This window comes from Leptopilina boulardi, unplaced genomic scaffold, assembly GCF_019393585.1.
Source record: "Leptopilina boulardi isolate dan_hultmark-lab unplaced genomic scaffold, ZJU_Lbou_2.1 LbouV2_149, whole genome shotgun sequence".
NCBI lineage: Eukaryota > Metazoa > Arthropoda > Insecta > Hymenoptera > Figitidae > Leptopilina > Leptopilina boulardi.
In genome coordinates this window covers 123,296-700,011 of record NW_026137695.1, presented here as the reverse complement: position 1 = coordinate 700,011, position 576,716 = coordinate 123,296, and the positions used below count along the sequence as shown (strand labels likewise).

At 29.0% G+C, this 576,716-nt stretch overlaps 5 protein-coding genes and 1 long non-coding RNA gene across 9 annotated transcripts in view; 4 read left to right on the top strand and 2 right to left on the bottom strand.

The window, feature by feature from the left end:
• LOC127291636 (uncharacterized) overlaps positions 1-383 on the bottom strand; it is a 3,255-nt gene extending 2,872 nt beyond the window's left edge. Inside the window, exons 1-2 of the mRNA XM_051320837.1 lie at positions 259-383; positions 1-201 (exon numbers count right to left, since the gene is read on the bottom strand). The exon at positions 1-201 is cut by the window's left edge and continues 27 nt beyond it. Coding sequence (XP_051176794.1) covers positions 1-201; positions 259-383 — 326 coding nt within the window. The remainder of the gene's footprint in view (positions 202-258) is intronic.
• Positions 384-79,215: 78,832 nt separating this feature from the next.
• LOC127291635 (nuclear transcription factor Y subunit beta-like) lies at positions 79,216-79,828 on the top strand. The gene is made up of 2 exons (XM_051320836.1): positions 79,216-79,422; positions 79,514-79,828. The coding sequence occupies exons 1-2, from the start codon at positions 79,216-79,218 to the stop codon at positions 79,598-79,600; spliced, it is 294 nt and encodes a 97-aa protein (XP_051176793.1). The 3' UTR covers positions 79,601-79,828.
• Positions 79,829-113,675: 33,847 nt separating this feature from the next.
• On the top strand, positions 113,676-550,254 carry LOC127291624 (protein jagged-1-like). Its single transcript, XM_051320822.1, has 6 exons — positions 113,676-115,095; positions 313,280-313,582; positions 416,378-416,669; positions 464,433-465,051; positions 525,229-525,869; positions 544,600-550,254. Exons 1-6 carry the CDS (start codon positions 115,048-115,050, stop codon positions 546,306-546,308), a joined length of 3,612 nt encoding a protein of 1,203 aa, XP_051176779.1. The 5' UTR covers positions 113,676-115,047; the 3' UTR covers positions 546,309-550,254.
• Positions 196,663-241,809, bottom strand: LOC127291625 (uncharacterized). Of its 4 annotated transcripts, none has more exons than XM_051320825.1 (5): positions 241,649-241,809; positions 240,843-240,982; positions 240,583-240,765; positions 239,300-239,410; positions 196,663-196,933 (listed from the first exon to the last, which is right to left on the bottom strand). In XM_051320825.1, exons 2-5 carry the CDS (start codon positions 240,957-240,959, stop codon positions 196,856-196,858), a joined length of 489 nt encoding a protein of 162 aa, XP_051176782.1. In that variant the 5' UTR covers positions 240,960-240,982; positions 241,649-241,809; the 3' UTR covers positions 196,663-196,855. The 4 variants fall into 4 exon arrangements, with proteins under 4 accessions (XP_051176782.1, XP_051176784.1, XP_051176780.1 ...); XM_051320827.1 differs by lacking the exon at positions 196,663-196,933 and adding an exon at positions 212,266-212,828; XM_051320823.1 differs by lacking the exon at positions 196,663-196,933 and adding an exon at positions 235,589-238,259.
• Positions 241,946-245,529, top strand: LOC127291626 (uncharacterized). The gene is made up of 6 exons (XM_051320828.1): positions 241,946-242,403; positions 242,972-243,096; positions 243,640-243,817; positions 244,070-244,356; positions 244,657-244,873; positions 245,236-245,529. Exons 1-6 carry the CDS (start codon positions 242,160-242,162, stop codon positions 245,352-245,354), a joined length of 1,170 nt encoding a protein of 389 aa, XP_051176785.1. The 5' UTR covers positions 241,946-242,159; the 3' UTR covers positions 245,355-245,529.
• LOC127291627 (uncharacterized) lies at positions 502,017-502,929 on the top strand. Its single transcript, XR_007844623.1, has 3 exons — positions 502,017-502,219; positions 502,616-502,721; positions 502,802-502,929. It is a non-coding gene; the product is annotated as an uncharacterized LOC127291627 (long non-coding RNA).
• Positions 550,255-576,716: the final 26,462 nt, after the last annotated feature.

Below are 576,716 nucleotides of genomic sequence, written 5' to 3'. Positions count from 1 at the left end.
GAATCCTTCTCTTGGAATTCTTCAATCTTTTTCAAAGTGGGTTGCTTAACATTAACATTATACCACTCATCCAAATGGGTTGTCATCAAAATTTCTTCTGTTTTCGCGATAAAACTTTTCAAATCAAACTCCTCTTTTCCATCATTTGAATCTTTTTTAAATTTTGCAACCAAGACGGTATAAACTTTTATCGGACTAAATCTGTTTAAAGCTTTTTAAATCTTAAATTTAAATAAAACATAGGCATCGTCAAAAAACTCATTAACATCCTTGTAATCTAAATTTATAATAGCACTTGTTTGTAAACGATTATCAAAAGCTTTATCAAAGTCAACCCATTTCAATCTATCATTCGAGACTTGCATACCTGCCCCGCGTTTCATTAGCACATCGAAATTGCAACGCAAGTATTCTAGTTTCTGACATAAATTTAAACATTTTGATTTTTGAGCTGAAGACAAGTCAGATCTTCGCAAAAATTTACGAAATATATTTTTATAATGAGAACACTTGTTTTGCCACTCGAATGCGCTAATGAGTTTCTCATCACCACTCATTGACATAGTAGTAATGAGCTCACGTTCCGCAATTTCAATAAAATTGTCTAATTCTTAAAATACCTCGAAATATTCCTCCATTTCGATTCTTTGCCGAGATTTCTTCTCCGTTTTACACTTTGGCATCTTAAAAGCTAAAAAAACCTAAAATAAAAAATCCCACCACCACCACCAGCTGAAAAAAGAAACTTAAAACTAAAACAAAAACATCCACCACCAACTGAAAAAAAACCTAAACCCAAGAAAAAATATCCAACACCAACTGAAAAGAAAAAATGACTAAAAACTAGAAGAAAAATAGAAATTAAAAAAAAACTCTGAAAAATAAACATTGAATAAAAATAAATAGGAGCTGAAAAAATTCTGAAAGCAAAAGCTGAAAGATAATCCTAAAAACTCTGGAACTGCTGCTGCTAAAGCTGAAAGAGATATAATGACTCTCTTGAGCTCGTGCACCGGCAGATATACGCGAGTCCCCACTACACTCCACTCACACTGTGGTGCCGTCCACCACTCCACTGGCGCGCGCATCTCTTCACACCCACCTATGCGCGCTCCGCCACAGCCTGGGGAATCCCCGGCTCGTAGTGGTAAGGGAAGGGGGCTTCACAGATGAACACGGAGCGTTTAAATTCAAATACAGGCGGGTGATGTAAACATATTGTTTAGAATAGAACTTCAACAAATTAAGTTAATTACCAAGCGGGAATATTTAAAAAGTCACCAGGGATAGATAGTTTCTCAGTCGGAAAGATAGAACACTGAAATTAGTGTAAAAAATTTAAATATTTAAAAAATCTCCTCTCAGCAAGTGACTTTTTATCATGTAATAAATTAAAATGGTGACATCTAGTAGTGGCAGTTAAAAATAAAACTATCAGTAAATTGGGCGGCAAATTTAAAAAAAAAAACCCTTCAGTAAGCGACTTTAAATTCAACGTAAAAAAATATTGGCACCAACTAGCGGTGGCAGCACAAACTAAAAAATGTCGGTAAAAAATCCCCTTCAGCAAAACACACATTTTTCCCGCCAAAATTCAAACATTTAAAAATTCAGTTAGCACAATTGGGCTATTTACTAGTAGCGCCATCTAGCAGTGGCAGCCAGAACTAGCATGGTCGGTAATTACAGCGGGAAATTTTAAATTCGGGGCGAAAATAAAGTGGCGCCATCTAGCGGTGGCAGCCGAAACTAGAACGGTCGGTAAAGAAGAACACCACATTGCAACGCAGGTAAAAAATGTTGATAAAAGATTCCTACCTTACCGACCTCGGTCGGTAAGTGGCCCAGAACCCCCCTAGCTCTACTACTCATAACTATTATTTCAATTTTATGTGTCTTAATTTTTTACTTTCTAATTTATTTAAATATTTTTGGTTATAAAAATAAAATCATTTTGTTCATTTTTTGAGATCTTTTGTCTTCAAAAATTCTACTTTATCAATTCAACTTTATACAAATGATTATATAAATGTTTATTTTCTTATAATAGTGTATATGTTATAGACTAAGTATTTATAATATAATTAAAATTTTTTATTTCATAGAGGTTTGCTCTTTGTGTATTATATTTGAAATGATTTTTCATTATTTTTTTACGTTTAAAAAGTTGTCTTTTTTAATTAATCGAAATTCTTTTCGGGAAATGTAGCTAATATATATTTCTCTTAAATGTTTATTAAATTAGTCCTAATATTACACAGTAAATTTCATTTAACTATCAATTTAACTATTAATTTAGTAAACTAATTTATTTGAATTAACTAAAAAATACATTTACTATACAAGAAAGAGAAAACCAGGGACTAAATTTTTCAGCGCTGACAAATTAAATGATTATCAAAGATGCGTGATTGCATTAAAGCAAAAGAAAATAAAAATTATTTCCGAGGCTTTGGAATATCAAAAAAAGAAAGATAAAGTCCAACTCAACATTCTCAATAAAATTAACGACAATTTTTCCAAAACATAAATTATATATTAAACATAAATCCTCACATGAAACTTTTGTTTGAATCACTATTTTATTTCATGTTATAGATTTTTTCTAAATGTATTCTTTAAGAATAAAATGTTAATATTTAGCCAAAAGTTATTATTTGTATATTTTCATTTATATTTAAAATTTTTTATTTTTTAAAGTTATATTATTTATAATCTTTTTTTTGATTTTTCAATTGTGTCTTCTTTACAAGAGAAAAATTTTACTATACTCCCAGGTTAAGTATTTTATATTTTCAATATTATTCGCAAACTTTTACTGATTTTTTGTCTCTGAAATTGTAAAAATTCAATTCAATTGTAAATTTCTTTTAATGTTTTGTTTCAATTAAAGCAAACTTATAAAATATTGTTTTACATATTAACCAAGAAATTATTAAACTAATAAGTGTTTTTTTCAAATTTTTACTTTTTATTAAAATACACAAATATTAAAAAAAACGTACGTCAAAAAAAATTATTTAAAAATTTTTGTCTGAGTCAGGTAAAAAAAAAATTATCAATATTTTTTAAAAATTTATATTTAATGCCAGAAAAAAAATCACGTGTATATAAAAAATAGATTTTTGAAAAAATATTAGATTTCTTTATTTTTTTTAAATATTTATTTAAAAAAATAAAAATTTGGTTAAACAAATAAAATAATTTTGTAGGAGTTTAGGCAAAGAATATTTTTGGATAAAAGATTTTATTTAATAATAATTGGTTATCTCAAAAAATATTTTATTGGTCTAATAAAATTTTTGATGGAGAAAAATTATTACTTTTTTGAGTTATGCAAAATTTGGTTACTGCAACCAGAGTTTTTTAACAAAATGATTTTGTTTCAAAAACATTTTTTAAAGATTAACCCTTTTTAAAAAAAAATTAAATATTTTTAAAATAATTCATTAAAAATATGAGAATGGATTTTTGATAGGAAAAGTATCAAGAAAAAATATAAATAAATTATAGGTAAATAATTAAAGTGAGCAATTTTTGTGACTAAAAAAATTATATTTGACAAATATTTTTTACATAAGTTTATATTTAGGAAGAATATTATTAGTTTCACTGGAAAAAATATTCATTTTAAAAGTTATTTTAAATTAAATATTATTTGAAAAATATTTACCTTCAATTGAAAAGAATTGTTCAATTGTTATTTTTTTCTTTCAATTACATTCATTACAGTTAGTAATTGCGTAATTGACATTTTCTGTCTTAAACTGACATCTTGAAAAAATCTAAGTCTGTTGGTATATTAAAAAAAGTCATCTCTTAAAAATGGGATTGACAAAGTGCAGTACGACTCAAAGAAAAGTCATGTTGAATTTCATGGTGAAAAATAAAGATCTTGCTTCCGGAAAAGTGAAACATGCAAGCGATTATAAGGGAAAGAAGGTACTTTTACATTTATAATTGTAAATAAAATGCGAAATTAAAATTATTTAAAATGCAGTTTAAAAAAAATTTCATTTAATTATTCACTTTTCAATCTACTAAAATGATTAATAAATTTTTTCACAAAAAGTAAGATAAATAAAAATTATAATATTTAGATTAAATAAAAAAATATTAACTAATTATTTAAAAATGTAGGAAAATTTGTGGAAAAAACTTGCTGGAGTATTAAATGCTGTAGAAGTTGGAGTAGAGAAATCAAGCGATGCGTGGAAAAAAGTAAATATTGATCGTAATTTTTATAAAAACCTAACCCAAATCGGAAATTTATTTATTTTACAGTCTTTATTTTTTATTGGTATTATAGGGTAACTGCACCAGTGGTGGATCAATTAAGCCTACTAAATTTATTATTTTGACTTTAAAGGTGTACAGATTTTTTCAGATGAAAAATATAGGGTAATCTTTACAATAGTATGAATTAAAGAGTCTTCAAGGACACTATCGTGTAGTTTTCGACCTGCTTGTAACACCCCCTAACACCCACATTCAACAATATAATGACATTGCTCCAGTCATGGATCATTTACCCCTTTACACTACACAAAAATAACTTAATGATGTAAATTTTTTTCCAAAAGTATTCTATATGGAAAGAGTTGATTACTTTCTACTCTGAAAATTAAAAAAATTTAGACTAAACAATTATTTTTTAAGATTTCATGTGAAAAAGCATAAAATCAACAATTGTTGTATTGCTTTGTTTTCCTAAATATTTTCAAATGATTTTATTTCATAAAACTTATCTATACACCTCCCCTAAACGATTGAAACATTTAGTTCAATTAGAAATAGCTTATTTTAACCTTTTTAACGCTGTTGATCCACCATTGGTGCCTGATCCACCACTGGTGCATTTACCCTATTTAATTTTTTTTATTAATCCATTTGTTCTTTTTAAAATAAGTCTATGTCCATTTCATGAACATTATGTTTTCCGATAGAAGATGATTTCTTCAATTTCTTTTTATGATATTTTCTTTAATTGCTTCCTCATGGAGGAAGTATTGTTTTGGCGAAATTTTTCGAACTTATTTTTTTGAGATATCTTTATGTTTTTTGACCTCAGGAATCGAAAAATGACATTTTTAGAAAATGTCATTCCGTATGTGTGTGTGTGTGTGTGTATATACATTACATTTTCATAAATATCTCAAATTCTATAAGAGCTTTAGGGCTGAATTTTTTTTTAAATTGTAGATCTCACTTGGGGACATAAAATGAGAAAACTTTGGGACAAATTAATACATATTAACTATATTTTTTTTGACTTTTAAAATTTTTGAAAAATCGTTTTTTGCCCATAACTTGAAACACATGTTTTGAAAGTTGGGATGTTTTTACTTAATTTTGTAGAGTTTTTTAAGACGCATTTTTTGAGCTATTGACGAACAATCTGCTATCATTTTATCCAAAGTTATTGACATTTTAAAAATCATAAAAAATCGTTTTTTGCTTATAACTTTAAAAAAATGTTATGACACCTACAGTTTTCTTAGTCTCATTTTGTAGAGATTTTCAAGACGCATCTTTTGACCTATTAACGAACAGTTTACGATTATTTTATCCAAAGTTATTGACATTTTAAAAATCATAAAAAATTGTTTTTTGCTCATAACTTTAAAAAAATGTTATGACACCTACAGTTTTTTTAGTTTCATTTTGTAGAGATTTTCAAGACGCATCTTTTGACCTATTAACGAACATTTTACGATTACTTTATCCAAAGTTATTGACATTTTAAAAATAAATAATATTGATAAAAACCTGTTTGCATTTTTTGTTCAAAAATCTTTATGTATCTGTAAAATCATTATAATTAGATTAGAAAGCTTTTTCTTGGTGATAAACTTTTTTTAATTTTTATGCAAAAAATGCTTCCATGAGAAAGCAAAGTTTTCATGGAATGAACACAAAAATACATACTTCAACTTGGCAGCGGTTTTTAGTTTTTTTATTTATTTTAGTGAAAAAAGTTATAAACTAAATAAAGAACAAACCGTTTATCTGAATTTATAAAATTAATCATTATTTTATTTTACATAAAATTCAAATTTTCCCTTTTTTGTAATAAATTCTTATTAATTGTTAGATATTTTTTTATACCAGCTTTCGAACCCGCCTTCGGCGGGCACGAAATCAAGTGGCGTGCGATCGACAGTATTTTTGTTTAAATAGTATTTTTACAATCGCTTTCTATGTCCTTAAAAATCTCAGACTTTTGTTTGAATATTGCATGTAACTTAAAATATTACCCTCATGAATTTCATAAATTTACATTTTAAAAACGTATATTTAAAATTTTTTTACACCCTCAAATATTTTATATACTTAAAAGTCTTAATGATGAAGTTTATCTACTTTAAAATCCGAACAAAAACCTCAATTAGGGACCTCAGAAAATTTCCTTTTTGTTAAGAGAGTCTCCTGCTTTAGAAGCCCTAAAAAAATTTTTTTTTGAAATTTTTAAGTAGAGGAAAATCTTGCCCAGTGAAACTTATAGTACATTTCTATATTTTCACACTGTAAAAGTTTAATAAGAAATTTTTAAAAACTTCCTATAAAATTTGTTAAAATAGTTTAAATATAGCCTTCAAATAGAAGAAAATTTCATACTCAAAAACAAATAAATTTTAGTCTAAAAAAATTAAAAAGACAAAAAAAATAAAATAAAAAAATTTATGAATATAATAATAAAACTATTATATACTTTCGAAAAATTGTCATGGAATGACTGGAAAACATACACGATTCAAAAAGTCGATGAAATAACAAAACAGGAGGAGGAAGGATTAAAGCCGAAAAAAACTATCACCGTTGGAAGAACTTTTAATCAAAGAATTTCTCCCAAAACTAAAATTCGGTGCCAATGTTGCAGAAGGAGGTTTTGGAAAGATGTCAAGAAAAGATGTATTTGACGGAAAAATGGTATTATTTCCCTTTTAGAACCCTGTAAATTACACATTGATTAAACACAAAAAATTTTTTTATATGTCGACGTCCGCATGAAAAGGTCCTACTTTGTCCGTTTATTATCGTTTTCAAAGCCCGAAGTAAACAAAATTTAAAACCTATTGGTTTATTACTCGGTTTATTATCAGAAAAGTGTTTTCGACTCAAAAAAGTTGTAACCTGAGTAACTTGCCAGAAATAACCGAGAAACCGAGTACTTCAATCTTTAATTTTGTTTTTCTCAAAATGTGGTTTTTGGCATTCTAAAATTTGAAATGCTGTAACTCCAAGGTTTTTTTACTTAGAGGGTTTCAATACCGCTTAAAATTTTCCAAATTTTTCCAAGAATTCCCCCTAAAGATAAGTTTAATAGTCCCAAAATGGGACCATTTCATACCTTTTCACCCTTTCATTTATAAACCTACATATGGGTTTATAAATTTTTTTATTTTGTTTATTAAAATTTTAATGTAAATAAGTTAAAATATTATATGTATTAAAAATAATTTTATTAAAAATGTGTACTATTTACATCAAGATTAATAATAATATTCATTGATGAAAAATACTTAAAAAAAGAATACTTGTCACTCGTTATTAATAAAATTAAATGCAAATTAGGAAAAGATAAAGAAAAAGGAGAGTCTCGAAAGTAAAAGTAATGAAGTGAGCAAAGAAGGGAATAAAATAATTGAAAAGATTGAGGATGATGTAAGTGAAATGGATTTTGATGATTCATCGAATGAGTTAGATGAAGTTGAATTTGAAAGCGAGGAAGAAAAATTTGATTCTGAGAAATTGGAAGCTTTGTTAGAAGAAAATAGTTCTTTAAACTTCAATATGTCAGATGGTAAACAATAATAATTTTTAAATTTAAATATACAATGAGAAATTAGGATTCACTCCTTTGAAGAAGACTGTTAAAAATTTTTTAAAAAATTTTCCAAAATCATGTATCTTTTATTCCGTTTTTATACATTTTGATCTAGAGATCACAAAATATGCATTCTCATGTATTTTCACATGCGAAGTTAAGGAAAAAATATAGCAAACCTGATTAAAATTGATTTACTTCATGATTTTATTAAAAAAACTCGAAATTAAGAAAACTAAAAAGATTTACTTTTATCCCTCACCCGTGCTTACATTTTTTTATGCAGATGGCTCAAATTTTTTAAAATTAAGTTATTTTATGTGTAGTTTATAGAACAATTTTCAAAAAGTGTAAATAATATACAAATGTAATATGTATTTTAAAGAAGTCCTTTACGTGTATAAGGAACCCTCAGTATCAAACGAGTGCGTAACTCGCACTTGTCTAATTTTGTTTTATTTTGTACTATATTTATTAAATAAAAAATGTCGCAAAATAAATTGACAATCCTAAGAAGCATAAGTAATTCTATTTATAGTCAATTGAATAAATTAATTAAAAAATTTATTATAACCAATATTAAAAATGGACAAATATTAAACTCACTTTTAGAAAATATTTTTGTCTTTAAATTTATAGATATTTTAATAAGTGGCTCAGAAGAAGAAGAAAAAAATAAACCTTTTAAAAAAACAGAAGTAAAAGTCAAGACAAAGATAAATGTGAAAGATGAAGGAAAGGCACTTCTTGAGGATTTCGAAAACAAATTCGATAACAATAAAAAGCATCTAAATTACAAAAATGAACAGCCTGGTAACTCCTCGAAAAAGATAAAACTCGATAACAGTATGTTAAATAAATTATTTTAATCAAAATTAAAAAAAAATAATTAAAATTAAAATGAGTCTCTCGAAAATACATAAAAATTTGTGAAATAATTGAATTTAATTTTTGTTGTTCCAAAAAACGACATTAAAAATGAATTTTATTTAATATAATTATTATATTTATTACTACAGATATTAACATTTATTTTTTAAATATACAAAGTTTCAATGAATTAGAGTTAGTTTTAAAAAGTAGTTAAACTTTTAAATTTTTAAAAATATTTTTAGTGTTTAAGATTATTTGTTATTATAATTACTATTCTATTATAATAATATATAATAGAATTATATTCCTATTAACTATTATTTGTTAATTACAAATATGTATACAGCTAATTAATACTTATAATAGGCAAAGTAACTGATATAAATGCCGTTGAAGTAATACAAGGAAAGTTAAAATTGAACGAAGAGAATTTACAGGAAATGAAAAGAGAACGAGAAGAAACAGCAATTTATAGAAAGAAAAAGTTAGATATTATAAAGGAACAATTGCTTGCCTTTCAAAAAACGGAAAACCATTTAAAAGAATTAAAAGGCTTCTTTATTAATCAAAAATAATTTATATATTAAAAATCCAAATTAGTTTTAATTTATATACTTTTAATGTTAATTATTATTAATTGTTTGAATAAACGAAAATAGTGAGATTAATTTTCTTATTTTAATAATTTCCATTAAAATCTATATTTAAAAATGGGTATAAATGGGGTTGCCACGGGTTAAGGAAATCAGGGAATTCAGGGAAAAGTCAAGGAATTGCATAATTCTATAATTCAATACAGACGAAAAATGTAAAATCTAAAAATAATATAAAAACTTTAGTTCTCGGAAATTTACCCACAAATTTTTACATAGAAAATTATTTTCATATTGTATAAGAGTCAGAGAAAAAGTTAAGAAGAGGGACCAGTGAAATTTCAGCCCATCGAAATTAAAGTTTTTAAGAGTGGTCAATTTTTTTTCTGGCATTATTTAAGACCTAAAATTATTATATACCATTAAAATTTTTAAAAAAATTATTTTTGGCTATTATAGAAATTTTATTTTTTCAAAAAATTAAAATTTTTTAAAATTCATATGATTGATTGTTTGGAATCATGAAAAAACATATAAAAAATTCGTAAATGAAAAATAATGAAAATTGTAAAAGAAGTTGAATTTTTAAAGAAATAGCAGTAAAATTTAAACCAATCAAAATTGATTTTCTTTAGGGGTAACAATTTTTTTTTGAAATGTTTAATGTAAAAAATTGGCCTGGTGCCATAGTTATACTCGCTCACCTAGGGTTCCGTTCACAATTATTTTTTATTCAATATAATACGTCATGTTTTTTTCTAAAAAATCAAGTTTTTCCAAAGTAACTATACTTTTTGGAAAATAATTATATTTAATCCAATTCCAATCGGGTTCGTTATATTTTTCGTGAAATCTACTCATAAAAATACATAAGTATACCAAATTGCATCTCTTTAGCTTTAAAATTGTAAAAGTTAAGTTAAAAAAAACACGTTTTTCTAAAAAAATGAGTTTTTCCAAAAAAACTAAATTTAAATCAATTCCAATCGGGTCGGCTATATTTTTCGTGAAATCTACGAGTGAAAATACGTATAGGTACCAATTTTTCACTTATTAGGTTGAAATGGCTAAATTTGGCAGGGGGGGGGTACAAAATGCAATAAGTGATTCCATAAGGGTTCCGTTGCGATTCAGTGCGTGAACGGAACCCTAAAAATAAAAAAAATATTGTTTTTAACAATCTTAAAAAGGTTTTTTTACTTTTCCAAATTGACATTTTTTGAAAAAATTTAAATTTTTTAAAACCCATACGCTTGATTGTTCAGAATCATGAAAAAAGCGCATAAAAAATTTGGCAATAAAAAATAATAAAAATTGTGAAAGAAGTTCAAATTTCAATTTTTGGAGGATTTTGAGTTTTATTGTAAAAATTATTAACAAATTAATTGTTTTTTTAATTTTCATAGTATATTATAATTTTAAATACCCAATATTATCAGGAAAAAATTTGACTACCCCAAGCAACATTAATTTCGATGAATTAAATTTTCACCGGTCCTTCCCCTTAAAAGTCTGTTTGGAAATTGTGGAAAATTTCGAAAAAAATCAAAATAAAATTTTTGTAAAAACATTAATTTTTATAACAACAACAAAGTGTTTAAATGTAAAATGTTTCAGACCAAGTATTGTTTTAAATTTTTAATTAATTCCATAAAAATCATTAAATAATAATAATAATAATAACATAATTGATGTTCATATTTTTTATAAATTTTAGATCATATTTTCAAACTTTATGTATACTAATCAATTCTTATTAATGCAAAAAGTACAATTTTGCTTCCTCATGGGAAGCAAGAAGAAGAAGAAGAAATTGTTTTACTAAAATTATTCGAGTTTGATGTTTTGATGCATTGATGTATTGATGTTTTTCGATATTAAGAATATAAAAATCACATTTTTAGAAAATATCGTTCCGTTAGTGGGTGGGTGAATTTATAAACATCCCATTTTCATAAATATCTCAAATTGTATAATAGCTAAAGGGCTGCATTTTTTTTAAATATAGATCTCAACGGCGGACAAATGTTGAGAGTACTTTAATCCAAATTAGTCAAAATTAACTAATTATTTTTGCATTTAAAAATTTTGAAAAAATTTTTCGTTTTTTGCCCATAACTTTGAAAAAATGCACTAACATTTACGGATATTTTTCTTTAAATTTGTAATTTTCAATGCAAATTTTTTGACCTATTAGCGAACATTCTTCGTTTTTTATGTCCAAAGTTATTAACATTTTAAAATTGAAAAAATTTAAAAAACCAGACTTTCTAGAATTATTTTTTTTAAATTCTAATATAACTTCAAAATTAACATAACCAAGTTAAATTTTAATTTAAAAAAGGAAAGATTAACCTACTTGTGAATCTTTTACTTGAAAATATAATGGGGTTGTTAATTTATCAATAATTAAAAATCTTCAGGAGGAAGCAAAGTGTTAATGGAATAAACACAAAAAATATTTCCCCCATGAAGAAGCAATTCATACTTAAACTTGGCAGCAGTTTTATTATATTATATTTTTCTTTATTTCAATTATACTCTTGCACTACTGGTTATAATTTGTTCTCGACAAGAGTTCCCGAGTAATATTTTTTACGGATGAAGCATAACCTTTATAAAAATTATTCTAAATTGTTATTAATTATTCTAGCCGTCTGCATCGGACAATAATCGACAATGCATACCGTTGTATTTCAACATCAAATCTCCCACTAGGAATATCTTTATAGAATTGAAAAACATCAGGGATGTTGCGAGTACCAACAAGACAGTCACCTATCTAAGTACTAACTCCGTGCTCAATGTTGAGCTTAACCTCGGCAACCACAAGCCAAAGGGCACAGAAAATTTTTTTTTTAAATTTGCCAAATAATGATTTCAAGTTTTAATAATATGTTTAATTGTTTCCCGCATTCAATGCTTCAAAAAGATGTCAATTAGATCTCGTTAAACATAAAGTAACCTTATTCAACTTACAAAAAATTGCTTTTTTATGTCACAAATTTTTATACACGACTAATTTTTGTGTTATTGTATTCATGCAAACTTAAAACACTAAAAGCAGACACTAAATACTAGCAATCTTTTAAAATATCGATTATTTAATATTTTTAAAATTTTTAACATTTTTTTAAAATTAAATATATCAACGTTAAAACTAAAAAGTATAATCCGAAATGTGAAAAATGTAAAGAATCCCAAACTAAAAAATGGAATGTGTATAATGTAGTTCGGAATGTGGAATCTGGAAATCTGAATGTGGAATGTGAAAAGTGGAATGCGGAATGTGGAATAGTTACGTAATCGACCCCCAGGCCTCGCGACATAAAGCCGTTGTTCAACCAAGGTTTAGCTGTTGGGGAGAATAGCTCAGCAACAGCCGCCCAGCATTGGCACAATCCGGGGCCAGCATCGGGCCAGCCTTCAAATAATAATGAGCATAATTCATATCAGGAGATAAATAGGCAAACTAATTTCTCCCCTAAATTAAATATTACGCGTAGGAATCGACTAGGGAATTCTGACATTCCGAATAATGATATTCAAATTAAAAATTCAGATAATCATAATAGAAAGTCCTTAGATTCAGTTGTTAGAAAATGGGGAATAAAGTTCTCAGGCGATGGGAAAACAAGTGTTGAGGAATTTTTAGAACGCATAGATGACGTCATGGAAATTTCTTCTATAACTAGCAATGAACTTCTGAGAGCTGCAGTACTACTGTTAGACGGTATTGCGCTACAGTGGTACCGCTTAAACAAATCGCGATGGTCCTCATGGGACGATTTTAAATCAGCTTGTCGATTACGTTTCGGTGATATCAACTATCAGTGGCGTCTCGAAGAGCAGGTTACTAACCGTGTTCAAGGTAATTGTGAAAACACAGCTGATTTCATCACTTGCATGGAAGGACTGTATAGTAAATTTAACCGCCACGTGTCATTACCAGATATGTTAGATCGCGTTTATATGAATATGAAACCTGATTTAAAAAGGTGTATCAAACGTCGCGAATTTAGTGATTTGAACGAATTGTCTCAGTTAGCGAGCGATGTAGAAAGAATGTTAGATTCTCTCAAAATCGAGAAGGTTCCTAAAAAACCGGAAAATTCCTTCTTTCCAGAATTTGCGTATTCGGGCAAAATAGTTAAAAACTCTGAGGTTGATAATAATAATAGCCCATCAGAGCCATCAATCAACCAATTAGATCAGCGTTTTAAATTAATGACGAGCGAGTTGATTAAAGCCCTTTCGTCTAATAATGAATCAAAGTCTAGTTCGAATAATAGTAATAATAAACAAAATAGTTCTGGTTCGAATAAAACTAAAGTAAATAAAAGTAATAAGTCGGAGAGTGATTCGGGCAGCTCACACAAAAATAATAATTCGGAGAAAGATAAACAAAAATTTCGTAAGCCGAAAGAACAACCCCCGTGCTTTAATTGTGGAAAAAAAGATCATTCACATAAAAAATGTCCTGATCGTTGGGTAAAATTCTGCCACATATGCGGTGAACACGGGAAAACTAAATTTGACTGCGAATCCGATTATTGTAAGGGAAACTAGAGTTGGAAGTCAACTCTAGGGTCGTTGATTTCCCGACTTCATATAAAAAGACCCTTACTTCAAAAATAACTTCTACCGAATATTATTTAGATAACTCGAAAGAAACTCCTCAGATAGATCAGTCATTTCAAAATTTTTCTGATCACCCTGATCCTAGTCAGTTCGATTTGGCAAATATAGTTCCACCTAAAATCAGTAATGAATTTTCTGATCTTATAGTAGATCAGAAAATTTCAGAACCTTCTGATCTTATAGTAGATCAGAAAATTTCAGAATCTCCTGATCTTATAGTAGATCAGAAAATTTCAGAATCTCAATTGTCTGCTACGACACCTAATTATTCAAGGCTAGTCGAAGTAGACAATCTTAGTCATTTAAGTGGTAAGGATGCTAAATCGAGACCTTATATAAATTTGATCATAGGTGAATCAGAAGTTCAAGCTTTAGTAGACACAGGTTCGTGTAAAACTTATTTAGGCTCTATAGGCGAGCATATTATAAAAGCAAATAATTATGAGCTGATCAATAAATCTGGTAGTGTGATGTTGGCCAATGGTAGTATTGAGCCAATTATGGGGGAAAGCCTTTTACCAATCACGTTTGTTGGGGTAACTTATGAGTTAAATGTTCGAATTTTACCCGAATTATCAGAATCATGCATAGTAGGTATGGATTTCTTAAGAACATTCGGAATAATAATTGATAATAAGGATCAGAAGTTGTGGGCAGCTAATGAACCTGTAATTCGGATAGATTTTAGCAAAAACGAATCAGAATTAGAAAATTCATGCGCCGGATTAATAGAGCTGACCGATCGGGAAAGACAGAAACTCGATTTACTCTTAAAACGGTTAATACCTCCGGTTCCAGATAAATTACCCGCAGCTAATCTTGTTGAACATGTCATTAATACGGGGGACAGTCCTCCAATACGTCAGAAAAATTATCGCATGTCACCTAAAGTATGCGAAGAGTTCATTAAATTAGTTAAGGAACTGATTCGTTTAGGGGTATTAGAACCCTCAAATAGTGACTGGTGTAATGCAGTAGTAATGGCGCGTAAGCCGGACGGTACTTACCGTCTTTGTATTGATTTTAGAAGGGTCAATGATGTGACAGTAAAAGATTCATACGCATTGCCCTTTATGGCAGAAAACCTAGAACCCTCTCAGCGAAAGAAACTCCGTAATCGTTCGTATTCGTGTTGATTCGTATACTTCGCGTCCGGTTAAGGAGTAGTCTCGGAATTCAATTCACAAAGAAGTTATAAGATAAGGTGTAAATATCATACTGTATTAATTCGGAAAAGTTTTTATTGTAATCACATTATTATAAATAGATGAGGTTATACCCGAATGGTTCATGGTCAGTTTCCAGAGAAGGAATCTGTAAAATAAAGATTTTATTAATCTGTAGAAAAATTCTTAGTTCATCTCAATTTTGACCTTGAATTTTGATAGGTAAACCGGTCCATGGTTTAAAATTCGGAAAGGATTCTGTAAATAATTTCATAAACAAATCTGTATTAATCTTTAACTAAAAGACCGTTATTTATCTTAATTTAGTCGTTACTTATCTTAAAACCTTAGAAATTAAGATAAATAAGTCAGAATTGACCTGATTTAGTTTAATGATTTACTTTTCGTCAGCATCTGGAAAGATGCTGTCTGGACCTAACAGTTCTAGTGGTCCATGACCTTTAAAAATTATTAATTCATATTAATGAGAAAAATCCAAGTAGCTTTAAGTTTAAATTTGATCCTTTCTGGAGGATGGGTAGAATTGATCATGACCATGAAAATTGATTAATTTAGAGTTAACTGGTCCCTAAATTAAAATTTTCCTTAACAGCCAGTCTACGATTGTGTTAATAGTATTTTTCACCGACTGACGTTCCTAAACCATACCACCTTTTCCTAAGAGTTTAAATGTTTGATTCTTTAAATTTTCAGTGGTTCAGCTAACTTATAATTGTAACAATTAAATAATGTTACCGTATGTTTATTCATTTCAGTCAATTTATTTTCACTTTAGATACATTTAAATTATAAATAGCATTAAAAATTAAAATGGAATTTAATTCTTGAGCAAGTAAGTTCTTGCAAACCTTAAATAATTGTCGATCTGGCGAGTGGCAAATTCCACAGTCGGGACTTGCCTACTCGACCCCTTAGGCCGAGTCTTAGCAGGGGGGAGTTGTGACGCGGCATTTTATGCTCGTCACAATATTCCTTAATTTTTTATAGATAAATAGTAAATAAATATTCCAGGGTGGGAATCACCATCATTTCTAAAAACAAATAAAAATCAGTATGTTTGTCAAAAGTAATAAAATAACAAGAGAATTGTAAAAATATTAAATGTTAAATTAAGCAATAGTTGAATAAAATTAAATATACCTGCTGACTCGCCAGATCGATTCAAGGAAACAGTAAATTGTTGTCCACATTATCATTTTATTATTTTTCTATTTCATGAAAAAATGGACATTAATCGGAGTAATTCTCCGATTCAACAAAATGAGTCAGCTTTTCCATATTATTAATGATGTTCGATGTACCACAAGGGAAGTGCTTCCTGGTGTATATATTTGGAAGAGATTCCCGAATAAGAAGAGCACCAGGAAGACGAAAATTCATTTGTATACTCAGCTGTCACAACAATGGGAGCGGCCATTTTGGATAGAGAGCGCTACGATGCGCTGTGGCACGGTAGCGTTCTACTTTACCCTCCGGATTCATGAAAAATATCGACTCGTGATAAATTGATTATCGATAAAGAAAAAGTTGTAATTAATTACTTTCACCGGGACTCACCTCTAAAAAGAAAGCGCACAAAGAGACGCCGACTAGCGTGACAGGTCAGCCATTTTTAGTCATTCTCATTCTGGAAGTGCAACAGGCGACAAGCCTAATTTTTGTCATAATAAATAAATTAGTGTAATAAAAAAATTAAATAATGTCAGGACGAGGTTCTTTGAGGGGTCGACGTCGTATAGACGGTGAGTCCCGAGTATAATAATTTTGTCAGCCAGATCGGCATATTATTAAATCATTAATTAAAATTATAATATAACCTTCCGTTGTACACAAAAGTTTTCGCGTATTAAAATTATAATTGTGAAAATTATTCGGCCTTTTGCGGAATACTTGATTTAATTAAAATAATGAATTAAAGAAATAATTATGAAACAAATTAATAGTTTTTGGTAAAATTAAAGTAAAAATAACACAAAAATAATCATTCAAGCAAAAATCACGTTATAACATATATACACACAAACAATTACACATTCACATATACACTTACTCATACACCTACATATAGACACACATACACATACACATTTACAATAAATTTGTCAAGTAATGTGAATTAATATCAGAAAGATAAAATACAACCGAGACAGCGAGAAAAATGTCGCTAGTTGTAATTAATTTTAACTTGTATAAATATAATATTGTATTTTACCACTTAATGTTTAACACTTTTCCTTCTTCATTAAACATGTATTTTAAAAAAACCATGCAATGAACTATGTATATGATTTGATAAATCTGAAATTTTCAGAAGAATATTCAAAACATTCATATCATGTATGAAAGCAATTTTTATTTTTGTTGAATAAACATTATAAACATCACATTATGACGAAGAAGATTTTTGAATAATATAATAACAATAATTATAATAATAATATTATTTCAAATATTCAATTTTTTCGCATTTCTTGAACTAATATTTTCAAATTTTCACCAATGTCCTTCAAAATTGAATTTCTTTTTTCTTCAATTTCGATTCTTTTTTCATTATATTTTATATTTTCATTCAATTTTTCAATTTTTATTTGCTGATTTTCACTGCAACATGGATTCTTTTTTCGGATTAGCATAGCTGTAATTTTAAACATTGATTGTAAACCAGGTTTTGAAATTATAAATCAATTCGATTATAATAAAATAAATGAGAACTGTATCCCAGTAAGGGAACTTTTTTTACACAAATTTTTTTCAAAATTATTGTATTCTATGGAGAAAGAAGAAATAAATTAAATATTCATTAAAAGTAAATATTTTATATTATATATGGGGGATTCCATATGAAGTGATCAAGGTGAAAAAAGTTTTTTCTCCAATCATGCCCAAACATAGGGCATTTTGTAGTACTATGAGACGATAATTTTTGGTAAAAATATTTTTCCATTTTAACCAATATTTTTTAGCGGGGAGGGGGTGAAAGTTTTAGGATACCCTTTACTTTAATAATTTTTATCTCTCACACAATTGAATAAGAATTTTTTGCCAATATCAGTTTTGATATGCTTTTTTATGCCCTTTTGATTGGTAATATGCATTTTTGAAAAAAAAATTTGTTGACCAAAAAAAATGAATGTCAAAAATAAATTGGACTTTTTTGGGGTGACAGACTCGATTTTTTTTTTTTTTTAAACGAAAGATGAGGTTTTTTCCTATAAGGTCACATGAACGAAAAAGTGGGACTAGAACGATTAACCTTTGAAAATTAGAGATTTGTAGTAACTTGAACACTGCGAGCTACCGCACGCGATGACACACAATTCAATTAATTACAAATCTCTAATTTTCAAAGGTTAATCGTTCTAGTCTCACTTTTTCGTTCATATGACCTTATAGGAAAAAACCTCAGCTTTCGTTAAAAAAAAATCGGGTCTGTCACCCCAAAAAAGTCAAATCTATTTTTGACTTTCATTTTTTTTTGGTCAAAAAATTTTTTTTTCAAAAATGCATATTACCAATCAAAAGGGCATAAAAAACATATCAAAACTGATATTGGCAAAAAATTCTTATTCAATTGTGTGAGATAAAAATTATTAAAGTAAAGGGTATCCTAAAACTTTCACCCCCTCCCCCCTAAAAAATATTGGTTAAAATGGAAAAATATTTTTACCAAAAATTACCATCTAATAGTACTACAAAATGCCCTATGTTTGGGCATGATTGGAGAAAAAACTTTTTTCACCTTGATCACTTCATGTGGAATCCCCCATATGTATGTATTATGTGACGCGATCCTAAGAAAAGGAACCTTCAAAGCAAAAAATTTATGTTTGCAATTTTTGAAATGAAAAAACAAAAAAAAGGATCAACTGTGAATATAAATCATTGATGTTTAAGTTTTCATTGCAACTGAAATATTTAATAAACACTGATTTTAATTTGCAATAATTAAAAAGAAACTTTCAATCAAGAAAAAGTTAACACAAATATAACCTTAAATTGATTTGCTTCTAAGGTCTCTTTCTTCAAATCGTGTCACATATTAAGCAAGACAAAATTACATTTTAATTTATTGGATGGATGATTTTCAATTGAAGCTTGGAGTGAAGTCACTTTGCCTGAAATACTTTGTCTGAAATACTTTTCAAGTTATTATGTGGACCCAAAAATCTTTTTAAAAATGATTGGATATTTTTGGTCTTGTGAAAAATAATTTTCGACGCTTAGCGTCGACGCCGACTTCATGGAGGTCTTGAAATGTCTTATAGATAGTATAGGTTTAATAACTATATAAGTATTGAAATATTTCTAGATTCAATTGTCAATGTTTAAACTTTTAAAGGCATCTGCCTCCCACTTTTCCTGGTAAGGTAGAACTACATCCTGATTATCTAATAACCCAAGAAGTTGTTCATCCACAAAATCCAAATTGACTGGAATTGGTGAACCACCTCCAGTTTGGTTCAAGTTTTGTTTTTCATTTTTTCGTTTTATCTTTACTTCGGACTTCCAGTTTAACCAAATCTTAAATAAATTAAATAATAATTATAATCAAATTCAATTTAAAGTACTCATATGAACCAAATTTTCACCTCAATTAATGTAAATTATGTTTTAACTAGATGTTTCATAACATTTTTTTGGAACAATATATTATGTATTTAAAACAACGGTTTAAAAAATGTAACAATAAAATAGGTTTATAAAAATTAAAATCAGTGATAAATAACAATTATTCAATTTTTTAACTAAAGAAAAATTATTAAATTTAATTTTAATATTTTGCAAAATAGAAAGTATGTTAAACGACAGATTAAACCTAAAGTAGAAATGTATAATATAATTGTTAAATATATGTATATCACTTTTTTATAATAACTTATAACTGACTTGATTGGTGTGTATATATGCGTAATATGATGCAATGAAGAAGAATAGTTGTTAAATTTTACCTTTTCCCATGTATCCATGTTTGTCATTGCTCCATTCTTTTCCATATTCAAGACGGTACTTAGCAATTCCCACTTTTTGCGATTTATAGTCTTGTTGCATTTTGAATTTAGGAGATCCTTATTGTTCTTCATGAATCTCAGTATTATGAATTTTTGTAAATTAGATAATTTTTTCATTGCGCCTTCCATTTTGACAGTTTAACATGTACAGAGACAAATGTCAACAAAATATTATTATAAACAATTGAAAACTTGTGTGTACCGAAGTTCGTGTTATTCATTCAAATTAAATTTATAACTTATAAAATTAGAAAAAAAATTTTGAATTAACACAAATTATTTTAAATGGACGAATTTTTTCTATTGCAAGAAATTGATGAAGAAGAGAATAGGGCAAAGCGTGTTCTAAGAACACAAAGGAGATCATTAAGAGATACTCAAGATCCTTTTCAATTGCCGGAAAATGAATTCCAAAATATCTATCGGTATACAAATAGAAAATTTATAAACGTTATGTTAATTAGGTTAATTCTTATGTTTATATTATATTTCTTTGATTTTTTATGAGATAATTTTTAAACATTATTTAAAGTAAAAGAAATTAATTATAATTTGAAAACTTATATCAATAGTTTTACTTAATAATTAATTCATACATAGCAAATACTGCAATGTACTTGAAAATCTAAATAATCATATGATTTCATTTTCAAATAATTTCACATTCACTGCAAACATTTCTAACCAATCACTCATTGTCAGTTGCGATTTTATTTTAAAATAAAAAATTGTTTTCATCATATCAAATGATATCCTTTGTAAATAATCCCGTGCAGAAATTTCCACCCTTGTTCCCGATTTTCGACCTGGCCCCTGTCGGATTATCTGGTCCGGCCCCGGGTCAGTAAACTTTAGTGGTCCCGGTCGTGGCCAGGCCGGGTTGCCCCAAGAATAAGATAAGTAAAAATAAATTTTGTTCATTGTCATCGTAATTAAATTAATTAATTACAGAAAATTGTAATTTTAATTCAAAATAATATACAACTTTTACTTATTGAAAATATTGAAAAGAGAAATAATTATACCTATCCCATAAACAATATAAGTTTCAAATTCTTTTATCTTACAAAATACTCAAGATTCATGAAAATAATACACTTAATTTAATATTTGAAAGAGAACTTACAACCTTTGCAAAAATAACATGATAAATAAATAAAATAAGTAAATTAAAAAATTGATTAGAAAATTAAATTTATTTAAATTATTGCTTTATAACATTTAAAAATAAATGTTATATTTAATTTATTAATAATAAAGTAATTTGTCTTGTCCAAATAATAATTAATTTTAATTTATGCAATTAAATAACTTATCATCAATTAAATTAAATATATAAAAACATGATTAAAAAAATGAAATTTTTATAATCTTTTGTTACTTTTTCCAAATTTGGATTTCTGGCCTAATCTAAAAAATGATAATATATATCTAAATCCAGAAAAAAAACAGACTTCTTCTAAAATAATAAATGAACAAACTGATCAATATTATATAGTACCTATAAGTTAATAATTTTCAACTGTTAACCGTTTGAAAATTATAAATATACAGTTTAAATTGTTCTACAGTCGAACCTGTTGAAATTCAACTGTATTTTTAAAGTTTTTGTGTATTCAAAAAAGTCCAACAAATTATTTTCACTTAGATCCAAAATATTGTAAAAATATTACAAAATTCATTTATAAAACAATTTTTAAGAGTTGTTTACTATAATAAAATTTTAAAAAATCGAGTTTCATTTCGACAAGTTTCACTGTAACTTAATTCTTTGTTTTATAAATTAACTGTTTTTTTTTGTAAAAGTCATCCAAGGATTGGGATGGTCATTGTGATAAAAGAAAAAATTTAATGTTTTGTTTTATCGATTAATTTATAAATATATAAATCGTTGATATTTTATGTAATTTAAATAAAACTGAATATTATTGTTTTTATTTTATTAATGATAGATTAGGGAATAGAGTATAATAAGACATTTAATAATTTGGAATGACTATTGATAAAATTTTTGAGAAAATTGTAAATTACTAACTTACCAGGTTTTTAAACAAAATCTACATATTGTTCAAAAATTTTAACAATATCCACTCTATATTATTAGGCAGATGACTACTGTATGGTTTTTCATACCACAAACATTTCAATGGTGGTCAAATAAGGAAAAATTCTATGGCCCCGCTCGGGTCTCCAGCAGGGAACCAGATCGGGCCACGAGCCATTGCCCCGGTCGGTTTTATTGTTTCATCCAGGCCGAGGGCAGGACAGATTTCCCGAAGTGGCCCCGGTCTTGCCCGGTCTGGCCCTGGCCAGGGCCCGATCAAAATTTCTGCACGGGATACGGTCAAATATGTCAACCTTGGGATAAGTCATCATATTTTTGACATATTCATATTAACAATAAACAAACAAATTCTTTGAAAAGTTTTCTTATTGATATCTTCCAATCATTACAGACAGACCTTTCTATATTTTATTTAATATAACTTGTACGCGGATATTATGTAATTCCTCTTTTTCTTCTTTTTTAACATGTCATGAGAAGAGAGTGACTAGTAATAAAATTTGTTTATATTTTCGCTATCTAACCAATTTGTTTTCTGTGTGGCTATGAGAGTTTTTGTCTTAGCTGTAAAAGTTTTTATTATTTATCTGAGGTAATATTTTATATTAAATTATTTTTTATTATATTTTACATTTTATTAAAACAATATTCAGATAGCACATTAATTTTCATCAAGGTTGCAGAAAATTTGTGGCAAATAGCAAAATGTCGTTGGGTGGTATGTTTGTATTACCAACTTGCAGAAAATTTGTAAAACTTAATTTTATGCGCAGCACATATGATTTAAAATAAAAAACGTTTTTGGAAAGTTAGCTGAAAATATTATGCAAGTTTGCACGACAAACTTGATACCTAAAGACATTTTGATATTTGCCACAAGTTTGTCGAAAACTTGCAGTGCAAACTTGCCGTAAAATGTTGTGCTATCTGGGTAATCTTTTTTATTAAAGGAAAAAATGAACAATGTTTCCTTTTTGGAAATAGTTGCTCTTTGAAGATGAAAGTCGATTTTGTCCAAAAAAATCCGTCTCTCATGTGATAAAAGTTATTTATAACTAAAATTATATTGATTTCTGAAGTTCAGTCATGTAAAAAAACAAAAATCTTTGTTTATGTAAAAGAATAGCCCAAATGGTTAAAAAAAATTTAAGCTATCCGTCCCGCCGAGTAAAAAAACTTATTGCATTCAAGAAAAATGCATTCAAGGACAGTAGTTTTTCCCAACGACCGAATATTGTTACAGAGCTATTTGCAATATTTTATTTATATGTTTAACAACCAATAAGACTTTTAAAGTGGTTACACAAAAATCTCCTTACGAGAGCTCTAATTCCCTCACTCTTCTTCAATGAGCTTTAATGGATCATATTTTTGTGTTATTCAATAGATTATCCAAAACAGCAGCTAAAAGTTTTATCGATTTACTCCACCCATTAATGCCACAGCAACGAAGAAACACATCAATCCCACCTTTCATTCAAGTAATTAAAATTATTTTTAAAAATATCTACATTTTATACGTCATTTAACCAACAATCTGCCTACCGAAACGATTGTAAAAATCAACAGTTTGTATGTCTGTTATGTAATTTCACCCCACTTTTCACTCTCCCTCCATTTTTACTCAACTTTCAATTTCATTCAATTTTCAATCAATTTTCTGTTTCGCTCCATTTTCAAATCACTTTCATTTTCACTTCACTTTCATTTACACTTATTTCCACTATCAATACAATTCCACTCCATTTTTACTTATCTTTCAATTTAATTACATTTTCACTCAACTTTCCGTTCCACTCCCTTCTCACATTAACTTCATTGTCATTTCACTTTTATTTGCACTTTACTCTCACTACCTTCTCACACTTCGTTCACTTTCACTCCACTTTCATTCAATATTTACTTTCACCCCTTTTCCATTTTCCCCTCTCTTTCACTTTAACTACATTTCCTCTATACTTTCACTTCATTCTCACTCAAATTTCAGTTTCACTGCATTTTCACTCCACTTTGAGACTCAATCCATTTACACTCTACTTTTATTCCACTTTCATTTACACTTCATTGTACTTTCAATCCATTTTTATTCCACTTTCACTCCATTTTCCCTCAACTTTCAAATGAAGTGAAACTAAAAGTTGAGTGAAAGTGAAGTGAAAATGGAAAAGGAGTGAAACTAAAAATTATGTGAAAATGGAGTGATAGTGAATGTATAGAGTGAAAATTTAGTAAAAGTGAGAGTGGAGTGAAAATGAATGGGGTTTGAAAATGGAGAGAAAATATAAGTTGAGTGAAAATGAAGTGAAATTACATAATCGAAACTGTACACCGTTACGGTACTGCAAACGGAAGCCATTTTAACCTTAAATTGCATATTCATTATTCTGATATTTATTCCAAATAAAATAGATACTAGCTACTATAAACTTGCTTGCTACTGGCTCGTATCAAAGAATTGTAGGAACAAGTTTCCTATCATGTATGTCCCAAAGTTCGATTAGCATTAGCTTGCACAACACTTTGAATTCTGCAAATAGGGTCATGGATGATTTTATTGTTTTTCCTCAAACTCCTGCTCAAATGGAAAATGTTAAAACAAGGTTATAAAATATATTCTTATGTATGAATTAGAACTGATATAGTAATTTAAATAAATTAAAATATTTTGTAATTTAAATAACAAAAAATTCAGGCTAAAGTAATCAAAATTTTGGTTAATTCAACTAGAATATTTTTTAGTGCGTTATATATATTGCAATTGTAAAAAACATAATTATCAAAGTAATTACACCTTAACAAACTTTATTTTAGTTATAGCATTTTGTAGAGGTGTGCAAAAAATCCGAAACCGGATCGAGGAATTTTGGGCTTTTTTATTTTCGGGTCGGTTCAGGCCGAATCGAGCTTGTTTAAATACCCAAAAGTTATCGGGTTCTCGAAAATTCCAGGTTACCCGATTATAATCGGGTTTTCGAAAAAATCGCGCATACCATTCAGGTAAGTAAATTCATTCCTTTTTTTAATTAATTTAAGTAGTTATTAATTAATTAAAATTTAAAATTTTTTTTCAATAAATAAAATTATTATTAATTGTTCATTAAACTGTATTAAATAATTAATTAATTAATTTTTGGATTTATTATTTTCGTGTTTAGGAATCGGTTAATCACCTTTCGAAGCAATGTTTGGATGCCCAGCCCAAGGCGGAATACTTTCGATAGGAAAACCAACTACAGAAATGAGTCATATAAACAGCGAAGAGGATCAGGAAACGGCTTCGCAACATATCACATAATCGGCAAAACGCGAAACAACACCTAGAAAAACAACCGAAAAAAATGTTACAGTTTTCGGCAGCTAATTTGACGCCAGTCGAAGTAGGTTCTACCGTTAGGATCCCCATCCCTGACGTAGACCGAGCCAGAGGAGCGCCAAGGAACATTTTGGCCACTGTCACACATATTGACAAGGATTTTTATACTTTGGGTAATTTAAATTTATTTATTTATTTATTAATTTATTCTTTTATTTATTATACAAAATTCTTTTTCAGGAAATGTTCACGGTACGCTGAACAAGAAATATGTTCGCAGTGAATTTCACCAGTGCGAAGAAAATCTTTTAAAAATTGAAGACGTTTCTGACACTCTCATCACCCTCAGAGAAGCTGCTGGGAAGAACAGCATTTCTGGGGCACAAGGATATGAGAGGTGCAACTGCAAATCTGGGTGCACGCAGAACAACTGTAAATGCTTAAAACAGGACAAAAGATGCAATTCTAAATGCCACGGTAGCTTGTCATGCTGCAATAAATAAATTAATTACAAAATCCTTTTAAATAAATTTTAATTTTAATAAATTCATTTTATTCCTTTCTGTTTATTACGATTAACAACTTTGCCCAAACGTGACTAGGCAATGTCGACAATGACCGGCCATTGTCAACAATGCTTGGGCATTGTCAAATATTTATAAGCATTGGTAAAATTTTCAGGACAATGTCGACAATGACCAACGATTTTTGGCAATGTCGACATTGACCGGTCATTCTCGGAGAATGACCAATTTCGGTCTTTGACCGTAACATATATATATATATATAATCCCGTGTAAAAATTGCCACTTTTCATCCCGATTCCCGACCTGGCCCCGATCCGATTTCCTGTTCTGGCCCCGGGTTAGTAAATTTCTATGGGCCCGACCAGGGCACACGCTAAAAAATTTATGAACAGTGACATAGCAAAAGTACAATATTTATAAAATAAGGAAATCTATTTAATAGATTACTTATAACGTTTAACAAGTTTAAATACATGTTTAATCTAAAATAGTCATATTACTATTTTCATTTTCTTAAGGAAATTGAATATCTCCTATGATAGTTAAAATAAATACTGTTTCAGAGATATTGTATTTATATTCTATTCATAATATATATTTAGTATAGTGAAATCTCATAGAAAATTTCATTTTCTCTATTTTAGCGAAAATGGATAATCGCTAAGGCGATATTAACTATACTTATAACTATTCCAGAGATTATTTTCGCTAGTTTATACAAAGTTTTTTTTAGCGTGCAGGTCTGGTTGACATATTTAAAATTTTGAAAAAACTAGTGAAAATACATTTATAGCGTTTTCTGACATTTTTTAAACGAAACAATTATTCAAATAATTTTTTTAAACTTTTAAGCTGTCAAATTGAAATTTGAAATAAAAATGAATAATCTTTAAATTAAGAAACTTTGATTTTTAAATTTATTTGTACATCAAATAACATTGAGCATTCTGTATAAAAAATCAGTTAATAGTAAACTTTAGGTTGTTCAACATGCACCTACACTGTATTAGATTTAAAATTAGATTACATTTCAATAAAATGACAGAATTTATTGAAAATTACAATTACTATAAGATCGGGCAAATTAGCATGGCCCTGGTAGGGTTTCGACCAGGCTTCCAGATCGGTCAAATTGGTACGGCCCGGGTCGGTTTCACTGTTTCATTTCCATCGGGCTCAGATCTGGTTGACAAATCTGGCCACGGTCATGGCTCGTCTGGGCCCGACCAGGACCAGGCCGAATTTTCTGCACGGGATCTTTAATTTTTATAATTAGTCATTGATAAGTATGAATATGGGGTGAACAACTCGTAAATTAAGGTGTACACTTGCGTTATCGTAAAATAACTTAAATTACTTTGAATTATTTTAAAATGTCGTGAGTTATATTGAGTTATATTTTTTTGTTACCCCTCGTTTTGAATTAAATTGATATTAATAATAATAATAATAATAATAATAATAATAATAATAATAATAATATTATTAATAATAATATTAATAATAATAATAATAAAAGTTATTTTATATTAATAGATTTTTTGAAAGATATCATTTTCCCAATGTGCTTGGAGTAATCGATGGTACTCATGTTGCAATTCATCCCCCTCGAAATGAAATTGAAGAAACTTTTTTAATAGAAAAGGATATCATTCCTTAAATGTGATGCTGGTAAATAAGTGTTTATTAATACATTTGTAACACATGCAGTAGTATATCGTGCATCTAGAGAGGAAATTATTTTCCTACATGGACGTTACCGGGTGGGAAAGTAACTTTGTCAAACGCCTTTGGGGAAATGGAATCATTGTTCACTAGGCACCAGTGGAGAAATGTACTCCATTTCTCCACTGGCCGTTTGTCCAGTATAGAAATGAGAGATAAAGAGAGTAAGGGCACATTACGTGTTTATTCTACATATATTAGATAATAAATACCTTAGGTTTTTATTATTTTTTTGAAAATACAATTACTATGAATGAAATATTAATTCAACTTAAAAATGATAGATAAAGAAAATTTAGGAGTAATACCAAAAAAAATTTAAATTATAGATTTTTCGATTTTGCGGACAGACATACACACATATATAATTTTTTTCTCACCATTTTTGGACTTTTTACTACTTGAAACGAAAAATTAAACATGAATTTTCAAGTTTTAAGCAATGTACAGACAAAAGTCTGATTTTATTAATATATATTTATTATAAACGTAGGTATCTGGTCCAAACAATGATATCCTCTATGTAAATCCACGTTTCGGAGAAAGAACTCATGATTCAAGGGTATTTAAAAAGTCGTATTAAGAAAATACAAATTAATACTGTGATTCTGAGGTTATATTTAATGTTATAAAATTAAATTATATTTTAAAAAAAAAAATATATTTAAAATGTTTAATGACGGTAAAATTTTGAAAATTTGATTATAGATTTGCTCCATTCCTTATTATTTTAGATTTACATATGCTAAATGTTTAATCAATATTAGTATAATTCATGCAAACACATTGCATTAAATTTTTTCAGAATACTAGGAGTCAAATCATTATTTCAGAAAAAGAAGATGATGAGTAAATATTTTATAAATATATAAACATAGAATAATTCACATTTATTAATGATATTTGACAGATTTCAAATTTAATATAAAGTAAAAAAAGTTTTATTTTAAGGTGCAACTGGAATTCAGCACAGTTAAAGAATAAATTAAATAAATTATTTTTTAAATTAAAAAAAATTATTTTAATCTTTTACGGCATTAACTTAATCTGCAACTTTTTTATCAATCCTACTTACTGGTTTACAGGATAATGTATTTATCTTAAAATAAGACTTTCTTTTCTTTCTGTGCAATTTTATTCTCATATTATATTATGTTTTAACAATTCATGAATGAATGAATGTTGAGAACTTTTTTATTTTTAATTTTTTGATAACAAATTCTGCCGAGGCCTCAAAATTGTTCAATAAAATTAATCTTTCAGTCTTGATTCTAATATTGAAAACGTTGAAGAAGAGGAACAAGAAGGTAGCGAAAGAAAAGATTGTAAATCAGCAGACAATATAAGTGAATCATCATCAATAGAAAATTATGATAGAAAAGGTATATTTAACATTATTTGTTTTTTCATCGAAAATTTTGCATTACCTTAACATTTACCGGAAATATTTTTAATTAGTCTACATAAATATAACTAATTAGTAATAAAAAAACACATGAATTTTTTAATGAAACTCTCAAAATCTATATCAGACAAATATTACTGATTCACAATGATAAGTCTATAACTTATTCACAAAAGCTTATGTACGCCGAGAATTAGTGAAATTTCCATCTAATTAACATATGCGCATTTTTGAATAAGTTGTAGCCTTATCGCTATTTCAGATTTCATGTTGAATTCAGGAAAACGCCGTGTGGCGATTTGGAACAGAATTCGTCCGTAATTTACTCGGAATTCGTGCGACTTTGTTCGGAAAACGGATACACATAAAATATTCGCCCAAATTACCGACCGAATTTTGTACGGTATTCGTGCGAATTACTAACGAATATTTTAAGAACATTTCATGTGAATTCCTATAATCGTGTGGATTCTTATAAGAAATTGATAAGAATTCTGCACGGAATTTCGGCTGAAACTTTTTTTTAAAAAACTATTCGCTCACTTTTCCAACCAAATAGTGCTCAGTATTCGTACGAATTACTAACAAATTCTTTACCGTACAAAATTCTTTCGGAAAAGTGGGCGAAATTTTTTTAAAAAAATTTTTCAGCCAATATTCCGTGCGGAATTCTTGTCAATTTCTTATGGGAATTCGCACGGCATTTATTTTAATTATTTGTTAGTAATTCGCCCGAATACCGTACAAAATTTGGTCGAAATTGTGGGCGAAAATTTTTTATGTTCCCGTTTTTCTGAACAAAATCGCACGAATTCTGTTTCAAATCGCCACACGGCGTTTGTCAGAATTCAACAGGAAATATGGACGAAATCTAAATGAATTCTTTTGGAAATCTGGACGAATTCCAAACGATTTCCTTACGAATCATTTTAACCTGGGAAAGATTTTAGTTTTGTTATATTTTCAATTAATTTTTATATTGGAAAAATGATGTCTCTACAAAATCTAATAAGAAAATAAAAATCAAAGGTATTTTATATCTTCCCTTATTTAGAAAAAAATTAAGTAATAAAACCAATATAATATGAGTATAAATAAATATTCTAAGGTTTTTGAGGTCGCTAATTCTGCCGTCCCAGGAAAAAATTTTAATTTGATCCAAATTTGGGTCCAAATTAAATTATAATATGATTCAAATGAAATATTAGTTAAATTTAATTATAATTCCTTAATTAAATCCAAATTTACATTTAATGAAATTAATTTCTTTAATTAAGTCTAAATTTATATTTAATTAAATTTATTTTTATTAAATAAATTCAATTTAATTTTTGGTAAAACTTATTAATGTTTAATTAAATTTAATATGAATTAATTAATGTTTAATTAGTTAATAAATTTGGACTTAATTTGCTACATATAAAAACTTAATTAGAGTTAGATTAAGGGTTAAAAAGTCTAGGCTTATTCATTTTTAATTTAAGATTAATTAATACCTTATTTAATTGAAATTAACATCAGTTTAATTCTGAATCTGAATCAGTATAACTTTACTAATTTATAGAAATAACCTAACGAAACTATTAGTTACATTCTCTTCATAAATTAGTATAGTTATACTGATTCAAATTTAGAAGCTGCACTTATTTTTACAATTCTGCATAGTTATTTGAACCCTTTGTTCTTCTGCAATATTAATAATAACATAAATGTTTTAATATAAAAAATAATTTAGTGTTACTTTACAAACAGTTCCTAAATATCTATAATTTATTTTTTCTGAGAGGAGGCATTGTATTTATGAAATTAATACAAAAGAAAAATATTTACACATTTAAATGAACGTTAAAGTACAAATTGGTAGCGGTTTTAATACTAAATGTGATATTAATTAAGATTATAAATAAAGTGAGGTGTTTTGAAATTTTTATATTAAGATTTAATATAAACTTAATTTCATCCTTTGATTGGATCAAATTAAACGAAAATTATTTAATATGATGTTAATTAAATTTTAATTAATTTTAATACTTAATTTCACCTTAATAAGGATTATATTTCTAATTCGATTCTTTATAAACTCCATATTAAAATTTAATTTAAACTTAATTTAGTCCCCTATTTGAGTCAAATTAAAACAAATTAAATTATGGGTCTTAATTTGGAACTAATTTAGATTAAATAAGACTTTAATTTGTAACAAATAAAAACCAAATTAAATTTGTTTTCCTGGGACGTACAATGTAAAAACTCGGTTAAGTCACTTTGTTGATTAGGTTTATTTTCGCATAGCCTGTGTGACGAAAATAAGCCTAATCAGCAAACTGACTTAACCGAGTTTTTACATCGTACGGCAAAATTATAAATCTAACATCAGATTTCTCTAATTTATTTATTTGAAATCAGAAATACAAAATGGAGGATTTAATATGGCGTACTTTTTAAAATCCGAAAACCATCGAAAAATTAATTTCGGTTTGCCATATTGGATCCGCCATTTTTAATATCTTACCTCAATTTTGGATTCAGTGACTCCGAAAACTTATAATACCAATGAAACAAGATTTTTTATAACCGTTTTTAAACACTATGAGTATATTTATGATTTTTTCACTATACTGCGAACGGGTTAAGAAAAAATGTTTATCGGCAAAATAAATCAAAACCCTTTTCTTTATAAAAAGAAAATTTTGTGCAATGAATAAAGTGAATGATTAATACAGTAGTAGTACATTTAACTTTAAAATGACCTGGATAAACTCAAAGCTAGTAATTACAAAAACAATTCCGTTCAGCACTCAAATTAATATGTTTTATTTTATGTACCCTAAGCATGATTTTTTCAATAAAATAATTTCCAGAATCGCAACCGTACATTTTGATATATCTGTGATGAATTCTGTTTTTACTTTTTGAAAAATTACTTATTGATACTATTAGATTTCTTCGGGAGCAGATTTTGCATGTATTATAAGGATTTTAAATGATAGTTTGAAATTATAGTCCTTTCTCTTAATTTAAATTTTTTATAAACTTTATGCGTTTAGATTTCAACGCATCAGAAAAATCGACATCATTTGAGACTTTATCAGAGGATGAAGAATTAAAAGGAACTTTTATAATTAAAGGTATCTATTTAACAAATCAACAATTTTCTGTAATTTAGTAAATCATTAAAATAGAATGTATCATGTTTATCAAGTTGTAAATCCAGATGTTCATTACATGAACATTTTGCTTACTATTTACGATCAGCAAAAAATTTTCTTCCTCGTGAAGGAAGCATTAACATTGAAAAAACTATTAATTTATTAATTCTTGATGCAACAAATAAGATTTTATTCTATAGCATCACAATTCTGAATAAAATGAAAAAAATTTGATTAAAAAAAAATTGAATTTTTCATCTTTACTTGTGATTGATTTTATCCCTGACAACACAAGGATATTCAGGATATCCTGGGGATATCCATTTGCTTTCAGCGATTCGGATATCCATGGATATCTCTAAGATATGCCCAGGACGTCCCAAGGATATCCTTGCGTTGTCAGGGATTATTTGCCAATGCAATATGGATAAGATTTTATTCTATAGTTACATAAATTAAATAAAGAATTGAATTTTAAATAAAAATGACAATTTTTCGTCATTAATTATGATTAATTCTCTATATTATAATATAATTTATACTTTATATAGACCAATTGATTCGTTTTGATGCACAGAATAAGATTCTATCATTTATTAACTTCAATATCCAACGTTTTTTTTTTTGAAAAAATGAATTTTTTTATAAAAGTAAAAAAAAAATTTTTCTGTAGATTTTAAAAAATTCTCCCGTTCCTTTTGAGATATTAATATGATAAATATACCCAGAAATTTTTACCCAAATTCGCTAATACCTCTTCGAGTTATAGTGTTCACAAAAAACGGGATCCACACAGGCACTCACACACAAACATACATCCGGACAATTGATCAGGATCACATAACATACTTGTATATGGAAGAAAAGTTTCAACCATTTTTAAAAAATTTATAAATGAAAGGACTAAAAAACTTTCTTCTCGAGGAAGCAAAATTAATAAATAGATCATTTTTGTCTTGAAAGAAATCTTTATAACTGCTTTCATTTAAAAAAATAATGAAGTGTACAATGTTATAACAACAGTATTTTTTAAAGAACTAATACGTTTTTCTATAAAATGACCAAAAATATTAAAATAACTACATTTTTTAAAAAGTGACAAGATAATGAAGCACATATTTTATCTGTTTTTCACATAAAAATTAAAATTTAATATTAATGTACAATTTGATGCATACCTGTGTCGAAATTTTGATTCTCTCTTGATCCTCCAAAATTCGCTTTTAATTATCTGTTTAATCCTCTAAGTTGCTATACGATAAAGAGTAAATATTCTTGTTTTAAGAATAAATTTAGAAGTAGAATTTTCCTCTCAATTAAAGAATATTTTTCTCGGTGTAGAGAATCAGAGGAGGACCAAGAAGATTCTCATTTGATTGTCTTTTGAGATTATCAAAATTTCTACTTGGGTATATTAAGGCCATGTGAGACAATGACGCTTTTTGGGAGTCCCAATTAATCTTGGAAATGAGAAGAAATTTGGGGTTTAAATTTTAAGGAATGATTAAAAAAGGTTCAAGGAATTGCGTCACTCTACTTATTTACTGTAATTTAATGCGAAATAATAAAAAACAAGTTGTAAATTCAGATATTCATTACATGAACATTTTGTTTCCTCTTTACGATGCAAGAATTATTTATTGATTAATTCCTATTGCAATGCATAAGATTTTATTATATAGTAACATAATTTTTAATAAATAAACCAATTTTAGTAAAAAAGTGAATTTTTCAGATTTAATTGTGATTAATATTATTAATTTTCAATAAAATGTATACTTTATTTACACCAATCGATTCTTCTTGATGTGAGGAATAAGATTTTTCAATCGATTTTATATAATGAATAAGATTTTATTGAACAGTTACATAATTTTCAATAAAAAATCGAATTTTTAATAAAAATGTCAATTTTTCGACTTTAATTGTGATTAATTCTCTCAATAATAATATAATTCATACTTTGTATAGACCAATCGATTCGTCTTGATACAAAGAATAAGATTTTATCATATATTAACTTTAATATCCAATAAAAAAAAATTTCTTTATAAAAGTCAAAAAAAATTTTTTTTTTATGATTTTCAAAAATCCTCTCGACAATTTTGAAATATTAATATGGTAAATATACCCAGGAATTTTTACCCAAATTCGTTAATATCTCAAACTTATTTTTAATACTTAAACGCAAAATTGTGCTTCAAACCGAGAACAGCGCAATTCAAAATGCTATTTTTATCATATTTTCCAAATTTCAACAAAAAATTATATACCATTTTAGAGAATACTTAAAACTACTATACCACGTTTTTGCATGTGGGTCACGTGGGAATCTCTCACATGGCCTTAAAAGGAAAATATAAAAACGAATATTTGTAAGAAATTTTTGATACCAGGTTTATATTTTGTTTTAAATTTGATATACATATTTTTTTTCTAATGTTTAGTAATAAATTTTTCATAATTGTTGTTTATAGATAAGTCTGCGAAAGAATTGCTCTTCGAAAAGGTTGAACTTAAAAAAAAATGTTTAAAACTGAAAAGAGAAGAAATCAATGATAGAAAAATACATCATGAAGAATTGATGCAAGCATTAAAAAATATTTATAATGTTTTAAATAAGAATTAACATATTCTGATTTATATTTAACTTGAAAGAATTACTAATTTTAGTAATTATGCAGAATAGTGACTTTTGCCAAATTTAGGAATAAATGGTTAATTCTTATTGGAAAGTCTTTCATTTCCTGGCTAAATGAAGGCATTCCAAAAAGAATGAACCATTTATCTCTAAAATTGTCAAAAGTCACGATTCTGCATAATTTCTCTAATTTTTTGCCGTTAAAAAAGTTGTATTTGTATTCATTTGAAATTAGAATATAAATAAAATCATTTATTTTATAGAAATTATTGTTTTCAAAAATTTTGATGAATAATAAAGAAAAATTACAATAATCATATGATCCAAATATTTATAAATTTATGACTAACGAGATAAAGTAGGTAATATTTCTTATCTTTCCTAGCAAAAGACAAAATTCCTTTCCTAGAAAAATTGTTTTTAATTCTTCATTATAATACTGAAAATCCTTTATCCCTTATGAGGACTTATTTTCATCTAAAATACACATATACTAGAAAAGTGAAACTAGAAATGGAAATTAAAAAGTGGAAATGGATGAGGACATGAATGTTGAAATACAAATGAAAAAAAGTGGACGTGAATGTAGAAATGGAAATTAGAGAAGTGGAAATGGATGTGAACATGAATGTAGAATTGGAAATTAAAAAATTTAAATGAAAATTAGAAAACATGGGAAGTAGATGTAGACACAGAAGTGAAAATTTAAATTAAAAAAGTGGAAGTGAAAACGGAAATTAAAAAAAATGTATTTGTAAGTGGAAATTAAAAGAAGTGGATGTGGAAATGAAAATTTAAATTAGAAAAAATAGAAGTGGATATGGAAATGAGAAAAAGTGGAAGTGGATATGGAAATTAGAAAAAGTGGAAGTGGATGTGGAAATTAGAAAAAGTGGAAGTGGATATGGAAGTGGAAATGGAAATTAAAAAAGTGGAAGTGGAAATTGAAGTAGAAATGGAAATTAGGAAAAGTGGAAGTGGAAATTAAAAAAAGTGGAAGTAGAAGTTAAAAAGAGTGGAAGTGTATATTGAAGTGAAAAAGGAAATTAGAAAAAGTTTATGTGGAAGTGGATGTGGAAATTAAAAAAAGTCAAAGTGGGTATTGAAGTAGAAATCGAAATTAGAAAAAGTGGAAGTGGAAATTGAAGTAGAAATCGAAATTAGAAAAAGTGGAAGTGGAAATTGAATTAGAAATCGAAATTAGAAAAAGTGGTAGTGGATATGTAAATGTAAATTAGAAAAGTTTATGTGGAAGTGGATGTGGAAATGAGAAAAAGTTTATGTGGAAGTGGATGTGGAAATGAGAAAAAGTTTATGTGGAAGTGGATGTAGAAATGAGAAAAAGTGGAAGTGGATATGGAAGTGGAAATGAGAAAAGTGGAAGTGGAAATGGAAGTGAAAATGGAAATTAGAAAAAGTGGAAGTGGAAGAGGATATGGAAATGAGAAAAAGTGGAAGTGGATATGGATATGAGAAAAAGTGGAAGTGGATATGGAAGTGGAAATGGAAATGAGAAAAAGTGGAAGTGGAAATGGAAGTGGAAATGGAAATTAGAAAAAGTGGAAATGGAAATTAGAAAAAGTGGAAATGGAAATTAGAAAAAGTGGAAGTGGAAGTGGATATGGAAATGAGAAAAAGTGGAAGTGGAAATGGAAGTGGAAATGGATATGAGAGTGGAAATGGAAATGGAATTACATAATCGACACCCAGCTCAACTGTTACATGCAATAATTACATTTTTACGGAAAAAAGAAATTATTTCTCTAGGGTCATTCCATTTTATTTCACCTATAGTCGTTGCGGCCTATTTTTAGAAAAATTTGATATTTCGTAGTAATGACAATTCATTTTTGACAATTATTTTATGAAATTTTATTTTTTTTACATTGAAATTTAGTTTTTAAGTTAAGATGCACGGAAAATAGGTTAGTTTGACAGCTTTGGAAATTTTATAAAAAAGAACAAAAATAATTTAGTTAGTAAATTTTTTTCATTGATATTTGTTGAAAATAGTCTAATTTACCAATGTTATTTGATAATTGTGAAAAAAGGCCAAAATACTAGGTGAAAAATAATATTGAAACTTACCTGTAAAATGTCAAAATTTGTCACATTTTATTTATATTTTTAAGAAAGTTTATAAGTATTATAAAATTTATTACTACCTAACAGTAAGTACTTTCCATGTACTTTTACATGAAATGTTGGCTTTTTATTTTTATAATATAGAAATATGAGAAATTTTACCTCGAATGTTGAACTTTTCAGGATTTCATTTGATTTTGAATCTTCATCTAATTTTATATCTTCGCAGGCGATTAATGAAAAAATCCTATTTTGGTTTTAAAATTTAAGTTAAATCTTCTTTATCCATCTTATCGCAATTAAGTAGTGGAGAACGAGCTATTTTTTATTTTTATTTACTTTAAAAAATTCACCTTAAAATACGAATTTGATGGTACTTACTATTAGGTAGTAATAAATTTTATAATATTTATAAACTTTCTTGAAAAATATAAATAAAATGTGACAAATTTTGACATTTTACAGGTAAGTTTGAATATTATTTTTCACCTAGTATTTTGGCCTTTTTTCACAATTATCAATTAACATTGGTAAATTAGACTATTTTCAACAAATATCAATGAAAAAAATTTACTAACTAAATTATTTTTGTTCTGTTTATAAAATTTCCAAAGCTGTCAAACTAACCTATTTTCCGTGCATCTTAACTTAAAAACTAAATTTCAATGTAAAAAAAATAAAATTTCATAAAATAATTGTCAAAAATGAATTGTACTGATATTAAAAGTCATTACTACGAAATATCAAATTTTTCTAAAAATAGGCCGCAACGACTATAGGTGAAAGAAAATAGAATGACCCTTGAAAAAAAATGGGTCATTCCATTATATTTCACCTAAAGTCGTTGCGGCCTAATTTTTAAAAAACTTGGTACTTTCAGAAATGATTCTTTATAATATTTAGGAAACGAAATAAAAAGAATTAAGTTTAAATTTTTATTATTTATCTCAAAATATGTATTTAAAGTGGACAAGGTGCGGAAAAATGTCACCTTTTTAGCATTTAGAAACTTTTTTTAAAAACATAGAAAAATTGTTAAAAGTGTAAAAAAAATTATTTTTTCTTGTTTAGAATCGATTAATTATCTATTTTTTAATGATTAAAGTAGTAAATAAATTAAAATAATATATAAAATAAGTTTTCAAAGTTGGTCTGTCAAATAACCTAATTTTGGGATTTTTATTAATTAATTACTAAAAAGTGGAGTTATTAAATAAAATAAAAACTTACCGAATGTAAAGTATTTGTGGTGAACTTTCAAATTTTCTTAGCACTTTTTACTTTTTCCATTTATAAATGTAAAAAATCTTGAGTCGAAAATTGGCACTTTGTTGATTTTTCCGATTTTTAATCGCTTGTAACTCTTTTGGTGCAAAATAAAAACTTTTGAAACCTGGCGGAATATTTAAGTTAAATCTAAATAAAAACTCACTGCAATTTTCGTGATGGATTTTGATCGAGATTAGAAGAAAATTTAATTCCAAAATTGTACGTATATTTCCAGGTTAATGTATGTAATTTTTCGTCTTTGAAGTAGTGGCCCAACTTCAAGTTTAAAAAAATTACATACATTAACCTGGAAATATACGTACAATTTTGGAATTAAATTTTCTCCTTATCTCGATCAAAATCCATCACAAAAATTTAAGTGAGTTTTTATTTAGATTTAACTTAAATATTCCGCCAGGTTTCAAAAGTTTTTATTTTGCACCAAAAGAGTTACAAGCGATTAAAAATCGGAAAAATCAACAAAGTGCCAATTTTCGACTCAAGATTTTTTACATTTATAAATGGAAAAAGTAAAAAGTGCTAAGAAAATTTGAAAGTTCACCACAAATACTTTACATTCGGTAAGTTTTTATTTTATTTAATAACTCCACTTTTTAGTAATTAATTAATAAAAATCCCAAAATTAGGTTATTTGACAGACCAACTTTGAAAACTTATTTTATATATTATTTTAATTTATTTACTACTTTAATCATTAAAAAAATAGATAATTAATCGATTCTAAACAAGAAAAAATAATTTTTTTTACACTTTTAACAATTTTTCTATGTTTTTAAAAAAAGTTTCTAAATGCTAAAAAGGTGACATTTTTCCGCACCTTGTCCACTTTAAATACATATTTTGAGATAAATAATAAAAATTTTAACTTAATTCTTTTTATTTCGTTTCCTAAATATCATAAAAAATCATTTCTGAAAGTACCAAGTTTTTTAAAAATTAGGCCGCAACGACTTTAGGTGAAATATAATGGAATGACCCAAATAATTTTCGTAATATTTGATTTTTCTAAAATTTTTAAATAATATTTTTAAAAAAATAAACGGAATAATTGGAAAGGACTTTAAATAGAATTTTTTAACTTATTTAAAAGCATTTTAAATATAGCAAATAATAATGAAATGTTAATGGGGCTTTATGGTCCGTTTATAATCGATTATAAACAAAGTTAAATTTTTTAATTTATAAAAAGAAATTATTTAATTTTATAAAAGTTTTAATTACAAATAAATGTAAATAAATTTTGAAGGATTTTTTATTTGGAATTTTAAAAATAATGCAGTACATATAAAATTTAATCTATTTATCAATAATCATTGAAGGGTTCTTTTTCTAATTACAGATAGTAATTTCTAATTTAAAATTTAATTCAGCAGTATTGTATCGTTTATTAAGACCCAACGGTCCATTCAAAATGGAAATATACAAAAAAGAGAACAAAAAAAAATATTACAGTTCATACTTAAACATAAAAACAAACACATTTAATAAAACACAGAATCACGCAATCCATTCAAGTGTTATAAATCTCGACCATCTTCGTGAACATTGAAACAAACCTCTTTATAATTGATGTCTTAGAGGTAGAAAGAATGCCCTTCCAGAATGACTCGCTGCAATCACAAGATAAAATGTCAGGGAAAAACGATATGCGTATGTCCTCAAAACGTGTACAGTCCGTCAAAAATGGTGCAAGTCACAACCGTTAAAGTTACAAAAGAGACAGTTATCGCGTGGCTTAAGATAAAGGAACAATTTGTTAGCCCGAATGTAATTTGTATAAGAACTGGAAAGACGAAGTTGTGCAAAAACTCTGCGAGTATCGAGTTCCAATCTACTGAGCAAATAATCCTGCGTCCCAAACTTTAATGTAAGAAAAGGCCAAATGGGGAGGCTTCTTGAGTTTTCTCTAGAATGAACATCGCGAGTGAACAAGAATTTCGCATATTCCTGCAAGATTAGGTCCTTATTAATAACAAGAAGTTCAGGAGCAATCAAAACGGTCCAGTAAGCCACATTCACTTAAAAAATGTCTAATATTAAGAAACCAGTTGAATTTACCGCAACCTCGTTCCGAGGTGGCAAGCCGCGCAAGGCTAAATAGACACTGTCTTGGGTACCGAGAATTATCCATAACACAAATTTTGCTAATCCAAGACAGGGATCTTTTGAGAATATTGAAAGCCCTGGAACGGTATATGACACCCATTGTTGCGCCTATCGCTGAGTTGGCTGAGCTTACAAATTTATCGGCCGCTTCCTTAAAAGAACAAGAGTTTGAAAAAATTGTACCCATTCAGCAGTATCAAGATGCTTTTACTGTCCCCTGCGACGATACAATTCTTCTGCAATAATTCGGCTCTTAATATCAGCGTTAAATTGGTCATTTCCTCGCACTTCTGGTTCAATATCATTTACGTTTAAGTCACCCTGATCATCATCATCATTCAGTTTTATATTTACCTCCTCATCGAAATCGTCATTCAGGGAATTACATATATTGTTCAATATACAACAAGCGAGTATTTTCAGTGAAGCATATTCGATATTCTGTAAGTATAAACACTTAAGATGTCGAAAGCGATTCTTAATTATAGCAAATAACCTTTCAATCATTTGTCGCGTTTGAGAGAGAATTCTATTGAAGTGTCTCTGTTGTTCTGTTAAGTGTCTGTAGTATGTTGAACGAAAATATATTTAATTGTTTCCATTTCCTAAATATAGAGTACGCTTGTGTGTATTAACCTATATGATTTTCAGTATTCTCTAACCAGCCTTACTTGTAACTTCTCACTTAATTACTTATAATAAAATTCGTATTTGAATATATATAGTTTATTTCTTTCACGACATTACATTTTTTGGCGACGAGGATGTTTTTTATTGTTTATCGATTTAAAAGAACTTGCTGTTTGTGAAGATTGTGCTGATTGTTTGTGCAGTTATTGACTAAAAATCGGTGCGTTTATACACGTGCTTTTTTTCGTTTCTTATCGTCGTGACGAGTTTTCAAAATGATGGAAGAGGAGTACAAAACTAAACTTGTCGAGGCTACTCAAAGGCAGGCAGAACTCCAAAGTCATATCGACAGGCTGAGGAAAGAGAGAGATTCTAGTAAAAATAGAGTCGGTGAGCTGGAATTGATTGTTAATAGTAACATGAGACAAAATGCTTCAGGGAATCAAAATGGCGCAGAACCATCGTTTATACCACCGCCTATCCAACCTAACGTGACTTTTGTTTCGACAATTGGCGCCATGAGTGAATTTAAAATTGGAGAAGACTGGGATATCTATCAAGATAGACTTACTCAGTATTTCATCGCAAATAGTGTCACTCAACCTGAACGTAAGGTGGCAGTGTTAGTTACATTAATTGGACAAGACGCTTATAAATCTCTAAAGGATTTATGTGACCCTGCTTTACCATCGAGCAAAACCTATGAGGAACTTTGCGTGATTTTAAAGGGACAATTTTCGAAGCGTGTTTCAATTTTTCGCGAGCGAACCGAGTTTTATGAACTTCGACAAAATGATCAGGAATCAATCAACGAGTGGTTCATTAGGATCAAAAACAAGGCTGCAACTTGTGAATTTGGTGGACTTTTGAATGATATGATCAAGGACAAATTCGTCATTGGTCTCAAAAAGGGTGTCATTCTGGATCGTGTGTGTGAGGAAGAACACACAAAACAGCTGACTGAAATCTTGGAAATTGCCAGGAATCGTGAAGCAGCTCTGTTAAATTCCAAACGAGAAGTGCCCGTGTATAGTGTTAATTTAAAAGCAAATAAAAATCAAAAGAATAAGTTCAGTTCTAAAAGTTCGGAGGATAAACAAGAAAAAACAAAGTTTGTTACGTGCAATCATTGTGGTGGCTCAAATCATGATTTTAAGCATTGTAAATATAAAAAGTTTAAGTGCAATTCGTGTAAAAAAATTGGACACTTAGCAAAAATTTGCAAGTCCAAAGATAAACAAGAATCTCAAAATCATCTTACGGAAGATGAAGTGTCGTGTTCTGCCATTGACTGTGATGAACTTTTTTCGGTAAATGACTATAAGCAACCTTTTTTGGTGGACATGTTTATCGGTGATGTAGCTGTGAAAGCTGAAATTGACACTGGTGCGAGTAGATCAGTGATTCCCGAATCTCTTTATCGCGAGAAACTTTCCAAATTTAAATTAGAAAAAGTGGAAACGACGTTGCGTTTGTACGACGGTACTATTGTCAAACCGCTAGGACAAGTTGAGGTTATGTTGTCAAAAGATGACAGCAGAAACGTGGTTAAACTTTTAGTCGTCAGACGTGGCTGTCGAATGTTATTGGGAAGGGATTTAATGAGTGTTTTAGGGTACGAAATCACACAAGTAAATTCGATTAGTGATGATTTTAAATTGCAAGATGTGCTCCAAGAATTTAAATCACTTTTTGACGGGACAACCGGTAAATATAAATACAGTAAAGTGGATATGAATGTCGTCGATGGGACCAAGCCAATCTTCTGCAAGCCGAGGCCTGTGCCATTTGCTTTCAAGGGCGAAATGACTCAAAGGATACGGGATCTCGAGAGTCAAGGTTTCATTAAGGCAGTTGGTGACGCGGAGTGGGGGACACCATTAGTGCCAGTTTTAAAAAAAGATGGTAAAATTCGTGTTTCTGCCGACTACAAGGTTACGATCAACAAGTGTCTCGAGGACGTCAAACATCCTACACCAAGGATCGAAGAGTTGTTCGCTTGTGTGTCGGGTGGTGTTAAATTTACAAAATTGGACTTTACCAACGCGTTTAATCAACTTGAGGTTACAGAGGAAACTGCAAAACTTTTGACTTGGAGTACTCATCTGGGTTTGTTCAAGGTGAACAGAATGCCATTCGGTCCAAAAACTTGTGTTGCTATTTTTCAAAAAATAATTGAAAAAACTTTACAGGGTATTCCTTGTGTTGCTATTTTTTGTGATGATATTGTTGTTACAGGCAAAACCAAAGATGAACATTTACAAAATTTGAGGCTTGTTTTGAAAAAGTTGTCTGATGCTGGTTTTAAATTAAATTTAAAAAAATGTAGTTTTTTTCAGGACGAAATTCATTATTTGGGTCACATCATAAATGGCCAAGGTCTCCACAAGAACCCGGAAATGGTAGAGGCTATTCGTGCTGTCAAGAAACCGGAAAACGTCACCGAGTTAAAATTATTTTTGGGTATGGTCAATTATTACAGGAAATTCGTTCCGCATTTGGGGCAAATGCTGAAGCCATTGTACGACGCTACTACGAGACAAAATTGGACATGGACTACCAGGGAGGAGGCTGCTTTCAACGAAATTAAGGAGGAGATTGCTTCGAATAGATGCTTAGTGCATTATGATCCTGCAAAAAAACTCAAATTGGTTGCCGATGCATCTAAAGATGGAATAGGTGCTGCACTTCTTCATGTTTTTCCAAACGGGGATGAAAGACCCATCGCTTTTGCTTCAAGAATTCTACGATGTTCCGAGAAAAACTATTCCGTGATTCACAAGGAAGCGCTCGCTATTTACTGGTCTGTATGTAAATTTTATCAATTTTTGGTTGGAAACAAATTTATGTTATGTTCAGATCACAAACCATTGTTGGCGTTATTTGGGGAGAAAAATGGCATTCCAAAAATGGCAGCTGGTAGACTGCAACGTTGGGCTGTTTTTTTATCTTCATTCGATTATACCTTGGAATACATTAAAGGAATCGACAACGGAGCGGCGGATGGACTTTCGAGACTCCCGAGGCAGGTGTCTTCTGGAGTAGATAAATCCATGGACTATTTTAATTTTATTGTCGAGGAAAACATTCCAATCAAATCCGATGATTTGAGACGCGAATTGAGAAAGGATCCAGTTTTAAGCAAGGTTTTTTTATACGTTAGAGATGGATGGCCGACTCACGTTGATCCTGAATTCAAACCTTTTTTAACAAGAAAAGATGAAATAAGTATCGATTCTGGTTTACTTATGTGGGGATATCGTTTAATCATTCCTCAAGTTTTTAGATCGTCTTTGCTGGAAGAGATTCATGGTGGACATATTGGAATTGTCAAGATGAAGGTTCTCGCTCGACAGTACTTCTGGTGGCCAGGACTGGATCTGGACATCGAGACTTTTGGTAAGAGTTGTCAAGCTTGCCAATCAACTGCGAAAAACCTGGAGAAGGCCGGATTGATTGAATTCAACGAAGTCAACAAACCTTTCGATCGGATTCACATCGATTTCCTGGGTCCATTTCATGGTAAAATGTATTTGTTGACTATTGATGCCTACTCTCGTTGGCCTGAGGTTATGGAGATGAGTCGAATTGATTCTAAATCTACGATTTCGAAATTGCGTGAAATTTTTGCCAGGTTTGGTATTCCGAAGGTTATTTTTTCTGATAATGGAAGAATTTCAGACTTTTTGCAAAATTAATGGTATTATTCACAGAACTTCAGCTCCTTATCATCCTTCGACCAATGGTTTAGCAGAGAATGCAGTCGGAAGTTTCAAGAGGGGAATTTCGAAGGCTATTTTCGAAAAGGATGTTTCAGCGATGGATTTACACACCTGTATTTCGAGATACCTTTTTTATTATCGAAATGCACCTCATTGTTCTACTGGGGAATCGCCAGCGAAAAGATTTCTAGGCAGAGAACTCCGGAATCGGCTCGATTTGTTAAGAGCTAGAAAAACGGAATCTTCATCGGAGAAACAAGTTCAATTTTTCAAGGGACACCGAGATGTTTCATTTTCCGAGGGAGAAAAGGTTCTTATTCGAAATTATAAGAATCCATTAAAGCCTACTTGGTCTCCAGCTGTTATTCAGAGGGTTTTAGGAGAAAGGACATATATTTGCAACCCTGATCCTTCAGACCCAGATTTCAAGGTCAAGAGACACACCGATCAGATTATTAGTTCTGGTACTCGGGAGGGAAGAAAATCCATATTACAAGTTCCTGTGGAAACTCAGCGTGATAGTGCGGAAATTTCGAGTGATTCTTTACTCGAGCCTTTACCAAGTGAAATTGTTTCATCGAGTGAAAACAAGGACTTTAATTCTTTGAATGGTAAAACCGCGAGTAATGGACTTTTGACATCGAATGAAAAACAAAAACTTTATTCGCCGGTCAGTGTGAATGAAAGATGTTCAGTGAACTTTAAAAATAAAGTTTCTTCGCCATTGATTAACAGTCGACCAAAGAGATTTATTAAACCTGTTAATCGATTGAATTTATGATTTTTCTAAAATATGGGATATTTTCAAATCAGGGATGGAGGAATGTAGTATGTTGAACGAAAATATATTTAATTGTTTCCATTTCCTAAATATAGAGTACGCTTGTGTGTATTAACCTATATGATTTTCAGTATTCTCTAACCAGCCTTACTTGTAACTTCTCATTTAATTACTTATAATAAAATTCGTATTTGAATATATATAGTTTATTTCTTTCACGACATTACAGTGTCCATTGTCTTTATAGGGAGGTAATGTGTAAAACCGAACAGGATAATAGATTTTGTCGCCAAGAATATGTATTAATTAATGAACTTATATCATAAACTTTTGTATCATAGACGCTACCAGGACAGGCTGCATAAACGTCAATGGAGCGCATTTGTGAGTCGCATATGCTCTGTACATTGATCGAGTGAGATCAATATCGATTAATATAACTGTCCGGAAATTCGTGTGGAGAAGTGATTCATACATGGGTGCCATCTATGAATCCAATGACTCCTGGAAAACCGGCAATTGCCTCAAATTCTCGTTGAATTGTAGGAATCTCCTAAGCAGTTGGCCATAGAATAAAATTAGGTGCAGGCGCACAAAGTGCTTTCGCGACCTCAATAACACATTCCCAACTAGTGGATTTAGACATATTGAATCTGTCAGATATAGACCTGAAAAATTTTATTTTTAGCAAATTATTAGTATTACTTTTTTTTCGGATGAAATTTATAAAACGTACCATTTCAAAAAAGTTATTTTTTTGCTTCTATTTTAAGTTGATAATACTAACTAGAAATAAATGAAATGCATTTTTAAAAGAGATATTAATATTATTGAATAAACTTATATAAATACCTCTTTTAAAAAGTGCATTTTACTTATTTCCAGTTAGTATTACGAACTTAAAATCGAAGAAAAGAAATAACTTTTTTGAAATGGTACGTTTTATAAATGTTATCCGAAATGGTATGTTTTATACTGCATTCATGAGTTGGTATGTTTTAAAACGATTTTCTGAAATGGTATGTTTTTTATTTGACAGTAAATTAATTTCTTTAAATATTGAATAAAAAGTATAAAAGTATCCCATCAGAATCAATCTACAAAAATGTAATTTTAAATTCTTAAATTCGCGCATAAATTTTTCTACATAAAACTGTGACATTTTAAATTTTTGACAAATAAATTTTATTGTGGTTTAATAATAATTCAATTAACTGTGACGAAGCTATTTGACGAGAGGAAATTTCAAATGACCTGATCCATTATTAATTAAAATTTTCTATTTATTTGTTATTATAGTTGTTTTCGAGTTTTGCATAACTCTAATTAATATAACTCTAATATATATATATGTTGTGGTTAAAGTCCGGAGTGCGGGCAAACTGCGGAATGCCCGGTCACTCCGCAGTTTGCCCAAGCCATTTTGGGCAAAGCTGAATATATCGAGCTTTGCCCAAGCGTTTGCGGGCAAACTGCGGAGTGCCCAAGGCACTTTGGGCAAAGCTGAAATTAATGTTTTAATATTCAGCTTTGCCGGAGAGCTGGCGGACAAACTGCGGAGTGCCCAAACCGCTTTGGGCAATGTACCAAATAAGAAAATCTAAATTTAAATAAAAACAAAGCATTTCTAAATTTCCAAAAATAATACCTTACATCTTTTATTAAAAACTTGTCAACTGTTTGTACAGACTAAGTACAAGACTGTCGTTAATTCAAAAGAATGTCGAATATTAATTACATGCCATTCTTCTATTCAAAACATTTAGACAAATGGCAGATTAATATTAATAATAATACTAATAATAATAATAATAATAATAATAATAAATATTATTATTATTATTACCCCCACTACATACCCTCTTAAATACACTTCCGGGAGTGTTCAATAAAACCCGGTGGCGCTCAACATTTTTCCTTCTCAATTAACGACAAGACTTTATATTTTATTTTGATCTTGCTCTAACCTAAATGTCCACTACAACGACAAGCTTTTTCTACAATCAGAAAAGCTCACCCCTTTCTCAACCAAAAGAATTTTCTACAATCAGAAAAGCTCACCCCTGTCTCAACCAAAAGCTTTTTCTACAATCAGAAAAGCTCACCCCTTTCTCAACCAAAAGCTTTTTCTACAATCAAAAAAGCTCACCCCTTTATCAACCAAAAGCTTCTTCTACTTTGTTAAAAATTTTTTATCAAAAGCTCTGGCATCCATCTCAATAATAACTTCTTCTTAAATTAGAAAAGTTTACCTTCTATAACCATGTACCCACAAAAACTCTTGACTAATTGGTACATTGTCAACCTGAAAATGTACAGGCTGACACCTGCAATACAGAGGGTGCTGCTGGTCAGAACTGTCAGACCATTTAGCTCCCAAGCCCACAAATCCACACCATTTCGTTTACCTCATTCTGACATTTTAATGTGTTTAGAACAATGGTATATTTATTCCGCTGTCTTCTCTATTTTTGTCATAGAGCCTCTAGCCCTAAGACAGTCAATCACCACACTCTCTTCTCACTGTACTTTAAATCGACTCACATATCTAAACAGACGTCGGTTATTTAACGTCTAGAAATCCCACCTCAAACGTCTCGGTTTTGAAAAGATTTCGTGATACCCTGACTAATCATCCTCGGAGATACCTTTACCAACAACTTTGGCAAAGGGGGATATCACCTACACGGCTCATGGCTAAGCGAAACGTTCTGATCGGGGCTTTCCTTGCACGCCAGCTTGACGTAGGAATCTTTCCCTTTCCGTTGGACCATGCATGGTTCAAACCCAAACAGTCTCAATGTGCTGAACAAGCTCGAAGACCTACTCAACTTCGATGACTGGATACCGGGAGCCGGGAGTAACATCGGATGATGTTGTAAATTTCAATACCAGATGGTTGCCATCTTTATTTTTGTTTACACTTTATCTCTTTCACAAACACCATAGCTTCTATCTTACCATTAACATTCTTAGTCTTATTTCCTGAACAAGGAACGGGCAGAGAAAATTTAACTGGTAACACCACAAATTGATTCCACTTCTATCATTCACTAGTTCGCGAAACTTTTTATTAAAATTTCGTCGACGGACAAAATTACCACCATTACTCGTTACTCCTCCTAGAGTAATTTCTATAGAGACTCCACCAGAATTGAGGGGGATGACAGATGACCCGGACGGGTTATCATATCGTTAAGCTGAACAAGCCCAAGCCGTCATCCCACAAAATTTTTAAAGCAGATCTATTCCTAGTTTCTCAGCCTTAGTTCGGGGTTCGACACCCTCACCCCAGACTAAAAACAGGCCAACTCCTGCCCCTGCCAGCGCAGTTGCCCATAGAACACTTAGGATAGCTGCGGTCCCTCGGTCGAGGCGACCATTGCAACACATGCGGCTGTACAAGCCCGTTGCACATCTCAGTACAAAAATCACCATCAAAAAAAGGCCGAATAACACCCTTTTGAGAAGGATGGCTACAGCAACATCTGCGGCTAAATAAGCTCAGATAACCAGCAGCCAATCACTCAACATCAATCCAGAGGATATAGAAGAAGATCAACCACTCCGTAAACTTTTGTAGCATCGAATCGTGTTTTAAAAAAATTCTGTAACATCGAAACCACTTAAACTTCGAACAACCTTTCGGGAAATTTAGTAAATTTTAGTAATCTTCCGTGATCAATGCCTTCCCAAGGGGGGGATTGATACATGTCACTGATAGGGGTGACTAGAATTCATGAAGATAGTCAAAAATTGCTTATTCTTCATGAATTTCTTGTCCTTGGCTGAGTCATTCTTAACGGGTCTGCTACGCTTTCCTAACCAAACTCCACCGCCGCGCCTCTCTCCTATTTCTCGCTTTGCTCTCCCACTGTCCACGCGTCAGGCCCTTTGCTGTCAACGCGTCACTTCTTTAAACCTCCTGCTCGTCGGATACTTTTCCGAGCGGAGTTTTCAGTTAATTTGTTTATAAAAAAGGTTATGTACGAGGTTTAATGTTTTTAATCTATATATATATATGAATTATAACTTATAATTTATTATAAATAATTATTATTTTGTAATAATTTGTGATTAACTAATTAATAATTATAATTGTTGTTATTATAATAATTGTAATTTTATTTATTGTTAATTATAAATATTATTGTTATAATGATTTATAATTTATAATGTTAGATGTATATATATATATATATATGTGTGTGTATTACTTATAAGTTTTCAATTTAGTTCTTATTGTTTAACGCTACGAGCGCTGTTCTGTAGTAAATATGTAGTTATTATTTCACTCGCAGTCGAGATGACTTGCTAAGTGTATATAAGGTCTGAGTGTTAGAACACGAGCCAGCAGAGATTTGCCGCCTAACGGCGTGTAGGTCTCTTGCGTACTTTCAAAATAAAGGTTCTTTTAACTGAACTTTTCTACTTTTCTTTCACCCTACTACCGTAGGCCTACTAATCAATTTCTATTTTCAGGCCCCAACCCTCTGTCACACTCTCACTAACGTAAATCGTACGGTGAGTCTCTCTCTACGGGCGTTTACGTTACGTGCAGGGTCACTGGCCCACCTATCCGATACGGGGAGTCACTCTTTACGATTCGGATTACGGTACGGGCCCAGAGAGCACGCAAACCCGCCTAACGACACGGGGAGTCACTCTTAGCGAGTCGTCAGGCTACGGGTAACCCTCCAGCAATATTCGCCAGACAATCCGTAAATACGGAAAACTACGCTTCTCATCGTCGTCATCGCGTGACGTGATCACCAGCTGCCGCCTCACTAACGTATACGTACGGAGAGTCACTCTTATGTAGTGAGCATTTACGTTACGTGAAGAGCCGCAAAGCGTTTACAGCCCACCTACACCGATACCGGGAGTCACTCTCAGCGAGTCGGTTATGGTACGGATGCCGGAACCACCAGGTGACGTCATCTCACACGCTCTCGATTCACTCCATGCGACAGAGAGAGAGAGAGCACTTCACGTGACGTCACTCTCTCTTACTCTAATACAACACATACTCTTTCGCGCCTGCACAAACGTATTTTTGGTAATTTGTTTACGTTTTTCCCTCCTTTGAGCCTTTTACCCCTTGTGACTGGTATCAACAAGCAGTTGTCAAGTTTTTAATAAAAGATGTAAGGTATTATTTTTGGAATTTTAGAAATGCTTTGTTTTTATTTAAATTTATATTTTCTTATTTGGTACATTGCCCAAAGCGATTTGGGCACTCCGCATTTTGCCCGCCAGCTCTCGGGCAAAGCTGAATATTAAAACATTAATTTCAGCTTTGCCCAAAGCGCCTTGGGCACTCCGCAGTTTGCCCGCCAACGCTTGGGCAAAGCTCGATATATTTAGCTTTGCCCAAAATGGCTTGGGCAAACTGCGGAGTGACCGGGCATTCCGCAGTTTGCCCGCACTTCGGACTTTGACCACAACATATACATATAGTAACATACCGGTAAACTTCCTGATTACCGAAGTATCAAAGGGCGACGGCTAATTTTTTCTCTGGTGGGATATGTCAATACGGACTTTGTAAATCTTTTCTAATGATTCGAATTAATTCTTGAAACGTTGTCCTTGTCAGTCTGAAGTGAGATTTGAAAACTGTGAAATATTAAAAATAGTTGATTATAAAAAAGAAAAATTAATTGTGACTAGACAATGTTTTTTTATTTTCCGTTATGAGACTGACTCCATCTATCATAGGCAATAGGGAAATCTATATAAAAAAACAAAAAAAATATACAAATACATTTTTACCTGCATCCGAAAAACTTGGAATAATGTTCTTAAAATAATTTTATATCTTTGGAATTATTTCTATTTGGCCAGCTACTACATTTCGTAAAAGTTCATCTTCTTCTTTTATAAACCTTTGTTTCAGCTAAGCAAAATATAATAAATTTGATTTTTATTTACGAATTATTAAACAGAGAAACTTTGTATTAATAGTCTACTTAAAAGATTATTGTGGTATGTGAGATATAAAAAACAACTTATTCCAACACCACACTTACTCATCACACTGCACACATAAAACAATTGTAGTATGAATGACGAACACATCACACTGCACACATAAAACAATTGTAGTATGAATGACGAGTGTTGTATTGAATCAAATCTATATATTGATTTTATATTCTTTGTATTTTATTTAAAGAAAAACTCCTTGGGCCTTAAATTAAAGTTACATTTTTATTAAAACATTAATTTGATATAAGCGAACCGTTACACAGTGTACTTTTCATTTTATTATAAATATACTTTTTTGTTCACATAATTAGTTCAGTAAAGTATAGTTACCAAGTTCAATACATTAATTTACCATTTTCATACAGAAAACGACAGATTTTTATTTTCTACGCAAATGAGAAGTGCGAAAAATGTGCATGGTTTGATTACATTTCACATGTTGGACTTGCCCTTAAACTTGATGTTTAAAATTGTTTTGATGTTGGGAGAAACACATTATCGCATCCTAACCTATAAATATGTTATATGTATAAGAAAAACTATAGCGAAGTAGCAGAAGCACAATTCAATTTAAAAATATATCAATATCATCAAATTTGAGCACGAATTTCTTTCAATATAAATGTATAAAAAGTTTGAAAAAAAAGATTTAAATTTTTTTAATGAAAGAACACCATGGCACAAAGCGTTATGACAAAGCAAAACAACATAAATCTTATAAAAATCGATAATTTAATATAAATTTTATCACGGATATTCAAGATTAGTAAAGAAGCCGAGAAAGGAGCACAAGTTACAAACGTTAAAACTTTTGTGCTGCATCATAAACCACTTTTTCCACCAAAACTTATTACACCGTTTTCAGTAACGCGTTCATATTTGACAACTGTCAAGAAAGTGAGGTTAGGTTGGCATTACCAGCAAAGATTCACAGTACGACGTACCAGTATTATGGGTGTTTTCGGCAAATACTGCGATTCACTGCTAGCAGTACTAAGTGGTGCTCAACTGCTGAAAATAAATTTTTTTTGTCGTTTAACGCAATTGACTGTTTTTATAAATCCATCCTGGCAATTAGCGCCAAAATTGCAACTTGTGATAAACTGTGAAAATTGCTGTAAATTTTTTGGAAACAACACCCAATTTACATGTTTCCCCTAAAAATTTCCCAAAACTATGTTAGTGGAAAATTTCTATACTGCTCGCAGTAGATTATTGGCCTGACCAAGTTGATAAGAAAAACAGTAAAAATAATTGACGAAAAATGGCAGCAGATATGTATTTAAAATTTTAATTAATTATTAAATAATTAATGTTATCGAGAATTAAATTTATCTTTATATGATTTATTTCAATTAGTTTAAATTTAGTACAGATCGTTTGTATAATTTTTTTTACCACAGACTAATAAATGTTTTTAAAAGATGTTATTCATTAAACCATAAATTTAATTTTTTCTGAATATTTTAATTTATTCAATAATCAATTATATTATAAGTTATATATTTTTTGTTGTTGTTACGTCTCAAATAGAGAAATAACTAACGAAATAATATTTTATTTTATTTATGCCCGCTCGGTGATTCAGTGAAAGAAAGAGAATAGTGATTTTTAATGACAAGGTTACAAATTTATTTAGACAAACATTTAGAGTTACAAAATTGATCTTTGAGAGAGAGTATCCTGTAGCTACCATTCTTGAAATAAGGGGAAGTCAGCATTCCACTGCAATAAGGAATGTAATGGTTACTACAAATTTTTATAAGGAGGAAGGATTTAGATAAAAAGTATCGACTTACCTTGAAAATTTAGGTGTAAGTTGTATGAAAAAGGACCACTGCTATGTCTTTAAATATAAGCAGAAACGGCTGGTATCACATATCGTATAAGAGCTCACATGAAGGTTGACAGGGCTTGGTAATGACCACAGGTCCGGAGTTCAGTTGACCGCGATGAAAACTTGGATGAGTTCTTCTTGACGTAGAAACTTTTAATACTTGACACAGATATTCTTCTCAGTTCAAGTTGAGTATAAAAGTGGGCAGAGTACTTCTGCAAGATTCTGTACTGATGTTACGGGATTGGAGACAATTTCTGAACTGGTCTCTCCGTAAAAATGTAGTCCTTTTATACCGAATTTTCGTAAGAGAATAGATAAAATTTTATTGTCTGATGCCAGGCTGCACACCAATTCCACTCCCACCATGCCACCCGTGCGCCTCCGTCCATACGACCATACACACAAGTATAAACCGTGCGCTTACTCTTGTAGGTGTGCCTATTTTTCGTTTTCTTTATATTCACCCGCTTCAGCTGAGCGATTATGCCTGTTTTTACCGACAGCCGGTTAATTTTACGCGCGAATTTTTGAATTCTTTATAATATAAATTTACTTTTATTATTGTCTTTATAGATATTTATTAATAAATATTTAATAAATATACTATATACATATATACTACATTATAAATATAATATATTACATATACATAATGTAATATATAAATAGTACTTAAAAATAAAATTAATGGTGATAATAATTAATATTAAATTAATTATACCTAATTATAATCACTATAAGTAAACAAATATATTTTTTAAAATCATAAGATTATAATAATGTAGTAAATAGACGATTGTTATTATTATAAGTAACTGAAAAATTTTTAACTTTTTTTATAAAATAATAATAAAAATTTGTTTTTTAACATTTAAACATATAATTAATTTACACTAAAAAAACAAATTTATTGTTTCAAATAATTGACTACTTGTTTATTATAATGAAAGTGTTTATTTGTATTAAATAATAAATATTATTTTAGGGAATTAAATTGTATTTCTTTCAAATACGGAAATTATTGGCTCAAATACAATTTATTTTATTCTAACAATAATTATTTTGTTTAAATAAATAAGCATATATTTAATAATAGACAAGTAAGTGATTATTTGAAAAAAAAAATTTTTTAGTGTATATATTTTTAAACCCGTTTCCTCACCACCCTGGAGATAGAGTTTGTGGCGCTTTTTTTTCTCTTTGAGGACTAATTGAAGTTGCATGCGGTTTGTGAAATTAAATATATATTATTTAATGAAAATAGCATAAGTTGTAAAATTAGTAGATAAAAAACATGATTATTTTTAAGTGAAAAATAAATTAGTCCTTAAAGATTGCACTTTCCAAAGCAAACTTGTAAAAATTATTTTAGAGAAATATTGGCTGTTAAAAGTACATTTAATTTTTTCTAGTCTTGAAAACATTTAAAAGATAAAATTTTTCAGATTTTGGGGATATAACAATAACTATGTACTTTTTACAGCCAATATTTTAAAAAATATCTTTTTTTACTTATAGTGATTATAATTAGGTATAATTAATTTAATATTAATTATTGTCACCATTAATTTTATTTTTCAGTACTATTTATATATTACATTATGTATATGTAATATATTATATTTATTAATTATTTATTAATAAATATCTATAAAAACATTAATAAAAGTATATTTATATTATAAAAAAAGTTCGCGCGTGAAATTGACCGGCTGTCGGTAAAAACAGGCATAATCGCTCAGCTGAAGCGGGCGAATATGAGGAAAACGAAAAATAGGCACACCTACAAGAGTAAGCGCACGGTTTATACTTGTGTGTGTGGCCGTATAAAGGGAGGCGCACGGGCGGCATGGTCGGAGTGGAATTGGTGTGCAGCCTGGCATCAAATGTCTTGTTAACGTTAAGTGAATGTTAAGAGGGATTCGTTCGATTTTATTACAGAATAGAAAGAGAGTAATTTTGTTTCTCAATCGCAGCTGTAGAAAAGAGACACTAGAGGGGTTCGTCTGATTTTAGTACATGAGTATTATAAGGGAAAATTATGAAGAGAACAGTTTTGTTTCGCAATCGTAGCTGTAGGAAAGAGACACTCGTTTATGCCCTTTCAGGGTAATAGAAGGTTTCTCGCTTCTATTTTATATATTTTTATAAATACAGTATATGAACGTAGGAGGATACAAAACGCAGGGGCCTTTTATATATAAAAGAAAAGATGTTTAGTCGCGTAACAAAAGCACGGGTGTTTGATGCAGGAAAACACAACTCGGTATTGATTAAGAAAAGGGATTCTTATAATATGAATGTAAAAGTGACGGTGACGTGACACCTCCCAGATTTAAAATTCGAAAATTAGAAATAAAATTGAATAATTTACGAATTCAGTTTTTAAGGAGAGTTAAGTTTTTTGAGAGAAATGTCATTTATAATTTTGACTATGTATAAAGTTTTTAGACTTCAATGTTTAAAAGATTTAAGATAAAATACGTCATACACATAATATGATTTCACACCTTATTTACACCAAGTTGGAATACAAGTTTACATATATTAAAAAATACATACGAATATAATAAATAATAATTAATTTAATAATTTCAAAGATTTTCACGCATAACCCATACTATCATTTTTGATTTAATAATCATACATGATTTAATCATAGAGTTTGAAATCTTATGTATAAAAGCACATACAAAATTTGAAATGCTTTCGTAAAAGCTCACAGAATTTAGAAGTAGTTTATATAAAGGAATTTTAATTATATTTCTAAAGACACTCATACACGGAGAAAATCTGAAAGCACTGAGTATTTTTTCTCACATCACTGGCTACTGTGGAAACCAAAAAATTAAATTCCAAAACTCTGAATGTTTTCTGCACAGCACTTAATGCTCTGAGAAAATAATCACTATTTTTTTGACAGTTATTAGAATTTCAGTTTATATTAATCGACTAGGAATATAGCAATAAATTCTTCCCTCGAAGTCGTGACTGCTTTCCTCACAGCTCTGAGTACTGTGTAGAATTATTTTTTAGGATTAAAAAAATAAAAGAACATTTAACCTTTATTAAAAAATAAATAAAAATTTTAAACAAGCGTTCAAGACAATTTTAATCAATTTTAAATGTTTTCTTATATTTTTATAAAAAACAGATTATTTGACTAAAATTATTTATATTTAATTAAATAAGAAGTAAAAAACTTTAATAATATTAAACAAATTACTTTTTATTAATAAACGTAAGAAATAATAATTTTTTTTACTTCACGAGATAAATATTTAAAATAATAATGTTGAAACTTAATATTTTTTAACCATAATTATCTATAAATTTTGATTAGGTTGTAATTTCATATTAGCTAAGAAATTTTAAAATCTAAAAACTTGTGAAATACAAATAAATATTTAAAATTTACCTATAATAATTCATTTTAAAAATAATTATTTATTATTTCATTATTGAAAAATAACTTTATTTGCTATATAACTGAAAAATTAAAAAAAGCGACAGTTTTTAAAGAGACTTTTTGAAGTCTTCATTTCTTTATATCTGTTATTCATTAACTGTTTATAAACATGTCAATTAAAATCAATATTTGAAAGGAAAAAATAACCATGGCTATCTTCTTTTTAATTTACGTTAAACGTTCCCTTGTTTTCTAAATTCTAAAAAATAATTCTATACAGTACTCAGAGCTGTGAGAACAGCAGTCACGACTTCGAGCAAAGAATTTATTGCTACATTTGTAGTTCTGAATAATCTGTTGTCAACTAATATAAAACGAAACTGTGTTTACTGTCAAAAAAAGTTGTGATTATTTTCTGCAGAGCATTCAGTGCTGTGTGGAGAACATTCAGAGTTTTGAAATTTAATTTTTTGGTTTACACAGTAGCCAGTGCTATGAGAAAAAATACTCATTGCTTTCAGATTTTCTCCGTGTACCATGTATTAATTTTATAGAAGATTTTAAAAATGCATTTATATTATTTGAAGGGTAGAATGACAAAAGGGGCCAATCGCCAATTCACTGTTTTTACAGGAAGTAAAAAAAACATTTTTAAAAATTTTGCAGGTCATTTAAAAAAAACTGAGAAAACCGTTTCGATATATTAGTATGTTTTAATAAATAAACAACAGTTTGTTGAAATAAACCTACATATTAACGATAAAGTTAAAAAAAACTGCGGTGCCTTGAGGTTATATCAACTGCGCACATTTTCTTTAAGCATTAATTATTAAAAAAATATACAGTTTAAAGAAAAACTGGAAAATTAGTTTCTTTCTATGGAATCGACGAAATGAATAGAAAAAAAAATTCCTTTAAAAAATTGCTTGTTTTCAAGAAAATTACGAATTAATTGCTTGCTTTGGAATTGAGCAATACTTTCATCTTTAAATTCAATTGTTCACTTAGTATAATCATAAAAATATTTAAAAATTAATAACAAAATGATTTTAAAATTGTTTAAAATTGAAAATATATTATTATTATTAATTTTATTAATTAAAATATTATTAAAATTAAATTAAAATAAAACCTAAAAAAATAATATTTTTGATCAAAATTGAACAGATGGATAAAAATGTGAAGAATGAAATGCATAAAAACATTTTACCTTCATATCGTTTCTTTTTAACAATTTCTTTTTTATTAATAGATTTTTTCCGTATCTGCGAGGCATTTTGAATTTGTAAAAAGCAATGTTTTTAAATTTGTTAAGTTATGCATAATATTATTGACTAACCACTTTCTTTTGTTTTTCAATCAGGTTGCAATAAAGTAAATTTGAGGCTATTTTATTAATTTAATTTTTATTAAAAACTGATTTTAATACGCAATAACACATTGGTCAATTTAGAATAAGATATAAGTTTTCAATACATAGTGCATACATTACATTCTGATGATGACAGAGTTCAATTATTTTCATCATCCATAATTTATACTTTTGAAATGTTATATAATTCTGTGAAAGATTTTCATTCGCATATATTTACGAAAAGGAGGAAGGAAGGAGAAAAAAAAATTTCTAACTTTTTCCTTTCTGAACGCAGGTATAATTTTTGAAACAGATTTATATATTCTTATACATCCCTCCCTCCTTTAAGAGACAAACGAGAAGCATTCGAAGTTTTGACATGAATAGAATTTACAACATTGATTTAAAGAATATTGGCTTTAATATTAACTAGCGATATATTCCTCGCTCGCTTATGCTCGTTCGGTTGGAATTTTACTTTTTTTTCTTTACGTATTGTAGTTTATTCATATGTATATTTATTTTTTGTTTTAAATTTTTATTTCATCATAAATTATAATAATTCAATTTTTTTAATTTTCCAACTACTTTTTAAAAAAAATTTAATTTAAGGTACTAAAACAAATTTATTATGTCTGTTGACTTAGATTCTGATTTTATTCTACAATATTTATTGTAAATTGTTTCTCTTTTTTTAATTGCTACCAAATTATATGTAAGGAAAACTGGTGAGGGCCTTACCACTTTTCCTAACGAATACCCTACTTTTTAATATTATATATAGTATTCAAATTTGTAAATCTAAAAATATATTTTTAATTAAATATAATTAATTAGTACTATTAATTAATTATTTAATTAAATATATAATCGAACTGATCTTCGTATTTATTAAAGCTAAAACAAATGTTAAATCGTTTTAGCGATCTCCGTAATCAATCATTTGAAAATCTAAACGCGTTAGATCTTCGGAAATGTTCATTGATTGAGTGCATTTGTGTAAGATTGGGAGTGACATGAGATGCTTTATTCTTTGTTTTTTAGAAAAATTTTCAAGAATTTAAAATTAAAAATTTAAATTTAATACATGTCACTGATAGGGGTGACTAGAATTCATGAAGATAGTCAAAATTGCTCATTCTTTATGAATTTCTTGTCCTTGGCTGAGTCATTGCCCTACCGAAAGAGTGGTACTGGAATGGTACTGAATTGGACTTGGCTTGAGTTCCACTTCAGTACCACTACCTGATAACCCATAAGAAGACATTTTTAAAGTACTTTAACAATAGTTTTAAAGGTATATAAGATCAACAAACCGTCTCTCACGATATACGTGTAAAACAGCAAAAAAAAACATAATAGTTTGTAGAAAATTTCTGTTAAGTTTGGAAATTATATTGCAATCCCTCCTTGAACAATAGACCCCTAGGTCCTTTGTTGAAGGATTAAAATTTTAACGGGTCTGCTACGCTTTCCCAACCAAACACCACCGCCGCGCCTCTCTCCTATTTCCCGCTTATCTCTCTCACTCTCCACGCGGCAGGCCCTTTGCAGTCAACGCGTCACTTCTCTAAACCTCCTGCTCGCTGGATACTTTTCCGAGCGAAGTTTTCAGTTAATTTGTTTATAAAAAAGGTCGTCGTCATCACGTGACGTGGCCACCAGGTGCCGCCTCACTAATGTAAACGTACGGGGAGTCACTCTTATCGAGCGTTTACGTTACGTGAAGAGCCGCAAAGCGTTTACGGCCCACCAACATCGATACCGGGAGTCACTCTCAGCGAGTCGGTTATGGTACGGATGCCGGAACCATCAGGTGACGTCATCTCACACGCTCTCGTTTCACTCCATGCGACAGAGAGAGAGAGAGAGAGAACACTTCACGTGACGTCACTCTCTCTTACTCTAATACAACACAAACTCTTTCGCGCCTGCACAAACGTAATTTTGGTAATTTGTTTACGTTTTTTCCCTCTTTTGAGCCTTTTACCCCTTGTGACTGGTATTAAATTTTATAAACATATTTAAAAAAATAAGTACTGTTATAAATTGTTTAAAACCATAGGAGAAACCAAAAATAACTTGAATGTCAAAAGAAATTAATTTACTATTTATTTTGTAAACTGCAACACAAATACTTGACAACACGCATGTAGTGTAAAAGACGAACAATAAACTCAACGAGGCGCGACTTAAACGTAATAAGAACGTATGTAGCGAAAAGCTCACGAAAAACTGAACTTCTTGAAAAAAGGGTCCTTCCTTTGAAGTCCCTGTAGCAGGTAGGCTCGCCCCACCACTCGCCGGAAAAGGGAAGCCCCGCAACGCAGGCCCACGAGAAAAACTGGAAAATCCCAGCGTAGAAAAATGCGCTAACATCCCGCCTGCTGCGTTCAGCGAACGAATTGACAATTGATGTGGATTTTGGTCTCGCCGCCCGCTTTGGCGAAATAGGTTCTTCTGCTTACTTTTGAGAGTTGTCATTATTTGAGATCGGCAAAAGGCGGAGTTTGTGCACTAGTCTGTCATAGGTTCCCATTACTGTGCGAACTTTGGCAGTGCGCACTAATCCGTCTGGTCCTTGGTAGACGTTAACAATTTTTCCTAGTGGCCATCGATTCATTTTTATTAGTGAGGAGTCAGTAACCATTACTAAGTCTCCAGGTTTTAGATTCGCTTTATTTTGTGTCCACTTGTTTCGTTGCTGAAGAGTGTGAACGTACTTACGCGCCCATCGCACCCAAAAATGATCTCGCAACTTTTTTACAAGATGCCAATGTTTGTCGCGATTAGATATCTGATCCAAGTCCAAAGATTCAGGCAGCGCCGTCAAGGGACGTCCTATGAGAGCATGTCCTGGGGTAAGAACATCCAAATCTTCGGGATCGCCGAGAATGCGAGTGAAGGGTCGCGATTTCATACACCTTTCTATCTGAATAGTCAAAGTATTCATTTCCTCGTACGTCAGGATTCTAGGACCAAGAACTCGTTTGAGATGCGACTTGGCTGTTTTAACGGCTGCTTCCCATAGTCCACCGAAATGGGGTGCAGAAGGGGGGATGAAACTCCACGAAACCCTTTCATTTGCGAGCGTATCCTGGATGGATGTCCAGTTGATATTGGCTTCTCGGAACATTGATCTTAATTCAGCGTCTGCACCATGGAAGGTAGTGGCATTATCGCTCGAGATCTCTTAAGGAAGACCTCTACGATCGATAAAGCGATGAATGGCGGCTAGACATGAGTCAGTGGTGAGATCGCCCACAACTTCAAGGTGCACAGCCTTGGTGCTCAAACAGACGAAGAGTGCGATATATCCCTTCACCGTGCGATATCCTCTTCCTTTTGTGATCTTTAAATTAAAGGGCCCTGCGTAGTCGAGACCGCTTTTCGAAAAGGGATAAGTTGCGGTGACATAAGAATAAGTTAGCTGAAATCCGCCGTGAAGTGCTGTTCTGTGTGCCCAATAAATGATCAGATCAGCGATGATGCTGCGTCCTGGTAATACCACTGGGTGTTTCTGATCATGCGGTAATGGGGAATTCTCTAGTCGTCCACCCACTCTTAGTATTCCTGCCGCATCAATGAAAGGGTTTAGGCTGGGTAGTGGTCCTCGTCGTGGAAGCGTTCCTCCTCGTTTCAAGATTTGCATTTCGGACATCGTTAAAGGTTAGCAGAGCTCTCTCCGAGAGGTTTTAACATTACCTTCCAGCGAAGACAGAGTGCAATAACTCTTATGAATCTAGTTAGAGTAGAGAAGCGACTAAAGAGGTCAGTGCACGTTTGTAAGATAGCTGTTGAGATGCGTTGCACTGGAGGGTAGCTTTCGAGTGCATCTGCTTGAAGTTCGTTGAAGGATGAAATTAGCGGCCATTTGTCGATGGATTGTGTGAGCCATTTAGGTCCTTCCCACCAAAGTTGCAGCCCATCGCACAGTGGCCGATTTCCCAAAAAACCTGGCCAAAAGTCAAAAATTTTTTTTTAGAAATTTATACTTTTTATTGTTGAATATTATAAAGGAGGGTTCACTGCATAATTTTGCGAAAAAAATTACACTTTTTTTATCACCAATTTATTATGTGAACAAGTAAAAGTGATCTTTGCCAGAGATTTACTCAGAACGTTTCATAACTATAAATTTTCGTCACAGTTAAAATAGTAAAAATATACTAATATACAGCAGATTTTTGAATACCTTTTTTTGGGAATTATTAACAAAGGTGTATGAAATATGTTGAATGTACTTATCATCACATTTAAAACGTACAGTTTTTAAAAAATGACATTAAACATCGTTATTCATGGCTACGATTTTTGTATTGTTTTATCAACGTAAATCATGAAAATAGTTGTGAAATCCACCGATATCCGCGCTCTACCTGGTATTATCATAAACTAGAATATATTTTTGATTCATTTTAATTGAAATCAGCTGCCCCAAGCTGCCCCTGCAGTTTTGGTATCACTTTTTATTTCACCCAGCGTGGTTTACCGACAGCGCGTTGCACCGGCCGGCCGTGCAACTGAACGTGAAAGACTGACTTTTTCTTCATTCGCATTCGCTTTAAACTAAAATTTAAGCACTGTCTGTAATTTAAAAAAAATAAACTCTAACACATATACGCAATTTTATAATACCAGCAAATATTTTGGATCCGCCATATTGAATTTGATAAAACAAATGTAAAATTTGATTTCAAAAACCCAGTAAACGTAAGCATACTAAATTTGGTTAAAATCGTACCATTTTTTAATTTTTAGCAAAGTTTTTTAAAATCTAAACGGCCATTTTGGATCTGCCATTTTGAATTTGACACAACCAATGTAAAATTTGAATTCAGAAGCCCAAAAAACATGGGTATACCAATTTTGATTGAAATCGTATCATTTTTCGATTTTCAGCAAAGTTTTTTAAAATCTAAACGGCCATTTTGGATCCGTCATTTTGAATTTGACACAACCAATGTAAAATTTGAATTCAGAAGGGCAAAAAACATGGGTATACCAATTTTTGTTGAAATCGTATCATTTTTCGATTTTTGGCCAGGTTTTTCGGGAAATCGGCCACTGTGCATCGAGGACTTTAGGAGTTACTCAACGTGATGCAATGTCCGCAGGGTTATCTTTGGTGGAAACGTAGTGCCAAGTTTCTGTCGGGAGCGTTCGCTGAATCTCGGAGACTCGGTTGGCGACGAAAATAGGCCAACGAGATGGATCCGGATTGTCAATCCAATGCAAAACGATTTGCGAGTCTGACCAAAGATGAATGGCACAATGAGAAAGCTTCATTTCGTCAACAACGCATTTCACCAGATTGGTCAATAATACTGCTGCGCAGAGCTCTAACCGTGGGATCGTTATTATTTTTACAGGTGCCACAAATCCTGCATAATAACCTTCGCTACAATTAGAATCGAAGAGAGCCAACCATCTGGGTCGAACAATCTTGCGATAGCAGACAGCACGTTTCTCTTCGTGATTTCCTTTTTGAATTCGATAGTGTCAAGCTGGAAGCGAAACTCGTCGCGCACGGGATCCCAAGCAACGCCTAGTGCATTAGTGGGTCCGGCGGTTTCAAAATGTCTCCAATGAGGACGATGTCTATCGCATTCCGGAATCTCGTACAACAAAGGGGGATGGTTTGAGATCCACTTCTTCAGATGGAATCCTGCTGTTAACAACATTGATATCAGTTGGCTTTTAAGTTGAACGGCGGTTGCCTCATCGTCAGCTCCACTAAAAACGTCATCGACGTAGGTGTTTTCACGAATTATGCGAACGGCGTCCGGGAAACTAGCTTCTTCGTTAGTTGCAAGCTGTTGCATGGTTCGGAGGCCTAAGTATGGAGAACAGGACATTCCGTAAGTCAAAGTTAATAACTGGAAGTGAGTAATCTTGTCGTCTTCGGGTCGCTTCCAAACGATTCTTTGTAAGTTAACGTCACGTTCGTCGATTAAAATCATCCTGTACATCATCTCGATATCCGCTACAAAGACTACACGAAAGAAACGCCATCGCATTAGAATGGTGGCTAGATTAATCTGAAGTTTGGGTCCAGTATGTAGCAACTGATTCGCAGATAATCCAGTTGTTGATGGTCGAGAAGCATTAAAGACAACGCGGAGTTTTGGTCTACCATCAGCATTACGCCAGATACTATGGTGAGCGATGTAATACGGAGGGAGGTCATGGGGCACAATCGACGACGGAGGGACAGGACGCATGTGCCCAAGTCGTTCGTATTCCTGCATGAAGCGTGCGTATTCTTTAGCCAGAATGGGATCTTTGTCCATGCGGAAAAGTGTTGATTTGAGGATCCTTTGGGCAGTACTCAGGGATTCACCTAACTGAGAGCTGCACGATGACCGAACGGGAAGTCGAACGCGGTATTTCCCACTGTTGTCACGTCGAACACCTTTCTGAAACAGTCGTTCACAATCCTGATCTTCACGAGACAGGACAGGTTGAGCTGAGACTTCCTCTTGGTTCCAGAATCGTTCTAGGTTATTGGACAGGTCATCAAGAGGGTTCGTCGTTAAGGCTGATACGTATTTTATCAGCGATTGTGTCTCTGATCTTTGAGGAAAGGAAAGTGAACCTCTTGTTGGGCCCATAACTATCCAGCCAAATATCGTCTGCTGAGCGATGGGAGTACCGCATGGTCCCCGACGAAGACCATCAAGGAGACGTGATCCATAAACATCGGCGCCCAAGAGAATCTCAATGCCTTGAGGCGTAGTAAAATCTGGATCAGCGAGTGCAACTCCTTTCAAATGAGCAAATTCCGGTTTCACCACTTTTTGAGGTGGTGTTGTAATCGACAGGGAACGAAGAACTAACGCTTGAACCTCAACAGATTCAGATGCCTGTCTTGAGTGCAGATAAAGAGTAACACTTCCACGTACAGTCCCTATCTGACAGCATCCGATGGTGCTAATAGGTACATTAGTAACCCGTTGCATCAAACCTAAACGACGAATCAGGATACTTGATGCGAAACTGGCTTCAGAGCCTGGGTCAATAAGGACTCGAACAACAACCTGTGTACCATTGCTAGCATCCACCAGGACTCGAGCAGTGGCTAACAAGGTCAGTCTTGCTGTGGATGATGATGCCTCGTCGATAATGTGAGAAGAAGAAGTCTCTTTCTCGAACCGTGCTTTCTTACCGGTAGGTCGTGGCGTGTCTTCTGTAGGACGTTTATGAGTTGTTGGTTAATGTAGAAGAGTGTGGTGTGGTGCTTTGCACTCTTGACATCTGGATTTGGAAGGGCATTCCCGCACCATGTGTCCGCTCCGTAAACAATTAAAACATAATTTTAATTGTGTGACGACCTTTTTTCGTTGTTCGGGATATTGCTTTTTTAAGTCAGCGCAATGACCTAGATAATGTTGATCCCCGCAGAGACTACATGTACCTTAGGAGGTCGATACCGCCATCACTCGAGCGCCGCTACGAGAAGCAGGCTTTTGGCTTCGTGGATTTTGACCTGATGCATGTGACTGCTCCCCTTTACTTGATTCAGTAGCTTTCAATGCCCAAACTTTTCTCTGAAGAAAGGATTCCACTTCATCATAGGTTGGAATTTTATCCTCTCCTCGAAGTTCCTGCTCCCAATCCCGGCGAGTACGAGAGTCCATGCCTCGAGCAGCAAGAAAAGCGAACCAGTCATCCCAGTGCTCAACCGGTCGTCCGAGAGCCTTTAGAAGTGACATCAGTTAACGTTTTGTTTGTGTGGATAAGAGCTTGATAAAGATCACGGAATGATGCCCAGTCTTTCTGTGCTCCATTGAAACTTGGTAGATTGATTCGAGGTAAATGGTGAAGCGTAGGTGCAGGGCGAGCTGCAGCTTGCTCAGCTGAATCCAGACGGCTACGCTCGTCATAAAGATAACTAAAAGCCTGCAACACAGCTCCTTCTGTGTGCTCGTAAATATTTTCTGTAAAATAACGGGTTCCTGCCAGCCGTTCCTTGACCACGAGGTCCAAATGATTCTCTTGTAGTTTGTTCCAATAGCTCCGAAGTAGTTCTAGGCGGCTTTCTAACGTCCCTCGAGACCAGGTGTTAGGCTCAGTGTTGTTGACAGTTTCAACAAATTGAACTAAGAGAGCCACCAAAGAATTCTGAGCGTTGAGCAGGGATGACATTATTACGCCTCTACACAGTAGATGATCGTAACGAAGCGGCGTTGATCTAAACAGGAAGAAACAAAGTCACATTAACACAAATTTGTCGAACCTGAGATAAACTCGAAGGTGACGAAAGCATTTGTAAACGAATGAGAGACTTTCCTTTTGAACCTGAGCCAAACTCGAAGGTAAAAGAAATCCAATTAGTCTGAGGCGAGCCTCGAAGACCTCTGCGGTCAGTTTCTTTGTTGAACCAGAGACAGTCTTGCAGGCAACAAAGGCGTTTATGAGTCTGAGGCAGACCTCGAAGACTGTAAACAAGAGAGAGAGAGGGGGGGGGTGTGTAGTCTATTCTTTCTTCGAACCTGAGTTAGACTCGAAGGCGACGAAGAATTCTTAAGAGTTTGAGGAACGCCTCGAAATAATTTATTCGTAGAAAATTAATGCAATTAACATATTTAATAAGTTACACTATCACATAAAAGTGGGTTGAGGGTTCAGTGAACCTCATGTCCCAGCAATCCGGCTCGAAGGACCAAATTATGTTATAAATTGTTCAAAACCATAGCAGAAACCAAAAATAACTTGAATGGCAAAAGAAATTAACATACTATTTATTTTGTAAACTGCAACACAAATACTTGACAACACGCATGTAGTGCAAAAGACGAACAATAAACTCAACGAGGCGCGACTTAAACGTAATAAGAACGTATGTAGCGAAAAGCTCACGAAAAACTGAACTCCTTGAAAAAAGGGTCCTTCCTTTGAAGTCCCTGTAGCAGGTAGGCTTGCCCCACCACTCGCCGAAAAAGGGAAGCCTCGCAACGCAGGCCCACGAGAAAAACTGGAAAATCCCAGAGTAGAAAAATGCGCTAACAAGTACAAAAGTAATTACTTTAAAAGGGCAGCTTCATATAATCGACCTTTATTGAAAAATTTATTAGAAACAATTTATAGTCTTTAATAAAATGCGTGAAATTAAATTATACAAATAGGTAAGATGTTAGAATAAATTTTTTATCGAGCAAAAAAAGAGAATGGCGACACTGCAGCTGTTCCAACTTTGTTCCTTAATTTTGCGTCGTGGATTGGCCTGGTCTTTGTAATTAAAGAAAATCGACAAACCAAATTATTTTAATAAAATAAGTTATTCCGCTTATAACTAATTTCAATTGAGTAAAAGAAAAAATTAATTAAAAATTTTAAAATATTAAGAAAAAGAACTTTAAAATAAATGCAATTTTGAAGCAACAAATTTATTATATGAGGTTTCGCTCTCATGTTTTTATTCCTAAAATAAAATTAGAATTGGAATTCTATAAATGGAAACAATCTAGCAGAAAAATCGTTAGTGGGCATAAAACGGTCCGAAAAAAAGTTTCCAAAGAAATATCATATAATTGTATTAAAAGTTTTTGGGATCACTGAATTCAAAAAAAAATTAATTTAAATAAATATAAAATAGCAAACCCAATATGGCTACCCAATATGACGGAAAAATTTAAAATTTAATCCATTCGATCAAAATTCGGTGCTAAAGGGTTTTTGGGGTCGTTAAATCAAATTTGAGGACAGATTTAACAAATTTAAAATTTGGATTCATAGACGCCAAAAACCCCCAGTACCGAATTTTAAACGAATCGAATCAATTTTAAAATTTCCTCCATATTGGTTTGCCATTTTGCATTTTTTAAATTTTACCTCAAAAATTTGGATTCAGCGACCCCAAAAACCCCCGAGTACAAAATTTTGAACGAATCAAATCCATTTAGAAGTATTCCGCCATATTGGGTCCGCCATTTTGACCTTAAAAACCTCAGTATATGCACTGATTCTTAAACGAAATTAGGTTTAGTATTATTATCTAATGTAGACATAAACGTCAAAAATCACAAACGCGGTACGACTTTTTTTGGACATATACGAGCCACCAAATGTCAAGTGGTTACATTAAAAAGCAACTACAAATAAATGAATTCAACCCAATTCAAAAGTAAATAATCGAAAACAAACGAAATTCTGGTATAAACAGCGTAAAATAAACTATTTTGGAATAGAGAATTTTTTGAAAACAATTGCAATATTTGGAAATGGAAAATAATGTTTGGACTTATAAAAAAAAAATTCGGAATTTTATAAGTAAGTTAATTTAAGGTGGTTTAAACAGAAATAATACATAGTCGCACATATTTTTTCAAAATAAAGTAAGTAATTTTTCAAAAAAATTTTTTTTGAAAATTAAAAATTTGAATAATTTTGTTGTTTTTTGACGAAATTGTCCGTCCAACGAACTTAGGCGAAATTTTGCTGCAATTAAAGTGCAAACCAAATTTGAGGTCGATTACTTAAAATTTACTCAAGTTATCGTCGAGACAAATTTTTTGTCTACAGACATACATACAGACAAACATTTGTTTAAAACCTATTTTTTTGGCATCAGGGAGTCTTGAAACGTAGAGATTCACAAGAATTAGAGGTTGGTCAAAATTGTGCAAATGTAATACTTTCTCATTATGATGAGAATGTAAAAAATTATATGGTGTTGCTGTTAATGAAAAATTATAATACAATGTAATGAATATAAACATGAAACATCAATTCAAAAAACAAGATTTATTGATTCATTATATCGACAAAAATAAAGGTATGTCAAATTTTAAATTATTATTATTAAATAATAATTAAATTCTTAAATCATAACAAGTGTTATTTGTAACAAAGTCATTTGCGACGCCATAATTACAGTCATGTATGAAATTATTAACATTTCTTTCATTTTCCATTTTTTAATATTATATAATAAAAGAACCCAAGCAGCACGGTGTATCCCCTCTACATCTCTTGAATATCACCGTGGAATATTCCCATGATTTTGTAAGAAAACCAAAATATATATATATATCCAAGTAATATTGAGAAAATATTACAGTTATATGGATGAAATATTCCACGGTTATATTTAATTAATTTTTTTTAATCTTCCTGATTATTTAAATAACAATTTATAACACAATTCCATGATTTCAACACTTTAAAAAAGTGGTTCATTTCATGACCATTTAGCTTCCTCATCTTGATTAACAGCACTTATATTATTAATTTTAAAAAATTAAAAAATTTAATTTTTCGTGAAAAATAATGCCAGCAATTCGATTTTGACAAGAATCAATTAAAATTTCTATATAGGAAAAAGTTATTTAAAAAAATACAAATAACGAATTTTTCAAAGATAAAATAATTTAATTTGAAGACTTTAGTATAATATAAACTTTATATAGGTATAAACATCCAAACGTTTCTGTATTAATTACTACACAATATTTTGTGACACACACACATATATTATATATATATATATATATATATACAATATATATAATCAGACGTCTGTCTGTACATTGATTTAAACTTCAAAATTTTGACATAATTTTTCTTTTTGAACGTCAAGAATTCCATAAATGACCATAAAAAATTTCATGTATGTGTGTATGTCTGTCACAAAAGCTTTGTACGCCAATCACGCAAAAACGGCTTAACCGATTTGCATGAAATTTGGCACTGTAGTAGGTTTTAAGGGGTTACATGGGTTTTGAAGGCCAGAAAAAGCACATTTTTCTAATTTTTGTTATTACACAGAACGAATTATTTTATTGAAACTTTTACGCATATAAAAATGTATCATCTACAGAATATTTTCTGAAATTTATATTAAAAATGATTGAAAATTGAGGCGTTGAGAACTGTTTAGCTGAGGCCTATTTAAAAAAGTAGTCCCTCCGTGACCATGATAACTCATGATAGCTTTATCTGAAATCAAAAAACCAAATATTTTCTGTTAGTAGGTCAGTATACCTAGTGGGGGAACGAAGGATTTTTTTTTAAATACAGCCTATTTTACAGGGCAAAATATGGTCAAAATTTAACCAAAAATTGCAGTTTCTTGGATAAAGCTTTGTCAAAAATCCAATTTTCATTTTTTTTAAAATTCTTCGTTCACCCACTAGCCATACTAACCTACTAACAGAAAATATTTGGTTTTTTGATTTCAGATAAAGCTATCATGAGTTATCATGGTCACGGCGGGACTACTTTTTTTAAACAGGCCTCAGCTAAACAGTTCTCAACGGCTCAATTTTTAATCATTTTTAATATAAATTTCAGAAAATATTCTGTAGATGATACATTTTTATATGCGTAAAAGTTTCAATAAAATAATTCGTTCTGTGTAATAACAAAAAATTAGAAAAAATGTGCTTTTTCTGGCCTTCAAAACCCATGTAACCCCTTAATACAAATTAGGTTTGTAAACTTACAGATTTGAAAAATTTTAATTAGAACGAAAGTTATGTCAATTTTTCAAAAAAATCGAAAATTTTCAAATCATTTAATTTTTTTTAAATTGCTGCAAACATTTTTGTAATTGTGTTTTTAATGTCACTGAGTCACATTTAACTTAATTTTATCTTAATTATTGGTAAATCTAAAAAAAATGAAAAATTAATTTTTCAGCTTAAAAAATTTGTAAAATTAAGATTTATGTAAAATGTCCTCTTTTTAAAAAAATGACTTCTTTAATGTCTTTAACAAAGATTTTTATGTGGAATAAAAAAAACTACACTTATAAACGCGAGTAATACGGAAAGCTGGTAAAGAATTTTAAAAATATAACAAGAAAAAATAGAAACTTATCCCAACAACAATTAATTGTTAACATTTAATTAATCTATATTAATAAAATCAGAATCAAACTTTTGTCTGTACATTGCTCAGATTTTAAAATTTTTGACGTAGTTTGTTGTTATGAAGAACATAGAGTCCAAAAATTGCCGTAAATAAATTTGTGTCCGTACGTATGTCTGCAATACCAATCTCAGGATCCATGCAGGGTAAATTCCTATTTTGTTTACCACAAGGCCCATGAACTTAAAATCGCTTTACAATGTTAAAAAGTTCTGGATTCTTTATTTCGTCTGTGATTTCAGCACATATCATTTTATTTAAAGTTTCTGAATCGCAAATTTGTGTATCCCTCCTCAATTTCTGTAGATAATTTCTTTATCTTACATGACAAATTTTTTTCTTTGGGTATTTTCTTTTCATTGTCAGTTTCATAAATTAATCTTTTAATTTACACTGTTAACCAATACAGATGTTGCAAATGCTAATTCATATACTTCACACTTAACTGTACCAATCGGTTGTTGATCAAGAGCTTCAAAAACTACTGTTGGTTAAAAAGGGAACAATCTAATTAAATATTCTACTTGGAAGAACATTCAAACACACTGCATTAAGACTTTCAAAAATATAAAGTTTTCTAATGTCTTTAAATCTCTTTGTCTCTAAAATTAACAATTGATATTCAAATCAATATTCAGCTCACAAACTATTATTTTACCCGTAAAACAATATTCAACCCGCTTTCTATGTAATTAATTTTCAAAAAGCCAGCTTCCACTAATATCAAACATATAATATTTTTTTCTTTTATCAAAATATATGAAATACCAATTTTATCCTCAAAATTCAAATATCTTTAATGCCAATGTTATCTAATACCAAAAAATTTTTCCAAAATCTAGCTTCCACTATTATCAAATAATTAATATTTTTTTCCAATATCAAAATATATTCAATACCAATTTTATCCTCAAAATCCAAATATCCTTATTGCCACCCGTGTGGAAATTGAAAAATGGTCCTAACATGGTCCTATCTAGTTTGCCGTTTTATTATCTAGGTCCTATCTTAGCAATCTAACTTGGTCCTAAAATGGTTGGTGATGCGATTTTAGCCTGGTCCTAATTTGGGTGCCTATTTAGGACCAATATAAGGGTCCTTTTTAGGTCCTAGATAGGACCAGCTTTTTTAAAATTCACATAATTTTAATAGGATTAATTATTTGTTAATAAATTTTGATAACATAATTTTGTATTTTATATTGAAATTAATATATTTGCTTACTTTTAGTACATACATATATACAAAAACTTACTTATAAAATCTCTGTTTCTTTACGCATATATAATATATATTACCATGTATGTATATAAAGAATGTATTAACAATCAAATATTTGTAGATTTTTAAAAAAAATAAACATTTAAATATAACTGGACTTTTACAAAGGTTTAGCTTGCACCCTATGATTTAAATAAATCAATTTCTTCCACTATAGTTCTCTTCGATATAAAATCTTTTTTTTTTAATTATAGAAAGTTTCTTTGAAAAAAATTATCTTTGTTTCAGAAAAATTTTAATTTTTTTAATCAATGAAATTTTTTTTGATTTTATATTAGTATTGAAACTTCTTTGATTGAAATTTTTATTCTTTTAAATTTTTCAACTTATTTCAATCAAAGAAACTTTATGTAAATTTTAGAAAAACTTTTTGTTTAAAAGGAAATTTGTTTCAAATGATACAAAACAAATCAAAGCAACTGACTTTTTCAAATAAACAATCCCTTTTTTCTGGGTGTATATAATAAAAATAAAAAAATGTAATATATTTAATATTAAAAAAAAGAAGTGTAATCACAAAAACAAATTTTAAAGTTCTTCATCGATACTCATTTCATCATGATTCTCATTACCGCTGAAATGATCGAATTCACGATCATCTTGATCCGAGTTTTCATGGAAATCAGTTTGCTGAGATCGCTTGTCCTTTTTGGAAACGACTTTTTTCCGACTTTTATTTCTTCCTCCAGCCCAATCATTTACCGACGAAAAAACTTTTCCCAATTCCGAGGAAAAATACTGTTCGGAGATTTTTCTTTTGCCGCCAGACGAAAAATCTAAATGCGTATTTTGTAAAACTCCTGAAATAAAAAAATACAAATATATTAAATTATGTATTTATATTACAAGAGAAATAATATGTGCACTGTAAAAAGTCCTAAAATTTTTTTTTCAAAAATAGTAATGAGATTTTTATCTGGGCGGTGAATTTACATTCCAGAATGTAAAAGTAATATTTTTAAAATGGGTAATAAATGTACCAATGTAAAATTCCTCTGAAACTTTTTATATTGTGTGGGTGCATAACCTAAAAGTGATACGCGTCAACTGTTAATACCAAAAATTAGTGCTTGTGCTATTTATCTGATATGAAGATGAGTAATAAATGAACAGTATAATTATATTCACATTACACATTGTAGCTCAAATATGAATATATATTACTTACCTTCAAAAGTATCTTCTAAAGACATGTCAATAGAGCATGATTCAAGTTCTCGCAAACTTCGTTGAATTCTTTTGAATTTCTCATTTCTAACACGACTTTCTTCTTTTCCAATCTGATCTCGCTCCATTGTCATTAATGTGACTGGATTTATATTTTCATTTAACTGTATTTTATTAACACTCATCAATAAACAAGCAGAATTACATTGCACTTTTTACACAAGAAAAAGTAGGGGCAAAAAAATTCAAATTAAACCCAAGAAGCACGTGATATATCCTCAATATCAAGGTAATATTACACGTGAGATTCGTAATATAACGCTGTAATATTACAGTAATCTTACAGTTATCTTAATATGTCCGCCTCAAGGTAATATTACCGGGAATATTACTGTAATATTAACGGTAATATTACAGTAATATTACAGACTGATTTGAGTTATTCATAAAGCATAAAAAACGTAAATATATTATAAGTCAATTTGGCTTGTTGGTAAAACTCTGGACTCGTGTGCTTTGAGTTCGGGGTTCGATTCCCTGGATGGGTAGATTTTTTCTCGTAAAGAAATGTTCTCATAACATTACTGTAATATTCTCTTGTAATATTACCTTAATATTACGGTATAATATTACCTTAATATTACGGTATAATATTACCTTAATATTACGGTATAATATTACTGCAATATTACTGTAATATTACCTTAATATTAGCGCGTAATATTACAGTAACATTACCGATAATATTACCTTGAGGCGGACATTTTAAGATCACAGTAAGATTACTGTAATATTACAACGTTATATTACGAATCTTACATGTAATATTACCTTGATATTGAGGTTATATTACGTGCTTCTTGGGAAATGTAACCCTTCTCATTTTGTTTAATATAAATTTAATTAATAATTAATTAAAATTTTTAAAAAACTATGGTATATTTTTATTTTTTTATTATTTTTATTATTGTATTTATATATTTTTTAAATTATTTTTTTATTACTTTATTATTATTTTATTATTATAATTATATTATTATTATAATATTATTATTAATTATAATTAATAATGCCAAATACTCCGATATTACTAAAATGGCTTGTAAAAGCAGGACCAAGTTAGGACCAAATTAGGAAATATTAACATTTTCTGCCAAGTTAAGACCAGCTTAGGGCCAATTATCATTTTAGGCATACCTTGGGGATTTCTACTCGGGCAATGTTGGCCAACACAGTAAAAAAAATTGGGAGTTAGCGAAAAGAATTGGTGGTAACTTAAGCTGAATTCGGTTTGGCGAAAAAACTGAATTGGAACGTTACGGTGAATTATTTTTTTCTTACCGTGAATTCTTTTTTGTTGAACATTTGATTTGACGTTTGTTTATTTGAGTTTGCATTATAAATAAATAGAGTAAATGTTTCGAAGTGTAAAAAAGCCGATTTGGACTAAGAAATATATAATTTTTTAAAAAGAAATTTTTTTTACACTTCGAAACATTTATATTATTTATTATTTATAATGAAAACTCGAATAAACAAACGTCAATTTAAATGTTCAAGAGAAAAGAATTTACGATAAGAAAAAAAATAATTCACCGTAACGTTCCAATTCGGTTTTTTCGACAAACTTAATTCAGCTTAAGTTACCACCAATTCTTTTCGCTTACTCCCAATTTTTTTTACTGGGAATATAAAGTATATATACAAGTTTTTTTTAGTAGCCGTTCCACTTCTGTGAGGAAAAGTGTTATACCCCTATACTCTACCGGACTGGGCCTATTTTAGGATCTCGCATAAGGCAGACATTGCGGCAGGCCTGAGTGGCATTATCGGGCATAGCCATTGGTAAATAAAGTATGGGTTTATCACTTCCACACACGGGAATTAAACGGTCATCACCTATGTCACGTATACAATAATAGAAAACAAATTTCCCTCAACCCAAGGCTGTGTGGATAAAACGGGCGATCAGGGATTGCGTCCTGTAAAGGGAACTGGTGTACTCCTGCTCTACAGGCTTGACCTGAGCTTGGACCTAAGTAAGTCAATTACAGCGAGGGCCTGTGTGGCGTTCTCAGGCTTAACGACAATATTATTTTATAACTCTCAATGAGTTTTTCATCCAAATTTTTAAATATAAACATTTTTTAATTTCTTTTGACATATTTCCCAGAATTTCACGATTACGAGCATATGTTGTGCCAAATGTAAATGTTAATATTTAAAAGTTTTATAATTTTGGTACAATAAACCTATACGATGTGTTTTAAACCAATTTAACCCAAAGGTGCTATTAAAAAGTTTTCTTTCAAAACCAAACCAAGTTTTCAAAACCAAATATTTTCTACTTCATTTTAATTCTCCAGTATAAGCACATGGTTATAACTCGGGCGCGGCTGGTAGAAACCCTCGAGAACCCTCATTATCAAATACATAATCTAATAATAACGAGAAATTTTATGTGCTAAGAAAATGTGAATGAATGAAGGAATGAATACAAAGATTATTATAATCTAATAACACAGCCCCACAAAAAAAAGTGTCATTTACTTTTGACCGGAATACCCTAACCCTATGTATTTTGACGCGCTGAACACGAATCCGAAGTCCGTTTTGCTCTATCACGTCAGGATTTTTTTCTAACCTCAAAAAACATGTCGGATTTTGAGAAGTAGGCGATTTTTTTAAAAATTGATGTATTAACTTCAAACTTGGTATCTGGGGGTTTTTCGTGTCGCTGATTACGAATCTGAAGTTAGATTTTCAAAATCAAAAATGGCGGATCCAATATGGCGGACGAATTTTGAAAAAATTTTAAGATTTACTTCAAACTTGGTATCTAGGGGTTTTTTGGGTCGCTGATTACGAATCTGAAGTTAGATTTTCAAAATCAAAAATGGCGGATCCAATATGGCGGACGAATTTGAAAAAATTTTAAGATTTACTTCAAACTTGGTATCTAGGGGTTTTTTGGGTCGCTGATTACGAATCTGATGTCAGTTTTCAAAAATTGATAATGGCGTATCTAATGTGGCCGATAGAAGTCCATGTTGGATATGCCATTTTGAATTTTTGAAATCTGACATCAGATTTGTAATCAGTGACCCAAAAAACCCCCAGATACACTATTGCACATTAATTTTTGAAAAATTTCGTAAAATAATGTCCCCCTACCAAAAAAAAATTCAAGGTGTATTTTCCCCCCATAAATCAGCTTTTGGGGAAAAACAAAACATACATGTCAAATTGTTTTCAAAAAACTACAAAACTGCCATGTTTCAGAAAAATCGGCGTATGGCACTTCCCTAGTGTTACTTGTCAGCAACTTAGAAAACCTGTAGATACCAAATTTCATAATAATCTGACAATTTTTTAAAAATAATTCCTTAATATTGAATCAGACATATCGAATTTCGGAAATCTGACATCAGATTCGTAATCAGCGACCCAAAAAACCCCTAGATACCAAGTTTGAAGTAAATCTTAAAATTTTTTCAAAATTCGTCCGCCATATTGGATCCGCCATTTTTGATTTTGAAAATCTAACTTCAGATTCGTAATCAGCGACACAAAAAACCCCCAGATACCAAGTTTGAAGTTAATACATCAATTTTTAAAAAAATCGCCTACTTCTCAAAATCCGACATGTTTTTTGAGGTTAGAAAAAAATCCTGACGTGATAGAGCAAAACGGACTTCGGATTCGTGTTCAGCGCGTCAAAATACATAGGGTTAGGGTATTCCGGTCAAAAGTACATGACACTTTTTTTTTGTGGGGCTGTGTAATAATAATAATTTATATAAAAGATATGCTACTTTTAAAAATTGTAAAAATAAAAATTTTTTAAATTATTCATTTCTTAATAGATTCACTGAAAAAATTTAAAGAATGATGCTGTCTTTAAAAGAAAGAGCAACGCTCTATTTCGAGGGTTATCTGTTGCTCGAATAAGGGCGAGCTGCTGCTCTTTGAGAGTAGCTGATGTCCTTTTTTTAGGGGCACTTGCCATAATATGTCAAAGTACAGCAGTTGCTCGCTAAAAGAAGTAGCAGTTCGCTTTTTTGAGGATAGCAGCTCTCTTTGTGGCGGAGTAAGCTGCCCTCTCGCGTAAAATACAACAACTCTCTCTACAAATTTTAGAAAATTTTTTCAAAAATTACAAGTTAAAACTGAGATATAGCCAAAAAACTTTTTTTTAGGGTTAAAAAATCGATATAACTATTATTGTAACCAATTGCTTTCAAACTTAATTCAGGGGTATTTTTAGGATCTGCGATTAAGATTTTCACGTCAAACTAATATAATTGAAATTCAAAGTCTCTGGTTCAAAAATTTGAAAATCAAATAATCAAGTAATAACACAGAAAATTAAAAGGCATTAAAATAAGCTGCAACGCTTATTATTTTAATCCAATTTTGCTTATTTTAATCCATTTTGGTAATAAAATAAGCAAAATTGAATTAAAATAATAAGCGTTGCAGCTTATTTTAATACCTTATAATTTTCTGTGAAGTAATTGTAATAATTGAATTTATGCGTCCCAAATGATTTTGTTTGTACAAATCTGTAATTATAAATTACAGATTTGTACCCACACAAAAGCAAAAATTTGACGAATATTATTGAAGAGTCATAGAAAATGAAGTATTTTATCGTTTATAGTCATAGTATTCTTTTGAGTGTCTATATTTTTGTGATCGGATATTCGATTAGATTTTGGTGCTGTGTGGGTGAGATGTATAATCGGTTACCTCTACCTGGTGCATCTTGGAAACAATATCATTGGAATGTTTAAATTTAATAAAAAAATTTAATTTGGTATAATTAAGTTTAAATCGGAATTTAAGTTTGAGGAAGATATAAGTTTTTATTGACTTTAGTTAATTAACAATAAAATATTTAGTTAAGATGGTAAATAGGTGTCCCCTATTAATCATTTCATTAACCTAATCATATCTGGTAAGGTAAAAATTTAATTGACCAACAGTCAAATTTTTATGTACGAAAATGTGAATGAATTCTGAGCAATTTACAGATGGTCCTGGTGTAAGTACTGTGTAAATATTAATACTATTAGTACAAAAATACTATAATATACACCACTAGATGTCGAGACCCGCCGAGGCGGGATCGACAGCTAGTTTCCTATAAAATTAGCAATTGCTATGACAATTAATAAAAGTCAAGGTCAAACTTTTGATATGATTGGAATTGATCTACGAAAAGATGTATTTAATCACGGACAATTGTATGTTGCGGTTTCACGAGTTAGATCTTGGGACTCACTCAAAATTTTTCTTGGAAGTCAACGAACATATAACATTGTTAAAAATTATGTATATACAGAGTTTTACAAATAATAATGTAAATTGTTATTATTTAATAAAACTTATTAATTGCTTAAAATTGAAGTTTTACATAGTTGTACAAATATTAAAGTACACAATTAAAAACAAGCGCGCTCAAGCGCGCGATCGGTCTCATAATGGTAAATTTATAATATAATTTTTTTATTTATTAGATGTACAGCACGATGGTCAGAGAAAACGATGCTGCAGAGTCGCAAACATCTCAACCATAACCGGTTTTGCAACCGATACAACAGCTACAGCAGAGGCCTGCTTATCTTCTAGATCTGACGACACAATTCCATCAACCGTTGCACCAAATACAAGAATTGCCACAGACGTCTTAGCAATAACGATCGCAACAAGCCCAAGAATTGCCATATGTCGTACCAGAATATTGAACTAATACGACAAGTGCAAAAGATGCCACAGCATCTCCAGGAACAAAGGTCATGGCAGCAATCTCAGCAGGTGCAGTTGACTCCACAACAACAAGAAGAACCACAGCAACAGTCTTTGCGGCAGCGACATCCGTTTGAGTATCAACAACAGCAGGATGAGACAAGACAGGAACAACGTCAAACGAATGTATGTTTTGTTAAATTATCTTTAATAATTAAATTTGAAATATTTACTGGATAATACTCTTGATTTATAATTATTATCTTTTGGTTTCAAGGATTGGAGGAGGGCTATACAGCAGTTGAGAAAGGACATGAACAGAGAATCGCAATCGCATAAGGAGGTTAGAAGCAGAGACAAGTAAATTGAAATTGGACCTTTGTGAGAGAGAGTGGGAGTTAGAGAGATTCAAAGACCGAAGTTGGGATCGATCAAGAGACGAGAGGCGGCGCTACTAACATTTTTACTTTTCTTTCTTTTTTTGTTCTTATTTTTTTTCATTAATTTTTGTAAGTTTTTTTTAAATTTTTTAATTGAAATTTATGTCGTTCAGTGTTTCTGTTGGTGCTGATAAGTTTACTGTACATGGGTAATTTAAGAATTAAATTAAAGAAAACTATTTTTCAGTGAGATGTTCTATTTGTCATTTTTTATCGTTTGATGAACATTTTATTGAAAGGAAAATTTACAAACGTGAAGCGTTTTGAGCTTTCAAAAATTATTTTCCATTTTAAAAAGGTGTTATAGTCAGCATATATATATATATATCCCCACCTGTATTGCTTCATATTTGACATGAGCTGCAAAACGTTTTATATAATTTTGATAATAAATTGTCACTCACACAAGTGATATAAAAGGTACAGTGAGTCTTTTATTAAATTGACCGTAACATTTTGGCGATCCTGCCAGGATAGCAACAAACGACGTAAAAATAATCTGTCAAACTGTGCTATCTTCGATTGTGAACATGTTTTTCTACGGAAAATATTAGAGTTTAATCAAAGGAGGAAAGGCTCCGTGGGAACTCTACGGATACCTTCGAGAAATTTGATACGTACCACTAATTGAGGTGTTCGAGTTTGTCGATCTAGACAATAAGATTTGAAAGAAGTCATCTTCTGGAGAAATTTCATCCAATTGGAGATCCAGGCAGATACGTCAGCCACCGACTTGTAGATATTTTGCAGCAGTGTCTACGGCCATTCTTTACACATCACAAGAATCCAGAAGAAGCAGATTACGTAAGAATAATTCAACGAATAATAAAAAATTGATTTATATTTCATTTACTATATGCTAGCTAGACTTCGCGTGTTAGTAAGTCTAAGTTTCCTTAATAAAATAAAACTATTTCTCTGAATAACCTTGTTGTAAGTGTGTAGCCACTTGATCAAGTGAAGAGAATTAAATACACTTATATTTCTTGTTACGCGAAACATTCCATTACACCCGACACAAAATAATTTTTATATACTGGCATATCACACTCATAGGGATTTAAAACACACAAATTATACATCTGACACAGACTCTGACTCGATTCACGAAAGTTTAAAAATGGAGAATGAACCAAAAACCACCCTTAATCCAACTGGAACAGCAAATACGGATCAGACTCTGTCAAAAATAGTAAAACAACTTTCAAGATTGAATATAGGAGTTACGAAATTACTTCGCGAAAATAATAATAGGAAGGATGAGATAGGAGAATTAGGAAGAAAATTAGGGTTTAATCCTATGGAAGAAACAGATAACGAATTTGAAAATGCATCCGAAAACGAAAGTCATTTTGGTGATAGAAAATCACAAGGTGAAGTTCAACCCTAAACAAATAGAATAAATGATGAAGGAATAATACAAAATCAAAATTTAGGAAAAATCGCAGCGAAAGATATAATCAGAACTATTAAAACATTAACAGGACAAGATGATTTTGGAGTTGAAGATTTTAATAAAAACATTAAAAGAGCAAAAAGACAATGTTACCAAACAGACCTATTATTAGATATTATAATTTCTGAAAAAATTACCGGAAACGCTGAAAGAGCAATACGGTACTTCGATATAGACAGTTATGCAAAACTTTTCGACGCTTTACGTGCAAATTTAACGCAAAACGGTTCAGTGATCAAAGTTATTAAATTGCAAACAAAATCCTACTGAAGACATTCAGAGTTTCAACAATAAATATAGAAAAATTTGTCACGAATTAAAATACGCAATTCAAGCAGAATATACAAACCCAATAAAACGACAAGTTGCAATAGAAAACGAAGAAAATGAAAAAATGACCGGACATATGACAAAAGAATGTACAACATCAGCAAATTTTCGCGACGGCTGGTTGCCAAAGAGACACGCGAGAATTTTTAGACTCTCAGGCAATGACCGAAGAAGAAATTCAACACCACGAGGATTACGAAAAGAATGCAGAATATCAACCTTGTATGGACGACTACAATCAGTATACGGAAGAGCTGATAATGGAGGAGAATACAGATTATTAATAGATTCCGGAGCATCAGTTAACATAATAAAAGAAAATAAAATACCCAGAAATATAAAAATTAATAATAAGTTTCTTTATTATAAAAAATATGAAAAAACATTGCGTTGTATAAAAAAATTTGATTTAAAGAATGCAAGAAATTTATTTACAATTATTATAAATAATTTATATTATTATTGACAAATAATTATAAATATTTATTATAAAATGCAGATACTTTAATTTTTAAATTAATTTATCAAATTACAAATTGACGATTTAAATGTCCACCATACATCTCGGTAAATTTAATTAATTAATTAATGATAAAAGCCATAAACATACGTTGATAAATGTTCAAAAAGTTTTTCTAATTATGTTACTTTTAATTGAATAATAATTTAATAAAAATTTGACAAGTCCAGAATTTTTTATAACGAGATTCAGTATTTAATAAATTTCATTTTTAAAGAATTACCTTAAATCGTTTTATATAGCTGCTAGTTTCACAAATAATATTAATATTAACATTGCAATATTATTTCAATGCCCTTTTAATTATGACACTAATTTAATAATAGAATTTAAAAATATTTCGTTGAAAACATTTTTAAATTTTCCCGCCATTCGTGTCAACTGATGACGACAAGGCTTGCAGCTTATAAAGACCCGAAAGTTACCCACCTTCAGGTCGTTGGTTAGGTTAGTTGTTAGGGTTCTTGGCTGTTGTGTTGCGCGTCCGGGTTCAATCCCCAGCTCCTCCAAATTTATTTCCGAAAATTGCGCCGTTAATGTTGGGGAAAAATAAAAGAAAGCGCAATAAGGGAAAAATAAATTTTTTTAATTTTACTTTTATTTAATAAATATTATAAAACATTTATAATAAACTTACCTTATAAAATTCACTGAAAACTTGCATTTTAATTTTACAGGAAATTTGTCTATATATCTTTAGAGTACTTTCCGGAGATAGTTTTAAAGAAATTCACAAAGCAAATTTCTGTAAAACTCAAAATTTAATATTTCCTAAACTTTTATCCACAATTTTTCGGCAAACTTAATCGGATAACTATCCTGAACTTCGCACCGCGAGTTATAAAACCGAGGACATATAGAGCTCGCCTGAACTTCCCCTGAAGCTCCCCAACTTAGTTTCCGAACTTAACACGGGGAACTCCCCGCGAACTCCCTGCGAAAAACGGTGCTGTCTGGGATACTAATCAACCCTTAGAAGTACCAAACAAAATTGAAGGATTACCTATAGAGAAAATTAATTATGACATCACAAACAATAAAATAACCATAAATAAAACAGCATTAAAATTTGAAACACTACCTAAACGACTTATAGAATTGAAAAATAAAACGAGATTAGATCATCTGGACAAAAATACAAAAGATGATATTTGGAGAATAATTGGAAATTTTCACAGTAATTTTACCTTAGATGATGATGACATTCCCTGCACTAATTTGACTAATCATAAAATTATATTAAAAAGTGGAAAAATAATCAACGTAACGTCCTACAGACCCCCTGAAATTCATAGAGAAGAAACTGAAAAACAGATAGCCAATCTATTACGAAAGAAAATTATTGAACCATCTGATACCCCATTTAACTCTCCTATATGGATAGTACCAAAGAAAAAAGATGCTAGTGGTGTACAAAAATGGCGTATGGTAATTGATATTAGAAAACTAAATGAGGATACAGATCAAGATGCATATCCTCTACCTGTGATTGAGGACATTCTTTCCAGTTAGGAAGAGCAAAATTCTTTTCAGCATTCGATCTGTCTGCAGGATTTCACCAAATTCTGATGGAAAAAGAAAGTCGAGAAATATACAGGATTTAGCACAACTAGAGGACATTATCAATTTATCCGAATGACATTTGGTTTAAAAAATGCACCAGCCACCTTTTAAAGAATGATGGATCGCGCTTTTCAAGGATTAATTGGTGATGTATGTTTTGTATATTTAGATGACATTGTTATTTTTGGATCTACTTTAGAAGAACATAATAAAAATTTAATCAAATTCATGGAAAGAGTTAAAATATTGGGATTAAAATCACAACCGGATAAGTGTGAATACCTTCGACCAGAATTAGAATATTTAGGACATGTTATAACTGATAAAGGAGTAAAACCAAATCCTCTAAAAATACAAGCAGTACAAAATTTTAAAGAACCAAAAAACGTGACAGAAATACAATCATTTTTAGGACTAGTAGGATATTACAGAAAATTTATTAAAAATTTTGCTCATATAGCCAAGCCATTAACAAGATTAACAACAAAAGAAACAATTTTTGATTGGACAAAAGACTGCAGTACAAGCTTCGAATTACTAAAGGATTTGATGTGCAAATCACCAGTATTAAAATATCTAGATTTTAATAAAAGATTTGTTTTGACAACGGACGCAAGCAATGTAGGAATAGTAGCTGTTCTTTCTCAAGATGGACATCCTTGTTGCTATATTTCATGAGTATTAAATAAAGCAGAACAAAATTATAATACTACTGAGAAAGAATTATTGGCAATCGTGTGGGGTACAAAAAGGTTAAGACAATATTTATTAGGACGGACATTTACTATTCAGACAGATCATAAAGCATTAATTTGGTTGCATAACGTAAAAGATCCTAGTTCAAGATTATTAAGATGGAGATTACGCTTAGAAAAGTTTCAATATGATATAGAATATGTTAAAGGAAAAGAAAATAAAGCAGCTGACTGTCTTTCAAGGTTATTTCCAATACAAGACGAGGACAGTAAAAAAGACACATCAGCAGAAAATTCAAAAGACGACGAACTTAGTTCAACAGAAGAAGACTTGTCACCCGATATGCAGAGATTGAATGACACTCCACAAACGAGCTATAATAAAAATGACATTATGACCGAACAACATAGCGAAACAAATGTTTTAACACAATATTTTGAAGACTGGAAAAGAAATAAAGAAATTGGAAACGTTACAACTAAACCTAATGCTCAAGGAAAACTATGGAAAACAATATTAAAGAAAGATTTACCCCCATTCAATAAAGAAAACTGGTTAAAATATTTTGAAGATCGAGTTAAAGAATTTATAGATAGGAAAATGGTAATAGTTCGATTACAATTAGGAGATCCTTTGATTTCACCCATCGAAAAGGTATTTATAAAAGAAGTTATAGAATTTTTTAGTAAAAAATACGAAGATCGATCTTTCCATTTATGTTTTAGTCAACTGAGAGAACTTACGAAAGAAGAGAGAAAATCAATATTAAAAGAAGCTCATGGATCTGTCGTAGGGCAACATTATGGAGAAAATAAAGCTATTCAAAAAGCAAAACTATTAGGAGAATGGAGAAGTATGGACGAAGAGATAATAGAATTTGTTAAAAAATGTGCAGTTTGTCAATTACAGAAAAGTACGCGAATTAAAAGACAATCAGAAGGAGTTATCCCTGACATTCCATTAAAACCAAACGACAAAATAGCTATGGATATTTTTGGTCCTTTACCTAAAACGAAACACGATAACGAATTTTATTTAAGTATCCAAGATCAATTAACAAGATATATCATGCTCATTCCACTAAAATCAGCTAGAAGTGAAAACATATTAGAGAGTTTATTAGAACAGTACATTTATATATTTGGTTCACCCAAAAGTGTTCTTACCGACAAAGGAAGAAATTTCGTTTCTGAATTAGTTGAAAATTTTGAAAACCTTTTTCGAATCAAACCAATCAGGACAACTATATACCACCCCTAAAGTAATGGACGAATAGAAAGAATGCATTCTACATTGAAAAATCTTTTAATAACTATCCCCATATTTATTACATCAAGAAACATATATTTCTGTTACCAATGGATACATATTACTCCCATTCCGACAAGTAACTATTGACATTAAATGTGACGACGAACTTGAAACTATTACAATTCACCATGCTAGTTTACCAAGTATCGGCAACCTGGTTCTGTAGGTAAAAAATTACAATGGATTATTGTGCGGTTGTTAGTTCTGAATGTGCAAAAAAAATTTAATTCCTATAGGACATCAGAAAATCGCATAAATTAAATTTTAAAATTTCATATTTTGACATTTGCAAAACAAATTGTTTATAACAATAACACTGGTATTAAAAAAATTATTTAACCATAAAAAATTTTTTTCTACTATTGCCTATGATGTTAAGAATAACTTCTTAAATTTTCATAATCGGACAGCAAGAACTTTGCGAGAAAAAAATTAAAGAGTCCCGTGCGGCGCGACGGGACGCGCGCATCTTAGTTTTCACGTCCATTATATAGTATGGAAACTTGCAAATATCTCGAAAAGTACGAATTGTCGTAAAAAATGTTCAAGACAAAAGTTGTTCCAAACAAAAAGATCTACATCTTTGAAACCAAAAAATTGGGCCGGGGCCCAATGTTAGGCCCTACAATGAAAAAAATGGTTTCCTTAAACAAGACCACTAATTTTCAGTATCAAATTCGTACTGAATCCCTATGAAATTCTGCGTTCAGACATGTTGTATAAGTGCCCAAAATATTGGTCCCAATGTCTGGGATTGGGCTTAACATTTTTTGACAAATAAATAAATTTAAAAAAATCCTCTCTTGGGGGTTTTTGGGGTCACATGATTTGAAATTCGAAGCTAATTTTCAAATTGGGCATAGAGCCCAATGTAAGATTCCACGGCCCAATGTGAGGCCCACAGTAAACAAATAATTTTTCTTAAATAAAACCCACTAATTTCCAGTATCTATTTCGTAAACGTTATGAAATTCTGGGTTAAGACTTGTAGTACAAATGCCAAAAATATTGGGCCAAATATTTTTGGAATTTGTACTACAAGTCTAAGCCCAGAATTTCATAACGATATCGAAATGGAAGGAAACTAATTTTTTTACTCTTGGTCTCACATTGGGCCCCCAAAGATAAGATTTTTTAAAATTTATTTATTTGTTTGTCTAAAAATGTTGGGCCCAATCTCAAACATTGGGACCAATATTTTGGGCACTTATACAACATGTCTGAACGCAGAATTTCATAGGGATTCAGTACGAATTTGATACTGAAAATTAGTGGTCTTATTTAAGAAAACCACTTTTTTCATTGTATGGCCCAACATTCGGCCCCTGCCCAATTTTTTGGTTTCAAAGATGTGGATCTTTTTGTTTGCAACAACTTTGGTCTTGAACATTGTTTACGACAATTCGTACTTTTCGAGATATTTGCAAGTTTCCATACTACATAATGGACGTGAAAACTAAGATGCGCGCGTCCCGTTGCGCCGCACTGGACATTTTAATTTTTTTCTCGCAAAGTTCTTGCTGTCCAATTATGAAAATTTAAGAAGTTATTCTTAACATCATACGCAGTAAGTAGATAAAAAGTTTTTTGAAATCGAAAAGGTAGTTTTTTCAAAAAATTAATTTATAAAGTTTTTTTGACTTTTTTCCGGGCAAAAAAAAATTTTTTTTCATGAACAATTTTTTTCTTAAAATAGTATCTTTTTGTGAGAAATTTGAAAAAAATTGATCTCATTTGGATAACAAGAAAAAATGTTTGTGGGCTTTCATTCTGTACAAATAAAGGAACATATTCACAAGGTGTCAATAAAATTGCTCAAATCAGCAAAAATTCTTGTGATCAAATCCCATGGAATTTCTCATAAAAAATACATAAGGAACACTTATCTAGGTCCTTTGAAATATAAAATGTTTCAAGAAATCTATTTCAATTAGTAGTAAAACTTTAAACGCGTTTTTCTCGAAAAGTTGATTTTGTTCGATAGCTCCTTTTTCTCAGACCCGGTCACATATGTAATATATTACATAATATTATAAATGATAAAATTAATAATAATTATTATAATAATTATGATTATAATAAATTATAATAATTATAATTATAATAATTATTATTATTGTTAACATATTAATTATTTTATTAATTGATTTTAAAAATTATCGATGGCTTTGCGGAATGTGATTATTTCACAAAACAAACTTAAAAATTTCCTTCACGAATTTCTCACCAAAAACAGACACAAAAATGGAATAAAAAATTTAAAAAGGAATAAAACACCCTTTTATTAAATTGACAATTATTTTTGTTCATTTGATAGACAGTCTTTACCCTGTAGAATACAGAGAGCTGTTACTGAAGTAAACAGAAATAATTTAGGTGCGTACAACGTTGGGTACTCATCTTTCCGTCGGTAGCGCGGGTGCACCGCCTACTTTAATATGTTTCTCACAAAATTATTGTTGTCCCACATTCATATTTACATAGCTCATGGGAATAATTAATTTCGTATACATTTTTGAAATGTACGTGAAAAATGCATTAAAATTTATTATAGATAAATTAAAATCAATTAACTTTTGTCATAGTTATACGGATTTGAAAATGACAATGTTACCCTTAACGTCAAAACTTCACAATTAAAGCTTTAAAGTATTTCATTCAATACTGGAAAAATTAAATTTCTGAAAATTTTTAATTGAAATTTTTAAAAATAATTAAAGTATAATTTTTTTAATTTTTTTTTATTAGGATTATGGGATTGTTAGAAATAACCACACATTATTTATTAATAAAATGAAATAAGTCTTTATTTAATTAACACTTGGAGAATGCATTTTCGATCTTTACTCTACGTAAGTTTTCGGCAGCCTGAATACTGAATCTCAGTCACAAAGGCACTTATAGATTACATCATCAGAATTGGACCGTATACGCATTTGCCGAACTTCTCAGTCGATAATAATCCGTCGGGTGGTCGCCACGAAATATATACAAAACCTTACCAGGAACTATTTCGATATGAAACTTAAGATTTAAATAAAGATAATTTTTGTTTTATTTTTATATTAATAAACCAACACGCATTCTCAAAAATTAATCGTTTTTAAAATAAATTATTAATATCGTTAATCATATAATATTTAACTTTACACTTATGATTTTAATAACATAATAATTAATAATAATATAATGCATCCTTCTTGTGTATCTGGGACTAATATGTATACATATGGTTCAACATTTGTTGCAAGGATCAGGAAAACCCAGAAAACTCTATCAGACGATCTTAAACTACATATTCACATATATACATATGGGCAAATCCACAAAACTTTTAACTTTCAAGAAAAGAAAATTTCTTTTTTTTAATTTGCAGGTACTTTGATGTCACTTTGTATACACGTTTAAGTACATTTTAGCACTACAAATTCATATGCGTGATCCATTTTTAGCTCACGCCGTCAATGTTTAACTCATTAAACTCTTTAATGTTAATAAATTACATATAAAATTGAAAAATTCAACTTTTTTTTTATTTTTGATATCGGAGTAGTTTCCAAAGTATTTTCGTCCTCTGAACACGATTCTGGCACCAAATTTGCTTAGCACGTCAGGATTTTGAGAAAAGAGGGAGTAAAGACTCCAAAAAAGTGTTTTCAGCATATTCTTAACTTAATAAAATTTGTTTCACTCAAAATACTTAAGCGGCGTTTTTGTGTTCAAATATATGTATGAAACTGTGTCGATCACACCATAGATTGACCTGTTTAAAGCAAAAATGCAGTTGTGCCTTTCAAAAATGTATAAATTTAAATGAAATCACAATTTTTATTATCATCTTCTAATTGCTCCTACAAGAGTACATTTAGAGGCACATCAATGAAAAAGGTCTTAAAATTTTCGTTTTTCATTCTCTATTCAGAAATCCATTGAACTTTTATTTTTATTGAACGCCGCACAAGATATTTCCTTAAGAAAATGTTTAATTAAATTGTCTCAAACATTGGCGTCACTCAATCAACCCTTCATATCTTTATTAACATTGAGGGCACACTAATGGGATAGTGAAAAAATTTTGACAAAATATGTCTGTTAGAATTTCCTTTGCAGCTGAAGCGATATTTTACACGCCGCAAAAGAAAAGTCGTTAAGAATGGAAACTTTTCTGAGGGTGTCACATGAAATTTCAGTGTTTTTTCACTTTTTAACCTATAAAACTAATTGACAAATTAATATTTTCTTCTAATATTGTGCAGAAATGTTACTTTGTATATAATTTAGCAAGAAAAAATTATATATTAAGTTTTAATTAAAAATAATATAGACTTTTAAGTGTTTGATTCAGGTGTCATAAAAGTTAAAAGTTTCGTGGATTTGCCCATATATCGTCATTCGTTTCTCTCGAAAAAAGCCATCTGTTTACAGAACGTTCATGCCCATTCTAAATTCGACGAATTTCGGCGCTGGTAATGGCTTCGTCAGTACATCAGCTAGTTGTTGACCTATTGGAACTTAATTTATTTTAATGACATTTTTCTCAACTTGTTCTCTCGAGAAGTGATATTTTATATCTATGTGTTTGCTTTTCTTGTGATTAGTTGGATTATTAGCAATGCTTATATATCCGGTATTATCTTCATAAATGATAATGGGTTCTGAAATATTTAAATTAATACTTTTCGTTAAAGATTTTAACCATAAAGTTTCCCGAACCGCTTCATACAAAGCCATATATTCGGCTTCAGTCGATGAGGCAGCTACCGATAGCTGTCTTCTTGTATTCCAACTAATCGTACGTTTCTTAACAACATAAATAAATATCCCGTCGTACTTTTTCTATCGTTTTCATTACTACCCCAGTCTGAATCTACATAACCAACTAAAATATGGTTATATTTTGCTCTCATATAAGTCAACTTAATATCTTGTGAACCTTTTAAATATCTCAAAACTCTATTGAGACATTTCCAAAGTTCTTCATTGCATTTATTCGTATATCTACTCAAGATATTTACCGCAGTACTCAAATCTGGTCTTGTACAAATTATTACATACATTAAACAACCGATCAGATTTCGACAAGGCGCGTCGTATTTTTTGGCTGAATTTAAAGCTACATAATTTAATTTATTTTCCAAAGGGGTACTTGTCGGTTTACATTCGTGCATATTAAATTTATTCAAAACAGTTTTGATATATGCGCTTTGATCTAATGTTATTTTGTCATTAGTTCTCGTAATTTTAATTCCTAAGGAAAGACTAATTTCTTTATAAATCAACCATTGAAAACTTTTCCATTAAATAAGCTTTAACATTTTTCATTGTTACAATATTTGCTGTAATAATGACCAGATCATCAACATATAAAACGGTAAAAATATTTTCAGAAATATTTCCTTTATCTAATATATAAATGCAAGGTCTACTTCAGAACTTTTAAAACCTTTATCGATTAAAGTTTTCTCAAACATTTCAAACCAACACCTTGCTGATTGTTTAAGTCCATATATTGCTTTATTTAATTTACAGACCTCATCATTTTTACTTGTAACACCTTCAGGTACTCTCATGTATATTTCCTCCTTTAAATTGCCATTTAAAAATGCAGTTTTTACATCCATATGATGAATTAATAAATTAAACTGATTTGCAAAAGCTATTAACAATCTAAAACTTGCAATTCTGGTAACTGGCGCAAAAGTTTCATTATAATCAATGAGATATTCCTGACTAAAACCTTTAGCTACCACACGAGCTTTACATTTTACAGGATTCCCGGATGCATAATTTTTAATTGTAAATACCCATTTGCAATCTACTACATTTTTATTTGCAGGTCTTTTTACTAATTTCCACGTGTTATTTATTCTTAAAGAAATTAATTCTTCTTCTATTGCCCTTTCCTATTTATTTTTATTTTCTCTTTCCTCAATTTCACTATACAAGTTTGGAACTTTACATATTAACGATTGAGCACACATTACATAATCTTCAGTAATATTATACTCGTTATAAGAAATTAGGGGAAGATCTTTTAACCTTTCACTTCTCCTGAGGTTAGATGAAACTTTTTCTTTATTTTTATTTGATGAAAAATCATTTGCGTGCAATTTAGGAATTTTATTTGAATTTTCCCTTGTATCAGTTTCCATTAACTCACCATCTGATTTATTACTATCAGATTTATTTAACACATCTGATTTATTTTTATCAGATTTATTGAGTCCTGATAAATCTGTCCGTAAGAGAGACTCATCAAACTCACCTTGGGATTTTTCCGGATAACTCCCATCAGGCCCAACAATTGGCCTAGATTTCAGAAAATTAATTTCGTCAACAATTACATCTCTGACGACAATTAACTTTTCTGAATTTACGTCCTACACTTTATACCCATTTGGTTCATAACCTACCAGTATTCCTTTCCAAGATATTTCTTCAAATTTTAATTTACTGGTTTTATTGTGTTTACCATACAAGCTTCACATAAACTATCATCAGGTGCTACCTCATTTATTAATTCTACAATCTTTGACCATTTGTTTATTTATTAATTCTAAAAATTTGTTTTTACCAATGTGCCCTAATCTTTTAAGCTACAAATCATAATCAATTTTCCTTTTATTTTCTTGAATTACTAAATTGACTGTATTTTCAATTAATTGAAAGCTAACAACAATTAAATTATTTAAGGACTTACCTCTAATTACAGTCTTACTTTCTTTACTTATCTTTACTCCGTCGCGAACAAAAGTGATAGTCAAACCACTTTCTTGCATCTTTGAACGGACAGCAAATTGTGCGGGATTTCAGGAGAGTACAGGACATTCTCCATGGTGTCGATTATGTAATTTGAATTGACGTCAAAATCAAATTCATTTTAACGTCAATGTCAAATTTAATTCAACAAATTCATTGTTTTATTTAACTTAGACGTTAAATTAAAATTTAATTTTTTATTTCAATTTAACGTCGCATTCAAATTACATAATCGACTATTCCTTGAACACCCTCGTCACTGATCACATTTAACGATCCCCTTTTTGTTGACAGTACGAAGGCGTCTTGTTTCGCTATCGAGATTTTTATTGGAGATTTCAAATCTTCAAAATTTCCAGTTAAATCTTCTCGATTGATAATGTGATCCTTTGCCCCTGAATCTAAAATGAAACTTATTTCATTTTGCTTCCTCGTGGAGGAAGCTTTGTAGTCCTTTCGTTTATAAAACTTTTCAAAGTGGCGGAAACAAATTTTTTTCTTTATAGAAACATGTTATATGAGATCCTGATCAATTGTCCGGATGTATGTATGTGTGTGTGTATGTGTGTGTGTGTGTGTGTGTATGTGTGGATCCCTTTTTTGTTTAGAAGATAAATTTAACAGGTTTTAATGGATTTAGATAAAATTTGGTAGGCTCATTTATCATATTAATATCTCAAATCTGACCAAAGGATTTTGAAAAATATCCCAAAAATAAAATTTTATCGTCTTTTTTCCAAAAATTTTTTTTTAATCCAAAAAATTTTTAAATAGAAAAATTTAAGGTTATATATAATAAAATCATATTCCTTACGTCAAGACGAATCGATCGATATATATATAAAGTATATATTTGAGGTAAATTTAAAGAATTAATGAAAGTTAAAAAATCAAAAATTCACATTTTGGCTATAAAATTTTGTGATTTTTTAAATTGAAGTTTATATATGAAATAATTGTATTCCTTACGTCAAGACGAATCGATCGATATATATAAAGTATACATTTGAGGTAAATTTAAAGAATTAATGAAAGTTAAAAAATCAAAAATTCACATTTTGGCTATAAAATTTTGTGATTTTTTAAATTGAAGTTTATATATGAAATAATTGAATTCCTTACGTCAAGACGAATCGATCGATATATATAAAGTATACATTTGAGAAAAATTAAAGAATTAATGAAAATTAAAAAATCAAAATCACATTTTGGCAATAAAATTTTGCTTTCTCCACGAGGAAGCAAATTTTTTTGCTGATCGTAAAGAGGAAGCAAAATGTTCATGTAATGAACATCTGAATTTACAACTTGTTTATCACTTTCACAGTTTTTATTTCCAGCTAAAAAGGCTGATTTTTATCTCGTGATCTAAGAGTCTAGTTTTTACAAAAGCTAACATTAAATTGTCCTCTGATAGTGTTTCAATTGCAGTAATTACACCATCGTATGCCACACCGATATCTTTTAAAAATGATAAAAGTCGAAACTTCCATACACTGTATTTTTCACCATCAAATGGTTTGATGTTTCTTTTCACTTTCAAGTTCTCCATTTTTTTATTCTCAAAAAAAATCAATCACAAATTAAAAACCGATTTTCACGAATAAAATTGTTTATTTAAATTAAACGTAATCTGGGCCCATAACCTATTAGGGTTATGGGTTTGTTAGAAATAAACACACATTATTTATTAATCAAATTAAATAAGTCTTTATTTAATTAACACTTGGAGAATGCATTTTCGATCTTTACTCTACTTAAGCTTTCGGCAGACTGAATCACAGTCGCAAGGCACTTATAGATTACATCATCACAATTGGACCGCATACGCATTTGCCAAACTTCTCAGTTCGTTCTTTAGTTTACATTATAGCGATAATAATCCGTCTGGTGGTCGCGACGAAATACATATAAAACCTTACCAGGAACTATTTCGATATGAAACTTAAGATTTAAATAAAGATAATTTTTGTTTCATTTTTAGGGTTTCGTGGCCCATGGCCGAAAGCCTTATAGTTTCACTTTGGCGTCCGTCTGTCCGTAGTATATTTTGGGGCACCACAGCTCCCAAAAACAAATTTTAGGACACAGATCCCAAATTCAAATTTTGGGGCCCCACAGAACCCAAATTAAACTTTTGGTGCACCACAGATCCCAAATTCAAATTTTGGGGCCCCACAGATCCCAAATTCAAATTTTGGGGCCCCACAGATCCCAAAATCAAATTTTAGGGCACAGATCCCAAATTCAAATTTTGGGGCCCCACAGATCCCAAATTAAACTTTTGGGGCACCACAGATCCCAAATTCAAATTTTGGGGCCCCACAGATCCCAAATTCGAATTTTGGGGCACCACACATCCCAAATTCGAATTTTGGGGCCCCACAGATCCTAAATTCGAATTTTGTGGCACCATAGCTTCCAAATTCGAATTTTGGGGCACCACAGATCCCAAATTCAAATTTTGGGGCACCATAGCTTCCAAATTCGAATTTTGGGGCACCACAGATCCCAAATTCAAATTTTGGGGCACCATAGCTCCCAAATTCAAATTTTGGGGCCCCACAGATCCCAAATCTCCATTTACTGAATGGACATTACATGTCCCATTAGTTAACATGCCCCTGTAATTGACATGTCCCAGTAGTTGACCTGTCTCAGTAATTGACATGTCCCAATAGTTGACATGTCCATATAGTTGACATGTCCCAGTAGTTGACATGTCCTTATAGTTGATATGTCTCTATAGTTGACATGTCCAAGAGTTGACATGTCTTAATAGTGGACATTATCGAATGGACATTTTACCTAATGTTTTTGTTTGTGAATCAAAAAAGATAAATGATAGAAGAAAGACCTCCACTCCTCAGCCACTCTTTCTTTTTTCTTTCATTTACCTTTTTTTTCAATTTTGATTTTTGCCAATTTTTGATTTTCTTTGATTGCCATTTTTTAAAAATTTTGCCATAAATTTTTTTTTTTATAATAAAAATTTTGCTAAATAAATAAAATTTAATAGTACATAAAATTTATAAAATAAATTTTATTATTTATTTTTAAATTTTTTTTTTTTTTTTAATTAAAATTTAAAGTGCCACGAAACCCTAGATGTAGGCGCAATTGCGCCTAGTTCTTTTCCTATTTTTATATTAATAAACCAACATTTTTAATAACAGATTCTAGAAGTTATATTGAAATATTTCAATGAGCTTGACACCGGTCACTGTAGAGGGAGTAACCGGGCAACGGCAAAATTTATTTTGCATCATAACCAATGGGGGGTTTTCAAAGGTAAAACGAAATCGTGGCAAAGTAACTTTAAATTCATTAAAGTTGAGGGGAAAAAATAGAAGAGCGATTGTTTGATAGTTTAATTTTGGGAAGGGAAGAATTAGTGTGCCTACCTAAAAACAATTTGGAGGAAAATTTGAATAGTCGTTCTCTTATCAAGTGTTACTTTTTAAATGTTTCCGAACAATAATTGTAACAACTATTAATTATAAATTTTGAATTTTTTAATGTTTTTTAGCATAAAAAAATCACTTTTTTAGTCGCTGTGTAAGTATAAATGCGCATGCGTATAGCTGACACAACTTATAATTAGTGTTGCCAAAATACACGTTTCATAAACCTAAATTTTTGCCTGTCCCAGTGTTTAATGTCCTACTGTTTAAATTGAGCAATCGCAAGAAATTATTTAAATAATAATTGTTTGTAAAATTTTAAAATATTTTAAATTATTGCATATTATACTTAAAAACATGAGTAAACGAAGTAACAATTACACTTTTTTTTAAAAACTGTCCTATCTATATAAAAATCAGCATTGTCTTTAAAGAAAAAATTTACTCCCGAACGTGAAAAACATTTTTTTTTAATTTTCTTTGTAAATAATGAATCAATGTGGCTAAAATTTTTAGAGATAGTGTGTTATCATAAACATGGTTTACATTCAAATTTTGGTCAAGTTTATTTAAGTAGTTTTTCAGAAAGTTAAAGTGTTCTACTGTTTAAACTGTCCCACTGTTTATCACTCTCCCCTACCTGTATTAGAGCCCCACAAAATTTTAATAAAAAAATTTTAAAATTATTACCTGGGTCCTCAGAGTTAATCCTCTTTAACAAAGGCTCTATTGTCCAAGGATTGGTATTGTTTGCGGTAATTGTTCTGAGGGTCTAATATTGGTATATACATATTTTTTATTTTGAAAACAGAAAAAAAGAAGAGTAAGATTTTTAGACGAAGATATTCTTATGTTATTTTGAATCCTTTAGATAGAGAAATACAATATTAAATGAAAAAGTTTATATGTTATATTCCTTGATGTGATATACATTACCTCTTCAGTTTTTGACTTTTATATTTATATTTCCATGTGATAATATATTATCACATGGAAATATAAATATAAAAGTTTAATAAATATAAGTTATATATATAAGTTATATTATATATATAAGTTTTATAAATATAAAAGTATTCTTTATCCCTATAGGGATAAAGAAATTATTACCAGGGTCCTCAGAGTTAATCTTCATTAACAAAGGTTCTATTGGCCAAGGGTTGGTACATCTTTATTTTTCTATATAATAAATGGGAGAAAAGAAATTATTACCTGGCTCCTCAGAGTTAATCCTCATTAACAAAGGTTCTATTGTCCAAGGGTTGGTTTTTTTGTGGTATTTGTTCCGGGGTTTTAATACAGGTATAAATATGTATATATGTTATTTGTAATGGACTACTGATTACTCATATAAGAGTATCCTTTTTGCACTTATTGGCTGATCAGTAGTTACTGATTCATAGTTACTCATAGTTTTCTCATTCTATTGGATATTTGGTAGTTGTATTGGATAAAAGGCAAAATTGGTTATATTGGATTAAAGGAAAAATTTGGTTATATTGGATAAAAGGTAAAATTGGTTATAATGAATTAAAGGCAAAATTGGTTATATTTAGTAAAAGGTAAAATTAGTTGTATTGAATTAAAGGCAAAATTGGTTATATTTAATAAAATAAAATTAAACGAAGTATACTATGGCCAACATAAAAGAGTAGTGTAAATTATGAAACTGATAATAATAAAATGAGAAACCATTTTAAGTCAATGTTTGAAAATAATCGCTTAAATCATTTTCCGGCAGTAAGAACGTCTCACAATGGGAATTCGATAATAGAGAATGATTAGAACCGTCTTTTTATAAATTGAACTCAGGAACATAAAAATTATATTTTAAACTCTTGTTCTGTTTTTAATACTTTTCCCAGTAATAATATTAACAGAGTTCTATTAACACAAGATTTCAAAATTAAACATTCTCTAAATGACACTAGTGAAAAGAAAATAATTCGTACAACTGATAATAATGTGAACAAAATTTCACCACATGAATATTTAATAAAAAAAATCGGACAAGTGCGAGTTACACTCGCATTAAAACCGAGGGTTCCGTACCCTTAAACCTAAAATTTGAGGGGTTTAAAGTTTGAAGGCCTAGATAGAAAACATAGACATATTCATAGACATAAACATGGAACATAATCTACGCATAAATTTGAAAATAATGTGAGCGCATAGATTTGAAAATAAATTAATAAAACTAAAAAATAATAAAAATATCAAAAAATAAAAAATGTCAAAAGATAATAAAAATAGTAAATGGTAAAAAATAGAAAATGGCAAATTATAAAGAATGGCAAAACACTACAAAAAAATATAGCAAGCACAATTGGAGTTGAAAAAAATCAAGAATTTGCCCCAAAAAAAGGAAGAAAATTTTATCATTCTAGGTCAAAAATTGTAAAACTTAAGGAAAAAGTCCACTTTTTAAAAAAATTGTATGTTTTGAAAAAACTCAATTAAAAAATTTTTTTGGTGAAAAATCATGATTTTTATCGAAAATTATCAGTTTTTCCTTGAAAACGCTATATTTTTTTTGTAATCTACACGCAAAATTACGTAAAAGTGTATACACTGCGACCTGAGTTTAGCGGCAGGTTTGGTGGGTCGTTCGCTAAACTCAGTAATGAGATTTCCCGAAATCGGCGTCAGCAATCAGGGCCGTACGAACTACTTGAAATACGAAATCCTTAAACTCTTTTTTTGAAAATTCTTCATCTTATAATACATAATATTTTTATTGCAATAATTATTATAATTATATTTTAATTTTTAGATTTTATTATAATTATAAACAGTAATAAGTAATACTTAAAATTACTTTTAATAAAAATTCAAATAATTGTACTGACATCAGACAAGAAAGGGGAAAAACTCACCATTTGCCTTATAAATTTTAAATTTATTTGAAATTAAATAATATAAATTTCATCAAATATAACATTGAGAGCAAATATTAAAATTAAGATTTTCATAAAGTAAATTTATAAATTTGCTGGGAGTGAAAACAAAAATAAAATTTGTATACATGTATATAAATAAGCTTTTATAATTTAACAAATTTTTTATTTAAAATTAAAGATTAAAGAACCTTGTACCTCCCAGACAAACGTCTCCGCTTGGTACTCATTTTCAACTAGAAGGAACCGCGTTGCCTTACTTCTACGCTCCTGCTCGAGTCGGAGCATCTTACGCTTACCGCTTAATTACCATCCTATTGTTGCCGTTTCCGAGATTTCGCTAAACTCGGGTCGCAGTGTATATTTGAAATTATTTAGATAAAATTTTCCTCGGTTTTTGAGGAAAATTCATGATTTTAAACGAAAATTATCAGTTTTTCCTTGAAAACGCTATGATAATCAACCCGAATCGTTCTCGCTATATTTTTTTAATAATCTACACGTAAAAATACGTAAAAAAGTATAAATTTGGATCTCTTAGGATAAAATTTTCTTCTTTTAGGGTTCCGTACCCGAAGGGGGAACCCTATTAATGAGACTAGTGAAGCAAGGCATGTACCCCCCCCCTAGCGGCCACACGAATTTATCTAGAGGGCTGAAATTTGGTACACATATGTATTTTGACGTGTAGATTACAGGAAAAATATAACTAATCTCATAGGAATTGATTATCATAGCGTTGTCAAGGAAAAACCATGAATTTTTACGAAAAATCCCTAAAAATAACTATGTACCCCCCCTCTGGTGGCCACATTTTTTCACATAGATATCTCAAATTTGGTACACTTATGTATTTTTACGTGAAAATTACAGGAAAAATATAGGGAACATGATTCGGATCGATTTACATAGCGTTGTCAAGGAAAAATCAAAAATTTTGAAAAAAAGCGTTTAATCCTCCTAGCGCATACACTATTTGACCAAGACAGTTAATATTTGGTATACATACGTATTTTTGCGTATAGATTACAGAAAAAATATAGCGAGCACGAATGGAGTTGATGATCATATTGTTTTTAAGGAAAACACATATTTTTAGAAAAAATCATGGATTTTTCGAATAAAAAAAGAAGAAAATTTTATCTTAAGGGATTCAAATTTATACATTTTTACGTATTTTTACGTGTAGATTACAAAAAAAATATAGCGAGAACGATTGGAGTTGATTATCATAGCGTTTTCAAAGAAAAACTGATAATTTTCGTTATATGTGACACTTTAACCCCCTTAAATTTTAGGTTTAAGGGTACGGAACCCTCGGTTTTAATGCGAGTGTAACTCGCACTTGTCCGATTTTTTTTTATTCGAAAAATCCATGATTTTTTCTAAAAATATGAGTTTTCCTTAAAAACAATATGATCATCAACTCCAATCGTGCTCGCTATATTTTTCCTGTAATCTACACGCAAAAACACGTAAGTATACTAAATATGAACTGTCTTGGTCAAATAGTGTGTGCGCTAGGTGGATTAAACGCTTTTTTTCAAAATTTTTGATTTTTCCTTGACAACGCTATGTAAATTGATCCGAATCATGTTCGCTATATTTTTCCTGTAATTTTCGCGTAAAAATACATAAGTGTACCAAATTTGAGCTCTCTATGTAAAAAGATGTGGCAACCAGAGGGGGGGTACATAGTCATTTTCAGGGATTTTTCGTAAAAATTCATGGTTTTTCCTTGACAACGCTATGATAATCAATTCCTATGAGATTCGCTATATTTTTCCTGTAATCTACACGCCAAAATACATATGTATACCAAATTTCAGTCCTCTAGATAAATTCGTGTGGCCGCTAGGGGGGGGGGGGGGTACATGCCTTGCTTCACTAGTCTCATTAATAGGGTTCCCTCTTCGGGTACGGAACCCTAAAAATGAAGAATTTTCTGAGTAAAGAAAATGATAAAAAGATAATTCGAGCAATTAAAGAGAAGGGAAGAAAAAGGAAGGCAAGGCGCTAAGTTACATATGAGCAGAAAATAATAAGACAGGAGAATGAGAGATTGAGAGAACATAATCGTAATAAAACAAATAAAAAAGAAAGAGCGCAAAAAAATTTGACATGCAAAAAAAAAGAAATTATCTATAAAAACTGAAGATGAAAAGAAAATACGCAAGGATAAAAATTTGGCATGTAGGAAAAGAAAAATATCAATGGAAACTCAAGATGAAAAGAAAGTGCGTCAAGAAAATAATTTGTCATGTAAGAAGAAAAAATTTTCTACGGAAACGGAAGATGAAAAGAAAGTGCGTCAAGAAAAGAATTTGTCATGTAAAAACGATAATCGAAATATAAGAGTGCAGGAGTTGCAATAATGTCTTTTAAATATTTCTATGAAAGTAAAGTTCCACAAAATTATTTAGGTTTAATAAATGTAGAATGTAAGTTTTGCAATGCGTTACATTTTTTGTGTGAAAGACCGTCACATAAATCATATAGATACATCACCGAGGAATGTCCTCGTGAAGAGGATAGATAGATAGATAAATAGATAGATAGATAGATCTTTATTATTATTATTATTATTATAAAAAAAATAAAATAAAAAAAATTTACTATCTGTGATTAAAAATAAAATAAATAATATTCAAACATTGTTGCTCTGCTTTGATTCACATTGAATCAAGCACAGCATGCTTGTTGAGCAAGAACTTTTGAAAACAAATTATGGGGTGCTGGGGATTGAACCTACATTCGCCGCGCGCTAGCTAAAGACCCTAACCACTACACTACAGATATCTGGCTGAAAAAAAAAATCTTCCACACACTCTACAACTTACTGATAGACAAGTGATCCTACTTATCGACTCAAAAGTCGATAATATAAAGTTGTAGAGTGTGTGGAAGATTTTTTTTTTCAGCCAGATATCTGTAGTGTATTGGTTAGGGTCTTTAGCTAGCGCGCGGCGAATGTAGGTTCAATCCCCAGCACCCCATAATTTGTTTTCAAAAGTTCTTGCTCAACAAGCATGCAGTGCTTGATTCAATGTGAATCAAAGCAGAGCAACAATGTTTGTATATTATTTGTTTTATTTTTAATCCCAGATAGTAAATTTTTTTTATTGATAATAATAATAATAATAATAATAATAATAAAGATCTATCTATCTATCTATCTATCTATCTATCTATCTATGTATTATTAATATTAATAATAATATTAATACTTCTTAAATATTATTTTTGTATTTTTTACAAATATTTTCGTCCAACCTTTTCTGAAAATTTAATTTAAATTTTTAGGAAATGTTCGTCACAAAAATTGACTGAATATTTAAATTACATTTTCACTCAACTTTTGGTATAAATTTTTAATAAATATTTAATTTAAATTTTTAGTCAACTTTTACGCCAAACATTTCACGAAACTTTAATTTAAATCTTCACTCAATTTTCGCGTCGAAAATTTCTGGAAAATTTAATTTAAATCTTCCGTCAAGTTTTACGCCAAACATTTACACATTTTGGACATTTAAATCTTTATACAATTTTCTCTAAACTTTGCAATTAAAGTTTCCGAAGTTTGCAAATAAATCTTTAGGAAAGGCCGTAGCCGGATAAGCAGGGTCCTGCGGCCCCCGCTCAAATTTCGTCGATATTTACAGGATCAATTAGTCTCAGTATGAAACTCTTTTTCGCCAAGTTTCAACTTCTAAAAATAATTTTGAAAAAAGTTATGGCATTTTTAAAAAAAAATTAAAAATTGGATTTTCTCTTAAGCGTTTATAGTTTTTTAATCGGGTAAAAAATATGATATAGGGGAAGCAAAAATGCATCTAACCAAAATTTGGCGACCATTTTTGTGTAGTGGAAGGGGTAAAAAAAATTTTTTTTTTACTTTTTATATTTTTTAAAAATATTAATTGACTTGGCACAATCACCATATTTTTTTCCTTCATTCTTTAACATCCAAGAAGCAACATATTTTTTTGGCAGCTCGATCTGAGGGGTACTTGCCCGTTAAAATTTAAAAAAAACTTATTTGTGGCCCCTAAAATGTATGGTATCTCTTAAAAATGGGAGGCCAACATCACCGGGCAAAGAAAATGTTAAAAAGGAAGCAAAAATGCATCTAACAAAAATTTGGCGACCATTTTTGTTCAGTGGAAGAGGTAAAAAAAATATTTTTTTAATGTTTATATTTTTTAAAAATATTAATTGACTTGGCACAATCACCATATTTTTTTCCTACATTTTTTAACATCCAAGAAGCAACATATTTTTTTGGCACCACGATCTGAAGGGTACTTGCCAGTTAAAATTTAAAAAAACTTATTTTTGGCCTTTAAAATGCATGGTATCTCATGAAAATGGGGGGCCAACATAACCGAGCAAAAAATATGTTAAAAGGACAGCAAAAATGCATTTAAAAAAAATTTGGTGTTCAATTTTTTGCAGTGGAAGGTGTAAGAATATATTTTACTTCTTACTTTCTTTTAAAATTTTTAATTGACTTGGCACAATCGCTCTATTTTTTCTTCCCTTCTTTTTTACATGCAAATGTGTGCCTTCTTTTGGCAGCTTTATGAGTGAAACTGAACACAGTAAAAAGAGAATCTTATTTTAAGGGCGGAATTAAGTCTTATTTTAAGACGCAACATTTTTAAGACAGGCATTGTTGATTTTAAAAAGGGAGTATGTAAGCTGATTTTCAGAACTTTTTATGTGCTATATTGAAGGCAATTTTTTGGTAAAAGCAGCAGCCCCAAGCTGAATTTAAGACTTAGCTTTTATAAATTAAGGCTCAAAGGGAGTTGAATTTCAAACACTCTGTAAATTCAGATTTATGAGTACCTTAAATTCATACAAGGCTCACTTTAAATTAAGACTATGTTGATTTCCAAGAATCATTTAATTTAAGATTAACCTTAATATAAGATTTACTTTTTACTGTGAAACATTAAGTAAAATAACAGGCAATTATTAAAAGTCAAGTGTATTTTTAGTGCACGGCACTTTTTTCATTAATATTATAATTATATAAAACTATATTAACATAAGTTTAGTATATCTAACTTATCATAAATGCAATAACATTTATTATTCGTGTACTTTTCGTTACTATTACTAGTTCTGCAACACTCTTAGTGCACAATCATATGCACAGTATTCCGCCAATCTATTCGATTCAATTATAACAGTTTTAGCAGTGGAGGATTTATATTACTATGTATATGAAATTATGCAAGGTATAATATATCAAATAAATTATGTGATTCTCTTCATTTTGTTTACTTTAGTCACACTCCTTGAGCATTCATTATACATAAATCTAACATATCTAATCTAGGTGTAAAACATATGTCTACGTCATTACTGACTCTTTACACCCTTTGTGCATTCATTGGACGTATAAGTCAAGACTTATTGTTTCTTATATATAGCAGATATACTAACAGTGCTCAATATATATATATATATAGTTTCGTCACACTTTCCTTTTAACATATTTTTTGCTCGGTTATGTTGGCCCCCCATTTTCATGAGATACCATGCATTTTAAAGGCCAAAAATAAGTTTTTTTAAATTTTAACTGGCAAGTACCCTTCAGATCGTGGTGCCAAAAAAATATGTTGCTTCTTGGATGTTAAAAAATGTAGGAAAAAAATATGGTGATTGTGCCAAGTCAATTAATATTTTTAAAAAATATAAACATTAAAAAAATATTTTTTTTACCTCTTCCACTGCACAAAAATGGTCGCCAAATTTTTGTTAGATGCATTTTTGCTTCCTTTTTAACATTTTCTTTGCCCGGTGATGTTGGCCTCCCATTTTTAAGAGATACCATACATTTTAGGGGCACAAATAAGTTTTTTTAAATTTTAACGGGCAAGTACCCCTCAGATCGAGCTGCCAAAAAAATATGTTGCTTCTTGGATGTTAAAGAATGAAGGAAAAAAATATGGTGATTGTGCCAAGTCAATTAATATTTTTAAAAAATATAAAAAGTAAAAAAAATTTTTTTTTTACCCCTTCCACTACACAAAAATGGTCGCCAAATTTTGGTTAGATGCATTTTTGCTTCCCCTATATCATATTTTTTACCCGATTAAAAAACTATAAACACTTAAGAGAAAATCCAATTTTTAATTTTTTTTTAAAAATGCCATAACTTTTTTCAAAATTATTTTTAGAAGTTGAAACTTGGCGAAAAAGAGTTTCATACTGAGACTAATTGATCCTGTAAATGTCGACGAAATTTGAGCGGGGGCCGCAGGACCCTGCTTATCCGGCTACGGCCTTTTCAGGAAATTTTCGGTGCTGTGGGGGAAAAATATTCCCGCTTGATATCTGCTTGACATTCAACCAATATTCTGTGCTACTTGGGTGGTAGATCCAATGTAAAGAAATTTTTTTTACATTTCTAATATTAAATTTTTTTGAAAAAAAAATGAATAAAAAATTTGGTTAATGCACACTAGCAACGTAGTCGGCCGCTTGCGGACGACAAAGTTGCTAGCAAATATATAATGTGAAAATTATTTAAAACAAAACCTACCATTCGCAATTACCACCGCAATAATTTTATTGATTTTTTTTTACTTCATTGCTATAATACAATTATTGTATTATAGCAATGAAGTAAAAAAAAATCAATAAAAATTTTTTTAATCAAAACACATCATACGAACCGCATAAAAATATATAATTATGCCCTTTTTCATCTCCTAAAATATTATTTGAAAATTCCAATAATTTTACGAGAAATCCGTCTAAACATAATTTTGTAGATAAATAATTAATAAAAAAAATTTTTAAACAAAATAAACCATACACACCAGACAAAGATAGCAAAACATGCCTTTCTTCATTTCCAAAAAAAAAAATTATAAAAAATCCTAGTTGTTCATGAGAAATCCGTCTAAAAAAAAGTGACCTCTGAATAACTTGCCCTTAAAAACTGAGACGTGATATTTTAGGTAAAATGAAATTTCTGTTGTTTGGATCATATGTTATTTGAAAATTCGAAAAAGGGAACTTATGTACAGTGACTATTATAATAAAAACAAAAGATTATGAAAAATTATATATCGGCAGAACAAAATTTAGGACACTTTAATTATCTGTGTTTTGTGAATTATGTCAAATAGCTAATAGTGTCAGTGAATTTTAGGTTATGTGGATTTTAGAAAAATAACAATTATACTAAATGGAAATGTGATTAGATGAAAAATCTAGATAATAATTGAAAGTCGAACATTTAAAACTTATCCAATGGTCATTCGTCAAAATAAGAATTATGGTAAAAGGTAATTTGATTATTTAAAAATTAGAATAAATGATTATTCGAAAAAATAAAAATTATGTTAAACGTTATTTCGAAATATAAAAATTATGTGAAATGACATTTCGGTAATATGAATTTTGATGTCTTGAAAATTATGAATTTGAAATTTGGGGAATAATCATGCGCCCCATAGTAAATCTCACTGGAATCGCCCATATGTATAATAGTCAAAATAAACATGGCTGCCGAAGCTGTCACTTTGTTTATTTGTTTTCGTATCGTTATTCGAAGAAAAAAATGTGAAGCGATCCGCGATCGTGTAGTGTAGTGTTAGCCTGTGTACATATAGTATAGTCACAGTATTCACAGTGTGCACGTTATGTAACTGTTCTAGAACAAAAAGTGTAACTTGTTCTAGAACAAGTGTTACAATTTTCTTATAGAACAGTTCTGGAACTGTGTTCTAGACCTGTTGTGCAACAGTTGTTCTGTCTCTGTTCTATAAGGAAGATATAACATTTGTTCTAGAACATTTGTGCCTAATTAGTTCTAGAATTTTTAAGTAACGTTGTTACTACAGCGTTCTAGAACAATGTTACAAAAATATAACATAATAGTTCGATCACTGTATTTTAGATTTATTCTTTATCTGTTCTAAAACAAATATGTTACGAACAGATGTTTTATAAATATGGTACTAGTAGAGTGGACCAAGACTGGCAAAAATAGTAATCAAAGAAAAATCAACCAACTAACAAGGTTTATCACCCAAATGTCACATTGATGATTTTTGTGCACATTCATATGATATTGAGAGATTATTTCTCTAATAATTAGGAACTATTCCACGGAAATTGATTTTCTTTATTATTTTGAAAATTGAGAAAAAGTATTTATAAACTGTTTTATTTTTATCATTATTTTTTTCAATCTATAAAAATATTTAAAAAATCATTACGGTGAAATATTCCCTCAATATCACAGGAATATTTTACCAATATCACTGGAATATTCTCCCAATATCACTGAGATATCATCATGAAGCGGACATTTTGATCTCCATTCTATATTACAGGAATATTCCAAAAAATACTCCAATGATATTTGTGTCATACTGTGCTATTTGGGCACTTTCTTTTTTTAAAGTTCTTTAAGTCAGGGAAATTTTACTCAAATAAACTACAAAGTACAAGACACAATTTAATATATTTTTATTAAACTGTTACAAAAAAAGTTTTGTAATTCTTCTAGAATATTGTTATAGATCGGTTACAGAATTGTTATAGAATTAAAATTTTTAATAATTTATTATGTTATCAAATTGTTACCTCAATCATAGATGTATTCTGTTCAAGAATTGTTATAATTAACTGGTTCACCACAATTATTGAACAGAGTAAATCCATAATTGAGGTTATGTTTTTATATTATTTCGGTGCAAAATTTCAGTAATTGTCAATAATGTGGCATTTCGTTTTGAATATTTTTAAATTAAATTGTTTGGAAGTTATTGTCAGTTTATTCTAAATTTACGCACTGAAAAAAAAATATTTGATTCAAATAATCGGTTACTTGATCATTATCGAATAAATATTTATTTGTATCAAATAATTATTATTTGAGTCAATGAAATAGTATTTGCTTCAGATACAAAAATTATTGGTTCAAGTACAATTTATTTAATTCAAATAAATATTATTTGGTTCAAGTAAATATTTATTTGATAATATAGTCAAGCAACCGATTATTTAAATAAAATAAATTTTTTTCAGTGTGTTTATGTACAAAATAAATACTAAATAATAATCTTATAAAAAATACTTTAATTAATTAGAAAAGACGTTGTCACGATCAAAATTCTTTATCCGTGTAATAACTACACTGCCGTGCGAAATAAAAACTTAGTTAAGTCATATTTTGTTCGAACGGAGAAAATGACGAAAAACTGTTTGTATTTAAAAACCTAATGTAATATAAATAATTCTTTAATCTAACTTCACTTCCTAGGTAATTTGATAGAGTTCTTTTTAATTCTGAAGTCAAAAGTTAATTATTTAAACAAATTATATTAAATAATTGACTTACGTTTTATTTTTTAACAGCAAAACTTGGTTAACTCGAGTTACGTAGTGCTTTTCGAAAAGGTAGGCGAGCGCGAGCCTTCGTTCAGAAGTAAGAACTTAGTTAACTCAAGCTAAATGCATGGGATTCCGAATTCACCCGACGAAAATCCGAACTTTAACGAAGTTGACTTACGCTTGCTCCCATCGAAATGCAGTGTCCGGCTCATGACACTTTTCGAAAGAGAAAACACTCAAGTCGAGTTAACTAAGTTTTTATTTCGTATCTTATGCTCGATCTCAACGCTTCCTACGATTTTTGGACTACTCAACTCGAGTTTTTTCTTACGAATCCATTGATATCAAAAACTCATTTTTGTCAAAAATATGACTTAACTAAGTTTTTACATCGTACGGCAGTACAGACTCCCGCTTTAATTTATTTCACCAATCCAAAGAGCACAAAAAAACCTTTGAAAAAAAAAATATATGTCAAATTTTTTTTTTCACCTACTTATATAATATTTACAATTTTTAGTTACTAGATTAATTATTAAAGTTAATAAAAAAATACATTTTATAAACAAATAAAGTTATCGTAATTCTGACGTTATTAAACGAAAGTTGACAAAATTCCGCATCCAACGAGCCCTACATGAAGTACTATGGATTAGTGGATTGTTAATAAACAATTGGCTAACACTGCAATTGTTTATAAAAAATCCTCTAATCCCAAATAGATCATATAGGGATCGTTGGATGCGGAATTACGTCAGCTTTCTATTGGTAGCTTCAGAATTGCAATAACTTTATCTATTTGTAAAATATTTCATTTTTTCTTAACATTAATTAATTAATTAAATAGTTAATATCTCGAAAATAACAAAAAATCGGACAAGTGCGAGTTACACTCGCATTAAAACCGAGGGTTCCGTACCCCTAAACCTAAAATTTGAGGGGATTATAGTGTGAAGGCCGATAGAAAAATTCCAATTTTGCTTAATTTTTCCTGTAATGTGAGCATGGAAATACATATAGATCGACACATAGACCGAAAATTATCAGTTTTTCCTTGAAAACGCTATGATAATCAACTCCAATCGTGCTCACTATATTTTTTTGTAATCTACAAGTAAAAATGTATAAATTTTAAGTCTTTTAGATAAAATTTTTTTTGTTTTTTGAGGAAAATTTATGATTTTTATCGAATTTTATTGATTTTTCCTTGAAAACGCTATGACAATCAACTCCAATCGTGCTCACTATATTTTTTTGTAATCTACACGTGAAAATACGTAAAAATGTATAAAGAATCATTTAAGATAAAATTTTCTTCTTTTTTTATTCGAAAAATCCATAATTTTTTCTAAAACTATGAGTTTTCCTTAAAAACAATATGATCATCAACTCTTATCGAGCTCGCTATATTTTTCCTGTAATCTACATGCAAAAATATGCATGTACACCAAATATAAACTGTCTTGGTCAAATAGTGTGTGAGCTAGGAGGATTAATCGCTTTTTTCACAATTTTTGATTTTTCCTTGACAACGCTATGATAATCAATTCCTATGAGATTTGCTATATTTTTCCTGTAATCTCCACGCCCAAATACTTATGTGTACCAAATTTCAGCCGTTTAGATAAATTCGTGTGTCCGCTAGGGGGGGGGGTACATGTCTTGCTTCACTAGTCTCATTAATAGGGTTACCCCTTCGGGTACGGAACCCTAAAAAGAACATTTCAATATTTTTTGTGGTGAAAATACACATTTTTAGCTTTAAAAAAAAATAAGTAAATAAAAAAAAAGACCGAACTTAAAAAAAAGTAAAAATATTGTTAGTTTTCAAAAAAGGGTCAAATTTTTAATTTTTTGAAAAAAATTTTACACCATTCGAAAGAGCAGGAAAAAACTTTTCGAAAACATATAGGTCAAATTTTTGTCATCTTTCTGTTTAAAAAGTTACATGTCTTCAAAAATACAATGTTTAAATTTTGCAAAAAAATTCAACCCCCTCTCTCTTCTTTAGTTTTTGAAAAAACCTAACAATACTTGGTGGTTAAAGTACTCACCTCTAGGGCTAAACTATGTGCAGCCCGATTTAATTAACTTTTTTTTCACTTAGTACGCTACATGAATTTTACTCCACATGGAGAGAAATAGATGGTACGGTGTACTATCTAGATAGTACCAGGTACCATATTTGATCTTTCATATACGGACAGCAATGTAGATTCTATCAGTTACAATCCAGATTGTACGGAGTAACATCTTGATTTCAGTGGGTAACATAACCATACATTTTGTAACATTTTTGATAGTACCGAGTGGCATAATGATAGTACCGGATAACATCTACTTTTTACCATCTTAAGATCATAAGTTCTTACCATCTATTTTTCTCCGTGCATAGATATAAATATACACTATACCGAGACTGCGCGCGCCTTTTTTGTTTAGTGTTTAAAACTTATTTGTAGAATTAACAAATCCTTTGTGATTAAAACTACTACTTTAAGCAGTAATTTTTTACTATTTTAATTAATTTAATAAGCTTGAAAAACGTTTTTGATGTAAAATTTACAAATCGTTTCCAATTAAAACTACTACTTTCAGTAGTAGCTTTTACTACTTAAAGTGGTTCAATAGGCTTTAAGAACATTTATGTCGTAGAATTAATAAATCTTTTGCAATTGAAACTATCACTTTAAGTAGTAGATTTTACTGCACTATGCAATTAAACAACTTATAATGTAATTAAAAGATGAAAAATTTACAAGTCAAAACTTAAAAAGGATAGTTATAGCAACTAATAAAAGTAGTAAAAATGACTACTTTAAATAGTTAAATTACCAATTGGACAAGCAGAAAGTAGTCTTCGAGTAGTTTGCAGACTTTCGTAGCGAGCGTGCGTGGTTAGTCGGTTAAGGTATCGGATAGCGAGCCTTAGGGTCGAGGGTTCAATTCCCGTCGGTTAGAAATTTTCTGTGTTCGGAACATAATCGTTAGGGCATAAAATAAGCGTCAGTATAGGAGAGAGGATGAAAAAGTCAATTCTACTGATAATAAACAATTATAAATAAAAAATAATTTTATTTTCCTATTTTAAGTTAGTAAAATCTACTACTTAAAGTAGTAGTTTTAATTGCAAAAGATTTATTAATTCTACAAAAAAATGTCCTTAAAGCCTATTGAACCACTTTCAGTAGTATAGTTTACTACTTAAAGTAGTAGTTTCAATTGCAAAAGATTTATTAATTCTACAAAAAAAATGTTCTTAAAGCCTATTGAACCACTCTAAGTAGTAAAATCTCTATCTCCAGTCCCCGAGCCGATAAAGACAAAAACCAAAAAAGGTTTGAAAGATAGACTCTTTGGCTACATTTTACTCCATTGACGCAAGTTAAGGTCGTTTCATTATTTCAAGCTTGTTGTTCTGACAATTGGCCAAGCCTCAAGTCATTTAAGAAGAAGAAAATTATTTCGATCTACTGCCATTCTACGCTATACCTGCAAGTGGTGATCTCACCCCAATACTTATTAGGGCGAGATCACCACTTATCTTTTTTATGAAATAAAAATGAAAAAATTAATTACAAATGATTATAAAACATCAAATAAATAAAAATTAAAACTATTTTATAACACTAAATTTATTTTAGAAAATAAAATCTTTTATAATTAACAAATAAATTTTTTTGCAGTTTTCATAGATTGTCGCTTTAATTCGACAATTTGATTGAATAGCAAGGGTTAAACATGAATTTCTGACCATACTTGATCTTTGACTCTGAGACAATTAAAAGTGTGACTACTAAACTATTTAAACAACTGACGTGTCGAATATTTAACTATATGCAAACAATTTAATTTTGACTATATACATTATCTTACATAACAATTAAAGACTGGATTTTTCATAACTATTAAATTTCACTATTATAAAAAATGAATTTCTGACTGCATGACCTTCTACGCATTATAAACTTTAAATATTGAACTGATCAAACAATTATAATGTCAACTATTTGACTTCCACATTTTGAAAAATGATTTTTAGACTTCTTGATCTGATAAACAATTAAATCTTTAGTATTAAGTCGCCTGTGGTCCATACTTTTTATATTTCCATATGTCGGTAAGAACGGGCTTCTATAATAAAAACAAAAAACGATTATACATATACATATATGTGTCTGCGTCTAATGTGCGTATACGAGGAAGATAGAGAACGACTATACGTGTCTATGTGTTGACGTCTAGTGTGCATGTAAGACGAAGATGACGAATAACACTTCGACCAATGAGATACGCGTTACTGTGACAAAACTTCGAGAGATTATCGTTTAGAGATTTATTATATAGGATAGGATTATATATAGGATAATATGAGGCAAAATTCCTGAAGTGATCCAACTTTAAAATTGAATGTTTTCGGATCGGGCTAAAATTTGCCCAAACTTTAGTACTATGGATGAGTACTACACCTATAAATTATTATTAAGTTTTATGCAAAACTTTAGAGGAAGCAGGTGGTTCATGTTTCTGGTCGAATGTGAACAGTGGATTTTTTAAAATATCGTAACTTCTATATAGGTAAATGAATGAAAAAAAATTTGATTTATTATATTTAAAAAAATTTAAAATTTATCCCTTTTTTGAAAATCAAAAATATTTTTGACTTTTTTTTAATAAAGGACATTATGTTTTTTTTTGACCTTCAAAATGAAGCTGAAGATATATACTTTCAATACCAAAAAAAACTAGAATGACGTTTTTTAAATAATAATTAATTAATTAATGTATATAACAAATGAAATATTTTACAAACAAATGAAGTTACCGTAATTCTGAATTTAGCAATTGAAATTTAAGGCATTTCCGCATCCAACAAGCTTTATATGAAGTATTTTGGATAATTAGATTGTTAATAAACGATTGCAATGTTAACTGATTGTTTATTAACAATTTACTTATCCAAAATACTTCATATAGGGCTCGTTGGATGCTGAGTTACGTTAACTTTTAATTGCTAACTTCAGAATTACGGTAACTTTATTTGTTTGTAAAATATTTCATTTGTTATAAACATTAATTAATTAATATCTCGAAAACAAAAAAACGTCATTCCATTTTTTTTGTTTTGAAAGTATATATCTTAAGTTTCATTTTGAAGGTCAAAAAAAATAATAAAAATTTAAAAAAAAATTTTTTTCACCATTCGAAAGAGCAGAAAAAAAACTTTCGAAAACATATAGTTTAAAATTTTTTGTGTAGTTCCGATTAGCCCATCAGTAAAGTTTTAACTGATTCAATCTCAAAGTGTTTCACTGTTGTTGAGACCAATAAACGTATTACAATTTGGTCACCTTTGCCCTCGACTCCTCCTTGACCCCGAGAATGACTCAAAGTATTCTTGCTGACTGGTCAATCCTGATGAAACCAAGTATAAGATCAGCAAGCAGCATCCATCCACGAACTGCGGCACATTATGGTATATCGAGTAATACCTCGGTTTGTAGGAAGGTAAGAGAGCATATTGCCCATAGCACTATACCTTTCATGCAGCCACACGCATCTGCGTTACTCAGACATGTATAGCCTCCCGAGAAACCAACCAACACCTCCATACTACACGCAGGATACCAATAACTCTATGGGGATACTTGGCAGCGCGTATAAAGTCTCTGTGATGAGGGGCCACCAGGACAAGGTGGCGGGAGAGATTTAAAAATATGGGAAAGGGGTGATGCTATTCTACAAGAGGGGGAGAAAGCAGAGGGCCCTGGAGGGGGAGGCCCGCAGGCCGGCCTGCGGCTCCAGTCAGTGTCCCTGAAGCGATCGCCTTGTATATAACCCGCACATGTTCTCTGTTTAAATTTTCTAACGGCACAAGGTGCAAACTGTTCTCAGATACATATTTTATTAAGTGTGCTTTTGTCTATAGTCAATGAATGTGGGAACCAAAACTAATCTGGATAATTAAGAACCGGTTTATGATTACTTACCAAGAAGCTGTTTGATGTTTAATCTTGATGTTTGAAGTGTTGAAATGTGCATTATGAGGAAATTTTGAATTTTAAACTATTTTGGTTGCTTTTAAGTGCAAAATACTAGTAGCAGTTAGTATTAATGATGATAATAAATAATCTTGTTTTAAATAAACTTTCGAGGTTTTCTGAATTGAAAATTTATTTCGATTATAATTGAACTGATCGGCTCGGATGCAAAAACGGAGAAATAATTGTTGCAGATAATTCATTTCTTATGAGACTAACTACTCAACGTTAGATAAGTTAGCGATGAATGTAAAAGCCTATTTTGAGCTCGTAAACTTATAATTTGCTATACACGTGAGAGGGGTTTCTAATTTTTTTTCCCATGTGTGATCTGGAAAAAACTTCAGAGCAGACAAACAATTGATCGGATACATTCATAATGAAGTCGCGTGTCAACAATTGTGCGACAATATTTTATTCCACAAAAAACTCAAAATGAAACTACAATTGCAAACCTCTGATTGAATTTATAAAGAGGAAACTGCAAATGAAACAAGCTGAGAATAAAGAAAATTTCGTTTGTTTTTTTTTAATTATGCGTACTCTTTATTAAACGTATACCTAACGAAGTGGAGACTATAGAAAATAAAAGAGCTATTTAATTTATTCCCTTAAAGCTGTGGGGCAATGTGGAGTAAAAATCACGAAACTACAGCGTTATATGTCACGTAGTTCCAAGTTATCTCTTTTCAATGCAGTGTTTTTAAATTGTTTTGTGAATAAATTTATTTTCCTATACTTGTTTAAAAGAGTGTTGCGAATAAAGTGTTAAAAAGAAAAGGAATCAGTTTGTTTACAAGCTCTGGGGCCACTTTTGCTTTAAATTGTTCCGAGTTAAAAATTATTCTAAATATGAATTTTAGTGCTAAAGTTGAGAAAATTATTTAAAGTGTTGTAGTGATTTAAAACGTATGAATCTGTGAAAGTGATAAAAAAATTTAGTAGTTTTGAAACGTGTTGGCTTTTGCCAACCAAGTGGTTTAACAACTAATGGTGATGCGGTAGTTGAGGGATTCCCGAGGGAAGCCATGAGGGCGGCCGCTGCCTGCGTCCTGTTCCTTACTCATCTCATACAGGTAGGTACAGCTTTATACAACTAAACATTATTTAACAATATCCTTATACCGATTCCACTGTAAAATATAGTTTAAAGGGAAAATTTTTAAATTCTTTTAATTTAGAGGCTGTTTTCATCGCGAAGGTTAAAGTATATGGAATAGATAAATTAAGCTGGATATATTAGTAGGTTAAATTCGCGTCTGCGCAAAATACTCAAAAATGCGATTGATGATTGGATGGTCTTCTTTTTCTTGTTTTCTACACAGAAGCAAATCAAGGGGGAAAACTCATGTAAAAAAAATTTTTTAAAATTAGTTTACTATCTGTAGAATATAATCCTATTAGCAAGTGATAGTAAATCTTGGTTTATTTCTTTGCTTTATTTAAATAAAATATAACACTGTTTTGTAAAAAAATCTTGAAAAAACATGCATTTACATGAGTTTCCCCCCTTAATTCTACTTCGTCAATCAATTTTCTACCTTATCCTTTGCGATGAATACAGCCTCTTAATTAACAGTAAGTCAATTTGGGGACTTTTTCCGCACTTAAAGGGTTTTCTCTATCTCTATAAATTCAAATTGGTACTACATAATCAAAATATAATACTCAACCACCTAACAGCGAGCCTAACAGTACGATTCTAAAACAAGAGTAAATTCACCTGGTAGGTTCAGAATATGACACATTTTTAAATTGTTTCCAGGAAGTAATCATATCTAGAAACAATTTTTAATATAAAACATCATTGCAATTAAGCTACCGGATCAAAGAAGGGCACATAACTAATGTAATTCAAATGGGTTATGTGTCCTTCTTTGATCCAGTAGATCAATTATTCTTCAGCATCACAAAAATACTAATATTTCAAGCATATGAAACTACCCTGAGAAAATAAAGTTTAATAAAAATAACATTAGCATCGAAGGTTCACCATTCGAGTAGAAAATGTTATAATAATTACAAATAAATGGAATTTCATGAAGAATTATATGTTGGAATTTATGTTTTCTAAAGCAACTTCTACAACTATGAAAATGTAATATTAAACAATAGTTATCCCAAATAGCACAACATATGGCTACAAGATTGTGTCAATATTGCTTAAGTATTGCCTAGCAATATTGTCATAATAAATTAGATGCTTTCTATGATCAGAATTTAGAGCTCAAATAGGGCTCTCGAATCCCACAAAAAAATTCAAAATGCAACCCTTAAATCAAAAAATTACTATTAGCACTTTAAGCATAGACAAAAATCCAAAAATCGTCTTCTATGTAATTAAAATATCTATAAAAAATTAAGATTTACTTCTTCAAATATTAACACATAAAATTACCTTAAAAACCATCCCTAAAATGAGAAGAGGGATGCTCTTATATGTTTACGCCTTATCACACGGAGAAACTTTGTAAACCACTTTTTTTAAACTTACTATGTATTTTTACTAACATGACTACACGGAAAAACTTTGTTCAAGAATCATTCCTGAATTTGTTCAGGAACTGAGGACGCGAAAAAAATTCAAATATGTTTCCAATGCATAATACCATAAGCTGCTAAGGAAGCTGAGAGATGTAAAGCGGAGTTTTTGGACTCTCGAGGATGTGGGATCGAGTCCTACCAGAGTAAATTTTTTTTCTCGCAAACGTAAAAATTTATTCTAAAACAAGTTCAAGACTTTCTGTAGTGAGTTTAGGAAGTTGTCTTGAATTTCTCTACAATTATTATAGAAATACTGCTTAGAATTTTTCAAAGAAAATATAAATAAGATTTCTTAAATTATTCTCATATCCTCAGTTCCTGAACAAATTTAGGAATGATTCTTGCACAAAGTTTTTCCGTGTACTAAATTGGGGAAAAACTGCAACGATATCAATTTTACTTTGTCTCACTATACTAAAATTTGGCATTGGATCGAAAATTAAATTATACTAAAAAACATTTCGTCGAATGTCTATGCAAATGATCACCAATCCAACTACTAACCGCGTCCAATGTTGCCTTACTTTCGTGATTCGATGAGAACTTGTTCCTTCGCCTTGGTTTTTTTTCATTTATTTTATAAACAGCAAATATACATATAAAAAGAAATAACGTAATAAATTGAATAAAGAACGTTGTAAACAGTAATTAATAATTTCAATTTATCGAAACGGGTCAGTATAACCTCTCGCTGAATTCTGCATTCAACATACATACATATAGCACAATAGCGGATTATGAACAATGTTAATTATATTAATTAAATTGCAAATATTATACCTCACAATTTATTCCTAAAAAGCACAAAATGTGAAAAAAGCGAAATTGACATTATTTATAGATACAAATTGAGACAGATAAATTTAATGAAATTATTATTTTAATTTTTTTTTAATTAAGATGCCTTATCGATAACTTATACTAGAATAATCCTTATGCCTTGTAGATCAAAATGAAGAACATGAAACATCGGCTTGGTAATGATTTTCAGAATCCGTGCCATACGCCCGTAATTTCACATTTATTGATGCACTTGTGTATCGTCGACTCGAGGATATTCGAAAAGTTATAATAATGAATTCGTATAAGATTCTCAAAATAAAATTCAATAACTATACACATACCTACATAAACATACACACATATATATATATATATATATATATATATATATATGGGGTAAAATTCCTGTAGCGTACTAAATGAAAAGAAAAGTTGATCGGATCGGGCTGTAACTTGCACAGAGTTTTTCAAAAACTGTAGGAGAGGGAGGGGATTGAATTTTTTTGAAAAATTTAAACAGTGAATATTTTAAGACTTTTAACTTTTAAACAGAAAGATGAAAAAAAATTTGTCTTGTATGTTTTCGAAAAGTTTTTTCCTGCTCTTTTGAATGGTGCAAAAAAATTCAAAATTTGATCCTTTTTTTGAAAATCAAAAATAGTTTTGACTTTTTTTTAAGTTCGGCCTTTTTTTTATTTAATTATTTTTTTTGAAAGCTAAAAATGTGTATTTCCACCACAAAAAATATTGCGATGTCCTTTTTGTTATTTTCGAGATATTAATTAATTAATGTTAATAAAAAATAAAATATTTTACAAATAAATAAAGTTACAGTCGACTCTATGATTAGTGCCTCTATCAATAGTGCCGCTTCCCCTCATTTTCACTCGAGAGTCACCCCCACTTCTCACGACTATCAAGACGCTCTCGCTCGGTCTCGGAATACGATTCCCTCTCTATGAATAGTGCCGTAAACCAAATTTAGTGAAAACTTGTATTTTTTAGTGATTACAAAGTTCAAAATTGTTTGTGCATTAAAAAACCCAATATTTTTTTGAATGTAAACAAACATTTTTGTGAGTGGAGCTCCTATTTCAAAATTAGATCTGTTTTTCAAATGCCAAAACTTCTTTTTTGATTTTATAAAACTCACTTTTTAATATTGTAAAGCTCATTTTCCAGGTTTAGAACACTTTTATCTATTTCAGAATTCTTAGATTGTAGAATTTTTTTAAACAAACGACTCAAATTTGAAAACTGAAACTATTTAAAATATTTTTAAACTTAAACTGAGAACTTCATGCTTAAAGTTCATTTCTATTATGTATTGGAATTGATTTCTAGATTATGCAAGCTTCTTCATCAATATAGATCTTTTTTTAGAATTTCAGAACTCATTTCTCATATTTAACCGTCACTTGTCACTGTGGGGTGGAATGAATTATATACCGGTTTGAAACTACTTTATGGAGTTTTTTGTTAAATAAATTTTAGAACACAATTTTAAATTGTCAAAATTAGTTTTTAATACTGGGACTGAATTCTACGTACACAAACCAAGAATATATTATTGGTATCACAAGTGTTTAAACTTATATATCTAAAGTACAATCTACATTTGACATATTGTTATTTTTCAACGAAATTTTCGAATTTATAATTATAATTTCATTGATACTTTTGTTAATTCAGTATTGGCATATACTGTTAACAAAATGATTGTTTACACGTAATTTCAAAACACTTATATACACATAAACTAAAAATATAATATCACAAATTTATAAAATACCATATTTAATCACAAACTAAAATTTACATTTTTATATTTCAATAACCAACTTTTCAAATTTGTAATTTATAGGAATAATATATTGGTATTTTTTCTCTAATTCATTTTTGGCTTATAATGTTAACAAAACGATTGCCTATACGAAATTTCAAAAAACATACACATGAACTAAAAATATATAAATATCACAAGTTTATGAAATTGCACTTATGTCTAATTACGAACTAAAATTGATATTTTCATATGTTAACGAAATTTTCAATTTATAATTTATAGCAATTTCTTTAGCTCATCTTTGACATATACCAAATTTAAATTTGTGAAAAAGACTTTTTAAATCTGTTATTACTTAACAATAATAATGTCAGTCTCATTATTATATCTTTGGTTAAATTTATTTTTCCTAAGAAAATTGTAGAGAAGCACACTTCTTGCTCACAAACTTGTGAATTCTAAGTCATTTAAAATGTTCATAGAGCTCGTAAAAAAATTAAAATCCATGTTATTTTCATTGCTACTGTCTTGGAAAGTTGAAGCTTCATTTTCGTAGTTTTTCAATGGATAACAATCTTCAGAACCACGAACTTGGTTTACAATTTCTTCATCTGTCCAGATGTCTTCATTCACTGTAATAAGTAAATAACAATCATTAATTAATTTTATTTTTTCTAACAATGTTGTTTTTGATAAAAAATGTTATATTTAAAACAAATAAAATATTAATCACCTTTTAATTTCTCTGACATCCAAATTGACAAAGTTTCTTGGGTTACTTTTTCATAACCATTTATTCGATTAACTGAATCTATTAATTCATTCTTTTTCTCGTGTTCAGAAAGACCTGGCACACATTCTGCACCGATTAAAAGGGACTCCATGCCCAAAAATTCCGGAAAATTTTCATTTTCTGTTTGAACTTGAGCATCTTTCATCTCTATTGGCCACAATTTTTTCCAACATTTTCTAATCGTATATGGGATAATGTTTTCCCATGCTTCAGCGCTCCAAAAAATTGCTTTATTGACATTCACAGTTTTTAGGAAATCGATCAACGAAACGCCTTCATCTTGGGCTTTCAAAACTGAATTTACCAATTGGATTTGATAATTTAATTTGAAAGATTGAAGGATCCCTTGGTCAAGAGGCTGTATTAGTGACGTTACATTTGGTGGCAAAAATGACACTTCAATATCATCAATTTTCAAATATTTGTGCGCTTTGCACAAAATTGTAATTGTAATTTGTCTACAAGTAAAATCGCTTTTGCAGGAAGATTTTGAGACAGCAAAAAATTTTTTACTTTTGGTACAAATTCATTTGTGAACCAATCTTCAAAAATTTCTACATTCATCCACGCATTTCGTTGATTTTTATAACATACAGGAAGATTTGACATGTTGAGACCTCGGGGCCGCTTAGCTTTCCCTATTACTAAAAGAGGAAAATTTAATGAACCGTCGACATTACAGCAGCCAGCGATAGTAATTCGTTCTTTTTGTTTTTTTGTCCCTGAAGCATTCTTAAATTTCTTTGACACAAGAGTGCGACTGGGTAATTGCTAAAGATATAGCCCAGTTTCATCCATATTGAAAACTTGCTTTTCATTTAGCTGCTTCGTAACAATGATTTTTTTAAACTCTTCCAAATAATTTTCAGCACTTGGGAAATCCGCCGACAGTTTTTCTCCTGCAGTAAATGAAAAATTTAATTAAAAAAAATTACGTATTAAAGTTTTCACGAGAAAATAAGTACATATTTTTTAAATAACTTAAATTTTTGTCAAATATATTTATTATATGAAAAGAATTAAGTATAAATGCAAATATTTATTGATCAAAAAATGGTTTTAATAAAACTCCATTTTTTGAATAACTAATATTTAAAAAATATTTAAAAATGTGACAAAAACATTTATATAATATTTATAATAGATTATATAATTTGCATTATTGTTTTAATATTATTGTGATAGTTTAAATTTATAAAATTTATGTTACTTCTATTTTATATAAATATGTATAAAAAACAAAAAATTAGTATTATTCATTACCTGTAATTTTTAAACATCTTATGTTTTTTCTTACTTTCCATCCAGAAAGCCAATCTTCACTAGCGACGAATTTTGGGAGCTTTTGTAAATTTTTGTTTACAATTAGCGCTTGGTTTTTTAACATAGGGCCAGACACAGGTATACCACTCTGGTGAGTTTTCAAAAGCCAATCGAATAAACAATCATCCATTTCATGATTGTAGGTCTTTTTTTTGTATTTGTTTAACTTTGAATTCTTTGCAGCCTCTTCAATTATTTCTTTTTCTGATACCCACATTCTCAGAGCACGTTCGCTTATATTGTATTTTTCGCGGATTTCTTCTTTACTTTTAAGTTTTAATTCGTTTAAAATTTGACTTTTTTCTTTATAAGAAAATCGCTTTCTTCGTTTTCTATCTTCACTATTGACTTCATTTTCTTTATTGTTATTATCATCAAAAACATCCGTAAACTTCGATTTTCGGCTTTTGCGCTGAGCATCTACCTCCATTTTACCAATCTAATAAAAACACACATTACTGATAAAATAATAAATAAAATAAAGGAACAATAATAAAATATAATTTTATAATAAATATAATAAATATATATTATGAGTCAGGTAATATGAATATCATAACCTCTAACTGACAGTTGAATACATTTACGTATTTTGAGATTAAGGTAATACAATATGACTATTTTTCAATCTATTCACTTGCCAATTGATAACAATAACTATAAAACATATACTTACCAATTTATGAAAATAATTTTCTTCAGTTGTGTAAAATATATTACAAATTTGCACTACATACAAACGTTGCACTAATGTTTACCGAAGTGGTATGAGACCGCCTTATTAGATTTAGAAGCGGCACTATTTGTAGAGAGGGAAATGAAGCGAAACCAATAGCGCGTGAGGTGAAATGTACTAAAAGTGGGGGTACCACATTTCTAAGAAAAAGTTAATCAGATGTTCAATCTACGGCACTATTCATAGAGTCGACTGTATTGCACTTCTAAAGCTACCAATAGAAAGCTGACGTAATTCCGCATCCTACGAGCCCTATATGAAATATTTTGTATTAGAGGAATTTTTATAAACAATTGCAATGTTAGCCAATTGTTTATTTACAATCCACTAATCCAAAGTACTTCATATACAGCTAGTTGGATGCGGAATTTTGTCAACTTTCATTTAGTAACGTCAGAATTACGATAACTTTATTTGTTTATAAAATATATCATTTTTTATTAACATTAATTAATTAATTAATAAATACCTCGAAGAGAACGAAAAAGAACATTTCCATATTTTTTGTGTTAAAATTATAAGTTTTAAACTTTATAAAAAAATTTGAAAAAAAGACCGATTTTGAAAGAAAGGCAACAAAATTTTTGATTTTTTAAAAAAAAGGTTAAATTTTGAATTAAAAAAAAATTTTCACCAATTGAAAGAGCACAAAAAAACCTTTGAAAAACATATATGTCAAATTTTTTTTTCACCTACTTAGGTAGATAATATTTACAATTTTTAGTTACTAGATTAATTATTAAAGTTAATAAAAAATTATATATTTTATAAACAAATGAAGTTATCATAATTCTGATGTCACTAAATGAAACTTTACATAATTCCACATCCAACGAGCCCAAATTGAAGTACTTTGGATAGTGGATTGTTAATAAACAATTGGATAACATTGCATTTGTTTATAAACAATCCTCTAATCCAAAATAGTTCATATAGGACTCGTAGGATGCGGAATTATGTCACCTTTCAATTGGTGGCGTCAGAAATGCAATAACTTTATTTATTTGTGAAATATATATTTTTTTTATTAACATTAATTAATTAATATCTCGAAAATAACAAAAAGGACATCGCAATATTTTTTGTGGTGGAAATACACATTTTTAGCTTTCAAAAAAAATAATTAAATAAAAAAAAGGCCGAACTTAAAAAAAAGTCAAAACTATTTTTGATTTTCAAAAAAAGGATCAAATTTTGAATTTTTTGAAAATTTTTTTGCACCATTCAAAAGAGCAGGAAAAAACTTTTCGAAAACATACAAGACAAATTTTTTTTTCATCTTTCTGTTCAGAAGTTAAAAGTCTTCAAATATTCACTGTTTAAATTTTTCAAAAAAATTCAATCCCCTCCCTCTCCTACAGTTTTTGAAAAAACCTACACCCAGAGAAAAAATTTATTAGTTTTGAATAAAAACGTATATTTAAATCATTTTTATTTATTTCAAATAAATATTTTATTTAAATTAAATAAATAAATGTTTGTTTGAAATTGTCGTATATGTTTCTTACAAATAAACAATTTTATTAGTACTTTTTAAAAAGGTACATTTGTGTCAAATAAATAATATATTTAATTGAAATAAAAGTTTATTCGAGTTCAACGCAAGCATGCGCAGAATACTGTATACGATATAACTTTAAAGATGTCGGACGTAGTGAAAACGAGGTGACAGATTAACGCGACCAAGCAGTTGTTTGTACAAGGATTGATTATTATTTGATTAAAACAAATACTAATTTCAGGATAATTAAAGAAATGTTTTTATTCGCGAGTGTTTATTAATTAAATCACACTTTCCTTTTATTTTGAGTGCCTTTCTCTCTGTTGTGTCTAAAATGTGAAGCAGAATTCAAATCAACTTATCATTGACACAGAGAAATGGAAATTGTTATGTTTCAACAATATCCACGGAACATACAAAAAAATAACCACGAAATGTAAAAATTTAAGATTTTCAATTTGAATCATAAATTTTAATTATATCAATTCCAGAATATTTGGCTGAATACCAGGCAATTTTGCAATTAAATTTATTACATTCAAAACTTTTTATTTATTTGTCCTAAATATAAAATATATTTGTAGCAAATAAAAATTTATTTGTCTCAAATTTAAATATAAAAATTTATTTGAGACAAAGAAAACTTTAGTAGGCTCTAAAACAAATATCCATTTTTATTTAAGTCAAATACATTTTATTTAATTCAAATAAAACATTTCTCTGGGTGTAACAATACTTCGTGATTAAAGTACTCACCCCTACACGGAAAGAAAGTTTGTAGCAATATTTGATATTATGGTGTTACTTTTTAGTATATTTGGTTACAATTTCGGAACATTTTGGCATGATAACGATTTTCGATACTATCTTTAAAAATGATTGAGATTAAAATAAGAATATTTAATATAGTTGGAAAGAAAATTTGATATAATATTTACGAAATCTGAAATCTTTTTATTGAAATACAAAAATGTCAAATTTTAATAAGCTCTTTATCAATTTTTCTAACCAAATATTTCAAATTTCGTAATTAGAATTGTATAAAATGCTATAATTATTTCAGATTTTGATATATTTGATATGAAAGTTGAAAAAGAAATATCAAAGTCAACGAGATTCGACGAAATTTGCCGAAGTTGAACGTTCGGAATTGGCCGATCCTCACCGAGTGGTAACGAAGACTGACGAAGCTCTTTAGACAAACCCCTTTTTACCATTATCTTGATACAGACTTGAATTTCTTCTATATAATTAATTTCGAAGATTTTACAATAAATCAGTAAAAAAAATTGTTCTTCAAAAAATAATAAAATATTTAATTATTTCCCAATAAATAATGATTTTTATTTATATTTTTAAACATGTTTTGATATAATTTCACCTTTCTCATAAGCGGTGAAAAATATGTCTGGTTAGTATATAAGAATGGTCACATCAGTTTTTCACATGAGCGTAAAGAGCCTCGGCAAGCCCCATGCAAAAAATGCCCCTTTTTCGTACCTCGAATTTTGAAACTTTTTTTATGCCAAATGGTTACATATGATGACCCAATAATCCCTGCAAAATTTCAAGATGAGCATGTGCCCCCTTTCCGAAATACAGGGGGTCAAAGGGGGCCATGTCCAAAATTAGAATATGCAATATAATCGAATAATAATGTTAAAAAAAATCAGACCAAATGGTTCCCTTAAGATTTTCGTCTGCTGATTACGAATCTAAAGTCCGTTTTCAAAAATTCAAAATGGCGGATCCAATATGGCGGACTACATTTTTAAAAATCGATCCAATTGACTTGAAACTTGTTACTCGGGGGTTTTTGGGGTCGCTGATTAGGAATCTGAAGGTGGACAAACATTGAAAAAGCACTAACCATTTTTTATTAGTAAATATATTTTTTTGTGCTTACATAGAAAACAAAAAGTAATCTAGAAACATTTATAACTTTAGCACATCATTTAAAAACATCTTTTTTGAATGTGAGCCTTCATTGGTTGGGATACTACTTCTTATCTTTGTTGATTGGAATATTACATCTTACTTTAGATGGTTTTGTAATTATTACATCTGGCCTTTGCAAGCTGAATTTACCTTTAAATCTTGCCTTTATTCGTTATATTAGATCGTTATATTCGTAATCAGAGACCCCAAAAACCCCCGAGTAACAAGTTTTAAGTCAATTGGATCGATTTTCAAAAATGTCGTCCGCCATATTGGATCCGCCATTTTGAATTTTTGATAACGGACATCATATTCGTAATCAGCGACCCCAAAAACCCCCGAGTAACGATTTTCACGTCAATTGGATCGATTTTTAAAAATGTAGTCCGCCATATTGGATCCGCCATTTTGAATTTTTAAAAACGGACTTTAGATTCGTAATCAGCAGACGAAAATCTTAAGGGAACCATTTGGTCTGATTTTTTTAAACATTATTATTCGATTATATTGCATTTTCTAATTTTGGACATGGCCCCCTTTGACCCCTTGTATTTCGGAAAGGGGGCACATGCTCATCTTGAAATTTTGCAGGGATTATTGGGTCATCATATGTAACCATTTGGCATAAAAAAAGTTTCAAAATTCGAGGTACGAAAAAGGGGCATTTTTTGCATGGGGCTTGCCGAGGCTCTTTCTTTCCGTGTAGGGCTAAACTCTGTGCAAGTTACAGCCCGATCCGATCAACTTTTCTTTTCATTTAGTACGCTACAGGAATTTTACCCCATATATATATATATATATATATATATATATATATATATATATATATCAAAAGTACATACTCTCGAGAATATTTTCCCAAAATGTCATCAAAATCGGAGCATTAGAACCAAAGTTATGGCTGTTTTAATTCGTTACTTTTCAAAGAAGAGTATACGCTTGAAACTTTAGAAACTTTTATCTCGGAATTGTGATTTTTTAAAACGGATAAATTTTTTTTGAAAATTCTTCATTTTATACGCGCATAAAGGTAAGTAACTACTTAATATTCCTTTAAAAATGGAGAATAGTCTATATCTATATGTCAACTTGGCACTATTTGCGTATAAATATTATAAATATTAAGAAAATAAAATTATTTTTATGCAATTATTATTAAGGGTTTATGAAGTACTAATCGCCGCCCTTAACTAAAAATTTCACGCTCATTAATATTTATTAAAAAACAGAAAGTGGTGTCCAATCAGTACGGAAGTAAGCATTGTTTTCTTTTAAATGTTATAAATAATTTAAAAATAAAATTATTTTTGGGCTTACAATTTAGCTTACTACGAGGGGGAATTTACTCAGGTAGTCAAGTGTACACTCTTCCTGTAATACTTGTGTAATAACGTGTAATACCGTGTAATAATGCGTTATTACGGTGCTGTAATAACGCAAAAAAATCTGTAATATCTCTGTAATAATGTGTAATACTCTGTAATAACGTGTAATAACTTAGTAATAAGGGTAATATGAGGTATAATACCGGTAGTCAAGTGTACACGTTTTTAACTAGTAAATTCCCCCTCGGCTTACTATAACCTTACTGTAAACTTACTGTAAGCTTCGTGTAGTCTTAATGTAAGCTTCCATGTAAGATTACTGTGAGCCTCATGTAAACTTCCTTTTCGCTTACACTACTGTTAATTAATATTAATAAATATTGTATATTAATATTTAACTATTTTTTTCGCACCAGATGATATATATTGTGATGTAGGATATACAACCCTAACTGGAATAGTTGATTAAAATCTACTGCGCAGCCGTAAAAGCTATAATAAACTACTGCGCATGAAGAATTGTTTAATTTATTTATTAAGATTTATTATTAATAATGTAAGATTATACGAAGCTTAAAGAAAATTTACGGGAAGCTTACAGTATGGTTATAGTAAGCTTAACTGTAAGCTGACTACAATCTTACACTGCAGCTAACGGTAGATAGGACATTTGCAGCTCACCTTAACCTAACCTAAAGTTTACGCTGTACGATAACGAATCTTAGGTTTAAACTCAAGGGAAGCAAGATTTTTTTTGGATGATATTGTGCTGTGTGGGTAAATATTAATGAGAGTAAGATTTTTTGGTTAAAGGCTGTAATTTGCACTTAAAAAGCCCTTAAGGGGGAAAACTCGTGTAAATGCACGTTTTTTCAAAAATTTTTTACAAAAAAGTAGTAAAGTTTATTGAATTGAAATAAAGTATACCTTATAGTGTATAATATAAGCTATGTACAATAATAATTTTTCAAATTAAAAATATTGCAAAATGGCGGCGATACATATGTTTAAAGTTAGATCTTTGTTTTTGCGCTGTACAGTCTACAGATCTCAAGCAAAATCAAAAAATAAAATTTTTATCGTTAAAAGACACAAATACGCTTTGTATGACGAATAGAAAATTAAAAAATTTTTTTTGGAAATTGGTCCATTTTGAAAAAGAAAATCAATTTTTTTTATAAACAATCTATAAAAAAATTGTTAAAATTTTTTTTTTAATAAGCAGCTCGTCATGCAATAGCCAATAAGTTAAAGAAGATTTCTGGTAAGTTTCATGAAAATCGGATAAAAATTGTCTGAGCTGCATTGCACGGCGCGCGAAAAAACACGTTTAAAGTTTTTGATACAAAAAAGTAGTGTTTTAACTATTGCCTTGAAGACGTTATGTATTCGAAAATAACTATTGCACCAAAACCAAGATTTACTATCACTTGCTTATGATGTTTGCTAATGACAATTAATAAAATTATATTGACAAGAACTCGAAAGAATAGAGAGATCTCGTGCTCATCGTTATAACTCCATTTGGTAGCATCTGAAGTGCTAAACTTATGTTTATTATAGACATTCATACATCTAATTATAGATAAGTAGTGTAGGATCATATTCTACAGATAGTAAACTAATTTTTACAGCAAAAAAAAAATTGTACAAAATTTTTTTTTACACGAGTTTCCTCCCTTAACTATTCCACAAAAATAATTTTAATTTATTTATTATTTATAACATTTACAAGCAAATAGTGCAAAACTTAACGTACATATTGGATATTATAGTGGTCAGAATATTTTTGCAGAATACTTAATTTTCAATTAATTTTACTATTTTTTTGTATTTTTGATAAGGCGTAAAAGTAAGACCAACCCTTCTATCGTTTTTTTAAATAAGGTGGTTTTTGACACAACCGTAATACGGGGTTATTTCGCTTAAATTTTCATGTTTTTTGTTTAAAATTATGGGTAAAAGCTAAAAATAAATTATGATAAATATTTTATAGGATCATTGGGAAAGAAATAAGACATAAATAACATTTAAAGTCAATAAAAATAATATTTATTGACATTTTATATTTTATAATTAAAAAATTTATTAAAATTTATTCAAAAACAACAATTCATTTAAAAAAACATTTTTGAACCCCAAAACAACTTTAGTTATAAACGATTTATAAATTAGAAAAATAATATCTCTCTTTGGTTTTACATTTCAATTCAAGTTTAGAAATGATTTCTTTTCTTTCTATATTTTGTATATTAGGCACATGTGGGAAAACAAAACAAATAATTTTTTTTTCTTTCAAGAAATTCGATTTCAAAAACATTTTCATCAATATCGGTGACTATTTGTCCTATACGTAATTTTTTCTGAACTTCTCAGAATGTTGATTTTACTAATACAAAATCTTTGCCTTCAAAATTAATCCATTTTTTTCAGCATACTGACTGTCATTGGCAGCGATATCATTGAGGTCCTCTTCATAATCACTGTCATCAGATTCATCTATTTTTCTCACTTTTCTAGGTCTACCAGGCCGCCTTTTTTCTTTCACTCCATTCACAGATTGCTCATTCTCATTTTCAACGAGAACTTTCTTTGGTCTCCCACGTTTTTTCTTTTCCTTTCCTTTTTCCTTTTCCAACTCAATTTTCTTTACAGAATCCACATTCTCGATACTCACGCTTTCCCCAGGCTCAATTTTTAGTTTATTTTTGCTACGACCTGAAGTTTTAAAGACTTAAAAAAAGTGATTTCGGTATTACTTCACGATTTTTAATTTTCCATATATTTAGTACTTCTATCCAACTTTTCTTCAGCGATCGAAATACAGCGACGTCCAATGGTTGGGTAAGGTGGGTGTCAAAAACCAATCTTCAAAAATATTCATTTTAAACCATCCATCAAAATGCCATCTCCAGTTGCAGCGAACATAACGCTTGTGGAGGATTTAGAAGAATCATTATTCGTTCGGGATGTTTTGTACCTCTTTTCACAATAACTTCTATACTTTCAGGATCATCTGTAAAATTTCTTTCATCGTAATTAATAATATTTGATGGAGGAATCCCATTTAATGAGATTTCTAAATTATCAAAATAGTTGTTGATAATTTTATCATCAACTTTTCCTAATAGACATTTGTCATGGCAGCACTAGATTGCGTCAAGTTACTGGACAGTTTTTTTCGTGTTGGATGATTCTAGCTGAACTTGCAAATTACTATATAGTGGCTGACCAACACTCTTGGAAATAATTCAAGTTAAACTTGATATTTCCACGACTCAAAGCTATACAGTTTTTTTAATGGCACTGTCCAGTGCTGCTCGAAATTATATTCATATCCTTTCATGGCGGTGGCGCTACAATAAGTCTAGTAACTGGACAGCTGTGCTAGGATGTTGTGTATTGACATTTCGCTTGCTTGGTTTAAAAAAATTACAACTAGTTTATAAAAATTAATAATAATAATATTAATATTCCTTTCTCAAAAAAAGACAGTGCATGAAAAACACATAAAAATGTATCGAAATATCTCGGTGGTCGAAAAAATTGAATTTAAGAAAAAATGAACTTTGCTTTCCAGAGCATCTAAATCAATATTCATTTTATGAAAATCACTGTAAATTATTGTTCCACATATATATTTTTTGCACAACTTACTTAATTGCAACAAATATACACTTGCAAAATATTATTTGTTGTAAATGTTTGCCAGCTGTCATGAATCAGAAACGAACATAACCTATATTTAGTTGAAATCACCTGATTGGCCTAAGACAAAATAGCGCGCGCTTTTTTAAAATAATGAAATTTATTAAATTATAATAAAATAATTGCAATAAATTAAAATTATGAAAATAATATTACCTTGAATAAAAAAGTGTTTTTACTTTTTAAAAAAAATTCTTAAACAATTATAATTATTTTCAGACAAATTTTACAAATATAGTAGAATATTATTTTTCTGTTTGAGTATATTATAATAATATAATAATAATAATAATATTATATTATATCAATAATTATTAATTTATTAAAATAATTTTATTTATAAAATTTTACATATAATTTTTAAGGATAATAAATAAAAAAATTAGTAATTAGTTTTTTGCTTCCTCGTGGAGGAAGCTATGTAGTCCTTTCGTTTATAAACTTTTTAAAAATGGTGAAAACAAATTTTCCTCTATATAGAAACATGTTATATGAGATCCTGAGCAATTGTCCGGATGTATGTATGTGTGTGTGTATGTGTGTGTGTGTGTGTGTATGTGTGTGTGGATCGTTTTTGTGAACACGATATCTTTAACAGGTTTTAATGGATTTGGATAAAATTTGGTAGGCTTATTTAACACATTAATCTCTCAAAAATGACGAGAGGATTTTTAAAAATACCCCAAAAAAAAAATTTTATCGTCTTTTTTCCAAAAATTTTTTTTTAATTGAAAAAATTTTTAAATCGAAAAATTTAAGGTAATATATAATATAATCGTCTTCTTTATGTCAAGATGAATCGATTGATATATATAAAGTATAGATTTGATTGAAATTTAAAGAATTAAAGAAAGTTAAAAAATCAAAAATTCTCATTTTAGCTAAAAAATGATGTGTTTATTTAAATTCATATTTATATATGAAATAATTTTATTTCCTGCATTGAAACGAATTGGTTGGTATATATAAAGTATAGATTTGATTTAAAATTTGAGAATTAATAAAAATTGAAAAATCGAAAATTCATATTTTAGCTAAAAAATTTTGTGTTTTTTTTAAATTCAAGTTGATGAATAAAATAATTGTATTCCTTGCATTAAAACGAATCGATTCGTATATATAAAGTTTATGTTACACTCAAAATTAATTAAAATTTTCTTTATTTTTCAAAAAATTTAATTAATTTAAAACATTTTTAACTCGAAATTTTTTAAATCAATCAATTGAATTGGACAAATTCATTGCTTCCTTCACGAGGAAGCGAATTTTTTGCTTCACACAATGAGGAAGCATAATGTTTATGAAATAAACATAAAGGACCCCCTCCTTGTTTATAATTGTCTAATGTTTAAATAAAATTATAAATAAAACATTTAAAATGAAATACACATCTAAAATTTTTATTTGCCTAGAAAATAATAAAAATAATATGCACAAATTCATAATATTATTAGGTACAGTGAAACACGTCAAGCATTTATTCTAATATCACTGATCAGAACGGCCGAGTTGCGTAAAGCGTGCGTTTCTTTCGTTCCCGCCCAGCGGACCCGTGTTCGCTCCCCGGTACCCCAAAGATTTTTTCGTTGAAACTGCGAGAAGTGTTTTAAGGTTCATGTTATGACATTCATATATTAATATAATAATTATAATTGTTTCAGTGTTGTTAATAGTTCAGTCAAGATGTGGATGTGTTGCTTCAATCGTTTTAATTATGTAAATTTTTTTTAAATCCAGTTTAATTGTGAATGAAAAATTACATTTTTATAACGAATTACTATATTTAGTGCATTATATTTTCATATGATAATTTTTGTTGATAATTTGAATTTTTTTTTAATTACATAAAATAAACGTGTTAACTACATTAAACCTTATTATTAAATGAATTTCGAAATATTTAAAAGAATTAATTTGACTAGTTTTTCAAAAGTCCTATTGATAAATAATTATCAAGTTGTGCTGGATAATAACTTGATGAAAAAAGCGTAACATGACATTCGAGTTTTTAGCGAGCTGACTAGTAAAGTAACTAGACATATTGAAGCACGACTGGCCAGTTATTATATTATAGCTAGGACTAATTTCTACTAGGGTTAGCTCTGCATTTTTTAATGTTTTCGCTTAAGCCTAAGAACAAATCGGCATAACGTTTAAAAAATAAATCCACCCAATCTCGACCTGGCTTATGTTTTGAGAATGTCTATTTTTTAATTTGTCTTTCAGAGTAGAAAATGGAACATCGTATTCTTCCGCAATTTTTCTAATTTATTTTCCACCTTTTTATATTTTGCATTTTCTAATTGTTCTTGTGAATACTTGAAGTATGCCTTCCTTATATATATTTTTGTCATTGGCGAAATAACCCTACAAAATTGAAATTTTTTGGAAAAATAATTTATTTCAAAACCCATTTATTTTTTCAGGTTATTTTTTTTCTAAATCATGCCAGTGATATAAGAAATAAAATTTACAGGTGCATTTAACATAACATTTCCTAAATAAAGTTTTACAACCGACTTTTACACACTACTTGTTTAATGTGAAAAATAGGCATTTATCAATAATAATTATTTTTATTAAAACTTAGCGTCAAAATAGACACAAAAAATCGTGATTTTTTGTCAAAAAATTTCAAAACCGCATAAAAAATTCAATTTTCAATATTTTCAAATAATCCTAGTACCGACGATAGCTACAGCCCTACAGATTAAAATGCTATTTTATTTTTTGACTTTAGATCAGTCAATCAGCCGGAATCGTGGATGCCGATGGACAACTGTTTAAAAATCAAAGTTACTTCCTTGTATTATAAGTCAAAAAGATTAAAGTATTTTTACTTGAAATAATTTGTATTTGTTGTTGAAATGTCACTAAATGACCAGTAAAAAATTTGAAGTTCTATGTTTTCATAGTTTTCAAAAAAAAATCGCAAAAAATGGCAAAAATAGGTGCCATCACACGGGGTGACCCCCTTTAATCAGGATTTTTGAAAAACTAAAACTATGGTATTCTATTCTTGACTAGAAACTCAAAAACCTCCGAGTAAAAAAATTTTTGAATTATTTTCAATATTTATGTGATAAATAATTGATTACATTGCAATGTATTTTCAAGACCTATCTTTTATCATCCGCCATTTTAAATATTTAATTTTTTTAAATATTCTAATTTAAAGTGTAGATAAAAATGAAAGAATATGTGACATGAAAATTTTTTTTGCTCAATAACTGTAAAAGTTATGATTTCTTTTAAAAACAAAGTGCATTTGTTCCATGTATTTTCAATGGGAAATTTCAACCGATTACTGTCACTGGTTAATATTATTTAATCGATCTGGGATTTTACAGAAAATTTTTTTTATATTAGAACCGTACTGGGGGTGGCCCAACTAAAATTCGAAAGTCGTACTTTTTACGGATACTCTAATATTATATAGTCTGAAAAGAATAAAGATTAGAGTGGGGCGTGGTGACGAGTTTGACATTTGTAAGTCTGTAGCAATCGCAAAAATAAATGAATTTAAAAAAAACCTCTCATTTGAAAGCTTGATTCTTTAGCTTTAAATTTGCTACATGCATTATTTTTACGAATCTCGTATGTCGATTAAATTATAGCCGTCGAAACAAAAGTCGTCAAAATCGCGATTTTCAAAAATCAAAACTACAACAAACAAACTACAAAAAACTTCAATCAGTAATCATTAAATTATATAAACAGTTACACTTAAAATGAAATAAAAATAAATCTTATTTTATTTTTCTCGCGTAAACAACAGTAACTGCTTCATGAGTCGCTTGTTCAATCAGCTTTACTTTTTATCGTATATTTTCGCACCATATAGCTGAAAATGCTACATAAAAATTAATTTTACAAGATTCTTAACTCGCCACCCTAATCCACCACTACACTTTTAAAAAAAACGTGAATATATTCATAAAAACTTAATAATTTGAAAAAATCAAACGATAGTCGTGTTCAACGAAAAGTCATCGAAAAGTTAAATTTTTTATATTTCCTTGAAAATTATTATTATATAATATATAATATATATTATATTATATATTATATTATATTATTATATTAATAAAAAATTGTAATTGTAGTTCCGACGATAGCGGTATATGTGTAGAATAAGCCTGCAAAAGTAGTTAATACGAGTATTTGTGTAATACATCGAAGAAGATATTCTTTTGAAAAATGCTCTCATTTTTATGCAATGTTTCAATATAAATTGAGATTCGATTGGTTCAAAAAGTTGACAGGTTGAGATATTTCTTAAATTTTTTTTTTGACGTAAACAAATTTACAGATCTTTCTTGAAAAGGACCTTTTTTCATCAGAGGATTTTGACTTACTGGTTTGAAAACAGGTTTCATGTTAACTTAAACCGTGAATCAACATAACATGGCCCATAGGTGTGGCTACAGAAGGTTCATCATCCATCGTAATTAGGTCTTGCACGTTGTAATATAAAGCAAATGCGTCTTGGTGGTTTTAATCTCAGTAAATGGCTTCCCACGCGGAATAAGGGTTTTTAATTATTTAAGTAATTTGTGGTCAATCCAAGACTAGAGGTCTGACAGGCTCCTCAGATTGACTGGAACGAGTAGCAACTAATATTAAATATAGGCTTTCTTCTGTCAGAAAGATATATATTAATTTATGTTATGGACTACATTGATACAGAATACGAACCAAAAGGGCACATGATTGTTTCCCAAATTTCAATTTCATAATTTCCATTACATCAAAATTCTTATTATCGAATTAATATTTGACATAAGTTCGCAATAACATTAAGCTTAATGATTATTTATTCGAATAATCATTTATTCTAATTTTTAAATAATCGAATTATTTTTTGACATAATTTTTATTTTACAAAAAAAATTATATTACTTAAATTTTATTTTTCTAAATTTTATCCGCGATAATTATTAATATTCAGGATATCTTATGGACATCCTATAGGGTAAGTTCGGGGGAGTTTGACATGCGGAAAAGACGGCCAATTCAAATATTTTTTAGAGTTTGCCGCTAGTTGTCGCTTATTAAAGATTAGTTAACTTTGTTTTGTAACTGAACACAATTAAAAGAAAAAAACTTAAGAAATATATTGAAAAAATAAGTAAAAAACTGATTTGTTATTTTGACTAGTTCTGAAAAGTGATAAGTTTACGTTTCTCGCTGGTGTTATGTTATTTTATAGATAGGGTGAATTTGAGTGTACAGTACAAAAAAGTAATTAATTTAATTTAAGTATTACTGGGTATTCTTAGGTTTTCGGGTCGCTGATTACAAATCTGACGTCAGATTTGAAAAATTTAAAATGGCGGATCCAATATGGCGGACGAATTTTCAAAAATTAAACATATTTCTTTGAAAATAGTTCCTCGGGGGTTTTCGGGGTCGCTTCTTGCGAATTTAAAGTCAGTTTTTCAAAATTCAAAATGGCAGATCCAATATGGCGGACAAATTTTTAAAAATTAAACATATTTGCTTGCAAATGGTTACTCGGGGTTTTTGGAGTCGCTGATAAAGAATCCGGTGTCCGTTTTTCAAAATTCAAAATGGCTGATCTAGTCTAGCGGACGATTTTTTGAATAATAGTTCGGATTCGCTTGAAAATCGTTACTCGGGGGTTTTCAAGGTCGCTAATTTCGAATCTGATGTAAGTTTTTCAAAATTTAAAATGTCGGATCCAATATAGCGGATAGGAAAATTAAAAATCAATACGATTTACTAATATCAGATTCGTGATCAGCGACCTTGAAAACCCCTGACTAATGAGTTTCAAGCATAACCGTAAAATTTAAAAAAATATATCCGCCATATTGTTTCTGCCGTATTAAATTTTGAAAAAGTATTATTAGATTTGTAATCAGCGACCTCAAAACCCCCGAGTAATGATTTTTAAGCAATACCGAACGATTTTTTTCATTCTTCTGCCATATTGGATCGGCCATTTTGAATTTTGAAAAACGGACACCGGATTCGTAAATTTTAAATATGTATTATTAGCTTCATTTTCTTTAGATTCCTTATAGCCTAAGTGCAGCGTAGGTTGTCGCAACCCTGCTTACAGTGACATGGCGTGGCGGTTGGCGCATGTCACAATAAAAAATTCGTTTAATACACTTCTAGTGGAAAATACTAATTTTTTCTTTTTGGAACTTAAAGAGGAGACTGCCATGTACACTTTATTTAAGTTTTATCACAATCAGAGGGGTAGAACACATAAATAATGTAAACTGTTTATAAAATTGTTATTAAAAATATCGAACTTTTAGGTTTAAAATTTTGCAATTATATTCATTGAAAAAAGGATAATTTTTTATATAATCAGTATAAGCTTCATTAATTTCTTGCAAACGGTTGTTGAGTTATTAATTTTTCTTTAAAATGTTGTTAAATTTTGTTTATGCAAAAAAACTAACAAATATTTAAAATTTGAAAAAACGGTTAAAAGTGTTTTTTTGATTTATTATAAACTACAGATTTTCATAAAAGTTTTAACATTTTAGAAAATCAATGAAAATTTGTTTACACGGTTGACCTGGAGTTACTCAATACGATATTGAAATAAACTTAAAAGTTCAACAGAAATACTTTAGAATTAGTCATGCTATTTCCTTTATGTGAAAAACTCTATTTTATTTATTATGAGAAAATGTTAAGTGTATTATAAAAATGTTTTATAATTACACTCCAATTAAGTTATTTTAATCGTAACTTGAATCATATCGTATCGTTCATTCGATACACTGAAAAAAATATTGCCGAGAAATTTAACTACCATTGGGTAGTTGACTAGAAAGTAGTTAAAATAACTACTTTTTTAGTTAATCTAATCATGTTCATGTAGTTAATGTAACTATTTTTAAGAAGTTAATAAGTAATAGTTGATTTTACGTAAATATGTAGTTAAAGTACAAGTCGGTAGTAAAATTAACTTTCTTAAGGTATTAAAAACAAGTGGAATTGTAGTCAACTCAAAATTTGGAGAGTAGTAAATTTTTTAGTAATTTCTATGATTTTATAGGCTTCAATAAAATTCTTGTTGTAGAATTAACAAGTCGTCTGTAATTAAAACTACTACTTTAAGTAGTAGATTTTTACTATTTTAATTAATTCGATAAACTTAAAGAAGATTTTTGATGTAGAATTTACAAATCGTTTCCAGTTAAAACTACTACTTTAAGTAGTAGATTTTACTACTCAAAGTGGTACAATAGGCTTTAAGAACATTTTTGTTGTAGAATTAACAAATCCTTTGTGATTAAAACTACTACATTAAGTAGTAATTTTTTACTATTTTAATTAATTCAATAAGCTTGAAAAACGTTTTTGAAGTAAAATTTACAAATCGTTTCTAATTAAAACTACTACTTTCAGTAGTAGCTTTTACCACTTAAAGTGGTTCAATAGGCTTTAAGAACATTTATGTCGTAGAAATAAAAAATCCTTTGCAATTAAAACTATCACTTTAAGTAGTAGATTTTACTGCACTATGCAATTAAACAACTTATAATGTAATTAAAAGATGAAAAATTTACAAGTCAAAACTTAAAAAGGATAGTTATAGCATAACTAATAAAAGTAGTAAAAATGACTACTTTAAATAATTAAATTACCAAATGGACAAGCAGAAAGTAATTTTCGAGTAGTTTGCAAACTGTCGAAGCGAGCGTGCGTGGTTAGTCGGTTAAGGTATCGGATAGCGAGCCTTAGGGTCGAGGGTTCAATTCCCGTCGGATAGAAATTTTCTCTGTTAGGTACATAATCATTAGGGCATAAAATAAGCGTCAGTATAGGAGAGAGGATAAAAAAATCAATTCTACTGATAATAAACAATTATAAATAAAAAATAATTTTGTTTTCCTATTTTAAGTAGTAGTTTTAATTGCAAAAGATTTATTAATTCTACAAAAAAATGTTCTTAAAGCCTATTGAACCACTTTCAGTAGTATAGTTTACTACTTAAAGTAGTAGTTTCAATTGCAAAAGATTTATTAATTCTACAAAAAAATGTTCTAAAAGCCTATTGAACCACTTTCAGTAGTAAAGTTTACTACTTAAAGTAGTAGTTTCAATTGCAAAATATTTATTAAATGTACCAAAAAAATGTTCTTAAAGCCTATTGAACCACTTTAAGTAGTAAAATCTACTACTTATATCTTGAGTTGTTTTAGCATTTTTAAATTGAGTTAATACAATCACAAAATGTCATTCTACCAATTACATTTTTAATTGGTTTAACTATTTTTATATAGTTAATAGAACCGTTTAAATTCAATTGAGGAGCTATTGTACTACTCAGAGTAGTTAAAAAGTAGTAAAACCTACTGGTTTTTTTTTCAGTGTAAGAAGAATAGAATTAATGAAACAATAGTTATACAATTTTCTGAGCAAGGTATAGTGATCAGCTATTATTCTCTCCCCTTAGAGAATGAAAAATTGGTAGCAATACAGAAGGTCCAAAATAAAAGGTCCAAGACAGATTATCCTAACCGAAAGGTCCAAAGGACAAAGGTTGAAAAATCCAAAATCTGGAAAGTCCAACATCTAAAAAGTCCAAGACTAAAAATTTAAAGTCGAAAAATAAAAATTTATTTAATTGATTGATATTTAGCCAATGTTATTGAAATATACATAATTTTTAAATATTTCAGAAACATTGTTTCCATTGTTTTCAATCTGCACCGCCAATATATTTTTGTATTCTTACCCGCCGAATGTTTGGTGTACAAAAACCCATCGATATGTAAATAACGCGTTTTTCCCAGTAATATAACTTCCGCGGTTGCGTTATCCATTTTTTAAATAAATTAAATCAAAACAAATTTAAGATTGAAAATTAAACACAAAAAATTTCGAATGATACCATGACGAGAATTTACATGTCAAATGATGCAAAACATTGAAACTATGAAACCAAGGTTACACGTTAAACAACTTCATGTGAAACAAACAATTTCTTTCCCGCTGAAATAAAATAAAATTTTATTGGACTTTTCAATATTGGACAATTTTTATTTTGGACTTTTTGGTTGTTTTGGACCTTATAATTATTGGACTTTTTGTATTTTGGACTTTCTAATTATTGGACCTTTCGTCCATTGGGCCTTCTTATTATTGGACCTTTCAGATTTGGACATTTTATTTTGGACTTTTTGTACTGTAATCGAAAAATTATATTTCAATTCATTAATTATATTCAACAATATTTCAGAAAGTACAATTAATAATGTTATTCTAATTATTTAAATGTTAATTGATTCTTTTTTTCTAGAGGCCTACATTTCCGTGGATAAACGTCCTTAATATTAGAAAAACACTTTGTAGACATATAATTAACATATAATTATAATTATAGTGAATTATAATTCAGTGAAGCTTCAAGGAATTATCGGTGCTGTGTGGGACGCTATCCCTGAAAGTGGTGATCTCACCCTGATACTTGGGGCAATATCACCACTTATCTTTTTTTTTAAAGTAAAAAATGAAAAAATTAATTACAAATAATTATAAATCATCAAATAAATAAAAATTTTAACTATTTTATAACACTAAATTTATTTTAGAAAATAAAATCTTTTAAAATTAACAATTAAATTTTATGCAGTTTTCATAGATTGTCGCTTTAATTAGACAATTTGATTGAATAGCAATTGCGTTTGGGCTTTCTGCACAGAAAGAAAGTTTGTAGCAATATTTGATATTATGGTGTTACTTTTTAGTATATTTGGTTACAATTGCGGAACATTTTGGCATGATAACGATTTTCGATACTATTTTTAAGAATGATTGAGATTAAAATAAGAATATTTAATATAGTTGGAAAGAAAATTTGATATAATATTTACGAAATCTGAAATCATTTTATTGAAACACAAAAATGTCAAATTTTAATAAGCTCTTTATCAATTTTTCTAACCAAATATTTCAAATTTCGTAATTAGAATTGTATAAAATGATATAATTATTTCAGATTTTGATATATTTGATATGAAAATTGAAAAAGAAATATCAAAGCCAGATTCGACGAAATTTGCCGAAGTTGAACGTTAGGAATTGCCCAATCCTCACCGAGTGGTAATGAAGACTGACGAAGCTCTTTAGACAAGCCCCTTTTTACCATTATCTTGATGCAGACCTGAATTTCTTTCATATAATTAATTTCGAAGATTTTACAACAAATCAGTAAAAAAATTGTTCTTCAAAAAATAATAAAATATTTAATTATTTCCCAATAAATAATGATTTTTATTTATATTTTTGAACATGTTTTGATATAATTTCACCTTTCTTCTAAGCGGTGAAAAATATGTCTGGTTAGTATATAAGAATGGTCACATCAGTTTTTCACATGAGCGTAAATTTGTATATGAAGCGTTATTCTGCGAATGTTATACGTATTATCGTTAGTATAGGTTAGGAATAAAAATAAGCCAATCGATGTAAAACAATGCGGTGTATGTGTGTGTGTGTGTGCATTTAAAAGTTCATATCCTCGTCTATCCTCGAGATGAGAAAGAGATAAAACTTTAGCGTAGAACCTATTGGTGTTTCTGTCGTCATCTGTCACGACTGAACCACTTCGAATTTTTAGTATAGTTTTAACAAATTTCGAAATAATCTTTCCAAATTTTCATATAAATTTAGTAAATAACGAAGTGCGCGTCGGTTTAACTTACTTCTGGTTTTTCGTATAAATTTATCAATTTACGAAATAATAATTTCAATTTCTGGAATATATTTACTAAAAAGACTATTGGTAAAAATATACCTATTTTCGTTATCAAACCACGTTTGAAAAAGAGAATATTAAAATTTCCTATCAGATTTATCAAATAATGCTACTAAATTTCTTTCCGTGTCAGAAATCAGAATCTGCAAGTGGTTTTTCGATTTTAATGATACTTGGTAAAATTATAGCTTAATATAAGAGCAATGTGTACGTAAAAGGTATTTTTAAAGTATCTAAAATTGTAGGAGTTATGTCAATTTTAATTTTGATACTGCATTTTTTCTTTCCTTTATATCTCGGTCAATTTTTAACCGATTTTGATGAATCAAAAACGATTTTTTTCAGAAAATTACGTATTTTCAGAAAATTTTAAAATAAAAATAAAATTTTGTTATTTAAATAGAAAAAAGTAAAAAACAAAATTTCTTTTACATTTTTTTTCAATTTCGACCTCTTTTTTTTTAATTTTTTAATAATATTCCTTTTTATTTTATCTTTAATTTAAAAAAAAATTCATCCTGGAGACTTTTTTAGATCTCGTGATATCGTTCTTTAAATATCTACATCTCAAGAAAACTAGGATCCAGATTTGTGTTTCTACTTTCATTTGTTTTATAATATTATTGTTACAAACTAGAAACTTTCGCGTAATAATGTTTTTATTTTTAAATTACTTGACTAAAACAAGTGAAAATTCAAGCAAATCAATATTTTATTAATAGATTTGAAGCAAAGTTTTTATTTTTTGTAATATTTATAATTTAAAATAAATTGTAATGAAACCTTAACATTGCAACCTGAAATTGTAGCTGAAGTTTTTAGCGCTTTCTTTTAGAGGATTCTAAAACAAATAGTTATTCATAACCATAAAAAATTTCAACAAACAAATGAAAGTAATGATAGAAGCAAGTCCTGCGGTTTTCAAATTGATGAAGACTTATAATACTTAAAGGACGATATCACGAGATCTAAAAAAGTCTCCAGGATGAATTTTTTTTTTAAATTAAAGATAAAATAAAAAGGAATATTATTAAAAAATTAAAAAAAGAGGTCGAAATTGAAAAAAAATCTAAAAGAAATTTTGTTTTTTACTTTTTTCTATTTAAATAACAAAATTTTATTTTTATTTTAAAATTTTCTGAAAATACGTAATTTTCTGAAAAAAATCGTTTTTGATTCATCAAAATCGGTTGAAAATTGACCGAGATATAAAGGAAAGAAAAAAATGCAGTATCAAAATTAAAATTGATATAACTCCTACAATTTTAGATATTTTAAAAATTCCTTTTACTTACACATTGCTCTTATATAAAGCTATAATTTTACCAAGTATCATTAAAATCGAAGAACCACCTGCAGATTCTGATATTTCTGACGTGGACTTACCCGTTTTTATTTTAAATTATGTTAAGAAGATCACTTTATCAAAATCAACATGCAAAAAAATAATTTAGACATATTGACGTGATACATTAAAATTAAATAATTTCATAATTAATAATAAATTTCATATATATTAATTTAATTAATACCTATTCATTATTTTCAAACTCCTATATTTACATAGAAATGTAAATTAATATAACGTGATGTATTTGTATGTGTATCGTGTATATGTGTGAGTGTACATGCGTATGTACTTTGTGTATGTGTATGAGTATACATGTACATGTGTATTGCGTGTATATGAGTGTATAGATGTGTATGTGGTTTGTTTGTAAGTAGTTTGTATACATCTGTATTCACTTTGTGTATATAATATAATATAACGTATGTACTGTATGTTGTGTATATGTGTGAGTATACATGTGAATCAACTATGTGTATATGTGCGAGTATACATGTGTATTTACTTTGTGTATATGTGTGAGTATACATGTGTATGTACTTTGTGTATATGTGTGAGTATACATGTGTATGTATGTTGTGTATATGTGTCAGTATACATGTGAATTTACTTTGTGTATATGTGTGAGTATACATGTGTATGTATGTGAATATATTTTGTGTATATGTGTGAGTATATATGTGTATGTGTCTTGTGTATATGGGTGAATATACATGTGTTTCTGATTTGTGCATGTGTGATTATACACGTGTATGTGCTTTACTTTTATATATATATATACTAGAGGGGTTACGCACCCCTGCGCGCTTCGCGCGCCAACCCCCCTGTTTTAATCATTTTTTTTAAATTTTCTTATTTGTCCAAATGAACCACCTATTTCAAAGAATTATTATTACAGAGAGAGATGAGGGAAGGGGGAAGGACTTACTGCTTTATTAGAGTCTTAAAACAAACATAACCTCAAAAGCCAACCCCCCTATCTTTCATTTATTTAATTAATTGTACATTACCTTTATGATTGTTCTTACATACTTCTATACGTTCCTTTCTTATATTTTTCAAAAGAATTTCTAGAATTTAAAGTGATATTTATATACATTTATATAAAATATTTTACTGATTGGTTTTTTGCCAAATTCCCTGAAAGCAAAAATTTATCTATATTTTTTTTCATACTACATTTTTATTTATTTAACTTTCAATGAATTTGTTTCCAAGATGTACCACGAGGAGGTATAATAAACTTTAAATACTTAAAGTTGATTACAAACCAATTTAACATCTCACTTAAACTAAAAAGTATTTAATAAAATTTTATATTTACTGTAAATATAGGAAATACGATTTTTGAATATAATTAAAAATTTAAAGTATAATTAAAAATATATTAAATAAAACTAATAATAATAATTTTGAAACGTTTAGTTATTTTAAGAAGAAATAGGAAATTCAAGTAAATATTTAATTTTGTTACTCAAATAGGACGTACAAAAAATTTTGCAGGATTTATTTATGATTTAACTTTGATATACTTTTAAAAAATATTTCAAATATTTTATTCAAAGACCTCATTCCATACAATATTTTTTATTTCTTTAAAATCTTCAGAATCAATTTCAATAAATAATTTATTCGGGTCTTTACATCTAGAAAGTGCTACATATAATTGGCCATGAGAAAACAAAGGTCTTCGAAAATAAATTCCCACTTCATCAAAACTTTGTCCCTGAGATTTATTAATTGTTATAGCAAAAGCTAAAACTACTGGAAATTGTCTTCTGTATAAAATAAAAGGTAATGATGAAAATTCACCTGAATCTAAAGTAATTCTAGGAATAAAAGCAGTACTGCCTGCTTTTATTCCTGTAATTATCATAACTTTTATGTTGAATTTATATAATTCTAATATTTTTAATCGCGTGCCATTACAAAGGCCATCATTAATACTTAAATTTCGTATGAGCATTACTATTGCTCCAACTTTTAGAATTAATTTATGTACCGGTAATCCTGGAAATTTTAAAGAATTCAAATATTCTATTGGAAAGTTTAATTGTACGTCATCGTCTGTCTGGTCCATCCCTTTATTTTTCGCGTAATCAATGCTGTAATATATTTTTTCTTTACTTTTAATTTTTTTTAATATTTTATTATTCAGATTATAAATGTCTTCATTGTGGCTTGAAAGAATTACTTTATTAGAAAGATCAATATCTTCTGAAATCACTGAACCATATATTTTTTTACAAATGTCTGTTGCTTTCCACTTTTCAGGAATTTGCAATAAATCAATTTGACCCTCTCCAATTTTTAATAAAAATTTTGAAAAATTTAAATTAGAAGATCTCATATTATTTTTCAATTTCATAATTTTAAATTTACTCCATAAATTTGAATATTTAATACATTCTTGAATTATATTTATTCTCCCACCGTGTTTTACAACCGGCAAAATTTGTCTAAAATCTCCCCCTAAAATCATTAATTTTCCTCCAAAAGGTAAATCTTCTAATTTGCAGCAATCCCTTAAAGTTCGATCAACAACTTCTAAAGCTTTTTTTGGTATCATTGAAGCTTCATCCCAAATTATAACATCACACTTTCGTAATTTTTCTTTATCTGATTTTAATTTTAAAAATGTAGTTTCTATATTTGAAAAATCTAATGGCAATCTAAATGTTCTGTGGCTTGTCATTCCACCAGGAAGCAAAATTGACGCTATTCCTGTCCATGCCATTGAAACTACTGTCTTACCTTCTCCTAAATAATAATATATTAACGTTTTATATAGAAATGTTTTACCGCTTCCCCCAGGACCATCAATAAAAATCATTGAATTTTTATTTTGAATAATTTTATCAAAAATATTTTTTTGATCGTTATTTAATTGATTTATTAAAGTTATACCAATCTCTTTATTTTTACTTAAAAACAATTTTTTTTCTTCTATTGATTGATTATTTTCAATATATTTAGGATCCGGTAAACCGAAGTCAGAACATGATAAATTTTCCAAATTAAAAATTACATTAATTTCTTGTAAAGCTCTTTGTTCATGATTATCTTTAAACCCTTCACAAAAGTATTTTTTAAATTTATCCCAAATTGTGCATGATAAATTAGGTGAATTATCTGAAATAAGATACCATGCAAAAAATTTTCTTAATTCAGAAGGCATCATAATATTGCAAGCTTCTTCAAAAATGTTAAATACTTGAATATCTGTTTCTACTAAACCCATAGCTATTGCTGCATTTTTAAATGAATCATGAACTGTACCTTCAAAAGTTCTTAAATCTTTAAATGATTTTGCTCCAACAAATTTATTTAAAATTAATTTTAAATGAAACCTTTCACTGTCTTTTGGGCTGACGCTATTCATTCTACCTAAAGCTTTAGAAAATTGTTGTCGTTTTATCCAAATTTTTTTCTTTGATTCAAAAAAATAAATTTTTGAATATTGGAATATTTGATTCGGTTAGCAGTGTGGTCTGTTTCATTTAATTTGAACCAAGCAGTTAAAGTTGTGTCATTATTTCTTTTTAAAGCTTCGAATTCTTTATTTTCTTCAAAAACAATGTTTTGTTGATTTTCAGTATGTATGGCTAAACGAATAACAGAATGTGACCTTCCTGATAAAGGTAATTCTTCTATTCTCCATGCAGCTTCCATAGGACTAACATATCGACTATCAATAAATTCTGTAATTTCATCATAAATCTCTTTCTCATTACTTTCATTTTTGTTACATTTGTTTAATGCTATATATGCTCTATCATGGCCCTTATGAATATATTTATATAAATATTTAGTACTCATCATAGGACAACAACAAAATTCAACATTTATATGACAATTATATTTTTTTAATAAAAAAGGATTATATGGAACAATCATAGAATTATCTAATTTTACAAATTTTCCATCTACTTTTTTATTATAAAAATAATTCTTTTGTCTATTATCCCTCCGCCTGTAATTTGGAAAACCATTTTTATCGAATTCAGTATTATTTACAAAATTTTTCGGGAAATGTTTAGAACATAAATTTTTATTTTTATCAAAACACTGAGAATTTTTTTCATGAGGGCCATGTGTCATATGTTTTATTACTAATTCCCTTAATTCAGAATCATCATCAGGAATTTCTGCCGAGATATATTTATCAATTTCTTCCGGAGTTACTATTTTATTTTTATAGTCTTGAACAAATAATATACATATGTGCATGAGGCAATCCTCTTTTTTGGAACTCTATTGTATAAACATATGACTTAATTTTGTCGAATACATTTCCACTTAAAATGTCAGATATTATACAACGCAATTTAGCATTAAACAAACGAACAGTAATGTTTGGAATATCATTACATGTTGTGCCAGGTGGAAAATTTTTAAGAACTTTTTTAAATTCTGGCCAATTTGGATTACAGGTAACTGTAATAAACAAATCTGGCCTACCAATTTCTCGATTGATAGTCATTGCATCTTGGTATATTTGATGCATATGTCTAGGACTACCAATATGAGTAGACGGTAACACAAACATATTTCCCAAGCGTTCTTCATTATTAAAGTTATTTGAGTTATTGAAAGCACTACGTGAAATGTGGTCTACTAATCCTTGATAACACTCTATTCTTAATTTTTTTTGATTGTAACGTAAATAATTTAAACGATTACTCTCAACAATTATAAACGCTTGAATAACATATTGTTGTGTTAATCGTCCACAATATAAAATTGGATTAAATTTTTCTTTAGGTCGAAAAGCCAATCTATGAGAATAGTATTGTAAGGACGTTAACCTTTTATTACTCTTAGAATTTTGTTTAAAATCAGGACTCCATCCTAAATCTCCAGATGGAAAAATAATAGGAAAGGTCATAGGGTCCAAGTGAAACGATAATTTACTTAAAGAAATAATTTTTTCAGTGCCACTTGGAACATTTTTAGGATAAACTTTCCAATCAATTGAAGAAGGAACTTCTCCATTTTTGGATACTATTAACGCTGCACATTCAGCAGTTTTTGGTTTATTATAAACGTGTTTATTTAAATGAATATTACGAACAAAATATAAGGAGTATTCTGGAATACGATTATTTTTTGATAATTCATATAATGATTTATATTTAACAGCATATGGATTATTACTTAGAATTTTTGTTAAAATCTCAATATGTTTTTGAACTAAATTTTTATTGTTTTTTAACCGCTCGTGAATTGCAGTAGCATCGTCATAAATATAAATTTGTCCTAAATGAGGCTTTTCTCCTTTTTGAACAAAAATTGTATTAGGTGTAGTATGATAAACCTGGCCTTGTATTTTCAAGTTATAAACACCTTTTTGTGAATAATTTATAGTATTAGCTTTAAAAGTTGCAAAGGAAAATGAACTATTATAATACCGAATCAAGTCTCTAAACTTTTTGTCATATAAAAGAATTTTTAAATTTTCATCGTAATCTTTTAATGGAGAAATTTCTACTTTACCACCATGACAACAACTCTTTTTTGAAAATTCTATAGACCAAAACATAGCTCCACAATGAATACATTTATAATCCATTTCACCGAAATCAGAACAATTAACATCAAGCGAACAGAATTTTGAAAGTAATTGAAAATTTCTTCTATTATTTAATCTTTTTTCTGACATCGAATTGACCCTGTCCTTTATCCTTTTCCTATCTAATCGTTCTTCATTCATATTGTCAGCTAAGTCTTTTTCCCTTTTGTTTTTTAAACGCTCTTTATGCATATTGTCAACTAAGTCTTTTGTTCTTTCCTTCTCTAAACGTTCTGTATCCATAATGTCACGTAAGTCTTTTCTCCTTTTTTTTACTAAACGTTCTTGATCCATATTGTCAACTAAGTCTTTTTTTCGCTTCCTTGCTAAACGCTCTTTATCCATATTGTCCACTAAGTCTCTTTTCCTTTTGTTTTCTAGACGCTTTTCATTCATATTATCAACTAAGTCTCCTGCCCTTTTTCTATCTACTCTTTCCTTTGTCATATTGATAACGCGATTAGCAATTCTATTACTTTCTTTGACTAAATTATTTGAAATATTTTGTTCTCTTTTTAATTTTATTAGATGTCTATTTTTTTCATAATATAATTTATTATAATTTTTTTCCGAAAACTTTAAATATGAATTATTTAAACAATTAAGAATATCATAATGGCCACAATCAATAGTTCCAGACAATAAAAGGATAAGTTTATTATTATTAGTATTTTGGCCATAGACTTGTTTATTGTTAAATATACGATGATGTACTTCTACATAAATGTTATATTTATTTACAAAAGCCTGAATTTTCACTTCTCCTCCATATTTACTGTCGGTAGACATATAAACTTTATATGCATTTTGATTTAATAAAATTTGGTTATATGATTCATCCCCTATTATAAAAGGTTGATAAAAATCCCAATTACTCAGTATATACGAAACAATTTTCAATCTGACATTTCTATGTTTTTCTTGAGTATTATACAAAAAATATGAAAATGCTCTAAATAAGCAATTGCCATCTCCAAGAATTTTTATATTACTATGTTCGGTATTCATTATATAAAATTTATTTAAACTTTAATTTTTAATTAATTTCAAAAATCGTAGATATAAGTAAAATATAAATATATTTATTAAAAATTTAATAAAAATATTTAAAAAAATTTTAAATAATATTTATAACTAAAATTTTATGATTTTACCTTTACTAAGATATAAACTTCTTTAGAATCCCTTCAAAATTTGTCATGGCCCTTCAAAAACCAAAAAGGTTGCTTTCGCTCAAAAAAAATTTCTGTTACAAAATGGCTTTATTGCACTTTTTAAGCCTTAAGCTGTAAGGAAATAACGTTTAAAAAATTTCAATTTTTTTGGTCGATAGCTGCTTTTTTCAGACGCGGTCATATATAACCTACTTTAATTCTATAAAAATTTAAATTTTCAAAACGACAATAAAGAATTTTTTAATTAAAAATTAATTATTTAATAATTTTATTAATAAAAATTGTATTTATTAAATAATTAATTAAATAGTTAAAAAAAATTTAATTCATGTAAATGATAAATCGTAAAAAAATAAATGAAATAATATAAATAATAAAATTAATAAATTTTTACAGTTATATCCGAGAAGAGAAATGCTGAAAAATTAGTACAATTTCTTCATATAGAATTTTCTATTGTTATTTTAAAAAATCAACATTTTTGAAGAATTAAACATTCTTGATTTTTTTATAAAAACAAAGTATATTTGTCAACTAAATTAAAATAAAAACTAACTAAATTAAAAACTTTTTTCAGACTGGTTCCGGTTATTTAATTTAATAAATTAAAAGGTTAAAATAATATTGAAAATTTTTGATTGAATATCGAACTGAAAAATTTCATCAATTTTAAAACTCATAATATCAATTAAATAATTAATCAAAACTGTACACGTTAAATGAAAATTAATGCAATTTAATAATTAATAAAAGTATAATAAAAAATAAAACGTAATAAAAATAAATAAAATAATATTTTTTTCACAGCTGCAAATTGGTTCTGTTTATTTAATTTAATAGGGTCAACCGGGGTAAATCCGAACGCTTTTAGTAAGTTTCAACAATAACATAAGTTTTTTCTTTTAAAAGACAATACTTCCGGTATTCTGGTGCATGAAGTTGTTACTTTACTTCCATAGAACAATTTTATGGGGTAGAAAAAATTTTTGATAAATTACAATCGCAGGAAACTTAGCGTTCGTATTTACCTCGATACTTTGCAACTTTCCTAAAATATGGGGGTAAATACGAACGCCACTGTATTTCAGAAAAATCTTAGGGAAAATAAATTTAAAGTATTGCAATTGTTAAACTTATATAAAAACTCAAAAAAAATACGATAATAAACCTATTATGTAATAATGCATCATATATAAATACAAAAATCAAACAGGTTAAAAATTAAAATGCATTACACAATTAAAACCTTCAATAACTTTATCAAATCATAACGGATTTTTGCAAAACTTGGTACAGAAAGTATTTTGGAGTGATTGAATGTAAATACAAAAATAAAAGTCAAATTTTTTAAATTCAAAATGGCGGACTTTCCTAAAACTTATTTTTAAAAATGATCAAATTTGCTAACCCTGAAACCCCCCGAGTAACAATTTTCGAGCGAATCCAATGAATTTTTTAATTCTCGTCCGCCATTTTGAATTTTGAAAAACTGACTTCAAATTGGTAATTAGCGACCCCAAAAACCGTAGAATACCAAATTTTATTAAGATCCTGAAAAACTTTTTTCAACAAACCATTTGGCAAAAAAATTGAAACACTCCTTCGAGAGAACAGAGATTAAGTTTCTGCTTATTAATTACTAACGTGGATACGTATAGAAAGAAAAACTTTTTTCTATGTACTTTTATAATGTTAAAATAATAGTGTAATCAAATAAAAACAATTTTGTGTGGCTTTGATGTAAAAAAATATTATTAAAAATACCGTTCGGATTTACCCCAGTTTTCCAATTTTCTTGGGTAAATACGAACGGTCTGATATTATTAATAAAATTTTATAGAAGGCAAAAATCAAATATAGTTTCTGTTCTAGTATTCATAACAAACAATTATAAATAATAAAATGAATTTTTAGCTTCTTTTTCTTCAAATACGAGACAAAATACTGAAAGAGTGTCATCTTTGATTTTCAATCTTTTTTGCAATACTTGTTATCTTTGTTTATGCTGTTGCTAATTAACAAACAAAAAATGGGATAATACTTAGAATCTCTTCAAGAGGATCTGAGGTAAAAATTCTCATATCGAACTTATTTTTAAAAATTTTAATTAAGCTGAAATAATTAGCGTTCGGATTTACCCCCCGTTCGGATTTACCCCGACTGACCCTAAATTGAATGGTTAAATTAATATTGTAAATATTAAAAAATTTACAATATTACTGAAAAATTTTTATATTATTATACTTTATAATATTATACTGAAAAATTTCAGCAATTTTTAAATTCATCTCTTTTAAGAATTAAAATTTTTAAAAGTTCTTTAAATGAGAATGATAAATATAATTTACCTTTTTTCCATAAATAATTACTAACCTGTCATCTGACTTGAAATTTAAATTTCTTCGAAATCATTTGACGTTTACATAATTTTTCCTTTTGCCATTCAAAAAATAAAATATATATATTATTAATTCTATTAACATATTAAATAATACATTAATTATATATTAAATTGTTTTTTTACACTACTTTTAAATTTCAAATTCTGGAAACACAAACAACAATTTTTATTTCAAATTAATTTTGACATTTCAGTCATTTGTCATTTTGTCTATTTTATAGTATGAAGTTATCTTTTTTTAAATGTAAATAAAATGACTTGCGAATAATTAAATTTAAACTGTCACTAAAAATTCTTTGTATATTCTCTGCGTATAAAACTATCAAAAATCATGGCTAAAGAAAATAAAAGAAAAGATACAGAATTTAATAAATTATCGTTACCAAATAAAAAGATTAAATTAAATTATGAAAATCTACAGTTCACAACATCTGATTATCTTAAAAATATTCAAATTCATGATAAATTTGCGTAAGTCATACTTTATAATATAATTCTAAAAATGCTAAATAGTTTAATTATTTCATATTTAATCTAATTAATTAATTTACCTGCTTTGTAATTTGCAATTAGTTTTATTTTTACTTTATTAAAATTAACACCCAATTATGTTCTGTACACTTTAAAAATAGGTTAAAAACTTGGAAACGATGTATACTTTAATTATACAAATTATCGTTTCAAGACCTATCGAAACATAATAATAATAAAAAAATAATAAATAGAAAAGAGATTATAGAATTTATTTATCGTAAATGATTAATCACATAATTATATTTTAATTTATTTATAATTATTATAATTTATAATTTCTATAAATTATATGCTTAATTTATAAGAAATTTTATTAAATTTTAAGTTTAAGTTATAAAAAATTTTTATATATTTAATAAAATATTAAAATATTTTTTACTTGTTTGAATGATATAATTAATGATTACGAAGTAAATTGTTTTAATTATTTATAGATCCGTTGTCTGTTATGTAGAGCAAATTCATAAAATTAAAACTTTTTATAAAAAGGATTTAGAAACAGATTCTAAAGAATGTCAATTATTCAAATTTTTATTAAATAATAATAATGGTACCAAAATCTCATGTACTTCCTGGAACAAAGATGCCATTAATTTTTCAGCAATAATAAAACCGAATAGAGTAAAAAAAACTTTTTTAATTAATCTTATTTTACACATAAAACTGTTTTTTAACATTTATATACATTTATTAATAATTTAACTTTTTAATTTTAGAAAATACTACTTCAAAATTTAACAGTAAAACCAGCAACGTCGTACAATGAAGGATCAATGCCATATGAATTTATTCTTAAAACTAATACCAAAATTATAGACTTAGGGGAATTCAATATTTTAAATAGTGATAGGGAAATTAATAAAATAAATTTTGATGAAACAGACATATCTAAAACAACTGGATGGATTGAAATTCGAGGATATTTAAGAGATGAATTTATATTAATGAATAAAATCAAAAACACTCAATATTTTGGTAGCATTACAAATGGCAAATTTAAATTAATTGTATCAATTTCAAATGTTTTGGAAGAAATTAACTTTTCCCAAGGACAAAAATTGAATCTCATTGGAGTTTTAACCGAAAGCGGTATACATTACATATATACATTTTGTAAGAATTATATAACTATATTACAGATTATATTACTATTATTACAGATGATAATAGTATTTTCCTTCAAGTTAACAATATTTTGGATGTAAAGCCTTTGAATACAGAAGACTATATGCCATTGGATAAATTATTATTAGGTGGACAATTAATTTATCGAAATCCAAAATTATAAAGTGAATTTTATATTTATCATAAATAAATAATAAATATCATTAAAAATTTTTTTTTGGTTCAATTGGGAAGGTCAAAATCATTGACCTAATAATGTTATTTTACTCCCTGTTATGTTCGCCTCTGGACTAAAAAGGGGAGGGGACTTGCGGCTATATTCAGAGCCTTGAAACGAACATAACATCAAAATTTCTGGCGCGGGAGGGGAGGGGACTTGCGGCTATATTCAGAGCCTTGAAACGAACATAACCTCAAAATTTTGGTCATTTCTGGCGGGGGAGGAGAGGGGACTTGCGGCTATATTCAGAGTCTTGAAACAAACATAACCTCAAAATTTTGGTCATTTCTGGCGGGGGAGGGGAGGGGACTTGCGGCTATATTCAGAGCCTTAAAACGAACATAACCTCAAAATTTTGGTCATTTCTGGCGGGGGAGGGGAGGGGACTTGCGGCTATATTCAGAGCCTTGAAACGAACATAACCTCAAAATTTAGGTCATTTCTGGCGGGGGAGGGGAGGGGACTTGCGGCTATATTCAGAGCCTTGAAACGAACATAACCTCAAAATTTAGGTCATTTCTGGCGCGGGAGGGGAGGGGACTTGCGGCTATATTCAGAGCCTTGAAACGAACATAACCTCAAAATTTAGGAGGGGGGACTCCCCCCCCTCTTAGGTCAAGAATTCTTGAAACAGCGGCGGCGGCGGAGGCGGCGGCGATATCTTTTTGTAATATAGGAAGAATATCTTTATATATATATCGAAGATATCGGTAAGGGCAACGACGACGACGACGACGACCTACGAACAATCTTTTTAATATAATAAGGATTATTAATAATGGAAGTTAATTCGGTGAATCGCTGTGAATTTGAAAAAATATTTAAAATGAAAGTGGAAGCTCAAACAGGAAATAGATCCGTGTGGAGTAAACAGCAATATGAAGCAGTGAAATCAATTTTGATTAATGGAAGTGAAAAAAAGTCAAAAAAATTCTATCATTACTCCAAAATGTATGAAATTCTGCAGATTGGTTCGGAGTGCAGTATAACGCGATGTACACGCGATGTAAGTTGTCTAAATGCCGAATCTTTATCGGGCAGTACGCCTACTGCCCAGCAGTAAGCTTACTCCCTACGCAAATAGATGAATGTGAATGATTTCTACGTGAATTCCTCTAATTGCCAGCAGTAAGCCTACTGCCTAGGAAGTAGACTTACTCCCGGATTCTTCTATTTCCCTACGACATATATATGTGTTTCTGCGTCTAACGTGCGTATACGAGGAAGATATAAAACGACTATACGTGCCTATGTGTCTACGTCTAATGTGCATGTAAGACGAAGATGACGAATAACACTTCGACCAATGGGATACGCGTTATTATGACAGAACTTCGAGAGATTATCGTTTAGAGATTTATTATATAAAATAATAATAGGAGATAGGAGGATATATATATATCGGAACCCTCATAAAAGTGAAAAGCGACTAGCTTTTTCAATATGTTTAAACTAAAACTTTATATTTATTTCAATATTATATTTGTTTTTCATGGATTTATATTATTTTCATACATTATTATGCATATGATATTTCCTTTGTCAGCTAAATTCAAAAATGATGTCCATTTTTTTATCAAACTTAAGGTATACGAGATAAATTATAACTTTTTTAAATGTAATTATTTTATGATAAATTTTAGATATTCATAATCTGGAAATATTAACGAATCTGAATATATATTTTTTAAAGTTGAGTTATTAAAATTACAAATTTTTTAAGCAATAAAACTCGGGTTAAAATTTTAATCCTTCAACAAAGGACCTAGGGGTCTATTGTTCAAGGAGGGATTGCAATATAATTTCCAAACTTAACAGAAATTTTCTACAAACTATTATGTTTTTTTTTGCTGTTTTACACGTATTTCGCGAGAGACGGTTTGTTGATCTTATATACCTTTAAAACTATTGTTAAATTACTTTAAAAATGTCTTCTTATGGGTTATCAGGTAGTGGTACTGAAGTGGAACTCAAGCCAAGTCCAATTCAGTACCATTCCAGTACCACTCTTTCGGTAGGGATGTTATTATTTTAATAATTATTATTAATGTTTATTTTATATACTTACACATGATTCTGAAGATACAATATCGCAATGGTAAATAAAATTTCTGAAATAAACACTGAACACTAAGATTTTTTTGTGACATATATGTATATCGCATAACCACACTTTTCATCTGTCAAAATTGAGGTCCAATGCGCATGCTCAACTACTTTGGCCAGTTGAGTACAATGCACTGAACCTGGCACTTATCGTGCATGTTTTTCTGACATTTTCAAACACAGAGTTCGGCCTCCTTACTATTCCACCATGTTTTTTGGTTAGTTTAATTTTGTGTGTGTAATTAATTGAACTACTTTTTATGCAGTTAATAATTAGCAGTTCAATTTACTAAAAAATGTAGTTGAATCAACTACTAAAACTGAAACAACTACAATCTGCAATTGGAAAAAGAGATCCGAGGAGTGGGAACTTGGCCCATGTAAATGAAAGCAGATTTAAAAAAAGTTATTATAGTTGTTAATTAATAATAATAAGTTAAGCAGTTCGTACACAGATTCCATTGCTTGTTCAATAAAAAAACTTTAAATTTTATCCAATTTTATTTTTTCGATACTGAATACATGAGAATTTTGAAGTGTTTTAATGTACGGTATAATATTACAAGGAGAAAAATAAGTTTGCTATTATGGGATGGATAACTAATTTCACTGTGCTGGTTCAAAAAATGAACAAACTGGCACGATAAAAACCTAGTGTCATTTTTGTTGCAACTCAAAATGAGTCAATGCTAAACGACATAGAAAGTGGCACCACCAACCTGACTCATTTTTGCTGCACTTCAAAATGAGTAGCATACGCTACTCATTTTGAGACCAGGTTTTTTCTGTGGGGTATATAATGCATTAACCTAATTTGGGTACGCTAAATTCAATGGCGTTAACCGTTTTAAAATCTTGTCAAATTTTCAAAATAATAGCCATTTTGTTCTTTTTAAGTACATTATAAAAATACAACATTTTTCCTAATCAACAAGCATAAAATTAACTTGAAACTTCTTACTCAAGGATTTTCGGGGTCTCTGATTACGAATCCGGTGTTCGTTTTTCAAAATTCAAAATGGCGGTTCCAATATAGCGGATTTAAAAAAAAATCGTTCGTATTAGTTTGAAACTCTACTCGTGGGTTTTCGAGGTCACTGATTTCGAATCCAGGGTCAGTTTTTCAAAATTCAAAATGGTGGATCTAATATGGCAGACTTTTTTTAAAAATCGTTCAGATTCCATTGCTTCATGAAGCTGTAGCAAAAATTTCAAAATATGTGAGCTGGTTTACTAAAAGGAACAAAAGGTTCAAAAAAATAATGTTCTATTTTGGCGATTCTGATAGAAAAAACACGCTAATTAGGAATCAGTTTCAAGAATTTCAAATTTAATATAATAAATAAATTTCTTACAGTCATCGAATTCACTTGAAACTCGTTACTTGTTGGTTTTTTGGAGTCATTGACGCCAGATTTATAATCAACGATCCCAAAAACATCTGGGTAATGAATTTCAATTAAAATAGGGGAGACCGGGGCTGTTTGGCGCACTTAAGTTTATTCAAAAGTGTTAAGTTTAATTAATTTTTCTCTTCATTCAAGTTAAAGTACTTGATGAACGTAAGTTTGTTCAAAATTTCAATAATTACATATAATAATCGTGAATATCTTTCGTTCATTCTGTCCACACCTGAAGTTAGTATTTGTTATAGGTCTTTTGTTTTTTTAGGGTTCCGTACTCGGTTCGGAACCCTATTAATATCGGTTTTTTTTAAATCGTGTACCCCCCCCCCCTAGCGGCCACATAAATTTATCTGAAGGGCTGAAAATTAGTACACATATGTATTTTCGCGTGTAGATTACAGGAAAATTATAGCGAACTTGATTGGAATTGATTAACATAGCGTTGTCAAGGAAAAACCATGAATTTTTACGAAAAATGCCTAAAAATTACTATGTACCCCCCCCTAGCGGCCACATCTTTTGACATAAAGAGCTCAAATTTGGTACACTTACGTATTTTTACGTGAAAATTACAGGAAAATTATAGCGAACTTGATTCGGATCAATTTACATAGCGTTGTCAAGGAAAAATCAAATATTTCGAAAAAAATGATTTATTCTCCCTAGCGCACACAATATTCAACCCAGACAGTTCATATTTAGTATACAAATGTATTTTTACGGGAAAAATACAGGGGAAAAAAAGCGGTCACGATTAGAGTTGATGATTAACTTTTTATCAAGTTTTTCAAGAAAAAATGACAATTTTAGGAAAAAAATGTATTTTTCCACCAAAAACGAACAAAATTTTATTTAAAGGAAATTAAATTTACATATTTTAACATATTTTTACGTGTAGATTACAAAAAAAATATAGCGAGCATGATTGGAGTTGATTATCATAGCGTTGTCAAGGAAAAACCATAAATTTTTACGAAAAATACCTAAAAATGAGTATGTACCCCCCCCCCCAGCGGCCACATCTTTTGACATAAAGAGCTCAAATTTGGTACACTTACGTATTTTTACGTGAAAATTACAGGAAAAATATAGCGAACTTGATTCCGATCAATTTACATAGCGTTGTCAAGGAAAAATCAAAAATTTCGAAAAAAATGATTTATTCTCCCTAGCGCACACAATATTCAACCCAAATTGTTCACATTTGCTGTAAAACTGTATTTTTGCGTGAAAAATACAGGGAAAAAATGTAAGCGCGATTGGAGTTGATGATCAATTTTTATTAAATTTTTGAAGAAAAATGATAAATTTAATAAAAAAATGTATTTTTCCGCAAAAAACGAAAAAAATTGGACAAGTGCGAGTTACACTCGCACTGAAATCGAGGGTTCCGTACTCGAAGCGAACTTATTTGGTATAAAAACAAATGTTTAAAAAATATGTGTTGTGTATTAAATAATATATGTGATACAAAAATGAACAATTTTTTAAAAAAAATTTAAGAAAATTGTTCCTCCTTTGGTATAAAAACAAAAAAAAATTTTAAATTTGTTTTGTATTTCAAATAATATAAGTGATACGAAGAGGAACAATTTTCTTAAATTTTACAAAATTGTTCCTTTTTGTATCACTTATATTATTTGAAATACAAAACAAATTTAAAATTTTTTTTTGTTTTATACCAAAGGAGGAACAATTTTCTTAAATTTTTTTTTAAAAATTGTTCATTTTTGTATCACATATTTTATTTATTTTATTTAAAAATATTTAAAGTTCCTAAGGCTAATAAGCCCTCCAAGGAACAATTACATAATAAGTAAAGATCGAATTATCAATATTGTATTAGAAAAAGAAGTATAAAATAATATAATACTGAGCAATTAACTAAAACAGAATATCATAATTTAAAGAAAATAATCAAGTGACTTAAATTATAACAAAATTAACAAAACTATTAATCTTAATTTTGATTGATTTGGATGAATAACAGCAGAGATAACATAAATATAACAAAGAGTACCCAAACAAAGAAATAATAAACAATTACCAATAAGTAACATTAAATACTTCGTTGCTTCTTTTATATAATAAATCAAAGAATAATTTTTTAAAACTTAATATGTTGGGTGCATTTCTCAAACTAATATCCAATTTATTCCACAATCTGGCACCTCTAATAATAAAAGATTGTTGCATTTTGCGAGTCCGATGTTGTGGTATTTTTAGTATAGACTTTCTTTCTCGGAGCCTGTTATGAAATTCTTCATTATTGTTTTTAAAATCAAAAAAATCGAATAAGTAAGTAGGAACCTTTGTTTTTAATACTGAAAAGAGTAGATTTCCCATAAAAAATTGTCGCCGAGTTGCAACGTTTAATAGACCAGATTTAATTCTATATTGCGTTATATGTTCAAATTTCGGAATATCATAAATAAAACGAATGCAGGCATTTAAAGATCTTTCAAGCTTTTGATTTAAATCATTGCTGATATCATCATAAACAAGACAACAATAATCAAAAATAGGAAGGATTAATGATTTAACTAACAATAATCGAGTAGAAATTGGGAGTGAGTCCTTATTTCTATTTAACTGCTGCAGTGTCATAAAAGTCTTACGCGAGATCTCAGAAACATGCACCCCCCATGACAAGGTTCTATCTATTACCAAACCAAGATCCCTCACTGTCTCCTTAAATACAATGTCCTTTCCCCCTAATATGAGAGGAGGCAAAGTCTTTAACAAATCTATTGAAGGATAGCCTGATATTGAGATAACCATAGCTTGTGTCTTATTTGGGTTCAGCACAAGTCCATTATCTTTTGCCCATTGTTCAACATAGTCAATGTCTATTTGTATCATTTTTAACATATTAGGCAGCGAAGACAAGGGACCCGAAAGATAAAATTTAAAATCATCAGCATATTTATGATATTTGCAAAATTTCAAATTATCTCCTAGGCTTGAAATAAACAAATTAAAAAGTAGTGAAGACAGTGAAGCACCCTGAGGGACACCACAACTCAGTCTACTCCACTCTGATTGATCACCATTCCCATCAATAACCCTTTGATACCTATGACTAATATAAGATTCGAACCAATCACATACAGATTTTGACAATTGAAAAGAAGATAATTTACGCAATAATAAATTATGATCAACAGATGGGAATGCTTTCGAGAAATCAAAAAATACCACAATAGTAATGTACCTCAAATCCATTGCAAGTTTAACATCTGTAGTAAACTTTAAAGATGCCGTACAAGTACTATGCTTGGCGCGAAAACCAGATTGAAGTGATTCAAGCAAATCATTTTCATTCAAAAACGTTGTGAGTTGTTCGCACGCAATTTTCTCTAATGGTTTGGATAGGGTACAAATTATAGAAATTTCTCTATAATCTGAAATTTTTTTTGGATTAGGTATCTTAGGAATAGGCCGAATGTTACTCATTTTCCAAATTTCAGGAAAAACCTTTGTCTGAAGTGAATAGTTATAGATATGCAGCAGAACCGGAAAAATAACAGGTAAAGCTAGTTTAATCATTTTAATAGAAATATAATCCGGTCCTGTTGCATTGGTTTTGATACTATTTAAACATTTAAGTAACGAATCAGGTGAAATGTCCGAGAAAAAGAAGTTGGTTTCATTAAAAGTTATTGTATTGACTGGGAAGCACGCCGAAATAGAAAAGGCGGCCGGTGAAGGAGTATATTACATATACACAACACATATTTTTTAAACATTTGTTTTTATACCAAATAAGTTCGCTTCGAGTACGGAACCCTCGATTTCAGTGCGAGTGTAACTCGCACTTGTCCGATTTTTTAAATGTGTTGTTTGACATTATTTTGTGTTGGTTAAAATTTTTCAATGTTTTTTTGACATTGTCATTTGTGCGGTCGTATTTACGTGATTTTAATTATTAAAAATTATAAAATTATTAGATTCGTGCAAATAATAAAATAATAAATTAAATATTAAATACCTAATGAAAAATAAGATTAAAATAAATTATTTAATAAAAAATAAAATTAAAAATAAAATAACAAATTAAAAAAATTATAAAAATTCTTTTTAAATCATTCTTTGTAATAAAAATACAAACAAATAATAATTAATTAATAATATTATTTAGAATTTATCACTCAGCAGCATTAAATAATAAACATGATGATATATCGATCACTCCGAGTCAGAATTAAAATGAATATAAAAAAACTATTCTTTACGTTTAAACGACACAGTCGTCCTTTTCAGAAACTGAAATTTTTATTATAAATATAAGATACAAAATTAAAAAAATTTTATTTCATAAACAATTATTAAATAAATTTTACCTAAAGATAGTTAACATATTTTTTTTTAGAAAATGTAAACTAAGTAATTAAAAAAAATTGAGAAATGATAAAATGTTTAAAGAACGTCATTGAATTGACGTCTAATAATTATTTAAATTTTAAATTCGACGAAATTAAAAAAAAACTGTAAAATAAAAATTTATTTAATTAACAATTTTCTATGATAGAAATTCGATTAATTGGATTTTTTTAAAAATAATAATTCAGAAAATTAGAAATTCGTCTGAAGAAATTCTTCAAATAATCAAATAATTATTATTTGAATCGATTAAATGGTATTTATTTTAAATACAGAAATTATTTGGTTCAAATACAATGTATATAATTCAAATAAAAATTATTTGGCTCAAATAAATATTTATTTGATAATAGTTAAGTAATCGAGTGTTTAAAAAAAAATACTAAAATATTAAATAATTTAATTTAAGTTCATTTTTAATTGAAAATTTCGATAATTAATTTTGAATAGAAATTTTAAAAAATAATTGAATTTTATTTTATTTTAAATTGAAAACTTGGTAAATAATTGAATTTTAAATTAAAAATTTGAAAATAATTTAATTTTAGTTGTTTGTTAATTGAAAATTTGAAAATAATTAATTTTAGTTGATTGCTGATTGAAAATTTTGATAATAATTAATTTTGACTCGAAATTTTGGAAAATAATTAAATTTTAATTAAAATTTTGGATAATAATTTAATTTAAGTTGATTTTGGATTAAAATTTCGGGTAATAATTGAATTTTAATTGAAATTTTCTATAATAATTTAATTTAAGTACATTTTTAATTGAAAATTTCGATAATTAATTTAGAATAAAAATTTTAAAAAATAATTGAATTTTATTTCATTTTAAATTGAAAACTTGGTAAATAATTGAATTTTAAATTGAAAATTTTGAAAATAATTTAATTTTAGTTGATTGAAAATTTTGATAATAATTAATTTCAGTTGATTGTTGATTGAAAATTTTGATAATAATTAATTTTGACTCGAAATTTTGGAAAATAATTGAATTTTAATTGAAATTTTTGATAATAATTTAATTTAAGTTGATGTTGAATTAAAATTTCGGGTAATAATTGAATTTTATTTGATTTTAAATTGAAAATTTGGAAAATAATTGAATTTTAAAAGATTTTGAATTGAAATTTTGGGAAAAAATTGAATTTTCTTTGATTTTGAATTTGAAATTTTGTATAATAATTGAATTTTATTTAATTTTAAATTGAAAACTTGGTAAATAATTGAATTTTAAATTGAAAATTTGGAAAATAATTCAATTTTATATATAATTTAATAACATATAATAATAATTTTCATTATTATCATTTAATATGAAATAATATTCTAATAAATTTAAATTATTATTGATAATATTAATCTTTAATTTCTTTATAACAAACAATTAAATACTCAATTTGGCGCGCTTGTGCGCGTTTAATAATGCTAGTATTAATTAATTATTGTGGAGTATAGATTAAAATAACTGATTTTGGCACTCCAAAGTAATTTTTTAACCTCTTCATTTTTTTGTGACATCTCTTTAAAAAATGAGTTTTAGAAGAGCTCAAATATTAAGTTTTGAGCTCTATATATTTGAGCACCTGGATATAATAACTCGCGCTACGCTCGACTGTACGCTCTCACCATAATTTCTGCACGGGTTGGATGTAAGAAAAAAAATTTCTTTAACAAAAACGAAGCTTTACATAAATATTTTTTTCGTTGAAAATTTGAAATCGAGAAAATCTTTATATTCCTGGTGTAACTCGCATGAAATCTAATTTTCATTGTGTGATAACTTTTTGAGCATCCTTATTAGGGTTCCGTTCACGCAGTGAACCGAAACGGAGCCCTTATGGTTTCACTTATGTCCGTCCACAAAATCATGTCCCCCCCTCTAAAACCTAGCCATTTCAACCAATAAAATTGAGCTCCAACTTGGTATACCAAGTTTAAGCGAAACTTACTTATACATACGTATTTTTGTGAATTGAATATAGTTATATTCCAAAAACTCGAAATTTTGGAAAAAGCCTGTCCCCCCTTGACTTTTACAGTTTTGAAGCTAGAATGTTCAAACTTGGTATACATACGTATTTTTGCGAGTAGTTTAATAGAAAATTATAGCGAACCCGATTGGAATTGAATTGAATATAGTTATATTAAAAAAAACTCGACATTTTTGAAAAAAGCGTGTCCCCCCGTCTTAACTTTTACAGTTTTAGAGCTAAAAAGCTAAAACTTAGTACTACAGATTTAATTTCACGTGTAGATTTCACGAAAAATATAACTAACCCTTTTGAAATTGACTTAAATATTGCTTCGCTACAAAAACTCAAAATTCCTTTTTATCTTAACTATTTTTTTCTCATTTAAGTTCTGAAAAGTAATTTAACTTCAAGTTAATGAGACTAAAAAAGATATCTCAAAGTGGCCAGACAAAATATTAAAAATTACAAAAGTTATGGTTGTTTATAAACAATTTATCCAGGAAATTAAGATCGCGTATAGAAAATTCACATTAACACATAAAATAATGGATGGATTTATACATATTTGATCCGCCATTTTAAATTTTGAAAAACTGACCTCTGATTCATAATCAGCGACACCGAAAACCCCCAAGTAAAGAATTTTACAAGGATCAAGAAAAGGTATCAGTTTAATTAGTAATTTGTTTATAACAAATTACGTGTGTTCTACTAAAACATAATTTTACAAATCACAAATCTGTAGGAGTACTTTAAGTGTCTAATAATAAAAAATATTTCGATTTCGTTGTGATATTCATACGATTCACAGGAAAAAAGTACTTTTTATTTGTTTATTTATATTAATATAATTATATATATATACAAAATGAAAATTAAAGATTGGGGTTTAGCAATATCTTAAAAATTTAGTGAGGATTACTTTAAGTCAAGAAAATCGAAAATTGTTAAAAAATGATTAGTTTTACGCTGTTTTTAGTGCTTAATGTATATCCTGTCTCAAAAGTGCCAGACGAATGAGAATTTGGCAGTTTTTTTTTAAAAAAAGGTAGAAACAACATTAAATAAAAAAATAAGAAATTCTATCCGATAGAGAATTCAAATTTGCAATACATAAGCCTACTCTCTAAATGTGAATTAGTCAAAATTTTACTAATTGAATTAGTAACACCATATTTTACTAATGAATTAGTTGTTTCATCACTTTCTACTAAAAAAATAGTCACTTTTAATTACTAAATGAATTGTAGAGATTTTCTTCTAATTTGTTAATCATGATATGTGCATACATCAAAATAAGCAAAAATAGCTTAATTGAAAATTTTTTAAATTTATTATACAACATTTTTCTGTTCCAACCAAAGAAAAATCAGTTTAACAAATGCACAAGTAATTATTTTCTATTAAGTAATTATGAAAAAAATATTTATTTTTCTTTATTTTCAGACATAACAGTTAGGTTTTGTAGGTTATGTTTACCAAAATTGACATATAATTAATTTAGTAATATAATATTAATAATGATGATATTGATATTTTGATCAAATTGAATGTGTTCAAACTCAGTTCTTCAAATGTTTGTATAGATGGCCAAAAAAACACTCCAAACTATTGTTGTTATGTTAATGTTAATTAATTTAATTAACAAATTTAAATCAATATTGGCACATTTATAAGACTCTAATTACAAATTTATATAATAATTAAATTTGTATAGAAAACAAATCGACTTTACCTTATTTATTAGCGATTTGACAATGAGTTTATATCAATTTGCTTATAAGAGACATTTTGTAACGAATTTTCATAACCTCCTTTGGTTGAGCGCGTCAAGGCGCAGCTCCTAAGGTAGAAGGCAAGGTAATAGGTTCAAATCCTAAGTGACATCTCCCACCAGTAATTATCGCAGAATAATTTCGAAAAAGAAATAAATAGAATTTTTTTTATTGATTCACGTTATTTAAACTATATAAAAACAAAATATAATCGTTTCCTATTTTTTAAGCAATAATTTTTGTCTATTTTCAAAATAAATACGTCTACATTACCTACTTTATCTACCTATGTATACCTATCTAGAAACTGAAACTTCTAATTCATTTAGTGGTAGATTAGTTACAGATTGAATTAGTAACTTTTGACTAATTCACAGTAAACGAATCCGCCCTATTTGAATTAGTCAAAAATGACTGTGAATTAGTCAAAAATGACTGTGAATTAGTCAAAAATGACTAATTCAGATTTAGAGAGTATAAAAGGACCTAAAAATAATATTTTTTTCAAAAAAATAGATGCCAGACGAATGAGAATTTGTCTGGTCACAACGCAATCTTGGTCACAAATTGAGAAATCTTGGTTAATAGAATAACAGATTAAATAAAACGAGTGTGGTATCACATTTAGTTTAGTTTAATTAACAACAATAACGAACTGTAACTTCATTAGAATGTTGATTTTTAATAATTTTAACGTGTTTTCAACTGCCAGACAAATGATAACAAAATCCAGGGACAAAATTCAAAAAGATATTTTATAAATAAGGTATAGAGTAATGTCATAATTATTTCCACATTTATAATCTACAACTATTCAAAATTACTAATCTAGTATAGATTTTCCGCTAAATACTTGAAAAATAATATTTTTTCACAATGTGAACTGTCAATTACACTGCGGGACATGCCAGACGAATGAGAATTTAGCACTTTGATGTGTGTTTTTTGCAAGAAATATTTTTTTTCATCGGCTGCTTTTTAGTGCCACAACAGAAACCATTTAGATTTACAATTTTCATTAAAAAAAAATTATTTTTTTCAAAATTAATATACAAAATAAGCTTGACCGCTCATAATTCTCTCGTTTATAGAATCACCCATATGTACATATTTACAAGCAGATTGAAAGAAGATTATAGAAAAATTATTTTTTTTAAATACATATAAACATTTGAATAATCGTGAACAGAACCCTAGGTAAGCGAGTGCAACTCGCACTTGACCAATTTTTAATGCCTTTTTTTTTAAGTTCATTTACAGGTTCTGAAGATTAAAAAAAGATGTATTAGACGAGTGTGCCTGTTATAGAAACGGTGATAATGGTCTACTCACAACTGTAACTGTATTTCACTTTACTAACGAAAATAATTAATTTTCTTATAACACTTTTTGAGCGATCATTATTTCACATTCAGCTATATAAAATATTTATTTTCGTGCTTTCAGAAGAAGAATTCTGGGTGGTAGAATAATGTGTTACTTAATGTCTCTACGCAATCGTTCTGAGAAAACGCAAAGCGAGTGCGTAACTCGTAACTGAAAAATGGTTTTTCGATAAACACAATCAATCGGAGGTCTAAAAATGTATAATTTCTTCTGCAATTTCTTCTTTTAGTATCAATAAAAGTTTGAGAAAAATGCTAATCCTGAAAAGCAATATTAAGAGTTAATATTCAATAATTTTAGATGAAAAATAGTGAAAATTAGTCTACATGCGTGTACTTTCGAATAGAATCCACTACGGATTTTAATGAAATTTTGGTATACTAACGTATTTTGATGCGCTAATTACGAAAATGATAGTGCAAATTATCGCAAAATTGATTATCGTGGTGAAAACCATAAAAACACCATAAAATCATGGTTTTTGTCGATTAACTCATAAAAAACGCAAAATTTTGAAAAATTATTTAAAGAAAAGTTGTAGGTCTTAAAAAACACACATTTTATGTTCTATACATTTTTTATCAAAAGTGATTATTTAATATAATAAGAAAATTTTATCCAAAGTGTAGATTAAAAAAAAATATAGCGAGTATAATTGGAGTTGATGGTCCTGGTGCTGTAAAAGAAACTGATGATTTTAGAAAAAATCATGAATTTCCTTCCAATAACGAAGAAAATTTTATCTAAAGGGATTCAAATTTATTCATTTTTACATATTTTTATGTGTAGATTATAGAAATAATTTAACAAAAATGATAAAAAGTTGTCTTAATTAAGTTTTTTTGGAAATGAAATGTTTTTTAAAAAAGTGGACTTTTCTCATTCGTTTCTCTGTTGTATTTAATTTTTTCTAATTTTTTTTTCTTCCTCCTATTCTTTCTTTTTTAATTTGATATTTTTTTTTTTCTTAATATTTATAAAATCGGAAGTGCGAGCTACACTCGCACTGAAATCAACTTGTTTGGTATAAAAACCAGTGTTTAAAAAATACGAGGGAGAATTTACTCAGGTAGTCATGTGTACACTCTTATGTACAAGTGCTGTAATAACACAAAAAACTCTGTTATAACTTGTAATACCTCATATGAGATGTAATACCAGTAGTCAAGTGTAAAATTAAAATTTTACTAAAATAGGCTCGACTCGGCTCGAAATTCGAGCTTTTTGCACACCTCTACAAATAAGGTAAGTGACACGAAGAGGAACAATTTTCTTAAATTTTTTTAACAAAATTGTTTCTTTTTGTATCTGACACGAAGAGGAACAATTTTCTTAAATTTTTTCACAAAATTGTTCCTTTTTGTATCACTTAAGGTAAATGCTCTAGTTACCGTCACCTTTGCTTCAGTAATCGTCACATAAGTAATTTGAGAATTTTAAGCAATGTATTGAAAAAATTATTATTATAATTTATTATTTGTATAAAAATAATTATTTAAAATCGAAAAAACATAATCTTTATTTGTTTTAGAAAATATTTTTTGTAATTTTCAATGAAAGTGACGGTAACTAAGGAAGTGACGAAGACTGGGGCCTTATATATTATATTATTTGAGATACAAAACTTATATTTTTTAAACCTTTATTTTTATACCAAATAAGATCGCTTCGTTGTGACAACCCGTGCACCGAGAAAAGATGATAAAAAATCTGACGGAGAGCGTTACCCGGAAAATTCTCGAGGCACGTCACGTCAAAAATACGAAAAATCACGTGACTCTTGCAGTGATTCTCAATCGTATTATTCTGACTATGAAGAACATACTGATTCAAATTTTCGATCATCAAGCTGTCAGTCAACGCTTACACGTTCGTGTTCGAGGGATACTGTTCCTGATTCTCCTAGAAATAGTGAAATTGAGAAAAATAAAGATGAAAATAATTAAACAAAAACTGATGCGCTCAAGAAAGACAGCTTTTACATCGCTTCACATACAATGTTAACTGCTGGTATGTATGCAATTGCCCTTTGCATTGACGACTTGTTGACAAAAAAAAGAGCCTAACATTGATTCTGGAAGAATGTTATCTGGTTTACATCACTCTCTTTCGATTTCAAGACGTATAACATTGACTTCAAGTATTGAATCTCGAGATCCTTTAGTAAAAAGTGTTGCCACTGATTGTGTTGTGGACAAACAATTATTTGGCGAAGAATTCGCTGAAAAATATAAAAAAGCAAAAACTCTAGAAAAAACTAGCAAAGAACTAATAAAATCAAAACAAAGTTCTAGCAGTAGACAACCATATGAAAAATACAAACCAAAAACTAACCAATATGATTTTCCTCGAAATCAAAATAATTTAAACTGGAGGGGCCCTCCCAAGCGAATTTCCCGGAATCAAACGACATACCAACAGGGAGGGCGCAATTCTCAGCATCACCAACAATCTCGGAACAACCCGAAGTATCGTTGATAGAAGTGGTAAGTAGACCAGCTGGTCGTTTAAAATATTTTATTGAAAATTGGAAATAATTAACATCAGATAGGTTCATACTCCAATGTATAGAAGGGTATAAGATCCCTTTTTATATCGCACCTAAACAAAATATTTCTCTAAAAGAACCTTTAAGGTCCAAAGAAGAGAATAATAATTTTTGGGAAGTAATATTAAAATTAATTAAAAAAGGTGCTGTATCGGAGTGTGAACCGATTGACGATGAGTTTATTTCAACATATTTTCTTATTAATAAACCTAATGGGGAAAAATGATTTATTTTAAATTGTAAAGGTTTAAATAAATTTATTGTATTATTCATATTTAATGGTAAACATTTTGAATTTAACTGTGTTCCTTTTGGGTTATGTGTAGCTCCATTTATTTTCACTAAGATAATGAAACCTGCTGTGGAAACTTTAAGATCAAAATCTCTTTTGTCGGTTGTTTATCTTGATAATTTTTGTCTAATTGGGAAAAATAGAGAACATTGTTTAGAAAATGTAAAAATTACAATAAAAAGTTGTAAACTCAGATGTTCATTACATGAACATTTTGCTTCCTCTTTACGATCAGCAAAAAAATTTACTTCCTCGTGGAGAAAGCAAAATTTTATTGCCAAAATGTGATTTTGATTTTTTAACTTTCATTAATTCTTTAAATTTACCTCAAATGTATACTTTATATATATCGATCGATTCGTCTTGACGTAAGGAATACAATTATTTCATATATAAACTTCAATTTAAAAAATCACAAAATTTTATAGCCAAAATGTGGATTTTTGATTTTTTAACTTTCATTAATTCTTTAAATTTACCTCAAATGTATACTTTATATATATCGATCGATTCGTCTTGACGTAAGAAATACGATTTTATTATATATATCCTTAAATTTTTCTATTTAAAATTTTTTTGAAAAAAAGACGATAAAATTTTTTTTTTGGGTATTTTTCAAAATCCTTTGGTCAGATTTGAGATATTAATATGATAAATGAGCCTACCAAATTTTATCTAAATCCATTAAAACCTGTTAAAGTTATCTTCTAAACAAAAATGAGATCCACACACACACATACATACATCCGGACAATTGATCAGGATCTCATATAACATGCTTCTATAAAGAAAAAAATTTGTTTTTGCCACTTTGAAAAGTTTTATAAACGAAAGGACCACAAAGCTTCCTCCACGAGAAAGCAAAAATTAAATTTTTTTTATCAATAAGTTCCCATCTGGTGAGATTTGCCCATGTATAAATATATTAAAAACTAATGATACATTATTTTAATGATAAATTAAAATTAAAGTAAAGATATCTTTAGAATTGTAAAAAAAATAGATTTGATTTTAGTTAAATTGACGAACGTCTAAAGAATAATACTAATAAGGTCGCTTCCACCATAGGTTGAAGATGAACAATGAAGCGACGATTATGCACCGATTCTCGATTAGAATAGCAATACTGCCAAATACTGAAAAAAATCAATGTTCAAATTTATGTGTCAATTTGTAAATAAAACTTTATCGTTCACCTAAAACCTATTGTGGAATCGACCTAATAATAATGATTGTTTATTGATTTGACAATTAATCATAACAAACAATTTAATAACCGTTAAAATACGTTAAATTTAGAAAGAAATAACAATTCACCTACTTTGTCCAAAATTTGTATCTTCTGACATTTTGATAAAAAGCTATTATACACGGAGAGAATCCTGTGGTGATTATTATACGAAACATAACCTAGATTAATCATATAGAAGAGTCGTAGCGACTTTTGCTTGAATGCGCCAGGAACCCGACTTATAATAGCACTGAGTTCTCCTTAGAAAAATTGCTCCAACTCCAATTGATATTCAGGCGGAATTTAAACAAATTTTAGAGAATTTTTTAAACTTTCTTGAGAATGTTATGGGAAAATCTCTGGAACTTTTAACTATTATGTCCCTCGCGTATATTTTGTTAATTCCAATGAAATTTTACCTGGTTTTTGTTGGAAAAATCAATACTTGATACGAGCAATCATTTCCAACAGGTTTCACATTAATTTATTAAATAAATAAATAATTATTTAATTTTCAATGCACGATTTTCAACAATTTCTACTTGTCCCTAACCATACTTTGTGGTGCTTTAAACGATAAAACTTTATTATTAAAAAAAATTACCAGTTCTAAGATACGTCACACGGTGAGCTTCGTTTTGGTTCAACCTAAACTGCATGACCCTTCTCAGGTTTTTTTTTATATCAATTCGGTGATGCCTCACGATCATTTTAAGACGAAAATTAAAATAATCGTTGGAGGGAAACTCAAATTATATTGATTTTTAAATTTTTTTTCTAGATTATTGAAGATATTTTCATTAAAATACCGTTTGGTAAAATACTTATTGCTTCAAAAGCTACAATTTAACATAAAGATAGATTATATATAATAATTAAACCATTTTGATACATAGAATTAAGAAACTGTTTAAAAATAGTCGAAAAAACTGAAATTTGTCTAATTTTTTAAACTTTACTCCTTTATTTAACGTTATTTCAATAAAGTCATGTAGAAGTGAATTAAAGTACATAAAATTTCCTGTAAATCAAAAAAAAACTCTTCTATCTATTATTGTTACAAAAATATGGTCATTTGAATTTTAAATTTAATGGATAAATAGTTAAAATTTACCATTAGGTCTAGATTATTTGGTAAAATTGTTTTCGCAGAACCTCATCTCAATTCCATAATTAAATCGCGCTCTTTGTGAATACAACGGCCTTCACGCATTTTAAAAATATCGTGGTTGTTACCAAATATTTGTACCTTACCATTTACTTTTTAAAAAAGTAAATATTTTAAATATGATTATGTTGCATTTTTCAAAATAAACGGATTTTTAAAAACTACTCAAATCTCTCTTATAGAAATAGACATTCTTTAAACCAATGTAACTTTCGATGTAAGTGAGATAAATCAGTTTTTTCAATTTGAAACTGTTCAAGATTAAACCTTCTTATACGTATTATATTCTGGAATTGAGATGAGGTTCTGCGAAAACAATTTTACCAAATAATCTAGACCTAATGGTAAATTTTAACTATTTATCCATTAAATTTAAAATTCAAATGACCATATTTTTGTAACAATAATAGATAGAAGAGTTTTTTTTTGATTTACAGGAAATTTTATGTACTTTAATTCACTTCTACATGACTTTATTGAAATAACGTTAAATAAAGGAGTAAAGTTTAAAAAATTAGAAAAATTTCAGTTTTTTCGACTATTTTTAAACATTTTCTTAATTCTATGTATCAAAATGGTTTAATTATTATATATAATCTATTTTTATGTTAAATTGTAGCTTTTGAAGCAATAAGTATTTTACCAAACGGTATTTTAATGAAAATATCTTCAATAACCTAGAAAAAAAATTCAAAAATCAATATAATTTGAGTTTCCCTCCAACGATTATTTTAATTTTCGTCTTAAAATGATCGTGAGGCATCACCGAATTGATATAAAAAAAAATCTGAGAAGGGTCATGCAGTTTAGGTTGAACCTAAACGAAGCTCACCGTGGTCATTTTAAAGTTAATTAAACGATGAACACATTTTCGCAAGAAAATTAACATTTTGTAAATTGTAAAAAAAGTTATAAGCTTTTAAAAGTTGTCCCTCACTTTTAACCTTTTTGACTGCAATCCTCTTATTTAGCATTTTTCTTTGATAAGACAATTGGCACACCAAAATAACTTATGAGAAATTAAAGTTCAAGTCATTAGAATTACTTTGAGACATATTAAATTGATGTGCCTCGTGTCTTAAAAAAATTATTGTAATTTTAATAACAGAAAACACGTGTGTACAAAATTTGAAAACGACCGAAATACGAGTGATACTCCACGAAAATCAGTGTGAAGTTGACGATTTTCATTTTTTAAATAGAAACTGTCAATATAATTAAAACCTGAAGGTTAAGTTTAAATGTTTATTTTGAGATTTATATACAGACGAAAATGAATCCTTTGAAATTAATTACCAAAAGAGATAAAATGCGAGAGAAAAGAAAAATTGAAAACGAGAAGCGAGAAATGAAACTGGAAAATTTACGATTATTAAATTTAAATACAGAAAAGTCTTTGAAAGATGTTTGGTATTTAAAAATTATAGTTTTACATTTTTAATTCCATTTAATTTAACTTAAATATATTTATCAAATAAACATTTTAATTTTTCAGTAGCTCAAAAACAAGCAAAATGAAAAGTGAAATAAAAAATAATTTGAGATCAAGTAAGAGTGATGTCAGTGATTCTACAGTTTGTGCTTCGGTTGAAAATAATACAGATTTTGACAAGTAATTAAATTATAGTGATTTCTTTTATTATTATTATTATTATTTCTTTTATTCTTTTTTTTATTATATTTGTTTTTATATCTACTACGTTATGAGAATTTTATTTTAAATAAATGTTGAAAGTATTAACCAAATTTTATCATTTTTAAAAAATTGTAACTTCACAGTAATTTCCTTTCCATTGTTTTTCATTCCAAAATCAACCACCTGTTGAATACTTTTCTGTTTTAGGTTAACAATAATTTGCAATTTTAAATAATTAATAACTTTTTTAAGACAAAAAATTTTATCTGTCCACTTATATAATTTGAAATCTTCGTACTTGAAGTTTATGTTGACAGAGTTTCAATACTGTGCTCGAAAAAAAGAATTTTTTTTTTCCTTTATTGAAAAGTTAAAAGTTCCAGAGATATGCCCTTATATTATAGTTAACAAAATTTTATTCTTGAAATCAATATTAAAAATTAAGAAAAGTATAATTATTAATAATAAAATTATTAAAAGTTCTACCGACTTAACCATCAATATTCAACAAAATATTAATTATTTTGACTCATCAATTTTTCGTTTACAGTGTTACCAACCTAAAACAATCAACAAAAATTTGACATCTGAGATGGCATGTTATTGAAATCTTCACTGGAATGGCAGGTTTCCCTAATATTTTTTAGATTGTCATGTTTATCAACATTCACCTGAATTGGCGTGTTTCTGCCCTTAATCGACGATATGATATATTCCACGCCAAAGTGAAAGTCCATCTGCAATTGCATCTCCGATTTTTTTGAGATTTTTTTTACTTTTAGTACTAATTGAGACTAGCTTCCATTAATTTTTTCAAATTTTTTTTGCAAGCCGTTTTCGAGTTATAAAATTTTAAATATTAGAGAATTTTCATGACTTTTAATTTTTGAATGCTCATAACTTCCTTAAAAATGCATCAATTTTAAAAGTAATTTTTTTCAAAATGTGTGTTTTTAAACGATATTACTATCAAATTTTTGAGTTTTAATGATAAAAAGTCATTTTTCTCATTTGACGTACTAATCGAATTTTTTCCAAAATTTTTCAAAAAAACTACTTCTTTTTACGAAACTTTTAAGCCTAGTCCGATAATGGGCAAACGATTTTTACAATATTTTCGGAATTTTTCACAAAATTTTGAATTTTGTAAAAATATTTTTGGTTTTTTATACTACGTAATTTTATGTATTTTGATGCGCTGATTACGAAAATGATAGTGACAATTCCCAAAAATTTAATTTTTTGGTGAAAACCATAAAAAAGTCCCAAAATTTATAGTTTTTTTCGTTTATTGGGTACACTAAGAAAAAAGGTTTGAGCTGACAACCAAATATTTCATTCAATATATGTGCAACTAAAATTTTTTGGTTGACACAACTAAACTTTAGTTGACAACAACCAAAGTTTGTTTCAGACGACTAAATAAGAAAATGGAAAAGAATTTGGTAGTCTCAACCAAACTTTGGTTGATGTCAACTAAAGTTTAGTTGTGTCAACCAAAAAATTTTAGTTGCACATATATTAAATGTAATATTTGGTTGTCAGCTCAAACCTTTTTTCTCAGTGTAAAATATGCAAAATTAAAAAAAAATCTTTTAAACATAAGTTATAGATCTTATTAAAACACATTTTTTATATCTTATGCATTTTTTTTAATTTTGCATATTTTACCCAATAAACAAAAAAAACCATAAATTTTGGGACTTTTTTATGGTTTTCACCATAAAAATCAAATTTTTGGGTATTGTCACTATGATTTTCGTAATCAGCGCATCAAAATACATAAAAGTACGTATTATAAAAAAAACAAACATATTTTTAAAAAATTCAAAAATTTTTGAAAAATTCCGAAAATATTGTAAAAATTGATTGCTCATTATCGGGCTAGGCTTAAAAGTTTCGTAAAAAGAAGAAGTTTTTTTGAAAAAATTTTGAAAAAATCGATCAATACGTCAAATGAGAAAAATGACTTTTTATCATTAAAACTCAAAAATTTGATAGTAATATCGTTTAAAAAAAAATTTTGATTTTTTTAAAGTTCGTTTAAAAACACACATTTTGAAAAAAAGACTTTTAAATTTGATGCATTTACAAGGAAGTTATGAGAATTAAAAAATTAAAAGTCATGAAAATTCTCCAATTTTCAAAATTCCATAACTCGAAAACGGCTTGCTAAAAAAATTTGAAAAAATTCATGGAAGCTAGTCTCAATTAGTACTAAAAGAAAAAAAAATCTCAAAGAAATCGGAGATGTAATTGCAGATGGACTTACACTTTGGCGTGGAATACATCATATATACATACACGAACAACATAATAAAACATCCAGAAATGTCCGCAAAGGGTAAAACACAAACTCAATTGAACACGGAGAGAAATATTTTTATTAATTTTAATATACTGTAGTATTAAATTTAATATACGTATTTTAAATTTAATATACTTAATATTAATAATCATGGTATACTAAATTTAATATACGGTATATATAAATCGTTGCATATATAAGTATATTAAATTGCCCTGAGATTTTTGGAGCAGTGCAGTTAATGACAAAGAGCTACAATAAGATTGCAAAAAATTGTACCTAGGTTAGTGAAATGAAAGTTAATTAATTAAAATAAAAATATTTGAAATTGGTAATTCATTTTTAATTTATTATATTATTAATTTTTGTTGGTATATGGATTGATGGATTTTTATGAAATTTGTTACTTGGGGGTTTCTGGGACCACTGATTATGAATTTGAAGTCATATTTTTATTATTCAAAATGACTAATCCAATATGGCTATGGTAAGTATCAAGCGAATTACATCAGATTTTTAAAAAGTCCTCCGCAATATTGAGTCGGCCATTTTAATTTTGAAAATCTGACTTCAGATTTGTGTTCAGCGCACCAAAATACATGGGGGTAAATCCAGTATTGGATTTCGAATATGAATCCAGTATGCATCCGTCATCAGCTAAATAACATAGGAATAGTACTGGAAAACCAACATGAAATTGATACTGGTTCAATATCAATTTTTCACTGTAAATCCAGTATCGGATTTCCAACATGAATCCAGTGCTGATTTAATATTGGTTCCTTTCTGGAAAACTGATACTGGATTTCGGTGTCGATTTGGTGTTGACCCTACTTAATTTCTATTGTTTATCCAGTACTGATATTTGGTACTAGATTACGATATCGGTTTGGTATCGTTCCGACTATTGGTGTCGGAAAACCCTACTTTGGTTAGTGGCCTTTTTTGTCTTTATTAACTGATTACTGGGATGGATATATATCCATCCCAGTAATTTTGTACATAAAAGAGAATGACATGGGCTTTTTGTATACGAAGAATATTATGGAAAAGATATGTCAACTTCCGTTGACTTTTCTTGTCGGAGATAAATATAGTTTTTTCTTCTCAGCCTGCACTTGTTTATTCTGGCGTTATTGGCTTCTCGATTTTCAGATTTAACTTACTTCTTCGTTTCTCGAACGAGGGCATAATGGAAGTTTAGAATTTAAGCAAGTCGCCAGGAGTAAAACAACTTTCCAGTAGGAAATAATAGACTTGACTAGTCAGAGCCTTTCTTATCTTTTCTTGCGAGCAATTAGAAGACTGCTTTCTTAATTTAACAAGAAATCGAACCAGAATCTACGTGACGTAACTTTACGTGGATGACATTTAACTTACGACATAAAATCTCCTCAAACTCTTGTTACTCTGTAGTTTAATGAGCTAATCTTTATTACAGAAAAAATTCGGAATTCTTTCGCTCTCAAAATTTAGAATTAAAATATATAGAGAATAAGTTAACCATTTAAAAAATTTTTTTGAAACCACACAATTTCTCTTATATGGATACACTAAAAAAAATTTTTTTGATTCAAATACTCGATTACTTGACTATTATCAAATAAATATTTACTTGAACCAAATTATTTACACTGCCGCTCAAAAATATTTGCCCACCTTACAGCATATCAGGGATTTACAAAAAGTTTTGTATCTTTAATTCTAATAAAGATATAATCTTCGTCAAATATTCATCTTAAAGCTTATATCTTTGACTTGAACGATACAAATGAGAAAATTAAAACAACAAATTTCATTGTTCAATTGTTTAAAATAAAAAAAAAATTTTCCATTTTTTTGTAAATTTCAAATTGATACAGTTTATGAAGAAATGATCAGAATTTAATTCTTGATTTAGCATTTGAAATCGCTTTTTGAAAATTTTTCTACGATGATTTTTGAGCAAGATATGACCATTTGTTTAAAAAAATAACCTTTTCTTCAATTGTTAAAAACTTATGAACAATTGACTTTTGAAAAAAATTGTTTAGAAAAAAATTACGGTAACTTTATTTGTTTGTAAAATATTCCATTTGTTATAAACATTAATTAATTAATCAATTAATATCTCGAAAACAAAAAAAACGTCATTCTAATTTTTTTTGGTATTGAAATTATATATCTTAAGCTTCATTTTGAGGGTAAATAAAAAAAAAAAAAACATAAACATAAAAATCAAAATTTTTTAAAATCATTTATATAGAAGTTACGATTTTTTAAAAAATCCACTGTTCACATTTGACAAAAAACTTAAACCCCCTCCCCCCTCTAGAGTTTTGCATAAAACTTAATAATAATTTGTGGGTAAAGTACTCACCCATAGTACTAAAGTTTGTGCAAATTTTAGCCTAATCCGAAAACCTTCATTTTTAAAGTTGGATCACTTCAGGTATTAATTAATTAAACCCCCTTACTTTTATTTATATTTAATCATGTTATTAATATTTAAGGAAATTTTCAGATAACCACGCCACCTAACCCCGAATGTACTTTTGAAATATTTATTAATTTTTTACAAAAACTGTTAATATAAATAAAAAATTTTTTTTGTTTCTTAATAACAAATGAGCACCTGGATATAATTACTCGCGCTACGCTCGACTGCACGCTCTCAAGCCAGTCAAACTTACAAAAAGGTTAAGAAAATTCAAATTCAAAGTTTTGATTTTTGAAAAGTACTACCTTGTAGGAAATAAGAAGGCGCATCCTTTTTCTCCTTTAACATTTTTTAGAAAAACGAATATTTTAAATAATAAATCCAAAAAACTAAGAAATCTTGATTCACAAATTTGATTAAGTTTTAAAACATAAATAATCGTATCTTTTACAATTATAAACAGATTTAATTAAAAATTAGTATACGCACGCTCTTGGGTCTACTGAAGACGACAATATAATGAAAAATTGTAAAATCATTAATTGTTTCTTAATTTTTTAATATAAATAGAGACCTGTCGGAAATCACGTTTTCTTACATTTGGCGACAAAAGTCAGTTGAGATAATTTAATATATTGATAACCATTTTGTACATCTTTGAATACATATATTACTAAAAATTTATTTATAACAAATATAGCTATGTAATCAATTTTTATAATATTTAATACACGTTTTAAATCTAACAATATTTTTAATTTAAAACATTCTTTAAACAGAATTTTGTTAATACCTACATATCTAAAAATAGAAGTATGGATTTTTAAAAATATATTTAAAAGTATTAAATATGTATATAAAAATTGTTTACTTGGTAATTTTGTGTATAAAATATTTTAAGTAATATACCTTTATTAATTTAATATTTAATAATAATAAATCAATTATCAAGTAATATTAATTAGTAATTTGGGTCAGTCCACTGACTTTCGTCTAATAGTGGTTGCGACCAAATTTTAAAAAAATCTAGTTTTAATATATGTGAAACTCGATGATTCCCTGAGTTCATTAACCATAATATTATGGTAAAAATTCACAATGTGATTTTGTAACCTTAAATTTTTCCATTTTTTTAAAAACGCTATTATTAAAAAACTATTAAAAATTAGATGTTGGAACTCACCAAAAACATAAATCACTTTATTCTGCACAAAGGAACGAAAGAATTATTGCAAAAATTTATGCAGTCGAAATGTAAAAAAAATGGTAACTTAAAATTTTAATTTTTTAAATATGCTACATTATAGAGAGTAAAAAGATGCAACTTTTTTTTCCTCTGAAGTTTTTCTGCAACTCAAATATTATAAAAAATAAAAGCGAAAAACTGAAAAAAAATTTGTATCAAATTTAATAAACTTTTAAAACATAAATCGTGATAACTTGGACAAATATTAACGGATTATATTGCAATTTGGTATGTAAACGCGTTTAGGAATAAGGAAGCCGACAATATGACGAAAAAGTTAAAAATAATTTATTATTTAGTAATTTTTAATTGCAAATCGAGACCTGTACGTAACCTCACTTTCTCAGCTTTGGTGACAAAAAGTCTCCAGGGAACTGCAAAGTTGAGAAAACTTCTCGCGAGACATTTGTTCCTTTAGATGCAAGGAAGTTTTCTGGAAAGTTGCAAATTAATTGGTTAACAAATAATAGAGCTATGCAATTTTTAAGAAAGCGTGCACCACTCGTTGATTACCACGTTTGACGCGTCGACTTTGCGCGAAGGTTGGCAATTTGAACACTGACATTTTTCACATTCTTTTAATATTTATGTTTTATATAATTATTACCTACTTGCATAAAATATTATAACAAAATAATTATTCCAGTGTAATTACAGTATTAAATGTCAGTAGTGTAGTATTTTTTAAAAGAAACTTGTGTTTTTAATAGTCTTTATTGATACGTGTTACGTAGACTTATTTGTTATGATGCATGATACTTGGTGTATATGTAAACAAAGGAGCTCTGTCTATTTCATTGTAAGAAAAAACTAGTTTCTGTATTTTTTGTGATGATCTGTGCTATATTAAAAAAATTTTAATAATTATATAATTTACAAATTATATCATATAAAATAATTTTTTATAATAATGAGTGAAGAAAGTAGTGTGCAAAGTGGTTCGAGAAAAAGAGCAAAAAATGAAAGTTCGTGGAAACAAAATATAAGAAAAGCAGCCAGAAATTCGGTAAGTTTTTCAACCTTGTGTAACATTCAATTTTTTTGTTATTTAAAACAATGATATTTAAACTAAATGATTACTTCTTATTCATTCAAAAAAAAAAGAAAATTGTGTACAGTGGAATAGTGAAATGTTTAATAGAGATAAATGAAAGTTTGGTTGGCTCACACAAACCTTTCTTGAACTATATATCAATGAACAATATTTAAATATTTAACTAAAATGTGGTTGTTGCAAGAATATTTTTTCTGAGTGTAAATATACTAAAAATAATTTTCTGATTACGTCAAATTTTCTGTAAATTGACCTTTAATTTCTTCTGTACTTAATTGTAATAAATTAGTAATGTAATAATTAATATTTCGATTCTGTAAAAAACGAAGTATTTTCATTACTAAGAAAATAATATTTTTATAACAGGGAGAAGAATACATTTCACAGGGTGTCTAACGGTCAGGGAAGTCAGGGAATTTTGTTGGTCATGGAAATGTCAGGGAAAAGTCAGAGAATTTCAGAAAATTTCATTCAAAGTCAGGGAAATTTCTACAAAAATTAAAATTTTTTGTGAATTTAAAAATTTTTAAATCTAAAAAAACTTGAATGGTTTTTATTACCATTTGTTACTACCATTAGAAATTAATTTATTGTTAAATATGTCAGTAATCATATTTTTGTCAAAAAAAATAGCAGAAATAAGGTTATTAAAAAGTCAGGGAAAAATCAAAAAATGTCAGGGAGGAGTCAGGGAAAAGTCAGGGATTTTTTTCTCAATCTTTGTTAGACACCCTGTTTCAGTTTCCGGCAAAGTGATTCTTCAAAAAAGATTTAATCGTGTCCAAGCTTGCTGTTGCCAAAATTGTTTCGATCAAATTGATGTTTCTGACCAAAAATATTTTTTTAATTCGTTTTGGAAGACTGCAGGCGATTACAAATCGCAAAATATAATGCTTAGTGGACTGATTATACGGAAACCTGCAAGCTTAAATCAGTTTTTGCAAAATAAAAGCAACACTATGTGGGAGTATTCGTTTCAATCTACTTTGTACCGTAAAACTGTTTACAAAAAATTTTTGTGTACATTACTTGGCATAAAAATAGGGCGGTTTACTTTTTTAGAAAAGAAAATTATTAATAAAGAGTAACTTGAAAACAATACTGGAAAACATAAAAACCGTATTACACGATTGACCGATGATGTGATAAATACTATTCGCGAACATTGTATTTCAATCCCTCACAGTAAATCCCATTATGATTTAAAGAATTCGAATTTATTGTATTTCGACAACTCAGAATTAACAATAACAAAATTATACTCGTTATTTGTTGTGTATTTTACTTTAAAAAATGGCAATGCACCTTTGATAACACAGTCAACTTACACGAAATCGAGGGGCTGTTCACTCTCAAATACCCGATTTGTAATGTAGAGAATATACTAGGTATCTTCCGAATATTCATCAATTAACATAAGAAAATATAAATTTCTTGATTCTGAATAAATTGTATTTTAAGTGGAGATTACCGGCGATTACTGAAAAGGACGTTCGAATTTGTCGAATACTATGCGAATCCAACAAATCTCGTCGATTACAGTAAAATCCTAAGTCATGCAGTAAGAATTGTTGCGAGTCACGAATGGTTACGGAGAAATACGAGCGAATTCGGCGGCAGCCGATTATTATTATTATTATTATTATTATTATTATTATTATTATCTAGTCTGCAACACGAAGCAGCGCAAAGAAGGAATTTGTGAAAATACTGTGAATATCAACGAGTCCGTGCGATTCCATTCGAATCCGAAGCCGAATACGTACGAGTCCTAAAAATCTTTAATGAATTCTCCAATATTGTTCAATTGGATTTTCAGTGAACAGCCCCTCGCACGAAATATTTCAATTTTAACTTAAATTTTGCTTTCACCAAACCGCGAACAGGCGTTTGTGATGTTTGTTACCAGTTCAAAAAAACCCAGGAAATAAATGAAGATTTCGGGCAACACACACAATCTTTTGAAGATTACGAAAAATTAAGAAAACTTATGCTATCAGAAGATAATGTATTGTGTCTGGAATTTGATTTTGGACAAAATTTGCCAATGCCAAAATATGATTACTGACATATTTAACAATAAATTAATTTCTAATGGTAGTAACAAATGGTAATAAAAACCATTCAAGTTTTTTTAGATTTAAAAATTTTTAAATTCACAAAAAATTTTAATTTTTGTAGAAATTTCCCTGACTTTGAATGAAATTTTCTGAAATTCTCTGACTTTTCCCTGACATTTCCATGACCAACAAAATTCCCTGACTTCCCTGACCGTTAGACACCCTGTGAAATGTATTCTTCTCCCTGTTATAAAAATATTATTTTCTTAGTAATGAAAATACTTCGTTTTTTACAGAATCGAAATATTAATTATTACATTACTAATTTATTACAATTAAGTACAGAAGAAATTAAAGGTCAATTTACAGAAAATTTGACGTAATCAGAAAATTATTTTTAGTATATTTACACTCAGAAAAAATATTCTTGCAACAACCACATTTTAGTTAAATATTTAAATATTGTTCATTGATATATAGTTCAAGAAAGGTTTGTGTGAGCCAACCAAACTTTCATTTATCTCTATTAAACATTTCACTATTCCACTGTACACAATTTTCTTTTTTTTTTTGAATGAATAAGAAGTAATCATTTAGTTTAAATATCATTGTTTTAAATAACAAAAAAATTGAATGTTACACAAGGTTGAAAAACTTACCGAATTTCTGGCTGCTTTTCTTATATTTTGTTTCCACGAACTTTCATTTTTTGCTCTTTTTCTCGAACCACTTTGCACACTACTTTCTTCACTCATTATTATAAAAAATTATTTTATATGATATAATTTGTAAATTATATAATTATTAAAATTTTTTTAATATAGCACAGATCATCACAAAAAATACAGAAACTAGTTTTTTCTTACAATGAAATAGACAGAGCTCCTTTGTTTACATATACACCAAGTATCATGCATCATAACAAATAAGTCTACGTAACACGTATCAATAAAGACTATTAAAAACACAAGTTTCTTTTAAAAAATACTACACTACTGACATTTAATACTGTAATTACACTGGAATAATTATTTTGTTATAATATTTTATGCAAGTAGGTAATAATTATATAAAACATAAATATTAAAAGAATGTGAAAAATGTCAGTGTTCAAATTGCCAACCTTCGCGCAAAGTCGACGCGTCAAACGTGGTAATCAACGAGTGGTGCACGCTTTCTTAAAAATTGCATAGCTCTATTATTTGTTAACCAATTAATTTGCAACTTTCCAGAAAACTTCCTTGCATCTAAAGGAACAAATGTCTCGCGAGAAGTTTTCTCAACTTTGCAGTTCCCTGGAGACTTTTTGTCACCAAAGCTGAGAAAGTGAGGTTACGTACAGGTCTCGATTTGCAATTAAAAATTACTAAATAATAAATTATTTTTAACTTTTTCGTCATATTGTCGGCTTCCTTATTCCTAAACGCGTTTACATACCAAATTGCAATATAATCCGTTAATATTTGTCCAAGTTATCACGATTTATGTTTTAAAAGTTTATTAAATTTGATACAAATTTTTTTTCAGTTTTTCGCTTTTATTTTTTATAATATTTGAGTTGCAGAAAAACTTCAGAGGAAAAAAAAGTTGCATCTTTTTACTCTCTATAATGTAGCATATTTAAAAAATTAAAATTTTAAGTTACCATTTTTTTTACATTTCGACTGTCTTGCCTGGTATAAGAGCTTCCAGATGAGTTCAGATCGAGTTATACGATTCAGCCAATCAATTTAACCTAATACGTAATAAAATCGTATTCCTTATGTCAAAATGAATCGATGGGTATATATAAAGTATATATTTGATTTAAATTTAAAGAATTAATGACAGTTAAATCAAAAATTCACGTTTTAGCTAAAAAGTTATGTGTTTAATTAAATTGAAGTTTATATATATATATATATATATATATATATATATATATATATGGCGGATCCAATATAGCAACTATAATTTTTAAAAAATGTAATTTTGTTATTAATTTTATTATCTGGGTGATGATATGATATGTCTTCCAAATATTTTAGTGATTTTTTTTACTGTAGAAGTTTTCTACTAAAAATTAGTTATGTTTACTAATTGGAGTAGGGACGTTTCGTTCATGCTTTTACTGTTAATTAGTAGTTTTGTACTAATTCAGATTTAGAGAGCATGGTTGCTGATTTCAAAAATAATGTCAGTTTTTAAATGGCATATCTTAAAACACCCAGATAATAAAATTAATAATAAAATTACTTCTTTTTTTAAATTATAGTTGCTATATTGGATCCGCCATATTGAATTTTCGAAAACCAATTTCAAATTCGTAATCAGCGACCCCAAAAACCCCTGAGTAAAAAGTTTCAGGCAAATCTGATAAACTTGTAGAAAATCGTCATATTCATCATCATCATCATATTCGTAATCATTGACCCCCAAAAGCCCTAAATATATCTTGTCTGAATAATTCAACTAATTTTTTAAGCTTTGACAACAACTATTATTTATACAGTAATTAAATTTATTTTACAAAAATATTTTTCACCAGTATAAAAACGAAACTTTAATTCATATATTAATTCATCTTTCATTTTGAACCGAAGACGAAAATGTAATTTTCATATTCAATCAAATCAATCAAAATAATCTTTTCTGAGCCCCTCGATTTAATACTCCCAAGTTAACCTTCAAACATTTAATAAATCTTCGGGGAATTTTCGATGCTGTGTGGATATAATTGCTATCAGAATCTTTAAATGATTAAATATTTTAATTAAAGTCGCTTTTAATATTTATTTCTAATTTTTTTTTTCTGTATTAAATGTATTCGACGAGTTGTTCAAATGAAGGAGAGTTCCCGGTTCCTGTTCATTACACGGAAAAAAATCTTTATCTGGAACAGCGATATGTTTCTCTATATTAACGAATACTTTCCCTGTTTTAGTGAAACATTTCGCTGTTCCAATGAAACTTATCTTTGTTTCAGATAAACATTTTTTTCCATGTAGTTCAACAGAAGTCAACACGCTTGCGCCATATTGTCACTTCCGCTTGCCCTGTCTGAATAGGCCTATGTCTGAAGGAAAATACCACTTGTGCCATAACCTCAAGCACTATTTTATTACCGTTACCATATATCTGCATTCAATCCACAAATTGTTTCCAATCCCTAATAAACACCCAGTGATTTGTAAAATGGTCATTTTTAAGACTTAGGATTGTTAATTTAATGTTCAATTTGAGGGAGTATTTCTTGTCATTTCTCTATTCCAGTGGAGACAACCTAGAGCCTATGTCCGAGTTATTATACATTTTTCTCGACTTTAATTAAGGGGTTAAACCACTCTAGAGCGTCAAAAAAAGGCCTAACTTTAGAAATTTTTTTCAAGAAAAGTTTAAATGTACTGAAAAATATGTTTACATATCTTTATTAGGTACACTTTAAAGAGAAAAAAAATATACTTCATTAATTATTTTTTTTTAAAATATCAAATTTACAGGTACGTGATAGGAACCCTTTCTGAGAGGAATCTCGTCGCGGCCGAAAAGGTTTTAGCTCCAATTTTCATCCTAGAACAAAAAACAAATTTCTTTCTATTTTTACATCTTAAAAGCTAGAGAAAGACGTAGGGGATTTTTTTTCAATTGATTTTTGCAAAAATGGCGAACATTTTAAGGAAAAACCGAGTTTTTTACTTAAAAAATTGACACTAAATTGTTTATAACAAAAAAATATGCAACATAAAAAAAAATCCGTACGTCTTTCTCTAGATAATGTTATAGAGAAGCTACAGTTTAATTTTTAAGTAAATCGGTTGAGATTTGTAAAAGTCATGTTTCCGGCCAGTACAAAAAATGTAGTTTTGAGAAAAACGAGTTTAAAGTTTTACTTACGACTTTTTGGATATACCTTCAATCTGCAATGCCTGCGCCGTATAATTGACCTTCCAAATTAAAAAGTGTTTCGACTTATAATTGATATTGTTTCTTATTCTATACACCCTTAGGCGCCTTTTAAAGCAAAAAATTTTTTTTTGATTTTTTGAAAATTCTAGAGTGGTTTAACCCCTTAATATCTTTGATTTTTGAGAAATCATAATTAAGGGAGTCGAGTTCGTCACTAAACTCTCGGAGGTTGACGGCATGGAAGACAAGGATGAATATTATAGCAAAAGGAAGCAAAAAACTGTGTAGTTTACTTTGAGGTAACTACTTTTTCCAGCAACTACGCTCCTGGCGCTCGATCGCCTTGGCGCAGTAACATATGTTGCCTTGGAGGTTATCGGCGGGGTAAGTGGGGAAGGCAGACGACGCATCGTGCCGGCAATGTGGACTTTCTTCACTCTCTAGCTTTTTGGCAATCATTGGCGAAAGTCGCTTTTCTATTAGTATGAATTATCTTTTGATTAAATATTGTAAAATTTTCGTCATGAAGGTGTTTTGTTGGCGTTAAGGGGACATTCCAGTTCAAAACGGGGAAAAAGAAGGCTTTTTTAGAATGTATTTTTAAAAACAACCATGACATTTATTCAGAAATTTTTGTTTACATGTTATAAATAACTTATTGAAGAATATGAAAAAAAAAATTTTTTCACTTGTAGTCCAAGATGGCGGCGATGTACACATTTTCAAAAATGTTTATTTTTTCATGGGTGGATCGATTCCGAGATTTCTACAACAGATATATGGATGGAACCTGAAAAACTGGAAAATTTCTTTTTCCCTTTTTTTCTATAACAGAAAAACCCTAAAAAAAAGTAGGGGACGAAAATTCCACTTTTTTGAGGTTCCATCCATAGAAAAATATCTAACGAAGAAAATATTTTTTATTTTATGTCTCCCCCATGAAAAATTAACATTTTTGAAAATGTTGTACATCGCCGCCATCTTGGACTACAAGTGAAAATTTTTTTTTCATATTCTTCAATAAGTTATTTACAACATGCAAACAAAAATTTCTGAATAAATGTCATGGTTTTTTAAAAATACATCTTGAAAAAGCCTTCTTTTTCCCCATTTTGAACTGGAATGTCCCCTTAAGGACCTTTTGGTTGGACTTTTTCAAATCTTTTGTAAAAAGAAAAGTGAGTAATGTCGAAACACTTGTAATTTTTTTTGTGTAAAAATGTAAAATATTAAATTTTCTTATAACGGTCAACCGATCTCGTGTTCGAACAAATTGGTGTTTGAGTATTATTTCTTTAAAATAATGCTTTATTTGTTTTTCTCTAATTAATTTATATTTTTTTGTAATGCCTAAATTTAGAATTTTGTTAAGTATCTTTTTTGATTTTTCTTACACTTTGCTCGAACACGTGTCGGATTTTCAAGATTTCTCTATTTTTTCATTTTCTTACTTTTTTTTTGTATAATTAAAATTATGAAATTGGATAATTTTGTCCCTAATTTAATGTTGTTGTTACCAATCTCTTAAAATTATTCTTGAATGATTCTTAAATGATTCTTGAATGTGAATTTCTCATAAAATTTATTTTTGATCTACCATTTTATTGATTTATTCATTTTTTTGGCTTGATCAGAGAAATGCTAGAGCCAATTTTCCTTTGTAATTTTATATTTTTTTAGTTTTATGATTTCGTGAGTATAATTTAAATAAATAAAATTTAAAATTAAATATGTATTTTTTTTAAATGGTACACGGAGAGAAATTTATGCTACTGGGTAACATAATGATGTTAAGGGCAACCATATTTAGTGCTAAATATACAGACAGCGATATATATTGTAGTATTTACTATCAGATTATTATAGAAATTTGATTGTACAATTTACAATCTTTGATGTTAAAAATGTTATACGATCAGAGATAGCTATCAGTACTATCAAAGATATACACTATTAATATAATGATTTTAACAAAACTAAAATGTAAATTGTGAGATTTAAATTTTTTAATTAATACGCTTTCTTAGGAAATGGCAAATCATTTAAATAATATTAAAATTAATAAAAAATTAAAAAGTTAAAAAAAAAAATTAAAATTAATTAAAAAGAGTATGTCTATTTTTTCACTCCCTCTATAAAAAAAAAAAAAAAAGTCAATTGAATTTGTATCATTTTACTAATTTTTAAGTTTAAAAAAAGTAAGAAAAAATATGTTTAAGTTTTTTTTCCAAAAAAAAATTTCAATAAACACATGTACATTTAAATACAAACGAAAAAAAACTTAGTTGATTTTTGTAATCTTGAAATTTTTTAAAAAATTTTAAGCGAGGTCCTGGTTTTGGTACAATGAGTGATTTTGTATCATTGTCCAGTAAGTAAAACGATTCTTCATCAATTTCACCGTCTACACAACGCAAAATTGTTTTGAGGTTATAAACACGTTCACACTTCAGTCTTCGCTAATTCAATCAAAATAATAAACCTACATCCAAAAGATGGAATCAAAGATTCCATATTCCACGACATTAATAAATTTTTAACAAACTCGTCCATTTTTTATTCACAACTTTTTTCACTATATATAAACACGTGCGTGAAAACACAAGGACCGCAATTGAATAGGCGAAGTATACACCACAATCAGCGCATGCGCTCACATTTAATTTTTACAATATTTGATAGTAGTGACTACAATCCAAAAGCTAAGATATTTTACGTCTTTGGGTAACATCTTGGATAGTAAAATGTTGATAGTAGATTCTTGTCAGTAACACAATGATGGTACCTTGTACAATCTTTCTTTTTACTATCAAATTCTTACTATCCATTTCTCTCAGTGTATATTTTCTTCGCACTCCGACGATCTATTCCTTTGGTAATGTGACCCTGACTAGCCAGCAAATTTAATATCCCCTCCTTTTAAAAGCATTTCACTTTTCTCAATATTGCAGCTAAGTTTTAGTTTACCTTTTTAGTTATGGGTTTTTGATCCCGCAATTTTGACTTTTTGGGTGTTCGATCCCGTATCTTGGAATTTAGTTCCATTTTTAATTTTAATTGTTTTTAAGCTAAAAAAATTTTCAATGGTTTATATGATATATAAATTTAATTCTTAAGGTTGAAAAATACCAAATTTAGCCCATTTATAGCTAAATATAGGGGAGACCGGGGCTAAATATTAAACTGTCAAAACCATTAAAATTCCGTATCTCTTAAACGGAAATTGCAAAAGGAGTGCGTTATATTTTTAACCAGTCACTTGTCAGATTTACTGGACAGTACCTAGAAAAACTCTCCAGTGACTGGTCAGTAATAAGTTAAAATTTCTATCTGGGAAAATAAAGTAAATTTAAATCAGAATGTTAATTTACTACGTCGATTGTGAATCAAATTGTAAATTCAATAATTTTTATATGTTCAATATGCCGCAATATACTAATTTTAATTTATTATTTAAGTAAATATTATTTTAATTTCTTAATTTAAAAGTGGGTTCTGAGTAGGAATTACCAACTTGAGAGTGTGATTTGAATGGGATATCCTAATTTTAGGAAACCCAGTTTGGCGCCCAATCTCAGATTGGGCAACTATGGAATATTTTTCATACGAAAAGTATTTCTTTTAGTGAAATTACGCAAATATAGTACGTTTTATATAATTATGTAGTATAAAGTACAGGTTTATATAGAAACTCACTTTAGTCAACGTTTTTCATAATTTTCTATCAATTCAAGAAGTTAAAAAATCAAAATTCTTAAAGTAAGTTAATTTCGTTTCATAATTATCAAACGTGTATTTAATTCATTCGATCGTATAATGGTGTACTAAAAACACATTGGAGGGGTGTCATAACCGGTTTTAAATATTAGTTAAACGAAGTCATCCAAGTCTTTATTACATTTTAACTGACCTACAGAAAGTATAACCTGAGGTAGAATATAAGTTTAGAGATCTCAGTTTAGAAAAGGGTATAAAGAATTTATTTAGGGAAACCCTCAGAAACGAGTTCAAGAATAAATTTTCAATACATTATAAAGATATGCCAAAATTCCACCGCAAAAAAATCAATTACCTCTTATTTAACGAATATTTATTTTAAAGGCTCACTTAAGTTTCGCCCTAAACATTTGCTCAAGTGCGGACATTTAAATATTTACACACAGTTGGCTTTAACCTTGAATAGGTTTTTCGAAAATGTGTCAACATTCGGTTAACGCAGATTTGTTGAAAATTGTCCTAGGATTCCAAATTTTTAAGGCCGGAAATAGTAGCATAACCTGTTTTCGAAATAAACATATATCATTTTTTTAAACAAAAATTGAAAGAACCCCGCACCATATACATGGGAACTTGGGGTCCGGTGAAATTTCTTGCAACTTTGTAATTTTGTAGTTCTTGACCTCCTGAACAAAAAATGTAAATAGCAAAATTTTAAAAAATAGGCAGATTTATTAATAATTAAGGATTAAGTTTAAAAAACATTATTAAAACCGAAAAAAATTCAAAAATGAGTGAAACCAAAAGAACTAAATAAACTTTCTTAAAACTCGTTACTCGGGGGTTTTCGAGGTACCTGATTACGAATTCGATGGCAATTTTTGAAAATCCAAAATGGCGTATCCAAAATGACCGACAAATTTTTTTAAAATACATCGAATTTACTTGAATTTTGTTTCTAGGGGTTTTCGGGATCGCAGTTTACGAATTCTTCAACAGTTTCTGAAAATCCAAAATACCAGATGCAGTATGACGGAAGAATTTTTAAAAATTATTTTTATTTACTTAAAACTTGTTACTTGGTGACTTTTTAAGCCTCGGTGATTAAAAATTCTGTTTCGGTTTGTTCAATAGTTTGTAGTGAATTCGATGTATTTTAAAAAAGTTGGATCCGCCATTTTGGTTTCTCAAAAATTGACATCGGATTTTTAATCAGCGACTACAAATCTACTTAATCAAGCGACTTTATATAGTTCTTTTGATTTTAATCATTTTTAATGTTTTTGCCTTTAATCATAATTTTTTTTAAACTTATAAAGTCGTCAAGTAACAAGTTTTAAGTGAATAAAAATAATTTTTTAAAATTCTTCCATCATACTGCATCTGGTATTTTGGATTTCCAGAAACTGTTGTCGAATTCCTAATCAGCGACCCCGAAAACCCTCCAGAAACAAGATTCAAGTGAATTCGTAATCAGCGACCTCGGAAACCTCCGAGTAACAAAGTTTAAGAAAGTTTATTTGGGTTGATACCAGATGCTATCTGTACAAAGAAAAATTATAAAAATAAAAAAATTATTAACGAATCAAATTGACCGTACTCGTATAGTCTCATAGTGAAGAGTTTCCTCATTATTCGTAAAAAAATTCCCGACATTTGCTACCTTGAAAGGTACTGAAATTATGAAATATAATTTTATGTAACTCACGAGAAATAAATAAAACAGGCAACTGGGTAAGGAGTTTCCTCACCATGCGATTGACGGAGGGTTAAGGGAGGAAACTCGTGTTTAAATTAAAAATATTGCAAAATAACGGCGTTACAGGCGTTTAAAAAAAAATTATAAAAAATTTTGTTTTTTTAAAAAAGCAGCTTGTCATGCAATAGCTAGTAAGTTAAAGACAATTTCTGGCAAGTTTCAAGAAAATCGGTTAAAAATTGTCTAAGATGCATTGCACGCACGCGAAAAAACACGTTTTTAGAAAAACTCGTTCAAAGTTTTCGATACAAAAAAGTAGTGTTTTAACTATTGCCTTAACCAGGTTGGAAAAACTTGTATAAGATCGTGTACACGATCTTGTGCATGATCGGGCACCTATCTTGAACATGTTTATTCAACAGGTCATGTTTAAGAGCAGCAAGTGACTGATTTTGATAACTCGTAAATATCGCTATCGTCGGAACTACAATCATAATTTTTTATTAATATTTAACCATTTTTTTAAGCAACTTAAGTTGAAGAAACTAGGTCAAAAATGAAAAAAGTCCACCATTTTTTTCATCGAAAATAGTTGATCGTAGTTCCGACGATAGCGAAAAGTTTACTTTTTAAGAAAATATACACGAGCTTGGATTTCGTGAGCTTGATTTCTTTAGTTATCATGAATAGACATATGCATGTTCTTGTACAAGATCGTTGTTCCAATTCTATTTACACAGTTCATATCAATTTAAACCTATAAAATAGAGTGGCCGAAAATGGTGTTTTTATATTTTTGCCATACCACTTTTGGACGTGGGCTTTTTTTTTAATATTTGAGGTTAGTTTCTTCAAATGAATGTTTTTACATACATATTTATCCTTCATTTATACGTACAAAAGAAATTAACAAAATATTACTTTTAATTTGAAATAATAATTATTTATTTACAAGTGATGTTGTCACGATGTTTATTATAAATCTTTAAAAAAAATTATTTTTTTGCATCATTGACAGTTGCATGTGGTTTTTAATTAATCCATCTGAACTTTTCTCAAAAGCAAGTGAAAACATGATTGACAATTTATGTTAGAATTCTATAAATGTCCCTATAATCTATTACTAATTTTAAGAAATTTATTAATACCAACATAAATCTGAAAGTGGCCACGACTGGTACCCTGGAACTTTTAAACAGAAAGATGAAAAAAATTTGACCTACATGTTTTCGAAAAAAACCTATATGTTTTTTTGCTCTTTCGAATGGTGCAAAAATTTTTTTAAAAAAACGGGTCAAATTTTTAATTTTTTGTAAAAAGATGTGGTGTTAACCCATTAAGATAAGGCAGTTAGGGGAAGGGGAAGGTGGGGGAATTGGAGCCTCTTAAGGAAAATGATTAAAAAAAAACCAACTTATATTCTTATAATAAAATATTGTTATGGTCATTTTTAACTCCTTTTGTTATTTCTCTTCAACCTCATCTATGGGGTATTGGGATAAAATGATATAATTTCTGTTTTCTTTAGATAATTTTTTATTTTGTCAATAGTTCTCGATAGATGAACATTTTACAAAGTATGTATTTGAGGCGTTTCATATGAGAACGACATATGATGTCTCAGATTTTCCTTAACTTTTGGGTTTTGAGAGACATTTTGGTGTTAAATAAGTATGTAAATTTTGAATGAAAATTTTTTAATATTTTTAGAGATATTTGCATTAAAAAATTGTTGTAACATTTTTTTCTTTTTCTTATAACTTTTGTTCTTTTGATCCTACAAAAAAAAGTTCTAAATGTTTTTTACTCTAAAAATGTTAAAATTTATGAAAAAAATTATTGCAATAAAAAATTATTAAATTTCAATTAATTTATTTAAAAAATAAAATTTAATTTTACATTTTAAACATGTTCTCCCTGTTTCTCAACCCTGAAAAAAATCATGAATGAAGTTGATAATGTAATAAAGACTTCCTGAAATTTTAAGCTTGGCGTTATTTTTTGTTTTCGAGATAAAAATCTTTAAACATTGAAATGCATGGATTAAGCGCGCAAAACGATCATTGTAAGAGGGGCCCATCATTTAGCGCGCCGGCGCGAAGATCACATGCGGTGCGAGTTCTTGATGGGCCCCTATACAATGATTATTTTGCGCGCTCAACCCCTACATTTCAATGTTTAAAGATTTCTATCTCGAAAACAAAAAATAACGCCAAGCTTAAAATTTCAGGAAGTCTTTATTACATTATCAACTTCATTCATGATTTTTTTCAGGGTTGAGAAACAGGGAGAACATGTTTAAAATGTAAAATTAAATTTTATTTTTTAAATAAATAATTGAAATTTAATAATTTTTTATTGCAATAATTTTTTTCATGAATTTTAACATTTTTAGAGTAAAAAACATTTAGAACTTTTTTTTGTAGGATCAAAAGAACAAAAGTTATAAGAAAAAGAAAAAAATGTTACAACAATTTTTTAATGCAAATATCTCTAAAAATATTAAAAAATTTTCATTCAAAATTTACATACTTATTTAACACCAAAATGTCTCTCAAAACCCAAAAGTTAAGGAAAATCTGAGACATCATATGTCGTTCTCATATGAAACGCCTCATTTAAGACATAAAAAGACTTACAGCTTCTTTAGTATTAAAATCTCCAATAATAACACATGTTAGACAATAAAACACAAATATGGATTCTTAGCAATTAAATATGCAATAATATCAAATCTTGTAAATGAATCTTTTTCAATTTTCAAGCAAAAAAGAAAAGCCATATCGAGGTAATGAAACGCTGCTTCTGCTGGATGACACAATTCTCCCATTACCCCAAAAAATTTTCACAGGCGCCAGGCCACAATTTGAAAAAAAGAAAAAAACATAAACGTCATTTGTCAATTTTGACCATGTATCACAGTTTATTTTTACGTTTTTTTCTGACGGATTATCAATTAATAAATCTATTTTGTTTGCTATTATTTTAATTATGCAAATTATTTTAAGTAAAAATCTCATATAATTTGTACAGAAATTAGGAATGTATCTTCTAATTGTAGACGTGTTTAATAGAATAAAAGGACACGGCAGATTTACTGTACGAGTTAAGATGAAGTATTTAGTTGATGGTCACGCAAACCACCAATAAAAACAGCCCTGGGGCCTTTTAAGTTGCCAGATATTTAACCTAACTGGATGAACAGATAATGTAGTCTCAAGGCGAATACTCGGTGGATTCTGCGCACAGGTGCTTCTCTCCATCTTTCTCCTCCTGCTCCAATGCCAGTTCTGGACCATCATTACCAAGATCACAACTTTTACACTTTCTTCGAAATTATCAAGAAACAGATTAAACTTCTTTTATTTCACATTAGCACAGACGAGATTGAGATTAATATCTCAAAAATGAAGATTACATTTTCCATACACAGAGAGACTTTTCCTATGAATTTTTCTTAAAATTAAATTTAGAATTTCCAATATTTTTTTGTAAAGTCGGGATATATCAACTTTTACTTCCTCCCCTCCGAAGAAGCTTTGTATTCGTAACGATTTTCGATTTTTTAAAAGTGGGTTATATGGGCTCATTTTTATCTAGAATGCAAATATTTGAAGTTGTAAACAAATGTCCAGATGTAGCTATATATGTGGCACTCCACGTGAAGTGATCGGGGTTGAAATCTGAAATGTCTGGGATCTGGTTAACAGTTTGCACAAACTGAAGTCCTATTAGATACAATTACAAATACAAAATATTTATTAAAAATTTAATTTATTTTAACAAATGTAAAAACTAGAGCGGGTCAAAGTTTGGACTTTTTTAATTGTCAAATTAAGTATTTACTTCTGCAGTGCGCCATCCATGCGCGTCGTAGGGCTGTATTATACTTACATTAATTATTATGTATTACATAGTTCTTTAAAACTTTATTAATGATTACTTTTTAACGCTCTCTGCATTTTACAGGGTTGAGAATGTCATTATTTTAATGCCTGCATTACGCTCGTTGTTTAATTTTCTAAATAAGTTAAGTTCTAAATGAATATAGGAAGAAATTTAAATTTTAAATGCTTAAACTTGTAAAGACGAAAGATTGTAAATTTTTTATAAATGCAGAGTGTGTTAAATAGTAATCATTAATAAAGTTTTAAAGAACTATGTAATACATAATAATTAATGTAAGTATAATACAGCCCTACGACGCGCATGGATGGCGCACTGCAGAAGTAAATATACTTAATTTGACAAGTAAAATCTGATTGTCCCACTTTTTGAACTATACATTTTTTTAGGAAAATACTTGAGCTTTATGAAAAAAAAAAATTAAAAAGGTACATTTTGTAGAAAAATAAAATGTATTTTCTCCAAAAAACGAAAAAATTTTATATAAAGGGCTTTAAACTTACACATTTTTATGTGTACATTATAGGAAAAATTTAACAAACATGATAGGAAGTTGTTTTAATTGAGTTTTTTTTTTAAATCAAAATGTTTTAAAAAGTGGACTTTTTTCTTAAATCGAGGTACTGAACCCTCGATTTCAATGCGAGTGTAACTCGTACTTGTCCGATTTTTGATGAACATACACTTTTTCAATCTTCTGTAATTTTTTTCTTTTGTATGAACAAAAATTTTATTTGAATAATAAAAGTTCTTTAAAAAAAATCAAAATTTGACCCATTTTTTAAAAAATTCAACTAATAATTTATTTTTTTCAACTTTTGACCCTTTCTATTTTTTTTTGAAAATATTTTAGTTTGAAAACTGAGATTTTTTCCCAAAAAATATGTCATTTCCAAGAGGTCGTTTTTTTGTTTTCGAGTAATTAAAAAAAGCGTAAAAAAATTCACCTAGTCTGTCGTGCAACTCATGTGTCGTAACGCCTGTCTATTCGTTAATGGTTTTCGCTTTAATTTTTACATTCTTATGATAAATAAGGAAGTATTCATTTTGGTCGATTTTGACCTTCTTCTAATTCCAGTCAATCTCCACGTTTTGAGAACTCCTGATGCCAAAAAAATAGATTTTGAAAACCTGTCCGTTTGTACACTGAAAAAAAAGTTAATTGAATCAAGTTAATGCATTTACTTGAGGTACTTTACTTGAAACAAGACGATATTTTCTTATTGGAAGAAATTTATTTTCTTGAGTCAAGTAATTTTGAGCATTGAGCAAACGTTCTTGAAATAAGAAAATATGAGTTTCATACAAGTAAATATATCTTACTGTTTCAAGCGAAATGTTTTACTTGCGTCAAGAACAGAAAAAGAATTGAGTCAAGAATATTATTTTCTCATGTCAAGTGATTTATGTTGAGTATTTTATTTTCTTGGGTCAAATCTAATACTCATAGTCATGATCCAAGAAAATGGAAAGATTAATAGAAATATACTTGTTTCAACTTGATTAAAATTTATATTGTTTGAATTAAACATTAATCAATCCAAGTGTTTAATATACTTTAAGCATTTTCATATTATATTGTTTCAAGAACATTCAATTTCTAGAAATAATATTATATTATCTTAAATGAAATAATTTATTTTTTCAGTTGAAATAGTACACTGAGAAAAATAATTTCGTAATAATAAGAAAATAATTTAGTTGAGCTTTTTTAGTTGGCGTTACTAAAATATGGTTGTCACAACAGAATAGAAAGTGGCAATAAATCGGGAAGTTTAGTTGGCTCTACCAAAAAATATATTTGAAGCTTTCATGTTTACGAACTAAATAGTTTGGTTCCCAGTACTAAATAGCTGACATGCTGTATTGCGCACGCGCTCTTCTCGTAAATATGGCATCGCTTCCCATTCACGGGATGTCAACATTAACCATATGTCGTTCGCGTCGTGAAGTTTCAGTGTTGAAGTTTTTATGTTTTTCAGACATTTTTTAAAAAAAAAAGTTTGTATAGTGAAAATAAATAAATAAAACTTGTTACAAGAACGAAAGTTTTTTTCCAGCTTTTATACATTGTGAAAATGATTTAATCTCAAATTGTTAGTAGGATTCGTAGAGTAGTGGTCAGCGTTCTCGACTAGCGTTGCGTAGTCTGAGGGTTCGAGCCCCAGCAGTGTTAGGTTTTTTCCGCGATAGAAATTAATTTAAGTAGGCATAGGTAGGTTATATAAAGAGAAAAGGGTGAAACAAAAAAATAAGTTGGTTGAGAAAACAAAAAAAAAATTTTCATTTAACTAAATTTTTTCTTTTGCTTAAAAACAATAAGTTAGTTGTGCAAAACAAAAAATTTGGTAGACCGAACAAAATGATTCAACGAAAAAATTTAGTAGCCCGAACCAAACGGATTAGTTGCACATATATCAAATAAAAAATTTGGTAGAGAGAACCAAACTTTGGTAGATGATACTAAACATTTTTCTCAGTGTAATATAATCTTGAATGAAATCATTTTTTTGTTTCCTTGAAAATATTTTTTATTTAATTCAACGCTAATATAGTCTTGAGTCAAGAAAATAAAGTAAATACTTGTTTTAACTTGATAAACACATAGTTCTTGAATTAAGAATTTAGTATTTGGCAGAAGTAAATATGATATTATCGCAACCCAATATTTTATTTTTCCGAAGTACAAAAAAGTATTCAATCAAGAATATTAGGTTATTAAGCAAAATAATAAAATATTGTCTGAAGAATTTTCATTTCTTGAATCAAATAGTTTTATTTATTTGCTTTGAATTAATTTTTTACTTAATACAAATCCCGTATTCTTGATCCAAGAAAATATTTCTCTCCAAATGGATGTGAAACTTAAATAGGAGTTTTTGAAAACCATTAATTGAGTCAGGATGACATAGTGGTCTACGATACTGCCTTTGGTGTGCGCAACTCGGGTTCAGTTCCTCGGACCGTGAAAAATTTTCATTCAAGGTGTACTTGTTTTAGTTGTGTTAAGTATTAATTAAATATAAATATGTATGTAAAATAAACATTATTTAAATAAATAATAAAAAATATGAATGTTAATAATAAATAAAAATGTTTTACTTAAGAATTAGACATGGTGGGATAAGGAAGGGGTGTAGGAGGGGGGGTAAATTCAAGTAAATATTTACTTGTATTGGAAAAATATTTTTTTGGTTGAACTCCATAAGTTTTCTCAAGTCAAGAAAATATTTTCTTGAGTTAATATATATATGATCTTGACTTAATATATTTTACATTTCTTAGAAGTCAATAAACTTCTTAGACGAATTCCATATTTTCTTGGACTCACAATAGAAATAATATTTTGATTTAAATCTTGTCTTACTTGATCCAATATTGCAAAGATTTGAATAAATCAAATGAAACAATTGATTTGACTACATATATTCTCAGAACAAGAAAATATTTTCTTCCTTTTATGTATTTTACATTTGTTAGAAGTTGATTAATATATTGCTCGAATTCCATATTTTCTTGGATCAAGAATATATGCTCTCGTCCCAAATATACTATCTCAAGACAATCGTTTACTTGAACCAATGCCGTAATTGACTTGTCCCTATTCAATTCCACGGTTTACTTGAAGCAAGTAAAATTTTCTTAATTCAATACTATTTTTTTTCAGTGTATCTCGTCTGCCTGTAGACACTTTTTGTGCCCACGATAATTTAAACAAATCTTAACGAACCGCTCTAAAATTTGGTACACTATTTCAACATGTAAAAATGAAGTCTGAGTTCGTTGGACAGACTAATCCGCCCAAAAATTATTCAAATTTTAAATTTTGAAAAAATTCAATTATTCTCAATTTTGAAAAAAATTTTTATTTATTTTTCCCTTAAAATACTTTAAAAATTAAACATTTTTTCCCTTTAACTGTTTTCGATACATATTAAAACAAAAAAGTTATCCAAAATTTAAATTTTGAAAAAATACAATATTTTTCCATTTTTTTTTCAATTTTCTACTAGAGTAAGTGTGTCAGTTCCTGCGCGATTTCAGTTAAGGTACCATTTTTATAGAAAATAAAATGTTTATATTGAAAAAAGTGAATTTTCGGCTGAACAAACTAAAAGTTCGTATTATTTAGATTCTTACACAAAAATTAAAACCCCACACTGAGAAAAATAATAATGTAATGTTAACAAAATAATTTGGTTCTCCAAACCAAACCGTCTGAATGCTAAATTGCGCATGCGCTGTTCTCGTAAATATGGCTTCTTTCTCTGTTTACGGATGTCACACGTTAACCATGCTTCGCACTTCGTGTCGTCCAGTTTTATTCAAGTGTTTTCGGGATTTTTATGTCTTTCAGAAATTCGGTAAAAAAGTGTGTGTAGTGATGCATATCGAACAGAGAGAATAAAGCTTGTTAAAAGAACGGAAGTTTTTCTCCAGCCTGTATACTTTATGAAAATAATTTACACTCACATTGTCACTAGGATTCTTAGTGTAGTGGTCAACGTTCTTGATTTGCGTTGCGTAGTCTGCGGGTTCGATCCCCAGCAGTGTTAGGTTTATCCGCAATAGAAATTAATTTAAGTAGACATAGGGTGGTAGGTAATATAAAGCGAAAAGAATAAAAGAGGATAACAAAAGTGATAAAATTAAGTGAAAAATAAAAAATATAAGTGTGAGCCAAAAAATAATTTGGTTGAGAAAAGAAAAAAATTTTTTTCATTTAACTAAATTTTTTGTTTGCTTAAAAACAATAAGTTAGTTGTGCAAAACAAAAAATTTGGTAGACCGAACAAAATGATTCAACGAAAAAATTTAGTAGCCCGAACCAAACGGATTAGTTGCACATATATCAAATAAAAAATTTGGTAGAGAGAACCAAACTTTGGTAGATGATACTAAACATTTTTCTCAGTGTAATATAATCTTGAATGAAATCATTTTTTTGTTTCCTTGAAAATATTTTTTATTTAATTCAACGCTAATATAGTCTTGAGTCAAGAAAATAAAGTAAATACTTGTTTTAACTTGATAAACACATAGTTCTTGAATTAAGAATTTAGTATTTGGCAGAAGTAAATATGATATTATCGCAACCCAATATTTTATTTTTCCGAAGTACAAAAAAGTATTCAATCAAGAATATTAGGTTATTAAGCAAAATAATAAAATATTGTCTGAAGAATTTTCATTTCTTGAATCAAATAGTTTTATTTATTTGCTTTGAATTAATTTTTTACTTAATACAAATCCCGTATTCTTGATCCAAGAAAATATTTCTCTCCAAATGGATGTGAAACTTAAATAGGAGTTTTTGAAAACCATTAATTGAGTCAGGATGACATAGTGGTCTACGATACTGCCTTTGGTGTGCGCAACTCGGGTTCAGTTCCTCGGACCGTGAAAAATTTTCATTCAAGGTGTACTTGTTTTAGTTGTGTTAAGTATTAATTAAATATAAATATGTATGTAAAATAAACATTATTTAAATAAATAATAAAAAATATGAATGTTAATAATAAATAAAAATGTTTTACTTAAGAATTAGACATGGTGGGATAAGGAAGGGGTGTAGGAGGGGGGGTAAATTCAAGTAAATATTTACTTGTATTGGAAAAATATTTTTTTGGTTGAACTCCATAAGTTTTCTCAAGTCAAGAAAATATTTTCTTGAGTTAATATATATATGATCTTGACTTAATATATTTTACATTTCTTAGAAGTCAATAAACTTCTTAGACGAATTCCATATTTTCTTGGACTCACAATAGAAATAATATTTTGATTTAAATCTTGTCTTACTTGATCCAATATTGCAAAGATTTGAATAAATCAAATGAAACAATTGATTTGACTACATATATTCTCAGAACAAGAAAATATTTTCTTCCTTTTATGTATTTTACATTTGTTAGAAGTTGATTAATATATTGCTCGAATTCCATATTTTCTTGGATCAAGAATATATGCTCTCGTCCCAAATATACTATCTCAAGACAATCGTTTACTTGAACCAATGCCGTAATTGACTTGTCCCTATTCAATTCCACGGTTTACTTGAAGCAAGTAAAATTTTCTTAATTCAATACTATTTTTTTTCAGTGTATCTCGTCTGCCTGTAGACACTTTTTGTGCCCACGATAATTTAAACAAATCTTAACGAACCGCTCTAAAATTTGGTACACTATTTCAACATGTAAAAATGAAGTCTGAGTTCGTTGGACAGACTAATCCGCCCAAAAATTATTCAAATTTTAAATTTTGAAAAAATTCAATTATTCTCAATTTTGAAAAAAATTTTTATTTATTTTTCCCTTAAAATACTTTAAAAATTAAACATTTTTTCCCTTTAACTGTTTTCGATACATATTAAAACAAAAAAGTTATCCAAAATTTAAATTTTGAAAAAATACAATATTTTTCCATTTTTTTTTCAATTTTCTACTAGAGTAAGTGTGTCAGTTCCTGCGCGATTTCAGTTAAGGTACCATTTTTATAGAAAATAAAATGTTTATATTGAAAAAAGTGAATTTTCGGCTGAACAAACTAAAAGTTCGTATTATTTAGATTCTTACACAAAAATTAAAACCCCACACTGAGAAAAATAATAATGTAATGTTAACAAAATAATTTGGTTCTCCAAACCAAACCGTCTGAATGCTAAATTGCGCATGCGCTGTTCTCGTAAATATGGCTTCTTTCTCTGTTTACGGATGTCACACGTTAACCATGCTTCGCACTTCGTGTCGTCCAGTTTTATTCAAGTGTTTTCGGGATTTTTATGTCTTTCAGAAATTCGGTAAAAAAGTGTGTGTAGTGATGCATATCGAACAGAGAGAATAAAGCTTGTTAAAAGAACGGAAGTTTTTCTCCAGCCTGTATACTTTATGAAAATAATTTACACTCACATTGTCACTAGGATTCTTAGTGTAGTGGTCAACGTTCTTGATTTGCGTTGCGTAGTCTGCGGGTTCGATCCCCAGCAGTGTTAGGTTTATCCGCAATAGAAATTAATTTAAGTAGACATAGGGTGGTAGGTAATATAAAGCGAAAAGAATAAAAGAGGATAACAAAAGTGATAAAATTAAGTGAAAAATAAAAAATATAAGTGTGAGCCAAAAAATAATTTGGTTGAGAAAAGAAAAAAATTTTTTTCATTTAACTAAATTTTTTGTTTGCTTAAAAACAATAAGTTAGTTGTGCAAAACAAAAAATTTGGTAGACCGAACAAAATGATTCAACGAAAAAATTTAGTAGCCCGAACCAAACGGATTAGTTGCACATATATCAAATAAAAAATTTGGTAGAGAGAACCAAACTTTGGTAGATGATACTAAACATTTTTCTCAGTGTAATATAATCTTGAATGAAATCATTTTTTTGTTTCCTTGAAAATATTTTTTATTTAATTCAACGCTAATATAGTCTTGAGTCAAGAAAATAAAGTAAATACTTGTTTTAACTTGATAAACACATAGTTCTTGAATTAAGAATTTAGTATTTGGCAGAAGTAAATATGATATTATCGCAACCCAATATTTTATTTTTCCGAAGTACAAAAAAGTATTCAATCAAGAATATTAGGTTATTAAGCAAAATAATAAAATATTGTCTGAAGAATTTTCATTTCTTGAATCAAATAGTTTTATTTATTTGCTTTGAATTAATTTTTTACTTAATACAAATCCCGTATTCTTGATCCAAGAAAATATTTCTCTCCAAATGGATGTGAAACTTAAATAGGAGTTTTTGAAAACCATTAATTGAGTCAGGATGACATAGTGGTCTACGATACTGCCTTTGGTGTGCGCAACTCGGGTTCAGTTCCTCGGACCGTGAAAAATTTTCATTCAAGGTGTACTTGTTTTAGTTGTGTTAAGTATTAATTAAATATAAATATGTATGTAAAATAAACATTATTTAAATAAATAATAAAAAATATGAATGTTAATAATAAATAAAAATGTTTTACTTAAGAATTAGACATGGTGGGATAAGGAAGGGGTGTAGGAGGGGGGGTAAATTCAAGTAAATATTTACTTGTATTGGAAAAATATTTTTTTGGTTGAACTCCATAAGTTTTCTCAAGTCAAGAAAATATTTTCTTGAGTTAATATATATATGATCTTGACTTAATATATTTTACATTTCTTAGAAGTCAATAAACTTCTTAGACGAATTCCATATTTTCTTGGACTCACAATAGAAATAATATTTTGATTTAAATCTTGTCTTACTTGATCCAATATTGCAAAGATTTGAATAAATCAAATGAAACAATTGATTTGACTACATATATTCTCAGAACAAGAAAATATTTTCTTCCTTTTATGTATTTTACATTTGTTAGAAGTTGATTAATATATTGCTCGAATTCCATATTTTCTTGGATCAAGAATATATGCTCTCGTCCCAAATATACTATCTCAAGACAATCGTTTACTTGAACCAATGCCGTAATTGACTTGTCCCTATTCAATTCCACGGTTTACTTGAAGCAAGTAAAATTTTCTTAATTCAATACTATTTTTTTTCAGTGTATCTCGTCTGCCTGTAGACACTTTTTGTGCCCACGATAATTTAAACAAATCTTAACGAACCGCTCTAAAATTTGGTACACTATTTCAACATGTAAAAATGAAGTCTGAGTTCGTTGGACAGACTAATCCGCCCAAAAATTATTCAAATTTTAAATTTTGAAAAAATTCAATTATTCTCAATTTTGAAAAAAATTTTTATTTATTTTTCCCTTAAAATACTTTAAAAATTAAACATTTTTTCCCTTTAACTGTTTTCGATACATATTAAAACAAAAAAGTTATCCAAAATTTAAATTTTGAAAAAATACAATATTTTTCCATTTTTTTTTCAATTTTCTACTAGAGTAAGTGTGTCAGTTCCTGCGCGATTTCAGTTAAGGTACCATTTTTATAGAAAATAAAATGTTTATATTGAAAAAAGTGAATTTTCGGCTGAACAAACTAAAAGTTCGTATTATTTAGATTCTTACACAAAAATTAAAACCCCACACTGAGAAAAATAATAATGTAATGTTAACAAAATAATTTGGTTCTCCAAACCAAACCGTCTGAATGCTAAATTGCGCATGCGCTGTTCTCGTAAATATGGCTTCTTTCTCTGTTTACGGATGTCACACGTTAACCATGCTTCGCACTTCGTGTCGTCCAGTTTTATTCAAGTGTTTTCGGGATTTTTATGTCTTTCAGAAATTCGGTAAAAAAGTGTGTGTAGTGATGCATATCGAACAGAGAGAATAAAGCTTGTTAAAAGAACGGAAGTTTTTCTCCAGCCTGTATACTTTATGAAAATAATTTACACTCACATTGTCACTAGGATTCTTAGTGTAGTGGTCAACGTTCTTGATTTGCGTTGCGTAGTCTGCGGGTTCGATCCCCAGCAGTGTTAGGTTTATCCGCAATAGAAATTAATTTAAGTAGACATAGGGTGGTAGGTAATATAAAGCGAAAAGAATAAAAGAGGATAACAAAAGTGATAAAATTAAGTGAAAAATAAAAAATATAAGTGTGAGCCAAAAAATAATTTGGTTGAGAAAAGAAAAAAATTTTTTTCATTTAACTAAATTTTTTGTTTGCTTAAAAACAATAAGTTAGTTGTGCAAAACAAAAAATTTGGTAGACCGAACAAAATGATTCAACGAAAAAATTTAGTAGCCCGAACCAAACGGATTAGTTGCACATATATCAAATAAAAAATTTGGTTTGGAGAACCAAACTTCAGTAGATGATACCAAACAGTTTTCTCAGTGCATAAACATCGATTATTTAAAAAAATATAAGCAATTGAAAATAATATTAAAAGCGTCTAATGCTGCACGTTTGAGATAATTGCTGTCCGTCAGTCACTGCGCGAAACAATTGCTGCGCGCCAGTTGCTGCTTATAATTAATTAGTGCTAGTATAACACTGCGGATTATTTTTAAATAAAACTGAGTAATTTATTTTAATAGACTTTCAATTAAATTCATCAAAAACTTTATTATAAATAAATATTTATTATAAAACAAAATATGAAACACGTTTTTATAATATTAGTTACACTTTTAATTTTAAATATTTATGAAGTCTTTTCTTCCAATAATTAAAATAAATCAGGTAAACGTAAGGTTTTCGAATTTATTTCTATTTAATTATAATGCTTAAGTATCATCAAAAATTAGATTTAACAAAACAGAGAAATGAAATCTTTGTACATCCAAAAGGAAAAAAGTTACAGAAGATTGAAAAAGTGGTTGTTGTAGAAATAAAGAACAAGACTTTGTTCTAAATAACGTGATTTATTCTAAGGTAAAAGATAATTGATTTATAGAGTGGTAACACGAAGTGTTTATATTATGAGAGTTGACTTTCGACTGACTAATAATACATTTTGAGTATATTCACACATTCTTGTATAAACACATTCATACAAATATATGAGAGATTCTTTTTCAATCGCCCCAGCCCAAAAAGTCAATGTTCTGGGATTGGCTTCATACTTTAGTAAATTGTTGTCCTATATGATAGTAATAAATTCCTAAAATATAAACTCATTAAAAAAATATTTGTAGAAAGTAGAGGGGGTTGAAGTTTTGACGTTAAGGGTGACATTGTCATTTTCAAATCCGTATAACTATGATAAAAGTTTATGGATTTTAATTTATCTATAATGAATTTTAATGCATTTTTCACGTACTTTTCAAAAATGTATACGAAATTAAAAAAAAAATTTCACCCCTTTTTTTCAAAATCAACTCTTATTTTTCGATTTTCACCCCTTCGGCTATTTTTTTTTATTTTCATTAGAAAGCTGAGGTTTTTTTCCATGAGCTATGTAAATATGAAAGTGGGACAACAATAATTTTGTGAGAAATATAATATTAAAGTAGGCGGTGCCTACCTAAATCGTCAAAGATGATCTCCAGGTATACCCGTTATCTGCGACCTGGTTGTCCAAGTGTTAAGGATATTTCATCAAACCTCAAATATGAATGCCAAAGCCATTAAAAAAAATTCGAGATAAATACTCAGCGAAGATCCTAAATTATACCAATCATCGGCAACCTGGTTCTGTAGGTAAAAAATTACCATGGATTATTGTGCGGTTGTTAGTTCTAAATGTGCATAAAAAATTTCAGTCCTCTAGGACATAAGCAAATCGTTTAAATTAAAATTTCAGATTTTGACTTTTGCAAAACAAATTGTTTATAACAATAACACTGGTATTAAAAAATTATTTAACCATAAAAATCGTGTTCAGCATAAGAAATACATAAGGAACACTTATCTAGGTCCTTTGAAATATAAAATGTTTCAAGAAATCTATTTCAATTAGTAGTAAAACTTTAAACGCGTTTTTCTCGAAAAGTTGATTTTGGTCGATAGCACCATTTTCTCAGACCCGGTCACATATGTAATATATTACATAATATTATAAATGATAAAATTAATAATAATTATTAAATAATTATAATTATAATAAATTTTAATAACACAGCCCCACAAAAAAAAGTGTTGCGCGCGGCAGACCAGACTAGTCATTTCCTGTATATTTTGACGCGCTGAACACGAATCCGAAGTCTGTTTTGTTCCATCACGTCAGGATTTTTTTCTAACCTCCAAAAACCTGTCGGATTTTGAGAGGTAGGCTATTTTTTTTAAATTGATGGATTTACTTCAAACTTGGTATCTAGGGGTTTTTTGGGTCGCTGATGCCGAATTTGAAGTTAGATTTTCAAAATTCAAAATGGTGGCTCCAATATGGCGGACGATATCGACCCTTCAAAGGTGATAATTCCGCCCTTACACACGAAACTAGGAGCAATTAAACAGTTTGTCAAAGCCTTAGATAAAAAAGGAAACTGTTTCAAATACCTGGAACAAACGTTTCCAGAAATCTCTGATGCGAAACTAAAAGAAGGGGTTTTCGACGGACCACGTATTCGCAAATTGTTAAAAGATGAGCAATTTATCACCAAGATGAATAAAAAGGAGAAAGCCGCATGGCTTAGTTTTAAAGCAGTTGTCGAAAATTTTCTGGGTAATCACAAGAGTGAAAATTGGGAGCAAATAGTTAGTGATATGATTAAAAACTTTGGTAAGTTAGGATGCTTAATGAGCAGAAAGTTGCATTACTTCGACTCGCATCGGTATCAATTCCCTAAAAATTTGGGAGATTACTGTGAAGAACAAGAAGAACGATTCCATCAAGATCTGAAAGAATTTGAGCGTCGTTATCAAGGAAGATGGGATGTAAATATGATGGCCGACTACTGTTGGATGCTGAAAAGGGATATTGTACCTGGAGGCACCAATTTGAAAAGAAAACCATTACACAGATCCTTTGAGGACAAAAGAGTGCGCTACCATAAAAAGACGTGAATACCTTACCTATGTATATAAGAATTTCCATTTCTAGTTTTGAAAATCTAACTTCATATTCGCAATCAGCGACCCAAAAAACCCCTAGATACCAAGTTTGAAGTAAATCCATCAATTTTTACAAAATTCGTCCGCCATATTGGAGCCGCCATTTTCAATCCTACTCTCACTCAACAATTTTTTAATATCACCCTCTCTCATAATTTTTTCATTCTCGCTCTCACATTCATTCAAGAAACATTTTTTGAGTGAGAGTAAGATTTTGAAAAAATTTTGAGTGAGGGTGAAAATTTTTTAATGAGAGTGAGAATTACGTGAACGCACCCCTGGAGAATAGATATCACAAAAATCAAGATTTTTTTGGGTGAAGCCTCTAGCAACTAATTTAGCTTTATAAAGATTTATTTTACCTTCATTGTCACGTTTTACTTTAAATACCCACTTGGTGTCGATTGCCTGAGAGTTCGCCGCCACTTCGTTGACCATTGCTTTTTTCCATTCCAACGCTTGATTGGAGAAAAGAGCTTCCTTTAGCGTTGAGGGTTCGTCTTCATCAAGGCCAACATAATAATAATAATCATCAGTGAGACTCCTGGAAGGTTTCGAGGTTCTCCCGGATTTAGTTTGCTGCACTTTTGGAGCTTCATCTTGAAAGCATTCTTCGAAAACGTCATCATTGATTTCGTTGTTGTCTGCATCCGAAATGTCATCGTTGTTATCGGTATTTGGGGGTTGCGTGTTATGAGTTTCGTCGTTTTCCTCATCACTTTGTTGGTCGTCATCTGAATTATCGAGTAGATGAACATTATAGTTTTCTTTTGTTTTGGGCATGGAATTACTTTTTACTAGTGGTGAGGAAAATAATACTTCTCTTTCGATTGAGAAACTGCTTTTGTTTGGATGATGAATTTTATATCCTTTTATGGTATCACTGTATCCAACGAATAGACCTTTAACACTTTTATTGTCTCATTTTAATCGACGAACTTTTGGCACATGACACCACACTTCACTATGGAAAACATCTTTTAATAAATTTAAATCGTACTTATTTTCAAACCACAGTTCATAGGGTGTTTTGTTCGGGATTGAACTAGTTCCGGTTCTGTTGAGCACAAAAACAGCTGTATTAACAGCTTCAGCCCACAGAATTTTTTCCAGTGAATTGTCTTTGAGCATGAATCTTGCTACCTCTACGACGGTTCTCATCTCTCTTTCCACCTTTCTGTTTTATTGTGGTATGTAGACAACACTGAATTGATGATCAATACCTTCCTTATCTAATAATTGTTTTATTTCTTTGTTATCAAATTCGGTTCCTTTGTCACTGCGTAGAGTTTTGATATTTATTTGTGATATTTGACGCTACTGATTCTACACTACCGAAACACATTTTAAACATTCGGTCCTGACGTGTCGCGATCACCACACACTTGTTATTGTTCATGAACTTGCATGTGTTTTTGTCAGAGGTGAACCTAATGTTCCTATCCAATGTACTTGATACAGAAAACAAATTTATTTTTAGATCGAGAACGAGAACTAAAAGAACGTTATTTAATATTACCAATGACCATTCTTTTCCATTGAAGGCACTTAATTTGATTTTACCTTTGCCGAGTGTTTTTAGTTTTGTCCTGTTCCCTAACTGCACTGTTTTATTCGCACTTGAGCGAAGACTGTTAAAGAGACTTTTATCGTTGCACGTGAATAAATTCACCCACTGTTCATGAACCACACATTATTTGACTCTTCGCTATAGTTTTTATTATATTATTATTATTTACTATAGTATTTCTTCGTACTTTTTGAAATAATTTTTTTCTTTATGAAAATTTTTAATAAATTTTGTCAGAGTTGTATTTCTTGAAAGAAAACGAATCGAATAAAGTATATATTTTACCAATATTTAGAAAATTGATCGGTATTTTAGAATTATTTTTAACAAAAAATTGAGATTTTTATAAAATTAATAATATATTTAAGTGTTTATCAGGATGAGGAAGCTAAATGATCATGAAATGAATAATTTTTTAACTCGTTAAATAAGAACTAGCTTCATATTCCTCTCTCGCGAATGCTTGCTCGGTTGAAATAGTAAATCTTATTGTATACTTATTGCAGTTCATTCATATGTATTTAATTTATTTTTTAAAATAATATTATATTAAATTTATTATTATTTTAAATTTTTAGGTTTTTAAGAAAATTTTTAATACTTTTCATAAATCTTAGAAGAATTATATTAAGTAATGATAAAAAGAGGACACACAGTTTTATCTTCACAATTAGCTTTTAAAATATGTAAAAATGTTAACACTTATTATAAATTGTACGTTTTTTATAAAATTTAGTAATATTTTGGAACATAACCTTACTTTTTTAAAACATAATTTAACTCGATATAATCTGGGAGAAAGCTAGCAAAAGGGATAGGGAAAGATTTTCGCTAAGGTTTTCCAGTCTTCACCATTATTTTCAAATATTGGCAAAACATAGCAAACCATTGCTTATGAGTAATTTTCCATGGTTTATTTTGAGGCGCATAATTAAACCCCAAATTTGTTTTTCCGAATTTTTATTTTCTCGAAAATCGTTTTATCTAAAAGGAATTGACTATAATTTTTTGAACTCGAATCGTCCGATTATATAATAAAAATACTTTCGAATTATTATTTGACAGAATTTTTTAACTTCGAAAGAACATTTTTTATAATCTTCAATTTACCGTATAATCATTTCTCAGAATTATTATTGTAGAAAATTAGTATTTTTCATAATTTTTATTTTTCCAAAAACCTGTTTATACTATTTTTGATTTTACATAATTACCATTTTTTATCATTTTTTTTTCTCCGAATTACCATTTTGTATTATTTTTTTGAACAATTATTTGTTCTAAAATGTAATTTACCAAATTTATACTTATTCTATTTTTAAAAGTAACGATTAGCTATTTTATATAATTTTTAATTTACCGAATGGTATGGTAGGGTGCAGGAGTTTCACCGCCATTGTAACACTGCATGGCTTTACCACTAAAACGACAGTTTTTTTCTCTCAGTGAAGTTAGTCGTGCGGGTGGGTTCGTGGGGGCTTGCCCCTCGCCAGGGTTCCGGGTTCCTGCAAAAAAATTTACTCAAAAGATGTAAACAATGATTTTGCCATTCTATTAACACACTATTATGCACCTAAAAGATAAAACATAATTGAACATAAAACAAGATTGAAATGTCAATGCGATGCAACTTAAAAAGCAGAAATTCATTGCACATTAATATTGACGTTTGCGAGACCATGAGGTTATGAATGGAAAATGTCAACACGACGCATATTAGTGACGCAACTCAGTGCGACGGCTACTAAAAATATTTTCAGTGACTACAGAGAAATTGGTGTTGGTAGCACTGTTAATTATACTTCAGTGGTCGAGGTGTTTTGACGAAAAGTGTTTAGAAAAAAATTTTTTCTCCCAATTTTGCAATTCTTTGAAAAATAAGTTTTTCAAAGTTAAAAAGTGAAAAAAAATTATTTTTTTGTTCCTATACTTTTGCAATACTTTGGCAAGAGTTTGCAATGTTATATGACGTTAAAATAAAGCATGGGAAATTACTCATTAGCAATGGTTTGCTATCTTCTGCTAATATTTTAAAGTAATGGTGAAAACTAAAAAACCTAGGAGAAAATCTTACCCCTTCTTTTGTTAGTTTTTTCCCAATGTGCGATTTTCACATTTTTTTTCAATAAATATATATATTTATGTATTTACATGAAAATGGGAACGAAAATTATATACAAAGCCAGTTTTAACTCCGCCAGTTCTAAGTGTCAGCACTACCCTAGCTTTTCCCATTGTGTAGGTAGAGTATGAATTAGTACTACTAATTCCATCGCGTTTTTGTTTAACAGTGCTTCGAAAAGTCCTATAAAATTCACCAGCGTTTATTCTTGTGGCAAAATTTTGTAGGTCAGTGCATCAATTTGGTTTTACGATCTTGATGCCCTATCCAAAAAAAAAATCTACAGTATTCACACGTCTTTTGAAGTGTAATATTATGAAAACAGAATATTTAATAGTCATAATTGCTTTTATTTATTCCCAAAAATTAACTTAACAATGTATTATAACGTTTGTATTACTGAAGCGAACCTATTTGGAATCTGAAAAATGCCGTGCCAAATTGTAAATGTTTGTCGAGCTCTGGAGGATGAAATTATTCATATTAGCTGCGGGACTTCCATGTAAATCTAAAACAAGTCATACCTTGCAGGTATGGCTCGCTGCACCTTGGTTATGCGGAAAGAAAAGGCTCTTCTTTGCGACCCACGCTAGATCCTATTGCTTCTTGAACACGTGTAAAATTGCATTTGTGTGTTTGTATTTACATTTCTGGGCAAGTGTACGTGAACGTTTACAAATGTGTATAAACGTGTAGGTACTCTCAAGCATGCAATAAGACGATGATAAACCACACATAAACTCTTTTCGTTTTCGTCTTGTTTTCTGGTTCGCATTCTTGATCTTTTCCTTTTCTTCTTCTTATATTTTTGTTTCTCTCTCTGTATCTTCTTGTTTTCTTTTCTCCTTATATTTTTCTCTCTCTTCTTATGCTTCATCTTCTTTTTTCTATGTACTATGTATCCTGAAATCAATTGAATATAACATAAAGATCACAGAATGTTACTTCTGACGTTACTAACTTTGTAAAAAAGCTAGAGAAATAGTAAGCGAGGCTTCATATCATTCCTAAAAGATGTTTTTGTAAAGTGAAAATTGTAAAAGAACGTGCTGCAATTAATGAGTTTTCTTTTCCTAAGATTTTAAAAATTTAATAATTAATAAATAAGATAATATATATTTTTCTATAGGCATTCTACTTAAAAGCAACCCTCCTTGTAAACAATTAACAACTCTTCGATTACATAATCTGTTCGAAATTTAGGTCCTAGATAACTCCTCCAATAATCTCTTTTTAAATCTACTTAGATTCAACTAACGTCTATTTAAGTCTATTCTACTCCTTGTTCTGTTCTTAAAACCTACTTAACCACTCCAAATAAGAAGATTTGCATTTATCTGCTTTTTTGGAGGCGTAAAGTAAAACTAGCAGCAGAACTTAAAATGAGTAAGATAGGACTAAAATTAATTTTTAAAAAATTTTTAATCAAAGAAACTAATTACTTTTTTCATATAATCCTTTCCAATATAACTATTTAAGACTAGAAATATTCTTTCTTATAGTATTTTGACAACTAGTAGAAAAGATGAAAGTTAATAATTTCAACTTTTGATAAAATTTCTTAAGTCCTACATAACGCCTCAAAAGAGAAATAATTGGAATTATGTGCCAGTTTAGAGGATCTAAATAGGCGTAGATTTAGAGGCGTTAAGTAGAAGTTAAATTTCGACTCGGATTCTCTCCTTTGGTAATAACAAATGCAATCCTTAAGTATTCATTGCTTCTACTTGAAAGATTTTAGTTTTCAAACTTTTAAATTTTTTCTATTGAAATATATTTTTATTTTAAAACTGGAGTATTAAATTTCCAATGTTATAAATTTATTTAGTCAATCTGATCTTTTTAATAATATTATTTACACTGTTCTATATTTTTTACTTTGTGAATGGTACACTTTTTTCATTATTTGTTTTACAATTCGTACAATTACAAGGATAGCTGACAAATTTTTAAAACATCTTAATTTCTAAAAATTTAAAAACTATATATATTTTTCGCATAGGTTATATTTTTTACTGAGAAAGAATTTGTTAAAAAAAGTTGTTAAAAAAATTGTTAAAACAAATTCTTGTTATTTTTTTCAAAATAAAGATATAAAGTTGCAGCTTTGTCTGAATATTACAACTTACCTTGTTGACTTCACCATACAACCAGTAGAAATTGATTGTCAGAAATTGACAATAGGATTTGTTTAAACAAATTATTGTTGTTATTTATTAATCTTCTAGACATAAACTTATGAACTTGGAGTTTTCTCTTAATTTTACAACTTTCGTAGCCGGATACAGTTATTAGTAATTAAAAATTTTCCAAGCTTAAGATAAATATTTGTTTAAACAAATTATTGTTTTCATTTATTTATTATCTAAAATAACAATTAAAAAACTAGTTATTTTTTCTAGATTTTTCATCTTTACTGACTACATTTTTACTGATATACCACTAGAGGAACTTATATAATTACTGATGGGAATCAGTAAATGTTTAAAATGGAAAAAATTTTAATATAATTTTTTAATAATAAAATATGTATAATATTATTAATTTTAATTTAAAAGATAAATTATAATTATAAATAAATTATTAATATTATTTATTTATAATTGAATACCCTGGCGGATAGGGTAAACCGAGTTGTAACCGAATTGGGTTACGATTCGGTTACGTTTCGGTTCCTTGTAAAATATTGTCGTTAATCGACGAAATATGTTGTAAATAACTATTAGGAATGGTTAATAGACATTTAGAGTGCTTATTTATGCAATAATAAGAATAAATTAAACTATAATTACTTCATACTAAGTGTTTTAAGTGTACAGTGCATACATTTGTTGAGTTACCATATATGACCACATAGCACCGAAGATTTAATAAATATTTATTAAATATTTATTTTCAATGTTCGCAGTATTTAGAATAAAGGTTAAGTAAAGCTTCTGTAAATATTTAAATGTCCGCACTTGAGCAAATGTTTAGCGCGAACCTTGAGTGAAGCTTGAAATTAAATATTCGTTAAAGGTTCAGCTCAAACCTTGATTAAAGCTTGAAAAAAATATTCGTTAAATGTTCGCCCAGATAGCTGGATTTTAGAATTATCTAATCATAAAGTATTAATTGTATTAATAATAATAATATAATTAAAATAATTATATCTTTAATTTGGATCAGTTTAGTGAATAAATTGATTTAAGAAATTTTAGTTTTCAAAAATGAAAAAAAATAATAATTTCTTAAATTTAGGGACTCATAATTGATTAAGCAATTTTTTAGAGACTTTAAATAACGAAATTAATTTTGAAAATAAATTTGGGGGACCGAGGATCGAACACGGGTTCGACGAACGCAAACGCAATACCTAACCAACCGAGCTATACGAGCAACTATGATTGGAAAAAAAAATCTTGCTCTTAAGCTACAAGTGACTTTATTGGTTTGCAGAAAACGGCACGAATTGTTTCGATGGTTAAGAGCATTTGAACCTTCGTGACGTCACAAATCATGGCGCATGACACGCAAACTTCTCAGGTATGTGAAAAGCACAATTTTGAATATTTTTTAAAAAAACCTATTGGAAAATGTTCAGAATAACATAGACTCTGTCTGTTATGTGCGGAAAATTCAAAATTTTGCGTTTAAAACGTTTTTTAAACAATGTTAAGGTATCACATCGGTAAAACCGTTTTCTATAGATTTTCTTGAAAATTTTACCATATGTTCTTATTATCATTCTTGACAAATTTGCAAAATATGAAGAATTTTCGCCGTACGAAACCAGAGATATTAGCAATCAAAGTTGCTTATTTTGCATGGGAGACGGGACTAATGTATAGGGGAGAAGTACATTTTCACAAATATCATCAGAAGTTTTCTATAAATTTTTTTCAAAAGCTAATGTTGAATTCACGAATAAATTTGCAACTAAAATATACAAAGAAATTTATACTTTACCGTGCCGTTTATTTGTAATTATAAATTAAAAATTCTATTTCATAACGTCATTTACAATATATAGCACACCCGCCATTTTGATGTTGCAACATCGCAGGATGGTAACATTAGTTAGAGAGAGACAGTAGTCCACAGTAGTCAAAGCGAGACTTATAGCGACGTTGTCAAACCTCCTACTCCTTCCAATCGCTGCTAGTGTGAGGTATACGTGTACGAGTGCATTTGTAGAAGTAGGTACAGTATGGGCTGAGAGTATAGGGAGTTGAGGGCGAAAGTATAGTGCGGGAAGTAGTAATGCGAGGTACAAACTTTTGACTCCGATTAGTGCCGATGTGATACCTTAAGGTCACAAATTATGGCGCATGACACGCAAACTTCTCAGGTATGTGAAAAGCACAATTTTGAATATTTTTTAAAAAAACCTTTTGGAAAATATTTAGAATAACACAGACTCTGTCTGTTATGTGCGAAAAATTCAAAATTTTGCGTATAAAACGTTTTTTAAACAATGTTTAAGTTGGTTGTCACAAGTAAGGAAAAATACACGAATTGCTTATATGTAGGCATTGTTTAAAAAACGTTTTAAACGCAAAATTTTGAATTTTTCGCACATAACAGACAGAGTCTATGTTATTCTGAACATTTTCCAAAAGGTTTTTTTTAAAAAATATTCAAAATTGTGCTTTTCACATACCTGAGAAGTTTGCGTGTCATGCGCCATGATTTGTGACGTCACGAAGGTTCAAATGCTCTTAAGATAATTTTTGTTTGGTTATATACTGTCAAAACAAAAAATACAGTTTTAAATTATCTCTCCGTTTTCCGCAAACCAATAAAATCACTTGTAGCTTAAGAGCAAGATTTTTTTTTTCAATCATAGTTCCTCGTATAGCTCGGTTGGTTAGGTATTTCGTTCGCGTTCGTCGAACCCATGTTCAATCCTCGGTCCCCCAAATTTATTTTCAAAATTAATTTCGTTATTTAAAGTCTCTAAAAAATTGCTTAATCAATTATGAGTCCCTAAATTTAAGAAATTATTTTTTTTTTTCATTTTTGAAAACTAAAATTTCTTAAATCAATTTATTCACTAAACTGATCCAAATTAAAGATATAATTATTTTAATTATATTATTATTATTAATACTTTATGATTAGATAATTCTAAAATCCAGCTATCTGGGCGAACATTTAACGAATATTTTTTTCAAGCTTTAATCAAGGTTTGAGCTGAACCTTTAACGAATATTTAATTTAAAGCTTCACTCAAGTTTCAAGCCGAACCTTTAACGAATATTTAATTTCAAGCTTCACTCAAGGTTCGCGCTAAACATTTGCTCAAGTGCGGACATTTAAATATTTACAGAAGCTTTACTTAACCTTTATTCTAAATACTGCGAACACTGAAAATAAATATTTAATAAATATTTATTAAATCTTCGGTGCTATGTGGGTGTACATTACCATCAGCGGCAGCTGTGATGCGCGCGTTAAACACTAGATGGCGTTGAAGATTACTTTGTGAATGAATTTCTAAAATTAAACCCTTGAGTGTCAAATGTGTAAGTGAATATAAGTTTTAAAAAAATAGATCGATTTATTAAAACAACTTTTTTCATTTGTACAAATAAAAAAAAAAAATTTTATTATGAAGAAAAATTTTTTTAATGAAAAAATTTTTTTTTCTGTCAAAATTGATCTTTCTCCTTTCATTAAGAAAAGAAATTTTTTTATTCAGAAAAAATTTTTTTTTTCAAAATTAATATTTCTTATTTTATTGAGGAAAAAAGTTTCATTTGTGTCACAATTATTTTCATTTTATTGTGAAAAAAAAATTATTATTAAGAAAAAAATTATTTTAGGGAAAAATAGATTTCTTTGTGTCACAATTAATTTTTCTCATGTCATTGAGAAAAAAAAAATTTTTATTGAGAAATTTTTTTTTTATATTTGTAGAAATGAAAAAAGTTGTTTTAATTAATCGATCTATTTTTTTAAAACTTAAATTCACTTACACATTTGACACTTTAAAGTTTAATTTTAGAAATTCATTCACAAAGTAATTTTCAACGCCATCTACTGTTTAAAGCGCGTATCACAGCTCCCGCTGATGGTAATATACATATATGGTAACTCGATCAACAACTGTATGCATTGTACACTTAAAACAATTATTATTGAGTAATTATATCTTAATTTATTGTTATTATTGTATAAATAAGACCTCTAAATGTCTATTAACCATTCCTAATAGTTATTTACAACATATTTCGTCGATTAACGACAATTTTCACAAGTAACCGAAACGTAACCGAATCATAACCCAATTCGGTTACATCTCGGTTTACCCAATCCGCCAGGGATATAATCAATTATAATTTATTTTATTCTTTATTTTAATTATCAAAAAAAATTATGACTATAAATATTAATTTAATTATGTTATATTTATTATTTATAATTACCCAGGTGCGAATTGTCGGTCGGGCCATGGTTGGGCCAACCTTGTGAATGGTCGTACCAACTTTGGCAACCAAAGGTAGGCCGAACTAGCGAATTGATAACGGCCGCCAACCAATGGCTGACAAAGTTGGACCGACTATCGGTACCAAAGTCGGGCCACCTATGGGCGCCAAAGTTGTGCCGACTATGGTGACGAAGGTCGGCTTGACATTGGCAGCCTTTGTCGGCCCACCTTTGGTAAATATGGTCGGGCCAACTATGGGTGCCAATGTTTGGCCGACCTTCGGAGAAAAGTTTAAAAAATGATTATTTATTTCTACAATTAATATACATAGGGTATTATCTTAAATTCATAATTTATGTGTTGTTTACATCTTAACATTAAACGCAATCTTATACATACATATTTAAAATAACTAACGTTTACTGGGATCGAACTTGCAACCTAACGCACCGAAGATTAATACGCTAACCACTACGCTACGCTCGCATGGGAACTTAAAAACAAAAATGATTTTATAAGGTGCAATTAAAAAAACAAGTTGTAAATTCAGATGTTCATTACATGAACATTTTGCTTCCTCTTTACGATCAGCAAAAAAATTTGCTTCCTCGTGGAGAAAGCAAAATTTTATTGCCAAAATGTCAATTTTTGATTTTTTAACTTTCATTACACAGAAAATTAAAAGGCATTAAAATAAGCTGCAACGCTTCTTATTTTAATCCAATTTTGCTTATTTTAATCCATTTTGGTATTAAAATAAGCAAAATTGGATGAAAATAAGAAGCGTTGCAGCTTATTTTAATGCCTTTTAATTTTCTGTGTAATTCTTTAAATTTACCTTAAATGTATACTTTATATATATCGATCGATTCGTCTTGACGTAAGGAAAACGATTTTATTATATATAACCTTAAATTTTTCTATTTAAAAATTTTTTCGATTAAAAAAAAATTTTTGGAAAAAAGACGATAAAATTTTTTTTTTGGGATATTTTTCAAAATCCTTTGGTCAGATTTGAGATATTAATATGATAAATGAGCCTACCAAATTTTATCTAAATCCATTAAAACCTGTTAAAGTTATCTTCTAAACAAAAAAGGGATCCACACACACACACACACATACACACACATACATACATCCGGACAATTGATCAGGATCTCATATAACATGTTTCTATAAAGAAAAAAATTTGTTTCCGCCACTTTGAAAAGTTTTATAAATGAAAGGACTACAAAGCTACAAAGCTAAAGGACTATTGGGTATTCGGCCCGTTTTTGGCCAGAGTCGGACCGACCTTTTAAAATTAAGGTTTTTGAACTTTGGCTGCCATAATTCTGCCGACCATCGGCCCGTCTTTGGCCAAAGTCGGCCCGACCTTTTAGAATTAGGTTTTTTGAACTTTGGCAATCACAGTCGGTCCAACTTTGGGTGAAAGTAGGAACCGAAGTCGGGCCAACTTTGGCTGCCGAGGTTTCGGCAGCCATAGATGGACCGACCAAGGCCCGACGTACCAACTATGGCATCAAGAAGTTAACATTCGCTTTCACGTAGCGTGCGTAGCGTACTTGGTAAAGCGTTAGGCTCATAGTCCGTAGGTCGCAGGTTCGATTCCCCCTATGCGTTAGATTTATTTATTTCTTAGGTTTGCGTTTAATCATTAATTCTATGTATGAATTAGTTGAAAAATGAATATATCCGTTAATAGTATGCAGAAATTACATATTTTTTCATTTATTTATTTATTGTATATATATATATATTACAGTTAATTAATTACAACTTTAATTAATAAATTCAATTTGAATAAGAATTTAATTTAGAAATGAAAGAATTAGTAAATTATTATGTTATTTATTCATAATTTAAGCTTATTTATTATGAATTAACTATTATTATTAATATTGTTGATCAAAAAACATTGAGGCGTAAGTTACTAAAACATCAATCATTTTACTATTGATTGCATTAGTGATTAATTATTTAATGTTTCAATCAGTAACTTTTCACTGATTACCAGTGGAAGACTTTTCTTTATTTAAATCAGTGGAATTTGATTGACAATCAGTGAAATATAACTAATTCAAATTTAGAGTGTACCATCACCAAATCAAATTAACTTCAAGTTTATAAGTTTATGTTTAAAAGATTAATAAATAACAATAATAATTTGTTTAAACAAATGTTATTGTTAATTTTTGACAATCAAAAACCAAAAAAATATCGATAAAATCATTTGAAACACGTTTAAACATGTATTTCACCTTTTTTTGCATTCATGGGTTTTTTTGCTGCCTTGTAAAAAATAGTTAATTTAATTTTTTTTAAAAATAATTATTAGAACTTTATAATTTGAACACTCCTATGAAGAGAAATATTGTTGTCTGATTAAAAAATATTAAGTTTTCACGAAATTATTGCAAGTTTACGAAAAAGCAGCTTTCCCCCACTTTTGTTACGTAACATTTTAAATGCCATATAATGTTATAAAAAAAAATTTGTTCCTTTAAATAAATTAAGAAGCGAGAAAAAATTTTTTTTCTAAACCCGTTTTTTACTGCTTGAAAAGTGTAATACTACCTTAATGTAATTGAAAAATATTTTAAGCGCAAATTCAAGCATCAAACACTGAACAAACAGTTCAGAAGAAAAACAAAACAGTAAACAATATAAAATTCGTTTATACTTGCGTGCAATAAATATTAACACCACACACATAGCAAATTTTAAATTTTTTTCACCTCGTTTTATTTTGGATGTCTATTGCGACCAACTAGAATTTTATTTCGTAAACACAAAACTAAGGGTATGACCATATCGTTTCTGTTATAAATAAGGTTAAGTTCACTTGTCTGTCACTTGTTCATGATCATAGTCTCAGAGTGCAGTCGCTCGTGCGTTCTTGTTTTTTAAAGGAGAGAGACTGCACCCTGAGATAAGAAAATAAACTACCAATCCGTGTATCACTTGTACAAAGAAATAACAGGGAATACCCGCCAAAATTTATGCTAGTGAAAATAGTTTCATTATTACTTCATGTGATTATTTTTTTCTTTCAATAAATAATTTTTTTATTTGTTACCTAACACTATACTTCGACCCCCCTCCCCCATCGTAACAAGACCATAACAGTGTCTGGTAACCCCCCCCCCTTGAGCGTTACGTAATATATGGACGGCCCCTAAGGAAAAATACACGAATTGGCTTATATGTAGGCCATTTTTGGAAAGACCAGGATAAATTAATTTTATTATAAATAATAATTAAAATTGTTTATTACTAATTAAACAATAAATTTCAAAGTTGTGAAAAATACTTGTTTAAAAATTTAATTATTCTTTAATTTTTTAAATAAATAATTATTCAATACTTCTTATGTTTTTTTCAAAAAACCCCTGAAAAAACAGTTTTTTCCAAATTTTGAAATTTACCAATTTAAAAATTGTGAAACGTAATATTTAAAAATTGAATTAGTTTTCAATTTTTTAAATCAATAATAAAATTATTCTTTTTTATTAAAAAAACACATATAAATTGCATTTTTCAAAAAGCACTTTAAAAAAAGCAGTTTTTGGAGAATTTTTCAAATTACTCATCTCAATGTTGTAAAAAAGGTTGAAAATTCAATCATTTTTTAATTTTTTAAATAAAAAACAATAATTATTTAGTTGAAACATTGAAAAATAAATTAGTTTTTTGGCCTTTATTTTTTACAAAATTGAGATGAATAATTTAGAAAGCTGTCAAAAAAATGCTTTCTTATATGTGCTTTTTGAAAAAAGTAAATAAACAACAACAATTTATTGTTTAATTAGTAATAAACAATTTTAATTTTTATTTATAATAAAATTAATTTAAATATTTGATAAATTACATAAGAATTTTCCAATTTTTATCCTGGTCTTTCCAAAAATGGCCTACATATATGCAATTGGTGTATTTTTCCTTACTTGTGACAACCAACTTAAACATTGTTTAAAAAACGTTTTAAACGCAAAATTTTGAATTTTCCGCATATAACAGACAGAGTCTATGTTATTCTGAACATTTTCCAAAAGGTTTTTTTAAAAAATATTCAAAATTATGCTTTTCACATACCTGAGAAGTTTGCGTGTCATGCGCCATCATTTGTGACGTCACGAAGTTTCAAATGCTCTTAATAGTCTATTCCATGCATAATTTTAAGAAAATTATCTACTATTTTTTCGAAAAAAAAATTTTCCATTTACGTTGAACAAATTCTGTAAATATTAGAAAAATTGACATTTTTTTGGTTAACATAATATATTTTTTCCCAAACAGTATTTGGAAAAATTCAACATTTTTCCGAAAATTTTTTATCAACTGGGAAAGCGGCTTAAACGAAAGCTTAAAATTTTTAAACGTCATGTGAGAAGACTATGTTAACTCAACTTTGTTATAAGGCAAATAGTGTATGCTACATCTTTTAGTTTTCGGTTCCGCACGACTCTTTTTCGACATCGATTTCTTTTGCAATACTTAAAATTCAGTTGGTCAGAATTCACAACAACCCACTCTACCTTGAAGCAGATTCCACACTCGGACCAAACGGACGCCCGACACGTAACGATGTGCCCCCTTGGCCCCTACTACCTAATTCCTTCCACTATACCTAACGTAGGAGAATTTGGACTGTCGTGGTACACGTCGAGTTTGTGTTGGTTTAAGTATGGAACCTGCTTGATATCACGCATTTATCACACGTCTACGGTCCACTCTTACCTACAATAAATTAAGTAAACGTACACACCAAATCATCGCTTTCTACAACGTTTAAATAAAATCTCATTAATTAGGAAAAAAGGACATACATTGACGATAATTTTAAAAGAAGCACTATCGTTCCATCTTTTTCCTTATGATTTACACAAGTAGACTTAAAAGTATATGTATAAATTTCACCGAAAGCGTTATTCCCAGTTTTGCCAAATTTTAAACAAGATATGTTTATCTTCCAAGATAAGCAATCTAGGAGACATATGCCTATATATTTAACCAGCTACTTTGACACCCTGGATTACTATGCGGTTCTTTCCAATTGACATTCTTCAAACAAGATATCTGTTCTAAGTTACTTAAAAACTGTTTTCCGAACATTCCGGCGTCCTTCTAATAAGGAGTGCGCAGCATAATTAGGAATTTGACCTTCGGGCTTAGGTGTCGACTCTCTTCCTAAGAAAAATGTCTTCCTCACTAGAATGCCTCCCAGTCCATTGGTTAATGAACTTGAGATAAAATCACAAGAATTCTCAATATTAAAATAATTCAAATAACCCACACATTTTTTCTTATGAATATAAGACATTTTAAAACATTCTATATCTATAATACTATTAAATTAAATATAAAAATCATTAGTTTATTAGTTACAAATCACGAAAATGTCAGCTATTGTCATTTTGCATGTCGAGGTATTTAATATTATACAAAGAAAAGAGCGTCAGTAGAAAGCAAAGGTCAGCAGGCGATCTTTTGGCTTAGCGCTTTTTACCTTCGACCTTATTCCCATAAATAATTATGTAGTCAGTGAGGGATTATATGTATTTGAAGCAAAATTTCTGTAGTGATCCAATTTTAAAAAAAAATTCTTAGATTGGACTGCAATTTGGATAACATTCAGTACCACGGGCAAGTACTTCACCCATAAATTATTATTAATTTTTATCACAAACTGTTGAAGAGGGAGAGGATTAAAATTTTGGTCAAATATCAACAGAGAATTTTTTTTAAATTTATAAATATTGTATAAAAGGATGAAAAAAATTTTTACCTATATGATTTCGAAAGGATTTTTCCTGCTCTTTCAAAGGTGATAAATTTTTTTCATAAAATTCAAAATTTATCCCTTTTTTAAAAAAACGAAGGATGTTTTTTACTTTTTTTTAATAAATTACCATTTTTATTTCTTTTTTTTACCCCTTAGAATGAAGCTTAAAAAATATATGCTTCTAATCCCTTCACTGGAGAAAAAATTGATACTGTGGTCTCAAAATATATTTTGAGAATTTTTGGGGTCTCTGAATTAGGAAAAAAAAATTTTTCGTGATTTTTACTTGTTTTTCAATTGTTTATTAGTTAAAAATAATAAATAATAATTTAATTATTGATTAACCAAACATCATTTATGCCTGTAGTGTGCAAATAATGATATAAAAGAATTTATTTTACAATTGAAATAGAAAATTTAATTTATTTTGTGTTAAGATGATCACGACACAACGTATGTGTCGCTGACAGTTTGGGCCACTAATTTCTCACGACACAGCGTACACTGAAAAAAAAATTTATTTGGATCAAATAAAAAGTATTTGATCCAAATATATCATTTACTTGTCTATTATCCAATAAATATGTATTTGAACCAAATACACATTTACTAAACCTAAGTATTTTATTTTATCGTATCAAATAAATAGTTATTTAAATCAAATACAAAATATTCAAATCAAATTAATGGAATATTCAAAGCTAATAAATAATTATTTGAATCAATTATGAAAATTATTCCATTCAAATAAATATTTACTAGAAATGAGTATTTTATTTTATCGTATCAAATAAATAGTTATTTGAATCAAATACAAAATATTCAAATCAAATAAATGGAATATTCAAAGCCAATAAATAATTATTTATATCAATTATGAAAATTATTTCATTCAATACTGCATGTTTTTTTATTCAAATAAATAAGTATTTATTTGCATTAATAAAATATTTTTCTTAAAACAACTAAAAATTTTCTTGAATCAAATATTCGATTATTTGTCATAAGTAATTGTTTTAATTGAAACTAAAACCTCTTTAATTGCGGCAATTATTATTTTATTCGATCCAAATACATAATTTATTTGCATAAAATGTAAGAATTTTTTGATTCAAATAAATCAAAATTTGAATTGAATAAATAACATATTTCTTTACTAACTCTTCCATTTCCAAATTAAATTCTTACTCAAATAAATAAATTAAAAAATATGTAATTTCTACATACTATGATCGGATATTTTCATTTTTCAACTAATTCATACATAGAATTAATGATTAAACGCAAATCTGAGAAATAAATAAATCTAACGCATGGGGGGAATCGAACCTACGGCCTACGGATTATGAGTCTAACGCTTTACCAACTACGCTACGCACGATACGTGAAAACGAATGTTAACTTCTTGATGTCATTTAAACTTGCAAAAGACCTAACTCAGAAAAGTGCTTAACATATTTAGTTAAAATTAAGATATTAAATTATATTTTCCAATTAAATGCGATTAATAAAATATAATTAATTATAAACTTCATGATTATTATCATGAATCATCCCAGGTGACTTTTCAAAAAAAGTGTAAATATATTTTTATTAAAAACGCGTTTTTCGTTGTTCTGAATCATTGTAAACATTAATTTTTTGTTGATGAAAAAATATTAGACTTTTGGACTTAGAATATTAAATAATATATATTATAAATGAAAAGTATCAAATAACTCATTATTCTCATTACACTTAAATATTTAATTGGTCAAAATATTTTATTTTCCTTTAATAAAATAGTGTATTAACATTAAATAACGCATTATTTATATTAAATGATTTAATTAATTAGAATTAATAAATTTATTGTATCAAATACTTTTTATTTGTATCAAAAAAATGAAATATTTGAGTGAAATAAATAAATTAATAGTTGCAAGTAACTCATTATTTTCGTTTCAAATAAACATTTAATTGATTAAAATATTTTTTTATATGTCTTGATAAAATAGTGTATTACTATTAAATAATTTAGTTTACTTGAATCAGTTAAATAAAGTTATTGTATCAAATACTTTTTATTTATTTCAATAAAACAAAATATTTGAGTGAAATAAATAAATTAATTGTTTCAAGTAAATCATTATTATCGTTTCAAATAAATATTTAATCGACTGAAATATGTTTTTATTTGTCTTGATGAAATAGTGTATTAGGATTAAATAATGAATTATTTGTATTAAATAATTCAGTTTATTTGAATCAATTACATAAATTTATTGTGTTAAATACTTTTTATTTGTATCAAATAAACGAAATATTTGAGTTAAATAAATGAATGAATAGTCTCAAGTAACTCATTATTTGTATTAAATAAATTCATTTATTTAATTCAATTAATTATTTAATTAAACCAAATACGATTTATTTGGTTCAAATAAATGCGATTCAAATAATTCAAGTTATTTGAATCAAATAAAATTTTTTTTCAGTGTATGTGTCGCTGACTGTGAAGGGGTTAATAAACAAATAAGACAAAATGTCGTTTTTTTGTTTTTGGGATATTAATTAATTAATTAATTAATTAATTAATTTATTAATTAATTAATGTTTATGAAAAATGAAATGTTTTACAAACAAAGTTACCGTAATTCTGAACTAACCAATTGAAAGTTAACGTAATTCCACATCCAACGAGCCCTATATGAATTATTTTGGATAAGTAGATTGTTAATAAACAATTAGTTAGCATTGCAATTGTTTATTAACAAACTACTCGCAATCTACTTATCCAAAATACTTCATATAGGGCTCGTTGGATGCGGAATTACGTTAACTTTCATTTCGTAAGTTAGAATTACGGTAACTTTATTTGTCCTTTATTAGAAAAAAGTAAAAAATATTTTTTATTTTCAAAAAAGGAGTAAATTTTGAATTTAAAAAAAAAATTGCACCATTCGAAAGAGGAGAAAAAAACCTTTCGAAGATCTTCTTATAAGAAATTTTTGAAAACAAATTTGAAAGAACTGGTAATTGAACTTGAGCTTGACAATCACTAACCAAAGACTCTAACCGACAAGCTAAACAACCAACTATCAGAGAAAAAAAGTCTATCCCTTAACCTGATTTTATGAGTTGAAAGTTTAAGGGCAAGACTTTTTTTTCTCTGATAATTGGTTGTTTAACTTGTCGGTTGGGGTCTTTGGTTAGTGTTTGTCGAGCTCAAGTTCAATTACCAGTTCTTTCAAATTTGTTTCCAAAAATTTCTTATAAGAAGATTTTCAAATCAAAAAAACAAATAACTCAAAATAAATTTGTTTATAATTGAAAAAATATATTTTTGAAAAGTCACAGCAAGCTTGCTGCAATCTTGCAGCCAGTTTGATTTAATCCTTGTGCAATATTTCGTAGTAAGATTTCAACAATTTTTTATGTCAAGGTTACAGAAACCATTTTTATAACTCACACAGCATATAATATTTCTTAAATATTTTTGGAATATTTCATTAAAAGATTTGCAATATTTCAATGAAAAGTTCTTGAAATATTGTTGAAAACGGGAAAATGTCCGCCTTTGAGGAAATATTGATACTATAGTTGAGGAAATATTTCATTGAAATATTTTGGAAATTTTCAATTTAAATGATGCGTACTGGTCAATCTCAGTTTCTCCTAAGGTAGTGAACATTAGGGCGTTTCACCGAAAACTTTTTTTTTTTATTTTCTAAAACCTTAATCCGAATTTAGACTCCTCTTGACCCAAAAATATGTCAGATTTTTTAAAAAATTTTTGTAGGTCATTTAGAGGTCACTATTTTGATTTGTTTGCAAAACTTGTGCTTTTTATATAAAAAATTTTTATTTTTTAATTTTTCGTGTTGAATATTTCCAAAACTATGCACATTACTACTAGAGGTTACCAAATAAGTAAAAAAATTGTTCCAAGTTAAAAAAAAAAGTTTGAAGCTTATTTTTATGACCTTACATGAAAAAACTTGGTCTCCTTTACGTTTAAAGTTACTTTATTTTAATTTAAAGGCTCTTAAAGTATGTAATTCTTTTTTAGAATGTTTAAATAGACAATAGATCTTAATTTGGTAAAAGAAAATTTTGTTAGATATGTTATATTTGTTTAAAATATAAAGAATTTGAAGAAAAAATTGTTTTCCACAATAAAAAATCGAAATCATTTAATTATTTTTAGTAAAAATACACAGTACGTATATAAAGAAAGTATAATCGAAAAAATAACTTTGACTAAAAATATAAAAGATTTAAATTTAAATATAATTTAAATATATTATAATATATTATACTGTTATATATTTTTATTTAAAGTTATTCTGTCGATTATACTTGCTTTAAATGTTTACAGTTTATTTGTATTAAAAATAATTGAATAATCTTGATTTATTATATTGAAACACAATTTTTTCTGTAAATTTTTTAAAATTTTAAACATATATACAATATATGAGACGCGCTACAATGAAAGGGACCTTAACTCTAAACAAATTTTAAGTTAAATTAAGTGATTGTTTTCCTTTGACTAAACATTAATTTTAATTATGTTAAATCAAAATAAGTTTTTATTATATATTTATGATATAATAAAGATTTAAATATTAGTAGTATAAATTACGTTACACTGTAAAGGGTTACACCACTTTGAAATTTAAAAAAAATCAAACAAATATTTTTTTGCTTAAAGTACGACTTAAAGGTATAGAAATGATATGCTATATGGACCCAGCGTAGTTGATTAGAAGTATTTTGCTACATCGTGGATGAAGCTTTGTAGTCCTTTCATTTATAAAATTCTTAAAAATGGTAAAAACAAATTTTCTTCTATATAGAAACATGTTATATGAGATCCTGCTCAATTGTCCGGATGTATGTATGTATGTGTGTGTGGTTCTTTTTTGTGAACACGATATCTTTTACAGGTTTTAATGGATTTGGATAAAATTTGGTAGGCTTATCTCTCAAAAATAATAAGAGGATTTTTAAAAATACCCCAAAAAAAAAATTTAATCGTCTTTCTTCTTAAAATTTTTTTTTAATTTGAAAAAATTTTTGAATATAAACATTTATGGTGGTATATAATAAAATCGTCATCCTTACGTCAAGGCTAATCGATTGGTATATATAAAGTATAGATTTGATTTAAATTTTAAGAATTAATGAAAATTAAAAAATCAAAAATTTATATTTTAGCCAAAAAAATTTGTGTTAATTTAAATTCAAGTTAATACGTAAAATAATTGTATTTCTTGCATTGAAACGAATCAATTCTCATATATAGAATATATGCTACACCCAAAATTAATTAAAATTTTCTTAATTTCTCAAAAAATTTAAGAAATTTTAAACAGTTTTCAACTCGAAATGTTTTAAATCAATCAATTGAATAGGAGAAATTTATTGCTTCCTCCACGAAGAAGCAAATTTTTTGCTTGTTTAATTTAATCATTGTTAATCATGACCTAACTGTTAAGGGGGGGATAGTTAATTCGGTGTAAAAAAGGCACTTTTTTAATAATTTTTTTCGGTGATATAAAGTGTGTTACTTTATTAACTTAATTTCCACATATTAATACAATATTTGAAGTATATTTTCCTAAATTCTCATTGAAAAATATTGCAAATTAAACGAGTGGCAGTAGATCTCTTCACGCGCCTCGTAAAAAATGGATTTGCGGTGTTTAACGTAATTCGCAACAGAATCATCTAAATCAAAAAAAAAAATTTGTTAAAGGAGATGTTTTTCGAGGTAACTAAGAGAGGTTTTTTTTTATACTATTTTTCGCAGCACTTGAAACCCAAAAACTCAATTTTCCCTGAAAAAATCGATCTATTGTTTACTGTATAATTAATAATTATTTAAAAAAAGCTCTCGTAGTTACCTGGGGAATTTAGTCAAGAAAAACTGTGCCAAATTTCAAAACGATTGGTTCAGTAGATTTTGAGATATCGTGAACACGGAGTTCAAAAATATCATTTCGAGAAAAACGCAATTTAAAATTTTGCCAATTTTTGAAATCTGACTTCAGATTCGTAATCAGCGATAATGTGTTATACATACACACGAGATACACATTAACGACATCAGAAAACATTCAGAAATGTCCGCAAAAGGTTAAACACAAACTAAGTTCAAAATATACGAAAACACAGCCCGCAGAGCAACTGACACTTGAATGCTCATAACTTCGTCAATTTCGCTGATTTAAAAAAATAAAAAAAATGCAAAAAAAATTAAATACCATACCCATAAGAAAACTTTAAACGCGTTTTTCTCAAAAGAATATTTTAAAAATCGGTGGGCACTGTAGCTGTCACAAATTTTAAACGGTCCTCTTATTTTTTTTATTTTGTTTGTGATATAATTATCTAGCGAAATACATACGGATTTTTTGAAATATTAATATTTAAATTTTCCAGACAACTTTAAGTAATGTTACGTACTTCGCTAGATTTTGAGCTGCAGAAACAAATGCTTTTTTTATCTAGCTTAAATCTGGGGTGCGATTTTGTAATTTCACTTTGGCTTTCAATTTGATATTGACTTTAACATTGACTTTGATTTAGACTACTATATTACGTGGATATTACGAGAAACGAAAATTAGGACATTCCTGAGATGTTCTTGAGGTATCAAAAGAACATACGATTGTTTAAGATTTGGAATGTCTCATCGACGCCTACAGAGTTAACGTCTTAGATACCAAGTCACTAATTTTCTTTTAATGTAAGTTTTTTTAATGCAAAAAATGCTATTTTGTGTTTCTTTATACAATTTCACAATTGTTATAAGCACATCAAATTCAGACAAAAAACATATGAAAACGTTGCATCGCAACAATTTTGATGTTTTTTGTATCAATTTGATATTTTAGAAAAACTGTTTTATAAGCTAGAAAGCAATCAGTGATTATTAAAATTTCTTGAATGTGAGTATTTTTCATGTGGTTTACAGTGAACATAAAATAACATTATCAGACGCGAAATAGTGTTCGTTTGTTGTTTGCTTTCTTCTAATAATTTTAAGTAAATGATCTATTTGAAAATAATTAACAAATAAATACACTTATTTTTCTTATGATTTATTTTTTAATGATCCCAATCAAAAATTTACTAATAGCGCAGTACACGGAAAGAAATTTAGTAGCAATATTTGATAAATCTGATAGGAAATTTTAGTATTTTCTTTTTCAAACGCGGAACATTTGGGTTTGATAACGAAAATCGGTATATTTTTACCAATAGTCTTTTTAGTAAATATATTCCAGAAATTGAAATTATTATTTCGTAAATTGATAAATTTATACGAAAAACCAGAAGTAAGTTAAATCGACGCGCACTTCGTTATTTACTAAATTTATATGAAAATTTGGAAAGATTATTTCGAAATTTGTTAAAACTATACTAAAAATTCGAAGTGGTTCAGTCGTGACAGATGACGACAGAAACACCAATAGGTTCTACGCTAAAGTTTTATCTCTTTCTCATCTCGAGGATAGACGAGGATATGAACTTTTAAATGCACACACACACACACACATACACCGCATTGTTTTACATCGATTGGCTTATTTTTATTCCTAACCTATACTAACGATAATACGTATAACATTCGCAGAATAACGCTTCATATACAAATTTACGCTCATGTGAAAAACTGATGTGACCATTCTTATATATACTAACCAGACATATTTTTCACCGCTTATGAGAAAGGTGAAATTATATCAAAACATGTTTAAAAATATAAATAAAAATCATTATTTATTGGGAAATAATTAAATATTTTATTATTTTTTGAAGAACAATTTTTTTACTGATTTGTTGTAAAATCTTCGAAATTAATTATATAAAAGAAATTCAGGTCTGTATCAAGATAATGGTAAAAAGGGGCTTGTCTAAAGAGCTTCGTCGGTCTTCGTTACCACTCGGTGAGGATCGGGCAATTCCGAACGTTCAACTTCGGCAAATTTCGTCGAATCTCGTTAACTTTGATATTTCTTTTTCAATTTTCATATCAAATATATCAAAATCTGAAATAATTATATCATTTTATACAATTCTAATTACGAAATTTGAAATATTTGGTTAGAAAAATTGATAAAGAGCTTATTAAAATTTGACATTTTTGTGTTTCAATAAAAAGATTTCAGATTTCGTAAATATTATATCAAATTTTCTTTCCAACTATATTAAATATTCTTATTTTAATCTCAATCATTCTTAAAAATAGTATCGAAAATCGTTATCATGCCAAAATGTTCCGCAATTGTAACCAAATATACTAAAAAGTAACACCATAATATCAAATATTGCTACAAACTTTCTTTCCGTGTACTGGCACCCAGTATTGGCGCCAGAGTTGGCACCAGTACTGCTAACCACTACTGGTTCAGTACTGGCTGAATACTGGTAGTTTTGTAATTTATTGTATACGAAAAGAAAGCTTTAACTGTAACAGAGATAAGTTTCACTGCAATAGTGAAATCTCTGCTCCAGGCAATATACTTTTTTTTAGGAAAAAGTGTGTTAAATTTTTAGTAACCCAACACAAATTAAATATTAATTAAATTAGTCAACTAACTAATTAATATTTTATTATATATAAAATCGAAAACACCAAGAGTTTTTATTTTTTATTAAGTATAATATAAAGGGTCAGTTGGGGTAAATGGGGACAAAATCGCTATTTTTCACAAATTACGTAAGTTTCTTCCTTTAAAAGGTAATATTTGCGAGTTTATTTTTTTAAGTTGTTATTTACGTTCCCAGGATTAATTTGTAGTAGATATATCATGGTTGCCACAGAGCCTGGAAAACCTGTAAAACCTGGAATTGGTATGGAAATTGAATGGAGGTATGGAAATCCTTGAAATAGCATGGAATTTGAAAAAATTTCTGGAATTTTTTTTCCATTTTCAAATTTTCAGAAAAAAAGGTATAAAATGGTGTAAATTCATATAGACCCGTCTTTAGGGCGTAAGCGACGTACTACCTTTAACTGATACAAAGGTCTGTTTAGAATGAACATGTGAAGGTGATTCCATTAGCCTGAAATTTCGTGAACGTGCCCCTAATGAGAGTGAAGAGTGCAGAGATATACGTCTGTGCTCCTCACTCTCATTAGGTGTACGTTTAAGTGAGTATGACTAATTGACCAGATAGCTAACGCGTACACAGGCATTTATATTATCAATATTGCCATTCTGATTTCGGATTTACTTTAACTTTGTTTCTATCTTGGTCTCTTTGATCTCCACGTGGTCTGCAAATAACCTATAAATCGAATACTATTAATCGAAATTGAATTTATTATTTAAAGAATATATCAAGGAATACTGAACAATTGATATAATAAATAAATATTGCACTTTTATTATACAAAACGTATTTTGATAATATAGCATCAATATTTGGAAATATTTTTAGAAAAAAAAGGTTGTCTGCAAAAGACTGTGACATTATTGATAGCGAATTTAAATTGTTGATAAAAAACTCAGCCGTACTTGATGCGTTTAAAAGTTACAATAGAAAAGCGGAAAGACTTGATCACTTTTGGAAAAGTATTTGGTCATCAAATGATGTCTCAAACATATTAAAAAATTTTATGAAAAAAGTGTTATTGATAAGTCATGGAAACGCTTTTGTAGAGAGGGGGTTTTCTATAAATAAAGAGCTTGTCATAGAAAATCAGTTGCCAAAATCCCTTGTAGCTCAAAGAAGAATGTACGACGGCATTCAATTTGCTGGAGGAGTCAATAATGTCGAAATAAATCATAGAATGATATCGCAGTTCCGGAATGCAAGGATGCAATATGAATTAGCAGTGAATGATAAGAAAGCAGAGAATAAGACTGAAGCAGAACAGTATTTACAGAAGAAAAGAATTGGCGAAGAGATTCAAGAGTTAAAAGAAAAAAAAAGGAAAATTCAACTCGAAAATCAAAGAGAACTAGATGATATTGATAATGAGATTCAAATACTCGTTAAAAATCGGAAAAATTAAATTTCCAGAAGTCAAAGTTATTTTGTGTTACTTGTTTTTATTTACATGTTCTAAATACTTTTGTTCCAGATTTTTAACAAAAGTTTATTTTAATGTTAAAAGATTTATATTATTTAACTATTAAAGATAAGTCAAATAGTTGATTCACAGTATTTAAAACTTTTTAATCGCTATATTATTTATAAAATAATTTTACAACACTCTTTAAAAGTGATTTAAAATGTGATTTTAAAAGTTTAACAAAGTTTGTGATTATAATTACACTGTAAAAATGTGATTAAGACTGTTAACATTACTTTTATGTTCTAGTAAAACTGTATTATTGTCCCTTGTACGACATAAGAAAATTTGTGATTTTAATTTTTTTTTAAATATTTATTTATAGTAACACTATAAAAAATGTATTAACAATTTTTTTGTAAAAGACTTGTATTAATTATTTTGAATAAGGAAATTTCAATAAAGTATATATATTATTCATTATATATTTATTTATTATTAGAGAATTACCTTATCAAAATAGATTAATTATTACAAATTACCCATAAACATGCTTAAAAAATTTCCGTTTTCGACTGGAATTTTAGATAAATATGACCTGGAAAACCTGGAAAAAGCCTGGAATTTCAAAATTTAGATTTTGTGGCAACCATGTATATTGAACCAATTGAAATTTATTAATTTTTTTTATTGCTTCCTCGTAGAGGAAGCTTTGTAGTCCTTTCGTTTATAAAACTTTTAAAAGTGGCGGAAACAAATTTTTTTCTTTATAGAAACATGTTATATGAGATCCTGATCAATTGTCCGGATGTATGTATGTGTGTGTGTGGATCCTTTTTTTGTTTAGAAGATAACTTTAACAGGTTTTAATGGATTTAGATAAAATTTAGTAGGCTCATTTATCATATTAATATCTCAAATCTGACCAAAGGATTTTGAAAAATACCCAAAAAAAAAATTTTATCGTCTTTTTTCCAAAAATTGTTTTTAATCGAAAAAATTTTTAAATAGAAAAATTTAAGGTTATATATAATAAAATCGTATTCCTTACGTCAAGACAAATCGATTGATATATATAAAGTATACATTTGAGGTAAATTTAAAGAATTAATGAAAGTTACCCAGTTAAAAGTAATGACGTCAAAATGACGTATTTTTTTACGTCGAAAAATACGTATTTTTTACGTCAGAAATGACGTAAAAAAGTAGTCAAAAAGACGTCTGAAAGGACATCTGAAAATACGTCTAAAATTGGGACATGAACAGACGTTATTTCAGACGTCGAATCATACGTCAAAAATGACGTTCTATCAGACGTGATTTTCAAATGCTAGAAAACACTTGTAATTCATACTTCTGTTATATTAATATTAAAAATTTGTTAATACTTATCGCTATACATATAAATAAATGAAACGGTATTTATAGTTAATTGCTTTTATTTATACATTTATAAAGGAGATTTATATAATGAATTTTAACAATTTTCGGTCAATTTTTTTTAAATATTACAAGATATATAAATTAGCTAGACTTTTAACTAAAACAAAAAATTACACAGTCTTTATAATTTACAGAAATATATACATTTTTATTATTATTTTTTTTTCGTCATTTAACTATTTTCGAAGACATTCCAAATTACGTACAATTAAGTAAAATAGATTACATTATCGTTTGTTATTAATTAAAAGATGTCAACCTAATTATGTGTGGCATAATTTTTACAAAAAATAATATTTTGTTTGGTCAGTATTATTTAATTATTTAAAACATTAATTTATTTCCCTTTTTTTTTAATTTAAGTCCAAATTAATAAAAATGCAAATTTGGAACCACACAAAGGTATTCATTGTCATTCAATTTAATCTGTACGCAAACTTTATTAATATTTTTCGTTAAAATCGCTGTCTCCCAAGTCTCAATTTTAGTAATTTTTTTTATTACTTTACACGTTTCAATAAAAGCATCTTCTACTATAATTTTTTGTCCAATTGTGTACTCTTTTTTTGAACCTGTGTCAATGATAAATTTATTTATTTTGAAATATTGCCCATTGAGAAGCTGTGCAAAACTGTTGTTTGAACGATGGTTGTTTTTTAAAGAAGATTGGTATAAACAACCATTTTTTATAATTTTTTTGTACGATGATGCCTTTTGCGAAATTAATTGTAAAAGGTTGATCCAATTATCGTCGACCGTTGAAGAAGGACCAAAATATCTTACTTCAAACAGTTTAAGTGATTTTTGAACAAGGTAGGAGGTACAATAAGTTATTATCCTTTGAGATGCGATTGGATAAATGCGATCCTTCAGTGATAAATGACAATATTGCAAGCTTATCCTCCTGCATATTTGATGATGAACACCCTTAGAAGCATGTATAACTTTTAATAGTTTGCCATTTCCAGATTCAAAGGCAAAAGCACTGAAGGCCCATAAAGGTCCCCAATAATAAACTGTTTTTGCTAAGTGTAAAAGTAAATGGACGTTAAAAGTCATACTTGCTGCTGAATATATCTTTTCTATGCCAGCAACAAATTCATGAAGTAATTTATCAGCTAAATCAATTTCCCATATCTTAATATCATCTTTTAATAATAAATGCAAAGCTTCTACAAAAAGGGACCAATGTTCAGCATATTTTTTATTTTCAGAAGGTAGAACTGTAGTTAATATTGGCAAGCTGAAATAAAGCACCCAATTCTCCCACTCTTTTGCTTTCCAAAATTCTTTTTCAGAAAGCAATCTAGTTAATCTACAAATCTGATTTGTTACTTTTATATTGCGCATGAACGTATCAATATCGTTAATGATGCACTTTTTAAATAATCCAGCTTTTTGTTTAGTACCAAACCAGAGAGTAGCAAATTGCTTTGCTACTCCAGAAATACAGTGCATGGGTTCAGGAACGCAACCTTTAATAATATCGAATTTCAATAAATTTATTAAACTAGAAGAGTTTTTTACACCAAACTTAGGCTTTCCTTTTTCAACTGCTTCTTTCATATGGCTTAAAGTACTTTTAGCATTCCTTGGTTCAGGTACATTATCCATCAATGCATATTTTATATTCCCATATCGTGAATTTTTTTTATTTTTCACCCAAACACCTGGATGAAGACAAAGTCCGCATCCGTACTTCCCATTAAATTGGTTGAATCCCTGAACAGGTGCCCTGGCTACACAATCTACACTGCATACAAGGGGAAAAATTTTAATTCTAGATATTGAATTATTTAAGTTGCATGGAACTCCTAAAACTGAAAGTTTGTTCATAGAATTAACAAATGGGTCAAGAAAGACATTCATATTAGGCTTGTCTTTCCCAAACCAAAGAGCTGCCAATATTAACTCTTTACTTCTGACACTAAAGGGTAGTTCTTTCACCATTAAATAAACGGGCCAAATGGAATACGTTGAACTTTTAAAAAGTGGAGCGCCATCAGTATTAAAAGTCACTGTGGCGTAACCGCGTTTATCCGTTTCACTTAAACTGTTTACAAAATTTCGGTATTCTTTTCCATCATAAATGTCCTTTACAACATCCTTTTCGTTATTTCGTTCATTAATAACATACTTGTAATATTCATAGTTTGTTTCAATTAATTTCGCAATAGGCATCGAGACATCCATTGTTACAAAAAAATCTTTGTAAACATAACTTTTTACATTTATTTTCAATTTGCATACTTTGCATTTCAGAGTACGATAATGCTTTTTAAATTTTCCTATATATGCACCGCATTCGTTACAAGTTGCATGCAAAGTTACACGATCTTTTGGATAAAAAAGTTTATCAATGTAATACCTTGTATTAGGTAGAATCGGTTCAGCAAAAATACAATTAATTAGTTTGAATAAATCTGTCATTCCTGACAGTGAAAGTGAATATATCAAGCAATATTTTACAATCATTATTATTACTTCTGCCACACTTTTGTTCACTACGGTTTGAATAGGTCTATCAAAAATTTTATTTCCCATTAAATCTGTTAATGAAGCAAATGATTTTTTTCCTAATATCTCTTCTTCTTCTTCTTCTGCTGCATCACTTTCGTTACAGTCATTTGTGTCTCCGATCGCGTCAAAAAAGAAATCATCCTCTTCATTTTCATTCTATTAGAAATGCGAATTTTATGAATCAGTTTGATGAACGTTATAATATGACACATTCTAATTAAGCGTACAACTCCAATTTTTAATTGTTTTTCACTATTATTTTCAATTTTTAATATTTTATGTAAAACTTATTAAACGCCTGAAACTGTCGAACGATTTTTTGGTAAAATTAATTATGTTTTTGGCTGTGATTATAATTTTTAATATTAAATATTAATTTAAAATAAAAATTGAAATCAATGTATCAATGTTCAAAGTCTATGATTCATAAAACTTGCCTACTTTTTTAAAAATTAAAAGATGGCGTAAATTCTTTAGATAATGTATAAAAAATGATAGAATGGCATTTTTAATGGTTTGAAATTTATTTAATTTTTAAAACATTAAAGATGCGCCATTCTATAACTTGTTACACATTATCTAAAGAATTTACGCCATCTTTTACGACATTTTCTAATTTTTTAAAAGTAGTCGAGGTCTATGTGACCTGACGAAAAGTAAAATCACGCATCAAATTCTTCCAACATTTTTTGTTTGAAAATCGATGCTATAAAAAATTTAACGATCATAATCTTATTCGGGAATTTGATTCCCCATATTTTTTCTTAGATAATAAAATCGATATCTCGTATCATTTTTTAGAAAAACGCAAAAACCTGTATTTTGATGCAACACGAATTTAGTATATTTAGGATACTATATTTTAAACTATTCTAAAAGCTACAAAGATTGAATGAAACTGAAATATTTCTTTGGAAAAAATTTCATTTTTTTTGTTGAATAGAGTCACAATATTTTTCCAATAAAATATTTTACTTTCATTCGATGTTTGTTGCATTTTATTTTATTTTATTTGAATATTTATAATTTCACAAAATTTTTTTCTACACTTTAAAATGGTCGCATTGATTTTTTATGGTCCTAGAATATAAGAAATGGACTATAGACAGTCATAAAGTTAAATTCGATTTTTTTGGGATCAACACCGTTTTTTCACATGGTGCCACATGTTACTTTATAATATTATAATATTTTACCTCTTCATGTTGAGTTCCAGCCATTTCACTTGTTTCAATGTCTTCCATTAAATTGTCAACAGCATCATAAAGTATCTGAGGCAAATTGCCATCAGTATCGATGTCAATTTCCTGAAAAAATATTTTAACTGTTTCAGTCTTTCTTTTTCCATAAAATTTTTAGTTTGTCTAAAAATTTTTAGGTTATTTTTGTAAAACTAATTAGAGTGCAATTTATGCGAAAGAGTCTTAAGTTAAATAATTGAAATATATTTTAACTTTACAAACTCTTAAGATTTATGGAAAAAGTGTGAAAATTAAAAAAAAATCTAGATCATACAACTTACAATAAACTTACAATTTATTGTGTGCCATTGCAAAATTTAATAGCAATTGTATTTTTTTAAAAAGTATTGACTTTACAAAAACTTATTTTTAATCAGGGCTGATAAAAATCATGATTTTTTAAAAAAATTTAAAAAATCCGAATTTTTTTATTTAAATCAAAATTTTACTATTTCATTTACTTACATCAATATTTTTCAAATAATTATTTCAGAGTATTCTGTTATTTAATAAACACTGTAAAAGGTAAATTTTATAGCACATACAATTGTATTTTTATATAAAAAGTGGAAAAAATAATGGATTAAAAAACATTGTAAAATACTTTTAATTGGTTAAATCAAAAAATATAACTCTGAAAAGTTTTCAGTTCTTATTCTCTAAATATGAATTAGTTAAAAATCTTAGCTACGATTATTTGTTCGATTTTATTTATATTTTTAAAAAAATTTGTTTTAAATGACCTGAAAAACTTGATTATTTTGAAAACTCGGTAAAGTTCTTATTAAAATCTTATATAAAATTAAAAAAAAAAGAATAAATAGTCTTTTTAACATTTCCAAAATATTTTAATAAAAATTTGATCGATAGGAACAAAAAAATTTTCGGAAGGAAACTGGGAAATTTTAAATTATAAAAAAAATTGGTTTATAAAAATTCATTAAAGGTGAACTATTTGATCGTCTTAAAAATGAATAACTAATAATTTGTCATTTTTAATCAATTCCAATTCAAAGAGCAATACATTTTTAATATAAATATGTAATTTGAATAAAATCATGATTTTTATGACCTGGTTTAAATCATAATTTAAATCAAGTTGATTTAAATCATTGCAGCACTGTTGTTAATTGTAAAAAATATTTTTTGTATGAGAAATAACATTGATTACTTAAAAGGATATGTATTTTTATGTTTCGATAATTTAACACAAATTTTGTAAAAATGATTTATTTTACCTCAATCGTGTCAATTATATGATGATCAATCCCTTCATTTATAGAACTGTTCAGTTCTTCGTCAATTTCGAAATTAGTTTCACCTTCAGGGATATCTCTGTTTTCTTGTATATTGTGTTCCTCGTGCTTATTGTCAATCGTACTCTCATAACTGCATCCGGCCATGGTACTATTTAATGAAATCTGGAAAAAATTAAAATTATGTTTTGTACAAAATACAATTTTTGTGATTCAAATTTTGTGAGTCAAATTATATTTACATTTAATTTTCTCTTTTTGCGTAATCTGTACCATGTTGTTGACGGAATTGGCTCATTAGAATCACGCTGCAAATATCTTTTATAAGTTCTTGAAGGTTTTTGCAGCGAATCATTCATTTTTAAGCAGCAATGTCTGTAGCCTGGAATAAATATTTGAAAATGTTAAATAATTAAGAACAAAAATCTGTGCTAAAACTTTTAAAATACTTAATTTCTACAATTTAATGGTTTTTTTAATTTTTAACGAGATTTAGTTAGCAATTAAAGTTTTAAAGATTTTTCTATAAATTTTTTATTTAATTTCTAAAAAACACAAAGTTTTTAATTTTTAGGACGTTTTACTTATGTATAATAGAGAAGAAAAAATAATACTTTCATTGAGTGTTATTTATTTTTTATTGAAACTGCATAAAAGTTGTTAATTTTTTAATAGATTCTATTTGTTTAAAAATTTTGAAATATTAGTTTACTGGGTGTTTTTGAATCGAGAAATATACTGCACACGAAGTGAAAGAACCTGTAAACTGAAGTAAATTTAGTAGACACCCAGTATTATTATTATTAATTTAGTTTTTATTTCAAATATAAAAAATTTGTTTCACAAAATTTCTAAAAAATATTTACAAAACGCTTAGTTACATAGAAAATACAATCTTTAAAATATTTTTTATCGTTTTGTATGTAGTATAAAATAATTCAAAAATGTATGGTGATAACGGAAAATTTTGTGATTGTATAAATGTGTTCGAGCAAAGTTAGCTTTGCTTTTCTCTGGTTTTATTGTTTGATAATATAAGCGCACTTACCTCAAAGAGAAGATTATATTGTTTGATATATTCACGATTCCCGAAGCACTAAGATCAGGTTCAATTAATAATATAAACCGTAAACATGACGAATTTTTAATCAGCTAATTTGATTACAACCGTCCATGGATTACTACAAGTATGTACTAATGACTCATGAGTCATGCCATGTGTTCATCACGCGTTTGTGTTTACAGACAGCGACTTTAAGGTTAAGGCACAATCATATCGGGAGAAATTTATTATGTATGAACATATAAGCGAATTTGATGTCTAAATAAAGAAATGTATAAATATATACTTATATTTTAATATTTAATCGCTTTAAAATACCAATCAACAATTAATCAGCTAACTTTATAATAATTAATTTTTAGAATGATTATGTTCATTGTGTTAAAACCCTGACAGCGATCAGGTGACATAAACAAAAGCACGTTTAAGTCATGTGTATTGAAGGTTATCGGCAGGCAGACAAAAAGTTTCACGAATATATTCTTTCCGATTGTGTATGAGTTATAACATCTTCGATTACAAAATGTCTGAATCAGAAGTGTCTGATGGAAATAATATTCGTTATGCATATGTACTCTTTACAAACGGAGTGAAAAAAACTGTTTCCATTTCGAGTATTCCACAATTCTTTCCAAAAAGTAGAAAGGATTTTGACAAGCAAAGAAAAGTGAAAGTTTGGTGGTTAGGAAATGGTGGATCCAAAGATTCTCTATACAATGCTAACATTCTCGTTCTAGGAAGTAAGTATAAGTTATATATTAATATTATCATTAATTAAATTAGTTAAAAAATTTATTATTCCTTTCTCATAATTTGTAATATAAAAATATTTAAAGTTCCTCTTTTTTAATTTCTCTTTATGTTTTTTGGACCTTAAGAATCCAAAAATGAGATTTTTAAAAATTGACGTTTCGTATGTGATCAGATATTTATAAAATATTTTTCTTTTCTTTTCTACATTTTTTTCATAAAACAAAAATCTTGAAAAACGTGACTTTCGATATTTTTTGGTATTAATTTATTGATTAATTTGTAAAATATTCAAATATTTTATAAACATATTAAAAGAGAGGTCGATTAACATAATTAACATCTTCATGAGGAACCACTTGTAAATGTAATTTTTAAATTAAAATTTAATTTAAACTTAATATTTCAAATTGGCAGCCGTTTCAGTTACTAACTAATAAAAATAAGTTCAATTTTAAGAATTAATCAATATTAAATCAAACATTTCATTATAATAATATTAGCCCGACCAATGTAAAAATTACATGTTTAATAACAATTATTTCATTATAATTTCAGCAAGCAAACAGGATGTAGAGGATCAAAAAAAGTGTTCTCGAATTAAATTTCCAAATAAAAGGAACATGAGTTTCAGTTCAGCGGGGAGTGAAGTTCAACAAAAAACTTCCAGAAAAAAAATAACCGTGAGTTATTTCATTTTTTTCCCTTTTTTTAATCATTAGGACTATTCACTTAAGTATAATAGAAAAGCAAAAGAAAAAAATTTTTAACTTTTAAATTGAAACAAAATTTATGAATAAAATATTTAATTTTTTAATAGAAATATACAAATATTTTTTTTTATTACGTTTTAATGGCTTAATTTACCACCATTATCATTAGCTGAGTAAAATTAGATAAATTACTTGACAATAAAAAAAAATTCTGATCTGATGATGGTTATGAGCCGAAACGTTATCGTTATAAATGAAAGAAGTTGTCATTACTTTTATGTATCTTCCAAACTAGAATAAAATTATTTATTACATATGACAATAAAGGAAAGAAAAGAACTGCAACACAAAATTAATTAATTACAACACAAAGATTTTAAAAATTCACATCACAAAAATTTGACAAACCTACAAAATAAAACTAGTAAATTAAAAATGCGAAATGCAATGTGATGTGAAATATGGCATAAGTAATATTTTTAATCATTCGAGAACTTTTACTTTGTTACCTAGAAAACTCAAAAGAAAAAAAATTTGCCTTCTGCCGAAGCTAAGCAACTTCAAAATGAAAACATTCTAAATAGACATAATATTTTACTTAATCGTCGGAGAATTATTATTTCTGATTCATCATCAGACAGTGAACACGATTCTGGGGATACAATTCGGCTTACGGGTTCTTTTAGCGATGGTAACGATAAATATATTATTCATTCAATTTACAAAAGTATTTTTGTATCTTTCAAATCTAAATTATAGATATAAATAAGCATATAAAATTATAATTAATAATTTGGAAAAAATTGAAATAAAAAGATATATAAAATAAATGTTAATTCTATATACATTATTTTTTATGTATATTTTAATCTATATTCCCTTTTTTATTAATTTAAAATATAAAAAACAATATTAGCATAAAAATTTTGATTACATCTTTAAGGTTCAGGAAATGTACCTACGCCAAGTCGAAATGTTAGGCGAAACTTATTTACGCCAAACAGAAGAGTATTGCAAGATATAGGTAACAATAATGATTTTGACGATAGATATGATACTCATCACTCGAGTAATATCTCCCAAAATCATTATACGCATCTCCAAAATAGTAGACCCCTTGATCGTCTGACTCAACGTGACCTAAACGTGCCTGCACAAATTCCTCTAAATCTTATGCCTTATAATCAACATGTCCGAAACGTGTTAGATACAGACAATGAGACAAATGAGGTATGTTGACCTCTTTAAAATTATTGATATTCATATATTACATTAAGTAAAAATTTCTCAACTCAGACACTTTAAAGCAACATTTCAATTTTTAGTTTTTTTAAAAAATAATTTCAAAGAGAAAGAGAAAATAAAATCACTCCTAAGAGCGATTTAAAAAAATTAATCTTTATTGTTAATTGTTAAATAAATAAATAAATAAATCTTTAAAAATATTTTTAAACTATTAAAGTTTTAATTTTAATTAATTAAATTATAATTTACGATGATTATGATTTTACTTGTTAACATTTTACATAGAAAGTACACCTAGGACTGAATGTATATGTCGATCGTGCAATTTGGTATACAGCTCTTGATAAAGATCCTCCAAAATTCGTAAGAGATGTAATGGAAATGATATGGGACAAAGAAACCCTAAAAACTAGATGTTTGCAGCCGTCAAAAGCAAATCGCAATCGACCTCGTGATTCTCAACTACAACAGTTGACCCCTGAGAAGTATCAGTTATTAAAAGGTAAAATATTACCTTTTGTATGACATATTTTTAAAAAATAATTGTTTTTAAAGTCAGTTTCCTAGGTTTTTTATTTTTTAAAGCACGTCTATTGTTTTAAATAAAAAATTTCATGTTTGATAATTTTTCTTGTTATTAAAAATTTAAATATATTATGATTTTCAAATAAATTATTTATATCTATGTTTATAAAAAATTAATGAAAATTTTTTACTGACAATATCAACTTTATTTGAAATAAAATAAAAAAATTTTAATATAGATTTATAATTTCCATTTTAGAAACCGGTAATAATATATTCTCAAACAAACATGCATTTCCTTATATCCCAATTGTGAATAATAGTTTTTCTCATTTATAGATTGTCTTCGCAAAAAATTAATTGACGAAAAAGTCCCAGTAAAAACAAGAGTCAAACGAATGAGAATATGGAAAACAGTTTCATCGAAGTTATATGAAATTAGAAGTAAAAAAGATTAATTTAAAAAAAAAATTTTTTTCAAAACATTTTAAAACTTATAGATATATATGTAAGCAATTTTATTTTTGTTACTTACATATTTTATAAACTTGATTTGCAAAAAACACATATATAGATTGAATTTACTATTTGATTCAAATAATCGATTAGCCGATAAATATAAAAAAAGTATTAATTTGCTCTAATTAATTTTTAATTGAAAAAAAACATAGGTTTTAAAACAATAATTGCTGTATTTAAAACAAAAGTTATTTATTTCGATATTTATTTAGAACAATTAATATCTATTTCACAATAATTACGATTATTTGAATAAATAAATAAATATATATATATATTTCTGTAAATTATATAAAGTGTGTAATTTTTTGTTTTAGTTAAAAATCTAGCTATTTTATACATCTTGTAATATTTAAAAAAGATTGACCAAAAATTGTTAAACTTCGTTATATAAATCTCCTTTATAAATGTAAATAAAAGCAATTAACTATAAATACCGTTTCATTTATTTATATAGCGATAAGTATTAACAAATTTTTAATATTAATATAACAGAAGTATGAATTAAAAGTGTTTTCTAGCATTTGAAAATCACGTCTGATAGAACGTCATTTTTGACGTCTGATTCGACGTCTGAAATAACGTCTGTTCATGTCCCAATTTTAGACGTCTTTTCAGACGTCCTTTCAGACGTCTTTTTGACTACTTTTTTACGTCATTTCTGACGTAAAAAATACGTAGTTTTCGACGTAAAAAAATACGTCATTTTGACGTCATTACTTTTAACTGGGTAGAAAATCAAAAAATCACATTTTGGCTATAAAATTGTGTGTTTTTTTGAATTGAAGTTTATATTTGAAATAATTGTATTACTTACGTCAAGACGAATCGATTGATATATATATAGTATACATTTGAGGTAAATTTAAAGAATTAATGAAAGTTAAAAAATCAAAATCACGTTTTGGCAATAAAATTTTGCTTTCTCCACGAGGAAGCAAATTTTTTTGCTGATCGTAAAGAGGAATCTGAATTTACAACTTGTTTTTTTTTATTTCAGTATTTTGTCTCGCATTTGAAAAAAACAGACTTAAAAATCATACCAAATTTTTTTTCTTATTCCCTATGACTCCCATAACAGAAATTCACTTGAATTTTTGATTTTTGTTAATTTGGTTAATAATGACAAGCTGTCCCCATTTACCCCAAAAATTTGAAAACTCAGGGTAAATGGGGACAGCTTGTCATTATTAACAAAATTGACAAAAAATAAAAATTCAAGTGAATTTCTGTTATAGGAGTCATAAGGAATAAGAAAAAAATTTGGTATGATTTTTAAGTCTGTTTTCTTTGATATGCTCGACAAAATACTGAAACAGTTTGTCTTTGATTTTCAAGTTTTTATGCATTGAGCGATAAATCTTTTTATCTTGCTGCCAATTGTCAAGGAAAAAGCTTGGAAATACTCAAAACCTCTTGTAGGTGATCTGAGGTTAAAATATTGACGTTGAACTTAATTTTAAAATTGTAAATTAAGCTCCAAAACCTCTTGTCCCCATTTACCCCAACTGACCCTATTGCACATTATTATTTTAAAAAATCAAAAAATAAATATAAAAATATGTTTATTATAAAACCAAAGTTTTTATAATATATAATAACAGTTCAGTAAAAATAAAAATGTTTATAAAATAATTATAATGTATGTATCACCGTCCGACAAAATTCAACTTTTTTTTTCACACACGAAAAAATCAATGATTTTCAGAAACTAGGACCAAAAAAAAGATACCCGTGTCTGGCCGTTTTGCTAGATCAGGTCATTTTTTGCTTTTAGGGGTAAAAACAACCCTTAAATGAAAGGTGATAGGAAATCTTGTACAAAAAAATAATTTTTTATGAAACCTGGTATCTCGCGGTTTTCCGGGTCGGTGATTACGAATCTGATGTCAGATTTTCAAAATTCAAGATGGCGGATCCAATATGGCGGTCAAAATTTATAAAAATTCACCAATTCATTGAAAGTTGTTACTTAGCGGTTTTTGGGGTCGCTGATTACAAATATGATGTCAGATTTTCAAAATTCAAAATGGCGGATTCAATATAGCGGTCGAAATTTATAAAAGTTCATCGAATTCACTTGAAACTTGTTACTTGAAGGTTTTTGGGGTAGCTGATAACGAATATGATGTCAGATTTTGATAATTCAAAATGGCAGATCCAATATGGCGGTCGAAATTAAAAAAAAATTAATTACTTTTTATAAAACTTGGTGTCTATGGGTTTTTGGGGTTGCTGAGTACGAATCTGAAGTCAAATTTTTAAAATTCAAAATTGCAGATTCAATATGGCGTTTGAAATTGATAAAAGTTCGTCGAATTCACATATAGCGTCGAATTTCGACCGCTATATTGAATCCGCCATTTTGAATTTTGAAAATCTGACATCATATTCGTAATCAGCGACCCCAAAAACCCCTAAGTAACAACTTTCAAATGAATTGGTGAATTTTTATAAATTTCGACCGCCATATTGGATCCGCCATTTTGAATTTTGAAAATATGACATCAGATTCGTAATCAGCGACCCGGAAAATTGCAAGATACCAGGTTTCATAAAAAATTATTTTTTTGTACAAGATTTCCTATCACCTTTCATTTAAGGGTTGTTTTTACCCCTAAAAGCAAAAAATGACCTGATCTAGCAAAACGGCCAGACACGGGTATCTTTTTTTTGGTCCTAGTTTCTGAAAATCATTGATTTTTTCGTGTGTGAAAAATCGTGTCGGACGGTGATATATTTCAATTTAAATAATTGCAATAAAATAATTTATTTTTTGGTTGTGTTGATGTTTTTGAATATAATATAGTTATCTATAAAAGGGTAATAAATAAGGATAGGAAGATACTTGTTTTATTATATTTCACTTAAGATATACTTGTCATATTATACATATACTACAAGCATAATCAAAGTAATTCTACATATTTTCAAGAGGTGAAAACCTTTTCTTCGATATAAAAAAATTGAAATAATTTTTTTATAATATTTATAATAAAGAAATGTAATTATAATGAATTGTAATATAAAGAAAAATTAGGCATAATCTTTTAAAATATTCATGATTTTATTGAATGTTGTTCTTCTCCTTGGAAATGGAACATGACCAAAGGCTTCAATTATAATCTTTTCGTAACCTCCTGTTATATTTTGTTTTTGTTGGGTGATTACAGTGTGCATCAAATTTTCAACTTTAGCAGCACATGCAGTTAAATTTCTAACGTTTTCATCTTCCCCATCTTCTTCGAATAATTGTTTTTCTAAATTGGAAGAACCTGTCTCCTCTATTTTTGAATTATTTTCATCTGTGAAATGTTAAAAAAATTAGTTTCTTTTTAGTTGTTTAATGAAAACATAGTATTTTACCTTCATTCTCTTCAAAACATCCAGCCTCACGAAATTGTTTTTTTTTATCGGCAATCGCATTATTTGAAGCAGACTGGAAATTACTATCTGTCCTAAAATTAAAGAACGTATTAAATTTTTTTTTAACATTTCTAAATAATAAGTAGAGTATAAAAAACTTTCGAATATTAAACAGTACTTATTATGCTTGCAATGTTTCCCAAGGGACTTACGGTATGAATAATATTCCCAGGTACTAGTATATTGCGATTTTGCAGCAGAACCGCTAGGGATATATCAAAGTAATTTAAAAGGTGTAGAGATAAAAATAACCACTGATATCAATTTCATTAATTTTTTTGGTTATAAATACCATAATTAAAAAAACTCAATTTAGAGAATTTATACATGACCACAATATTAAGTTGATTTTACAAGGTATTCTTGTGAATCAAACAAATATAATCTTACTATTTCCTTCCAAATATTTTCTTTTTTAACATTGTTTTTATAACTGAAATCTTTTTTATTATATAAACAAGGGTAATCTTGTATGTAAGGAAATAATGATTAAATTCCGGTCTAATTCTTGCGAGTCTGTTTCTTCGATTTTCTCCATTGTAATTTATATAAAAGGTAATAAAAGTGACAGTAAGTCTAAAAATTAATAATATATCACATTCGAAAACAGTTTACAAAACGCAGTTCGACGCAACTTTATGTAAACAAGTTTGAAGTTGGGTTTTCCGTCATATTGTTCAATGTTCCACCTATCAAGAATTTCTTTTGCCCTGTTGCATATGATGAACGATTAAATATCGATAATTTTTAGCATTTGGTAGCAGTGAACAGCATAGTGGAGAAACCAACTTCACACTTGTTTACGTAAAGCTGCGTTGTGTTGCGTTCTGTTATCTGTTTTTGAATATGATGTGCTTTCATGTTATTTAAGCGGTTACTATTATTAGTATTACACTATTACTGTTTTCTTTTTTGTTCATTTAAAGTTTTGGATTTTTTAAAACAATTTTAGTCCATGTGAAATATGAGTGTACTCGTCAGTGATACTCATAGAGATCAGTTGATAATAGACAATGTTTCAAGTAAACATTGTTTGTATCACAAAAAAGATAATGGAAATTTTGAGGCTAAAAACAAGGCTTGGGAAGATATTTTAAAAATCATGAAAGAAAATGGTTATAAAGAAATGAAAGGTTTGTTTAAATCTAAGTATTCTTATTATTTATGAGTATATTTGGGGAACCTTCAACTCTTATGCCTCTTCAATTTATTTTGATAATTGCATAGAAATTTTTAATAAACATAAATTTTATTGAATTTTATTGGAGATATTTCTTTTTAATGCTAACTGTCGTCTAGAAAAGAATTAATGGAAGTGCTTAAAGATATTTGTATTCTTTCAATTTGAAGATTTGTGAATGTGTTGAAAGAAAAAATGTCTTACTGCAAGGAAAATTTAAAAAGATTTTATATAGTTTTGATCGACTTTATCTTTAACAATGCGTAAATATAAATTTCGTTAATGATATTATGGAACCATTTTTTATCATTAGAATAAACTTTTTGTATCTGTGCCAAAAGTTTATTTGATATAATATGGTAAAGAATGGCCCAATTTTATGACCTTTTATGACTTTTAAATTACATATGAAAATATATTTAGAAAATTCATAAAACTTCATAAAAGTTGTAACTTCTTTGCAGCAAGGAAGGTATATTGTGTTTATTTAAATAAACAATTATAATTAAAAAATATTTATACTTACAAATATCCATATTATTCAACGAATAATTTATTCCTCAAACCAATTTGATAATATGAAACATTTTTATGCACTTTTAAGTGAAAGTAATTAAACTTCTTAAAAAAAATTTGCACTCTTAAATAAAATAATTAATTATACAGAAATATTCTTTCATTGACAGTAATTTGACGAAAACTTAAACTTACTTTCAATTCATTGTAAGCACATCAAATCATCTAAAATGTTTCACCAATTTTTAATACAATAATTATATAATCGTCGATTGAGGGCAGAAATACGCCAATTCAGGCTAATATTAAGAAACATGACAATCTAAAAAATATTAGGGAAACCTGCCATTCCAGTGAAGATTTCAAAAACATGCCATCTCATATGTCAAATTTTTGTTGATTGTTTTAGGTTGGTAACACTTTCTTGAGAATGTTATATTATAGTTAACAAAATTTTATTCTTGAAATCAATATTAAAAATTAAGAAAAGTATAATTATTAAAGGTTCTACCGACTTAGCCATCAATATTCAACAAAATATTAATTATTTTGACTCATCAATTTTTTGTTTACAGTGTTACCACCCTAAAACAATTAACAAAAATTTGCCATCTGAGATGGCATGTTTTTGAAATCTTCACTGGAATGGCAGGCTTCCCTAATATTTTTTAGATTGTCATGTTTCTTAACATTCGACTGAATTGGCGTGTTTCTGCCCTCAATCGACGTAATATTTAATACAATAATAATAGTACCGATTATAAAATAATTTAATATTTTCCATATACTTTATCACTTTTCTTTTACATTTTACATTTAATATACATAAAAATAAAATACTATATAAAAAATAGTAAACTATATATCAATTATAATATACTTACGAAAATTATATTTACAAAAATCATATATTATACAAAACAAATATACGAAAATAAGTTGCTGAGATTGAGAATCACTCACTTCCCCTCAATAGTATTAGTAGTGGAGGGGGCACGACACGACATGACGGATGTGCGTTTGAGTCCCATGTGGAAGCTGCTTCATGGAGGTTCCGTCTCCGAGCTAAGCTGTACCCATGTTCTGGTTGAGCTGAGAAAAACACGCACAGAGAAGATATGAAGAAATAGAAGATAGGATAGATTGAGAGAAAGAGATAGAAATCAAGAAACAGATAGTGCCTACTAGAAAGCGAGAAGTAAAGCGAGTGAAGCTCCCACGGAGAAGTGTTTCGTAACAATTTTTTTTCTACTTACTCGGACCCAGCAACTCTCTGGAATTGCCAAGTCCGAGGAACATTTTTGTTTAGGTCGCAGAGTCATTATCCATCATGTCTCGGTATTAATTCCATCTACCGGACTCTTCTTTCGAGAAGTCATGTGCAGGGGAATTGTTACCTATGACATTCCTCTCTCTCGCCGGACTACTTTTAGGGAAGTTAAGTTGCGAGAGGAGGGTTGTTATCCATCGTATTACGGTTTAATTCCATCTGCCGGACTCCTCTTTCGAGATGTCATGTCCAGGGGAATTTTCACCTATGACATTCATCACTCTCGCCGGACTCCTTTAAGGGAAGTCAAGTTGCGAGAGGAGCGTTGTCATCATTGTTGTTTCGACATCGTGCCTCCTTTTTGTCAACGACCGTCCGCGCAAATCTCTCGAAATGAGGATATCCCGCGCGACTGACCAATTTTTGCGCAGAGGCGGGCCATGTCACCCGCTCACCTAGTCTAAGGCTCAGGACGTCGCGCTCCTCAGCGAATGTTGGGCATTCTGCCAGGACATGCATCATTGATTCCTTCGGAGCACCACATCGTCAAGCTGGTCCATTACCTAGACTAAACCCCTAGAGTTTAGAGGCATAGTCTCCATGACCAGTCAGCAATTGCAAGATATGGTATCCCGGAAAAATCCGTGAGCTTTTCAGACGACATTGGACGTCAGGGATCAGCGTGTGCGTCACCCTGCCGACCGTGTCTTCCGTTCAGGCATCCTGACACATTTGGACCGTCTCCCCCTTTACTTCGCCATCTGTGCGTCTCTCCACGTCCTCCCCGTTGACGGATAGTCTGCCATGGCGGAACCCGAAGCGCTTGCGCACGCTATACAGTGCTACGCGCTCATGAAGGAGGAGACATACGGGCAGTATAGCGCTATGCCTGCAAGCACGCAAAACGCGCTACTCGATGTTGTTGAGTAGGCTGTTGTGACTGACAGCAGTGCCTGTCTTTGTGCCGTTCTCAGTTTTCGTAAGTCCGTCTGTGGTGTTATGTCGGCCCATCCGGCTGCCGCGTATCCCGCAATAGATAGGGATAACCCGGTAAATTGTTACCAATGTCCGGTAGTGTAGTCCCCACATGCTGGGGGCAGCGCGCCGGATGGCAGCCATCAGTTTTTTAAGTTTGACAGCCGTTTTCGTACAGTGGATCGTCAACTTGAGCCCCTCGTCAATGTTGACGCTGAGTACTCTCACGCTCTTTTTGAGAGAGATTGACTTGTCGTCAAATTTGACTACAGGGGCTCGTATGCTTTCATCAGAGGGGTATCTCCACACTCTGTTCTTCTTTGATCGCCTTCTGTAACGGGTCGTACTTGAGGAACACCATCTTCGTTTTGGACTTTGACAACTGGAGGCCTTTTGCATCGCACCAGCGTGAGATTGTATCAACAACCACCTGTGCTGTCTCCTGGAGTTCCCTTCTGGAGTCCCCGGAGACAATCACCGACAAGTCACCCGCATATACTGCAAATGACTTCCCTAGCAATTCCTCAAGAGTCTCCAGAAAGCCATCAAAGGCAATATTCCAAGTGCAGGGTCCCAAGACGGAGCCCTGAGGGCAGCCTTTGGACGCCGTGCGTGAAATAGAGCCTCCGTTCCAGGAGAGGGTCATCCATCTTTCCCGGAAGTAACTTCCCATGACCACTAGAATGTTTGTTGGGCAGCCTCTTTTTGCTAAACCGCTCATTACAAGCGGCCACCTTATGTTGTCAAAGGCCCCCGTTATGTCGAAGAGGAGGGCTAGGACGTACCTTTCCTCCTTCTCCGACACAATTCGACGGCTCTCGACGATGGTGTCCTCGCAAGACTTGCCCTTTACGAAGCCGAACTGTTGTGAAGACAATATGTCTTCCTCAACCTTTCCAAAAAAATTTTTATCGTTAATTACTTTATTTCAAGAAAAGAAACCTTCTGTACAATATTAAGGACAAATAGTTCTTCAAGAAAAAATTTAAAACAAATTTTTATTGGATCTTTCTGGTCACCAGAGGGCACTGATGTCAAGGTCAAAAAAAATGTGGTCAATCGGCGGACAAGCTGCAGCCTCTCAGGGGCATTGGATTTAAAAACAAAAAAAAGTGTTTTAAAGCTGAGACACGTGGTTGAGCATTGTGCCTTGTCCGATAAAAAATATTTAAAAATAACAAAATGGCAGCGAATTCAAAAGATTTTGCAAAAAAAGGGTTTTTTTGGGTAGTTTTTGGGTCGTAGCTAAAAACCAAAAAGGAATAGATAATCGGTTTTAGGCATAATTCCTGCAGGCTTTAATTACGAAGAAAATGATATTTTTTCTTTTTTTTTGGATAAATAGAACCCGAGTTATGCTGTCCGACAGTTTAAAAAACATCGTTTCGAGAAAAACGCATTTAAAGTTTTAACTCACAAATGTACAAATTTTTATCAAATTTTGATGCTGTACTTTCGCAATTAAACTCTATAAAAAAAAGTTTGCAATAGCTATTTCTTATGTTCCAAGAACCGCTCTTTCGAATGGTGCATAAGAAAATTTTGTAAATTTTTAAGTAAACAAATTATACTTGTTTCTTTAAATAAAAAACGCAAAACTGGCGCTGTGTGCGTGAATACACTGCGCTGGATTTTATTCTGTAACTTTTTTATTTCGTCGAATTTTGATTTAATATTTTGGGATTATATTTCCAAAATGATTTGGAATAGGCAAATGCAAAAAAAATTCGATTTTTTTGACGATGTAAAGTGTAATACTACCTTAATTGTTTGACACAAAACCCATAGTTTTGACAGAGAGACACGATCCTACATTACAAATAAATATCAGGCATTACCAACCTGATTAATCAGCAACTAGTCTCTAATTTATTATTATAAATAATAAATTAATTCTACCTTAGCTCGGAACGTGACAATTTATACACGTTCCTCATAAATTATTTTCAATTGAATGTTTAAGGGTCATTCTCAGAAAAAGGGCAATTGACACGTTCATGACATTATTTTTAGTAAATAATTATAATAATTGAAAATGATGAGAGCCTAACTATAGAAGTCAACAGGATTTAATAAGATTTTATTAAAAAAATTGAAAATTTAAAATCTATATATATAAAATCAGACTTTTGTCTGTACATTGCTCAGAATTCAAAATTTTTTCTATATTTTTTCTTCAAACGGTTCTGTTGATTTACCTGAAACTTGACAGAATTTTAGGTGTTGGTCCAACTCAAAATCCTAAATTTACAGAACTCAAAAATATTTAATAGAACGAGAAATATGTTCCTTTTTTGAAAAATACTAAAAATCAAAAATTTTTTAATTTTTAATTTTTGGATAGATTGTTACTAAATTTTATATACCTATTTTTTCAGTGCCATTGTACCGCATTTTAACATATTTTTGACGTAATTACTGGTAGATCCAAAGAATTTTAAAAATTTCCAAAATTTAATTTTCAAATTTCACAAACTTGTGAAAGTACCAAAAAAATAATATTAAATTAAAATAATAAATAATATTAAATAATAATTATAAAAAACAGTTTCAAAAAATTTTGACATGGTAACTATTAAAATAAAAATTGAATACGTTGAATATGAAATGTCAACATTAAAGCATGTTTATTTGCATTTAAAAAAAATAAAAAAGTCTCAGTTTAAAATAAACATTATAAAAAAAGTAAATAAAAATAATAAAATTAAAAAAGAAATTTTTTGTGATGCACTATTGCCCAAATACGAAATGCCAAGACTGCCAATACGGCCCAACGTTGTCCCAGTAATGTCTGCCGAAATACGGCAAACGTTACTGGACCAGTACTGGCGATCAATTCGTCCCATTACTGGTCCTATTTTGGCACCGATTCTCGGTAACTCCAATTTTCCATAATTTGACCGAACTCCGTCACATTACTGAACCAATATTGGCACCAATACTTGATAATTCTAATTTTCCATAATTGAGATAAACTCTGTCACATTAGTGGGTCATTATTGGCCCATTGACGGCTGAAATGTTGAATTTATTTTGACAAGTCATTTTTTCCAAAGTTGGATCGAATCTTGGCCCAGTAATGGCTGAAATTTTTTTCAAATGCAGCTTATCAAAACATTTTTGTGTTGAAATTCCCATATTCGCGTATATTGTAGTGGTTAGCGTGTTAGACTTCGATGCGTTAGATTGCGAGTTCGCTTCCCGCGAACATTAGAAATTTTTAAAAATGTTTAAACAATTGTGCTTTCTGTAAAAACTTATATAATAAATGTATAATGAATTAATTAGTTAATTAATTAAAAATTATAATTTTTTAAACTTTGGCTCTACTGGGCCACTATTGGGCCGTGTAGATTTTCGTACTTGGGTGAATACCTCTACGTGGTGAATCTTGGAAACAATGTCCTTGTAAAGTTTTTAAGAACTTAAAATTTCAATGAAAATGGCTAAATACCAATCTAAATCATTGCATTTAATATTTCATATCCGGAACTAATAGTATGACAATGATAATATGAAAATTTGACAGTACTGTTGGTGCCCGAGAGCTATGAAATTTTAAATTTTTGAGTAATGTAAAAATTACACAGGTTTACAAATTTCAAATTTTTTTTTGTCACTCGAACAAAACATTTTTTATTCGATTAATATGTGTAAGTAAGAAAATCATATTTTAAATTTTTTTCCCTCGTGCAAATTTTTTGTAACAGAAAATTATGCATTTCCAGGTGTTACGTCACTTAAAGTCACCGGTAAAGAAAGCAGTTAATCCAAATGTAAAAAATAAATCACCATTTGAAAGATAATTAAATTACCTTTCAAACCATTGGTCAACAAAAAAAATGACAATTCTACACTAGATTTATTGAACAAAGTACTTTTTCACTTTTAATATATTTTCAATTCATTTCGATCTATATCAGTTTTGTATAAAACTAAGTTAATCGAAGCTCACCAAAATGAGTACTCGGGGGTTTTCAGGGTCGCTGATTATGAATTTGTTTCAAAAACTGATATAGATCGAAATCAATTGAAAATATATTAAAAGTGAAAAAGTACTTTGTTTAATAAATCTAGTGTAGAATTGTCATTTTTTATCCGATCGCGGTCTATAAAGGCTTAAAAGTTTCGTTATTAAATATATTATTAATAAAAAATTTAAAACTTGCCTTTTTTTGATTGTTTGACTTTGCAAAAATTAGCGAAAGTTAGACGAATGTCTAAAAATCATTAAAATTTGCTTGAAATTTGAACTTTGATCTGACTGTAACTCTGACAATTTTGAATGGATTTTATTGGTTGACCAATGGTTTGAAAGGTAATTTAATTATCTTTCAAATGGTGATTTATTTTTTACATTTGGATTAACTGCTTTCTCTACCGGTGACTTTAAGTGACGTCACACCTGGAAAATGCATAATTTGCTGTTACAAAAAAATTGCACGAGGGAAAAAAATTTAAAATATGATTTTCTTACTCAAAAAACACATATTCATCGAATAAAAAATGTTTTGTTCGAGTGACAATTTCACTGTGAACCTGTGTTATTGATTTAAAATAAAATATTTCAAAGAAATAATATTAGTTGTTTAGTATATTTATGTTTGAAATTTTTTATTGATTTCAAATTTTTTAAAAATTCGAATATATAGAAGGTTTTGTTAAAAAATACTGTTGATACGAAATACTTTCGGTGGCGCACCACTTGATTTCGAAACCCGCCGATGACGGGTCCGAAAGCTAGTAATTGAATATAATCATGTTTATATAGTGTAAAAACTCCCCTCCCTTACCGTTCGCGAAGTAAGTTTTATATAACGAAGAATTATTGCATTCATACTGCAATAGGAAAACATCTTTTGTCTAGTAACATCTACTAAGTACATTATTTATAATTAACTATAATAATCTTGGTATTCATTCATTCATTCACTCATTCCGTCCGGACCCTTGCTGGGTTTTCGGTGACAGAGAGAAGAACAAGTTATGGAGAGAGAAAGATATATCTTTATTTTGCGAATGAGGGTTCGCTTGACCTGCAATCTGTTAAAAAGGATTAATTAATAACTCTGAGGACCCAGGTAATTATTTCTTTCTCCCTTTATCACGTGAAAAAGCTATAAAGAAAGTGTAAAACTGAATAGGTAACGCATACCTTTCTTTCTTACACCAAGGAATATAACATAAGTACTTCTTTGTTTAACATTGCCTTTCTCTATCTAGACGATTGAAAATGGCATAAGAACATCATCGTCTAAAATCTTAATCTTCTTCCTTTTTGTTTTAAAAATAAAAAAAGTATTCATATATATGTATATATGTATGCAGGAGAGAGTGACAAACAGTGGGACACTTTTTTTCAAAGACATATTAATATGTCAATTTTATATATTTTTGGACACTTTTTGGTATTACCATAAAATTTCAAGTTTTTGGAACTTGATACATTTTTCTTGTTTTGAAGGTTTGTGTTAAACAGTGGGACACCTATTATTAAATAATGAATAATTGTTTCAATAATAATATTCTGCTTCATACTTTGTAAATATATATATTTTGCATTAAATAACGTTAACAAATGTTGCAAAACACTCATAATTTAATATTATTTTACATATTTATAATACGATGTCAAGTTTCATATGAAAAATTGCTATTATTTTTTTTTACGTTTACAGTACAATTTGGTCATAACCTAAAAACAATTTGGAGGAAAATTTGAATAGTCGTTCTCTTATAAAGTGTTATTTTTCAAATGTTGCCGAACATTGTAATATTTATAAATTTTGAATTTTTTAATGTTTTTTAGCATAAAAAATCACCTTTTGAGTCGCTGTGTAAGTATAAATGCTCATGCGTATAGCTGACACAACTTATAATTAGTGTTGCCAAAATCCACGTTTCACAAACTTAAATTTTTGCTTGTCCCAGTGTTTAATGTCCCACTATTTAAATTGAGCAATCGCAAGATATTATTTAAATAAAAATTGTTTGTAAAATTTTAAAATATTTTAAATTATTGGATATTATACTTAAAAACATGAGTAAACGAAGTAACAATTACACTTTTTTTTAAAACTGTCCTATCTATATAAAAATCAGCATTGTATTTCAAGAAAAAATTTACTCCGTAACGTCAAAAACAGTTTTTTTCAATTTTCTTTGTAAATTATGAATCAATGTGGCTTAAAATTTTTGCAGATAGTGTGTTGTCATTAACATGGTTTACATTTAAATTTTTGTCGAGTTTCTTTAAGGGGGGAACACCAGTTGTAACTTTCGAAAAATCGATTTTTTTGTTTTGCATTTTCTTAAAGTATACATATTTAGAAATGTGTCTGTAAATTTTAAACTTGATCCGGTGAAAAATAAATGAGATATACAGAACACTGCAGCGGCGCGTCCCGTGGCTTCAGACAAGGTGGCCAGCCATACCTGACCCTAACGACAAATGGGCTTTTCCTATGATTTAGAAACGGCAACCACTGCGGAAGAGTTATTATATGGTCCAGGAATCAATGACTCTTTGTAAATTGGAAACAAAATTTCTTCTGAACAAAAAAAAGTAAGTTGAAACTTTGAATGCGTTTTTCTCAAAATGACATTTTCCAAGTCGGTGACCACGATTACTCGAATACCATGAAACCGATTTATTTAAAATTTAATGTGCTTCATTTACACATATAAGTCTAGTTCGTGATCGAAGGATTTTTTTTTTATGCAAAACTTTTTTTTATATAGCTGAAAATCGACCGTATTTTTTTAACGAAAATTATACTTTTGACTTTGACAGGTCGCCATTTTGTCAAATTTTTTTTTTTTAAAATCCTTCGATCACGAACTAGATAATCTTATAATAAATGTAAATCAATTTCATTTTTGTATTTCAGACGAAGTATACTTGCAGAATGCTGGTCACCGCAATTCGCCTTTTTTCTTAAGGCGCCACTTCAATGGCTCATATCTCTAAAAGTTTTTGTTAAAAAAATTTTTTTTTTCTTTTAAATTACAGCTTTTAACATGTACTTTTAACTAATAAATAGTATTCTTTAAAAAGATTCATTGTTCTTTTGGAAAATATTCTTGTAAAAAGCATTATTTCTTGAGTTACAACTGGTGTTCCCCCCTTAAGTAGTTTTTCAGAAAATTAAAGTGTCCTACTGTTTAAACTGTCCCACTGTTTATCACTCTCCCCTACCTGTATTAGAGCTCCAGAAAATTTTAATAAAAAAATTTAAAAAAATTACCTGGCTCCTCAGAATTTAATCTTCATTAACAAAGGCTCTATTATCCAAGGATTGGTATTGTTTGTGGTAATTGTTTTAAGGGTCTAATACTGGTATATACATCTTTTTTTTATTTTGGGATAAAGTTCCGAATAAGGTCCCCCTTGGATTTTAATGAAACTCAGTATACTTACGTATTTTTGTGCGCTGATTACGAAAATGATAGTGAAAATTGGCGCAAATTTGATTATCATGGTAAAAACCATAAAAAACACCATAAAATCATGGTTTTTTGCGATTATCTCGTAAAAAACAAAAAATTTCGAAAAAAGTTTTAGACAAAAGTTGTAGATCTCTAAAAAACACACATTTTATGTTTTATGTATTTTTTACCAAAAGTCATTATTTTTTGAGAAAAATGGTCCCAAAGTAATTTGCGCAAATTGTGGGGTGGAGTCTACAGCAACGGTAAACGCAAAATACTAAACACGGCCTTCGGCCGCGTAAGGTACAGCTCGCTTTTCTTTTTAAAAAAACCTTGGCGAGAGGGGGTGGATATAGCCGAAAGTATTTTGATGAATTCGTTGGATCCTGAGTAATGGTGAATATGGTACTGCTCGCTTTTCTTTTTAAAAATACCTTGGCGAGAGGGGGTGGATATGGCTGAAAGTATTTTGCGGAATTCGTTGGATCCTGAGTAATGGTGAATATGATACTATATACGAGTCAAATAATATGTCTAACCATGACTTTTATAGCCCTAAAAAGGGCTGATTGTTTGGTGAGAGTACAATTTAGATGCTTTTGTAGCCCTAAAAAGGGCTGATTGTTTGGTGAGAGTAGAATTTAGATGCTTCTGTAGCCCTAAAAAGGGCTGATTGTTTGGTGAGAGTAGAATTTAGATGCTTCTGTAGCCCTAAAAAGGGCTGATTGACAGTTACGTTTAAGTGCGTCCAGAATAAACGCCCTTAATGTCGTTTAGCAGTTGTTTGAAGGGATCAAAGCCTAACTTCTTCACTCTTCTGCGCCAAAGAAATTCACAAAGATGGTCAGCGAATGTATTTTTATGAACCCCTCCTCGTGACAGAAATCGACGCATCCATCGCCAAGAGGATTCGATGTTCTGCGTGTGGGCTCCGGTTTCATAGTTCACGAACTCTTCGGAATGATTCACAGTCTTATGCACGTAACCATGATCTTCCAAATTGAAGTATCCTTTCCAGCAATCGGTGTGGATTTCTGTCCCAACAACAACATGTTTTTAAATTAGTTGAAGCAATGTATCTTTATCTCTTTTGTTATCAGGACAGATCTCTAACCGATACTTATGTACATGACCCCTGTGAATCTTTCCTAAGATCCATGAACCTTCCACCACACGCCCTCTTTCGTATTTCCGACGACCAATCTTGCACTCGTCGATTTCTACCACTTCACCTACTCCACCAATTTTGCCTTCTTCCAAATCGTGATCAAGTGCAAGCATGCAAACCTCTCGACAGTAGGACAATCTGTCAGCAACCGTTTCTCGAGACAGCTGCTGATCAGAAACTATGCTGCATTCACGTATGGTCTGCTCAAAATTGAAATTGACAGCGAAACTATACGTGATCAACATACACGTTGCTGCAGAAACATGACTATTTGCGAACCATGTATTTGTTGCCACACTTTTTTTATGCTCATACTTACCCTTTTTTTGCAAATAAAATTTCCATAAACCAATTCAGCTTTATTTAATCTCATTTTTTGTTTGTGTTTACCACAGTACTGTTCTGTAGGTATGAGTTCAATATCACGAAGCCATTCGAGAGTTTTTTCTCGACTTCGTAATATCGAACACAACTTAAAAATATTATAAGTTTCATCCATGCTGCAATTTCGGACTGTACGGAAGGTATTGTCATACACGTGCTTCAGTAAATTTCAAATCACGAATGATGTGCGAATGTGAATGAATAGTAGAAGAATGTGGTGCCGTAATTTTCCCCAAATCTCAAATGTCATAATATTCATTTGACATAAAACCAGTTGACATAACCAATATTTGTCATAATTTTTTTGGTCATAATTTTACTTTAGCATAAATTTTAATTGAGATACTAATTATTCAGCATAATTCGCATTTGACAGAATGTTTATTTAGTATAAGTTATATTCGGTATAACTTTCAATTGTCAAAATTTTTATTTGGCATAATATACATTTGTCATAATCTTTATTTGACATAATTTTCATTGATCATAATTTTAATTTGGCATAATTATCATTCATCATAAAATGTATTTGATATAATGTTCATTCGTCATAACTACTTTTTGACATAATATTTATTGGTAATAATTCTTAACTGGTATAACGCTAATTTAACATAATGACTATTGGACATAATGCTCATTTTTCATAATTCTTAATAATCATAACTGTCATTTGTAATAATCACTGTTTGATATAATGTTTATTATTAATAATCAGCAATTGACATAACGCTTATTTAGTATAATGTGTATTTGACATAATGTTCATTTGTCATAATTTGCATTTCACAAAATGCTCATTTGTCATAATTCTTATTAGTCATAACTTTCATTTGTCATAATTTTTATTTGGCATAATTATCATTTAGTATAAAATATATTTGATATAATGTTTATTCGTCACATCGATTGTTTAATATAATTTTCATTTATAATAATTCTTAATTGGCATAAATTCAATTTAACATAATTGTTATTTGATATAATGTTAATTTGTCATAATTTACAATTCTCATAATGCTCATTTGTCATAATTCTTATTAGTCATAACTGTTATTTGTCATAATTACTGATTGACATAATGTTAACTTTTTATAATAAGCACTTGACATAATGTTTATTTCGCATAATTTAAGTTTGACATAATGTTCATTAGACATAATTTTAATTTGACATAATGTTCATTGTTCATAATTTTTATTTGTCATAATTATCATGCAGTATAAAATGTACTTGATATAATGTTCATTTGTCATAACTATTTTATGACATAATGTTTATTTGTAATAATTTTTAATTGGTATAACGCTAAATTAGTATAATGTGTATTTGACATACTGTTCATTTGTCATAATTTTCATTTGACATAATTCCCATTTGTCATAACTTTATGTGTCAACGATTTTTTGCTGTATCTTCCCATCCTTGGTTTTTTAATTAGTAGTTTGTATATGTTGGTAAAGTAGATTAGGTGGCGCTGTCTAATATTTCTGAAATTAATTCTATCTTGCTTTTAAATATGAAAATTACAATTTTAATATTGTACAATTTTTTAATGTCATCATTATTAATATGAATTGTCATATTATTTTTAAAAAAATGTAATTGAATTGTACAATATTAAAATTGTAACTTGGAAAAAAAAGTAATTTTTCATATTTAAAAGCAAGATAGAATTAATTTCAGAAATATTAGACAGCGCCACCTAATCTACTTTACCAACATATACAAACTACTAATTAAAAAACCAAGGATGGGAAGATACAGCAAAAAATCGTTGACACATAAAGTTATGACAAATGGGAATTATGTCAAATGAAAATTATGACAAATGAACAGTATGTCAAATACAGATTATACTAATTTAGTGTTATACCAATTAAAAATTATTACAAATAAACATTATGTCATAAAATAGTTATGACAAATGAACATTATATCAAGTACATTTTATACTGCATGATAATTATGACAAATAAAAATTATGAACAATGAACATTATGTCAAATTAAAATTATGTCTAATGAACATTATGTCAAACTTAAATTATGCGAAATAAACATTATGTCAAGTGCTTATTATAAAAAGTTAACATTATGTCAATCAGTAATTATGACAAATAACAGTTATGACTAATAAGAATTATGACAAATGAGCATTATGAGAATTGTAAATTATGACAAATTAACATTATATCAAATAACAATTATGTTAAATTGAATTTATGCCAATTAAGAATTATTATAAATGAAAATTATATTAAACAATCGATGTGACGAATAAACATTATATCAAATATATTTTATACTAAATGATAATTATGCCAAATAAAAATTATGACAAATGAAAGTTATGACTAATAAGAATTATGACAAATGAGCATTTTGTGAAATGCAAATTATGACAAATGAACATTATGTCAAATACACATTATACTAAATAAGCGTTATGTCAATTGCTGATTATTAATAATAAACATTATATCAAACAGTGATTATTACAAATGACAGTTATGATTATTAAGAATTATGAAAAATGAGCATTATGTCCAATAGTCATTATGTTAAATTAGCGTTATACCAGTTAAGAATTATTACCAATAAATATTATGTCAAAAAGTAGTTATGACGAATGAACATTATATCAAATACATTTTATGATGAATGATAATTATGCCAAATTAAAATTATGATCAATGAAAATTATGTCACATAAAGATTATGACAAATGTATATTATGCCAAATAAAAATTTTGACAATTGAAAGTTATACCGAATATAACTTATACTAAATAAACATTCTGTCAAATGCGAATTATGCTGAATAATTAGTATGTCAATTAAAATTTATGCTAAAGTAAAATTATGACCAAAAAAATTATGACAAATATTGGTTATGTCAACTGGTTTTATGTCAGATGAATATTATGACATTTGAGATTTGGGGAAAATTACGGCACCACAGAAGAATGTAGTGTTTACCTAACTCAGGTCTGCTACCTATTGAGGGTGTTACCACTGGTAAGATGCTGCTAACTGCAGTGAAATGTAGAAAGTGAAAATGAAAATGACTTAAGTAAATGATATATCTACTAGAATTCCACCAAATGTTGAATGCTGCGAACAGCAGTCTTCAAATAATAAATATCAATATTTGAAGAATATACGTATTTTTGAATTTTATGATTATTTATTGTTTTTTACAATTTTTTCGAAAACTGTTCACTTTAGATAAAAAATGCATAAAACATAAAATGTGTGTTTTTCAGAGATCTACAACTTTTGTCTAAAACTTTTTTCGAAATTTTTTGTTTTTTACGAGATAATCGCAAAAAACCATGATTTTATGGTGTTTTTTATGGTTTTTACCATGATAATTAAATTTGCGCCAATTTTCACTATCATTTTCGTAATCAGCGCACAAAAATACGTAAGTATACTGAGTTTCATTAAAATCCAGGGGGGACCTTATTCGGAAAAAAGAAGAGTAAGATTTTTAGGCGAAGATATTCTTATGTTATTTTGAATCCTCTAGATAGAGAAATGCAATATTAAATGAAAATATTTATATGTTACATTTCTTTATGTGATAAAGAAAGATATACATTATCTTTTCAGTTTTTGACTTTTATCTTTATATTTCCATGTGATAATACACGGAAAAAATTTCGAGACGTCAGACGTGCCGATGTCAATGTAAACCTACAGTAAATTTCAGTATGTACCCAGATAACAAAACGTGCGCACATGGCTTGCAGAATGCAAAGCACGTGTGCGGATTAGCACGCACCTTCTGCCATCCAATCACCATACATATGTGTCCGCCTTGGACAGGCATATGTGCAGCATGCATGCGGGAAGCACGCGTGCGTTTACAATGCGTGCTTGTATTGTAAATCCTCCTTATAATTACAATAAATCTATCAATTATAAAAGGAATTTATATAAAACAAGCCAATAGGTGTTTTATAACGATTTATTTATTAAGTTATAATCATCGTTATCGATGTTATTTTTTTATTACATTTTGAAAACTATTTTAACAGATTTTAATAGTTTTTAAGAAATTATGTTTTTAAAAATAAAAAATTAGCGACTCAAAATTTTTAATTTTAGTTTTTGATGTCTGTTTAACAAAGAAAAATAAATTATTATCTTTTTAATGACCAGAAATGAAAACGCAAAAGAGGTAAAAAAATTGTTTCACATATTTCATTTTAAAAAGTGAAAACTTGAGTCTGCATTTTATTCATTAGACTGTAAATTTTGGAGTTCGTGAATTCTTTCGTAGTCATAGTCAGCCTCACTGTCACTTCCACTGTCCTCCAATGATTCTTCTAATGTTTCTTCTAATTGTTCCTCTGCATCTTCTGCATTCTTTTTTTTCAACATTTCGGTACCGTTGCTTAGTAATTCGCATTACTTCTTTCATTTCCAACTTGTATTCGGCTATGTTAGTGGGTCCCTAAAATAAAGTGCATTTCTGAGCTGATACTGAAAGAATTATTAATAATTTTTTTTATAATTAAAGAATAAGTACAATACAATTTTTCTCAAATTGATTTGTATAAATTCAGGGTTGTCACTATGCATTTTTCAATTTCCTTCATTTTTTAAGTGCAGGAATTATGCAACATTTATTAAACGAAAAATTTTGAAGATAATTCCAAAAAAACTGATTTTGAGTATTTTGAGTTTTTTGTTATTTGCGTTTTTTTGCAATTATCTCAAAAATTTGGGCAAATCTGACAATTCTGACTTTGGATTCGGATTCAGCGACAAAAAATACATGGAATTACACTATCGCAGTGACATTCAAAAATTTTTTAACTTTCTGATTTTATTTTTCTTTCTGAGCAGTTTTTTGAGTTTATCTCAAAAATAAAATCCAATCTGATAATTCTGACTTCGGATTCGGATTCAGCATGAAAAAATACATGGAAATAGACTAGTGTAGTGTCTCGGCCAAAAAGGATTTTATTTTTTGTGTGCCTGTATTATTATTTGTGCTATAAGTAATGAAAAGTTAAAATGCTGACAATTAAAAGTAGTCAATAATCTATATGTATTTAACATAAATGAGTAAACAAATTTTACACAAATAATATGATTCCTTCAAGATGAAAATAAATAAATATATATATAAGAGATTCTTTTTCAATCGCCCCAGCCCAAAAAGTCAATGTTCTGGGATTGGCTTCATACTTTGTTAAATTGTTGTCCTATATGATAGTAATAAATCCCTAAAATATAAACTCATTGAAAAAATATTTGTAGAAAGTAGAGGAGGTTGAAGTTTTGACGTTAAGGGTAACATTGTCATTTTCAAATCCATAAAACTATGACAAAAGTTAATGGATTTTAATTTATCTATAATGAATTTTAATGAATTTTTCACGCACTTTTCAAAAATGTTTCAGAAATTTATAAAAAAAATACCCGAAGGGGTGAAAATCGAAAAATAAGGGTTGATTTTTAAAAAAAGGGGTCAAAATTTTTTTTTGAATTTCGTATTCATTTTTGAAAAGTACGTGAAAAATGCATTAAAATTCATTATAGATCAATTCTCGACAAATCATTGGTTACCGAACTATGACTGCTACTTGACTGAAACTGGAAAGAATTATTAATTTCAATTTCTTGTTCACTATTTATGACAGGTTTCTCTGTTATCAATCTGAAAAAAGAGAGTATTATTTATAAAATAATAAAATAGAATCAAAACAGGATTAAAATTTATAAATATTTTTTCGGATTGTATAAGCTTGCTCATTATCAATTAAATAAATAAGTAATATTGTCAAATGACTTAGTCACACATAAATTTTATATTACTTTAATATGTTAAGATATTCGGAGACTTGCGGCTATATTCAGAGCCTTGAAACGAACATAACCTCAAAATTTAGGTCATTTCTGGCGGGGGAGGGGAGGGGACTTGCGGCTATATTCAGAGTCTTGAAACGAACATAACCTTAAAATTTAGGTCATTTCTGGCGGGGGAGGGAAGGGGACTTGCGGCTATATTCAGACTCTAGAAACGAACATAGCCTCAAAATTTAGGAGGGGGGACTCCCCCCCCCCTCTTAGGTTAAAATTTCTGAAACAGCGGCGGCGGCTGCGGCGAAATCTTTTTATAATATAGAATTATATATATATATTCATTTTCAAGAAATGTTCAACGTGGTGATTTTTAAACAAGCAAGCCATTTGGAAATTATGGCTTGTTAGATAAATGTTTTGCTTTTTTCAAGGCAAATAGTCAATATTTTTTAAACGGCTTGTTTGTTAATAAATCCTTATGGTGAAGTTGTAGGGAATCATTTTCTGAAGAAAATTAGTCATATTACATTAAAATTACAGTATTTTTGATAAATTTTGAAGGAGCAATATAACAGATAACTTTGCTTATATGAAAATTGAATATACAAATAAATGTTTTATAATTTACATTTTTTTCATGTAAAGTAAAAAAATTTCGAAAAAAGATTTGTACCAATTTTGAGAACCAGGTAGTCATTATTTTTTTGTTTTTATATGTATCTCAAAAAATTCAAATTTCATCATTGTTTTGTAATTTCTTCAATTCAAAAAGAAACTATATATGTAAGCTTTAAAATTGTTAATAATTTGGTTGAATTTTTTGTGGTTAATTTGTACCAAAAATTGTTACAAATTATGCAATAAGGTATAAACAATTTTATTCATTTTAAAAGTTTTGATGTCTTCCGTTTTTAATAAAAAGTTAAATATAATTAAAAATATAATTTTAAAAAAATAAATTTTTTTTAAATTTATTTTTTATACTAAATATTACGAATAATTTTATAAAATTTCTATGTAAATATGTCAAAGAAAATATGTACTTTACAGAAAATAATAAATTGCTGAAAAGGACCCCAATCTAGGGTAGAAATGTCTAAAAAATGAATATCTCATCTTAATTATTTCATCAAAGGACCCTAAAATCCACAACAATTCCAACCAAATTATTATAAACAATTAGGTCACAAAATCGAGTCCAAAATTTAATCATTTAAAATTTCTCTTTAAATTTAAGTTTTTAACGAGAATTTCGATTTGTATCATGACCAGCTTTTTAAATCTATGAAAGAACACTACAGTCAACAATTAATTTAATTTTCAATATTTGATGTCAAATTTTTTTTTAAAAATAATGTGTAATTGCGCTATTTTTTTTGTCTTTCTAAAATAGGATCCCCCTTAACTTTTTTAATAATTAATTTAGAATTAAGTATCTTAATTCTAATAATTCAATTGCGGCAGAATTTTCTTACAATTAAATTAAAAATAATTTTCATGAGAAGTAAACCCTTATTTTGTTAAAATTATTTTATATAATATTTACTTTGAAATTGCAACAAACCTCTATTTTATATGTTTATGATAATTTAAGTTAATATTTTACAAATTTAAAGATATCTATCCTATTAAAGAATTTTTTTATTTAATATTAATGTATACTTACAGTAATTAAATGATCCTAGAGTTTTAAGGCAATCTAATAGGCGTAAGCATAGTCGCACAAATCCATTCATTTGGAACAATTTGCTCTTCCTGTCCTTCTACTCCACTCCATTGTGGAATTCTGTATACTTATTTTTGACGGAGTTTAAATTAACTGCCTGTATTCTCCTTGATAAATTGGAACAGTGGTACAACCCACAAGAATCCGATGACATTCCCACGTCATAAATCGAAGTAGTCGCTACAAATTCCTTAATGATGAGAAATATATTCTCTTCTACTTGAACAATATTTTCTATTAGGCAGACTTTAGAATCCTGAAGAAAACAGCAATTGTCCCTTAAGTTTATTCCAAGCATAAATTCACCAAATTGAAGTTTCTCAAATTGACGACAATGTTAAGCAGCCAAATCTTCTGTGAGTGGTCCTGCAGCATGACTTTTGGAAAGACGAATTTGTGACTTCTCGTTTACGGGTTCAGAAGTGGCATCGTTCAGTTCACCAAGCCTTTTGTATACTTGCTGAAGAGTGAGATGCGGTTTTCTGATGAGTTTCCGAAGTGTTGGCATGTTATTTTCATAAACAAATGCCGAAAATTCATCCAAACCGCCGTGCTCCGCAACATCCAATGCGATATGTTGCAAACCATGTATGTTGTACGACATGAACTGCTCTCCGTATAATCGTTGGCATAAAAGTACAAAACTTTTCATGGACTCTTGGCAGAAAGGGAACAATTCTCGTGGAGTTTCTTCTGAAACCAACAGGCGAATGTTGCAATTCAGCATCATGAAAAGCGTATAGTATTCATCAGAGAAAACATTCTGCAATACAGCTGGAGACGTGTAAAGTAAAAATTGCCTGTATTCTGTTGCCTTAAAGTTTTTGAACGCAGAAATTTCATTAGGTCGTCGATTAAATTCTGAGGGGCAATACATCTTCAGCTGTATCATTCTTGAATCCAGAATATTAAGAATTCTTGCTTGCAAACGTCGATGTCCAAACTGTCCGTCAATCTTAGCTGATAATATTTTCTTTACAGCTCTCAGGTATACCAAGTGCATTCCTTCAAAAGGAACATCTGTAACTAAGCGAATTATGTCAGCCAATGGTGTTCTACCTTTTTGATGGTCTTCATCAAGTACATTTGCATAATCTTCGTCATTTCTTAATGGATGATCAATACCAAGAAAAACCATAGTTCTCTCGAAACCGACCTCAGTACAATGATCACCCTCAACTTTACATTTCGAGCACGAATTTGTTGACGTATGACCATAATGATTTAAGGAAAATGCTCACGCAGGAGCATCTGCAATGAAGCGTCTAACGTGTAATAGAATTTGACGATTTCTTACATTTATTCCACCTTCACCTTGTATTTCAAGAACTTCTTGAACAAATGGTTGGAAGAAATCAAATGGACAACTTGGCTTGTGTTTTCCTTTAAATATGCCAACAATAATAGGTCTTTTATCTGTTATGTTGCAAATTCGGTATTGAATAGGGCAATATTGACAGAAACCTTTGTTTATTTTTGCGCCATCCGTACTTAACTCGATTATTAAAATTTCAGAGAATTGGTAATTTTCTGGTAGGGCTTCCAATTTCTTCCTTAATGTTTCCTTCAAACCGATATGCAGGTATTCGCCACCTGCAATTTGCTGTATTTGTCTGCTTGCAACATTGGAAGGAGTGTTCAGTAAAGTTCTACTATCCTTAGGCAAATGAGCTAACCCGAAAGGAATATTTCTTAAAGTTTTTAATAATATATTTCCCTGATTGTGTTTTAATCCTGCTGCAAGAAAGGCATTTTTCAAAATTCGTTTACTCGCATCAGCTGCATTTTCAGGAGCTAAAATTTCTTCGTCGGCAGAAGTGTCAGATTCATTTTCATACAGAAATTCGAAACTTTCCATGGAAACATTGTCATCTCGTGCTTCATCCTCAGAAGAAATTGGACTATCCTCATGTGCAGAATCATTTGCAGAATCGTCAAAAGAATCACTAGAAGATGGTTCGGCAGGTAGATTTTGTATTTCGTTTCTGAGCTCTGGTCGAAGATCGATTAGCGGTGGCTCATTAATAACTCTTTTGTCGGCACTGCTATCAGAATCTTCAAAAATATGTTGTTGGGAGCGAATTATGTCTAATCTTCGTCGTTTTTGCCTTGGGCCAAGATCTTGATAATTTTTTATTTTTTTTGACATTTTTTCCATAAATTTTATAAATAGTTTGACGTAAAAACATAATCTGCAAAATTTATTTACTTAAATTTACTTTTCTATGGCTTTCTCACCAATAGATATATTGGCGATAAAAAAAGCCATAGAAAAGTTAATGCAAAATTAACATTTTTATTTTAATCTTAAAAAACATAATTCCTACATAAGCATAAAAATTTAGCATAATTTTAAAAAATACAAGAAAAACGAAAAAATAAAAGTAAAGTATCAAACAGGGATCATTTAAAAGTTTATTAAATTTTATGTCAATGAGTCCAAGAAAGAATCATTTTAGTGTAATAAATATAAATATATAACTAATTAAATATATAAGTTTTTTTGAGATCATCACGGTTTGAAAATCTTGAGTTCAATATGTCAATGCCAAATGAAGAACAAATTTTTTTGAGATTAGATACTTTTACAATATAAAGTATAAGTAATAATCTTTAATTCTAAACTAAATCCATTTAAAAATAAGCAGTATTTGCTTTGAAATCTATGAAAATAATTTCTCATGCTTTCTAAAATTTTCAAAGAAAATCATTCCCATTTGTTTATTTTACCATTTAACCACACTTTAAAAAAGCCTAATTTATTAAAATAAATTTTCAACTTTTTTTACTTTAAAATAATCTTTTTTTGTATTAATCACAGTTTTACAAATAAAAATTCATTCTAAGTAACAGTTTTTAAATTTATTCTATCGTTATTCAGTTTTATTTCATGGTTATATAAAAAAACAATTGAATGGGAATGACTAATTAGGAATAATTTTTTTTCAAAACAATAAAAGCTTTTAATAAGTTTTAGTTTCATCCAGATGTATATATAATTTGTTGAAAAACAGGATTATACTGGATCAAAAAATGATTTATTTTATTAATAATAAATCACAAAAAAATTACAGACGTTTCGACACCAAACGTTGGTGTCCTCTTCAGTGTATATAAAACATCTGTTGAAACAAAAAATACAATTGTCATGAATTTGTGGATTCTAACCTCCATAATGTTGAAAACACTTTTTATTGACCAATTTAAATTTAAAATAATTTTTATAAATTACTTACCATATTGAAAATTAGAGGGAAAAATTTTTAAGAAAAACAAACATGTTCTCATATAGAGAACATGTTTATTAAATTAAAATTTACATGATTATATTTTTTGTTTCAAACCACGTGTGTAAACAAAATCTACTCTATAAATACAAGTTTTAAACTCATTCATTCGTTGTCGATTAAAGGTTATGCTTATTTTACATGTGAACCGTGTCTCCAAAAAAGGCGCGAAAATTCAAAAAAAAGAGAATTCCAAAATTCATTCAAAAAAGAGACTTGGAAATTGAAATAGAAAGATCACAATTTACTTTAAAGATAATCTATTAACCATTCAAGTGACCTATTTAAAGTGAAGATGTCACCCTTCAAGTTTACAGCATTGTCTTTTTCTTTTTTAATGTATAACATCTCCATTAGTTCCCTCTTTTTCTTGTCTGATTCAGTATGTAAAACTTCAACTTTGTCCCACATAAAATCATGATCATTATTTTCTGTTTTGTGTTTCGATAGGACATTGTGGTAATATTCATTTTTGTCGAAATTCGACTTATGTTCTTTAACTCTGATGTCCAAGAGTCTTCCCGTTTGTCCTACGTAAGTGGCATCACATTTATTGCAATTGAGTTTATATACCACTTCCTTCTTTTCCAAATTGTTTAATTTATCCTTTCCTATGTCAAAGAAATTCCCAGATTTGAAAGGTGTTCTAAAAATTGTGTTTAATTTATATTTCTTGATTTCTGAGTCTATTAATTGCGAAATATTACCATAATATGGCAATACAAAAGTATTCTCACTTATAAATTTATTTGATTCATTGTGAGCATCTCTATTTTTTATTAAGTTAAATCTTATTTGTTTTAATCTATTGTTGATGTGTTTTTTACAAAATTCTGAAGGATAATGGTTGTAAAATAGGAATTTCCTAACAAAGTATAAGTTTTCTTCTAATTTTCAATATGGTAAGTAATTTATAAAAATTATTTTAAATTTAAATTGGTCAATAAAAAGTGTTTTCAACATTATGGAGGTTAGAATCCACAAATTCATGACAATTGTATTTTTTGTTTCAACAGATGTTTTATATACACTGAAGAGGACACCAACGTTTGGTGTCGAAACGTCTGTATTTTTTTTGTGATTTATTATTAATAAAATAAATCATTTTTTGATCCAGTATAATCCTGTTTTTCAACAAAAAGCTTTTAATCTCAAAAAAATGTTATTCTTTATTTGGCATTGACTTGAACTCAAGATTTCAAAATACTGATTTTCTCCAAAAACATTATATTTTTAAATATATATTTTGTCATATTTATTCAATTATAAAATGTTCTTTGTGGAGAAATGGACGTAAAATTTGATAAACGTTCATTTAATCTCAGTTTGATAGATTTTACTGCAGTTTTTGCAAAACTATATCAATTTAAAGTGAAGCGAGAATTAAGAAGCAATCCAACAAAATGCACTGAACCTTTGCGACCAGAGTTTAAATAAAAAATATAAAGAATGCATATTTTATATTCAATAAAACCTATTTAAATTTACCACTAACTTTCTGTTGACAGCAAGATAATTCAAGTTAGGATGCTAAAATCAAATAACCAAAAAAGTAATTTAAGAAATTTTTAATTATTTAATAGCATATAAAATTAATAAATAAAATACTGAAATTAAATAATTGTAACATATTACGCGCAATATGATTTTAATTGTAATTAAATCAAAGTTTTGAACACAAATGTGAAAATTAAATTAATATTATTAAATATTTTTATTATAATTTTAAAATGCGAAACAATGAAATAAAGCCTTAAATTTTATTAAATCAACTTCAAGCAAGATTAGGTTTTAGATATATGAAATACAACTGCTATTTTGCTATTAACACCATAAGAGTTTGAAAAAAAATAATTTACGCCAATTTGTTAATTTTAAAATTGGTTATTACAATTACTTATTATAATTTCTAAAACAAACTTAAAATTAATTTTTATTAATAAAAAATCAATTATTTTATAAAGTAAAAAGTGAATTACAATTGATAAAATAACTAAATGATCGTATGAAAGTATCCAAATTATAAAAATACTAGCTAAAAGAAACGCGCGTAAACGCGCGAGATATCTGCAATTTTTTATGAAAAATTAAAAATTTATTTTTATTTGACGGACACTTTTTGGAATTTTGATCTCACAAAAATAATAATATTATTTTTGTAATCGTTACTGTATTACTATTTCAACATTATGGTGTTATAATAATATAATACCTATTATTGCCCAGTCAATATGACCTTTAAATTTTGTACTCAAATAAAGATTATACAATGCTACGATCGTCGAATTGTCAGCAATACATTTAAATGACCCATCTCAGGATCCATGCAGGGTGAATTCCTATTTTGTTTACCACAAGGCCCATGAACTTAAAATCGCTTTACAATGTTAAAAAGTTCTGGATTCTTTATTTCGTCTGTGATTTCAGCACATATCATTTTATTTAAAGTTTCTGAATCGCAAATTTGTGTACGTAAACAAATAGTTAAACGCACATGTGTCAATCCACGCTTTTTTCTTCTCTATGAAAGACGATACATATAAAATTGTAAATGAATAAAATTACAAGTACCTTGAGTATGCTTAAGGTTAACAGTCCATCCAGGATCACCATAAGGAAACATTGTAGGATATGTCATAGGATCAAAATTTTCCCTAACAATAAGACTAGAAATTATTTTCTTATTATTTTCTGTTGTGCATACTGAATTTACATCAACATGTAAATCCCTCTTCAATTTCTGTAGATAATTTCTTCATCTTACAGGACAAACTTTTTTCTTTGGGTATTTTCTTTTCATTCTCAGTTTCAGTAGACAGAACTCTGTTGTCATTTTTACTGGGAAAAGTCTTTAAAAAATATGAAAGGTTTAGTTCACCATTTTGAACTTCTTTAGCTCGATTTATGAAAAGACAATTCCAATCATTCTATACAAATCGAAATCCTAATATTAGACATTCTAACTGCCGGAAAATTATTTAATTAATTGTTTTCAAAAAATGATATCAAATGCTTGCTCATTATATTATTATCAGTTTCATAAATTAATCTTTTAATTTACACTGTTAACCAATACAGATGTTGCAAATGCTATTGCATTATACTTTACACTTAACTGTACCAATCGGTTGTTGATCAACATCTACAAAAAATTCTGTTGGTTTAAAAGGGAGCAATCTAATTAAATATTCTATTTGGTGAATATTCAAACACCCTGCATTAAGGCTATCAAAAATATAAAGTCTTACTCCATCGTAATAAACACAAATCCAATGACCAGAATTGTTATTACCGCTAAAAACTATTTGAATATGTTTAACTCTTTCTCTAATTGGAACAATTAAATCAAGCATTTGTAAATACAAAGTACTTTGCATAATGAAAAAAGAATTTGAATCATTTTTTGATAATTCTTGAAATTTATACATGTGCATATCATTTAACATTTCATTTACATTTTCAATAATTTTAAAATCTTCATTACTTAAAATAAAATACTCTTCTATGTTCGACATGGTATCCTTCTTCAACTTTCAAACTGTTGATAAAGCCAATTTTCAAAACAAATCGTTTATTTTAGTTTATTGCTTTAAAAAATTTACTTACATGTGTTTCACCTATAAAATATTGCATTAACTATAATTCAGCTAACTAATGCAACAATGATAGTCTTTTATGAACGTGAATTAGCGTTGTTTAATCTTTTTCCACATTACATCATTTTCGATAATGATTATTATTGAACTTATTTTCCTCTGCACTTTTTATTAATATTCAAATCAATATTCAACTCACAAACTATTATTTAACCCTTAAAACAATATTCAAACCTCTTTCTATCTATTTAAATACTTTTCCAAAAGCCAGCATCCTCTATTCTCAAACAGTCAATATTTTTTTTTCAATATCGAAATATATTCAATGCCAATGTTATCCAATATCATATTTTATTATCCTCAAAATCCAAATATCTTTAATGCCAAAATTACCAAATACCAAAAAATTTTTCCAAAAGACAGCTTCCACTATTATAAAACAATCAATATTTTTGTTGCATTATTAAAATATATTCAATACTAATGTTATCCAATATCTTTCTTTATCCTCAAAATCGTAATATCTTTAATGCCAATGTTATTTAATACCAAAAAAACTAAATGGATTGAAGTATTTTTTATATGAAACATTTAAGACAACCAAAAGAAACAAATATCTTCAATACCAATATCATGCCATATCCATATTTATCTTTAAAATACATATATAATTATTAATACTATACAAAAATAGGAATATATTTTTTGGGCCCAATACAAAAATGAAAAAGACAAATATAATATAAGAAGATTCAACACCTGCAGTAAGTTATTGATCGACAAATTGCAGAAAAATATTATAAACTTTATAATAATCAAGTTAAGTTACCTGAGACTATTAGAATCTTTTTTTAGCAACACTACTACAATGTTGTTGAAACGGTAGTCGGTTGCTCTATGTTTATCTTACATCAGCAGTAGCCGTTTCACTCCATTGAGGAGAAGTGTTATACCCCCACTCTACCAATCTGGGCCTATATTAAGTTCTCGCGAGTGGCAGATATTACGGTAGGCCTGAGTGGCATCCTCGGGGATAGGTGTTGGTAAGTTAAGTATGAATACACCACTTCCACTCACTGGGATTAAACGGTTATCATCTATATCGCATATACAATAATAAAAAAATTTCCCTCAACCCAAGACTGTTAGGACGAATCGAGCGATCACGGATTGGGTCCTGAAAAGGGAAGTGGTATATCCTCACTCTATCGGCCTGTCCCGGGCTCAGACCTCGAGTAAGTCAATTACAGCGGGGGCCTGTATGACGTTCTCGGGATTAATGACAATATTATTTTATGACGCTTAATGAGTTTTTCAAAAAAATTATGAAATTTTTAAATATAAACACTGTTTAATTTATTTTGACATATTCGTTTTCCTCAGAAGTTCACGATTACGATCATATATTGCTCCAATAATAACACAGGCACAAAAAAAAATTCAGTTCCCAAAAAACACAACCCCATATTCCTATGTTTTTGGGGTCGCTGAAACCGAATATGACCATTAACAATTTTTTTGACGACCCATTTTCCCGCAACCACCCCTTGCACCTACTCACGGGGGTTGGAGTTTCAAATTAAAAAAAAATTGAGTATGGTGTCTATTCCAATGTTTTTTTGGGTCGCTTCATCCCAAAAACACCATTGAAAACAAATCCTTTCTTTCCTTAACCCCGTACAACCCTCTGGGGGGGGGTTAAAATTTTAAATTTCACAAAAAGTCAAGTTCGGTGTCTAATCCTACGTTTCTTGGGGCGCTGAAATCAAAAAACACCACCAAAAACAAATTATTTACCCCCTTAACCCGCTAGAACCCCTGGGAGGGGGTTGGAATATCATTTTTCACGGCGCTAAGTGTAGAAAAATAAATTTCCTTAAGACTTTGTAGGTGCGTATTTGTGTAATCATAGGTAACTTTCTAGAAAACTTTATTGTTGGTGATGTTTTTTGGTTTCAGCGACCCAAAAAACATAAGATTAGACACCGTACTCGACTTTTCGTGAAAAATGAAATTCCAACCCCCTCCAGGGGTTGTAGGGGGTTAAAAGGGTAAAGAATGTGTTTTTGTTGGTGTTTTTTGATTTCAGCGACCAAAAAAACATAGGAATAGATACCGTACTCGACTTTTTGTAAAAATTGAAATTCCAACCCCTTCTCAGGGGGTTATAGGGGTTAAGGATTTGTTTTTAGTGGTATTTTTCGGATTAAGCGACCCAAAAAACATTGGAATTGACACACTACTCGATTTTTTTGTTTTTAGTGGTATTTTTCGGATTAAGCGACCCAAAAAACATAGGATTAAACACCGTACTCGACTTTTCGTGAACAATGAAATTCCAACCCCCTCCAGGGGTTGTAGGGGGTTAAAAGGGTAAAGAATGTGTTTTTTGTTGGTGTTTTTTGATTTCAGCGACCAAAAAAACATAGGAATAGATACCGTACTCGACTTTTTGTAAAAATTGAAATTCCAACCCCTTCTCAGGGGGTTGTAGGGGGTTAAGGATTTGTTTTTAGTGGTATTTTTCGGATTAAGCGACCCAAAAAACATTGGAATTGACACACTTCTCGATTTTTTTGTTTTTAGTGGTATTTTTCGGATTAAGCGGCCCAAAAAACATAGGATTAAACACCGTACTCGACTTTTCGTGAACAATGAAATTCCAACCCCCTCCCAGGGGTTGTAGGGGGTTAAGGATTTGTTTTTAGTGGTATTTTTCGGATTAAGCGACCCAAAAAACATTGGAATTGACACACTACTCGATTTTTTTTTTTGAAACTCCAACCCCCGTGAGTAGGTGCAAGGGGGTGGTTGCGGGAAAATGGGTCGTCAAAAAAAATTTTCATGGTCATATACGGTTTCAGCGACCCCTTTCATTACAGTATTTAAAAGGTCATCGACCATCTTATGAACCCTCAACCAAAAGCTGTTTTGACAACAAAAATTTCAGGTAGAAACCGTCGAGAACCCTAATTATCAAAGTAAAGATATATATGTATATATAATCTAATAATAATGAGAAAATTCAAGTACTAAGAAAATGTGAATGAATGACGGAATGAATACAAAGATTATTATACTATAATTTTACAATGTCAATATTTAATTTTTGTTGTGATTGTTTTCTAAATCGCAGTACAATAAATTTTTTTTTATGATTAGTGTGACAAATTATTTAAGGTATTGTATGTATTCACGCATATACAGACGTAAATAATATTTTTTCTAATCTTTAAGAGGAAATAGTTTTTAAACTAATATAAAATAATTAAATAAAGAGCGTTTTCAATAAAATAAGAAAGAAATTATTTTTGATAATAAGACACCAATTTTTATCATCTAAGATTTAAAAGATCAAATTAGAGATATCCCCTATCTAAAAAAATCAGTTCAGAAAATTAAATAAAGTAACAATCAAAAATAGAAGTATATGCAATTTCAAAGCTTGACAAACAACCAACACAAGTATTAATAATACGGGAATTTTTGAGACAGATATGAAAATAAAAAGTGATTCAATAACAACAAAATTTTAGGGAAATACCGTAGGAATTCATGTCTGTGCAAAGTAAATCACAAAAGTGACACGAAACGAAACAACGCCGATCACTGTGTTGCGACAGACTACGCCATGTCATGTACTAAGCGCATCAAGAAAACTTCACTCACTAAATAGTCAAATGAAATACTACATTGCATTATAAAAGGCATTTTTAAAAATCATTTTGATTTCATATGCAGGTAGTTTTTAATATTACTTATTTATAAAATGTTAAGGAGCTTCTACAATAGACGAGAACACAAGTCCAAGTGCAAGTTAAAGTGCAAATCCCATGAGTGCAAGAGAGATAGAGAGTATCTCTGTCTGTCTTGCACTCATGGGATTTGCACTTCGACTTCGAATGGGAGTTAGTATTATAGAAGCTCCTTTAATAACAAATAGTGTTTTGGATGTTGTATAGAAAAAATTGTATTTAATTATTGCACTAGTAACCCTCTATAAGTATAGAAACACTTAGAAAAAATAAATTTAATTAATTAAATAATTAAAAAGTTGCCCAATCAGCACAAATGCTTGCCACGAACTTGCCACAAGCTTGCCGTGCAAGACGTGCAAGCTTGAAAAGCAAACTTGTGGCAAGTTTCTGGCAAGTGACAAAATGTCCTATTGCTGCAAGCTTGCACTGCAAACTTGCTGCAAGATTACAAAGTAAGCTTGCTGCAAGCTTGTTTGGCAAGTTTGTAGCAAGCCTACTCGTCAAACTTGCTGCATGATTGTTAAGTAAGCTTGCTGCAAGCTTGCTGTATAAACTTGCAGCAGGCTTGCCGCGCAAGTTTAAGTTTTCTACAGATATGACTGAAAATGGCATATATAGATTGAGCAGCTATGTTGGGAGATAAAAAAAGTACTACGCAGCCGCAAGTGCCATAGAATTCAACTGCGTATCGTTTTAAGTTTTTCCAACCTGAATTAAACATTGTACTTGCGCGGCAAGCTTGCAGCAAGTTTAACGAGTAAGCTTGCCACAAACTTGCCAAACAAGCTTGCAGCAAGCTTACTTTGTTATCTTGCAGCAAGTTTCCAGTACAAGCTTGCAGCATGAGGACATTTTGTCATTTGCAACGAACTATTGCCACAAGCTTGCATGTCTTGCCACGATCGTGGCAAGCATTTGTGCTGATTGGGATGAGTAACAATAATAATTAAAACAATTTATGCTTTTATGAAATTTATAAAACATGCCATTTATAATTTTCTGTCAATATAAAGATATTCATCAAAAAGCTCGTTTTTATTTTTATATATAAACTATTATTACAAATCCGCACGAGTGCTTGTCATAAGTAGCGACGAAAAGCTAGCACATAAACCTGCACTCGTGATAACGTAATAAGGTTCTAATGCATTGCACTTTAGTCACCTTTACGAAAAGCTGGCTGAAGTACGCATTCCGAGCAGCGAAATGCACGCATACTGTGCTTGGCACTCAATGCTTGTTACGTGCGCAGCACGATTGTTATCTGGGTACTCAGAGTTAATCTTCATTAACAAAGGTTCTATTGGCCAAGGGTTGGTACATCTTTATTTTTCCATATAACAAATGTGAAAAAAGAAATTATTACCTGGGTCCTCAGAGTTAATCCTCATTAACAAAGGTTCTATTGTCCAATGCAATGGTTGGTTTTTTTGTCGTATTTGTTTCAGGGTTTTAATACATGTATAAATACGTATATATGTTATTTGTAATGAACTACTCGTTACTCATATAAGAGTATCCTTTTTGCACTTATTGGCTGATCAGTAGTTACTGATTCATAGTTACTCATAGTTCTCTCATTCTTTTTGATATTTGGTAGTTTTATTGAATAAAAAGCAAAATTGGTTATATTGGATTAAAGTAAAAATTGGTTATATTTAATAAAAGGTAAAATTTGTTGTATTGAATTAAAGACAAAATTGGTTATATTTAATAAAAAGCAAAATTGGTTGTATTTGAGAGAGTGAGCAAAAGGGTTAAAGATATTTAGATTTTCATGAATCAAAAATAAAATTAAACGAAGTATACTTATATTAGATTGTTGCCTTTTAAACCAACAGTAGTTTTTAAAGCTGTTGATCAACAACCTTTTGGTAGTGTTGAGTGTGGAGTATATGCAATAGCATTTGCTACATCTATATTATTTAACGTATTGCCAAACCGTGTAAATTATGAAACTGATAATAACAAAATGAGAAACCATTTTAAGTCAATGTTTGAAAATAATCGCTTAAATCATTTTCCGACAGTATGAACGTCTCACAATAGGAATTCGATAATAGAGAATGATTAGAACCGTCTTTTCATAAATTGAACTCAGAAACATAAAAATTTTATTTTTAGTAATTATATTCCCAGTAATAATATTAACAGAGTTCTATTAACACAAGATTTAAAAATTAAACATTCTCTAAATGACACTAGTGAAAAAAAAAAAATTCGTACAACTGATAATAATGTAATCAAAATTTCACCACATGAATATTTAAAAATAAAAAATTTTCTGAGTAAAGAAAATGATAAAAAGATAAATCGAGCAATTAAAGAGAAGGGAAGAAAAAGGAAGGCAAGGCGCGAAGTTACATATGAGCAGAAAATAATAAGACACGAGAATGAGAGATTGAGAAAACGTAATCGTAATAAAACAGAAATAAAAAAGAAAGAGCGCAAAAAAAAGAAATTATCTATAAAAACTGAAGATGGAAAGAAAATACGCAAGGATAAAAATTTGGCAAGTAGGAAAAGAAAAAAATCAATGGAAACTCAAGATGAAAAGAAAGTGCGTCAAGAAAATAATTTGTCATGTACACGGAGAGAAAAAACGGGGCTTAATAGCACGGTAGTAGTTTGTGAGTTTATCGCATTGGCGCTTCACTTACCCGTCGAGCATGAATTCATACCGGATCTGCGTGAGCAATCTCTGTACTATGAAGCCGTGGTAGTAGTACTTTGACAGTTCGAACCGCGTACTATGTAAGTAGCGGCGTCACGCGGATGCCGCAAGAATCAGCAACGTGCTACGTTTGCACGAGTTTCCTCCTATTTCGGTAAGAGAACCTTGCAAATGAGCAGTGATCCGTTTTTTGAATGTTTGTGACTTACAATTTATAGAATTTTATACGTTTGGATGTTTTTATGGTAAGTATTAATTAAAAATTAATTTGTAATTGTTAATCATTTCCTACATTTAAAATTTTTTTAAATGCAATTTATATTTTTATATTTCCAAAATTTAATAATTTAAATTAATATAAATTAAATTTAATAATTTTAATACTTTTGTAGACCATAATATTTTAATAAATATAGTCGTAATGGAGAAAAAAATATATTGACCAATACATTGAAAAATATGTTTTTTAATAAATAATTTTATATAACTTTTCATTTTTAATGTCAGTAAACAGTGAAAATAATTTTACAAATTTTTAACAATAATTGAATTTCAGAGAATTTTTAATTAAACATTTTTTAAACATTTAAAGTTAAATTTTTTGTCAATATAAATTAGTTATAGAAGATTTTTAATCCAAATGTTTTGAAAATATTTGAATGCATGAAAATAATTATATGCACGGAGAGAAATAGATGGTACGGGATACTATCTAGATAGTACCAGGTACCATATTTGATCTTACATATACGGACAGCAATCTAGATTCTATCAGTTACTATCCAGATTGTACAATGTAACATCTTGATTGTAGTGGGTAACATAACCATACTTTTTGTAACATCTTTGATAGTACCGAGTAGCATAATGATGGTACCGGATAACATCTACTTTTTACCATCTTAAGATCATAAATTCTTAACATCTATTTCTCTCCGTGTGAATATTTATGAGAAAAATTTATATATTTGATTAGAATTTTTGATATTTCAAGTAGTTGAAATTAATTTTTTAACGGTACTTAATTAAATTTTTATAAAATTCAAAAACAAATTTTTCTTCAATACGTTCTCTGGTTATTAAAAAGAATATTCTGTTAATTTCTAATAATGAAAAAATTTTGCAAAGAATTTTTATTAAAAAATTTATTAAATAATCGATAAGTGTTTGAACAACGTATCACAGGGGTGATATTAATGAAACATTTTTCATATACGAAGTAATACAAAAATACATGCATTCGTATATAAAAAATACTTGAAGAATAGCACCCCTGCTCATTTGCAAGGTTCTCTTACCGAAATAGGAGGAAACTCGTGCAAACGTAGCACGTTGCTGATTCTTGCGGCATCCGCGTAACGCCGCTACTTACATAGTACGCGGTTCGAACTGTCAAAGTACTACTACCACGGCTTCATAGTACAGAGATTGCTCACGCAGACCCGGTATGAATTCATGCTCGACGGGTAAGTGAAGCGCCAATGCGATAAACTCACAAACTACTACCGTGCTATTAAGCCCCGTTTTTTCTCTCCGTGTAAGAAGAAAAAATTTTCTACGGCAACGGAAGATGAAAAGAATGTGTGAAGAAAAGAATTTGACATGTAAAAACGATAATCGGAATAAAAAATAGGAAAAGAACTAGGCGCAATTGCGCCTACATCTAGGGTTTCGTGGCGCTTTAAATTTTAATTAAAAAAAATTTTTAAAAAATGGCATTCGAAGAAAATCAAAAATTGGCAAAATCAAAATTCAAAAAGGTAAATGAAAGAAAAAAGAAAGAGTGGCTGTGGAGTGGAGGTCTTTCTTCTATCATTTATCTTTTTTGATTCACAAACAAAAACATTAGGTAAAATGTCCATTCGATAATGTCCACTATTAAGACATGTCAACTCTTGGACATGTCAACTATAGAGACATGTCAACTACTGGGACATGTCAACTATAGGGACATGTCTACTATTGGGACATGTCAACTATTGGGACATGTCAATTACTGAGACAGGTCAACTACTGGGACATGTCAATTATAGGGGCATGTTAACTAATGGGACATGTAATGTCCATTCATGTAATGTCCATTCGGGAAAATGTCCATTCAGTAAATGGAGATTTGGGATCTGTGGGGCCCCAAAATTTGAATTTGGGAGCTATGGTGCCCCAAAATTTGAATTTACGATCTGTGGTGCCCCAAAATTCGAATTTGGAAGCTATGTTTGCCCAAAATTCGAATTTGGGATCTGTGGGGCCCAAAAATTCGAATTTGGGAGCTATGGTGCCACAAAATTCGAATTTGGGATCTCTGGTGCTCCCAAAATTCGAATTTGGGATTTGTGGTGCCCCAAAAGTTTAATTTGGGATCTGTGGGGCCCCAAAATTTGAATTTGGGATCTGTGGGCCCCCAAAATTCGAATTTGGGATCTGTGGTGCCCCAAAATTTTAATTTGGGATCTGTGCACTAAAATTTGATTTTGAGAGCTGTGGTGCCTCAAAATATACTACGGACAGACGGACGCCAAAGTGAAACTATAAGGCTTTCGGCCATGGGCCACGAAACCCTAAAAAAGTGCAGAAGTTGCAATAATGTCTTTTGAAGATTTCGATGAAAGTAAAGTTCCACACAATTATTTTGGTTTAATAAATGTAGAATATAAGTTTTGTAATGCGTTACATTTTTTGTGTGAAAGACCGTCACGTAGATACATCACCGAGGAATGTCGCCGTGAAGAGGACATTATGATATCGCCTGAATGTCACAAAAATATTCCCGGTTGATATCAGCTTGACATTCAAGCAATATTCCGTGCTACTTGGGTGGTAGATCCAATATAAAGAAATTTTTTTTTACATTACTAATATTAAATTTTTTTGAAAAAAAATGAATAAAAAAATATGGTTAATGCACACTAGCAACGTAGTCGGCCGCTTGCGGACGACAAAGTTGCTAGTCGATTTATAAAGCGTAAAACAGTACACAACATCATGAAAGAAATGAAAACAATAAGTTTCAGAAAGATTTTCATTTTTGCAGTGTTCGTTGACACAAAAAATACTCCCCTCCGTGACCACACTAGATTCAGATTTCTGATAAATAAATAATAAATATTATTAACAATTTTTAGAATATTCTTTTATTTGTATGAAATATCGCGAATACTATTTTACGTTTTTTATAAAATTTATTATTTTTATATTAAAATCAATAAATTTTGGCTACGCCTAAAGGAAAAAAACTCCCAGCCGTGATCGCTATTGACATCCATCGATTATAAAGCCCTATGCAAAATGTGCACCTTTTTCGTACCTCGAAATTTAAAACTTTCTTTATGCCAAATGGTAACATTTGTTGAATGACCCAAGAATCCATTTGGTAGAATAAGATTTTGTAGTTGTTTCAGACTTTGTAGTTGATTTAATTAATTTTGAAGTAAAATGTGAAGAAGAAAGAAATTATTTTTATTAATTTTATTAAAAAGAGTAAAATTAATTACACACAGAGTTAAAATAGGTATAACTTTTTTGTTTTAATCGCTATTATAAATTGTCAGAGGAAAAAAGTGTTTATTTTTACTCGTATTTTTCGAAAAAAAATTGAAAAAATTTTTTTTATTAAATGCGAATTTTTGAAACTTTTAAAAGCTCAAATTTGAATAATTTTGTTGATTTTTGACGAAATCATCTGGCTATTTTGAATTTTTAAAAACTGACCTTAAATTCGTAATCTGCGACCCCAAAAACCCCCTTTTAACCATTTTCAAGTAAATTGGATTAATTTTCGAAATTGTCGTCCGCCATATTCAATCCGACATTTTGAATTTTGAAAAACTAACACCGTATGCGTGTTCAGCGACCCCAAAAACCCTCGGGTAACAAGATTTAAACGGATTCGGTCATTGTATCGGCGACAAAATATTAAACAATTATTTTTTAAATTATAATGTTTATAAAGATCGTAACAACGTATTTTAGAGACTCATTTAGGTCCTTGTCTTCACATAGCAATAGTCATAACAGTGGTTTTAAACTTTTTTTTTCTTAATTCAACATTTGTCCTTTTCGAGAGATTCACCCTTAAAGGTTAAATTGAGAGTTTTGAATCGCCAGTTTCAGAACAGATTACTTAAATATTAAAATATCCGCATGTGAGCAAATGTTTAACGCGAAAGTTGTCTGAATATGTATATTACATTTTCGTTAAAGGTTCAAAATGATAATAATAATAATTAAATATTTACTTATTTCATTTTTTCTACTTATAATTATATTATTTTATCCTTTTGCTTCCTAGTGGAGGAAGCTTTGTAGTCCTTTCGTTTATCAAAATTTTGAAAGTGGTGGAAACAAATTTTTCTCTATAATATAGAAACATGTTATATGAGATCCTGATCAATTATCCGGATGTATGTGTGTGTGTGTGTGTGTGTGGTTCTCTTTTTTGTTTAGAAGATAACTTTAACAGGTTTTAATGGATTTAGATAAAATTTGGTAGGCTTATTTATCCTATTAATATCTCAAAACTGACCAAAAGAATCTTTTTTCTTTGGTCTTTTTCCAAAAATTTTTAAATAGAAAAATTTAAGGTTATATATAATAAAATCGTATTCCTTACGTCAAGATAAATCGATCAAGAAATCGATTTAATTTAAATTTAAAGAATTAATGAAAGTTAAAAAATCAAAAATTCACATTTTGGCTATAAAATTTTGTGATTTTTTAAATTTAAGTTTATAGATATAATCATTGTATTCCTTGCATGAAAACGAATCGTTTGGTATATATACAGTTTACATTCGAAGTAAATTTAATAAATTAATGAAAGTTAAAAAATAAAAAATTCACATTTAGCTGAAAAATTTTGTATTTATTTAAATTCAAGTTTAAATGTAAAATAATTGTGTTTCTTGCATTGAAACGAATGGATATAATTGTAAATAATTATAAATTGTATATTATTTTTTATTAATATTTAAAAATTTCAGCTAAATTCGAGTTTTTGATTTTTTAACTTCCATTAATTCTTTAAATTTAACTCAAATCTATAGGTACTCAAATGTTTATATTATTATATTATTTTTGTATGTTTATTTCAATATTAATAGTTTCTTCACGAGGAAGCTTTTTTTGCTGATCGTAAAGAGGAAGCAAAATGTTCATGTAATGAAAATCTGAATTTACAACTTGTTTTATATGTGACGACTTTAATTTTATCAGTAATTAAATTTATTAAAAAAAATATTTTTGCCTAGTCATCTTTTATTTTGAACCATTAACGAATAGGTAATTAATATATTCAGTCAACTTTCGCGTTAAACTTTTGTGGGTCCTAAATAATGTAAATCATTTTTCCGTTCATGTCTCAAAGTCTTATAATAAAAAAGCAATAAAAGAAAATAAAACAAGGAGGGGGTCCTTTATGTTTATTTCATAAACATTATGCTTCCTCATTGTGTAAAGCAAAAAATTCGCTTCCTCGTGAAGGAAGCAATGAATTTGTCCAATTCAATTGATTGATTTAAAAAATTTCGAGTTAAAAATGTTTTAAATTAATTAAATTTTTTGAAAAATAAAGAAAATTTTAATTAATTTTGAGTGTAACATAAACTTTATATATACGAATCGATTCGTTTTAATGCAAGGAATACAATTATTTTATTCATCAACTTGTATTTAAAAAAAACACAAAATTTTTTAGCTAAATTATGAATTTTCGATTTTTCCATTTTTATTAATTCTCAAATTTTAAATCAAATCTATACTTTATATATACCAACCAATTCGTTTCAATGCAGGGAATAAAATTATTTCATATATAAACATGAATTTAAATAAACACATCATTTTTTAGCTAAAATGAGAATTTTTGATTTTTTAACTTTCTTTAATTCTTTAAATTTCAATCAAATCTATACTATATATATATCAATCGATTCATCTTGACATAAAGAAGACGATTATATTATATATTACCTTAAATTTTTCGATTTAAAAATTTTTTCAATTAAAAAAAAATTTTTGGAAAAAAGACGATAAAATTTTTTTTTTGGGGTATTTTTAAAAATCCTCTCGTCATTTTTGAGAGATTAATGTGTTAAATAAGCCTACCAAATTTTATCCAAATCCATTAAAACCTGTTAAAGATATCGTGTTCACAAAAACGATCCACACACCCATACACACACACACACACACACACATACACACACACATACATACATCCGGACAATTGATCAGGATCTCATATAACATGTTTCTATATAGAGGAAAATTTGTTTTCACCATTTTTAAAAAGTTTATAAACGAAAGGACTACATAGCTTCCTCCACGAGGAAGCAAAAATAATATAAATAGGACGTTTCATGTCAACCGGTCCACAGCTCTGCCCAAAATTTTAATCAATATAAATAAACATGCAGTAGATTAAAATACTCGTAAACTTTCAAAAGAAACGTGGCAGAATTGCAAACTAAAAATGGCGTTATTATGGTACCGTTTTAAAGATTCTGTATTCGTAAATAAGTGAGTATGCATATTAATTTATTTCTAAAAATGATGCATAAATGTTGGGTCATGACATATTCTAATGTTTTTTGGGTCACTGATTACTAATCCGAAGTCAGATTTAAAAAATTTTTAAATTCAAAATGGCGGATCAAATATAACGGCCGAATTTTTAAAACTTTATTAAATTCGCTTAAAACTTGTTACTCGGGGGTATTCGGGGTCGCTAATTACGAATCTGAAGTCCGATTTTTAAAATTCAAAATGGCGGATGAATTTTAAAAAAATTTACTGAATTCGCTTAAAACTTATTACTCGGGGATCCCAGCGAGAAATGAAAGATTTAATCAACGTCTATCCGACATCTAAGACGTTGAGAACAGGTCTAGGTATAAATTTGACCTAGATTAATTAAAAATAGACGTTAATTTAAATGTGATTTTAAGAAGTAGACAATTGTTTAAACAGAATCTTAAACATATAAAACTGACTTTTTTCAAGCTTTTAAGAAAAAAAACTGAAATACGATGCACACTTACATTATCCCTCACAGCACCAGATATTTTAAAATATCCCTGGAACGTCCTAGGGATATATATTTTCTTCCTGCGGTATGGATATCCTGAGGATATACAAATCGTCTGATATCCTCAGGACGTCCCAAGGATATCCTGAAATATATGGTGCTGTGAGGGACTAAGACAATCTTTAATTCATGGGTATTCTAAGTTTTTTGATTTACTGAATCCACACCTACAGACAAAATCAAAAAATTTAAAATGGCGATTTATAATATAGACAATACTGATAGTGTCATATTGTCCCAGCACTGAGGATTTACCGATGTATGTGCGATATTGCGCCTATATTCTTACCTTCAATATAATACGCCAAAGGAATAATCTATCTGCCTTCCAGTGTGAAATAAGTGTTGTCTAATCGACACTTTTTGTTGAATTAGAAATCGAATAGCTGGTCTAATACATCAATTAGTATACTAATTTCTCACCGCGGAAGGAAGGGTACTACCGAAATCAGGATTATAGACGTCTTATGGAGTTTCCTATATTGGTATCCTTTAAGGAACCCCAAAAAGAATTTTCAATAGAGTTCAATTTTGTCTACGACTTAGACGTCCAATAGACTCCAATTTCGACGTCTACAACCTAGACGTCAATAGACTGGGTCAGTAATTACGAATCTGAAGTCCGATTTTCAAAATTCAAAATGGCGAATCTAATATGGCGGATGAAGTTTAAAAAAATTTACTGAATTCGCTTCAAACTTATTACTTGGCGATATTTGGGGTCGCTAATTATGAATCCTAAGTCCGATTCTCAAAAATCAAAATAGCTTTTTTCAAGGCCATCCAATGTTAGTTTTCAAAAATTCAAAATGGCGGACTTTTTTTTTAAAAATCATTGGATTCACTTGAAAATTGTTACTCGGGGGTTTTTGGGGTCGCTGATTACGAATCCGGTGTTGGTTTTCAAAAATTCAAAATGGCGTTAATTAGAACCTCGAGAGACAATGGGTTCGCAAGATACCGCGCGGAAATGTGATAGGTTGAGTGGGTGGGGTGAGAGGACCCAATGCGCTGGACATGGTGCGCGTTCAGTTGCAACGTAACTTGAGTATTCAGAGAAAGGATCGTAAGAGTGGTAGGGCAGAGAGATGGTGAGGGGAGCTACGTACTGTATGCAGCATCTAACGCGTGGAGAGTCATTCTGTTTCAGCTTTCATATATAGCAGCATCAGACCTACGGCACTTGCAGCAGTAGAATTAAAATTATTTAAATTTTTTTGTTTTATTTTTTTAATTTAAATTTTATAATTATTTATTTTAAATTTTTAGAATATTTTATCTATGACCATCATCAATAGAGGACTCTACTGGGAGATATATACAGTCGCAAGAGTTTTAAATTTTAACGTTTTACTTATATTTATTAGAAAGAAAAGGCGCCACCACATCTGCCTAATTTACCTTCTTGCATATGCCTTTTTAGAGAATCCCCTCTAGTTTCCTCCCACTTGGTCACCACCTACCACCCACTCATTAAAATATGTCTTTTTTATATTGCATATTACTTTTTTTTGAAAATTCCACCCACTTTCCTCCCACTTGGTCACCCTCTACCACCCACTCTTTTGCATATCACTGTTACTGACCGTTGTCGAGAGATGGCACTGTTGCTCGCGGAAATTATTAAATTTTTAAACCGTATGGCTACCCCTTACCACCCACTCATTTAAATATGTCTTTTTTATTTTGCATATGCATTTTTTTTAATTCCACTCATTTTCCTCCCACTTGGTTAGCCTCTACCACCCACTCATTTGCATATGTCTTTTTTAAGCTTCTCTCACTTCCCACCCTCTTGACAACCAGAGTGGGGTACCGAATATAATATGGTGAATTGCATGCGCACTTCACCTCTCTCTTCTTATCAACTTTGCGCGCGCATTATTATAATAGAGTGGAGATACAGAGTATATGGTGAGTTGCGTGAGAACTCTGACTCTCTTTTCACCAACTTTGCGCACGCATTAGTTTCACAGGATAGTATTAATAAAATTTGTGAAGCATCAGAAAATTTCATTAATGTTGCTAAAATTGAGTTAGAATCTATATCATCCAAGTCAGGCGATGATCGTTTCATTAGCGCATTTGAGTGGCATAGCAAATGTAAACAACTTTATGCTCTTTTAAAAAAAATTCTAAATATTTTTCTGGTACTAAAAGTAATCGAAAAGAGAGAATTTTGAATTTACTAAAATAAATTTATTTTTTTGAATGCCACTTTGTTTCGGTAAGAAAACGTGGAGCAGGTTTCGAAGCGAATGATAGAATTAAATGGACTGTGACTGACAAGGCATTTAACTCTAGAATTCAAAGCGGAACAATTATTAATATGAGTCACATAGATATTAATTTATTCTTAGATGATAGCTTTTCAATTTTTGAAAATCAAGTTAAAGCCTGTTTGAATAGGTAAGGTTGTCTAAAAGTTTATACAATCCTAGTAGCTAAATTTAAAAAGATTTTAGCTGATGGAACAACGATTTTTGATTTGAAATCATTTATTGCAAAAACAGGAGAGATTTTTCCTACAACAGATTTAGATAACTTTTATAATGAAAATGTTAAGCAAATAACTCTTAAACTTATGGAAGAATTTCAGGAAAAAGAATCAAATTGGCAACTTCACTCTATTCTCAGATTAGATGTAAATTTTAACAAATATAACCCTATGCGTGTTTGTTGTTTCATTAAACTGACACTTGTTATTGAACGTAAACAAGCCTGTGTAACTGTCCAAGAAGGAGGTAATGAATGCTTTAAGTGGGTGATTTTTTGAATATTAAATAAAACCTCCTCTAATCCAGGAAGAATGAAAAAATATGAGAAATTTGAAGATACCTTAAATATTACAGATATTACATTTCCTGTAACATTTAAGTACATCCGAAAATTTGAATCTAAAAATGATGTTTCAGTAAATGTTTATGGTTTGCAAATGCCTAAATCAAAATTTATTGTAATACCATTATATCTCTCATCTAGTAAGAAAGTTTCTAATATGAATCGTTTACGCATTGAGGATGATTATTTAGATAAATGTGACGATGAAGATTGTGCTGAAAAATCAAACACTACCACCTTATTCAATTAAAAAATATCAGGTTTCAAAAACTATTCCTGTAGTTTTTCATAACTTGAGTGGTTATGATGCTCATTTCAATTTAAAAGCTATCTCGACTGAGTTTGAAGGTAATGTTAGTCTTCTTCTAATAAATAAAGAAAAGTACATAAGTTTTACTAAACATGCTCCAAAAAATTACATCAAATTTAAATTTATAGATTCCTTTAGATTCATGGCATCATCTTTGGATGAATTAGCTTCTTATCTGACAATTTATAATATTGTAAATTCAGAATTTCAAGTCTATGATAAGGATAAAATTTTGTTACTAACCCGTAAATGAATTTTTCCATATAAGTACTTGGATTGTAGATTAAAACTTGATGAGGAACAACTCCCGCCAATAGAGATATTTTACAGTACCTTAAATGATTCAAATATAAGTAATGAAGATTATTTACATGCAGAAGAGGTTTGGTCTACATTGAATTGCAGAAATATCAGTGATTATGTATATTTATATATGAAAACAGACATTTTATTACTTGCAGATGTTTTTGAAAATTTTAGAGTTTAATGTCTTGATGCATATGGTTTAGATCCAGCTCACTAATATACAACTTCTGGATTGAGTTATGATGCTATGTTAAAGTAGCAAATATTGAATTGGAACTTCTTACAGATGTTGACATGATCATGTTTATTGAACGTGGCATTATGGGTGGGATTAGCCAATATTTAAATAGATATGCTGACGCTAATAATCATTATATGAAGAATTATAATAAAAAAGAAGAATCATTTTACATTGTGTAGTTGGACGCTAATAAACTTTATGGTTGGGCTATGGTACAAGCACTTCCCTACGGTGGTTTTGAGTGGGTAAAAATGTAGATAATACATTTAACTTCAATATCCCCGATGATTCACCTTTTGGATACATATTAGAAGTGGATTTAGATTACCCTCATGAATTGCATAACAGTCATAATGACTTACCATTTTGTCCTGAACATTCAAAGCCACCTGGATCAAAACAATGAAAGCTGCTAACTACCCTTTTACCGAAACAAAAATATATAATTCATTATCGTGCACTTAAACAACCATTAGCACATGGTATTAAACTTAATCATATACATCGAATTTTAAAATTTAATCAGTCTATTTGGTTGAAAAGTTGTATTGATTTTAATACTATGATGCGAAAAAATGCTAAAAATGAGTTTGAAAAAAATTTATTCAAACTTATGAATAATGCAGTTTATGGTAAGACTATGGAGAATGTAAGACAGCATTTAGATGTCAAGATTCTGACAAAATGGGAGGGTAGGTAAGGCGCTGAGACTCTTATATGGAAACTTATCTTTCACACAAGAGTTATATTTAATAAAAACTTGATTGCTGTGGAACTTACAAAAACTAAAGTGTTTATGAATAAGCCAATCTATATTGGACTTAGCGTCTTAGATATATCAAAGACATTAATGTATAATTTTTATTATAATTATATGCGAACAAAGTATGGTGGTAATTGTAAATTACTTTACACTGATACCGATAGCCTTGTTTATAAAATTAAATGTGTAGATATCTACTCTGATAAAAAAGTAGATATTTTTAAATTTGATACTATAGAAGTTGTAATTAAATATATAACATATATCGATCCAGGCAAATGGTGCTTCTATTCACCAATGATAATTTTAGGCAATAACTTTTATAAATATCTATTAAGAAATAACAAAATCTCATGAACATATATATATATATATCGATAGAGAGATGTTCCTTTAACAACCTTAGACATGGACTGGTCTCGTAGTCGCGTCACAAGGGTCGGTTGCGTCCAACCTCCCCACTCATTATCCCTCCTTCGTCAAGGAGGGGGTTAAGATTACCAATTATACGTCAAATAAAATACCACAATACATCGAATTACCCAGCTAATAATGTATATGAGATTTCGCAAGATAACATAAAAGTCTTAAGCCTCATGAAAGATAAATGCAGTTGGAAAATTGTAACATAATTTGACGGCAGTTGTGAAAAAACTATTACTTTAAATGATTATATATTATGCTTAAAAACATTCAAATTCAATCTAGAACACAGTATTGTATAAGATCAAAACTGCACAATGTACACTGTGATATTGTAAAATTTACAATTTTACAAATCACAAAGGTTTATTTATTTTTCAATATATTAAATAACTTTATTTATTATTCCTGAAAAAGATATTTCAATATCAAAAATTTATAGACGAAATCACATAATGGATTCGAGAAATGGAAAAATCTTATTTAATAATAATTTAATATTAAGATGGTTGAATGCCAACATTCAACTGAAACAAGAAATTAAGAAAAATATCAAGATTTAAGAAGACTTTGAGAAAAATTAAAGATTTTTACTTGAGTGTGGCATTATCTTTGTAAATTTCAATATTAATTCCAAATTCATTAATATTTATATTGAAGAAGAATTAAGGATTTACCATCTTGCGTCGGATTAACGTATTAAAATCGTTAATCAAGAAGAAGTATTATTATTATTCAAGAAAACAATTTTTGTCAACAACATTTATTATCAAATTTCAATTTCGCACTTGATCAGTTTAGACCAATCAGCGTCAAGATATAGATGAAAACCTTTTTATCGACCGTCGAACTTTCTTTTTTGTCCCGATCTTTTTATTTTTTTAGATATTCATTTTTTTTTGGTTGGTAACGAAAATCTCCTAGGAGAAAACAAACAACGTCTTTTTTATCAATCTTTAATGTGATTTCCTATAAGCTAGACGCTTTTATTATATTCTTTTGTCACTTTTATTTTGGGAATCTCAATTAATATAAAATTCGTTTTAATCATTTATTATAAAGGAAAAATAAAGGAAACATTAAAAACAAGAAAATATATTTATAAATTGAAAAAGAGGAATTGTTTGAATTTATCATTGGAGATATTCGTTGCCGTCAGCCATTTTGACCACATTGATTTTTGGAATTCTCTGGTAAAATTTTATTTTCCATTTATGAATGATATCTCAAAATTATTTATGTGTTTGAATTTTTCAATATCGAATTTTCTTTAAATTTGAATTTAATTTAATTTAAGATTTCAATTTACTTTAATTTAAAATGATTTCTTTTAAATTTAATTAATTATTTTATTGATTTTGAATCTATTTGATGGTACAGGATGGTGAGAGGGGAAGGGTTACCGGGGTATCTAGAGAAGAAAAAGAAATATGAAGAATGGAATAGGGTGTGCAGGTTCAGAATGGGTGAAGGTATGAAAGAATGTAAGTATTGGATGGATGAGTTTGAAAAAGAATGTAGAATATGTGGGTATGAAAGAGAGAGCTGGGCGCATATGTTGGATAGATGTGTGGGAGGAATGGATGAGGGAAAAGGAGTGGGGGAAAGAGTATGCTGGATTTTAGAAGAGAATGGACAGGGTGAAAAGTGGATGAAAGGTTTAGAGAGAATGAGAAAAGAAAGAATGGGGGGTTGTTAATTAAGGGGTGGGCGTTTTGTTTATGTTTTCTTTGGGGGACGAAGCCAAAAAGGGCAATTGAAACTGGAAATGGAAGCCTTGGCACATTGGCGGATATAGATTTTATAGATTTAAGTTAGATTAAGTTTTGCGATTAGGTTAAGGATTTATGTATTTAGGTTAAGTTGTTGTATGTATTTGGGAGTCTCACACCCTGCGTATGCAGGGAGAGTAAATAAATTGATTGATTTTGAATCTATTTAAGAATGAATTTAATTCTCTAAATTTAATTTATAATTTTTATTTAAAAATTGATTGAAATGTCATTAATTTAATTTTATAATTATTGTATCCATTTTCCATCTTTTTCCATTCCTCCAATTAAAGAATCCTTATTCTTTTCAAAAAAGAATAAGTAATTATTTTTCTTGCATTATATCGAGTCTGAACTCAAATTTTTATAATGTTTAAAAATTTAAATAAAGAAATTTATTAACCTTTCTTTTGTTTATAAAATCTGATGTTTTATTTAATTTAAAAATTAAATCTTTTCGAATATTGCTTTTCCGAACCGTCCTCTCTACTGTTAACCAAGAATTGGGACTGCGGGTAGGCCGAGTAAAAGGAAGACTATTTTAATTTTATTTTGAATCATTTCTTTGCTTTGAGTTTCCCTTGATTATTGAATTTGACAGTCTTTGAGTAAAAGCCTGGTGGCCGTGTGTACTCTTCAGACTAATTTGACAATCAAGAATAATTTTGATTTAATTGTCGAATTTGACAGTCTCCAAAAATAATTTGCCTGGTGGCCTTGTGTATTTTTCCAGACTAATTCAACGATTAAAGAAAAACTAATTTAATCTGTTTAATCAATTTAATTCTTTTGTCCCTTAATTATTTATTTTTATTTTTGTCCCAAGAAAGGACTGGCGCCCAACAAACAATTTATTCGAGTCTTCCCTTTGTAACTTTGATTTAATTAATTGATTTTTTCAACATTCAGCATCAGCATTAAAAAAATCATTGGTTACAACACACACTAAAACAAACCAAAACAACTCTAATTCCATTTGATAATAAAAGATATTTATTAAAAAATTGTAAGACAGTCTTGTTTGGGGACATTGTAATATTGTAAACGATACCCGAGCAGAAATTTCCCTACTTAGTTCTATTTTAAGTAAGGCTCTCTCATGGCCCTTGCCAGTTTTTCCACAAGTCTGTCATTTCCCAGATTAAACGAGAGTTACTTGTTTATGCCATGTTTGCAATATAACCTAGAAAACTACATATCCAGGCAGTGGAATGGCCCTTGCCAGTTTGTCCACAAGTCTGGCATTCCCCAGAGTAACTATGTTTTGCCATGGTATTATGATAACATAACTTCAAAATAAAAAGTAATTTTTAACACCAAATAAAACTATAATAATTATTGATTTTTTAAAAAATTAAAAAAATTTAATTAAGTTAATTTAAAAAAAAAATTTAGCACAAATTTTAATTTAACAATTGAGCTGCTCCGAAGAAAAACTCGCTCTTCGCTCGGAAGGGACAATTTCATAGCAGTTGTAGGCATAAAAATAGGAAAAAAAAATTTCAAAATTTTTATTTTTAAAAAGTACTACCTTGTATAAAATATTAAAGCGCATCTTTTTTTTCTTTGAAATTTTTTTGTAGAGCGAATATTTTAGTTAATAATAACAAAAAACTGACAAATTTTCATTCTTAAATTTCATTCAATTTTAAAACATAAATTGTCATATCTTCGACAATTATTAATAAAATTACTTTAGAATTGATATCCTAACACATTGAAGTATAGAGAAAAGGATAACATAATAAGAATGTTCGAAATCATAATTTGTTTAATAATTTTTAATTGTTATTTAAGGACATATTGATAATCATGTTTTCTTACCTTTGCCGACAAAAAGTCTGCGGGGAAGTTCCGAGTTTCAAGAACTTCCAGTGAGACATTTGTTTATCAATGTGTAATAAAGTTTTTTGTAAATTTACAAAACGATTTATTAAATAGTTTAAAAAATATTGAAGTTTTAAAGAAACGCGTGCAGCCGCATATCACATCGCCACGTAGAGTAGTGTCTTATTACGCTCTCAGGGCGTGAAAACATAATCTTCCCATTACTTTTCAATAATATTATTAGTTATTTTCATAATATTATTAATTAAATTGTTTAAAATTATGAACAATTAATAAAAAATTAATTAACAACATTATTAAAAATAATTTAAAAATTTTTAAATATGTATATATTGTATCTAAATTTTTATTAAATATTATATATTATTAAATAATTTTAAATTTTGTTACAATTAAATAACAAATTTATTAGTAATAATTATTAAAGATAGGGGATAATAGTAATAATAATTATTACTATTTTATATTTTATTTTGATTTTCTGCGTACACCTTCTCAAGGTTTTTACGCTCTTTATCCCCCATCTTTAATAATTATTACTAATAAATTGGTTATTTAATTGTAATAAAATTTAAAATTATTTAATAATATAATATATTTAATAAAAATTTAGATACAATATATACATATTTAAAAATTTTTTTAATTATTTTTAATAATGTTGTTAATTAATTTTTTATTAATTGTTCATAATTTTAAACAATTTAATTAATAATATTATGAAAGAACTAATAATATTATTGAAAAGTAATGCGAAGATGATGTTTTCACCCCCTGAGAGCGTAATAAGACACTACTCTACGTGGCGATGTGATATGCGGCTGCACGCGTTTCTTTAAAACTTCAATATTTTTTAAACTATTTAATAAATCGTTTTGTAAATTTACAAAAAACTTTATTACACATTGATAAACAAATGTCTCACTGGAAGTTCTTGAAACTCGGAACTTCCCCGCAGACTTTTTGTCGGCAAAGGTAAGAAAACATGATTATCAATATGTCCTTAAATAACAATTAAAAATTATTAAACAAATTATGATTTCGAACATTCTTATTATGTTATCCTTTTCTCTATACTTCAATGTGTTAGGATATCAATTCTAAAGTAATTTTATTAATAATTGTCGAAGATATTACAATTTATGTTTTAAAATTCAATGAAATTTAAGAATTAAAATTTGTCAGTTTTTTGTTATTATTAACTAAAATATTCGCTCTACAAAAAAATTTCAAAGAAAAAAAAGATGCGCTTTAATATTTTATACAAGGTAGTACTTTTTAAAAATAAAAATTTTGAAATTTTTTTTTCCTATTTTTATTTAGTTGGCGTAATGGTTAGCGTGTTAGCTTGCGGAGCGTTAGGTTAGGGGTTTCGATTCCAGCGAGCAATAAATATTTTTCAAAATTTATGTAAGCGATTGCGTTAAATAATAATAGGTAGGGGTAAAATATAAGGTCTCCAATAATAAATAATGTGTTAATTGTATAATTAATTTCATATTTAATTTTTTTTAGTGTTGGTGTTACTACCTATTTGAAGTTGGGTCGACTTAGGGATCATAATTTGTCGGTCTAGAATTGTGCATTCTTCTGATTGTATCAGTATATAAGTTTTGTTGTTTACTAATTCAACCAATTACTTTTTACAACTGATTATAAACCTGTAGTACACTTTTCACTGAATGCTTATTTTTGTCATAAAATATAGGGTAATTCCCAGGAAAACTCTCATGGCCCTGGCAAGTTCATCCCTAAGTAGGGCAAATCCTTGCAAAACCGTTTCAAGCCATTACTAGGCCCTTGCCAGTTTGCCATGTCACGCCCTTGCCAGAATCCTAGCAAACTGGGAAGGGCCTTGGGATGTATATATTTCTTATTTATATTTATTGTACATGTTGAAAAAGACTTATAATGGAAGGAGAAGTGTAATTAAATTCTTAATTAATGAAAACTTTTTATTAATTTTATGTCTACTTTATTTAATAAAACCTTCATACACATTATTACAATGTTTGACATAGCTCTAACAAGTATAAATAAATTCATAGAAGATGCCTTTGTTTCTTTTCAGAAATGCAAGTTGTAAAAAGCCTAAATTTCTTCTTTGTTCCTTATCAAAAAAGGAAAGTTGAAACATGTCTAGTCTGTGAAAAGCATAAATTTTTTTTAGATTATAACGACTTTTTTTGTTTCCTCCAAGAATGGAGTTGGAACTTGTCTGAAAATGCTGAATCGCATTCAGTATATTGAAAGCACATTCTTTTAATTTTTTAAAAAGTTAACTTTAACTTTTCAAATATTTACATCCAACTATTGTGAGGATTATCGAATCCAATCTAATTTACATAGACTTCATTACGACCATTTTTGAGGACTTTTTCTACCAAATAAATTTCACTTTGGAAATTTTTTTTTCATAGAAACCGCCTTCGATGGGTTGATCTTGATAATCCTTCAGCTTGTCAGTTACTGGATTCGTTAATTTAACTTAAAGTTGTCCAGTTGGGTGTATCCTTTCTCAAAAACATTCTTATACTTTCTCACTCGCACTCGATCGTCAACTATGAATTTTGCTTTTTTATGAAAAATTTTTCTTTGTTTAGAGATGCGTTTCAACAGTTTCTTTTCATCTTCTCTGGTGACATTATTAGGTTTCTTTCTATGGTACGATGTTTATTGTTATTATACTTTGTAACAAGAGATGGTAAAATGTCTTCCCATTTATAACTTCCTTGTAAGTTGAACTGTGGCCACATCATATTTTTCAGTGTGTGTTAAGGCTTACGATAATTGAAGTTTTTAAATTACTAGAAGCTAAATACAGTTTAATTTTATATGATTTCATTAAACTCTTAAATATAGAATTATAAAATTCTTTACCTTTACAGTATGGAACTTTTTAAAAAGTTAACATTAACTTTTCAAATAGTTAACTTTAACTTTTACTAAATTTTAATCAAAATCAGTATTCTATACTTTATGACATGTATGCTAATTTTCAATCTTCTTACTATAGAAGAGATTCTGAACCCATATAGAAGCTTGAAACTTTTAAATCATTGGCTCATCTAATTGTTATTGATTGTTCAAAACAAAATGAGTTTCTCAAGCAAACTTCAGTTGATGTACGTCTGGAAATTAAAGCTTGAAATAATATACCTGCTGAAACAACTGCTCATTGCCTCATCATCCATGATTGCATTGTACTATATAAACCAATCAGTAGGCATCGATGAAGTGGATTGTACTTATACTACTTTAAAATCTTTTTATAAAACTTCTAAATCTCTATTACTATAAATTTAATCTATTTTGTTTAAATAAATTTAATAGTATTAAGAAAATTAATATCTTTTTAGTGTTGTTCAACCTATACCCTTAGTATTAACCCTCTGCCTGGCCAGTTGACCGTTATCGACAAAAAGCGACAATTCGGTCGCCTGGTGGGGACTATGGGAAATACATTCTATAGCGTTAGAGTGGGGATAACCCAGGACAGGGAGAGGGTTAAGACTAATAATGAAGGTAAAATAAGAAACAAAACAATTTTTAAGTAAAAATTTATAAATTTATTTTTTCTCACATTTTGAATATATTTACATTTTTCTATTACAATTTTTTTTATATTTTAATAATATTTTAAATTATTTATATTCCAATTCAATTTCATTAAATTTTCCACCGATATATTTTAATTGCAATGTTTGAGACTGTGCGGCTTCTTTGATCATCGTATAGGGAGTAGGTTCAGCTTCAAACAGCTTAGCAAACCTTGCTGGCAGGAATATTGTGAATGCAGCATCCAATTCTGTAACAATCCTGCCTTCGAATTTAGTCTGCACCCTCTTCATATTAGTCACTGCATACAGCCCACTTGGAGTCAATTCGGCAAATTTCAATTTATGCTTTTTCGAACCATAAATATTTACTGAAACATCATTTTGAGATTCAAGTTTTCGGCTGAGCTTAAATGTTAGAAGAAATGTAATATTTGTAAAATTTAAGGTATCTTAAAATTTTTTATATTTCTCCACTCTTCCTGGATTAGAGGAGGTTTTATTTTATATTGAAAGAATCGCCCACTTAAAGCTTCATTACCTTCTTTACGGACAGTTACACAGGCGTGTTTTCGTTCAATAACAAGTGGCAGTTTAATGAAACAACCAACACGCATAGGGTTTTATTTCTTAAAATTTACATCTAATCTGAGAATAGAGTGAAGTTGCCAATTTTATTCTTTTTCCTGAAATTCTTCCATAAGTTTAAGAGTTATTTGCAATAAATGCAATAAATGATTTCAAATCGAAAATCGTTGTTCTATCAGATAAAGTCTTTTTAAATTTAGCTACTAGGATTGTATAAACTTTTAGACAACCTAACCTATTCAAACAGGCTTTAACTTGATTTTCAAAAATTGAAAAGTCATCATCTAAGAATAAATTAATATCTATGTTACTCATATTAATAATTGTTCCGCTTTGAATTCTAGAGTTAAATGCCTTGTCAGTCACAGTCCATTTAATTCTATCATTCGCTTCGAAACCTGCTCCACGTTTTCTTACCGAAACAAAGTGGCATTCAAAAAAATAAATTTATTTTAGTAAATTCAAAATTCTCTCTTTTCGATTACTTTTAGTACCAGAAAAACATTTAGAATTTTTTTTAATAGAGCATAATGTTCTTCACATTTGCTATGCCACACTTTTTTGTCCCTACGAAAACTTAAACAAATCTTAACAAATCGGTTTTAAATTTTGTACACTCTTTTAACATGTAAAAATGAAGCCTGAGTTTGTTGGACAGACTAAACCGTCCAAAAATCCAAAATTATTTAAATTTTCAATTTTTTTTTAATTTTCTACTATTATTCCTTTAAAATACTTCTAAAATGACACGTTTTTTCCCTTTAAAACTTTTCACTAGAGGCTACAACAAAAAAGTTATGAATTTTTTAAGATCAAAAAATACAAAAAATGGAATTTATTGATGCAGCAATAGCGAATAGAAGAAAATCATCAAAATACAAATTAAATATATTTTTTTCTGACTTAGATACTTATTAGAATAACATCTAAGTAACATAAAATCAAAATTAACTTAATTTTTTTTGTCCAGATATTTATTTCCACTTCTTGGCGTAAAAATAAATTTTTATTTTCTTCATTAAATTTTGATGATTTGAGAAAGTTATATTGTTTTTAATGTATCATTTGGGTTCTATAACATTTATGGTAACAAAAATTTAAAATTATTTTCGATGTGTTATTTTAATCATTAATTTTTTGCGGCACAGTTTTAACCGATTTTCGCACCTTTTCTTTTAACAACTTTTCTCTCTAGATTCAAAGTTTTTGAAGCAGTATCCATAAAACATTTTTTCAACTATAACGAAAACATTCTAAAGTGAAACAAAAATAATAAGCGTAGCAGGCAAAATTATGAAGAATTATAAATTAACAAAGTATAAAAATTGCTATTTTTTAAGAGAAAGTTCATTTTTAAACAAACTTTTTAGCAAATTTAAATGAATCTTTCTGCTCCTTGGTTTTTTAAGTCGCTCATTACGATTCTGAAGTCGATTTTTTTAATTCAAAATGGCGGAGCCAAACATTTTTGACGCGATATTTTTGGCATTTAGAGGCATTCTGAAGGGATAAGATTTGAAAAAATTATAAAAACTGAACAAAAATTCTTAAAAAATCGTTTTTCTTATGCTTGTAAATTGTTTATTAAAAATTATTCGGTTCTTTTAGTACGCCATTCAATAGAGTGGTTCTTGAGACATAAGAAATATCTATTGCGATATTGTCATCGTAGCGTTTAAATGTTGGAAAATGGCCTCAAAAAATCTGTAAAAATTTCGTTAAATTGTTTATTTAATAAACAAATAAATATTTAAACTATTTCTTATTTGTTTAGGAAAAAATTTTAAAAACGGCATAAATCTACACTTTCTCAACTTTAATTTAAAAAAAAAATCTTAGTACCTTTAAAACATGAATGAATTATGCGAATTTGAAGAGCGACGTGCAATCACTGAAACAGTCACCACTTTCGCGCGCGGCGCGCTACCTCGCGTCGATGCCTATTCTCTGTTATCGAATTATTGACTAGAATTCTTGAATATCAAATTTTTTCTTTATTTTATTATTTAACAATCATATAACTTTTCATTACAACTGGTTTCTGAGAATTTTTTCAAAAAACGAATATTCATTGAATTATTTTGCAAGTAACAGAATTAGTATCAGTAGAGAAAATTTTGCATTACAATGTAAAATTTTCTCTAGTGATACTAATTTATACTAATACTAATTTGGCTAAATAAAAATTAGATTTAGCGAAAATGTACTAAGTTTGAATTTTAGAAAATTAATTTAACGTAGAACCACATTTTCAATAGCAGAATTTTTATTAAACCGAATTTTTTTATTACAATTGTTATTAAAGTCTAATTTCTATTTAACCAAATTCTTATTTAATTAAATTTTCGCTAAACCAAATTTTTATTTAGCTAAATTAGTATTAGTATAAATTATATTAGTATAAATGATTTAATAACAGAGAATAGGCATCGACGCGAGGTAGCGCTCCGCGCGCGGCAGTGGTGACTGTCTCAGTGCTTGCACGTCGCTCTTCAAATTAGCATAATTCACTCATGTTTTAAAGGTACTAAGATTTTTTTAAATTAAAGTTGAGAAAGTGTAGATTTATGCTGTTTTTGAAATTTTTTCCTAAACATATGAGAAATAGTTTAAATATTCATTTGTTTATTAAATAAACAATTTTTTTTGCATTAACATTAAAGGTTTATTGAAATTTCTATTGCATTTCAAAGAGACATCATTTTTCTAAATACTCACCAAATTTTGTTAAATATCATTAACAAGCAACAGAGTAATTGCAAATTTAGTGGAAAGGTAACAAAATATTCAATTATTAATAAATAATTAAAAAATTAATTTTTTTAAAAACGCATTTCAGGAATGTTTTTAATTCGGCTTCCTGTAATAGATTATGAAAAAAATTTTAAACTCAAAACCCTTTTCCCCTTTTTGGGATAAACTCTCAGCTTTCGAACTAAAATATTTTCAAAAAAATAAAAAGGGTCGAAAGTTGAAAAAAATGATTTTTTAATTTTAATTTTTCAAAAAAGGGGTCAAATTTCGTTTTTTTAAAAATGTTTATTATTATCAAAAAGTAGGTTAAAAACATTAAAATAAAATTTTTGTACATAGAATGGAAAAAAGTTACAGAAGATTTAAAAAGTGGGATATTCATCAAAAATAAAAAAATTCAACCCCCTCCACATCTCAGTTTTTGAATAAACTTAAAAATACTCCGTTTTTGAAGTCTTAGCCAATTAGACAACAACTCCTGGAAATCTTAGCCAGATCCAAGAAACTTCATTTTTGGACCTGTGACACTTGAGGAATTTTGCCTCATATCCGGTTCTAATGAAATTTCGAATTTCATCATATTCTACAGAAGTTGCACTATAAACACTGTCGATTATTACAATAGCATCAGCATCATGTGCTTTATAAATATATTTATACAGACATTATACTGATTTAATGCTAGAAATAACTTCTACAATAATATGACAATTGAATAGTAGTAATAATATAAGGTTTTATGGAACAACGTACTGATTATCTGTTGTACATCCATTTGGTCGATTACATGTTACGCAGAATTTCTTTGGAAAACTTTTGAAACATTTACCATTTTCATCTTTACACCAGCTCCCACATGGACCGAGAATCGTGTTTCTCATAACAATATCATGAAGTACACGATTCTCCGATGGATCTGTAATTTCTGCAGAGATATATTTTTCTACAATCTCTGATGTGGTTATTTGACTGTTTTGCTTTAAGTTTACTAATAAATGCATGTAAGCCAATCTACGCTTTTGATACTCAACAACATACATATATGCAAGTACTTCACCAAATAATGATGATGTGGTGGTAAATTTTTCCTGTGTCTCACGCCAATTTGGATTACATGTAATCGTAATAAATAGATCTGGTTTTCCAAATTTCCTTACAATAGTCATTGTGTCCTGATATAATTTTGTAACATATTTCTCGGAGAACCTGTGAATGATGATAGAAGAATTATAATTTTACCGATCTCACTGCCCGACTCATCTGCCCTTCTTTGTAAATGATCAATTAGTTTTTTGCAAATTTCGGCACGGAGAGTTGATTGATTATTTCGATGGAAGTTTTCCTATCTTTTTCAACTTTCACATAATTATCATCAATCCATTGCTGAAACAATCGTCCACCCTTTTAAAGAACATTGTCATCTCCAGACGCTATTTTAAATTTGATGTATGCAGACTGTGAAACAAGTTTATTAGAATTAACATAAGTCATATTTTAATCCCAACTTCTCGTACCATATGGATAAAATAATATCTATTCCAGATTGCAATGAAAATAAAAAATTGCATGTCAGGCTCAATGGTTATGTTTTTTTTAGTCATTGTCTTTTATTATTTATCATCATACGGTAGGATTGTGCAAATATGTTACTATCTCGAAGAGAAGTGCTAATTGCATTAATAATATCCCGGTTTAATATCTGAAATTGTTTACATCGAATGTCTGTGGATTCGTTTTGATCCACAATAAATAATTGTCCAAATGTAGGACTGTCGTTACCTTCTGTATATATATACATATAAAGATGTATTCATTTGATAATAAATCTGACAATATATTTTAAAACAATAAGGTCCAGGACTTGTATTATTAAAGTCAACTAAATTTGCATTAAAAAATGTAAATTCAAATGAATTATTATAACACCAAACACATTTATAAAAATGATGTGATATTTCCTTCTGTTCCATCAAATAAACTCTGCAATATTGGTGGTGGCTTAGGTAAATCTTCCAGTATCACTTCACCATGCTTATAACAATCATTAAACGAATTTTTATCCTTAGATACTTGTTCTGCTGCAAAATGCTTTGCACCACAGTGCTTACATAAAATGTTCAATTTTCCATAAAAAGCTTCTCGATAGTCGTATGGGTCAGTCCAGCGAAAATCATCTAAAGCCGGTTGCTCGATCATTTTAGAAATGTCTGAAATTGATAGATAATATTCTTTTATGTAATTCAATGATCATTTGAGGTTTTATATTGATAAAGACGTCTTAGTTTTCTTTAAAATAGTTTTTAAAAAGATTTGAAAAGCTGCAGAGTTATGAATCATCCATTTTACAACGATGCTGTAAAAGTCGTTGTAAAATAAAAAACATATCTAATATGTATTTTCTATAATACATATTCATATAAAATACCTAAATAAATGCCAAGTGCTTGAAAATTACTTACCTAAATACTTAAATCTAGATTTTTTCGAGTTTGCACAGTGCTATATTCATCGTTTTCGTTTACGCATATCTTCTATGGAGAAAAATAAAAACTTTTAAAACCTTTTGAATTTAGTGTATACTAACACTAGGAACACATTCCAATAGGGATTTTTGTGGGGTTTTGTCCCGTTATTCATTTTTTAAACTTTAAAAATTAGGTAAAATTAACCTGTTTTTGACAAGATTTTTGTTTTCTATTATCAGGGTTGAAGTTAACCACTTAACATTTCCTATTATTACCCTTTAATTTAAAAATGTATATGAAAATTAAATTTAAAATTATTAATTTTTTTCAACATTTTATATAATTATATAATTATAATTATATTGAAGAAAAAGCTTTTAATTTCATTCTGTTTAATTATATTTTTTTAAATATAAATTAAGATTTTTTACAGAAAAACAGTTCATTGTTAACAGGTAGAAAGAAACTGGATTCAAGAACTGACAAAAAATTAACAAAGCGATACAAGTCAGCTAATACAATTCCGGGGACAAGAAAGTTTAACTGTTTCATCCCTTTGTCATCAGAGATTATTAAAACGAAACGTGTATCAGATAATAAAAAACAAAAATCTTGTCAAAAACACGTTAATTTTAACTAATTTTCAAAGTTTAAATAATTAATTACGGGACAAAAACCCACAAAAATCCCTATTGGAATGTGTTCCTAGTGTTAATATACACTAAATTCAAAAGGTTTTAAAAGTTTTTATTTTTCTCCATAGAAGATATGCGTAAACGAAAACGATGAATATAGCACTGTGCAAACTCGAAAAAATCAAGATTTAAGTATTTAGGTGAGTAATTTTCAAGTACTAGGCATTTATTTAGGTATCTTATATAAATATGTATTATAAAAAATACATATTAGATATGTTTTTCATTTTACAACGACTTTTACAGCATCGTTGTAAAATGGATGATTCATAACTCTGCAGCTTTTCAAATCTTTTTAAAAACTATTTTAAAGAAAACTAAGACGTCTTTATCAATATAAAACCTCAAATGATCATTGAATTACATAAAAGAATATTATCTATCAATTTCAGACATTTCTAAAGTCATCGAGCAACCGCCTCTAGATGATTTTCGCTGGACTGACCCGTATCTGAATCATAATTACACAGATTTACAATCTGAAAATAATTTCGCTTCCTTTTTGATAATTGCGTTGATAATCAGCTGTTTTTAAATCATATGACTGTCTTTCTTAAACAGTAACATCAACATTTTTGTTTTGTACTTCACTTCATACAATGGACACATAACTATCAATGCTTGATGAACTTGACGGCAAACTTTGAGAAAGAATTGGGAACGGTGGTCTAGTAACAATCTAGTAACTTTGACCCATTCTCTCCCTCCATTTTGTTTTTTTACTCTTTCTAACCTATTAATTGAAGAGAGACAAAGAAAGAAAAATGGAGGGAGAGAATGGGTTCCCACCAGATGGCGTATTGCAGTTTAGCCGATCCCAATATTTACTCTTTTCATAAATGCTATCGACATATACCGTAACATTATATATATATATATATATATATATATACACACATAGAGGGGGGTGGGAGTGCTACAAATTTCCACTTATCCAATAAAATTTGGATGTACGATTAATCTATTTTTCTTTGGATAGCAAGAGAAAATTTATATTTACATTACAAAATGGATTTTACAATAAAAAAATGTTTAAATTCTCAGCTTGATCGTAAATGCATTCACGAGGAAAATAGAGCTAAAGTATGTGCACCATGCGGCACAAAAATTAAATTTGGCACTAAAAAATCTAATTGTTTTTTAATAATCCAAAAGTTTAGTGACCTGATAAAAAAACACATCAGCGATCAATTTGATATATCTAATTCTAAATTTCACATAAGTGTTTGCGTTTCTTGTCGGCTTACTATAAATAAAAATGAAAAGGGTGGCTCTAAAAGACCTCTTCCAATATTACCTAACTACGCTGATATTAATTTGATAAAAGAAACCAGAACAACGGAACATTACAAATGTTGTGAGTGCTTTACCCGTGATTACTATTTCGTGAATGGTACGAATATGATATCAACTTATCTAAAATTCAGATGATTAATGTAAAACATTTAATATATATATCACATATATGTCGTAGGCAATTAGAATAATTCGCCATTTAGCTAAATGCCTAGGCGTTTAGCTAAATGACACAAAATAGACTAATGGACTTGGAAAATGATTAAATTCGTCTACTTGCCTGCATAGATTAGTCATTTAGCTAAGTGACTAGTCATTTGGCTATTTGCCTGAAGCTGTGTCGGCAAATAGAAGAAAATGGTTAACACATAGAAATTATAAACAGGAGCTGGAATTTAATTTGTAGAAATTGTAAACAAATGATCAAAACAAAATAAATTTATTTCCTTAAATTACGTTACAATCGCAATGTAAAACCAAACAATGCATTTGTTTCAAATCGGCTACTCTACGTAACTCTCGTTGCCATCAGAGCCAACCATGTTCCAATAAATAAGTAAAATTTAATTTAACTTAACGAATAAATAATAATTAACATTTAAAAATTTTTCTTTCAGAAAACCCGAAAAAAATTTTCTCCGTATTCTATGTAAACTATAATATATAATTCAATTTCTATGTGTTAACCATTTTCTTCTATTTGCCGACACAGCTTCAGGCAAATAGCCAAATGACTAGTCACTTAGCTAAATGACTAATCTATGCAGGCAAGTAGACGAATTTAATCATTTTCCAAGTCCATTAGTCTATTTTGTGCCATTTAGCTAAACGCCTAGGCATTTAGCTAAATGGCGAATTCTTCTAATTGACTACGACATATATAAACAAATGCACCTTGCTCATACTAAAGAAATGCATATTACACTATTTAAAAATGAAAAATGTTGATATTTTCCAAAAAGTATCAGCTAGGATTTCGGTCGAAACATTTTCTTGGTGTATGATCAACACTGAAAACAGTGGCGTTTCCACTTTTTTTGTCATTTTCATGCAACCTAAAGTTGCTTTAGGCCCACCGTGTCTAGTTCCACATGTAACAATTCTTGAAATTTCGAAAAAGTTTTAAAGTACACGGAGAGAAAAAGCATGCGTTTTTAGTATGAAAGTGGTTCATACTAGGATAGTATGAACCGTTCCTACGCTTAATGTAAGAATTCATGCGTTTCTAGTATGAGAGTATTGCATAGTTTAACTGTATGCCGTACATAGTCCAGTTGTATGAGTTTCATACTCTCTCGGTATGATAGTTATACAACTGACGATTAAGCCACGCCTTCTTTCAGCTTGCTCATTTCCTATCGAGAGAGTATCTTGTGAATTTGTTCCTGATCCCCGCTTAATTTATTATTATAAATTATTGTTATAATAATAATAATAATTATTATAAATTATTGTTATAATAATAATAATTATTATTATAAATTTGTGAAAATATATTATTTGGTGAAGTGACAAATTAAAAAAATAAAGAAGTGTTTCCTGCTACATTTACATTTTACATTTATTAATAATTTTTTATAATTTCATAAATATTAATAACAATACATAACATATTCATCTTAACTTCATCTTTGAAATATAATAAAAAATTATTTAAATAAATCAAAACTGAGCAAAGAATTGAAAGCGGGCAGGTGATTCAGAAATATGCAAACTGAAAGTGGGCGTGGCTTAATAGTCTGTTCTATGAGTATCATACCGAGAGAGTATGAAGCTCATACAATCGTAGTATGTTTGTATTACATACGTTTGGCGTATGGACTTCTTACTGCGAAACTATGAATGTCATACAGTATTCGCATGAGAAAGTTTCATACATTAAACGTATGCCTCTTCATACTAAAAACGCATGGTTTTTCTCTCCGTGTATCACGTATAATTACACGTGGAGTTTTTTGGAAAAATGACTTTTAAATTCAAAGTATGAATTACACTTGTAATTACATGTGGGCAAATCTACACGTATAATTAATCGAGTATTTTTCCACTAGGGAAGTTAGCATTTTTAAATGTTTTAACTCAGAACCTCAAGTTTTTTGCTTACACCCTTCATTTCGGAGTAAAAATGAAGTACTTAAATTTGGTACTTAAAACTCCTACGGGAACTTAAATTTTTATTGTAAATAGGTGCAAAAACAGTTTTTTGCAAATTTCTGCTTCCCATTACATTTAGTGCAAAAATAGTTCATTTTCAAAAAGAAAGTGTATAAAGTTCTGAACAATTTAGAAAAAACCAACTCTGTAGCTCAACACTTGACCGCAGGGCTAGATTTAGGGTACCAGGGGCCCTCTTATCCGGGAACAAAATCAATACAATTGAAGGACGTTTATCCACGGAAATGCAGAACTCTAGAAAAAAATAATTAATTAACATTTAAATAATTAAAATAGCATTATTAATTGTACTTTCTGAAAGATGAGATATCAGTTTTCAAGAAAAAAAAAATTTTAAACCTGCAAAATTTATTTGTTTATACAATTTTCAACAAATAAATTTTTTTTATATCGCTTCTACAGAATTTTTTAAAAATGATTTGATTTTAATGTAATATGGATTATTTTCTTCCGAAAATGATTTTCTACAACTTTACTGTGAGGATTTTCAAACAAGCAAGCCGTTCGGAAAATACAGCTATTTGTTTAAAAAAATACAAATTTTTCTTTTAAACAAATAGATGTGTTTTTCAAACAGCTTGCTTGTTCGAAATCCCTACGGTGAAGTTGTAGAGAATCATTTTTTGAAGAAAATAAGCTATATTTCATTGAATTCGAATTATTTTTGAAAAATTCTGTAGAAGCAATATAACCAAAAAAAAATTATCCTATGCAAATTGTATAAACAAATAAATTTTGCAAGTTTAAAACTTTTTTTGAAAATTAATATTTCATCTTTCAGATAGTACAAATAATAATATTATTTTAATTATATAAATGTCAATTAATTATTTTTTTCTATTTCCCTGAATAAACGTCTTTAACACAATATATATTTCAAAACGTTAATAAATAAATATATTTATTTCATGAGTATTACAAACTATTAAATCAAATACTTTGTTCTGGTCATCAATATAATGTCTTAACTCAATAAAAAAAATAGTGTAGGCAGGCTTGGGTGGGTAACGTACTTCTAGTGTGTTGTGTGGGTAAAGGTGAAATAACATAAATGCGTAAACCGCCATTGGGCCTGCAATGGTTAAGAGCCGAACAATTTTCAAAAATTGTTTAATTGCAACCCAATTACAATTTAAACTACATATAAAAACTGATTCACTTTTATGGAACATTTATACAGCTTCGTATAAGTATATGTACACTTGTTGTAATTAGGAGTCCCCTTGAAAATCGGGGGCCCTAGGGCAGTTGCTCTTTTTGTCCTACGGCAAATCCAGCCCTGATCGACCGAGATATAGCTTCCGCAAAGTCTCGCAAAGTTGACCCTTTTAAGGTTTTACATAGCATCTAAATTCTTTAATATGATACTAAGTTAATGAGTATTATTCTTAAGATTACAAGAGATTGCAAGCAATAAAAAACAGAAGTCAAGTAAAAAGTAATAAAAAGCAGAAAGGGATTAGTAATTTTGAATTGAATTTTATAGAATTTTGAATAGCGAAACTAAATAAATGACATAAAAAATTTTTTTAGGCGACAACTGGTAGCGGTTTTTTTGAAGTGCAAATCCTTTCACTCACGAATAACAGAGGAACCTTAGTAGACGGAAGATGTTGTGGCGGAGGACTGAGGATCGATTCGGGTGATGTGTATTCACAAATTTGCACGGCATCATGTACAACTTTCTTCTGGCTGTGCCTTAAAGAATATCAGTCGAATGTCACTGCTATAGGTTCCTGCAGCTTTGGCAACGTTTCTAGTCACGTTCTGGGTCAAAATACTTTTACATTGACAGATCCAGTCACTTTACAACTTCATTTTACATTTAGATGGACGGTAAGTTTTTAATAAACAATATTAAACGTAGGTTAAATTGTACACAGAAAAAGTATGGACCAAATTTTGTTAATTTAAAAATCAGAAAATGCTAAACGACATACGTCACCTACCAGTCTAATTTTGTACTCCATTTTTTTATGTGCAACATTGCGGCCCTGACGGATTGTGTAGATTAAGTTTAACTTTAGTTACATGTGTGTCAATTGTGATTTCAATAAATCGCATTCAGATTAAGTACTCATGTCTTAAAAATTATTTATTAATCAGAAAGTAGAGTTTTTTTACAGTTGATTAACAATACAAATAATTATTACAAAAAATATTTTAAAAGACTGCCTAATTATGTAATTGTAAAAGTTAAGTCGGAAATGTTTATTTATTTACAAAAATTTATAAATGTTACGATTATTGGAAAAATTCTTTGAATGTTTATAATAAAAATACTTATTACAAAAACTATATTTTAAGTGACTGACTAACTATGTAATTATAGAATATAAGTCAGAAAATGTTTATTTGTACCTACTAAAAGTGGTACTAAAATCTAGAAATCTTAAGATTGTTCATAAAAACCTTTAAAAGGTCATAATAAACTCAGAATCAACACTTTCAGCCCCGGTCTCCCCTACTATATGTATTTTGATAGTCCGTTATGTCATTAATAAGACCCCTAAACGATTTTTCAAAGTTTTAATTTTTGTAAAAGTTATAAACAATTGAAGTGTTTTGCATCGATTTAGAAAAAATTGAATATCTTGAAATTGTCTGAACCGATTTCATTAAAAATTGGTCTGTTAAAAGATTAGAAAACGTACTTTTGATAAATGTACAGAATATAAATAAAAAGTGTAATTTGTTTAAACAAATTATAGTTTTAATTGTGTTAATTTTATACATAAACAATATTCTTAATCGATTTTGTCAGTTTTTTTTATAATATCGTGAAGAGGGACTTTTCGTGATTCCATACCAATAACAAAAAAGTGGGATTCTCTTAAACTTTAAAAGTTATGAAATTTTTAGTCTCACCGCACACTAGTTCTCTGAGTAGCTCATGGGGAAGGGTGCACTGATCCCCGAACCCCGACAATTTTTTATTTTGTAGGGCTGTGTTTTCAATTTTCACATTCTATTGAAATCTTTTAATTCATACAGAAGGCAATAATGTATAATAGAAGAAAAAATTTGTTTTTTTGTTTTAAATAAGAATTGTGGACCCTAGGTTGGACGGAATGGAAAAATTTCAGCAGCAATGCGTTATATATATGACGTTTATTAACCTTTACTTGACACACTTTTTCTGAGTATCATACTTGACACATTGGGGTTTTTTGTACCCCATCGACAAAAATCATCATGAAAAATAAAATATTAAATATATCTACTTCAATTTTTTTTTACATATTCTTGAGAGGTATCTTCTGAAAACTATATAAGTTATATAGTAGAATATTTAAAGTAAGTATTTTTAAAAAATTGGAAAACGTGAGGTATTTCGAGAAAAATTGGTAAGAATGGAAAAACGTGGGGTATTTTGTACCCCAGTGTGTCAAACAAAGGTTAATACTCATAGATCTATGAGTATCACAAATGCCCCTCGTACTCTCCTATCATTCAACACGGGTACCGTTTAGAACTTGTCATTAAAATTCCAGAGGATTGAACGCTACGCGGAAACTCACTATACCTATATCAGTAATTTAGATCTGATTTATTTAATATTTTCTTATATATTTAAACCTTTGAAATATAATTTTTTCGTTAAAAAAAATTTAATTTAATAATAAAATAAACGTCATATATTTAACGCCTTGCTGCTGAAATTTTCCCATTCCGTCCAAAAATTGTTAGATTCATATGAAACTTGTTATCTAGTGGTTTTTTGAGGTCGCTGATTGCGAAGTTTTTATTGATTTTAGGTGAAACGGGGTTGTTTTAGTCAAATTAACCCTTAGATTTTAGGGGTTCTTTTCAAAAAGACTGTCAAAAAATTATGCAAAAAATGTTGTTCAATTGTTGGGCAATTGGCTCATTAATAAGCAACAGAGTAATTGCAAATTTAGTGGAAAGGTAACAAAATATTCAATTGTTAATAAATAATTAAAAATTTAATTTTTTTAAAAACGCATTTCAGGAATGTTTTTAATTCGGCTTCCTGCAATAGATTTTAAAAATTTGAAAAGTCAGTTTTAGGTGGCCCAGTTGGGAAATTTACACTCTATTAAAGAAATAATATCCTAATTAAAACAAAAATATTTGAAAAGCTCAGACTTTTGAGTTAAAGTTATTGATGACTAGCAGTGATTTTAGTATAAAAATACAAAAACTCGATTTTCTTAAAAATGTGTCTTACAATTTTTTTCTTTTTTATCTTAAATTACTCAGGAGGCATAATAGTATCGTAGTATTGGGATCTGACATTCGTATACATGACATCTGGTGTTGAAAAATGTAACTAGTTTTGGATAACTGTTTGTGTCACTTGCAATTGTAGTTCCGCTGTCATTGTTAATTATTTTATCATTATGAATGAAGCTACATTTTTACCGCATGAGAAATCTTCCTGCAGAATTAAGTGTTCTGTGAGAGGCTGTGGCAGTACTGTAGCGAAAAATTTAAGCGTAATATTCCATAAATTTCCGAAACCAAAACAACGAGTAGTGGATGTGAAAAATACGTTCGATAATTTTGAAAAAGTCGATCAATTAAAGGCCTGGAAAAATGCTTTAAAAATAAACAGTATAAAGCCTTCTATGAGGGTATGTTCTCTGCATTTCAAAAGAAGTGATTACATTTTGCCAGGTAAGTTTAAGATTTTAAAATTTGGAGGTTATATAATCTTTCATATTACCCGTGCATGTGAACATTTTGAAAGTTAATTTATCACTGTAAAAACGGATAAATAAATTTTTTTTCACTTCTTGTTAACAGACTTTTACAATGAAAAATGAAATACATACATTTATAAATTTTCATATAATTACATGAAATATAAAGGAAAATACAATACTTTTCTTGCACATGTATCGCTGGATTTGAGAAAATAATTTGTATAAAAATAAGATTTCTTTTATATTTTTATTCATGTTTGTAAATAGGAATGTAAATAGTAATTTTGTATTAAAAAAATTCACTTATACATTTATTAAATTAAGCAATATTTTTTAAACGATTTTGTTCTATTGCATCCCATGTTATTCCCATATAAATTCACTAAAAGTGTTACCCAATTTACGCCATATTGCTTTAGGCCCCGCCCCCATGTCAGATCCCATAGAGAGAAAGTAGAACGCGTAGCTGGTAGTGTTACTCTCTTCCCCCCACCACTGACTATCACCTACCTGCCAGTGATATACCTTTTGTCCCGCACCTTCTTCCTGAGTCGTCTTTCGAGTCACTTAGAGGTAATTCTCTGGTCAAATAGAAGCGACACACGCCTGGCTACCTGGTGCTCAGTAGATGTGCTTCTCTGTGAACACCAGAGCCTTCCTCACTTCCTAAAAGGAGCTGTACTTGTTCCTGTATGTGCTTCTGCGGAACAGTAACACCCTTCGCCCTCTTTTCACCTAGTTAGCCGGACTTCCTATGGGTGCGTCCATGGAAGAGTGGCCAACCAGGTTACACGTTACACACATGTACTAGAAACATCCTTGCCGAGTGGAGGCGCTTCTCTCTCTCGAGAAAGATGATGGACTAGGTCGATTGTTCATTTATTATATTATGTAATAATTTATTTTTGTATATTTTATTATTCTTTTATTTAAACAATATATTCTCTTTCGAAGGTTTTAAATAAAGGCTCGTCAATTACTACACTTCTCCTCTAGATCATAGTAATAAGTAGTTCCAAAATTAATCGAAACATAGATGGCGCTTCACGCAATCTATCGAGAATTAAAGAAACTAGTCGAAATATGTACCTGGACTCCATCCGGTGAGCAAATCCTTAGGCAAATAAAAGTCAGATCATTACAAAATAATTGCAATGCTAGCCAATTGTGTATTAACAATCCACTAATCCAAAGTACTTCATATAGGGCTCGTTAGATGAGGAATTATGTCAACTTTTATTTAGTAACGTCAGAATTACTATAACTTTATTTCTTTATAAAATGTTATATTTTTTATTAACATTAATCATTGTGACTCGGGCAGTTAAAAGGGACTTTTCGTCCGAAATTAAGTTTTCGATAAAAACGACTTCAAAGTTAACAAGTCGAAAATGATACTCCTGTCCGTTGAAATGACTTGAAACTCTTTACTCGGGGGGTTATTGAGGTCGCTAATTACAAATTTGCCATTAGATTTCAAAAATATTAAATGACGGTTCCAATATAGCAGAAAAAAATTTAAAAATTGATCGGATTTGCTTAAAACTTGTTTAAAAATCTGATGTCAAATTCGTAATCAGCGACCTCATAAACCCCCGAGTAAAGAGTTTCAAACTAATTTGATCAATTTTTATTCACCTATTTTCTACTTAAATTTTTTACGATTTTTTTTAACCATTTGCGTCCATCTTTGAAGCGCATTTGTAAAAAGACTAATGAAGCTGAAGATGCGCGGTTTGTTGCATTGAAAAGAACACATCTTTTTCTATAAGAAACATAAAAAAAGTAAAAATGGATTTTTCGGACATAAGGTCCTTTTTAACTGTCCAGGTCACAATTAATTAATTAATAAAAATTGTAAATATTATGAAGTAGATAAAAAAAATTTTGTCATATATGTTTTCCAAAGGTTTTTTTTTGCTCTTTTGATTGGTGAAAAATTTTTTTTAAATTTAAAATTTAACCTTATTTTTTAAAAATCAAAAAAAATTTTGCCTTTCTTTCAAAATCGGTCTTTTTTTATTTTTCAAATTTTTTTTAGAAAGTTTAAAACTTATACTTTCAACTTAAAAAATATGGAAATGTTCTTTTCCGTTGCCTTCAAGATATTAATTAATTAAAGTGAATAAAAAATGATATATTTAGAAACAAATGAAGTTATTGCAATTCTAAAGCTACCAATAAAAAGCTGACATAATTTCGCATCCAACGAGCCCTATATGAATTATTTTGGATTACTGGATTGTTAATAAAACAACGCAATTGTTTTTAAAAAATCCTCTAATCCAAAAGAGTTCATATAGGGCTTGTTGGATGCGGAATTACGTCAGCTTTCTACTGGTAGCTTCAGAATTGCAATAACTTTATTTATTTGTAAAATATTTCATTTTTATTAGCATTTACTAATTAATTAATTTCTCAAAAATAACAAAAAAGACATCTCAATATTTTTTGTTGCACCATTCGAAAGAGCAGGAAATACCTTTTGAAGACATATAGGTAAATTTTTTTTTCATCTTTCTGTTTAAAAGTTACAACGGCATATCTTTGAAACCTTTAACTTTTCAATAAGAAAAATTTTTTTTTTTTTTGAGCACAGTATTGAAACTCTGTCTACATAAACTTCAAGAACTAAGCTTTCCAATTATACAAGTGGACAGATAAAACAAGTTATCTTCAAAAAGTTATAAATATTTAAAATTGAGAATTATTTTTAACCTGTAACAAAAAAATATTCAACAGGTGTTTGCTTTTTAGGATAAAAAACAGTTGAAGGGAATTTTCTAAGGGGTTATAATTTTAAAAAGCAATAAAATTCGTTAAATATTTTCAATATTTATATGAATAATAAAATACTGAAATAATGCACTGGGTATAAAAGCATGTGTCAAAAATTAACTAGGTATATAAATTTTTTATTTGAATATTTACATTACATTTTAAAATAGATTTTTATTATAGTGAATTGTTTTAAAAATGTAAAATTGTAATTTTTAAAATTTACCATACGATTTTCATAGACTTTTTTCTATTTAAATTTAATATTCGTAAACTTGCGAATTTCTTTTCTCTTTTTTCCTTTTCTATTTTTCTTTTCTCTCGCATCTTATCTTTTTTCAGAATGAATTTTTTTGGATCCATTTTTGTGTCTCGAAATAAACATTAAAACTTAACCTTCAGGTTTTAATAATTAATGACAGTTTCTATAAAAAAATTTCGGTCGATTACGGTCGACCGTAATTGATGAATATTTTTACATTGTCTTTGCAATAAAGTATTTTTTCTCGAAGCACATTCACGGGATGTTAACTGGCATATGTGAAAATATATACAAGTACTTTTCGAATACTTTTATATGATTTTCATGAAGTATCACTCGTATTACGGTTGTTTTCAAATTTTGTCCACACGTGTTTTCGTTTATTTAACTTATAATAGTTTTTTGAAGACATGAAGCACATCAATTTATTATGTCTTAAAATAATTATAGTAACTTGATCTTTGATTTCCCATAAGTTATTTTAACGTGCCGCTTGTCTTATAAAAGAAAAATCATAAATACGATGATTACGGTCGAAAAGGTTAAAAGTGAGGGACAACTTTTAAAAGCTTATAAATTTTTTCACAATTAATAAAATATTAATTTCCCTGCGAAAATGTGTTCACCGATTAATTAACATTGAAAAACCATATTTCAGAATTAGTAATTTTTAATAAATTTAAAACTATATCTTTTAAAGCATCAGAAAGTATGGTTAAGGACAAGTAGACATTGTTAAAAATCGCGTATTCAAAAATTCAAAAATTGACTGTTTAAATTTATCAAAAAATTCAAACCCTCTCCCTCTCCTTCAGTTTTTAAAAAAACCTAAAAATAGTTCGTGGTTAAAGTACTCACCCCTAGGGCTAAACTATATGCAAGTTTCAGCCCAATCCGATCAACTTTTTTTTCACTTAGTACGTTAAAGGAATTTCACTCCATATGTATAATTCGTTAATTAAATTTTCGTCGGATATAAGATCCTGTGGTAGCCACTGTAATTTTATTGCAAGTAATAATTTTGGCAATTCTCAAAAGTTTAGCGTGTTTTGACATTCCACCTATATTAAATGTTAAATTTTTATTTATTGGTATAGGAAATTTAAATATTGAATGAAAGATTCGTCTTCCACTTAAAAGATTAGCTGCTTTACCAGACCATCCAACTTCTAAATGCGATTACTACTAAAAAGTATTTGAATATGCTTTCCATCTATTTGAATCGCCATAATCTTATTAATCGTATATACAAACAAAGTACTTTGCATATTAAATTTCGAATTTGAAAATCTTTTCAAAAATTTTTCAAATTCATGCATGTGATCATCAGTTAACCATCCATTCTCATCCTCTATAATTTTAAAATTTTCTTTACTTAAAGTGACATACCTTTTTCTGTTCGCCATCCTAGTCAGAAAAATTTTGTATAATTTGACAAAAGTGATTCTATAGATCATTCTATTGAATATTTTATAGAATTTCTGCACGAATTTTATAGATTCAAGCCAAATTGGAAGTGTACAGAATTTTACAGTAATTTTATTGTTTCTATTTTTTGACAGACCGAAAAAATTAAGTTATTATAAAAATATAGTCTCGCCTCTTTTTAAATCATTTTCTTGATAATTTTGTGTAACATATTCCAGTGGTGGCCACAGGTTAGTCACGATAGACAAGACAGTGTTGCCGTCACCTTCATAAGTAAAATTTTTCCCTTTTTAATTAATTTTAATTATTTTTTAATTAATTTTAATTATTTTCAATTAATTTTAATTATTTTCAATTAATTTTAATTATTTTCAATTAATTTTAATTACTTTCAATTAATTTTAAATATTTTCAATTGATTTTGCTTCCTCGTGGAGGAAGCTTTGTAGTCCTTTCTTTTATAAAAATTTTCAAAGTGGCGGAAACAAATTTTTTTCTATATAGAAACATGTTATATGAGATCCTGATCAATTGTACGGATGTATGTGTGTGTGTGTGTGTATGTGGGAATCCCTTTTTTGTTTAGAAGATAACTTTAACAGGTTTTAATGGATTTAGATAAAATTTGGTAGGCTCATTTATCATATTAATATCTCAAATCTGACAAAAGGATTTTAAAAAATACCCAAAAAAAAAATTTTATCGTCTTTTCTCCAAAAATTTTTTTTAATCAAAAAAATTTTTAAATAGAAAAATTTAAGGTTATATATAATAAAATCGTATTCCTTACGTCAAGACAAATCGATCGGTATATATGTCGTAGGCAATTAGAAGAATTCGCCATTTAGCTAAATGCCTAGGCGTTTAGCTAAATGGCACAAAATAGACGAATGGACTTGGAAAATGATTAAATTCGTCTACTTGCCTGAATAGATTAGTCATTTAGCTAAGTGACTAGTCATTTGGCTATTTGCTTGAAGCTGTGTCGGCAAATAGAAGAAAATGGTTAACACATAGAAATTGAATTATATATTATAGTTTACATAGAATACGGAGAAAATTTTTTTCGGGTTTTCTGAAAGAAAAATTTTTAAATGTTAATTATTATTTATTCGTTAAGTTAAATTAAATTTTACTTATTTATTGGCCTTTCAAAAATGTATAAATTTAAGTGAAATCACGATTTTCATTATCACCTTCTAATTGCTCCTACAGAAGTACATTTAGAGGCACATCAATGAAAAGGTCTTAAAATTTTTATTTTTTCATTCTCTATTCAGAAATCCATTGAACTTTTATTTTCATTGAACGCCGCACAAGATATTTCCTTAAGAAGATGTTTAATTAAATTGTCTCAAAAAGTGGCGTCACTCAATCAACCCTTCATATCTTTATTAACATTGAGGGCACACTAATAGGATAGTGGAAAAATTTTGACAAAATATGTCTGTTTTTATATTTCCTTTGCAGCTCACACTTGGCTTCAAGTAGATTTAGGTTTTGCAAAAATGGTGACGAAATCAGGAAGTGGCATGTTATTCCTCTTTATTTAAAGGTTTAAAAAACGTAAAGACCAAAATCTTAGCTGATCCTTTTCTCAAGTTATTGTCAAATTAAAATTTTTTTAACGAAATTTATAAAAGATAATAAGAGAATAATTATTGCACATTAGTTTAATTAAAAAATTTAATGTTTTAGTAACAATTAACTATCTTAAAAATAACAACGAAAATATTTTTCTTAATTATTTTAGTTTTAATTAACAAATTTAACACATTGGAATCATCGACAATTTTCTCAAAGGTGTTTTGAAGAGAACTCGATTACTGCTTTTTTGAATCGAATTAAATAGGTGGTCAATAGATGGTCAATCAAATTAATTTTGTAACGCTCCCAAAACTTTAAAATTTCTCGGTGAATTGATTCACCAGTTTGTGGTCAGAACAGGCTGGTGAATCAATTCACCGAGAATTTTTAAAGTTTTGGGAGCGTTACAAAATTAATTTGATTGACCATCCTACCTATTTAATTCGATTCAAAAAAGCAGTAATCGAGTTCTCTTCAAAACATCTTTGAGAAAATTGTCGATGATTCCAATGTGTTAAATTTGTTAATTAAAACTAAAATAATTAAGAAAAATATCTTCGTTGTTATTTTTAAGATAGTTAATTGTTACTAAAACATTAAATTTTTTAATTAAACTAATGTGCAATAATTATTCTCTTATTATCTTTTATAAATTTCGTTAAAAAAATTTTAATTTGACAATAACTTGAGAAAAGGATCAGCTAAGATTTTGGTCTTTACGTTTCTTAAACCTTTAAATAAAGAGGAATAACATGCCACTTCCTGATTTCGTCACCATTTTTGCATTAATTTTGTAACGCTCCCAAAACTTTAAAAATTCTCGGTGAATTGATTCACCAGCCTGTTCTGACCACAAACCTAAACCACGATTTCCTAAAAAACTCAAACTTTCTTGAATGTGTGATACTGCGACATGGATTTTTAAAGTTTCGGTAGCTTCCGTACCTCGAAGCACACTTGGCTTCAAGTAGATTTAGGTTTTGCAAAAACATCACACATTCAAGAAAGTTTGAGTTTTTTAGGAAATCGTGGTTTAGGTTTGTGGTCAGAACAGGCTGGTGAATCAATTCACCGAGAATTTTTAAAGTTTTGGGAGCGTTACAAAATTAATTTGATTGACCACCTATTTAATTCGATTCAAAAAAGCAGTAATCGAGTTCTCTTCAAAACATCTTTGAGAAAATTGTCGATGATTCCAATGTGTTAAATTTGTTAATTAAAACTAAAATAATTAAGAAAAATATCTTCGTTGTTATTTTTAAGATAGTTAATTGTTACTAAAACATTAAATTTTTTAATTAAACTAATGTGCAATAATTATTCTCTTATTATCTTTTATAAATTTCGTTAAAAAAATTTTAATTTGACAATAACTTGAGAAAAGGATCAGCTAAGATTTTGGTCTTTACGTTTCTTAAACCTTTAAATAAAGAGGAATAACATGCCACTTCCCGATTTCGTCACCATTTTTGCAAAACCTAAATCTACTTGAAGCCAAGTGTGAGCTGAAGCGATATTTTTACACGCCGCAAAAGAAAAGTCGTTTAGAATGTAAACTTTTCTGACGGTGTTACATGTAATTTCAGTGTTTTTTCACTTTTTAACCTATAAAACTAATTGACAAATTAATATTTTCTTCTAATAATGTACAGAAATGTTACTTTGTATATAATTTAGCAAGAAAAAATTATATATTAAGTTTTAATTAAAAATAATATAGACTTTTAAGTGTTTGATTCAGGTGTCATAAAAGTTAAAAGTTTCGTGGATTTGCCCATATGAATACGCTCTACACGGAAAAACTTTGTTCAAGAATCATTCTTAAATTTGTTCCGGAACTGAGGATATGAGAAAAATTCTGAAAAATTTACAGAAAAATACAAAAATCATTGAAGAAAATACTTGTATTTTTATTATGACATTGTAAGACTTCTTGTTAATGCCGCGATCGGAATATCTCAGTCACTGGGCGTTGAAAGTTTCTTGAACTGTTTTAGAAGACACAGTACAGTAACCAAGCACTAGGCAGGGATTGGTTGCGTCAAATATGTTTCCAATGCATAATACCATAAGCTGCTAAGGTGGCTGAGAGATGTAAAGCGGAGTTTTTGGACTCTCGAGGACGTGGGATCGAGTCCTGTCAGAGTAAATTTTTTTTCTCGCAAACGTAAAAATTTATTCTAAAACAAGTTCAAGACAAGTGAGTTTAGGAAGTTGTCTTGAATTTCTCTACAATTCTTATAGAAATACTGCTCAGAATTTTTCAAAGAAAATATAAATAAGATTTCTTAAATTATTCTCATATCCTCAGTTCCTGAACAAATTTAGGAATGATTCTTGCACAAAGTTTAAATTATTAAAAATTAAATTATTCTCATATCCTCAGTTCCTGAACAAATTTAGGAATGATTCTTGCACAAAGTTTTTCCGTGTATGTGAACCTCAATCCTGCAGTGGGATTCCGTTAAGAGCCGGCGCTACGTACCGGTGCTCTATCATAGCGCTGACAGGTATATTTTCTTTATTTTATTATTTATTTTACTAGCTAAAAGAAACGCGCGTGGTATCTATAATTTTTTTTGAAATATTAAAAATTTATGTTTATTTGACGGACACTTATTAGAATTTTGATCTCACAAAAATAATAATATTATTTTTAAAATCGTTACTGTATTACTATTTCAACATTATGGTGTTATAATAATATAATACCTATTATTGCGCAGTCAATATGACCTTTAAATTTTGTACTCAAATAAAGATTATATGCTACGATCATCGAATTGTCAGCAATATGTACATTTAAATGACTTATCTCAGGATCAATGCAGGGTGAATTCCTATTTGTTTACCACAAGGCCCATGAACTTAAAATCGCTTTACAATGTTAAAAAGTTCTGGATTCTTTATTTCGTCTGTGATTTCAGCACATATCATTTTATTTAAAGTTTCCGAATCGCAAATTTGCGTACGTAAACATATAGTTAAACGCATATGTGTCAATCCACGCTTTTTTCTTCTCCATGAAAGACGATACATATAAAATTGTAAATGAATAAAATTACAAGTTCCTTGAGTATGCTTAAGGTTAACAGTCTATCCAGGATTTAACATAAGGAAACATTGTAGGATATGTCATGGGATCAAAATTTTCCCTAACAAAAAGACTAGAAATTATTTTCTTATTATTTTCTGTTGTGCATACTGAATTTACATCAACATGTAAATCCCTCTTCAATTTCTGTAGATAATTTCTTCATCTTACAGGACAAATTTTTTTCTTTGGGTATTTTCTTTTCATTCTAAGTTTCAGTAGACAGAACTCTGTTGTAATTTTTACTGGGAAAAGTCTTTAAAAAATATGAAAGGTTTAGTTCACCATTTTGAAGTTCTTTAGCTCGATTTATGAAAAGACAATTCCAATCATTCTCTACAAATCGAAATCCTAATATTAGACATTCTAACTGCCGGAAAATGATTTAATTAATTGTTTTCAAAAACTGATATCAAATGCTTGCTTATTATATTATTATCAGTTTCATAAATTAATCTTTTAATTTACACTGTTAACCAATACAAAAGTTGCAAATGCATTATACTTCACACTTACCCTAGCGGATCTCGAAATCGGAATGTACACTGAATTCGTTGTACAATCGTTACACATTGGTTAAACATTTAGTTACAGTGAAAATTGTCTAGAAACTGAGTGGAAACTGTGGAAAAGTGTAATTGAATTGAATAATAACAGTATTTAGTGACAGATTTGTGCTGCATTTGTGATAAATTAACGTGTTATTATTAAATAAATAAAGTTTAAAGTGTAAAATGTTCGCGTAAGTGAGTTTGACAGGCTAGGGAATTTTCTAGTGACATCCAAATTGATAGTCGATAAAGAAGTTGAGCCGCCGACATTGCACGGTAGGTGGCAGCATTCATACTTTCTCCTTTTTCAAAATTCTCTTTTTCAATTGTAAATAGAAAAATTAATTAATTAATAAGTTATATAGTTTCTATGTTGTCATTTTTTTTAACAATTGAATTTTTGAAGATTTTTTAATGAGATAAATTAAACTTGTCTAATCGATGCAAATTGTTGTTTTTAAAATACTTTGAAATAAATCTTTTCTTTTAATTACATTTATATTAAAAATAAATAATAATAAAATAAAGAAAGATAAAAAAAGTTTTCTTTATTAAAATTATGATTAAATTAATTTAATTGAATTTAATTAAAAAACAACAATTTGCATCGATTATACAAGTTTAATTTATCTCATTAAACAATCTTCAAAAATTCAATTGTTAAAAAAAATGACAACATAGAAACTATATAACTTATTAATTAATTCATTTTTCTATTTACAATTGAAAAAGAGAATTTTTAAAAAGGGGAAAGTATGAATGCTGCCACCTACCGTGCAAAGTCGGCGGCTCAACTTCTTTATCGACTATCAATTCGTACGTCACTATTAAATTCCCTAGCCCGTCAAACTCACTTACGCGAACATTTTACACTTTAAACTTTATTTATTTAATAATAACACGTTCATTTATAACAAATACAGCACAAGTCTGTCACTAAATACTGTTATTATTTAATTCAATTACACTTTTTCACAGTTTCCACTCAGTTTCTACACAATTTTCACTGCAACTAAATGTTTAACCAATGTGTAACAAATGTACAACGAATTCAACGTACATTCCGATTTCGAGATCCGCCAGGGTAACTGTACCAATCGGTTGTTGATCAACACCTACAAAAAATTCTGTTGGTTTAAAAGGGAACAATCTAATTAAATATTCTGTTTGGTGAATATTCAAACACCCTGCATTAAGGCTATTAAAAATATAAAATCTTACTCCATCGTAATAAACACAAATCCAATGACCAGAATTGTTATTACCGCTAAAAACTATTTGAATATGTTTATCTCTTTCTCTATTTGGAACAATTAAATCAAGCATTTGTAAATACAAAGTACTTTGCATAATGAGAAAAGAATTTGAATGATTTTTTAATAATTTTTGAAATTTATTCATATGCATATCATTTAACATTTCATTTACATTTTCAATAATTTTAAAATCTTCATTACTTAAAATAAAATACTCTTTTATGTTCGACATGGTATCCTTCTTCAACTTTAAAAATGCCGATAAAGCCAATGTTCAAAACAAATCGTTTATTTCAGTTTATTGCTTTAAAAAATTTAGTTACATGTGTTTCACCCATAAAATATTTCATTAACTATAATTCAGCTAACGAATGCAACAATGATAGTCTTATATGAACGTGAATTAGCGTTGTTTAATCTTTTTCTATATTATATTTTTTTCGATAATGATTATTATTTAACTTATTTTCCTCTGTAATTTTTATTAATATTCAAATCAATATTCAACTCACAAACTATTATTTAACCCATAAAACAACTTCAACCCTTAAAACAATATTCAAACCTCTTTCTATCTATTTAAATACTTTTCCAAAAGTCAGCATCCTCTATTATCAAACAGTCAATATTTTTTTTAATATCGAAATATATTTAATACCAATGTTATTCAATATCATATTTTATTATCCTCAAAATCCAAATATCTTTAATGCCAATTTTTTCCAATACAAAAAAAATTTTCCAAAAACCAACTTCCACTATGGTCAAATAATCAATATTTTTTTCCAATATCAAAATATATTCAATACTAATGTTATCCAATATCATTTTTTATCCTTAAAATCAAAATATCTTTAATGCCAAAATTATCCAATACCAAAAATTTTTTCCAAAAGCCAGCTTCCACTATTATCAAACAATCAATATTTTTGTTCCATTATCAAAATATATTCAATACTAATGTTATCCAATATCTTTCTTTATCTTCAAAATATCTTTAATGCCAATGTTATCCAATACCAAAAAAACTAAATGGATTGAAGTATTTTTTATTTGAAACATTTAAGACAACCAAAAGAAACAAATATCTTCTATACCAATATTATGCAATATCCATATTTTATGCATAAAAAAATTATTCAATAATCAATGTTTTATCTTCAAAATACATATATAATTATTAATACTATACAAAAATAGCAATATGTTTTTTGGGCCCAATACAAAAATGAAAAAGACAAATATAATATAAGAAGATTCAACACCTGCAGTAATTTATTGATTGACAAATTGAAGAAAAATATTATAAACTATATAATAATCAACTTAAGTTACCTGAGACTATTAGAATCTTTTTTTAGCAACACTACTACAATGTTGTTGCAACGGTAGTCGGTTGCTTAATGTTTATCTTACATCAGCAGTAGCCGTTTCACTCCATTGAGGAGAAGTGTTATACTCCCACTTTACCAACTCGGGCCTATGTTAAGTTCTCGCATGAGGCAGATATTACGGTAGGCCTGAGTGGCGTCCTCGGGGATAGGTGCTGGTAAGTTAAGTATGGATACACCACTTCCACTCACGGGGATTAAACGGTTATCATCTACATCGCATATACAATAATAAAAAAAATTTCCCTCAACCCAGGGTTCTGAAAAGGGAAGTGGTATTCCCTCACTCTATCGGCCTGTCCCGGGCTCAGACCTCGAGTAAGTCAATTACTGCGGGGGCCTGTGTGGCGTTCTCGGGCTTAATGACAATATTATTTTATGACGCTTAATGAGTTTTTCAAAAAAATTATAAAATTTTTAAATATAAACATTGTTTAATTTATTTTGACATATTCGTTTTCCTCAGAAGTTCACGATTACGAGCATATATTGCTCCAATAATAATAAATGTTAATATTGAAAAGTTTTATAATTTTAGTTCAATTCAATAAACCTACATGATGTTTTTTAAACCGATTTAACCCAAAGGTGCTGGCACCAAAAATTTTCTTCTTGCTTTTTATTCTCCAGTACATATAATCACATGGTGATTGTTCGGGCCGGGCTGGTAAAGTGGGGGACACAACTTCGCCTTACAGGAGAGTATTTAACAGGTCATCGACCATCTTACAAACCCTCAACCGAAGGCTGTTTTGACAAAACAAATTTTAGGTAGAAACCCTCGAGAACCCTAATTATCAAAGCAAAGATATATATGTATATATAATCTAATAATAATGTGAAAATTCAAGTGCTAAGAAAATGTGAATGAATGACGGAAGGAATGAATACAAAGATTATTATAAGATAATTATCTTCTCCGAATTTTCTTACGCCGATTAACCCCTTCACTGTTACTGACCTCTATAGAGGCAAAAATAAGTCGTGCCACCAGTGTGCATGACCGCTATAGCAGCATCTTAAAAATAAAATAGTTTTATTTAATATAATATTAATGTTAATAAAAACATACAATATGATAATATAAGATTTAAAAAAAAAATTTTTTTTTTGCACACTGGTGGCACGGAAACACGATTTTTGCTTCACAGCGAAGGGGTTAACCCGGATTACCCCTTTAAGGACGGGAAGGACACTTTTTTAGAGCAATTTTCAATTACATATTTCTCTGCGACTAAGAGTTTTAAAAATTTGAGAGGGAGTGTGTCTTATCCATATTGGATTCATCTTTGAATTTTTAGAAATTTTAAAAATCTGACTTCAGATTCGTAATTAGTAACCCCAAAAACCCTTGAGAAGCGAATTGAAACGAATTGGGTCAATTTTTTAAATTTTATCCGCCATGTTGAATCCGCCATTTTGAATTAAGAAAATTTTAAAAATCTGCCTTAAGATTCGTAATCAGCGACCCCGAAAACCTCCGAGTAACAAATTTCAGGCGAATTTAACAATTTCACAAATTTGTCCGCCGTATTGGATCCGCCATTTTGAATTTTCAAAAACGGTCTTCAGATTCGTAATCAGCGACCCCAAAAACCGCAGAGTAACGAGTTTCAAGCGAATTGCGTTAGATTTTCCAAAAGTCGTCCGCCATATTGGATCCGCCATTTTGAATTTTGAAAAACTAACATCGGATTCGTAATCAGTGACCCCAAAAACCTCCGAGTAACAAATTTCAGGCAAATTGGATCAATTTTTTAAAAAGTCGTCCGACATATTGGATCCGCCATTTTGAATTTTGAAAACTAACATCGGATTCGTAATCAGCGACCCCAAAAACCCCCCGAGTCAAGCACATTTGAGCAATTTTTAAAATTTCGTCCACTAGGTTATGATTTTGTAAAAAATTTTAAATTTGGACGCCATTTTTGGTACGCCATCTTGAATTTAAAAAAAAACCTTTTGCACCATTTTGAATTTTTATTTTTTCAAAATTTTGAATATGGATTCTGAAAGAGCGATATCGAATACATAAGACACACTTCCTCTCAAATTTTTAAAACTCTTAGTCGCAGAGAAATATGTCATTGAAAATTGCTCTAAAAAAGTGTCCTTCCCGTCCTTAAAGGGTTAACGAGTTTTAAATGAATTCTATGAATTTGAAAAAAAAAATTCCGCCCTATTAGATAAACCATTTTGAATTTTAAAAATATGACTTTAGATTGGTAATCAACTATCCCCAGAACCCCCAAGAAACTAGTTTCGAGTGAATTCGTACATGTTAAATCATTCCCTTTAACAAAAAGAGATAGAAACTTCGCAATACCTGAATTTTCGTGCGTGGCCCTTTATTAAAGAAGGTAAGAAGGGTCATTGAAAGTCTTATAACTCTTAATAGGTAATAAAGGGAACAAAAAGTTTCCAAAAATCTGTGAAATGCGTTATCATAGACATAGGCGCTATCATAGTTTGCAATTTTTACACGTAGAGCAAAATGCATAAGTCATAGCGCTTGATTATTTTCTCTTCTTCTATACAAGACAGTGTTAAAACTTTTTAACAAAATTCAAACGGTAAATAATTCTAAATATCCTTCTCAACAAATGTCAAAAAAAAATTTGGAATTTTTGCTCCATACAGCGCTATATATAGAGCAGCGCTAGCGCTTAACGTAATTCCACTGTTAGAAAAAATCTTTGTTTAATTTTGATTTTTGTTATAAACAATAGTATGAAAAATGGTAGAAAATCATGTTTTTTGTTCACACCTCTCAAAAAATTAGTAATTAATTTTTTTATGCAATTGAGATTCACATAAATGATATACATATAAATAAGTATATTCTTTGTATATAATTAATTTTAGAAAAAAATTGTGATGTCGTAAATTATTTTTTTTTTCATTTTTGGTTACTCTAACTATTTAAGAACACAGAAAAATTAGTCTAAAGTATTTTCATGGTCTAGAACTGATATAAATTGAGTAGCAACGTGCAACAACTCACCGAGCGCGCGAACGCACGCGTTAATACCGGTCGGGTAGCAGTAAATGACCCAGAGGCACTTACTCTCCAGCGATTTTGATTTACCGAAAGTTAACCCAGCTGGGTTAAGTTTCGGTTAATTTTAGGTTATCTTTAGTTAATATAATTTAACCTTTCCCGTGTAGAAATTGACCTACTTGAATTAGTTTGTAATTAACGATTTAAAAAACAAATTTTTTTCTATTATGTAATTTTTTAAATTCTTGTTTAAAAAATATTTTGAAATTTTTTTTTAATAATAATTTTTAAAAGAAAAATTTATAAACATTAAATATCATTATTTTTTATTTGAGAAAATTTTAATTCTATTCATGTTATTAAAAATAATCAATATTAATATATTACTTGTTTTTCTTGAATAAATAAATGATTACAAATTTGGTTAAATTAAATTTCTAATTTTAGAACGTATCATAAATTTATGTATTGATTATATTGTACTTCAGGTACTACTGAATGTGCTGAAAATTCTGGAGATGAAGCTGGTGATGACAATAGTGATTATGAAAGCGTTGAGGAAAGTGAAGACGAAAGTGATGAAGAGTACGTAAATGCAATAATGGATTTGAATCTTGAACCAGATACTGAAATGAAGCAATTGCGAGACTGGGCAGTTACGAGAAATATTGATCAAAAGTCCTTGGAGGAATTAATGAATATCATACGCCCAAGATTTATTCCTGAATTGCCTAAATCAGCAAAAACTTTTTTGGGAACAAATACTGCAAATTACAATATAAGAACAATGTTGGACGCTGATGGATCAAATGGGGAATACACCTACTTTGGCATCTTCAAAGGTCTTGAAGATATTGATATCAATGTTCATACTAAATCAACAATATTCGTACAATACAATGTTGACGGAATGGACTTAAACAAATCAGGAGAAAAAGGCTTTTGGGTGATTTCGGCAAAATTATTTTATGAACCTGATATTTATAAGCCTTTTCCAGTTGGAATCTATTGTGGAAATTCGAAACCAGACAATGTTGAAGAATTTTTATCAGATTTAATAGATTAGATAAATATTCTCAACACTCGAGGTATTAAAATTTCCAATAAAAAATTTAATGTCCGTGTCCATTGTTTTATCTGTGATACGCCCGCCCGAGCATATTTGAAACGTACAAAAGGACATCAAGGATTTTACGCATGCGAAAGATGCACAGTAAAAGGAATACGAAAACATCATGTCACACAGTATCACAGAACCAATTGTAAAGAGAGAACTGATGAATCTTTCAGGAAAAAAAGCAACCTGGACATCATAAGGGGACATCTCCTCTTTTGAAAATTAAACCTTTCTTGAATATAATATTCATCTTCGTGTTAGATTTTATGCACATGTTTTGTGTGGGGATCATGAAGCGTCTTTTAAATCGATGGTTTTTCATTACGGGCAAGGCAAAAGTCAGTAAAAAGGCAATGAATGAAGTTTCCAGGCGATTAATGCAAATTAAAAAGCATATTCCAATAGAATTTCAACGGAAAACTAGAAGTTTAAAATGTCTAAAAAAATGGAAAGCTACAGAACTTCGATTTTTTCTCTTATATTGTGGACCGATTGTGATGAAAAATATTTTACGCTTCGATTATTTCAAAAATTTTTTATTATTACATATGGCATGCAGAATTCTATGTAATAATTCTTTAATTAAAAAGTTCCACAAGCATGCGAAGACGTATTTGAAAAGTTTCTTTTTGAGCACTGGTAGTTTGTATAAAAAAATGCATGTTTTGAATATACATAACGTTCTTCACGTTGTAGATGATGTCATCGCAAGGGGCTGCAGTTTAAGCCAAATAAATGCGTTTCCATTCGAAAATTTTTTAGGGAAACTTAAAAATCTTATTCGCACACCTTTTCGACCACTATCTCAAGTTTGTCGAAGACTTCACGAAATTTTTTTAACTGATCCACAAAAGCCTCAAAAACCTTATCGCATTGAAATATTTAAAAGCCTTGGTGACAACATTTGGAAGCTAAGATACAAACAATGTATTTTAACTACAGAAAGACCTGACAATTTTGTAATGTTGCGAAATAAGACACTTTTAAAAATATCTAAAATATCTCGCACTGCAAGCGGAATTGAAATTATGGGCCAATTGTGGAAAAAGAAACGACCTATTTTTAATTACCCTGGGAACTCAAGTTTATTGTACATGTGGGAATTGTATCAACAATCGGAAAACCGTATTATTAATTGTAATATTAATGAGATAAAAGCAAAAATGATTTTTCTATCGTTAAACTTTGAAATCGACAAACCAGAAAGAGTATTTACACTTCCTCTTTTACACCATTAAAAAATGCATTCATTGTATTAGTAATTGTTATTAAGAATTACTAATTATGTGTTGTAAAACATATGAACACTTTGTTTCATGATTATTCATTGTTATTATGTTTAACTGAGAAATAAAAATACACAAACAGTATTTGTCATTTTATTGTATTATTATTATATATTATTGCATAACAGAATGCTTTGTATGTCATATATATTTTAGATTTTTTAAATTAAGTGTACGAATTTTGGTTTAAATAAAGAACCAATATTAAATTAAGAAATTGATATTTTAGTAACTCTTTTGAAAATATTAATAAAAAAATAATTTCTTTTTCTTGAATATTTGTAAATTCAGAATCACAAAATAAAAAAGAAAATAGAAAGCAACACTTATTAAACAAAAAATGAACTACAAAATTAATTAATCCAACTTCATCCTTCTTTTGCGTCCTCCTTCCCAATCTTTCGAACTGTTAAACACATTTCCAAAAAGACCCATTACACTGTCCTCACTTAAATTGAATTTTTCCATTAATACAGCTAAAACAGTTTGAATTTATTAATTATTAATAATTGAATAAATAAATAAAAAGTGTAATAAAAAATAAATTTTTCGATTAAAAAAATAATAATAATATATTATTTAAATTTAAATAAATATTTCTGTAATATAAATAAATTTTCTTTTTATTAACCTGTGATGCACGTGCAAAATTTGTAATCTTTGAATAGTTCTTTATACTTGGTTTTCTGTACAGTGGTAAACTGCATAGCGACATCTCGACAAAGAAATTTCTTCAAAATATTTCTCGCTGTGTTTTGTCCACAATTTTTTTTGTCGAAGCAAAAAATTAAAGATGCTTTCTATAAAATAAATTAAATAATTAACAGATATTTGTAAATTTTATCATTATAAAATATTATAATTTATTATTATAATTATTATTATTATTATTATTATTATTACTATTTATTCATTCATTTTTAATTTATTAATTTATTTCTATTAATTTTTAAATATAAAACAGTTCTTACAAAATGTTTACAGCATTCGTTATCGTTCATTAATTGATCATTAAATTTTTGAAATTCTTCCAGGGTTTGGAAAGGTAAACTTAAATCATATGTTTCAATGAAACACTTTTTCTCCACATAATTAGTGTTAACATAAGACTCAAAAGCTGTGTTCAATGCTTCTTGCTTTAAATCAATTTCATGCACTTCAGCTCGAAGGCTTCTAACTTCTTTAATTAACTCCAACACTTAATTTTATAGGAATTTTATTAGAAAAGAATTATTTATGTATGTATAATACAAAAAACAAAACAAAAAAAAATATATTTATATACTTGATGTAGTCATTTTCTTTTTTCGTTTTATTCCAGCAGTTTTCTTTCCATGATTTTGCACTAGATTATCTCAAAAATTAATAATAATATTTCAAAATATTAAATAGTATTAAAGATAAATTTTAATTACTTACTTTTTTAATTAAATATATTAAAAAACCAAATATTACACGGTGGCCATTAAAATTTGATAATAAAATTCAAAGCCAATTTAAGGTTTTCAAGGTTCCTAGGTCCGGTGGCCACCCTGTAATTATTACCTTCATCTGAAGAACTAGAAAAATCAATATCAAGTTCATCGTTTCTGTAGCGAATAGAAAAATTAGATTTTTCTTTAGCAGCTAACCCTCCAGTCGAAAAGTCTAAGATAAAAATTATTTTATTAATTTCAGTTTTTTATTTTTTATCGTATTTTCATAAATTATCTCTTTTAAAAGTAACTTTATTTTTTCGTAAAATATTTACTACAAATTATAACAAATTACTAAAATATTACATACCGACATCTGGTATATCATGTTTATTAAGTTGTTTTTCATGATTAAGGGATTGTTCAAATCCACTGTTTTCGACTCCGATAATAAAACTTGTTGAAGGTCCAGGATCAGCAACACCATCAATAAATACTAAATCTAGAACATTTTCTACAGGTGTTTCTAAAAAGAAAGTATTTTGTTAATTTAAAAAATTTTTAATATTAATTTTAATGGTTATAATTGATTATTATGATTATTATTATTATATTATTTATTTAATTATTTATTATTATTATTACATTATTATTATGACTATGAAAATCGAAGCAATCATAATTTTTTTTATTTTACTTTATTTTAAAGTTTATGATGTTAATGATAAACAATTTTAAAAAAAAATTTTAATAGAAAATTTTGTATAAATCTTTTTCTAAAAAATTAATATAAACTTTCTTAATTATTAAATTTTTTAGAAATGAAATTTTGTAATTTTCTAAATAAATATTTTTTTATTTTTATATTTTTATATTTTTATATATATATTTTTTTATTTTATTAATTATTAATTATTATATTAATTATTATTATATATTAATAATATTAATTATTAATATATTTTTACTTCCATTACTTGTAGAGTGATTGTTGTCCGTTGATTGTTGGATTGTTGGATTGTTTTGATTGTTGGATCGATGAGCTTCATGACTATGAAAATCGAGGCAATCATTTTGATGTATGATTTCAAAATCTGAAAGTGAATAAAACTTTTATATTTAAAATAAAGAATAAAACATGAAGGTTTTAAAAGTGAAAGAAAAAGTGAAATATTTATGAAAACTTAATTTATTCAATTCAAAAAGGTTTATTTTTAATTAGAAATTAATATAAGCATTTTAAAAACTAAGATTTATTACATTGATTAATTAATGTATTAATTAAATTAATTAATTAAACAATCAATCAACATTTATTTAACTTCAAATATTTTCGTTAAAAGTAAACCAAAAAATCTAGAGAAGAAAAATCGGGCTTTGTGTGGTTCCCTAAAAATATTAAAGGTAGTATTACTTTTTTTTAATTGTTATATTGCCTTTATTTAAACCTTAATACCATTTTTATCTTTCTTGTCTTTTTCCAAATTTTCTTCTGATACAAGTTTTAATTTTAAATCTGGCACCGGCAAAATGCTTGTTATTTTGGGTTTTTTTTTTTTCTTTGCTTTTCTAAAAATTAAGAATTTGTGTTAAATTTCTTATGTTTGTTGTTTATTGTTGTTTGCTTATTGATATGAAAAAATTATTATTAATAAAAATAATTATTTATAAAAATGTATTTATGAAAAATTATTTATATTATAAAAAAATCATTATTATTGATATAAAAATATAAAAATTTATAAAAAAAAATATAAAATATACAAAAAAAAATAGGATATAAATACCATTGGTGTTCTGATTACTTGTTGAACCAATGGAAATTTTTTGATTTAAATCTGGTACTGTAAAAACCGACTTCAAATTGGATGTTTCATTATTTTTCTTTATAGTTTGTGACACTGCTTTCGCTTTCTCTTTGGAATTTATGTCTGATTCGCTGCTGTAAGCAAATTTTTTCTGATTTAAAATTAATAATCTTTCCTCGGCTTTTTCGTAAGTTTCTATAAAAATCAATAAAAATTAATCAGTATTAGAATATAAATTTTTTAAAAATAAATATTAATTTATATTTAATGAAATGAATGAAATTCATAAATATAAAAATTAAATTTACAAATCAGAACTGTCGATAGTAAAAACATTTTACAATTTGTTAATAAAATTATTTTTATACGTACTTCCGTGACCCACAAGTTCGACTGCATAATTTGGCCAATGTTCTGACGCTTCAACTTGATTTTTGACAAGTGTTTGTAAAACATTATATGTTTTTTTGGTATATGGTGGTGGCATAAATAAGGTGGTGTAACTTTGAATTTTATCATCAAAAGAAACCCATTTTAGAGGAACAATGTCTACTGAGCGTTGAGGATTTTCTTTTGAATGTTTAGGAAATTCAACCAATTGAAATGGAAAAATGGAAACCGTTTTCAAAGAATTTTCCATTCTAATGTTCGTAAATTAAATAAATTATTCGTAAATAAACCATTTGTAATTTTGTAATAAATACTACATCATCAGAGACAAAAAGTTTTTAAAAACATTTTTTTAAAATAAGAAATATAATCAATTTTTAATTAATATTAAATATAAAACAATTACAGTTTATAATTATAATAAAAAATGATTTATTTTGTTTAAATATTCAGATTTTACTTCAGCTCATAATTTTAAAACTTTTATTTAGCACAAATTTAGAATAATTATTATACTTACTTTTATTTTGCGTATTTATTTATCAGAGAAGATGTGAGTTGAATATTATTATTTTCCAGCAAATATTACAGAAAAACTTCACTATATTAACACCATGACCGCTTCTTAATAGAGCTTGTCAAATTAAAAGTTTTTTGACGTTTATTAAAATGATCGACTTTTGTTTGTTTTTTCTAGATATATTTTTTGGATAAAATTAAGTAATAATCACAATATTATTTCTAACAAGTTATTATTAAATCCAATTGTTATATATTAATTCAAATAAATTACGATGAAAAATAAATGTCACTGAACAGGTTAAACTATATTATTTACCTATATAAAGTAAAAATTAAGATAAATGGGGCCCCGTTTACAACCTGATTTGGCCCTGATTTTTAAAATGCGCTGTCAGGACCCGTTCGGGTAAGGCGTTTCATTTTATCATTTGCCTGACTAGGGCCTCATTTTGCCAAATCAGGTCCTGAAAAGCACCACGTTTCATTTTCTACACGGGTTATTACGTCCTGCCGCCATTAGATGGCAGAAGCATGCAGAGAGCACAAAGTCGCAGCTGTCATTATTATTAGTTTCCTATTTCCCATTTTGCGATCGCGTTTTTGCATGAATTCGAAAAATCTTTTGGATTTAGGAAATTTATGAGATAAAAAATCTTGGTACGTTGGCCAATTTTATAAAAAGTGTTCATAATTCGAGAAATAGTGTTTTCAAATCAGTGATAAGAATCACCTCTATAAACATCCATTTACCCCTCAGAATGCATTTTTCCTTCATATTTCCTTCATAACCTAAAATTAACCGAAACTTAACCCAGCTAGGTTATCTTTCGGTAAATCAAAATCGCCAGGGCTGCTACTTGACTGGCATTTGATTACTTAAAAATGATCTTTTAGAAGCCAAAGAAGGATCTATGTATGTAGCCGGTATCGCCGATTCAGTAAGAATCACTTTTTTGCTTAATTTCTACTTAAAAACTTTAAACGCGTTTTTCTCAACACAGACAATTAAAAGGCATTAAAATAAGCTGCAATGCTTATTATTTTAATAAAATTTCGCTTATTTTAATCCCAAATTGATTAAAATAATTAAAATTGGATTAAAATAATAAGCGTTGCAGCTTATTTTAATGCCTTTTAATTTTCTGTGAAAACTGAATATTTTCAACTATGTCACACTCTCATTTAAAAACTATTCAATCAATTAACTTCAAATTTGGATAGTATGTTCCTTGCATGTGTAGTTTTCGTGTAAACTGGGATTATTAAAATCTATTAAAATTTTTAAAAGTTATAAACAATTTAAGTTGCAAAATTGTTGTCGAAAAATGAAAAAAGTCTGCCAATCGTTTTTTTTGCAATAAATATTTCTCATTCTAGTTTACACGATAGCCAAAATAGTACAGATAAAGAAAAATTTTAGTTTTTTTATTTTAGATTAACTGTTCCAGAGAAAAAGTGTGACACACTTTTAAAATGTACAACTTTCGGCAGCCATTTTTTATTAGATTGTTTAAAAAAATTGTCTTCGACTCTTTAAAATGTATATTTTAACAAAAAAAAATTGTAACTAATAAATATTTTTTTTACTACAAAAAAATCTTTCAAAAAAAACTTCAAAATGACCGTAATCTCCCCTTAAGAGTATTTCCCATAACATTTTTTACCTAAAATTTTACTCGTTACTTGGTTAAAGGAAATTTACCAACAAAATTTGACCTAAATTTTGAGGTAGTTTGTTTCTTGGTCGTTTTCCGCCAAATTTTGGCCTAAATTTTGAGGTTACGTTTGTTTCTTGGTAGTTTCCCGCCAAAATAAAATAACCTATAAATTTAGGTTATTTTTGCGGGAAATTCACCCTTCTCAACAAAGGGCGGAGAGAAAGTGCGGCTATATTCAGAGCCTTAAAACGAACATAACGTTTTCCGACAACATAACATAACCTCAAAATTTAGGTGATTTTTGGCGGAAAATCCACCTCCCCCTTAACGAAAAGGAAGAAGGAACAAAACAATAATTGAAAAGTGAGCTACTGGCTCACTTTTCACTAATTCAAATTTAAAGAGTTAGATGGATTGGTATATGTTAATATATCACTACTACGTTACATATGCTTTAAAATTGCATCGATTTATTTATTTCTTAATTGAGTGACTTCATTTTTTAAATTAGATTTTTCTTGTAATTTGACATCATTATAAAACTTATGCTTCCTAAATACATAAAATCTCTATGAGAAAGCAAAGTGTTCATAAAATAAACACAAACATTCATGCTTCAACTTGACAGCGGTTACATTTGTTCTATGACTAACCTATATCAGTTTGAAGGAATTTTATGTTTTGAGTGGCTCTTTTTACAGAGAATTCCTCATATGCAGTTCAATTAAAACTATAATATTAAATTATTTAGTAATCTTGCAAGTCAAATTATTATATTTTAAGAAAAGTATGTATTCTGTCATCTGGGTATAAACATTATTTCTCTCAAAGTATTATATTTCTGTATAATTAGTTTATGCAACACTTTTCTTTTCTCTAAAATGTTTTCAGAAATAGAATGACTTCAGTTAAAACTTTTAGCTATGCTTTTATCTTTTCCTTTTTTTAAATTTTTATAGGCTTAAGCAAAACTTCTAATGTCCAAGTGTAACCTAATATATGACACTAACTTCTAGTGTCATTAGAATTATCTTTTTTAAACGCTGATATGAAATAAGTAAAATATAAATTATAAGCAATGAAATATACAGTAAATAAAAACCAAGCAATTTCCTTTCTATTACTTTTAAATAAGGTAAATTGCTGTGGAAGTTTGATAAAAGGATAGGTTATAATTGTAAGCTAAAAGTATGAACAATATTTATTTTACCTTTCTCTTCCACAGACGAGTCTTTAGTGAAGACTCGAGAGGGAAAGTACCTGTATGCGAAACGGGAACTATGTAACCTTTAAATGAAAATTTTCATCTAGGATGCAATCTGTATTTTTTTCTTTGGTTCTACTTGTCACAAGTAGAAATAAATACACACGCAATCTAATATAGTTAACTTAACATACATTTTCTCAAAAAAGTTTCTGTTCCAAATTAAAATATAGAAATTAATTAAATATATAGTTTTTTAAGAATAATTTTTCAAAAATTCGAATTTTATGTTCTGACATTTAGATATCATTTATATAACTCCTAATAAATTTCCTAATAATTATGAACAATATATATGATATTTAAACAGTAAGTATGTAAAATTCAAATAAAATTTAAAATAATGTGAAAAAGCTATAAATTTACTTAATTTCTATATTTTAGTTTTGAATTTAGAACAGAAACTTTTGTCAGAATATACACTACCGTTGGAAATTGTGCGACCTCTGCTTTTTCAACAAATATAAAACTGTCCAAATCTTCAAAAATATTAAAACTAAAATTTTTCCTGTTTATTTTATTAAAGCTAATAAAATTCTGAAAAAATGACACCTTGACAAAGAGAATATGTTAATTTTTCAATTAGATATCTAAGAAAAACCCAATTTCCAATGTTTTTACTAATTGTTTTATTTCTTTGGCAAAAATTAATTTTTTTTAACGCTCTTGGGCTTATTGGAATCGTATTTTGTTATACAATTCAAATTATTTAAAACAATTCATGTCCACATTCTTCCCTAGCGTATGAAAACTGAAATTTAGCCAAAAGAAATAAAAAAATTATGATTAATATTTATATGACAAAAAATGATCAGTAAAATGTATAAATCGTAAATTTACTTACATAAATCAGAGAAGTTTAAGGTTATCTATTTATTTGATTTTTAAAAATTACAATTTGTTGTAGAATTGAACTTTAATTTTTTGACTTTCTTTGAGCCAACTTTCACGGTTTGCATACGCTATGGAAGAATGTGTAAATGAATTGTTTTAAATAATTTAAATTTTACAACAAAATTCGATTCCAATGCGCAGAACAACGTTTAAAATATTAATTTTTGACAGAAAAATAAAAAAAATAGTAAAAACATGGAAAATTGGTTTTTGTTATATATCTAATTAAAAAATTATCATATTCTCTTTGTCAAGGTGTCATTTCTTTCAGAATTTTATTAGCTTTGTTAAAATAAAGAGGAAAAAATTTTTAGTTTTAATATTTTTGAAGATTTGAACAGTTTTGTAGTTGTTGAAAAAGCAGAGTTCGCACAATTTCCGACGGTAGTGTATGTACATTTTATAAAAATTTATCTGTATGTTATATTTCACAAAATATATTTTACGAAATTATTAAGATGTGAAAAAATATTTTCTGAAGAATTTAATTTTTATTACATTAATTTTATTTTTTCAATTTAATATACCCCCACAGCACCGAAACTTTTCTAAAGATTTCCTAAAGATTTATTTGAAATGTTCGGAATATTTAATTGCAATGTGTAGTTAAAATTGTGTAAAGATTTAATTGTCCCGATTAAATAAATGTTTAGTGTGCAACTTTGTGAAACTTTCTTGAACATTTATTCAAGTGGGACATTTAAATCTTTACACAATTTTCACTAAACATTGCAATTAAATATTCCGAACATTTTAAATAAATCTTTAGGAAATCTTTAGGAAAGTTTCGGTGTTGCGCGGGTTGGTAATTTATAAATCTTAAATTTAAGTTGGTATTAAATTATCATTTGTTATCCTTGATGTTAATTTGACAACTATGCAGGATTCAACTTTGTCGAAAGTTAATTTCTTCTGCTAGCGCAAATTAAAAATTTGATGCTTCATCATGACTATTATAAAAAAAGCTTTCTTTGTAAAGAGAGGAGGTAGACGTGCTTGCATCAACGGCTGTGCTTCGACAAGTTATATCAAAGTCAGGCATATACCTAGAATAGATGAGCACTAATTGGTGTTAATTGGTGGCTCACTCTTTAGTCCGGTTTCCCACGCCTGCGACTTTTATGCTCGCATTTCTTCTCGCCTTTTTAACTTTTTGCTCTCTTTATTTATGCTTATACATAAAAGTAAGTATTCTAATTAATGTTAAATAGCCGTCACCGTCCCTTCCTTCTACCATTTTGTTCATATCTCTGATATAAAAATAATTTTTGTGTAAAAAAATAATTTAAAGAAAATGACAATAATGAGAAAAATGGATGAAAACGAAATTTAAGACGTAAGATTAAGTAATACAATAAAGTAATAAAGGATTCATTATTTTGGCAAAAGAATTTTGTACATATGTGTAAAATAAATTTGGGTAGTTGTCTTATAAAACTGAAAATTTAACCTACGACCTAATGTAGACAACATATAATTAAAAAAAAAATTTTTCTACAATTAAAAGGTAACTGAGGGTATTCCTGTGGGTGACCCAATTGCTGCAGTTTTTAGAAAGTTATTATTATTATCAAAAAATAAATTTCTTGAATTAAATTTGAATTTGACTTCAGAATCAAATCAAATTACATAATCGACACCCTGAGTTCAATAATAATAGGGGTATATATAAGGTTTCCAATAATAAACAATGTGTTAATTGTATAAATAATTCCATTTTTAAGTTTTTTTTAGTGTTGCTATTGCTACCTATTCGATATTGTTATAGAACAGTTGAAATTTCACACTGTTCTAACTATGTTTACTTTAGAGTTTCCTTTTTCTATTACATCAAGTTTTAATATTTTTATTAAGAATAAAAAATATTTTGTAGGGGAAAGTCCTACAGTACCGGCCGGCATTCAGTACCGGTCAGTTGTCATTTCTAAGATTCTATAGCAGATAGCGCTGATATTGCATGCGCTGTTTACTTAATTTGTTATCACGAGCATATTCTTTTCGTGCGGCTAACCTGTCACGGCCGGTGAACTGTTTGTGCAAAGATTATTGATACGCGTCTTAGACATAACCTACCAAACTTACGTTTTGTGTGTATTTTGTGGAGTGTTGCGAACGAGTTATAATAAAGTAAAACCTGGTATGTATTGATAAATTATTCAGCTTTAAGATACATATGTTTTGATTACCATTTATGTGTTTGTTATTTTTTATTATTGTAAATAACAATATAATTCGTTTCCTACAGTACCGTCCATTATCAAAATTAAGCTTATTGTGATGACTAGCAATGAAAATTATGGAGAGACGAAGAAAAAGAAGGGCATTTGGGATCCTGACAATATGAAGAACGCTGTGGAAAAGGTGTTAAAAAATGAAATGAGTTCTCGTCAAGCTGCAGATCGTTATCAAGTACCAAGAAGTACATTGAATGACAGAATTAATGCAGTAAAAAAAAATAAAGAGGTTACTTTTAAGCCAGTTATGGGACATTTTAAACAAACTTTCTCATCTGAACATGAAGAAATATTGGCAGAACATGTCAAAGATTTGGCAAATAGGCTAATGCCTTTAAACAAACAAGAATTTCTCAAATTAGCTTTTCAACTAGCTGAAAAATTAAAATTACCTCATCAATTCAATAGAGAAAAGAAGTGTGCGGGGAAAAATTTCTATTATTCTTTTATGAAAAAACATAGCGATTTATCCTTGCGTACTGCTGAATCCACTAGTTTGATGAGAGCAGTGGGCTTTAATCGACCTCAAGTAGAACGATTTTTTAAAAGCCTTGAAATTTTGAAAGAAAAGTTTGATTTTACCCCCTATAAAATATGGAATTGCGACGAGACTGGCGTTAGTATTGTTCAAAAGCATGCTAAAGTTTTAGCGTGGAAAAAACGTGACTGTACTTTTTTCAATGAGCGCTGGAGGTCAGTTCATACCACACTTTTTCGTATTCCCACGTTCCCGAATGAATATTCGACTCATGATGAGTGCACCGAACGAAAGTGTAGGTGAAGCTCAGCCAAACGGCTGGATGAATGCTGAATTATTTTTGAAATGGATGAAGCACTTCGTGAAATATTCGAAACCTACAGAAAAGGAACCAGTACTTTTGATCCTGGATGGACATGCCAGTCATAAAGACTTGGATGTTATTGAATTTGCTAGAAGAAACCATGTACATATGTTGAGCACTCCTCCTCACACGACGCATAAGTTGCAACCGCTTGACCGAACCTTCATGAAACCATTTAAATCTGCTTACAGTGATGCATGTGATTTGTGGATGAGATCTAACCCTGGCATAAGAGTCACTGAGTACGAAATTGCAGGGTTCGTTGCCTCTGCTTTTCATAAAGTTTCTCGAATGGATATTTGCATTTCTGGCTTTCGCTGCACTGGCATACACCCATTCAACAGAAACATTTTTAGCGATTTAGATTTTATTGGTTCAGACATGACTAATGTTACCGAAAGTCATTATTCAGAGTCAGCATCATTGCTTTCATCTTCTCAACTGTCAGAACCAAAATCCAGAGAGCCAGAACTAACAAAATTAGCTCCCTTGCCGCTGGAAGCGATTCCTTCAAGTTCTAGTCAACCTGGCGCTCTCAATCTTACTCCTTTTTTCGAATCTCAGATTGTTACTTCACAACAATCCGAGTCTCAAGCTTTAGTTAACATTAATCAATCGGCTGACCAGTGTAAAGCAATAATTTCACAAATTGCTCCGGTTCCGGATGCTTTAAAAAGAAGAGCTACTACACGCCGTCGTAAAGCAGAAAGGAGTGAAATTTATACAAGTTCTCCATACAAAAAGATGCTGGAAGAAAAAAGAGCAAATAAAGTGAATACTAATTCAGCTAAGCGAGGAAAAAATTTGTTTTGTGGACAAAATGACAGTAAGAAAGGAAAACGTTTGCTGTCAGGAAAAGATGTCAGCAAAAGTATCAAAAAAGAAGGGAAAAAAAGGAAAGTCGACCCAGTATGTCAGTTCAAGAAGAGACAATTTGTCCATTGTGCCTTGAATCTTCTGATGAAGATTGGATTCAATGTGGCAACTGTAAAAGTTGGGTTCATGAAGCTTGTGCAAACACCCCAGAGCTTTCAAAGCAGTACATTTGCGATTATTGCCTGGTTTAACTACTGACATTTATACTGGCCGGTACTGGAGGCCGAATTTTTCAAGACTGGTTTTTCATTGTTTTAAAATTTTATTATTTAAATTAATTATTATTCAATATAATGATATTGTATTTTTTTAATTGATAGTTTATGAGTTCCTAAATACATATCAATAAGTATTTTACATGTAAGTAAAGGTGTTTTTTTCTTATTCCAAATAAACTTTAAGGTGACGGTACTGCCGGACTCTCCCCTATGTATTTATTAGGTAACAATCTTTCAATAATGGTGATATATCATTTCATAGTTGTTACAAAACAGTTCTAGAACTGTTACAAATACATTTTTAACGATGTTCTAGATCTGTTACAGAATCTTACATATCCGCAGAGTACGACATTTTGCGTAACCAGTGACTCACAGGTTCTTAACCAGTTACAGAACATGTTCTCAAAAAATTTGTAATAGTTCTATAACTGTCCTGTAACAGTGTTTTTTGGGGTGCCACATACATTTAATAACACAGGCCTGCAAAATTTTGCATCATACTGTAACAAAAAAGGGGGAGGTGATTCATGTAGGTTTTTTCACGTAAAATCCGAATCTGACCTCTAAAATGGCCCATCCAAAAAATGTCCATTTTGGCATTTTTGGAAATTATTTGTGGCTAACTAAAATTTTTTATTTCTTTTTGCAAAATTGTATCGAATAGTACTACTCTTATGCTTCAAAACCCATATTTGCAAATTGTTTTACGATTTTTAAAAAAAAATTTATGTACATTTGAATTTTTTTCATTTTGTCAAACATACATGTAAAACTATAAATGCTAAGGTAGGGTTAGTTTGGGTAAATGGGGACAAAATACCTATTTTTACAAATTACGTAAGTTTCTTCCATAAAAAGGTAATATTTGCGTGGTTATGTTTTTTAAGTTGTTATTTACATTCCCAGGATTAATTTTATGCAACAGAAAAAAATTTAGATAAGCTTTAAACGCATGAAACTGACTGTCCCCATTTACCCCAAGAAAGGTTTAAGAAAAAAGTTTTCTTAAGTATGTATGTTACTGTATTAAGGTTTGAAAAAACTTGAAAAAAATTTGTAGTACCTAGATATATAATAGTTAAACCAATTGAAATTTTTTTACTTCAGTATTTTGTCTCGCATTTGAAAAAAACAGACTTAAAAATCATACAAAATTTTTTTCTTATGCCTTATGACTCCCATAACAGATATTCACTTGAATTCTTAATTTTTGTCAATTTGGTTAATAATAACACAAGGCTGCAAAAAAAATTTCGGTTGGGTTTTGGGACTACGTCAAAACTATTAAACATGACTCACAAATCCCTAAAGATGCTTATCTTGGTGACTTATCTGCGAATACTAATTACAATATCGCAAACTGTTTTTGCAAGCATTTTAGTTCTGTTTATACAATTCCTTTGACTAATATCTCATCAACAAACTTTGATTATATAAATTCATGTCACATCAACGCTTTTTCTATTAACAAAAGCACAATATTATCAAAATTAAAAAAATTAAACGTTAATAAGGGAGCAGGTCTAAATAGCGCCAAAAAATAGACATTTTTCATGAATTTTTTTCTGGTAAACCATTAAGTGTTTTTAAAATATCGATTTATTAACTAAAAGTACATACCCCCACAGCACCGAAAATTTCCTGAAAATTTCCTAAAGATTTATTTGCAAACTTCGGAAACATTAATTGCAAAGTTTAGAGAAAATTGTATAAAGATTTAAATGTCCAAAATGAATAAATGTTTGGCGTAAAACTTGACGGAAGATTTAAATTAAATTTTCCAGAAATTTTCGACGCGAAAATTGAGTGAAGATTTAAATTAAAGTTTCGTGAAATGTTTGGCGTAAAAGTTGACTAAAAATTTAAATTAAATATTTATTAAAAATTTATACCGAAAGTTGAGTGAAAATGTAATTTAAATATTCAGTCAATTTTTGTGACGAACATTTCCTAAAAATTTAAATTAAATTTTCAGAAAAGGTTGGACGAAAATATTTGTAAAAAATACAAAAATAATATTTAAGAAGTATTAATATTATTATTAATATTAATAATAATAATAGATAGATAGATCTTTATTATTATTATTATTATTATTATTATTATTATTATTATTATTTGTTTTCAAAAGTTCTTGCTCAACAAGCATGCAGTGCTTGATTCAATGTGAATCAAAGCAGAGCAACAATGTTTGTATATTATTTATTTTATTTTTAATCCTAGATAGTAAATTTTTTTTATTGATAATAATAATAATAATAATAAAGATCTATCTGTCTATTATTATTATTAATATTAATAATAATATTAATACTTCTTAAATATTATTTTTGTATTTTTTACAAATATTTTCGTCCAACCTTTTCTGAAAATTTAATTTAAATTTTTAGGAAATGTTCGTCACAAAAATTGACTGAATATTTAAATTACATTTTCACTCAACTTTCGGTATAAATTTTTAATAAATATTTAATTTTAATTTTTAGTCAACTTTTACGCCAAACATTTCACGAAACTTTAATTTAAATCTTCACTCAATTTTCGCGTCGAAAATTTCTGGAAAATTTAATTTAAATCTTCCGTCAAGTTTTACGCCAAACATTTATTCATTTTGGACATTTAAATCTTTATACAATTTTCTCTAAACTTTGTAATTAAAGTTTCCAAAGTTTGCAAATGAATCTTTAGGAAATTTTCAGGAAATTTTCGGTTCTGTGGGGGTAATTTAAACATGAATTTAAAAAATAAAAAGTTAAAAATATTGAATAGTTCCAGAGTTATGTCTCGTCAAAGTGACGTCCTTCTGAAAAACATGGTTTGCGGTGACCAACACTATGGAAATCTGGTTCGTATAATATCAAAAATTGAAACGGTTTTACATTTATTGAAAGATTATCTAGTCTTTAATCGAAGGATTTAAAAAGAATGTATTTGACAAACTGGTGACCTGTCAAAGTTGAACGTTCGATTTTCTTTAAAGAAGCGGTCGTTTTTCAGCTGTAAAAAGAAAAGTTTTGCATAAAAAAATCAATCCTTTGATTAATGACTAGATTATTATATATTAAAAAAGTATGTTAAATTGCAGGACAATCGGTTCAGTAGTTTTTAAGTAATAGTGGTCACCGACTTCGAAAATGTAGTTTTGAGAAAATCGTGTTTAAAGTTTTAACTTACATTTACGTGAAAATGAAAAATTTTCTTTGGAAATCAGATACAATCATCAATTCCGCGGCCATGTAACAGTTCTTCAGCAGATGAAGCTGCTTCCAAAATCCCAATTAAAATATAAAGGTATAAAGACCCACACGGCCGTTAGCCTGTTCTCGACCGACGTGTCGCGCCTCCCTTTCAACCAGTATATCTCATTCAATTTTCATCGGATCATTTTAAAATTTTGTAGACACATTTCTGACAACATACCTATACTCTAAAAAAATGCAAGAAAAAAAATAGATTTTTTGAAAATTACAACTGTGAGTGCCCCCTTAAGGTCATGCTGCTCTGATTTTGTTGAACCTTTATATATTTTATTTAATCGTTCATTATCATTGAACATTTTTCCTTTAGAATTGAAAACAGGTATCGTTGTTTTTGTACACAAAGATGGTGAAAAGAGGAATGTAGCTAACTACAGACCAGTAGTTATACCCAGCTCTATTTCCAAAATCTTTGAAACTATGGTTTTTGACGAACTTTATAGATTAACTGAATATTTAATAATTGATGAGCAGCATGGCTTTATGAAGCGCCGATCAGTCTTGACTAACATGTCATTGTTTACAAACTTCACATTCACGAATCTTGAAAAGTCAACTCAAGTCAACTGTATATATACCGATTTTGCTAAAACCTTTGGTAAGGCCGATCACGCAATACTGGTGGCAAAGCTCGAGGCTTCTCTCGCAATGTGATCTGTTGGATAGAGAGCTATCTCGCGAATAAATTTTTGTCCGTTTGCGTCGAATATGATTTTTAAAAAAAATTTTTAGCAACTTCTGGTGTTCCTCAGGGTTTGCATCTGGGTCCGCTCTTTTTCTGCTTTTTACTAACGATATACACCCTTTATTTAAACATAGTTTATTTTAACTTTTCGCTGACGACCTTAAATTATATAAATCTATCAGTTGTTAACAAGACTGTATTGATCTTCAGGCTGATCTTAGTAGGCTTGTTGATTGGTCAATTTTATCAAATTTTTAAAGAAAAATGATAATTTTAAGGGAAAAATGTATTTTTCCGCAAAAAACGAAAAAAGTTTATCTAAAGTGATTCAAATTTTTTACATTTTGACGTATTTTTACGTGTAGATTAAAAAAAATATATAGCGAGGATGATTGGAGTTGATTTTTCTGGTGCTGTCAAGAAAACTGATAATTTTAGAAAAAATCATGTCTTTTCTCCCAATAACGAAAAAAATTTTATCTAAAGGGCATCAAATTTTTTATTTTGACGTATTTTGATGTGTAGATTATAGAAATAATTTAATAAACATGATAAGAAGTGGAAAAAGTGGACTTTTTCCGTGAGTTTATTTCTTCTATCGTCATAACTCCAAAATAAAAAAATCGGACATGTGCGAGTTACACTCGCACTAAAATCGAAGGTTCCGTACTCGAAGGGAACTTATTTGTTATAAAAACAAATGTTTAAAAAATATATGTTGTATGTCAAATAATATAAGTGATACAAAAAGGAACAATTTTGTAAAATTTAAGAAAATTGTTTCTGTTCGTATCACTTATATTATTTGACATACAACACATATTTTTTAAACATTTGTTTTTATGGCAAAGAAGGAACAATTTTCTTAAATTTTTTTTACAAAATTGTTCCTTTTCGTATCACTTACATTATTAGACATACAACACATAGTTTTTAAACATTTGTTTTTATACCAAGTAAGTTCGCTTCGAGTACGGAAACCTCGATTTCGGTGTGAGTGTAACTCGCATTTGTCCGATTTTTGTATTATATTTTATAAGCAAAAACCTTAGCTTTTAATTTAAAATAAATCGTATCTTTAAGCCCCAAAAAGCCAAAAAAAATTTTTTTTAAAGTTTATTACCATTCGAAAGAGCTTCAAAACAGCTTTTAAAAATGATATTGATAAATTTTTTTTATTTTAATATTTAAGATAAAAAAAAGTAATTAGATAAAAAAAGCCATTTTTTTCCTTTGATCACTTGAATTTTTTTTTGATCGTCATTTACTAATGCTTTAGAGTACGTAGCGGAATTTTTTTGGTTTGTTTTTTTTGCAATAGATTTTTTGAAAAAATTTCGCCCTAAAAATCGACTTTTTCCTTCAAACAGCTGCCAAATCCACGAACATTAATATTTTAAAATATCCTACGTACTCTAAAGCTAAATCTATCACAGATGCAGAAAAAATTTGAATTTTTGTTTTACATTAAACGGTCTAACCGGAATCTTGCCCACCGATTTGCCCTGTAGAGAAAGGGGATTAATTTTGGCGCCCTCTATAGGCAACAAATTAAAACTTTTTTTAAGTATAAATATATTTTCGTAAACTGAAAAAGTTAACAAATAAAGTCATCGAAACCAAATTTTGTTTACTTTATTCTTGTGTCTTAAAAGATTTATAAAAAACAGGTTCAAAAGAGACCTCAAAGGTGTCACTCCCCCTTAATAAAAAATAAAAAATTCATTAATGACAAAAGAGGAGGGCAATTTATAATACCATTTATAATTTTAAAAACAAAAAGTAAGTCGTTGTACAAAAATCTTTGTTTAATTGATGGAATACGCAAAGTTCGTCAATGGCCAGAATAATCATAACTATAATAGTGAAAAGGCAAGCCTGCCCGTCTCGTAAGAAAACGTAAAAATCTATTTTGAATACATTCAAATTCTTCTAATATTACTGCAATATTCTCGTATATTTTTACCTTAATATTACGGTATAATATTACTGTAATGTGACTGTAATATTACAGTAATAATGCCTTAAGGAGGGTAGCGGGTCAACATAACCTCAAAAAACTGTCAAAACTAATAAATTGTTTTTAACGCAAACAAAAATATAATAAATATTAATTTCAGACAATTTTAGAAGATCTATATTTACTCCTTTCGAAAAAAATTATTTTTTTTCAAAATATTTTGTCAATAATTATTTTTTTAACATTTATTTTTTTTTCTTTTAAATCAGACAAAAATTGCAATTTTTAACCAATTTTTATAAACAAAAGCTCATTTTACTAAGTGAAACATTCTCTACAATTGTTACCTTTTTTATATTGCAATAAGTATGTTCTTAAACAGTTATTTAATTGTCACGTCACCGTAACTTTTACATTCATAATTATAAGAATTCTTTTAATCAATACTGAGTTGTATGTCTCTGCGACAAACACCCGTGTTTTTGTTACGCAACTAAATACTTTTCTCTTAAATGTTCAATTTCCGCCCTTTTGTTGTGCAACTAAACATCTTTCTTTTATATATAAAAGACCCCTGCGTTTTGTATCCTTCTACGTCTATATACTGTATTTCTAAAACATACAAATAGAAGCGAGATATCTTTCATGACACTAGAAGAGCTCACACCCCCACAAAACAAAATACTCTCTTTCTAATTTTCCCTATGTGCTAAAATCAGACGATGTAATAAATGCTCTCTTTCCAATTTTCCTATGCGACGAACCCCTGTGGTATCACCACATTAGAAGACCATAAACGCTCTTGTACAGCTGCGAATAACCGTAGTCGTACTCTTTCTATCTTGTATTAGAATGGTTCACACCCCCCTTTTTTACGTTCAACTGAGAGAGAAGGACTCAACTTCGACATCCAAAATAAGGGTGAAAAATATATAGTACGACAATAAAATTTTATCTATTCTCTTACGAAAACTCAGTATAAAAGGACTACATTTTCATGGAGAGATCAGTTCTGAAATCATCTTTATACGTATAACATCAACCTCGTTCTTGGTACCAGTCGACGTCTGCTAGTTCAAGTGCATAATTTTCTTATACGAAAGTGAAAATCAAGTGTCAAAACCCTCTACATTAAACGAGGATCTTTACTTCTTATTTCATTGGGCAATTATCTATTCTTCCTTTATTTGGAAGAGACTCATTATTGGGAGATTCATCACGCCTAATAGAACTCCGGACCTGCGGTTATATCTGGGCCCGTCAGCCTTCCGGACGTCATAAACTCACGCTGGTACCAGCTCTTTTCCTGTGACAACAAAGGACATAGCAGTGGTCCTTTTTCTTGCAACACACCTACTACTGAATTTTAAGTTGAATGCTGAACTCTCTATTTTCCTGGATTGGTTGGTTCGAAATTCCCTCTCTCGCATAAGAACGAATTGTTGTAACTAAAAATACTTGTCTAAATAAATTGTAACCTAATTATAAAATTAATTACTATTCTCTTTCTTTCCTGTACCCTTAGTTCAGAGCCTTCTGCTCTGTAAATAAAACAGGAATTCACTGAATCACCGAGCGGCCATAAATAAAATAAAATATTATTTCGTTAGTTGTTTCTCTATTTGAGACGTAACATAATAAATAAAATTTTAATTGTTTATAACTTTTTAGAACATACTTATTATAACATAAAAAGGTAATAATTGTAGAGAATGTTTCACTGAGTAAAATGAGCTTTTGTTTATAAAGATTGGTTAAAAATTGCAATTTTTGTCTGATTTAAAAGAAAAAAAAACTAAATGTTAAAAAATAATTATTGACAAAATATTTTGGAAAAAAATAATTTTTTTCGAAAGGAGTAAATCTAGATCTTCTAAAATTGTTTGAAATTAATATTTATTATATTTTCGTTTGCGCTAAAAACAATTTTTTAGTTTTTACAGGTTTTTGAGGTTATGTTGACCCGCCACCATCCTTAATATTACCGTGTAATATTACAGTAACATTATCCGGTAATATTACCATGAGGCGGAAATTTTAATATCACTGTAATATTACAGTAATGTTACCGGGTAATATTGCTGTAATATTACTGTAATATAACGTGATACATCTCATTTTGCTGATTATGCAAATTTTGTGATCTGTCCATACTATCAAAAAGTCCACCTCGTAACAGTTAAGGTTCTGAATTTCTTTTTACTTGAACATCTGGAAATCATTCCCTTTGAACTACAATTTCTCTAGAAGAACGGCGCCTTTATTCTTCACTTGTCCGGGTATTTGTAGGTGAAGGTGAAATGTGAGAAACATTATCGAATGTTGCTAAAAAATTAAGTTATGCTACAACATAAATCGATATAAATTATTAAAAAGTAAATAACTCACAATTCATTGAGATTTCAGAATTCGTTTGAATAGTTCTATCAATGGTTCTTATTATTGGCTGTTCTGTCCTTTGACTTTGTGAAGCAGTATGTAAAGCAGGTTCATTGCTTCCTATAAATGAAGGGTAGAATGACAAAAGGGGTCAAGCGCCAATTCACTGTTTTTACAGGAAGTAAAAAAAACATTTTTAAAAATTTTGCAGGTCATTTAAAAAAAACTGAGAAAACCGTTTCGATATATTAGTATGTTTTAATAAATAAACAACAATTTGTTGAAATAAACCTACATATTAACGATAAAATTAAAAAAAAAACTGTGGTGCCTTTAGGTTATATCAACTACGCACATTTTCTTTAAGCATTAATTATAAAAAAAATATACAGTTTAAAGAAAAACTGGAAAATTAGTTTCTTTCTATGGAATCGACGAAATGAATAGGAAAAAAAATTTCTTTAAAAAATTGTTTGTTTTCAAGAAAATTACGAATTAATTGCTTGCTTTGGAATTGAGCAATACTTTCATCTTTAAATTCAATTGTTCACTTAGTATAATCATAAAAATATTTAAAAATTAATAACAAAATGATTTTAAAATTGTTTAAAATTGAAAATATATTATTATTATTAATTTTATTAATTAAAATAAAATTAAAATAAAATTAAAATAAAATATTAAAATAAAACCTAAAAAAATAATATTTTTGATCAAAATTGAACACCACTTTCTTTTGTTTTTCAATCTAGTTGCAATAAAGTAAATTTGAGGCTATTTTATTAATTTAATTTTTATTAAAAACTGATTTAAATACGCAATAAAAAAGGAAATCCTTTTACAGAAATGTGTAAATGAATTTTCTTGGTTTTTTTATGCAAAAACCTCATTTTCGATAAATTTGCGCTTGACCCCTTTTGTCATTCTACCCTTCAAATAATTATCAAAAATCCATAAATATTTAATATTCCATAAATATATAACTTACTGTAAGAGAGGTAGATGCACAAATATTATACTTAAAAAATAAGGAAACAGACATTTAGATTATAATTAATCAAATTAAACATGATTGGACATTAATTTCAAAAACAGAATTAGATTAGAAAAGTATATCAAAAATGAAGTTCTTAATAAAAGTAAACTCACCACCGTTTGAATGTACAATTGTCTCGTTTTCTGATTCTTCATCATTAATAACTTCCCCCTCCGATTTTTCGCTTTCAGATTCTTCTATAATTCTAGAATTCATAAGATTAGAATAATTACACAACATTAGTTCATGTTCGTGATTCGTAGCTGCTTGATAATTTTTTTAGTAGAAGAACAACTTTTATTAACATGTTTCTTTGCCTACAAAAAATTATTATCAATGATTACCGTTTTTAATATTTAACTTAGAAACTCATAAAAAATTATTACTGAAATTTATAAATTATACTTAATTACCTCATTTCTAACAAGTTTCTAATGCCTATACCACGAGAAAATCGGAATGGGTTCTTCTGATTCAGGCTTTAAATGCTTTTTATATTCTCGACGTTCGCTTATTTTAATCTATGAAATAATTATAAAATCATTTAATTGCATTAAGCATTTCCGATATGTACATATTTAAACTTAGAAATAAAAATATAACTCATAAATTGTTTCTATATATTCTATAAAATTGCTACATAAATAGAATGACTGCACGAACAAATTTGAGCGTTACTTATTATTTGTTGACAAATTTTCATATTTCAATCTTTAAAAGAATTTAAAATCTAATAAATAAAAATTTATGAGTTATATTTTTATTTATGAGTTTAAATACAAATACAATACAAATAATCTATTGCCAAAAAAAATGCGCTACGTACTCTAAAGCATTAGTAAATACCGATCAGAAAAAACTTTGGCCAAAGTCATTCCGATCCAAACTGTTTCAGCTAGACTGCCCACCGTTTTGAAAAATGTCATTTCGAAAACGAGTTTAAAGTTTTGACAAGCACTGGCAGCGCTATAGGACACCTTCTGTAGATTTAGATTTTTTCATATAAAATAACTTCGAAATCACTTCTCCTGATATCATTTCTATTTTACACATCTTAAACTATCGTTTAAGCAAAAAAAATCGATTTTTTTCGAGTCAAAGGTGTCACTCCCCCTTAAACCGGTTAGATATCCTATATTATTAAAGTAAATTCTACATGCCACAAATTATGGCCAAAATTCTGCTATATCTAGAATAACCAGTGAGGCAAATCAGTTTCATACTAATTTGGATTTTTACGGCATCTCTTTGAACAGGTTTATTACTAAGCTACGAGAACTTGTATACCATTACGATTAAAACGTTATTATCTTCGCTTAATTTTTATATTTTGTTAATTTTAACATCTATATTATATGTACAATTGTACGAAAGGGCACTGCCCGTAAAAATGTTAATAAATTGTAATAATCTGAGTTTTTATTGCCAAAAGGATCTGCTCGACGGATGGAGTCCGGGTACCTATTTTGACTAGTTACTTTAAAACTTGGTAGATGGCGTGAAGCGCCATCTATGTTTCTATTAACTTCGGAGCTATTTCTTACTATGATGTAGAGGAGAGGTGTAGTCATTGACGAGTCTTTATTTAAACCTTCGAAAGAGAATATATGGTTTAAATAAAAGGGTAATAAAATATACAAAAATGAAGTATTACATAAAATAATATGAACAAAAGAATCTATACAATGCAAATAAATGAATTTTTTATCGTTCCATTCTATCCAACAAAGGGTAGCAATTGTAAAAAATCTTGTTGATAGAGCCATTAATCTTTCACACTCTGAATTTTTTATGGACAATCTACAGAATGTTACAAATCTGCTTTATTTAACACAGAAAAAACCTTGTCTCATTTTTGATGCAAATCAAAATGAGCAAATGCTAAACGACATAGACAGTGGCGCCACCAACCTGGTTCATTTTTGTTGCACATCAAAATGAGCCACCTACACGCATCATTCTGAGTTCAGTTTTTTTCTGTGAAATCACTACCCTATAGAATTTATTTTAAAAAAAACATATAAAAAATAGATTGTATCAAATAAAAAGATTAATGAACAATAGTCAAGAATTAAGAAAAGAAAATAAATTTAGTCTTCAGAGTACTTTTATTATACCGTATCATGGTTTGCGATATCGAAATAAATAGAGTTAATTTTAAAAAAATATAACATCCACACAATTTTTAGTACTCCATTTAAATCAGAAAAATTTCATAATGTTGGTAAAGATAAATTAAGTACCACATCTTTTCTCAAAGAAATCGATTTTCTAAAAACTGCATATTCTTGTAGTAGATATAATTATGTAGAAAAGCTATGGAAACTATTATTTTGGTTGGAAATTTCGGTAACATGTCGAAAAACGGGGTACAATGTAAAAATCACGCATCATGGAGCGTACTTTTTGCGAGTACAATATATGCTTTTATAAATATATACCTAAATAAATATAAATATATATCAAAGTACACATATATGTATATAAATATGTATATAAAAGCATATATGAGGCAAAATTCCTGAAATGTCCGAACAAAAAATTGAAAGTTCTCGAATTTAATCCATACTTTTCTAAAATGTTGTTATTGTTGGTGAAAGTCTAAAAATCAATTATTATTGAATTTAATAAAATAGTTTTTAAATTACAACGTTTTTAATTTTTGACTTTTGAAAAAAAAAATTTTTTTCAATGTACAATATTTATAAGTAGAATGCATAAAAGTTAACATATATATAATGATTTTTAAAGCTTTTTTGACGAGCTACACGCTGTTAATAAAATTTTTTTTTTTTAAATAACATTTGACCTTGAAATTCAAGGTCAAAATGTTAATTTACATTTATCTCAAAATCGGATTTTTTAAAATTATTTATAACTATCTCAATGGAAAGCTTGACTAATTTCCTACAAAACATGTAATTTTCAGAGTGGGATCTTTTAAAGTTTTTGAGATATTAATTAATTAATTAATTAATGTTCATAACAAATGAAATATTTTACAAATGAATATAGGGCTCGTTGGATGCGGAATTAGCTTAACTTTCAACTGGTAAGTTTAGATTTACGATAACTTTATTTGTTTGTAAGATATTTCATTTTTTATTGTTATTTAACTAAAATTGAACAAAAATACTTCATATAGGGCTTTTGGATGCTTGTTGTTAGTAAAAAATAAAATATTTTACAAACAAATAAAGTTATGGTAATTCTGAACTTACCAATTGAAAGTTAAGCTAATTCCGCATCCAACGAGCCCTATATGAAGTATTTTGGATAAGTAGATTGTTAATAAACAATTGCAATGTTAACTAATTGTTTATTAACAATCTACTTATCCAAAATACTTCATATAGGGCTCGTTGGATGCGGAATTACGTTAACTTTCAATTACTAACTTCAGAATTACGGTAACTTTATTCGTTTGTAAAATATTTGATTTGTTATAAACATTAATTAATTAATTAATTAATATCTCAAAAACTTTAAAAGATCCCACTCTGAAAATTACATGTTTTGTAGGAAATTAGTCAAGCTTTTCATTGAGATAGTTAAAAATAATTTTAAAAAATCCGATTTTGAGATAAATGTAAATTAACATTTTGACCTTGAATTTCAAGGTCAAATGTTATTTAAAAAAAAAAAATTTTATTAACAGCGTGTAGCTCGTCAAAAAAGCTTTAAAAATCATTATATATATGTTAACTTTTATGCATTCTACTTATAAATATTGTACATTGAAAAAAATTTTTTTTTTCAAAAGTCAAAAATTAAAAACGTTGTAATTTAAAAACTATTTTATTAAATTCAATAATAATTGATTTTTAGACTTTCACCAACAATAACAACATTTTAGAAAAGTATGGATTAAATTCGAGAACTTTTAATTTTTTGTTCGGACATTTCAGGAATTTTGCCTCACATACATGTATATAATCCCAAGTAGAAATATCCGTAGCTCGCCGTAATTAAACACCGGCATGGTACTGATCCAATACTGGCTGTCGGTATTGACTTTCAGTACTGGCAGTGTACTGACTAATACACCGAATCAGTACTATGTCGGAGGTAAAAAAATATTAAAACCAGTACTGGCAGTACACTGTCATTCACACCGAATCAGTACTATGTCGGTGATAAAAAACATTAAATGAAAAAGTCTTTAAATTATTCCAATAGATAGAAAACGATGATTTTTTATTTAAAAAAATGTATATTAATTTCTTTCGAATACTTTCCCTCAAAATTTTGGATGTAATTGTAATGTATTATTATATACCTATATAAAATATATTTATGTTTTTTTAGTTATTTTAGTACTCATATGTGCATTAAGTTATTTATCATGCATACAATAACAATAGGTTGAGAATTTTTTTCTAATAGTTTTAAAAATAAAGCAAATGTAATTTTTTCACTGTAATTTTTAAATATTATTAATAATTAAATATTAAATTTAAAAAATTTTTTACCATTCATATTTTACAGTCGTCTTTTATTAACTTATTTTTAATTATGTAATTCATCAATCATTTTTGTCTGTTTTAATATTATTTACGGTAAAAATAATTTATTAAAAATATTTAACTGAAATTGATATCCAGTTTTATTTCATTAAATCTTTGTAAAAATTGAAAAAATTTTGTGAGTTTAAAAAATTTTAAAATAAATTCATTTTATTTTCGTGATCAATAGATAATACAAACTTTGAAATCAAAACTTTTGTATTAGGTGAACTACTTCAAGTCAGCACTTCAAGCCAGCGCGGCTGTGCGGTATGCGTATCTGACTTGCGTTCTAAGGGTTTAGGGTTCGATCCCCCATGCGTGCGAGATTTTTCGTTCTTAGTTTTAAGTGTTATAAGTACAATATTTGTTCATGTGTAATATCAATTATTAAATAATTATTAAATTAAGTATAAGTGCAAAGTAAAAAAAATTAAATATTATGAATTTAAAAAAATAAAAAAATTTACAACACAAATTATTTTTTGTAAAATAATTTATTAAAAATAAAATAATTTAATTAATATAAATGATAATTATTATTTTAATTATTTATTGTTAATAATATTTTATATATTCTAAATAACATTAACTATTATTGGCTTCACATTACCTGTTCGTGGTAAAAATGGGAGTAATAAGCTAATAAGGATGAAATTTGCATTGGAAAGCGTGTTTTAGCATTTTGTAAAAAAGTGAGATTTTAAGTCCGGATGAGTACTTTGCCAGTATTATGCCAGTATTATTCTAGTACTACGTTAGTACTGGTGAGCGGGACAAAATCAGTACTGGACAGCGTTACCAGCCAGGGTTGGTCCACTACTGGCCCAGTACGGCAGTCAGTACTGTTATACTGACTGGCAGTGTTGGGTCAGTACTATGCCAGTGGCACATTTCTACTTGGGATGTATGGGGCCGTCCATAAACCACGTAGCCAAATTTTTGGCACTTTTTGACCCCCACCCCCTCCCCCCATGAAGACATAAGTAGACTTTCGCTCTAACCCCCCCCTCCACTGGTAGAACGTAGTTTTTTTTTACTTATTTAAAAATGTATTTCTATTGAATAGATAAAAATTTCCAATAAAGAGAATTCAATTTAAGAACACATAAGGAATTTTAATTTTAATTTTTTATACTAATAATAATAAATAATAATAAAATAATAATAAATAATTTATACTAATGATTTTTACAATAAATTAAATGCTGTTAAATATGCTTTTACACACTTTTTAATACCTGAAGGGATTTAAATTTTATTTAACAAAAATTTCATCTGTAAGAATATTACACCTGTTTTTTAATAAGAAAAAATTGCTTTTAATGAAAATTTTACGTTATATAATTTTCAAATTATATAGTAATTCGAATAATTAATTAATAATATTAACATTACATAACTTTTAATTTCTATTAAAAATTAATTCTAATAAAAATAAGTTTAACTGAAACATTCTTACCAGTTAAATGTTTGTTAAAATGAAATAATAATGTATTTACCATTTGGTTTTGGCAGCAAAATCGACAAAGTGAAATTCATTCTAATAATTATGATAAATAAAAATATAGCTAATTAAAAATTTCAATGAATGAAAATTTAGTAAATTGTAGAATTCTTAATTAATAAAAATTTGTTTACAATATTGTTTGCATTAATTTCTTTTGATTAAGTAATATTTCTAAAAGCAGGTGATTTTGAAACACTAAAAATGCAATTTTATAATTTTCATGGCATATTATTCGTGAGACCCAATTATTTTTCTTATTTTCATCAAGTTTATAATAATCATTTTGAAATAACTTATACATATTTAATTTTACAAAAATTCTACTTTATATTCATATATCGCTCAATTCGACATTGGAATTACCCGCGCAATTTAAAAAATATCAAAATAAATGACTTAATAAATACAACTACGTAGTCATGGCTCGAACCCCTCCCCTCCCCCACGTAGTTTACCGTAGAATTTCACTGAACGCCCCCTCCCCCTAAACTGGCTACGTGGTTTATGGATAGAGATAGGAACTTTCTGCTTTTTTGAGACGTCGAATTATGCTAAAACAAATTGCTGAATTGTGCTGAAATTCGGCTTAAATTGGCTATCGAATGTGCTTTATATATGCTAATTAAATATAAAGTAATTTGCTCGTTTAAGCTAAAATGTGTTAGACTTCATTTATAGTAACTGAAACAAATAGAACAAATAAAAAAGCCAAGGAAATGAAGACAGTGGATTTAATTATGCACTTTATTATTATACTGACTAGTATTTTAATACAATATAGTGAATAAAATTTAATAAAAAATTAACTCTTTAAAATTAAATAACCTTTTTTTTACTCTTAAAAAGAGAAACTGATATTCTGATTTCCATCGCTGTTGACGTTAATTTCGTCACTTTCATACAAACACAGCATGATTTCTGCACTCCCTTCTAGAAGTCGAGTACGCCGGGCAGAAACAATTTCATTATATGAAGAAAAACTTCGTTCGACATCAGTATTTGATGTAGGTAAGCTAATGACTTGCAGACAAGAAATCGCGAAATCGGGATGCATGGATCTCATGTTGAGTAGAACATCCTTTACAACGCAGTAGTCTCGGTCCTTGATAGCAGTATTTGTCCTAATTGCATCACAAACTTGATCAATCATCAGTAAATAAAGCACGAGAAATTCAGGAGAAGGTATCTTTCTTAAAATATATAACTGCTCTTTATTGTTGATTACAATCTCGGATGACTCAGACACTGGTTTGGATTTCAATATTACTATAGCCGATGGAGAAAACAAAGCTTCACAACAACGAAACAGGGTTATCCCCAGGTCCTTAGCAATAAAATCTGTCAATAAGGTTTGACAAGACTTAGCCAAATTCTGCATTCTGTCTTCCAAATTTTTACGTCTCGTTCTACTTTCCACCTTCGTCAAACATCGTTTCGTACCTTCCATTAAAACTGATTTTGGATCTTTCACCTCATGAAGTACAGAGAAGAATTTGATAACCTCTTTCACTTGAGGATAAAGCCGATGAGCAGTTGGGTACTTCGAACCTTCCAAAAGCAGTAACAGGTCATCAACAGGTCGACTGTAGTCTTTTACAAATGAAGCCTCAGTTCTCATTATATCAATATCCTCTTTAGTTAAATTTTTGAAGTACTTTACAGCTTCTACATCGTCGTTTAAAGTTTTCGCATAGTCTGTCACATCCTCTATGTATTCAAAAAGATACTCAGCAGACTTCCTCCATGAACCCCATCTGCTCATGACTGGAAGAGGAAACAGTTTTGGAGCCTTCTTTTTTGTGAAATTGTACCTATCTTTCAAGAATTTCATATAAACGTTTCTCCTTTTTCTAGTTTTCTTAAAGAACTTTTTAGTTTTTTTAACACATTCATTTAAACGCGTAAGCTTCGTGCTGAACATCTTGCTAACTTTGTCTAGTTTGTGATCCCAGCATTGAATGTGCTCTAACGAGGGGTTAACCAATTCTTTTAGCAAACGGACGCATAAATTCATGTAAGCAGCACTATCAGACGAGATTGCAACAACATTCTCAAAAGCTACGTCGAATTTGTTTAAAGCCTGCATAAAGAAATTAATAATTAAAGAATTAAGAAAATTAAATGCAATCGTTTTTATCCTATTATATCAAAAATAAAATAAATATTTTACCTTTATAACAGTTTTACAACAAGTATCGCCAGAACATGTTTCTAGAATTTCCGCAGCAGCAATCAGCATCAAGGATTCTGAATTTTCTTGACTAGGAAGAATTTTAAATATGACTAAAAACACTGCTTCTCCTTTGCGATTTGTACTTTCATCACACATAACAACTATTTGTTTCCCTTTCATTACATTTTTTATAGCTTTTTCGTAATTAGATTTAATTTGAGGAACATAATTCTCTCTCAGCCATTTAGCAGAAGCAATGCTACCACCATCTATAATAATTATTAGCATAAGAAAATGTGAATAAAATTAAAATTGAATGCGTTTACACTATAGTAATTTTTTAATTTGAATTTGTCTACATTTAATAATTAATATTATTTAATAATTATATGAATAAAATTGATTGTTAATTATCATAATTAATAATATTAATTATAATAGTTAAAAATAATATTTTGATTGCTACAAGTGGTGTTTAAAAGAAAAGGGGAAAAAATTTCTTCAATTTAATTTATTAAATTAGTTTATGAGAATTTACTACTATTTAAATTATAATCAGATGGTCTAAAAATAAATTTAATTACTATTTTCTAGAACTGCATTGTAAATAGAAAAACATTAAATTTTAACTCACTATTCACATTTTCATTAATCCACTTCCTGAATGGCGGAGTATCTAACTTATGAAGAGGAATATTTGCTTTGAAACATGTATCGACCATTGACATATTGAGGTTATGTTTGGTATCTTTGATTTTAGAACTTTTTTTCAAAGATTCTTCTATTGTAGCTTGTTGTAAACTTTCATTTAAGAGAATTTTTTTTTACGTTTTGCATGACCAGTCCCTTCATTGCAATGAGCTATGATTGTAGACTTTTTTTTCCAGTTAATTTGAACATTGCAATATTTGCACATCATCTCTTTGGCCTTTAAATTTGATATATAGATACCCTCATTTTTATACTCCTCATAACGCTCATTAAGGAGGTTCGGGGGTATTTTGAAAAAGGTTAAAAAAGTTTGAAATATTTTTTTTCCTAATGTCTGGGATGCCATTCAATTTTCCACCAAGTATGAAAATGATTTACCGTATACTTTTTGAGAAAATTGAAGTCAAAGTTCACATTTTATACATAGGCTCTTATGGGATAGTGTTCTAAGGTGAGACAAAATATCAATAAAAGTGCATAAAAAAAGGTTACACTGTTTAAAAAAACTTTGAATTGAATAGCGGAAACATTTCTGATTGTAAACATTTAATAATATTGTATTTTCACCGCATAGTTTTAAAGATAATTAATAAAAATCAATTAGAAATCATGCATTCAAGCAGTATTTCGGACAGGGGCATTGAAACGACGGCAACACTGTAATGTGATCAACGCGTTGACTTTACCCGCGAGAATTCAAAAATACAATAAAATACAAACTTTTATTTTAAACGTTTTTATGAAAAAAAAACAATTTTAACTTAATATATTAAATTTTAAAAAATGTTAAAAAATGGTTTATTTTTTTACAAAAATTTATAAATTTAGTTATTAACAATCGATTACAAAAAAATAAATAACAAATCTTAATGGATATTAAAATGATCAATGTTAGCTATTTCAATTAATTTTTATCTTGATAATTAATTTAAAAAAATTTAATGCTATGATTATGATAATCATAATTATTAATTATTAATTTAATTGAAAAAAAATTAATTATATTTAATAAATAGATATATTTTTTGCAATAACGATTCTATGGTTTAAAGTAATTTTATAATTTGAAATACGAAATGTAATGTAATAAAAAACAAAATGTGTTAAATTGAAAAAGAAAATTGTTTAATACGCCTATCTAATTGTTTTTTATTAATAAATCTGCCTTTATACCTTAGAACACTTTCCATGTTTGCATTTTATTTGGGGTTAGGTTTGTCAATTGACATTTGACAACACACGCGCATACTATGTGAAGTTGTCAGCAAATACACTGACAGAGTAAGCGAGAAAGGAAATGAGATAACCTACGACGGACTGAGATGAAAATAGACAACGAAAGTTTTACTCATGTTAGCCAACACTACACAATAAATGCAGCGTTGCCAAGTCAACTGCAGCCAAATGTTATATTTCTTTTAAATTATTTTAACGATAAATTCACAATTATACACATTTATATGCAAGAATATATTAAAATATAATTAAATAAATTAAATTAGGTGTGTTTCATACAATAGAATAAAAGTAAATGCATATTTTCATTAACGATATTATGTTGGTATGAAATTAAAATTCGTATGCTGAAGCATTGGTACTCCCTCTTCCCTGCCTGCCCCTCAAATGATCCCCTGAACCTCCTTAATAGTCACCTTATTTCTACCAGTCGTTGGTTTCATGATAAAAATACAAATAAATATCTTTGAATAAAATAAAACATTTCAACTTAAACTACACCAATCAAACATATGTTCACTGTTTTACAAAGTTCCATGAAAATAGGATTGACCAAAGGATTGATAGTGTAGAAAGAGTCGAAAACGCGTTTTTATTTTGATAACCTATCAAAATCGACTTAAGGCTGGAGTTCCATGGCAGCGTTTTGCGTTGCGTTTTGTAACTAGGCCATAAGTGCAAACATAGCGAACGTATATCTCCATCTCTCTCACACTCATGGTCTAGTTACAAGTCGAAAAGCAAATCGCTGACATGGGACTTCGCCCTAATATAAGTTTCGTGTAGATCGTAGCGCCCTGCTGGTCGCCATTTTAATATAAATATAAAGCCAGTTCAAACCAAAGTCATCGCTTCAATTCCCCCTCTACTGGACTTTTTGCCATCATAACCATTTAATCTTCGAATTGTGCTGAAATTATGATGAAATTGTGCTGAATATCGGCTGAAAGTCGTCAATTCGGCGGCACAATTATCACATGAAAATTGTGCTGCTTAAATGATTAAATTATGCTTTTTTATGCTGATTTAATTTAATCAAATTTCTATTATAAAACATGTTTTATAAGGTTTTTAGACGTTTTATGACATTTAAAAAATTTCGAGCAAAATTATGCTTTTATGCTTTAGCAGAAAGTTCCTATCTCTATTTATGGACGGCCCCTATCCTGTCGTGTGTAAGGGGATATTTTCTTGAAAAAGAACATGTTTTCATAAATTCGCTTTTTCTCAAAACAACGTTTTTTGACCTGGCGGACATTATAAAAAAACTATTGCACCGATTAAGCTCAAATTTTTATGGCTTATTTTACACATATACATATACCACTATCAAAAATGAAAAAACTCCGCTATTTTGTTTTTTTCATCGGAAATAGTTGATTGTAGTTCCGACGATAGCGACGAGCTTACTTTTCAAGAAAATATCAAAAATTTTATTTTTCGATGACCTGAATTGGAGATATCGTGTCCGCCAATCACAAGTAGAGGCATTTTAAGGCAGCCATAACAGCAATATATTCCATTATAAATAAGGAATAAAATTTTTTTTAATCGTTTAAAACCCTTCTTTTAGGTATAAAAAGTTTGAAGTAAATAAAATAAATTTTGTAATAAAAAAAAATATTTAAGGAAAAATAGTGCGGACAAAATGGGATGGTATCCACAGCAGTATTTTACGTAACCTGATGAACTCGTAAGGTACTACTCTGTTTATATTCTAAAGAAAACTTGGCGGGGGGGGTCAGATATGGCCTAAAGTATTTTGCGGACAAAGTTGGGTGTAATCATTAGCACCAGTTCAGGTAACATGATGACACGGCCTTCGGAAGCGTAAATTACTGTTCTATTCATATTTTAAAGAAACCTTGTCGGTGGGGGGGGGTCGAAAATGGCCGAAAGTTTTCTGTGGATAAATTTGGGTGGGATCCACAGCAGTAGTTCACGCTACACGATGTATGCGGTCGTAGTCTGCGTCAAGTTCTACTCTGCGTTTTAAAGAAACTTTGATGGGGGATTACATACAATGACTGATTGGTTTATTATGTATTAGTTTTCATGATTTTGTTGATTTTTTTCGAAAAATTATCACTTTTGGTAAAAAATGTATACGGAATAAAATGTGTGTTTTTCTGAGACCTACAACTTTTTTCTACAACATTTTTTAAAATTTTGCTTTTTTTACGAGATAATCGCAAATAACCATAACTTTATGGTGTTTTTACATTCTCATCATAATGAGAAGGTATTACATTTGGGCGATTTTGAGCATTCTCTAATTCCAGTGAATCTCGACGTTTTAAGACTTTCTGATGCCGAAAAAATGGGTCTTAAAAAAATGTTTGTCTGTATGTATGTCTGTAGACAAATTTTGTCCGACGATAACTCGAACAAATTTTAATGAATCGACTTCAAATTTGGTATACACTTTAAGTGTACCAAAATCTCGCCTGAGTTCGTTGGCCAGATGATTTCGTCAAAAATCAACAAAATTATTCAAATTTTGAGTCTTTGAAAGTTTCAAAAATTTGCTTTTTTTAAAAATAATTTTTTTCAATTTTTTTTCGAAAAATACGAGTAAAAATAAACACTTTTTTCCTCTGACAATTTTTAATAGCGATTAAAACAAAAAAGTTATACCTCTTTTTTTAAAAAAAGGACAAAAAAAGACAAAAACGGATGAAACAAGTTGTAAATTCAGATGTTCATTACATGAACATTTTGCTTCCTCTTTACGATCAGCAAAAAAATTTGCTTCCTCGTGGAGAAAGCAAAATTTTTTTGCAAAATGTGAATTTTTGATTTTTTAACTTTCATTAATTCTTTAAATTTACCTCCAATGTATACTTTATATATATCGATGGATTCGTCTTGACGGAAGGAATACAATTATTTCATATATAAACTTCAATTTAAAAAATCACAAAATTTTATAGCCAAAATGTGAATTTTTGATTTTTTAACTTTCATTAATTCTTTAAATTTACCTCAAATGTATACTTTATATATATCGATCGATTCGTCTTGACGTAAGGAATACGATTTTATTATATATAACCTTAAATTTTTCTATTTAAAAATTTTTTCGATTAAAAAAAAATTTTTGGAAAAAACACGATAAAATTTTATTTTTGGGTATTTTTCAAAAGCCTTTGGTCAGATTTGAGATATTAATATGATAAATGACCCTGCCAAATTTTATCTAAATCCATTAAAACCTGTTAAAGTTATCTTCTAAACAAAAAAAGGGATCCACACACATACACAGACATACATACATCCGGACAATTGATCAGGATCTCATATAACATGTTTCTATAAAGAAAAAAATTTGTTTCCGCCACTTTGAAAAGTTTTATAAACGAAAGGACTACAAAGCTTCCTCCACGAGGAAGCAAAATGGGTAAAATTCAGGGCAAAATTACTTTATTTTGAGAAAATATGAGCAACTATGTATTATCTCTGTTTAAACCACCTTAAATTAACACAAATGACAGTGACTTACTCATAAAATTCCAAATTTTTTTTTTTTTTTTTTTTTTTTTAAAGTCCAACTCGTTGATTGAGGGCAGAAACACGCCAATTCAGGCGAATGTTGAGAAATATGACAATCTAAAAAATATTAGGGAAACCTGCCATTCCAGTGAAGATTTCAAAAACATGCCATCTCAGATGTCAAATTTTTGTTGATTGTTTTAGGTTGGTAACACTGTAAACGAAAAATTGATGAGTCAAAATAATTAATATTTTGTTGAATATTGATGGCTAAGTCGGTAGAACCTTTAATAATTTTATTATCAATAATTATACTTTTCTTAATTTTTTAATATTGATTTCAAGAATAAAATTTTGTTAACTATAATATAACATTCTCAAGAAAGTGTTACCAACCTAAAACAATCAACAAAAATTTGACATCTGAGATGGCATGTTTTTGAAATCTTCACTGGAATGGCAGGTTTCCCTAATATTTTTTAGATTGTCATGTTTCTCAACATTCGCCAGAATTGGCGTGTTTCAGCCCTCAATCGACGAACTATTGTTTTCCATTTCCAAACATTGCAATTGTTTTCAAAAAATCCTCTATTTTAAAATAGTTTATATTGCGCTGTTTATACCACAATTTCGTATTTTTTCAATTATTTACTTTTGAATTGGTTTAAATTCATTTATTTGTAGATTTTTTAAATTCTCATCATAAGTGAGAAAGTTTTAGTTTTGGTCGATTTTGACTTTTTTCAAATTTTAGTGAATCTGTACGTTTTGAGACCTCTTGATGCCAAAAAAGTATGTCTTGAAAACCTGTCCGTCTGTTTGTCGTCTGTAGTCTGTCTGTAGACTCATTTTGTCCCCACGATAACTTGAACATATCTTAACAAAAATTCAAAAATTATTCAAATTTTAAATTTTTAAAAAATTCAATTCTTCTCGAAAAATTTTTTTTTTAAATTTTCTCTTAAAATACTCCCAAAAGTAAACTTTTTTTTCTTTAACACTTTTTGATACAGATTAAAACAAAAAAGTTAAAAAAGTTATGTTCTATAATGTTTAAGGTAACAAAAATTTTAAATTATTTTCGATGTGTTATTTTACTCATTAATTTTTTGCAGCACAGTTTTAACCTATTTTGCCACCTTTTCTTTTAGCAACTTTCCTCTCTAGATTTAATTTAGATTTAATTTTGAAGCAGTATTCATAAAACATTTTTTCCGCTATAACGAAAGCATTGTGAAGTGAAACAAAAATAATAAGTGTATCAGGCAAAATTATAAAGAATAATAAATTAACTAAGTATAAACATTGCTATTTTTTAAGAGAAAATTCATTTTTCAACAATCTTTTTAGCAAATTCTACTTTCTACTCCTTGGTTTTTTATGTCGCTCATTACGATTCTGAAGTCAGTTTTTAAAAATTCAAAATGGCGTATTGAAACATTTTTGACGCGATATTTTTAGTATTTAAAGGTATTCTGAAGGGATAAGATTTAAAAAAATTAAAAAAACTGAACGAAAATTCTAAAAAAATGTTTTTTTTAATGCTTGTAAATTGTTTATTTAAAAATTTTTGGTTCTTTTAGTACACTATTTGATAGAGCCTCAAAGTACCTGTAAAAATTTCGTTAATGGGTTAATGCATGCCTACTTTTCCCGAGGGGGAATTTACTAGTTAAAAATGTGTACACTTGACTACCGGTATTACACCTCATATTACTCTTATTACTAAGTATTACACGTTATTACAGAGTATTACACATTATTACAGAGATATTACAGAGTTTTTTGAGTTATTACAGCACTGTAATAACGCATTATTACACGGTATTACACGTTATTACATAAGTATTACAGGAAGAGTGTACACTTGACTACCTGCGTAAATTCCCCCTCGACTTTTCCTATTGTATGTTTCTAATTTTCGAGCGTGAAACGCGAGTGTCGTGATGAGAATGTTATCCTTAAAGTCAAAGTACTTTAAGAAAATGAAATTTAATTTATAAAAACCAGAAATTTCACTTATATATATTGAACAAAAAAATTTTTATGAATAAAAACATGAGGGCTAAACCTCATATAATAAATTTGTTGATTTAAAAATGCATTTACTTTAAAGTTCTTTTTTTTAATGTTTTTAAATTTTCAATTAATTTTTTCTTTTACTCAATTGAAATTAGTTTTAGTAAATAAATTCTAATACCATTAAAACTTACCTATTTGTATAATTTAATTTAACGCATTTTAATAAAGACTATGAGTTGTTTCTAATAAATTTTTCAAAACAAGTCGATTATATGAAGCTCCTCTTTTAAAATAACTACTTTTGTACATATTTTAACTCTGTGTGTAATTAATTTTACTCTTAATGGTTTTGGTGTGCAGTGGTACAATTTTGGGAGTGTGACTGTCTAAAATGTTGGTAAGTAGCTCACCGAAGTTGTGGGGACGCTACATTTGGTTTGTAGCTGTACAACTTTTTGGCAAACACGCGCCCAAAAATGTACTGCAGCAGCCCAAACGTATAGTCTCGTAGCTTACCAACAGAATGCTCCGCAGCCGCCTGTCGAAAGCCGGCTACGGTGCAAAAGGTCTCTTAGTGTATAAGTTTCAAACCTTCGTTTTAGGTCTGCAAAAAATATATACTTTGCAATATTAAACAATTATTAATACAATTATTTTGCAGAAATACAATTCGCATTTAACCAAACAAACTGACAACACATTATTTATCAGTCACATGCCTAGGAAATAAAAACCTATTCAATATTTTTGAATCGGTCGGAAGCTGAGTTGAATCCGCATTCTTAAAAGGAAATCTCATATTGACTCCGATTCAAATCATTTACATGTTTCAAACTTGTCTTCTTCATTACCTGTAAGTTGAGAAACAGTGATGTATATCTTTTCAATTTTAAAAGCATTAATTAAATCTAACTCTCCAGCGTATAATTTATTTTAAAAAGGTCGTTTATTAAAAATTATTAAATTTTGTGCGGAATATGGCAACAAAAACCTGAAATTTTTCGATCCGATTCAAAATTATCAAAATGTTACATTCCGATTGAAAACATTAATAATGAATCCACGTGTAACTAATTCTTGAAATGTTAAAAAAGTTTCAAAGTATGAATTACACGTGTAAACGGTTATAAAATATTCACAAAATATCAAAGTATAAAATTATAAAATTTTTGAGACATCAAAGTATCAAATACACGTGTAGTTCCACGTTTAACCATTCTTGAAATTTCAAAAAAGTTTTAAGGTATCCATTACACATGTAATTACATGTGTAAAAGGTTATAAAATTTTTTAAAAATATCAAATTATCAATTACACGTGTAGTTTCACGTGGAACAAATTTTTGGAATTGAAAAAAAAATCCAAAGTATGAATTACACGTGGAATTTTTTGATAGGGATTTTATAATATAGTAGTGATATATATGAGGCATTCTTTGTTAACGGAAGCCTCCCTTTCTCCAAAATTGGTTTAGGTATAAAAAATCCGGCAAGATTGTAAAATTTTAATAAACACAAATACTTTTAAATTACAAGTGACTTTTTTCAAAATTTAAAATGCCATATCCATTATGCACAGGTGTCTGGAAAGAAAAAAAAGTTTGCGTACGATGCCAAGAAAAATCATTGTTACCTGGTGGTTCCTTAGCACCCCCTGAAACGAGAAAACTTAACCCGAAAATCGTAGCTGTTCATTTAGAGAAGTTTCGAAATTTTTTCAAAAAACTTGTTTTCTAAGGTCAGAGATAAGTTTTAAATTATGTTAATGATTTTTATTTATGTGGGTGTGTTTGCAGGATCTCATTTTCTAAGTACAAGTGATTAAACAATTTTTTAATAAAAAAGAACTCAAATTCGTAACCTTTCTTTTATGTAGGTGACGATTTTAGATGATTTAATTAGTAAATAAATAAATCGTGTTAATGAATTTATATGTATAGGGCGAAATTCCACCACGAAGTGTTGTTAGGTTTTCTCAAAAACTGCCTGCAGGAGAGGGAAGGAGTTGGATTTTTTGAAAAATTTAAACAGTGAATTTTGATTTTTTTTAGAAGTTAAAAATGTGTATTTTTACTACAAAAAATATTGAGATGTCCTTGTTTGTTATTTTCGAGATATTAATTATAACGTTAACAAAAGATAAAATATTTTATATACAAATAAAGTTATCGTAATTCTGACGTTACCAATTAAAAGCTACCGTAATTCCACATCCAAGGAGCCCTATATGAAGAATTTTGGGTTAGTGGATTGTTAATAAATAATCGCATAACATTGCAATTGTTTATAAAAATCCCTCTAATTCAAAATAGTTTATGTTAGTCTCGTTGGATGCGGAATTACGTCAGCTTTCAATTGGTAACGCTAAATTACGATAACATTATTTGTTTATAAAATATTGCATTTTTTATTAACATTAAATAATTCATTAATTAATATCTCGAAAATAACAAAAAAGGACATCTCAATATTTTTTGTATTGAAACTACACATTTTTAACTTTCCAAAAAATCAAAATTCACTGTTAATTAAATTATTAAAAATCGTCACCTATATAAAATAAAAGTTACGAATTCTAGTTTTTTTTTAAAAAAAATTTTTAATGGCTTGTATCTAGAAAATGAGGTCCTACAAACACATTGACATAAATAAAAATCATTAACATAATTTAAAACTTATTTCTGACCCTTAAAAAACAATTTTTTTGGAAAAATTTCAAAATCACCCCTAGAAAGGGGTGAAACTTCTCTAAATGAACAGCTATGATTTTTGGGTTAAGTTTTCTCGTTTCAGGGAGTGCTAAGGAACCACCAGGTAACAATGATTTTTCTTGGCATCGTAGGCAAACTTTTTTTACTTTCCAGACACCTGTGTATGAAAGGTGATTTTTTAAATAATTACTCCTCTTTATCTAAAAATTTCTACATTGATCGCTGAACATAAATCTATTACTTTTAGCTACCTGAAACTAGCGGGCTCATTCAACAGCATTTCATAGGTGCACCTATACACGAAGTAAAATAAGGTTGCAATATTGATAGTTTTGGAATTGTAAAAAGACATTACAAATTGGTCAATAATCATTTCTGTTACAGATAAATTTATGTCATCATTATTATTAATTTTTTTTTATAATATTTAGACCACATTACATAGAAATAAATAATTTACCTTTAAAACATCGAGGTTTTTTTGATTTTCCAATTAAGAGAAGAGGCACTTTTTTTGTCATACCTTTCAAACACTGCGATTTTATAGAATCCTTTTCTTTTAATATTCGATAAAAAGTGTCAGTTAATAGACTAAATTCACTTTCTATTACACTTCGTTTCTTTCCACTTTCAAATTCTTTTACAATTTTTAGTTTTTCACTTAACGAAAAAGATTTAAGTTTACTCTCCGACATTTGGAATATTAGAAATAAAGTAATACGCAAACGCTTCTTATTACAGTCGTTTTGAAACTAAATTTTTTTTTTGTGTGGTAGGTATAATTGTAGTTTGAACAAATAGCCTTTGTTCTTACACGTCCATTCAAATTTTAATTACTGTTTATTAATTTCATATTGACTTTTAGAAAATTATAATATAGAAAAGATTCTCAGTTATAGAGGTCTGAATAGCGCGCTTCTCTCACTTCCAGAGGTCTAATCAAGAAACGTGATTCTCACTTACATATTCTCACTAATTGAGGTTTTTGCATGTAAAAATGACGGGACCTAAAAATTCCTCTTACTTATAGAGGTTACTCAGTTAGGAAAGTCTCAGTTATGAAGGTTCGACTGTATAAAGTAAGGATTTGAGATCGGTCTCCTATCATTTGCCTAAATTTTTAAACGTTGAAATGTATGAAATCTTCTTTTGATATATAAATTTTTCAAAATTACTACTACAGTGAAAAATGAAAAATATAAATTAAACATGTATGAAATTATTAATTTATATTTTCATACGTCTCACGTGAAAAAGTTGCCGAGAGACTCCCAGAGGATAATTCCGCAAAATTTATACTTCTTATCAAAAAAGGTCCCGAAGTATTTTCTGGTGTTTAGGTCAATTTTGGCCGAAGGGTTTTTCACTTGCGAATCAGTACGAATCAGTTCAACATTAGTAGATGATTGCATTTGATTTCTAACGATTGCAGTTGATTTCCGCGTTAAGGGGGTCACCCCGTGTGATGGGTTCAAAAAATCGAATTTTTTTTTTTGCATAAATTGCATCTATAACATATGTAGAATATGTGGATAAAGCGATTTTTTGATATATAACATCCTTAAAAAGTTATAACACTGATAAGGCAAAGTGTTGGAGCGGGTTGTCGCGCGACGAGCTTTCAAAACGGAACCTTCCGGGTCGCTTCGGTTTTTTATCCGCGATTTTTAATTTCAGGCAACTTTAAATGACTTCTATGAGGAGCAGGAAGGTGTTCTTTATTTATGGTCCAGGCATAGCAGATTAATCGTAAGTCAATAATGAAACATTTCATGGCTTTATTCGTACTTGAACTTTCAAACGCGTTTTTCTCGAAACCATGTTTTTCGAACTGGTGACCATGATTTCTCAAAAACTACTTAACCGATTTCGTTCAAATTTGTAGAGTATATTCAGTACATGTATGGCTATCGCCCGAACCAGGATAATTGAAAAAGGTCAAGTAGTTTTTTTTATATACAACAAAATAGACACAAAAAATCGCATTTTTTAAAAAAAAAAATTTAAACCTATGTAAAAAATTCAATTTTTAATATTTTCAAAATATCCTGGTTCCGGCAATAGCCACATAATCACAGATTAAGAAGCAATTTCATTTTTTGATTTCAGTTCAGTCAATCAGTCGGAATCGTGGTCACCGATGGACCACTTATTTTTCACCAAAGCCACTTTAGAGTATTATAAGTCGTACAAAATTAAGTATTTTTTAATTAAAAAATTTTTTTTTGTAGTTCAAATGTTACTCAATAAATAGGAAAAAAGTTTGAAGTTCTAAGTTTTTATGGATCCAAAATAAAAATTCACAAAAAATGCTAAAAAAACAGGCCGTCACACGGGGTGACCCCCTTAAAGTAACGACTTGCGTATAGACTACACTATTTCAGTACACCTAAATCTATAAGGTGGATTATACTACAGTATTTACATTATCTTGCACTATTAACACTAAATCTATTGTTATCCTTCGATTTCAACGATTCGCGCACTATTTGACTTTAATTTCGTAACTTTTTTGCTTCTGAAATTTCGAAATTATTATTATTTAAAAATATAAATTATAAATTTCAAAACTATATATAAATTTCTAAATTTTCAACTATGGGGTCATCCATAAAGCATGTGATACATTTTTCCGAAATTTTAACTCCCCCCCCCTCATCCTTGTGATGCTTTTTCTATTTACGATTAACATGTAGTGTGATATTTTGCTGCCCCCCCTAACCCCTAAAGCATCACATGCTTTATAGATGGCCCCTATGTAATTAATTATATTTAATATATTTTTTAATAATTTAAATTTATTAATACAATATATTAATGTACAATTATACAATTAAATATAATTTTAAATACAAACAATACACAATTTAAAGAAAAAGATCTAAATATTTGCTAAAATTTCATTTCACTTAACTTTTAAACGAAAATTAATTCACATAAATAATATTTAATTAACGTGAATATTAGATAGTAAATTAATAGAGTCTTTCGAACATCTTCGACCACGTTTGACGACGTGTGACTCCGTTCGATACTATTTAGCACTATGCGACATTAAACAGCATTAACTAACGTTATTTTCACTAACTAAGTTGTGATTGTGTCGATTCTCTTTCATATTTGTTCTTACAGCACTGATTCCTCCTTTAAAGGATTGATTCGTTTCTTATTTTTACTCTCATGCATTATCGACATTAACGAACACTATCAACACTAAATTACTGTCATTTCAGAGTTCATTCGTTATATATATGATTTTAAACATTATAACCGAATGATTCGGAAATGAAATACCTCTCAATTTTGGCTAATTTCTACAGGAAAATTAAGCTGAATTAACAAAGATGGAAAACCAAGAATTCTTAAAATTTCTGTTAGGTGTCAAGGTCACTTTTGGTTAATTTCTACGAAGAGTTTTGACCACAACTAACAAATACGGAAAAACCAGAGTTTTCACCATGACTTACCGGTGTCTAGGTCAATTTTGGTCAATTTCTACGGGAAAATTAATCTACGTTAACAAAGATGGAAATCCAGAGGGTCGTTTATGTAATTCTATTTCCATTCTTACTTCTAGGTTTTCTAATTTTCATTTCCCAGGTGCTAATTTAGGTTGGCCGCCAGAGTTTGATGGTTGGTCAAACTTTGGCATGCGAAATTTCGGTTGACAAAGTTTGCCCAACTTTGGCATACACCAGTGCCCATGGTTGGATCGACTTTGCAAGCCAACCATGGCATGCAGAGTTTCCCCAACCGTCGGGACAACTCTCGACCTTGGTTGGCCCGACGGTTGGCAAAACTTTTTGAATCGTATTTTAACCGACTTAAAATTATTAAATAGCTAAACTTTTTGAATCGTATTTTAACAGACTTAAAATTATTAAATAGACACTCTCTGTCTTTTGGTTGGACAGATGGTTGAAAAAACTTCTCGAAAAGTATTTTACCACGTGAAAATTTGTATTTCTTATCAAAAAAAGGTTTCCAAGTATTTCCTGGTGTCTAGGTCAATTTCGGCCAATTTCTACAGGAAAATTAACCCAAGTTAATAAAGATAGAAAACAAAGGGTCGATTATGCAATTCCAAAATTTTTTTCTTAAAAATTGATATTTCTTCTTTCAGAAAATACAATTAATAATATAATTTTAATTATATAACGTTAAAAAATTAACTATTTTTTCTAGAGGTTTGCATTTCGGTGGATAAACGTCCTTACCCAGTCGAAAATCCTACGCTATGTTAAGCTGAACAAAAAGTTGTTTTGAAGTATTGAGATAACCATTAGAGAATTGTGAGACAGTAGATAACTAGCTATAGAAAACTTTCAGGAAGCCTGTTATGGCCGATTTTTCGCTTCCACGGAAAGCTTGAAAATAACAAATTTTGTACGTTTTAAACAAAGCATTCAAGTAGCTTTGAGAGAGTTATCAAAGAGTTGCAGGATTTTGCATATATAAAAAGAAAGCGTTCAGGTGGCGAAAATTAAATGAAGCGTCATGGATGTTTCAGGAAACAGCGGAAAAATGACAATGATCAAAAATTATATTTAACCTTTCTTTCCATCTTTATTTATCTCGTGAAAATATTATGTATTAGATTATTATATTTAAATATTGAAGAATTAAAGAAAAATTATTTACGTCAGACTCGGTATTTCCACAGTCTTTTTAAATTTATTCTAAAAGAATAAAAAATATATTATTTATAAAAAATATTCATAAATATCAAGTTTAAAAATAATAATCTTTTTTTTTAAATATTAAATATTTTGTCTTTTTTTAAGAAATTGTATTCATTATTCAATATAAAAGGTTTTCACCGTGTTCGTATTCCTAACCCCAAATTTTGCTCAAGTTATATATATAATTTTTTTCGTATATAATTTAAGTGTTTAAAAGTAAACGTTTTCTTTGAAGAATAATTTTTATATAATATATAAAGAATAATTATTAATTGTATAAAACGGATTTACAAATTACTATAGAATTTTTATGATTTTTCGATTTAGTTTAATTTAATGAAATTATTCTAGTTTTCAGGAAGTGTAAAAAAGGTAATTAAATTACATATTAATTTGCAACTTGTGAAAAGCAAATAGAATTGCTTTCTTACACATTAAACCAGGCATTAGGAAAGCATTCACCAAGCAAACTGGTAGACCTTTTGCTAGAAGCTGTCCACAGATATTCAACAAGCTGTAGAAAAAGCTTCCCGTTAAGAAGTCAGAAAGCAAATATCACAGAATTTTAGGTCTAATGTATAAATAGTTGCCATGAAGCTTTTGAAACCTTCATAACAGTTACCTGAAGGCCATGTGAACCCTTCAGGGAAACTTACGATTTTCGACTGGGTAAGATGATTTAAAAAATGAAAAAATGATTTATTTTGGTATATCAGAGTATTATGAACCTTTTTTGATAACTGAGAGCGAATTTGACATTAAAATTGCAAAATTTTCAAATTCGAAATGGCGGATGCAATATGGAGGATCCAATATAGCGGATTAAAAAATTAAAAACTCATTGAATTTGCTTAAAGGTTGTTACTCAGGGATTTTTGGGGCCGCTGATTATGAATCTGAAGTTAAAATTCAAAATGGCTGATCCCGAGTAACAACTTTTAAGCAAATTTGAGTTTTGTAATTTTTTAATCCACCAATTTCAATTTTTGAAATCGGACTTCAGATTCGTAACCAGCGACCTCAAAAACCCCTGTGTAACAACTTTCAAGTAAATTTGGTGACTTCATAAAACTGTCTGTCATATTGCATCTGCCATTTTGAATTTAAAAATTTTGCAATTTTAATGTCAATTTCGTAATCAATTAAAAATCAAATAATATTACTGCAATTCATCTGAAAAGAAAAAAATTTGTTCTTTGCAATACACCTTCTCAGTTAGAGTCTTTTCTTTTATAGTATTCAAGAATGATCTCAATTGTAAAAAAAATATCACTATCTGGCGGCGTAAGAGGAGAACTATGATGATCTACATCTATATTGGAATTTCCCATATAATTTCCTACTTGTTATCATTTGATGGACAATTAAAACAGTGAAATCCACACATGACATCCCACATGTATTCCTTTATGATGAATTCTTACAAGAGATCCTATGTAGGAATCCATATGAGAACATACAATACAAACATTTATTATTTTTATCTTTTGCTTTCACAAAAGAAAAGTATTATTGCTTTGTATCACAGATAACCAACCCTGAAAAATTTTATTTACACTATATAAAAATATTGTTAAATAAAATAAAAAATATTAGTGTGAAAATCATAACTTTTTTATTTCGCTAGAAAGAAATTGATGTACTCTAAAAATATTTAATTAGTAAAGGATTCTGTAATAAATCATTAAATTAGATATATATATGGGGCATTCTATGTCACTGGGAGACCCCCTCTGCCCAAAAATGGTTTTATCAGAAAAACGTCTACATAGGCTTAAAATTTAGCTTATTATGTCTACTTTCAAGTGCAATGTGGCACCTTTTAAAATTGCAAATGGCGGATCCAATATGGCGGATAATTTACAAAAAATATCGGAAAAAGTGATCAAATACGCTTGAAAATTTTTACTCGGGGGTTTTTTGGGTCGCCAAATACGAATTTGACATCAGATTTTCAAAATTAACAATGGCGGATCCAATATGGCGGAAATTTTCTTTAAAAAAATTAAAAATGGGCGAATTTGATTCAAACTGGTTACTCGGGGGGTTTCGGAGTCGCTGAATAAGAATCTGACATCAGATTTTAAAAATTCAAAATGGCGGATTCAATATGGCGGACATGACATTTTAAAAAAGAATCAACTTTCAAGAATCTTGGTATCTGGGGGTTTTTAGGGTCGCTGATTACGAATCTGACGTCAGATTTTCAAAATTAACAATGACGGATCCAATATGGCGGAAATTTTTTTTTTAAATTGAAAATGGACGAATTTGATTCAAACTGGCTACTCGGGGGTTTTCGGAGTCGCTGAATAAGAATCTGACATCAGATTTTAAAAATTCAAAATGGCGGATTCAATATAGCGGACATGATATTTTAAACAAGGAGGGGGTCCTTTATGTTTATTTCATAAACATTATGCTTCCTCATTGTGTGAAGCAAAAAATTCGCTTCCTCGTGAAGGAAGCAATGAATTTGTCCAATTCAATTGATTGATTTAAAAAATTTCGAGTTAAAAATGTTTTAAATTAATTAAATTTTTTGAAAAATAAAGAAAATTTTAATTGATTTTGAGTGTAACATAAACTTTATATATACGAATCGATTCGTTTTAATGCAAGGAATACAATTATTTTATTCATCAACTTGAATTTTAAAAAAACACAAATTTTTTTAGCTAAAATATGAATTTTCGATTTTTCAATTTTTATTAATTCTCAAATTTTCAATCAAATCTATACTTTATATATACCAACCAATTCGTTTCAATGCAGGGAATAAAATTATTTCATATATAAACATGAATTTAAATAAACACATCATTTTTTAGCTAAAATGAGAATTTTTGATTTTTTAACTTTCTTTAATTCTTTAAATTTCAATCAAATCTATACTTTATATATATCAATCGATTCATCTTGACATAAATAAGACGATTATATTATATATTACCTTAAATTTTTCGATTTAAAAATTTTTTCAATTAAAAAAAAATTTTTGGAAAAAAGACGATAAAATTTTTTTTTTGGGGTATTTTTAAAAATCCTCTCGTCATTTTTGAGAAATTAATGTGTTAAATAAGCCTACCAAATTTTATACAAATCCATTAAAACCTGTTAAAGATATCGTGTTCACAAAAACGATCCACACACACATACACACACACACACACACATACATACACACATACATACATCCGGACAATTGATCAGGATCTTATATAACATGTTTCTATATAGAGGAAAATTTGTTTTCACCATTTTTAAAAAGTTTATAAACGAAAGGACTACATAGCTTCCTCCACGAGGAAGCAAAATGAATCAATTTTCAAGAATCTTGGTATCTGGGGTTTTCGAGGTTGGTGATTACGAGTAATTTTAATGAAAATCGATTAAAAACTAACTGAGCTGCATTGCACGGAGCTCAAAAAATACGTTTTGAGAAAAACGCATTTAAAGTTTTCGATACAAAAAGTAGTATTTTAACTATTACTTTTGTACTCTTCCGCATATATTTTAAACCTCTTTATAAATTTTTTTTTATATAAAAAACTAGTCGAAAAAATTAACATGGCGACGGTCACGTGGCCTAACAATCACATGTTGTTAATGCATTACTAAAAAACGATTTTACTTGTTTTATTACAATAAATAGTTCTTTAAAAATAAAAAAATAAAATGATTTTATTTTGTTTGAGCGATTCTGCGCGTCGCTATGTTCTATCACACAGTCCCCCCATCAATGTACTGAGCGAGCATCACCATGACCATATAAGGAGATGTTCGCATACTAGCGCTAGCGCGTGAGCCAATCAGCGCGTCACGTTTCTTCCTACCACTCATCTCCCCACCACTGTCTCAAACGAACCTGGGTCTGGCACGCTAGCTCGTTCATTCTTTCTGCGACAGCGATCCAGAACACTCTTTATATTCTACCGATTCTTTACGCATATTTTAATTATACATAGTCCGTCATTCCTGACCTTTCTTTCCCTTCATTTTCTTTGCCTTTTTCATTTCTTTTCTCTTTTATTCTATTCATTTATATTTGTTTATTTCTTATTCTCCGGTTTTTTTTATAGTAAGTAAGTTCTGTTTTTTATTAGTTGTAAGTTTTGTTTTTTATTAGTTGTAAGTTTTGTTTTTTATTAATTGTAAGTTTTGTTTCTTATTAGTTGTAAGTTTTGCTTTTTATTAGTTGTCAGATTTTTAGTTATAAGGTTATTAGTTAAGCTTGTTTTTTTAGTTATTAGATATGCCGAATAATAGTAACATTCATGCCGATAGATGTTGTAATCCCTTTCAAGCCGTGGGTCACAAAGGTAAGTATTTGCGTAATGTTTCCGAAAATCTCAAACGAAAGTTCCCTGATATTGACGATAATGCAAAAATTTGCAATGAATGTAGAAAAAAAAGTAAGGATGCTTCAATTAACAGAACACCTTCTGACGCTTCTGAGAATGTATTGGATGCGAATCAGATGGATGTTGACCAAGATCAGAATGTTTCTGCTCAATTAAACGAAACATCGTCCAGTCTGAATGCTGAACATGTCCGATCGAAGAGAGAAATTGAGTTGGAAGACCTGCTTAGCGATTTAAAAGAAAAATTTCAGACTTTGTCCAGACATAATCCAATGCGATTAAAAATCCTTACCGTAACACCAAAATCATGGTCTGCTAAAAAAATATCAAAAGAATTTAATTGCAGTTGGCAATTTGCCAAAAAAGCAAAAGATCTTAGAGATGCAAAAGGTATTTTGCCAGAAACAACTTCGAAAGTTGGTAAACTATTACCCGAATCAACTGTCCAAAAAATTTTAGATTTTTATAACAGTGACGAAAACGGTAGGATAATGCCAGGTATGAAAGACGTCATCTCTGTAAAGAATGAAAATGGACGTTGTTTAATGCAGAAACGGCTTCTTCTTTTAGATTTGAGAGGTCTTTTTCTTAAATTTAAAGAATCTTATCCAGACTGTCCAATCAGTTTCAGCAAATTTGCCCAACTACGGCCAAAACATTGCATACTTGCTGGTGGTAGTGGAACACATTGCGTCTGTGTTTGTACCATTCACCAGAATTGTAAATTAATGTTGGACGCTATTAACATTGAAAAATTAACCAAAAATTCTGAAAAATCAATTTGCAGTTATAAAGATTGCTTGCAGCAAATTACATGTTCCAATCCTAGTGAGGAATGTTCTCTTGGCGAATGTGCAAAATGTCCAGACATTTCTGAGTTTATGCTTTACTTACAAAAATTATTAGAAGAACAAAACTTTTACGATGTACAATTTAGTTCATGGTCAGGTACAGATAGATCAACGCTGCAAACTCAAATTTTGCCTACAGTTGAATTCCTAGAGGAACTAAATAAAAAATTGTTGCTTTTGAAGCCTCATTCATTTGTATCGAAAGAACAGTCGCAATATTTTACAGAAAAAAAAAATAATTTAAGTGAGGGTGAAGTACTTGTTGTTTTAGATTTTTCAGAAAACTACAAATATGTCATTCAAGATGCGTCTCAGGCCTTTCATTTTAATAACGACCAGTGTACAATTTTTCCTGTCGTTTATTACCATAAAAAAAATGAAAAAATTGAGCATGAAAGTATTGTATTTTTGTCAGATAGTACGCGGCATGATACAAGTGCTGTATATACTATTCAAAAAATGTTGATTCCACATATAAAAAAAAGCGTTGATGTAAAGAATATTATTTATTTTAGTGATGGGGCAAAACAACATTTTAAAAATAAATATCAAATGATGAACTTAATGTACCATCAAGATGATTTTAATGTTAGCGCTGAATGGCATGTTCATGCGACAGCTCATGGCAAAGGAGCTTCGGATGGAATTGGTGCATTATTTAAAAGAGAAGCAGCAAGGACAAGCCTTATTTGTAAGCCAGCTGATTCAATCCTAACTCCAAAAAGACTTCTGCAATGGGGAGAGAATCATTTTAAAAATATAACGACATTATTTTACAGTCGACAAAATCATGAAAAAGTTGAAAGATTCTTAAGAAAAAGATTTGAGAAAGCCCCAGCAGTTCCAAGAATTTTAAAACATCATTGCTTTATCCCAAACAGCAAAAAAGAATTAATAATAAAGAGGTATTCCAATTCTTCTAAAGTATCAACAGTTATGTACAATGTTTAATTTCTTTAAAAAAAATATAGGTTTAATTACTTTTTTTAACTACTTTCGATTACGCTCTAGCACATTCGACGATTTTGAATATACCCGATTCTGAAAAATTCATTTATTAAGTTTTAAGCAAATTCGTTCGTAGCCAGTTTGAATCAAATTCGTCCATTTTCAATTAAAAAAAAAAATTTCCGCCATATTGGATCCGTCATTGTTAATTTTGAAAATCTGACGTCAGATTCGTAATCAGCGACTCTAAAAACCCCCAGATACCAAGATTCTTGAAAGTTGATTCTTTTTTAAAATGTCATGTCCGCCATATTGAATCCGCCATTTTGAATTTTTAAAATCTGATGTCAGATTCTTATTCAGCGACTCCGAAACCCCCCGAGTAACCAGTTTGAATCAAATTCGCCCATTTTTAATTTTTTTAAAGAAAATTTCCGCCATATTGGATCCGCCATTGTTAATTTTGAAAATCTGATGTCAAATTCGTATTTGGCGACCCAAAAAACCCCCGAGTAAAAATTTTCAAGCGTATTTGAACACTTTTTCCGATATTTTTTGTAAATTATCCGCCATATTGGATCCGCCATTTGCAATTTTAAAAGGTGCCACATTGCACTTGAAAGTAGACATAATAAGCTAAATTTTAAGCCTATGTAGACGTTTTTCTGATAAAACCATTTTTGGGCAGAGGGGGTCTCCCAGTGACATAGAATGCCCCATATACAAGTTTTTTTTATTATTTATAAGGAGTTTATAATTTATATTATTTGGAATTATATTAATTATTAGTTACGATTTGTCATTTATGGACTAAAAAATACGTGACAAGCAACTATGTAAAAAATAATAAGTTAAAAAACTTTTAGATAAACTTGTCACGTATCCACTGCTTTTCATAAAGTATAGAATAGTTTTCACTATAAATTTAATATTTTTTAAATTAAATTATAATTTTCCATTTTTACAGTGTAAACAATTCCATATGCAATTGCATAAATACTTGCACGTAAATTATGTAATATTGCTGCAGCATATTTCTTTCATAAAAAGAAGTCTTTTATTCATATATAAAGTTAGTGACCGCTAAATTTATTAATAAGCATGTTGTAAATCTTATTAAGAAGTCTTTTATTTGACTTGACAGAAATACACATTTAAAAAAATGTTCTGAAAAACATTACACCTGTCAAGTGTAGATTCTTCAACCACTGCAAATATTTACATAACTTTTGATTAAAAAAATTTAAATAAAATATGACGAATGTGGTTGAAAAGTGCAAGTAAAATACGTGACAAGCAAGTATGTAAAAAATAACACAGGCACACAAAAAATAAAAAGTTGTTTGGCCGAGACACTACACTAGTCTATTTTCATGTATTTTTTCACGCTGAATCCGAATCCGAAGTCAGAATTATCAGATTAGCTCTTATTTTTGAGATAAACTCAAAAAACTGCTCAGAAAGAAAAATAAAATCAAAAAGTTAAAAAATTTTTGAATGTCACTGCGATAGTGTAATTCCATGTATTTTTTGTCGCTGAATCCGAATCCAAAGTCAGAATTGTTAGATTCGCTCAAATTTTGGAGATAATTGCAAAAAAACACAAGTAACAAAAAACTCAAAATACTCAAAATCAGTTTTTTGGAATTATCTTCAAAATTTGAGCCAATCTGTCAATTCTGACTTCGAATTCGGATTCAGCGTGAAAAAATACATGAAAATGCACTATCGTAATGTTTCGTCAAAAAAAAAATTTCTTTGAGCTAAAATCGCCAAAAACTGATAAAAATTCTGAATTAGGGGCACAGATAATTTTTTTGCCGAAACACTACCATAGTGCATTTTCATGTATTTTTTCACGCTGAATCCGAATTCGAAGTCAGAATTGACAGATTAGCTCAAATTTTGAAGATAATTCCAAAAAACTGATTTTGAGTATTTAGAGTTTTTTGTTACTTGTGTTTTTTTGCAATTATCTCCAAAATTTGAGCGAATCTAACAATTCTGACTTTGGATTCGGATTCAGCGACAAAAAATACATGGAATTACACTATCGCAGTGACATTCAAAATTTTTTTAACTTTTTGATTTTATTTTTCTTTCTGAGCAGTTTTTTGAGTTTATTTCAAAAATAAGAGCCAATCTGATAATTCTGATTTCGGATTCGGATTCAGCGTGAAAAAATACATGAAAATAGACTAGTGTAGTGTCTCGGCCAAACAACTTTTTATTTTTTGTGTGCCTGTGTAATCAGTTAAAAATTTTTCAAATATGCTTTTTACGTATACACTGTTTTTTATAAAGTCTTGTTTAATTCTCAATTTTCATTGTCTATTCAATATAATTAATTAATATTTTCCTTTCATAACATTGCTATTGGCGATTCAAACAGCTACACTAGCGCAACAGTTGAACTAACGTAAGCGTGACTCGCTCTAAAGCAGTCTCTGTTTTGACAATTTATTTCAAATTATTTAATTATTCTGATATTTTTATGGCGTTTTTAAAATAATTTTTAAGCGTTAAATAAAAAAAATAATTTAAAACACATGGAGTGCTACAGAGCGAGTCACGCTTAAGTTAGTTCAACTGTGGCGCTAGTGTAGCTGTTTGAATCGTCAATTTATTCTTGAAAATTTTATTTACTTTTTTGATAATGTGCAAAACTTTATGTTCTACAAATGTGTTTACATTAATAAAACAGGGTAAATAATTCTATATGATAATAGATAGTCGTGCACGTATAAAGTTTGTAATTTTACTGCAGATTTATTCATTTGTTTACATAAAAAGAAAGTTTTTTATTCTACTTGACAGAAAAAATAATTTAAAAATTTTTATCATAAATTTTAACTTTATAAAATTCTGTCCAAAATTGTAAAATCAATCATTACTGTTTTAAAAATTTGAAACTGGATTCGCATACTTAAATTCATGACGTATTTACTTATTATTATTATTTTTCTTGTTTAGTTTTGTGTATGTATATGTGTACATGCAAAGTCTACAATAAATTTAATTATTGTTTTTATTTTTAAAAAAATAATTTGCTGTAAAGTTTTTTTTTATTAAGATTTTAAATAATTTAGTGTAATTTGAGAGAGGAAGGGAGAGAGGGTGGAAAGAAGATATGTCGAGAAGTTTAATTTGCAAAATTAAAGCTACTTACCGAACGATTTCTTTTCACTTATTAACACTGAGCCAACACATTTTAAAACGATTTACAATTTTTGTACTAATTAAATTACACACAAAAATCCAAAACACAACACTGGACATTTTCCACTAAGGTTGCCCACAAAATTTCATTTTATAAATTCTCTGACTTTTCCCTAACCAAATTTTATATTTTTCTGATTAACTAGTTTGTAAAATGATTAAAAATGTGTTGTCTTAAATATTATAATTCATTACAGGTAACAGTAAATAAAAATTTTTTATCAAAAAAGATAAAAGTTGATTAGTTTTCCGCAATTTTTTTAAGTAAAAAATGTGAAGGTTTAATTTTTTAGATTCATTAAAAATATTCCCAGATTTTGAAGATATTTCAGAAAAATTCCTAACTCTTTACTGATTTTCTGTTCTTTTATATTTTGCGGCAACCTTGTCAAAAAGCACAATCTAATTTTTTGCTACATACTCACTGTCACTTAGAGGAAAAATATATTCTACTATAGAAAATATAAAAATTAATCTAATAAATTACTATTGATATACCTGGGATGAAAAAGAAGATGTGTAATGCTACCATCGCTAGTACAATTATATGATGATCTTGATGCTTGATATGCTTCTTCAAAATTTATTCGATGTTCTAATATTCACCCGAATCATTTGTCATATTGGAAACCTGCGATTTTTAGGCTTCTTGCTGAGATGACAAATATAAATTTAGCGTTCCACTGTATTACTTGAAAATTTTAATAAAAATTCATTCTAAAAAAAATTCAAATTTATTTACAAAGGACCCCGCACCAAAAGTATGGGCAAAAAGTTTCAAGCTAAATTTTGTTTAACTTTGCACATTTAAAATTTATGACCTCCTGAACAAAAAATGTTAATGCCAAAAACCAAAAAAATTAACAGTTTTTTTGTTATATGTGATTAAAGAACTAAAAATCACGGAAACCTAACAAAGCTTGACACAACGTAAACAGCCCTGTGGGCAAAAAACCATGTTCGTTCTAAAAACATTCTAAGAACGTCCTTAAAACGTTTTTAGAACGAACATGGTTTTTTTCCCACAGGGTAGTAAACAGTGCATAGAGACATATAGACTCTTGATTTAAATACAGCTGAAAAATCGTAGAACATGTATTTGATATGTAAAAAGAATATATATGGTGATTATGGTTACAACCATAACAACCATTGTACGACAATAGTGACCCAGTTCACTCTAAATACAAACCTCGCATTCAACGATTTTTCACACACCTAACATCACTTGTTCCCAAAAATGTTGAAAGTACATTTATGGTGATTATGATTATTATTATCAATCATTGATCAACTATTGTTGATCTTAACCTTATGGGACAGGATGAGTAGAATGCTACACGATCTTATAGTATCCTGCCGACAATATAATACTTTTCTTATTGCGAATAAAACACTCTTAATTATTTTGTCCTTTTGATTATGACCACTCGAATATACCTATTTTCATTTGCTATTATTTACCAATTGTATTTACATATATTTTTGTGCTTTTGACTAAGAGCACTTTTACCTATTTTCATTTTTGATTTTGACAACAAAAACTAATATTACCATTTCTACTTCGTGCCTTCGATTAATAAAGCACGTAGTTATCTACTTTTTGTTCGAGAATAGAAGTACTTGAATTCGACACTTTTTCCTATCGCTTCTGATCATTAAAACACTTATTTCTTTATTTTTTGTGCTTTTGACTAAAAGCAATCGACTTTACTTTTTTAGCATTTATGATTTTGAACATAAAAAATCGAAACTTATTTTGCACCACGCATTCAGAAAACAGAATTCATCAATTTTTTGTGCTTTCGATTAAGAGCACTCCAATTATAATCAATTTCTCGTATCGCTTTGGAATAGTTAACCGAGTATTTATTTCTTATTCTTACGATTAAGAACACTCAAAACTTATTTTGTTAATTATAACCATAATCACCATAAATGTACTTTAAACATTTTTGATAACAAGTGATGTACTTGTTAGCTGTGTGAAAAATCGTTGAATGCGACACCGAAAAAACAATATTCTAAAATTAAGTATTTCCCACTAACTTGAAGAATATCTCCCACTAAAATAGGTGCCAAGAATATATTCTAGATGTTAGAGGGGATTCACCTAGTAATCGAGTATAATGTATTCTAATAGTCAGTATAATCATTTTAGAGCTATAATGATGATAATATTCTTGAATGAAGAATAAAATATACTAAATTTAAAAATAGAGTATTCTACTCATAAAAAATTAAAATATCGGTATTTAATACGAAAATATACATTAAATAATGCTGGAAATAATGAAAAATATTTATTGCAGATTAAAAAGATAATTTTTTACATTAAATTTTAAATTATAAAATATGCTGAAAAGTAATATATTCGTTACCATCACCTCCTGTGCGAAGAAAGTAGGGGTTAAATGATAAGAGTTCGTCATATGACGCTAAAAACCACGTTTCTGTTGGAGTAATGTCGTAACTGTATAAGTGATCATTGAAACCAACAGTGCGTAATCCTGATAAAATAAATTGTACAATACCATTTTGTGGAGTAATTATAGAATCTTTAATACCAAATAATGGCAAATCGTCTTCGTAACGTACAGATAACACTAAACCTGACTTGTAACAAGTACCACGAATATATATTTCAGAAACTGTTAGTAAATGAACGTGTTCAACAGGTAAAACATGCTGAAAATTTTGATAATTGTCTGCATCAACAAGTCTGCATTTTTCTGACATGCATTCAACATCATTCGAAAATCCTGTCCTAGAGAGAAACTTCGCGCAAAGACGTAATGCGTATCGTTTAGAAATTGACATAGGAAGATTTTTGCGACAAGTCATCGATTTTGCTGTTTGTTTTATAACTGGGCGATGTTTTCCCTCGAATCTAAGGCTCCAAATATTAAAGAGCCAACAAGCTGCATTATTCTGGGATAATGCACCATAAAGTGGTACTTCGGCTTCAACGTATGCCCGAAAAATCTAATGTATATTGTATGATGCTCGGCGATTATAGTAGCAAAATAAACGTTTGAGTTTCAAATAACAAAAGGAGCAAATATAAAATCTAAAATATCCATTAAAACTGTGTATAGTTTCCACGCTTCGTCGTTAGCTGTAACTAAATCGCCGATCATCAACCCAAAATTTCTGACAAAAAACATCATTTCTGATGCAGACATTTTCAATTTTTCTTCTCTAATACGGTCTGCTGTGATTAAAGTTGGTTTATTACCGTAATCAGGACCATAATTAAAATTTTGAACACGTTCATTTAAAGTTTCTAGCGTAAAATACCGACGAACAAAAATAAGATAATTTAAAATGGCACATAGATCATAATGGCAAACGCCCTCCAATAGGTCGTGCATAATGTCTACCATAAGATTAATAACTATATGAAACGAAAGTAAAACATTAAACATGCATCGAGTTTTTATACCGGTAATAGAAACATTGTTAGTTCGTAAATCTTGTTCGTAATTTATTAAATTCCGTAGCATTCGAGGGTTTTCAGTTGTTTGTTCTCGCATGGTATTTCGATGCTCTTTGCAAACATGACAGTAGTGGTTGGCATTAAACGATTCCACTAATCCATTGACAGAATGAAATCCCTTATTGTCTCCAAGAAATAAAAATAATGCAAAATATATTTGTCGCTCGCCTTCTTCGGTTTGAATACGAATACCGTTTTCCTCTAAGTACTTTAAGTCATTAAGAATTGGACGGAAAGATTCTTCATTAAAAAGAACTAGATCATCACTCAAAAATATCGATGCAACAAAAATATTTTGTAGTTTGGAAAGCAAGTGTTGTGGGATGCATGGGATTTCATAATAAATAGCACCAATACTATGGTCTCCTGAATGAGAGCCAGTTTGATTATCAGACTCTGCAACGTCAAAATAGACAAATAATGGAAGTACTATTTTTTCTTGAAAATTTCTTTCTTAGAAATGTCAAAGTCTCCATAAGGGACTTTGTATAATATTTGTAAATGTTCTTGAGTTTTTCAAACTGGCAATATTGTTTAAAGTTGTTTCAAGTACTCCGGGTAGTTGAAAAAATGACTTCAGCACTTGTTGCATCGGAATATGCTGCCCCGTTAAATCAACTGGAGTTACAATAGCTTGCCCATTAATATTTTTAATTTTTTCACCGGGTCCAATTATATATGATATGGGACGGATGTAACAATCATTCGCCTCAAGAGCCTTCATTCTCAAATATTCAGTCTCCAATCCAAAAAACGAATTTTGCTGAGCTGTAAACATATCATTTAATTCCTGAACGTCTTCTTCTCTTTGATTAGTATTTCGTAACATTAGACAAACTTTTGATTTGAGAACTTCGAGATAGCCACTCGAAGAATATTCATGAATATAGTCTATTACATCTTGAATTTGAGATCTATTTAAAGAATTTGACGAGTACAATTTCGCTGATAAGGACAAAGATGAATTAAACAAGGTATTTCTTAGAATCGCAGGTGTTATAGGTGCATAATCTATGTCAACTTCATTTTGTTGTTCATTATCATCTGCATCGGGCAACACATTTGCAACATCTCTTTCAGGATTGTCAAGGTCGATTTCTTTAACACCATCAAACTCTTGATCTTGAATGGGAATAGGATGATCTCGATTTAAGTGTTTAAGAAAAGATTTCATTGTACCGTATTTTCTATCACAGCCGTTTTGACCACATTTAAAAGTATTTAAAACATCGAATCTATGAATGATTTTTAAGTGACTACATAATCCACTTATAGTTGGGATAACTAATCCGCACTCACTGCAAAGTACATTTTGATGGTTATTCTGTTTTTGTCCCAATCCTTTGAGTGAACTAATGTCAGCTGTAACACGCTGTATCTTATCATCTCCTTTTAAATAAATATCGAAGAAATACTGTTGGATGAAGTAGAAGACAGTTTTACATGGAATTAAGTAAGCAGCATCAAGAGCGAAATGTGATTTAAAGCAGATATCCAGAGCCTTGATCGGTGTTCTCAAAAGATATCGCACATTATTTATCCGTACATAGCTTGCTGTAATTTCTGTTAAAGATGGTCCAACTAATATAATAAATGGCTGAAGAGACAAGTTATATTTCCGAAGTTTCTGTGCATGTTGCTCCACTGATCTTTGCAAATCACAAGGAATCTATAAAAAAAACCATATTTTGTCAAAATATATTTTTAAACTTACAATACGTGTAATAACTGTTAAAAAAACTGATAAGAAACTCACCTTAACATGAAGAATAAAACTTATTCTAGCTTCTGCCAATGTTGTGACCTCAGATGAATCTTTACGACGAGTTCTTTTTGATACTAAACTTGGTAGCAAATGTATAATTATTGCATCACGTTTCCCTTTTAACAGAATTAATTAAAATAATTTATTATTATATTATTATAGCTATATAAATATTAATTTTATTTACATAATTTTAACATATGCATTGGTCAACATACCTTCTGCAGCGGTGTCATAATCTTTTAATAGTTTTAAAGTGTGTAGGTCAGTTTTAGCAACTTCTTTTCTAATCAGATTAATAATCAACTCTTTTCTAGTTTCCCATCGTGCAAGCAAACCGTCTTCTTTTCCAGGGAACAGTTCCTTAAAATCTTGATCTAGCTGAAAAAATTTATTAGAATTTAAAAATATAAATTATTGTTTGATTAAAAAATTTCTTATATTTCACTCTTGGAAGATTACAGAAAATTAATAAAAAAGGTTCAATTTAATCAAATTTATCTTTTTTTTACAAGTAAAAAAAAGACTGGATGGATTTCGATCCTAATATATATTATTCATTTTTAACATTTTTTTATAACAGTAATAAAGATTATTAGGTTTTGTATAACATTTTTAAACTCGAGCGTACTTCAAAACAAAATTTCTTGAGAAGTGAAAAACTGCAATTAAAAAATTGATAAAATTTTTACAAATACATTTTGAGGTTTTACTTTTTGCAGTCGAAATGTGAATTAATCGAATTTCAATTGAATCCTACAAAATCATAAACCTTCTTTGTTGAGCTACCTTAAAAAAACTCCGAAAAATTAAAAAAAAGTTATGCAAAGAACAACAAGGATTAAGAATTTTTTTAAAAGGAGAGAAAGTAAAAAATTGTATTTTTTTCAATAATTATAGACAAGTAAAATAATTTCATCCAATAGTAGAAATTTTTCTTTATTTTTGAGCAATGATAAAAATAAGCTCGTCAAAAATAGTCGAATTGTTCCGAGAATACTATCTTAAGAACAAGTTTTAATTAAGTTTCACTTTCGTCAAATATAAAATAAAATAAAATTTCAAAAAAAAATAGTTGAATAAAATAATACAAGTATTTAATAGAAGTTAATAAATTTTGAATAAATCAAGCATTTATTATCCTTACCAAAAGAAATCCATTTCCGAGCTGAAGTAATGACCATTCTTTAAAATAATCCTGAATGTAATGCTGTTCTTCCGAATTATCTGTCACATTTGCTGAGGGTCTGCTATTTGTTAATTTTGCATTTCTTAGAGCAAGCGTCACGGACCAATTTTGAAGTAACACGGGCCATGAATCGCAAGTTCCATGCTTTAGAAAAGAAATATCAGCTTTAACTCCTTCGTCATTCTTATCACTACTTCCTGAAAAACATGAGTAAACAATTATAGACCTGTGCAAATAAAATTGAACCAAACTTTATTTTAATTTATTTCAATATTTAAAACAATTATTTAAAAATTATTTCCCTGAAATTTTATGATTTTTTTGTATTAGCTTTTAAATGAGAAGGTTGCGTGTAGTAAATTTCCTATAATAGAAACAGAAATAATAAATATTAATTAAAAAATAATATTATTATATAATAATAATATTATTATCATAGCTACTATAGAATGAATCTTATGAAATAAAGAATTATTTTTTTCAGTTCTATAATAAGTAATAACAATTATTACCTCACTTTCGCATGGAAAAAGTTCACATAATTTTTTCGCAGCAATCTGGTATTCTGTATGACCTGGCCTAAACATGCATAAAATTAAACGTAAAAGATGATGATTGTACATTGCTATTATAAAAATGTTACAATTTAACTTACACAAAATTTTTTCGCAAAATTACATCAGCCACAGCATCACAAACGTGCGATCTATCCGAATCAATCAGCAAGCCATTATGTGAGTAATTTTCAATGGCAGATTCAGATGCAATTGAAAATTCTTTTAAATACTGCTTTAAATCCTGTGAAAGTTTTTAAATTATAGATTTAAAGAATCATTTTAAATATAAATTAATTAAAAACTTTAAGTACCAGATTCTTTAAAAATTCTGTTGCGGCCTACGAAGCTATATGTTTATTTTGAATTTTTGCAGCAGAACGTTTTCTTTTTTTATTTACTGGCTTACTCGTATGTGAGTCGTTTGTAGTAACTGACGTATCATTGTTCTATAAATATAGAAATTTTAATATTATGAAAAAGTAAAACAATTAATTACAAAAAAATCGATTCAAACCATATCTGATCATAATTATTAAAAATACTGTCAAAAACGGTATCTTCAGATTCTGGTCCTTCTTCTGGCACATGTACTTTTTCAACTTCTGCAAATTTTTTTTCCTTACTGGGCTCTTCTATTATTGGAATTTCTTCAATATTGTTTTTAGGTGCTAACATACATTTAGCATTTGTTGGTTTTGAATACAGTGGATCAGACTGTAAATTAAAAATGAAATAGTTCAACATCAAAAAACATAAAAATGACAAATTTCGCATTTCAGGGTGTTTCAGAAACTAAACAAATGTTGCTATGATGCAATTTATAATATATACCTCCAATTCTATTGACAGAGATTCTAATAAATCTATACGCAAGCCAACCTCAGGAACGAATTCTTTTATCAATTCCTCGCTCAGACCTCGAAGCCTCCTCATACTGTTAATTTTTTGACCTGACACAATTGAAAAAATGAATACCGAAGAAAGTAAGAAAAAGAATGATAGTAATACTAATTTAATAAATCGGGAGACCACACACCAAAAGTTGTTGAATTTTAACTTTTATATAAAATATTGAACTATTGTGACCAATTACACTACCGTCCGAAATTGTGCGAACTCTGCTTTTTCAACAACTATAAAACTGTTCAAATCTTCAAGAATATTAAAACTAAAAATTTTTCCTCTTTATTTTATTAAAGCTAATAAAATTCTGAAAGAAATGACACCTTGACAAAGAGAATATGTTAATTTTTCAATTAGATATCTAAGAAAAACCCAATTTTCAATGTTTTTACTATTTTTTTTATTTCTCTGGCAAAAATTAATATTTTTAAACGTTCTTAGGCTCATTGAAATCGTATTTTGTTATGCAATTCAAATTATATAAAACAATTCATGTACACGTTCTTCCCTAGCGTATGCAAACCGTGAAAGTTGGCTCATAAAATGTCAAAAAATTTAAATTCAATTCTACAATAAAATATAATGTTTAAAAATCAAGTAAATATATCATTCTAAAGTTCTCTGATTTATGTAAGTAAATTTAAGATTTATACATTTTACTGATCATTTTTTGTCATATAAATATTAATCACAATTTTTTGACATTTTATGGGCCACTTTTCACGGTTTGCATACGCTAGGGAGGAATGTGTACATGAATTGTTTTATATAATTTGAATTGCATAACAAAATACGATTTCAATGAGCCTAAGAACGTTTAAAAATATTAATTTTTGCCAGAGAAATAAAAAAAATAGTAAAAACATTGAAAATTGGGTTTTTCTTAGATATCTAATTGAAAAATTAACATATTCTCTTTGTCAAGGTGTCATTTCTTTCAGAATTTTATTAACTTTAATAAAATAAAGAGGAAAAAATTTTAGTTTTAATATTTTTGAAGATTTGAACAGTTTTATAGTTGTTGAAAAAGCAGAGTTCGCACAATTTCGGACGGTAGTGTACGAAAAAAGAAATCAATATTCTTATAAATTACTTCACTGTCTTTTTTAATTGAATTTTGCCAACTGTCAAAATAATATTTTGTTTCTTTATAATATGCAATTTTAAAATATAAAAAAAATAAAATAAATTAAAATATAAAATTAGATGTAACATGTTTTATAAAATAATATTTTAAAAATATTGTGTTTATTTTATATGTAATAAAAATTAAAAAAGCAGGATGAAATTTTGAATTTTTACGTTTCTAACCTCAATATAAAATTAAAATTTAAATATAAAATTAGATATAAAATATTTTATAAAATATTATTTTAATAACATTGTATTTATTTTATATATAATAAAAATCAAAAAAGCAGGATGAAATTTCGAATTTTCACGTTTCTAACCTCAATATAAAAAGTACAGGTTTGAAGAAGTTTGATGAGAAATTGTACTTACTTTCAAATCGGAGTTCCAATTGATCTAAGCCATTCATTCTCAGCCACATTTTAACTTCTTCCATAATGAAAAAAATAGAAATACTCGAAATATAATTTTTTTTTGTAATATTAACTTTACTTAAAACACGAAAAACGTTTCACACTGTACACGAGGACCTCGGCATTTTCTATCTTGCTTCTGCGTTTTACGGTCGTGCAATCACACATGCGCATAACGCCTTTTCAAAGAATATTATATTCTAAGTTCTAGAATATATGCTTCTTTTAAGAATACCAACTATTATTGCAGATATAAGTGGGAGACATACTAAAAATTTTAGAATATATACTAAATAAAAAAATGTAGAATATTGTATACTTCATTTCAGAATACTTTTTTTTCGGTGGAGGATTGTATTTAAAGTGAACTGGGTCACTATTGTCGTACAATGGTTGTTATGGTTGTAACCATAATCACCATATATATTCTTTTTACATATCAAATACATGTTCTATGATTTTTCATCTGTATTTAAATCAAGAGTCTATATGTCTCTATGCACTGTTTTCTGTTTACGTTGTGTCAAGTTTTTGGCATTAACATTTTTTATTCAGGAGGTCATAAACTACAAATGTGCAAAGTTAAAAAAAATTTAGCTTGAAACTTTTTGTCCATGCTTTTTGTGCAGGGTCCTTTGTAAATAAATGCGATGAAATATTGATTGACGGAATTAATAATAAATTAAAATAAATTGACATATAATTTAAATTAGTTTCTAATAGAAAACATTAAATTGAATTATTATTATTTAATCAGTCTTGTATTACTCTCAATAAATTAGAACACGTACTTTCTATAACTGAATACGTTTATTCTACTAATAATTTTTAAAAATTTTCATATTCCATTCCCAATTCCATGGGATGTGATCACAAGAATTTTTGATGATTGGAGCAATTTTATTGAAACCTTGTGAATATGTTCCTTTATATGTACAGAATACAGATCAACTTTTTTTACATTTCTCCCAAAAAGATGCTTTTTTAAAAAAAAAATAGTTCATAAAAAAATTTTTTGCCCGGAAAAAAGTCAAAAAAAATTTTTGAATTCATTTTTTAAAAAAACTGCCTCTTCGATTTCAGAAATTTTTTTTTCTACTTATTGCCTATGATGCTAGAAATAACCCCTCCAATTTTCATAATGGGACAGCAAGAACTTTGCGAGAAAAAAAATAAAACGTCTCGTGCGGCACGACGGGACGCGCGCATCTTAGTATTCACGTCCATTATACAGGGTGTTCCAAAAGTATGGAAACTTGCAAATATCTCGAAAAATACGAATTTTCGTAAAAAATGTTCAATACAAAAGTTGTTCCAAACAAAAAACTTTTTGAAACCAAAAAATTCGCCCAGAGCCCAACGTTGGGCCCTACAATGAAATAAGTGGTTTTCTTAAATGAGACCACAAATTTTCAGTATCAAATTCGTAATCCCCATGAAATTCAGCGCTCAGACATGTTATATTAGTGCCCAAAATATTGGGCCCAATCTAAGATAATGGGCCCAAAATTTTTCTACAGATAAATAAATTTTGAAAAATCAAACATTAGGGGGGTTTTGGGGTTATAGAATTAGAATTTTTAAGCTAATTTTCAAATTAGTCTTAGAGCTCAATGTAAGATTCCGCGGCCCAATGTGAGGCCCAATTAAAAAAAGTTTCCTCAAATAAAACCCTCTAATTTTCAGTATCCATTTCGTAATCATAGTCTCATCCTCACATTTTTACTCACCCTCCTCTCTTCATCAAATTCACAAACATAATACTGATTTTAGTGATGTCATTAAAAAAAAAATTTTTTACGGTGGCCCCCAATTGGGCTGAAAAATTTTACATTTGGCTCTAAGACTAATTTGAAAATTAGCTTCAAAATTCTAATTCTATAACCCCAAAACCCCCCTAATGTTTGATTTTTCAAAATTTATTTATCTGTAGAAAAATTTTGGGCCCAATATTTTGGGCACTAATACCACATGTCTGAGCGCTGAATTTCATGGGGATTACGAATTTGATACTGAAAATTTGTGGTCTCATTTAAGAAAACCACTTATTTCATTGTAGGGCCCAACGTTGGGCTCTGGGCGAATTTTTTGGTTTCAAAAAGTTTTTTGTTTGGAAAAACTTTTGTATTGAACATTTTTTACGAAAATTCGTATTTTTCGAGATATTTGCAAGTTTCCATACTTTTGGAACACCCTGTATACTCTTTATTCAAGTTCAAAATCAGATTCTCTTTATTCGAAAACTTCAATTTATTAATTCTTTGTAAAACTCAATACTCTTAAATCAAATCACAACTCAATACTAAATACTCTTCTTGTCAAATAATCTTAACTCAAAAATAAATACTCTTTAAATAATCTCAACTCAAAAATCAAAAATCAAATCAAAACTCAGAATAAAACTCCAAATGGAAACAACCTCGAAACTAGAGGTTTGTTTCAAAGAGTCTCTCAACTCAGAGACTCAAATAATTAATAATAATAATAATAAACTTAATAAATTAGTAGTTGTCTATTCTTTTAAACTGTAAAGAATATAAAACTTGAAATCCATTTAAGTAAACAAATAGAGATAGTATTATGTAGCACTTTTAATGTTCAGTGTTTCATCACCTCTCGGATGCTGCGAGCACACAAAGTGCATTTGAATTCTTCTGTTTCTTCCGACCATTCATCTAATGACTTTTTAGGTCCTGGAATGCAGAAAAAATGTGCAAATCTCCGACAATATTTGCACATGACAAATCCATGACGTTTTTGTGTAAGCAATACAAACAAATTTTTTTCATTGACAAGGAATTGCTTAACAATATTTTAGCTACAGTAATTCGGTAAAGATTCGGATTGAGTCATGTAACGATCATGCAAAGGAGAATCTTTGTATATTTCTTCTGAATTCGGATCCTCATCAATTCTGCAATTCTTTTCATCACCATTATTACCTTCATCATCACCATCACTATTATGCAGTTTTGTTGTCTGGTGCTAAAAGCACTGTCATCATCTTTTCGAATACTAAATCTAAATCTGCAAGTGTATTGCATTACACCATAAAGGCAGTACAATCAAGTATAAAATCTGTACCAGCAAATTTGGGTGCTAGTTTATCTATCTTCTTACTTACTCTGTTTAGAAAATGTACTGCATAAGTATGAAGTAAAATCTATTTATCTGTAAAAAGAGTTCCATTAAGAATATGTTTGCAGGATTTCCTGATGTACTCATAAATATCTGTATCGTTCCATTCAATGATAATCGAATGAATCAACGCCCAGCTCCAATCAACCACTGCAATTTTAATGTACTGCCAGGTAGTATCGTCAACAAAATATCTAAACCGTTTTAAATGGATACTTATTTCCATTACATTATGCTGACTGGTAATGAACTCCATTATTGGAACAATGAGATCAAAAACTTTAACGACACCTGCATAGTACATAACTTTATTTGAATCTACATAGCTCGGTTTACTACAACATTTACCAGTTGCATCATAATAGAAATATCTAGAAATATCATCCTGTTCTAATAGATTTTATAGTTTGCTCTAAAAACAATGTTGCAGATAAAGGAAGGCCCATGTAGCGGAAATAGGCATCACGTTTTTTGTTTTGAACGATCCATAACTGATTGAAATCTTGAAACTCCAGAGATTAAAGTGTTAAATCATATTTGCAATTTACTTCAGATTTAGTTTTTTGGTACACTTCTAACTTCCTTAACTCCTGCATAGTGCCTATCCTAGCCAAATCAGCATCAACTCTATCTATCTCTATCTATGACTGATAATTCCTAGGCATCATGTTTTTCAAAATTTCCTTCATTTTTGTTCGCTCTTCACCTCGAAATTGGTAGTAATTTCTTGAATCTGTGCAATGCTGTTCTGAACCATAATCTGAACTGTAGACAAAAATTGTTATTGTCATTCTTTCGTCTTTGACAGTGTCAAATTTGAATTTTTGTTAACAGTTTGCTTCTCGACATTGAGCATATGCGACATCATAATGAGCGTTTTTTCTTTGGCCATAAAAGCGTAATGGACATTTTATATTGAGATGTTAAACTAAAGACACTTTTAGTAGTAAACGTAAGTTTTCTCTTGATATTTCTTTTGTCAGCGGATCAATTAAATTATGTTCATACGCTACTTCGAATTCTCCACGGCATTCGGTATACAACTTTTTTTGTTCTGTACTTATTGGTGGTCGAGCAACGTTTGTTGGGTTTTTTAAATTCCTAAATTTAAAATCTTTGTATAAATAGTCTGAATCTTCTTCGGAGTCTGAACTGTCATCATCTGATAAGTATAAAGTAAAAGAAGTTGAAGAAAAATAGCTAAAATCAGATTCGCCTTCGATGTTATCTGCTATCTTTACCCTACTGAAAATTCTCATGTAGGATCTTATATAGGATTTCACATAAATTCATATATTAAAATCCACATAAAATCCTATGTGTCATGTAAGAAACTATATAGGATCTTATGAAAAATCATATAGGAAATTGAGACATGATTTGAAGTAAGATTCGATGTAAATTCTTATAAACGTATTCTTAAGTAATAAATTATGTAAATTCCTATGTGAAATCCTACAATTTTTTCTGGTCCCATTTTTTCCTTCAATTTCTTATGTCAATTTTCTTCGTGTTTTCTCATTAAAAAACATACTAAAATTCATTGCTCAATCCTTAACCAGAAATTTTCTTATATCAAATCATACATCAAATCTTTTTTCGATTCTTGAATAAAAAATTATTACAAAAAATCTACCATGAAATCATATTAAAAATCCTCACGTGGGATCATATATATGATTGATTTGAACATAAGAAATCATATAGGATTTCATGTAGATTATGAAATATCTATATCTAATATTTCACATAGAATTATATACAGGAAACAATATAGGATTTCATATAGGAATTTTCAGTTGGCAGACGACAGTTTATAAAAATTAAAAATCAAATAATATTACTGCAATTAATCTGAAAAGAAAAAAAATTGTGCTTTGCAATATACCTTCTGAGTTAGAGTCTCAGCTTTTATAGTATTCAAGACTCATCTCAACTGTGAGAAAAAAAATTATCACTATCTTGCGGCGTAAGATTGGAACTATGATGATCTACAACTATATTGGAATTTCCTATATAATTTCCTATATAATTTCCGACAAGATTATTAAAAATAATTAAAAATGATTTAAATGTTTAAAAAATAGAATTTTTGTGTTCACTTTCATTTCTTATTTTAGTATATTGAAATTATTTTCTTAATTATTTTTAAAACGCTTCTTCTTGTCTTTAACAATACTAATATAATTGTTTATTAATAAATAAAAAATTTTAAAATTAATTTTCGCAAATTTGTGAATTTTTAATTAATAGATAATATTTAAAAAAATAATTAATTTTATAATAACCTTTTCACATGACCTTCAGTCATTATTTTACAGTATTATTTCGATTCACTTTTAATTTTTATATTCACCTGCATTGTGAATATTCAGAATATTCAAATGTCTTCGTGAAAACCTTTTTAAATGAGCCCGCCCTTTTAGCTCGATAATTAAGATTACTTTTCTATCAGCAAGTTGTAGAGCCTGTGGAAGATTTTTTTTTCTCAGCCAGATATCTGTAGTGTAGTGGTTAGGGTCTTTAGCTAGCGCGCGGCGAACGTAGGTTCAATCCCCAGCACCCCACAATTTATTTTCAAAAGTTCTTGCTCAACAAGCATGCAGTGCTTGATTCAATGTGAAACAAAGCATCAAAGCAGAGCAACAATGTTTGTATATTATTTATTTTATTTTTATTCCCAGATAGTAAATTTTTTTTATTGATAATAATAATAAAGATCTATCTATCTATCTATTATTATTATTATTATTATTATTATTATTATTATTATTATTAATACTTCTTAAATATTATTTTTGTATTTTTTACAGATATTTCCGTCCAACATTTCCTGAAAATTTAATTTAAATTTTCAGGAAATGTTCGTCACAAAAATTGACTGAATATTTAAATTACATTTTCACTCAACTTTCGCTATAAATTTTTAATGAATATTTAATTTAAATGTTCAGTCAATTTTCGCGACGAACATTTCCTGAAAATTTCATTTAAATTTTTAGTCAACTTTTACGCCAAATATTTATTTTGGTGGGACATTTAAATCTTTATGCAATTTTCATTAAACTTTGCAATTAAATATTCCCAAGATTTCAAGGAAATCTTTACGAAATTTTTAGTAAAGATTGGCTGCTGTGGGGGTGGATTTTTATATATATTCCTGTATGATGAATTCTTACATGAGATCCTATATAGGATTTTATGTATAATTTTATGTATGATCTTATATAGAATCCTACATAAAATCCTATATAGGATCCTACATAGGATCTCATGTAAGAATTAATCATGTAGGAATTTATGTGGGATGTCATGTGTGGATTTCACTGTATTATTTGTCCATCTAAGATACCAAGTCGGAAATTATATGAGAAATTATGTAGAAAATTATATAGAAAATTATATAGGAAATTATATAGGAAATTATATAGGAAATTATATGGGAGATTCCAATATAGATGTAGATCATCATAGTTCCACTCTTACGCCGCCAGATGGTGATAATTTTTTTTCTCACAGTTGAGGTGAGTCTTGAATACTATAAAAGCTGAGACTCTAACTCAGAAGGTGTATTGCAAAGCACAATTTTTTTTCTTTTCAGATTAATTGCAGTAATATTATTTGATTTTTAATTTTTATAAACTGTCGTCTGCCAACTGAAAATTCCTATATGAAATCCTATATTGTTTCCTGTATATAATTCTATGTGAAATATTAGATATAGATATTTCATAATCTACATGAAATCCTATATGATTTCTTATGTTCAAATGATACTTTTTCATCACTTTCTTTAACATCTGCTGCATATCCTGAAACATCGAGTGACAAACACTGGGCGATTTCATTATTTTTAATATCTTCAGGAGATTCTGCAATTTTTTTTAGCACCATCCTTTGGCGATTTTCAAATGTAATGTCATATAAATTTGTATCCTCTATGCTACATGAAACCTTATTTATTTTGCAATCTTTAGGATTTGCAAAAGTTGCTTCCGATAACAGGATTCTGACAGAATGTGGGAATTCTGGAAAGGGTATGGATTTTTTAATGTTTAGGAAAATGATGGAAAAGGCCTGAGATTTTTAAAATTTGTTAAATAAAAAATAAATAATAAAGTTATGATTTATAAATAAATAAAAATAAATTTTGAGATTTTTTATTAAATGTTTTTCAATAAAACAATTTTTATTTAGATTTTTGAATTTAGATTAGTGGACTAAATTGTTTGGAGTAATTAAAGTGAAATTAGATTTAACTGTATTTTGCTAAACTTTAAATAAGACATTTCGAAATAGGCCTGTAATTGTAAATTTAGATTTAAGTCTAAACCTGTATGATACTATACCTTCATGACTTTTAGATTTATTGTAAACACTTGAAATCAGTGTGGTGCATTTGCTTTTTTTATTGTTATCAATTTCTGTGTTTTGTGTTTTCTGTTTTAAAACTTCTGGCAATAATAAACTTCGTTGATTTTTCGACTGGTAGTCATATATCGTTTCTTGCGTGTCACAAGTGGCTGCTGTATTTATTCCAATCTCTGCCGGCAAGGTTATATTTATTTCTTGTTTTCTTTGAGTCAAACTATCACTGACAATTTGTTTAATATTATTCTCGTTACTATTCCATAACCTAATAATCTTTTGATGTGATTTTTTGGAGTAAGGTTTCTTTCGATTTTGGAAAAACTGTAAAAAAGATTACGTATGTAAAATACAATTAAATTATATAAATCAATAATAATCTTTTATATTGTTTTAGTCGACCTCACTTTCAGAGCACGATAAATAAATAAAATACAAGTTTAGAAGAATTGAGAAGAAGAAGAGAAGAACAGAACAACAGTAATGTCTCATTCAACATAATCTAACGGATCTTAGATTTTTTACTTACAAATCATAACCATATATTAAATTGAAGAAAAATATTTGAGTCTTACTAGATAGATTACAATTTCATCAAAGAAATTTTGAAAATCCAATAATGTCAGAGAGAAAAGAAGGTTAACTGGGAGAAAATGATAAAATCGAAAAATTAGACAGACATAATACTTACCTTCTTAATCAACGAAATTTTTCCTGATTCCGACAAATTGACATCCTTGATTTATTTTACATTTTCAGCAATAACATTCACTAATAGCTTCATTAATGGTTCAGACATTTCCTATAAGCTTTAATGATTGCAGAAAAAACATTTGTGTAGCATTTTTTTGTTGTTTTAAAACAACAATATTCGAAATATTTCATTGCAATGTTTAGTGAAAATTGTGTAAAGATTTAAATGTCCAGATTAAATAAATGTTCAGGAAAGTTTCGCGCTAAACATTTATTACATATATTCTCTTAGATTTTCCAAGATTTTTTTAGATTATGAAGAATAAATTAAATGTTTTAATATAAAAAATTAAAAATTGATAAGTAAGTTTACAAAAAAGTAAAAAAAATTTCAAAAATAGTTTTTTTCTGATTTTTTTCTTAGTTCCTTCTAACTTCCATGAGGTGAAAAATGTCACAAGTTGAAATTTTAATTTTAAAAATAAAAATATCTACAAAAATGTGAAGTTCCAAAAAAAACTTTCTTTTGAACCCTGGTGTTCCGAAACCAAAAAAAATTCGAAATAATTTTTTTTTATTATTTTTTTAGTACCCTTTAAGGTCCAATAAGTAAAAAATGTCACAAGTGGGAATTTCAATTTGAAAAAATTAAAATATGGCAACGTTCACATATGACGTCACGCATTAGGGGGTAGGGGGGGTCTTGGTCAAACGTGACAAAACGTGACATGGCATTTGTGGCGTAGAAAAATACTGCGTATAAATTTTAATGAAATTTAGTTCTTAATAACAGTCGAAGTTTATGCAGTAAGTTTACAGTGACATAACCGTGTAAGCTTACAATGACCTTACCATATGTAAACTTACATAAATCGGAAATTTTAAGTTTACCTAAAGGGGTTACACCACTTTGAAATTGAAAAAAAATCAGAAAAAATTTTGTTTGCTTAAAGTACACCTTATTGGCATGGAAATGATATGATATATGTACCAGGCGTAACTGATTACAGGTAATTTTTAATTCAATTATTGTTAGTCACGACCAAACTGTTAAGAAAACTTTAACCTTTTTTTTCTCAAAACTACATTTAAAAAATTGGTGGGCACTCCAGCTGCCACAAATTTCAATCGATCCTCTTAGTTTTTTTTATTTAGTTTGTGATATAATTATCTGGCGAAATATGTACGGATTTTTTGAAATATTAATATTTAAATTTTTTAGACAACTTACTTTTTTGAAGCACTCCGCCACATCATCTGTCAGACCAAAATCACTGCTACTCAGCAATAACTTCAACCAAAAAGTCTGAGCTCCTCAAATTTTCTTGTAAATTTAATTAGGTTATTATTTCTTTGAGTAATTCAAAACCAACAGAAAAAAGGATTAATTAAATATATTTAGTGAAAATTTGATTATTTATATTATTTTTTGCTCAAGTCACTACTTTTTAAATAAATTGAACCGCTGGCGACCAAAAGGGCTTAGGCGAGGTTTTCATTGGCCCCTGGAATAGCTGGAAACTCTCTAAGCGGGATCCAAACAAAGTCAAGCCTAAGCCTTTTTGGTCGCTGGAGCTTCAATTAGTTTCGACTGCTATATTCGCATATGGCGCGTAATAGTCAAGAAGAATATTCTGAATAATCTTATCATAGTTAACATTAAAAAATAATAATATAATCAGCGTTTACTTTAATCCTCGGAGCTCACACCTCTTTTTGTGAACACGAACCACACTCCGAGTGACTGTGATACTGTATATTTTTTAAAATAGTGGTACAATAAAACAAAAATAAATTCTATATTGCAGTTTTTAAAAAACGCATTTCTTTGCCACTTAATAAAAGTGATTTTTATTTTTTAACGACATCTAGACGAAAAATAACTAAAGCATTGTATTTGGGGAGAATTGGAACGAATTACTAGAAACAAAACAATTATTTTAAGGTCACAAGAAATCTAATTGTTAAAATTTCTTAAAGAAATTTAAGGTTAACTAAAAGATAACACAAACCCTGTGTGTGCTTCAAGGGTTAATTATATATTAATTTCTGTAGTTTAACATACAAATAAATAATTATTACTTAAACAAAAAAAAATTGAAATGATAAAATTAATATAATCCTTCTTATTATATTAAGTTCTAAAATGACCGACACCAAAACCAAATTTTTCGTTTTCTTTTATAAATTATTTACAGTTTTTTTTCAAAATATAAAATCACATGCCTTGCATACATGTCTATTCATAAAAAAAATGCCAAATTCTTTTTTGCGCGATTTTTTACAAAAAAATTTTTATGCAATTATTTGCAATTTTGTATTTTTTTACGCTAATAGCACATAAAATACGTCACTATTTTAAATCTGAGCTAAAAAAATTTTTTTCCCGAAAGTTATGGCGATATTCAATTTCCCTCATATCCGACACTAAAACCAAATTTTTTGTTTTCTTTTACAAATTATTTACAGTTTTCCTTCAAAAAATAAAATCACATGCCTTACATACATGTCGATTCATAAAAAAATGTCAAATTTTTTTTTGCCCGATTTTTTACAAAAAAAAATTTTTGTAATTATTTGCAATTTTTTATTTTTTTACGCTAATAGCACATAAAATACGTCACTATTATAAATCTGAGCTAAAAAAAATTTTTTTCCAAAAAGTTATGGCGATATTCAATTTCCCTCATACCAAATTTTTCGTTTTTTTTATAAATTATTCAGTTTTCCTTCTTTCTTATTATATTAAGTTCTAAAACGACCGACACCGACCGACACCAAAACCAAATTTTTCGTTTTTTTTATAAATTGAAGAGCTCCACGGAATAACGATCTATGGCACAATTGAAAAGCTTGGTTATGAGCTTTCAAAAAATATAAAAATTTTATAAATTAATAACTGTAAGCGAATTATTGTAAGGGAGAGTCGGTAGTGGCGAGACACGTTTTGTTTTTTTGTTATAGCACTCACATTTTCAAGAACATCAAGTCTGTATATATATCCATGGACAGGTGTGACTCTATACTGCAAATTTAACTTATACAGTTACAGAACAGATATTGGAAAAAAAGTTATTGCCGATTTACGATAATGTCTCGCGACTACCGACATAAAAAATCGTCCGTAGTGGCGAGACACTATCTTAAAATCAGAGTCTTTATCGTTCAAACGTAACAAAAACAAAGGAATCAAAGAGAAAGAGTATAATAATTGATGCCTTTAAATCATAATATTGTTTTATTCAATCATAAAAATACAGGCAAATATTTTTCTGATTGTGAGCCCCTAATCCATGTCACAGTTATTAAAAACAAATAAGCTTTTCTTCCTGTTCATCTTTTTCAATTTAAACTATAGTTATGAAAAATATTGTCGACAAAACGTACAAAAATTATATCAAATTCATTAGGACATGTACAATATTATTAGATATAAAAAAGCCACTGCCGACAACAAGTGTCTCGCCAATGCAGAAACAGCATTTTTCGGTAATGACGATGTACAATCCTATGCATCGAACAATAATTCATAGTGCTCTGGAAATTTTGAAGGAAACTTAAATACTAAAGACTCAAAACATTTAACCCTTCAGAAAATTCCGGAAATTTTTATATATTATCACTTATACCGATGGGAAATAAAACTTTTAAAATATCTTGAAACTGTTATTAACAGTATAGCGATATTTCGTACATCAAAAACGTATGTATCATATGGAAAAGTTAAAGCACAATAAAACTTGACATTCAGACCAGAAGTGCCAGCACAGTCAGTTCAGCTGTCTGAAATATCCTAATGTCTCGCCACACCGGCTGTCTCGCCACTGCGGACAACGCCTTAACTAATAGAATTAATAATAATTACCAAAAGTGTAATAAATAACAATTTACATATACATACTTATTACAAATTTCATGAAAATTTACGTTTTTTGAAAGCTCCTAACCAAACTTTTCAATTGTGCCATAGATCGTTATTCCGTGGAGCTCTTCAATTATTTAGTTTTCCTTCAAAATTTAAAATCACATGCCTTACATACATGTCTATTCAAAAAAAGTGCCAAATTTTTTGTGTGCGATTTTTTGCAAAAAAAATTTTTTGCAATTTTTTATTTTTTTACGCTAATAGTACTTGTATTTAATATTAAATTATTTTCTGTCTTTTTCTATATTTTTAATTAAAAGGGTAGAAAATAAATACTATTTATCAAATTCATTTAAATAATCTGTTTTTATTATTTAAAAAAACATAAATGTATGAAAAGTAATTAATTAAGTAAAAGAACTAATTATTAAATTCATTTAGAATCTGTCTTTTTATTAGTTTAAAAAATTTACATAATTCTATAAAAATTAATTAATTAACTAAAAGTAACCTATCTAGAAAAATTAATCTTTAAGTGTTTTTTACGACATTGATTTTAGGCGCAGCCACGATTTTCCAGCGCAGCAATTTTATATTTATATTTGTTTGTAAAGCTCAGCCGATTATTCTGTGCGCAACCATTTATTTTTTCTTAAAATTTTTAAAAGGCGCAGCCGTTTTTGTTCAGCGCAGCATTGTATTTTTTTTAACTTTTGAAAGGCGCAGCCGATAATTTTTAGCGCAGCCTTTTATTTTTTATTATTCACTTGCTCCACATGAATCTACACTTAAATATTCCTTAACTTCACTATTCATTCTTTTAGGAATTTCGTTATTTAATTCAAATACATCATTATTTCGTGGAGCTAATATTACTTTTTCATGTAAGTCACCTTCATCGGAGTCTATAACATTTCCATAAATTTCAGTAATTATATCTTCATTACAAATTATTTCATTTGGTAACTTTATTGCATGATTATATTCTTCATATTTATTATTAAATTCTCCACTTCCTAGATGTAACAACCATTTGTTAAAATTTATATCAATATTTGATAATCTTAGATTTCCAGTTAATGTTAAACATTCAAAATTTAACCACAATTCACTTTTTTTAACACAGTTATTTACTGTCTGTGTCTGTGTTCTACCTCCATGTTTAACAATTGTTAATGTTTGTCTAAAATCTCCAGAAACAATCATTATTTTGTTTCCAAAATTTTTATTTTTATTACATAAATCTTTTAATAATCTATTTACTGCTTCAAAAGCATATTTTGAGGTCATCGTTATTTCATCCCAAAGTATGACACTACAATTCTTAATTTTATTGCCGTATATTGTGTTTGGTTTTATATTGCACGTTACTTCCTGATTCATTGTTAACGGTAGTTTAAATGTTGTGTGTACAGTTTTACCATTTATTAATAAATTTGCTGCTATTCCTGTCCATGCTACAGCAAGAATTTGAATTTTATTCATATTGAAGTATTCAATTAATACATTAAGTAAGTAACTTTTACCACAACCTGCAGCAGCATTAATATAAAAATTTCTATTTGCATTATTATTATCAATGGCATCTATGATAGAATCAAATATATATTTTTGATTTTTTGTTAAAGTATTTATATTATTGATCGAAAATAAGTGAAAACAGCCAATTGCAAAATTTTTGTCTCCGATTTTTAAGTTATTTACATTTTTTAATAGGTATATGCATATACTTTTACCCCCTAAAATATTTTTCAAAAATCTTATTTATTTTGGAAATGAGGAGGGGTGAAAGTTTTGGGTAATGAAATTTTCTTTTTGCTATTACTAGGAAACGAATAAAGATAATTGAGTGAACTTTGTTTTAAATTAAAGCTTAAAGTCTATATTTTCATGTCTAATCAAAGCGCTTGTTGTTTAATTTATAATTTATATATTATATATTTAATTTATATATTTAATTTATATATTTAATTTATATAAATTGAAGAATTTTCAAATCTTGGGAAATAGTCAATGGAAATCATATAGATATTGTCTTGACAAGCTTGACAGATATGTATGAAGTTGGTAACAAAAAATGAAGCTTTAGTCTTTTGTTTTTATTAATTCGATTTATAGCCTGCTAAAGTTGTATACGTTTGTTATTGAGAGTTTCGAAAAATGTATACATATATAAGAATTCATGTTCCTGATTATTTGGTTTCAATTCGGGTATAACAAATTTAATTTTTTCTTTCCTTGGATAAATTAAAGTTTAACACGACTTGCTAACAAAATGTCTTTGAAGAACTCGAAATCTTGAATCCAAATTCTTTGTCACTTTACAAACACCAGGTTTAGAAAGATGTTTTTCAAAATCGAACGGATTACAACAAGTATTTGCACGAGGCATTTTTAAATTGCAAAATTAAAAACTTTTCACATTTATTCTTACATTTTTATATACATTTTTTGAAACTCTCGATAAGAAACGTATACGTATACTTATAAAAATAGTCAATTATTTGGAAGTGCGAGCGGTGAGCTAATCTCGCGCGTCAGCGAGTTCGCCGCTGCCTGCGCGGCATTAGAAAAATATTCATAACTTTTTAAATATTGGAGGTTACTCATTTTTCTTTTTTTTAATTTATTCGTTAGAGTTTTGCGCATCAAATCAGCCTAGTCTTATTTTTGTCTGACATTGAGAACACATTCTAAATTGCAATTGTTTAAAAAAATTGTTAATAACAATTGAAAGTTTTAATTTTACAACAAGCGCTTTGATTAGACATGAAAATATAGACTTTAAGCTTTAATTTAAAACAAAGTTCACTCAATTATCTTCATTCGTTTCCGAGTAATAGCAAAAAGAAAATTTCATTACCCAAAACTTTCACCCCCCCCCCCTCATTTCCAAAATATATAATATTTTTGAAAAATATTTTAGGGGGTAAAAGTATATGCATATACCTATTAAAAAATGTAAATAACTTCAAAATCGGAGACAAAAATTTTGAAATTGGCTGTTTTCACTTATTTTCGCTCTATTAATAGGATGAATGTAAGTTACAATTTGAAAAAGACTCTTAAAAATGTATTTCATTATCTAATGTTGGTAAATTGAAACCTTGTAGAGAAAAAGTATTTATAGTTAAAATGTTATTGATTATTTGTAGAGCCCATATTTCTCCTTGTTCAGGTTGCATTTTAGGAAAATAAAAATGCATTTTATATTTATCGTAAATTCGCGGGCATTAATTGGATTATGATATACACATATGCAGGCAAAAATTTCGCATATTGCTGTTGGATATTGTATTTCACAAGATAGGATATCCTGTATTATTAAATTCTGTATTATCATTAAATTGTTTAGGATAATTTTTAGTGCACATGTTTGTATTTATGTTCATACGAGGAGAAGTTAAGTTCTGTTTGCCACATGGTCCATGAATCATAAATTGCTTTACTAAATTAAATAAACGTGGATTAGTTATTTCATCAGGTATTTCTGCTGAAATAAAGTTGTCGACATCGTCTGCTGTTCTTATTTTGTCATCTTTATGTAAATATAGTAATAAGTGAATATGCGGTAATCCTCTCTTCTGAAATTCTATTACATATGTGTAAGCAATACAAGTACCAAATATTTCTTTCACAGTAATTTCATGAAGTAATTCTTTTACTTTCTGTCTAAATACTCTTGCAACTATATCTGGCCTATTTATTACATCTTCATTTTTTTCAATATTATCAGTAATTACTTTCCATTTAGGATTACATGTCATAGTTATAGTAGGGGAGCCCACGATGTTAAATGGGGATTTACTCGAGCGTCGATGGGATGAAGATATTTTGTAGTTTAGATGATTAGGAAAATAAAAAGTTCTATAAAGTTTTCCCTTTTAGTGGTGGAGGGAGCGTCTATAAATTTTTTAAAATGCAAAAAAAACAATTACATGGAATATATATGTATGTTCATCTGACGGTTTGCCTGGTTCTGTTGGCTCTCCGGATGGATACAAAGTAGAAAAAAAATTTTTTTTTCGAGCGCGTCAGATATTTAGGGAAGATGTTAAATTAACCTTAAAAATGCTCCTATTCAAAAGACTGACGTTTCGGAAGTGACGCAAGCTCGTAGCGAATTTTTTAAAATGCAAAAAAAATCGCTATCTTGAAATACTCGAGCGTGTCAGATTTTTAAACAGATGGTTCATCTGGATGCTGCAGTCATGATAACCCTAAATCTGACGATTATTTTAAGGAATATTGTTAATCTGCCAGATGTTTTGTGATCAGCTGTAATGGTGTCATGGTGACGGAGAGCAGTGTCAGAAATCGAGATGGTGCGAGAGAGTTAGAAATAGGAAAAAAGTTGAAAGGGAAGATGAGCCACGGAATGGGGAATGCGTGTTGTACTAGAGATGCGCGCGCTAATCTCCATAGACGATTTTCATTACTTCGGCTTCTGGAAATCGTCAGATTATATTTTATTCGTGATTCTTATGTTATTTCCTTCAAATTAACAAAATTAAACCGCGCTCGGGAATGTCAAGACAACGTTTTTTTTGCAAATTTACAACCCTCCCACTCCCTTACGTTACGCTCAAATTGTCAGAGTTTTTAAATGTACACTTTTTAGTCAGTAATTAACCCACCTTCCTTTAATCTGACGCGCTTCGATATTTCCGACGATCGATTTTTTTACTAATCTGATGAGCTGTCCTAGACGCACGTCTTGATAAAAAGAGTTAATACTTGGAAGAGGTACTCAACAACATGCAAGGTACCTCTCCCTGTGTTTATCTGCCGCGTTCGAGTTAATCCTAAAAAACATATTGGGCTCCCCTACTATTATAAACAAATCAGGTTTACCATATTTTTGAACTAAACAAATTGCATCACTAAAATTTTGTTGTAATGCTCTAGGACTACCAGTAAAACTAGATGTCAATATAAACATATTACCAATTTGAACATTTTTCTTCTCTTCTTTTCTCTTCTGTAAATAATCCATTAATCCAGAGTATAATTCAGTTCTCCAAATATGCTGTTGTTTCTTTATGAAATATAATCTTGCACCTTCAATTTTTACAAAAGCATCAACAATAAATTGTTGGCTTAATTTACCTAAATTAAGAAATGGTCTAAACTCATCTGTAACACTAAGTGTAAATGAGTAAAACTGTAACGCTGTTATATTGTTTCTTTGATCTTTTGATAACAATTTCGGCATCCAACCACTTCCTCCTGCAGGATATATTAAAGGATATTGCATTGGATCTACATGTCTACTTATTGCAGGGATGGTAATTGGTTTATCAACTTTAGAATATACACAAAGATTTACAAATTTGAAAACTATATAATATTAAAAAGTAGGGTATTCGTTAGGAAAAGTGGTAAGGCCCTCACCAGTTTTCCTTGCATAGCATTTAGTAGCAATTGAAAAAAGAGAAACAATTTACAATAAATATTATAGAATAAAATCAGAATTTAAGTCAACAGACATATAAAATTTGTTTTGGTATATTAAATTAAATTTTTTTAAAAAAGTAATTGGAAAATTTTAAAAATTGAATTATTATAATTTATAATGAAATAATAATTTAAAACAAAAAATAAATATACATATGAATAAACTACAATACGTAAAGAAAAAAAATGTAAAACTTCAACCGAGCGAGCGAGGAATATATCGCTAGTTAAAATAAAATTATTGTCAGCAAACAGTAAGTAATTTAAAAAAATCAAATTTTTACTAAATATATTCATTTAATATTTTTTCTGTTGGTTTTGAATAACTGAAAAAATAAAATCGTAATAAAAAATCGTCATAAGACGTTTTGCGATTCTGCCAATGGGAGGAGATTGGTGGTGTTGCTGTCAAAAAAAATATTTCACTTGCCAAATGGCTGTCAAAATCAGTAACATAGTGCGAAATGTTATGTTAAAAAAAAATTTTTGTTGTTATTTTTGTTATTAGTGAATCTTAGCTGGTGTTTTTTTATTGTTTATTAATTATCCAAATGAAAAATGCATTCCTTTTTTGTTATTTTCGAGAAAATATCATTAAAGTTTTCGTTAAAAATATGCTCATATTTAATTTATCGTCATTAATTTTTTCATTATTTTAACTCAAAAAAGGTTTAACTGCGTATTTCTTGACAATAATCAATTATCCTAAAGGAAAAAGCATTTTTTTCTTGTTTTTAAGTAAATACTGTGGAAAATTTGAGTTCAGATATAGATGGTGCTGCCTTACCAGGACCTACACTTAAGTCTACTGTATATTTACGATGTAATGTTACAAGCCATTCGAATAAGCATGCAGTAACCTTACTGTATTGTGTTTAAAAGGTGCAATTTATTTTTATTGTACAAGGTCGCCAGAAGATCTAAGCTCGTGCCTATGTGTAATTAATAAATAGTGATATTACGAATAAGTATTACATAAATGAAAGAAGAGTGATAAAATAATTATAATTAGAATAAAATAGTTTTTTTCAAACATACATGATAACTCTGTTGGCTATCTATGTAAAAATAAAATTTACTAAAACTTACAATTAGCTATTTCTTTTACTCATAGACGGCAGAGGATCGTTCAACACTTGTCATTTTAAGCAGAAAAACTATACTAAATATCTTGATATGCTATATTTCTTAACTATTATATACATCGACAACATTTATTAACCTGAAAGTATAAATGAATTAATTCAATAAATATTATTTTAATTTAAAAAAATTTTCATCCACAACTTTATAATTTTTTAAATATATTGAGAAAATTCTTTTGCTGACAATAAGTATGAGTGTTATAATTATGAATTTTTTTTTCAGAGACAGTTTACTCTAATTTTACAAGCAAAAGACGAAAGAAGTGAAGGAGTCATCGAAGAAGCGACTTATAGTGGAATTGTTTTACCAGGGCCAAAATGGCACACCCTTAATCATCATGGAAAAAATGCAAACCTAGCATATCAAGTGAGGGTCCAGTGTGCAGACCACTATTATAATGCAACTTGTACCAAGTTTTGTCGACCCCGGAACGACATCTTTGGACATTATATGTGCGATGCAAATGGAGACAAAATTTGTATACAAGGATGGAAAGGATCTGATTGTGAAACGGGTAAGAAATATTAAAGAGAAAGTTTATATCTGATTTCCACCTAGCAAGTATAATTTAAATCTGACTAAGAAATCCTTAAGTGTCACTATTGGGTGATTTGCACATAACTGTATAATTTCAAGATCACTTTTAAAAAAAATTTGTTTTTTAATGTTAAACCTCACTTTTTCTCATCCCCGCATGGAAATGGAACCATGGGTAAAATTATAAAAACCATGAGCGAAATCGATTGCCAAGGTAAATACGATTAGACCCATGGTTTAAACCTTGGCAAAAATCTTAAAAATCATTGCTCATGTCCGTTTCCCATGGTAGGGGAATAGTGTCAGGGTTGGACACTTGTCAGGGTTGGACACTTGGCTTTTTTTAAATAAGAACACTAGCGCCACCTGTGTGCGTACGTGACGAATCTTCTAGTAGTGTAACCTAACTTTATGTGGCATTACATTTTTGGAGAATCAAAAGTAGCGTCTCCTGTGACTTCGGTGCAATCCGATGAAGCTTTAAAATTTGTAAACAATAAGTAAAGATAAACATGAAAAAATAAGAATAAAAAACATTACAAATGTTATTTTACGTTTTTACCAATAATGCGTTTCGATTTTCAAAAAGTGTCCAACCCTGACTGAAAAGTCCAACCCTGACTTGATTTTTTTTTAAATGTTTATAACTTTTTTAATTTTGGACCAATCAATTTACGGTCAACAGCAAAAGTGTTCCTCTTTTGTAGATCTTTCCACCCATATACCACAATTGACTGAATTTATCTAAACAAAATATTTATAAACAAAAAACCAAAACTGTGTCCAACCCTGACACTATTCCCCTACAATTTTCCATGGTAAATTTTTTTTTAATTTTACGGATTTTTAACCATTGCTGAAATCTTGGAAACCTTGGAAATTTTTTTTTTAATTTTACTGATTTTGGACCATTGCTAAACTTGCCAACCATGAGAAAATTGATTTTTTAAATTTACAGTTTTTGGACCATTGCTAAAGTCTTGATAACCGATGGGAAATAAAAAAAAAAATTTTTGATTTTGATAAAATCTTGCGAACCATGGAAAAATTATTTTTTTTAAATTTTACTGATTTTAGACCATTGCTAAAATGTTGCGAACCATGGCAAAATTATTTTTCTTAATTTACGGATTTTTTACCATTGTTAAAATCTTTCGAACCATGGAAAATTTTTTTTTTAATTTACGGTTTTTAAACCATTCCCAAAATCTTGAAAACCATGGGAAAAAGTTTTATAATTTTTTTGATTTTAAACCATTGCTAAAATCTTGCGAACCATGGGAAATTTTTTTCTTTTTTACGGATTTTGGAGCATGGTTAAAACCTTGCGAACCATTGGCAATTTTTTAAAATTAATTTTTCATATTTCGCATGATTTTTGCAATGGTCAAAAATCCGTAAATTAAACAAAATAATTTTCTCATGGTTCAGAAGTTTTTAGCCATTGTCCAAAATCCGTAAAAAAGAAAAAAAAATTCCCATGGTTCGCAAGATTTATGAAATGGTCAAAAATCCGTAAAATTAAAAAATTGTTTACCATGGTTCGCAAGTTTTTAGCCATTGTCCAAAATCCGTAAAAAAGAAAAAACAAATTTCCCATGGTTCGCAAGATTTATGCAATGGTCCAAAATCCGTAAAATTAAAAAATTGTTTCCCATGGTTCGCAAGTTTTTATCCATTGTCCAAAATCCGCAAAATTAAAAAATATTTTCCCATGGTTGGCAAGTTTTTAGCAATGGCCCAAAATTAGCAAAATTAAAAAATTAATTTTCCCATGGTTTTCAAGATTTTAGCAATGGTTAAAAATCCATTAAATTAAAAAAAATTTCCTATGGGAAATTGTACCATGAGAAACGGACATAAGCAATGGTTTTTGAGATTTTTGCCAAAGTTTAAACCATGGGTCTTATCGTTTTTTCCATGGCAATCGATTTCGCACTTGGTTTTTATGATTTTACCCATAGTTTCATTTCCACGCGGGTCGTTAAGGCATAATATACTTGTAATTTGACCGGTTTTACTACAGTTACACGGAGTGAAAAAACATGCTTTTACAGTATGAAGAGGCATACTGTATGAAAATTTCTCATGCGATTACAGTACGACATTCATAGTTTCTCAGTAATAAGTCCATACGCCAAACGTATGTAAGACAAACATACTACGATTGTATGAGCTTCACACTCTGTCAGTATGATTCTCATACAACTGACTATTAAGCCACGCCCTCTTTCACTTTGCATATTTCTGAATCACCTGCCCCCTTTAAATTCTTTGTTTAGTTTTTAATTATTTACATCATTTTTTATTATACTTCACAGATAAAGTTAAAATAAATATATTATGCATTCCTATTATTATTTATGAAATTATAAAAAATTATTAATTAAAAGAAAAAAATTATTTGATAAATCGATTCTTAAAATCTTTGATATAATTTGTTTAATGTCAAACAACAAAATCAATAAATGTTAAATAAATTTTTATATAGAAATACTATATTTTTCGCTGATTAAGATTTTTGAAAATTACGAAATTGAAGAATTCGACTTTATCAGCAAAGTGACATCTATTAGATGTAATTTAAACTCCTTGGTTCAGAGTTAGGCAGCAACTAAAGAGGTTCGAATCCTCAGAGATGCAGAGTGTACTCCAGTAAGCAGCTTATTTTTTCAGATCTAAATTAATTCAAAAATTGATAATTATTTGTCGACAAATTTTGATCCTTTTTTCTCTCTAAATCTGAATTAGTAAAAATGTTTACTAATTTGAATTAGTGACTCACTTTTTGCTTCTGAATTAGTAAAATTTTACTAATTATTAGTAACTTTTACTAACAATTAGTAAAATTTTACTATTTCAGAAGCAAAAAGTGAGTCACTAATTCAAATTAGTAAACATTTTTACTAATTCAGATTTAGAGAGTTGAAAATTAAACTTTTTTTCGAATATTTTTTAAATTTCGGTCCTTTTTAGGGTTCCGTACTCGGTTCGGAAACCTATTAATATCAGTTTTTTTGAAATCGTGTACCCCCCCCCCCTTAGCGGCCACACGAATTTATCTGGAGGGCTGAAATTTTGTACACATATGTATTTTCACGTGTAGATTACAGGAAAAATATCGCGAACCTGATTGGAATTGATTATCATAGCGTTGTCAAGGAAAAACCATGAATTTTTACGACCTCGATGCGAACTTATTTGGTATAAAAGCAAATGTTATAAAAATATATGTTGTATGTCAAATAAAATAAGTGATACAAAGAGGAACAATTTTGTAAAATTCAAGAAAATTGTTCCTCTTCGTATCACTCATATTATTTGTCATACAACACATATTTTTTAAACATTTGTTTTTATACCAATTAAGTTCTCTTCAAATACAGAACCCTCGATTTTAGTGCGAGTGTAACTCGCACTTGTCCGATTTTTATTTTATTTATTTATTTATTTTGAAAGATAAAAATGTGTATTTTCACTACAAAAAATTTATTAATGTCAATAAAAAATGAAATATTTCACAAATAAATAAAGTTATTGTAATCCTGAAGGTACCAACTGAAAGTTGACGTAATTCCGCATCCAACGAGACCTATATGGACTATTTTGGATTTTTTATAAACAATTGCCATGTTAGTCAATTGTTTATTAACAATTTACTAATCCAAAGTACTTCATATAGGGCTCGTTGGATGCGGAATTACATATGTCAACATTCATTTAGTAACGTCAGAATTACGATAACTTTATTTGTTTATAAAATATATCATTTTTTATTAACCTTAATTTTTAATTAATTAACTAAAAATTGTAAATATTATATAAGTAAATAAAAAAAATTTTGACATATATGTTTTCCAAATGTTTTTTTATGCTCTTTCAATAGGTACAAAAAATTTTCTAATTTTAAAATTTGACCCTTTTTTCTGAACATCAAAAATTTTTTTTGACTTTTTTTTAAGTTTGGTCTTTTTTTTAAATTTATTTTTTTTTAAGTTAAAAATGTGCATTTTTACCTCAAAAAATATTAAGATGTCCTCTTTTGTTATTTTCGAGATATTAGTTAATTAATTAATTAATGTTAATAAAAATTTATACATATATTTAATGAATGAATAAAGGTATTGTAATTCTGACATTACTAAATGAAAGTTGACAAAATTTCGCATCCAACGAGCCCTATATGAAGTACTTTGGGTTAGTGGATTGTTAATAAACAATTGGCTAACATAGAAATTGTTTATAAAAAATCCTCTAATCCAAAATAGTCCATATAGGTCTCGTTGGATGCGGAATTACGTCAGCTTTCAATTTGTACCTTCAGGATTGCAATAACTTTATTTATTTGTGAAATATTTCATTTTTTATTAACATTAATTAATTAATATCTTGAAAATAACAAAAAAGGAAAACTTAATATTTTTGGTGGTGATAATACACATTTTTAGCTTTTAAAAAATAAATAAAAAAAATAAAAAGGACCAAACTTAAAAAAAATTCGAAAAAATGTTTAATTTTCAAAAAAGGGTCAAAATTTAAATTTTTTTTGCATCATTCGAAAGAGCAGGAAAAAACCTTTTGAAAACATATAGGACAATTTTTTTCTTCTTTCTGTTTAAAAGTTACAAGTCTTTAAAAATTCACTGTTTAAATTTTTCAAAAAAATTCAACCCCCTCCCTCTCCGACAGTTTTTGAAAAAACGTAACAATACTTCGTGGTTAAATTACTTACCCCTAGGGCTAAACTATGTGCAAGATACAGCCCGATCCGATCAACTTTTTTTCACTTAGTTCGCTACAAAAATTTTACCACATATATGTATTATTTATTTAAATTTACAAACCCAGTAAACGAAAAGAACCATAAATTTTATGACTTTTTTATGGTTTTTACCATAACAATCAAATTTTCGGGTAATCTAATTTAATCTAAAACGAACCCAGTCTTTATCCCTAGAGTATTCCAAAAGTCTAGTAACTCTTCTACCACGAGGTCGCGAATCCAATCTGGGTCTAGAAAGGCATGACTCTAGCATTAATGTCTCACTGCAGCGTGAGCTGGACAGTGACATAAAATATGAATGGAAGATTCCTCTTCTGCATCACACAATCTGCACCTAGGTAAGACGTTTCTGCCTATTTCGTGCTGATGATAGTTTAGGAGGCCATGTCCTGTGAGCAGCCTGACCACTGCTCTAACTCTGATCTTGTTGAGTTTTAGAAGGGACTCGGCAAAGCCCCTGTTGAGTTTTAATACCAACAGAGTCTTGGCCTGTCTACCTACAGTAGTATCCGCCCACTCTCTCTCATGACATCTCCTAGACCATCATTCAATGGCCCCTTTCACCGCCCCTGGCATAATGCCTACCGCCGGTTCCGGGCCTACCACAGTCAACTCAGACCCTCTACGGGCTAAGACATCCGCTTCCTCATTTCCTCTGATTCCCGAGTGTCCTGGTACACAGATTAATGAGAGCTTATTTTTCAAACCTAGCTCGGCCAATACCTTCCGACATTCCCAAACTAGTTTTGACTCCATACTCGGATAATTTAAGGCGTTTAAAGCCGCCTGACTATCGACACAGATATTAATTCTCTTGACAGATGGGTATGGGAGGCAAAAATTATCTATTTTTTCAAAAATTAACTTTTTTTGTCAAATTTTTAAAAATTTCAAACTTTTGGCAAAGTCCTTTCAAAAAAGAAGAAATTTTATTTTTAAAAAAACTTAGTTTTTTTCGTAACATTTCTCTTTCAAAGTTTTAAATAAGTGTGGTAAAGTATGGGAGTATTTGACAAAAAAAACTAAGTTTTAAAAAAAAAAATTTTCTTTTTTTAAAAAGGACTTTGCCAAAAGTTTGAAATTTTTAAAAATTCGACAAAAAATCGAATTTTTGAAGAAAATTGAAAATTTTTGCTTCCCATACTTTCCCCATACTCTGGCCATTTTTTATTGTGCATACGAAAGTATGGGAAGTGATCGGAATACATACTATCCCATACTTTCATTTTTACGCGGGTAATGTTACTTTAGTGGCATTAGAGTTACAGTATACACCCGAACCTGTGCCTCTTTCCATCTTGGAACCACCCGTATACCATACTTCACCTCCAAGTGGACAGCCCTTTTCCCAGTCTTTTCTCATAGGAATAATGGTCTTAAAGCGAGGTTTGAATTTCACTCTTATGACTATTCTATCCTGTCCCATACTGATTTCTGGGATCTTCAGTAAAGAGGTCGGAAGTTTTGTGTGTGCAGAGGCTGATTTATCAAACATTCCTGTCTGATAAAATTATCGATTAGTTTCTCTAACGTCTTAAGGATGAAGGAGGTTAAACTGATCGGTCTGAAGTCTTTGGCTGCTGTATAACCAGCACGCCCAGCCTTCGGAATAAACACTACCCTAGTCATTTTCCATGCCTTAGGAGTGTAGCCTAGAGCTATACTATCTCTTATGATTTAAACCAAGGGTAAACGAACATACCGCAGTCTCTTTGTAAGAGAACCGGGTATATGCCGTCTCCCCCTGGTGCCTTGAATGGCTTAACCAAGCCTTAAGCCCAATCAATCTTTTCCAGAGTCACAATCTCGGATGCAAGATTCCAATGTTCTCGTCCAGGACGAGATTGACGTGGATTCCGATCCCTATTGCTCTGCTCTGAGTCTCTGAAGTCTGGGAAATTAATTCCCACAAGATGCCTTAGACACTCACATCAGCTCTGTCACGGGCGAAACGTCCGTTAGGTTGCTTTATTAAAGATAGCTTAGTTGTAGCATCTCTAGTCCGAATTTTATGAAGTCTAGATGCTTATGGTATATTCTCAATACCTTCGCAAAAACTCCTCCTCCGTCGCTTCCCTACTCGGGCCTTGTCCACTACTCTCTGGGTCCGTTCTGTGCTTACTCACTTGAAGAGTGATCTGCCCAAGACCGAGACACAGTTTGTAGTGGATAGGCTTGAGCACACCCAGCTGAGTCTCTGGCACATCTACCGCGAGAGTCCCTGCCTCCTTCTCTTCTCCTGCTGCGTCTGAGTCTTGTCGGCGCGGACGCTTTTTCGTGCCCTGACCAACAGACCCAACTTTATTATTGGCAGGCACAGAAGTCGAGGAAGAAGCAGGTTTATAGCCTTGCCGGTTCTGCTCCATAAGCCTCTTTAGCCTCCTTCTTGCACTGCCACTGAGCACATGAACAGTGGAACCTTGGGATGGTCCCGAACTGTTCTGTATCAGAGCCTCAGAACTTAATGGTTCCGTTTCAGGTCCCATTTCATTCTGAGGCGAAATTGCCGTGGTTGAAGGTGATCTTTCTTCCTGCGGCAATATCGCCTGCCTTGAATCCCGACTCTCCGAAGAGTGTTCGGTATTCTCAGGCGAAACTTTTTCGTTTTTATTGTCTGTAGTCTCCATTTAGATCATAACGTGATTGATAGGTTTTTGTTCAAGAAATATTCAACGAAATGATTGTCGATTGGTATGCTCGGAAATATCTGCTCGTTTCATTTTTTGATGATGAAGAAACGCAAGTACTTTTCCAATACACTAGAACTCCCGAAGGTGGCACTCGCAGATTCTTGTGTGCTACCTTCAAAATTCGACCTTCAAACCGCTGTAGAGGTCAAACACTGTAAACAGTAAGTGCAGTATAGGGTACGAAAATGATGGGGCGTTAGAACAAAATTTATACATATACAGTTTTTATATAAAATTTATATTTTATATTATATATATTGATACATTTTGTTATTAAAAAGTGGTTTAAAATTTAAAAGAATTTTTATTTGTAGAACAATTAATTTTTACAATGCAATTTAATTTTTAAATAATTGAATTTGGAAAAAATAATGTTTCTAATTTTAATGATTAATATAAATATGAGTCGTATATATAATTTATAACTCTTTGATTTATGTTCAAATTAAATTTAATGAAATTAACATTATACATTAAATGTATTAAATATAAATACAGTTTTTAAAAAATCATTTTTGTTTTTAGGGTTCCGTACTCGGTTCGGAACCCTATTAATATCGGTTTTTTTGAAATCGTGTACCCCCCCCCTAGCGGCCACATAAATTTATCTGGAGGGCTGAAAATTAGTACACATATGTATTTTCGCGTGTAGATTACAGGAAAATTATAGCGAACTTGATTGGAATTGATTAACATAGCGTTGTCAAGGAAAAACCATGAATTTTTACGAAAAATGCCTAAAAATGACTATGTACCCCCCCCCTAGCGGCCACATCTTTTGACATAAAGAGCTCAAATTTGACACACTTACGTATTTTTACGTGAAAATTACAGGAAAATTATAGCGAACTTGATTCGGATCAATTTACATAGCGTTGTCAAGGAAAAATCAAAAATTTCGAAAAAAATAATTTATTCTCCCTAGCGCACACAATATTCAACCCAGACAGATCATATTTAGTATACAAATGTATTTTTACGGGAAAAGTACAGGGGAAAAAAAGCGGTCACGATTAGAGTTGATGATTAACTTTTTATCAAGTTTTTCAAGAAAAAATGACAATTTTAGGAAAAAAATGTATTTTTCCACCAAAAACGAACAAAATTTTATTTAAAGGAAATTAAATTTATATATTTTAACGTATTTTTACGTGTAGATTACAAAAAAAATATAGCGAGCATGATTGGAGTTGATTATCATAGCGTTGTCAAGGAAAAACCATGAATTTTTACGAAAAATACCTAAAAATGAGTATGTACCCCCCCCCTAGCGGCCACATCTTTTGACATAAAGAGCTCAAATTTGACACACTTACGTATTTTTACGTGAAAATTACAGGAAAATTATAGCGAACTTGATTCGGATTAATTTACATAGCGTTGTCAAGGAAAAATCAAAAATTTCGAAAAAAATGATTTATTCTCCCTAGCGCACACAATATTCAATCCAGACTGTTCATACTTGCTGTAAAACTCAATTTTTGCGTGAAAAATACAGGGAAAAAATGTAAGCGCGATTGGAGTTGATGATCAATTTTTATCAAATTTTTGAAGAAAAATGATAAATTTCAGAAAAAAATGTATTTTTCCGCAAAAAACGAAAAAAGTTTTTCTACAGTGATTCAAATTTATATATTTTGACGTATTTTTACGTGTAGATTACAAAAAAAATATAGCGAGGATGATTGGAGTTGATTTTTCTGGAATTAATAAACAAATTTTATTTTTTAGATGACTTTCGATTTTTCCTTGACAAGCGGCTACTAGCCTTATATCAATATCTTAAGTTTTATCTCTTTTTGACTTAGAAAGATAAAATTTAATATTCAATATATTTTTAAAATGTAAATACAATAAAAATATTGCGAGTTGAAATAAAATTATGTTTCTTATATTTTTTTAGTAAAATATTTTTTAAAAAATAAAATCGGACAAGTGCGAGTTACACTCGCACTGAAATCGAGGGTTCCGTACTCGAAGCGAACTTATTTGGTATAAAAACAAATGTTTAAAAAATATGTGTTGTATGACAACTAATATAAGTGATACGAAGAGGAACAATTTTCTTGAATTTTACAAAATTGTTCCTTTTTGTATCACTTATATTAGTTGTCATACAACACATATTTTTTAAACATTTGTTTTTATACCAAATAAGTTCGCTTCGAGTACGGAACCCTCGATTTCAGTGCGAGTGTAACTCGCACTTGTCCGATTTTTTATTATTCAAATAGATAATTTTTTAATAAATGTTTCTTGAAAATTTGCAATACTTTTTAATTAAAGATTATTTATATATAAATATATATATATATATGAGAGATTCTTTTTCAATCGCCCCAGCCCAAAAAGTCAATGTTCTGGGATTGGCTTCATACTTTGGTAAATTGTTGTCCTATATGATAGTAATAAATCCCTAAAATATAAATTAATTAAAAAAATATTTGTAGAAAGTAGAGGGGGTTGAAGTTTTGACGTTAAGGGTAACATTGTCATTTTCAAATCCGTTTAACTATGACAAAAGTTAATGGATTTTAATTTATCTATAATGAATTTTATTGCATTTTTCACGTACTTTTCAAAAATGTATATGAAATTTAAAAAAAAAAATTTTTAACCCCTTTTTTGTCAAAATCAACCCTTATTTTTCGATTTTCACCCCTTCAGGTATTTTTTTTTTTTTTTTTTTTATTTTCATTGGAAAGCTGAGGTTTTTTCCGATGAGCTATGTAAATATGAAAATGGGACAACAATAATTTTGTGAGTAACAGAATATTAAAGTAGGCGGTGCCGATAAGGGGTGTACCTGGAGATCATCTTTGAGGATTTAGATAGGCACCGCCTAATTTAATATTATGTTTCTCACAAAATTATTGTTGTCCCATTTTCATATTTACATAACTCATGGGAAAAAACCTCAGCTTTCCAATGAAAATAAAAAAAAAAACAAAAAAAAATTCCCGAAGGGGTGAAAATCGAAAAATAAGGGTTGATTTTGAAAAAAAAAGGGGTCAAAAATTTTTTTTTTTTAATTTTGTATACATTTTTGAAAAGTACGTGAAAAATGCAATAAAATTCATTATAGATAAATTAAAATCCATTAACTTTTGTCATAGTTATACAGATTTGAAAATGACAATGTTACCCTTAACGGCACCCTTATCGGCACCGCCTACTTTAATATTCTGTTACTCACAAAATTATTGTTGTCCCATTTTCATATTTACATAGCTCATCGGAAAAAACCTCAGCTTTCCAATGAAAATAAAAAAAAAAAAAAAAAAAATACCCGAAGGGGTGAAAATCGAAAAATAAGGGTTGATTTTGACAAAAAAGGGGTTAAAAATTTTTTTTTTTAAATTTCATATACATTTTTGAAAAGTACGTGAAAAATGCAATAAAATTCATTATAGATAAATTAAAATCCATTAACTTTTGTCATAGTTAAACGGATTTGAAAATGACAATGTTACCCTTAACGTCAAAACTTCAACCCCCTCTACTTTCTACAAATATTTTTTTAATTAATTTATATTTTAGGGATTTATTACTATCATATAGGACAACAATTTACCAAAGTATGAAGCCAATCCCAGAACATTGACTTTTTGGGCTGGGGCGATTGAAAAAGAATCTCTCATATATATATATATAATATATTATATTAATTAATATGTTTCTGTTGCGGTAATAGAAAATGATTTTCAAAAATTCCGTTTACAATTTCCGACAATTCAAAAGGGCCTCGAAGGAACCCTTTTCTCAAACGTCCTTGCTTTTCGTATACTTTTCCCGATCCCGCCCTTCTCTTCCCTCTCGACCCCGCAACGCGTCACCGCCACAGCCGGTGCCACCTTCATAATCGGCACCTTCGGGAGTTCTAGTGTATTTAAATCCGAGAGCTAATTTCCCTCTGAGAGACGAACTTCATTCATTGACAGTAAAGCGATTTTTGGAAATGGAAGCAGTAGTTCTTTATATTTTACAAAATAATTGTTCAAAAATTTCATTCACTCTCAATGGCTGGACCTCCATATCAAATCGCTCATATTTTGGCGTAACAGTTCAAATCAACAATAAGTCTTGGAAAATGCATTCACTAACTCTTTTTTTTATTCCATCAAATGGTAACCATTCAGGCCGTGACATTGCGGTAGCATTTTTTAAAGCTGTGAATAATAGCAACTTGAAAGACAAAATTCAAGGTGTGACGCTTGATAATGCAGCAAATAATACAAAATTTATGAAGGAATTATCGAAATTAATAAAATTTGATGGTGTTGATCAACATTTTAAGTGTTATGCACACATTTTAAATTTAGGAGTGCAAGATTTGCTTAAAGTTTTAAAAATTGATCATATTCATTGTGCTAATAACGAACGTGATTACGATGGCTATATCGAAGACGAGGAATGTGAAGAAAATAAAATTGACGTTGATGAAAGAATTAATAATTTATTGAATTCAAATATTAACAACTGCAATGCAAAGGAAAAATTCTCTTTGGATAAATTGAGGAAGATTTTTAAAATTCTAAAACTTTCAGAGCAATGGCGACTGAAGTTGAAAAGTTGCTGTGACATCACAGACGAGAGAATGTATTTTCCAAACATAGATGTTACCACAAGATGGAATTCTACTTACACAATGATTAATACCGCATTTAAAATGAAACGTGCTTTAAATTTAATATGCAAAATAAATTAACCATTATGTGATTACCTTATTGTCGAAAACGAGTGGACAATATTGACGACTGTTTCCATATTCTTAAAATATTTCCATGAATTGACCGAAGTTCTGAGTGGTCACATATTTGTTAGTCTTTATTTAGTTATCATTGGATTTAATTGCATGTAACAAGGACTTGAAACATGTTTCAATAAACTGATGAAGCATTATGGAAAAAGCAATTGCGTTAACTGTGCGGTGCTAATTTTAGACTCTAGATTTAAAGTTGAATCATTTTATGAAGCGTCCTGGGGGAAGGAAATGGTCGCTGCACCAATAAAGAAATTTGAATTTTTATATAAAACGACTTATTACCAAAGAAAGGTATTTATTCATATTTTAATATTTTAGTTATTGTATTGTCCTTTGCCTTTAGCATAAATCAGATATTTAATACTCCATATAGCACTATTTAATTAAACTTAATAACCTATTAGGAAACTGAATGACATCGCGGAAAATGTTACAGCATTCTCTTCTAACTCTGAAGTGCTTGAGGATGAAGACGAAACGTTAAATTTGCGTGGATTTTTTAAAAATAATAAAAGAAAATCAAAAATTTGTTAATCTTTCTAGGAATGGAGAACAGAAATTGATTGCTAATTATCTTAACTCTGTGCAGATGCCGATGAAGATGTTTTAGAATAGTGGAATAAAAATGAAAAATTGTTCCTTTCATTGTCACTAATGGCTCGTGATTTGTTAGGCGAGCAAGCAATTTCAGTTGCTGCTGAAAGAGTTTTCTCGGGTGGGTCCTTAAAATGATAAAGGATTTCACTTGGGGATTGACATGGGAATGGACATGGGGAAACGTTTTGAATTTTTTCCTATCAAACCCTGTCTTAATTTCCCATGGGGATTTGCATGACAAACCGTATGGTTTCCTTAATGGAAGTGGGGTTTTACATAGTTTTTGACGTATTATCCCATGTGGTTTCCCATGTGGGGATTTTCAATAGGGCTGACATTTTAGATGTAATACAGCAATTTATTAAAAATTAAAATATCTATATGTACGAATTTTTGGTTGTGAATTGGTTTGCATATATACCTTTAAAATTTATACATACCAAAGTCAAAATTTTTTTGTATTAAATGTTTTTTGTGTGACGCCGCAAAATATTACAATTACGTGCAAATCACCCTTTTCTTTTAGGATACAGCCATGACAAATAATTTCCCTACTGAAATTTCTCATACTGGAACCTATACAGATTTCCAAATAGATTGCTATATAAAAATCGGTATAAAATGCTGGGTTTCATAGAGAAATGTATGTGGCATTCTATGTAAAATCATATAGGAAATTAAGACAAAATTTAAAATTCGATTCAATTTGAATTCTTAAAACCGATTTCTTCAGTAAGAAAACACGTGGATTCCTATGTGATTTCCTATAATTTTCTAACATCGTATTTCTACTTCCATTTCCTATGTCAATATAACATGTGAATTTCTCAAGTCCATTTTCTTCATAGATTTACAAATTTTAAATTTTTTAATAAAATATTGTTAAAATCCATTGTGAAATTTCATCAATTTTTATTCCTACATAAAATCAGACAAGAAATTCAGAATGTAAATTTTTTACATTGGATACCATATAATTTCCAAAATAAGATCATATATAGGAACCCATATAAAAACATATGCAGAATCTTATTTTGAAAATTATATGGGAAATTTCAATGAAGAGTGAAACCACTCTTACGCCGCCAGATGGTGAGAATTTTTTCTCCCATATTTGAGATCAGTCTTGAATACTATAAGAGCTGTAACTAACTCAGAAGATGTATTGCAAAGCAGCTAACTGAAAATTTTTACATTTTTACCATGGCTGTTGATTTACGAAATATGTGTGAAGAAAAAATTTTTCTTTTTAATTTCAACTATGGCTGAAAGCTTAAGAAGTATGAGGGAAAGAAAATTTATATGCAGATGAATCTCAAATATTTATGAATTTTTATTATAAAACAAATTAGAGAAAAATAAGTGACAAAATTTTCCATCTACTTTCTCTCGTCATTTTTGAATTTTTTTTGGCAAATTGAGGCCCATCTGCATTCTACGATTATATTTTTACCAAAAATTCTTGGGATTTTTTATTTAGACGATTTTTATGGACTCCAGAGCTGCTGCTGGGTAAAATTCCTGTAGCGTACTAAGTAAAAAAAAAGTTGATCAGATCCGGCTGTAACTTCCCTACTAAAAATCCCTGTACAAGATCTTGTACAATTTCCTGTACAGGATCATCAACTGAATTTGTACAAGTTCTAACCAGTTCCTGTACAGGAAAATGAATACGAATTTGGAACAAGTTCATGTGTGAGATTTTGTACAAGATCTGGTGCAAGATCTTGTACAAGAAAGATACTTGTACAAGAAAATGTACATGATCTTGTACAATTTCATGTATAAGTACTTGACATGAACACGTCCATGTTCTTGCACATGTTAATTTTATTTTTTTTTACTAAAAATTAAAAACTTCAAGGGCTGCGTAATAGTTTACTTTAACCTTTACAGCTGCGCAATAGTTTTTAGCATGCATGAGTTACGAATCTTAGTGGTTAAAAATTATCAAAATCTCAAATTTTATTTTAAAAAATTTTTACAACTATACATGTGCAAAAACATGAACGTGTTCATGTACAAGTACTTATACATGAAATTGTACAAGATCATGTACACTTTCTTGCACAAGTATCTTTCTTGTACAAGATCTTGCACCAGATCTTGTACAAGATCTCACACATGAACTTGTTCCAAATTCGTATGCATTTTCCTGTACAGGAACTGGTCAGAACTTGTACAAGTTCAATTGCTGATCCTGTACAGGAAATTGTACAAGATCTTATATAGGGATTTTCAGTAGGGTTGCACATACACGGTGGCTTCAAACTAAGTTCAACCTAAAGGTCGAGGCAGTTCAAATTTTTGTGGATTTCTATTCTATTATATCTTCTGAGTCATTTAAGATCAAAAACAAAAAAATCGTTAGACGCATGTTTAAGAAAATCGAATTTATGTATTTTTTTATTCTAAAATTACAAAAAATTATGATCATTAGAAAGAATAAAAAAACGAGAGTTTATGAGCGTTTGTTTTAGCTAGTATTTAATAAAATCTATTTTTGATTTTACTTAATTGAAATACAACTTTTTATTGAAGTAAAACATTTAGGTTATATTCATAACCTAAAAATTTTGTAAGCTTAGGTACCTATTGTCGCGATGCGACACATATATAAAAATAAGCCAATATGGTCAATTTTAACGAACGCAGACTTTCAAGATCTCGTAAATGTATTAAAAAATTACCATGCTTATCTGCCATTAAATGCTGTGAAACAACAATGTTTCAAATATTTATCGGTATTGTGTATGGAGCTTGTTTATCGTTTACAAAATAATATGCACCTTTTTGAAGATATTCGATATTTCACACCAGAAGAAAGTTTGAAACCCGTAAATAGGGTTGATTTTTTCAAGTTGCTATTAGAATTAGCTGGTAAATATTTATAAAATAAAAGTAAAAAGTACGGAATTTATAAGTATAATCATAACTAATAATAATTATCGCAGTCAGTCATATCAGCCTTTTATTGTTAAAAAAAAGTATCACATTATAATTTTTAAAAGGGACCTTCTTTCTCTTTACATAAGTGCGTAGCACTAGTCTCAAATTTAAATCTGTATTATGTTTGCGATGTCGATTATCGTTACCCACGAAAAATAGGGGTTTTAAATTTTTAACTGAAATTTGCTTAATATTGCATAATAGTCGATAGTAAATAAACCCATTTAGTATCACTATGGCACATTATCGCTGTCATTGCCTCTATATCTTTGAGTGGAATTGCCACCGGCCAACGCGAAAACCTACCGATTAAGGTCAAACAATACTTTAACACATCGCAAACTGGTAAGGGACCAATAATGTCCATGTGGAGATGGCGGAACCGACTATCAGGTGCTATAAAATGAGAAGGTAGAACAGTGATGTTCCTTGAGAAACTTTTGCTCTCTGACATTGCAAACATGATTTACATCATTCTTCGATCTCTTTGTTCATAAACGGCCAAACATTTTTTTTTCTGATTAACCTATCAGTAATTTTTCCCTAGGATGAGCGGGATTATGCATTAATTAAAAATTCGTTTGCGGAGAGAACCCGGAACATAAGGACGGACGTTGTCCCATGAAATGTCACAAATTAGAGATACGTTGTTGCAATCGCATTTTTTTAATTTTAATGACAAATCGTTGTCATCAGAAATCAGCTTCAATTCCTCGTCGTCTATTTGAGCTTGAGAGAGCTCATCTAACTCAATCTATGATGAAAAAGTAATTGCGTCGGTGCGAGATAAAGCGTCAGCAACGACGTTATCGATGCCGAGAAGGTACTCGATGACAGACGTAAATTGCAAGAGGAGCGAAAGCTGTCTCTGTTGTCTGGGAGAAGCTTTCTCACTACTTTTCTGGACGGCATAAATCAACGGCTTGTGATCCGTACAAAATTTAAATTCGTGACCTTCCAAAAAGTATAGAAAATATTTAACCGCCTCGATCTCCGTCACTTTTTAGAACCATATTGATGAGAGAAGTGTACGCTCCGCTTGAAGGTCGACATTTGCCTGCACCCGTCAATGCTTTAAAAGGAGTTTTTGCCACTGAAAGTTTATCGGGAGGAAGTCGACGCGATCGCTGAGAAACTGGCGGTTCTTTCATCACAATGTAATGAAATATCCCTGTTTAGTGTTGTTCTCCTGTTGCGTTAAATTTATAATTTCCGGATATTGTCGACCAGAATTTGTTAGACATTTTGGGATCACGGTATAAATTTTTTCTCTAATAGTGAGGGGATTAAAGTTTTAATCAAAATATTATTGCTGTGATCAAAACGGGCAAAATGGGACAAGTTTTTCTGAAAGTTTATATCCTAAGCTTTGTGCAACCACATAAAAAACAAGTTGTAAATTCAAATGTTCATTACATGAACATTTTGCTTCCTCTTTACGATCAGCAAAAAAATTTGCTTCCTCGTGGAGAAAGCATTAACAATGAAATAAACATGCAAAAATAATATAACTATATAAACATTTGAGTACCTATAGATATGAGTTAAATTTAAAGAATTAATGGAAGTTAAAAAATTAAAAATTCACATTTTAGCTGAAATTTCTAAAAATTAATGAAAAATAATATATACACTACCGTCCGAAATTGTGCGAACTCTGCTTTTTCAACAACTATAAAACTGTTCAAATCTTCAAAAATATTAAAACTAAAATTTTTTCCTCTTTATTTTATTAAAGTTAATAAAATTCTGAAAGAAATGACACCTTGACAAAGAGAATATGTTAATTTTTCAATTAGATATCTAAGAAAAACCCAATTTTCAATGTTTTTACTATTTTTTTTATTTCTCTGGCAAAAATTAATATTTTTAAACGTTCTTAGGCTCATTGAAATCGTATTTTGTTATGCAATTCAAATTATATAAAACAATTCATGTACACATTCCTCCCTAGCGTATGCAAACCGTGAAAGTTGGCTCATAAAATGTCAAAAAATTGTGATTAATATTTATATGACAAAAAATGATCAGTAAAATGTATAAATCTTAAATTTACTTACATAAATCAGAGAAGTTTAGAATGATATATTTACTTGATTTTTAAACATTATATTTTATTGTAGAATTGAATTTAAATTTTTTGACATTTTATGAGCCAACTTTCACGGTTTGCATACGCTAGGGAAGAACGTGTACATGAATTGTTTTATATAATTTGAATTGCATAACAAAATACGATTTCAATGAGCCTAAGAACGTTTAAAAATATTAATTTTTGCCAGAGAAATAAAAAAAATAGTAAAAACATTGAAAATTGGGTTTTTCTTAGATATCTAATTGAAAAATTAACATATTCTCTTTGTCAAGGTGTCATTTCTTTCAGAATTTTATTAGCTTTAATAAAATAAAGAGGAAAAATTTTTAGTTTTAATATTCTTGAAGATTTGAACAGTTTTATAGTTGTTGAAAAAGAAGAGTTCGCACAATTTCGGACGGTAGTGTAATTTATAATTATTTACAATTATATCGGTTTGTTTCAATGCAAGGAATACAATTATTTTATATATAAACTTCAATTTTAAAAATCACAAAATTTTATTGACAAAATGTGAATTTTTGATTTTTTAACTTTCATTAATTCTTTAAATTTAAATTGAAACTATACTTTATGTATACCAATCGATTTGTCTTGACGTAAGGAATACGATTTTATTATATATTACCTTAAATTTTTTTATTTAAAAATTTTTTCGATTAAAAAAATTTTTTTGGAAAAAAGACGATAAAATTTTTTTTTTTGGTATTTTTTAAAATCCTTTGGTCAGATTTGAGATATTAATATGATAAATGAGCGTACAAAATTTTATTTAAATCCATTAAAACCTGTTAAAGTTATCGTCTAAACAAAAAAGGGATCCACACACACTCACACATACACACACACACACACACATACATCCGGACAATTGATTAGGATCTCATATAACATGTTTCTATATAGAAAAAAATTTGTTTCCGTCACTTTAAAAATTTTTATAAACGAAAGGACGATCTAGAAAAAAATGAAGACAAATGTGATTTGCTACTTTTTTTAATGAGCCTTAAATAGGTGAGTGCAATTTTTTGTGCAGTTTTTACATAAGCATAATAAAAATATTTTTAAAAAATTGGATAATTGCGAGTTGCACTCGCACTAATTCGAGGGTTCCGTACACTGACAATAATAATCTCTTTTTTATATATAAATCGGACTCCCTATATTTTTCCTGTAATTTACATGTAAAAACACGTATGTGTACTAAATTGCAGTTTTTCATATACAAAAATGTAGAAGTTAAGGGGGGGGGGACACTGTCATTTTTTGCAATTTTAAAAAAAACCGATTTCTTTCCTTTCTAGCTCGTAACCATCAAATCCAATCGGATTTGCTATATTTTATCTGTAAACTACATGTAAAAACACGTATGTCTACTAAATTTCAGTTTTTTATATACAAAAATGTAGAAGTTAAGGGGGGAAACAGAGTCATTTTTTGCAATTTTTTCGAAAAAAAGGTTTCTTTCATTTGTAGTTCCTAACCATTAGTTCTAATCGGGGTCGCTTTATTTTTCCTGTAATCTACACGTAAAAATACATGTATGTACTAAATTTCAGCTCTCTATATCAAATACTGTAGCCGCAAGGAGGGGACACATAGCTGCGACGGACGCAAGAGTTTTTTCATAAGTGTTCTGTCGGTACACCGAAGGTGTATGGAACTTTAAAAATGAAGACAAAAGTGTTTTTCTACTTTCTTTCCAAGTTAGTTAAATAAAATTTGAAACATAAATTGTTGGTCTCTTGAAAAAAGGTGCATGATTCGGTTGTGGGCACCCCTACGTAATTCTGAAAACCAAGTAGATGTTGCTGATCTGAGTAGGGTCAAAGATGTATGTCGACAGGACAGTGTTTTTGTGTTAATACCGAAGCGATACTCTCATTTTCTTAGTTTTTTATTTGAATACTGATTTCCTAGCCCCCCTAAGCTACTCGATCCACCCAAAGGAGAAAAGGAAGAAAGGAGTGAAGACAAAGATAGCGTTCACGATCACTCACACTCTTATATAAAAAATTGCACTATATAAACTTAAACAGAAATCAAACGCCTAATATCTGAAATGATTCATATTAAGGGGTTACACCACTTTAAAATTTTAAAAAATCAGAAAAAACTTCAATCGATCCTCTTATTTTTTTTATTTTGTTTGTGATATAATTATCTAGCGAAATACGTACGAATTTTTTGAAATATTAATATTTAAATTTTCTTAACAACTTTAAGTAAAGAAAATTTAGGCAAAAATAATCAATTTTTCTTTTAAATCGATGCCATTTTGCAAAAAATGCATTTTTTTAAAAATGGAAACTTATTTCGCTAGATTTTGAGATTTTTAAACTAATGCTCTTTTTTATCTAGCTCAAATCTAGACTGATTTATAGTGCCCACCGCACGGCGATACATTTTTGAAGCACTCCGCTATATCATCTGTCAGAACGACATTTTTGAAAAAAAATATGTTTTTCTAACACACGCACCGAAAGTACACCATTTCTTACCTGTGTAGCGGGAGAAAAGTATGTCTTTTCCGACTTGCGGGAGGGAAAGTTACATTCCTTCTCGGTGACGTCACTAAGCGGGAGGAAAAGTTACATTCCCTCCCGGTGACGTCACTAAGCGGGAGGGAAAGTTACGTTCCCTCCCGGTGACGTCACTGAGCGGGAGGAAAAGTAACTTTCCCTCCCGGTGATGTTATTATTAGGTATTAAATATTAATCAAAGTATGAGCAATAGTGAATCTCAAACGTCTGGTACACCACCAGTAGTAACTATACTGCTACCAGTAACAACCATACCATCGTCAATTGTATCCACACTACCACGTTTGTACTTTCGGTATACGTGTGTTAGAAAAAATAGTATGTGGAAATCTACTGAATTATATACTATATGGAACAGGCAGTCCTAGTCCAGGCTGTGAGAGAGACAATCCGCAGGTATCGTCCTCTTTCTCAGTTTTGTTAGTGCGCATGTGCAGAACGCGTCATCACATTGTACAGAGAGAGAAAACGATACCTGCGGATTGTCTGTCCTTTAAGCCGCGGTTAGAGATGGACTGCCTGTTCCATACAGTATATATTTCAGTGTGGAAATCAACCATTTTTCTCCCTAGATGCACAATATACTATTTTGCAGTTCAAGAGAGTATAATACCCTACTGTATTTTAATTTTCTTAAAAAAATTTCTATTCTTCAATAAAAATTGTTGAAAAAGCGTATTTTTTGATCGGGTCAAAGTGGTGTAACCCCTTAATCTGCAAAATAATGCAATAAATAAAATAAATTACACTGAAAATCATAGTAATTATTATCTTCATTTCCCTAATAATAGAAAAACTTCGTAACGTCTATCTTTGTTTCATCGCGTCCTGATGTTTCATCTTCTATATATTTACACTTATTAGAATAAGTTCAATTACTCGATTTTTACACGTGTCATATCCTGTAATATTTTTAAAACTGATCAGTGTCTACTCACAATTGTATCGATATAGATGTTTAATTACTGACGATCTTTAAATGTCTTATTATATCTTAATTTGCGTATTTATTATTTATTTTATATTTTTTCTAAAAGAAATTAATTACTTTAAGGTAAAGTTTATTTAAAAATTGTTTATAAGTCATTTTTTTAAATTTTGTATCTTATATCTACAATAAAATTTCAAATTCTGAAGAAGAGGTCTGTGTCGTTGAAACGTGAAGAATAGTTTTTATTCATTTTAATCTTGACTCGGAGTAATCGATATCATCATTTTTATTATTGAAAATTATAAAACTTTTGAATATCAACATTTATAATAATTGGAACAACATATCCTCGTAATCGTGAAATTCTGAGGAATACGAATATGTCAAAATAAATTAAGCAATTGTTATATTATTTAAAAGTTTTATAATTTTGGTAAAAAAACTCATTAAGAGTCACAAAATAAAATTGTCATTAAGCCCGAGAACGCCACTCCAAAATATTGATAACACAGCCACACAAAAAAAAGTTCTGGCCTAGAGGTCTGACTATGTTTACTCTACGTTTTTGGGGAGCTGAATCCGAATCCGGGGTCCATTTGTCCCCATCACATCAGGATTTTGATATAACCTTAAAAAATGGCTTCTTAATGGCACGAAAAGTAAAAAAATTAGATATAATAGTTAGGGTGTAATTCCTACATATTTTTGAGGTTGCTGTATCCAAATTCGATATTCATTTTACCCCATACCATCAGGTTTTTGACATAGCCTCGAAATATAACGTTATAATTCAAAAAAAGAGAATGAAGTGAAAAAAAAATTCAAAAACACAGTATATGCATGAAGTATATAAAAAATATGTATAACAAAAGACTGTTACTCATTTGTTTATTTATAAAAAATATTGTCAAGACCATTAGTCAAAATTCTTGTGTCTAAAGTAAAAGTCATTCATTCTAAATTTTTAACTATTATGATTCTAAATTATTTGTAAACATGGAAGAAATTGTGGAAGTGGGACAACTCGCCGGAAAAAAATTAATAATCGATTGATATATTTACTTCAGATCAAGGCCGTCAAAAAATAATGAATTTTACTGCGACTGTCAGTTGGTTCGAAGAAAAGAGTTCAAATCACGGGCAATCACAATGTAGACAGCTTCCGAATTAAAAATTTTAAAAGGCCCTCAAAAATCTCCCCATTTACATCCACCAAATCAGGATGCAGCTAAAGCGGAACTAGTCAAGGTTAATTTAAAACGAATTGCGGAAGATCATCCAGAATGCCCTCCGGCACAAGTACGAAGTTTTTTATTGTTTTAATTGAAAATTACTGTTATTATTATTCTATTTTTTACAATTTTTAATTATTATTTGTGTTTTAAAGTTTGCCATATTCCCGTTGTATTTGTCGTACCTGGTTTAATTATTGACAGATTTTAGGCGAGAATCTCTTTAATTTGCAACTTAGTGTTTTGGCGAAACTACCAGAGCGAGAAAAGATCCGCCATTTTGAATTTTAAAAAAATAATATCAGATTCGTAATCAGCGACCCGGAAAACCTTCGAGTAACGAATTTCAAACGAATATGATGATTTTTTCCAAAAAGTGTCTGCCATATTGGATCCGCCATGTTGAATTTTGAAAAAATAATATGAGATTCGTAATAAGCGACCGCGAAAACTCCCGAGTAAGAAGTTTCAAGCAAATCCGATGAATTTTTCCAAAAAGTGTTTGAGGTTTTTGAGGTTATGTCAAAATCCTGATGTAATGGGGTCAAATGGACCCAGGAATAGGATTCAGCGACCCCAAAAACGTATTGTAAACATAGTCAGAACACTATGTTAAAACTTTTTTGTGTGGCTGTGTAATTCATCTAAAAGATTAATTAAACATTTTACAGCTCCTGCATACTTTATAATTATTTCTAAATATTTCATGGTTGTTTTAAAAATAAAAATGGAAATGATAAAAATTTTTATAAATGATTAAAAAAAAGTTTGTGAATTCTTAGTGCATGTAAATTATAAAATAGTATTTCTAAGCTACACAGATATTAATAATGATGGTAAACAACTCCTTAGAACCTACCCCTAATTTATAACTATTTTTAGATACTGACATTTGTTTTGAAAAATTAAAAAAAATAATTTTAACAGATTCTGTACGTTTCAAAATTATGAAAAAATATGTCCATTAAACGGCTCATTAATGGCTTTGACTTGAACGCTACCTTATATGAACATCCGTGTGAACCAATCAGCGCGCGTCGCTTTAGTTACTACCATATATGGACTTTCGTACTACTACTACTACTGTTACCCTATTTTCTTGAGGAAAAATAAATTTCATATTTATTTAGACAAATTTTTTACGCTTTTTGCTTCACGAATCTTTGCCGCGCCATTTTTATCTTTTCGCAATTTCCCTTACTTTTTCATTTCTTTTTTGTCAGTTTTCAAAAACTAACACCAGATTCGCCATCAAGGCCAACGCACAATAGATTCGCGAAAGTTGTTCGCGAACGAGATGCATGAGATAGAAAAGGATACGAATATATCTCTGTCCTTTTCTAACTCATGTTTCACGTTCGCGAACGTCTTTCGCGAAGCTATTCTGCTTAGGCCTTCAGTGAACCAGAAAACCCCCAAGTGACGAGTTTCAAGTTAATTCGATGAGTTTTAAAAAATTCGGCTGCCGTATTGGATTTGCCATTTGAAATTTTAAAAAAACTGACACCGGATTCATAATCAGCGACACCAAAAACCCCTGAGTAAGAAATTTCAGGCAAATCTGATCAGTTTTAAAACTTTTAATTTTATGGGGTTATTTTTTTTTACCCTGGTGGATAATTTTTGTTACTTAATTTTTTTTTCAATGTCGACAATATTTGTAAACATATGTAACAGTTAAGGCTGAAAAAAATGTACATGGAATTTATACTGGTTTTTCAAATATTGTGATTTTTCGACTTTTTTCGAGGGGTGTATTTCAAAAGGAGTAGGTTTTTTGAAAACGGTATGGATATGTATTTGTTACTCTTTGACGAAAAATATATAAGATTTAAATTTAAATAAATATAAACAATGAAATATAATTTAAATATATTATATATTATAATGTTATATATTTTTATTGAAAGTTATTCTGTCGATTATACTTGCTTTATATGTTAACAGTATATTTGTATTAAAAATAATTAAATAATCTTGATTTATTATTTTGAAAAACAATTTTTTCTTGAAATTTTTTTAAATGTTATACATATACAATATATGTGATAAACTACAGTGAAAGTGACCTTACCTCTAAAAAAGTTTTAGATTATGTTGAGTGATTGTTTTATCTTGTATAAACGTTCATTTTAATTATGTTAACTCAAAATCAGTTTTTTCATATTTTTGATCTAATAAGGATTTAAAGATTAGTGGTAAATTACGTCACACTTTAAGGGAAAAGGGGGTCAGTTTTGTGAAGGCCTTTCTCCAATATGTTCCTAAATGTTTGCATTGCGTGACTGACGCGTTGGTTCGCAAGCGCAGTGACGTCATCAAAGCATTGATACCAATCTCGAACAAAAACTTTGGTTTATGATTTTAAGACACTGCACTTTTTATATTATGAATATTAAATAATTAAAATTATTAAAAGCTGTCGGGAAACATTTGCATTAAAAATTATAAAGTTGGAAAACAGGGATAAGTGGAACATAAACCAAAGTTTTTGTTCGCGTTTGGCATCAATGCTTTGATGACGTCACTGCGCTTGCCAAGCAACACGTAAGTCACGCAATGCAAACATTTAGGAACATATTGAAGAAAGGCCTTGACAACCTGCAGAAAAAATGGCGCTAATATACGCAATAGTGGGGGAGTCAAAAAAGTTAAAAAATGTGTGACGTAATTTATGGACGACCCCTAATTTTAAACAAATTAAAATAAAGTAACTTTGAACCTGAAGGAGACCAATCTTTTTCATTTAAGCTTCAAACATTTTTTTTTAAGTTGGAACAATTCTTTTACCAATTTGGTAACCTCTACTACTAAAGCTCATAGTTTTAAAAAAATTAAAAACTTAAAAATAAAAAAATAAATTTTTTTATGTAAAAAGCACAAATTTGGCATAGAAATCAAAATAGAGTCCTCTAAATGACCTTCAAAAAATTTGAAAAAATCTGACATATTTTGTGGGTCAAGACGATTCTAAATTCGGGTTAAGGTTTTAGAAAAAAAAAGTTTTCGGTGAAACGCCCTAATATATGTCCCACTGGCCATTAAAGGGTTAATTCCCTTGAGTGAAAGTGGTGTCCCATACTTTACTTTCCAATGTCTATGCCCGAGAACGCCACTCTGGCCTACCGCAATACTGCCCGCCTGGGCCGGTGGAGTGGGGGTATAAAGTCGGTTCTACAATAAATTCTGGAACCGCTTTCACTGGAGTGGAATGGCTACTGCTGATGTAAGAGAAACATAGAGAAACCGTCTAGTGTTGCAAGTACATTGTTTCTAGTAGTGATTCTAAAAGAAAACTTTTAATAGTCCCAGGTTATATATATAAAAAATACTTCCTTTCATTTAGTTTTTTTTTTGGTATTGGATAACATTGCATTAAAGATATTAGAATTTTCAGGATAAAATATGATACTGGATAACATTGGTATTGAAAATTTATTTTGATATTCGAAAAAATATTGATTGTTTGATAATACTGGAAGCTGGCTTTTGGAAAATCTTTTAAGTGTTGCATAACTTTAGGATTAATGATATTTGGATTTTGAGGATAAAATATGATATTGGATAATATTGTTTTTTTGAATATATTTTGATATTGGAAAAAAATACTGATTAATAATAGTTATAATAATCTTTAATAATAGTGGAATCTAGCCTTTGGAAAATTAATTAAATTGAAAGCGGGTTGAATATTGTTTTACGAGCTAAATAATAGTTTTTGAACTGAATATATTGATTTAAATATCAATTATCGAAATTCATGCAATGTGACAAAAGGTTAAGCAACGCTAATTCACCTATATATAAGACTATCCTTATAGCGTTCCTTTGCTGTTTCATAGTTAATGAAATATATTTTATAGGTGAAACAAATGTAAATAAATTTTTTAAAGCAAGAATCTGAAATAGAAGATTTGTTTTGAAAAGTGACTTTATCAGCAGCTTGAAATTTGAAGAAGGATACCGTGTCGAACATAAAAGAGTATTTTATTTTAAGTAATGAAGATTTAAAAATTAATGAAATGTAAATGAAATTTTAAATGATATACATAATTATGTAGGGGAGAGGGCCCTAAGATGGACATAGTTTTGATTGTGTGCTCTAGAATCCAAACGTTTTAGGATATTTAAAAATGGTGCATGCCGTATGAAAGTACAATAAATAAGGTATCCTATGGCCACAAAGAAAAAATTTTATTTTATAAACAAACATTTTTTAAAGAATTTTTTCAAATTGTTGTAAATTTCTATTTGAAAAAAAGTGTCCCCAAGATGGACACCTTCATAAAATGCAATAAAAAACGGGTAAAATAAAAATAAAATATCAAGTAAGGATTTTTAAACCAATTTTCTGCTTCTTTATTATTTTTTTTACAAGTTCTAACATTTTTTAAATATTAAAAAATAAATAATATTGTAAGAAAATTAATTTTAAAGAGAATAATTTCATTAAATTAATTTATTTAATTTATAATTTTTTTAATAAGAGATTAGATGTTTTATAATTAGTTAAAAGAAATTAACAATAAATATAGCTCTAAGCTGAATTGTGTGAGTTACAATAAGGACATTCGTACCAGGGTCGGCAGATTTTGGCTATATGTGACCGTCCACGACAAAACAAGGCTTAGCTCCCAAAAAATCAATTTTGAGTTTTTGATGCTAATCGATAGATTTTAAGTTGCTCTTTCACATGCAAAAGTCAGAAATTGTTTATGTCAATTACTTTTGACACTATATCGTTCTAAAGACGGGCATGTCAAGCGTGTTCCTTGTTTCTGCTTCTACTTCAATCGCTTGCCCTGTGAAATTTACTTTTGGGAGCTAAGCCTTGTTTTGTCGTGGACGGTCACATATAAGAAATTTCAAATAACGATCAGAACTGTCGGTAACTATATCGACAGATTTCAATTCTCTATTGATAACAACACAATTTCGAAGTAGAAAAAGGAAATATTTCAATTATAAGGCTTAGAGCATTATTAAGAAACTGTAACACTGAAAATAAATAAAATTATGAAATTAAGGTGTGTATCCATTTTAGGGCAACCAGACTGTCCATCTTAGGACCAATGACCCAATTTTTTTGGCGCAAATAAAAATTATTTACAAACAGAGTGTCAACCAAATCATTTTAGAATACTATTACACGATCCCATGTGGAAGAGTTTAGGGAAAATTTCCGAAAAATTTTCAAAAAGTTACTTTTCTGGAAACATTCAACTGTCAAAACCTAAATCTGTCAAATATTTTGAGAAATTGAACTACATTTGGTGAACATCGGAGATTTGAAAGTTCATGTTATTTATGGTAAATTTTTTTCATAAATGAAACAAATTATTTGCAAACAGAAAAAATAGGTGTATCTTTTTTTAATTATGCTATGAATCCAATCGTTAGTTTTATGTTAGAAACGTTGTGTAATCTATAGGCATTAATGAGTTAAGCAATTTAATAAAAAAATTCGAATTTTAAATAACCAATACCTCCAAGCGAAAGTTATTATTTATTACAAAAAGGTGTGCAAAAGATAACCAAAAATCACATAGCTATTGATATATTTCCTGACAATATATTGTCAGCTTATTCGAAAAAATTTACCATAAATAACATGAACTTCCAAATCTCCGATGTTCACCAAATGTAGTTCAATTTCTCAAAATATTTGACAGATTTAGGTTTTGACAGTTGAATGTTTCCAGAAAAGTTACTTTTTGAAAATTTTCCGGAAACTCTTCCACATGGGATAAATAAATGAGGTTATTACGATATGCACCTATTCGAAATCAAAAATATAGATAATTTTACCGACTGAAATAAAAACTGTTAGAGATGGTGATAAAATATTCAAATAGTGTTTAGCAGTAATGCGATTTTGGTCATTGGATTTGTGTTTATTACGATGGAGTAAGACTTCATATTTTTAAAAGTCCTAATGCAAGGTATTTAAATGTTCTTCAAATAGAATATTTAGTTAGATTGTTCCCTTTTAAATCAACAGTAGCTTCTGTAGCTGTTGATCAACAACTAATTGGTAGAGTTGAGTGTGGAGTATATGCAATAGCATTTGCAACATCTGAATTGGTTAACGTAATGCCATTTATGAAACCGATAATAAGTAATAGAATGAGCAAGCATTTGAAATTAGTTTTTAAAAATAATCGGTTAAATCATTTTTGGCAGTAAGAACGTCTAATATTAGGAATTCAATTCTACAGAATGATTGGAATTGTCTCTTCATAAAACGAGCTAAAGAACTTCCAAATGGTGGAAAAACAGAAACTAAAGATGAAAAGAAAATAAGTAAAAAAATTTGCCATTAAAGAGAAAGAAATTATTCACAGAAACTGAGGATAAAAAGAAAGTGCGTCAAGTAAAGAATAATTACATCCCTTGAAGATTTTGATGAAAATAAAGTTCCACAAAATTATTTAGGTTCGATGAAAGAATAATGTAAGTTTAGTAGTGTGTTACATTTTTTGTGTGAAAGTCGATTAGATAGATTATTTAATAGTTGCTGTCACAAGGGAAAAGTACAATTAAAAGTTTTAAATCCTTATCCGTTTTATTTCAAAAATTTATTATTTGACTCAAGCTTTGATTCATTAGTATTCTCCAGCATGGATGCAAAATCAAACATTCATAAAAGATATAGTCCTTATTTTCTTCGTGTACACGACAAGTGTATCATAATACATAAGCCCTTCATCCTGATGGTGACGATAACCGAAAATATGGTCAGTTCTACATTATTGATACTAATGACGCAGTACTTAAACGATTAAAAAATAAATTTAACAAGAAATATTTATCATCATTAAGAGAAAAAATTGATAAATTATTAAGGGAAATTAGTACTTAAGCTAAAGCGTTTAAAATGATGAAGGGAGTAGAATTAGAAGAAGAAGCACTAGTGAAATATAAAATTCAGGAAAAGAAGCAGGCGCAAAGCACCTACATCTAGGGTTTCGTGGCTTTTTAAATTTAGATCAAAACTCATTTTTATATAATAAATAATTTATAATTACATTATTTGTAAATTGATATGGTTGCAATGGTAATGGTTCCCATGTTAATGGTTGCCATGGTAACGGTTTCTATGGTAACTGTTACCATGGCAACCATACGAGTGTACGACGGATGGTGGACGGACGCCAAAGCAAAACTATAACAGCGGTTCCACATGTATGCGAAATCGCAGAGTCGTTGCGATCGTCGTACTCCCACTGCGCCGACTACTCAATGCACTCCCCTCCGTGACGTCAGAAGGGGATACATTAGGTAGATGGCGCAGTGGGAGTACGACGATCGCAACGACGGCACAATTTCGTATACATGTGCACGGAGAGAAAAAACGAGCCTTTACAGCATGGACCTATATATGCTCTCTTCGTACGCGCCTCTACCGTCCATCTTCGGTACGACCTTATACTATATTTTCACTTGCCCGTACTAAAATAGTAAGGAGCCGAGCTACTACAGCAAGAGATGGTACCGAAGATGGACGATAGAGGCGCATACGAAGAGAGCATACATAGGTCCATGCTGTAAAGGCTCGTTTTTTCTCTCCGTGTGGTATAGCTGTAAGGCTTTCGGCCCTGGGCCACTAAACCCTAAAAATGAGCCTATAAGGAATATTCAAATGTGGAATGAACGCAACAGATCATTGAATCATTGAAGTAGCACTTGTATTAATTAGCGAAGATGGTGAACCTCTTATGGAACGCGATATAGAAATACACCCAAAGGATTGAAAGAGTATTCCAATTTCTAGTCCTAGTGAAAATATTGATCCCATTACATATCCTTTAATGTTTCCTTATGGTGATCCTTAACCTTCAGCATTTTTTTCTAGAACTAAAAGTGAAAAAGTTATGAGTAATTAAAAAAAAGTTGCACTAATTTTTATTGCAAATATGTCGAAAAATAACCCTGCTAAAAATAAAATCAGAAATCAGTCTCAAAACGTCAGAAATCCTGACGTTTTGAGACTATTTTGATGTTTTGTGATGCTGCTGACTAATTCTGACTTAAATAGTTTTTATGGGCCTGACGTTTTCTAAACAGTGACTATTTCTCACTACGTTTTATTTTTTTTGTAAAAAGGGTTCCAAGAGAAGTACCAAGGCCACTCAAACCCACCATATAACTCTATTATATTATATATTCCCTTTTTCCAATAGAAGGGTCCTTTCGAGGGTCCATCAGGTTTTATGACTTTTTAATGCAAAATAAAAAATTATTTAAATGTAAATAAATATTTTTTTAAATGTTACATTTGTAATTTATAGATTTTAACGATTCCAATGATATCAAACATTATGTAAAAACTCCAAAAATTACTTAATGATTATACAATAAAAACTCCATTAATTAAAATTAATTCTCAATAATTTAAAAATATTTGCAAAAAATTTTATATCGTTGTAATTGTATTAACATGTACATTACGAATATAATATTTAAAAATTATTTTTTTCAAATGCAACAATTTTTAATTTTGCAATGAAAAGCCATGAAACCATAAAAGATCCTTCTGGCCTATACTTTTCTTTTTGTCCTTTTCTAACGTACATATAATATACATGGAATCACGTTTGTAAGACAAGGACAGAAAAGGGAAGGCGTCAATGACTACGACTATACTTTTAAAGTCCCTACTTCAAATTTGTATTTATTATTTTACAGTAAGCTAGTTTCCTTACATTTAGTTATAAGAAAGCAACATATGTTGAAAACCTATTCTTACCACTGTGTTAACTCTATATATATATATTTGAAAAAAATTAGAAATCGCTGGCTATTTCACATAAAAGTTTATTTTTTTATAACTAGATGAGCAAAAACATTCTGGTCTCTTGTAAAATAGAATATATGAAATGATCGCTCAATCAATCTCTGAGCGAATTTGATTCAGTTTTCACTAAATATAAATTTGATTTGAACCAATTATTGCATCTAATTATAGTGCAGTATGCTAAAAAGAAAAATTAAAATTAGTAATTATTTAGTTGATTTGTGGAAGAATTATGTTAAATTGAATTTTAATAATATAGTAATTAATACATGCATATTAATTAATTCTTATCATTATAATTAATTATAATAGTAATGAATGTGCTAAAACGTGAGCGAAAAACCTGATAAAATTCGCTCAGAGTTTACTTGAGACAATCCGACAGTATCTTATTATTCTAGACTATTTTATTTCTATATTACACATATTCTTTTAAGTTCGAATTCAAATAATATTTACATACGAATTTTTTGTTTAATTAAATATTTGCTGAAGCAAATTTTATTAATTGAATACATTAATATATGATAATTGGACTAAAAATGTTTTTTGATCAATATAAGAATATACCTATTTTAACTTGTTAATTTTTAAAAATTATAAAATTTTTTTAAAATAATAATAATAATCATCAACAAAATATGTTGATAAAATTGAAAAAAAGTAATAAGATCTTCTATTTTCATAAAACCGTATTCTATTTTTAAGATCTCAGTTAGGTTAGTTTAGCTCAGGGGTTAGGTATTCGGTTTGCGTTCGTTAGGTTGTGAGTTCGATTCCCTGCGTTTGCGAGATTTTCTTCGATAGGAGTAAATAAATATAATAAATTGTAAAAATAATAATTAAGTATGTGTAACGTAAAGATAAAAAAATGTTGTGCGATAATTTATTTTTTTAATGATAAAATATTGATTTTTTTAATTTTTAAATATTTGTAGTCAGAATTCATGAGAAGTAAGTCAGGAATCTTCAAAACTATTTTATAGAAAGAAATGTCATTTAACATCACAAATAGTCACAGGGTTTAATGATTTATGGTATGGCCAAAAAAAAGGGTCTCCGACCCTCATAAAAAATCTGACTACTATTGACGATTCTTTGACTAAAACTCACTTATTGTGGTGTTCTGTGACTGCAATCGTAACAAAAACAGTCTCAAAACGTCAAGGATCCTGACTAATTTTTTGACGTTCTGTGATTTTATTTTTAGCAGGGAATAAATATTTTTTTCAATTTTTTTTTACTTAATTAGAGCCATAACCTCTACCCAAAAACGTAGTATAGAATTAATCGAAGGATAGACCCCTAGTGAAAAAAACACGTATAATTATACGTATAATAATACATAAAATGTTCATTTTTAGAAGCTCTACAACTTTTGTGAGAACGATTTTTTTTAATTTTGCGTTTTTTACGAGTTAAACGCAAAAAACCATAATTTTATGGTGTTTTTTATGGTTTTCACCATAAAAATGAAATTTGCGGTAATTTTCACTATCATTTTCGTGATCAGCGCATGAAATTACGTAAGTATACCAAGTTTCATTAAAATCGGAAGGGGGGGGTTTTCGGAAGTGCACCCGAAATGTCATTTACCGATTAAATAATTTTAAGATTTAAAGAAATTATTGCAATTTTACGAAAAATCAGCTTTTCTCCATGTAAAATACATGGGAAACTTCAAGGCCTTGGCGGCACCATTAAGGGGTTAGTATCACATCTCACTAACTTTTCTTAAATATTTTTTTTATTACAAAATTTATTTCATTTACGTCAAACTTTTAATATCTAAAAGAAAGCGTTTTAAACTATTTAAAAAAAAATTATTTCTTATTTATTATGGATTATCTTGCTGTTATGGTTGCCTGAAAATACCCTTACTTGTGATTGGCGGACATAATATCTTCAATTCAAGTCATCGAAAAATAAAATTTTTGATATTTTCTTGAAAAGTAAGCTCGTTGCTGTCGTCGGAACTACAATCACCTATATTCGATGAAAAAAAACAATATGGCGGACTTTTTTCATTCTTGACCTTGTTTTTTTAAACTTAAATTGTTCAAAAAAATGATGAAATATTAATGAAAACTTATGATTCTAGTTCCGACGATAGCGGTATATGTGTAGAATAAGCCATAAAAATTTAAGCTTAATCGGTGCAATAATTTTTTTCATGATGTCCGCCAGGTCAAAAAAACGTTGTTTTGAGAAAAAATAATTCCTAGAAATACTTAATATTCTTTTTTGACGCAGAATTAGATGATCTTCCAAATAAAAAAAGAATTAACGATTTATCTTCATTTCTTCAAATGTTATTAATTATTTAAATAATTTTTATTATCAATTATTAATTTAACACCCGTTTATCCAAAATAGATCATATCGATAGCCCCAAGTCGAATGCACGCAACTTTCAGAGACATTTTGGAAAGTACGCAACTTCCTCAGCCGTTTTGGAAATCACGTAACTTTGTGGTGCAGAGCAGAATGTACGTAACTCTGAGAATCGTTTGGAACTCGCTTATGTTGGTTTTTTGTGTTTTGACACCGGTCACTGTAGAGGGAGTAATCGGGCAATGGCCAAATCTATTTTGCTTCATAACCATTGGGGAGTTTTTCAAAGGTACAGCAAAATAGTGGCAAAGTAACTTTAAATTCATTAAAGTTGGGTAAAAAGAAAGAGAAGAGCGATTGTTTGATTGTTTAATTTTAAAAAAGAGAAAGTAGTTTGTACTCCAATATCGAGAGGAAACTAACTCGATTCTGTGTATGTGTAGTGTAGCCGAGAGGAAAACCAGCTCGGTAATGTAGGTGTGTAATGTATCCGAGAGGAAAACCAGCTTGGTACTATGTCGCACAATATACTACTATTGAGAGGAAAACCAACTCGAAATAGTAGTGATGTGTGAGAGGAAAACCAACTCGACACTGTGTATGGGTAGTGTAGCCGAGAGGAAAACCAGCTCGGTATTGGATTGTTGAGAGAAAGGCCGGCTCAACAATGAGTTTCGAAAGGCTCTAGTATCGAGAAGAAACCAACTCGATACGTAGAGTGTTTTGCGTTAGAGAGTGCCTGAAAGTGTAAAACGTTAGAGTTGGGGGGGGGGGGTAGCGTTGATTGAAACGAGTCAATGTACAAGTGATCATTTATTTCTAAAGTACAGTGTGTCGAAAAAGTTTAAGTCCCACAAGGGCGAAAATTTTTAAATATCAATATCGAAGAAATATTCTAAATAGGAGATTCGGAAAAATTTCTAAGTTCGATGACTCGAAATTTTTTTAAGTCCAACAACTCAGAATTTTTCTAAGTATTGAGTAGTGTTAGCCGTAGTTCAGGCTAAACAGGGGAGGAAAGCCAACCCCAAGTGAGCTCTAAGGAGAACTAACGTTTTGGTCCACTGCATCGACTTTTATCATCCGCGACTTTTCCAAAAACGGCAAAGTGGGAGAATTTTAGAGAGAGGGCAAAAATCAGCGTTCGCGTTTCTTACTCTCGACGCAATCCGAATGCGCGTACGGTTCATGCGTTTCGCTTGAGCCAAGGGTCAGGTCGCGCGTCTTTTCGCGAGACTTGTTCTATCTTCAAGATTCTCTCACATCCCTGCTTAACCATTCCTAATTAACCTAATTAATAATTAATATAATTAATATCTTACTTAATAAGTGTGATATATGATAATATTATTATATTAAAATATAGTTTATTAATATAATATGTTACAAATACAGATATGTATGTGTAACATATTACATATTTACTATAAGTTAACAATATAATATCCGCATTAAACACACATATATATATATATATATATATACAACATTATAAATTATAAATCACTATAACAATAATTTCTACTATTAACAATTAACAAATTATAATTATTGTAATAACAATTATAATTAATAATTATTTAATAATAATTTATTATGATACAATAATTATTTATAATAAATTATGCTATAAATGATCTACAAGATATAAAAAACACATCTAACTTCGAACATAACCTTTTATTTAAATAAATAATTGAAAATTCGGCTCGGAAAAGTATCCGGCGAACAGAAGGTTAAAAGAAGTGACGCGAGGAAAACAAAGGGCCTGTCGGGTTAAGAGTGGGAGGTGCAAGGATGAATAGAGAGGGGTCCTAAGGCGAAAGTGAACTGAGCGAATAGGAAAAAGAGTGGAAAGCGTGGAGTGAAAAGGGGCGCACCGATATTTGGAAAAAATGTAGAAAACGCGTTACCAATGACTCGGCTAAGGACAAGAAATTCATGAAGATATAGCAAAGTTTTTTGCTTTCTTCATGAATTCTCGTTACCCCCATCAGTGACAGGTATCAGTTTTTGCAAAATACAAATTACAATATTTCTGCTCGGAACATACCCTAGCGGATGGGTTCAACGCGATTTCAACGGAATTATATAATTCAATGAAAAGTGTTTTAGATATGATTTTTTAATAATAAAAAAGCAGTGAAAAAGTATTAATTTATTAATTTAAAGCATTTGAAAGGGTAATAAATAGTGAAAATTAATGTGTTTATTGTGTACCCTGGCGGATTCGATTTACCTAAAATCGACCCAGCTGGGTCGAATCTAAGTCGAATCTAAGTCGAATTTAGGTAATTATCAAAAAAAAGCTTTAAATTGATGAAAATTTATAAAAATTAGTATTGTGAGGTTAAATGAACATTCATAGAGTTAATTTTTGTAAGAATTTTAATTATTAACGTGATAAATAATAAATAATTACTTGATATGTGCAAGTGGTAACTGTAGATTTTAACTCGTTGTCAGTTTTCATAATATTTTCAGAAATTAGTGTAAAATGTGTGAAAAAATAATTTATATTTAATAGAAATTGCAAATTTTATTAAATTATTTTATTATTTAACAATCACATTTCATAATAATTGCAATTTAATTAAAAAATAACAGTTTTCTTAAAAGTGACAAGAACTCTATTATACCGACCACACACGGAACAGCGGAACGCGCGCCAAGATTTGAAATTGTTTTTTAATACAAGTTAAAAAAAAATTAATCATTTATTTATACTAATGCTAATAATCACTAATTTTAAGTAATAGGATAGCTGGAAATTTGTGCTCCCTGCATGCTGCTGCCATCTAACGGCGTCTGCAACTAATATAGGGCGATAGTTAAAAGTAAAGAAATAGTGATTATTAGTATTAATATAAGTAAATTGGTATAAATAAATGATTAATTCGGCATTTCTGAGAAAATTTTTATAAAATGATTATCTTTTATGGTTAATCAAATATATTTAATTAATGAAATTAAGATAATAATGAAATAGTTGTAATTAACAATTTGAATTTTCCCGCCAGAAGATCATGTGCATTCATATTCGCGCACTTTTACCGTGTGTGGTCGGTATAATAGATTTCTTGTCACTTTTAAGAAAACTGTTATTTTTTAATTAAATTGCAATTATTATGAAATGTGATTGTTAAATAATAAAATAATTTAATAAAATTTGCAATTTCTATTAAATATAAATTATTTTTTCACACATTTTACACTAATTTCTGAAAATATTATGAAAACTGACAACGAGTTAAAATCTACAGTTACCACTTGCACATATCAAGTAATTATTTATTATTTATCACGTTAATAATTAAAATTCTTACAAAAATTAACTCTATGAATGTTCATTTAACCTCACAATACTAATTTTTATAAATTTTCATCAATTTAAAGCTTTTTTTTTGATAATTACCTAAATTCGACTTAGACTCGACTTAGATTCGACCCAGCTGGGTCGATTTTAGGTAAATCGAATCCGCCAGGGTACTATTTGTGTGTATAGGACAACGTTTATCGACAGCAAGTTACAGGTTACATCGGTGAACGCTAGATGGCAGCACAGTAAACAATTAATAAGACTTTGACAAGAAAAATATTTAACCCACTGAACGTCGATGATGCATCTAGACACAAATAAAAAAAAATGCTAAAGACTTATTGAATATTTTTAAAAAATGTTACTAGGGGGTTTTCGGGGTAGCTAATTACAAATTTGAAAACAGATTTCGAAAATTCAAAATACCAAATAAAATATAACAAAATAGAAAAAAATTAAAACATAATCAAATTCTTTATCAGCTTGCTACTTGGGGGTTTTTGGGTTTGCTGATTACGAATATAATAACAAATTCAATTATTGTTTAATTGTTTTGATCCGCCATATTGGATCCGCCATTTTGATTTTTAGAAATCTGTTATTATATTCGTAATCAGCGACCCAAAAAACCCCCGAGTAACGTACTTCCAGAGAATTTGTTTTAACCCTACCGAAAGAGTGGTACTGGAATGGTACTGAATTGGACTTGGCTTGAGTTCCACTTCAGTACCACTACCTGATAACCCATAAGAAGACATTTTTAAAGTACTTTAACAATAGTTTTAAAGGTATACAAGATCAACAAACCGTCTCTCACGATATACGTGTAAAACAGCAAAAAAAACATAATAGTTTGTAGAAAATTTCTGTTAAGTTTGGAAATTATATTGCAATCCCTCCTTGAACAATAGACCCCTAGGTCCTTTGTTGAAAGATTACAATTTTAACCCGAGTTTTATTGCTTAAAAAATTTATAATTTTAATAACTCAACTTTAAAAAATATATATTGAGATTCGTTAATATTTCTAGATTATGAATATCTAAAATTTATCAAAAAATAATTACATTTAAAAAAGTTATAATTCATCTCGTATACCTTAAGTTTGACAAAAAAATGGACATCATTTTTTAATTTAGCTGCCAAAGGACATATCATATGCATAATAATGTATGAAAATAATATAAATCCAGGAAAAACAAATATAATATTGAAATAAATATAAAGTATTAGTTTAAACATATTGAAAAAGCTAGTCGCTTTTCACTTTTATGAGGGTTTTAACGGTAACTCGACCCTTTTCGCAGGTAAATTTCCCAGTTCCATTTCAGTACCAAAATGCACCAAATTAGTACTGAGTTGGTACTGAGCCCTCAGTTCCAATTTCCCAGTACCAATCCAGTACCACTCTTTCGGTAGGGAAGTTTAATTTTTTTTGTTTCGACATTTTCAATTTTCAAAATTTGTTATTATATTCGTAATCAGCGAACCCAAAAACCCCCGAGTAGCAAGCTGATGGAGAATTTTATTATGTTTTAATTTTTTTCTATTTTGTTATATTTTATTTGGTATTTTGAATTTTCGAAATCTGTTTTCAAATTTGTAATTAGCTACCCCGAAAACCCCCTAGTAACATTTTTTAAAAATATTCAATAAGACTTTAGCATTTTTTTTTATTTGTGTCTAGATGCATCATCGACGTTCAGTGGGTTAAATATTTTTCTTGTCATAGTCTTATTAATTGTTTACTGTGCTGCCATCTAGCGTTCACCGATGTAACCTGTAACTTGCTGTCGATAAACGTTGTCCTATTGGGATCTGAAATACTGCGATACGCCATCTGGTGAGAGCCTTGTTGTGGTGGCCATGTTTTCATTCCGTGTTTCTCTAACATATACAAAAGAAAGAGATAAAAAACCAAGATGGTTGTCACAAGAAGGCTCAGGGGTGGGTCAGTTTCGCGTGATTTCTGATCCCAATACACACAAATAGTACACAATAAACACATTAATTTTCACTATTTATTACCCTTTCAAATGCTTTAAATTAATAAATTAATACTTTTTCACTGCTTTTTTATTATTAAAAAATCATATCTAAAACACTTTTCATTGACTTATATAAAAATTTGACAGAAAACCCTGATATAACAGTGCTCCATATTTTATCTTTTATTTTACTTATTTCGTATTAAATTGATACAAATAAGGTCTTAAATTACTCATGAACACTTTTTCTACAAATACCAATAAATACTTTATCATATTTTATTTTTTAAATAACATTTTTAGTGACCGTTGTGTTCCCAACGGTATTTCAACGCTATTCCGTTCAAATAGCGTTGAACCCATCCGCTAAGGTAGCAATAAAAAGTGTAAGGCAATGTTTAATAAAATGTCAATTATTTAATCCTATGTTATGTTCCGAGCAGAAATATTGTAATTTGTATTTTGCAAAAACACAAAAAACCAACATAAGCGAGTTCCAAACGTTTCTCAGAGTTACGTACATTCTGCTCTGCACCACAAAGTTACGTGATTTCCAAAACGGCTGTGGAAGTTACGTACTTTCCAAAATGTCTCTGAAAGTTGCGTCCATTCGACTTGGGGCTAACGATATAGGGCTTGTTGGATGCAGATTTCGATAAGCAATGCAATGGTATTTTTAAAATTATTGTAATTTTATTTGTTCGTAAAATATTTCATTTTTTATTAACTTTTGTTAGTTAGTTAATTAATATCTCGAAGACAAAAAATAATGCCATTTCAAAAATTTAACCATCAATTTATTATGACTTAAACAATATTCATGATTATTTCGCGCTTCAAAATGAAGGAGAACATGTTTCAAAGTTATAAACAAACGAGCTGCTTAACGGGCGCCGAAGTGCGGGTCCATTTTTATAATCCTTTGATCATCTCTTCATTGAGAAGGTAACGCATGTTGAGTACGCGAAACGCGTAAAAATGCCATACATTGTAGTTCCTTTTGTGTTTGCATCTCGCTTTATGGTCTCAATTACGAAACAACTTTAACCTAACCTAAGCGTACTCGAAACGCGTAAAAATGCCATACATCTTTTCAATTAAGAGACAACTTTAAGCTAAGCGATATTTGTAAGTACACGTTTGGTGTTAGAAAAAGTCGATTTTTATTTCTTTGCATAGTTCTAAGCTACAGGTTATTAGACATTCAATTCTTCCACGAGCTTCTGAAGTAGGTGGTAGCGTTACCATTCTTTTCAGTAAATTATTTTATTATACCATGCTTTTTCTAAGTGGTCACAAGTGATCAAGTCATAAGTTTCTCCTATCAGGTTTTATTCAATTATTATTTATGTTTAATCGCATTTTTCAAAAACTCGTGTTTTTCAATATTTTGCTATGACTTCGACTACAAGATTTTGGTCAATAATTTTTTGTTTTAGTTTGGTTATAAATACTACCTACATTTATGATCTCAAAAAATAATAAAAAGTTAATTACTTTTAGAAAGAAGCTTGTTAAAATGAGATATTTATAATTTTTTTAAGAAGCTCGTGTCTATATCTACATATTGTAATAACACATAAAATCATATTCATTTTTTTTGATTTGCTCAATTTAAATTAAAAAAGTTTTACCAAAAAGTTGGTAGCAGAATTATTGCAGACTTGTGCTCAAGAACGCTTTAAGGTCGCGTGTGTAAATATTAATATTACTTAAAGCAATATTTTAAGAGTTTAAGTGTTAGAATAAATGCCAACAAATCGTATTTCATTATCTCGTGTAGTTCTTGCAAACTTTTCTGAAAAAGAGGCTAGGTTAATTAGTTTAAGGAAATTTAGAAATTTAAAATATACATTATATATACTCCATTCAAAACAAACTTATCTGGCAATGGTCGTGTAAAAGAACCGCTCTTAATTTGTCCCTCTAAAGCAGCCAGACTTTTTTTTTCTCTAATCTCGAAATTTTTTTTAAAGCATTTTTTATTTACAGCAAAACATTTAGAATGAAATTTATACATTTAAAATTTTTTTCATTAAAAGAAAGAACATTTAATTTTTTTGATTACATGATGCAGTCAACTAAGGATTCTTAAAAACTATGCACGTACGCATTAAGAAACTCGGTATGTTATTTGTTTGTTATGTTGTCTTGTATAAGAAGTTCTAATACAAGAACTTGTTCCAAATTCTGGTGCTAAAATTGTACATTTTCTTATCAGAACTGGTACAAGTTCAGTTGCTAAACAGGTACATTTTCTTGTATGATATCTTGTACAGGGATTTTTAGTAGAGCGTTTTTAAAAATATAATATACGACTTCTTGAACTTCTTATTTTGACACAATACGTTTATTCATATCTAGCACTTCAGAGTTAGTTAAAGAACGAATACATGCTGAGTATACTAATACATTATTTGAATATATTGATATCTTCATTGATGTCTTGTCCCAATTAATAATAAATTATAATTTCTTCAAAATTTGGGCAATTTTTTAGGGCAGGAAAGATATATAAAAACATCTTTAACGTTTCGAAACCGGTACTTGTTTCCTCATTAGAATTTATTAATCTCTTATTATATAAATGAATGTTAAATTATTTGTTTTTTAAAAATAAATTATTTGCGATAAAAAAACTACATACCGTCAACTTCTGACAAGTTAAATACAATTTTCGAATATTATTGTTAGGGGCGGTTCAAATACTACACAATTAAATTCTACATCGTTAAAACCCTACACGTCAAACTCTACACAGTTAAATTGCACACCGTTAAACCTTATACAATTTATTTTTTAAATTCTACACACTTAATGTGTACAATGTTAAACTCTACACAAATTTATTTTGTAGTGAAAAATTAATTTCTTTAAATTCAACACGGTTAAATACCACAACGTTAAACTCTACATATATTTCTTTTGTAATAAAAAATTAATTTTCTTAAATTTAACACAGTTAAATTCCACATCGTTAAATTCTACACATATTTATTTTGTAATGAAAAATTAATTGCATAAAATTCTACACAGTTAAATTGTTCACCGTTAAACTCTCCATAAATTTATTTTGTATTATAAAATAAAATTTGTTTAACTCTACACAGTTAAGTTGCATATTGTTAAACTCTACAAAAACTAATATTATAATATAAAATTAATTTTAATAAATTCTACACCGTTAAATTGCACACCGCCAAACTCTTCATAAATTGATTTTATAATAGAAAATAAAATTGATTAAATTCTACACAGTTAAATTGCTCACTGTTAAATACTAAAGAATTTATTTTTTAAATTCTGCACAGTTAAATTCCACCTCGTTAAATTCTACACAGATTTATTCTCTAATGAAAAATTAATTGCAAAAAATTCTACACAGTTAAATTGTTCACCGTTAAACTGTCCACAAATTTATTTAATAATAGAAAATAAAATTTGTTGAACTCTTCACAGTTAAATTAAACACACTTAAACTCTACACACACTAATCTTATAATATAAAATTAATTTTATTAAATTCTACACAATTAAATTACACACCGTTAAACTCTTCACAAAATTTAATTTAAAAAAAATAAAAATTTATTAAACTGTACCCCGTTAAATTGCACATTGCTAAACTCTAAACGATTTAGTTTTTAAATTCTAAACAATTAAATGCTACAATGTAAAATTCTACACAAATATATTTCACAATTAAAAATTAATTTCGTTAAATTCTACATAGTTAATTTCCACACTGTTAAACCATACACAAATTATTTTTTAATTGTACACAATTAAATTGTACAATGTTAAACTCTACGCAAATTTATTTCATAACAAAAAATAAGTTTTGTTTAATTCTGCACAGTTAAATTGCACACCGTTAAACCATATACAATGTATTTTTTAAATTCTATACATTTCAATTGTACAATGTTAAACTCTGCACCAATTTATTCTTTAGTGAAAAATTAATTTTGTTAAATTCCACTCTGTTTAACTCTAAACTGTTAAATTCTACACAAATTTATTTTGTAAATGAAAAATTAATTTTGTTGAATTCTACACAGATAAATTCCACACCGTTAAACTCTTCACAAAATTTAATTTTAAAAAAATATAAAATTTATTGAACTCTACACAGCTAAATTGCACATTGTTAAACTCTAAACAATTTAGTTTTTAAATCCTACATAATTAAATGCTACAATGTAAAATTCTACACAAATTTATTTCGCAATTAAAAATTAATTTTGTTAAATTCTACATAGTTAATATCCACGCAACGTTAAACATCAGACAAATTATTTCTTAAATTGTACAATGTTAAACTCTACGCAAATTTATTTAAAAAAAAAAAAAAATACCGCCATTTCGAATTTTGAAAAACTAACATTAGATTCGTAATCAGCAACCCCGAAAACCTCCCAATAATCAGGTTGCAAGAAAATGCATCCAAATTTTTAAATAATCATCCGCCATATTGGATCCGCCATTTTAAATATTGAAAATCTGATATCAGATTCGTAATCAGCGACCCAAAAAACCCCCGAGTAACAATTTTCTTGAAATGGCGGATTTTTTTTTTTTTAAATAAATTTGCGTAGAGTTTAACATTGTACAATTTAATTGTGTACAATTTAAGAAATAATTTGTCTGATGTTTAACGTTGCGTGGATATTAACTATGTAGAATTTAACAAAATTAATTTTTAATTGCGAAATAAATTTGTGTAGAATTTTACATTGTAGCATTTAATTATGTAGAATTTAAAAACTAAATTGTTTAGAGTTTAACAATGTGCAATTTAGCTGTGTAGAGTTCAATAAATTTTATATTTTTTTAAAATTAAATTTTGTGAAGAGTTTAACGGTGTGGAATTTATCTGTGTAGAATTCAACAAAATTAATTTTTCATTTACAAAATAAATTTGTGTAGAATTTAACAGTTTAGAGTTAAACAGAGTAGAATTTAACAAAATTAATTTTTCACTAAAGAATAAATTGGTGCAGAGTTTAACATTGTACAATTGAAATGTATAGAATTTAAAAAATACATTGTATATGGTTTAACGGTGTGCAATTTAACTGTGCAGAATTAAACAAAACTTATTTTTTGTTATGAAATAAATTTGCGTAGAGTTTAACATTGTACAATTTAATTGTGTACAATTAAAAAATAATTTGTGTATGGTTTAACAGTGTGGAAATTAACTATGTAGAATTTAACGAAATTAATTTTTAATTGCGAAATATATTTGTGTAGAATTTTACATTGTAGCATTTAATTGTTTAGAATTTAAAAACTAAATCGTTTAGAGTTTAGCAATGTGCAATTTAACGGGGTACAGTTTAATAAATTTTTATTTTTTTTAAATTAAATTTTGTGAAGAGTTTAACGGTGTGTAATTTAATTGTGTAGAATTTAATAAAATTAATTTTATATTATAAGATTAGTGTGTGTAGAGTTTAAGTGTGTTTAATTTAACTGTGAAGAGTTCAACAAATTTTATTTTCTATTATTAAATAAATTTGTGGACAGTTTAACGGTGAACAATTTAACTGTGTAGAATTTTATGCAATTAATTTTTCATTAGAGAATAAATCTGTGTAGAATTTAACGAGGTGGAATTTAACTGTGCAGAATTTAAAAAATAAATTCTTTAGTATTTAACAGTGAGCAATTTAACTGTGTAGAATTTAATCAATTTTATTTTCTATTATAAAATCAATTTATGAAGAGTTTGGCGGTGTGCAATTTAACGGTGTAGAATTTATTAAAATTAATTTTATATTATAATATTAGTTTTTGTAGAGTTTAACAATATGCAACTTAACTGTGTAGAGTTAAACAAATTTTATTTTATAATACAAAATAAATTTATGGAGAGTTTAACGGTGAACAATTTAACTGTGTAGAATTTTATGCAATTAATTTTTCATTACAAAATAAATATGTGTAGAATTTAACGATGTGGAATTTAACTGTGTTAAATTTAAGAAAATTAATTTTTTATTACAAAAGAAATATATGTAGAGTTTAACGTTGTGGTATTTAACCGTGTTGAATTTAAAGAAATTAATTTTTCACTACAAAATAAATTTGTGTAGAGTTTAACATTGTACACATTAAGTGTGTAGAATTTAAAAAATAAATTGTATAAGGTTTAACGGCGTGCAATTTAACTGTGTAGAGTTTGACGTGTAGGGTTTTAACGATGTAGAATTTAATTGTGTAGTATTTGAACCGCCCCTTATTGTTATTAAATCCTATGGATCAATATTCAGCGTGTTTTGAAATTCCACTTATATTGCATGTTAAATGTTTATTTATTGATAATGGAAATTTTAAAATTGAATGAAAGATTCGTCTTTCTCTTAGAAGATTAGCTGCCCTACCAGTTCATGCAATTTATAAAAATATCAGTTATTAAGTTTCAAGAGTATAGTAATAATTTTTGCACCACCGGGTGCAGAAAGAAGAAAGTACCTGTTTTTGCAATAATCACACTAAAATAAAAAGATGACGTAAATGCTATTTAATGTAATCCACAGTCAACACTGCCTTCTGGTTGCTGATCAAGAGCTACAAAAAAGTTATTTGAAGATATTGTGTAGATTTTAATCAAATAATTTTGCAATTACCATTCCAGATACCATCAATGTGTAGAAAAGGGATTTTTGTTCTGCTAAATACAAGTTCTCTAACCATTTTACTTAAAAAAATTTCAAAAGAATAGGGTGTTGTGGGGGGATGTGCAACATTTAAGATTCCCGGTCTGCATGTCGATATTTGACAGAAGCGCATACTGTCATATGTCGGTAGCTTGTTTTTTTATATATAACACACGAGATAATACGCCCTCTGATTTACTATACGAAAAGATAGTGACATTTCTCATGTTGAAAGTTTTTTTTGCGTTTCACATTCGTGGGTATTTCACGCATTGCTCTTAATCATTTTATAGATAAATATATTTGCATAGTTAGTTTGTTAAGTTTCTTTGTTATTCTGAAATGATTTTGTCATTTATTTACTTTGTGTGGGTGTCACGCAATACCGAGCAAAATAGCGTGTTTGGGGGGATGTGCAACACTTTTTTTGGGGTGATGTGCAACTTTCTCTTCTCGATAATTTTTTGCTATTTTATGATTTAATTTGTGTATAAGTAATAGATAAAAAGTCAAATAAAAAAAGATTTTCTTGGGTGGAATTTTTAATTGAAAAGCTAGATCATAGAACCGACATTTGGTTTTTTCAAAGACATAGGAAACAGCAAAGAGTTCTACTATTCAACTTCTCAATTTTCAGTGGTTAATTACATCATATTAAATTTTTTCACTCGATTTCCATTAATTGTAATTTAAGAAGCCCAAATTTAACATTAAAATCGAATTATTGAAAATGACAAAACGAACGATTTTGAAATTTCGAAAAAACATAACTACAAATCAAAATTCTGAAAATCTATTAATTCAGATTTATAGTATTTCACTTCCTCTAAACAATAGATTCATACATAACATATTACAAAAATTGATTTTTAAAGGTATTTTCCGATCAATGAAAAAAATGTTGCACATCACCCAACAACACCCTACAAGATACTGCAAGATTTTGACATTACACAAATTGAATAACAAATTCAAGTTTACTTCGCTTGACTGGAAAACAAAAACTAAAATAAAAAAAAAAATAAAATAATAATAACTATAATAATAATGTCACTTTAAATGCATTAGACTTACAGTATACACCCGAACTTGTGCCTCTTTCCATCTTGGATCCATCCGCATACCATACTTCACCTCCAAGTGGACAGGCTTTTTCCCAATCCTTTTTCAAAGGGATAATGTTCTTAAAGCAAGGTTTAAATTTCACTCTTTTGACCATTCTATTTTGTCCCATAATGATTTCTGGGATCTTCAATATAGCGGAAATTTTCACCCTATATTTTTTCTGTAATCTACATATAAAAAGACGTATGTATACTATATTGTAGTTCTTTTTATACAAAAATGTAGAAGTTAAAGGGGGATAGGGTCATTTTTTGCAATTTTTTCGTAAAAAAGGTTTCTTTCTCCTTTAGCTCTTAACCATCAGTTCTAATCGGGGTCGATATATTTCTTCTGCAATCTACACGTGAAAATACATGTGTGTACCAAATTTTAGCTCTCTATATCAAATACAGTAGCCGCAAGGGTAGGACACATAGCTGGGACGGACTCAAGAGTCTTTTCATAATAAGGGTTCCGTCGGTACACCCAAGGTGTAAGGAACCCTATAAATTATGATTAATATTTAAATGACAAAAAATGATAAGTAAAATGTGTGAATCTTAAATTTACTTACATAAATCAGAGAAGTTTAAGATGATCTATTTACTTGATTTTTAAACATGATATTTTGTTGTAAACATGAAGTTTAATTTTTTGAAAGAGAAATAAAAAAATAGTAAAAACTTTTAAAATTGGTTCTTTCTTAGATATCTGAATGAAAAATTAACATATTCTTTTTGTCAAGGTGTCATTTCTTTTAGAATTTTATTAGCTTTTATAAAATAAAAAGGGAAAAATTTTAGTTTTAATATTTTTGAAGATTTAAACCGTTTTATAGTCATCGAAGAAGCAGAGGTCGCACAATTTCCGACGATAGTGTACCATAAATAAAATTTAACTGCAAAAGCAGTGTAGCATTCCTTACATTTGGTAATACTTTTTGTTACAGCTGTTTGCAAAGAAGGCTGTCATCCTGTTCATGGACACTGCAATGTAAGCGGCGAGTGTAAATGTCGACATGGTTGGAGAGGTGAATTATGTGACCAGTGTACACCATATCCAGGATGTAAACACGGATACTGTAATGGTTCGAGTTGGCAGTGTATCTGTGACACAAATTGGGGTGGGATACTCTGTGATCAAGATTTAAACTATTGTGGTACTCATGAACCATGTCAAAATGGTGGTACTTGCGAAAATACAGCTCCTGATCAATACAGATGCACTTGTCCTGAAGGATTTTCCGGACCAACTTGCGAAAAGGTTGACAACCCCTGTGCCTCGAATCCTTGCCTAAATGGTGCTACTTGCAGAGAAATTGGTGAAATGGCAGTTTGCGACTGTGCGCCAGGTTACACTGGAGCATCTTGTGGAACGGATATCGATGAATGTGCTTCACAACCTTGTCAAAATGGAGGGACTTGTATAGATGAACAAAATAGTTTTACTTGTACCTGTCCATTTTCATGGCAGGGAACTCTCTGTCAATTTGATGTTGATGAATGTACACTTTTGGAATCTCCTTGCAAGAATTCATTAACTTGCGTTAATCTCGCTGGCGATTATAGGTAAGATCTACTAATCATATCCTAGTAAAAGAAATATAGAATGTTTCAAACGGATAGAAATTTTCAATCTGTTTGAAAGTGCACTTTGCAACTCTTTCATATTACAGAGACATTTTGACTTTATGGACGGGTCGGACATATGTCCTAGAACAATTTTTACTCCAATTTTCTTTGGTGGTTAGAAACTAAAATATCTACTAGCCAATATGTTCTTAAATCAAAAATGACTTCATCTAATACTAAGAGCAGGGGAGGATGAGGCAAGAATAGTTAGGTAAGACGTTTTCGAATCTAGCGACCAAATCTGAATTTGTATCTGCAAAACAAGTAGTATTTTTGGAAAGCCTGGATATTTGGCTATAATTTTGCTATAGACTGCAATCCCTACGAGATAGGAATAATTTCAGGAAAATTAAAATAATTCAGTCAGATTCAATAAGTATTCATTCAAAGAATTCTGAAATTTCTTTTATATAACAATCAGTTTCAACTCAAACTAAATTCATTTTTTACATTATAATTTTCACATAAATGTGCCAAATAGATGTATCAATATTAATAATAATATTATTGAAAATTTTTTTAAACAAAAAATGAAATTTTTGTCAGAAATAAGTCATTAATTAATAATAAAGAAATGGTAAACTAAAATAACATTTTTTTTAAATAAGAATTTTTTTGTAAATAAATTTATAGTCATTTCTTATCTACTTATTTTAACATCTTAATGATCACTCAGTATAATAGATATTATGCATTAATTTTTTTAGAACTAAGAACTTCATCAACTTTTTTTTACTCAACATCTTCCCTTCGCATTTGGCCGTCATTTACGCGTTTCATCTTTCTATATCCCAACAAAACATCCAATAAAGAAAGTGGATTTCCTATTCGGGATTGAATATTACTTTTGTCATCAACTGGTTAAAAAATTCTAGGCCCTGGAGATAGATAATTTTTATTTATAATTTTGCAATTGTTTTCTTCATTTAACTGCTTATGATGATGATGATATTCCTTCTTTTATTTATTTTAACGAAGGCAGTTCATATTTGGTATACTTACGTATTTTTGAGTGTAGATTACAGAAAAAATATAGCGAGCACAATTGGAGTTGATGTTCATATTGTTTTTAAGGAAAACTCATATTTTTAGAAAAAATCATGGATTTTTCGAATAAAAAAAGAAGAAAATTTTATCGTAAGGGATCCAAATTTATACTTTTTTACGTATTTTTACGTGTAGATTACAAAAAAAATATAGCGAGAACGATTGGAGTTAATTATCATAGTGTTTTCAAGGAAAAACTGATAATTTTCGATAAAAATATTGATTTTTCCCCAAAAAACGAAGAATATTATATCTAAAGAGTTTCAAATTTATACACTTTTACGTATTTTTGCGTGTAGATTACAAAAAAAATATAGCGAGAACTCCAAGTGTGCTTGCTATATTTTTTGTAGTGTTTTGCCATTCTTTATAATTTGCCATTTTCTTTTTTTTACCATTTGCTATTTTTTTTATCTTTTGACATTTTTTATTTGTTGATATTTTTATTATTTGTTGGGATCTAAAAAAAATCGTAAAATTGAAAATGTTAAATGAAAAAAAAATTTTAAAATTTTTAAAAACTTATGATAAAAGTATCATTAAAGTATTATTCCATGCTTACATTACAGGAAAAATTAATCAAAATTGGAATTTTTCCATCGGCCTTCACACTTTAAACCCCTCAAATTTTAGGATTAGGGGTTCGGAACCCTCGGTTTTAATGCGAGTGTAACTCGCACTTGTCCGATTTTTTTAATTAAATTAAGGAAAAATTAAAATAAGTTGCATATTCTCCTTATTATTTTTGTGTTTCTTTCGTGGAAATTGTACTGCCTCGTAGAGATAATAATAAATAAGTTTTGATCTATATAAGCAAAATGTGAGCTTGATCAGGTTTTGCTCAAGTTTGATTTGAAGCAAAATATTGCATCTAATTAATAAAATATGAGTAGTATAACTATGTCACTCTCAGGAATTAGTACCTCAGGCTGCCGCTAGATGGCGCCACTGTCGCTTACCGCCGGTCGGTATTTACCCACAGTCGGTAATGTAGATATTAGTTCTGCCGGATGCCACTAGATGGCGCCACTGTCGGTCGTTATTATCGTCAGTCGGTGATGTAGATTTTGTATTATCAGCAGGTAGGTTATGTTAAGTAGGTTTAAAGACTACACGTGTAGTTGGACCTACTGTTGTTTTGTACGTGGAGGGGATACGTGTATATATAAGTGGATCAAGGTATTAAAAAATAGCAGAGCGACAATGGAGAAAGCAGCCGAGCAGCCAAGCAGTCACCATAATATTAACTTCCGAAGATGACCAAGCCGATACAATAATTCTATCCTCTTCTGATAATGATATGGAGGAGAGATATATTTGGAGTACAGGTTACTACACCCTTGGAGATTACGACTATGTAGATGATGATGACGATGAGGATGTCGGTGGTGGTATCCTGGGTCCCAGTTTTGAAAATGTTGTCTGGATTCGAAACTCGGCAACACAGACAGATGATGTAAATATTTCCTGACACAATTAAAAAAAATTATTAGAATTTTTGAAAAAAAATTAAAAAATTTTTAGTTTTATTAAATATAAAATTTTAAACTTATTTAATATTTTTCAGTTGGAACAATTTGCAGCAGAGAATGTGTTGAGAGAGCAAAACAGGGATCCTCAACCAACATCTATAGAATCTGTACCAAATCAACCAACAACTCTTGAAGCAATTGTATCACCATGGCGGTCACCATCTGCAGAAGCTGTTGAAAATGAAATTAACGAACGAAGACGACATGCCAGGAGTCATCGATGTAAATGTAGACGGTGTCATCGTCGACATAGACATCACTGTAGTTGCCACAGACACCACCATCACAGACATCACCATCACAAACACCATCATCATAGAAACCACCATCACCTGCGAAACCCAGAAAATTTTAAAAATTTATATGTAAAAAAAAAAAGAAAAAAAATTAATTTTAAGAAAAATAAATAATTTTACAAATTATTTTTTTTTCAAACTTTGTAAAAAAAAATATTTCAAATAATTTTTAAATAAAAATTTTTTTTTTTAAATAAATATTTTATTTTTTAAATAAATATTTTATTTTTTAATTAAATATTTTATTTTTCAATTAAATATTTTTTAAATTGATTTGTTTAAAAAAAGAAATCATAATTTATAAGACTTTTCTCTTTTTTTATATATTGAAATTTCTATAAAAACAAAATATTACAACTTTACTGATTTACTTTTGTAAAAATTTAAAATCACTTTTAAAGTTAAATTTATAATTAACACTTTTATAATAAATTTTAATTATTTTTTAAAATTAAGTGAATTATTATTTATTAGAATCATATATTTTCACTTATTTTGATTTTATTCACTTGTAAACAAAGATCACAACATTGACTTCTGCTATCACTGAAACTTACAATTAAGATTGTAACCTTGCATTGGTAGTGTAACGAGCGACTATATTCTCGCTCGAATAACTTTTCGATATCTCGAATTAACGATATTTACGCGCTAAATAATAAATATTCAAAATATTAAATAATTAATATTTTGTATTCTAGAATTTATTCTCACATAAATTTAGCAATTGAGGAAACTATAAAAAGTTAACTTAATTGTAAAATAATATCTTCACGCTTTAAGTATTTTCAAGTCTTATTCTCAAATCAAAGAATATAAACAGTTCTAAGAAAAGTCATAAATTAAGTAAAATAGCAAAAGGAAATATGATTCTAACTTTCCTTTAATCCCAACCATGAAATAAAAACCCTTAAAGATCATAAAAAATCCACTTGAAAAAGTTGTGGTCCTTTCTCAACAGGACACCAAACACATGTTGACCAGACACACATGTAGACTCGCTAAATCGAGAAAAGTCACGTATTGATCAAACAAAGGATAAAATATTTGTAAAGAAATATTTTATATCAACTAGATTTTTACATTAAAAATATAAATTAAAAATCATCATCTTCTCTATAAAACATTATTAAATATATAATCGTGGTGTGTGTGTGTGTGTGTTATTTACACAATAACAAGATAATAATTAATTATTACATTAATACGTATGAGTATCTTATATTGTTAATTATAATATTTATAATATAATAAATATTATGTATAAGATATACCTTGAAATATATAATTAGTAAAGTGAATAGTAAATAAGATACGTAGTGTTGTGCAGTGCAGTGTTGCTGGAAACAGCATAGAATAAGAAAATATAAAGAGCATGCGCAATGAAGCCACATGGACTCACAGCTGAGCGCTTCTCCACTACTTGTACTTTATGCTTTACGTCAGATCTTATCTTGCCTTCGACTTGTCGAGTTCGCTCCAAGTCAACTTTGTATTTGTCTCTTTCTATATTTAATAAAGCTTGGGTTTTAATCTAGAAGTCGGAACAATTAATAATTGGTTAATTCGTTATCTAATAATTATTGTTCGTCTTCAAGAGGATTTTCCCTCCGTTTTAACGGAAATTAATTGTGTAACTATGTGTAACTATGTCACTCTCAGGAATTAGTACCTCAGGCTGCCGCTAGATGGCGCCACTGTCGCTTACCGCCGGTCGGTATTTACCCACAGTCGGTAATGTAGATATTAGTTCTGCCGGATGCCACTAGATGGCGCCACTGTCGGTCGTTATTATCGTCAGTCGGTGATGTAGATTTTGTATTATCAGCAGGTAGGTTATGTTAAGTAGGTTTAAAGACTACACGTGTAGTTGGACCTACTGTTGTTTTGTACGTGGAGGGGATACGTGTATATATAAGTGGATCAAGGTATTAAAAAATAGCAGAGCGACAATGGAGAAAGCAGCCGAGCAGCCAAGCAGTCACCATAATATTAACTTCCGAAGATGACCAAGCCGATACAATAATTCTATCCTCTTCTGATAATGATATGGAGGAGAGATATATTTGGAGTACAGGTTACTACACCCTTGGAGATTACGACTATGTAGATGATGATGACGATGAGGATGTCGGTGGTGGTATCCTGGGTCCCAGTTTTGAAAATGTTGTCTGGATTCGAAACTCGGCAACACAGACAGATGATGTAAATATTTCCTGACACAATTAAAAAAAATTATTAGAATTTTTGAAAAAAAATTAAAAAATTTTTAGTTTTATTAAATATAAAATTTTAAACTTATTTAATATTTTTCAGTTGGAACAATTTGCAGCAGAGAATGTGTTGAGAGAGCAAAACAGGGATCCTCAACCAACATCTATAGAATCTGTACCAAATCAACCAACAACTCTTGAAGCAATTGTATCACCATGGCGGTCACCATCTGCAGAAGCTGTTGAAAATGAAATTAACGAACGAAGACGACATGCCAGGAGTCATCGATGTAAATGTAGACGGTGTCATCGTCGACATAGACATCACTGTAGTTGCCACAGACACCACCATCACAGACATCACCATCACAAACACCATCATCATAGAAACCACCATCACCTGCGAAACCCAGAAAATTTTAAAAATTTATATGTAAAAAAAAAAAGAAAAAAAATTAATTTTAAGAAAAATAAATAATTTTACAAATTATTTTTTTTTCAAACTTTGTAAAAAAAAATATTTCAAATAATTTTTAAATAAAAATTTTTTTTTTTAAATAAATATTTTATTTTTTAAATAAATATTTTATTTTTTAATTAAATATTTTATTTTTCAATTAAATATTTTTTAAATTGATTTGTTTAAAAAAAGAAATCATAATTTATAAGACTTTTCTCTTTTTTTATATATTGAAATTTCTATAAAAACAAAATATTACAACTTTACTGATTTACTTTTGTAAAAATTTAAAATCACTTTTAAAGTTAAATTTATAATTAACACTTTTATAATAAATTTTAATTATTTTTTAAAATTAAGTGAATTATTATTTATTAGAATCATATATTTTCACTTATTTTGATTTTATTCACTTGTAAACAAAGATCACAACATTGACTTCTGCTATCACTGAAACTTACAATTAAGATTGTAACCTTGCATTGGTAGTGTAACGAGCGACTATATTCTCGCTCGAATAACTTTTCGATATCTCGAATTAACGATATTTACGCGCTAAATAATAAATATTCAAAATATTAAATAATTAATATTTTGTATTCTAGAATTTATTCTCACATAAATTTAGCAATTGAGGAAACTATAAAAAGTTAACTTAATTGTAAAATAATATCTTCACGCTTTAAGTATTTTCAAGTCTTATTCTCAAATCAAAGAATATAAACAGTTCTAAGAAAAGTCATAAATTAAGTAAAATAGCAAAAGGAAATATGATTCTAACTTTCCTTTAATCCCAACCATGAAATAAAAACCCTTAAAGATCATAAAAAATCCACTTGAAAAAGTTGTGGTCCTTTCTCAACAGGACACCAAACACATGTTGACCAGACACACATGTAGACTCGCTAAATCGAGAAAAGTCACGTATTGATCAAACAAAGGATAAAATATTTGTAAAGAAATATTTTATATCAACTAGATTTTTACATTAAAAATATAAATTAAAAATCATCATCTTCTCTATAAAACATTATTAAATATATAATCGTGGTGTGTGTGTGTGTGTTATTTACACAATAACAAGATAATAATTAATTATTACATTAATACGTATGAGTATCTTATATTGTTAATTATAATATTTATAATATAATAAATATTATGTATAAGATATACCTTGAAATATATAATTAGTAAAGTGAATAGTAAATAAGATACGTAGTGTTGTGCAGTGCAGTGTTGCTGGAAACAGCATAGAATAAGAAAATATAAAGAGCATGCGCAATGAAGCCACATGGACTCACAGCTGAGCGCTTCTCCACTACTTGTACTTTATGCTTTACGTCAGATCTTATCTTGCCTTCGACTTGTCGAGTTCGCTCCAAGTCAACTTTGTATTTGTCTCTTTCTATATTTAATAAAGCTTGGGTTTTAATCTAGAAGTCGGAACAATTAATAATTGGTTAATTCGTTATCTAATAATTATTGTTCGTCTTCAAGAGGATTTTCCCTCCGTTTTAACGGAAATTAATTGTGTAACTATGTGTAACTATGTCACTCTCAGGAATTAGTACCTCAGGCTGCCGCTAGATGGCGCCACTGTCGCTTACCGCCGGTCGGTATTTACCCACAGTCGGTAATGTAGATATTAGTTCTGCCGGATGCCACTAGATGGCGCCACTGTCGGTCGTTATTATCGTCAGTCGGTGATGTAGATTTTGTATTATCAGCAGGTAGGTTATGTTAAGTAGGTTTAAAGACTACACGTGTAGTTGGACCTACTGTTGTTTTGTACGTGGAGGGGATACGTGTATATATAAGTGGATCAAGGTATTAAAAAATAGCAGAGCGACAATGGAGAAAGCAGCCGAGCAGCCAAGCAGTCACCATAATATTAACTTCCGAAGATGACCAAGCCGATACAATAATTCTATCCTCTTCTGATAATGATATGGAGGAGAGATATATTTGGAGTACAGGTTACTACACCCTTGGAGATTACGACTATGTAGATGATGATGACGATGAGGATGTCGGTGGTGGTATCCTGGGTCCCAGTTTTGAAAATGTTGTCTGGATTCGAAACTCGGCAACACAGACAGATGATGTAAATATTTCCTGACACAATTAAAAAAAATTATTAGAATTTTTGAAAAAAAATTAAAAAATTTTTAGTTTTATTAAATATAAAATTTTAAACTTATTTAATATTTTTCAGTTGGAACAATTTGCAGCAGAGAATGTGTTGAGAGAGCAAAACAGGGATCCTCAACCAACATCTATAGAATCTGTACCAAATCAACCAACAACTCTTGAAGCAATTGTATCACCATGGCGGTCACCATCTGCAGAAGCTGTTGAAAATGAAATTAACGAACGAAGACGACATGCCAGGAGTCATCGATGTAAATGTAGACGGTGTCATCGTCGACATAGACATCACTGTAGTTGCCACAGACACCACCATCACAGACATCACCATCACAAACACCATCATCATAGAAACCACCATCACCTGCGAAACCCAGAAAATTTTAAAAATTTATATGTAAAAAAAAAAGAAAAAAAATTAATTTTAAGAAAAATAAATAATTTTACAAATTATTTTTTTTTCAAACTTTGTAAAAAAAAATATTTCAAATAATTTTTAAATAAAAATTTTTTTTTTTAAATAAATATTTTATTTTTTAAATAAATATTTTATTTTTTAATTAAATATTTTATTTTTCAATTAAATATTTTTTAAATTGATTTGTTTAAAAAAAGAAATCATAATTTATAAGACTTTTCTCTTTTTTTATATATTGAAATTTCTATAAAAACAAAATATTACAACTTTACTGATTTACTTTTGTAAAAATTTAAAATCACTTTTAAAGTTAAATTTATAATTAACACTTTTATAATAAATTTTAATTATTTTTTAAAATTAAGTGAATTATTATTTATTAGAATCATATATTTTCACTTATTTTGATTTTATTCACTTGTAAACAAAGATCACAACATTGACTTCTGCTATCACTGAAACTTACAATTAAGATTGTAACCTTGCATTGGTAGTGTAACGAGCGACTATATTCTCGCTCGAATAACTTTTCGATATCTCGAATTAACGATATTTACGCGCTAAATAATAAATATTCAAAATATTAAATAATTAATATTTTGTATTCTAGAATTTATTCTCACATAAATTTAGCAATTGAGGAAACTATAAAAAGTTAACTTAATTGTAAAATAATATCTTCACGCTTTAAGTATTTTCAAGTCTTATTCTCAAATCAAAGAATATAAACAGTTCTAAGAAAAGTCATAAATTAAGTAAAATAGCAAAAGGAAATATGATTCTAACTTTCCTTTAATCCCAACCATGAAATAAAAACCCTTAAAGATCATAAAAAATCCACTTGAAAAAGTTGTGGTCCTTTCTCAACAGGACACCAAACACATGTTGACCAGACACACATGTAGACTCGCTAAATCGAGAAAAGTCACGTATTGATCAAACAAAGGATAAAATATTTGTAAAGAAATATTTTATATCAACTAGATTTTTACATTAAAAATATAAATTAAAAATCATCATCTTCTCTATAAAACATTATTAAATATATAATCGTGGTGTGTGTGTGTGTGTTATTTACACAATAACAAGATAATAATTAATTATTACATTAATACGTATGAGTATCTTATATTGTTAATTATAATATTTATAATATAATAAATATTATGTATAAGATATACCTTGAAATATATAATTAGTAAAGTGAATAGTAAATAAGATACGTAGTGTTGTGCAGTGCAGTGTTGCTGGAAACAGCATAGAATAAGAAAATATAAAGAGCATGCGCAATGAAGCCACATGGACTCACAGCTGAGCGCTTCTCCACTACTTGTACTTTATGCTTTACGTCAGATCTTATCTTGCCTTCGACTTGTCGAGTTCGCTCCAAGTCAACTTTGTATTTGTCTCTTTCTATATTTAATAAAGCTTGGGTTTTAATCTAGAAGTCGGAACAATTAATAATTGGTTAATTCGTTATCTAATAATTATTGTTCGTCTTCAAGAGGATTTTCCCTCCGTTTTAACGGAAATTAATTGTGTAATTATTTAAACTTTCCCGGTTCATCTTAATGATTAACACTAAGGCTGAATCCACAAAATAACCAAGTGAAATTGCGCTTGCGCAATTAAATATACAACTTGGCTCGTAACAGTAGGTATACTTTTCACGGAAAAAATATTTCACGGAAAAAAAAGACGATCGGGCTTAGAGCCCAAAGCACAGCAATTTCATAAGAAGGGCATATTCATGCGAGAAAAGAAACGTAACAGAGAATTAAATATATACAGGTCTCTATAGCGGAAAATTCAAATTGAATTAAAAAAGAATTTAATAATTTAATTATTAATTAATTATTAATTAATTATTAATTAATTATTAATTTAATTATTAATGACTAATAATTAATTTATTAATAACAAATTAACTATTTAATTGACTATTAATTAATTAATAATATATTAATTATTTAATTTACTATTAATTAATTAATTAATAATGTATTAATTAAATTAAAATGTTGGGCTAAGGAAATAATTTTTTTTTTGACATATTTTCTCTGTAAAAAAAATAATTAACTCATTATTTAATTAATTAGTTAATTTTTTTTTAAGGATAAAAATTGTCAAAAAAATTAATTTCTGTTCAACAAAAATTATTGCGATCAGGAAATAATTTTTCTGGCAATTCTTCTCCTTAAAAAAAATTAATTAACTCATTATTTAATTAATTAGTTAATTAACTTTTTTTTAGGAAGAAAAAATGTCAAAAAAATTATTTCCTGTTCCACAAAAATTATTGCGATCAGGAAATAATTTTTCTGGCAAATCTTCTTTTAAAAAAAAAATAATTAACTCATTCTTTAATTATTTAGTTAATTTTTTTTTTAAGGAGAAAAATTGTCAAAAAAATTATTTCCTGTTCCACAAAAATTATTGCGATCACGAAATAATTTTTCTGGCAATTCTTCTCTTTAAAAAAAAATAATTAACTCATTATTTAATTAATTAGTTAATTAATTTTTTTTTAAGGAGAAAAATTGTCAAAAAAATTAATTTCTGTTCCACAAAAATTATTGCCATCAGGAAATAATTTTCCTGGAAATTCTTCTCCTTAAAAAAAATTAATTAACTCATTATTTAATTAATTAGTTAATTTTTTTTTAAGGAGAAAAATTGTCAAAAAAATTATTTCCTGTTCCACAAAAATTATTGCGATCAGGCAATAATTTTTCTGACAATTCTTCTCTTAAAAAAAAAAATTAACTAATTAATTAAATAATGAGTTAATTATTTTTTTTTTAAAAGAAGATTTGCCAGAAAAATTATTTCCTGATCGCAATAATTTTTGTGGAACAGGAAATAATTTTTTTGACATTTTTTCTTCCTAAAAAAAGTTAATTAACTAATTAATTAAATAATGAGTTAATTAATTTTTTTTAAGGTGAAGAATTTCCAGAAAAATTATTTCCTGATCGCAATAATTTTTGTGGAACAGAAATTAATTTTTTTGACAATTTTGACTTTCAGGCATTACTACTCTCCACGCGGCGACTCGCTAGCGCGCCACCCGCTTATTCAAAAAACACTTATATTTTTGAAAGTTGTGAATGAATTGACTCGAAAATTTCCAAAAAACTTCTTTATATATTAATAAACAAATGTCTCACTGGAAGTTCTTTCAACTCGAAAGTTCCTCACAGACTTTTTCTCGGCGAAGGTAAGAAATCGTGATTATCGACACGTCATTAATAATAATAATAATTTATTGAATAATTAATGATTATAAATTTTTTTATTAATTTATCGTATTCTCTAGACCCTAATGCGTTTGTATACCGAATTTTAATCGATTTCATTAATATTTGTGGAAGTTACGGGGATTTATGTTTAAAAATATAATGAAAATAGTGAAAAAAAAATTTTCAGTTTTTTGGTTTTATTAAATTAAATTTTCGTCCTATAAAAAAATCTCAAAGGAAAAAAAGATGCGTCTCTTCATTTTCTGCATGGTACTATTTTTTAAAAATCAAAATTTTCATTTTCTTTTTTTTTTACTTTTTGACCCGTCTGACTGGCATTACAGCGTTCAGCCGTTCCGGTAGGGAAGTATTATTATTATTATTATTATTGTTATATATAGTATTATTAAAATAAAATTGAAATTTTTTAATTTTATAGATATTTTTATACAATGAAAATATATATTTTTTGATACCAAAATAAATGTATGACTTTTTATTATATTAAATAGGTAAACAATTAAAACTCATATTTAAATTTGTAATTTTTCATTATTAATATAAAAAAATAGTTTTTTATACATATAAATAACATTCATATTTAAGCATTTTCTTTAAATTCCATATTATTATACGGTCCTCCAAGATAGACCATTTGTAGCGTATTGTTGGATGCTGCCTTCATCATTGATGTCCAGGTGTCAGGTTCAAGTTCAAAATGTTTGTAAAATCGGCTAGGCAGGAAAACGTTGAAAGTTTTGTTGATTTCCGCAACAACTCTATCACCATACTTTGACTGAACCTTTTTAAGCTTCGTGATAGTGAATTGTCCTCCCACAGTTAGCTCGGACAGCGGCTTCGTGGGCAAGAATTTCTCCATCCGTCCAACAGCATTGATATTTGAAAAGTCCATGTTGCTTCTCAGAGGGTTGTCCTAGGAGATGCTTGTCATCCAGCTCAGAGCAGGTTGAATGGCAAATTCACCTCTGGCTTTACCCTTTTTATACTCGAAAATCATCCCCTCCCTCGGGCTAATCTCAATCCCCACTGTAAATGCTCACATATATTAATATGTATAGTAAAACATTTGCAATGGCGCCACCGTCGTATATCTCCAGTCGGTATTACCTTTGGTCGGTTCCATTGTTCTTCCTTAAGCTTACTGATAAATAATGAGCAAATCAATTTACGCTCTCTAAATTTATAGACTTCTTACTTTTTCACACACATGCGCATTACCTTTCTTGTTTTTATTTTATATTCTGTAAAATAATCTTAAACTAATAGGATAGGATAAAATCAATTAACAATTTATTATAACTTTAAAATGTTTATTTATAAAAATAAATTTAGATGTTTCATAAAATTCTTTAATCGATTCCGTAGAATTTACAGTAAAATATTCATTATGATTATCAACTTCATCTACACCCTGATCAACATTTCTTACATCACACTCATTTGTAGATTTTATAAGCCAGTTTCTTAACATTGATGCATTATTTACTGCACACCATTTATTACACAAAGTATGATAGGTACAAACATATAATGAAGCTTCTAATTTAAGTTTTTTAAGTGAAGGACAATTAAAATATTCAACGTTTCGTACATTAATTACAAATTTTTCAAGACACTTTTTTTTCTCGATGCCCTTTACATAAATTGTGCGAGCACCAGCTAACAAATCCTGCAGAAGTGATTGTAATTGATCATACGGCACATCACCAGAGGTCCATTTCAGTCCATGGTAGTTGTGCATCAACCATAGATTTTCACTCTTGTATCTCCAAGGTAGGGAACTCCAACTGCAGGGTGGCTCGAACAGGAACACCATTGGTTGAGCATCTTCCTCAATTGGTAGAATGGTCAGCTCCTTGAAGATGAAGTCATTGTAGGGCCTTTTGAAGCCTTGAATGTCCACGATGAAGTCCATGGTTGCAGCAACTGAGAATTTTAGTTCAGATTCCTCCTTTTTATACTTGAGATTCACCCCCACCACTTATGTTACTTTTTTAATAACACCACTGATTGGTTTATATTGTATAATTTGATCATGAATAATCAAGCAATATGCAGCTGTATTAGCTGGAAAATTAGCACTCGATTCAGATTCCAAACGTACATCAACAGAAACTTGTTTAAGAAATTCGTTTTGTTTTGAGCAATCTATGACAGCCAATGGTGCATAATCTTTAAATAAACTTTTCGTAAGTAGAGGTTCAGAATCTTTTCAATAGTATGATGCTTGAAAGTTACAATACATGTCATACAGAATAGAAAATTGGTTAAGATTAAAATTAAAATTAAAATTTCCATAGGGATAGTATTGTGAGTTTAGGAATAATTTTACATTTATAAGATTACAGTTGTCAAAAAAGTTTACATATCTCGTGTGATTATTATCGAGGTTTTTCAACATGTGTAGAAGTTTTTACAGTCCAAACATGTTTCTGAGTCGCAGGTATAAGTGGATATTCATACATTTCCCACGATCTAAAACTCATACTTATAAATGGATCCTTTTCAATAAATCTTAATAATTCAATTTTTTGACGGTCACCCACAAGTAAGTATGGTATCATCCATTCAATTTTATTAATCGAAATTCTAAATTCTTCACGCTCCAGACCCTGAATGTTGACTATAGCATTAAGATCTGTCCGAGATCTTGTCAAAATAAGTTCATGTTTTGCATTTACAACTATTTTTCGATAGTCTTCAGCAAATCCAAAAATCATACTCAATGGAATATTAACATCAAAATATCCATCATCATTTGTCACTCTACTGATATCTTGAAAGTCAATATAACCTGCATTCTCAGCATAAATTATCTGACTAGGTGTTTGAGAAATATAAGCTTTCATAGTGGTTGTTAGACCAACATTCTTACAACGATCAATTTCAACACCATTCAGTTCATAACGAATCTTATTAAACAAATAGGAAATACCATTGCTGATTAATTTTGTATTAGTCACAGCAGTATTGTTAGGTTTAATTAATCTTCCATGTACGTGTAAGGTACTTTTACAAGGAAGAACATATAAATCTTGATGTTAAACTGCAATGCGAATCTCATCACTATTATTAAATGCTGATGAAACATAAGGTTGATGAGAATGGATCTCATAATATGCCAATGAATCATCATATTTCACTGGACTTAAAATATTCAAAGTCTCTTCCATTGTTATTACAACAACAGCAAATAAAAAATGCACTAATTATAGGTTTTGCTATTTTCTTTTTTCTTGACGAACTCGCAGACCAAGTTGTTTCAGAAAGAGTATGTTCTGAGATGTTAATCTCTTGTGAACTGGTTGAAGACTGAATGTTTTCTGGCATTTTGACTCGTTTATATAACTTCCATCAGATTTTCTATGAAGCACAATACCCATTATGTTGATTTAACGTGCAGTCGAATTGTTATAGTTTCCCCTCGAAAATTTACTAAATCTCCATCTTGATCAACAATTCGAAGTTGAATATTATGTATTGTCTTCACGGCGACTGGAAGGTAAATGACGTTTGATTCAAAGTGAACTTCAACAATCTTATATCCAGCCGGCACTACTGGAAAAAACTCGTGAATAGTATGGACTTTTTTTATTATTAATATAAGCACCTGTAGTAATACTGCATTCAACTCTGATGGAATTCACCTTGAGTATAGCTACTGGTAAATCAGATGTATGTTTTTTATTAGGTGATAAGTGTCTCGGTGCAAAACTCAGTAATTGTGCAATTGAATCTTTTGGTTTAAAATTTATTTTCAGGCTGCTTTTAATTTCACTGTGTAACGTATTATTTTTGGTTTTATACTTATAACTTCAGGTCCATCAGTAATGGAATTTTGAATATATTTTTCAATGTCTTCAATTTCATAACTTCCAGGAGGGATAGTAATTATTTTATTTCCAACATGAAATTTATTTTTTCCTTCATCAACATTAGGAATGGAATTAAATGTTAAAAGTTCAACAAGCCCAAGAATGTAATTTTTATTTGGTAACAATTCTATGGGAGGAAAATATTCAGCCTCTAATACAGAGGAATTACCAGAAATGGTCAGTGTGAACAATTCATCCATGATGATGTCTTTTTAAAAACTGATTGTTCACATTACTTTTCCTTTATTTATATACTTTTCAACTTATTAAAGTTTTTTGAGATAAAAATTTAAGACACAAATGACCACAATTAACAGTATTATAGTCTTGATAATTTTTATGATTATACATTATTAAAGTATTATCACCGAAATAAGTTACGAGTTCGTATGGTGGTTGAAGATTGCCAAAACTGTCAAAGTACTGTGCCTTATTTTTAATCTTTTTATATGCAACCCAATGCGTTCCAGGGCCATTTTTATCATCAAGGTTAATAATTGCTGATTCATTCTTTCGAGGTCCTCTTTTTGGTAAATCATTCCTCATAAATACCCCCCGAAAATGAGGAATTTTTAACTCCTTTGCGTATTTCATCAAATTATAGTTAGTTAATGCTTGTTGAGGAAGTATTAGAACTTTTTTTTTAACATTTTCTCTTTTTTATTCCTTGTCCTTTTGTATAAGGTTTCAAGTGAAGTCCCCCACCTTTGGGAAAAGGTTTTAAATGAAGACCTAATCCTTGTCGATAAGGTTTTAAATAAAGTCCTTTACCTAGTTTAACATCTTCAATGACTTTATTATGACGTTGAGCTTCTTTTAATTGTTCTTTCGCATTACTCGCATCATTTATAGCTTTCGTTACTCCAGCAGCACCTCCAGCAAGAGCTCCAAGAGCACTTAATCCAGCGAAAATAGGAATAAGTGGTAAAACACCACCTACTTTTGAAGGTATTGGTAGAATTCGAGGTGTTAAAATCTTTTTTTTACCTCCTACTTTCTTGATAGCTTTTCGAGCAGTTGCAATAGCATCTTTGATTGTCGATTGAGCACTATTACCTGGAATTATGGAATTTCTTGCAACATCAACAATTTTCCGTAGTGCCGTACGTTTCACCTTCGTCTTCCTCCTCCTCCTCATCTTTTTCTTTTGCTTCTTTAGCCCCATACCTAATTTTGACTTGACTTTCATAGTACAAGATACAGCCAAAGCAGCTGTTTTTTCACCTATACTAGCGTCACGTGCAAAAACACGTTGTAATGCCTTTTTAGCTAGTATCCTATCAGCAACGTTTCTTGCTTCAATGTTATCTGGATTTTTTGAATATGAAATATCGTGCTCCTTACAAGCAGAATCCAAAGGATTCACACCAGGATCACCTCGAGCAAGACGTTTTGCTAATTTTGTACCTGGTCCACAGTATTGATAACCAGGCAGATGTAATTCAAATAGTAATTTGTTGATAAGACTATTCACTAGACCTTTACCGCTAATTTTGCGATGTACAGTCATACTTGCGATGTACAATCATACTTGCGTCTGTAAAGGTTGGAATTGAAATGAATGGAAGGTTATAAAAGAGGTGTATTTATACCTTTTTGCCACAGTCTAAACTATGATGCGATTCAATGAACAACCTCATAAGCTACTAGTCGTAAATCTTGACTCGATTGTTCAACAACAGGAGAAGAAAGTGAAACGTCATGGTAGTTTATTGTCAGGCAGTATTCGTGCAATATTCTGTGGTCCATCAAATTGTGGGAAAACAAATGTACTTTTGTCTTTAATATTACATCCTAATGGTCTCAGATTTGATAATATTTATCTTTATTCAAAATCTTTGCAACAACCAAAGTATAAATTTTTGGAACAAGTTGTGAGTGAAGTTGATGGAGTTGAGTATTTACTATTCAGTGAACATGAAGAAGTAATTTCTCCTCAAAATGCAAAACCAAACTCTATATTTATATTTGTTGATGTGGCATGTGAAAAACAAGATAATATTAGAGCATTTTTTTGTGTGGGTAGACATGTAAGCGTTGATAGTTTCTATTTATGTCAAACGTATGCAAGAATTCCAAAACATTTAGTACGAGATAATATGAACTTGTTAGTTCTTTTTCGTCAAGATGAAAAGAATTTAAAACATGTTTATGATGATCATGTGAATACGGATATGACATTTTCTCAATTTCGTGAATTATGTTCAGCTTGTTGGAATTCTGACAAGTATGGATTTGTTGTAATTGCTAAAGATAGTAATTTAAATGAGGGAAGGTATAGAAAAGGTTTTGACTGTTTTATTTCACTATAAATAAAGATAATTTTTGAATTTGTTTTAGTTTAAATTGAGACCTTGATATATCAAGATGTATAATAAAGAGAAAGAATATTTACATCAAATTGCTAAAGCTAGTGAGGCAATTAGACGTAAACATCGTTTATTTAAATTAGGAAAAGAAAATGCTGAAAATCTGTTGAACGAAACCTTCAAACCTATAGTTGAACCTTTACAAAAAATTATTACCATAAATGACATTAAGCGTGAAAATTTTAAAACGGAAAGGATAGAAAAGGAGGAAAAAGGTGAAAGTAAAGAGGAAGATGATAATTTGAGTTTTAAGAGTATTGAAGATAGTGAATCAACAATAATCCCAGACTTTGAGTATGATAAACTGCTAAATAAGTATATTTACTTGATAGATCACAACAGAAAACAGTGTTTGGATCTAGTATATGGAGTACGTAAAATGCGAGATGGATCACTTCTGATTGGTGATAAACCAATAATTTTTAATCAACAGTTTTTGAATGTTGGAAATAGACGTTTTACCATTACCCCTGGATTATTGGAACTTTTATTTAAAAATAAACCGGAGAATTCACACATTAGTGATCATGATATAAATAATTATAAGCAAATTCTCATCGACTCCAATGCACATAGAAAAAAATACAGTGCTTCTGAACCTATTAATATAAGTAAAAGTTTTAAATACACTAATGTTATTTCAAATCTATTTCCTCAATCTGTAACTCCGAAAAGTAAGTCAAAAACTGATACATCACTTCCAAAATTTATGATTACAAAAAGAAATTTTCAACCAGACTACATCTATTGGGATGATCCAAATGAGTTAGTTGATCGTTTGAGACTACTTACTGTATCACAAGCAGCTGGTAATCCAAGTCATAATAATGAAATTATGTCCATTATTGAAGAATTACGTGAAGCTAAAATTATATATTAGAAGTTGTTTTATCAACTACATATCAGTTTCAAAATGAGCATTGATGTATTCGGACATCCCCTCAATAGAGGAGGAACTGTAGCAGCAAAACGAGGACCACCTGGACCACCTGGAGTTGGTTTTAAAGTAGATTCAGAAGACAATTATGACTGTGGAGGGAAAAGAATTTGTAACCTTGCAAAAGCTAAAGCAGAGGGCGACGCAGTTAATTTATTACTTACTCAACGTATGATAGAGAACGAAGTGCGACTAGTATATCAAGTCACGTCTTCATTAAGGTTAGACATTGACAACAGTAATGTATTGTTAAAAATTCTTGAAGCTTCGGTAACAGATAAACTACAAAATCTTGAAAAACAAATAAATGAAAATTTTCAAGACATTGATAACAGTAATGTGTTATTAAAAACTCTTGAAGACGCTATAGGAGAAAAATTAAACAATCTTGAAAGACAAATTAATCAAGATTTATCATATAGAAAAGCAGAAATTATCGGTGAACTAGATACTCGTTTGAGAGTTCTTGAAAATGAAACGAAAACTCTTGAAAAACAAACAAAGAAAAATATATTGGATACTGACAACAGTAATGTATTATTAAAAACTCTTGAAGACTCTATAGGAGAAAAATTAAACAATCTTGAAAGACAAATAAATCAAGATTTATCATATCGAAACGTTGAAATTATTGGTGAACTAGATACTCGTATGAGAGTTCTTGAAACAGAAACGAAAACTCTTGTAATACAAACAAAGAAAAATTTATTGGAGACTGACAACGGTAATGTGTTGTTAAAAACTCTTGAAGGCTCAGTGTCAGAAAAATTAAATAATCTTGAAAGACAAATAAATCAAGATTTATCTTATCGGAACGCTGAAATTATTGGTGAACTAGATACTCATATGAGAGTTCTGGAAAATGAAACGAAAAATCTTGTAATACAAACAAAGAAAAATGTATTGGAGACTGGCAGTGGTAATGTGCTGTTAAAAACTCTTGAAGGCTCATTGTCAGAAAAATTAAACAATCTTGAAAGACAAATAAATCAAGATTTATCTTATCGGAACGCTGAAATTATTGGTGAACTAGATACTCGTATGAGAGTTCTTGAAAATGAAACGAAAACTCTTGAAATACAAACAAAGAATAATTTATTGGAGACAGACAACGGTAATGTGTTGTTAAAAACTCTTGAAGGCTCCGTGTCTGAAAAATTAAACAATCTTGATAAACAAATAAATCAAGATTTATCATATAAAAATGCTGAAATTATTGGTCAACTGGACAGTCGTTTGAGAGCTCTTGAAAATGAATGACAAAAAGTTGACAGTAGTGAATGAACTTCACACACAAGCTGGAAAAAATTATCCTCGACGTCGAGTTGAAATGCGTGACATTGATGATACTTGGCAAGCAGATTTGGTTGAAATGATACCATATTCCAAAGTTAATAAAGGATTCAAGTACTTACTTACAGTTATAGATATATTTTCCAAGTACGCTTGGGCTGTTCCTGTAAAGAATAAAACTGGAAAAGATGTGACTGATGCAATGAAATCTATATTTGCAAAAGGACGTAGTCCAAAAAATTTGCATTGTGATAAGGGAAAAGAATTTTATAATTCACAATTTGAGGCTTTAATGGAATTGAGAAAAATTAATTTTTATTCCACCTATAGTAACCTAAAAGCATCCATCGTGGAACGTTTTAACCGAACACTCAAAAGGAAAATGTGGATTCAGTTTAGTTTCAGAGGAAATTACAAGTGGTGTGATATATTACCTAATCTCATTTCCAAGTATAATGATACAAAACATCGCACAATTGGAATGAAACCCAAAGATGTCACTGAAGATCATGTTGAAACTTTGAAAGAGCGATTCTTCAAACTCAGAAAAATACCTTTCAGAAAATCAAAATTTAAAATTGGAGACAAAGTTCGAGTTAGCAAGTATAAAAATGTGTTTGGGAAGGGTTACACACCGAATTGGACAACTGAAATATTTACTATTGATAAAGTTAAACAAACTCGACCTGTGACTTACTTGCTAAAGGACTACCAAGATCAACAAATTAGCGGAGGATTCTATGAAGAGGAACTTCTTAAAGTGAAATATTCTGATGTATATCTTGTTGAAAAAGTACTCAAGAGGCGTGGAAATAAAATTTTTGTCAAGTGGTTAGGCTTCGATAGTACTCATAATAGTTGGATAGATAAAACAGACTAATGTTAAAACAAAAAAAAGAATCATTAATGAATCATTAATGAATCATTAATGAATCATTAATGAATCATTAATGAATCATTAATGAATCATTAATGAATCATTAATGAATCATTAATGAATCATTAATGAATCATTAATGAATCATTAATGAATCATTAATGAATCATTAATGAATCATTAATGAATCAATAATGAATCAATAATGAATCATTAATGAATCATTAATGAATCAATAATGAATCAATAATGAATCAATAATGAATCATTAATGAATCAATAATGAATCAATAATGAATCAACAATGAATCAATAATGAAATAATATTAACTAACTGTTAAAACTAATTTTAAGCTTCGATATGTATTAATTACTTTTAAATTTTTTAAAAATTGTAATATTTTGTTAGGAATAAATGAATAAAATTAAATGTATCTGGTAAAACTGTCTATTTATTTTGTAACAATTTTTATATTTACAAATTTTCACACACATACATTATAAGCTTAATCTCTTTCCTCTATTCTATAATGTCCCCAAGCAAGAGTATCATAGCTATCTGGTAATAAATATCGTTTGTCGTCCATTGGACTTAAAGCAACTTTAAGTTGTTTAACAGTTTCAACTTTATGAAGTCGTGATCGAATTACATGTTGATTTCTTGTCTGAATTGCAAAATTTTGTAGACAGTCAGTATAATCATTGAAATTGATATATTTTTTACAACTAACGATCTAACTCCCTTAGCTTTCTTTGTAAAATCCGGACCATTTACACGAATACTATACATCTTACTCCTTAAACCAACAAATTCTGTAATTATTTTTACACTACATTCATCTTTCATAAGTCCAAGTACTTTGTTGTTGGCTTGAGGAATATTATAAATATTATCCTTTGGATAATCTGACGTATCAAACTTATGAATATCCTCCTTCATATCTACATAAATATCAGCACACTTTATTTCATAAATTAAACTATCAGTATCTGTATACATCAACTTACAAGATTCACCATACTTTTTTAACATGTAATCATAATGAAAGTCATAAATAAGTGACTTGGATACATCGAGTACTGCAAAACCAATGTAAATTGGTTTGTTTATCAAAATTTCGGTTTTTCTTAGTTCAATTGCAACCAGATTTTCACAGAAAATTGACCGACTGTGAAAATTTGGTTTAGATATCAGAGCCTCAGCTCCATAGCGACTTGTTTTAATACTCTATAATGGATAATGTACTTGCGCTTAGGATTCAATGTAGTTAAAAGCTTTGCTTGTTTTGATTCCGATGGTGGATTTGAGTGTTCTGAACAGAATGGAAAATCACTGTGACTGTTGTGCAATTCTATTGGATAATCTAAATCTACTTCTAAAATGTAGCCAAAAGGTGAATCATCTGATATATATACTAATAATCTTAATTTAAAACTAAATTCAAAGTCGTTTTTAACTCTCCTTCAACAATGCTGCACGCCTCCACTGTTTTCCACAGATCTACCCCCACCCTCCTCCTCTACAGTACTCTCCTTCTACAATGCTGAACGCCTCCACCGCTTGCTTCAACGATGCTGCACGCCTCGACTGCCCTGCGCTGCTATCCCTCTTTTCCTGTCAACCAAGATATCTCTGCTTGCCGACTGCTTCTGCTGCTCCTTCCGAGTTGCTCCAAGAGAATGGTGATAATGTCACTACTGTGTCCAACTTTTCTTTATATACCAAATCTCACCGATACACACACTCACATGTGCGACTTGCGCGCCACTTAGACATGGTGACTATACATAGTCACTTGCCCACTTGGTCGGTAAAACAGTTTCCTACCTTGCCGACCGTGGGGAAATTCATGTCAGGGATCTACATTGCCGACTGCTGATAATGCAGAAATCTACATTACCGACTGACAATAATACCGACCGACAGTGGCGCCAACTAGTGGCAGCCGGCAGAACTAATATCTACATTACCGACTGTGGGTAAATACCGACCGGTGGTAAGCGACAGTGGCGCCATCTAGCGGCAGCCTGAGGTACTAATTCCTGAGAGTGACATAGTTATACTACTAATATGTTTAAAAAAATGATCCATATTACAAATTTAGTCTTTATTTAGTTGATTTATGAAAGAATAATGCGAAATAAAATTGTAATCTGCACGTTAATTACTTATTAATTTCAGTTTAATTTAACATAATTTTTTCATCAGTCAAATAAATATACACTAATTTTGTAATTTTAATTATGTTTTATCATATTTCATTAATTAGATATAATATTTTGCTTTAAATCAAAACTTAAGCGAAACCTGAACAAAGTCGCTCAAATTTCATTCCAGTTGATCCGCCAGGGAGGTAGTTTTAGGTAGTTATATATATAATATATATACTTACGAATTACTTCATTTTCGCGATGAATTACATCACATAATTCGACTTTTTGGATTTGAATATTCTCGACTATCTCTGGTACATACTCACCAAGTACATTAACTTCTGTAGTTTCAAATAATTGCAACTCAAAGTTGACGTTTCCCTTATTGAATTCAGGTCTCGTGAATCTTCTCCTTCAGAGCGCCGATGTCTCGCTCACCCCAAATGACACATTGTATAAGTTTGCCACTTCAGTTATTTAGAAAAAATTTAAATAATAACGATTTTCCATTAGTTTTGATGGGATGTATAATTAATATTAAAATATTAATTTTTTCATAATTAATTTATTATAAACATTTTATTATTTCTTTTTAAATTTTAAGATAATTAAAATTAGTTTGTAATTGAAAAAATTTAATTATTGCATTATTAAAATCGTAACTTTTTAAGCTTTTAATTTGAATTAAAAATATTATTTTATTTCAAAAAAACTTTAAATCATTAGGAAATTTAAATACTTTACAATGATTAATTTTTCGTATTTTATTAGGTACAAATTATATTAACTTTAGAAAAATATACAGTATAAACCAATGATATAATACTTTATTTATTATAGTAAAACATCAATATTATTAAACTTACACTGCTCTGTCCCAATATCTAATTTCATTAATAGCTTCACATGATGTGTACTACATTTTGACCTGAAACGTACATATATACATATATAGATATACACATTATAACAAATATGCAATATTTCTAAAACATTATTTATAATAAATACTTATAATGTTTGAGTAAAATTTAATAATATTATAGAATTTAACATAATTTTGAAATTTACTGAATATAAATTGTATAAAATTATATTTGTTACTATACCACAGTTAACATAAGGCTGCTTATTTCAGTTAATAAAACCACTAAGAAAACATGCGTTGATTATATTTAAATAACAATTGTTAAATTTGATAAAATTAATAATTAAACAAAGGTGCGCAGATACAAAAAGGATTATATTACTTCGATATTATGATATTAATAAACAAAACCAATAATAATATCTTCAATTTTAAACATTTACATATCACGTTTAGATATAAAAGCTTTATTCGCTTTATATGTAATTTAAAAAAAACAATATCCTTTAAAAATAGAAAAGAATTATAAAAGTCTAAAGAACATTTAGAAAACAAAATAAATTTTTATTTCTATTAATCAATAATAAAAAAATTTACTGACATTCTACAAAACTATAAACTCAAAAGGGTACAAGACAAGCCTCGTCCATGGGACTGTAATAAAAATATATACACATACATAAACATTAAAACATGAAAATGAAAAAAATTATAAAATTCTTAGAAATAACAAATTCCATTGTACATAATACCCATTTTGGGTAACCCAAAAATACACAAGAAAATTAATTTTTTAAAATTTTTTTGCTGCCGCCCCCGACAATTGTTCCAAAGGAAAAAAAAGAAACCCCTATTTTTTATTTTAAAATCGATTAATATGTAATGGTGCCGCCAGACCCTTGAAGTTTCCCATGTATTTTAGAGACGCATGATTAAACCCCAAATTTGTTTTTTCAAATTTTTATTTTCTTGAAAATCGTTTTATCTAAAGGCGCTCTCACACCTTTTTGGCTGCCTGCAGGTTACCATGGCAACGCATAAGAGTGAGTGCGACAGAAAATTTAAAAATTTAAATATTCAAATTTTCTGTCTCACTCACACTCGTGCGTTGCCATGGTCACCTGCAGGCAGGCAGGCAGCCAAAAAAGGTGTGAGTGCGCCATAACAGGCATTGACTATAATTTTTTGAATTCGAATCGTCAGATTATATAATAAAAATACTTTCGAATTATCATTTGACAGAATTTTTAAACTTCGGAAGAACATTTTTTATAATTTTCAATTTACTGAATAATCATTCCTCATAATCATTATTGTAGAGTATTTTTCATAATTTTTATTTTTCCAAAAACCTGTTTATACTATTTTTGATTTTACATAATTACCATTTTTTGTAATTTTTTTTTCTTCGATTTACCATTTTGTATAATAAATATTTTTTCGAACAATTATTTGTTCGAAAATGTAATATACCAAATTTATACTTTTTCTATTTTTAAAAGTAACGATTAGCTATTTTATATAATTTTCAATTTACCGAATAATCATTTCTCATAATTATTATTGTAGCGAATTAGTATTTTAACTATAATAATCTTGGTATTCATTTATTCATTCACTCATTCCGTCCGGACCCTTGATGGGTTTTTGGTGACAGAAAGAAGAACAAGTTATGGAGAGAGAAAGATATATCTTTATTTTGCAAATGAGGGTTCGGTTGACCTGCAATCTGTTAAAGAGGATTAATTAATAACTCTGAGGACCCAGGTAATTATTTCTTTCTCCCTTTATCACGTGAAAAAGCTATAAAGAAAGTCTAAAACTGAATAGGTAACGCATACCTTTCTTACACCAAGGAATATAACATAAGTACTTCTTTGTCTAACATTGCGTTTCTCTATCTAGACGATTGAAAATTGCATAAGAACATCATCGTCTAAAATCTTAATCTTCTTCCATTTTTGTTTTAAAAATAAAAAAAAATATTCATATATATGTATATATGTTTGTAGGGGAGAGTGACAAACAGTGGGACACTTTTTTTCAAAGACATATTAATATGTCAATTTTATATATTTTTGGACACTTTTTGGTATTACCATAAAATTTCAAGTTTTTGGAACTTGATACATTTTTCTTGTTTTGAAGGTTTGTGTTAAACAGTAGGACACCTATTATTAAATAATGAATAATTGTTTCAATAATAATATTCTGCTTCATACTTTGTAAATATATATGTTTTGCATTAAATAACGTTAACAAATGTTGCAAAACACTCATAATTTAATAATATTTTACATTTTTATAATACGATGTCAAGTTTCATATGAAAAATTGTTATTATTTTTTTTACGTTTACAGTACTGCTGATCATACGTCATAATTTGGTCATATCCTAAAAACAATTTGGAGGAAAATTTGAATAGTCGTTCACTTATCAAGTGTTATTTTTCAAATGTTGACGAACAATAATTGTAATAATTATAAATTTTTAATTTTTTAATTTTTTTTAGCATAAAAAAATCACATTTTTAGTCGCTGTGTAAGTATAAATGCGCATGCGTATAGCTGACACAACTTATAATTAGTGTTGCCAAAATCCACGTTTCATAAGCTTAAATTTTTGCCTGTCCCAGTGTTTAATGTCCCACTGTTTAAATTGAGCAATCGCAAGAAATTATTTAAATAAAAATTGTTTGTAAAATTTTAAAATATTTTAAATTATTGGATATTATACTTAAAAACATGAGTAAACGAAGTAACAATTACATTTTTTTTAAAACTGTCCTATTTATATAAAAATCAGCATTGTATTTCAAGCAAAAATTTACTCCGTAAAGTCAAAAACAGTTTTTTTCAATTTTCTTTGTAAATAATGAATCAAAGTGGCTAAAATTTTTGGAGATAGTGTGTTGTCTTAACCACGGTTTACATTTAAATTTTGGTCGTGTTTCTTTAAGTAGTTTTTCAGAAAATTAAAGTGTCCTACTGTTTAAACTGTCCCACTGTTTATCACTCTCCCCTACCTGTATTAGAGCCCCAGAAAATTTTAATAAAAAAATTTAAAAATTATTATCTGGCCCCTCAGAATTAATCTTCATTAACAAAGGCTCTATTGTCCAAGAATTGGTATTGTTTGTGGTAATTGTTCTGAGGTCTAATACTGGTATATATATATTTTTTTTATTTTGAAAACAGAAAAAATGAAGAGTAAGATTTTTAGGCGAAGATATTCTTATGTTATTTTGAATCCTCTAGATAGAGAAATGCAATATTAAATGAAAATGTTTATATGTTATATTCCTTGATGTGAGAAAGAAAGATATACATTACCTCTTCAGTTTTTGACTTTTAGCTTTATATTTCCATGTGATAATACACGGAAAAAATTTCGAGATGTCAGACGTGCCGATGTCAATGTAAACCTGCAGTACATTTAATTATGTACTCAGAGTTAATCTTCATTAACAAAGGTTCTATTGGCCAAGGGTTGGTACATCTTTATTTTTCTATATAATAAATGAGAAAATAGAAATTATTACCTGGGTCCTCAGAGTTAATCCTCATTAACAAAGGTTCTATTGTCCAATGGTTGGTTTTTTTGTGGTATTTGTTCCGGGGTTTTAATACAGGTATAAATATGTATATATGTTATTTATAATGAACTACTGATTACTCATATAAGAGTGTCCTTTTTGCACTTATTGGCTGATCAGTATTCATAGTTACTCATATTTCTCTCATTCTTTTGGATATTTGGTAGTTTTATTGGATAAAAGGCAAAATTGGTTATATTGGATTAAAGTAAAAATTGGATATATTGAATGAAAGAAAAACTGGTTATATTTAGTAAAAGGTAAAATTAGTTGTATTGAATTAAAGGAAAAATTGGTTATATTTAATATAAGGTAAAATTGGTTGTGTTGAATTAAAGAAAAAATTGGTTATATTTAATAAAAGGCAAAATTGGTTATATTAAAGAGAGTGAGCAAAAGGGTTAAAGATATTTAGATTTTCATGAATCAAAATCAAAAAAAGTATACTATGGCCAACATAAAAGAGTATGTTATTTTAAATGATAAAGATTTAAAAATTATTGAAAATAGAAATAAATTTTTAAATTACATGCATATGTACAAATTTGAAGATTTATTAAGAAAAGATTCCAATTCTTTTTTCAATATGCAAAGTGCTTTGTATGTAGAAATGCTTGATTTTATTGTCCCAATTAGAGACGGTGATAAACATATTTTAATACTTTTTAGCGGTAATAACAATTATGGTCATTGAATTTGTGTCTATTACGATAGAGTAAGGCTTTATATTTTTGATAGCCTTAATGAGGGGTGTTTAAATGTGCATCAAATAAAATATTTAATTAGATTGTTCCCTTTTAAACCAACAGTAGTTTTTGAAGCTGTTGATCAACAACCTTTTGGTAGTGTTGAGTGTGGAGTACATGCAATAGCATTTGAAACATCTATATTATTTAACGTAATGCCAAACCGTGTAAATTATGAAACTGATAATAACAAAATGAGAAACCATTTTAAGTCAATGTTTGAAAATAATCGCTTAAATCATTTTCCGACAGTAAGAACGTCTCCCAATAGGAATTCGATAATAGAGAATGATTAGAACCGTCTTTTCATAAATTGAACTGAGGAACATAAAAATTATATTTTAAACTATTGTTCTGTTTTTAATACTTTTCCCAGTAATAATATTAACAGAGTTCTATTAACACAAGATTTCAAAATTAAACATTCTCTAAATAACACTAGTGAAAGGAAAATAATTCGTACAACTTATAATACTGTGAACAAAATTTCACCACATGAATATTTAACAATGAAAAATTTTCTAAGTAAAGAAAATGATAAAAAGATAAATCGAGCAATTAAAGAGAAGGGAAGAAAAAGGAAGGCAAGGCGCGAAGATACATATGAGCAGAAAATAATAAAAAATAAAAAAAAATAAAAAAGAAAGAGCGCAAAAAAAATAAATTATCTATAAAAACTGAAGATGGAAAGAAAATACGCAAAGATAAAAATTTGGCATGTAGGAAAAGAAAAATATCAATGGAAACTCAAGATGAAAAGAAAGTGCGTCAAGAAAATAATTTGTCATGTAAGAAGAAAAATTTTTCTACGGCAACGGAAGATGAAAAGAATGTGTGAAGAAAAGAATTTGACATGTAAAAACGATAATCGGAATAAAAAAAGTGCAGGAGTTGCAATAATGTCTTTTGAAGATTTATATAAAAGTAAAGTTCCACAGAATTATTTAGGTTTAATAAATGTAGAATGTAAGTTTTGTAACGCGTTACATTTTTTGTGTGAAAGACCGTCACATAGATACATCACAGAGGAATGTCCCCGTGAAGAGGACATTATGATATCGCCTGAATGTCACAAAAATATTCCCAGTTGATATCAGCTTGACATTCGAGCAATATTCCGTGCTACTTGGTAGCTTGCGGACGACAAAGTTGCTAGTTTTTTATAATTTCTATTTTTCCAATTAAAATTTTATAATATTTTTGATTTTACAAAATTAACATTTCTTATAATTTTTTTTCTTCGAATTACTATTTTGTACAATAAATATTTTTTCGAACAATTTTTTGTTTTAAAATATAATTTATCAAATTTATTTTTTTTTCTATTTTTAAAGGTTACGATTTGCTATTTTATATAACTTTCATTTTACCGAATTGCCATTTCACATAATTTCTAAATTTTCTAAATATTATTTTTACAAATTTTAATTTTAACGAATTATTAATATTATAATTATTTCTTTTGCGAATTGCCATTTAACATAATTTTAATTTCCCCTAATATTTATTTATTCTAATCTCTACTTTCTCGAATCGTTATATGCCATAATCAGAATTTTACAGAATCTGCATTTGCCCTAACATACTTCTTGTCAATTTCAGTACTATAGTTTCCCATCTATACTAATTTCTGGAATTTTCGCGACACTTCCTGTTACGCACCCTACCTTACCGACTAATTTGCTACAATAATAATTATGAGAAATGATTATTCGGTAAATTAAAAATTATATAAAATGTTCTTTCGAAGTTAAAAAATTCTGTCAAATAATAATTCGAAAGTATTTTTATTATATAATCTGACGATTCGAATTGAAAAAATTTTATTCAATTCCTTTTAGATAAAACGATTTTCGATGCAATAAAACTTCGAAAAAACAAATTTAGGGTTTAATCATGCGCCTCCGTAATATTACAGTGATATTAAAATGTCCGCCTCATGGTAATATTACCGGATAATGTTACTGTAATATTACACGGTCATATTAAGGCATTATTTTTGTAATATTACAGTAATATTATACCGTAATATTAAGGTAATAATACACGAGAATATTGCAGTAATATTAGAAGAATATTTCACGAAAAAAATGTACCCAACCGGGGAATCGAACCCTGAACTCAAGGCACACAAGTCCAGAGTTTTACAAGTCGGTATCAAAACTACACAAGAATTTTCATAAAAAAGTTTTATTGTACAAAACATAAAAATTGGTATTTTTTTAATGTTATTTTTATTTTTTGTTAACGTTATTTTTTACAAAATTTTTTTTATTATTTTTTACATAATTTTTTTTGTTATTTCTAATACACACAAAAAAACGTTTTTCGTTATTTTTTTGGTGCGGTTCGAGATGCCCATAAACGAAATGCATACATTAAAACTGTATATAAGCTGCATTTACATGTACAAATGAATATTATCATTAATTCGTATGCAGTTTAAAGTTTGGGTCAGTTGGGGTAAATGGGGCCAAAACCGCTATTATTCACAAATTACGTAAGTTTCGTCCTTTGAAAGGTAATGTTTCCGGGTTTTTTTAAGTTGTTATTTACATTCGAGCAATTCCATGGGATGTAATCACAAGAATTTTTGATGATTGGAGCAATTTTATTGAAACCTTGTGAATATGTTCCTTTATTTGTACAAAATGAAAGCCCACAAACAATTTTTCAAAATTTTCAAAATTTTTTGAGATATCTCTAATTAAAAATTTTCCAGCAAACACGAATACGTAATGGTTATATATTTGTTACATAACAAGATGTAACACGTTCTGTTACAAGCTTGTAGCATGTTACAATCATGTTACAATCAGGTTACGATAAATGTCAGCTCTGATCTCTGTAACAGATTTATAACAGATATAGAACACCGTTACAGACTGTTCTATAACAGTTATGTAATACTTACATATAACATTAATAAATTTTTTCATTTATTCTATAAACGGTACATAACATTTCTGTAACAATGTTACAATGTTATGTAACAAATATGTAGCTGTGTTATAAAAAAAATATATAACAAATACATACATTAATAAAGTAACTGAAATATCTGTATTGGTACAGAATAAATATATAATACAGTTATGTAATAAATATAAATTTATATATATATATATAGATATATACATTTGTTACAATTGAGTTATGTAACCCAATTATCTTCACTGTTACAAAATAAATATAATACTGTTACATAATAAATATATAATGTTATAGAATCTACATATAATTGAGTTACGTAATCACTCTTCTTATTTAAATTAGTGAAAATTCCCCTGATTTTAATTTAGTAACGCAGTTCTCGCTGTATGAGCCAGTGATTTTCTCTGATATTGTCGTAATCACTGATTCAAACAGCTAGATCTGGGTAATTGAAATCAATAAAAATTCTCACTATTCCAAATTAAGAGAATAGAATTTGGTACCTTTTTAGTCTTACATTGATTTCTTTTGACAGAATGAACATAAGGTTATAAAGATACCATAAATTCTAGCTGTAAAATAATAAAAAATTCAATATTAATATAATTCCTTAAATTTTAGTGTGATAAAGTGAAAGTTTCCGAATTAAATCAAGAAAGCGTAGGAAGTATACTCTTGTAATATTGGAAAAGACACAATTATTTTAATGAAAAGACAATATATCCTATGCACTCTGTTACATTTCTACTTTTAATTTGAATTCAGTTATTTGAATGCAACATAGCAATGCAGAACAATGTTTTATCTTTCTGTCTAATTTTGACGCATTTTCTTTTAATTTCTTTGGCTTCAATAATTTTAGACGTGTTCGAAAGTCTGCTTTCACTTGTTAAGAATATACCAATGTTTTTCGAATTACACGGCTCTGTAAAGAATGGTTCAATCTTTGTGAAGTATTTAACTTCGAGAAAAAAATTGTTTGTTTGTTCAATTATTTTTTGCACGAGCACAATTGAACCATCCTGTAATAAGCAACAATTATTCTTTCTTTCATTTGATATTTGGTAACTAGGATACTTTAATGATGCGATTTCTGATTTATCTAACAAACTATTTTTGTACTTCGGAATGGGATATTTACATTTATTGTGGGAAAATTTATCAGGTCCAAATGTTTCTGTGCAATCCGGTAAATGTTCAGAAACATGCACATTATAACTTACATATTCCGGAGCGTATGCTTTTGGAAAATTAACAATAAACCATTGGAGAAGAGATTTTGAAAATTTTCGTAATTCCGAATTTAGACATAACTCTTCATCGAGAAGGATTCTAATAGCAACGCTTAAAGATAAAAAATGCAAATACTTTGAACTCGGAATTATTTCTTTAAAAACGACTGGACCTGTGTATAATAGGAACTGTCGACTTTCAGTTGCCTTCCATCTGTCTATATCGAGGACAGATCGAGGTTTGCGCGCGAATTCGGTTGTTATAAATTCCCCCATACTTATTAAATTTTTTGATAGTTTCTCAATTAAAGTATCTGACAATCGGATACCTTTTGGACCTTTAGTCAAGAGCCACAATAATCGCCTTACACAACCCAGACAAATACAATGCATATAATCTACAGGGATTTGTCGAATCATATCTATTGGCAATTCTTCTAAAATGGAGGAATCAATGTGGTGTTTTTCTTGCAACCTCTGCCTAAATGCATTGTCAGTACGATGGGTATATTTAATTCCGGGAAATTTAATGCGATTTCTAATCCACTTGCCTTTTTGTACACATTGCGGACAACCAAAATAGCCGTTATGGCCCTTAGTACACGTGATAAAAGATCTGGCTGGCGCATCACAAATTATAGAATTAATCGCGAAATGTACAAACTGATCATTAACATCTATACCATCCTTCAGACATTTAAGACAATCATCAACAAAAGGCCTAAGAAATTTGTTTGCATCATGTGGTTTTTGTTGCCCATGATAGACACCAATCAAAAAAGGCTCTGTATAAAATTCTGTAACAATATCCCCCATTATTGTCCAAAATTGACTGCTTGAACTCTTAACTAAAGGCACTCCATCAATATGTACATTAATTTTTATTTCTTTTGGAACGGTTTTAAAATATTTATTAATAGAGCGCGCAATACACGGTTGCAAACTAAAATGATAATAATGGCCCCCACACATCTCTTCGAAATTTACAGAAGTATTTTTTGGTGTTTTTACTAAAGTGCGGCGATCATTAGGCAACTCTGTGTGACCATGTTTTTTCAAAATTCGAAGCAACTTATTTGTTATTGTCTGTGTAAAATGTCCCTCTATTACAAGATTTCGCAAATCAGCAGTCAAATCAACTTCACTATCGGAGCTATTAGATTCGTAGTCAATATTTTCAAATTCGTCACTAGATGTGTCGCTATTTACAACGTCGCTGTCAAATTGATCAAATTGATCGTCTACTTCATCAGCTAAAATTGTGCATGCAATACTGTCAAAATGATCACCTACTCCATTATCTGTCACAGGACATGCAACATTGTCAAAATCTTGTAAAGGATTATCTTCACTAATTACAATAGAATCAGTAATGTCAGTGTTATTGCGTTCACATGAGGTCAAGTTATTTTGTGTACTAGGTAGAGTTGAAGAAGTGCACTCGTTTGTATGACTTGTTGATGGAGGGAAGATCTTACATGTTGAATGAAGATTGGTACTCGTTTCAGGAACATCGTCATCAGACGTTGAAAGAAGGTCAACATTCTCTATTTCTGCCCGAATCAAGCGTGCTTTATGTCGTTTGGAGACATTGACAAAGTTCTTTGGCATTTCAGAAAATATCAATTCGTTTGCTGCGAAAAAATGCAGGAGTCGATTCGGTAAATTTAAGTCAGTTTCCATTTTTAAAAAAAAAATTTTAATTTGTTTGAAAACATGTAGAGAAAAAAAGAATTATTCTTAAAAATGTAAAAGCAATTATTTTTTAAATATATTTATTAAATTTATTATTTTTAGGGTTCCGTACTCGGTTCGGAACCCTATTAATATCGGTTTTTTTGAAATCGTGTACCCCCCCCCTAGCGGCCACATAAATTTATCTGGAGGGCTGAAAATTAGTACACATATGTATTTTCGCGTGTAGATTACAGGAAAATTATAGCGAACTTGATTGGAATTGATTAACATAGCGTTGTCAAGGAAAAACCATGAATTTTTACGAAAAATGCCTAAAAATGACTATGTACCCCCCCCCCCCCCCCTAGCGGCCACATCTTTTGACATAAAGAGCTCAAATTTGACACACTTACGTATTTTTACGTGAAAATTACAGGAAAATTATAGCGAACTTGATTCGGATCAATTTACATAGCGTTGTCAAGGAAAAATCAAAAATTTCGAAAAAAATAATTTATTCTCCCTAGCGCACACAATATTCAACCCAGACAGATCATATTTAGTATACAAATGTATTTTTACGGGAAAAATACAGGGGAAAAAAAGCGGTCACGATTAGAGTTGATGATTAACTTTTTATCAAGTTTTTCAAGAAAAAATGACAATTTTAGGAAAAAAATGTATTTTTCCACCAAAAACGAACAAAATTTTATTTAAAGGAAATTAAATTTATATATTTTAACGTATTTTTACGTGTAGATTACAAAAAAAATATAGCGAGCATGATTGGAGTTGATTATCATAGCGTTGTCAAGGAAAAACCATGAATTTTTACGAAAAATACCTAAAAATGAGTATGTACCCCCCCCCTAGCGGCCACATCTTTTGACATAAAGAGCTCAAATTTGACACACTTACGTATTTTTACGTGAAAATTACAGGAAAATTATAGCGAACTTGATTCGGATTAATTTACATAGCGTTGTCAAGGAAAAATCAAAAATTTCGAAAAAAATGATTTATTCTCCCTAGCGCACACAATATTCAATCCAGACTGTTCATACTTGCTGTAAAACTCAATTTTTGCGTGAAAAATACAGGGAAAAAATGTAAGCGCGATTGGAGTTGATGATCAATTTTTATCAAATTTTTGAAGAAAAATGATAAATTTCAGAAAAAAATGTATTTTTCCGCAAAAAACGAAAAAAGTTTTTCTACAGTGATTCAAATTTATATATTTTGACGTATTTTTACGTGTAGATTACAAAAAAAATATAGCGAGGATGATTGGAGTTGATTTTTCTGGAATTAATAAACAAATTTTATTTTTTAGATGACTTTCGATTTTTCCTTGACAAGCGGCTACTAGCCTTATATCAATATCTTAAGTTTTATCTCTTTTTGACTTAGAAAGATAAAATTTAATATTCAATATATTTTTAAAATGTAAATACAATAAAAATATTGCGAGTTGAAATAAAATTATGTTTCTTATATTTTTTTAGTAAAATATTTTTTAAAAAATAAAATCGGACAAGTGCGAGTTACACTCGCACTGAAATCGAGGGTTCCGTACTCGAAGCGAACTTATTTGGTATAAAAACAAATGTTTAAAAAATATGTGTTGTATGTCAACTAATATAAGTGATACGAAGAGGAACAATTTTCTTGAATTTTACAAAATTGTTCCTTTTTGTATCACTTATATTAGTTGTCATACAACACATATTTTTTAAACATTTGTTTTTATACCAAATAAGTTCGCTTCGAGTACGGAACCCTCGATTTCAGTGCGAGTGTAACTCGCACTTGTCCGATTTTATTTTTATAATAAAATTGCTTCAATGTATAAAATAATAGATAAAATAAAGTTAATAAATAATAAATAAATGAAATAAAATTCCAAGTTACTTCACAACTGTATAAGCTTTTCCATTTTTATTAATTATTTGTAAAAAAAACAGAAATATTCAAGAAAGTTTTGAATTACTGTCATAAATTTATTAAATTGAATTGAAGGTACAAATTTTATTCTCATATTTTTAAATATTACATAAATGTAACATGATTTTAAAAGTATTTTTGTAAATGGATTAAAAGAATGAAAAAATTTTTCTCTATCGAATAACAAATGATTTAAATATTTCTTATGGTTAATTAATCGAATTTAAAAAAGTTGTTTTTGAATTTTCGTTAATCAAATTTTTAAATAGACAGGGTGTCTACAAAATTTCATTACTCGAATTTCCGGCTATTTCTAGGTTTTTTCCTGGTTTAATAATTAAAGTTTTTTCTTACTATAAATAAATCATAATGAATTATACAGAATACAATTTTATTAAAAAAATTTCAATATATTTCAATTCCCGGCTACTTTCCGTTTTTCCGTTTTTTGTTCGATCTCCCGTTATTTTTCGGGTTTTCAAGTTAAAATCCGCAACGTTTATCACCAACGATTCAAAACAATCAATATATTTTCAAATAAAAAAAAGAATATTTCCTTTTATATACACATTTTTATAAGATACTATTGATGTTTTAAAAATGAAAATGCAAAAGATGCAAATCAGGATGATATAGCGATGGGAAATCCACATGTTTACTGTTTCACAAAACTTTAAATTCTTTTAACTGGTATCTAGTACAGATTGTTTAACGTCGTTAAAATATGACATTACATGTCTAGCCAAAAGCGATGCAAATAAATCCGAAATTTGTTAAAACTAATGTACATTTTAAATAATGTTTGAACACGAAAACATTGTTAAATACTTGACGCGTGCTCCGCCATTTTCATCTGGTCTGGTTTGGTTAGGTTAAAGAAGCACGTCACGTTTTCTTGATCAGCGTCAATGCGCTGGCGTATAGGCGTAGGGATACGAGTTCAAATGTGTCTAGAGGGACTATTTTCGTAGGCTGTTTGTGGGATTGGGGAATTAGGATTTAGTTTTTCGCCACTTTCGTGTCGTGATCTATATGTGTTCTACGTACTATACTTTTTGCAAATATCTCTCAGCTTCCCTATTTATATTTAAAAATTAAAAAAATTTAATTAATAAATATCTAAAAGTAATACATACGCGCAAAATATTTAGGCGTTTATAGTATTTTTCTGCTATTTAAGCGGATATTTTTCCAACATGGAGAATGAAAGTTTTTCCGATTACGTAAGTACAATTTACTTAAATAAATATTTTAATCAATGATCGTAAATAATTATGTTTATTATTGTTTATTTTTCTTTAATAATTTAAATTTTTACAAATTGTCTGAAACATTTTTTAAATTTTCTTATTTTCAACGTTTTGTAAATTTTAACCTTAAAAACGTGCACGTGGTCGCATATGTGGTTGCATACATTTTTACTAATATTTGATTTCCTAACTAAAAAATTTTTAAATAAAATTTAATTATTTAAACAATTTTTATTAATGTAATATTTTTAAAAATAATTTAATATTTTAAGCCAAAATATGAAAATACACATTATGAAATTTTAATATTTAGTTTTAAAAAATAATAATAAATATTGTATAACTAAAATATTAAATTAAAATTTTTAGTCGCCCTCTGCAACGTACACAATAATATGACTGAAAACGAATTTTCTAACCATGCAGCAGAATGGTTTCGAGTGGCAAAGCAACGATATTCAAGAGAGAAAGAAAAGTAGGTTGACTTTTTTAAGTACAATATAATTTCCAAATGCTAATTCAAATACCTATGGCTACGTCTAATTTTTTTTACAGGAAAGGTAAAGATGCAGCAAATGAACACCAAAAGAATGAAAACTAATTAATAAAGGTCAATTGAAATCACGAAAGTTGGGCAAACTATTTTATTTCGAGATGTGGGAGGTGAATCCCATTTAGTTCAAATCCCTCCCGGAACAGCATAAGACTTAAAATATATAAAAAAGCTTTTTCAATATATATTAATGTTATTATTTTTATAAATTGATATTTCATTTTAAGTATTATCTACAGTAGAGTATTATTTTTTAAGTTCTTCACTCCTTTGAGATAAAAAGATAAAGTTATTCTTATAAATAAAAAAATTTATTGTTATTTGTTAAAAGTAAAAGAAAATTTACACATATATATATACATAGAAATATTTGTATTATAAAAATTATAGAAGAGTGAATAAATAATAGCTTTCTTAAAAAATATAATGTGTATTGTACTTTTTTATTTCCGAATAATATTTACTATAGCCACATTCATATATATAATCATTTATATAAGATTTTACTTTATAATTCTTTAACTACATAAATATATATAGTTATGTATATTATTTTTTATTTACGTCCTTTTCATACTTAAAAAATTAAAGTTCATAATTTTTTTACTAAACATGTTAATAAATTATTTTTTTCATAATACATAAATCTAGATTGAGGTTATAACTAAATATTCTAGAAGATATATTAATAACTTAATTTCATAAGATCTACATAACACCTGTTATATAATAACTAATATAAATATCTATCGTAGAAAAAATATTCTTTAACAGTTGTTACAATATAAATCTATAACAGATGCATAAAACTTGTCATATAACAGTTACAATAAATTTTTATAGAACTAATCTAGGAACAAATATTCTAGATAATTTGTTATACTATAAATCTGTAATACATCCATAACACTTGTCATGTAACAGTCATAAGTTATTGTTATAGAACCTATCTTAGAACAAATTTTCTAGATCAATTGTTACATTTGAATTCTATAACACATGTATAACACTTTTCATGTAGCAGTTACAACACATCGTTATAGAACCTATCTTAGAACAAATTTTCTATAACATTTGTTACATTTCAATTCTGTATCACGTTTGTAACACTTGTTATATAACAACTACAACACATCGTTATAGAACATATCTTAAAACAAATTTTCTAAAACATTTGTTACATTTTTATTCTATAACAGATCTAGAACACTTATCATATAACAGTTACAGTACAAAGTTAAAGAACTGTTATGTAATGACTTTGGAAGTAAGTTATAGATCAATGTTACTTTTTAGTTACAGATAGCCTACATAATCAAATTATAACATTTGTTCTGTAACACTGTTACACATTTTTCATAGAACAAATACAGAACGTGTTTGCTGGGTTATGTCTTGTTTTTTTAAAAAAACATGTAACTTTTTTTCTTGTTATCCAAATGAGATCAATTTTTTTCAAATTTCTCACAAAAAGATGCTATTTTAAGAAAAAAATAGTTCATGAAAAAAAAAATTTTTTTTGACCGGAAAAAATGCAAAAAAAATTTGGAATTCATTTTTTGAAAAAACTAGCTCTTCGATATCAAAAAAATTTTTTTTCTACTTATTGCCTATGATGTTAAGAATAACTTCTCTAATTTTCATAATGGAACAGTAAGAACTTTGCGAGAAAAAAATTAAAACGTCCCGTGCGGCGCGATGGGACGCACGCATCTTAGTTTTCACGTCCATTATATAGTATGGAAACTTGCAACTATCTCGAAAAGTACTAATTGTCGTAAAAAATGTTCAAGACAAAAGTTGTTCCAAACAAAAAGATCTACATCTTTGAAACCAAAAAATTGGGTCCGGGGCCCAATGTTGGGCCATACAATGAAAAAAGTGGTTTTCTTAAATGAGACCACTAATTTTCAGTATCAAATTCGTAATCCCTATGAAATTCTGCGTTCAGACATGTTGTATAAGTGCTCAAAATATTAGTTCCAATGTCTGGGATTGGGCCCAACATTTTTTGACAAACAAATAGATTTAATAAATCTCATCTTTGGGGGCCCAATGTGAGACCCACAGTAAAAAAATTAGTTTCCATCCATTTCGTAACAGTTATGAAATTCTGGGCTTAGACTTGTGGTACAAATTCTAAAAATATTGAGCCCAATCCCAGACATTTGGCCCAATATTTTTACACGTGTAATTTGTACTTTAAATTTGAAACTTATTTTTCAGAAAATTTCACGTGTAATTATACGTGTAATTTATATTTTGATGTTTCTCGAATATTTTATAAACTTTTATACATGTAATTACACATGTATTTTATACTTTGATGTTTCTGGAACATTTTATAAACTTTGACACATGTAATTACACGTGTACATTATACTTTGATGTTTTTCGAATACTTTAAAACTTTTTACACATGTAATTATAAGTGTAATTTATACTTTAAAACTTTTTTGAAATTTCATGGTTTTTGGTACACATGTAATCACGCGTGTAATTTATACTTGGATGTTTCTCGAATAAGTTATAAACTTTTCTCTTGAACATTTGAATTGACGTTTGTTTATTCGAGTTTGCATTATAAATGAATGGAATCAATGTTTCGAAGTGTAAAAAAGCCGATTTGGAATAAGAAATATATAATTTTTTAAAAAGAAATAAAAGAGAAATGTGACAGATTTACCGACAATTTTACCATGTGAGTAGTACTCATATGGTAAATTTATCATATGAACACTACACACTTGATAAAATTGTGGGTGAATCTGTCATACTTCGCTTTTATTTCTTTTTAAAACATTATATATTTCTTTTTCCAAATCGGCTGTTTTACACTTCGAAACATTTATTCTATTCATTTATAATGCAAACTCGAATAAACAAACGTCAATTCAAATGTTATGGAGAAAAGTATTCACGGTAAGAAAGAATAATTCACCGTAACATTCCAATTCGGTTTTTACGCCAAACCAAATTCAGCTTAAGTTACCACCAATTCTTTTCGCTTATTCCCAATTATTTTTTTTACTGTGTAAATGAAAAATATCACAATGTCATAACCAAACACCGTTTGAACAATTACAATTCCAAACAAGTAGGGGGTCCTTTATGTTTATTTCATAAACATTATGCTTCCTCATTGTGTGAAGCAAAAAATTCGCTTCCTCGTGAAGGAAGCAATGAATTTGTCCAATTCAATTGATTGATTTAAAAACTTTCGAATTAAAAATGTTTTAAATTAATTAAATTTTTTGAAAAATAAAGAAAATTTTAATTAATTTTGAGTGTAACATAAACTTTATATATACGAATCGATTCGTTTTAATGCAAGGAATACAATTATTTTATTCATCAACTTGAATTTAAAAAAAACACAAAATTTTTTAGCTAAAATATGAATTTTCGATTTTTCAATTTTTATTAATTCTCAAATTTTAAATCAAATCTATACTTTATATATACCAACCAATTCGTTCCAATGCAGGGAATAAAATTATTTCATATATAAACATGAATTTAAATAAACACATCATTTTTTAGCTAAAATGAGAATTTTTGATTTTTTAACTTTCTTTAATTCTTTAAATTTCAATCAAATCTATACTTTATATATATCAATTGATTCATCTTGACATAAAGAAGACGAATATATTATATATTACCTTAAATTTTTTGATTTAAAAATTTTTTCAATTAAAAAAAATTTTTTGGAAAAAAGACGATAAAATTTTTTTTTTTGGGTATTTTTAAAAATCCTCTCGTCATTTTTGAGAGATTAATGTGTTAAATAAGCCTACCAAATTTTATCCAAATCCATTAAAACCTGTTAAAGATATCGTGTTCACAAAAACGATCCACACACAAATACACACACACACACATACAAACACACATACAAACACACATACAAACACACATACAAACACACATACATACATCCGGACAATTGATCAGGATCTCATATAACATGTTTCTATATAGAGGAAAATTTGTTTTCACCATTTTTAAAAAGTTTATAAACGAAAGGACTACATAGCTTCCTCCACGAGGAAGCAAAATGAACAATACAAATTTGATTGGCCTAATATTCAAATTTTACATAAAGAGAATAAGTTAAATAAAAGATTGATAGCAGAAACATGTTTTTTAAAAAACGAAGGTAAAAATATTATTAACAAAATGTCGTTTTTAGTAGAAACTAGTTTATCCAAACTAATGTGAGGAAGAAGTGTCTCGGTTAATCACAAACTCAGATAACACGGAAAAAATAAGAAAATTTCAATCATTTGTTATGTACTTAAAGATTTTAAAGTGTTTGAATAAAGTTATATAAAGTAATATAAATAAATTTATATTGCATAACATTGTAGTTTGAAACCACAATCGTCGTTTGCACATAGCGCAAGAGGTTTTGCGGAAAATTTTTTCCAGACTTGGCAGCTCCATTCATTGTATCCGAGTTATTTTGCATTATCCGAGCAGTGCTCGGTACCTCGGATAACGCGGAGTCTCGGATAATCGAAGCTCAGATAACCGAGGTTCTACTGTATTGTTAATTATAATTACTCGAATATAATTATATTATAAAATTAGTGTTTTGAATTGAATTCGATTCCATATTCTGTTTTAAATTTTATATCGTTTAAATATATGTGTGCTAATGACATTTGTGTACAGGTCTGTTAGAATTGCCTCTTAATCTTTGTTTCAGTATTATATAGACTTCGTTAAATAATTGTTGAATGGTATTAAAATAATTTTTAAGAATTGTTACAACTTTGAAATATAATGTTAGTTTTTACACAAAGTGTAACAAAATGGGTGTAATCAAAAAGGTAAATTTAGTTTAAAGTAAAAAGATAAAATTATTATTTTAATGTTATATAAAATTTTACTAAATTTGAAATTTATTATAGATTGTAACAATGATTATGGTCACAACCAATTGTCTTTTAAAACAAGAGATAATGAAACAAGTGATTATGTGAGACTTAGTGTGGTGAGAATATTAGAATTTTCTCTTTTTATATTTTTATGATAATTGTAAAAATTCAAAAAATTTTGTGTCTTCAAAAAATATAAACACTATATGAATAGTATGTTTAGTTGTTCTACATTCAAGTATGTATGTTACTTTTTTGGAAAAAATATTATTTTTCATTTAAAAACAATATAAACATTGAAATTCACGGCATATCTTAGTTTTCGTAAAACACCAGACATGAATTTAAGGTGCAGCACAGTGAAAAACTCAAAAGCCCTTCCTGGTACATGTTTATGTATTATAGAACAGTTATATACTACATTAACATGTACCAGGAAAGATTTTTTAAAATTTTTTCGCGGTGGCGCACAGTGGTACGAATAGCAAATCTAGCTTGACAAAAATGCTAGCTTAAAATTTTTTTTTTTAATTTTTTATGACACCTAGTACTCACGGGTTTTCAGGGTCGCTGATTACGAATTTAATTTCGGTTTTTAAAAATTATAAAAGGCGGACTTTAAAAATAATTGTTCGACTTCCATAAAACTAAATACCTATGGGTTTTTGGGGTAGATTTCACGTACAATTTCGAAAATAATAATAATTACAGAGGTCTACAAAGATTTTTTTTGATTTATCAGAGTGGTTTTTAATGTATTTTTATGTGCTGAACACGATTTCGGGTTCCAAAATTGCGTATCACGTTAGGATTTTTAGTAAAGTGGAGGTAAAGTCTGTAACGTGATAAATTTTGAGTAAAATGAATTTTTCAATTTATAGGTTACTATACGGGTTTCTCACTTTTAAACTGGTCGCAAAAAAATTATTTATTTACAATACAATCACTCGGAAGGGCGCCAGTTCATTCTTGGAATAGTTTCTCAGCGACAAAAAAAATTTTAAATCTCGCAAACAATATTTATCAAAAAGAAGGAAAAGTCAATATCTCATTATATCAAAAAAAATAATTACATACGACAATAAAATTACAATTTAGATTGGAAAATTTTTTCCGGCTATTCCGCACCAGCTCATTTATGTGTGTTTAACGACGGAAAGTGGGTGGGGGTTAAATAATATAATTTAATCAACATCATTTAATCTCAATAATAATTAACATTTATTATTATAAATTTACGCAATATAAGTGTCGATTTTCTCGAATTTGTTTCTATAAATGAATATGTAAGAATATTAACTTTTCTAAATTTGGGGAAATACAAAATTCTAATAGGGTAAATACAGATTGGTCACCATCAACGATAATTATATTAAAAGAAAATGTAAGGGATTATAAATTCACATCGAAATTCGTGGGAAAAAGAAAAGAAACGAAGGGTCACGTAGTTTATCAAAACAGTATTTAGATTACACAACATAATCGATAATTAATTAAAATCAAACCCAAATTAAAAACAAATTTCAAACATAATCAATAATTCTAAATTTAATTAAACAAATTTTAGGCTCTCACCAGCTCAGGGATCGTTTATTCACATGCGTAATACAAAATAAAATAATCAAATTCGGCAAAAAAAGGGGGGGGGGAAGAGAAAAATTTTTACCTACCAGTAAATCGGGACCATGCGACAAATGTTGTGATCAGTCAATCATAAATAATAATAATAATAATATCGAACAATAGATCACGGCAAAACTACAGCAAAAGAAAGGAGAACATATCTCAAAATCAGCAAAATAAAAGAATCAATATAAAGATCGACTAAACTCAATAAATATGCGCCGAAAACTATACCTGATATACAGTTGATACACAGCAAGAGGCGTACCTGGGTAATATTATCGACACACACAGCACTGCACTATCAAAGAAAACTTAATGTAATTCTTGCGGATTCCGCGAGTGAATTTGGGCAGGAAATAAACAAGAAATCCTCGACGTTTCCTCAAATTCTTTTTTATTTCCAAACACCTGTAACATTTACATATTTACAATTTTTTTTCCTTATTTTTGAAAACAGGCGGAAAAATTATAGTACAAAATCCTCGTGGATTTCCTGCGGGGTTTTTAAAATATTGTCAAAAAATTATAGTACAAATTCCTCGTGGATTCTGTGAGAATTTTTAAAAAAGAAACGAAAAATTAAAGTAGAAAATTGTAGAGGATTCCCTGAGGACTTTTGAAATAAAAACAACAAAATAAAGTATAAAATGTTTGTGCATTCTGTGAGGATTTTCAATAACAGACGAAAAAAATAAAGTATAAAATCCTTATGGATTCCGCGAGGAATTTTAAAAACACGAAAAAAGTAAAGTATTAAATCCCCTTGGATTCAGCGTAGATTTTAAAAAACAGAAGAAATAAATTGAGTACCCGGATCAAATAACTCGACTGACGCTGTCAAAAAATAAAAGTTGGCAATTCGAATTTTGAAATACACTACCTTATAGAGAATAAAAATGCGAAACTTTTTTGTCTTTGAAATTTTTTTGTAGGATTATTATTTTTAATAATAATCGACAAAAACTGAAAATTTTTTTATATTCAATTTCATTGAATTTTAAAACATAAATTGTCGTATTTCAAACATATATTTATGAAATTAATTGAATTCTGGTATACTTATATATTTGGACCCACTGAAGACGATAAAATGATTAAAACGTTTAAAAAAATTCATTGTTTAATTATTTATTAATGTAAACAATGACGTGTCGGTAAATACGATTTCTCAACATTGACGAGAAAAAAGTATGCGGGGAACTTTTCACTTGAACAAACTTCCAGTGAGAGATTTGTTCATTAATATGTAAAGAAGTTTTCTGGAAAATATCAAGTCGTTTCATTAAAAACTTTACGAGATAAAGCAGTTTTTCGAGAACGGAATTTACGCGTCAGCGCCACCGCGCACCGTCGCCATAGAGAACTGAACGTATCATACTATACACGAAGAGTGTCTGTTTACCACAAACATTGCTCTATGTTTTTACAATATTACTTTCCTAATTTATCGATTTTTTCTTCGAAAAAAATCTATTATTTTTATTCGATATTATTTTTAAGTCTGTTAAGTTCAGTTTTTTACATTTCAGTCCTTTTTTATAATATGTAACGTGTGAAATATTGTACGCTATTGTTTACAAATATATCGATTTTTTTATAAATTGGTGACTATTATTGTATGTTTTGTAAAAATTATTGAATAATTCAATAATTTTGCTTCCTCGTGGAGGAAGCTTTGTAGTATTTTCGTTTGTAAATATTTTCAAAGTGTCGGAAACAAATTTTTCTCTATATAGAAACATGTTATATGACATCCTGATCCATTGTCCGGATGTATGTATGTGTGTATGTGGATCCCTTTTTTGTTTAGAAGATAACTTTAACAGATTTTAATGGATTTAGATAAAATTTGGTAGGCTCATTTATCATATTAATATCTTGTTTTCAGTGTTTTGTCTAAAATTACCAAAAAAAAATTTATTATATTTGTATCTGCTTTCCTTTTATTCTGCTTCCAGGCACTTTCATTTCTTGATTTTTTTCTACCACTTTCAGTATTTTCCGACATAATTGTAAAAACAGATTTTTTGCAAAATAAAAATAAAAAATCGTCACATTTAACTAAACATACATTAATTTACTTCACTTACATTTAGAAAAAAAGACCAGGTTATGAAACGTTAAACGGTCGGACCGGAAGCATAGGGGGCGAAGCCCTCCGCAATAAGATACTGAATATATTGGACTAAAGTGCAAACAGGAACTAATTACATAATAGTTATTTTATAACAAAAAACTTTTAACAATGTGACCTTACAAAAGAGTAGGTTGAGTATCTTTGACCTGTAACTAAAAAAGCCAAACGGAAAGATTATGTATTCATAACAAAGAAATCAAATAAACGAAATTTAGAGCAGATTTTTTTATTTTTTAAAATGAACACATTTGAACATAAAATAGGAAAGTTTAGATAATGGTGTTCGTTTTAGAACTCGCGCTAATATATATTTAAAATACAAATAGAGCGCTTGAACAAATATTATAGACAACATTAAATGTCTTTTACACTCAAGGGCTTAATTTTAGAAATTCATTCACAAAGTAATCTTCAACGCCATTTAGTGTTTAACGCGCGTACCACAGCTGCCGCTGACGGTAGTATACATATATGGTAACTCAACAACTGCATGCACTGTACACTTAAAACACTTATTATGAATTAATTATATCTTAATTTACTCTTATTATTGCATAAATAAGCACTCTAAATGTCTATTAACCATTCCTAATAGTTATTTACAACATATTTCGTCGATTAACGATAATATTTTACAAGGAACCGAATCGTAACCCAATTCGGTTACAACTCGGTTTACCCAATCCGCCAGGGTAAGTTTATTGAATTATTGATTTACAAATATTTTATTCGATGTACGATACTTTAAAAATTGTAAATAGAATTATATGTTTATATATTTACCTTCATTGCTAAGTAATGGTGATGTGGGGCTGCATTTGAAAACTGATCAATTTCTGTTATTTATTCTGATTTTATATAAAATAAATAAGAATTATGTAAATTAATTTTTTAATAATTTTATACAAAGCTGGATTTGCTCATTGTAATAATTAAAAACTTTGAAGCAAATAATAATTATAATTACTATATAATCTTAATGAGTTAATTTTTTTATATTTTTTAATTTATTTAATTATTATAGCCATAATAATTGTTATATTTTTTTATTAATTAATGAATAATTAATTAGAAATTAAGTATTTGTTCGTTATACATGACTTGCATACTTTCACAGAAAATTAAAAGGCATTAAAATAAGCTGCAACGCTTATTATTTTAATCCAATTTTGATTATTTTAATCCATTTTGGTATTAAAATAAGAAAAATTGGATTAAAATAATAAGCGTTGCAGCTTATTTTAATACCTTATAATTTTCTGTGTTGACGCCGGGCTACGAACGCGGCACATGACCGTAGTGACGTCGTCACACACACACACAGGTGTATAGTATTAGTGGTACGGATTACTATTTTAATAGTAAAAAGTCTGATCTGCAATAGTAAAAGTTGTTACTTGCAGTAGCAATTTTTATATTTCACAGTATTACTTATTCGAAGTTCTACGAGTAATATTTAAAAAGTGTCGAATGTAAAAATTAATACAAAATTTAATAAAATTTACTATGGCGTTATAAAATTTAGAAATCCTAAAGCAATTTTTATTGCATCTGTAGCAATTTTTAAAAACACTATTGTAATATTTACTATTAGTAATTTTTACTACCAGAAATAGTCATATTTACTCATGCTTAGTAAATTTTACAAATGGGTCAGTCCACTGACTTTCGTCTAATAGTGGTTGCGACCAAATTTTTAAAAAATCTAGTTTTAATATATGTGAAACTCGATGATTCCCTGAGTTCATTAACCATAATATTATGGTAAAAATTTTATTCCCTTTAAAAATATTAAATATCAAACACAGGAACGAAAGAATTATTGCAAAAATTTATTATTTTTGGATGATATAGGGTAACGGCACCAGTGAAGGAACTGACACCAGTGAAAGAACAAATTTCATGTTTTGCATTCTAATTAGTGTAATAAGCAATTTGGTATTATAAATTATATGTTTTTATGTTCCTTATTTAATTTACGTCTTTAGTATCTAAGATACCTAGAGAGTTAACACGTAAATTTTATAAAAAAAAATTTTTAAAAATGTTGTGTTGCAAATTTATCTTCAACAATAAGAACTCTTCTCTGACACGTTATTTCTTTTTTCACATTTAACTAATTTAAACTGCCTTAAATCGTCGGTCTTCTTTAAACTAAATTTATCTTGTGTATTAGAAATACTTCTTTTCATTTTAAAGCTAATAAAATATTAATTTGCCATAAGAAAAGCAAATTCCGTCATTGGGGTTTTTTTTTTTTATTTACTAGTGAAAGAACAGAAATGTTTTTTCACTGGTTCCAATGCAATCCAATGAAGGAACACCTTCAACGAATAGTCTGAAGTCAAACAAAAAAATGACAAAATCAAATAGGTTAACACTGTTAGGTTACAATAATATTGTCAAAATAAATTGCAAGTAGATGATTGATTGTAGGTTATAAATGCATTTTCAATTAAAAATAAGATTCTGCAAACTTAGTTAAAAAATATTCATAATTATCATTAATTTACCTTTATTTTAGTATATTACAAACATTTTATTACTTTATCTTTGTTTTAATATATTTTTTAAATATATTTTAAATATATATTTCACATCTTTCTTTCACTGGATGCAGAAAATTCTTTCATTAGACAATTTGTTCTTTCACTGGTGAAATAGGTATGTTTTACTTATTAATTAAAATTTTATTTAACATCTTATATTTATGAAAATTAAATATGACCTTCGCATTCTACACTTAATTAGCTATCGAAAAAAAATTGGTAAAAAAATTTTCAATAACTGCATTCAAAAATAATAAATGATAAACGTATGCATTTCCTTAAATGTTCTTTCACTGGTGCCGTTACCCTACGATTTTTAAAAAAATTTTATTTAAATATTCTCAAGATTTTTATTTACTTATAACTTTTTTGTCAGTGCTCCGAAAAAATTGAGGTTTTGCACAAAGATTTTTTATAATATTCTTTACCTTCTATTAAAATCTTACGAATGTGTTTTACTTCGTTTTGGAGATATTAATTTTCAAAAAATTTTATGTAAAAGGTTAATTAAAAGACTTGAAGTTAACTAACCAAATTCAAACTGCTCCATTTTTTATAAAAATATATTAAAATGTAGCGATTTGAAATTGGTCAGTTAACTTCAAGTCTTTTAATTAACCTTTTTAAATAAAATTTTTTGAAAATTAATATCTCCAAAACGAAGTAAAACACATTCGTAAGATTTTAATAGAAGGTAAAGAATATTATAAAAAATCTTTGTGCAAAACCTCAATTTTTTCGGAGCACTGACAAAAAAGTTATAAGTAAATAAAAATCTTGAGAATATTTAAATAAAATTTTTTTAAAAATCGTATATCATCCAAAAATAATAAATTTTTGCAATAATTTTTTCGTTCCTCTGTGCAGAATAAAGTGATTTATGTTTTTAGTGAGTTCCAACATCTAATTTTTAATAGTTTTCTAATAATAGCGTTTTTAAAAAAATTGAAAAATTTAAGGTTACAAAATCACATTGTGAACCTCCTACTTTTGATATTTAATATTTTTAAAGGTAATAAAATTTTTACCATAATATTATGGTTAATGAACTCAGGGAATCATCGAGTTTCACATATATTAAAACTAGATTTTTTAAAAATTTGGTCGCAACTACTATTAGACGAAAGTCAGTGGACTGCGAGGAGGAGTTTAAATCTTAATTGTTTTTGGGTAAAAATCTCCATTCTATATTTAGAATGGAGATTATTATAATATAAGATTATTATAATATTGTCAAATTAAAATGGAGATTTTTTGCAAATAAAAATTAAGATTAATCTTCTCCTGTCTACAGAAAAAAAATTCCTATTCGTTGTGTAAGAAATTAAAAATGTAGAAAAAATTAAAATTTTTAAATTAACAATATTTAGTTTCATTTCATTAATAAAAAATAAAGATTTTTTGCTAATAAAAATTAAGATTTAAACTCCTTCTCTCTATTAAGAAAGATTTCTATTCATGGCGTCAAAAATTAAAAATGGAGAAAAAATTAAATTTTAATTAAAAATATTTGTGACAAAAATAATTTTTAAAGGAATTATTGGTTAAAAAAATTATTTATTAATTTATTTATTTATTGACATTTACGGGATCAGCCCTTTATATTTAATATATTTAAATTATATTTTTTATTTAATTTTTATTATTTTTTAATTATAATTTAATTACATTTTAATCAAAAATATTGGTGAAAAAATTAATTTTTTTATCAACGAAAAGGTGAAAAATATTAATTTTGAACGGAAACATTGGTGAAAAATATTTATTATTTCATCAAAAATGTTTGTGAAAAAATTAATTTTTTCATTAAAAATATTGAAAAAAATAATTAAATATTTTATTAAAAATATTGTTGAAAATAATTAATATCTTATTTAAACCAATATTATTGATTACAATATTACTTGCTTTGATAACATAATACATCTTTTTGACCAATATTTCAAGTAAGAGTTTTGCTTTTTATAAAAAAGTTTCAGAAGATATTTAAAGAAAGGAAAAGATGAGTGCTGCCACCTACCTACTAAAAAGCTCGACTATATTGATTTTATCGACAAATTTTTTTTCATGCATTTTAGGTTATGTTTATAAGCTGTCACTATTTAATTATCGAATTGCACATTGTCTTTGATTTTCTGTTATTTTCATTTTCAAATTAAATAGTGAAATAGTCTCCGCAATTACACTATTACGAAAATAACTGAAAATAAATCGTTTATTTTTCAGTCGATTCATTTCGGTTATGATTAATATAATTTGATCAAATTTTTTGCATCGAAAAATGAAACCGCTTCGTGTATCATTTCTAAAAATGATTTACAAAACGCTCTCATTTTTATATAACTTATATGCATCAAAACGTTGCAATAGAAAATGATACAACCAACTTTACTGTTAGTAGATTAAAGGAAAAATACAGGGAACCAGATTGGAATTGAATTGAATATAGTTATATTCCAAAAACTCGAAATTTCTGGAAAAAGCGTGTTCTTCCCGTCTTAACTTTTACAGTTTTGAAGCTAAGAAGCTGAAACTTGGTACACATATTTAATTTCACGAAAAATATAGCCTACTCCTTTAAAATATTATATTTAAATATTTAAATTTAAATAATCGTGAACGGAACCCTAGGTCAGCGAGTGTAACTCGTACTTGACCAATTTTTTATTTTACTTTCTAGGGTTCCGTACACCTTCGGCGTACCGACGGAACCCTTATGCTGACTCTACATTGGCTGCGTAAACGTGTACGTGAACGTGAACGTGCTGACGTCACCCATTTGAATAACATTGTGACGTCAGCACGTTCACGTTCACGTACACGTTTGCGCAGCTAATGTAGAGTCAGCATTATAAAGTCGGCTCTACAATCCATGGTACGCGACGCGAACGTGAACGCGACGTGCTGACGTCACCCATTTGATTAACATTGTGACGTCAGCACGTCGCGTTCACGTACACGTACATTATAGAACCGACTTAAAAAGACTCACCCCCGTTTAACTCAATGTAAAAATCTTGGCAATCTTCAGAGCCACCTGCACAGGGCAAGTTGAACTAAATATGCTCTGCATATGTATTAGTTTTCGTATATATGTAAATGAGTGACTTAAATGTGTTAAAATTTGAAACAAATCTGTAGATTTATTTTTGTAATTCCTTTTTATATTTTATAATTAAAATGTAAGAATTTAAAATTTAATAAGAAAGACGTATTTTTTATAGTTTAAAAGAATTTTGAGTAAATAAAGTAAATGATACATTAAAAATATTAAAGGCTAATAAAATATATTTTTAAGTAATATATACAGAGGAAATTAATTACACGATTTAAAATAATACATTGAAAGTAAAATTAAACGGTAAAGTTAAAACATTTTATTTAATATATACTTATGCTATATATAAAAAAAGTATTATACAAATAATAATAATATTAATATTAATAAAATGAGAAAAAATATGAATAGAATATAATCATGTGATACAATATAAAAACTATATAAATAATAACTATAAACTAAACACTAAGAAATCACAAATGTTTTAAGATATATTAGTATGTACTCTTAAATGAGATTATAGTTTTTTTTTAAATTATGCATTATTTTTTAGACATGGTAGAGTACGAATGGTATTTACTTTTTATCGAAGTAACGTATTTCAATTTGGCTTTTACTACAAAAATATTAGTTCTAGGATACTTTTCCAGATCAATGGACATATTTCCACGTAAAATTGCATCTAAATATGCTGTAATACATTGCAAATAATAAGAAATAAAACATTTTAGGAATTGAGTCATAATTTCAATCCTATGGGGAAAACAACTTATGTGCTCAATTCTTATTTCCTTTTTTAAAATATTTGATACTTTTTGAGAAATAGCAGTTGTTGCATAAATATTAGTTACTAAATTTCGTGTAATACTTTTCGTGTCATTAAATAATTCTTTAAAATTTGATGATGTTATTGCGTTATTGATAATGATAGAACAATTATTGCATGTTTGAAAAAGAGGTGTTTTCTTTTTTAAACTTTTAATTAAAGTCGCAGCATTATTCGAAATATGTCCCTTTTCTGGAATAGTATCCTGATTAAAAATCTTATGAGCTAATCTTTGCACATGTACATTTTCCCGAACTAAATTAACATTATTATTACTATTTATTGATTTTAAAGACGCAAGTAGAAAACTTTCATCGTTTTCACAATTTGAATGCGATGATTTGTAATTACTAAATGTATTAAATAATAATGTTTTAAATATACCAATAAATTGAAAACAATTAGGTTTCCGATTAGTACTTAAGCCACGAATTTGTGAGAAAAAGTTTTCTAGAGAATCTTGATTTAAATGTCTTGTTTTTAATGAATTGAAACCTAATTATTTTAAATTTTTCCACAACACTTTGATGCCTTGAATGGTTTTTATAAGATTTTATAATGAAGGTGGTTGGTCTACAATTTTTCTAGTGGACTTATTTACAAATTTCATTTTAGAAAAAATGGCAATTGATTCATTAAAAAACTTTAAATGAAAACTATCATTTGTTAGGAGTGTGCGAAATCGACTTTTTGGATCTGTACTTACTTTACCATTCAATTCAGTATTAATACTTACTCGCTAAAACATAATCCTCCCCTTTTACCTTCATGGTGTCTCTCACTAGCGTTTTAACTGCTGCTTGATTAGCGCTGCATTGATCGCAAACTGTAGCCACAGGTGTAAATCCAGCTTCTTTCACAGCTACAAGTGCATCTTTTATGCACTTTACCAATTGTCCAGATTTCGTTGTCGTACAAAAGTTGAAACAAACTGGTATTTTATCTCCAGTTTCAATTAATCTAAACATGAACACCAAAGCCTGATTCGCGTACTCTTCAGTCCTCACAGTCCCCCAATCTTCGAAGCCAACAATTTTATCTGTACATTCATCATAATGAACACCCAGACTTAGATGGACTTCATCCCACATTAAAATCCCAACTTTTTCTTGTTCGGATTTGCATAACGACACAGCTTCCTTTAAATATTGCTTTGTTTCAGCAGTTATACCAGTATCTAAAGGCATCTTTTTTAATAACGATAAAAGAATGGTTTTAGAAGGTAATGGGAGGAAACTCTTCAAATAGCGATAACATCTCGGCGACTGCTTATATATAGACAAACACAAAATTTTCTCAGTAAAATTATATCTTCTGCCTTTATTTTTCTTTCCCGAATTTATCTGCAGCATGTTGACGAATTCCCGCTGAACCGAATTCATTTTTTCGAACTGCTTTTGAAAGTGGTACCCATCCCTCATTTTTCTTTTAAAATTCCTATTACTGAACAATATGAAAATTTACTATTCATAAAAAGTGCCTATATTTGAGTAGTTTACTTTCGAAAATTGGTAAAATTAAATTTGTCTAATTTTTATTTATTTTAACGAAAAAATAATCTGTTAAATAAGCGACTTTACTTTAATATACAAAATACTTAAAAGTTACTCAAAACCCTATAAAAAATGTAAATTATTGTCAAAATTTAATATACTCTTTCGATTAGAACATAAAGCTACTCAATTTTTTAAATGTATATTATGAGATATTTGTATTTTAGGAAGGAGACAATATTTTAAAAATTTTTTTATTAAATATATAAATTAAGAAATATATATATATATATATATATATATATATATATATAAATACGTATATACAATTGTTATTAATATAATATTATACAATATTTTACAATTAACACCCAAGCAGCACGGTATATTCCATGAATATCCCTTGAATACCACCTTGGAATATTCTCATGATCTTCCATGAAAATCAAAATGTTTCGCCTCATGGGAATATTCAACGGTGGTATTCAATGGATATTCAGAGGATATACCGTGCTGCTTGGGTATTCGAATATTTAAAATATATTATTCCTCTTTTTTGTATAATGTTTATTAATTACATTTCGAAAAAGTTTAATTGAATTTAATATATACCTATTATTCTTTCTTCGAAGTAATCGATTCTCATGCTTAAGCCGCGATATTTCGTCGAACATTTGTTTTTCAAGCGGAGTTTTTAATCGACTAGAAAGAATAGGCGTCCGACAATATTCACGGCATAAATTTGCTCTTTTCCGTGTTTCAATCGGAGGAGTAGAACCTTCCACAACATCCATTTTTTCTGGGGTGTTGTCCTCAGGAGCACGCTGTCCTTCCATGATTTGGTTATCATCAACTTGTGGGTGATTTTCTTCGCCCAATGAGATGTTTGAACTTTTGTTTTTCTCATTTAAATCATCCATCTATAACAAATTGTGCTTATTAAAAAACTGTCTTAAAAATGAAAAAAAGTATAAGTCATTTTATTTTACCTAAAGTCGTTGCGGCCTATTTTTAGAAAAATCTTATATTTCGAAATATTGACTTTTAATATGCATACAATTCATTTTTGACAATTATTTTATGAAATATTTTTTCTTTATGTTACAATTTAGTTCTTAAGTTGAGTTGCACGGAAAATAGGTTAGATGACAACTTTGAAAATTGAATAAAAAAGAACATAAATAATTGGTAATTTTTTTTTCATTGATATTTCTGAAAAATAGTCTAATTTACCAATATTAATCCATATTTGTGGAAAAAATTCCAAAATACTACGTAAAAATTAATATTCAAACTTATAAGTTTGAATATTAATTTAATAATAGTATAATAATAATGAATATAATAATATTAAAAATAAAAAAAATAATTATTATTATGTATTACTTTTTACGTAGTATTTTCGCCTTTTTTACACAATTATAGATTAATATTGGTTAATAAGACTTATTTTCAATAAATATCAATAAAAAGAAATTTAACAACTAAATTATTGTGTTCTTTTTTATTAAATTTTTAAAACGGATAAAGTAACCTATTTTCTCTGCAAATCAACTTAAAAACTAAATATCAACGTAAACAAAAAAAATATTTCATAAAATAATTGTCAAAAATGAATTGTACGGATATTAAAAGTCATTATTATGAAATATAAGATTTTCTTAAAAATAGGCCGCAACGACTATAGGTAAGATAAAATGTAATGACACATATATATTGATAAATAAATTTTTATAAAAAGTTTTAAGAAATTATATTAATATCAATACACATCAAATATTTCGCATTTTCGAGAATATACTATCATAAAAAAAATCTTTAAAAATTTTGAAAAAGAAATATACTAAAAATTTATATATGTAATGAAGATCTACTCATTGACATAACCTTAATAAAATTTATAAATTTTTTAATAATGATTTAAAAAAAGTAAATACTTACCAATACATTCGAAAAACAGTTTTCATAATTCATGTCGCCAATCGATGAATAATCCAATGTCACATTGTTCACCAATGTCCACATTGACCGATGATGAATTATTTTCGTCCAAATCAATTTTTTCCATTTTCAATTTTTGGGGTAGATGCAAAGTTGGCACGGAAATTCTAAATAATTTTCTTACACCTTTTCCCGTGTAAAAGAAACATTTTTCAGAAAAATGTTTGGCACATATAAAATATCGTTTTTTAATTATTTCTTGAAAACAGAGTTTTACAAGATCTTCATTTCCCGCACATTGCAACCATGTATTTCCAATTGCTTCCTTCTTTGGAAATTTGTGTCCAACTGCACTTTCACCACACACCTGTTTTGTTCCACAGTTTTTCACCACACACATGTTATTTTTCATTTTACAAAAATAACAAAACAAAAGTTTTCACCAACGAAATTTCAAAAAATCAACAACGTCTGTTCAACTGACAGTTGAGTGTTTATATGCGCTGTCACGTGTGCCACGTAATAAGTTTTCATACATTTTCAAAGATTGGTTTTAGCCAAAATCTTTAAGAAAAATTTTTATTATTTTATTTTAAGGAATTTCTTTCCAAGTTGCACCGCGAATGACGTCCTTTTAACCTTCGACCGTAATTTTGAGGTTATGTTAGTATATTTTTTTTATGTATTTGACCAAATGTTAAGGTTGTGTTCGCCTTTCACATATGACCTTTGAAATTTTAGAGGAAGGGTCATATCTTGACCTGTGATATTAATTTTGAGGTTATTTCAGTCTCAACTTCGTCGAGAACCATAGTTTTTTACATATGACCTTGCTTTTGAGGTTATGTTCGTTTTCATTTATGTTTCTGTCGTGTGACCTTGAGTATTGATATTATGTTTATTTTTAACCTATGTTTTTGACATGGTTAGTATAATCCTAGAGACTGCGATGGGTCATTTCACGTCAAGAGGTCGATGAGTTTGTGGTTAAAATCAGAACTAACTAACTAAACTAACTCCATTTCCAAACTAACTAAACTAAATAATAATATAGGTATGGTGAGTTCCCGCGTAGCTTTCAATTTTCTGAAATTCTCTAGACAAATTCTGAACGGTATGCGAGTTGAATGCTTTGTGAGGTGAATGATAGAAGAGTACAGTGAGTTCCAGCGTAGCGTCGAAATGCTCGCCGAGCGTTCATTCTTGAAACAGCGGCGGCGTTTGTGGCGATATTTATTGCAGTTTTTTTATTTTCAAGATTAATAACAAATTTAAGTTTATCAGTTTTACTAAATTTTTTATTCTTAATTGTTTTATGTACAATGTTTTTAAGAAGTTTTGAAAATTTTTTGTATCTTGGTCTAGCTAAGAATAAGTTTTTCTGTAAATATTAATTTTAAAAATGTTATGTTTTGTATAAGGAAAACGCAGCTAGCCTCAAAAATGGAATTGCAGCATCTATAAAAATTCATTTTTTGCACTTCCATTTCGACTAATTTCATCAAGAAACAGAAGCAATACAAAAATGCTTCTAAGAAAAAAACAGTGAATATGGTCTTCCACTTCTACTTTTTCTCATTCCCACTTCCATTTCCAATTTTTATTTTCATTATACTTTTTCTAATTCTCATTCCCACTTCCCCTTTTGTAATTTCCATTTCCACTTTTTCTAATTTTCATTCCCACTTCTATTTCCATTTTTCCACTTCTAATTTTCATTCTCAATTCTATTTGGACTTTTATTCTTTCTAATTTCCATTGACACATACATTTTCAGTTTTTTAAATTATATTGGATGGAAATTAAAAAAACTAGAAGTGGGAATGAAAATTTAAAAAAAATGAAAGTGGGAGTTGGAGTACGAAAAAGTGGGAATGAGAATTAGAAAAGTAGAAGTGGCAATGAATATATAAAAGTAGAAGTGGAAACGGAATTGGAAATGAAAATTAGAAAAACTGGAAGTGGGAATAGAAATGAAATTACATAATCGACTCTCTGGTTTTTCATCTTTGTTAACTTAGGCAAATTTCCCCGTAAAAATTAACCAAAATTGACTTAGGCACCGGTCAGTCATGTTGAGAACTCATAGTTTTTTACAGTTGTTAGTTGTGGTCAACATTACCGTACACTGAGAAAAAAATGTTGTTGAATCAATGACATATGGATTTGATTCTATGAATAGTGTCATACCGGGCTGCCTAACGTATATGTCATTGTTTTGAAAGCACCGATTTTAATGATTCGATAGTGTCACTGTCATTGAAACATAAGCATATTTCTGAAATTGATAGAAAACTATGTTAATGTAAAGGTATTTTTATTGAGTCAACAGAATATTCTTTTGAATCAAAGTAATTAACATTATTCGTCGAACCGACATTGAACGAAAAATAAGAAAATTACATCATTCGTCGAACCGACATTTAACGAAAATAAAGCCATTATGATATTAATTACTGATTCTCTCTAAATGCTGGACGACTCTCTCACAACAGGACTGTGAGAGGAGGGGGGCAGAAATTGTTTCTTGCAACGGACTGCAAGATGAGAATTTCCCTGGCTCGCGACTGCCTTCAATTGGTACTAAAAAAATGTCGTCCAGTGACTCTACCGCCTCCACAATAGAGCCTTTCCCATTAGAGAGAATCTAATATGTAAAGTGCAGTTTGTCATTCATTTTTACTCAGGAAGAGCCCTGTGATAAAAAATCCTGTTAACTCTCATTTAAAATTAGCTGGGATAAATTCACCCTAGTCCTGGAGGCGCCCAGAAGTAGGAAGAAATCATCCCCCAGTCTCAGATTCCAGAGCTGCACCTCAACGAATCTAGGACCGATCGCGTAGGTAGCATGCGCACCATACTAGACCTTGGAAGCTCCCAATTGTCTAGGATGCTGCATAGATTCTTGTATCTAGGAGAAGCTCCTCGTTAAGTATAAGATTCCTTAGTAAGGGTGGTTTTTCGGTTCTCCAGGCAGAGAGGCTCCTCAGACCTGGAATACCGATATTGACATCAGGAAGATGAATGAGAAGCTCCTCGTAGCCCGGCAGCAGGCGAACTGTCGAAATTTTCAAGTCGACATCGGTTTATAGAGTTGGCTCTGAGCTGTAAGATAGTGGGGAGAGAGAGGCGCGCTATGGAAGGGAGAGTGAACGGGTCGCATGGTGGGACTGCTTTCGCGCTGGCTCTTTACGTGATCCTTGCTTAATGGTGTGAGTGTACTGTGAGACTACTCACACTCATATCATTACAATTTTACATGAAGTAAAAGTTTTTAAATATCATTAATGCCATAAACATCAGTTAAAGTTGAATAATATTGTTGAAAAAATTACAATTTCAGAACTATATACTATACGTCATTGAGCGACTCCACGTCAAATGATCGCACAGATTTAGGCTATTTTGATAAATTTTTATATAATTGAACAATTTGGGTTCCTTTAAGGGCCAAAAAAAGAAATCCTAAGTATTTTTAAAAAATTCAAAATATTTTTAAAAATATTTTTTTGAAAAAAATATTAATTTTTAAACAATTTGTTTAAAAAATAAAATTTGTTTATAACTTTTAAACATGTTCTCCCTCATTTAAAAGCGCGATAAAAATCATGAATATTGTTTAAGTGATAATAAATCGAAGATATACTTTTCGAATTATTTAAACAATTAAAATTGTTTTTTTAATAAAAATTACATCCGATTCAAAGTGTTCTGCAACTTATTTAATTGTAACACAGTATACAGACAGGCAAAAAGATTTTAAGCAACAAGCTGTAGTTACCCAAAACTTTTTAAGCTTACTATTGAACTTTATTTTTGGAAGTGACTGTTGCAAGTGTACTACCTTAATAAAAAAAACATAATTTTTCCTGTATTAATATGTGACTTTATTAAAATTTTTTAATTGCAGATGTCGATGTAGAAGCGGATTTACTGGAAAGAATTGTACAAAGAACATGGACGATTGTATAGGTCAGTGTCAACATGAAGCACTATGTATCGACCTGGTTAACGACTATCATTGTTCCTGCACACCTGGTTATTCAGGAAAAGACTGTGAAATTGATATTGACGAATGTGCCTCCAAGCCATGTAAAAATGATGGTGAATGTAGAGACCTCGTAAACTCTTATGAGTGCGTTTGTCCAGTTGGATATACTGGATATCAGTGTGAGATTGATAAAGATCATTGCAGTCCTAATCCCTGTAGAAATTTATCTCCTTGTTTTAATACTCAGACAGACTACTATTGTCACTGCACTCCTCAGTGGCAAGGGAAGAATTGCTCCGAGCAGGCTACACATCACCTTCAGTTTGGAGACTCAAATGATGGTCTAGGATGTGGAAGTGAGGAATCTCTTTGCGGTGGAAGAGGTAGATGCAGCAGTGGTAGATGTATTTGTGATCCTGGATACACTGGAGTCCATTGCCATGAAAATATTAATGACTGTAGGGGAGATCCTTGCATAAATGGAGGAACTTGCGTAGATCTGGTCAATTCTTTTCAATGCATATGTAGGGAAGGATGGTCTGGGGATCTTTGCGATCAAGGCAAGTTTAATTTTAAATGAATATTTTCTTATTATTATTATTCAAATCTCTTTTAAATAATAATTTTAATTAATTTTATGCATAATTATATAGAAAAATGCCGAAAAACAAATAAGTATCTACTTGAAAATAATATTAACAGAAACAAAATTCCCCCTGACAGATTCCTACCATCACGAAAAAAACTTAGTGTCATTTTTGTTGCAACTCAAAATGAGTCAATGCTAAACGACATAGAAAGTGGCGCCACCAACCTGACTCATTTTTGCTGCACTTCAATATAAGTAGCATACGCTACTCATTTTGAGACCAGATTTTTTCTGTGATGATAGGATAGCATCTCTATATCATTCTTTGAAATATATGTTAGGCTCAAAGACCGAAAACGCTCATTGAGCGAAAAAATCGACCACAACGCGTTGTGGCCGTTTCAATTCAGCCACAACGCGAAATTCGTGTTGTGGCATAACCAAAAATGCACAGAACGCGTTATGGCAATTCAAAAAGGGTCACAAAGCAAAATTCGTGTTGTGGCTCTTTTAATAATCGACCAAAACGCGTTGTGGCAATCAAGAAATGCCACAACGCGTTCTGCCTCTTTTAATATTAAACTACTACGCGTTGTAGTAGTAAATGATACAATTTTTTTTTTGCTTATTGATGAACTTTATTTATGATGACAATTATTTATTTTTACATGAGCTATTATTATGACATTTTGAATTGCACGTTACATTATTAAGACTTTTTTTTCAACTGGCATTGTTCGCATAAACTCAAGTACACGTTTATGATTTGTCGAGTAACGTTGGCATATTTTTTTTTAAGTTCGGCTTCCATAACTAGAGATGTCTAATTTTTTTAAGCAATTTTTGGTATACGTAATGTTAAATTTATAAGAAATATAAAACTTACCGTTAAAATCTTACACAGTTTGGTCAATTAAAGGTAGTCACAGAACTAACTTGTCAAGTGTTAAATTCAAACTAAAAATATTTTCAAACAAATCTACGTATATATGTTATACATACATACAAATACATATATACAAATATACATACAAATACATATATACAAATATACATACAAATAAAATTTTTTTTGATCATTTATTCTTATTTAATTATTTTCTGTAAAAAAGGAGAGATCCTCAAGTAAGATTTGACGCAAGTGGAGCTGAACTGTGATTGGTAGAGAGTAACCGGAATCGGAAGTTAATCCAAAATTTATTTGATTGTTTCGAAATGAGCACGGTTGTTTGAAATGGTTTTTATTAAAGGCATTTTAAAAGATGCCGCATATTTTGATCAATAGTTAATTATATTTTTTCATCACTTCCGATTCCGGTTACCTGCAATAGTAGTGGAAGGGGAAACATACGTCAACTCACCCTTGAGGATCTCTATAAAATAGAAATTATTCCGTCTTAAGGTTCAAGTTTATGTGCGGCGTCTTGTATATGATCATGTACCACGGTGCGCCTGAAATTGATTCAAATGAAAATTACTTGCACTCTAAAATTTCTTGTGCATTTTTAATCTTTGCGGGTCCTAGAGTATTTTTAAACAAAAAAAATAATCACCACAGCCCTTTTCGAGAAAAATAAATTTTAACATTTTTTCATTGATACTCGTATACAATTGGCGCGCTATGCGGGCCTAATTCTATGCATGTATTCAAGAAATGTAATAAATATAAACAGTATAAGTAAAAATTATATATATATGATATATATTTTTTTCTATATTATCTTAATTTCTATTCATTTCAAAATGACACATCACACAATATTTTCGATAGGCGGATATAATCAATATTCTGTAATATTGCCATTTAAAATAATGTTATATTGTTGCAACATGTTCGTCTATTTGAGTTTTAACACTAAAAAAACATTATATTTTTATCAGAAATATAATTATTATATAACATTTGTCTGAATTTAATATTAATATTAGGAAATTTCCAAATTATTTATCATATAAAAGTTTTTATAATAGATTAAATATTTAAACTTTTTTTCTAAAAAATATTTAAGATTATGCCACATTGCATTTAATGAAAATTATTTATAATACTTATGTGTTAATATTAGCCCGTAAAATGCACATTGAATAAAAATCATATTATCATTAAAAATTACGTAACATTTTTAAGCATATGTTATTTTTGATTTATAAAAATTATTTAAAAAATTAAATTTATGTGAATAATATTATGCATTTCATATCTCTGAGAAAGTTTTCTATCAATTTGAAAAGATCGACTTAATATTTATAAATTTAAATTGAATATATGTTTTAAAAATATCTTGATGTACAATTCACCCATGTATGTGTTCATGATCCACCTAATGTTTTTGTCACTTTTTCAAAAAATTGAAAATGTGTTTTTAACCCAAACATTTTTTGCACAATAAATTTAATTTTTTTGTCTAAAAAAGTAATTATTTGTGTAATATTGTCTTTTTAAATAATAAATATTAAGGAAAAGTTTTCTTCTCACTCTGATGAAGGAGAAACAAATCAGTTTTCTCTTTTCTACTAAAATAACAACGCTTTTCCTTCTCACTCTATCTACAATTATATATGAATTTGGATATAGTTCCGATTAGAAAAATGAAGAAAACCAATAAAAAAAATTTTTAATGATGGAGAAATAGTGTACATCAGAAGTAGAGTGAAATTTGGTACTTGTAGATATACTAACGTATTTTAATGCGCTGATTACGAAAGTAATAGTGAAAATAGGCGCAAATGTGATTATCATGTTATAAACCATAAAAAACACCATAAAATTATGGTTTTTTGCTATTAACTAATAAAAAACGCAAAATTTTGAAAAATGTTTTAGACAAAAGTTGTAAGTCTCAGAAAACACACATTGTATGTCCTATACATTTTTCACCTTAACTGATTAGTTTTTTAAAAAAGTTCAAAAAACCTTGGCGAGAGGGGTCGGATATGGGTGAATAGCTTTGCTTGCTTGTATTTTAAAGACACTTTGGTGAGAGGGGTCGGATATGGTCGAAAGTATTCTTCAGACAAAGTCGGGTGGGATCCTTTCTCTCTTGTTATGGTGTGCACTGTTTCTCCATTATTTTTGATGTTTTTTTTTATTTTTCTCGAAAAATAATCACTTTTAGTAAAAAATGTATACAACATAAAATATGTGTTTTTTGAGACCTACAACTTTTGTCTAAAACATTTTCTGAAATTTTGCGTTTTTACGAGTTAATCGCAAAAAACCACTATTTCATGGTGTTTTTATGGTTTTTACCATGATAATCAAATTTGCGCCAATTTTCACTATGATTTTCGTAATCAGCGCACCAAAATACGTGGATATACATAGTTTCGAAAAGATTGGAGATTTGGGCTAATCGGAACTACACCCATTTATTTATTTAAATAATTTTATTTAAAGTAAATTTAATTTGTTTAATTTTAGACTCAAACTTCAAGCTTTAAACTCTATGTTTCTCTAATGTTAGGGTTGTTTTTATTTGATTTGACACCGCAAATGACTGTTAACTTTATGACTTGACATCTGATTTAAATTGGTAAGATTATTTAAAATTTGATTATTATTGTAGTTTATTTTATTTTTTATTATTTATTGTATTTTTTTATCATTTATTGTATTTGTTTATTTGACAATTTATTGTAATTTGATGTAATAATTAATTAATTAATAATTAATTAATTATTATTATTAGTATTATTTAATTTTTTTGTAATTTGACTCCCTGAAAAGGAAATCATTTAGATTTCGAAACGTTGCAGTAAAATTTTATTAAAACAACAATGGTTTGAATGTTACCGTTTTATTCATACGAAACCTGTAATTAATATAAAATTAAAAATAGTAATTAACCGTTGGAGCATACACAGTGTCTATGTCAACTTTTAGTTTAACCTTAAATTTCTTTAAGAAATTTTAACAATTAGATTTCTTGTGACCTCAAAATGGTTGTTTTAGGTTCTATTAATTCGTTTCAATTCTCCCCGAATACCATGCTGCAGTTATTTTTCGCGTAGATGTCGTTAAAAAAGTAAAAATCACTTTCATTAAGTGGCAAAAATTCGTTTTTTAAAAACTTTAATATCGAATTTATTTTTGTTTTATTGTACCACTATTTTGAAAAATGTTCAGGATCACAGTCACTCTGACAATGAGTGTGGTTTGTGTTTAAAAAAAGAGATGTGTGCTCCGAGGGTTAATGTAAACGCTGATATGCGAATATAATAGTCGAAACCAATTAAATCGCCGGCGACCAAAAAGGTTTGGCGTGACTTTCGTTGGATCCCGCGTTCAGCGAGTTTCCAGCTATTCCAGGGGCCAATGAAAACCTCGTATAAGCCCTTTTGGTCACCGTCGGTTCAATTTATTTAAAAAGTAAGTCAGTTTAAAAAGGATAACACATTTTTATGTTTGTTCAACACAATCCACCAACTTTAAATGTCGTTAGAATTACGCGACTGTACAGTTAAAATAAAAGTCACTATGTATAATAATTAATTATTATTATTAATTGCTAATTATTTAAACAAATTAAAAACACAAAAAAATACAATAGTTTGCATAAATTTATAAAGTTTACAAAAAATGTTATACTATCACTCCACATGAAATTATAACTTTCATACTACAATTAATAATTAATTTTAAATGTTATTAAATTGCTCGCGTGTCGAGTACTAACTCGTCAATTGTTAAAATCTATCAAATTTGCGTTCGCGATTTCTCATTCGTTAACGGCATTCTTCGTTCGCTCATTATTTGCCAATAACGGTACCCGAACATTCCCCCGAATGTACTTTTCCCCGAAAACCATTTTCCCGAATACACAAAAAGGACAATTCCCCGAAAGTAAAAAAAAGACATTTCCCCGAATGAAAAAAAATTGTTGCAGAGAAGAAAAATATATTTTTTCCAAATATTTTTACAAAGTGATTTTTAAGACATCACGATATTACAACCAACTGCATGCAAATAATCTTTCCAACCCTTGCCGATGTACCCGCTAGTTCATCTTTAATTCAGAATTAAATTCATAAAATTAAAATGTCTGAAAATAATTTTAATAAGTAATTAATTAATTTTAATAACCTTGTACTATGGCATTTGGGGGAGCATGTGGATCAGTAGCTCTTTTACTTATTCGACATTTAATTTTCTCGGCTTCCATTTCTTCTCTCATTGGTGCATGCTCATGTTTTAATTCTTTCGTACCTTTGACTATTGTTGTTGACACATTCGTACATTCCTATGTATATTCCTATTTCAATTGCTATAATACGAATTTTTTTTCAACTCTAAGATATATATCTTTCAATAGTAAAGGTTCCTGATAGACTACAGAGATGAAAATAATTTATTGCGCAGCCGAAAAAGTTGAAGAAAACTACTGCGCATGATATTAAGATATAATGTACATTCATATGATAATTCCTACTTAATTTCCTATTCCAATTCCTGTTCCAATTACGTATACGATTTTGTATAGGAAACCATATGGCTTCCTATATACACTGTGTCGTTGAACGAGTCAAAAGTTCTAATAAATTGGCAACCAAATCTGACCATGGGATCTTATTCTTGATGTTCTTAGATTTGATAATCAATTTGAATTAAAATCGTATCTGCTTAATTGATCGAGAAAATTGAAAAAATGTAAAAAAAATTTTAAAAATGAATTTTTTTTGTTTAAAAAATTTTCTCAAGATTTTTCCATTAATTTTTTTTGTTTTTTTATAAAAAAAATTGTTTCAAAAATATATTATTTATATAATTTAAGTGAAGAAACTGTTTATTTGTATAATAACTAAAAAATATCTGTTTGATAATAAGCATTTTCCCACCTTCTCGATAAGTCGGATCCTAGTCAACAATCAACATAAACACGAAATCTCTCGAATGATTTATGACAAAAACATTACACGTATGCTTAGAAGTAGAATAATTCGCATTTAGATGTATATCCTGGATACGGCTTTATCTAAGATTCGCAGTAGTTTTACTTTATTCCATCTTATTTTAATTTTGTTTTCGTCTAAAAAAAATTCAATTTCAAATTTTTAACATGTCACAATATTTAAGTCATTAAGAAAATAGAAAAAAAGTTTGTGTTATATGCGATAAACAAGATTATTTTTGGTAAACAAAAACAAGTTTGTATGATGCGAATGCTCCACGAAATTGGCGGAGCATTAGTGGAACACGAGGTTAAGATTGAAATTTTGTCTAAAATGTATCAAAAATGATGAAATTGGTAATTTAATTATTAAAAACAATAAGTTTTATGCATTTTAAGATGATTATTGTTGAATAATTATAAAAATTTAATGTTTTTATTAATTTCAATTTATTACAGTTTATTATCAACATTTGTGGATAAAATCAATAGAGCCGCGCTTTTTAGCAGGTAGGTGGCAGCGCTCTTATTTTCATTTCTTTGAATTTTTTCTTTTTTTTCAAATGCAAAATATTTATTCAACAGAAATATTAGAAAGAAATGTATTATTTTATTTAAAAAAATTAATATTTTAATAAAAAAAATATTAATATTATTTAGAATTTATCACTCAGCAGCATTAAATAATAAACATGATGATATTGATCACTCCAAGTCAGAATCTAAAATATTGTTGAAAAAAATAATTTTAAACTGAAATATTGGTGAAGAAAATTTATTATTTAATCAAAAAAATTCATGAAAATTTAGATTTTTATCTAAAATATTGGTGGCAAAAATTTATTTCTCTATGAAAAATATTGTTGAAAAAATGTATTATTTTATAAAAAATATTAATTTTTTTGAAAAATAATTATTTTTTTCCCCAATATTCTTGATAAAAAAATTAATGTTTTCAACAATAATTTTACAACTTTTTTTTGGATAAAAAATAAATTTTTGTCACCAATATTTTAGATAAAAAAAGTAACTTTTCACTAATTCTTTTGATTAATTAATAATTTTATTTCACCAATTTTTTCATTTAAAAAAGATTTTTTTCACCAATATTGTTAATAAAAAAATTGTTTTTTCATCAATATTTTAGATAAAAAATTTGTTTTTTCATCAATATTTTAGATAAAAAATTTGATTTTTTACCAATATTTTTTTATAATACATTAATTTTTTTGATGAAATAATACATTTCTCTCGCCATCATTTCTGTTTAAAATTAATTTTTTTCATCTTTTTTTTGATAAAACAAAATTAATTCTTTTCACCAATAATATTTTTTTACTAAAATATTAATTTTTTTTAAATAAAATAATACATCTTTTTCTAATATTTCCGTTGAATTTTTGCTTTTGATAAAAAAAATACAGAAAAAATTCAAAGAAAAGAAAATAAGAGTGCTGCCACCTACCTGCTAAAAAGCGCGGCTCTATTGATTTTATTGACAAATGTTGATAATAAACTGTAATAGATTGAAATTAATAAAAACATTAAATTTTTATAATTATTCAACAATAATCATCTTAAAATGCATAAAACTTATTGTTTTTAATAATTATATTACCAATTTCATTATTTTTGATACATTTTAGACAAAATTTCAATCTTAACCTCGTGTTCCACGAATGCTCCGCTTATTTTGTGGAGAATTCGCATCATGTAATCAGCCAGGATTTCTACATGACTTAAATATTGTGACATATTAAAGATCTGAATTTTAATTTTACATTAATTCCAATTTAAAGAAATTGAACTTTTGTAGAACGAACCACTATAAAAAATTGTAAATTATAAAGTTCTTTTTTTGGACGAAAACAAAATTAAAATAAGATGGAATAAAGTAAAACTACTGCGAATCTTAGATAAAGCCGTATCCAGGATATACATCTAAATGCGAATTATTCTACTTCTAAGCATACGTGTCATGTTTTTTGTCATAAATCATTTAAGATATTTCGTGTTTATGTTGATTGTTGACTAGGATCCGACTTATCGAGAAGGTGGGAAAATGCTTATTATCAAACAGATATTTTTAGTTTTTATACAAATAAATAGTTTCTTCATTTAAATTATAGAAATAATATATTTCTTAAACAATTTTTTTTATAATAAAATAAAAAGAATTAATGGAAAAATCTTGAGAAAATTTTTTAAACAGAAAAAATTCTTTTTAAAATTTTTTTACATTTTTTCAATTTTCTCGAGCAATTAAGCAGATGCGATTTTAATTCAAATTGATTATCAAATCTAAGACCATCAAGGACAAGATCCCATGGTCAGATTTGATTGAAAGTTTGTTGGAACTTTCGACTCGTTCAACGACGCCGTGTATAGGAGCCTATGTGGGTTCCTATATAGAAGCCTATGTGGGGATTTTCAGTAGGGTCTCGTCAACATTCTGCCCCTCTTGAACGGACACGTTCAATAAATCTTTATTCTACTGGAAGTGGCGAAACTTTCTTCACTCCACGAACAAAAATTTCGTTTTGTGTTTTTACTTTTATCACTCGAATGATACCATCATCGCCGGGTTCTACCTGAATGACTCTGCCCAGACTCCAACGCAATGGAGGCAGATTGTCATCGCTTAATACAACTAATGTTCCTATCTTTATATTATCAGCAGAGCCTGTGTGCCACTTGGATCGTACATTTATTTCATGTAAATACTCACGAGTCCAACGTTTCCACAAGTCAGTCTTTATTTTTTGTATGTGTTGCCAACTGGACAATCTGTTTGTTGGAATCTGAGCATAATTCAGTGCTGGAATTGTGATCAATGATGATCCTATTAAAAAATGACCCAGTGTCAATGCTCTTAAATCATTTGGATCACTCGACATAGGCGTGAGCGGCCTTGAATTTAAAATTGCTTCTACTTCGCACATATATGTATATAGTTCTTCATATGTGAAAAGAATTTCGCCAATCGTTCGTCGTAAGTGAGTATTGAGCGACTTCACAGCCGTCTCCCATATTCCGCCAAAATGCGGAGTTCGTGGTGGCGAAAAATGCCACTCTATATTATCATCTGCTAAAATTTTTGTTATTTTTTTATTATGATCTTCCGCGTTGAGGAGGCTGTAAAGTTCACTCAACTCATTTTTTGCACCGACGAAATTGGTCCCATTATCGAAATATATTTTCTTTGATTTTCCTCTTCTCGCAAAAAATCGTCTCAAACAACCCACAAACGTCCCTGTTGACAAATCTCCCACTGACTCTATGTGAATCACCTTTGTACTCATACAAATGAAAACAGCTGCATATACTTTTACCCTGGTTCTGTTTCTTAATCACAATCAGATTCTTCATTTGACAAATATGTTTTTTTATTCCATCTTCAATTTTCCAAAATTGTTCCAATTGAAATGTTAATGGATCCCTTACTATGTTACATTTTACATTTCACTGATTCAGATTGTTATACAAGCTTCCTGTGACGATCCATCCGAGTTTCGAATTATGAAGTGTTATATTTGGTGAAGCAAGAGGTACTTTGTTATTTCCCAATAAATCGTAAAATAATTCAGCTCCAATTAAAATATCGACAGCAGCTGGCCTGTGAAATCCTGGATCTGCTAATTTAATGTGAGATGGAATTTTAAATTGATTTATATTCAAAGGAATTGATGGAATTTCACTTGTTATTTTAGACAGAATTAAGAAGGATAATTTCATTGAATAATTTGAATTATTGGACTTTATTATTGTTTCAACCCACCCATTACTATTTATTCTATTGTCATCTACAACTTCAATTTCAGAATTAAAACCTTGTTTTTTAAGATTCAATTTCCAGCTAAATTCTCTGTCATAAGATTTGGTTGAGAACCGTATTATAAAATAGCTCTACACGTATGTCGTTTTCCATTAACGTCAATTACATTTATAATTGCAGTAGATAAGATAACCGTGGAGGAGTCGGTAACATGACAATTTCTTATAATATTTTTATAATTTAATTCTACATTTATATCCGTGGGACCAATTGTTGATTCTGGATGTAACAATGTATGATGACGCTTATTACACCTACCACAATTTCTTGATCTACAATTCCCTATCATATGATTTGCTCCCAAACAATTGTAAGATAATCCTTTTTTCTTTACTACTTGAATCCTTTCATCAATATCTAATTTTGTAAATTCTAAACAATTATGAACAGAATGGTTATTTTGACAAATTGAACAATTAATTTTATTATGAGAATTTAAAAAAGATTTACCAATCAATTTTTTCTCCGAATTTATATTAATTTTATTATTTGATTTCTGTTTATTTTGATCAATAACTGCAGGATTCAGAGTTTCTAATATTTGACAACGCTCTTGCAAAAATTCTGTCAATTGATTAAATGTAGTCATCTCATTGCCCTTCCTCGATTTCTCCCACTCTCGTCTCGATTCTTTTTCAAGTTTAGTTGCGATTATACAAATCAAGGGCGTGTCCCATGTGTCTGTGGGCTGATCTAATATTTTTAATGCACGAACGTGTGTTAGAATTGCATCAAGTAAATTACGTAAGCACGCGTCAGAGTCTTTACTAGGAGATAACAATTCGAGAATGGCCATCATATGATTATTTATTATCGAATCTTTCTTCCAAAAATTTCCAGGCAATGTCATAACTTGCCTCAGAAATCTCTATGTTTTCTATTACTCGCGCCGCATTGTCTCTAAGATATGATTTTAAATATCACAATTTTTAAACCTTGGGAATGTTTTGATTATTATGAATAATCGCGGTAAATAAGTCTCTAAAACTTAACCACTCTTCATATCCGCCTGCAAAAGTGGGGAGATCGAGTCTAGGCAATAGGAATTGACTTCTTACTATATGTGGTTCACCATCTACAACAGAGGATCGTGAAGTCGCTAATGCTCTTAGATGAGTCAATTCGTTTTGACGATAATTATTTAGTTCCACCTCTAATTGCGCAGTGATCGTTCGTTGTCGAGTCAATTCGTTTTGTTCCGCGACCGGTTCATTGGGAGTCAACTGATTTATAAATCTCATTGCTAACGCCGTATAAGTAAAATAATTATTTTCAAACTCTGTTCTATCAGATTCCCTTGTCGGTTCCGGATCTTTTATTTCTTGTACTAACTGCGCTTGATCAAATTCATTCCACAGTTCCTCTATTTTTTTAAACGTTACACAGCCCCACAAAAAAAAAAAGTGTCGTGCGCGGCAGACCAGACTAGTCATTTCCCATGTATTTTGACGCGCTGAACACGAATCCGAAGTCCGTTTTGCTCCATCACGTCAGGATTTTTTTCTAACCTCCAAAAACCTGTCGGATTTTGAGAAGTAGGCTATTTTTTTTAAAATTGATGGATTTACTTCAAAATTGGTATCTAGGGGTTTTTTGGGTCGCTGATGACGAATTTGAAGTTAGATTTTCAAAATTCAAAATGGCGGCTCCAATATGGCGGATGAATTTTGTAAAAATTGATAGATTTACTTCAAACTTGGTATCTAGGGGTTTTTTGGGTCGCTGATTACGAATCTAAAGTTAGATTTTCAAAATTTAAAATGGCGGCTCCAATATGGCGGACGATATCGACCCTTCAAAGGTGATAATTCCGCCCTTACACACGAAACTAGGAGCAATTAAACAGTTTGTCAAAGCCTTAGATAAAAAAGGAAACTGTTTCAAATACCTGGAACAAAAGTTTCCAGAAATCTCTGATGCGAAACTAAAAGAAGGGGTTTTCGATGGACCACGTATTCGCAAATTGTTAAAAGATGAGCAATTTATCACCAAGATGAATAAAAAGGAGAAAGCCGCATGGCTTAGTTTTAAAGCAGTTGTCGAAAATTTTCTGGGTAATCACAAGAGTGAAAATTGGGAGCAAATAGTGATATGATTAAAACCTTTGGTAAGTTAGGATGCTTAATGAGCATAAAGTTGCATTACTTAGACTCGCATCGGGATCAATTCCCTGAAAATTTGGGAGATTACAGTGAAGAACAAGGAGAACGATTCCATCAAGATCTGAAAGAATTTGAGCGTCGTTATCAAGGAAGATGGGATGTAAATATGATGGCCGACTACTGTTGGATGCTGAAAAGGGATATTGTACCTGGAGGCACCAATTTGAAAAGAAAACCATTACACAAATCCTTTGAGGACAAAAGAGTGCGCTACCATAAAAAGACGTGAATACCTTACTTATGTATATAAGAATTTTCATTTCTAGTTTTGAAAATCTAACTTCAGATTCGTAATCAGCGACCCAAAAAACCCCTAGGTACCAAGTTTGAAGTAAATCCATCAATTTTTACAAAATTCGTCCGCCATATTGGAGCCGCCATTTTAAATTTTGAAAATCTAACTTCAGATTCGTAATCAGCGACCCAAAAAACCCCTAGATACCAAGTTTGAAGTAAATCCATCAACTTTTACAAAATTCGTCCGCCATATTGGAGCCGCCATTTTGAATTTTGAAAATCTAACTTCAAATTCGTCATCAGCGACCCAAAAAACCCCTAGATACCAATTTTGAAGTAAATCCATCAATTTTTAAAAAAATAGCCTACCTCTCAAAATCCGACAGGTTTTTGGAGGTTAGAAAAAAATCCTGACGTGATGGAGCAAAACGGACTTCGGATTCGTGTTCAGCGCGTCAAAATACATGGGAAATGACTAGTCTGGTCTGCCGCGCACGACACTTTTTTTTTTTGTGGGGCTGTGTTATTTAAGTTCCTCGACAGAAACAGTATTTAAATCATTTCTATATTTTTCTAAAAAAGTAGGAAATTTTGTTAATTTGTATTTACAATTAGTACGATTATGTCGAGCAACCACAATATCACTTCTATCCATTATATACAAATCAATTAGAAGCTAATTATAATCAAATTAAGACAATACACATTCAAACAAAAACACAAACCGTATACTTTGTTACTATAATGAGTCATACAATACCAAATCTCGTAGTTTTAAACTTCACAATAATTTAATGTCAGCAGGTTTCTAACAATTTCCTATAAATTTCCAATGTGTAGATTTTCTCACTTCTTTTGAAGATGAGATTCCAGTATAAATTACAAATATAAAAAGGAAGCCACCACTCTAAAAGTTAATGTCTATAAAACCCTCAATAAATAGTTCAAATGGCAATACACTTTTTATTTTATAATAAAAATTCCAATTTTATTAGTCAAAAATTGGACCACAGTTTTTAAGCACTCGACACTTACAATAATATTTGCGAGCAATCCGGCGCGAAGGACCAAAATTGTTCAACACAATCCACCAATTTTAAATGTCGTTAGAATTACGCGACTGTAAGTTAAAATAAAAGTCACTATGTATAATAATTAATTGCTATTTATTTAAACAAATTTAAAACACAAAAAAATACAATAGTTTGCATAAATTTATAAAGTTTACAAAAAATGTTATACTATCACTCCACATGAAATTATAACTTTCATACTACAATTAATATTCAATTTTAAATGTTATTAAATTGCTCGCGTGTCGAGTACTGACTCGTCAATCGTTAACATCTATCAAATTTGCGTTCGTGATTTCTCGTTCGTCAACGGTATTCTTCGTTCGCTCATTATTTGACAATATCGTCAACAATGTTTATTTAACCCCTTCGCTGTTAGGAGCAAAATCATAAATGTGTGTCCAAAATGTTACGAAACTTTTTTACCATCAAAATTTTTGAAAGCGTGTGAACTTAGGATTTTTGGATCGATAATTACGAATCTGATGTTAGTTTTTTAAAATTCAAAATGGCAGATCCAATATAGCGGAAGATTTTTTTAAAATTCATCGGATTAGCTTAAAACTTATTACTTGAGAGTTCTTGAGGCCGCGGATTACGAAACTGCTGTTAGTTTTTCAAAATTTAAAACAGTGTATCCAATATGGCGGCAACCTTACAGTAACCTTACGGGAAGCTTACAACAACCTTACCGTGTAAGCTTACCACAACCTTACTGTGTAAGCTTACTGTAAGGCAGAAGTTTTAAGATTACCTCAAGTTTACTACAGGCTTACACGGTAACCTTACAAACCCTACAGATATCCTTACAGTAACCTCACAGCAAGAAGTCGTGCTATGTGGGATCCACCTTACGGCAAATATAAATTAGAACTCTTCGAACAATAATTTGGTGGCAACGATCACACCTTGTTTGTAAGTAATTTTAAGTAGTGAGAGGGTTGATTTTTCAATCAACATCTCCTTGTTTCCATTCAATTTTTATCAATCTTGCATTTTATTAGTGGCGTGATCGGTTCAACCACCTGAATGACCTTTATGATTTCTTTATATTTCTCAATTTTCCAAACTAATGTGGCAACTTTCATACATTGGAAGTCTCACAATTGGCAAAATTGATGATACTTTAGTTATACTTTATTACTTTAGTGTCATGTTCGTCTGACTCTAGTACCCTATTCCCATGTATTTTAGTGCGCTGAACTCGAATCTGAGGTCATATTTGCTTCATCACGTCAGAATTTTTTCTAACCTCAAAAACCGTGACACATTTTATGTAACATAAAATTTTTTTAAAAATGAGTTGGATTTACTTAAAACTCGATCTTTAGAGGTTTTTGGAGTCACTGATTAGGAATATGAAGTCAAATTTTCAAAATTTAAAATGGCGTATCAAATATGACAGGCGAATTAAATTTTTTTTTATTTTTCACGTAACTTGATATCTGGGGCAAGAAGCCTGAATACCAGGAGTATTAACCACGTTCAAAGTGTACAGTGAAGAGGGGAACAAAAATTTGGGGACACGGTAGGAGTAAGTTCTATCTTGGTTAGAGTGCTGATTATAAATCAGAAATCAGATTTTGAAAATTCAAAAAAAAAATTTCCGCCATATTGGACCCGCCTTTTATATTTTCAAAATCTGACTTCAGATTTGTAATCAGCGACCCCGAAAACCCCTAGATACCAAGTTACGTAAAAATTAAAAAAAAATTTGTCTGCCAAATTGGATCCGATATTTTGAATGTTTATAATTTGACATCATTTTCGTAACCAGCAACCTCAAAATCTCTCAAAAAACGAGTTTTAAGTGAATCAGTTTGCTTCTCGAATTTTTGCTCAGATCATAACACTTTACTGCTCAGTTCGTCGTTGATTGGAATTTAGTAGCCACATGTATAATAGATGTGCTGACATGCTTTTTAAAAAACATACTGTCTACATCCGACAGATAGTGTTTTTTTAAAAAAGCGCGAAAGAGTAATAATAATTTAATTAATCAAAAAAACAATTTTCTAAAACTTTTTCTTACAATACGAATGCACGTACACAACAACCTGCTGTTAACGCATATCTTTGTTTTGCATTTACAAGTTAGTATAAATTTAATAGTTCCTCTCCACAACTATTAATTAAGGGGTTAGTACCATATCTCAGTGACTTTTCATAAATAATTTTTTTATTACAAAATTTATTTTATTTATTTGAAACTTTTTATACCTAAAAGAAGGGGTTTTAAACTATTAAAAAAAAATTTATTACTTATTTATTATGGATTATCTTGCTGTCATGGCCGCCTGAAAATACCACTACTTGTGATTGACGGACACAATATCTCCAATTCAGGACATCGAAAAATAAAATTTTTGATATTTTCTTGAAAAGTAAGCTCGTTGTTATTGTTGGAAATACAATCAACTATTTTCGATAAAAAAAAACAAAATGGATGACTTCTTTCATTTTTGACCTTGTTCTTTCAACTTAAATTGTTTTAAAAAATGGTTAAATATTAATGAAAAATTATGATTCTATTTTCGACGATACCCAGGTGCGAAATTCGGTCGGCCGTCAGAGATGGTTGGTCGGCCCACGGTTGGACCAACTAGGGCTGCATGAGAGTCGGTCGACCATGGTAAATATTGTCACCCAAAGGTGGCCCGACTGTGGCTGCCAACATCGGCAGCCCTAGTTGGGCCAACCATGGTTCCCATAGTTGGGCCGACTGCGGGGGATAATGGTCTGCATGACTTGGGCAGCCATAGTTGGGCCAACCGTTGGAGACGACGGTCGGCAGCCATAGTCAGGCCAACTGTGTCTGCCATAGTTGGGCCAACCATCGGGCACGACGGTCGGCAGCCCTAGTTGGTGATTAATAAAACTGTGGCAGCCAAAACATTAAGAAATTCACTTCTTAATGGTCGGCTCAAGTCGGGCCGACGGTAGGCTAAATTTCTTTGAAGATGCATCTTATGAGACTAATTTTTCCTCAGACTCTCATGTAAGTGTAGGGTAATGGATAGCGTGTTAGATTTCGGTGCGTTAGGTTGCGGGTTCGATCCTTGCGAGCGATAAATATTTTTAAAATGTATGTATGTATAAGATTGCGTTTAGTGTTTAAATACCTAAAATAATTGTATGATGAATTTAGAATAATTATTAATATCTGTTATTCGTATAACAAATTTTTATATTTTATTTTTTATTGGTCGGCAAAAATTTTAATGCCAAGGTCGACCAACCTTTGGCAGCCATAGTTGGGCCAACTGAGTCGACCATAGGTCGGTTGACATTATCACTTCGCTAGTTGGCTCGTCACCTGGCTGCCCAAGGTGGGCCGACTGAGCACATGGTTGGCCCAACTTGGGGCCGACCGCCAACTCGCACCTGGGTAGCGGTATATGTGTAGAATAAGCCATAAAAATTTGAGCTTAATCGGTGCAATAGTTTTTTTTATGATGTCCTTTTTTAAGAAAATACCCCCTTACGCGACAGGATACATTATATACATGTATATATGCTTTTATATACATATTTATATACATATATGTGACGCTCCACGAGAGAAGGGACCTATCTCCGAAATAATATTAGGCTTAGTTTTCATGTACGGTGCACGGAAAACTGAGCCTAATGTTATTTCGGGGATAGGTCCCTTCTCTCGTGAAGCGTCACATATGTGTACTTTGATATATATATATATATATATATATATATATATATATAGGTATATATGGTCGATTCCACGTAAGATTTATAGTCTAGGTTTAAAATTCTGGTAAATATATTTTTTTCTTATTTATTTGAAAAAAAACATGAAATATGTATTTTTTTATTTTTGAAAAATCGTCCACATTTTTCAGTTATGAATTTTTGAAATTTTGGCTTTGCGAAAGTAGACCTTTTTTTAATGGCTTATATCTCTAAAAATATTGAATTTGGCAAAATTTTGCCACAGAATAAAAGTTTTGATTTTTCTTCAACTTTGAAGAAATTTAAGAAAAAATTTTTTTAACTTTTTAATGAAAAACAAATTAATTTTTTTTTAATTTGGGCCCAATTAAAATTTGATTTTTTATGATTTATTCATGCCTGAAAATATAGAGAAGATTTTGCAAAAAGAGACGAAACGAGGCCTGATGAGTCAAATAACTTTAAATGAATTTTTAAAAATTGCGTAAAAGCTTTACGCGCGCTACGCTACAAAGTCGGCCATGGACAATTTAACATAGAGCCTACAAACTTCAACCGATTTTGACGTTCTTGGTCTTATTTTAAAGATGATATAATTCTGCATAACGCCTTTGAGTTTGTTTTAAAAAAAAGTTTTTTCAATTGTTTAAACAATTTTAATGATTTTAGTTTCTTATTACGAAATTAATGACATATTGAGAGAAATGTGTAATATTATTAGTCAAGGTAAACGACTAATACTTACTTTAATTAATTTTTACACATAGCATTGTTTAAACAACCCTTAATTAACAAATACATAGTACCGCTGCTTTTACATGTTTTAGATTTAAGTTTGCTTTAAGTTTTTTTTAAAGATAATGTATTTTTATAATATTTAACAAAATCAATAATTAATTAAACAATTTGTATATTTTTCATAACAATTTTATATAAACAAATTATTTTTTTGTTATTTTTACCCAGTCTCTTTACAGCTCTTTTCTTTATTTTTTAATTATTTTTCTCATATTTTTATTTAATGTAAATACTAGCAATATTGAAACTAATATTAGTTAACAAATTTACAAAATTGTTGCTAGCAGACATCTATCAGACATTGTAAATTATTTTAACAATACTTCGTGGTTAAAAAACTCATCCATAAGTCTAAACTTTTTTTTCACTTAGTACGCTACAGGAATTGTGCCCCGTATATAAATATAATTTACAATGGCTGACAGTATTGTAAATTTGTTAACTAACATTAGTTTTAATATTGCTAGTATTTACATTAAATAAAAATGTGAGAAAAATAATTTAAAAATAAAGAAAAGAGCTGAAAAAAGAGAGTGGGTAAAAATAACAAAAAAATATTTTGTTTATATAAAAATGTTATTAAAATTATTTAATTAATTATTGATTTTGTTAAATATTATAAAAATAGATTATCTTTAAAAAAACTTAAAGCAAACCCAAACCTGAAACATGTAAAAGTAGCGATACTATGTATTTGTTAATTAAGGGTTGTTTAAATAATGCTATGTGTAAGAATTAATTAATTAAGTATTAGTCGTTTACCTTGACTAATAATATTGTACATTTCTCTTAATATGTTTTTTTTTAAAAAACAAAATCAAATGCGTTATGTTACCGAAGTTTCTAACCAAAATAATAGTTTTTGTAGCATTTCTACATATATCTATTACAAGAATATGCAGTTTTTAAAAATCGATTTTCTTGAAAAAAGATGTGATTTTAACCTCTTAATGCAAAAAAAGAAAAACTTTAACTTACTAAATAATTCAAATAAATGTGGTTAACCCTATAATTTCAGATGTCAACGAGTGCATAAATTCCCCCTGCCGAAACAATGGAACCTGCGTCGATGGAGTAGCAGACTTTACTTGCATCTGTCACGATGGTTGGAAGGGGAAGACCTGCGCCCTACAAGCGGGTCATTGCGAACCGGAAACGTGTCGCCATGGAGGAGTATGTCGGGACCACGGAGATGGGTTTTCTTGTGATTGCCCTCTGGGTTGGGAAGGCGCAGTTTGTCATATAGCATCTCCAGCTTGTGCAAGCAATCCTTGTGAAAATGGAGCTACATGTGTTAATAGTGCTGATGGAGGCTACCGATGTATTTGTCGAGAAGGATATGAAGGCCCCAAGTGCAGAAGAGACGTCGATGATTGCCAGCCATTTCCTTGTTTGAATGGAGGACGCTGTGTGGATGGAGTTAACTGGTTTAGGTGTGAGTGCGCTCCAGGTTTCACGGGACCCGATTGCAGAATAAATGTCAATGAATGTGCCAGTGATCCTTGCATGGGTGGTGCAACCTGCGTCGATAAAATCGCTAGTTATTCTTGCATTTGTCCTGCAGGTCGAACCGGGTCACACTGTGAAATTCAAACATCTGGAGGACCAAGGTGTATTGCTGCCATTTGGGATGACGAGTGCAATATTTGTGAATGCAGAAATGGCAAAAATCAATGCAGCAATGTCTGGTGTGGGCCTGATAACTGCCTAAATGGAACTTCGTGTTTGGCTCATGAAGTCTGCGTTCCTTCGCCAGGAGAAAGTTGTCTAGCTCCGAATTGCCCTGCATGGGCTGAGTGCCGTCCTACTGAAAGTGGAAAAAGAGTTGGGCCCCCAGCTCTTCCAGCACCTCCTTCATGTTGGCCTGGACAAGCCATCACGGGTCCGACTTGTTCAAGACTGACGATTTTACTTAGAAGAGAGACATTAATAGCGGGGACCTCAGTAGAATTGATTTGTCGTAAACTGAGAAGAATACTAGCTGATCCTAGAAGACCACAATCAGTAGTGCTCCTCTGCGACTTGAGAACAGGAGAAAATGACACGATAGAAGTAACAATTTTCTCTGAAGCGGCAGTAGCCGCTGCTAGGGATCTAGGTGAATCGCTGAGTAGACCTTTAAGCAGAGTACTCGCGTTGGCTTCCGTTTTGGAAGTCAAAGTCGAGACATCTTCACTTAGTGAACTTCCTTCTACTACAGCAAGTGGTAATGGGTTTCTAGCGGTATTTGGTGGAGCTTTAGCAACAATTCTTGTTCTTTTTATTTTTGGAGGACTTTGGTATCTTAGGTCAATGAATCAGAGATCAGGAGTAACTGCAACGACAAGCAGTGAAACTTCTCTCCATAGAAATAGAAGTGATTTAGATGAGAAGTCAAATAATTTACAAAATGAAGAGAATCTTAGGAGGTACGCGAATCCCTTAAAAGAGCAAGATATTGTTGAACCTAGAGTTTCAGTTGTAAGACCCTTATCTGGAGTTTCCTTAGGAACTATAGGATCCGGTGAAGAAAGCCTTGAAATGATCACAGAAGACAGTAGACATCGACTGCCACCTTTATATAAACCACCTAGTGCAGAAATTAGAAATAATACTGTTAGTTTTAGTTATGAAGATGGTGCTCATAAACCTTACATCAAGCCAAGGCTTCAAGAACCATCCTATCTTCAACAGCCAAGTACGAGTCAAATTTCTGATTCACATCAACTGCTTACAGTGCATGTATAATCTTTTTCTTGCTGTGCAAAATCGATCATGATCTTCCATTAATTACTATTCTTGTAAAGGATTAAAGCAGGGACTTTCCACAAAATGGAATCGAATTTGAAGAAAAACTCGTTACTTTTTTTGAAACAGTAGCTTGAATTTGTTCCTGTAACGGTATGCACTTCTTTTATCGTATAAGTATCGGTAAATTTTTTGCAGAAATCTTCTATGTTTCCGTAACAGTTTGATTTCTGATTTCTCTTAATTACCTAGATGGTACAAAAACTTGCAGTATGCATGTCGTGATAAGCAACCTACTGTGCTATCTGGGTAGGAACAAAATTAGTACTAAACTTTTATTTAAGAAAGTATGGAAATATTACTTAAAGACGTAAATATTGTTTTTAATTAAAACTAATTAGGAATGCTTTGAAACGGAAATAAACTGAAAAATCAATTCCACTTAATGTATGGATTATGATTAAAAAAGATTCTGCACGCTATTTCAGATCTAGAAAAAATTAAAACTATATGTATATTATATACGCACAACATAAACTTACATGTTGTCAAAGTCCTTGCATTGAAATTGAGTTTATAACAAAAGATAACTTGCATTGATTATTGGAGATTGAATATTGTAAATAGTTTATATCAATTTTATTTCTGTTACTAAAGGATTTATGTTTATACAACATCCGTCATTTTAATTTTGTAAAAAAAACTTTGAAAAGTGACATATTAATTTGTTGGATATGGAATATAGGGGACACCGGGGTTGAAAGTGCCGGGGGTAAGTTGTGCCGATAGGAATATCTCAAAAACAAAAAATTCTTTTTTTGAAAAGTGGAAGTGAGAGAAGTATTGTTTTATTTATGCGTATCTTTGGCAACTATTTTGATTTTGTCTGCTTCACGGAATAATTATCTGTTAGTAATTTGGTGCATTAGCGGCACTCACATGCAAGTTTTCATGTTTACACTTTTTGGTCTATTTTTGCATTTTTAAAGATATCGATTCATATTTTTTTAAAAATGATCTAAATTTATCGAGGAATTCAATGGTATATTGATCTTAACATTTTATTTATCTACTTTTTTAATATTTGATAAAAAGTGAGCGTCGATGCAACGAGGTTAATTGTGCATTTCGCTTGGGGCTGGTTGTGCCGCTGTCAATCGCTACATAACCATAATCTACTATTGCCTCGTTTGTTCCAATAGTTATTCCAACCCGAAATCAAGAGAAAAGTGGATTTAATACATCATTTGCAAAAACTGGGCACATTTAAAATGTGTGAAGGGTAAAAAAGGGTCAGTTACATGTGTGTGAATTGTGATTTCATAAAATCGCATTCGGAATACGTACTCATGTCTTAAAAATTATTTATTAATCAGAAAGTAGAGTTTTTTACAGTTGATTAACGATACAAATAAGTATTACAAAAAATATTTTAAAAGACTGCCCAATTATGTAATTGTAAAATTTAAGACAGAAATGTTTATTTATTTACAAAAATCTATAAATGTTACGATTATTGGAAAAATTCTTTGAATGTTTATAATAAAAATACTTATTACAAAAAATATATTTTAAGTGACTGACTAACTTTGCAATTATAGAATATGAGTCAGAAAATGTTTATTTGTACCTACTAAAAGTGGTACTAAAAAAAAGAAATCTTAAGATTGTTCATAAAAACCTTTAAAAGTTTATAATAAATGTATAACAAATAATAGTAAATCATATACTGTCAATAATTATTTTATTTCTTACGCGTAAAATCATTTGCTTTAACTTAAACAACTAAAAAATCTGAGCGGCACAACCGACCCTGGCGTCGGCACAACTCTCCCCAGCGCGGAGTGCGATGTGTCGCGTCGCCTTGCTGCACAAAATCATTTTTTACAAAAAAACTGTTCAAAATTATCAAAAAATAATAATGGATTGAAAAACTACATTAAATTTTACAATAGGTAGACTATAAATTAAAACAAAAAGTTGCCATTTTACTACCATTTTCGTTAGTTTTCTCAGAATCGGCACTTTCAGCCCCGGTCTCCCCTACTTTAAAAATCTTAAAAGCAACAATGTGAACAATGATTACCTATATTTGATTATTAATACGAAAAGATAAGTATAATTATCATGAAATGAAATGTACACTAATGTAACAATTTACAAAATTTGAAAAGTTGAACTGTTTGATGATATAAATATCAGACGCACGGATCGAGATGACCCAAGTGGAAAAAAAAGTCTAGCAATTTGACGGTCACAACTAGGAAAGAATAAACATTGAATAGAATACCCCAACCGGGAGACCGAGACTAATCAGAACGCCTCTTTCCATATGTGAGCGTATAATCGCTTGACTCTTTCCCCAAACTGTCAATGAGTCTTCTCGGCCAGTGCGTATAATGTACTCAAACAGTTAAAGTTTTCAAAACTTGTGAAAATTGTCATTTTCATTTCATGATAATTATGCTTATTTTTTCAAATGACTAGTCAAATAAGGTGTCGTACCCTACTTTTATACATAAATTTTACATTTTCACAAAGAAAATAATAAATTTTTATCTTTTACTAAAAAAAACGTGTCCGCAAAAATTTGCATGGTTTGTTTTTATTAAAAATTTTTTTTATATGAGCCAGTTATTGATAAATTTGAAAAAGTACCAAATGTCCTGAATTTTTGACCTTCCATTAGCGCCAAAAAAATTAAACGAACAATGCTAAAAAAACAGTCCAAATTTTCCTAAAAAAGGTATTGTAAAACCAAAATGGATTTCCATAGATTTAGACCTACTAAATTCAAAAATCACACTTAAGAAGTTCCAACCTTTGGAAGTTCAACAAAAACGATTGAAAAGCTTCCCTGCAATAAGAAATAATATTATGCAAAAATAGTAAATTGAGAAAAATTAACATAAATAAGACATTAAGGGGGGAAACTCGTGTAAATGCACGTTTTTCAGGAATTTAAAATAAAACCGGTAAAATTTAATAAATTAAAGTAAAGCATACCTTAAAGTACACAATATAAGCTTTAAAAAAAAAATTTTTTATTAAAAAATATCCCAAATTGCGGCGTTACAGGTGTTTGAAGTTGCATCTTTGATTTTGCGCCGTGCACCCTACAGGTCAGAAATCTCAATTAAAATTGTCGGATCGGGCTGTAACTTGCACACAGTTTAGCCCTAGGGGCGAGTACTTTAACCACGAAGTATTATTAGGTTTTTTCAAAAACTGTAGGAGAGGGAAGGGATTGAATTTTTTTGAAAAATTTAAGCAGTGAATTTTTGAAGACTTGTAACTTTTAAACAGAAAGATGAAAAAATATTTTACCTACATGTCTTCAAAAGGTTTTTTCCTGCTCTTTTGAATGGTGAAAAATGTTTTTTAAAGAATTTAAAATTTGACCCTTTTTTGAAAATTAAAAATATTTTTAACTTTTTTTTTTAATTCGATCTTTTTAGGGTTCTGTACCCGAAGGGGAACCCTATTAATGAGACTAGTGAAGCAAGGCATGTACTACCCCCCGCTAGCGGCCACACGAATTTATCTAGAGGGCTGAAATTTGGTATACATATGTATTTTGGCGTGTAGATTACAGGAAAAATATAGCGAATCTCATAGGAATTAATTATAGCGTTGTCAAGGAAAAACCAAGAATTTTTACGAAAAATCCCTGAAAATGACTATGTACCCCCACCCCTTGGTTCCCACATCTTTTTACATAAAGAGCTCAAGTTTGGTACCCTTATGTATTTTTACGTGAAAACTACAGGAAAAATATAGCGAACATGATTCGGATCAATTTACATAGCGTTGTCAAGGAAAAATAAAAAATTTTGAAAAAAGCGTTTAATCCTCCTAGCGCACACACTATTTGACCAAGACAGTTCATATTTGGTATACTTACGTATTTTTGCATGTAGATTACAGGAAAAATATAGCGAGCACGATTGGAGTTGATGATCATGTTGTTTTTAAGGAAAACTCATATTTTTAGAAAAAATCATGGATTTTTCGAATAAAAAAGGAAGAAAATTTTATCCTATGGGATCCAAATTTATACTTTTCTACGTATTTTTCGTGTAGATTACAGAAAAAATATAGTGAGAACGATTCGAGTTGATTATCATAGCTTTTTCAAGGAAAAACTGATAATTTTCGATAAAAATCATGAATTTTCCTCAAAAACCGAAGAAAATTTTATCTAAAGAGTTTCAAATATATACACTTTTACGTATTTTTGCATGTAGATTACAAAAAAAATATAGCGAGAACGATTGGAGTTAATTATTATAGCGTTTTCAAGAAAAAACTGATAATTTACGATAAAAATCATGATTTTTCCCCAAAAAATGCAGAAAATTTTATCTAAAGAGTTTCAAATTTATACACTGTTACGTATTTTTGCTTGCAGATTATAGTAAAAATTTAATAAACATGATAGGCAATTATTTTAATTGAGTTTTGTCAAAAAATACAATTTTTTTAAAAATTGGACATTTTCCTTAAGTTTTACAATTTTTGACCCCAAAAAGATAAAATTTTCTTCATTTTTTTGGGGCAAATTCCTGATTTTTTTTCAACTCCAATTGTGCTTGCTATATTTATTTGTAGTGTTTTGACATTCATTATAATTTGCCCTTTTTGTCATTTTCTATTTTTTTTATCTTTTGACATTTTTTATTTGTTGATATTTTTAGTATTTTTTAGTTTTATTAATTTATTTTCAAATCTATGTGGTCACATTATTTTCAAATTTATGCGTAGATTATGTTCTATGTTTATGTCTATGATTATGTCTATGTTTTCTATCTAGGCCTTCAAACTTCAAACCCCTCAAATTTTAGGTTTAAGGGTACGGAACCCTCGGTTTTAATGCGAGTGTAACTCGCACTTCTCCGATTTTTTTATTTTTTTTAAAGCTAAAAATGTGTATTTTCACCACAAAAAATATTAAGATGTCCTTTTTTGTTATTTTCGAGGTATAAATTAATTAATTAATGTTAATAAAAAATGAAATATTTTACAAATAAATAAAGTTATTGCAATTCTGAAGCTACCAATAGAAAGCTGACGTAATTCCGCATCCAACAAGCCCTATGTGAAGTACTTTGGATTAGTGGAATGTTAATTTCATTTATTCATATTTCATTTTTTATTAACATTAATTAATTGAAAATAACAAAAAAGGACATTTCAATATTTTTTGTAGTAAAAATACAAATTTTTACCTTTCAAAAAAAAATAAATAAAAAAAGACTGAACTTAAAAAAAGTCAAAATTCTTTTTGATTTTAAAAAAAGGGTCAAATTTTGAATTTTTTGAAAAATTTTTTGCACCACTTGAAAGAGCAGGAAAAAACCTTTCAAAAAAATATATGTCAATTTTTCTTCATCTTTTTGTTTAAAAGTTATATCTTCAAAAATCAATTGTTTACATTTTTCAAAAAAATTCTACCCCTTCCCTCTCCGACAGTTTTTGAAAAAACCTAATAATACTTCGTGGTTAAAGTACTTACCCCTAGGGCTGAACTATGTGCAAGTTATAGCCCGATCCGATCAATGTTTTTTTCAATTAGTACTTACGTATTTTTTTTATTTTTGTGCGCTGATTACGAAAATCATAATGAAAATTGGCGCAAACTTGATTATCATGGTGAAAACCATAAAAAACATAAAAAATCACAGTTTTTCACGATTATCTTGTAAAAATCAAAAAATTTCGAAAAAAGTTTTAGACAAAAATTGTAGATCTCTAAAAAACACACATTTTATGTTTTATGCATTTTTTACCAAAAGTCATTATTTTTCGAGAAAAATCCAGAAATCCAAAAACACCATGATAATGAAAACATATACAAAAATCATGGTTAGACATATTATTTGACTCGTATATAGTATCATATTCACCATTACTCAGGATCCAACGAATTCCGCAAAATACTTTCGGCCATATCCACCCCCTACATCTACAACTTTTTTCGAAATTTTTTGATTTTTATAAGATAATCGTGAAAAACTGTGATTTTTTATGTTTTTTATGGTTTTCACCATGATAATCAAGTTTGCGCCAATTTTCATTATGATTTTCGTAATCAGCGCACAAAGTTTCTTTAAAATCCAAGGGGGACCTTATTCGGTACTTTATCCATTTTACCTTATTTTTAAAATCTGACATGAATTTTGGATTCAGCGACCTCAATAACATTTAATTCCTTTAAGTCGTATTTCGATTTTAAACTCTATTTTCTTTTGTTACTGTTTTTGTCCCAAAATTGATTTTTACCCAAGAACGACATTTTGACAAAATTTTGAAGGGGTTAATATAAAATTATAAATTTTACAATAAATAACACAGGTCTACAAAAAAAGACTCTTTTATATCTGGGAGTATTTTCCAATGTATTTTTGTGAGCTGAACACGATTTAGAGTTCCAAAATTGCTTATCACGTCAGGATTTTGAGTAAAGTAGGGGTAAAGTCTCCAAAAACCGTGTTCTTGTGGGTTTTCATTTTTTTTTCTTAACCCAACTTGGTAGACAGTTTTATATATAGGCTTAAATTAAAGCTTAGATCGTACACTTTAGGACTTTATCACGTCAGGTTAAGGAGAAAAAAAATACTGAAAACTTTAAAAAACCCGTTTTTTGGAGAATTTACCCCCACTTTACTCAAAATCCTGACGTGATACGCAATTTTGGAACCCAGAATCGTGTTCAGCACACAAAAATACATTGAAAACCACTCTGATATCTCAAACAAAATCCTTGTAGACCTGTGCAATTATCAGGACTCTATAGTTTAGATATTTTTGAAGAGAAATATTCTATGCCGATTGAAAAATTTTTCAGCAATTTTATATCACTTTTATTAAAAACTGAATTTTTTCCATGTAAAATGCTTGGGAAACTTCAAGGGCAGAGTGGCGCCATTAAATATTAACCGATTTCAATATAAAAAAATACGTGTCTCTTTATTTTCAATATAGAACAATTCTGGGGGTGTTCTATTAAATTTTTAGTATTTCAATTTTTTGTGGACCACCCTAATATGGACTCATTTTCATTAATAATAAATATATAATATGAAGTTCTGAGCAAATGTCCAAATTTATTTTTGTATGCATGTGTGTAAGTGTATGTCACAAAATATTGTGTACAAATGTCTCATTGTTAGATACGTTTTGACGTATTGTCCTGGAATTTCGTAGGTTTATTGCAGTCATTATTAGGGGAGAGTGGGGAGTTGTGCTCTGGGTTTTGTTTTTCAAAAACGACTTTTATGACTTTTCAAAAACAGTCGGAAGTTGTGCTCCACCGTTGAAAATTGAAGAAAAAGAACATATTTTTTCCAATATTTTTTATTTAATAGGGGAAACTCGTATAAATGCACGTTTTTCAAGATTTTTTTACAGTAAAGTAGTAAAGTTTATTGAATTGAAGTAAAGCATACTTTAAAGTGTACAATATGAGCTTTGTATAATAATTTAAAAAATTTTAAATATTGCAAAATGGCGGCGTTACAGGCGGATCTTTGGTTTTGCGCACTAAGACCAATATTTACTATCACTTGCTAATAGTACTTGCTACTGACAATTAATAAAATTATATTGATAAGAAACCAAAGAATAGAGAGATCTCGTGCTTATCGTTAACTGCATTTGGTAGCATCTGAAGTGCTAAACTTATATATATATATACTATAGACATTCATACATCTAATTATAGATTAGTAATGTAGAATCTTGCTCTACAGATAGTAAACTAATTTTTAAAAAAAAAAAAAAATGGAAAAAAAAATTTTTTTACACGAGTTTTACCCTTAAATTATGAAATGTGAAAAAGTAAGATAACTTATATAAAATAAAGTAAAAGATAAAATAATATAATATTTATTTTAGATAATTTAGATAAAATTCAATTATGTTAAAAATAATTAAATTAAACTAGGTAATTAATTTCATTTACAGAGAATACAGATGTAAAAAATCTCATTTTACTAAAGAAAAATATTTAAATTGCATAAAACATTCTTATTATTCATAAATAATGCGAAATAAAAATAGAGATTGCGTATTAGAATTAAAAACCGTTCAATTTGATGTGAGGCACAACTCCCCATTTTCTACATTTTCAAAATACACACGAAGAGAAAAATCATGGCTTTTTCCTGCACAAACCCATGCGTTAAACGGGTGGAATTTTTCAAGCGATATAGGCATGAGATTAATACCATAAATTCATACGTTTTTCGGGTGAGAGTATCTATAAGAATTAAACATGATGAACATGCGATTTTCCTATAAACATCATGGTTTAAACGCATGATGTCACAGGAAAATCCCATGAAAACATTCACAGTACAATCGCATGAGCCTCACCGGATTTCCCGGTGAAACTCTTGCAACGAGCGATTAGGCCACGCCTATTGTTTGTTTGGAGAGGGCACCTCTCGGCATTCAAATATGTATAACATTTTTTTCTTAAATTAAAAATTTTACATATTTTTTTAATTTATAATTATTATGTTCGTTAAATAGTAAATTGTATTCAAATAAAATATATAGAATTAATATTTTAAGGGGAATATACCACCGTCCGACACGATTTTTTTCCCACAAAAAAATTCAACATTTTCGGAAACTAGGACCCAAAAAAATACCCGTGTCCGGCCCCTTTGCTAGATCAAGTCGTTTGTGATATTAAAAAATTTTGTATCTAGGGGTTTTTGAGGTCGCTGATGTCGAATCAGATGTTAAATTTTCAAAATGGAAGATATATATTTACAAACTTTTTAAAAAAAATAAATTTAGTCAATTGAGTTAAATTGTTAGAAAGATGAATTGGTCTAAAATTAGTAGTAGAAGTAACATTTTCGAATTGTGCTAACCATAAGCAGACATGTTTCCCAATTAGATTTTACACTTCATTTTTTCTTCAATCAGGAACCCCACAATACATGCAATAAACTTCACTTACCGATTTTTTGTTTTCTTTATTTACTTTTTATGTTTAATCACATCGCTAAGAAAACTTTTTTCGTTCCTACAATACACCGACGTCACAGCAGACGCTACTTTTGATCTTCCAAAAATGAAATGGCACAAAAAGTTAGGTTTCACTACGAGAAGCTTCGCCACGTCCGTGCATAGATCGCGCTAGTGTTTTTATTTTAAGAAAAGCGAAGTGTCCAACCCTGAGTATATTCCCCTACAATAAATTACTTATTTTTCTTCAAAAAATGTTTTAATAAAAAAATTAATATAAAATAAAAAATTACTTATGGCCTGGGGTGCTATTCTCGAAATGAGTTCCGTGCACGAATCGAAGACTTTCGAATAACTTTGTCGAAAACTGTATTCTCGAACTGTTCACTAGGCGTTCATAGACGAAACGATTCAAGTGAAATGCAACGAGTGGTCTTAACCACTCGAAGCAACAGTTTCGTGTTCGAATTTTGGTACTGCTCATGCGCAGTAGTATTATTTAATAATATTATGTACACATATTAAAAGGGATTCAAAGTTTCGAATTGTAATCAATTATAGAGTTTCATTCATAATAATAATAATAATAATAATAATGAGAATAATAATAATAATAATAACAATAGTAATAATAATAATAATAATGATGATGCAGTCAATAAATATTTCTTATATCATAAGTAATTTCATTGGTTCAAAAAAATTAAACTGGAAAGTCACTAGAAATAAACGACGGCAACACTGTACAACCTATTCGTCTACGAACGATCGTCGAACGAAGTTTCGAATGGTGCTCGAGAATACGGTTGTTGCTTCGTGCACGAAACTTACCCATCGAATTTTCTCGCATACGAACAATATTCGAATAATTTCGAGAATAGGACCTCTGAGCAGAATAGAAACATAACCGGAATCGCAACCGGAAGAATGAGTTAGAGAAGGATAGACATATTGTTCGTTCTTCTCTAACTCATTCTTCCGGTTGCGTTTGCGATTACGATTCCGGTTATGTTTCTATTCTGCTCAGAGGTCCTATTCTCGAAATTATTCGAATATTGTTCGTATGCGAGAAAATTCGATGGGTAAGTTTCGTGCACGAAGCAACAACCGTATTCTCGAGCACCATTCGAAACTTCGTTCGACGATCGTTCGTAGACGAATAGGTTGTACAGTGTTGCCGTCGTTTATTTCTAGTGACTTTCCAGTTTAATTTTTTTGAACCAATGAAATTACTTATGATATAAGAAATATTTATTGACTGCATCATCATTATTATTATTATTATTATTATTATTATTATTATTATTATTATTATTATTATTATTATTATTATTATTATTATGAATGAAACTCTATAATTCATTACAATTCGAAACTTTGAATCCCTTTTAATATGTGTACATAATATTATTAAATAATACTACTGCGCATGAGCAGTACCAAAATTCGAACACGAAACTGTTGCTTCGAGTGGTTAGGACCACTCGTTGCATTTCACTCGAATCGTTTCGTCTATGAACGCCTAGTGAACAGTTCGAGAATACAGTTTTCGACAAAGTTATTCGAAAGTCTTCGATTCGTGCACGGAACTCATTTCGAGAATAGCACCCCTGGTCTTTATTAAATTAAATAGATACAACACTGCAAAATACACTTTTCACCTGAGAAAACCATTTGAAAACGATATTCATTCAATAATCGAAGAATCAAAATTTAATCTAAATGTATATGAGCAGGTAGGTGTGGCCTAATCGCTCGTTGTAAGAGTTTCATTGGGAAATCCGGTGAGGCTCATGCGATTGTACCGTGAAATTTTTCATTACCATTACCACGGGAAAAGGCCGTGATTTTTCTCTCCGTGTAGTCATAAAATAATTAATACATCGAATGATTATGCAAATGTTTTTTACGTCAAAAAATTATTAATGACAGCTAATTTTTATGCATTAAACATCGTGATCACTTTGAAAAAATTAGTGGAAATGACCTGAACATAAAGAGACAAAAAACTTTTAGAAACAAATTTTAACTCACTATCTGTAAAGACACGAAAAATGCTTCCAAAGATGACGGATACCAATTAAAAAGTTAGTTCTTAAGGTGGTACACGCGCGATAGCACTTTTCTATAGAATTCGATGAAATTGAAAATCTTAACAGTTAATAGCGAGATCTACATATTCTCAAAGTTTTAAAAAAATTGACCGTTTCTGAAACGAGATATACATGTTAAAAGTTTAATACTTTAACATGGTTAACCTATAAAGAGTGCACAAAAACGGCACATTTCTTTCAGTAACTTCTAAAATGTTCTATAAATTTATTTGAAAAACTAAGATATTATAAATAAATATTTAAAGAATTTAAACGAAAAGGAATTAACAATATTAACCGTTTCATTTAAGAGATATATAAGTTTAAAAAATAATAATTTTAACGTTAGTGAAATGGCAAGTCATACATGTGGCAACGTCGCTTTATATAGCTCTCAATGCAAGCTCTTTAAAAATAGAAAAGTGCGCGAAAAATTTGAAAAATGGAAAATAAGGGACTGATGATTAATGTTGCAAATGTTGTTTATTTAGTAAAATTAATATTATTGTATTATATAACAAATTGCTATATCTTTTCTTCACATTGATAATTCATATTATAAGTTAAAACAATATAAATGACGGTCACACCAGGTTAGGTTCTTCCTCGGCTTCACGTTTCTTTCTTTTCGCGAGATTCATTGCAGCCAAACTTTTTAATCAGTGATTGATAACATTTGCTTTTGCAAACTTTCCCTTTTCTCGAAATTGTTTATAAGAAAAATGCTTCTTCATATCAATCGTTTGTTGTTCACCAGATACAATACACAAAATTACAAAATTGCGACGTTGCCACGCTTCGTGACCTGCTTAGTATACTTGTGTATGTACGTGTCTGTATATAGGGCTAACGATGTATTCAGTACAGTGAGGCAAAAGAATCTTAAGCAGCATGCTATAGTAACTGTAGTAGACTATACCATACTATTAGAGTTTACTTTTGAGACTGACTGCTGCAAGTATACTACCTTAACGAGAGAAGAATATGCCAATTGTTTAAATTTGTCATATTAATCATATGTTTTATCATGATGAAAAAGCTAAATAGTCATAAAATGAATAACTTGTTTATGTTTATGTTGATTTAAGTATAATTTTTTAACATATTTAAAGGTTGATGATAATATTTTTCTTACTCAATTATTAAATTAGAATGTAACATGTCCTATATTAATTTTTCAAATTTTACTAGTTTTGCATAACAACCTTATTTTTTACATAAGGTTAGTTTTTCAACTCTTTCACCAATGGTTGCGACTTTTTAAGTGTGATTTTTGAATTCATCAGGTCAAAATCTATGGAAATATATACAGTTTTTTACAATCCACTTTTAAGCAAATCTTGATTGCTTTTTGTTGGCGTATGCCATTTAATACCAGCCTATGCGAAGTAAGTAATTAATGAAAAACAATAAAGAGAGTACAAATGATATAGTGACACCGAATTAATATTTAATAAAACATATATTTATTATAAACATCAATATAAGATTGATTACAAAACTCCGTAAAAAGAATATTAATTTTAGATATGTTTCTGGTTGAGTGGTTAGCAGGTAACTAACTAATTATGCCCAAAGTACACCCTCACTACCCTGAGCTAGACGGTACTTCATATACCTGGACTGCCCCTTCTCCCATCATAGAATTGACAATGTTTAGGAACAGTACATCGTTGTATATACTTTCAACACTTTTCAGCATCGTTCTTTTTTTCACATTCACGATGACATGAAGTAAAACATGAAACTTTGAACAAATGTGTTGGTCTGCCAGTGGGTAGCTTCTGAGGGGTGTATATAAAATTTTTTAAATTTACTTCCTGATGTCGTGTATTGTTATAATCTGTTAATTTCTTGTGCGCAAGTGAAAGAATAAAAATTGAAGATACTTCGTAATTTTTCGAATTCTGTGATATTTGTCCGACTTGCGAAAAAAATCTTAAGCTTACGAATTGAAGGCCATTTTTACAAAATTCTATTGCGAAATATTAGTAATAAAAAATGTTTAACTCAAATTTTTCAAATATTTGTTTATGTTATTAATAAAAATCAATTAAAAATTGAATGGGATTTTTGTTTGCAAAATTATTTTAAGGATTCTCCCTGGCAATATAAGGAAATGATACAGACTTACCAAATTTTGACAGTTTGTTCATTAGATTGATTTAGGAAGTTATGATTTTTTCATAATTTTTTACCACGTAGTTTTTTAGAAAAAATATAAAATATATGACCAATTTAACATGGGCTCTTATGGGAACGTGTATAAACCATAGGAAAAAAGTGTGATGGAAATGACACAAAAATCTGAAAGTTGGTATACATGAAGAAAATATGATAAATTTATTAACTGCACAATATAAAGAAAGTTTACCACATAGTTTTTGAGTAAATAAATAATAAAGTTTGATTTTTTGTCATAATAATAATAGTAAGTGTGGCAGACATGAAAACGTGGCAACGTCGCAACACGTGTTTGGCACGTTTGCGCAGCAACTCGCCGCGAATTTCAAATGCAAGTATACAAGTCTCGACAAATTGATATTTATATTCAGATATTTTTTTATATTATTTTTAGAAAATAATGTATTAAACTGCAATTTTAATAGAATATTGTATGTTATGTTTAATTTGAAAGTTTATATAAATTTATTTCTGATTAATTATTGGAAAACAAAAAGAGTGATAAAAATACACGTACATAACCTCAAATTATAATTAAATATTTTTGTCAAAATAAAATATAGTTCAAAACTACTACAATCACAGTTTTATTTAATTGGATATTTGTTTACTAATTATCATGCAAATAGAAATAAAGTATAAAAAATAAACTATTTATTTTTTCCATTTTATTTTCAAATTTTGAGGTGAACGACTTATATTACAAATTTCTTATAAGTAAATAATCTTATTTTCATTTCAATTTTAAGTGTTTTATGGAAGTTGAACAATTAAATAATAACATATAACAAAAAATTTGAGGTTAGCTGTCAGATCAGGTGTAGGCCCAATCTGTGTTACATACATATATATACATACAAAGACCAGTCTTACCAACCTTACATAAACTACGCGACGAGAATGCGACGTTGCCATGATTTCAAGCACTTTTTAAAAAATTTAATTAAACAGAATTTATAATATTTTAGTAACGAGGAAAGCTTATTATTAATTTATACACCTTTTTTTAAACAATTCTCCTATCAATAAGGACAAGAACCTTACTTATCAAATAAAACTTTATTTTTTCTAAGGTTGCAAACTTGTGAGCCTTCACACGGGAAGAATAGAAACTATCCCCTTACTCCGCACCACCCCCTGGAGAATCCTTAAAAGGAGGATCATTACAATTTATTGCGTCAACATAGATTGCTTATGATACCTATAAATAATTTACAAATATAAATTAAAAAAAGGCCCCCAATAATCATGCATTTTTCAAATTGAGTTCGCAATGGCATACATAAGTAAATGGATAGGAACTCTTGCGCACATGTGTGCGTGTATGTGTGATAGGCGGTGTTAAGCAGTAGTCAGGCAAGAAATGTTTAAAGGCACTCTCACACCTTTTTGTCTGACTGCAGGTTACCATGGCAACGCATGAGAGTGAGTGCGACAGAACATTTAAAAATTTGAATATTCAAATTTTCTGTCTCACTCACACTCGTGAGTTGCCATGATAACCTGCAGGCAGGCAGGCAGCCAAAAAGGTGTGAGAGTGCCTTTAGGGATTTTCCTAACGTTTATTTTTACCAACACAATCTTTTTTCAAATTCCTTTATTTCAAATGTTTTTTTTATTATTCGCTGACTTCATATTGTACAAAATTTTATAATTTTTAGGGATCAATTTCTTTACTGCATTGAATTTTTAAGTATTAAAATTAATTTTATTTAAAACTTTTAAAAAAGAGTAGCGAAAATTTATTTATTGGGATGTCCGTTACTGTGAAGCGCTCTCTGTTGAAAACATTTTTAACCCTTGAAAGTAGGATGTTTGTCAATTTTTGTCCAGTTTAAACCAATCAGAGTAACTTTCAGACATAGTGGTGAAAAATGGTACTACTGAACGTAGGATAATATGCTAAGCAACGCCCCCATCGGATATCCCAATAGTGAACAGTTGAATTAGAAAAAATTTGTTTGTAGATAAAGTGTTCTCTCTGGTTCGTCACTGCAGATTTATGGCAACTTCATAATTACAATACTTGAAATTTTTTTATTTTTTTATGGTTCAAATGATTATCAACAATTTAATAATAAATGAACACAATTTCAACATTGATAAACTTAAAGTGTCAAAATATTTTTGCTCATATTGGATCCGTCATTTTTCATTTTGAATTTCTAAGGTCATATTCGTTATCAAAGACCCCAAAAACATGAGTCTTGTTTAGTGCAGAAACATTTTGACACTTTTAGTTGGCCATATTGGATATGCGATTTAGAATTTTAAATTTCTGAGGTCATATTCTTTATCAGCGACCCAAAAAACATTTAAAATGTAAGTGTCGTTTAAATCCAGAGCATTTTAACATTTTATCAAAAAACATGGCGGATTTATATACCTCGATTTATTTAATTAATTCTGGCATTGGATTCGTATTCAGCATGAAAAAATACGTAATTAAAGTTGATTCAAACAATGATTTTAATATTTTTATGTTCGCAGTATAGCTTTTATCTCCAATTTTTTTTATTAAATTTTATTAATTCTGTCAAAAGTTCTACGATTTTGACACAGGAATTAACAGTTTTCCACACTGTGGGCCAGTCAGTGTGACCAGGCTACAGATAGGTTTTACCCCCATCATGTTTCCATCCGCACACTAACACATGCATATAAATTTCCTGTATACACTATAAAAAATCTGGTCTAACTTGTAATGTGAATGTGCAAAATTGAATCGCTGGAAACAATAAGAGGACGTACGCTAGGCTGAACTCTGTAAAGCCAGTCAAACGGTCAAAATTATGAAAAAATTGAAAATCGAAATTTTAAGTTTTGAATGCTATTACCTCATAGGAAATGAAGAGACGCATCTTTTTTTCCTTTGAGATTTTTTCGTAAAACGAATAGTTTAAAAAATAATAACAAAAAACAGCAAAATTTAAATTCTCAAAATTCATTCAATTTTTAAACATAAACCGTTGTATTTTCGATAAATATTAATGAATTTACTTGGAATTCAATATTTAAACGCCTTTCGGTCCATACATAATGAAAAATTTAAAAAAAAGTGAAATGTTTAATAATTTCTAATTGTTAATAGAGACCCGTCGATAATCACCGTCCCGTATCTTTGCCGTCAAAAAGTCTGTTGGGAAGTTTCTAGTTTTCTGTAAATTTTCATAACGATTTCTCAATTATTTATTCAATTATTTATTCAATTATTCATTCAATTATTGGCGTCAGAGGATTGGCATAATAGATTCCAACTAGTGGTAGAGAAAAAACACCCCAGTTTGTACGCTTTTCTAACAGAATTGTCAAAAGAACAATCAGATACAGAAACAATGTTGCGACAATTAGAACTTGGGCAGAAAATAAGAAAAGGATGGGCCAAAGATAGAAAAAGAAAAGAAGAACAAATTTTCAATATTGTTTCGGAATATGGTGAATATCGGCACAGGAATGATGTCACGAGTTATTTGCGTACCATCGGATATAATATCAGTTTTTGATGCACTTTTATTTTATTTTTTTATTTGACAAAATGTTTGTTAATATTTACAATTACATCCTCATTTTTTAGTCCCTTTCACATGCATTTTATACTACATTTATTTATATTGACAATTTATCTGCAAAAGAAATTGTAAATAAATAATATTTTGAGAAAAAAGTCATTTGGGAACATTATTTTTTGGGAAATGAATTTTTTGGGAAACACTTTTGTTTGGGAATCACATTTTTTGGGAGAAATGTCCATTGGGAAAAGCGTCGCCCTACCGTCTCTTCATTTCCTATGAGGTAGTAGCTTTCAAAAATTAAAATTTCAAAATTCAATTTTTTTATAATTTTGACCGTTTGACTGGCTTTACAGAGTTCAGCCTAGCGTACGTCCTCTTATTGTTTCTAGCGATTCAATTTCACTAGGAACGACGTATAAATATCACACGATTAAAAGAATTTTAATTGGTCAGTGTAATTTTACTACGTCGGACGCAGTAAAAATACTGGCAACAAGTTGCAAATTTACAAACCGGAAAGTTAACAAGCTATACATAAAGAAAAAGTTGTTTTTTATATTTTGTAAATTTTTCACTTATTATACAAAAATTAATTATTTAGTTGATTTTAAATCTAAAATATCTTTCTTTCAGTACATAAGTTTTGCGATAGATGAAAATGCTTTATTTCCTTACTTTTAGTTTCATAATATGTGCCGCACTTTATGCGCATGCGTAATGTTTTGATAAATTTTTTTACACATTTCCAGTAAAATTCAATGCAATTATTAATTTTTATATAAGTCAGTATAGCTTTATGTTGAAAATTCTTATAAGACGAGAATTTTATAATTAGACAGTAAATTTCTAATGTTGATAGATTTTAACTTTATGTACAGCTTGGGTCGTATGAATTTTCAATAAGAATTTCTTACAGTGTATATAAGCCTCTTTTTCGTTTTTCTCTATTTGCTAGATACTATGCATGTATTTACCGATGGTCGATTGTTTTTTGCGCGGGAACTTTAAAATATGGAATTAAACCATTATGTTCATAGGAAAATCGCATGTTTATCATGGTTAATTCCTATGGATACTCTCACCCGAAAAACGTATGAATTCATGGTATTATTCCATAAATCTCATGCCTATATCGCGTGGAAAATTTCACCCGTTTAACGCGTGGGTTTTCCACAAAAAATATTAAGATGTCCTTTTTTGTTATTCTCGAGATATTAATTAATTAATATTAATAAAAAATGAAATATTTAACAAATAAATATTATGTCAGCTTTCAATTGGTATATTTAAAATTGCAATAACTTTATTTATTTGCAAAATTTTTTAATTTTTTATTAACATTAATTAATTAATTAATTAATATTTCTATAAAATAAAAAAAGGACATCTCAATCTTTGAAAAAAGCAAAAAAAATATTGATTTTCAAAAAAAGGGTCAAATTTTCAATTTTTTGAAATTTTTTTTGTACAATTCGAGAGAGCATGAAAAAACTTTTCGAAAATACATAGGTCAAATTCTTTTTCATCTTTCTGTTTAAAAGTTTTACGTCTTCAAAAATTCACTGTTTAAATTTTTCAAAAAAATTCAACCTTTTCCCTCTCCTACAGTTTTTGAAAAAAGGTAACAATACTTCATGGTTAAAGTACTCCCCCTTTCGGCTAAACTATGTGCAAGTTACAGCCCGATTCGATGAACTTTTTTTTCTCTTAGCACGCTACAAGAATTTTACCCTATATCGCTATACACAGAGCGACATTTTTAAAAAAAATTTGGATTCCTAAGATCAAAACACATGAAGATACATTAAAAAATCGATATCGAAAAATTTTGGTATAACAATGCTAGTATATTTTTACTTATTCAACTGCTCACTATAAATAAATTTTTGATTCTCTTTTTTTAAAGTTAATAATAAAATTAATTTCATTACATAATAATTTAGTGTAGTGAAGAAATTTCAATAAGAACATGTCAGTCAGGACAGTTAAACTTTGATACCAATTCAGGTATCAAAAAGTGATGCCAATTTCCGGATTATTTCTATAAACTGATTACAGTATTTCGATTGCTTTAAGAGCATTTGAACCTTCGTGACGTCACAAATCATGGCGCATGACACGCAAACTTCTCAGGTATGTGAAAAGCACAATTTTGAATATTTTTTAAAAAAACCTTTTGGAAAATGTTCAGAATAACATAGTCTCTGTCTGTTATGTGCGGAAAATTCAAAATTTTGCGTTTAAAACGTTTTTTAAACAATGTTTAAGTTGGTTGTCAAATCATGGCGCATGACACGCAAACTTCTCAGGTATGTGAAAAGCACAATTTTGAATATTTTTTAAAAAAACCTTTTGGAAAATATTCAGAATAACACAGACTCTGTCTGTTATGTGCGAAAAATTCAAAATTTTGCGTTTAAAACGTTTTTTAAACAATGTTTAAGTTCCAAAAATGGCCTACATATAAGCCAACCAACTTAAACATTGTTTAAAAAACGTTTTAAACGCAAAATTTTGAATTTTTCGCACATAACAGACAGAGTCTGTGTTATTCTGAATATTTTCCAAAAGGTTTTTTTAAAAAATATTCAAAATTGTGCTTTTCACATACCTGAGAAGTTTGCGTGTCATGCGCCATGATTTGTGACGTCACGAAGGTTCAAATGCTCTTAATAACATACATCGGAACAAAACGTTGCATGAGTTCATCCGATTTACGGTATCAATTTTAAAACATATAAGATAACTCCGGTTTTAATTACCAGCATCACAGTCTTCTTGAAAGTATCAAATTGAGACCAAAAATAGCATCAAATCGTTGCAACGTTTTGATGCACATAAGTTATATCAAAATAAGAGCGTTTTGTAAATCATTTTTAGAAATAATACACGAAGCGGTCTCATTTTTCGATGCAAAAAATTTGATCAACTTATATTAATCATAACCGAAATGAATCGACTGAAAAATAAACGATTTATTTTCAGTTATTTTTGTAATAGTGTAATTGCGGAGACTATTTCACTATTTAATTTAAAATGAAAATAACAGAAAATCAAAGACAATGTGCAATTCGATAATTACATAGTGACACCTTATAAACATAACCTGAAATGAATGAAAAAAAATTTGTCGATAAAATCAATATAGCCGAGCTTTTTAGAAGGTAGGTGGCCGAACTTACCTTTTCCTTTCTTTAAATATTTTCTGAATTTTTTTATAAAAAGCAAAACTCTTACTTGAAATATTGGTCAAAAAGATGTATTATGTTATCAAAAAAAGTAATATTGTAATCAATAATATTGGTTTAAATAAGATATTAATTATTTTCAACAATATTTTTAATAAAAAAATTCATTATTTTTTGCAATATTTTTAATGAAAAAATTAATTTTTTCGCCAATATTTTTAATCAAATAATAAATATTTTTCATCAATGTTTCCGTTCAAAATTAATATTTTTCACCTTTTTTTTAATAAAAAAAATTATTTTTTTTCTCTAATATTTTTGATGAAAAAATTAATTTATTTCACCAATATTTTTTATTAAAAAAATTTTTTTTATAATAATGTTCTTTATAAATGTATTTTTCTTTCTGTAAAGAGGAGGGGGTAAATTCCACATTTTTATTGTCAAAAATCTCCATTTTTTATTAAGGTGATGAGACTAAATATTGTCAAATAAAAAAATTTAATTTTTTCTTCATATATAATTTTTGACGCAACGAGTAGAAATCTTGAGATGAGGAGTTTAAATCTTAATTGGTTTTGGGAAAAATCTCCATTCTATATTTAGTGGATAGGACTAAATATTGTCAAATTCAAATGGAGATTTTTTACCAATAAAAATAAAGATTTATTCTGCTCCTGTCTACAGAAAAAAATTCCTATTCATTGTGTCAGAAATTAAAAATGGAGAAAAAATTAAAATTTTTAAATTAAAAAAATTTAGTCCCATTTCATTAATAAAAAATAAAGATTTTTTGCTAATAAAAATTAAGACTTAAACTTTTTCTCTCAACAGAAAGAAAGATTTCTATTCGTGGCGTCAAAAATAATAATGGTGAAAAAATTAAATTTTTCTATTTGACACTATTTATTAGTCCTTCCCCTTAATATAAAATGGAGATTTTTTTGCCAATAAAAATTAGGATTTTACCTCCTTCTCTGTACAGAAAGAAAAAATACATTTTTAACATTAAAAATATTGGTGAAATAAATTAATTTTTTATCAAAAATATTCGTGAAATAAATTAATTTTTTCATCAAAAATATTAGAGAAAAAAATAATTTTTTTATCAAAAAAAAGGTGAAAAATATTAATTTTGAACGGAAACATTGGTGAAAAATATTTATTATTTGATCAAAAATATTGGCGAAAAAATTAATTTTTTCATTAAAAATATTGCAAAAAATAATGAATTTTTTTATTAAAAATATTGTTGAAAATAATGAATGTCTTATTTAAACCAATATTATTGATTACAATATTACTTTTTTTGATAACATAATACATCTTTTTGACCAATATTTCAAGTAAGAGTTTTGCTTTTTATAAAAAAATTCAGAAAATATTTAACCCCTTCGCAGTCCAGTTAAAAATCGCTGGTGGGCCTAAAACGGTCCGAAAGAAAAGTTTCCAAAAAAATATAACTTCATCATATTTAAGGTTTTTGTGGTCGCTGAATTCGAATTTGAGGTCAGTTTTTCAAAATTCAAAATGGCGGATCCAATATGGCGGACAAATTAAAAAAAATTTTTTTTTTTAAATTTGTCCGCCATATTGGATCCGCTATTTTGAATTTCAAAAAACCGACCTCAAATTCGAATTCAGCGACCACAAAAACCCCTGAGTAACAAATTTCAGGCAAATCGGTTTGATTTTTTAAAAATTTGTCCGCCATATTGGATCCGCCATTTTGAATTTTGAAAAACTGACCTCAAATTCGAATTCAGCGACTACGAAAACCCCCGAGTAACAATTTGTGGTCAAAACGCATTAATTTTTAAATTATCCGCCATATTGGGTTGCCATATTGGATCCGCCATTTTGAATTTTGAAAAACCGACCTCAGATTCGTAATCAGAGACCCCGAAAACCCCTGAGCAACGAGTTTCATGTAAATCTGATAAATTTTAAATTTTCATGGTCGCCATTTTGGGTCCGCCATTTTGTTTTTTTGAAATCTGACTTCAAATTTGGATTCAGCGACCACAAAAACCCCTGAGTAACAAATTTCAGGCAAATCGGTTTGATTTTTTAAAAATTTGTCCGCCATATTGGATCCGCCATTTTGAATTTTGAAAAACTGACCTCAAATTCGAATTCAGCGACTACGAAACCCCGAGTAACAATTTGTGGTCAAAACGCATTAATTTTTAAATTATCCGCCATATTGGGTTGCCATATTGGATCCGCCATTTTGTTTTTTTGAAATCTGACTTCAAATTTGGATTCAGCGACCCCAAAAACCCCCGAGTAACAAATTTCAGGCGAATCAAATTAAATTTAGTATTATTTTTTTGCGATGGCCATATATGGCCACTTGCACAAAGGTGGCACGACTTTTTCTGGCCACATATGGGCCCTGGACTGTCAAGGGGTTAAAGAAAGGAAAAGGTAAGTGCGGCCACCTTCCTTCTAAAAAGCTCGGCTATATTGATTTTATCGACAATTTTTTTTCATGCATTTCATGTTATGTTTATAAGGTGTCACTATGTAATTATCGAATTGCACATTGTCTTTGATTTTCTGTTATTTTCATTTTAAATTAAATAGTGAATAGTCTCCGCAATTAGACTTTTACGAAAATAACTGAAAATAAATCGTTTATTTTTCAGTCGATTCATTTCGGCTATGATTAATATAAGTTGATCAAATTTTTTGCATCGAAAAATGAGACCTCTTCGTGTATCATTTCTAAAAGTGATTTACAAAAAAATCTTATTTTGATATAACTTATATGCATTAAAACGTTGCAATAGAAAATGATACAATCAACTTTACTGTGATCCATTTTTGAAAATTTTACACATTTTTTAGCATATTTGCTCGTTTATTAAAAATATTTACAATAAATGTGCTATATATTTTCATAATAAATTTACTATAGCATTTTTTTTATTGTATACATTGTTGTAAAAAAATTTCGTATTTGGGTACTGGGAAATTTCTACGTTGGGACATCTGGAGTAGAAGGAATAGATTGGAAGAAGCGTCCTATAATCACATATGAGGCATTTTACGCGTAATGTCCTAAGTTAAAAAATTGATTTCTCGAAAAAAAGTGAAACTTGGGGAAATTGTTGTCCTAGCTGATAGTAAATACCCCCAAAAATTTTTTTGACTTTTTCGAAATTTTGGGGGAGATAGAGAGGGGTCAATTTTATCAGTTTTCCCTGACACCGTCTAATATTTGAATTTTTGCTGTCTATGAATGCAATAAAAAAAATTTTGTCATGTATATTTTTTGAAGGTTTTTTCATGCTCTTTCCAATGATGAATTTTGTTTTTAAAAGTTTTTAAATTTTGAACTTGATTTTCTATAATTAAACATAAATTTGCTATTTTCACTAAACTCGGTCCGTTTTTTAAAATAAATAATTGCAAACGAAAGCTGAGGTTTTTTCCGATCTGTATATAAATTTTCAGAATGCCGATTTTTTTGCTTTTGAGATATTAAATATCAAAGATTTTATGTCGGCGTGCGCCAGTGTAAACAGCTACCGCCGCGCGGTATGAGTCAACTTTCGTTTGCAATTATTTATTTTAAAGAACGGACCGATTTTAGTGAAAATAGCAATGTTTAATTATAGATAATCAAGGTCAACATTCAAAAATTGTAAAAAACAAAATTCACCATTGGAAAGAGCATGAAAAAACCTTCAAAAAACATACCTGACAAAATTTTTTTTATTGCATTCATAGACAGCAAAAATTCAAATAGTAGGCGGTGCCAGGGAAAACTGATAAAATTTAACCCCCTCTACCTCCTCCAAAATTTCGATAAAGTCAAAACAATTTTTGGGGGACAACAATTAGGTAGGACAACAATTTCCCCAAGTTTCACTTTTTTTCGAGAAATCAATTTTTTTAACTTAGGACATTACACGTCAAATGCCTCAAATAAGAGATAATACCATAAATATGAATGTTTGCTGTAAAAAATGAAAATTACCAATTAAGACGTAGTCATTAACCCTTAAAGCCCACACTCAAAAAATTTAAGTAAGAGTGAAAGAAAGGGTGTGAGTAAAAAATTTTTAAATGAGAGTGAAATTTAAGTGAACACACCCCTGGATGTCTGACACTCACAATTAACATTTGATTTCTTAAATTTCGTATTATATTCGTGAAAATTAAACATTTTGCAATAAAATGTATTGCGGCATAATTTGCATTATATATGTGACCAATATGTGTCCGGTGTGTGTGTGTGTGTGTGCATGTGTTTGATAACTGCTCTAAGTAGACGCCTGAACATTGCTAGGGTTTGACATTTAATGTGTGGTTTAAGGTTGGGAGTGTGGTTTTTAACATATTTATTTTCAATCGCATTAGTGTCTTTTGTTGAACGTTATATACGTATATTTTTAGAATTAGAATTAATAAGTTCTCTCGTCCATTATTTTCATAGCATATTTTTGCTCTCACACACTGAAACTTACGTCACTAATCCAACTCAACGAACCTAAATTTAAACTTTAAATGTATCGCTTGACGTCAAATGCATTGCTGTACTATTGTATTGATTTTAACATATGAATTACAATGACACTTTTCTTCCAAATTGTATTTTAATGCTTCAAAATAAATTCTATTTTTGCAACGACCCCCACTGATGCGAATTTCGATGTTTATTTTAGAAAATGTTAAAAGCTGGTGTGCTTTAAGGGTTAATGAAATTTAATAATTCTAAGTCCTTTTTACGATGAAGCAAATTACAACATGTAAATAACGAAAAACTTGAGAACCTGGAATGTTACTAGTGCCACCACTAGAGAGGATAGTAGCATAAGACTTGATTTGTTATACTTTAATGTTGAACTAAGAAGACATGTGATATAGTGTACATGAAAAATTATAAGAAATAGATTAATATACAATTCACTTTCAAACAAAAGTGGACAGTAGAGATTAATATGATGATTTTCGTAATAGTAATAAAATGTAAATATTACACGGACAAAAAAGAGTAATCTACTTTACTTGTCATAATAGCACAATGCTGTTCAAATTAAAATTCCTATAATGAGAGTTGAGACAGATTCCCTATTGAATTCGATTGACATCGCGTGACCGAGAATAGAAGTTCTCAAATTTTCGCATAAAGTACAAAAAATTTCAAAAAAATGTAAAATTATTACAGATTATTATTAATAATAAAAACTGAAACAAGTAATTTAATTGAATAATATAAAAAATTTTAAATAAATTAATTAAAAAATTATAAAAATGAAATTTAAGAATATATAACAAGTAAATGATTAAAACCCTGTGAAAAAAGTTGGACAGCGAGAATCGGGAAATCGTATTGAAGCTCGGTATGTTGAATCCGTTATTTGAATTTTAACATATTGGAGTGTTAGGTCGAATCCGTTGTGTGTAGTTAGTCCAATACGTTCGCTTGAAAATAGGGTTAAAACGAATGAAAAAACGTTCTAATTGGGATGAAAGTGACCTTTCATTAATAAAAAGGTTAAATAAATTGTGGAGAGACAAGAATTAAGAGAATCATGGAACTTTAAATTAAAAATAATAGAATTAGGTTATTTAGTAAATGTGTTACCATTGAAGAGAGCTATTCGTCGGGTAAGTATGATACTCTTTTTACCGACAATGGATACAAGTTATTGAAAATTAATTTAAGGCCTTATACTTTTTTAATATATTTACTTATTTAACATATACATGGGCATTGTAAAAAAGTTGTGGTTATTTTTATTATTAATCAATTAATATTCGTGAATAAATAATTTTGTCTTTCCTTTAAAATGAGGATTTAGTTTATTTATTCTCATTTCCTTTCATTTATTATTGTACTTATTATTATTAATTAATTTTCTTGTTTTGTCTCTTTATTAATCACTATTTACATTAACTGCTATTAATTCATTTATAGAAAAAAGTAATTATTCTATTCAGTTCTATACCGACAATAGAAATTTAAATTCAATAACTTGTATCCATTGTCGGTTAAAAGAGTATCATACTTACCCGACGAATAGCTCTCTTCAATGGTAACACATTTACTAAATAACCTAATTCTATTATTTTTAATTTAAATTTCCATTATTCTCTTAATTCTTGTCTCTCCACAATTTATTTAACCTTTTTATTAATAAAAGGTCAGTTTCATCCCAATTAGAACGTTTTTTCATTCGTTTTAACCCTATTTTCAATCGAACGTATTGGACTAACTACACACAACGGATTCGACCTAACACTCCAATATGTTAAAATTCAAATAACGGATTCAACATACCGAGCTTCAATACGTTTTCCCGATTCTCGCTATCGAACTTTTTTTACAGGGAACTAAATAAATAAGAACAAATAAATTATATAATTTTATTTATCAAGGACTTGATCGGATCGGGCTATTACTTGCACATAATTTAGCCCTAGGGGTGAATACTTAAACTATGAAGAATTGTTAGCTTTTTTTTGGAAAACTGTAGAAGAGGGAAGGGGTGAATTTTTTAAAAACTTTTAACAGTGAATTTTTCTTGCTCTTTCGAATGGTGCAAAAAATTTTTCAAAAAATTTAAAATTTGACCCTTTTTTTAATTAAACATTTTTTAACTTTTTTTCAAGATCTGTCTTTTTTAGTTTTTTTTCGAAAGTTAAAAACGTGTACTTTCATCAAAAAGAAATATTAAGATGTTCTTTTTTGTCATTTTTGAGATATTAATTAATCAATGTTAATAAAAAATGTACTATTTTACAAATAAATAAAGTTATTGCAATTCTAAAAATATCAATTGAAAGCTGACATAATTCCGCATTTAACTAGCACTATATGAAGTATTTTCGATTTGTGAATAGTTAATGAACAATTAGCTAGCTTTGCAATTGTTTATAAAAAATTTTCTAATTTAAAATAGTTCATATAGGACTCGTTGGATGCGGAATTACGTCAGCTTCGAATTGGTAGCTTCAGAATTGCAATAATTTTATTTATTTGTAAAATATTTCATTTTTTATTAATATTAATTAATTAATTAATTGAGTGTCTCGATCAAATAACTCGACCCACGCTCGGACGAACGATCTATTAATAGTCAAGTAGCAGTGACAGCCAGTGGGCAGCTCACAGCTACCCGACTACCGTTAGAGCGTGCGTCCGAGCGTCCGATTAGCACACACCGTGCAGGAAGGACGATTTTAATGAGTTTCATTGGGGCAACTTTTTTAACATTTTTTGTTTTTGCTTACCTTTGCGATGAAAATGATACTTTGACCTAAATCGTAACTGCTAATTTTTCTAAGGTATATAAGCGATAAATTTCCTGCAGTGTACTTTGTAAGTAACATTAGTTAATTAATTAATATCTCGAAAATAACAAAAAAAAACGTCTGAATATTTTTTGTGGTGAAAATACACATTTTTAACTTACAAAAAAAAATTTTAAAAAGACAGAACTTAAAAAAAAGTCAAAAAAATTTTTGATTTTCAAAAAAAGGGTCAAATTTTGAAAAAAAATTTACACTATTCGAAAGAAGATAAAAAAATCTTTTGAAAACATATAGGTCAAATTCTGTTTCTTCTTTCTGTTTAAAATTTACAAGTCTTCAAAAATTCACTGTTTAAATTTTTCAAAAAAATTCAACCTCCTCCCTCTCTTACAGTTTTTGAAAAAACCTAACAATACTCCGTGGTTATAGTACTCATCCCTAGGGCTAAACTATGTGCAAGTTACTGCCCGATCCGATCAACTTTTTTTTTCATTAAGTACACTGCAGGAATTTTACCTCTTATATATCTTAGAAAAATTAGCAGTTACGATTTAGGTCAAAGCATCATTTTCATCGGAAAGGTAAGCAAAAACATGAAAAATCATCAAAATGTTGCCACAATGAAAGTCAATAATATCGTCCTTCTTTCACGGTGTGAACACACCCATCTGATTTCATTGAAACTCGGTATACTAACGTATTTTGGTATGCTGATTACGAAAATGATAATGAAAATTGGCGCTTTGATTATAATGGTGAAAACCATAAAAAAACATCATAAATTCATGGTTTTTGGCGATTAACTCGTAAAAAACGCAAAATTTCGAAAAATGTTTTAGACAAAAGTTGTAGGCCTCAAAAAAACACACATTTTACGTCATATACATTTTTCACCAAAATCAAGTCATTTTTGAGAAAAGTGCAAAACACTCAAAACAGCCATAAAAAGACCATAAAATGAAATTACCTCCAATTTCTTTGAAACTACGTATACGTATGTATTTTGATGCGCTGATTACGAAAATGATAGTGAAAATTTAAACTATTAAAGAAACCTTGGCGAGAGGGGGAGTAAATATGGCCGAAAGTATTCTGCGGACAAAGTCGCGTGGGATTCACAGCGGCAGTCCCCGCAATACGATGAAAGTACTTCTTCTTTGAATTTTAAAGAAACCTTGGCAGAGGGGGGGTAAATATGTCCGAAAGTATTCTGCGAACAAAGTCGGGTGGGATTCACAGCGGCAGGCCCCGCAATCCGATTACGCGGCCATAAAATGTTTGTTTTTACGAGACCTACAACTTTTGTCTGAAACATTTTTCGTAATTTTGCGTTTTTACGAGTTAATCGCAAAAAACAATGAATTTATGGTGTTTTTTATGGTTCTCACCATGATAATCAAATTTGCGCCAATTTTTACTATTATTTTGGTAATCAGCGCATAAAAATACATTCGTTTACGTAGTTTCAAAGAAATTTGGGGTAATTTCATTTTATGGTTTAGAGTTTTTTTACACTTTTCTCGAAAACAACTCGTTTTTGGTGAAAAATGAATAGGACATAAAATGTGTGTTTTTTGAGGCCTACACCTTGGTCTAAAACATATTTCGAAATTTTGCGTTTTTTACGAGTTAATCGCAAAAAACCATGAATTTATGAAAAAAATATGATGCGGTGCAGGTCTAAAATTTGACATGGTAGTACCCTTCTAGAGAAAAAATCGATTGAAAACAATAGGATTATAATTTATCGAAAAATTGTTTAAAAAAATAATTTTTGACGTAATGGTATTAAACGACTTCAGATTCAGTTTTAGCGACCCTAAAAACATAAAGTAGTCATGGTCTGATCTAAAGCTCTGAACATAAATTTTTTTGTTTGGCATTAACCTTTACGAATTTGAAGTCAGTTTTTCAAAATTCAAAATGGCGGATCTAATATGGCAAACGATTTTTCTAAAAATATGTTCAATTTGCCTGAAATTCGTTACTTGGAGGTTTTTGGGGTTGCTGATTACGAATTTGAGGTCATTTTATAAAAATTCAAAACAGCTGATTCAATATGACAGACAACTTTTTTTAAAAATTGATTTAATTTGACGGAAACTTGTTTCTCGGGATTTTTTGGGGCTGTTGATTGTAAAAACCTGGATTCATTTTCGCTGCGGTTCAAAATGAGCCAATGCTAAAAACATAGAATGTGGCGCCACCTACTTGACTTATTTTTGCTGCGGATCAAAATGATCCTGCTGGCTTATTGAGCCCGGGTTTTTATTGTGTACGAATATGAAGCCCAATTTTTAATAACTCAAAATGATGGATCATGTATTTTAATGAATATAGGATCAACTTAACTCGTATTTCGATAATGTTACTTTGCAATTATCAAAGTTTGATACAAGATCAAAAACATATGCGTAATCAGCGACCCTAAAAACCTCCAAGTAACAAGTTTCAAGCAAATTCAATTGATTTTACTTTGTAGTCCTTCAGTTTATAAAATTTTTAAAAATGGTGAAAACAAATCAATTGTCCGGATGTATGTATGTGTGGATCTTTTTTGTGAACACGATATCTTTAACAGGTTTTAAAGGATTTGGGTAAAATTTGATCTCATTAATCTCTCAAAAATGACGAGAGGATTTTTAAAAATACCCCCAAAAAAAATTTTATCGTCTTTTTTCCAAAATTTTTTTATTGATTGAAAAAAATTTTAAATAGAAAAATTTAAGGTAATATATAATAAAATCGTCTTCCTTACGTTAAGACGAATCGATTGGTATATATAAAGTATAGATTTGATTTAAATTTTAAGAATTAATAAAAGTTAAAAAATCAAAAATTCACATATTAGCTAACAAATTTTGTGTTTATTTAAATTCAAGTTTATATAATATATATGAAATAATTTTATTCCTTGCGCATTAAAACGAATCGATTGGTATATGGCTTAAAATTTATGAAATGAACCACTAATTTTTCGATGATCAGATTTTTATATGTCATCAATAATTTTATAGTATTTTTAAATCAAAATAAGATTCTAATGTTGTATGGCAAAATTTTAATATTTTGAAGACTTATTGTTTAAACAATTTTTAAGCATCCAATTAGTAAAAAAATCTTTTCTACGGTTCTACTTGATGAATCTTGCTAAAATTTGGTATGAATAATACAATAATA

Coding starts and splice junctions, on each gene's coding strand:
- LOC127291635 (XM_051320836.1), top strand. CDS start 79,216: ATGTCGTACCAGAATATTGAACTAATACGACAAGTGCAAAAGATGCCA. Junction 79,423..79,513: donor AGGAACAACGTCAAACGAAT/GTATGTTTTGTT, acceptor TTTGGTTTCAAG/GATTGGAGGAGGGCTATACA.
- LOC127291624 (XM_051320822.1), top strand. CDS start 115,048: ATGAGGGCGGCCGCTGCCTGCGTCCTGTTCCTTACTCATCTCATACAG. Junction 313,583..416,377: donor ATTTTACATTTAGATGGACG/GTAAGTTTTTAA, acceptor TTTTTTTTTCAG/AGACAGTTTACTCTAATTTT. Junction 525,870..544,599: donor TGGGGATCTTTGCGATCAAG/GCAAGTTTAATT, acceptor CTATAATTTCAG/ATGTCAACGAGTGCATAAAT.
- LOC127291625 (XM_051320823.1), bottom strand. CDS start 240,959: ATGAATGATTCGCTGCAAAAACCTTCAAGAACTTATAAAAGATATTTG. Junction 240,766..240,842: donor GCAAAAAGAGAAAATTAAAT/GTAAATATAATT, acceptor AATTTTTTCCAG/ATTTCATTAAATAGTACCAT. Junction 239,411..240,582: donor ATATAATTGACACGATTGAG/GTAAAATAAATC, acceptor ATATTTTTTCAG/GAAATTGACATCGATACTGA.
- LOC127291626 (XM_051320828.1), top strand. CDS start 242,160: ATGAGTTATAACATCTTCGATTACAAAATGTCTGAATCAGAAGTGTCT. Junction 242,404..242,971: donor TAACATTCTCGTTCTAGGAA/GTAAGTATAAGT, acceptor TTATAATTTCAG/CAAGCAAACAGGATGTAGAG. Junction 243,097..243,639: donor CTTCCAGAAAAAAAATAACC/GTGAGTTATTTC, acceptor TTTGTTACCTAG/AAAACTCAAAAGAAAAAAAA.